This window comes from Leishmania major, chromosome 28, assembly GCF_000002725.2.
Source record: "Leishmania major strain Friedlin complete genome, chromosome 28".
Taxonomy (NCBI): Eukaryota; Euglenozoa; class Kinetoplastea; order Trypanosomatida; family Trypanosomatidae; genus Leishmania; species Leishmania major.
Window position 1 is genome coordinate 336,482 of NC_007269.2, and position 445,154 is coordinate 781,635.

General features: G+C 59.9%; 110 protein-coding genes and 1 pseudogene across 110 annotated transcripts, besides 1 other annotated feature; 70 read left to right on the top strand and 41 right to left on the bottom strand.

Moving 5' to 3' along the window:
• Nucleotides 1-3,374: 3,374 nt before the first annotated feature.
• LMJF_28_0920 (conserved hypothetical protein) lies at nt 3,375-3,944 on the top strand (the record flags this gene model as incomplete). The annotated part of the gene is made up of 1 exon (XM_001684321.1): nt 3,375-3,944. One exon carries the CDS (start codon nt 3,375-3,377, stop codon nt 3,942-3,944), a length of 570 nt encoding a protein of 189 aa, XP_001684373.1.
• Nucleotides 3,945-5,168: 1,224 nt separating this feature from the next.
• Nucleotides 5,169-6,404, top strand: LMJF_28_0930 (conserved hypothetical protein; the record flags this gene model as incomplete). The annotated part of the gene is made up of 1 exon (XM_001684322.1): nt 5,169-6,404. The coding sequence occupies one exon, from the start codon at nt 5,169-5,171 to the stop codon at nt 6,402-6,404; it is 1,236 nt and encodes a 411-aa protein (XP_001684374.1).
• Nucleotides 6,405-8,179: 1,775 nt separating this feature from the next.
• On the top strand, nt 8,180-11,101 carry LMJF_28_0940 (oxidoreductase-like protein; the record flags this gene model as incomplete). The annotated part of the gene is made up of 1 exon (XM_001684323.1): nt 8,180-11,101. One exon carries the CDS (start codon nt 8,180-8,182, stop codon nt 11,099-11,101), a length of 2,922 nt encoding a protein of 973 aa, XP_001684375.1.
• Nucleotides 11,102-12,071: 970 nt separating this feature from the next.
• LMJF_28_0950 (conserved hypothetical protein) lies at nt 12,072-12,452 on the top strand (the record flags this gene model as incomplete). Its single annotated transcript, XM_001684324.1, has 1 exon — nt 12,072-12,452. The coding sequence occupies one exon, from the start codon at nt 12,072-12,074 to the stop codon at nt 12,450-12,452; it is 381 nt and encodes a 126-aa protein (XP_001684376.1).
• Nucleotides 12,453-13,476: 1,024 nt separating this feature from the next.
• On the top strand, nt 13,477-13,911 carry LMJF_28_0960 (40S ribosomal protein S14; the record flags this gene model as incomplete). The annotated part of the gene is made up of 1 exon (XM_001684325.1): nt 13,477-13,911. One exon carries the CDS (start codon nt 13,477-13,479, stop codon nt 13,909-13,911), a length of 435 nt encoding a protein of 144 aa, XP_001684377.1.
• Nucleotides 13,912-15,299: 1,388 nt separating this feature from the next.
• LMJF_28_0970 (conserved hypothetical protein) lies at nt 15,300-15,797 on the top strand (the record flags this gene model as incomplete). Its single annotated transcript, XM_001684326.1, has 1 exon — nt 15,300-15,797. One exon carries the CDS (start codon nt 15,300-15,302, stop codon nt 15,795-15,797), a length of 498 nt encoding a protein of 165 aa, XP_001684378.1.
• A 757-nt stretch (nt 15,798-16,554) lies between these two features.
• On the top strand, nt 16,555-17,277 carry P27 (the record flags this gene model as incomplete). Its single annotated transcript, XM_001684327.1, has 1 exon — nt 16,555-17,277. One exon carries the CDS (start codon nt 16,555-16,557, stop codon nt 17,275-17,277), a length of 723 nt encoding a protein of 240 aa, XP_001684379.1.
• Nucleotides 17,278-23,440: 6,163 nt separating this feature from the next.
• LMJF_28_0990 (conserved hypothetical protein) lies at nt 23,441-24,691 on the top strand (the record flags this gene model as incomplete). Its single annotated transcript, XM_001684328.1, has 1 exon — nt 23,441-24,691. One exon carries the CDS (start codon nt 23,441-23,443, stop codon nt 24,689-24,691), a length of 1,251 nt encoding a protein of 416 aa, XP_001684380.1.
• A 4,187-nt stretch (nt 24,692-28,878) lies between these two features.
• Nucleotides 28,879-31,698, top strand: LMJF_28_1000 (conserved hypothetical protein; the record flags this gene model as incomplete). Its single annotated transcript, XM_001684329.1, has 1 exon — nt 28,879-31,698. The coding sequence occupies one exon, from the start codon at nt 28,879-28,881 to the stop codon at nt 31,696-31,698; it is 2,820 nt and encodes a 939-aa protein (XP_001684381.1).
• Nucleotides 31,699-32,792: 1,094 nt separating this feature from the next.
• LMJF_28_1010 (putative ribosomal protein S20) lies at nt 32,793-33,143 on the top strand (the record flags this gene model as incomplete). The annotated part of the gene is made up of 1 exon (XM_001684330.1): nt 32,793-33,143. One exon carries the CDS (start codon nt 32,793-32,795, stop codon nt 33,141-33,143), a length of 351 nt encoding a protein of 116 aa, XP_001684382.1.
• Nucleotides 33,144-34,332: 1,189 nt separating this feature from the next.
• Nucleotides 34,333-36,216, top strand: LMJF_28_1020 (conserved hypothetical protein; the record flags this gene model as incomplete). Its single annotated transcript, XM_001684331.1, has 1 exon — nt 34,333-36,216. One exon carries the CDS (start codon nt 34,333-34,335, stop codon nt 36,214-36,216), a length of 1,884 nt encoding a protein of 627 aa, XP_001684383.1.
• A 1,099-nt stretch (nt 36,217-37,315) lies between these two features.
• On the top strand, nt 37,316-37,666 carry LMJF_28_1030 (putative ribosomal protein S20; the record flags this gene model as incomplete). The annotated part of the gene is made up of 1 exon (XM_001684332.1): nt 37,316-37,666. The coding sequence occupies one exon, from the start codon at nt 37,316-37,318 to the stop codon at nt 37,664-37,666; it is 351 nt and encodes a 116-aa protein (XP_001684384.1).
• A 971-nt stretch (nt 37,667-38,637) lies between these two features.
• Nucleotides 38,638-41,157, top strand: LMJF_28_1040 (hypothetical protein; the record flags this gene model as incomplete). Its single annotated transcript, XM_001684333.1, has 1 exon — nt 38,638-41,157. One exon carries the CDS (start codon nt 38,638-38,640, stop codon nt 41,155-41,157), a length of 2,520 nt encoding a protein of 839 aa, XP_001684385.1.
• Nucleotides 41,158-42,984: 1,827 nt separating this feature from the next.
• LMJF_28_1050 (conserved hypothetical protein) lies at nt 42,985-44,211 on the top strand (the record flags this gene model as incomplete). Its single annotated transcript, XM_001684334.1, has 1 exon — nt 42,985-44,211. One exon carries the CDS (start codon nt 42,985-42,987, stop codon nt 44,209-44,211), a length of 1,227 nt encoding a protein of 408 aa, XP_001684386.1.
• A 5,316-nt stretch (nt 44,212-49,527) lies between these two features.
• On the top strand, nt 49,528-50,745 carry LMJF_28_1060 (conserved hypothetical protein; the record flags this gene model as incomplete). Its single annotated transcript, XM_001684335.1, has 1 exon — nt 49,528-50,745. One exon carries the CDS (start codon nt 49,528-49,530, stop codon nt 50,743-50,745), a length of 1,218 nt encoding a protein of 405 aa, XP_001684387.1.
• Nucleotides 50,746-53,686: 2,941 nt separating this feature from the next.
• Nucleotides 53,687-57,667, top strand: LMJF_28_1070 (conserved hypothetical protein; the record flags this gene model as incomplete). The annotated part of the gene is made up of 1 exon (XM_001684336.1): nt 53,687-57,667. The coding sequence occupies one exon, from the start codon at nt 53,687-53,689 to the stop codon at nt 57,665-57,667; it is 3,981 nt and encodes a 1,326-aa protein (XP_001684388.1).
• Nucleotides 57,668-60,036: 2,369 nt separating this feature from the next.
• Nucleotides 60,037-61,878, top strand: LMJF_28_1080 (conserved hypothetical protein; the record flags this gene model as incomplete). The annotated part of the gene is made up of 1 exon (XM_001684337.1): nt 60,037-61,878. The coding sequence occupies one exon, from the start codon at nt 60,037-60,039 to the stop codon at nt 61,876-61,878; it is 1,842 nt and encodes a 613-aa protein (XP_001684389.1).
• Nucleotides 61,879-65,328: 3,450 nt separating this feature from the next.
• On the top strand, nt 65,329-67,686 carry LMJF_28_1090 (conserved hypothetical protein; the record flags this gene model as incomplete). Its single annotated transcript, XM_001684338.1, has 1 exon — nt 65,329-67,686. One exon carries the CDS (start codon nt 65,329-65,331, stop codon nt 67,684-67,686), a length of 2,358 nt encoding a protein of 785 aa, XP_001684390.1.
• A 2,448-nt stretch (nt 67,687-70,134) lies between these two features.
• On the top strand, nt 70,135-70,494 carry LMJF_28_1095 (conserved hypothetical protein; the record flags this gene model as incomplete). Its single annotated transcript, XM_001684339.1, has 1 exon — nt 70,135-70,494. One exon carries the CDS (start codon nt 70,135-70,137, stop codon nt 70,492-70,494), a length of 360 nt encoding a protein of 119 aa, XP_001684391.1.
• A 2,020-nt stretch (nt 70,495-72,514) lies between these two features.
• LMJF_28_1100 (conserved hypothetical protein) lies at nt 72,515-75,061 on the top strand (the record flags this gene model as incomplete). Its single annotated transcript, XM_001684340.1, has 1 exon — nt 72,515-75,061. One exon carries the CDS (start codon nt 72,515-72,517, stop codon nt 75,059-75,061), a length of 2,547 nt encoding a protein of 848 aa, XP_001684392.1.
• Nucleotides 75,062-76,207: 1,146 nt separating this feature from the next.
• LMJF_28_1110 (conserved hypothetical protein) lies at nt 76,208-78,097 on the top strand (the record flags this gene model as incomplete). Its single annotated transcript, XM_001684341.1, has 1 exon — nt 76,208-78,097. The coding sequence occupies one exon, from the start codon at nt 76,208-76,210 to the stop codon at nt 78,095-78,097; it is 1,890 nt and encodes a 629-aa protein (XP_001684393.1).
• A 2,912-nt stretch (nt 78,098-81,009) lies between these two features.
• On the top strand, nt 81,010-81,774 carry LMJF_28_1120 (conserved hypothetical protein; the record flags this gene model as incomplete). The annotated part of the gene is made up of 1 exon (XM_001684342.1): nt 81,010-81,774. One exon carries the CDS (start codon nt 81,010-81,012, stop codon nt 81,772-81,774), a length of 765 nt encoding a protein of 254 aa, XP_001684394.1.
• A 3,126-nt stretch (nt 81,775-84,900) lies between these two features.
• LMJF_28_1130 (hypothetical protein) lies at nt 84,901-86,460 on the top strand (the record flags this gene model as incomplete). The annotated part of the gene is made up of 1 exon (XM_001684343.1): nt 84,901-86,460. The coding sequence occupies one exon, from the start codon at nt 84,901-84,903 to the stop codon at nt 86,458-86,460; it is 1,560 nt and encodes a 519-aa protein (XP_001684395.1).
• Nucleotides 86,461-92,588: 6,128 nt separating this feature from the next.
• On the top strand, nt 92,589-93,566 carry LMJF_28_1140 (putative electron-transfer-flavoprotein,alpha polypeptide; the record flags this gene model as incomplete). The annotated part of the gene is made up of 1 exon (XM_001684344.1): nt 92,589-93,566. The coding sequence occupies one exon, from the start codon at nt 92,589-92,591 to the stop codon at nt 93,564-93,566; it is 978 nt and encodes a 325-aa protein (XP_001684396.1).
• A 2,649-nt stretch (nt 93,567-96,215) lies between these two features.
• On the top strand, nt 96,216-98,441 carry LMJF_28_1150 (putative long-chain-fatty-acid-CoA ligase; the record flags this gene model as incomplete). Its single annotated transcript, XM_001684345.1, has 1 exon — nt 96,216-98,441. One exon carries the CDS (start codon nt 96,216-96,218, stop codon nt 98,439-98,441), a length of 2,226 nt encoding a protein of 741 aa, XP_001684397.1.
• Nucleotides 98,442-102,072: 3,631 nt separating this feature from the next.
• On the top strand, nt 102,073-102,678 carry LMJF_28_1160 (putative vacuolar type h+ ATPase subunit; the record flags this gene model as incomplete). Its single annotated transcript, XM_001684346.1, has 1 exon — nt 102,073-102,678. One exon carries the CDS (start codon nt 102,073-102,075, stop codon nt 102,676-102,678), a length of 606 nt encoding a protein of 201 aa, XP_001684398.1.
• Nucleotides 102,679-105,431: 2,753 nt separating this feature from the next.
• LMJF_28_1165 lies at nt 105,432-107,223 on the top strand (annotated as a pseudogene).
• Nucleotides 105,432-107,223: a sequence feature.
• A 711-nt stretch (nt 107,224-107,934) lies between these two features.
• Nucleotides 107,935-108,234, top strand: LMJF_28_1170 (conserved hypothetical protein; the record flags this gene model as incomplete). The annotated part of the gene is made up of 1 exon (XM_001684347.1): nt 107,935-108,234. One exon carries the CDS (start codon nt 107,935-107,937, stop codon nt 108,232-108,234), a length of 300 nt encoding a protein of 99 aa, XP_001684399.1.
• An 813-nt stretch (nt 108,235-109,047) lies between these two features.
• LMJF_28_1180 (conserved hypothetical protein) lies at nt 109,048-109,728 on the top strand (the record flags this gene model as incomplete). Its single annotated transcript, XM_001684348.1, has 1 exon — nt 109,048-109,728. One exon carries the CDS (start codon nt 109,048-109,050, stop codon nt 109,726-109,728), a length of 681 nt encoding a protein of 226 aa, XP_001684400.1.
• Nucleotides 109,729-112,081: 2,353 nt separating this feature from the next.
• On the top strand, nt 112,082-113,608 carry LMJF_28_1190 (copine i-like protein; the record flags this gene model as incomplete). Its single annotated transcript, XM_001684349.1, has 1 exon — nt 112,082-113,608. One exon carries the CDS (start codon nt 112,082-112,084, stop codon nt 113,606-113,608), a length of 1,527 nt encoding a protein of 508 aa, XP_001684401.1.
• A 1,373-nt stretch (nt 113,609-114,981) lies between these two features.
• On the top strand, nt 114,982-116,958 carry LMJF_28_1200 (putative glucose-regulated protein 78; the record flags this gene model as incomplete). The annotated part of the gene is made up of 1 exon (XM_001684350.1): nt 114,982-116,958. One exon carries the CDS (start codon nt 114,982-114,984, stop codon nt 116,956-116,958), a length of 1,977 nt encoding a protein of 658 aa, XP_001684402.1.
• A 4,672-nt stretch (nt 116,959-121,630) lies between these two features.
• On the top strand, nt 121,631-123,997 carry LMJF_28_1210 (conserved hypothetical protein; the record flags this gene model as incomplete). Its single annotated transcript, XM_001684351.1, has 1 exon — nt 121,631-123,997. One exon carries the CDS (start codon nt 121,631-121,633, stop codon nt 123,995-123,997), a length of 2,367 nt encoding a protein of 788 aa, XP_001684403.1.
• A 746-nt stretch (nt 123,998-124,743) lies between these two features.
• Nucleotides 124,744-126,162, top strand: LMJF_28_1220 (conserved hypothetical protein; the record flags this gene model as incomplete). Its single annotated transcript, XM_001684352.1, has 1 exon — nt 124,744-126,162. One exon carries the CDS (start codon nt 124,744-124,746, stop codon nt 126,160-126,162), a length of 1,419 nt encoding a protein of 472 aa, XP_001684404.1.
• A 1,150-nt stretch (nt 126,163-127,312) lies between these two features.
• On the top strand, nt 127,313-128,554 carry LMJF_28_1230 (hypothetical protein; the record flags this gene model as incomplete). Its single annotated transcript, XM_001684353.1, has 1 exon — nt 127,313-128,554. One exon carries the CDS (start codon nt 127,313-127,315, stop codon nt 128,552-128,554), a length of 1,242 nt encoding a protein of 413 aa, XP_001684405.1.
• Nucleotides 128,555-130,290: 1,736 nt separating this feature from the next.
• On the top strand, nt 130,291-132,228 carry LMJF_28_1240 (putative p450 reductase; the record flags this gene model as incomplete). Its single annotated transcript, XM_001684354.1, has 1 exon — nt 130,291-132,228. One exon carries the CDS (start codon nt 130,291-130,293, stop codon nt 132,226-132,228), a length of 1,938 nt encoding a protein of 645 aa, XP_001684406.1.
• Nucleotides 132,229-133,685: 1,457 nt separating this feature from the next.
• Nucleotides 133,686-135,002, top strand: LMJF_28_1250 (conserved hypothetical protein; the record flags this gene model as incomplete). Its single annotated transcript, XM_001684355.1, has 1 exon — nt 133,686-135,002. The coding sequence occupies one exon, from the start codon at nt 133,686-133,688 to the stop codon at nt 135,000-135,002; it is 1,317 nt and encodes a 438-aa protein (XP_001684407.1).
• A 1,163-nt stretch (nt 135,003-136,165) lies between these two features.
• Nucleotides 136,166-139,537, top strand: LMJF_28_1260 (conserved hypothetical protein; the record flags this gene model as incomplete). The annotated part of the gene is made up of 1 exon (XM_001684356.1): nt 136,166-139,537. One exon carries the CDS (start codon nt 136,166-136,168, stop codon nt 139,535-139,537), a length of 3,372 nt encoding a protein of 1,123 aa, XP_001684408.1.
• Nucleotides 139,538-140,688: 1,151 nt separating this feature from the next.
• LMJF_28_1270 (conserved hypothetical protein) lies at nt 140,689-142,107 on the top strand (the record flags this gene model as incomplete). Its single annotated transcript, XM_001684357.2, has 1 exon — nt 140,689-142,107. One exon carries the CDS (start codon nt 140,689-140,691, stop codon nt 142,105-142,107), a length of 1,419 nt encoding a protein of 472 aa, XP_001684409.2.
• A 614-nt stretch (nt 142,108-142,721) lies between these two features.
• PAH (phenylalanine-4-hydroxylase) lies at nt 142,722-144,083 on the top strand (the record flags this gene model as incomplete). Its single annotated transcript, XM_001684358.1, has 1 exon — nt 142,722-144,083. The coding sequence occupies one exon, from the start codon at nt 142,722-142,724 to the stop codon at nt 144,081-144,083; it is 1,362 nt and encodes a 453-aa protein (XP_001684410.1).
• Nucleotides 144,084-146,771: 2,688 nt separating this feature from the next.
• On the top strand, nt 146,772-148,091 carry LMJF_28_1290 (conserved hypothetical protein; the record flags this gene model as incomplete). The annotated part of the gene is made up of 1 exon (XM_001684359.1): nt 146,772-148,091. The coding sequence occupies one exon, from the start codon at nt 146,772-146,774 to the stop codon at nt 148,089-148,091; it is 1,320 nt and encodes a 439-aa protein (XP_001684411.1).
• A 631-nt stretch (nt 148,092-148,722) lies between these two features.
• Nucleotides 148,723-149,919, top strand: LMJF_28_1300 (conserved hypothetical protein; the record flags this gene model as incomplete). The annotated part of the gene is made up of 1 exon (XM_001684360.1): nt 148,723-149,919. One exon carries the CDS (start codon nt 148,723-148,725, stop codon nt 149,917-149,919), a length of 1,197 nt encoding a protein of 398 aa, XP_001684412.1.
• Nucleotides 149,920-150,925: 1,006 nt separating this feature from the next.
• Nucleotides 150,926-153,628, top strand: LMJF_28_1310 (putative ATP-dependent RNA helicase; the record flags this gene model as incomplete). Its single annotated transcript, XM_001684361.1, has 1 exon — nt 150,926-153,628. The coding sequence occupies one exon, from the start codon at nt 150,926-150,928 to the stop codon at nt 153,626-153,628; it is 2,703 nt and encodes a 900-aa protein (XP_001684413.1).
• Nucleotides 153,629-155,094: 1,466 nt separating this feature from the next.
• LMJF_28_1320 (putative prenyltransferase) lies at nt 155,095-156,564 on the top strand (the record flags this gene model as incomplete). The annotated part of the gene is made up of 1 exon (XM_001684362.1): nt 155,095-156,564. The coding sequence occupies one exon, from the start codon at nt 155,095-155,097 to the stop codon at nt 156,562-156,564; it is 1,470 nt and encodes a 489-aa protein (XP_001684414.1).
• A 1,123-nt stretch (nt 156,565-157,687) lies between these two features.
• On the top strand, nt 157,688-158,737 carry LMJF_28_1330 (conserved hypothetical protein; the record flags this gene model as incomplete). The annotated part of the gene is made up of 1 exon (XM_001684363.1): nt 157,688-158,737. The coding sequence occupies one exon, from the start codon at nt 157,688-157,690 to the stop codon at nt 158,735-158,737; it is 1,050 nt and encodes a 349-aa protein (XP_001684415.1).
• Nucleotides 158,738-163,277: 4,540 nt separating this feature from the next.
• Nucleotides 163,278-163,844, top strand: LMJF_28_1340 (conserved hypothetical protein; the record flags this gene model as incomplete). The annotated part of the gene is made up of 1 exon (XM_001684364.1): nt 163,278-163,844. The coding sequence occupies one exon, from the start codon at nt 163,278-163,280 to the stop codon at nt 163,842-163,844; it is 567 nt and encodes a 188-aa protein (XP_001684416.1).
• Nucleotides 163,845-165,086: 1,242 nt separating this feature from the next.
• LMJF_28_1350 (haloacid dehalogenase-like hydrolase-like protein) lies at nt 165,087-166,088 on the top strand (the record flags this gene model as incomplete). Its single annotated transcript, XM_001684365.1, has 1 exon — nt 165,087-166,088. One exon carries the CDS (start codon nt 165,087-165,089, stop codon nt 166,086-166,088), a length of 1,002 nt encoding a protein of 333 aa, XP_001684417.1.
• A 2,620-nt stretch (nt 166,089-168,708) lies between these two features.
• LMJF_28_1360 (haloacid dehalogenase-like hydrolase-like protein) lies at nt 168,709-169,578 on the top strand (the record flags this gene model as incomplete). The annotated part of the gene is made up of 1 exon (XM_001684366.1): nt 168,709-169,578. One exon carries the CDS (start codon nt 168,709-168,711, stop codon nt 169,576-169,578), a length of 870 nt encoding a protein of 289 aa, XP_001684418.1.
• Nucleotides 169,579-171,469: 1,891 nt separating this feature from the next.
• On the top strand, nt 171,470-172,324 carry LMJF_28_1370 (putative haloacid dehalogenase-like hydrolase; the record flags this gene model as incomplete). Its single annotated transcript, XM_001684367.1, has 1 exon — nt 171,470-172,324. One exon carries the CDS (start codon nt 171,470-171,472, stop codon nt 172,322-172,324), a length of 855 nt encoding a protein of 284 aa, XP_001684419.1.
• Nucleotides 172,325-174,054: 1,730 nt separating this feature from the next.
• On the top strand, nt 174,055-175,263 carry LMJF_28_1380 (haloacid dehalogenase-like hydrolase-like protein; the record flags this gene model as incomplete). The annotated part of the gene is made up of 1 exon (XM_001684368.1): nt 174,055-175,263. The coding sequence occupies one exon, from the start codon at nt 174,055-174,057 to the stop codon at nt 175,261-175,263; it is 1,209 nt and encodes a 402-aa protein (XP_001684420.1).
• A 3,400-nt stretch (nt 175,264-178,663) lies between these two features.
• LMJF_28_1390 (conserved hypothetical protein) lies at nt 178,664-179,692 on the top strand (the record flags this gene model as incomplete). Its single annotated transcript, XM_001684369.1, has 1 exon — nt 178,664-179,692. One exon carries the CDS (start codon nt 178,664-178,666, stop codon nt 179,690-179,692), a length of 1,029 nt encoding a protein of 342 aa, XP_001684421.1.
• A 3,434-nt stretch (nt 179,693-183,126) lies between these two features.
• Nucleotides 183,127-184,749, top strand: LMJF_28_1400 (amastin-like protein; the record flags this gene model as incomplete). The annotated part of the gene is made up of 1 exon (XM_001684370.1): nt 183,127-184,749. One exon carries the CDS (start codon nt 183,127-183,129, stop codon nt 184,747-184,749), a length of 1,623 nt encoding a protein of 540 aa, XP_001684422.1.
• Nucleotides 184,750-191,091: 6,342 nt separating this feature from the next.
• LMJF_28_1405 (hypothetical protein) lies at nt 191,092-192,288 on the top strand (the record flags this gene model as incomplete). The annotated part of the gene is made up of 1 exon (XM_003722024.1): nt 191,092-192,288. The coding sequence occupies one exon, from the start codon at nt 191,092-191,094 to the stop codon at nt 192,286-192,288; it is 1,197 nt and encodes a 398-aa protein (XP_003722072.1).
• Nucleotides 192,289-195,711: 3,423 nt separating this feature from the next.
• On the top strand, nt 195,712-197,967 carry LMJF_28_1410 (putative DNA polymerase kappa; the record flags this gene model as incomplete). Its single annotated transcript, XM_001684371.1, has 1 exon — nt 195,712-197,967. One exon carries the CDS (start codon nt 195,712-195,714, stop codon nt 197,965-197,967), a length of 2,256 nt encoding a protein of 751 aa, XP_001684423.1.
• A 2,452-nt stretch (nt 197,968-200,419) lies between these two features.
• LMJF_28_1420 (putative DNA polymerase kappa) lies at nt 200,420-202,216 on the top strand (the record flags this gene model as incomplete). Its single annotated transcript, XM_001684372.1, has 1 exon — nt 200,420-202,216. One exon carries the CDS (start codon nt 200,420-200,422, stop codon nt 202,214-202,216), a length of 1,797 nt encoding a protein of 598 aa, XP_001684424.1.
• A 2,751-nt stretch (nt 202,217-204,967) lies between these two features.
• On the top strand, nt 204,968-205,849 carry LMJF_28_1430 (putative DNA polymerase kappa; the record flags this gene model as incomplete). The annotated part of the gene is made up of 1 exon (XM_001684373.1): nt 204,968-205,849. One exon carries the CDS (start codon nt 204,968-204,970, stop codon nt 205,847-205,849), a length of 882 nt encoding a protein of 293 aa, XP_001684425.1.
• A 2,134-nt stretch (nt 205,850-207,983) lies between these two features.
• LMJF_28_1440 (conserved hypothetical protein) lies at nt 207,984-210,161 on the top strand (the record flags this gene model as incomplete). The annotated part of the gene is made up of 1 exon (XM_001684374.1): nt 207,984-210,161. The coding sequence occupies one exon, from the start codon at nt 207,984-207,986 to the stop codon at nt 210,159-210,161; it is 2,178 nt and encodes a 725-aa protein (XP_001684426.1).
• Nucleotides 210,162-211,724: 1,563 nt separating this feature from the next.
• LMJF_28_1450 (conserved hypothetical protein) lies at nt 211,725-213,956 on the top strand (the record flags this gene model as incomplete). Its single annotated transcript, XM_001684375.1, has 1 exon — nt 211,725-213,956. One exon carries the CDS (start codon nt 211,725-211,727, stop codon nt 213,954-213,956), a length of 2,232 nt encoding a protein of 743 aa, XP_001684427.1.
• A 697-nt stretch (nt 213,957-214,653) lies between these two features.
• Nucleotides 214,654-216,969, top strand: LMJF_28_1460 (putative ATPase; the record flags this gene model as incomplete). The annotated part of the gene is made up of 1 exon (XM_001684376.1): nt 214,654-216,969. The coding sequence occupies one exon, from the start codon at nt 214,654-214,656 to the stop codon at nt 216,967-216,969; it is 2,316 nt and encodes a 771-aa protein (XP_001684428.1).
• Nucleotides 216,970-217,994: 1,025 nt separating this feature from the next.
• On the top strand, nt 217,995-218,858 carry LMJF_28_1470 (Qa-SNARE protein; the record flags this gene model as incomplete). Its single annotated transcript, XM_001684377.1, has 1 exon — nt 217,995-218,858. The coding sequence occupies one exon, from the start codon at nt 217,995-217,997 to the stop codon at nt 218,856-218,858; it is 864 nt and encodes a 287-aa protein (XP_001684429.1).
• Nucleotides 218,859-221,072: 2,214 nt separating this feature from the next.
• On the top strand, nt 221,073-221,873 carry LMJF_28_1480 (Qa-SNARE protein; the record flags this gene model as incomplete). Its single annotated transcript, XM_001684378.1, has 1 exon — nt 221,073-221,873. The coding sequence occupies one exon, from the start codon at nt 221,073-221,075 to the stop codon at nt 221,871-221,873; it is 801 nt and encodes a 266-aa protein (XP_001684430.1).
• A 910-nt stretch (nt 221,874-222,783) lies between these two features.
• On the top strand, nt 222,784-223,200 carry LMJF_28_1490 (conserved hypothetical protein; the record flags this gene model as incomplete). Its single annotated transcript, XM_001684379.1, has 1 exon — nt 222,784-223,200. The coding sequence occupies one exon, from the start codon at nt 222,784-222,786 to the stop codon at nt 223,198-223,200; it is 417 nt and encodes a 138-aa protein (XP_001684431.1).
• Nucleotides 223,201-225,495: 2,295 nt separating this feature from the next.
• Nucleotides 225,496-225,894, top strand: LMJF_28_1500 (conserved hypothetical protein; the record flags this gene model as incomplete). Its single annotated transcript, XM_001684380.1, has 1 exon — nt 225,496-225,894. The coding sequence occupies one exon, from the start codon at nt 225,496-225,498 to the stop codon at nt 225,892-225,894; it is 399 nt and encodes a 132-aa protein (XP_001684432.1).
• Nucleotides 225,895-228,117: 2,223 nt separating this feature from the next.
• Nucleotides 228,118-228,501, top strand: LMJF_28_1510 (conserved hypothetical protein; the record flags this gene model as incomplete). The annotated part of the gene is made up of 1 exon (XM_001684381.1): nt 228,118-228,501. The coding sequence occupies one exon, from the start codon at nt 228,118-228,120 to the stop codon at nt 228,499-228,501; it is 384 nt and encodes a 127-aa protein (XP_001684433.1).
• Nucleotides 228,502-229,082: 581 nt separating this feature from the next.
• Nucleotides 229,083-229,565, top strand: LMJF_28_1515 (conserved hypothetical protein; the record flags this gene model as incomplete). The annotated part of the gene is made up of 1 exon (XM_001684382.1): nt 229,083-229,565. One exon carries the CDS (start codon nt 229,083-229,085, stop codon nt 229,563-229,565), a length of 483 nt encoding a protein of 160 aa, XP_001684434.1.
• Nucleotides 229,566-230,620: 1,055 nt separating this feature from the next.
• Nucleotides 230,621-232,546, top strand: LMJF_28_1520 (conserved hypothetical protein; the record flags this gene model as incomplete). The annotated part of the gene is made up of 1 exon (XM_001684383.1): nt 230,621-232,546. The coding sequence occupies one exon, from the start codon at nt 230,621-230,623 to the stop codon at nt 232,544-232,546; it is 1,926 nt and encodes a 641-aa protein (XP_001684435.1).
• A 719-nt stretch (nt 232,547-233,265) lies between these two features.
• LMJF_28_1530 (putative ATP dependent DEAD-box helicase) lies at nt 233,266-234,435 on the top strand (the record flags this gene model as incomplete). Its single annotated transcript, XM_001684384.1, has 1 exon — nt 233,266-234,435. One exon carries the CDS (start codon nt 233,266-233,268, stop codon nt 234,433-234,435), a length of 1,170 nt encoding a protein of 389 aa, XP_001684436.1.
• A 2,892-nt stretch (nt 234,436-237,327) lies between these two features.
• Nucleotides 237,328-239,898, top strand: LMJF_28_1540 (hypothetical protein; the record flags this gene model as incomplete). The annotated part of the gene is made up of 1 exon (XM_001684385.1): nt 237,328-239,898. One exon carries the CDS (start codon nt 237,328-237,330, stop codon nt 239,896-239,898), a length of 2,571 nt encoding a protein of 856 aa, XP_001684437.1.
• Nucleotides 239,899-243,958: 4,060 nt separating this feature from the next.
• Nucleotides 243,959-244,678, top strand: LMJF_28_1550 (conserved hypothetical protein; the record flags this gene model as incomplete). The annotated part of the gene is made up of 1 exon (XM_001684386.1): nt 243,959-244,678. One exon carries the CDS (start codon nt 243,959-243,961, stop codon nt 244,676-244,678), a length of 720 nt encoding a protein of 239 aa, XP_001684438.1.
• A 1,453-nt stretch (nt 244,679-246,131) lies between these two features.
• LMJF_28_1560 (conserved hypothetical protein) lies at nt 246,132-247,817 on the top strand (the record flags this gene model as incomplete). The annotated part of the gene is made up of 1 exon (XM_001684387.1): nt 246,132-247,817. The coding sequence occupies one exon, from the start codon at nt 246,132-246,134 to the stop codon at nt 247,815-247,817; it is 1,686 nt and encodes a 561-aa protein (XP_001684439.1).
• Nucleotides 247,818-249,908: 2,091 nt separating this feature from the next.
• On the top strand, nt 249,909-250,949 carry LMJF_28_1570 (putative hydrolase, alpha/beta fold family; the record flags this gene model as incomplete). The annotated part of the gene is made up of 1 exon (XM_001684388.1): nt 249,909-250,949. The coding sequence occupies one exon, from the start codon at nt 249,909-249,911 to the stop codon at nt 250,947-250,949; it is 1,041 nt and encodes a 346-aa protein (XP_001684440.1).
• An 8,179-nt stretch (nt 250,950-259,128) lies between these two features.
• LMJF_28_1580 (phosphonopyruvate decarboxylase-like protein) lies at nt 259,129-260,376 on the bottom strand (the record flags this gene model as incomplete). The annotated part of the gene is made up of 1 exon (XM_001684389.1): nt 259,129-260,376. One exon carries the CDS (start codon nt 260,374-260,376, stop codon nt 259,129-259,131), a length of 1,248 nt encoding a protein of 415 aa, XP_001684441.1.
• A 1,538-nt stretch (nt 260,377-261,914) lies between these two features.
• Nucleotides 261,915-263,195, bottom strand: LMJF_28_1590 (conserved hypothetical protein; the record flags this gene model as incomplete). Its single annotated transcript, XM_001684390.1, has 1 exon — nt 261,915-263,195. The coding sequence occupies one exon, from the start codon at nt 263,193-263,195 to the stop codon at nt 261,915-261,917; it is 1,281 nt and encodes a 426-aa protein (XP_001684442.1).
• A 629-nt stretch (nt 263,196-263,824) lies between these two features.
• Nucleotides 263,825-267,208, bottom strand: LMJF_28_1600 (helicase-like protein; the record flags this gene model as incomplete). The annotated part of the gene is made up of 1 exon (XM_001684391.1): nt 263,825-267,208. One exon carries the CDS (start codon nt 267,206-267,208, stop codon nt 263,825-263,827), a length of 3,384 nt encoding a protein of 1,127 aa, XP_001684443.1.
• A 1,659-nt stretch (nt 267,209-268,867) lies between these two features.
• LMJF_28_1610 (conserved hypothetical protein) lies at nt 268,868-269,956 on the bottom strand (the record flags this gene model as incomplete). The annotated part of the gene is made up of 1 exon (XM_001684392.1): nt 268,868-269,956. The coding sequence occupies one exon, from the start codon at nt 269,954-269,956 to the stop codon at nt 268,868-268,870; it is 1,089 nt and encodes a 362-aa protein (XP_001684444.1).
• A 581-nt stretch (nt 269,957-270,537) lies between these two features.
• Nucleotides 270,538-273,084, bottom strand: LMJF_28_1620 (conserved hypothetical protein; the record flags this gene model as incomplete). Its single annotated transcript, XM_001684393.1, has 1 exon — nt 270,538-273,084. The coding sequence occupies one exon, from the start codon at nt 273,082-273,084 to the stop codon at nt 270,538-270,540; it is 2,547 nt and encodes an 848-aa protein (XP_001684445.1).
• Nucleotides 273,085-275,241: 2,157 nt separating this feature from the next.
• LMJF_28_1630 (conserved hypothetical protein) lies at nt 275,242-277,119 on the bottom strand (the record flags this gene model as incomplete). Its single annotated transcript, XM_001684394.1, has 1 exon — nt 275,242-277,119. One exon carries the CDS (start codon nt 277,117-277,119, stop codon nt 275,242-275,244), a length of 1,878 nt encoding a protein of 625 aa, XP_001684446.1.
• A 5,154-nt stretch (nt 277,120-282,273) lies between these two features.
• LMJF_28_1640 (conserved hypothetical protein) lies at nt 282,274-286,383 on the bottom strand (the record flags this gene model as incomplete). The annotated part of the gene is made up of 1 exon (XM_001684395.1): nt 282,274-286,383. The coding sequence occupies one exon, from the start codon at nt 286,381-286,383 to the stop codon at nt 282,274-282,276; it is 4,110 nt and encodes a 1,369-aa protein (XP_001684447.1).
• Nucleotides 286,384-288,873: 2,490 nt separating this feature from the next.
• On the bottom strand, nt 288,874-291,429 carry LMJF_28_1650 (conserved hypothetical protein; the record flags this gene model as incomplete). Its single annotated transcript, XM_001684396.1, has 1 exon — nt 288,874-291,429. One exon carries the CDS (start codon nt 291,427-291,429, stop codon nt 288,874-288,876), a length of 2,556 nt encoding a protein of 851 aa, XP_001684448.1.
• Nucleotides 291,430-292,235: 806 nt separating this feature from the next.
• On the bottom strand, nt 292,236-294,476 carry LMJF_28_1660 (conserved hypothetical protein; the record flags this gene model as incomplete). The annotated part of the gene is made up of 1 exon (XM_001684397.1): nt 292,236-294,476. One exon carries the CDS (start codon nt 294,474-294,476, stop codon nt 292,236-292,238), a length of 2,241 nt encoding a protein of 746 aa, XP_001684449.1.
• Nucleotides 294,477-296,863: 2,387 nt separating this feature from the next.
• Nucleotides 296,864-300,835, bottom strand: LMJF_28_1670 (zinc finger protein kinase-like; the record flags this gene model as incomplete). The annotated part of the gene is made up of 1 exon (XM_001684398.1): nt 296,864-300,835. One exon carries the CDS (start codon nt 300,833-300,835, stop codon nt 296,864-296,866), a length of 3,972 nt encoding a protein of 1,323 aa, XP_001684450.1.
• Nucleotides 300,836-303,323: 2,488 nt separating this feature from the next.
• On the bottom strand, nt 303,324-309,272 carry LMJF_28_1690 (sulfate transporter-like protein; the record flags this gene model as incomplete). Its single annotated transcript, XM_001684399.1, has 1 exon — nt 303,324-309,272. The coding sequence occupies one exon, from the start codon at nt 309,270-309,272 to the stop codon at nt 303,324-303,326; it is 5,949 nt and encodes a 1,982-aa protein (XP_001684451.1).
• A 2,938-nt stretch (nt 309,273-312,210) lies between these two features.
• LMJF_28_1700 (conserved hypothetical protein) lies at nt 312,211-313,605 on the bottom strand (the record flags this gene model as incomplete). Its single annotated transcript, XM_001684400.2, has 1 exon — nt 312,211-313,605. One exon carries the CDS (start codon nt 313,603-313,605, stop codon nt 312,211-312,213), a length of 1,395 nt encoding a protein of 464 aa, XP_001684452.2.
• Nucleotides 313,606-315,528: 1,923 nt separating this feature from the next.
• Nucleotides 315,529-322,050, bottom strand: LMJF_28_1710 (conserved hypothetical protein; the record flags this gene model as incomplete). The annotated part of the gene is made up of 1 exon (XM_001684401.1): nt 315,529-322,050. The coding sequence occupies one exon, from the start codon at nt 322,048-322,050 to the stop codon at nt 315,529-315,531; it is 6,522 nt and encodes a 2,173-aa protein (XP_001684453.1).
• A 2,175-nt stretch (nt 322,051-324,225) lies between these two features.
• Nucleotides 324,226-325,173, bottom strand: LMJF_28_1720 (conserved hypothetical protein; the record flags this gene model as incomplete). The annotated part of the gene is made up of 1 exon (XM_001684402.1): nt 324,226-325,173. One exon carries the CDS (start codon nt 325,171-325,173, stop codon nt 324,226-324,228), a length of 948 nt encoding a protein of 315 aa, XP_001684454.1.
• Nucleotides 325,174-327,770: 2,597 nt separating this feature from the next.
• On the bottom strand, nt 327,771-330,689 carry LMJF_28_1730 (putative proteasome regulatory non-ATP-ase subunit 2; the record flags this gene model as incomplete). Its single annotated transcript, XM_001684403.1, has 1 exon — nt 327,771-330,689. The coding sequence occupies one exon, from the start codon at nt 330,687-330,689 to the stop codon at nt 327,771-327,773; it is 2,919 nt and encodes a 972-aa protein (XP_001684455.1).
• Nucleotides 330,690-331,898: 1,209 nt separating this feature from the next.
• On the bottom strand, nt 331,899-333,662 carry LMJF_28_1740 (conserved hypothetical protein; the record flags this gene model as incomplete). Its single annotated transcript, XM_001684404.1, has 1 exon — nt 331,899-333,662. One exon carries the CDS (start codon nt 333,660-333,662, stop codon nt 331,899-331,901), a length of 1,764 nt encoding a protein of 587 aa, XP_001684456.1.
• A 946-nt stretch (nt 333,663-334,608) lies between these two features.
• LMJF_28_1750 (conserved hypothetical protein) lies at nt 334,609-337,431 on the bottom strand (the record flags this gene model as incomplete). The annotated part of the gene is made up of 1 exon (XM_001684405.1): nt 334,609-337,431. The coding sequence occupies one exon, from the start codon at nt 337,429-337,431 to the stop codon at nt 334,609-334,611; it is 2,823 nt and encodes a 940-aa protein (XP_001684457.1).
• Nucleotides 337,432-338,830: 1,399 nt separating this feature from the next.
• On the bottom strand, nt 338,831-343,624 carry LMJF_28_1760 (putative protein kinase; the record flags this gene model as incomplete). Its single annotated transcript, XM_001684406.1, has 1 exon — nt 338,831-343,624. The coding sequence occupies one exon, from the start codon at nt 343,622-343,624 to the stop codon at nt 338,831-338,833; it is 4,794 nt and encodes a 1,597-aa protein (XP_001684458.1).
• A 3,313-nt stretch (nt 343,625-346,937) lies between these two features.
• LMJF_28_1770 (conserved hypothetical protein) lies at nt 346,938-347,828 on the bottom strand (the record flags this gene model as incomplete). The annotated part of the gene is made up of 1 exon (XM_001684407.1): nt 346,938-347,828. The coding sequence occupies one exon, from the start codon at nt 347,826-347,828 to the stop codon at nt 346,938-346,940; it is 891 nt and encodes a 296-aa protein (XP_001684459.1).
• A 1,461-nt stretch (nt 347,829-349,289) lies between these two features.
• On the bottom strand, nt 349,290-351,890 carry LMJF_28_1780 (putative DNA topoisomerase III; the record flags this gene model as incomplete). The annotated part of the gene is made up of 1 exon (XM_001684408.1): nt 349,290-351,890. One exon carries the CDS (start codon nt 351,888-351,890, stop codon nt 349,290-349,292), a length of 2,601 nt encoding a protein of 866 aa, XP_001684460.1.
• A 1,001-nt stretch (nt 351,891-352,891) lies between these two features.
• On the bottom strand, nt 352,892-354,667 carry LMJF_28_1790 (ATPase-like protein; the record flags this gene model as incomplete). The annotated part of the gene is made up of 1 exon (XM_001684409.1): nt 352,892-354,667. The coding sequence occupies one exon, from the start codon at nt 354,665-354,667 to the stop codon at nt 352,892-352,894; it is 1,776 nt and encodes a 591-aa protein (XP_001684461.1).
• A 1,197-nt stretch (nt 354,668-355,864) lies between these two features.
• LMJF_28_1800 (conserved hypothetical protein) lies at nt 355,865-363,571 on the bottom strand (the record flags this gene model as incomplete). The annotated part of the gene is made up of 1 exon (XM_001684410.1): nt 355,865-363,571. The coding sequence occupies one exon, from the start codon at nt 363,569-363,571 to the stop codon at nt 355,865-355,867; it is 7,707 nt and encodes a 2,568-aa protein (XP_001684462.1).
• A 3,152-nt stretch (nt 363,572-366,723) lies between these two features.
• LMJF_28_1810 (conserved hypothetical protein) lies at nt 366,724-367,155 on the bottom strand (the record flags this gene model as incomplete). The annotated part of the gene is made up of 1 exon (XM_001684411.1): nt 366,724-367,155. The coding sequence occupies one exon, from the start codon at nt 367,153-367,155 to the stop codon at nt 366,724-366,726; it is 432 nt and encodes a 143-aa protein (XP_001684463.1).
• A 2,090-nt stretch (nt 367,156-369,245) lies between these two features.
• Nucleotides 369,246-370,649, bottom strand: RPA1 (putative replication factor A, 51kDa subunit; the record flags this gene model as incomplete). The annotated part of the gene is made up of 1 exon (XM_001684412.1): nt 369,246-370,649. The coding sequence occupies one exon, from the start codon at nt 370,647-370,649 to the stop codon at nt 369,246-369,248; it is 1,404 nt and encodes a 467-aa protein (XP_001684464.1).
• Nucleotides 370,650-372,000: 1,351 nt separating this feature from the next.
• Nucleotides 372,001-374,769, bottom strand: LMJF_28_1830 (DNA repair protein-like protein; the record flags this gene model as incomplete). The annotated part of the gene is made up of 1 exon (XM_001684413.1): nt 372,001-374,769. The coding sequence occupies one exon, from the start codon at nt 374,767-374,769 to the stop codon at nt 372,001-372,003; it is 2,769 nt and encodes a 922-aa protein (XP_001684465.1).
• A 2,101-nt stretch (nt 374,770-376,870) lies between these two features.
• On the bottom strand, nt 376,871-377,590 carry LMJF_28_1840 (putative methylthioribulose-1-phosphate dehydratase; the record flags this gene model as incomplete). Its single annotated transcript, XM_001684414.1, has 1 exon — nt 376,871-377,590. One exon carries the CDS (start codon nt 377,588-377,590, stop codon nt 376,871-376,873), a length of 720 nt encoding a protein of 239 aa, XP_001684466.1.
• Nucleotides 377,591-378,160: 570 nt separating this feature from the next.
• On the bottom strand, nt 378,161-380,512 carry LMJF_28_1850 (putative C-terminal motor kinesin; the record flags this gene model as incomplete). The annotated part of the gene is made up of 1 exon (XM_001684415.1): nt 378,161-380,512. One exon carries the CDS (start codon nt 380,510-380,512, stop codon nt 378,161-378,163), a length of 2,352 nt encoding a protein of 783 aa, XP_001684467.1.
• Nucleotides 380,513-382,346: 1,834 nt separating this feature from the next.
• On the bottom strand, nt 382,347-383,213 carry LMJF_28_1860 (conserved hypothetical protein; the record flags this gene model as incomplete). Its single annotated transcript, XM_001684416.1, has 1 exon — nt 382,347-383,213. One exon carries the CDS (start codon nt 383,211-383,213, stop codon nt 382,347-382,349), a length of 867 nt encoding a protein of 288 aa, XP_001684468.1.
• An 824-nt stretch (nt 383,214-384,037) lies between these two features.
• LMJF_28_1870 (conserved hypothetical protein) lies at nt 384,038-386,056 on the bottom strand (the record flags this gene model as incomplete). The annotated part of the gene is made up of 1 exon (XM_001684417.1): nt 384,038-386,056. The coding sequence occupies one exon, from the start codon at nt 386,054-386,056 to the stop codon at nt 384,038-384,040; it is 2,019 nt and encodes a 672-aa protein (XP_001684469.1).
• A 3,488-nt stretch (nt 386,057-389,544) lies between these two features.
• LMJF_28_1880 (conserved hypothetical protein) lies at nt 389,545-393,330 on the bottom strand (the record flags this gene model as incomplete). The annotated part of the gene is made up of 1 exon (XM_001684418.1): nt 389,545-393,330. The coding sequence occupies one exon, from the start codon at nt 393,328-393,330 to the stop codon at nt 389,545-389,547; it is 3,786 nt and encodes a 1,261-aa protein (XP_001684470.1).
• Nucleotides 393,331-394,387: 1,057 nt separating this feature from the next.
• On the bottom strand, nt 394,388-395,761 carry LMJF_28_1890 (conserved hypothetical protein; the record flags this gene model as incomplete). Its single annotated transcript, XM_001684419.1, has 1 exon — nt 394,388-395,761. One exon carries the CDS (start codon nt 395,759-395,761, stop codon nt 394,388-394,390), a length of 1,374 nt encoding a protein of 457 aa, XP_001684471.1.
• A 3,723-nt stretch (nt 395,762-399,484) lies between these two features.
• On the bottom strand, nt 399,485-401,452 carry LMJF_28_1900 (conserved hypothetical protein; the record flags this gene model as incomplete). Its single annotated transcript, XM_001684420.1, has 1 exon — nt 399,485-401,452. One exon carries the CDS (start codon nt 401,450-401,452, stop codon nt 399,485-399,487), a length of 1,968 nt encoding a protein of 655 aa, XP_001684472.1.
• Nucleotides 401,453-402,045: 593 nt separating this feature from the next.
• On the bottom strand, nt 402,046-404,079 carry LMJF_28_1910 (conserved hypothetical protein; the record flags this gene model as incomplete). Its single annotated transcript, XM_001684421.1, has 1 exon — nt 402,046-404,079. The coding sequence occupies one exon, from the start codon at nt 404,077-404,079 to the stop codon at nt 402,046-402,048; it is 2,034 nt and encodes a 677-aa protein (XP_001684473.1).
• Nucleotides 404,080-405,796: 1,717 nt separating this feature from the next.
• On the bottom strand, nt 405,797-406,138 carry LMJF_28_1920 (conserved hypothetical protein; the record flags this gene model as incomplete). Its single annotated transcript, XM_001684422.1, has 1 exon — nt 405,797-406,138. The coding sequence occupies one exon, from the start codon at nt 406,136-406,138 to the stop codon at nt 405,797-405,799; it is 342 nt and encodes a 113-aa protein (XP_001684474.1).
• Nucleotides 406,139-409,343: 3,205 nt separating this feature from the next.
• Nucleotides 409,344-410,606, bottom strand: LMJF_28_1930 (putative zinc transporter; the record flags this gene model as incomplete). Its single annotated transcript, XM_001684423.1, has 1 exon — nt 409,344-410,606. The coding sequence occupies one exon, from the start codon at nt 410,604-410,606 to the stop codon at nt 409,344-409,346; it is 1,263 nt and encodes a 420-aa protein (XP_001684475.1).
• A 2,012-nt stretch (nt 410,607-412,618) lies between these two features.
• LMJF_28_1940 (conserved hypothetical protein) lies at nt 412,619-414,652 on the bottom strand (the record flags this gene model as incomplete). Its single annotated transcript, XM_001684424.1, has 1 exon — nt 412,619-414,652. One exon carries the CDS (start codon nt 414,650-414,652, stop codon nt 412,619-412,621), a length of 2,034 nt encoding a protein of 677 aa, XP_001684476.1.
• A 3,722-nt stretch (nt 414,653-418,374) lies between these two features.
• Nucleotides 418,375-420,435, bottom strand: LMJF_28_1950 (putative X-pro, dipeptidyl-peptidase,serine peptidase, Clan SC, family S15; the record flags this gene model as incomplete). Its single annotated transcript, XM_001684425.1, has 1 exon — nt 418,375-420,435. One exon carries the CDS (start codon nt 420,433-420,435, stop codon nt 418,375-418,377), a length of 2,061 nt encoding a protein of 686 aa, XP_001684477.1.
• A 3,756-nt stretch (nt 420,436-424,191) lies between these two features.
• LMJF_28_1960 (elongation factor G2-like protein) lies at nt 424,192-426,483 on the bottom strand (the record flags this gene model as incomplete). Its single annotated transcript, XM_001684426.1, has 1 exon — nt 424,192-426,483. One exon carries the CDS (start codon nt 426,481-426,483, stop codon nt 424,192-424,194), a length of 2,292 nt encoding a protein of 763 aa, XP_001684478.1.
• Nucleotides 426,484-430,274: 3,791 nt separating this feature from the next.
• LMJF_28_1970 (putative ribose 5-phosphate isomerase) lies at nt 430,275-430,793 on the bottom strand (the record flags this gene model as incomplete). Its single annotated transcript, XM_001684427.1, has 1 exon — nt 430,275-430,793. One exon carries the CDS (start codon nt 430,791-430,793, stop codon nt 430,275-430,277), a length of 519 nt encoding a protein of 172 aa, XP_001684479.1.
• A 1,628-nt stretch (nt 430,794-432,421) lies between these two features.
• Nucleotides 432,422-436,702, bottom strand: LMJF_28_1980 (conserved hypothetical protein; the record flags this gene model as incomplete). The annotated part of the gene is made up of 1 exon (XM_001684428.1): nt 432,422-436,702. One exon carries the CDS (start codon nt 436,700-436,702, stop codon nt 432,422-432,424), a length of 4,281 nt encoding a protein of 1,426 aa, XP_001684480.1.
• A 4,414-nt stretch (nt 436,703-441,116) lies between these two features.
• LMJF_28_1990 (conserved hypothetical protein) lies at nt 441,117-443,360 on the bottom strand (the record flags this gene model as incomplete). The annotated part of the gene is made up of 1 exon (XM_001684429.1): nt 441,117-443,360. One exon carries the CDS (start codon nt 443,358-443,360, stop codon nt 441,117-441,119), a length of 2,244 nt encoding a protein of 747 aa, XP_001684481.1.
• Between the last annotated feature and the right edge of the window lie 1,794 nt (nt 443,361-445,154).

Sequence of the window (445,154 nt, forward strand, 5' to 3'; positions counted from 1 at the left end):
CCTCACTCCTCCCTCCTTTTTCTTGAGCGAATCTTTCGCCTATGCGTTTTTGCTTCTTGGCTCGTCTTCCCGGCCATCCGGACTTCCCGCATGTACATGGTTCATTCTACTCTATCTCGTTTCGCCTTCCCGTGCCACACGGCTGCGCCTCTCTCCGCTTCGCAATGTCCGAACACGCGCGCATTAACGCATACAAATTTTCAGAATGCAAAAGAAGCAACAACCAACAACAAAAAAAGACAGGGCAGAATGTGTACGAGGCGTGCGCACACATCCGGAGACACTACAGCAGCGGCACGTGCTTGATAAAGTCCCTGTCGTGCGTGTGATTGTCTGTGTGCTGCTCTTCATTCAGACACGTACCCGAGTATCTACATGGATTACTCGGTGCTCCTGTTGCCGCTCTGGGCTCGCGCGCTTTTCGGCTCCTTTTCGTTTTGAACTTTCGTTCCGCCCCTCTCACCGTGCCTTTGCCTGCTGCCCGCCACACGGACCGATGAAGGTGCAGCGCCACCCTCACCCCATGTTTCTCTTTTTCTCCCTCGTGTCTCACCGCGTCCTTCCACTCCTCTCTCTCTCTCTCTCTCTCTTTCTTGCATTCGCTTCTGTGGCTGGTAGTGGTGGTCCTAGTGTTTTGTTCCATTCCGAGAAAAAAAAGGGAGGGGGGGGGCAAACAGGAATAGAGAAAAAGCCGTTGCTTTATATTGTCGGTTTCTCATGCAGGATCTGCTTACTTCTATCACGGCAAGGTACAGCGCTTGCTTGTGTCTGGGTTTGTGTGGCCCTTGTTGAACTCTCTGTCTCTCTCACACTGCTTTACGTATACGTGCGTGTCGAGTTGACCCTGACACCTTGACGTGCGGCTCACAACACCGAGTGCGGTGAAGAAAAAAGCAATGCTTTTTTTCTCCTCAAATGGCCCCTCCCGGCACGATGGGTGCCGCTGCGGGCTTCCGCGACAGGAATTATCCGCTTAATCTACGGATGACCGCCAGCATGCAGTGGACATTGCCGTCGACCTCGGCAATGCACCCAGCGACAAGGTTGTCGATGGGTGGCTGCTGGCTCTCCGAGGCCTTTTCCAAGTGCAATAAGGTCCTCTCTGGGAAGACTGGCGCACCCGTAGTCGCAGTAACGCTTTTTTTTTGGGGGGGGGGAGGGGGGAGGGGGGAGCTGCAGGGACTCGCTTGCGTAAAGCGCATGGCTTGCTTGTGAAGGCGTTGGACATGGATGCTGCGGGAACGATTAAGCCGAGGGACTCCCAGCTCATGTACGCCACCTGGGCTTACCCCTGCCCTTACCCGAAAGTAGAGCATGCTGAACAAGTGGCTGCCACTTATCGGACCGTGCGATTGCCGCTTCGTGGTGGGTCTCGGCGCAGGGGCCCTGGCGAGCAATGCCTACCGGCACCGGTTTCACCATGTACACGGGCTTGCGGTATCTGGTGCAGCAGAACTTTGTACATCAGAAGGTGCGCAAAGGACACCTTCCGCAAGACAGTGTGTCGGCTGGCAGACCTGAGCAGGGCCAGATGAGGTCAACAGGGAGAGCGCCAGCGCCCTCGTGTAAACAAACAGAGAACAACAACAAAAACTGCATGTGCTTCATCGAAACGAAGCTAGGCCCCGGAAGACTAGCGCCAGGGACAGGGGGAGGGCTGCCGGCTACACCTCGCTTGCGCTGGGCTTCGCGCGCGGCATGTGTGTGGTTGAACATACCGCACCGGTAGCCTCCCGATCTTCCGTTGCTCTGCTAGTTGGGCGGGCGTTCAACTGTTTGTCTTCATGATTCCCCCCCCCTGTTTCTTATCGTTTCATGGGTGTGCTCCTTTTTTTCGTGTTGCTTTTTCCTCGCACCGTATTCCTCGTGCCTTATCAGCGAACGCACCCACTTGTTTTTATGGTGTTCCATTTCGTTACTGTTGCCCCGCGGACACCTGCGGCACCCCGGCAGAGCCTCTACCTCTCCCTGTGGCTTCCCGCTCACGCGCCCACATGTAAGGGAGCGAGGGAAAGGGGGGAGGGGCGAGGTCGGTGACTGGGGTGGCCACAGGGTCCGTCAGCGCGATGAGTCTTACTGGGCGCGCCGCTTCGCTTAGAGATCAGCGGAGGACCGGGGTGATCGAGGCATCTCAAGAACTCACAAGATAACGTAAGCGGCATGTAGCAGCAGCACCTGAGGCTTTCTATCCTGCCTTGGAGTGTTGCTTGCCTCTGTGTGCTTTTTTTTCGTTTGTTTTCACGGCGCACCCCACCGGGCCCTCTCCCCACCAGCTCCTTTCTTTCGTTTCGTTCGTCGCACCCTCTGCTCCGCCGTCACGAAGCTCCAGTGTCATGTGCTGCCGTGTGATGGGAGCTCGATGACGGGGCACCTCGCAGCCCCCCATTCGGTTTGTGTGCTACAGATGTAAAACCCTGCTGGGCAGGAGAGTGGGCGTTACCTGCTTCTCTCTTGTCAGAGGCGTCGTTTCTCGCCGCGGTACTGTTTCCATCTTTTGCTGTTGTCCAACTTTACTCTTCTTGACACTTCCTCCACCACCCCCTTCCTCCGCGTGCGGAGCGGCGAGGGGGCGCACTGTACCTCCCTTCCAGCCAAAACGCCTCCCTTGCCAAGGACTCCCGGATCTTTTCTCGGCTGCGCGCTCCTTTACCCATATCCGATCCGCCGCCTCGGATGTAGTCTAATACTCCCCCTCCCCCTAAATTCGTTTGTTTCTTTCTTACGCGCTCTGTCCTTTGCTTGCTTACTAGTTCTTTTTTTTTCGTTGGCTGCTTCCCTCTGTGTTTTCACCCCCCTCCCTGATCCACTCGCCCAAGTGCGCCTGTGTGTCGGTGGCTGCGAGCGCGTGTGTGCGTGTGCACGTGCACGTGAATTGGGAACGTGAGAGGGGTGGTCCGATGCGGCTCACGCGACGATCGCAAATCGCTGCGGTGGAAAGGACAGTTGCATGCGTACGCACACCCCCGAAGGGTATGAAGGCAAACGGAAAGACAGACAACACTGCAGCAGAGGAGCCTTGACCGTGAAAAGAGAAATACCGTCGCTTGAAAGGAGTGACGGGTGCTGCCGACCACAGCTCTGCTTCTCCTCAGAGAGGCAGGAGGTGTGGATGAGGTGCTTCCCTGATACCGTCGGCGCTCAATTTGCGTGTCGCTCCACCCTGTTCTTGGTGCCGCTCGTGTTCTGTGCACACATGCCGTTGACGAGGACTGCGCTTCCACAACTGGCGAATGCTCTTTACATCTCTCTCTCTCTCCCTCCCTCTCCGTACACGTTGCTCTTCACATTCTCTCGGCCCGCAACACCGCACCCAGCCAGAGAGGAAGAGACAAACGAAAAGAGAAAACACAGCAACGCGTGCAACCGCCGGCGTTATGTTTTCGACAAACACGGTGCTGTGGGCCCGTGCCCTGGTGGATCGCAAGTCCCCGCAGCTCTGGGGGGCACCTGGTGCGCCGATCATTCGCATGCGTGGCCACCACGTGACATGGAAGTTCCAGTCGTATGATATGTTTGTTGAGCACACGCACCGGCGCCGCAACTCTGACATCCGTCTTCTGCACTACCTCGGCAAGCACTGCCCTCACCCGCAAAAGTCGCTTTGGTCGCCCGACACCCCAGTTACGCAGGACCGGCACTTGTTCATGCTGACCACGATCGACGTGGACGCCTTCAAGTATTGGTTTGGTGTCAAGCGATGCCGCCTCTCCGTAGGCCCGTGGAACATTCTCGCGAAGTCGGGGCTGCTCCCGCCGTCGTACAAGCAGAACTCGAAGATCATGCCGAAGCCGATTTTCGACAAAGAGCAGCTGATGAGGTACTACTTGGCCAACCGCAAAGACCAGCGGCAGATGGAGCGGGAGGACTACTTGAACTACAAAAATAGTATGGTCAAGTCGCCAGAGGAGCGTGCGGCGGAGCGGCCGGTGGCGCCCTTTTTGTAATGTCTGTTTTCGACACCCCGAAACGCGATGGCAGCAACGAGGTACGTGCACGGAAAAGGCGGCGTCGAGAGGTGCGATGCATAGAAGCTCGCAGGAAGCCCAGTGGCACTGCAGCCTCTCGTTGACAGTCGTGTCTCGCATACAGTGCACATGTGTGCGTGTGTGTGTTTCTCGCTCTCTCGCTCTCTCTCTGTGTGTGTGTCTCCCTCCTGTGGTGCCTCGCTCTGGCCCGCTTCTCTCTCCACGACGCATTGCGCATCTTGCGGTACGTGTGTGCTGCTGTCGCGGAAAAGGATGGGTGGTGGTGCGCCTCCGTCTGGTGTTGGTGTGCATGTGTGCACTGGTACGTGAGAATGAGTGACCGATGATGACGGGCCTTGTCTCGGGTGCTCCACGCGCACACGCACAATCGATGTCAAAGGCGAGAGCACAACAACAACAAAACGAATCGAAAGCGAGAAATAAGCGATGCAAAGTCACAGCCAGTGCGTGCAGCATGGAGGACGTCTCACTTTGCAGCCGCCCCTACTGATAATGAGGCTGGCAGCATCACGTCATGTATGTGGGCACGAGAGGAGAAAGAAGAGGAGCTGATACATGTGGGGTGCCTCCATGCATCTAAGCATGATAGGCGCGCTACCGATTATGGCCGTGCATGCTACCTCACCTCGAGTGCGCTCGCACACATCATGAACGCGCCGTGGTCTGCATCCCTCACCTGGTTCTTCAGGCAATGAAGCGACTCGTCATTTGGTTCTCTCTCCACTCCCCCTCTCTTACGCGTATCTCTGCGTGTACATGCGTCGGTGTTTGCGTGCGTGTGCACGTGAGTGTGTGTGTGTGTGTGCACCGCCGTAGTACCCCCGCCCTGATTTGCACGGCGTCTTTTCGATTTTACCTCTGTAAGTCTCCCTCCTGCTGTGGTGGTAGCCTTGATTGTCCGTGTATTGTTGCTGTCGTTGTTATCGCTGCACCGGCACAGCCCATTGTACCCGCTCTCAGGCTTCCCTTCTGCGTGTGTGTGTGTGTGTTCTGTTGGAGTTCCCTAAAAAAAAAGCGGAGAGACACACGAACAAATTCCGTGCTGTCGTGCTGGGTCGCTGCGCCTCCGTCCCTCTCTCTCGCTTGCTTACGCGAGGGGCACTAGCACCTCTACGCCTGTTCCCCACTCAGGACGACACTCGTGAACGCAACAGAGGCACGGGTCGAAAGAAAAAGAAAAAGATGGAGTCGCCGATCAGCCCAGCCGTGTGGAAGGTGCTCTTCAATGCTGCTCTCGGCACCCTCTCGGTCGCCACCCTCTACTCCGTCTACCACCAGAGGTACGACATGGAGTCGGCGCAGCGGGCGGCGTTCCTGGAGCTACGCAAGGCGGACTCCGAGGAGGCCCGTGTGGCGAAGCTGACGGAGCTGCAGGCGGCCTGCAAGCCGGAGGTGGTCCGCCGGCAGCCCTCTGCTCGCATGAGCGCTCTCAAGTACGGCGCCCCAATTGTGCAGATGGCGAAGTTGCAGAAGGATGGCACAAACGTGGAGAGTGTTCGCACGGCTATCAAGGTCATCCTGTACATCTATGGCCCCGACGCCGATGGCCGACAGAAGCTGAACAGTCTCGATGGCTACAAGACCCTGCTAGCGACTCTAAGCGAGGCGCAGCGGCAGGGAGAGGCGGACTTGATGGAGGATGTGGCCCAGGCACTGGATGCGCTGACAGAGGTGGACGACTCCGAGGTCGTCCTCGACACGGATGTGCCCAAGGGTAGCGAAGGCACCGCCACGCTGGCCCGCTTGCCAGCCACCGTGAAAATGCTGCGCATCCTCGACCCGGAAGGCTCCGTCACGTTCCTCGCATCTCTCACAGGTATCTTTGCAAACATCTGCACTCTCGCGGAGGGTGCGGCCAACATCGGTAGGGGCGTAGATGGGCACAGCGGCATGTCCTTCTTCTTGCGGCTGTTGGACCACACCAACCGCCGCGTCGTAGCGAACGCCGTCACGGTCGTGCGCTTCCTCGCTCGTGCGCAGGTCTGCCAGGAGGAGCTGATCGAGGAGGAGAACTTGACGCGCCTGGCGGACAACCTGCATGTGACCGGCGAACCAGTGGTCGTGAACTCTATCCTGACCGTCGTCCTGGTGATGGCCGGCAGCAAGAAGTACGGCGAGGCCTTCTTCTCCGGGGTCGCCTCCAGCACCATTCCCAGCACCCTCTTCGAGTTGTGGATACGCTCCCCTGAGAAATCGCTGCGCAGTCGTGCGGAGGTGCTCTCGCGTTTGCTGCTGCGCATCCCGCAGACAGCCCCCATCGCGGCTGCTCTATTCGAGCGCTTCCGCGCACAGCTGGAGGAGCGCCGCCGGCGTGATGAGGAGGAGTACAAGCAGCAGATGCAGCAAATGCAGCAGAACCAGATGATGCAGCGAATGATGATGGAACAGATGGGCATTGACCCCTCCATGATGGGCTAGGCGCGGCAGTACCTAGAGGGAGGGGACACCCACGCGGTAAGCCATCAAGCCGCTCCAAGCGAAGGAGAATACCACGATGCGGTCGCGTGCACTCTAAGACCATCGCAAAGTGTGTATGGGGAGGTGGAACCGTCACGTCGCAGTGCACGTTCACGGCTGTGATGTGTACGCGTTCACACCGTGCGATCATCACTGCCTCTGACCCGCATCGTTTGGCCGTGTAAGTCTTCTCTTTTCCATCAAGCAGTGCTCCTTCATCGCGACTTTTCAATTTTTTCTTGTGTGGGGCGGCGGCTTTTGAGCGCATGGGCCGCGACGGCGTCTTTGCCCGAGGGCGGTGCAGCGGATAACCAACTTGGGTTAGTGTCGCAGGCTGTATGCGTGTGCGCACGTCTCTGAATGTTGTTCTCTTGCCTGCCCGCTAGATCGTTTGGGCGGGGTGTACCATGTGCGTCGTGGTTCGTTGTTTAAGATCCGACATATAAAACAAAAGTGGAGGGCGGCATACACTCAGGCAATCCCGCGCAAGTGAGAGGCGAAGTGAGCGAGCTGGGGAAGGTCTTTGGAGCAGCGGTGTGCTCGCGTGTAAAGGGCGAGAGGCTTCGTTGTCGGCTCGTGGAGATGGGCAGCAGAGGAAGGAAATGGGGCAATGAAATCGAGGAAGAGCAAGAGAAGCGCACCCAACAAGATCACGTGGCGTACCTGGGATGTGTGTGGTGCGCGCCGGTGCGACGCGGCGTGCCTTCTCCCTTCGAGTTGTCGACGGTTTTCCCTTTTCTTCTGCCTTCCTCACTCCCCTCGGCCTTTTGCCGATCTCGGAGGACAGGACGGACAGCGCTGTTAGTGTCGCTTTCAGTCTCCCTACCTTGTCCTCTTCATGTGCGTCTCTCTGCCTATGTGTTTGTGTGTGTGTGTGTGTGCGTGTGTGTGCGTACCTCGCGCTGTCTACGCGGGCTAGGATGCGCCCTCCTCCGTGTGTTTCACCGCCGTCTCTCTCTCGTTCTCCACACAACAACAAGCGATAAGACGAAGTACTAAAAAAGCGAACCAAGCAAAATACCAAGAGAACCACAGTGAGCGGGGGAGGCCGGCAGGAGGAGGTGCGGCGCTGAAGCACCCGACGGCGCGCACACGGCGCACCAGCTGTGTTCGCTGGCGTAGTGCTGGTGTATGTGACCAGGATCTGCACTCGGACATGAGTCGATCTCGGTAGAACTCGCACCAGCGCCCCCACGCCCCCCTTCACATGCGCCTTTTCCAGAATTCTTCGTCGCTCGTACACCGGTGGACAAGGAAGAGGGGGAGGGCAGGGGCCGAGATGCTTTCATTGTCTCGCGCTGAGGTCCTTTCCATCTCACCCCATCTTCAGCTCACTGCACTCTTTGCACTCCCCCTCTGTGCCCGCGCGGATGGCCAGCGTGAGAGTGTGCGTGTGTCTTCGCCCCTCTGGCCGTCATTCATGGAACTGGTCTCTTCGCGCCCCTTCATCCTTGCCCCCCCTTCTCTCTCTCTCCCTCTCTCCTTGTCTTGCTTCTACGCCCATGATCCCTGTCCCGCCCCGCCATTGCGCTTCGTCTCTCTCCTCCTCCCACCCCCCTTTGCCGGCCACGGTGTTTCACACGCCAAGAAACGCGTCGTCATCGACCGACGTGCACGCGCGCACGAACACGGCGTCATCCGCCGGGTTTTGTTACTCTTTAGCGTGTGCACTTGTGCAGCACCGCATTTGGAACGTGGCCTTGAGCTTCATACGCAGAACGAAGCAGCACAGGCAAATGTCCGATCAAGTTAAGCCGCCACGTCGAAACACCGCGGAGGACGAGACAGCAAAGGACTGTGCCGCCGAGGTGCCGGCGGAGGACGAGGAGGAGGTGCCGTTGTGTCAGCACGACGCTTACGATGCCACCCTCTCCCTGGCAGATCGCGAGGCTAAGTGGGGCTTCTCCTTCCACGAGCTGCAATCCGCTGTGAAGGTTGTTCGGGTGCTGTTCCACAATCCTGCCCTCTATGTCGGTGACCCCTACCTCTCTGACAGCCGCCTCTACACAATGATCACCCGTGACCGGAAGACGAAGCGCGAGAACCGCGACGTTTTCAAGGCAATCATGAATGAAGAGAAGAGTCGTCGCAAGCGTTACCTGCGCCAGCAGGACATCGAGGCGGTGCGCCGCACTGCCATGAAGCGCGAGCGCGATGATGCTCTGAGCGCACTGCTTCTGGCGGATAGCGAAGGGGCCAATGACAACGTAGCACCGCTTCTGCTCGCTGAGCGGCCGAAGGCGCCGGAGTTGAACGGCAGCGACCAGAGCGAAGACCACGGGAAGAGCAGTGCTGCCGGCACCGCTTCTGCATCTGATGGTGGTGCGGCAGGTAATGCGGACACTCTGAGGCTTTCTGCATCCGAGAAAGAGGTGTTGCGGCTTGTTGGTGCCTTTGAGAACCTTCTGCGCCTGGAACAGGCCCTACGAGGAGAGCGTGTCGAAGGCTACGAAGGGGACGCCGCAGCAGCGGCGGGAACTGCTGCGAGGCCCGGTGCTGAGGCATCACCATCTGTGGCGAACCCGCCCGTCACCGGCAGAGAAGGCGATCTATCTGCGCCTAGCACATCCTTTTCCACAGTGAAGAAACTGCGCACGGAAACGGATGCGTCGACGGCCGTCCCCGCCGTGGAGCTGGACTGGCTCGTGATCACTCAACTGACCGCACAAGTGTACCGCTACCTCCCGCACTCGTACGGTTCCCAGATGCCGCCACCCTTGTTTGCTGGCGCCGGGTCGACGGACGCCGTGAACTCCCCTCTTGTGGTGCGCAGCTATGTCCGCGGCATGAAATGCTATGTGGCGCAGCGTGCTGCGGCGCTGGTGCACCTCGCGAACGCGACGGCACCTCCAAATACGCCACACTCGCCCATCACCTTCGGAGGCGCGGAGCCTGCGCCGCTCCGCTCCTTATTGGCGTCTACGCACCGCGATGTGATTGTGCGAACCCCTCTTGTCGAGCTGCAGTCCATTCATGGTCTTCGTTCGTTGATTGAGGATGGCGACCCCGGCGCTGCGTCTTCGCAGGCGATGGCGACGGTGGACCTGCCGCTGGACGACCTGCTTCGAGCGCTCGAGCTGGTGCTGCTGGAGGGGGCTAGCGACGAACGGTTCTGCCCCGTGCCCGCGACCACTGACGGCGATTGGGTGCAGGGGGAAGGGCGCGCGCGTGCGCAGCAGCTTTGCATCGCCGAGCAGACGTTGCACTGCTTCATCGCGCGTCGCGTGTACGGCTCTGCCAAAGTGCGCGGCTGCGGCCCTTCGCCGGTACTGATTCAGCGCAGTCCTCCCACCTCCTCGTCAGAGGAGCCGGAGGGGTACTGCATCTACGAGGATGTGCAGCGCTACGCTGTCGAGCACCACGAGAATGACGCGCAGTTGAAGCTGAACAAGTTTATCGGGTGCCACATCTGCAAGGTGCGCTACAACCGCCTCCACCCGTACTACTACAGTATGTGCCACCTCTGCGGCGAGTACAACTACAACAAGCGCCTCATGGCGCGAGACTTGCGAGGTAAAACGGTGCTCCTCACAGGCTGCCGCATCAAGATTGGGTATGCGATGGCGCTCTCGCTGCTTCGCTGCGGTGCCACCGTGCTCGGCACCACCCGCTTCATCCACGAGGCGGTAGCGCGCTTTCAGCAGGAGATCGACTACGACGTCTGGAAAGACCGCCTGCACCTCTTCTCGCTCGATCTGCGGGACATGTGGGTTGTCACGCAGTTCTGCGCGTTTGTGCGGCAGAGGTACAAGAAGCTGTTTGCCATCATCAACAACGCGGCGCAGACCATCGCGCGGACACCGCAGTACACGGAGCACCTCCGCAACATAGAGCTAAACCCGCCAGCCGCCCTGCAAGCCAGCATCCAAGACGACGAATGCGCAGCTGAGTGGCACAATTTTTTCCGCCGCCACGCAACCGTCACGGTGGGGCAGCCGCTGTCTATCGAGTACCACCCGAGCATGCAGCCCTTCCTCGACACGAACCAGGGTGCTTGCCACGACGATGCGGGCAAAACGAGGAACAGCAAGGGCGCCGCGCCGCAGTCCGGCATCGTGGCGAGCAGCGTGTCGCCGTCGGCGGACGGCTCCGCAGTGGCGTTGCACGTGGCGTGCAACCGCACCCTCATCTTTGACCGCTACGACACACAAGCGGAAGAGAGCGACCACCGTGAGAAGAACTCATGGGTGATGAACCTCGCTGAGATACAGGGCAGCGAGGCGGCCGAGGTGATGGCCATCAATGCCCTCTCCCCTTTCATTCTCAATGGTCGTCTGAAGGCATGCCTGGCAGACCGGGACGGCGACGCCGTGCCGAGCGAGCCGCGCTTCATCATCAACGTCTCGGCGATGGAGGGGCAGTTCTACCGGTTCAAGCAGACGACGCACCCGCACACGAACATGGCGAAGGCGGCACTGAACATGATGACGCGCACGAGCGCCGACGACTACGCAGCGGACGGAATCTACATGAACTCGGTCGACACCGGATGGATTACGGATGAGTCGCCGAAGCTGAAGAAGGATCGACGGGCAGAGCAGTTTATGCTGTGCCCGCTGGACGAGGTAGATGCGGCGGCGCGCTGTCTGGATCTCATCTTCACCAACAGCCGCGTGTACGGCCTGTTTTACAAAGACTTCAAGGTGATTGCGTGGTGATCACGACGGCGGGTCCTGTCTGCAGGGGTGGTTGTCCGTGCTTAATTCTCGGAGGCCCTTCCCACGTTTTTGTTTCTGTTGTCGCCTCCGTTTTGGTCTGCAGGAGTGCATCGGACAGTTGTTTGTCGTGGCTCCTCACGCGCCGGAAGGAGAATAGGTGTCTGTGTCCGTGTGTGGGTGTGCGGGTGTACCGATGTCTCTGTCTCTCTCGTTCGAGAGGACATGCACCCCCGCCCGCCCTCTCTCCCCACACAGGCAGACAGATACGGACGCAGTGCAGACCGCGCCTCTTGTTCGCTTAAGTGGATTTAATTCCTTCCACCCTTTCAACGAGTCATCATCACCCATGTGCTGCTTTCTCATGTGGTGTGTGTGTGTGGGGGGGGGGCAAGCAGACCCGCACACATGTGTGTCGTACATCGCACCCCGCCCGCCTCTCCATCCGTTCGTTGCCTGGTGACTTTCGCGGTGCGGAACTGGAGTAAGTACACCGAGAGCGATGGGGATGCTGACGATCTTGAGGGACACCAGCACCCAAGGAGAGCACTGGTGGGTCGCCGCGACGCAGGAAAAGTCCAGGCTCTCTCTTCGTTCTCGGCTGCCCGTTTGCTTGCGATGCTCTTCTAACGATGGCATATCCACCGCTGCTCACGTTGGTGGAGAGGCGCACCGGTGTGCTGCAGCCCTCGCACACCTCCCCTACGTACCCTACGTCGTTGAGGGGAGGAGTCTCTCACTCGCTCTCTCACTCTCGCTTCCTCAAAATGGTCACTTGTGTTTTCGGCCACTTCTTCTTGATATCCTTGTGCCCGTCTTTGCCGCGACACAATGGAACACATCCGTCATCTACTCCAGGCCCACGTAGGACCCCTCTCACTCACGCTCACTCTCTCGCTCGCTCTCCGCACACACCCGTGCTGTCTCCTCGGCTCTAGCCCTCTTTCCTTTTCTCTTCCCCGCTTACAGCAGCATGGCGTCCGAGTACATCGCCGCGCCTCGCGAGTCCTTTACCCTGCCTCGCCAGGAGTCCAAGTTCACTGTGTCCGCGGTGGAGCACATCATCAAGGATGCTTGCGAAGGCATGATTGGCCCGGAGCGGCCGTACGTCTACGAGGAGGCACAGCCGCTCATCAAGGACTTGTGTGCTGAGATCCAGCAACGGACTGTGCGTCTCGGCTACGAGCGGTACAAGCTGGTAACCCATGCGACGGTGACGGAGGCCGCCAGTCAAGGTATGCGCGTTGCCTCGCGTTGCCTGTGGGACCCAGAGACGGACAACTACGCGACCTACACGTACTCGAACCAGTACATGCACGTCACCGTTGTTGTTTTCGGCGTTTACTGGGAGTAAAGAGAGGACGAGAAGCGAGTGAAGTGAGGGTCGGGTGGGGTGGGGTGCGAGACGGACGCGAGGGCGCATCGATGAGACACCGGCAGGGCGGCGGGGAAGGAGAAAGGCTATGAAAAGGAGCCTCGAAATGTGATGGCCGTGCGCCTGCTCATGCTCAACGCACCTGCACGCACGTCACGCGAGCTCCTTTTGCCCAGTGCCCCTCCCTCCCCTCTCCTCCATTTTCTCCAGTTGCCTGTCCTTTGCGCCTCCCACTCACCTTGTACCCCCATTCACTTCGAGACAGGAGGAGCGCATTGTACTCCTGCGGCGTATGCCGCTGACGCTGCTGCGCGCAAGTCGTGCTCTGTTTTGTTACGACTGCTGGCGCTTCTGTTGAGCAGGGGCGGTGAAAGGGATTGCTGTGTGTGTGTGTGTGTGTGTGTGTCTGTGGGTCTCTATGTGTCTTCACCAACTGCAGCACCCACCCGACAGGCTGCGAGCATGACTGCAGTGCGCAATAGCCAACAATGCGCCCTTCTGATGTACAAGAAAACTCGAGAGCCATTTCTCCCGGAGACAGACAGAAAGCGAGGCTGCATGCGCCTCTGTGGGCAGGCGAAGGTGCAGTGCCGCCAGCTGCCTCATCCGCGCCGCTGCTGTGCCGTTTCTTTCTTTTTTTCTCAGGGGCAAACAGATGCACGCGTGTGCGTAGTTGAGAGTTGGCGAGTGTAACACACGCTCCAAAACAGTGTGGCGCGTGGCGGTCACAATACGGACGGACTGCATGCACCCTTATCTCAATGCTGCGTTGTGGTCACCGCCTACTCTGCCCCCTTTTTTCTTGGTACTTGTTAATGCTGAACCTTCTCGATGCAACGCCTCCCTTTCTCTCTCCCTTCTTGCGCTCTCTCTCTCTGTCGCATCACGCACAAAAACACCTCAAACATGCCGACAACAACGGCAAAATAACAATCGAACGACGACACGCACGCACATGTCCTGACAGGGTATACTGCGTGAAGCTCTTTCCAGCCACAACACAATGTCCAAGAAGCAGGAGGTTAAGGCGTACGGCCCGAACGTGAAGAAGGGCGACCTCGTTTACGGCGTCGTGCACATCTTCGCCTCCTTCAATGACACGTTTGTGCACGTGACGGACATGTCCGGCCGCGAAACGTACGTGAAGGTTACCGGTGGCATGAAGGTGAAGGCCGATCGCGATGAGTCTTCCCCCTACGCTGCGATGATGGCCGCCCAGGACGTCGTGGCGCGCTGCAAGGAGTGCGGAATCAACGCCCTGCACGTCAAGATGCGCGCCGTCGGTGGTGTGCGCACCAAGTCCCCTGGCCCTGGCGCCCAGGCCGCCCTCCGCGCGCTCGCCCGCGCCGGGATGAAGATTGGCCGCATCGAGGATGTCACCCCGATCCCGACCGACTCCACCCGCCGCAAGGGTTCCCGCCGTGGTCGCCGCCTATAAGCCTCGATGCATGTACCTGTGCACGCGCCTTCGGATCGCCTTTCGAATGCGAGCCTACTCTGGCGCATCGCTGTATGTGAGCATGCGCACGTTTGTGTCTGCGTGTGTTGCGTCTTGTCAGCGAGTGCGCCTAGCCAGTGCTCGCCTCAGCGTCCTTCCGGTATCGGCACGAATAGCGGCGAAGAAAACGCGCGTGCATCCGGCACGCGTACACGCTCGTCGGAGTGGGTGCATCGAATGAGGCAGGGCGAAACATAAAACGGGGAGGTGTAACGGAGTGGTGTTAGCCCTTTCCTCGGTGTGCTACCCGCCTCCTTCCCTGCTAAGCTGGCGTAGGCAGGCGGTGGTGGCAGAGGCGAAGCCTCTCGTGCTGTCGCACCTTGACGATCTCTTTGGGTGCACTCGCGCGCACATGCAGGGCCACGCAGTTGTGTGTCCCATCCTAATTTCTCCGTTGATTTTGTCCTCTGATTTCGGGTTCTTCTCCCTCTTTCTCAGAACGAAAGCAAAAAGATGAGAGAGAGACGCGCGCGGAACGCCACCATTTGGCGGGCTGTGCATCCGCTGGTTATCCCACAACCCGCAGGAAATCGTCGCGTTGAAGGCTTCTCTGTGGGTGTGCCGTTAGGGAGTGCGTGTGAGGGTGTGTGGGGCGATGAAGGAGCCAGTTCATGCGCCGCTTTATCTATGTTGGCGTATGCGCCAGCACACACACACGCACACGCACACACGCACGCACACACGCACGCACACACACACGCACACACGCACACACACACGCAACTTGTGAGCCAAGAAGCGCCTGCCACGGGGAACATTCAAGAGACGACGAAAAGCGGAGGCGCACGCACGGTGGGCTGTGGTTGCGGTTGCAGAGCCCTATACCATAACGGCCTCGAAAGTCTCGGTCACCGCATCCTCTTACAATCACCTATTCTTACTGCCTCTGTGCTAGCGCCTCCGTTTTCGAACGCTCTCTGCTCTTCCGCTTTTTCCATGTCCCTGTTGGCAGCTGAGGAACGATGGTGGATATGCTCACCCTATGCTGCCTACCTCACCCCGCTTCTCTTCCTTCTCTACTTGGCGTTGCCTGCACTGGTCACTGCTTTTTTTTTGTTGGCGCGTCCGCGCAAACCTCTCCCTCTCCCTCGCCTTCGCTTCCTCCAGACGCCTACGCACCGCATCGCACGAAGGAAATCTGTATCAGTGCCTGTGAGTCTATTTTGTCTACGCGCGCGTTGACGTAGGTTCTCGAGTGTGACTGGTTGTGCGCGTGTGCGGTGGGCGCGGTTTGGAATACCACGCATCGCAAGGATCGCACACACACCCGCACACGGCCGCGGAGGAGCCTCAATAGGGGAGAGGAGCGGCAGACGACACGAACAATAATGAGCGCTAACGTGAGCTTCTCGGCTGGCTCGCGGACGACCAAAGCGGCGCCATCAGAACCGGCTGCGTCGCCTTCTACCAAGAGCAAGAGTCACATGATCTTGCCGTATGAGGTGCTCTTCAACCTCGTCGGCCGCCGAGTGACGGTGCTGCTCACCAAGGGCTCCCAGGAGCTGGAGGGTACTTTGCAGGCTGTAGACAGTGACAAGGGGGACATGCTGTTGTCGGATGTGGTTCGCTACACCTGGGCCCCTTCGCGCTCATCGGATGAGGAGGAGACCGCCGCGGCTGCCGCGGGCAACAGGCAGTGCAACCTTGGCCGTGTCTCCGAGGAAGAGGGCTGTTCCAACTGCGTTGGAGGCGGGCAGCGTCGCGAGCTGAGCCGGTGCCGCCAGGCGATGCTCAACAGTGCGTTTGTCGCCCTCGTCACACCGACGCTCTTCATACCGGAGGGGGGGCATTCGGCATCGCCAGCGCATGAACACACAATCGCTTGATATCCATCATGGCCGGGCAGGTGGAAGTCACGGGTGCTGTGCGTATGCCCGTATGCATGTGTGTGTGTGTGTGTGTGTGTGTGTGTGTGTTGGCACTGTCCTCTTCTCCTGTTGCACCTCGTAAAGACGAAGAAAAGGCTGATATACGTACATATATAGAGACGCATCTCTTTCTGAGGTACGCATCGCGAGTGCTGGAATAACACAACAAGGAGGAAGGGGGCAACGCTGCGGCTTCTCTCTGTCGCTCTCTATGCAGGAGAGTCCATCTACAGAGCGAGGTTCTGCCCTGCCAAATCGCTTCTTCTCTGACTCCTCGTTCTGCGCTTCTTGTCACCTGCTCGCACTCTCTCGTGCTGCTGTCTGCCATCCATCATCTCTCTCCGTCTATCCATACCCTCGACGATGCCGCTGCAATCATCACCGATGTCCTTTTCGTTATCTCTCCGCGTCACCTCTCTCTTTCCTCTTTTCCGCTCGCCGCCGCCGTCTCTCTCGCGCGGGGACGTGTGCACTGCTACTGGCCGCAGGCTCTTGCTTCGTCTGTTGGAGGGAGCACCGCACCGCCCCTTCCGCTCTCGCACCCCTTTTCCGCCTCCGCATCCCCACGTTCCAGACCCTTGTCACTGCATCCCCGGCTCTGCGCGCGTTGTTCTTTTTTCTTTTTGCGTTTGTGTGCGCGCAATCTCGCGCATTCAACAGCTCGCCTTGATCTAGTAGGAATTGATCACCGAACCAACAGAAGGAAAGAGGTATCATGTCTCGCTGCACGACCAAGCTATCCGGTGGCACGGCTCGCGCCAACCTGGTGGACCACGGTGTCTATGTGAAGCCGATGAGCTTAAACCCCTTTCTCGGCGCCGTTCACGATGGCACTAGCACTGGCTACTTCCAGGGCTACTCGGCCAAGCCGATGCATTGGCTTTACCGCTTCCGCTACAACATGCTGCCACAGGGCATTTCTTGCGGCTTCTTCTCGCGCAACCCGTACGGCCGCTACGTGCACTGGCTTGAGGTGAGCACGATTGAGAAGGTACGAATGCAGCTGCAGTCGGCGGAGTCGATGCCGGTCTCGGTGCTGGTGTCGCTTACCGTGATCTACTCCTTGTGGTTTTCGTACCGCCTCACTTTTCTGCACCCCGACATCACTCTATACAACCTTGGCCTATGGTCCACGAAGCCGTGGGTGCAGCAGCAGCGCTTCAACAAGAAGATCGACATCGACCAGCAGGTCTACCGCTGGGTGCACCGCATGCCAGAGCTGTCAATAACGGACCCGATCCGTGAGATATACAAACTGAAGATCGGGGCGAACGAGCCGTATCTGGAGCACGTGCGCGGCATGGGCCGCGAGAAGGAGCTTACGCTGTACGCGAACGAGCGCACCGAGGGGGCTGGCAACATCCGTCCTCTCAACATCCCCCATGAGTACCTCAGCGGCCACAACCCGGGCCCGCTGATGTCCGGCCACGGTGTGTAAGGGCGCGCGAAGAGATCTCTCGCCTACAGATTGCACGTGTCCCTCCCCCCTCCCCCTTCACACACAAACATACACACACACACACACACACACGTTCCCTCGACTTATTTTACACCACAGCACGTTTGCCCTTCTGCAGGTGTAACCGCTTCTTGCGGTGCCACTTTTTATCGTTGTTTGGTCCAGCGTATGTGCTCGGGGATGTGCGATGGGGTTTTGTGCTTTTTGTTTGCTTGTGGCGTGCTTTGGCGACAGACAGACAGACCCGTGCCATACACGCGTACGTGCCCCGCTGCGTCGGTATCGCTTGTCAAGCGTTTTCTTTTTTCGTTTTTTTTTTTTGTGTGTGTGTGTGAAGTTCTGAAGCGCTTTGTGGCGGTGGCCTCACGCTCTCCCTTCCCCTTCTACCTTTTCGTGTGTTCCTTGTCTGTTGCTTTTCCTTCCCTACGCGTTCTTCTTGAACGGTCATCCAAGACGGACACGCCCATCTCCTTCCCTCTCCATGTTCTCTGCTTTTTCAAGCCCCCTTCTCCTCCCACCTTCTCCTCCCACCTTCTTGCTCGCCCTTCTTGCTCGCCCTTCCACGCTCTTGGGTGTCGTCTACATTGCTCTGCCGCGAACTTTGCCCCCGTTCCTTTTTTTCTTGGTGTTGTTGTGTGAGCACACCGGCCAACACCGAAGACTTTCGTGTGCGGCGGAAATGTGTCGTTGTGCAGATGAGCACCCAAGCAGACACAGACACAGACAGACGTGTGTGTGGGCGCAGGGCGTAGGAGAGGGGAGGGAGGGGGGCCGCAATCGAAGCAAAGAGTGGAGAAGCCCCCGAATGGGGGACGCAGCCGCCCTGCTGTTAGCAGGAAGGAGGCGAGATGAAGCAAGGCTGCACGACTCACGACACCACCTCCTCTCGCACACCCAGAGCCATACGGGCCGGACCTCACATACGCACTCACGCGCAGAGGACAGAGACACTCAGTTAGAGCATCATGCCACCAAAAAGAGTTGATGCCAACGAGGACAGATGGCCCCACGGCCCGGCCGGCAGGGGACGGATGCGAGGAGTTGTTGGGCAGGTGGGAGACCTACAAAAATTTTTTTTTCGTTGTTCTCTTCCAGTTTTTCTCGTTTACGTAGGATAGCCGCTCTCTTTTCCCCTTTTTTCTAGCAGTCAACAGTTTCATCTTCCCTGCCTTACCTCTCCTTGAATAACCCCCCCCTCACCACCACCACCATCCCCTCATGCCCGCCTCCTGCTCGCCCTTCCTCGCTTTTTGCTGTCTTATCCAAAAAATGATCCACTGTTTGCCCTCCCCCTTCGCAGCGCGCTAGCGGTAGTGCTCTCTGTCTCAGTGTACCTTTGTGTCTCAGCGCGCTGGTACATGTGTGTGCGTGTATCTGTGTGTGTGTGAGTGTGTGTCCGCGTGAGTATCGCACCCTCTTTTTCTTCTCGTTAGCGCCTCGTATGTTTCGTGTGCTTGCGAGCGTGTGTTCCGTGTTGTTCATTTGAGTTTGTGGCGTTCATCTGAGTTTTCTTTTCGAACTTATCTGCGTAGCCATTGCTTTTCTTTCGTTTTTTTTTTTTGACCCCCTCCCCCGCCGTCTTCCCTGATTGCCTTATCACCACTACCACCACCACCACCGCCCCCCTTTTCTCGGCATGCGCAGATTGTGTCGGTGTGTGCGCGAGTGTGTGTTTCATTATCTTAGCTTTACCTCCTCCACTGCAGCTCGTCCTGTTGTTTGCTGTTCGTTCTCTCACGTTCACCTGTTTCCGTTTTTCCTTTATCATGTTTCTCGATGGATCTCTTTGTTCTGTATCGCCCACCCCCTTCCCTCCCCTCCCTCCCTCTCTCCCTCGTCCGCAAGATAAGGTAAAACGTAGTGGATTCTCGACGTCTATGTACGGATACATATATATATATATATATAGATGTACGTGGGCTGGATGTTGATGGACGGGAGAACGATATGAGGAGAGAGAAAGGTGCTGAGGCGGTGCGCAGAGATGTCGTACATGTGTGAACATTGACGTACACCCAGGGAGACATCGTTCCGCATACCCTGCCACTCTCCTTCACCCTTGCTTGTGGTGCTGTGCCCCACACGGATGATGTGCAGGTTGCACGGGTGCTGACGGCAGAAGCGGACACAGACGCTGGTGAATGACCGCATGTCTCTTCCCTCTCTTGCACGCGGCTTTGCAGGCGCACTTCTGCGCCGCGCTAGTTCGCGTGCCATGCCTCGTGCCGATCCGACCCATTGGGCCGGCGGGCATGGTCTTCTTTCGTTCTCTCTCCTCGACAAACTCCGGAAACACACACACACTTTGTTCCTTTAGCACTTGCCTTTGTCAACATACAATGCGGAGAATGCACCTGCACGTGTGCAGTGCAACAGCAAGTAAGCTCAAAACGAGAAACAGACCAGGGCAATCAGCAGGCACTCGACGCACTGCGCTCAGGTGTGGGTAGCAACGCAAGGGGGAGAGAGACACATATACAGAAAAGACTGCGACAAGTGGTGGGTGCAGATGTGCATCGTGCACCCCTCGAGCCGCTCTGGGCAGACGGTGTTGATGCCGCGGCTTGGCCATGGCATGGCGCTTCTTTTCTGCCGGGCTTGTCTGCGACCCTTGCTCACTGTGAGTGGCGTGCGCGCGAAGGTGTGTGTCAGTGCGCTTGCGCACCACCGCCTCGTTTTTCCTTGTCACCCCCTCTCCCCTCGATCAACCATGCGCGAGAGAGGAGAAGGGATGGAGAAACACGAAAGTGCGATAGGCGGCCCACATGTGCCGTGCTGTCGCTCGCCCTCTCTGTCCTTGTTCTTTACTTGCCCCCCCCCATCCCCTCCCTCCCTTCCTGCGCGAACTCCTGTGTGATGAGCAGTATGAGAGCGATACGTAAGCACCGTGCAGAACGTTGCCGTTGCACGCAGGAGCGAGGCAAAGCCGTACAGCACGCAGCCTTTCACAAGCACCCGCGCGCACCCTCGCTCAACACTTCTTCTTGGTACTTGCCTTGCAATCGTACATGTTGTGGTTACAGCGGGCGTTCTTGGCGGTGGCCGGTACAGGGGCCATGCTGAGCGTGGGTCACTACCTTGCCAAAGTACGGTCTATCACAGGTCAGGTTCCAGTGCACTTCAACCTTTTTGGCGTCCCGGACGGCACCGCCGCGCCGTGGGCGTTCGTCATGTACCCGATCATATCTCTAGGACTGACCGCGGCCATGGTGTACACCACACTGGCGCCAAATGCCAGGGCAGTGCTGCCGCACAATTCCGTGGAGCAAGTCTCGTCGCGCGCCTCGCTGTTGTGTGCGCAGGCTGCCGTCTTGGCCTGCCAATACTATGCTGCCCGCATCTCTGAAGGCAGCGCGGAAAGGGTGTCGTCGCCGGTAATGTGCGTGCTCTACGGCACGCTTGCTGCCGCCTCAGCTGCCGTGCTGGCGACCAAGAATACGACGCATGCTCGGTGATCACACACGCCTCCTCCACCCGTTGGCGGCGGCTTGCGGGGCTTGGCTGAAAGGGAGAGGGGGAGGAGGGAGGGGCTTTGTACGAGCATTGACCACCTTACCGGCTCACATGGCATTCTTCTTCGCACGCCGTTGTCGGGTGGAGCTGACGTACCCTCCACAACCGCAGCCGCGTAGCTGCGCGGCAGCATTTTTTCTTTGCGCTGTTCACCCTTCGACACTCAACACGGGCGCACCTCCACGCACGATTCCGTCTTTTGCTCTACATGATTGTGCTGCTCCTCCTGTTGTGCTCTCCGCAACATGGGACGGCATGCCTGCATGCGCTCCTGCCATCGGTTCATTCGCATACTCGATTCGTTTTGCTTTTTGGTGGCGTTGCTGCAAGCTCTCCCTTTTACTGTTCACGCGCAGAAACACAGGTACGTGCACCTCTTCCCGGCATCCTCCCGAGGTCCCGCATTTTTTTTATATCCGTTTCCCCTCGAGCTCGCTCCTGGACCGTCCAGGTTCTCATGCCCTGGAGCACGCACCCCCGCCCGCTGCCTACCTCTCTCAGGCACCCCAAGCTGAAGGGTCGAACAAAGGAGAAACGCGCCAGTTGTGCATGTCGCCGAGGTTCTCCCGAACCCACGCAGGCGCGGTACTCTTTTCGACGCGGACGTGGCGCTGCGCAGCGAGAGCGGGGTGACATGTGGACACTTCTGGTGGGAGATGTGGAAGTTTCAAGGCTTTCAGAGAACTCGTTGACAGCTGCAGCGTGCATCAAGGCCCGTTATGGAAAGGGTGCGACATTCTACGGGAGCCATGCGATAGAGGCATGATTGCAGCGAGAGGACGCTTCATTGCTGCTGAAGCTGGTGGCGCGTCCGCGTCTAACGCAGCACCTCTTCGCGGACGTAACGAGCTCAAGCGGACCCCGCGCGAACCCAGCGGAAACCATTTCATCGATGTGGAAGGCCGCGGTATGCCACCTTGGGGGAGGGGGGGGGGCGAACAATGTGCCCCAAAGCAGACCTCACGCAGGTTGCACGCCGTGCACGAGCAGGCACGCTGAAGCGGTACCTGGGCTATGACCAGCAGTTAACGCAGGAGGCCGTAGCCGCACAGGAAAGCGCCGCCCGAGAGTCGACGGTGCTAGGGGTGCCAGATGCGGCGTATGCAGGGGCCTCCGCCGGTGGTGCTGCCCGACGCGGGTCAGCGGCCTTTGCACCTGAAGGGCACCACTCCACTGCACCTAGCAGTGGGGAGGGGGATTCCAACAGCCCACACCATTGCTAAGGCATTTCTGGATCAGGTCATCAAGTACTTTTACGAAAAGCGATTTGCGAGGTGGCGCACCTCTTGCACAGTGATGTCGGCGTTATTTCCGCCAGCAGACGTCCTCCGATGAATGACAGCCGTGCATCTGCAAGGCTCTGTCGGCGAAGACCGCCCACGCGATTGCCGCAACGCGGTCTGGGCGATGACAAACCTTCCTCAGTATTCTTTCTCCCTTCATCGCTCATCGCGGGATGGGCAGCTTCAAGCGAAGCTCTGGAGGAAGGGCCACTGCTTAGTTTGTAGACCGGTGCCCGGGCATATCCCACTACCCACCCCCTCCCCCCACTCCCATGCACTGCAACCTTACGGGCCCCAAAGCAAGCAGCTGTGCAGCTAACGTCTGGCAGCGCACACACCACCGCTCACGCTGTCTCCCCTGCACTCCTTACTCACCCCGACGCTGGGCGGACCGCTGCCGACGTGCGACGCATACACACAGATGGACCCGATCCGAATGCAGAGCTGACACGCCCCCATCGGTGAGTGCAACTGTGTGAGGGGGGGGGAGGGGGAAGTGGAGGAGGTCTGGCCCTGACCGCACGTCTGCGTAACGGGTGAATGCGACCCACGAGCTTAGTGAAGGCGCGACGAAATGTGTCCTCTCCAAAATGCGGAGGAATGCTTTAAAGCGCATGCAGCTGGCCGACGAGCCAACAGAGTGCGCCGCGTTCTTTCTCTCCCTTCTCCCTCCAATCTATCGGCAAGCAGCGACGAGCATACATCCACACGCCTTGTCGCGCTGTTCTTGACCGCAGTCGTGACCACCCACTCCTCCTCGTCATTTTCAACGTAGCCCCCTTCTTTTGTGTTTCACCGGGGCTTTTGGATGCATGCTGGGTGTGGGGTACTTGCAGACGCGGTGCAGCGGGTGAAGGCACCGTAGTGGGTCTGGCAGACTTCAACTCCGATTCTCACGGCGACCTTGTGCTGCCGTCGCTTGCGTGGGCAGTTGCCGTAAACTCGGCATGCAGCAAGAGTGCACTGGCGGGGGCTCGGTGTAGGCTGCCTCGCTCTCACGGGTGGCTTCCGTTTGTCGGTACTCGTCTCCCTTTTTTTTTGCTGCTTTGGCGAGCAACAGAGCCCGCCCGCCCACCTTCCGGCTGCCACTTCCCTGCTTGCGCGCTTGCTCTATAATCGATCCCCTCCCTCCCTCCTCCCTCGCTTTCTTCTCTCGCGCCTCGCTGCTTGCTTCTTCTCTTCAACGCACGCGGAGGCCACTCTCCGCGAGCCTGCTGTGAACGTGCATCCGCAAACAGGGCTGTTTCTCTGGTCGCCAACACAAGCGTCCTTGTCTGCAATTTTTCATTCTTTTCTCACTCTCTCTCTCTCTCACTTTTCGTTGTCATCTGTGAACGTGCGCGATCATGCGCGACGACGAGGATGAGGCGCTTAGTCGCCGGCGCTTCCGCAGCGCGGATGTCGACGACGACTTGTCCCCTGGCCTGATTGTGCGGCTCAAATACGCCATGTACTTGTTTGTCGCACTTCTGTTGTCGATGATGGTGCGCGGGCTGATGAGCTCCTTGCTCGATAAGATCCCGATGCTCAAAAAGGGGTGTGCCATGAGCAGCAAAGGCGGCGTGATCCAGGCCGCGTGCGCTGCGGAAATGCTCATCTACCGCGTAAGCTTCGCGCTCACGTTCTTCTTCGGCATTCACTTGATCAGCGTGTCTGACCTGACGTGCTGCATCCGAAGCAGGGATATCGCCGAGCTGCAGCGCAGCTTCTTCACAGCCAAGACGGTGCTGCTGGTGGTCCTCTTCATTGTGACATTCTTCATTCCCAACGGCTTCTTCTCTGTGTACGCCTACGTGTGTCTCGTCTGCTCCGGCTTGTACCTGCTGATGAACGTCGTCTTCCTCGTCGACTTCTCGTACCAGTGGAGCGACGACTGGGTCGAACGCGCAGACGGCAACTCCAAGTGGGTGTGGTACCTCTTCGCCATCGCGGTGGGCAGCTTCGTTCTCGCCATTGCCGTCATCGCCGCTTCGTTCGTGATCTTTGTCCCGCACTCGGACTGCAACGCCAACGCGTGCATCATCACGAGCGTCACCGTGGGCGCGTTCATTTACTTTACCCTGTCCGTTTACGTTCCGCATGGCTCCATTGTCCCGAGCAGCATTGTCTTCCTCTACACCAGCTGCATCCTACTCTTCACGCTGCGCACGACAGACAACGAACACTGCAACCGCATGGCCACACGCCCGAGCAGCACTACGTACTCGATTTTACAGACAATCTTCACGATGCTGCTCACGTGCTTTACGCTGCTCTACAGCGTTGTGGCTGCGGGCGGTAGTGGCGCGTCGCTGAACATCGGCCAGAGCGAGGACGGCGAGGCCGAGAACCCCGATGAATCTGGCCACCTGTCACACTACATGTTCTTCTACACCATCATGATTTTCGGCTCCATGTACCTGGCGATGCTAGGCAGCTCCTGGCACGTCAGCGGTGCCGGTGAGGACAGCTTGTCGAAGAGTATCAACCTCGCCTTCTGGGTGCGCCTGTCGACGGTCTGGGCGGCGATGTTCGTGTACATTTGGTCCCTTGTGGCGCCATACACGTGCTGCAAGGGTCGCGACTTTGGCTTCGCGGTGGACGATGACTGGATTTGAGAGGTGGGATGGCAGGCACGTGGTGCCTCCCCCCCCCCCCCTCATCGCCACTTTCTCTCCGAGCCACCGCGCTGCTGTTGTGCACCCTTCTCTCTCAGCCTGCCGCTCTCTCTCTATATATATATTTTTGTGCTCCGCCTTCCCCGTGCGCCTCCGGTACTCTCCCTCTCTCACACACAGGCCGGGGCTACTGTCCCGCGTTTCTCTCCCTCGGCCTTCTCTCCGTGATGTGTGATGCCTCTCTCTCTTTTGTTTCCGCTGCTTGTCACGTACCACCTCTTCTGCTCTCTCGCCCGCAACGCAGGAGGGAGAACGGGAGGGCGAAGCGGTGTCTCCACGCGCACAGAAAGAGGGAAGCCCGACCCCCCCCCATTGTACACGTATATGCACGTATGTGTGCATATACGTGTACCTTCCCCCTCTCTCTTCAGCTCTCTTTTTGCTTTGTTTTCACGTACCTCGGTCATCCCTCCCCCTCCCCCACTCCCCACAATACCGCCACATGAGATGGCGAGTTATCTGCGTGGCTTTTTTGTTTTTGTCTTCTTGTTATTGCCTTGTGATGGTCTTTACCCTCCTGTCGCGGTGTTATGCTTTGGTGTGTGCCGCGCTGTAGGATGACCACAATTGTGTGTGTGTGTGTGCGTGTGTGTGTGTGTCCCGTTCCCAATATGACTGGGGCACGCTCATCGAGGGCGAAGAGAGGAAAAGGCAGAGCGTTCCCGCAGCATACGAAGCTGGTGCTTTCACGCAGGAGACGCTCCTTCGCGTGTCACGTGCGAATGGCGTCCGTTTTGGTAGGTGTGGATGCTCGCGAACAGATGTGCGTAGACCTTGCCTCGGGCGTGCTTCACGTGCAGTTTCACTCGAGGTGAATGCGTGGCGGAGGTAACCAATCTAAACCTTCTCCATGACGGTTCATGGGCGTCTTCTCACTCTACTTACTGTTCTCTCTTGCCTGACCTTCATCATTAACTGAAACTGTTTGTATGGTCCCTCACCCTTCACGAGACCACTCCCCACACGCACAACCATTCGTGTCAGTGGTGATGCTGTCGCAGTGACCGCTTCATCTACTTTCTTTCATCATCGTGTGCCTACCCTTGGCTTCCCCACACAGAGCGAGCGCTGCCCACTCCCCTGTGATACCACGCGTGTGTGTTTGTGCCTCCTCGTCATCCGGGCTCGCGGCTTCATCTGCAAGCGGAAAGAGGAACAAAGAAGAAGTGTCTGAAGCAACAGCAACGGCAGCGATACATGACGTGGTACGAAGGCGGGGGGGGGGGGAGGCGCCCGCACACGTGTGCCGCGACGCGTTCGCCGCCGCGGCATTCCGCGTTGCTCCGCTCCTCATTCCGTCTCTCTGCCTGTGCGAGGCTGCCGGCCCCACGCGTGCCTGTCCACTGTTTCCGCCCTGTCACGCGCTTCCTCTCCTCCGTCGCTCCTCTTCTGAATTGTGCGGCATCTCGTGTGCAGAGTGGCACTTTTGAGAGGCCACCGGCACAGAGAAAGAGAGCGGTAGCGAATGGCAGGGAGGGGGAGCGAGGGAGGAGGGGCGAAGACAAGCAAACATTGACGGGGAATGTGAAGACGGCGCACAATGCTGTAAGTGGTGAGCAATCATCAGCTGGAGATGACGGCGACGCACTCCCTTTTTTTCCTCGTGAGCGGATTCTGTGGGCTTACACGGAAACGTAGCTGTGCGCGCACGTGTGTACATGGCGGTCTGAGATGCATTCGATTCATTTCTCACCTGTGGCGTTGTAAAAATTATGTTGGTGAAGCTCGGTTTCCTAAACCGTTGCTTTCCCTCCTCTCCCGTTCTGTGAAGTCGATGTCGTGCCGGGCTGATGGGGTATGATTACCGACTTCTTGCAAAGTCGGAGAGGGGGAGCTTCACTTCTTCGTTGAACTTATCGAAGTCCCCTCTAACGTTTTGTGCAGGCGCTGCTTCCAACTTTCTGGTTCTGTTCTTCTTGTTCCTTGTGTGAGAGGTGTGCATCTCCCTCTCAGACCGCCGTCTATCGCACCCCATCCTCCTCCCCGCACTTCTTTGCTGTCGCCTATCCGCATTCTCCCTCCCCCTCCTCCTTCCGGTTGTTATTCTTTGTCTGCACCCTGTGACTTTTCCATTCGTGTTGGACGCAAGAGGGGTGGAGCTGAGACGCGTGTGGATGCCCCCCCCCCTCTGTGAGCGCTGCACAGGCGTGAAAGGGCCAGCTCCGACGTTTTTTTGTGGCCCTCTCGCCCCCCCCGCCACCTCTCCTTTTTCATCTTCTTGCTCTGCGTGTTTTACTCTCGCTTTACGGTTCGCTGTTTCTTGCCCCCTCCCCCTCTCTCTCTCGCTCTCATCGGCTTCTGTGGTCCTCCTCGCTGTTCCGGGTCCCTCTCCTCCTCTCCGCACCCCACCCGAACGCTCGCTTTCCGCATTCGAACGACCCCCCGCCCCGCTCTGCCTGCACATACAAACATACCCATACCCATACCTATATATATATATGTGTGTGTGTGTGTGTATGCCAATCGATTGTGTTAGCCACGACTGTGGGCTGTGGACTGCTACTGTGCCTCTCGAGAAGCATACCCACAGCGATGCGATCCCGTCCATCGGACCCCTCCCCCATCGCCTTTGTCGTTCCTTTCTTCGTGTGCGACCTTTTCATCTTACGGACTCTCTCCCCCCACCCCCACCCCCACCTCTGTGTGTGCTTGAGAGCTGCATAGATATCGTTCTATGCAAAGCGATTTAACCGCTGCAATGAAATCGTGAACGCAACACGTGCGCGGTAGGTGGAGGCGGGGTGGGGTGGGGGGACTGCGGGGACTAGCAGTTCTCCTTGTCACCCCTCTCGCTCGCATGCGTGTGCGCCCGCACGCACGTCGTCAAGTCGATGCACACAGAAGAAAGAGAGGTGGTCGAGTGTGGCGCATCTGCATGCATGCAATCGTATTTTGTACAACGTAAATGGTTGCAGACGAGATGGATGGGTTCCTCGCTGAGGAGAACCCAAGGTGCTCTTAGCTGTTGCTCTTGCAGTGATGCAGCAAGCGAGATGTAGAGAAAGGAGTACACAGGCGGTTGCCGTAGGGTGGGGTGAGGGAGCGCGGTGGGCAATAGAGGATGCGTCAGGCGCGCTGACCGTCTTGTCCCACGCCTGCGCACATAAAGAAAGTAGACGTCCATGTAAGGGTGAGGGAGGAAGAGGAGGGGGAGGTGAGAGAGGCGGACGTGCACAGAGTCCCACACCTAACCGAGTTCCCGCACACCCCCCTCTAAAACGAGAACGCACGAGCACACAACGACACCACCTCGTATTAGGACACCATTCCTTGTCGCTGTTGTCGTGCTTTAACGGCCCTGTTCTGACTTTGCGCGTTACGTTCACTAACGCAGTGCAGCGGCAAAAGGAAGGAAGGGCAAAAACACATGCAGCCAACACACACACACACATGCGCACATATATATATATATATATATATGTATGGGTGAGCTTCTCTGGTGGGTGCGCGCATGCGCGTGTGTGTCGCTGTAGCTTGCGTGTCTGATGCGCTCGACGCGCGGGCAGTACCATCCCTGCGCGTACCTTCTTTCGCGTTCCCCATTTCCTCTTCTTTCACTTTCTGTGTCTCGTGCTCCATGACCACTCCTCCGTACCCCCCCCCCTCTCTCTCCCTCACATTGGAAGATACTTAGCTCGGCCTGTCGTTGGAAGGGCGGGCACCCTCTCATCCCCCCCCCCACACACAAAAAAACAGGATAGCACACGCATGCATACAGTACGCGCAAACACAAAGCGGAAACCAAATCTAGCAAGACGCAAAGCATGAAAAGAGTGCAGTCGTCAAGGCAGTATCCATGCCGCACTCAGACACTGCTACACATTCTGCGGCTGCAGCGCCGGGAATGGAGACGCTCACGCGCCCTGAATATTGTGGGGGCGCCAACGCTCAGCAGCATCTTCTGCGGGCGACGTGCTACGCATGGCGGTGGCGTGATGCAGCGCTCGGCGGTGCTACGTACCGCGATTTGCGAGGCGGGCTCTTCATCACCCCCGACGGTCAACTCGCATATCGCCGAAAACGGTCGTGGTGCACTGGTGCGCCTCACTCAAGTCGATACGTTCTCCCAGTCGCGAATAAAAAACTACATCCAGCGCGTCTCGCGGCCATTGGAAGGGTGCACGTCGATGCTCTTTGGCAGCAGTAGCAGAGGCAGAAGCTTCGGCGTCGAGACCACTCCGCGACTCCTGAATGCTGTCGAGAGAACCGAATACGCGGCTCATATCGGACCCGCGCTGGTGCGAAATGTGTGGATCTCTTCCTTTGACATTCCCGTGGACGTCCTCGTGGACGCGAAGATCTCGCGCCAAGCGATTAAGGTCACCGGTTTTGCGATGGAAGCGAAGCTGGCAGTACTGGCGGCGTGCATGCACGCAGAGCGCTGCCTCGACGCATTGAACATCCCTCTCTTCACCTCGGAACAGCGTCAGCATCAGCGCGTGCTACAAGCCCAGGCGGAAGGTCGCACAGCCCCTGAGGTCACAGACGAGCCGCTGGAGCTGTCGTCAGTGTACCTGCCGCTCGGCGTCTTCCTGCCCGCTGCCACCTCTGCTCAGGTCATCCAAGCGGCTGGTAAGACGCGGTCTTTTCAGTCATTGCAGACCTCTTCGGCGCTGACAAACCACGGGGGAGACGGCGGGGCGAGCACCGCGTCCGGTGCAGCGACTCAAGACGGAGGTGCACGGCCGGGTAAGGGCCTCCTTCGCCGTCCCGCACGCCGCTGGGATATGGTCAAGCCTCGATATGGCGCCGAGTGGTTCATTCGTGTAGCCCTTGATGAGCTCGCCACTCTCCAGTCGACGATCTTAACGCACAATCGCCCGCTTTTAGACGATGACGATGACGATGAACTGGGCGAAATAGACAGCGTCGTCATCTCTGCGAACGAGGTGCAGATTCTGCAGCCAGAGGTGGTGCCCGGCGGCTCTGGTGCCGGTGCTGCTGCTGCCGCCGCCGGCTCCGTAAGCAATCGTGGTTATCGAGAAACGCAGGGCGCCCACGCGCCGTCCGTGCCGAAGGTGCTCGCGTACGAGCGGATTCTGTTTAACATCCGATCCAGGTCGGCACACGCAATGGTGGACGAGACGGAGGGCGGCGCCTTCGATCTGGTGGAGGACGACTGCGAGAGTTGGTGGCACGAGAAGGAGACGCCGAGCAGTCGTTGCCTGCGTGACCCAGGCGCGGTGGCGCGTGTGAGCAGGTATCTGGTGCGCCTGACGGGGCACGACTTGGACTCCAGCATCCAGACGCGGGCGGCGGAGGAGGACACGAACGTGTGGCAGCAGCATCCCTTAAAGGTGAGTGTGAAGCTCAAAACGTGGTACACAATGTGGCTTGACATTCCTGGAATCCCGGTCCGCGCAGTAGGCAAGGCAACGACGCAAGAGGGGGCACGGGACCTGTGCGCGATGCACGCGGAACTTCTTCTGCAGTGGTTCGGACTTCATGTTTACGATACCCCTCATGAGCAGGCGATGTACTACGACGCATGTTTGCGCTGGGGGCGCCTCATAGCCGCCGAACCAATCGACCCAGCCACCGTTGATGTGAAGGCCGCGAACTTGCCGAAGCCGCTGAAAGAGTGGTATCGCAGCATAGCCAAGCTCCGAGCCCGGCGTTCTGAGCGAAACGTAGTGGAGAAGCTGCTTCATCTGAATCGCATGGTTGTCCACACGTTTCGCAATCACCTTGTCGAGGTCGACATCATAGGCAGCCCCGAATATAAAGAGCTGCTTTCGCTCGCCGGCCCATGCCTCCGCTCCTTCATGGTGGCGGTCCAGCACCCATACGAGAGCGCCATCTTCTGCTACGTGTATTGCAAGGATAGCCAGTATCGCTCCACCGTGTATCTGCCCCTGCCAGAGCGTTACGGCGTGCGCGGTGGGTACTCCATCGCGTCGACACCCGAGTCCTCCATTATTTTGTGCACCCTCCACGCTGTCGATGTGTTGTGCGCGCTGGATGTTGTGCCCGCGGTATGCATGGAGCAGCCGCGGTGGCAGCGCATGATGGAGGTGCGCGAGTCCCTCGGTCTCATCATGCCATCATCGTATCTGTACACGAAGCGGCTGGAGCGTGCGCCGAGCACAGAGGCGGAGACCGCGCTGGGGCCGCCGCCGCCGCCGCCGCATTCGCGGCTGCGGTCCCCTCCCGCGTACCGCGATGTGCCGATGCTGTCAGCCACGAGAATACCTCCCTACCAGGAGGTGTGGCAGATCATGCTAACAGACGCCGACATATTCGACGTGGCGCCTGACTTGCACGCATTGAACGACGAGGCAAAGCGTGTGCATGTGCGTTCCGTGTTCGACCTTTCGCAGATCCTCTTCGAGGAGTTTGCGCAGTACGCGTTCGGCTGGCGAATTGGGCAGCGGCGACCGGGCGAATACCTGTACCACTACGTCGGGCCGCAACACTATCGCGGAGCCGCCCGTCGAATCGCCAACAACTTCTGGATGGAGCTCCCGTTTGACCAGGCGGTGTACGGGCGTCGCGTTGCACTCGGTCGTTGCTTCACCCGCAAAGGTGCGGAGCGGATGGTGTATATTCATGCCCTCCGCATCGCGCACGCGCTGAAGGCGACCCCGTGGGATACGCTGCCGCTGTCGAAGCTAGCGGAGGAGTTGTACAAGAACAATCTTGCGCAGGCCACATCGCGGCACCAACAATGGAAATGGGTCTGCAGCACACTGCTAGATTGCACCCACGTCGACGGTGCCGATGACGGGCCGCGCAGCGACGGTGCTGCCATCCGCGAAGCGGAGATCATGCACGAGTTTGTTCGACCAATGGAGGCAGTTCCCGCTGCCGCTGCCACTGCCACTGGCTCCACCTCTCCAGTCTCTGCCGACGGCGGCCATGGTGGCCCTTCGGCCATTGATGTGCGTCACGTGTTGTCGCCACATCCGGTGATGTCACGCGACCTGGCGATCAAAACTCTGGGCTAGATCGCCTGGTCCAGCTGCTGCTGGGACGGAGAAAAAACGATAGAGACGGCGGTAAAGCATGCACGCACATGCACTCGAGGACGCTTCGATGATCAGCCACCGCCATGTGAAGAACGTGACAGCGATGGGCGAGAGCTCGATCGGCCCTGCGTGCGCTTCTCGATATATATATATACCAGACGTGTCCGCGTCCTCCTCTACAAAGACTGGCGGCCTGGAACGAAAGAGGACTGCCTGTGCATTGCTTGATGGAGGAGGGATCGGAGGACAACACACCGTCTTGAAGACACAGTGGCCGTGGAAGCGTGGCCGAACGAACCGCGTCTCTGGAGCGCGCGGGGCACAATGTTGCGCTGCCGCGAATTATGTGAGAGGCGCGGACTGGAAGCTGTCACAGCAGCGCGCTGATCCATGTGTCTCACGCCGCTGTCGCCGTCGTGAGCGCGCCTACATGTTTCCCGTTCACAGAAGCCTGACATACAAGCGACACTCGAAGCAGACCATGACGGAGATGCAGGCACACAGCATCGAGAGGTAGGGGCTTTGCCACGGAGAGGGCAAACGATCTGGGGAGAGGTATTGCGGCAATTGGGTGCGGGTGGGCTCGAACAGGATTCCAGTGTATCCTCGGAAAAAGTGGGTCGCTTGCATTAGCGGCCCTCCTGCGCGTGTGCCACACATTCGCCGACGTATATTCCTGCATCCCCTCTCGCTTCCCTTCGCCCGCACAACACGCCTTCCACTTTCACATGTTCTTTGATTGCATACATCTTGGGTGCTTTCTCTCCCCGCCCTCTCCGCCGCTTCGTTAGTTGGGCGGTGGGCCTCGGAAGCCGTCGCCTCGTTCCTCGTACCCCCCCCTCCCCCGCTGCTGCTGCCCATCTCTCCTTCCGCAGCGCACATGTCTCTTCACGCCGCTCTCCATCTCTTCCTCTTCTTGCTGCTTCTGCCGCACCTCCTCGCCTTCTCTCGGCTTGCATTACGTGCTACCTGAACGCACGCACACACATCGACTGAGCTCCTCCCTCCCCCCTGCCCTGCCCTGCCCTGCGACCACACACGTGCAGATTCCTTGGCACTTGATTACGTTCAAAATGGACTACCCGAAGAAGAACCAGGCGGCGCCCGCGGAGGGCCAGACGGTGCGTCTGACGATCACGTCGCGCAACGCGAAGGCTGTGGAGTCTGTGACGTCGCAGCTGCTGACGCGCGCGCGCGATGAGAAGGTGACGATCCACGGCCCGGTGCGTCTGCCGACGCGCACGCTGAAGATCACGACCCGCAAGACGCCTTGCGGTAACGGTACGAACACGTGGGACACGTTCGAGCTGAAGATCTACAAGCGCATCATCGACCTTCACGCGCCGACGGAGCAGGTGAAGAAGATTACGAGCTTCACGATGGAGTCGGGCGTGGACGTGTCGATCACGATCCTGGACCGGTAGGCGGCGTGCGTGCGGGTGCGGCCACACCGGCGCACCGCGCTCACGGTTTGCTTTTGCTGACTGACCCACTCCTCCACCGGTGCCGGCGCGCCGCGCGAGCGTGTGTGCTGCGGTCGGGGCTGCGCTGCGCGCCGTCCTCACCGCCCACGCATAGCCATGGCGCCGCCGCGCGCGCTGCTGCCGTGCCCCGGCGTTGTCACTGTGCCAAGACTGATTTCCTTTTTTGACTCCTCCTTGCCCTTCATTTTCCAATCCGAGGCATAAAACCGAGCGCGCAACGCCACGTGTGACTGCGTGGCACGCGGTGTGTGTGATCAGCTGCTGGTGCACCCTGACACGGTCGAAACTCACGTAAGGGCTGTGCCCAAAAGGCGTTAGCGTAGACTGTCAGTGGAGAAAGCCAGCGAAACGGTGCATAGGGAGGCGTGCGGGCCATCGGTGTTCTGTGGGTCCCTCACTCCTTTGCCAGGGTGTGGTGGCACAGACACGTGGGCGCATGTCATCTTGGCCCCGCTGTGCTCGTCGCTTCCTGCATAGACACCGATGTTTTAGCTTGTATTGATGGAGTTAAGTCCATTGGGGCCGTTCCCCCCCCCTCCCCCGCTTGATCAATCATCTTCTCTCTCTCTCTTATCCCTCACATTACTCATGCAAAGTGCTGGACAGGCCGCCTGTTTCTATCTTCACTCGCCCTTTTTCTCGGCCTTGCGCACGCGTGAACGGTCAGCAGGGCGCACATAGCAGCGCGACCATCACCGACACGAAGATCCAGCGCTGCCGTGGTGTGTTTGTGCGACCTCTTTTGTTTCACGTCCGCTCTCAGCCCCCTCTTCTCCTCCCCAGCCGCAACACCGTAAAGGTGTCAACGCACGCGACCGAGGAAGAAGAGGGGAGACGATGGGTGACGCCGGAGGTGCGTGGTTGCAACGAACTAGAGGCCGACGAAAGAACGCACATACACACCTTGACGCTGCACTCAGGAAATCGTTATCCGCTGCGGCGGCCGCCCCCGGACGCGACACACGGTCCTTTTCTCCGCTGTTCTACCTGCCTCCCACCGCCTACGGTGTCTCCTCGCTGTCTCTCCACCAGTAGTGCGTGATCCAGACGCCCTCCCGTCGCCGCTATCGCTCAGTCGGCAGGCGTTCCGCTGCCGTGGCAGTCCCTATTCAACGCACAGGCAAGCCAGATGGATAAGAAAACGGCTCTCGCACAGCTGCGGCAGTCGAAGTTTGCCTATGAGCGCGGTCTCGAGCGGCAGGAGGCGGAGCGACGCGCAAAGCTGCATCGCTTTCTTGACCAGCACAAGCACGCCAGCCAGTGGGCAACGTCTCTCGCGGCTCTTGTGGATGCGGTGCGGCACGGCGTGATGCCGAGCGATGCGGCTTTGTGCCGCGCCATGTGCCAGTGCGGACAGCGTGGGCAGCTCCAGGCGGCAAAGCAGGTGTACGTTGATCTCTACCGCCGGATCGGCCGTCCCCGCCCCCTAACGGCGCATGTGGCTTTCATGGCTGCCTGTGCAGACGCCGGCGATTTCGCTGAGGCGCATCGGCAATTTCGTGCGCTCCGTGACCGAGATGTCGCGCAGCACGCCAAGAATGCGTCGCACTGCCCAGTAGTGAACGACGACCTCACAACCGAGTACTTGCGCGCCGCGCTGTGCGCCTCGCTCATGCGGTGGCCTGCAAGCGGGGAGGAGAGACCCGCTGCCGCCGCCGGCGCGGCACCAATACCCGTCACACGTACGCAGGGCAGCTCAGCGTCGGAGTCTTTTCAGAGTAGGCACTCCCCCACCATGGCGAAGGAGGAGGGTGCGCGCCCGGTTGCGCGTCGCAGCACGCATCGCGGCCGAGATGACGGCTACGGCGGCAATCCACGCGCGGATGCCACGAAGCAGGACGCTGACGACGTGTCCGCTTCCTCTCCTTGGCAAGTTGCGTTAGAGGAGTTCGTCGCCCTCCGCAGGAACGCGGAGGTGTTTCGCAAGAGCAACGAGCTGACACCGCTGCTGCTGGAGACGGCAACCCAGCTGGCCTGCGTAGGCCGACAGTGGCAGCTGTGTCTTTCGATTCTCCGCGGCGCCGAAGCCGAGCAGGCGCTCATCCCGCCGGAGGCGTACGATGCGTCGATTCGTGCGTGCTACCAAGCACAGAAGCACGCCCAGGTTGTGCGGCTCATGGAGCAGCTTATAGCGACGCGTGTGCCTCCCGATGAGCGGAGCGTGCGACTGGCGCTGGTGGCGTCGGAAGAGGTCTCAGCGGAAGAGCGTGCCCGACAGACGTTCTCATCTTCGGCGATCGACGGTGTTGGTAGAAGTGGGCGTGGGTGGTCGATGGCGCTCACACTCTTTCAAGCTCTTGAGCGCAACGGCTTCCCGCTATATCAGCAGAGCTACGAAGCACCGCTGCGGGCGTGCGTCAACGCTGGTCGGTGGAAAGAAGCCTTTCAGATGTTGGATGTAATGCGGCGCGACCACCGGCCTGTATCCGCCCCCGTGTACGCGCAGGCGCTAGCCTCACGAATCGAAGCTGCCACCGCGTGGGCAGAAGTGCGTCGGCTGATGCGAGCCTCCAGCCTTGCGGAGGGGCATGCGAGCATCGTGGTACTTTATCTTGCTGCGCTGCGAGCCTGCATGCGGCTGCGTGACTGGAAGCACTTTGCCGAGCTGAACCGGGAGATGCGGGACCGCGACATTCCAGAAACGTACGACAAGATGCGACTGCTGATCGAGGCAGCCTATCTGCAGGAGCAGTACCACAGCGTGCTCATGCGATTTGCTCGGTTCGAGAACATTACGCAGTACGAGCGCCGCCGCGTTGTCGACGACAAGCGGGTGCGCCTCTACGAGGAGGACTTTGCTCTGCCCCCGGCACTGCTAGACATGGTGCTGGCGGCCTTCGAGAAGGTAAAGGGACACGCAGATCCTATGGTGGAGGCCGCGTACCAAGCCGCGCTGCGGCACAAGGAGCGAATGAGTGGCGGACAGAGCCTCGCCGGCGCCCACACCGCCCCGGACGAGTGGATGTACTCACAGAAGGCCCGTGAGGCGCGTACTTCACCCGAGTTTCACTGAAATCTCCGTCTTCCAGAGTGCAGCAAAGGAAACGAACAGCCGAACTGGTGTTGTGAGGGGCTGTGGGACATGCGCATCACTGTACGATCTGCGCCTCTCGGCACTGCCGCGTCTGCAGAGGGGGCGAGTCGAGTGGGCATCTCGAACGCATCTCTGCTTTCTCGCTCTCACGCCCTCCAGCGTTACTCAACGCGGCGCAAAAAAAAAGGTAGCAGTCTTCAGTCCTCCGCTCAGTGTCTGCAACATGACACTCATCAGAGGCACCCAAGGCGCTTTGTGCTGTTCCCGAGAGAGCGTTCGAGGTCGAGCAAGGAGCGACGGAGTCCCACACTCACGAGGGGGAGGGGCTCCGACATTAGCGTGGCACAAACAAATCTGCGCGCATGCACCTCTGACGTCCTCGCTGAAGGCCAGAAGAGCTAAGCAAGCACGCGCACACGCACGTAACGAGAGGTTTTCCCCACGAATTCGAATGGTCGCACCAGTCTCACAAGAGACCCCGATACGAAAGCGAAACAGCACGGACAGGCGTGCCGTCTGAATAAGCAGACGCTCACACACGAGGCCTCGTGTGGGTGCACGGTGCAAAAGCAGGTGCGCAGACCCCGCTGCATGACCTTGTGACAGTTGGCATTGGCAACGGGAACGTCCCGAGTACTCCCTAGGCGCTCCGCGCGTCTTCAGGTCTAACGTTTCCTCCGGGTGTGAGTGCGTGTCCAACGTTGCTCGACTCTTTCCTTTAGAGAGCGTCCTTCTCGTGTCTTCTTCAAGCGTTTGGGGTGCTTTCTCTCCCCGCCCTCTCCGCCGCTTCGTTAGTTGGGCGGTGGGCCTCGGAAGCCGTCGCCTCGTTCCTCGTACCCCCCCCCTCCCCCGCTGCTGCTGCCCATCTCTCCTTCCGCAGCGCACATGTCTCTTCACGCCGCTCTCCATCTCTTCCTCTTCTTGCTGCTTCTGCCGCACCTCCTCGCCTTCTCTCGGCTTGCATTACGTGCTACCTGAACGCACGCACACACATCGACTGAGCTCCTCCCTCCCCCCTGCCCTGCCCTGCCCTGCGACCACACACGTGCAGATTCCTTGGCACTTGATTACGTTCAAAATGGACTACCCGAAGAAGAACCAGGCGGCGCCCGCGGAGGGCCAGACGGTGCGTCTGACGATCACGTCGCGCAACGCGAAGGCTGTGGAGTCTGTGACGTCGCAGCTGCTGACGCGCGCGCGCGATGAGAAGGTGACGATCCACGGCCCGGTGCGTCTGCCGACGCGCACGCTGAAGATCACGACCCGCAAGACGCCTTGCGGTAACGGTACGAACACGTGGGACACGTTCGAGCTGAAGATCTACAAGCGCATCATCGACCTTCACGCGCCGACGGAGCAGGTGAAGAAGATTACGAGCTTCACGATGGAGTCGGGCGTGGACGTGTCGATCACGATCCTGGACCGGTAGGCGGCGTGCGTGCGGGTGCGGCCACACCGGCGCACCGCGCTCACGGTTTGCTTTTGCTGACTGACCCACTCCTCCACCGGTGCCGGCGCGCCGCGCGAGCGTGTGTGCTGCGGTCGGGGCTGCGCTGCGCGCCGTCCTCACCGCCCACGCATAGCCATGGCGCCGCCGCGCGCGCTGCTGCCGTGCCCCGGCGTTGTCACTGTGCCAAGACTGATTTCCTTTTTTGACTCCTCCTTGCCCTTCATTTTCCAATCCGAGGCATAAAACCGAGCGCGCAACGCCACGTGTGACTGCGTGGCACGCGGTGTGTGTGATCAGCTGCTGGTGCACCCTGACACGGTCGAAAGACCTGTATCGAAGCGACGATGGCGTTCTGAGGAGTTCCATACTAGCGGAGGCACCGGTGAAGGCGGTGAGCAGCTTCGAGGAAGCGCACCATTGTGCTCAGCGGTGTGTGTTAGGGGGAAGACTGCCTCGTAGGCGCCTAAGCCGAGGTGACGCTCCTCGGACAGACAGGCGCACGTTTATGTTCTGTGTCCGGTGATATGCATTCACTTTCTCTTCCACTGATTCTTCTTCTTGCGCCTGCTGCGCGGCCGTGGTTGTGCATGCCTGTGCGCACGGGCGGGGGGCATCTGTGTGCGTTGACAGTGCTGAGCATCGTCAAGGAAGCGGCCAGCGTACTTAGGGGCGTGCTACCGGGTCCGACTAGCCCCTGTTTTGGACCATTCCGCTTATTAGAGACGGCCTGCTCTTATCGAGACCCACACTCAGTGGTGAAGCACTGGCCGACGGGTATAAACACACACCTAACCATATTCACATAGAGAGGTGGTACTGGTGGCAGCCTACCCATCGTCCGTCCTTGTCCCCTGGGCACCTCGCAGCCCACTTCTACTGCTTTGCCACATTGCAGAGAGAGGGCGCAGTCTTTTTGTTTCTGCGCTGTGTGAAGCCGCTCCCAACTACGCATGCGTCAACGCGTCGCCTCCGCCCCGCCCGCGCTCGCGGTGACGGGTAAGGGTGTATCGGAGAGCGCAACGCAGAGCCGGTTCGCCAAAGTCTCGCAAACTGCGGCTGCTGGCTCTGCTGCTGAAGAGAAGTTCACAGAGGCGCACAAGCGACCACTGCTGGCAAAGAAGGGCGTGCCGAACGGTCGGAGTTCAGGTCAGCAGGGACGGGCGCCGGTGCGCGAGAGTAAGAGCATCACCACAACGGTGACAACGGTCGGTTTGTGCCATGGTGCGGAACGCCAACACGCTCTACATTCTCTGCAACCGTCGCCTAGCACGGCCCTAGAGGTGTCGCTCGTGCAAAATCTAAAGAAACAGATTGCATGTCTCGAGGCACAGTTGCACGTGATGAAGCAGCAGCAGGACACTATGACCCGCACGCATCGTCACTCCAATGCAAGTAACCATGTAGAGTCAGCAAGGGCAGCTGACACTGCGGCGGCGGCTCGCCTCATTAGCGTCGAGCTGACCCTGCCGCATGCAGAGCGTATTCGCCACACGGACGCAGTAGCGCCCTCCGTGAACACCACCGAGTCCGACGACGTAGCTGTAGCGCGCATGCGTGAAATCCCTGCGGCGTATCAGACGGAGCGCAGCGTCCTCCTCCACAATCTCGAATCGCTCACAAAGGATGTGGAAGGTCTGCAAAGTCTCGTCTTGCATCTCGGGCGGGAGCGGGACTTGATGGCGGCTGAGGTGGTCGATTTCCGCGCTGCGCTGCGCGAGACGAAGGTCGAGAATGAAAGCATGGCCGCTGAGTGCGCCGCGACACACCGACTGTTGGAGAAGGAGCAGGCTCTGCGGCGCGTCGCTGAGGAGAGTGTGAGGCAGTGCACGACGGCAGCCTCGTCGCACAGAAGCAGCCTGACCGTAGCGGACGCCTACAGCCAGCGTGACTACTACAAGCTTCAAGCAGAGCGGACGGCGGAGGCGCTGACGCTGGCAAAGGCAAAAACACATGCGCTGTCGGATGCACTTCAGCGAGAGTACGACGCAGCGAAGACACTGGAGGTGCAGTTGTGCGGCGCGCTGGATCGCATCTCTCAGATGAAGCGCCGCGAGGATGAGTTGGCTCGCTACTACCAACAGCTGAGCGGCCGGTTTGTGACCGTCTCCGCCACGCTGCGCCACGTGCTGGATGTTGCACCCAAGGGAATTCTGAAACAGCAGCGTGTGCCGTCTCCTGAGCGTGCGCCTGCCGGGCAACCACAAGCGGCTGACATGACGATGGACGAACTGCGTGACACGCTTGACGCGTGGCACCGCGAGGCCGCAGTGGAGGCGGCCAAGGCACAGCAAAGAACCGAGACAATCACCGGCGACGCCCTGGCACTGCTTGAGATGGCCACGGAGACGATGACCACAGTGACCAGTGGCTTGGGTAACGGGTTGCCGGCAAACGGCGACGAGGCTGCAGCGACGGCGCCGACTCGGTGCGCCGCGGCGAGAGCGATGGTGGGGTCGGAGGAGTCGGCGACAGACGACGATGCGCTGCCCGTCGCGCAACCTTTCGAGGAGCTTCCGCGGTCTTCGTCGTGGGAGGCTGTGACGCCAGTGACACATCTGTTACCCGCAGTGCCGACGCCCACCGCGGGCGCTGGTAATGCTGCGCCGTCGACCTGCAGTGACGAGAAGGGCTTCAAGGGACTTGTGGTTGACGCGGCATTGCCAGTACAGCTGTACGAGGTTAGCGACGCAGCAGCCATGCCGCTGCCGCCGTCAGCGGCACCACAGAAAATACTGGCGACTCTCAAGACACCGATGCTCAACCCCGCTGCCGTTGATCACGCTGCGGAGGTACGCGAGGTAGCACAGTCACCTTCGGACGAAAAGAGCATCACGGAGCACGTTGCGTTTGATTCTGCTGCGCCACTCACAAGCGAGCAGACGGCGGAGATGACGGCCGAGAAATCTGCGGCAGCGGGCACCGCGGTGGGCACTGTCGTTGGCATCGCTGTAGGCGCCCCCTCGTTTTCTGGCGACGCGCTCGCGGTACCACCTGCAGCGCACGTAGCCAGCAACCCTGGCTCTGTTCCGGTGATCTCCTCCACGCCTCCTCCACAGGGCAGCGAGGACACACGACCTTCCCATCCGCGTCCCCCTCTTACCTCCACGGCTACAGCAGCGCCAGCGGAGCCGCCGGCCCCGACGCCAGAGGGAGATGCTGGGAATGAGAAGGGTGTGCTGTCGCCGCCGCCCGTCTCTGCGGTTCCACATCCGCTCCCCCCCAACCTCGTCCCTGTTCCGCTTCCGTCCGCACCGCTTCCCCTACCGCCAGGTGCCGTGCCGGTTAGTGTTCCGCCGGCCCCTCCGGTGCCGCCGTCCTTGGAGCAGCAACTGCAGCTGCTAAATGCGCGCATCGACGCGCAAGAGGCGGCGCTGACGGAGATGGTGCGGTCGCGTGGGGGGCTTGTGAGGTCTACAGACACTCAACCAAGCAATAGCGGTGCGTGGTGCGGGGAAGATGGGAAATGCTGAGCGGAGCGTCTGCTGTGCGGGTAGCGTGTGCACACGAAGGGGTGCCCCTCGCACTAGATCGACGTCTGCCTGCCCGGCTGCCGCCTTTTGTGTGCGCTTGGCGCTGAAACGAAACAGAAGAGGAGTTTTTTTTTCGTGTTTCACGGGAGGCTGAACGTTTTCTCTGCCTTTCTCTCTCGAGACGGCATGTTGTTTGCCGCGTCGTGTGCTGGGCCACGGCACGTCTGCGTGGGTGAGTGATGGGTGCCGCTGTCGCTGCCCCCCTCCTTCCTTTGTTTGCTTGTCTCGCATTGAGGCCCCTTTGTTTTATTTTTCGTTGTGATCTTGCGCGCTGACATGCGTTCGCCTCTCCCTCGAAGAAGGCACCTGGGCACGATCTACCGAGAAGCAGCGCTGTAAGTGAGCAGTGACAGTGGGGCGTGGAGGGCGACGCCGGGGAAAGGGGAAAAACGTGCAAGGAGAGTGCCGAGAAGAGGCAATCAAGGCGGCTCTGGTCGCTCATCCCCGTTCCGTCTCACTGCACCCCCACGTCCTCCACCACCACCGGTATCCCTATGTTAGTTTCATTGTCGCCGTCGTCTTGTGTTATTGTGTGTGGTTCGTCACCTCGCCTCTCGCTGCAATGCCTCCTCCTACCTCGCTTGCTCTCTTTCACCCGCGCACACATGTGCACGCATACCCACTGGCATAGCGCTCCAACTTTAGCAGAGCTGCTGCCTCATGGAGGTGAGCTTTCCACGACCTTCTCTTGGTCACCACACACACACACACACACACACACACACAACAGCGCGGACGCTGGCGTCCACTTCAGCAGAGCAACTACGCCCATGGTTGGCGTGCTGCGCATCGCATACGAACACAAGCACAGAGAGCGCGCGCGCGCTTTCTCTTTTTCGTTGAATCTCCATTCTCCTTGCTCTTGAGGTGAGCCACTCATCAACCCCCTGCCTGACCCCGTCTACGAACGCAGAAGTGGTCTTCCCCCTGGCACTGCCCCCGCAGCCCCCTACTTCCGTCTGGATGGGTGAGGCTGAGTGTCGTCCGCTGCTTTCGAGCAGCCGCGAGAACCCGCCACCATCGCTGCTGCAGTCGTTGTCCTCATCTCCGCAGCAGCCGTCGAGTCGGGTCAACACGACTTGGATAGTTGCCCGGGACGCCGACAACGGCACGCCCGTAACGACGGTGGTAGACAGCACGGACAGTGAGCCTTGGTGCTCCTTCTTCAGCAGTCTCTCCTTCTCCGCGTGCGGTGGCACTGCGGCGTCGCGCAGCAATGCGAATCGATCGTCAATGACGGCGGCGTTGCTCCGCCCCTTCCAGAATCTGCGGATGTGGTGCCGCAGCCGATGCCGAGGTTGCTGCGGATACCTTGGTATCCGCAGTTCTTGGTTGAGCAGCTTCGGGTTCAGTGCGGACGACCTCGATGACGGTGTCTCCATCGCGAACGTTCCCGGCGACGCGCTCGGCGACTCAGGTGTCTCGCGTGGATCGGGATGCCAGAAAGATGTACGGAATGCAACGCCAACCAAAACTTTGAACGCGTGCATTGGCCAAGGCCATCTGCGTCGGCACTACGCGCCGCCGCGTTCGCGGTCTAGCGAGGCGGGTCGGGGTGGCGGTGCGTCTGCCGCATCCGCCTCGCCGAGGGAGCACCCGGATGTGGTAAGGGAGGGCGGCAACGTTCCATGCTCAGACTCTCTCGATGAGAGCTCTGCGGCTGGCTCGAGCACGCCCCCGTCTTCCCTGTCCTTCAGTCGGCAACCACGCGGCCGGGGCGAGTGTGAGAGAGGACAGCTCGTCATGCAGCGAGGTGTCCTGATGCGCATGGCAGCCGATGGCACTTGCACTCGCGTGTCAGAGGCGCCGGCCTACGCATCGGGGTGCCATAGCCCTTCCCCAAGTACGCACCTGCGAGGTGGAACTAATGGCGGCCGTGTCTTGCAGCAAGGCCAGCCGGGACCGTTCACAGACGCGTACGGCCATGCCGACTCCGGCCCGGCTGCAAAGGAGATCGAGGACGCGAGCAGCTCGTACGCGGTGGCGATAGCGCTGGCCGCGCTGGAGGCGAGTCGAAAGCCCCTTCAAACTCTCGAGCAGATTTCCGCGGCCCTCACCATGTGCGCACCATACCTTCCTCTCCGTGTGGAGGTGGAGGCGGATCTGAACAGCTCGACGCCCATCCCTGCTCTCGGCACGGCGGCCATGCGTGCCGAAGCAGACTTGGCGCCCACAACGTCAACAACTATCCCTGCCATGACCGTGGTTCCGCTCTACCTCCATGTGCTGGGCCCTTTGCTGCCGTGCCCGACCGCACAGGCATTGCGGACATTAGAGGATATCCTTCTGGAGGACTGCGATGGCAGTCGGCTGCCCTTGTGTGCGCTGCACTGCGCAGACTTGGATCTACGGCGATTGAGGATGGGCGAAGACAGTGATGACGCTTGCCCCGCCATTGCCGCGGCTGTGCAGCGAGCGCAGAGCGACGCATTTCTTGACCTGCTCCTGTCTCCCACGTCGGATGCGCACGCGAGCTGCACCGCGACCGCGTCACAGCTGCTAGCTTTCGTGAGGCGCATCGTTTCCACACGCGGTGCGCAGCTCACCACACTGCACTTCACTCGGTGCTACGTCGCGCCGCATGACGTGGGTCAGTCCATCCCGCTGCCGCTAGCCACGTTGCGATGGCTGCGGTTCGAACACTGTTCACTCACCCCCGCCCACGTTGCCGCGCTCGTGGCGCTCGCGCGGCAGCAGGATGCGCTGGCGTCGTCGAAGGTTGGGGAGGCGCGTGGCGTAGGCGGCTTGTCGTCTTCCCGCCGCCGCTCATTCGGCGTCCTGGAGGAACTGCAGCTCAGCGGGTGTCTTACGCCTGAGTGCATCTCCGAGTTGCTGGACTACGTGGAGGAGCAGCAGCAGTGCAGCGAGGAGGGCGACCAGGAGGTCGCCTTGCGGCTTCTGTGCGTGCCGTCGTCGGTGGTGCGCGCAGCGAGGGCGCACCCGTTTGTGCAGGCCAATGGCAGTCGGATTAGCGTGGTGAGTGCTCAAGTGTAGCTGAAAGGGGGCATCTCGATAAGGTCTCTTCAGCCGGTGGACGAGCATACCGCGCAGAGCTGCAAGAGCGCAGAGACGGCACAAAGCACGTGAGTGTGTGCGTCAGTGCTCTCGGCAGCTCTTGGTCTGTGTCAGAAGTGCTGCCCTTTCTCGGGTGTTTATCACCTCCCTGCATCCAGTCTTCAGCCCCACTGCGCCACGTCGATGTCTCTCGTCTGTCTTCAGCCGCTTATCTGCCCATTGCTTACACCCACACGTTTTTCTCCCTCATATATATATATACGTCATATATACATATATATATATATATATATTATTGTTATTATAGTCAGAATGTGGGGTGTACTCTCCCCTTCCCACCTGCACCCCGGCACCTTGGTTCGGAAGCTCTTCCTATCCGACGGCCAAGGCCTTGAGGGGGTGGTGGCTGTCGTCGTCAGCATCTTGACAGGGAGAAGTGAACTCGATGCCGTAAAGTGCCGCCCCTCTGAGCGGCATGCTGCTCCGTGAAGGTCCATCACCTGCCGATGACTGACATCCACCCACACCCTCATTCATGTCAGTGCTTTCTCAGGTTTTTTTCGTTTTTTTTTGGGTGCTCGTTGCTCCGTTCTGCCGCCTCTCTCTCCCTCTCTCAGCTTCTTTCGTGCTTCCTGCTGCTCGGCGCTGGTGCGCTGCTGGCTGGCGTTTCTTTCCGGGCGTTGTTTTGGTGCATCTCACCTCCCCCTCCCTCCCTTCTGCTCTCGCTGGCGCTGAGGCGCTTGGTCCTGCCTGTATCTGTGTGTGTGTGTGTGTGTGTGTGTGTCACTTCACTTAGCGAGGCGTCGCCACGCCAAGAGCGTCGTATGGGGGGGGGTAAGACGACGGGGAGAACGCCCCGCTGCTTTGCTTGTGCTTTCTTTCCGCTTTTTTTTTTGTTGCGCGGTTTCAAGACCACCGCGACTCGTGGTGCGTGCTGGCGGCGTTCTCCTGACCTCCAAACCTGCCCGAGGCCGACGCATGTGATGCTACCCGAGAACGGCATCACGAAGAGAACAGCGTCGCATGGGAAAAGAGCGCACGCTTTAATACGCTGATTACGGCGGACAATCAAGGCTGTCCTCTTCATCGCGAGACAAGGCGTTTGAGCGAAATCTCTGACGTCGCGTCGAGCGTCTTTTCCGCAGGTGCCCGGGTCGGCACGCCTCGAGGAAGTCTGCGATCTGCTGCATACGTCGTTGCGGCAGCAGAACGCGACCGCGGAGCTGCCGTCGGTTCGGATGGGCTGATCTGCGGTGTATGGCGACCCGTGGCGTCCCGGCACAGGAACTCGCGACTCTCCCGAGACACAAGCAGGCCGCACTGGTCAGCGCCAGCACCGCTCTCTGCGCCGAGGCGAATTCGGCGTGAAGGCCTCGTCGTTGAAGATTATCGGCGTGGAGCCGGCTGAGGTGCTCTGCGCGATCCAGCGCCTGCGGGGGTGCACGTGATGTGCCGGCTCTGCCCCTGCTTTCTGAATTCCCCCCCCCCCCTTGGCGTCTAGACAGCTGCCTCACTGGACTGGGATGCTGCTGAGGTGATGCGAGCGAGTTTGCCCGAGGCGCGGGACTTCCCGCATCCAGCGCAGAGGCACTTTGACCGTCTCCGGGCGTCGAGGATAGGGCAAAAGCACCGCCTGCTGATGGCCGACGCCGCGCCGGCGTTTGCAGTGGCGAAGGGTCGGGCAGCGCCTCCTTAATACTGACGGCGCGATGGAGAAGGGCTCTCCCGGGTGGAGAAGGTGCACAGCGTAAAGTTTTTGGGTCGCTCCAGAGATGAAAGGACGCCGCTGCCCGGCCACGGACCCACACCTCAATGCGTTCTGGCGAAGAGCAAGAGATGTCGTGGGTGTCATGTCCGTCTTGCTTGGCGCGGCGACAAGAGCCACACAACAGGAAGTGGGCGCTTCGAGTTGACTTTGAGCCTTGTCACGCTGCAATCCCGATTTCGGGTACGGTGCGCAACAAGCTCGTGCTCAGGTCCACACGCAGCCAGTGCTTCAGGTGGCGTACTCCACCGACCGGTGCGCGCTGGTGCGCTGCCGTGGACCAGGGTCTAACCTCGTCAATTGGGGTCAGCGTCACCGTCTCTGACGGTGACGCCCATGATTGCCGAAACATTGTTCTGCGCAGAAGAGGTTCAGGAGGGTGGGTTTGTGTCAGCGGTGCGTCGCATCGCTGATCGGATCCGCGCGGCGAACCCTTTCTTACGTCCCCAGAGCGCGAGCTGATCGCGCGCATGGAGGACGAATCGTCGTGGGCTTTGGCTGCTGAGCCACCTACATTTTGGGGGGCAGTGCAGCGCATCTTGAAGGGAAGGAATAGATCGGTGCAGAGGGCACGGCCAAGAATGTTGAAAATACTGCACCGTGGCGCAGCGAAAGCCAAGAGCACGCCATCGTCTGATTTGTGTCGACCCTGTCTCCCTTTTACGCTCTTCATGCTGCACACCACCCTCCTCAATTCTGCGCGGGGACGCAGAGACGTACCCTGACTCCTCTACTGCGGACCTGGATGGGATCGCCCTTCTCGGTACCTTGGTGTCAAGGTGCGCCGCGAGCTGCACACGCTGGGGTGCGCAACTCCTGCGCCATACTGTGGGCTCGCATTGTGGACATTGACGCCGCCTTCTGTGACCTCGGCGACTGCGACCTGATGCGCTCTGCAGACGCGTCTCTCGAGGGACGAGGTGCAGACGCGCGCACCACCGCGCTTGTTGGGAGCATCGAGACGCCAGCGTTGCATCCCCTTTCACCACTTGTCACGCATCCTCAGGCTTATGCGGCAAGTGGCGCTTCCATAGCAACAAAAGGCTTCCGCCCTCCCTCAGTACGCGCGAGCCGGAGGGAAGTTTCAGAACGATCGTAGGAGGAGCGGCGCTCGCTTAGAGGGCTCATGCGCGCCTCTCTCTGTCGGAGCGGGGCGAGGGCGCTGTGTCGGCGGTGAACCAGTGAGGGCCCTGCGACAAAATAGAAATGCGACGTCGTGGTCCACCGAAGAAGTGTGCGCTAGCACCGTGAGTGAAGCTCCCGGTGTGAAACTGCCCCCCCCCCCACCCTCCCTCCCTCCTCCAACAGGCACCCCCTCCTCTGCCTGCTCACTCCGTCTTTTGGAGCCCATAAAGCGCGTAAACATGTGCTGCTTGGTTTCGCGGGACCGGTGCCGTGAGCACCACCAACGCTTTCGCAGGGGCTCTCTCCTCCCCCTCACTGACCGTGGGAAAACAAAGCCATGCTGCGGATATGCGAGTTGGCAAGGCCGGGAGAGCGTCACGCTGTAATGCTGATCGTCGGGAAGAGGAGAGCACAGTCAGAAGTGGCTGGCGGCGCTTCCCCTCGGCTCTCCCTAGGCGGCGTCCGCGAGGCAGATCACGCCTTTGTCGCCATGGCCACAAGGCAGCGTACGGGCCTCGACACTTCTACCACGGCAACTGGGCGCGAGTTTTGCATCCACATTGTTCAGCACATGGAAAATCCTGTGCTTCGAGACACAGGAAAAGGCGGTCGACAGCACTGGCCGCGGCAGAGCAAGGGAGAGGGAGGTGCGGCGGTGCCTTCCTGTCAAGCACGAACGGCTTTGCCGAGGTGAGAGATGCCGCGCACCGCAAATGCAGCGCGAAAGGGACACGGATGGGAACGGGACGCTGGCGCGGTGCCATCATCGGCTTCGGAGCGCCGAGCAACGTCCTTGCAGCGCTGTCCTTCCCGCTTGGTCGACAGACAGGGCCTCGCGAAGGGAACATTGGTGTGGCTCCAAAACGAGTGGCTGCAAGAAATGCAAACATGAAACGAAAGAAATCTTTCCTCCGCGCGCGTATCTCGTGCTCTGCGGAGACGAACGAAGGTTGGCGGAACGACTTGCGTGCGAGCCCGCATACATAGCACTTTTCCTTGGCTACACGCCTCCCTTTTCGTGCCTCCTGTCGTTTTCTCCGCTCGGGCCTCTTGCTCTCCATCTCGTGTGCGACGGCGCACGCCACCCATCGTGCGTGACGGTTTACCTTGTGTGTGCCGTATGCATGAGCACCTCACTCGGGTCTCCTCGTCTCCTCCTCTCTCTGCACGCACGTGCACACGCTCGAAAGAGGAACGAAGCAACGCTGGAAGGGACAGCTTCTGCGGTGTGGTCACATGCTGCTCTACTAGCACGGCCCCAGCACACGCTGACGCAGCAGTGCTTTGCTTTGCTGCCGTTCCTGTCCGACTCGCTTGCCCGCTTTCTAGGGCGGCGTGTCAAGACCTTCCTTGACGTAGCCGGCTAACCTCCGAAGACGGCCTCTCCACACACCCACTTGGTTGCACGTCCCTGTTTTGTTTGTTTCCTGGCATGCCGTGCACTTGCCGTCTGCTTGCTCGCACCACTCTCTCTCTCTGTGTGTGTGTGTGTGTGTGCAGATCAGCTTGCTGTGTTGCTGTTGAGGGCGGGTCACAGAGCAGGAAGCCTTGGGGATTGCAAGGGGTGCGTACATGACACTCAAGTCGCATCGTCAGGCAGGATTGGGAGAGAGGTTTGGCGCAGGAATGCACATACATATATGCTTTCATGTGCCGCATTCCGTGCTTGATGGGTGGTGGAGGTCATTCTTTTTTTTTTTCTCTCCCTCATTCTGAGTACCTCTCCCTTCCGACGAAGCGAAGCTGTGTGCCATGGAACACGCCACCGTTCTTTCCTTGAGCGTGCCTGCTGTGTTGTTGCTCATGAGTCCCGTTCCTCGTCACTCGTTACGGCACTACTATGCTCTCCGCTCCAGCGCGCGTGCGCGCATGCGTCTGCGGCACTATGAGGCGAGGCGAGAAGCGATGTGAACAAGTGTACGGGGCCAGGGGAAACAAAAAGGTCTCCTTGAAGGGATGGGGGAGAGAGGGGAAGGGGCCAGCGTGTGTTTTTCGTGCAAAATGACAAGGGGCTACCTTGCTGTTTCAGCCATACCGTGGCCCGATCCACTGCAATGGTAGCGAACCCGTGTGGGAGTCGCGGTGGGCACACGTGCGGTGATATGTCGCTGTGCCCATGTTGACGGTGCGGCCTTTTCGAGTGTCACGCGTCTCTCACGCGTGCAGTCGTTTCCACCTGCCGCCTCTGCTGTCCCGTCCTTTTGTCTTCCCGTCCTCGACTTGCGTCCGTCTTGCATCCCATCCCACTCTCTCTCTATGTCTCACTGCGCTGGCCGGGTGAAGGTTGATCTGATACTGCTTCTCCAAATACGGGCATAACTGCAGACACACGCACGCACACACACACACACACACAGAGACGCACCGACTTCCTTTCTCACCTTTTTCTTTGTGAAGGCTCAAGAATGTTCTTTGCTGGAGGTACCTTCGGGGTAGAGAGTGAGGCCCGCGACGCCAACAAACGCCCCTCGGGTCGCCGTCACCAAGCGCGCGACATGGCCGAACTGCAGGCTACAGTTGATGCCGGCGAGGGCGTGCCGCCGGCGCCGGCGGAGGGGACTCGTTGCGCAGCGGCACAAAGGCAGATGGCGACTGGACCGTCGTTTCTCGACCGCATGTACGAGCACAACTCGGCTGTCGTGGAATCGGCCCACACGACGCGCCGCCGCGGATCTGCACCGGCGGACCACCTAAACATCTTCTCGTGGCACGACACAGCCCCTGCATCTCGCCCGCCTTACCAGGGTCGCCAGGTGGCGGCTAGCGGATCTCGCGCAACCCAACCCGTGAACACCACAGCACCCGTGCCCACTGCCGAGGACAGGCGGGCGGAGGAAGCAAGGAAGTTCGAGACGAGCAGCGAGAGCGCATTCTTGCGCTTCGTCGATGCCCCGAAGACGCAGTTCCGAGCTGAGGCTGGAAACCGTGGCGCGCGCACCGGTGCTGTTTCGGGGAAGCCCGCCACATCTCTGCCGCCTTGCAGCGACATGATGGGGAATCTGACGCGCGAGCAACCGTCCAAACCGCGCGGGCGGCGCGGGCAGGCGGCCACGCCCACCGGCAACCGATCCAGTGTGCCGGAGGAGTCCGGCGTAGCCGGCTTCCCCGGGATGGGCCAGCGCAGCATCCCTCGCGGCCTGCCGCATCTCACGCGCAAGCCAGCGCAGTCCAATGTCTTTCCATCACCCACTCCGAATTTCATGCAGCAGGAAGACCTCGGTCAAAGGGAAGATGCTCGTGCACCACCAGCACCGAAGCCGGCGCCGAAGGCCAAGTGCAGCCCGCACTATTACATAGACGATGACGACTACGAGAATCACCGCCCCACGAACGCCTTCGAGACGGAGGCGTACAACCAGCAGCCGTGCCAGCAAGAGATCAGGATGTACGACGAAAATGAATATGACGACCACGATCAAGCACGCGCAGGCAGCTTCAACGCAGACGCGCAGCGCCGTGCTCAAGGGGCACCCAACCCAGAGTGGCTGTACGATTCTACGGTTGGCGGTGGCGCTGGCGGACTTCCTGCGAAGTCACCTTCGGAGCAGCGGCACCAGTACCAATTCGATGCAGAGAAGCAGCAGTTCTACGAAGCGGATGTGCGGCCCCAACTTCAACCTTAGCATGAATGAAGATGGACGAGCGTGAGGATGGTGCTGGAGGGAGGGGGGAGGCGGGTGAGGCATGAAAGCGAAGGATTCCAAGCTAGTAGGATTCGTTTGTAGGCACGTAAAGAGTGGGCGTCGCGTTTCGCCTTGCGCACCCACACCCTTCCTCCTCGGCTTTCATTCCTGCGTGACGGGACCCGTGACCCTTTCCGTCCTACATCAGGGTACGCATGTATGGTGTTTGGTTGCCTCCAACGTCATGCGGTCTTCTTGCAATTTCCCTCCCTCATGTATGTACAGAGACGGGCATTTACCAGTGCCAGCACCGCGTCGTGCATGTTGGCCTGTGCATCCTCTCTCGCTTCTTCCTCCAAACTTCGCCACACACACACACACAGAGAGAGAGAGAGAGGGAGACGCACGATGAATACCTTCTTGGCCCGCACCCCTTCTTCCTTAGAGGCTTCCTCCCGATAGAATACGACAAATATATATATATATATACGCGCATCTGTACCTATGTCTCCATGATACCAATGAATACACAGGCACTGTATTGTGTGTATGTATGTGTGTGCGTGTTTGTGTGTGTGTGTGTGTGTGTGTTCATTGATATACATCTTCGTTTTGTGTGTGTGTGTGAGCTTGTGTGTGTACTGGCCTTCAGTGCACCACCTGTATCTCTCTTTTTCTCACTGTCCCCACCACCCTTCCCACGACCGTCACTTCTCCCCCCCCTCCTCCCCTCCCTTCTCTCTTCTCTTTTCTATTCTTTTGTCATCTATCTATATATATATATATGTGTGTGTGTGTGTGTGTGTGTGTGTGTATGTGTGTGTCTGTGTCTCTCTCTCGCCATGAAGTGTTTTCTGTCCTCGTTGTTTGTATACCCTTCATGTGTGTCTGACTCCTCAAAGCAAGCAAGAAAAATGGCGTCGATACAGGCGATGGAGGTGTCACTACCACTGTTGCTGGCGTCGCGAGCCCTGTGCTGTCTCGCTGTCTCCGCTTCGCGTCTCTCCTGCATCGTCGTGTGTCTGTCTTTGTTTATGTGTGGTGTGGCACTTCTCTCTCCCCACCCGCCCTCCTCCCATGTTGTGCGTTTGTCTTATATCCATTCAGAGGATGTAACGTGATATTGACAGTGGTGGTGGTCGTTGTATCTGCCTCTCTGCAAGTCGCCGTTGCTTGCGTGCTGAGATCCGTGCACCTGTTTTTGTGGTATATATATATATATATATATATATCCTTGGTGCCGCCTCGACCTCGATTTTCGATTTGCTTCCCACTTTGTGGTTGCTGCCGGCGTGTTCGCTCCAGTGCGCTTGATTGCCTTCTCCTCGTTTTTGTGTTGGTTTTCGTTAGTTTATGCGTTGTCGTAGAGTCTCATCGCACGTGTTTATTGCGTCCCTTCAGTGCGCGCTCCACAACCCCACCATACATACATACACCTACATATACGCTTGCACGCGCTGAAGGTTAGCACACACGGCACCGCGACTAAACAGCAACCACACGACAACAAGCAGAGGTACGCTAGCACAGGCCTTCGAAGGATTGAAACGAGACGCATCAACAAGTGGGCCGAAAAAAAACGACAAAAAACGAACAGACGATATCCCGTTAGTGGCTTTCTGTTGAAGATGCAGCGATCATGCGTCGCCGCAGGAGGGCGAGAAGGACAGCGTCGCCGTCACTCCCTGCGCAGGTACCCGCGCACGAGCGCGTGCATACCTAATTTTATCGGCGTTATGCTATACACTACCGCGTCCTTTCCTTCGCCTCCCCTCGCTGCTGGCGTGTGTGTGGGGGGGGGGGAGGGAGGGAGGGAGGGAGGGGGTTGCGAATGCGCACGCACCTGATGTGATTTCACGCCTTTCCTTTTCCGCCGTTGCTGCTCTCCTTTCTTCGCTTGTATCACCGTGATGCGCGCTGTCTGTCTGTCTGTCATGGATGCGTGCTTGCTTGATGTCTTGCACGTGGTTATACTCTCCGCGTAGCACGCCAAGCGATAATTCTTTTGTTTTGGTATTCGAGCATCCTCGATCGCTTCCTTTCTGGCACGTATACGTCGCTTTCGTAATCTGCGTGCGTGCTGCCCGCAGCGCGTGAGGTCTGGGTGCAAGCAGAACATCAGGAGAAGACGTGCGTTACTGCTGCGAAGAGCGCCACACCCACTCTCAAGACGAGGTTGGTGGGGAGCAGGCGAAGAAGAGGTGAATCGCCTTTATCAATCCTACATACACATACACAAAGCCACCCTTGCTGCTGCTTGCTTTTTTTTTGTAAGGAACGCAGAGGCACAACTGTCTTGCTTACACGCCGTTGCCCTTCCCCCGTTTCGTTGTTTTCACACACATACAGCACAGTGCATAGAGCCCCCCACCACCACCACCCACCCACCCACCCACCCACCCACCCGCCCACACACACACACACACGTATAGGGGCCACCACCCTCCTCCACGTCGTACACACTCTCCTACAAGAGAAAGACGGCGGCACATCCAATGGAATGAGGAAGCTGACATATGCCGCAACCGTCGTCGTACCGCCACACGGCAGCGGCGAAGGAGGCGGTCACAGTACACCTGCGGGGATGCGCAACCTGCTCTCCGCCCTCTTTTCGACGCGGCGGCCAATCCGCAATCGGTCATCGTCGTATTCTTCGAGGGTTTTCACGCTTCCAAGGGGCGTGTGCGGGTCTGTTTTCCTGCAACACCGTCGCGTCGCTTCGCGGGCGACGCCAAGTGACGCGAAGGCTTCCGCAGGAAAGTGCAGCCCTTGGGAAGAGGCGTTCGAAGAGGCGCTGTACAAGGACTTTGCGCATCCGTCTTTGGTTGGTCCAGCTGACACCGTCGATGCTGCATCATTCAGCGAGGTGGCGGACAAAAATCTCGTTGTCCGTGCCGCGCCCCGTATTGAGGACCTCACGCCAGCTTTCGGTGCAGTGGCCATGGAGGCGCCTGGGGATCGTGTTAGCGCAAGTGTCACAATCTCCAAAACTCTCTCGCTGAAGACTGGTGCAACGCCGACCCCTGTGGCGCAGCCCCCGCCTGTGAATCCTGGCCGAAGCAGCGACATCAGGGATCCGCCCCTGTTGCCGTCCGTCTCAGGGTCTGATGAGGAAAGGCGAGCGCATCTCACCGCCGAGCTAGCGTTTGAACAGGCGCTCTACGGCGACATCGTCCCTACGGGCAATGGAGACGGAGGCCCCACGGGCAGCCACAGCACGCCGAGCTCTGGCTCCACCTCGAACACGCCAACCGCACGACCGACTGGTGAGGCAACGGGAACGAGCAGAGAATGCCGCGAAGGCTATGCCGCCGTTGCAACCGGCGCCGCCGCCCCTGTACCTCCGAATCTATCTCCACGGATACCGGGCCACTTACTGCGGGGAGGCGGTGCGGAGCTCTTGAAAGGTGCCCCTCCGCCTGAGCAGGCTGCCAGGCGCAACGAGGACAAGAGTCGGCCGGGGCCGGTAACGTCAGCGAGAACACCACCGGTAACCTTTGCGTCTGCGGAGGCCGCCTTTGAGCGCGCGCTCTACGGTGATGTGATGATGGAGCCGCTGAGCGGGAAGGCAGATGCTCTGGTGTCCAGTGATGCGAGCGTGCCTGAGGCAGATAGGGATGGTAGCGCGTCTCCTGGAGCGCCTCCCCTGCCACCGGCTCCGTCTGCGTCACTCGACACTCTTGACTCCGCGCGACGGTACCGCAATGGTGGCGCTGCTGGTGCACTTGTGCGCAGCGCAGATGATGCCGCACCAGATGGGGCGATTGAAGGGACACCAGCATCAGGCATAAGCAAAGCCGACACGGAGAGCACCCCACAGGGCCGTGAGGAGGCTGGTCAGCTGGTCGGCAACGCGGCAGCCACAGAGGTATCTGACGCAGCCGAGGCCAAGGGTGCCGAAAGCGTTGCTGTCGAGGAGTCCATTCCTCCCCCTACCGTCTCCATGCGGTGTGCCTTCGATCTGGACCGTCTAGATGCCCCGGCGGATCAGTTTGCACTACTCGATGTTCTGTTTCGCGTCGAAGACCACCACACAGCCGTTGTCACGCACATCGACCCCGCAGATCGGGTGGGGCGATGCATGCCGCTGCTGGACCGCATCAGCAAGCGGGAGCTCCTTTTCGCGAGTGGGTGGATCTTGGACTTGCAGCGGGCCGAGAACACCAACGCTGCGCCGCCCCGCACAGAGAGCGCAGCGGACTTCTCAGGATCGGAGGTGTCGTTGCCGTTCACGCACCGAGAGGTGGTCGGACGCAGCAAGGTACTGCGCACACTCGTGTTCCGTCTGCTGCACGCGCAACACCACTGGTGGGACCAGGTCCAGGAGGTTGTATTGCTTGCGGTGAAGAAGGCGGCGGCACTTCAGACAAGCTGCGCAGCGGTAGTAGGCGCCGCAGCCGCCGATGACGACACCCCTCTGACGCCCTCCGACGAAGACGCTGAGAGTACAACGGAGTCAGTTGTCATGCCTGCCAGCGGCGCAGCTGCTGTGGATTGTCTGATGCGACACACAACCGCGGAGGATGTGCAGGCAGCCATGACGCGCATCTTCGGCACCGATCCCCAGCAGGTGCACTTCTTCAGCGCCGCCCTGTGCGAAGCGCTCGCCAAGTTCGGCGACACCAGCGGCACCATCGACGGCTGCGTGGATGGGGCGTTTTCCGCCTTTGAGGGGCCGGTGGCGGCGTGGAACGCTTTTGTTCTCACACAGCGCCATCGCACAACTGGGGTCTGCGGGCCGCACACGCGGCCATTCAGCTTCGGCGAAGGACGGCCCACGATCAACATTTCAGATCTTGCGCCGTTGCAGTACTGCGATGGGGCCGCCTCCTGGAGCGACGTGCCATCTCCCGAGCTGCTCCCGCGTGCCACCGCTGCACGGCACAGCGCAGACGTTCGCACAACGGATGGTGACAGCTGGGTCGACGAGACCCACGTGGGGCGGCGGCCTACACTTTGCACGCCCTCGGTGGACGCTGCAGCTGCCGACGCCATCACCACGTCGTGGGGTACAATGAGTGAGGAGGAGCAGAACACGTTCCTCTTCGGGGCTGAAAGCGCGCGGCTCTCCCTGCGAGTTCGCGAGTCGGGCGGTGTTTACGCCGTGTTCGGACAGAACAACATGCCGTTTGAGATGGAGAGCATGCTCGCGGAAGCCGAAGTGGCTGCGCAGCAGCGCGAGGCGCTGAGGAAGGAAGAGACGGAGGCCGACGCAGCGGACGGGGGTGGCAGCTACGTGCCGGCAGAGGCATCGCCGCTCGAGGTGATGCGCAATCAGGAGGCAGCGCACGTACGTGCGTACGACGTAGACCGGGTGGTGCTCGAACTGATGAACGCCGAGGGAGCGACCGTCGCCGGACTGCCCGGCGGCCGCTCGACCTTCCTATCGAGCGTGGCAGCCGCGTCCGACGAGAGAAGCGGAAGCGCCTCCCGACAACAACGTGCCCGCGGACGCATCGGTACGACCGCATCCACCTCCACGATGCCGTTTCAATGGCAACTGCGGAATAACGAGGACGTGCAACTGGCCGCGCTCTGGCAGCGTTTCGTTCGAGCATCAACAGGCGACCTCACAGGCAACCTCGTCTACGTGCGCCGCCATGCCAGCTCGCTCGTGCACGACGCCGTGGTCGATATCGCCGTGCAGAAGGCCTTCTGGCTGCTTTTCTTCGCGCGCGACGAGGTGCGCGCCGTCACCCATCCAAAGCGCACGTACGAGACACTCTGGAACTTGCACCATCAGCTCGTGGCACTCTTCGCATTACCCCGCGGTGACGGGTCACCGTCCGCGCCGACGCCGCGGCGGGCCGCGCATGGCCGCGAGGCTGCACAGGCGGCGCACCCGGCCTTTGAGGATCTCTCGCTGCAAAGCCAGGTGAGCTACGCATGTTTTGGTTGCACGCACGTGCCCCCGAGGCGCTGCGACTCCGCGGCGTCACCGCGGCCGAGTCCCCTGGTGACGGAGACCGCGGGAGTGGTCGACAAGCCCCACATCCACTCTAGCGTCAGCGTGCCCTATGCATCGCCCACCGACCTGTATGCTGCCCTCACCGGGACCTACCACGGGCATGGCGTTGGGCAACTCAAAACGGGAGCGGCGTCTTCAACGTCTGCCGAAGGCGCACAGACCTCGGACAGCGAGAAGGCAAACTTTGCGACCCTCTCAGCCGTCCAGCAGCTTTCCATCGCATTCTGCTTCCCTCGCAACCGCGCCGAGCGAGACGAAGCGGCCCTACTCCTGCCTGCGCGTGGAAGCCCCACGGTCACGGCGGCAGTCACGACCGCCGCGCTTGAAATAGCAGACACGGAGAGGGATCCGCAAAGCAAGCGAGGCGAGTCTTCTCCCGATGCCGGATCGCACCCCGCATCTGAAAGAGAACCACTGGATAATGGCGAACGTACGCAGCCGGGTCTCAACGTGAAGCAACGAGCAGCATGTGCCAGCAAGGTCAGGATCCACGGCGGTGCAGCCGCCGACGACGACGCGCGGATTCGGCAGGTACACAGCGCACTCGAGGGCAGTGTGTACGAGTGCCTCCGCTCTCTCCGGGCAACCGGCGCGCTCGCGGCACCGCTCCCTTCCCGAGAGCGCCGCTGCGACATCATTGGTGTGGCGTTGGCGACCTTCTCCGACGAGCAGCGGCGCACGGTGTGGCGCGCCGTGCAGGACATCACAGCCGTAATGATCGAGGGAGACGCTGTGGAGTCCTCGGTAGGTGCATCGTCGTTAGCGGGGGAAGCACGGGTGCCTACCAAGGCGGAAGGCAAGCAGCATCGCACGCCCTCTCCCAAGGCTGCAATCGCGGATGCGCTCGCGTCCCCGCAGCAAAGGGGCTGGGGGGAGGGGGGCTATGGGATCTGCAAGCTCGCAGCAAGCGTCAACGACGTCCGTGGGGCGCGACAAGCGCCACCGGGTCAGTGAACTGCTGACGGCAAGCGGCGTGCCTCTTAGGCGCAAGCAAGGTCGGAAGCCGCGTGCTGCAAGTTTCGACGCCATCGAGAGTGCATCGGAGGAGCGAGAAGCTACTGCTCCCGAGCAGACAAGGCGCCTGAGCAAGCCCTCAAGGCAACGGGGCATAGACCGTCGAGGCCGCAAAGGTGGAGCGGCACAACGGGAGTGCGGCGTGACCAATGAGGATGCGGCCCGCGTCATGGCCTTGTTTCGCGAAGGCGCAACGTAGTCTATGTGCATCCGTGTCTCCGAACGCGGTGTTGTAGGTCAAACCTACCGACTGGCGCGCTTCGTGCGTGCCAGGTCACTCTTCTAGTCACACGTGTACCTGTGTTTGTTGATGGCCGTGTTTCCTCGCCTTCCCACTGCCCATGCATCCACTCAACAACGCGCGCACACACATCCGAAGCCCACACAAGCATTCGCGTGTGTGAGTGAAGGAAAGGAACAAGCGCATCGATGGCCACAAGCGAAAGTCAGAGAGAGAGAGCAGCAGCAGCATGTGCACTGTCTGAAAGAGGAGCACACGTGAGTGCAAGAGCTCTGCTGCAGTGGCCGCAGGGAGGTGGAATGTATCAGAGCAGTGGGAGTACTACCGATGAGAGCCTATCCGTGTCTCCTCGTAGCCGGTCTGCTGCTGTGCTTCACTCCACTCTCTGTCTCTCTGTCTCTCTGCCCTCGCTCTTCTCTCACTTGGGATGCGCTCGATGCTCTGCGTCCCACCACTCTCATCTCCCTTTTTCCATGCTCGCCAGCCACGCCACAGCGCGCAGGCACAAGCGATTTCCCTGCATCCTTTTCTGTTTTTTTGTTGTTGTTTCGGGTGGTGGGGTGCGGGTGCGACGAGATTCGCACACCGACTTGAAAGGAACTCGCTAATCCTAACATAAATCAACGATCGCACCGTCACACACACACACACACACACACAGCCAGAGACACAGACACACAGCTACAACGCACACACGCTTCCCAAAGATTGCACACAACGACATATTCACGGAAGCAGGCTCCCAGCCCACACAACAGCGTGAGGAGGAGAAGAGAGGGTGAAAACAACAAGACGAACAAAAAAGGAACGGCAGCGTCATCGCAGCCTATGCGGGTGCAGCTGCGCATAGGCGGATCCGACAGGAAGAGCAGAAAAGGCAATACTTCTCGCCGTGGCGGGAGCAAGGCAGAGCAGCGAGAGAGTTAACCTGCACCCTCTCTTCACCAGCGAGGGAGGTGTGAAGGACAGCACGCAGGGCAGCACGAGAGAGAGAGAAACGAGGCCAAGATCGACGCGGGTTACCTCGCTTGCGGCAAGCCACCACCGCCCCACAGCAACGGCTGCGATTGTCGAGTCATTGGAGAGGCCGGTCATTTTTTTTTGCTGGTTCACGCTCCGTTTTGTATGGTATTTGCTGCTACTGCTGCTGCTGCTCCCGTCTGCTCTGTTGGTGCGCCGCCTTTTTCTGGTAGTTGTGTGTCGTCTCCGTCCGTGCTCGCCCGTCTCAGGCCGTCGCTGCCCCTCTTTTTGTCGTTCCCGCGCCTCTACCTGCGCCGTCAAGTCTGGCGACACGAAGAAACCCTCAAAAGCGCGTTGCGCGCAGGCTCGCCTGCGTGTTGGTCGGTGCAAGTCGAGGGCCTTTTGTTTTCCACGTTCGCCTCAGCTCTCTCGAGCTCTCGTATAACTCGTGCATCGGACTGCTCTGCGTGTGTCTCGGGCTGTGTCTGTGCGTGCACTAAGAGCGAAGGGCAGGAACAGGTGTCACTAGGAAGCACTGCACACCGTCTCGTCCTCCTCGTTTTCCTTCTGCTGTTGCGGGAGGGCGCATCGTTTGCTGATTTGCGTCTTCCCTCCGTTTCTGTGTGTGCGCGTGTGTGTGCCTGCTTTGTGTGGGTAGCGCGGACAATCACATCGGCATTGACAGCCGCAGTTGTCCTCGGTGACTGCCTCGGCTCCATTGGTGTATTCGCTCTTTGTTTTGTGTTCTTCTGTCGCGAAGCAGCGAAGACGAGCGGCTGAGATGTTTGGCAATGTGATACGGCGCATGCCGGTGCACGGAGGCGTTGGCGCAGCTTTCCTCTCCATTCCATCGCCCTCTGCCACGTCGCCGCGGCTGCGGGCGTCGTCATCTAGCTCCACGGCGGTAACAGCTATCCGCGCCGTAGCCGCGGCTCGTAACGTCCGCGCCACTCACACAGACCCCTCTTCCTTGCTTTGTGGCACGTTGTCCATGGCGCATCGGTGGTCCTCCACGTACCCCACCGCGTCGCGTAGAAGTGTTCGAACTAGACAGAAAAAGCAGTTCAACTACCTCACAGCGGATCGTCTGATCCCAGCCGAGAAGAAGATGTCGCGGGTAGCGATACGCGATCGAGATGATGTTAGTCTGCGACGGCGCCGCGAGTACAAGCAGCAGCTGATGCGCGACGTGGAGGAGAAGATCCGGTTTTACCCTCCCAGCATTAAGAAGCAGGTGTTCTTTCCAATCATGACGAACTCCACCCGCGTAGCCCTCTTCCGCGGCAACCGCGAATACGGGATCCGCACGTCGACTCGCGTCTTTAGCATGCTCCTGGAGCAACTCTGCAAAAGAGAGCATCGAGAGCTCATCCTAGAGAAGCTGACGGAGCTTGGGCTCGAGCCCCCCACCGCAGAGGACTGGGAGCACTTCACCGATCCGGTGACGGGGGACATTACAACGGGGATGATGTACTCCAAGTGGGTCGATTCGATTTTGACGACGTATGGACGGATGTCGTTCACGAACTCGCAGCATCTGCTCGCCGCTGGAGCGACCACGCTGTTTGCGTACGTCATCCGAAACTACCTCGACCGCGCCCTGGTGCCGCCGCTGGAGGACTGGTCGCGCCAATTCGGCCCTGTCGTCGCCGAGGAATTTGTGGGACGACCGCGCGGTCAGCAGAAGGTGCGTCTTGCCTTGTCCGAGGCATTGTACGAGGTGCGCGTGTGGGGGCGCACACATGCGCAGGAGGCTGTCTCGCGCCTCTCGCTGCAAGAGCAAGCTGACCTCGTGAAGTGGGTGGAGGGGAACATTAAGACCCACATCGCGGAGATGGAGAGAAAGCACGCCTTCACGGCTAAGATACTCGCAGTGATGCACAGCCTGCCGGAGGCCAAGGCGATCCACAACTCGTTCTGGGCCTTTAAGGAGTCGAAGCGACTGGAGCACGTGGTGAAAATGAAGGGAGCCTTTTTTCCGCTGCACCACGACGTGCATAGGCAGTGGTCTCAGCTGTCGAAGGAGGAGAAGGCGCGATACTCGTGCTTTGGTCGAAAGCGTGAGACGGAGACGGCGTGTGGACGCAAGCTCTTCATTCGTTACTGTTGCCGTGACTACGGCTTTAGCTTGACCGATGCGTCGCAGCGCTACGCCAGCCTGGGCGATCTGCAAAAGGCGGCGCTGGAGTTCCCCTTCTACTTTCCGCTCACCCCAGGCAACGCCGCCACGGCGGCGTTTCAACGCTTCTACTGGGTGATGTGCGAGCGATACGGCATGGTGCGCACCTACAGCAGCGGCATCGGCAATCGGCTCTTCAAGATTGCCATGCGCCAGAAATGGGATGCCCTATCCATGGAAGAGCGACAACAGTACGAGGAGCATGACCGAATTTATGCGGCGTTCCCGCTTCAGCCGACCACGTCCGAGGCAACCGCATCGGGCTCCGGAAAATCGTCCTCATCAGAGTCGCTGCCAGCGAGTACGGCGCCGTCGGCGGCGACACGGCGCAGCGAGTGCGTAACCACGCGATGGGGCACACCGACCAAGGGTTCGACGGCATCGAGGTCGCAGGTAAGAGCTGGACTTCAGTACTTTGTGGAGGAGCGGCCACCGTCGTTGAAGGTGGACGACACCGCGATCACTGCAGAGGAGTTGCTCATGAACCTTCGAGAAGCTGCGTACGGCGCACGCAGCACTGAGGCCAAGGCGAAAGTGGCGGCGACGGCCGCTCACCCTAAGGCAACCCCATCTGTGGCGGAGACGGGGGCGGCGACGGCCAACGAACAGCTGCAGTCGGGGCAGCCAAAAGAAGTGGCTGACACGCAAGACGTCGAGGTGCCCGTGGCCGCGTCGAGGGGAGGCCGTGTACGCTCCAAGACTCCGGGTTCTACCCACGGCAAAGGGTCCACAAGGACGCGGCAGCCGGCACTCCAAGTTGTCGTGATTTGAGCACCGCGTTGGTGCCATCGGTATTGAATGGTGCGAGGAAGGCTGGTGGAGGGGGCGGTGGAGGGGGCGGTCACTGTGACGCTTTCCGGCTGCGTTTTCAAAGTGGCGAAACGATAAGGAAGGAAAGGAGGAGTGAATGGGGCGGATACGTCTTTACGCAGACGTGTGTGTGTGTGTGTGCGTGCGTGTGTGTGTGTGTGTGTGTGCTCACCTTTGGCTGTGGAGTCTGTCCGTCTCGCCTTAACCCTTTCCTCGCCTCCCTCACTCCTCCAACCCCCCCCCTCTTCCCCAATCTCCCTGGTCCGTGACGGTGCAGCATAGAGTGTTGTTCTTGTAGGCCGCGCTCTCTTCGATGTCTGTGAAGCGCCCTGTCTCTCCCTCTTCTCTCTCTGTCACGACTTGTTCACCGTCCGCATCGAACAGTGTCATCCGCCCTCCTCCCCCCCCCCACACACACACGCACACACCAACACCACCGTGTCGACGGCCCACACACGCGCTTTTACATCCTTCCCTCGTGGAGACGTCGAGACGCCGTCTCGGTGCCACTACTGTTCACACCCTTAACTACACACAAGCGAAAGGAAAAAAGGAAAAGAAATGACAACAGCGACAGACGTGCGCACCTGTCGCCTTACACGGCGGGCAATCGTAACAGAAATGGTGTGGCGAGGCGGTGGAATCGGGGAGCGAGAATGTGGCGGTGCTCCCTCCCTGCCACAGGCAACACCGTCTTCGACTTCCTGCTCCGCCTCCCTTCCCGACACCACTCCTCCCTACACACCTGTGCAGCAGTGCCAGGCCTACGGCGATTGTACATGAAGGCATTACACCCATCACGCGCGCGCCCTGCTCACCTCTCTTCCCCTCACCTCTCCCCCGGTGTATCACTGTCACGCATACACGCGATGGACGCCTCTCTCCCTTTCGTTTCGTGTTGTTGCTTACTTCTTTCACATTCTCTCTTCCCATCCCTCTTTGTATTTTTTTTTCGCTGTTGGTGTGTCGTCATATCATCTCCGAGTCACCTTCTGTTGCCCCAACGTTTCGGTGTATGAACCCGTTTCATCTACCCCCGCGACGTCCTTTCCAGCACAAGCATACTTGCTCATCGACAGGTATAGATACGCCCCTCTACACACGTACACACTCGCAGAACTTATCCTTGTCCCCCTGCTCTTTTCTTTTCACCAGCGGACACCGCTGAGTGCGCCCGCTCGTTGCTGCGCAGCTGTGCGAAGCTGACAAGCAAACAACTTTCCTCTCCTCACCGCAGCTGACATGCGTTTTGCCGAACGCACTAAGCCTTCGCGTAGAGAAGAGGTGGTCACGGAACAAGAGCATTGCCCGCCTCAGGTTTGAAGTCACCGGCGAAAAGAAAAACGAAAGAAAAGGGATATTCATCTCCGCTGTCTGCCGTGCGCCCGTGTGTGTAATTTTTGCTGCGGATACTGACGTGCACGCTCTCGTCGAGGTCGCCGCTGAGAGCCGTCTCATTTCGTATGGGTGTTTTCGGGAATTGGCCCCCTCCCCCCTCCCCTATCATCATCTCTTTCTCTCTTCTGCACCTCTTTCCTCCCCTTCCCCCCCCCCCATCGTCCCGCCCAAACCCATTGAGCGACGTCCCCCTCCCCGACACCTCACCCTCTTGGCTCACTACACACAGACGCATCCCCATCATCGTTGTCCTTTTTTCTCTTTGCTGTGCCCTTTCTCCCCACGGCTCCGACCTCCTTTCTCTCACGCGTGCGTGTGCGTGTGTGTTGCCCTAGCGTACAATTTTTCGGGTTGTTCGCGCCGAGTCGTTTTCTTCACCTTCGATCTCCTCTTTCGTTTGTTTGTAAGGACCCTTGTCAGAATTGTTTTGTTGCTGTGGTTGTTTTTTTTTCCGCTCCGTTCCCTCCCTCCTTCCCTGCTCTTCCTCTGACCCGACGTCGGTGTGTGTGTGTGTGCGCGCGCGTTTCCTTTTTGGAGGGTACAGGTGCCTCAGACACCGCCTCTTGTCTCGCATCGATCTCTCCGGGCCCACCCACCTACACACGCACCATCAAACAGCACCGTACGCGCACATCCTCTTTTCCTCTTGTTTCTCCCTTTTTTTTTGTTGTTGTTGTTGGGCTTTTTTCCGTTTGGCGTTGTCGCTCTCACTCGTTTTGCCGGCTTGCTGTTGCCCCTCCGCTTTCGCCTTCCCTCTCTCCACAGCTCTGGTTGCATGGCTTTGTTGTCCGTGCGCATACGCATGTCTGTCTCTGTGCCTGTGTGTGTGCGTGTGTGTGTGTGAATGTGTGAGTGGTTGTCTGTGTTGTCCACCATCTTTTCCGACCTCTTTCAACAGCAAGCCCTTTTTTGTTTCGCTTTTCTTCCTGAGGCTGTGATCCCCCTCCATCTGTCATTTTGCCGTACGCTGCACACACGCCCCCGCAGACACACCACACACACACACACACACACACACACGCCCCCGCACATCAGCGTGGTCCCCCCCCCGCTCGTGCTTTCTTGCCTTCCCTTTGCTTTTTTGTTGTTTTTGGCTCGCTCGCCTGCCATCTGTCTGGCTGCCTTTTGTGTACCACCCTTTGCCGCAGGCCGGTGAGGAAGAGGCTCGTCTTTTATTCGTGAGCGTCTGCGTCCCATCTTTTTCGTTGCGTGACTTTCTCTTGCGCTCTGCGCGCGTGGGAGTACCTGGGAACGCAGACTTCCTTATACTCTGTGCAACTGCACGCATCTCGGTCTCCGTTCCTTCTCCACGGTTTTGTTCTTCACGTTCCCCCCCCCTTTTTTTTCTGCTGCTCCAGAGGCGGTGCGTGCAACAGGAAGCTGCGGCGGTGAAAAGCGGACAGAGAGAGAGAGAGAGTGGCTCGGTGCCCTATACAGTCCGCCCATTGACGTCGAGGAGGGTAGCTCCTTTTCTTGGTCAGCGTGCAACGCACGTTTGTGTGCGTGTGGAGGGGGGAGGAATTGTGGTGTTGAATCTGCAGGTTGGCGCATCTGTGTACATCCTCACATTTTTGCGCGCCTGTATTCCCGGGCGCGCAAACGGACACACACGCGCGCTGACGTGCTGTACAAACTCAAAACGGTAACCCCGTGTTTCCGTGTCTGCCATTCTTTTTTTTTTGTGTGTGTGAGTGTGTTGTTCGCGACTGTGTGTGTGTATGCATGCACATAAGCGCTCTGATGAACGCGGAGAATCCCATGGGAACCTCGAGCGCACAGATACGCTTCGACGCGCCGACTACATCGTCGACAGCAAGGTCGCAGGACCGGGCCAACGGCATGCCGCCCCCTACGACGCTTCCGTCCAACACCACTTCGCTGAATGGGCCTCTGCTCCCTCTGTCGGGGCCGCGGCGGCCACCGCGTGGGTTTGCGCGCCAGACCAAAACCCCACCTACCCCACCTACGCAGCACCCATCCAACCAGCCAACAGCGCTCACCTTGCCGTCACTGATGCTGCTTGAGCGGCAGCAGCTGGTGCAGGCGCTGCAGCTGAGTTACCACTGCTCAGCTGCCTGCGCCACCTCCACCGTGAACAGCTATTACCCCGACGAAGAAAAATGCCGGGCGACGGTTCAAGGCAAAATGACCGCTCCGTTCGTGTTGGCTGTTGGGATGGTGCCGAAGCAACGCGAGTATGTCGACAGCCTGCGCGACGACCTCGCCGTTGCCTTTCAGCACTTTCCGTATCTGAACGGTACTGCGAAGCCGCCGGACAAAGAAGAGCAGAAAGGGTGTGCCAAGGCCGTCGCCAGCGGCGAGAGGGGCAGAAATGGTAGGGCGTCGTCGCCGGCTTCTATTGACTGGGCGGGGGTGCGGGCTCGCCTCCTGTCACCCAAGAAGGTGCCGCTGTGGTACATGCACACAGAACTGGTGTTTCCCGGAGACACACACGATGTGCGCATTTACGAGAATGCCTACCAGAGCCTCATTGTCAAAGAAGGTTTTTCGTACGTGATTGGCTGCTACGCTTCCGGCGATGGCGTGGTGCCGGCCCTCGACTATGTCAATGCTCGGCTGTGCGGCGAGTCTGTCCAGTCTCTCGCCCAGCGCATCGGCTTTGACGATGACGTCGTGGAGGCACTCGAGGGTCTTGAAGCGGAGGTGCCCACCCGTGTTTACACGCGCGTGAACGCGTTTGGCAACAACCCCGCCACATCGCGCTCCTCCCGGCAGGACAAGGGTCACGCGCAGCAGGTGCTCAAGGAAGCGGGGCTTGCCTACGTTCGGTCCTACGTGACGACACGCGCCGATGAAGCGGTGGCAAAGGTGGAAGACGGCACACTGCTGCTCCCAGTCGTGGTGAAGCCAAACTCCGGCGCCGGGTCAGAGTTTGTGACGCTGTGCTACACCGTGGATGACATACGCGTCGCCTTCTCGATGGTGGAGGGCGTGCGGACCTCGCAAGGCACAGACGCGGCGCAGCTCGTTGTGGAGGAGTACATCGAGGGCCCCGAGTACGTTGTGAACACGGTGAGCTACCAAGGCGTGCACGTGGTTACGGATGTGTGGGAGAGCTGGAAGTACCCGGAACCAGTCGTCACCACAGGCTTGACGCGCAGTGCCGAGGAGGCGCTGCGCGCCGCCGGCATCAAGCGCCAGAAGCAGCGCAAGATATCCATCCTGTACGACAGGCAGACCCTCATCACCAATCTGGCAGACCTGCCGGCGACCCACAGCGCACGACGGATCGTCGAGTACACGCTCAAGTGCCTCGATGCGCTGGGACTCGAGAACGGCTGCGGGCACAGCGAGGTGCGCCTTGACACCCGAAAGGCGGCGCGCGAATTGCGACGTCACGAGCAACGGCGGCCGAAGACGAACAGCCCTTTGGGCAAGGTCAAAGACGAGCACCTCGATGAAGGAGAACCCATCCTGATTGAACTCAACTCTCGCATGCAAGGCGACATTCCACGCAGCACCGACGTAATCGGCTACGACCAGTACTCACTGCTCGTCTACATCTCAGAGGCTGTGAACGTGTTCGGTGCGGCCACGGCCGCCTCCACCGCGCTGCCTTTCCGCGTCGACTCATCGCGGCCGCAGCGGGTGGGTGAGATCCCGTGGCCGCCTGTGCCGCGTCTATACCGTGCTAGGCCCTCCACTGGGCTACCTCTGGCGACAACTGTGCTGTTCCTGGCGACGGAGGAGGAGTGCATCCTCAACGGCGTTGCCCTGCGCACCCTCACAGAGCTCGGCACCTTTCAGCGCTTTACCCGAACCATCTTCAAGCCAAATCAGCCCGGCTTTGTCACGCCCCTGCGCCACACCGTCGATCTTTTCTCCAGTCCCACATCTTGTGTCATGCAGGGCCCTGCTGCAGCGGTGAAGGCCGACTGCGCAGCCATCCGGTCCATGGAGTCGGCAGCGCTCTGCTCGGCGGCGAAGGCGGCGCTCTTCAAGCTCACCTCCACGATTCATGAGACGGAGCGGCTGCGCGAGAACGCTCGCATTATCGACGGGCGACTGCACGCCATGACGGAGGCCTATCGCCGCGCCTCCGCTCAAGCGGGATCAGCGACCGATGAGGTCGCCGACGATGGAAGGGAGAAGGACGAGCAGGGCACGGAGAATGACTGCTGTTCCTCTCAGCATGACTTGGAGGCGCTAAGGAGAAGCATCTCTTCCCTTCAGTCGGAGCTGACGTGGGTGACGAACAACCTCGCCGCCGATGATAGACAAGTGCAACTCTTGAGAACCGAGTTTGCGAAGGCGCTGGCGAGTCAGAAGCCTGCCCCCCTGTACATTAACTACCAGGACTTCTCGATGATGAAGGCGGCTGGTGTCGGCAATGAGCTGGCTGTCCTTTAATGGCCAGGTGGGCGTGTTGTAGCACGTGACGCTCGTCCTCTTTCACCTTTCCAGCGCTGTCCGGGTGAAGCTAGTGCCGATGTACTGAGTCGGTGTGCACTTTAGCGCTCTCCCTCTTTCCGAGTTTTGTTTTGTTTCCTTTTAGCTTTCTCTCTCCATCAATCCTTCCACAAAGGGCGCACCTCGCTGTAGAAGGTCGTGGTAAGGGGGGGGGGCGGCCAGCACCACGCCGACCCGCGTTTCTCTCCTTGGGGTTTCAAATCTCTGCGGATGCCGAAGATGAGCCAGATAGCGTTCACAGGCTCCTGGGCTTTTATAGATTGGCAAATAGGGACCCACGGTAAAGGAATCCCCCTTTTCTGGTGTCCAGGACAGGGCTGCGATGTGTGCGCTCTCATGATCCAACAACCTAGCCCCTCCTTGCCTGCATAACCTTTTGCAACTGTCCTGTCCTCTGCTCGCACAGCATGGTAACTGCAATGCACACACACGCCCCTTTCGCTCGATACAGTCTTCCCCCCCCCCCCTTCTACAGACGACGCGCCAGCTCAGCAGAACGAGTGTTTTAGGCTCATCGCTTCACCAGTCACCACCCCGACAGAGACCACCGCTGTCAAGCATGCTGGGTGCACCGAGCCCGGCAGCAGGCGAATTGAGACGCTGTCTTGCACGGCTTGAGAGGTGAAGGGCGGAGTAGGCAGCAGAGGCACTAACGGGCCGAAGAAAATCCTGACAGACCTCTCCGCGCCGAGGAGCAGGTCCAGTCGCAACAACAGCCCTCGAAGAGCTCGGACGACAGGGCTGCCCGTCGGGTGGCCCGGTGATCGTCCGTACAAAGACAAGATAATGAGATGATCACAGTGGTGGTAGCTTGCCACGCGGGAAGACGACACGCCACGGAGCTGCTTTTTCCTCTGCTAGAGTGCATGCCAACGTGCCTTGTTGCACGTGCACACGACTTGCAGCTTACATCAGGTTGATGGGCCTGATCATGTGCGTACGCTGCGCACGACGAGATTGCACCCAGCCGCCACACACTGCCTCCAGAAACTTTTGGGTGTAGACGTGGTAAGAGTAATCCTTCGTTATCAAACTCAGAGGGGGCTCACAATGCCACGCAGCTGTGCCAGACTGCGGTCCCCGGGTCGGAAGGCGCGTAGGTGCTGGTGGTGGGGATTTCGAGGCCGCAGTGCCACAAGGGAAGAGCGAAGGGAGTAGAGCGAGAAGTGTATAGGCGGGAATGTGTGCGAGTGCCATAGAGAGAGCGAGCAAGTGGCCAGGCGATGCGCGACCTGCAGTAGGAAGGCGCGCACGTTATCTCTCCCTCAGCTCCTGCGCGGGTAGCCGGGGAGAGGCACACAACGAAAGAAGAAACGCTCACATTCTCGTTGCGTCACCTGCAGGCGCGCGCGTGAAGCCCTGTCTCTCTTATGGGCATGTCTGCCGATGTGCGCCATGCGGATGTACGGGTGCGCGTGCTTTTACTCCCGGACTGTTTTTTTTTTTTCTACTTTGGCCGCTTCTTCGGCGACATGCTCCTCCGGTGCTTGCTGCAGACCTGTTCCTGCTTAGGTACTGTTATGGCACCATCAGTGGTGCTACGCTTGCGGCTGCTCTGAAGAGAAAGAGGATGGCTTGATGGCTAATTTGAGCGACGGTGGCTTGATGTGTGCTGGAGAGCTGAGCGGAGGAAATGGGGGCTGTAAAAGGGATCTTTATGGTGGAACCCACGCTCGGTGGACCTCTTCTCTTCGTCTCTCTTCTACCCTCAGTCGACAGAGGGCTTGTCGTGCTCACCGGTAAAAGATGTGCAGGGCGCCCTCGGATGTGCATGTGCGCACAGGATGGTTGCCTCCCGTCGGAATGCATGCCGCCTTTTCCCTATCGCGATACGGGTCAAGCGCGCTGCTCTCGATGGAGGGGACGGAATTCGTTAGTCTTCACGTTAACCCGTCTTTGCACGCCTCCGTCTGTCCGCGTGAGCACGGCACACACCCACACCGATACACACACGCACACGCACACACACACACACACACACACACGCATCCATCAGCGGGCGAGGTGCACGCTTCCATCCTCAATGACACTGATCAACCAAGCAAGGGGACTAGTGGTTGCCAACGGGTGCACACGCGACGAAAACGGGAACATGCACGAGTGTGTTTGGACGTAACACGTAGACTCGCTTTCATGGGCGAGGAGAGGATCTCATCACTGGAAGCGGTTGCCGCCCTATCGTCCTGCTCCCGCCTTTTTCCACAGCCACCGACGGCTCTTTCTCCCCTTCTCTTTTTGTGGTTTCGGATGTCTCGCTAGGTGAGCGCCGTGGTCGTTTGCGGGCCTTCTGGTGTCGGGAAGACGACAGTCAGCCGAGAGCTTGCAGCACTTTTCAAGTGCCGCTTCGAGGAGGGGGACGACTACCACAGTGATGCGAGCAAAGAGAAGATGCACTCTGGGGCGCCGCTGACGGACGAGGATCGTGCACCGTGGTTGCGCCGGCTCCAGAAGGAGGTGCTCGCGCCGTGCCAGGGTCGCGGTACCGTGTCGGTGGTGCTCGCCTGCTCCGCACTGCGTCGCTGTTACCGTGACGTGCTGCGGGGAACGGACCACTGCAAGAATGCTAAGGCGGCCGCCGATACGCTGCAGCACACGGACGTTTTTTTTCCTGCTGCGCAGTGGAGACGTGAAGCTGATCGAGGAGCGGCTGCAGGCGCGCCAGGGTCACTTCATGTCGATCTCCCTTCATGGATCGCAGATGGTGACGGTGGAGGCTCTGCAGCCAAGGGAGCTGGGTGCTACAATTGACTTGGCTGACCCGCCGCCGCTGATCGCCACGAAGGCAGCCGAGCTACTTCGGATCGCCACGACGTTGTCCCTCCGCATATCACCCCAGCCACCTCCGACAGGCGCCTGACCAGAGCAGCGGATGTCTCCGCTTCTTTCCCTTTGAGATTCTCTATGTATGCGTCTATACTTGCTCTCTAACCCTCTCGCTCTGTGCGTTGCACGGCTCGCCTTTGATTACTCGTCGTCCACTTCGTCTTTCTCTTGGGCGACGCCTACCTACGACAACGACGAAGCCGGCGCATCCTCAGTGGTGCACGAGCTGGACGAACCCCTCACCCTCTGCAGGACCACACGGTGGCGCTTGTATTCTTTTCAACGTGCATGTGGAGGGGTGTGCGGAGAGCCGGAAGAGAGAGCAGCGTTTTTTTTTCCAGGCGTGCCCGCTCTCTGCTGCAGAGCATGGGGTCCAACCGAACGCGGCCCGGCCCCGTCGCCGGCTCGTTTGCGTGGTGCCAAGCAGCCGCACACACGTGCTACCGCAACCGCGACGCAGCCATCGCAGCACCACATCTGCGTCGAGCTCTATCCACCTCCGCCGAGCAGGCCGCCTCACGGCCGCTCGCCCATCATGCCCGTCCCCACCCGGTGCAGCCCCCTCGGGGCAGCCCTCAGGCTCCCCCACACCAGCAGGCAGTGTGAGGGCCGGGGATGGTGCACGCCCGAGTCCCGCTGACACTCTGCCCACCACACGGCTGGCACACGCGTGTTCACGGTTGCAGGTCGCGCAGACGCAATGCCACTCGGAGCCTGGCTACCGACATCAGCAGCGACGCATCGCTCTGACATCTCTCTACGTCACAGGCACCAGGCCCTGGCACCATCCGAAGTGGCTCGGCATTTGGCAGGGGTAGGGAAGGGCTGCCTGGCTTCCCCAGACAGAGAGAGTGGCAGGAGGGGAGGGGAGGAGAGGGGCAGTGGGCAGTGCTATGTCACTCCTTAAAGGCGTGGGTGCCCTTCATCCCTCTCTCCCTCCCTCCCTCCCTCCTTCCCCCCCCCCTACGCGCCTCCTGTCCCTTTGCGGGGAGAAGAGGAAGAGAGGACGAACAAAAAGGAACGAAAAGACGCCAATGGTAGTGAATGCCGGGGCGGGGCAGACGTCGGCGTGCCTCTCACGCGTTTTTTTTTCGGCACGTTCTACTGTGCCCACAGTGATGTCTCTTTGGCACAGGTGACGGCATCACTGCAGCTGCCCCCTGAGCAGCTCATCCTTTCCTCGCCCTCTTCTCCGCGTCGACATCAGCTGTCACTGAAACAGCAAAACAAGCACAAAAGGAGCAGAGCAGCGGCAAGGGCTCATGAACTAGTGTGAGTCGCGCGCAAGCACGCGCGTTCGCGCATAGGCGCGCTGCCATTGTAGTGGGCTGTCATCTGTTCACGTCTCTTCGCCTGGGCTCTCGGGTGCGCGTTGCTACCGTCAGCACCCCATGCTTCGCCTCGCACCTCCCCCGGTGTCGTTGAACCGCTTTCTTGACACCATCCCTGTTGTCGACACACGTCGATTTTGTTTTTGAGGGAGCTGCTTCCGCCACTGCGCGCTCTTCCCGTGTGCTGTGCCTCGAATCTGTGCGTTAATTTCAGCGAGGAGCAGAGGAAGCTTCCAGGCTTTGTTTTTCCTTCTCCATCCCCCTTCACTACCCACCCTCTTCCTCGCCTTGCCACGGTGCGAAGAACGGGAGCTCGTCATCTGTGCGGATAAACACCCACACACGCACGGACGTACGATTGCGTCATACCGGATACGTATACGTAGATACTCTCTAACAAAAAGGTAGGCGCACAGGCACCACCGAGTACCATCTCGTCTCGTTAGTGTCGCCGTTACGCCGCTTCTCCTCCCGCGACGTTATTGTAGACGCGAGGATAGCCCCGCAAGGGCAAATAAAAAGAAGCCCGAAGTTGACTGCGCCATTGCGGCCAGTGGCATCACCAGCACTCTTACCACGACGACGACCTCCCACCCCCTTGTAGCGACGGCGCAATGGCGGCCAAGAGGGAATTTTATGTGGACTTTGAGGTGAAGTTTGGGAAGATGGTCGTCTCGCTTGAGATGCCGGCCTCCGCCACTGTGCACGATCTGAAGCACAGGCTGGAGGAGCAGACACACGTGCGCCTTGACAAGCAGCGACTGCTGCTCAACCTGCCTGTTCTAAAGGCGAAGCACCGAGACCCGCCGCACGATACGGTGGTTCGCCTTCTCTTTCCGACGGAGCTGGTCAACCGCTGCGAGCAGCACGACGGTCCCGTGGCACAGCACGTGAAGGTGAGCGCCATGTTGCTCGGCAGTGCCGAGACGGCCCCGGCGGTGAACGTAGCGGCGACATCCGAGATATCGCGCTTGGTCGCCACCACGGTGGAGCACGACGGCAGGTGGTACCGGTGCTCCTACGCACGAGGCTACCTGCGGCAGACGGCGTACGTCTGTCGCACATGCATCGACGAGGGGAGGGCTGACCCACAACACGCGCTCTGCCTCGCTTGCGCCGAGTTCTGCCACGGAAATCACGAGGTCGAGGAGTGGGGCGTGCGGTACTACATGCGATGCGACTGCTGCACGCAGAAGTGCTGGCGGCCTCCAGCGGATCCCGAGGCGGCGGCAGAGGCGGCTGCAAAGCGTCGAGCGGGGCTGTATTCCTCGCCATCCGTAGCGTCCGCCACGGCCTCCGGCTCCGAAGTGCGTGCCGTGCAGATGCGTGACATTGAAGAGCGCACCACGCGCAAGCGCGCGCGTTCGACGTCGCCGCTGACGCCGAAGCGCTCGCGCGGCAGCTCACCCGTGAGTGGTATTCGCATGGCCACGATCCCGCCGGCAGACATGCCGGAGGTCATCCTGCACCACTCCACCGCCGCTGGTGCAGCGGCGGCATCGTTAGTGGGCGCCTTCAGGCCATCGCAAGACGCCAGCAGGGCCCTCCCCTCGTCGTCCGCGTTCTCCCCAGGACCGTCGCCGCCCTTGGCCGCGGCCGACCAGGCGGATGCATCGACACGTGTCTCGAACGGGCGAGCCTTTGTCGGCAAGCGCGTCTCTGACAGCGGCGACGAGGGCGGCGACATTCACGGCGACCACGGCGAGGGGGAGCACAGTGACGCGCTCCCGTCACCGCTGCCGGAGCTGAGCCGCTGTGCCTTCGTCGTGGACAGCAAGACAAAGAAGGCGCCAGTGGAGTCGGTTCTGCCAACGAATCGGCACAACCGCTACCCACGCGACCCGTTCAACTGGTGCTACTGCAAAAACGCCTACCCCAGTGACGACCCCGAGTGCGGCGGTATTGCCTGCATGCTCTGCTGCAGCTGCTACTGGAGCACCCACATCACGAGGCTGCACACATACCAGTACCGGCGCATGCCGTGCTACGGCGATGTGCTGCTCGGCGACACGGTCGTCTTCAAGTGCACGACATGCAACACTCACGTGTGTGTACCGTGCCGATACCGCTGCCACAAGGACCACAACGTTGAAGAGGCGTTGGTGACCCCTTCGAAGGACGATGGCACCGACAACAGCGGGCCGGAGGGGGTAAGGTTCAGCTGCGGCTGCCGGGGGCGCTGCGCCATTGCGGAGGAGGTTGCGGCCGAGATGATCGATGATGAAAGCACATTCGACCCGATCCCAGACTCGGTGGCAACAGAGCTGATGAATGACGATGTCTTCACCGGATTCGTGTGTGCCTACTGCATGCAGGAGCACCCATGGATAGCGACGGAAGACCCACTGAGGTGCTACCACGGCCAGCTGCCGCCGATGGCGCCCGCGAAGAAGGCGGTGCTCGCCTGCGGCATCAAGTCTGCAGTCCCCCACTCGGCAGACATGGAGGACTCCGACGTGTTCCCGTACCACGGGATGCTGTTGCCGGTGAACGCCTTCACGGACGCCACGACGTGCTCCTGTAAGCTATGCCGCTCTGCGTTTGACCAGTTCGCGCCGCGCGCGACAGAGAACGCGACGGAGATGATCATGGAGCTGCATGACCACTGCGATCACTGCGGCAAATCCGTCAAGGACCAGCAGGCCTTCATGTGCCGCACATGCGAGATGAACCTCGACAACACCTTCTTCATCTGCAAGGATTGCAACGCGATGCGGGAGTTGCTGGTGCAGAACGTCAATCGCGTGCGGGCCTTGGCCGGGCCGCAGAACGATGAGACGCCGCCACAGGCGGACGAGAGGGTGGAGGGGGAGATGGGAGAGGTGACGGCAGAAGGCTCTGAATTTGATGCAGCGATCAACAGCGTGGACGACGAGGCCCTGCCCGAGGCCGGCGGGTACGACCACGATCTCTCACACGAGTTCATCGAGGACACCTTCGAAAACTTGTACGCGCTGTGCGGAATGCAGATTCTGCAGAACATGGACCCCGAGATGCAGGAGTACGTTGCCTCTAACTGGGATCCGATGGTGAACCAGGTGGAGGTGGCGAACACCTTGTCGCAGTCGCTCGGGCAGATTCCGCTGCAGTTTGATGAGGATGAGCTGCGGGAGATGGCCGTGCTGAACCAAAAGCCCAACGAAGCACAGGGGCGCAAGTGAAGGAATGCGCAGCAGCGGGAGTAACGGACAGAGAGAGAGAGAGGGAGGGAGGGAGAGAGAGAGAGAGAGAGACAGGACGCAGCCCACGGCAGCATAAAACGGCGCTACTCATGAGAGCCGTGCTCCGTTCTCACGACCTCGCATACGCTCGATCAGCGCCTCATGCGGCAGCGGGCGGCGCACCTCGCCTGACGTTCGTGGCATGCCATATTGCGTGCGCCAGCGGGTGCTGGGCACTCGCTCACCGTCTTTGGCCTGCATACGTGTATGCTTGGGAGGAGGTTTGAGTGAGCATGCCTGTGGGTGTGTGTCTCTCTTGAAGCAGTGGCAGATGGATGCCATGCGCCTGACCCCCGCATCACCCACCCCCACCCACGCGTGCTCACGAAAACACACACACAAAAAGCGGGGTTCACTCCACGGCGCTGAACATGGACATGGACCGGCCCTCCTTACCCTCGTTGCCGTCTCGTTCGCCGTGCACTTTGGCAACGCGCGACGTCACGCAGAGTCGATAAAGGCGAAGGAATAATCTCGAGCGTCGTTTTGTGTGTGTTGCGACGCAACCACGAAGCGAAACGTAACAACAAAAAAGAGCTGCTTCTCCCTACCCCACTCGCACACCAGACATCTCGCCGAAATCCACAGAAGGAAAGAGGGTGCACGCGTGATGCTTTCTGGTCCTTGTTTCATGCACTTGAGACGCGGCATCCTGGGCAACACACGGGAAAAGGATACGTGTTCCTGTATGTGGCGTATGCATCTGACATGATTCCTGCAGCGCAGGGAAAGCCGGTGAGTATGCTTGTGGAGTGCCGCCGGCTAGTCCATGTAGTTTTAGTCTTTAACCGTCAACCCCCCAAACGTTCCATCCATCCGACCCGCCCTCTTCGCCGCTTCTTGCGTCTCTGCCTCTTCCCTCCTTTGCCCTCCTTCACGGCTTGCTGCCCCATTTGTGCTCTGCCTTGCTACAACACAGAACCAGCAAATTCGTTGGCAAACCTTCCAAGCGATCTGCGCAAGCGGGGGGCACGCAAGCGAACAGGTCCACCTCTCTCTTTTTCTCTTTCGACTTCCGTCTCTCAGCACACACACGCACACACACACACACACACACTACAGCGTCTTGACACTCCTGTAGTGGCCATGACAGAGCACGAGAACACGCCACGCCTGGAGCTCGAGGCCGCTCTCGGCTACAGTGGCAACCTCCCCGGCAGCCTGGTCGCCCACCCCGATCAGCAGCATCTGCTGTATGCCCTTGGCGCGTGCATTGTGATTCGCGACGCCAACGACGCGGAAAGCTCCGAGTTTTTCTACGGCCACAATGACAAGATCAGCTGTCTCACCGTGAGCGTGTCGGGTCGCTACGTGGCGTCGGGGCAGGTGACCCACCCGGGGTTTCAGGCGGACGTCTGCATCTTCGACTTTGCGGAGCGCCGCCTCATCCACCGTATGCTGCTGCACAAGGTGAAGGTGCAGGCGCTCGCCTTCTCGCTGGATGAGCAGTATCTGGCCTCTGTCGGAGGGCCTGACGACAACACGGTTGTCCTGTGGGACGTCAAGACAGGGCGTCCGCTCTGCGGAGCGCCCGCACACCACACCGAAACGAAGGCCATCGCCTTCTTCAACAACAACTCTGAGAAGCTCATCACCGGCGGCGTCGGCTCCCTGCTTGTCTGGACGGTCGATCTCGAGCAGCGGAAGATGAACTCCGTAGACATTAACATGGGCAACATGCGCCGCAGCGTGCAGACGATCTCGATCGAGAAGACGGACAAGTACGTCTACTGCGGCACCACCTCCGGAGACGTCATCTGCGCGCAGCTGCAGCAGGCCAACGTTTTCAAGATGCAGGGACCGCAGAAGAAGCTCTCTGGCGGCATTCTGTCCACGATCCTCACCAACACAGGCGACGTGCTGGTCGGCAGTGGTGCTGGAGAGCTGCAGCTGCTCTCGAAGATCAACCTCACAGTGCAGAATAGCGCCACTGTCAACGGTGGCGTGACGGCACTGGCCCTCATGGGGGATAACTACTACGTCGGCACGAAGACAAGCAACTTGTACTTTGTGAACGGTGGCAACTTCATGACACGGCTGCGCCTCACGTGCCACAGCGAGGCGGTGCAGGACGTCGTTTTCCCCCATGGCTTCAGTTCTGTGTTTGCCACGTGCTGCGATACGGACATCCGCGTCTGGAATGCAAACTCGTGCACAGAGCTGCTGCGGATCGAGGTTTCGAACCGGACGTGCAACTGCTTGCAGTTTAGCCGCGACGGCTCGCTCATCATCTCCGGCTGGAGCGACGGTCGCATCCGTGCCTTTGGCCCGCAGTCTGGAAAGCTCGTGTTTTCCGTCGCCGACGCGCACAAGGTGGAGCAGGGGAGCCGTAGCCACAAGGTTGGCGGCAAGGTCGGTGTGACGTCCGTGTGCGCCGACAACGCCGGCCACCGCATCATCACCGGCGGCTCCGACGGCCTCGTGCGTGTCTGGGCCATCCGCGGGGCCACCTGCACGCTGGAGGCTTCGATGAAGGAGCACAAGGCTGCCGTGAACGCCATTGTCATCTCGCACGATGATACCGAGTGCGTGACAGCCAGCGACGACGGCAGCTGCATCGTGTGGGACCTGACTCGCTACCTTCGGCGCAACATCATGTACCGTCAGACCTACTTTCGCGCGTTGGAGTACTACGTTGATGATAGCCAGCTGATCACGTGCGGCAGTGACAAGTGCATTGTCTACTGGGACTCCGTTGACTGCCACGCCATTCGCGAGGTGTGTGGCAGCCGCACCGCCGAGTTGAACTCACTGTCTTTATCACCTGATGGACGGTTCTTTGTGACGGGCGGCAATGATCGCATTGTGAAGGTGTGGGACTACGATCGCGGTGAGTGCATCGCGGTGGGGCTTGCGCACAGCTGCAGCATCACCAAGGTGCGCGTATCGCCGGACGGCAAGAAGATCGTGTCCGTTGGCGATGAGGGTGCCGTCATGGTTTGGAACATTGCCGAGCTTGCGATCGAGGGCCTCTAAGCTCGTTCTTATCAGGTGTCTATATCGTTAGAAGGTCCAGTGGTGCACACCATTGTCATGGAAGGGCGGCTCATGGAGCGCCGTCGGGGAACCTCGACGCAAAGCCGCGACAACGAACGAAAGTGAGAGGCCGTTTTCGTAGTCTCTCGCCCGGGCTTGCTTTCATGCCCTTGCCTTTGGTACTCCTCAGTGCTGGTTGAGGGATTCCCGTATGTGGCGAAAAAAAAAATATATAAAAAACTGCATTGTCGTGCGTCTTGTCTGTTCGAAAGGCGCCCGCTGTCTCATACTCCACCCCCTATCTCCTTTGCTCCGCTCGAGGAAGAACAAAATCGGACCTGCCTCTTTTCCGTGCACGCGGACTTGTAATGCACGCAGTATTCCGTGGGCTGCGGCGGGGGTCCGTGAGCCCCCCCCCCTCCTCCTCCTCCTCCTCTCAGCCTCACCACCACCTGTTTCAACTTGGACGGACGCCCCCAAGGCCCCTTAGACTCTTTTTGTTTGTACGGTCGCGGTCGCTTGCTGCTACTGGTTTCTCGTGTGCCTCTGTGTACGTTTGTGTGCATGTGTTGTTGTATGTGTACGTGTGTGTGCATGTGCCCTGACTTGGTCTATCCTTCTCCACGTCGTGCGCGCGCTCTGTCTCTGTGTGCGGTGCGTTGTCATGTTCTCATCACACGCGCTATTCAGCAGGGTGGTGGTGACGCTGATGGTCCTCCTCCGCTGCCTCTGTCATCCATCTCTCACCCCTCCCCCGATGGGTCGCGATCGCGGTGCGTGCGGGTTTGTGTGCGAGCCTCTGGCTTGTTTTCTCCTTTGTTTGCTCTGTCGGCTACCCGGACCATGTACAGGTGGAGGAGGGAACGGGCGGACGCAGGACCACCGTCGAAGATAGAGGAAGAGCGGCCGCGTTTTCGGCAATGCGTGCCGCTTGCTGGCAGCTGTGACCGAAAGTGATGACGCGAGACCAAGTAGTGTTTATGCAATGCAAAAGCCTAGATTTGCATCTGTATGTTTGTGCGCGTGACCTGGAGAGATGAAGCACAGCGAAGGGCATGGGCGCCAGTGGCACCGCTGCCTCACCGGAGATCGGTGAAGCGGTCGAGAGAGATGGAAAGTGCAAAAGACGGAAAGACATCGTGTCGACTATGCCGTCTATGTTGTCCTGCAACACTCCGCATTCGTGCGTTGCCTCTCTCCACTCTCCTTGATCTTTTCTTCTTGATCGTCTTGTGCCTTGCCGACGCATCCCTTGCATTCCACCTTGACTGTTTTCGTCCTCTGTTTCGCTTGATGCGCGTGTCCTTCTTCGCACGCCTGTGCGCGTGTGTCGGGTCTCCTCTGCCCTCCCCCCTCCCCTCCCCTCCTCCCTTCGCCCTCCCCTCTTTGGGTTTCCTTTCGCGTCACTCTCCCACCTCTTCTTTTTCTTTTCTACAGCTTGGTGTGTGTGTCGTGTGTTGCGTGTGTAATGTCTGTTCCTTTTTTTTTCGCTGATGTATGGTAGGATGATCACGAAGACGATGACGATGCCCTGGCCCTTCAAGATAATGTAGCCGCAGATCTTCATCCTCTTTTTTTTTCGTTTTCCCTTTCTCTCTCCTTTCATTCTGCGGCTGTGACACCGTTGGTGCTCGACAACAGAACAGACAGCCCTTGCACAGACACACGGACACGTCTGAAAAGACGCCATCGTGTAGGATGAGGAAGATAGAGAGGATAACGCACCCCAACGAGCACAACAAGTACGCGGACGTGAGGAAACGACATGCCACGGTGTTCTACACGGTTTCACTGTGGGATTCGCGCTTGCCCACGTCACTTCTATGTGGGATGTGCATGCGCACCGACAAGAGAAGACGGCAGCCAGGAAAAGAGAAAGGACGCGGTACTGCATGCTGCTTGACACAGTCGTCTGGCAGCGTACACACGCTGCGTAGAGAGAGAATATATGTGGGGCTGCCGCCTTTTCCGTGTGGGTCTATGGATATGTGTTTGAGACCCCCCCCGTTCTCTCTGGAAATGTGTGCCGCTCCTCCACGACTCCTGAGAGGTCACTTCATTGTACCTTCTCTACCGTTCGCTTGGACCTCTTCCCCTTCCCCTCCCTCCCCCCATTTGTTTGTGTGGTCCGGACACCACGGTCGATCCTCGTACGGGTGATACATAACCCGTTTCTCTGCGGCTATTCATGTCCCGGCGTGCTCTTTTCCAACCACTGCAATACGCCGCACATGCGCACTCGTCACACCGACACCCCAATGCACGGATCGTCTCGCAGCCGCAGAGCACACACATATATACCTCCTACCCTACACTGCAGACCTGTGCAGTCCAGCGACACAGCGTCGCCCTTCACATCTACACTTGAACCAAAAAAAAAAAGCGAGCGCGTTAGCCCCACCCCCTCACTTACTTGCCACCACCCTCTGATATACTCTTTTCTGCTGCTGTTGTTTGGTCGCGCCTCATATTGTCCTCTCAAGCGCACTTTCGGGACTCTCTATCTCGCGCGTGCGCACCCGAACGCATACCTCCAACTCGTGTGTCGCCCCCTCCCTCCTACGGAGTCATTCGAGGCGAGCCCACATATCATCTTCCTTTGTCTCCCTGCTCCCCCTCGCCCTACCCCTTACTGCCTGCAGTGCGCCTCTTCTTTAGGGCCTTTTTCGCTACGGTGTCTGCGCCTGGCTTTTCGTTTTACGCTCTCCTCGTTTTTGTTCCTTGTTGCTTTCCCCTGTCTCCGTGTGTGTGCCCTGTGCATTGTACCTCACCGGTTTCTCTTTGCCTGTCTCCTCACTCTGTCCCGCCGACGCGGACGTGCTCGTGAAATATCAGCGGTCACTCGCCCATCGGCTGCAGCTCTACCCACTTCCTCACTACACGCACTCAGACGTACACCAGGCTTCCGAAAAATGATCGAGAGTACGCGGTCCGTCGGTGACTCCAGCTGGGACAGCCATCGGCAGACGAACCGCGTGGGCGGCATCGTCATCAGGGACGTAGACATTCATGGCAGTCTGACGACGAAGCAGGACGATAAGGTTAACATCAGTGACGCGAGCGGCGAGGTCAACATGCACGAAAACAGCTACTTGAACGAATTCGAGTACACCCCGACCCCCTTCAACCCCCGTCGCGTCAGCCGCTGCCGTCTTGAGAACCTTGTGATTCTGGCCACGCTGATTGTGATGTTTGTATTATCGGTCTTTGCCCTCGTCACCCCGCTGTTCTACTACAGATCTTCTACCGCCACCGTCCGCATCAACAGCGTGAACTTCTGGGGCAGCGGGGGGGAGGGCGTACAGCAGCGCTACAATGTCCACACAATTTTCTGCGAAAACTATGCCACCAAGTCGGATGGGTACCTGGCTTTGTACATCCTGCTTTTCCTCATCGTCTGCGTCGGCTTCTTATTGTCGTTGTTCCCCATCATCTGCGGCCGCGTGTTGATCTGCACCTACCTCGTCCACACGCTGCTGATTTTGTGTTGGTTCTTTCTTCTGGTTGCTATGATCTTGGGAGTGCTGATGTACCGCGGAAATTTGTGCCACAACACGTCGCTAAAGAACATCGGCTTCCGCTACGGCCCAGCGTTCGGCTTGACGGCCGCCCTTTTCTCTCTCCTCTCCATTACGATGATCTTCTTAGTCCTACGCGCCATCAAGAATCCGCTATAGTACCCGCACTAGACGAGCAAGAATTACCCAAATGCGGAAGGCAAGGATGGAGCAGGAAATGGGAAGCGTAGGGAAGACAGCTTACGCTATGCCTCCACGTCCACTCACTCCTCAGACTCGCGTGCGCGCGCACACACACGCACACGCGTGAGGGCAGCGGTTGTGTATAGGTGCAACTGTACGCTGTCCTTCCGATGTGCTGACGGGCTATGATTGCGACGCTGTCGGCGACCCCATGCTGTGCCAGAGCTCCAAAACTTCTCTTGTTATGCTTAGTTTTCTTTATTTTTATGTTTTTCTTTTGACCCCCTCCCCTCCTCCTCCTCCTCCTCCTTGCTTTGTTTCGGTGTCTCATCTGTGCATCTTTCTTTTGAGGGGATTTTTTGTTTGCTCATCTCTCTCGTCTCTCTTTTCTGCTTTGCTTGTCCTCCTTGCTGGCCCGCTTCTGACTCCTTCCTCCCTGCGCCCTTGTTCTCCTCTTCTCGTCTACTCCCACCCTCTTACCCGGACGCGTTGTGTGGACGGAGAAAACGGGTCTCGCGGTGCAGCAGCCGTGTTCGGAGCGAGTTATGCGGCATTTATAGGTCGGTGGGGTGTAGCCGCAGACGAACGCGCAACAAGCTTCGATGGTCACGAAGCGCGACAACCTTGCCACGACATACCGTTGCCCGTTTTATCATTCTTTCTTCTACCATTATTTTCGCCCCCCTCCCTCCCCTCCCTTCCTCGATACCGCTATGACGGTGGAACACTTTAGCGTGGTGTGTCACTGCCCACTGCCCCTCTCCTCCCCTCCTCTCCTGCCACTCTCTCTGTCTGGGGAAGCCAGGCAGCCCTTCCCTACCCCTGCCAAATGCCGAGCCACTTCGGATGGTGCCAGGGCCTGGTGCCTGTGACGTAGAGAGATGTCAGAGCGATGCGTCGCTGCTGATGTCGGTAGCCAGGCTCCGAGTGGCATTGCGTCTGCGCGACCTGCAACCGTGAACACGCGTGTGCCAGCCGTGTGGTGGGCAGAGTGTCAGCGGGACTCGGGCGTGCACCATCCCCGGCCCTCACACTGCCTGCTGGTGTGGGGGAGCCTGAGGGCTGCCCCGAGGGGGCTGCACCGGGTGGGGACGGGCATGATGGGCGAGCGGCCGTGAGGCGGCCTGCTCGGCGGAGGTGGATAGAGCTCGACGCAGATGTGGTGCTGCGATGGCTGCGTCGCGGTTGCGGTAGCACGTGTGTGCGGCTGCTTGGCACCACGCAAACGAGCCGGCGACGGGGCCGGGCCGCGTTCGGTTGGACCCCATGCTCTGCAGCAGAGAGCGGGCACGCTGCATTTAAAGGTCGTCATCAGAAGCTCTCGACAAATTAAACAAGAAAAGGTAACCCCCAGAATTCAAAGAAATGCCACCAACAGCATTTCCGCGGTGGGAGGGGAGGCACTTGGGGTGGTGGATGGCCAGTAACCACCTTTAGCGTACCTCCATGCACTGTCGATGGGTTTCCTATGGATTGGCTGCTTAGCTGATCTTCGCTGCCCCGCAGCGCATGTCTAGGCACGTTGGCACTTCCTGCGGTCAAAGAAGGAGAGGGGGCATACGGCGGCGCACAATGGAGCTGGTAGGATCGGGAGTGTCGACTTCAAGGCCGGCGTCTGGGCATGGGCATCCCCTCTCCCCTCCCAACCGCGCACCTCTATCCGCCAATGTTGCTGCTTGCTCAATTTCATTGCTCCTCCTCATCATCTCTCTTGCCTCCTCTTCTTTGGCTGCGGCGTGTATGCTTGCCGCTTCGTGTTGGATTTTACCTCCACGGTGTCAATGACAACAACACACACAAACACACACGGACACGACCTCCGAATCTATTGGAGTAGTACTTTGCATAGAGTGTCGTGTCGCCCCAACCCCCTCCCTCCTCCCGCTCCGGCGCACGCCCTCTCCCCCCTGCAAGTTTTCCATTCCCCCTCCTCCCGCCCGCAAGAAAGAAGAAGTTCTCTCATCAGGCACACTCCTTCTGCGTCTCCTCACTCTTCTTCGCTCTCTCTTTGATTGTTGTGTTGTGTCTTCTCGTTCTCTCTCTCTCTCTCGTTGCCGACTAGTTGGGGGAGGGCAGCAGCGAGCGACACGTTTCGTGGTTCCTGAGAGAAGGGAAAAGCAGCTACAAAAAAAAGGGAAGTTGTAGGACAAGCGTGCGTGACGGAGCCGTCGTTCGCGCAGCTTACTCGTCTACTCTACTTTGTTGTTCTACGACGCTGTTCATATTTTTTCTATTTTGTTTGTGTGTTTCCTACTGGTGAGTTGCTTCGAGTGCTTGCATCAACCCCGCCTTTCTGCATCCGTTTCTCGCCGTGTGTGCGTGTGCCGCACACATCTTTTTTTTTTTGTTATTGCTGTTGACGCTGTTCTCTCGCTCTCTGACTCTCGAGTGTCTTTCAAGACAACATTGCTGTGCAGGGAAGCGAAAGAGAACTTCACAACGGAGGGCCGGCGCTCGCGGTGGACGCACGTACACATCCGCTACAGGCACTTCGATTTTTTTTCTTCACGGCGCATCTCGGTGTCCCTCAACGCTTTCATTTTTTCCATTTCTCTTTCTTTGTGCGCTATCCTTCTTCCAGCCCGCCGCTCCGCTGCCAAGCAACTCTCTTTCTCTCTCTCTACCCCTTCTCCATTCGTCATAAAGCCTGCGTAGAAGCCCCTCCCTCGCCTCTTTCACACACACACACACACACACACACACACACACACATGCGAACACGCAGAGACAGCGGAACCCACGACCAGTGAGCTCAGGGAGCCGACGTGACACCTTTGTCTGATCTTGAAACGCGTGCTCTGCGCCCCTTCCTCCTCGCAGGATCTTCTCTCCATTTCTCATTCATCAGCGCTATCAAGGCTGTCGTCGCCGCCTGACCAACACCGCCGCCACCCTCTTCACCTACTCTGCCCCTCCCCCTGCGTCCCTCGAGCCTTCGCCCCCTTTGTATGTGTTCTCGTTGTCTTGTCGCCCGTGCTTCGGTTCCGCCTTCGCATTTGCACACACACACACACGCATACCGCACTCCCTTATTCAGGTAGCCCCCCCCCTCCCTTCTTTTTCTTCTTTCTTTCTCACACCCCCTGAGGTGCATGGGACATAATGGCATCCAGCAGGAACCGATCGCCGTCCTCGCCGAGCACGGAGTCGTCGTACGAAAGCCAGCAAGATCAGTGCCAGCAGCAGGAAAGCTACAGAACGGAGCACCTGGAAACCCAAGCACGGTCTGACTCTGACATGCAGAAGGCTGCGCGTCAGCACCGCGCAGGTAGCAGCGTGCACCACTCTGAAAGCGGGGAGCGCAGCCAGTTGTTGACGGAGAGGTACCGGCACCGAGTGGAGAAGGCGTCGTCAGTTTGGCTGAGCGGCATCCTGAACGGTCACAGCTATGCACCGCGGCCCAAGAAGGTGGATGAGGCGGAGCTGAGCGACACCGCCAAGGAGGAGCTGCTGAAGGAGCGAACGTACACGATTCCGCGTGGATACAAGTACTACGTGGATGGCTTGCCACCAGTGCTGAGCCCGGTGCCACAGAACGGCTTCCGAACAGCCCTCATCATCCACATGATCTTCTTTGGTATCGCGTTTGTCTTCACGCTGGCGGCTGCCTGCCCCATCCCGTGGTACCGTGGCAGGAACGTCGATGTCGGCGGGGTAAACTACAATGACCGTTTGTTTTCTCTGTGGATAGCGGAGGGTGGCAAGTACCCGGCTATTCGGGTATACGCGATGAAGCACTGCCTCTTGGAGAAACAGTTCTACCAGAGCATTGCCGTTTCCACCATTCTGGGCTGCGTGCTCTCCTTCCTCTCATTTCTTATCTCTGGCGCGCGTCTCTCCGGGCGTACCTCCTACGGCTGGATCTTACTCTTCAGTTTCCTTGCCTTCGCCTGGACGCTCTGCGGCAATGCAATGTCGATCAGCATGTATTATTCCTCTCGCTGCAATGCGCCGCGGTTTTCAAACACGGCGAGCCTCGCCGCCGGCTTCGTGCTGTCGCTGCTGGCGTGGATCTTCCAGTTGGGCGGCCTCCTGGCCGTTGTTCTGGTAACAAAGTTGAACGTTGGCCCGGTGCTGAAGCAGCTGCGTGTGATGGACACGTACTACATGGCGCTGCTGTGCGTGTCGCTCCTGTTCCTGTGCGTGGCGAACGCGGGCACTGTGTGGAAACGCAGCTTCAACACGCGTGACGTGAGCGTGGTGCGTGTGACGTACTGGCACACAGAGCTAATTATGCCGAACGGCACCAGCCTCTACTATAGTCGCGGGCACTATCGCTGCAGTGCCTATAGCAAGCGCATGAAGGCGAGTATCTCGTTTCTCATCCTATCCAGTATTGCTCTATTTATGGCGGCTGTGCTGGCGATCCCGGCCTTCCTCGCGCGCGGCTGCCGTATCGCCTCGATCGTCTTCTCCGTCATCACGCTTGTGTTCTTACTCATTTCGTGGGTGACTGCCGTCGCTGTGCGGTACCGTAACTCTTGCATCGGTGCCGTCAATGGCACCATGTACCAGTACTACCCGGGTGTGCCCTCCGGCATTCACAACGGACTGACGAGCTTTCCGGGCTACGGTGTGCAGGAGGGGCTCGTCTTGCCTATTGTCGCGTGGGTCATTGTACTTGGCGCCACCGTCCTCAACCTTCGAGTGCCGTGGATTTAGGTGAACGTCGTAGAGCAACAATAGGAAGGTGTGAAGAAGGCTCAAAGAGAAAAAACGCAGAAGAGCCGTGACAGAGAAGCGACGAGACGAGGCAATGGTGACGGAGCGAAGACGTGCCGATGACGAGAGAAGTGTAGATGCGGCAGTGGTGGGGCAAGCAGAACAGCCAACCAGCCCACACAGACATGGACGGAGTCCATACGTGTGTCTACGATGGACGTAGAAGGGCCACCGCGGTTTGTTCGTGGGGTGTATGGACGAGGTGCAGCGTTCGCAGCGGTCCGCACCTCCGCTCTCCCCCGCTCTTTCTCCTCCTCCCTCAGCTCGTTTGGTGCCTTGAATCAGCAGCAGCACCTCCTCAGCTCATCCTCGTCTGACCGGCAGGCCATCACGACCCACTGATGGTGCTCTGCCGCGCAAGGAAGAGCGAGACGCGGCGGACATGCGAAGACGAACAACAAAGAACGACATCAACACTTCCGCGCGCGCGTTTGTGGCTTGGAGACGGCTCCGTCTGCCTGGTAGTGGGTCGTTCGAGGGAGCAGGTCGGGGTGGCGGGCGACACTCGCACTCGGTAAACGCGACGGCGCCTTTTGTGCAATGCTCCTCCCTCTTGCCGCCTCCGTGCAAGGGCGGCGCCGGCCCCTCCGTTCGCCGGCAGAGAGACCTGCCGTTTGTTATTCTGCTCGTGTTTTGGTGAATGATGTTGCATTCGAACTGGTTTGCAGCATGTGTAGACCGGGGTGCCGCGCAGAGGCATCTCACCGTCTACTGCACCGTCGCCCCCCGTCATCTTTCAGTGGTTGGTGTCCAGAAAGGGTCGGGAAGGTGGTGCGTGCTCGCAGATCCTCTTGCTTCTATTCGTTGGGCAGCATCGCACACGGGCCCGCAAACACGCACAGATACACCTTCACGATAAAAACAGAAAGAGGAACAAATGCCGCTGAGTATCTTCTCCGTGCCGACGCCATCATGCAGGCGGTGCATCAGCGAATGCATCCTCATACTTGTCCCACGTCTCCACCCCTTCCCCACGGCCCTCCACGTCTTCTTTGTTGGTTTGGATTTGACCTTCGCATCATTCTGGTATGCAGAGCTGCTGATGCGCACTCGCAACACGCGGGGAGGGGCATTATTTTTTCGTGGGGGATTTGTCTACATTGTAATGACAGTTGATTTTCCGCAGGTGGTGCGTGCGATCCGAGAGGAATCTTCGTTACCTCGCGCTCCTGGAGTCTCTCTTTCTTTTTGTCTTAAGCGTGTCCCTTCCCCCTCCCCGATTTCTCCGTCTCTCTCCAGCGTCGAGTGTTTTGGCCCCGTGCGGTCGAGCTTCGTTTTTTTTTGTGGTGTATCTGCGTGCTGCTGTCTATGTCCCCTTTAACCCCAGCCTCCGTCTCTTCCATGCCATGGCGTCCTTCTTGTTTAGTTCCGTATGACCCTCCCATCCCCCCCCATTCCGCTCGTTGCCGTCTAACTTCAGATGCCTCAGTCCATCTCCTGTTTGACTCGCCTCTCACCTCTACACCCCAAACCTCCCTTCCTGGATTCCCCCCTCACACCACCACCATCACTGTTCTCATCCTTTCCACTCGATCCTGAAGTTTCTCTGTGAGCATTATTGCTCTTTTTCTATGATTACTACTACTCTGTTGGCTTGCTTTGTTTGCTCACGCCATCCTCATGCGGGTGTGAGCTCCTTCTCTCCTCCTCCGTTCCTGCGTTGTGTTGTGTTTTGGCTTGCTTGTGTCCTCCCCCACTCGTGTTCGCCTCTGTTTTCGTTCTTGTTTTGGTTGTGTGTTCTTGCTGTGCTGTTGCTGTTGTCGTCGCTGTTTTTTTTTTTTCCATGCTGTGCCGACCATCATCTATATGTGGGTGTGTGTGCGCGCGCGATTTCGTATCGATTACGCCTTCTCGTTTGCGGAGACTGCGTCTTTCCTTTTTTTTTTTGCTAAACATTTCCCTGGTGCAACTCATCCGACCTTCGCTGTCTTCATTGTTGTTGCTGCTAGATATGCACCTGGTGCTGTTCTTCGCTGTGTGGTCGTGGTGGTTTTGTTGTTTTTTTCGGACGCGTTGCTCGGCAGCCTCAGCGTTCCGGTTTGTGATGAGGTGATGGCGCGCAACTCCTTGACACCATCATTCTCTGTGAAGGGTGGGGTATGGACATGGCGTATGCTCACTGCTCTCTCTCTCTCTCTCTCTTTGTGATCTTCATCTAAACCGCCACGTCCCCATTAGATGTGTTCTTTACGATTATAATCGAAGCCTGTGCGCCACCTTTCTCAATCTCTCCATGCAATATCACCATCATTGGACGCGTGCACACACAGGCCAAAGATACGCTTATAGGGACACGTGCCGCCACAGACTCGAAGCGCGCTGCCTCTGTGTGCGCATGCGTGTGTAATACAACTTTTTTGTTTGTTTGGCTTGAACATCCACGCGCGCACGAACTCCGGCGAAAATTAGCCGGAAACACACACACACACACAGTAGAGAGCACAACAAGAATACGGCCGAGCAGAAGAGCCACTGATCGTTTTTGTCTGTTTGTCTTTTGCTTGTGTGCTTTGCCACTCTCTCCTCTCCTCTCTCCTCTCCTCCCTCCTCCCCTCCCTCCGTTGTCATGCGCAAGTACACACGCGTCTCTTCATTTTTTATATATCTCGCTTCCTTTCCACTCCACTCCACTCCACTCCCCCTTTAACTTTTTCTTTGGGCGCTCCTGTGTACCGGCTGGGATGTCTGTATCGTGGTCATAATCGTTCTGCTCTGCATTGAGTCTGCATCGCTGCTCTCTTTTCCATCCGTGCCATTTGGATGGGGCTATTGGTTGAATGTAGCCCACCAGCATCTTCTTTTTTGTTGTTTCACTGTTGTTGCCGGCCTTATCTGTGTGCGCGTGTGCGTGTTTTGTGAGCCAGAGTACATGATCTCCATCGCTGCCCTCATCTCCTTGTTGTTTGTTTGTTTGTTTTTCTGCTTCCGTTTCTTGTGCTTTTCTTCGTCTGAACCAGAGGCGATTGGCGACAGCGGCACAGCGTAATGACACAACCCTCTGTACATAGGAGGAACGCTTTGTTTTCTTCTGTAGGGCTGCGTCTCGCCCTCTCTCTCGCTCGCTCGCCCTCCCCCCTCCCCTTTCGCCCTCCCCCCTCTCGCTTGCCCTCCCCCCTCCCCCCTCCTGGAGCGTGTGTGTGTGTGTGTGTGTGGAGGGGGCGAGGGAGGGAGGGGGGATATCGTGTGGTCCCTCTCCCGACTCCATCAAGTGCTTTTCCGTCTGCGTCATTGCTGTCGGTGTCAGCGAGAGAGACAGAGACAGAGAGAGAGAGCGTAGGCGCACATGGGGAGTCCGCGGGCCAGGATGGAGATTCGATACGCATAGTTTCTCGTGCTCTGTGAAACCAGTTCACCCCGCAGCGCGCTCCCCTACGGTGGCGAGGCTCTTTTCTGCCAGCCCAAGAAAACCCTACAAGCGTGCCGGAAGGATCGTGCGAATAAAAAATAGCGAAACGCAGAGAGCACAACCAGGAGCGACGCGTGCAGGTATGCGCCCTCACACACGCATTCATTTCTCGAGAACGAAAGCAAATGACAAGAAGAAGAAAAAAAACAGCGTGATCTTTTTTCTTTGTGCAACATTTGTTTTCTATCCCTCCGCGCGAATGTGCATGTGTATGCACGTGCCTGTGTCTGTGTCGCTGCAGGCGTTTGTGTAGTGGTCACACCCTCCACCTCACCCCTCTCGCGTATAGTGTGGACGCCGTTGCCGTTACCTTGCTCCGCGCCTTTCGCTTCCGCACCCCTACATCACTCTTCACTCGTTGTGCATGCGTGCATCGCCCTCAACACACGCGGTGCTCGTTGCGTTGAGGTTGCTATTTACACGCTCTCTCTCTTTCTCTCTCTCTTTTCCGGTTTGCGTTTGTTGGACCACCGCATGCCTCTCTAACGGCTTCACTCACCGCGTCTGCACTTTGCGTTTTCTTCTTTCTTCGTCGTCGTTTTGCGTGTGTCTGTGTTCCGGGGGATGCCTGTGCGGGCGTGCGTGTCGGAGTGATGGGCGGAGAGCGCGCACGCACATGAAAGACGCAAGTGCACGCATCGATTAGGAAAGGGCACACTGTGTCAACAGTGAGTAGGGATGAGGCGCAGGCATCTGCACGCGCCCTCTTTCCTTCTTGCGATGCACTTCGAACTATGCAGTCAATCACCGATCTCGCTTGTTTGCTTCGATTGCACTTGCCATCCAGATGACTATGCTCCCTCGCCACCCCACCTTCTCTCGGATTCAGGGTATATCTCTATGGACCGCCCGTGTTTTCCTCTCTGTCACCCACGCTTCTTAACACGGTGCGTATGACGGGTGCAGTTTTGTGACGGACTCTTGCGTTTGATGCTGCTGGTACTTCCTCCTCCTTCGTGGGCGTGTACACTCGCTTGTGCGGTTTTGCTTTTCCTTGTTTTTTTTTTCTCTTCCGTGGTCTTTTGGGGGTGCTGTCTTGATGTCCCTTGCCTGCTCTCCACACCCCCTTACATTGTAGAAGGAGTGGCTCTTCTTTCTTGATGTACTTCGTCGTTCGCTGGCTTCATTCTACTGTCGACGTCTGCCTGCACACGCGAATGCGTGCAAGTCAGCGCCTTGCAGTCTGTGCGGAGTACGGCCGAGGGAGCTGAGGCGACCTACTCCAAAGAAGGAGAGTCGTTCGTGTTGACGAAGTCAGAGGGTGTGGACGGATGAAAAATGAGGACGAGATGGTCATCAGCGCCGCCGCGCCCCCTCTCACTACCTCCCCTCTTCTACCATGAATGTCGCTGTGTTGCTTTTTCGCCCCTTTTTCTGCTTTCTTGTGCGTGCACGTGCCGTTGTGTCCCATTGATGTCCTTGTGTGCACGAGTGGGGTCCATCAGTGTGCTCTCTCTCTCTCTCTCGTGTTGCTGTATGCATTTTTTTTTTTCGCGTGTGTGTGTGCGCGCGCGCGTGCTTCAACCCTATTATATAGTTCTCTCCATTGTTCGCTGATGCGGTTGTCATTCCTCTCTGTGTGGTTCTTTTTCGCCTCACCTACTCATTGCTTTTTCTTTTCTCTGGTCCTCTTCTCCTTATTGTTCTCCTTTCCCACTCGGTTGACTTGTTTATCTCTGTGTCTGTGCGCCCCGTCAGCGCGCGTCTTTCATGCTCTCCTGCACGCATATGCACATGTATACATATATATATATATGTATACATATGTGCGTCGGTGTATCTGCACGCCCACACACACACACATACACATCCGCCGATGCACGTAAGGTTTCCCCTCGTGATGATCGATGACAAAGAGATAGCGGACTTTGGAAAAGAAACAGACAGAAAAAACAAACAAACGAGACGCGGACACACAGCGGAGGGACAACATCTTGCGCAGGGGGGGTGCTGCTCAGCAGTCACCAACTGTGCGGGTTCCTCTATGTGTGTGGTGTGTGGGGGGAGGGGGAGAGAGAGGGGAATGCAGCAGACGACACCACGACCATGCCGAATCGGGGCGATAAATTTCCCGTTGCTTTGAGGTCGTAAAGATCGCGCTGTAAAAAAAAAATGCACACACACACACACACACACAGCCCCAGCTCTGCATGCCCCTCATCTTTCCGTGTGCCGGCGCGGAACGCTATGCACTGCTCTCTCCGCCACGGACGTTTGCGTACAAGTCCCACAATCTCAGCGGCCGAGACGGATTGTGAGACACCGGAAGGACTGCATGACGACAGCCATGTGCGCTGCGCACGGAAGGATGCATCACGGGTGCTGTTGGTGAGTACATTGCCCTCACTTCATCCTGTCGTTCCCTTGCCCACGTAGCGTAACATCGGCGTCTCACGTTTTGTCAGCTGACATTTGCATGACCGAGCATTCCACTTCACGAACCCTACGCCGCCCGTCATCTCCCTTATCTCCCTTTCTTCCACACGCACACGCACACTCACAGTTGAAGCGAGCAGCGCCCCTTGACCGACTTTCTCTCTCCAACGTCATACACCGACAGCACAAGCAGCACTTGCGACCCTCTCTCCCCCCTCTTTTTATTTCGTAGTAGAGACACCCGTATCTCGAAACGGAACCGAAAACGTTTTCTTTTTGGCGAAGCATGCTGCGCACGACTGCACTCTCACTGGGCAAAGCCCTCGTCATTGCTGAGATGGTGGGTGGGAAGGTCTCACCAGCGACACTGTCTGCCATTACAGGGGCCGCGAAGGTGGGCCCGGTGGCGATCCTGGTGGCCGGTGCGTCCGCCAAGGATGAGGCCCAGGTGCTAGCCAAGATCAAGTCTGTAGCGAGCGTGCTGGTGACGGTCGGGGAGCAATACAGCCACGGCCTCCCGGAGGAGTACGCTCCGCTCATCGACGCGGCGGTGAGGGCGAATGGCTACACGCACGTGTTTGCCGGGACTTCAGCATTCGGCAAAAATGTCATCCCTAGGGCGGCGGCGAGGCAGAGCTGCATGCCCATTCCCGAAGTCACGGAGATCGTGGACGAGAACACGTTTGTGCGGCAGACGTACGCCGGCAATGCAATCACGACCATCAAGTCGTCTGACAAGATCAAGTACTGCACCTTGCGCGGTACGGCGTTTGAGCGAGCCGAGTTGGACGGTGGTAGCGCCGCGGTGGCGGACCTCGCCGCAACCCCGGCGGTAGGTAAAGCAAAGTTTGTAGAGGACCAGCTGTCCACCAGCGACAAGCCCGACTTGATGACGGCGGCGACCGTCATTTCTGGCGGCCGAGGTATGAAGAACGGCGATAACTTCAAGATTCTGGAGGAGCTGGCCGCCCCGCTGAATGCAGCTGTCGGCGCTACCCGCGCTGTTGTCGATGCTGGCTACGTGCCAAACGAGATGCAGGTCGGCCAGACGGGCAAGACCGTCGCGCCGAACTTCTACCTCGCGTGCGGCATCTCCGGCGCTATCCAGCACGTGGCCGGCATGAAGGACTCGAAAGTGATCGCCGTGGTCAACACGGACGAGGAGGCGCCCTTCTTTCAAATCGCCGACTACGGCATTGCCGCTGATCTCTTCAAAGTGGTGCCAGCGCTGACGGAGAAGGTGAAGGCGGCTAACGGCAAGTGAGACCTCCCCGCACAACAGAGGGGCGCTTACGATGCACGACAACGGAGAGGTGGTGGTGGGGGGGGGGGACGTTGCGCAAGGCGCGTGCGGCAAGGAAGGCGAGCTCGATGTAAAGCGCTTATTCGTGGACGCATCGTCGGCATAAGTGATGGTGTCTCGACTATGCAACGCGGTCCTCACTCCCCACCGCACACGGGACACTGCAACACTTTTCTTTTCCTTTCCATGTCGTTATTTGCCTTCCGAGTCGAAGGGGCGGATGTGTGAACCGGAAGGAAGAACGCCAGCGCTGGGCTGTTGTGATGCAACAGGGCGAAGAGGTTCTCCAAGGGCTGCACACAGGTATGTGTCTGGGTGAGTGGGCCATGAGTGTGTCTTCTTATGTATGTTCGGCTTGTACGGCAAACACACACTCGTGGCACACCCATCGGCCCAAACCCCCGCCGACGTTTTTGCACCTTTTTTCTTGCTTGCGGCTCCCTGCTCGTGACGCTACGGTGGCCCGTCGCGTGCGCCTCTTCCGTTCAGAGTGTCGGTGGCCATTGTGTGTGTGGGAACACACAAGTACGAGGTGAAGAAAGTTTACGAAATCCATGGCGCCAGCGGCGCCGACGCCAAGTGCGTGGATGGCGGACCTGGTTGGCCGCCTCAGACGCCACGCCGCCATCCCCCGAAACCGCGCCACACACCACGACAAGAAATTCTTGACGGCGACGGTCCCACATCAGAAGAACGCGGATGCTGAGCTTGCAAGACGACAGGCGGCCATGCTCCCCTAGCCCCGTACGGGCACGTGTGCGGCACCTTGGACTCCTGCAACGGCGGGTGACTGGCAGTGACCACCGTGGGGCGAAGATGGCGTGCTGCCTGCTGTTCCGCCAGCACCGCAGTACTACCCCTCCACTGCCGGAGCCTCCGCCCCGAAACAGGGCCCGGGGCCGCGGCCCCGCTTCGGATCAAGGCACGCACTCCAGCCCGGTCGCTGTGGCTGCTGATTGCGCAGCACGCATGCGAGGAAGGGGGACGAGGCAAGAGCAAGAGGCGCCCGTGAGGCGCACGGCCCAGTTGGGCAGCAGGAAGGCTCGGATTGACTCGTGGTGCAGCGCGACTAGAAATGTGTTCGCATGTGCGGAGTTGCTGGCGTGTTGGTAGCAGAGTGGTTACGTCGCCGAGAAAACTGTGGTTCTCTGAAGATATCCCATGATTTTGCAAAGCAAAAGATGCGAGGGCGTACGCAACCTGTGAGTGAAAGACATGCTGTCTACGCATCACCGGCTTGCCCGACTGCCTCCCTTTCGTTGCCTGCCTCCCAGCGCGCACACGCTCCTTGCACGCGTATTATCACACGCATCGGCCCTTTGTGTGTGTGCGTGTTGTTGCTCAATTCGTGTTCTATTTTTTCCTTTCTTTTTCGAATGAGACGTCCGTCTGCGTCCCTTTTATGTTTTTTTTTCGGTATGCTTCTGCCTTTGTGTCCTTCTTGATGCGTCTTCGATGCCGTGTCAGGGAAACAGCCGAACACACCGGGAGGTGTGCGGGACGCTACAGACAGCCAAAGAAAAAAAAGTCATCAAGGTAGGCAAGACTGGAGAAGGGCAAAAGAGGAGAGAGGAATGGGGAGGGGAAACCTTAGAAAAAGGGCGATCCCACCACCGCGGACGTGTCGGCAAGAGGGGTCGTGTGTGTGTGTGTGTTTGTGTGTGTGGAGGAGGTCGTTCACGGGCACTGGCGCAACGGTTTCTCTCTCTCTCTCTTTTCTTTGGTGTTATTGTTGCTTTGTATTGATTCTCTTTCCATGCTGCTCTCCGCATAGAGGGCGCACGCACACACACACACACACATGCACATGCGTAAGTCCATATGTGTGTGAGTGTGCGTGTGCGTGTGATTTTGCTTTTTTTTCCAAGTATGATGCCCCTCTCTCTTTTTCGTCGGCACGTTTCGTTGTGGCGGTTCCTCTTCTGTGTTCACCGGTGCTGTTGTGCATGTCCATGTCTCTTCGTCTGTTTGCTTACCTTTCTCTGCGAGTGACCCTCTCGTTTTTTTCTTTTGCTGTTGTTGTTCGCGCGTCTGTGTGCATGGCTGTGGGCGTCCTTGTATTGAGCGTCGGCGCGATTTCGTCTCTCATCAACCATGGCATCCCAGCACGCACACAACGCCCGCCAACAAAACAACGACTGAAAAAAGAGGCCCGACCGGAAAGGCAAGTAAGAGGAATCTCTGCAGAAGCCGACGTATCACAGCTCTAGCAAGTACTTCATGAGTGCTTCGAATCTCGCAGAGTCTCACAAACGCCGCCATGCACGGACTCAAGACCTCCTCCTACTCTTTATTCTCACACCTCACGCCCTTGCTGCACGGCCATCTCCCCCCCCCCTCCCTCTCATACACACACACACACACACACACACCTTCCCTGCCTTTTTCAAGACACGCCCACCCAACCCACGCCACGCACATGTTTCGGCAGTGCCACAGAAAAGTTAAAGGTGAACACGAGTAAGTCTGATCTCTGCCGCCTTGAACTTCGACGCCACCCCCACCCGCTTACCTCGCCTCCTGCACTTCCTGCTTTCTTAGCATTCGCTTCTTTGCTCTCTCTCTCTCTCTCGATAAAACAACAACGACAACAAAAAAACAACCCGCACCATGCTCCGCGCCTTTGCCTCCCCGATTCTCGCCAAGGTACCCTACGCCACCCTGTTTGAGTACAACCATGTCCTCCAGAAGGTGTTTGAGGCACAGCCGTCAAAGGTGGCACTAAGATGTGAGCTGCCGGGGATGCCAGAGGTGCAGTTCACGTATGGCCAGCTGCAGCGCGATGTAGTGGCCTTGGCGGACGCGGTGGTTCGGCGCAAAGAGGCGGTGGCGCAGGCGCGCGGCGAGACCTCGCTGGGCTGGCTGCAGCCAAGCAAGCCGGCGCACGTGCGCAGCGTGTTCGCGCAAGGCGAGCGGACACCGAGCTGCGACTACATGAAGGACACAGGCTTCTACACGACGTCCCTGTTGTGCGGCCCGGGGTACACGTATGCTGTGTCGCTGCTGGCGAGCTGGTCGCTGAACCAGCTGGTAACACCGATGCCCATATCTCAGCGGTACAAGGACGAACTGATGTACGTGCTCGAGCACAGCGGCAGCCGCAGTATTGTGGGCAACACGAAGCTGCTGAAGGAGAAGTTACCTGCCGAGTACGAGGAGCTGTACGTCCGCGCTGAGGCGGATGTCGACAAAATCCCGCGGAGTGCGTCTAGGGAACCAAAGCAGCGCAACGACTCCGACGTCACCTCCAACACGTTCTTCGTCGACACCGTCTACGACGCCACTCTTCTTGTTCGCGACATCACAGCAGCGCGTGATATCCAGGGAACCGCCACTCTGGAGACGGAGTGGCTACCGCCCGCGGAGAGCGTCTGTGCACCGATGCGGAGCGCTGAGGATCTCGTGAAGCGTCTCGACGAGGAGAAAGCCACCGCCAAGGCTCGTGAGCTGGATCGGCAAGCAGAGATTCTGCAGCAGGAACATGTCCGCCGGAACCGAGCGCCAATGCAAGCCACGGGAGGTGCGGATCCTGCGGGGAGTGACGCGGACGGTGAGAGCCTCTTCTGCTTTGACTCGGCGCACCTTGATGAGCTGAATCGCGTTTACCAGCGCTGGTACACCATGCCGTCGGCGCGCCCCACCAAGTACGATGACTGCCTCATGTTGTACACCTCCGGCACGACGGCAAAGCCGAAGGGTGTCGTGCATACCCACGCCAGCGTGGCCAATATGGTGAAAGTACTGCAGAATGCGTGGCAGTGGAGAGATACGGACAGCATTCTTCACGTCTTGCCGTGGCACCATGTACACGGCCTTGTAAACATCCTCCTGTGCGCCATCGCCTCGAATGCGCGTTGCGTAGTTACCACCTTCGACGACGCTGCGCGGGTGGCCCATCGACTAGAGCAGGGCGACATCACGCTCTTCATGGCGGTGCCCACGGTCTACGTGAAGCTCAGTGATGCTGTGCAGCGCAAGTTCAGCCCCATTGAGAAGACCGGATTCCGAAGGGCTTGCATGGAATCTGTGCGCCTCATGGTCTGCGGCAGCGCACCCCTGCCGGTGCCCACGCTCAACCAGTTCTGCGAGCTCTCGGGTCACACGCTGCTAGAGCGCTACGGCATGACAGAGATCGGCATGGCCCTCAGTCAGCCGCTTCACCCCATCTCCGACCGGCACCCTGGAACAGTAGGCTCGCCGTTGCAGACGGTGAAGACGTACGTGCACCAGCCGGAGACGGCGGAGGCGATGGAGCAGGCCTCGGCAAAGGAGGCGGAGTACGACGAGGTGGGCGGTCTGGGCATCGCATCGGAGTCGCTGTTCGACCGTTACTGGAACAATGCGACGGCAACGAAGAAGGAGGTGCGGACGAACGCGGCAGGGATGCGGTTCTTCGACACGGGTGACACCGTTGGCGTGCGGCTGCCCGCGGGAAAGCCTGCTGTGTATACAATTCTGGGGCGGTCGAGCGTGGACATCATCAAGTCGCGCGGGTACAAGCTCTCCGCGCTGGAGATCGAGGCGACGCTGCTTGCGCGCAACGACCTGTTTTACGAGATAGCTGTTGTTGGCGCCGCGGACGCTGTGCAGGGTGAGAGCGTTGTGGCGATTGTCGCGATGCAGCCGGAGGCGGCGAGGGCGCGCGGGATCGCGTTTGGCGAGGGCTTCGCGTGGCACGAGTCTGCAGCGGTGACGGAAGAGCTGAAAAAGGCTGCTCTGCAGCTGCTGGCACCGTACAAGTGCCCGTCGCGGTACATTGTCGTGCCGGAGATCCCGCGCAACCCAACGGGGAAGGTGAACAAGAAGGACCTGAAGAAGGTGCTGGGCCTGGCGTGAGATGCTTTATGCGCCGCACGTGGAGAGTGTGAGCTGCGGGGAGCAAGAGATGGACCGTGTGATGCGCACGAGGGAGAGTCCCTCTCGTTCTGCGTGTGTGAGGGTTCGCTGCGCTGTGAGGTCCACGGTGCTGCTATGGTGCGCGTGTGCTCGTGCCCTTTTCCTGGTGGTCACGAGAGGAGGAGGCGGGGTGTTTACTGGGCTGATGTCGTGATTACAGCTGCCGTCTCACTTGTGCACTGATTCTCAGTTTTATGGTTTACCTTTTCCCAGCTCCACACACCCCACCTCTCGCGCTTATTGGCGAAGACCATGGCGTGCTGAGCGACCGTTTTCTGCTACCATCGGTGTATGACGAGGAGGTACGGAGGCGCCACCCGGGAGAGGGCACGAGTGCCTGCGTCTGAGCAGAAGGCGAGGTGAGTGTGTCTGCACATAGAGACACGCGCACACGCGTGCATGTGCATATGCAAGACACTGCCCTTTCATTTTCCCTCTCTTTTTTCGAGTATCAACACTCGAACGTTTTCTGTCTGTGTGCTCCTGCGGGTGCGCGGTCGATACTCATCGGAAGGAAAGGGGCGAGAAGGGAGCCGGGGGGGGGGCAATGAAAAGACAGAGCGGCGTTTGGCGCCACGGCGTTGTGGTAATGTCTGTCCGCGTGCTTGAAGCCCCTCCGGGAAGCGGGTTCGTCTGACGGACTTGCACTCTTGTGACGGGTTAGTGCGCGGAATCGCTGCCTGAAGCGACTACCATTGCTCCTCATACTTTTGTATCTCGGTACCTTGCCGACCTTGAGCCGCCATCCCGCCGTTCCGCTTCTTCTCATGACTCCCGGTGAACCACTTCGATATCCCACCCCAGGCCATCTCGTGCACTCCGCTTCACAATCTCGTGGCTCTCGTTAGCCGCACAGCCGCTTCACTCACCAACACATGTGCACACAGTTGTGAGCTGCACGTGTCCAGGAGTGGCTGCGCGGCAAGCATCCACAAAACAGGCGCACAGAAACTCATTCATGAAGGAACCTCGGCGAGGAGGGACTTGATTTTTCTGTTTCTGAGTGCGTATATGTGCGTGTGCGTTTGGGACCCCGAAAACTGAGCAGGTCTTGTCGGCTGTTAGAGGCAAAGAGGCGGCCCACACTTCCTCCCTCCTCCCCTGTCTCTCTCTGTCACGCACAGTGAGTCTATGCGTCTCGCGTTCTTTTTTATTTCGTTTCGTTTTCTCCGCCCCGTTTCGTTTGCGTCACGTGAGTGCTCTCCCGTGGATCGTGTATGCGGCCTTCTCTTCCTGCAATATGAGACTCCTCGCGCCCCAACCCCTTGTCATCTTCCCACCTTGCCCTGCTCCTTCTCTCATCTCATCGTGCGCGTGAGGCCTCCAGTCTGCTGGAGCGGAGCACTCCCGCGTGCAGAAGGGAGTTCGAGGTGTTTTGCGGTCGTGAGAGGCCTTGGCGCGGCTTGGTAGGCGTTCTGTCCGCCGTGCGCAGCAAGCCGCCAATACAAGCTGTTGGAATCGTTCTCTCTAAGGATTTTCGCACCTTTCTCGGGATTTTGTTCCGTTGCCACCGTAGGCTGCATCCCATGATTACCGCTATGCGGCGTCACCCGACTTGCGCGGCCGAGCGCTTCTAGATACCCCTGTATCTATGCCATATAATGAACCTACACACGCACCCTCCAAGGTGCAGCGCAGAAATATTTAGCCGTTCTTTTTGGTAAGATTTATGCCGCCACCGGTGCGGCCGCATGAGTGCGAGAGGAAACCGTGTGAACCACCAGCAGGGTCATCGCACCCACGACGGCGGCCCCGATGCGGCGACTGCTGCTGCTGCTGCTGCTCTCTCCCGCTGGCCGTTTCTCGCATTCGGCAACTCATTTGTGGCATCCGCGTCCGCGGCAACGGTCTCGCTCATGGCGACCTCGCAGGCGGCGAAGCTGCCAACACCATCGATGGCAACAATGGTGGAGGCGATAGTACAAATCGGACACTTCCAGCGGAGAGCCCACGAAACCTCTACGCGCCGAGCAATCTGCGCCGGTCTGTACAGCCGCTGGATCGCCTCGTCGACCCTGTCGTCCGGTTCTTGCAGGTGAGCAACCTCCACGCATCCCACAGCGTCTTCGGCGACCTGCCTCACCCGAGAATTGCGCCGCACGTGCACGACCAGACAGCGAATCGCATACGAAAGCTGATCAGCTAATTCTCGTTCCTCTCCCAGAACTCGGCAACGCAGGGGTGACCCAAACGCGACTGCGGCTGCCACTTCTGACAAAAAAAAACAGGCCTGATGGCCGGATGCACCACCGCAGCCGGTGCGGCAGGCATCGCTTCCTCCCTTCGCCACACAAACAAAATGGAGCGCACCTTCTTCAAGCGCCAGACGGCGCCGATAGCGGAAAGGTGGCATGTGTGGACTGCAGAAAAGTGTCCGCGCTGTCGCCGACAGCACTGAAGCTGCCGAGCTCACCGCGTGCAAAACCGCTTTGCGTATCGGGATGGTTTTTGTGCGAGGGAAGCTCTCTTCGTCGCCGGCTTGGAGGTGGCTCGATGGCGACACGGACGACAGCGGCGGTTGTGTCGCTCCCGACACGCCTGGTTGAACGACTGCCGTTGTGACCTGAGGAAAGTTGCAGCTCGTGGATGACCAGGTGCAGCGAGTGCACCGGTGCCGGCAACTGTGTGTGCATGCCTTCACTTCCCAGCTGACGATCGTGCACCATGTCATACCAGACCCTGAGTCCGAGAAGTCTTTTTTGATGCACCACCAGGGCATGTGCTGGTGGCAAAGGGCGGTGTGTTGCAGGAGATGGCCGCTCCACGGTGCACAGACGTGTGAGCTGGAGAAGCGAGACGGTGACTGCCGAAGCTCTACGGGTATGTGCGCGCACGGCTGTCGGTCTCTCTCTCTCTCTCTGATGCCTTGGTAAGCCTCCTTCACGGCACTGGTGCGGTTGCCCCGCCCTCGCTCGCTTCGCTGGCACTACACCTTTGCGCATGTCGTGTTCCTCTTCTCGTCTGCATCAAGGCCCAAGCAAGTCGAGAGTCTCCCCCCCCCTCCTCGACAAGATACAATGACAATGTCGAGCAGTGAGCGCATGGTGCGCAGCGCAGAAAATTAGACTGCTCATCGGCGTGCCTTTGTGTCTGTGCGTAGGCCATCCCATGTGCAGCACAAGGCGTCACAATCCCTGGTTGGCAGGTGGGTGTTTCAAGCGGCACCTCTCGTGTCTTTCAGGTATTGCCCCTCAATCCTTGAGAAGTGCGGGATGTGTTTGCCCCCCCCCCTCGCCGCGCCCTCTCTTTGTCTTCGCTATCTGTCTCCACGCCTACAATCACGCTCCTGGCCTTCTCTTTGTCCTTGCCTTGTGCGTTGTCGGGTATTCGTTGTTGCCTCATCGCAGTCTCGCTCGTTGCCGTAGACGTGTTCCCGGTTCTTCCTGCCGTTGTCTGTTACGTCTCACATTATCGACCACGTACACATTCACCTCGACCGGCTGTTTGTTGCGCCTCAAGGACTAGCTTGAAGGTAATCGCGTACACGCCGCAGCTCACGACCCATCGGTGCTGTCGCCCTCGTCGACAACCACTTTCGCTCTCCCCTCCCACGCCCAAGCGAAGATATCAGATGCCTGTATTCGGCGCAAGGATGGTCGGCGCTGGCTGCATGCTGGCGGTGGCTGGCGCGGCCGTTGCCTATGGCGTCGATCCAGCGAACATGGATGCCTGCATAGCCGTCATGTACCCGCAGTGTGCCGGTTTCTTTGGCGCCATGGGTGCGGCCGCCGCCCTCGTCTTTGCCAACCTGGGCTCTGCCTACGGCGCGGCCAAGTCTGGCGTCGGCGTCGCCTACCTCGGCCTCACCGCCCCTGAGAAGATTATGCGCGGCATCGTACCGGTTGTCATGGCCGGCATCCTGGGCATATACGGCCTTATCATTGCCGTCATCATCAACAATAACATCCACACAGAGGACACCAGCTATTCCTCCTACGCGGGCTTTCTCCACCTCGGCGCCGGTCTTGCGGCTGGGCTCGCGGCCCTCGGCGCCGGTCTCTCCATCGGCGTCGTCGGGGACACCGCAGCGCGTGCGTATGGTAAGCAGGACCAGATCTTCGTGGCGATGGTGCTCATGCTGATCTTTTCCGAGGCGCTGGGGCTCTACGGGCTTATCATAGCGCTGCTGATGAACAACCAGGCGAACCGCTACACCGATCTGTGCAGCGCTTCGTAAAGCGCGGAAAGAACGCACGCGAAAAGAAAATGCGGCCGCGCATGATAGCCCACGTGGCAGGGCGAGGCCGAAGAGCCGTCATCACCAGGGGTGCGCAGTGTTGGGTACCGGGTAGTCTGCGCGGTCGCGTGGTCGCGAAGGGTTGCACGGTAGTGAGAAGACGCCGGTGTTTTCTGCTGCCACTCCCGTGTGCTTGCGGTGCACAGAGCACCTGCCCCCCCCTCTCTTTCTCTCTCTCTCGCCCCGTGTCTTCGCGTTTGCCCCCGTCCGCGTGCGTTTGCACAGTCGTGTATCTGCGTTGTCGGCCGAGCTAGCGGACAGGGGGCCGGCCGTCGCTGCTCTGAGATGCGGCCACGTTGCTTCTACTACATGTGTTGTGTTGCAGCTCCCCATCTCGCCGCCACCTACACTCCACTTCGCCTTGCCGACGCGCGTTTTGCGCCACGTGCGCGGTGTGGCTGATGTTTCGTGTTTTCGCTGGTTTCTTCGTTCTCTTCACGTAAGCCTGTTCCCGTGGCTCATCTGGCCGGTGTACGGGCCAGCCCATTGTCCTCATCTGTGTGTGTGTGTGTGTGTCTTCATCGACACACGTGTTTGCGGTGGTGCTAACGGGAAGGTGTGCTGAGGGCTACGTTGTGACCCATGTGCGCCAGACGCAGGTAGTTGAGGGATGTCCTGGTGCTTCGGTGTTTATTTTTCTTTTGGTTCGTCTTCAGTTGTCACTGCCTTGTTTGGCGATGTGGACGGTGATAACGATAGAAGCATTCCCGTGACCAGGGGTGTGCCGTTGTTTTGTGCCACCCTATCAAGCTGTGAAGTACCCACCCCACCACCACCACATCCTCCACTCTCGAAGGACAACGAAAGACAAGGAAGCGGAAGCCAAACAGAAAAAATAAGCAGATGCTCAGCGGGTAGTTTGTGATCGACTGCTTAAATGGCACGGCTCAGTGAAACGCACTGCTGACAGAGCCCGATAACACAGAGAACGCTGCATCCTCTAGCCGACGTCTTCTACTAAAACGGTGCCCTGCACGTGGAACTACCCGGGGCAGGCTCTGCGTCCTTTGGGCGCTGCACGGTTGCTCTACCTCAAGTGCCCTTGCCTTTCTTACAGCAAAGGTACACGTCGAAGGGCACGCAGGGCTGGGGACATGCGTGGCTCTGTCACCCATGCGCCCCGAGTGGGATTCGGGGAGACACATGCACACATGCGACGCGACTGCAACTTCCTTTCCTCTCTCCTCTCCTCTCCCTGTGCTTGGGTGTGCGTGGCTGGCTACAATCTATGCGCCGGCCTCCATCTGCGTCGCCGAGGTGCGCGAGAGCAGCGCATGTGCACATCCTCGCATCCTTAACGTCAGCATAGGCACGCGTGCACATGCGCACGCGTGTTCATTTTCTTCGGGCTGACAAAGCGGGCGCATAAACAAGCACAATCCCAACACCTTCCACTGCCGCGAGGCCCTTGTGCTATATCGGCGTAGTCCTCTCTTCCATCTTTGTCGCGTCCGCGTATCGCACTCCGGGCCTTTCTGGTCTCTCTCCTGCTCCGTCATTGCAGTCATCCCTCCCCCAGGATATCGGTGTTGCACTTGTTCCTCGCCGGTGGTGTTGCTCGACAGCTGCCCCATCGCGTTCCGTCTGCGCCATCGGACACACCGCACGCGCACCCTTTACACAGCGGTGCACCCTCCGCCTCATTATTCCTTCTGTTCTCTCATTGTTTTTCCCTCGTATTCTTCGCTTGTACTTGCAGTTCGCACGAGCTCTCCTGTCTTGCGTCACTTATGGGCGCCGTCGGACACCTCACAGGGGATCGTCACTGGGGCGCGGATGACCTCGCCCCACCTCCTTATCTGGTGCCGTTTCCTGGTGCCTCCGGTGCGGATGAGCACTCGGCTCGGTTTTATGCCTGCGGGTACCTCCGTGCACTGAGTGCAGACGGGTGGGCCAAGGATAAGCCGATGCGGTGACGCACTCCGGAAAGTGTGAGCCTTTGTGGCATCGCTGGCGGTGGAAGAGGCGATGCCGACAGCAGGGAAACCGAAGGCGACGCTGTGGCTGGCGTGCTGGTGCAACTCGTTTCACCGCTTTCATCGCATCAGCTGGTCGTCGTCTCTGTTGAGGGTCATAGCGAGGTCACTGCCGCGGATGTGCACCAACGGGCATCATGGTTGGGGACGGATGCGCTAGCGAGGGCGCCGCAGGCGCCCTGGCGCAACACTCGTGTCGCGAACCTGAGCGACTGTTCTCTGGGGGACGCCGGGGTGCAAGCATTCCTTTCCATTGTTCTTCCTAGCGCTGCTTCACCGTCCAACAAAGGCTCTAGGCATGCTGTGTCGGCACCGCACCGAGCACATCTCCCTCTTCTGGAGCCCTTGATACTGGACGGTGTAGGTCTGACAGACTGTGGTGCAGTGTGGGTGACTTCCTACTTGGATGAGGTCGCACGGTGTAGAGTCGATGCACGCCCGCTTGGTGCACGTGATGTGTCCGCCTCTCCTTGCAAGCGCTGCCTTCTGCGTACACTCTCTCTGCAGCGGAACACGCTAGGAGCCGTCGGGGTGCTGAAGCTCTTGCACGCCTCCCTCGTAAATCCACGCAGTGAAGGCAGCGCAAACGGGCACATCGTAGAGTCTGTCGATCCCCCCCCCCGGAACTCTTTGGCATCTGTGCCGCGTGGCTCTGTTGGCGGGGAGGGGAACAGCTCGGCCGCCCGCCGGACGCTTCTCATTGCCCTTGGTGCGGGCATGGTGCGATCGACGTGTGAAACTCAACCCCCGGCCGCGGCAGAAGAAGCATCACCACCGCGTAGAAGTCCTCTTCTCTTAGAGGGCTGCGTCGCGGACGAGGCTGATGTACGTGCACTGTACACTGAAGGTTTCCTCTTTGCTTTCCTCGAGTGCTTTCGTGAGGCGGCGCACAGGGAGGTGGGCGACCTGCCGCGCTCCCCGGTGCGGCAGGTGTTGCTGCCGCCCGTGTGCGTGCAGGTGACCAAGATTGATCTCAGCCACAGCCCCTGCCTCGGTGATGCTGGCGTCCGGCAGTTGTTGAGCGCTCTTCTCTGTCTGGAAGCAACGCGTGAAGTGTCGAGCACCACGTGGCACCCGCTCGGCTCTGCGCAGCACGCGAGCTTTCCGACCTCAAAGCCGTCTTTGAAGAAGAGGTGCATCGTACTCTTCTCGACGAGGCGCGCGTGCTGGTAGGCATTCGTGCAGAGGGGGTTCCGCAGAACGCCGAGAATGGCCATCTCACGCCGTGCACATACCTGCCATCGTTAAGGCTGCTGGACCTCTCCGAGAACTCGTTCTACTCCGCTGACCTCATTGGTGCTGTAATGGCTGGGGCTGCTCTGCGTGCACCATACGCACCTTCTCGCGCAGCCGACTCGGCGGCCCCGGAGCACCACGCGGGACAGAGGCACGGCGGCCTAGCGCCGCGCCAAACGGTCCTGAGTGCCACTGCCGGCGAGCACAGCTTCGCCTTGGGCTTGAAGGAGTGTGGGCTTTCGGACGCGGCCTCGCTGCAGCTTCCACTTTCCCTTCAGATGCTGCGAGCCGTGATGCCAAAGTACGAGGAGCTACTCTTTTCCACAGCTTTCTGCCCTCCCCCCCCCTTGTGCCACGGCATCCCATCCAGCCTCAGTCGTGTAGATGCCCTTGGTACCTGGGAGGCAGCCATCTCACCCACTCAGCGCTCCTTCGACTTCGGGAGTTTACGGAAACCCTGGCGCGGAGCACCTCCGTGGGCATCCGGCTGTTCTCGGTCAACGCCTACGTGGAACGGAATGCAATACTTCATCCTGCCACCACGGTGGAGGAGAGCGAGGAAGAGGACATGGAGGGCAGTGAGGCAGCCGCCGTGGAGGCTTCGGGCGTGTCTTGGCTTGGCATAGCGGCTGTGGAGGACAGTGTCCGAGGTTGCGGCATCACCGAGCGAGCCGCCTCAGGAAGCAATGCTCGTTTTGCCGACCGCGGTTTCACTCCTCACGAGTTCACGGCACCGCGGGTGAGTTGACATCAACTTCCCTCCCTGTACAACCTCGCGGCTGTGGAGAAGGCCCGTGACCCTTGCCAGCTTTCCATCATGTCAAAGTCCCTCCGGCGGCGCGGGCCGCAGACCAAGGCGACGGGGCTCGGCACCTGTCCAGCGCACTCTGTCCGCATCAGCGCCTCCGGCGCTGCGGCTCCGGCATCCATTGCGGCTCTCGCTGCACCAGAAATGCGAAGCGGTCAAGCGTATGCGCACCTCTCGAGGCGTGCCAGTGGCAAATCCGAGGCTTCTCGCGCTGATACGGATGGCGACTCTGATGAGTGGGTCGACATGATCGACCTTCACGATGACCGTGCTGCGTTGTGGGCATCACCATCAACGATGACAATAAGCACCAACGACCTCATCGATGCCTTGATTGCCGAGGCGGAGCAGGTGATGCGGGAGCGCAGCCGTTTTTTGAAGGTGGGCCGCCGACTCGCGAGTGCTGATCTGCTTTCGGGCCTGCCCCCTCTATCATCGCGTGGCACGGATAGTGGCCTTGAGTGACGTGAGCTGCGGACAGTGAGAATCAGAGAGGATGGAAGGCCATACGCCTGTTCCAGCTCGTGTGCCTGCGTCCATGTATGTTCGTGCAACACCAAACAGAGCAGGAGAGCCCCCAAAGTGGGGCGGCCAAAATTCGGCCTGCACGCGAATGACTCTGCTAGAAGGACCGAAACAGAGACGGGGCGAGAGAGGGCGGCACTAGATCGCACCGGTCAACTAGGTATGGTGAATGCCCCACTGCTGCCGTGCCGCCTCTCGCTCCCCGTATTACTCGCCTGCAGGCCGAGCTCTTTGAGGATAGTGCGCCGCCTGGACACGTTCTGAGGTGCACAGAGAGCCGCAGGGAATCACTTGTGTAGTTGCTCCGCCCCCCCCTCCCTCTTCCTCATCTATCAAGACTTCTTATCAGGCCTCTCTCTCTCTCATCGAGCGGTTTTCCAGAGCTTCTGTGAGTGTGCGCGTACTTGTGCGGCATCGCAGCTCTCCATGACAGAGCAGACAGGGCTGCATCTTAGAAGTCTTTGTGTGCGCTGCAGCCAGCCACCACACTCTCGAGCGTGATTGTGTAGAAGCTGCGGACGCCGCGCCACCCCATCACATTGCGCTTCCCCCTTCTTCATCTCCTCCACCGGTTCTGCATGGATCTTCTTCGTTTAACAAGGCGGACCTCGTTCAGGCCTTGTCTCTCCTCTCTGCACCTTCAAAAATAAAATGAGCGAGCCGTGCGTCTTCAAGGGGTGCTCGAACATGGCCTTAGTAGCGCTGCCCAAGTGTGAGCACTGTGGGCAGCGCTACTGCACGAGCCACATGCTGCCTGAGCGGCACGGGTGCGGCGATGCGTGCAAGAACGCGGCGCAGCGGCAAGCCACCGCCGACGCGGCGGCACAGCAGCGGGCCCGGCGGCACCTCGGCAATGAGGAGGCGAAGCGGCGGCTGGACAAGAAGCTCGAGGCGAACGAGGCGGCGCGTAGAAAGAAGCTAAAGCCGGCTCAGGCCCCCGCAAAAAAATGAGTTGACATCTGCAGAGACACGACAGGCGGTATACGCAGCGAGCCTTGGCACGTGAGCGACGGTTCCTGAGCAGCGGAAGAGAGTAAACAAGGCAGGTATAGGCAAATGCCTCACTAAAGGTGCCGCTGTCGTTTTTCGTCCCCTCTCTCTCCTCTCCTGTGTGTTCGTTGGTAGTCATCGTCGCCGGCCCATCACGAACAACTCGCTGGATCACAGAGCGAATATTGTGTGGTGGCGTTACAGGTCTGCAAGGCGGGCAAAGGGGGCGCGACGAGGCGCGGACGCCTCTTCTGCCGACAGCAATGCATAGCTGTACGCGCGCGAACGCTCTCCCTCTTGCTGTAGGTGTGCGCGCCTCGGCAACCGCTGCGAGGGCATTCGACAAGAAAGGGGGAAGGGGATAATTGCCACAGCTCAGAGTGGTAGTGTTTTGCGGGCCGCGGACGGATACAAGCACGTCTGCGTACCGGATGCGTGCCTGCACAGGATCTGTGATTCGGACAGCTCATGGGGTGGTCGGGGGCGACCGCCGCGCCTGATAGTGTCTCCTACGGCTTCCTTTATGCACTACCTCCTGATCACGGGGCCTTCCTGTGTCTTCTCCTCCTCGTATTGTCTCTTCCTCTTTTCCGAAAAACTTGGGAAGCTTTCTTCGCCAGACAAGTCTTCCCCCCCCTCTTTATTTTTCCACACTTACGTCCTTCGACATCGCAGGAAAGGTGCGGCACAACACCGTGATCAAGCGCCCACCCACGCTTCACAGACACCCTCATCTACACCGTTACCGCACCTTTGTGTAACGCCGCGGTAGTCATGTCCAAAAAGAACAAGTCCTTCTACGAGAATGATGGCAGCGGTCGAGATACCTTCGTCAACTACGCCGGCGCGTACTGGATGAACCCGTTGCCAGCCGGCACTTTCTTCAAGAGTAGAGGGCACCTGACGCAGTCGAGCGTGCCGACAGAGAACGGAACTAGCCTCGTGATGGATGACAGCACCCCGTACCCGGGCCGGACCCTGTTTGGCAAATCGCGCTACGGCACTACCATTCTGGCAGCAGGCCAGGTCGCCACACTCGACGCTCCGGCTGACTCGCAATCTGGCCACTCTGCCGGTATGGGTAGTACCTCCCGCTCAACCGCCAACCCCTTGGCGGGGACGGATGCGGACGCGCAAGAGTTTGACGGAGAGGCGACGGCACTCGAGCACATCTCATTCGACGTTTCGAACCCGGAGCGGCGTCTGCGGCAGCCAGGGCATTCTACGACCGGCCTGGAGGGCACCGGCGGCGGCTCCACCTACAACGGCGTCAAGGAGCCATGGACAGCGCCGAACGCGGTGGACAGCACGCTGTTGCGGCTGGCTCCTGCGTACGAGTCGACATGCCACTACCACCTGCGCACTGGTCTCTTCTACACCGAGGACGCGGCGCCGCCACACGAGATGACTCTGCCAGACAAGGGTGTCACGTGGGGCAGGTCTCGCTACTACTGAGCGGCGACTCTCGTGTACATGTACATATGCGTGAGAGTGTTGTTGTGCGCAAGGGACGTGGTCGGCCGTGCACCTTGTCGCTTTTTTTTGCCCGTACGCTGCATCTGATGCAACACCATTGTACAGTACCTTCCTTCGCACTCCAGACGTGCGTCGCCGACCGCCCCAGAGCGGCACCTGAACTATCGCCCACCCAGCCACGCGTTTGTAGCCGTCTGTCTGTGTGTGTGTGTGTGTGTGTGTGTGTGTGTCTGCGGTCATCGTCTCCACCTAGACTTCCTACACCTTCGCTGAGCGTCTGCACAAGACATGTGGCCGCAAAGCTGGATACGTCGTGCATATGCACAGGAGGACGTCGGAATCACTCAACAGCATCTCTGAGGTGTCGCTCACGCACGGATCATGTACAGCAGTTTCACGTTTTTCTTTTGTTGTTTCTTATTATGTGCTTGACGCCAGAGAGGCGTAGGCAGATGGCCGCCCCTGCTCCCAAACTCCAACTGCACAGATGCACATGAGCAGAAAAGGAAGGGAAAGCGGGCGCTCACAGACCCTCTCTACGTCGATCTCACGCCAGCACGCACACGATAGCCCTATATATAAATATACTCTTCCATCTCTCTGGTGCTGCTCCTAAACAGACGCTGCGGCCCCGCTTGGTCTGCCTTTCGCTGTTGTATCTCTCTGTGTTGGTGTGTATTGGGAGGGAGGGGGGTGCGTCTGTGCGTGCACTCGAGTTGTTGTTGTTTCCGACCACGGCTTCTTGCTCTGTTTTTTTTTTTGTCTCCTCACCAGATCTTCCTATGGACCGCTGTCTCACATGGATGCTTACGCTCCGCTCCTCTCTTGTCCCCCCCCTCACGCCCGCCCAATCTAGGTGTGACAAGGTGTGAAGACCAAGCACCTTGGCACTGCAGAGAATCAGGCGCTCGCGACGTAGCGATACAAACAAAAAAACTGAAGGATGCGCAGGCCAGTGCCCTTGCACGTCGACGCTGTGTTTCGCTTGCTGCTCTTTCTAAGGGTGGCAGGTGGTGACAAAACATGTGCGGCAGGGGCAGTGCTACCGTCAAAGACACCTCCGCAGAGAAGGACTCGAGAGGGAGAAAGAGACAAGGAGAGATCAATGTAAACTGACACGTATCTGTTGCCATCTGTTTCTTCCCTCGTTATCTACCTATGCTCACTATGTGTGCATGTCTGAGCACGTGCGCGTGTGGAGGGAGGGAAGGTACACGAATTTTCGATGTTCGGCGAGCGAGTGTACCGTTGCTCCCCACTGTGCCAACCGTCCAGCGATGCAAGAGACGAATACAGAAGCGAAGCGAGAGTCCTTAGGGAGGCTAAGGGGATCGATGCTTACCCGCACTTCTTTCTGTTGAGGGGGGCACGCATGCGGCGGACACAAACACACCGTGGGGCGAGGCGGAGGTAATCGTGTGCGGATCGTTCTCTCCTGGTTTTGGTGAAGGGTGTCACCGCTAGAAGCTGTATAGCGTGGACCTTCATCCACCCCTGCCCCGTTAGAATGTTTGTAGCACCCCCTCCGCCGCGGGACTCTCATGGCTGTCAGCCGTGCATGTGCTGCTCCACGCGCTTGAGCTCCCGCTGCCTGCAACAGACAGACTTGAAGGCAAATCTGCATATTCGGTTTCCCGCCCTAGTTGCCCATAAAAGCGTGCGGTGTGGTACCATCGCCGACACTTTGATCCCCACCTCCTTTTTCTTCGTGTCACGATGCTGACTCCACCAGAGCATCGCTTACGCCGCCCCGTCTTTTCGTTTCGTCGCAGTAAAACGGCAACTTCATCTCCTTGCTTTGACCACACCTGTACCTGCAGTTTCTCTTCACGCGCGCCTCTCTCCTTGACTCCGGCCCGTCATCGACACTCCTACGGTACCACGCGCACGCAAACGTGCAGAATTCAAGGGTGCAACGCTTCCACCTCCACCCATGGCGACAGAGCCTGCACGCAACCTTTCTCTGAAAAAGCAAGCAGAAAAACAAAACAGATCAACGCATTGAAGCATTAGCAAACAGGTAAGAAAACCTCGACGTCGTCCACTATCGAAAGTCATCGTTGCGCAGCACCGGTGCACCCCTCTGCCGTAACTACAGCTGCTTTGCTTCTCGTGTGCGAGTTAGCCCTTTTCTTATCCCACTCGTGGACCACGTCTCACAAACCGACATCGAACGCGCTGATCGAAGGAGCGCAGCAAGTGCACTCTAATTCACCTTTTTTTCCGGATTTTGTTGTCATCCTTGTCCTCCTTGCCGCGTGCTGCGCCGATTTCCTCTTCCAGGTACAGCAAAACCTCCATCCCCCTGTGCTCTCCATCCGGCCACGGTACGATGAAATCGATGAGCACGACGGTGCAGCTGTACATCAAGTGCTCGCACTTGTTGGACAGAGATACAACCTCAAAGTCCGATCCGTACGTCACTCTGTTCGAAACTACGGATGGCGGCAAGGTCTGCGAGGGACGCACCGAAGTAATCAAGAATAATCTCAACCCTGAGTTCCATACGTGCATTTCTGTGACCTACTTCTTCGAAATTCGCCAGATTATGCGCGTCGAGGTGTGGGACAGCGACAAGAACAAACCCGATGATCTGCTAGGCGCTGCGGAGTTCACGCTTGGGCGTCTGCTGTCATCGCGTGGCTCCACACTGACGCTCAGCCTCGGCGGCAAGAGCACCGCGACGCTGACTGCGTCGTATGTTGGGTCGCAGCGTGGCACCATTGGCGTGACCTTCCGCGGCCGAAGCCTAAAAAAGATGGACCTGTTCGGCAAGTCGGACCCGTACTTCGTTCTGAGCCGCCTTCTGCCCAGCGGCCAGCGGGTTACCGTCTACAAGAGTGAAGTGGTCAAGAACACGCTGAACCCGCAGTGGAGACCGACGCGGACAATCGACCTGGTGGAGCTGTGCGGTGGCGACTTTGTCTCCCCGTGCATCCACTTCGAGTGCTTCGACCAAGACCCCGGTGAGGACGAGTCGATAGGGAGTTTTGTGATCACTGTGGGGGAGCTGCTCGCTGCGTCTGGGAAGGAATTCGAGCTGGTTGTGGAGAAGAAGGGGAAGCGGAAGTTGCACGGGATTATCGCAGTGGATCGGTGCGACTACGTGAGGAGCTACGACTTTCTCGAGTACTTGCAAGCTGGCATGGCGCTTAACATCGCCTTCTCAATCGACTTTACCGGGTCGAACGGACCGCCGAGCGACCCGCGCTCGCTACATTTCTATAACCCGTACCACCCGAACAGCTACATCCGGGCCATGCTGGCTGTGAGCAACGTTGTGCAGGAGTACGACAGCGACGGAATGTTTCCCGTGTACGGGTTCGGCGCGGTGGCGCCCTTCACGAATGGCACGAGCCACTTCTTCCCGCTGAGCGGCAACCCCTCCAACGCGTACCTGAATGGCATGCAGGCGGTCGTGGACACCTACGCTGGGCTACTGCCCATGCTCCAGTTCAGCGGGCCGACGAACTTTGCGCCGACGATCCGGACGATCACTGACGGAGCGCGACGGCTGCGCGGCGTGTACACGATCCTGCTGATTCTGACCGACGGCACGATCACCGACATGCAGGATACGATCGACGCGATTGTTGCCGCCGATGACGCGCCACTGTCGATTGTGATCATCGGCATTGGCCGCGCCGACTTCAGCGCGATGGTGCAGCTAGACGGAGATGGTGGTGTTCTTCGAGATCGCAGCAACCGACCAGCGCGGCGCGACTTGGTGCAGTTTGTGTCGTTCAGTGAGTTTGAGGGAAAGAATCCTGCAAGGCTTGCAGCCGCGGTGTTGCTGGAGATTCCGAAGCAGGTGGAGGTGTGGGGGCGCATCGTGCACGCAACCCCGGGTCACTTCTAAAACGTTCCGAGTACAACTCCCTCTTGTTGTTTTGCGTGTAGCGAATTTCCCTTTCTTTTCGCATGTTTGCGTTGCTTCTATTCAGTGTCTCGATATTGTTTTCCTTGAGTCACCTCCTTCTCTGATCACTGCACCTGCTGGCTTTTCTTTTTCTCTCTCTGCACGCGCGTGCCTGTACCCGCTGTACGCGTGGCAGCTCAGATCTCTGATCTATTTACTTTTTTTGTAGGTGCACTTGCGCATCGGTGTGCCTGTGTGCGCGTGTGTGTGTTGCGTCCGTGCATGTGCATATATTGGGCATATCTTGGCTGCTCATGTCATCGAAAGTGCGGTGACGACAAAACAGGATTGGGCTCTCTGGGTCGCGACAGGCGAATGGCTGCGCTACCGCAGCTTCCGGAGCCCCGATGGGATGCTGCCTCTGCGCCGGTACGGCGTCGATGTCGGGCGTAGATGTAGTTGTGTGCCGCATGAGGCTCTTTCAGCGTGAGCTCCTTCCGACAGATGGTTGGGCGGCCGTGACGCAGAGGCATCCTATTGTCACCCATGATGCTGCTCCAACTCTGCGAGACTTTCACTCTGTTCTTCTTTGCTTGGTCCCCTTCTCTCCCGTTTTTTTTTTGAATTTCGTGGGAACGACGTCACACGACATCGAACCCGCCCATAAACACACGCACACACCCGCCAATGTCTGCCCCTCTTCTCTCCTTATTCCACACGCACTGATATCGGCAGGGTATCTAAGCGTCACGCCGCTCTCAAGTCGCTATCTTTCATCCTTCACGCCTTATTTTTCATCGAACTTTCTCGCCCACACGCCGCCTGATTTCAAACAGAATATCACCTACTCTTCTCCGACCCGTGTGCAAGCGTCTCTCGATCTCTCGCGCATCGACGCCTCGATTGTTTCCCTTGTTTTCGACTTTCTGTGTTGTTGTTTGACGGTGTGTCGTGTTGTCCGCTTATACTGTGCTCCATTAAGCGGCGCGCGAACACCTTCCCCTCCCCCTCCCCTTCTCTCACCTGCCCTTCACCCCCCCCTCCTCAAGCCGACCTACGTACCAGCAGCACCTGTCTCTGTCTCTCCACCAGTTTCGAGACAAGTTGTCGGCCAGAGTCGTATATCTGTTGCTCTTCGGGTGTTTCGCTCACTCGTTTTCTCTCTCTCTCTCTCTCTGGAGTTTCGCGTCTGGAAGGAATCCGGAGGCATCCTTTACTTTTCCACTTTCCTTTTTGAACTAGTGCGCAGCTGTGCAGCCTTCGCCTCCGCCTCGGCGCCCCCATCGCCATCGCCTTCGCCTCTGCATTTGCCTTTGCAGTTACCTCTCTGTGCTGTCTAAAGGACAACATAAAAGGAACGGACGCAGGAAAAGATGACGCGGAAAGACAACCTAACACTCATGGCCGTGTGCCTCGTGTCCGCCATACTGGTGGTGTCGGCTGCGGCTGTCCCTGATGGCAGCGGCAAGGTGGAGTCGCCGTGCATCGGCGTTGACCTGGGTACGACGTACTCGGTTGCCGGTGTTTGGCAGAAGGGTGAGGTCCACATTGTCACGAACGAGATGGGCAACCGCATCACCCCGTCTGTGGTCGCCTTCACCGACGCGGAGCGTCTGGTCGGCGATGGCGCGAAGAATCAGTTGCCGCAGAACCCGGAGAACACCATCTACGCCATCAAGCGTCTCATCGGCCGCAAATACGCGGACCCCACCGTTCAGAATGACAAGAAGCTGCTCTCGTACCATATTGTGGCGGACAAAACTGGCAAGCCGCTCGTGCAGGTGACGGTGAAGGGCCAGCAGAAGCGGTTCACGCCTGAGGAGGTGAGCGCCATGGTGCTACAGAAGATGAAAGAGATCTCTGAGACCTTCCTCGGCGAGAAGGTGAAGAACGCCGTCGTAACGGTGCCAGCGTACTTTAATGATGCGCAGCGCCAGGCAACGAAGGACTCCGGTAAGATCGCCGGCCTTAACGTCGTCCGCATCATCAACGAGCCCACAGCGGCGGCCATAGCGTACGGGCTCAACAAAGCTGGCGAGAAGAACATCCTGGTCTTCGACCTCGGTGGCGGCACGTTCGATGTGTCGCTGCTGACAATCGACGAGGGTTTCTTCGAGGTGGTCGCGACGAACGGTGATACCCACCTCGGTGGTGAGGACTTCGATAACAACATGATGAAGTTTTTCGTGGACGGCCTCAAGCGCAAGCAGAACGTCGACATCTCGAATGACCAGAAGGCCCTGGCCCGTCTGCGCAAGGCATGCGAGGCTGCGAAGCGTCAGTTGTCGTCCCACCCGGAGGCGCGCGTAGAGGTGGACAGCCTTGTCGAGGGCTACGACTTCAGCGAGAAGATCACGCGGGCCAAGTTCGAGGAGCTGAACATGGCCCTCTTCAAGAACACGCTGGTGCCTGTGCAGAAAGTGCTAGAGGATGCAAAGCTGAAGAAGAGTGACATCGACGAGATCGTCCTGGTCGGCGGCTCGACCCGAATTCCGAAGGTGCAACAGCTCATCAAGGACTTCTTCAGCGGCAAGGAGCCGAACAAGGGCATCAACCCCGACGAGGCCGTCGCGTACGGCGCTGCGGTGCAGGCGGCCGTGCTGACGGGCGAGAGCGAGGTGGGCGGCAAGGTCGTGCTCGTTGATGTGATTCCCTTGTCTCTCGGCATCGAGACCGTTGGCGGAGTCATGACGAAGCTGATCGAGCGCAACACGCAGATCCCGACCAAGAAGAGCCAGATCTTCTCCACCTATCAGGACAACCAACCCAGCGTGCTGATTCAGGTCTTCGAGGGCGAGCGCGGGATGACGAAAGACAACCGCTTGCTTGGCAAGTTCGACCTCTCCGGCATCCCGCCGGCGCCGCGCGGCGTGCCGCAGATCGAGGTCGCCTTCGATGTGGACGAGAACAGCATCCTGCAGGTGACGGCGAGCGACAAGTCCTCTGGAAAGCGGGAGGAGATCACCATCACAAATGACAAGGGCCGCCTCAGCGAGGAGGAGATCGAGCGCATGGTGCGCGAGGCTGCCGAGTTCGAGGATGAGGACCGTAAGGTGCGCGAGCGTGTCGAAGCGAAGAACTCGCTAGAGAGCATCGCGTACTCCCTTCGCAACCAGATCAACGACAAGGACAAGCTTGGTGACAAGCTCGACGCGGACGACAAGAAGGCGATCGAGGAGGCTGTGAAGGATGCCCTCGACTTTGTCGACGAGAACCCCAATGCAGACCGTGAGGAGTTCGAGGCAGCACGCACGAAGCTGCAGAGTGTGACGAACCCCATCATTCAAAAGGTGTACCAGGGCACCGCCGGCTCTGGTGCAGAAGAGGCGGACGCGATGGATGACTTGTAGTCGGCCACGTGAAAGCAAAACAGAAGAGCAGAATATACAAGAAGAGCAGAGGAAAGGGGGCGCGGCACCGGATGGCACCAACGGCGCACATCATGGCACGCTCAGCTTTCACTGTACACGACAAAACAGAGGGTTTCTCCAAACGCCGTATCTGCACCGAGATAGGGAGAGGTGTAGCGCGAAGCCCACTCGACGATGACAGTTCTCTGTTTCTTTGGCAATCGTGTATGCGCGCCGTCGCCGCCACATCCCTCTCCTTTTTTTTTCTCACTGTTTTGAGCGTCGCCTCTTTCCTTCTTCTCTGTTCGCCGCATTATACCATTGCGGTTGTGTGTATGCGCGCGTGTGCGTTGCGCCTTGAACTTTATGGGGTTCTGTGTGAGCTCATTTTGTGTGTGCCCTTCTTGCTTCTCGTCCTCCTATTCGGCATCATCTCGGTCTGGCGAGCATGTACACACACGCACACACACACACACAGGGAGAGAGACAGACAAACAAAGACACACCCGCTGACCTGGAGAAACCCACTGTGCCGTCATTGCTTTCCTCGTCTCCCTTCCCTTTCCCTATGCGCTCAGCTTGGTACCTTGCGCGTTTATGTGGGTATATGTGTATGTGTATGTACGTGCCTGTGTGTGTGTTCTTCCGTCAGTGAGAAACGCGTGCGCCCTATCCCCTTTCTTCAGTTTCCGTCATCACTTGTGGTACACGTGCCGCCCCGTCGCGTGCGCTCGCCTGCTCTCTCTGCCTGTATGTTTTCTTCTGTTGTTGCTTGCTGCCCTCTTTTGTTTTTCGCCATCTTTTTTTTTCGTTGTTTTTCGCGCTCAGTGAGTTGTTGCGCGACTCTCTGTGCGTGTGTGCGCTTCTTCTGTGTGTGCGTGTGGCCATCTGAGCTTCTTCGTGCTACGCAGCGTCCCTTTCGTGCCACACTCCCCCCCCGTCCGCTCCGAATTCTTTCCACTGCGTTTGAGTGATCCTGTGGGCGTCTCTCACGATGACACTTTCCATCGCACTGCACGTGCGCCGCCCCTCTGTCTCTCGCATCCTCTCTTTGTGTTTTTGCTGTTGCTGCTGCTCTCTCTCTCTCTCGATGCACTTCACCAGATGGCTGACTACGGGCACCTTGGTAGGCCGCCAGCTTCCCACCCGCCCTCCCCACTTCCTGAAAGTTACACGTAATTTCGTGTGCTCTTTTCGCCCCACTGAATGATCGTGCTCTCTCCCTCTCTCTCTCTCTCTTTCTGAACCACTGGCCGAGGGTGTACGATGTGCGAGCACCATCGTCTGTGCGGCGTGCAAATGTGGAGGTGGGCGGGGTGGATCGGCGGCTATGCGAGAGAAGGAAAAAAAAAGCAGATGGGATGCAGTGGTGATGGAGGCCGAAGTAGCAGTTATGCTGCTCACTGGCGCGATAAACTAGAAAGCTTTTTCAGCCTCACCCTTTGCCTGTGTTCAACTCTTCGACTGAGAAAGAGACACCCCCGGGAGCGCTGGATGTTGTCGTTGGTGGATGCTGATGAAGAGGTGGAACAAGAGAATTGAAGTGCGGTGACTGAGAAGAAGGGGCAACGTTGTCGAGACAGCCCGAAAGGTGACTGTAAGGCACATACACGCAATACTCCCCCAGCCCGCCTTCAGCCGACACACACACACACACACACACACACACACACACACACACACACACACACACACACACATAGAGAGAGAGAGAGAGAGATGGAAAGCGGACGACGTGCGAGGAAACCAGTCTTCCGCACCGATCTCCGCCACGCCCTTCCCCTGCCGTTATCGACACGCATGTAGGGCGAACCTCTTGTTCTTTGACCTGTCAGACGCACGCCGTTTCACTGTGTCTCTGAGTCTCTGTGTTAGTGCGTCTCGTTCTCCTGCGTAGCTGACGCCCCTGTATGCCTTTTACTGTTGAAACGCCCTGTGACGGCGTGAAAGCAGAACAAGGGTGAAGAGGACGCAGATACATGAATATATATATATATACATATGGATGCACATCTATATATTTGTACGCATAACCGCCAGTGAAAATATCAAGAGCCAAAAAAAAGGGGGCAAAGACGAAAATAAACGAGCACAACAGGGGAGAAACAGGAGAGCTCGTCTTGTCGGTTGAGGTGTACGTGTACGTGTTTTTTGTTGCTGTTTCGATGCCTCTCTCTCTCTCTCTCCTTCATGGACGTATGTTGGCTGTTTGTTTTGGGCTACTTCTTTTTTTTTGCAGATTTTGAATGGGCGCCAAAATGAAGGGACGGGCAAAAAAAGGAAAAGAAAAACACAACCAACGAAATCAAACACCAATACAAGCTCACCGACACCGACACGTGCACAACCATACGAAAAAAAAAACGAAGTGAAGGCTGTTCCAGATAATGCGAGGGGGCAAAGCAACAGAAAACGCACACGCTGAACACATGTACACCACCAACAACAATACTGATGGGCTTTTTTTGTGGGCTTGTCTGTGTGCGTGTGTGCGATTGTTGTGCCCTTTCTCGTTGTTTCTGTCGTTACGGATGTGCCGTCCTCCCTCTTTCTCGTTTTCTTTTTTCTTTCGCTCTGCCGGGAGATTTCGTTTTCTTCACACACTCATCCATACGCACACAGGCGCGCATTGGTAGATTTTCTGTTTTTTTTTTCATTCTTCTGTCAGCTCGTGCTGGTTGATGTGGAAGCTTGTCTCTCCGACTGTGCCTATATCTCACCTGCGTTCTGTTAGGCCGCAAAATCCACACGCAAGAGATCCGAATGCCTTGTGCGCTGTGCAAGAGGCGCTCCGTGGCCAAAGCAGCAGAGAGTAATAGAGAAAGAAAACAACGCAGCAGCTGTGACCGGTATCATGCGTCGATGTGAATCATTCAACTGCGTTGTGTGCTGTGCTGTGTGTGTGTGTGTGTGTGTGTGTGTGTGTGGGCTTTCCTTCTCCGGTTTACTTATTTTTATTTGGCATTTCTGTTTCTGTTTCACTTTAAAAGTGCGGCACGCGTTTCCCTCGCTTTTGTTTTCGATTGAGTTGTTGTCACTGTGATCCATTGTTTCGTCGGTTCTGTGCGGTCTTTTCTGTGTACGTGTGCCTGCGTTCATGTGCGTCGTTTGTTTGTCTCTGTGTGTGCGCGCGTTTTTTTGTTGTTTGTTTGGCTGGCCTCCTCCCCCCCCCCCTCCCTCTCCTTTTCTCTCCTCTCCTGCCCCCTCCCCTCTTCCCTCTTCCCTCCACCCTCTTTTCATGGTAGGATCAGTCCGTCCTTCAGCAGCGACGTTGGTTCCACATTCGAAACGCATTGTGAACAAGTGCGCAAGAAGGCAAGGCGACGAGGAAAAGAAGGCGGCGGCGTACCTGTGTGCGTCACGGGGTTTCAGTGCCTTCTATGACGGTGAGCGATGGATACCCAGGAAGGAGGCAGTGCGCAACCACAAAGAAAGAACTCCGAAGAAACCCGCCCCTCAACTGTATCTCTCTTCTTTTTCTAAAGTAACCGTGTGCGCCTCTACTCTCTGTCCCTCCTCCGAAGTAGTGATGGTGCTGCTGATGAAGGTATCGCCTCACGCCGAACCAGTACAGACGGTAACGCGCACGTACAGCAACATTAGGTCAACAGAAATTAACAATGAGCACGCGTGCTTCTTCCTGACTTGAACGAAAAAAAAAGAAGCGGTAATTGTGGTGATGGCACTGCAGGTGACACCAGCGTATTGACTTGGATGGAGACAACACCTACGGAGCGGGAGCCTGAGAAGACTGTCAAGGCCTGTGAAGGCGCTTCGTGCGAGAGAGAGGGCTGCCCGTCGAGCCTCCCCCTCCCCTTCCATGTCCCGCAGAACCGCGATCTGTGACCTCCTGGTGGCCTCCTTCCTCTCCAAAGGGCGTCTACTTCACACAGAGCTGAGTGCCCGTCCCGTTTGCCTCCAACGGTGGCTCTCGCATCTTGCTTCCTGCGGAGCAACCGGCGAATGCTCACTGGCCTCCCTCCAGCGTCTTTACGCTGATATCTCTGCCGCTCTCTCCCTTCCTGTGGTGGCCGGGTCTTCTTACCGTTGAATATTCACCTCTTGCTCGCTCGCTCAACGGCTCACACGCACACGCGCGCGGAGGAGGAGTCCACAGTCGTTGGTGCTTGCCTAGTGTGTGGGGTTTGTACCTCATACGCACACATACATGCGCATAGATACACCCTTGCGAAACAACGAAACACACATTGACGGGCAGTGGCACTGGTGAGTTATCTTCAAAGAAGCGCACAAACCACCATCCTCGACTCCCCTTCCATCCCACCTCAAACCTGACCCCTCGGCCACCTTTTCCATTCACTACACACACGCACACGGTCACACACTCCTGCTTCGCGCCGCTCGTCCACCACCACCTCCTTCTCCTCGGTGCGGGCGAGCTGGAGTCTTCTACTGCGACACCTCGGGGCTACACAGACCTCTCTCTCCCCATATATATGAATATACACGCGGTAGCAAGCCGTCTTCTCAATCATAAGCATCCCTGAAGCTTCGTTCCGCAGTTTCCTTCTCCGTCGCTCTCCTTCGCACGTTACACTGGGCGTCGTTCACTGGCGGTGCGCACTACCGTCCTTGCCCAGCCGCACCATCTCACTCTTTGCTGCCCTGGGGCGTCTCTGCGTTCGTATTGGTGGATGGGGTCTTCTCACACATGCAGTATCATGTGCAGCTCGCCCTAGCACCCTCGTGCGCGGCGAGCGACTTCGACGGCGGTGATGGGGTCAGCGGTACCGCTTCTTCGCCGTCGCTCGTCGCATCACCGTCTTCGACCTCAGCTCAAGCGAACTCATCGCCAGCCCACCACCAGCAAAGCGACAGCGGTAGTGGTGTCGGCATCACGGTCGGTCAAGGTCTGTTGAGTGGTCGCCGCCTCGCTGTGCGAGTGGCACCGCCGTTGACATCAAGTGCCGCCCCTGTAGTCCATGTCCCCGCTAGCGCCGGCGGCGGCATGAGAGGAGGTGCAAGTCATTGGCACTCAGGCGACAGCCTTTGCAGCGGTGCTCACAGTAGCATGTGCGCGTCCTCTTCTCACCATGCCGCATCCGAAATTCCGGCCTCGATGACGAGCACCACCACCGGCAGAGTCAACACCTCCTCGGCCTACGGCAAAGGTATCGTCCGCATCAGCGAGCTTCGGCGACAAGGAGTAGCCTCCGTCGAATCAGGCCTGCGGCTGGCCACACTCCCAGGAGGCCGCTCGGTAGCCGCGGCTACATCCACTCACGGAAGTGACGCTGCTCATGGTGGTGCCAGCGCGGACGGAGATGTCTTTTACGGGGCCTCGACGCCGCATGCCGCGCCCTCGCAGCGGCGCACACGGCAGCGTGGCTCACCGACGGCGGCAGCCACCACCTCCGTATCTGTCTCGTCCTCGAAACGTGCACGCGGTGATCGTAGCGGTGTAAGCACCAGCGGCGGAGCGCAGCGTCGCGGCCGAGGGAGCAGCGGAGGCTCGCGCGCCTCCGCAGCGGTGGCACTGCGCAGTGATGGACAGTTGTGTGACTACCGCTGGTTCACCGCACGTGGGCGCCGCTGTTTCGTCTACGACGGCCGCACATACAAAGGCTCTAGCGCCCATCGAATGTGGGAGAAGGTCAAGGGGGCGGCGCGGCAGCGTGGTCTGTTGCCGCCGCAGCAAGCCACGGCGGCGTCGCGCACATGGGATGCACCACGTGCTCGCGGAAGAGCAGATGCCAGCGTTGCCCACTCAGCAGCAGCGGCGCACATTACTGTGCCGCGTTTGCACCAGGCGTCAGCTCGCGCGCGCTCCGCAGCTGAGCACGTTCTTCTCCCGCAGCAAACCAAGCGGAGGTCGGCCGCGGTATCCCCAGGACAGGTCGACGACTTGACCCGCACCGGGGTTCTCGTTCCTTCACAGTTGCGGGGGGAGTGGCGCACCCTGATGGAGGAGCTTGGCATGATGCCAGATGATGACAGGGACGCGATGACAAGCGGCAGAGAAGGGTGCCTCTTGAAGGCAGGTGGTGGAACGCAGCCTCCGGATGGTGCCAGATCGACCAGGCCACCCTGCTCTCCACCGCGCCGTGCTCACCTCTCCGCGAGCAGCGCAGCCACAGAGGATGTGGTTGAAATCAGCGACAGTAACTCGACCTGCGACGACACGGACAACTCTGGCTCCGACACTTCTAGCAGTCTCTCATCGACAGCCTCGCCCACTGTGGTGAGCGGCAAAGCTGACAGTGGGCAGCGTAACGCCAACACCGTTGCGGCTGGTGTGCCACTGCAGTGGCCCGCCACGTCGTACTTCAGTGACGCAAGCAGTGAGTGGTCTTCTACGTCATCCTTCACGACGTCACCTGCGCGGCCGCCATCGTCGACGTCGAGCAACTCGCCGAGGCGGAAGCGTGCAAAGCAAGAGCGGCGCATAAAGCACGCTGTAACCAGCACCACCACCACTGGTGCACCGGCACGCCTTCGCAGATATCATGGGGTGCAGGTGGTAGAGCAGGACGGGTGGGTATACCCGGTAGATGTGTACGCATCGCAGCAGCAGCAGCAGCAGCAGCGGGAGCGGGAAGATGAGCAAGTGAGAGAGACAGCACCAGGCGTAGCTTCTTGTGGTGCCACTCTACCAGCTGCGAACGAGAACCGCACCGGTGTTAGCGGTGGCCAGCCGTCAGTGCCCTGTGGTGTCCATGACCTGCACTTGGCTGATCTCTACAGAGAGGCAGTGACTACGCAAAGTAACGTGGCCCTTGCCCCACAACTCTCTGTTCCCGCGCTGCTGGCTGTGCCCTTACCCTCCTCCAAGGCGTCTGCGGGGCTGTCTGTAGTGAGTGGGAGCGGCGCAGCTGTCCCGGTACGACCTGCCGCTATTTCAAGCGCGGCTCAGGGACGCCTTCTGAGCAGTGCCGTCGCACTCCAAAGCAACGTCGGTAGGGGTTGCGTCTCCGCGTTCTTGGGTGCTGATGACAACCTCGACGACTTCAATACCGCAGACCTGGCCGACATGTTCGTCACAGGAGAAGAAATCGGGGGTCTCCGCTACGATGGCTGAACACGAATGAACGCGAACGGTTGATCGCTCCCTCCCAGGGCGACCTGCCTCCCTTTCCGAGAGGGCACCGCCTGCGCTCACGAATGAGTACCCCACACTGGGAGCGACACTGGCACGAAAAATAAACGCAAGAAAGCAGAAGGGAGGCTGTGGATGGTCTGCGCGGAGACGCCGTGAGGCTCATAGTGAGCGGAAACCTATGGAGGTGGACTCACTGACGGTGCTCGCGGTTCGTGTGCAGGGGATGCAGCCTTTCCTCTACCAAAGCACTGACACCGCAACTTTACACGTTTTTTTTTAATGATCGGTAATGACCGCCGCGCAGAGCAGGTTATTACTCAGTGTGCTGGAGAGGAGGCACTTGCGGCGGCTCTCGTGTGAGCCGCGCCGTGCAAGGTGCGATGCTAAGTGGTCTAGTGAAGTGATGCCATCCATGGCTATTGCTGCATTTTCATCCCTATTTCCTTTCGTCCCTGTTGCTGCCCCCTCTCCCTCCCCCCTCTCTCTCTCTATCTTCAGGAGGCCAACTCCTTTCAACTTCCTTTGCGTCCTCTCGGCCGCCGCACTGGGACGTCATCACAGACGTTCACACCCTCTCGCATCCCCAAGACACGCACGCACGGGGAAGAGGGTGGGGGGGGGTGGGGGCACAGACGCCCGCACCCACGCCCCTTCTTGTAAGTTTTTTTTTTGTTGTTGTTTGCGGTGCGAAGGCACTCTTCTTGTGTCTGCGCATCTCGTACAAGATGAGCATTCCCGCCTCGGCACCAGTGGGCAAGTGGCTGATTGTCCGCTCCGATCGCCTTGTCCTGTCGGTAGACAAGGCCGACCACGTGTACGTTGTTGGACGAGGGCGGCAGCTGCCATCTGCTCAGCTGCTGTCGCACAAGTACGCCTCGCGGGAACACCTAGCGGTGGTATGGCACCCCCCTCACCTCTACATGATCCAAGAGGGGAAGAACCCCTCCTTTCTCGGTGCGAGTTGCACACCCGTGCCTCGGTTGCATGACGCCGCCGCCGCCGAGTTAGACGGGAGCGCCCCGTCCTTGTGGCAGCGCGCGCAAGTGAAGTTTAGTGCAACGGCCGCCGCAAAGGAGGCCACAGCGCACCAGAGCGCCGGCGACATCATCACGGTCGACGTTCCTCTGTGTGACCCACTGACGGTCACGCAGGCGCCTGATCGCCATGCGATCGGCGCGGCGACTGTGCACTTCCCCGAGGAACTCGCTCTGCCAACGCTGACGGTTCGCTTTGAAGGAACGGAGGTCACCCGTGAGGATGCTACGGCGGCAGCGACAACGAAGACGACCGCGGAGATGCTCGCTGTGCCGTCAGCCAGGGCCCTCGGCGGGGGCGACGATGATGACGAGGAACTTAGTGACGGGGAGAGGAAAGCGAGCAGGTCCTCTAGGGGACGGACCGGGGGCGGCGAAGGCGCGGCGGCGGCCAATGGGAGTGGGAATCCGGGGTGGCGTGGGTTACTGGATGTGGCGCTTCAACAGCAACAGCAGCAGCAGCAGCAGCAGCAAGACACGTCGGGCTCATCACCGGCAGCGCAGGCAACGGCAGCTCGATCGGAGCGACAGCGTTCTCTTGGAGCTGGCGCGCCATTTGCGCAGGTCCCATTTGGCAGCGCATCGGAAAAGGCACATGCACCAGCCTGTGCGAATCCTGCGCCGCACAAGATGGGGGTCTGGGAGTGGAAGAACCACGTAGAAGGTAAGGACAGTGACCTCGTGTCGTGGCACAAGTACAACCTCGTCGTGGCAGCGCTACTGGAGAAGGCGTATCAAGACACCTCGCTTGCCAAGATCAAGATCCCTGACTCGGCCATGTTTGGCAAGCCAGATGCGAAGGGGTGCACGTACGGCGTGTGCTTCGCGGAGAAGGCGCTCGACGGGGCGATGATCCAGTATTCCCTGAAGGAGCCCAGCAAGTTCTGCGTGATCCGTCGCACTGGCGGGCCTCCGGTAGACCGCAGGCGCGCGAAGAAGGCGCACGTCATTCCGTCGCCGCCATCGTCGGAAGATAGTGTGAGCGACAGCGAGGATAGCTCCAGCGATGACTCTGACGCGGAGGCAAGTGCGACCTCCTCTTCCTCGCCTAGAAACAGTAGCAGTGGTAGCGACGGAAGGCCCCCAAAGAAGAGGCGGCGGCCCTACTAGGCGCCCGAGCCACGTGCGCATGTATGAGCACGCATCAGCCTCTGTATAGCGAACAAGAGACTTTTTGGCACGCCCTCTCTCCCCCCCCTCCCCTCCCCGCTCTCCCCACACCACCGGTCACGAGGCGGCACACATTTCGCTGTGTTCGACGTGGGTTCTCTGTGGACGTGTGTGTGTGTGTGTGTGTGTGTGTATCCCTTTGCTGACCAGGCGGACGCGTGGTGCAGTGGCTTCCCATGATCGATGCGCGTTGCGTCTGGATTAATCTTCCGTTTGTTTGACTGTCGCCATTATGCTTTATCGGTGTTTTTTCTCCCCCTCCCTTCTGAAGAAGTTCATAGATGAGGACGAGAAAGCAGCTGGCCAGAGGGCACTGAGTGGGGAAGAGATTGTGTATCGTGTGGAGGGAAGAAAACGGGCAGCCGACCCGTTCTCCAAACGCGTACAGGTGGTGGCTGAGACGGTCATTGTTCACCCTCCTCCTCATGCCGCCTCTTCTAATCGTTTTACTGTACGCGCGTGTAACATCGGGCGGCCACGTGTATGTTGACATGTCGTGCTGTGTGTCCTCCTCGCGTCACGCTTGAACGTTCCTTGCCCTGTGTCACCTCTTCGTTTCTTTGGCTGGTCATGGAGGCCATCGAGCTCGCCATGCCTACTAACTGCCTGAAGCACACCCATCCTCTACTCCATTTTTTGACAGAGAAGCAGAGTGCCGGCATTGTTGTCGTGGCCTTGTTCTCTGGTGTTTCTTCTCAGGTGGCGACGTGGCGGCTTTCCCATGACGCCCCTCCAAACCTATCGCACACCACCGACTTTTGCTAGGTTGGATGAGGCGCATGACATGCTGATCTGTTAGCCGCCCTCCTCGACCCCCCTCCCTCTTTTTCTTACCCTCTTCCTCAGCAAGTGGCTCTTTCGCTCTTGGAGGCCTGCAACCGGATCAACGTCAAAGCTCGATGACCTGTACTTCTCCCGCACCCCTCCCTTGACACCCACATCTATTCTGCTCCACGCACCTGGGCCCTACCTCCCCACCCTCCCCTCCGCCTCCCCAGCGTTCACTGCGGTGGTGTCCGCTATACGTCCTCCACGCACCAAGGTCATTTTCGCAAGCCCTGACTGTAGCGACGCTGCGCGTTGAGGCCAGATGGCAGCCCTGTTTCAAGTCACGGCACGCCGGGTCAGAGCCCCGGCTGGCATCGCACCATGTCAGCTGGGGGAGTCCCCCACCTGGGACGAGGAGCACCAAGCTCTGTGGTGGATCGACATCCTTGGCGAGGCCCTGTACGTTGGCCAGCCGGCGCCAGACAACATGCATGATTTCGACCACGTCGCCGTGCTGCCGCTACCCGGGCACCGCCCTGGGTTCATCGTGCACGCCGCTCCAGGGGATGCCACTCGCACGGGAAAGCCGGGGGCGCACAGCGCCGCTCCGTACCATGCCGTGTGGGGCTCGCAGAAGGGGCTGTACTACACCTCATACTCTACAACTTTGCCGTGGCGCATGTCGGAACAGGCGTGCCGGCCACCAAAGCTGCACGGCCTGACGCCGGTATCGCACTATCAGATAGCCCGCTTTCCGCAGTCACTTTTTCAGCTGCAGGAGGGCCGTGTCTACCGCTTCAACGACGGCAAAGTCGGACCGGACAATTCTCTTTGGTGCGGCGGTATCATGGAGCGCACAGACAGCTTTCCTAGGCGCGACCTTAGGAGTGGCTCCCTGATGCGGTGGGTCGCCGGAGGCCCCGCAAAGGCATTGTCCTCCGCCTCGCCCTCCGTCACGAGTAATGGCTTCTCGGTTGAGGTACCTAACGTGACCGTGTCGAACGGGATAGGGTGGTCCCCCGCTGGGGATGTCTTGTACCACGTTGACACGCCTGCCGCCGTGATTCGTGCATACCCGTATCAAGCTGTGCCCTCCGCCGACGGCCCCGCAAAGGGCCTCCACCACGAAGACGGGACAAGGGATGCGGGGTACGTGTACTGGGCGCTGCCCGGCTCCCTGAGAGAGCGGGGTGCCACGCTTGACGGGCTGTGCGTGGACGCGTCGGGGGCAGTGTGGGTGGCGCTGGCGGGCATCGGCGAGGTGGTGCGCCTGCAGGACCGCAAGGTCGGCGCCACCGTTGCTGAGCGGATTGCTATTACGGGCGTTGTCAAGCTGCCGGAGGTAGCACTGTGCACGAGCTGCTGTTTTGGCGACGCCGACCTCACCACGCTCTACATCACCACCGCGCGTGGCACCTCGAAGGAGGCGGCGACGTCCTGCAAGCAGGAGGGTGCAGGGTGGATTTATGCGGCAAACATGAAAGGAATTGCGAAGGGCATGCCCGCCTCGCGGCTGCGCCTGCCCGAGTCTAGTCTGTCAGCCCTGCAACAGCATCACCTGTAGCGCGTGTATGGGGCTGCGCGCATGCAGCCGTCGTTTCTCCACACACGCACGTGTGCCATCCCCCGTCGTGCTTGTTTCGCGATAGGCATACGTTGAATACCAACTCTACTTCCATGCTCTTTCCTTCTACTTGGATGACGCACGCACAGTGGTGCTTGACCGCAGCTCAAATCCACGACAAGAGTTTACTGAACAAAAGCACGCACGTATCGCCAAGCTCTGAGCTGTGTGACGAGTGTGCGACGGAAATGGGTAGAGAGAAGCGGCGAAGGGAGACGCTGTCATGGTCGTTTTCGTGGACGCTCACAGACTTTCACAGATGGTGATCTCGTCTCCGCTGTGCTCTCACGGAACGCATGGGAGAAGAAATCGAGGTAGTCTTGCGTCAAGCCTCGCCCGCCCGCCCGCCCCCCCCCCTGCACACACACTGATTGCGCGCTAGCCTGTAAGCAAAGAGAAGGGCTGCGTAGATGGTGGGCCGCACACGTGCTCTAGGGATCGCGGTGCGCGTTACAGCTGTACTTCCGTCTGTTTCCAGTATTTCTCTTCTTCTCTCCTCCTCTCGTTGCCCTTTGCCTACCACGGCCACTACCACCATCACCACAACGCATGCGCCTTCATGCATGCGTGTCCCCATGTGCCGTACATCACTCGTGCCCTCCTCTCCTCTTGGCCCCTCCCTGGTCACTTCACGCAGGTATCCTCATCTTTGACCTCTAAAGCAGGTGTGCCCCCTCCCTCCTTTGTGCTCATCGTCTCGTCCTTTCGGGTTGGATTTGGTGTGTGTGTGTGTGTGTGTCGGGGGGTTCGTGTGCGTTCTTCTGCTTTGTTTTGCGCGCGCTCACCTCCGACCTGGCTGTGTTCCGGCTCCTCGATCATCGCCGCTGCGCGTAGTTTCTCTCTCTTTCTCTCTTTCTCGTCTCTCGTGGGCTGTCCTTGACTCCTTTCTTCATCTTCCTCGCCCCTTCCCACACCGTGTTCGTCTTGTCGAGTTCAGCGCCAGACCATTGTGCCCTTCGCTTCCCAAGTTTTCAACGAAGTACTGTTGTGAAGTGAAGCGGTAAGGGGGGGGCAAGAGGAGAACAACCGAAACGGCTGGACGACTTCGTGTTAGACTCAAACGAAAAGGCAGAGAGAGAGAGAACCAGAGGCAGAGCACTGCCGCGCCTCAGAAGCAACGGACCAAAAAGAGGAACCAGTAAACAACACAGAGCGGAATGCCAGGTACGTACTTACTTGCGAGGTCGCCTTGGTAGTATCCGGCTTGTGCGCGTGTGATTCTCAACCGCCCGCTTCCCTCTCCCCCTCACCCCTTCCTCTCTCTTTCTCCTTTTACTTTGACTTTCTTCTTTCCCTTATTGTATCAGAGGTCGTTTTTTGAGCCAGTCCTCTCGGGTCTTGTGCGCAGCAGCACACACTTGCACACGCACACCTCCCTCTCTCCCCCCCCCTCTTTCCGCAAGGGAAAACAAAAGAAGTAAACGCGAAGGTAGCATAAGGAAGGACGGAAAGACGGAAGAGGTGCACAACCCCGTTCACAGTGCACTCAGCAACGAGCGGAAGAACGAAAGCAGCCGAGCCGCGCGTGCATCGTGCGCTAACCGCTGTCGTCTCTCTGCGCCTTGTAGCCGGCAAGAGAGAGAGGCAGCGACAACACTCCCCCCCCCACACACACACACGTTCACATCTCGCCTCCTCGACTAGTCCCCAATACCCTACCCCGTTAGCCTGTAGTCATGTCGTTCCTCTACATTGTCGCCACGGTGCTGTTTGCCCTGGCGGGCTATTTCTACTTCCAGCTGAACCGGCAGGCTGCCGGACGCTATGGCGCTGTGTCTGCCACCAACAATCCGAATGGCAAGAAGGCGCCTGGCGTGAGCGACGCCGCTGCCAGCGGCAGTAACGCAGTTGCGAAGGACCAGAAGGAGGTCACTGTCCTGTTTGGGTCGCAGACGGGCACGGCCGAGATGTTTGCCAAGACGCTGACTCGCGAGGGTACGAAGCTGGGCGTGCCTATCAAGGTGTGCGACCTCGACTGCTACGAGGCGTACAACATGGAGTACGAGCGCTTGGTCATTCTAATCTGCGCTACCTACGGCGAGGGTGAACCGACCGACACAATGAAGAACTTCCATGACTGGATGATGGACGAGTGCCGCTCGCCAGGGGAGGAGCTGGCGAATGTGAAGTACGCGGTGTTCGGCCTGGGTGATCGCCAGTACAAGTACTTCTGCGAGGAGGGTGTCGTCATGGATCGCCGCTTCGAGGAACTCGGGGCGCAGCGCATTTTCGGCCTCGGCTGCGGCGACTCGGGCAACGGGCAGCTGGAGGAGCAGTTCGATGAGTGGTGCAAGGATCTCTGGCCCGCTGTCGGACGTGCGCTGAACATCACTATTAAGGAGAACTCGGAAGAGCCCGTGGAGCCACAGTGCCGAGTCAAGTACTGGGAGGAGGCCGAGGAACCGCTCGCGTTCCCCAAGACGGCTTCCGTGCTGGAGCCGACGCAACGCCTGCCGGTGTGGGTGCCCATCGTCCGCAACGAAGAGCTGCTGCGCAATGCCGAGGGTCGCAGCAGCCGCGCCATCGATTTCAGCATCAGCGGCACCATCATCTCCTACCAAGCCGGTGATCACCTCGGCATCCTGCCGTGCAACCCGGACGAGCTTGTCTCGCAGTACCTGCAGTCCCTCGGCATCTCCGACGAGGAGGCCGGCCGCGTCTTTTCCCTGCAGGACAAAAAGACCCTCAAGAACGTCCTCCCAGCTCGTGTGTCGATGCGCACGGCACTCAAGTGGTACATTGACCTCACCGGACCCCCGAAGAAATCGACGCTGCGTGCCTTTGCTCATTGCTGCACCGACCCCGTCCAGAAAGAGGAGCTGCTGCGCATTCTACGCGTGAACCAGGACGCACAGAGGGAGTTCGCGAAGTTATGTAGTAAGCTGCGCACCATGCTGGGCTTCCTGCGCAAGTTCAACTCTGCCAAGGTGCCGCTGTCTTTCTTCCTCGAGCTCATGCCGCGCATCGCGCCCCGCTACTACTCTATCGCTTCCGATATCCTTGCCACACCGACCTTGGTGGGGACGGCGGTCGGCATTGTCGATGGTGGTCTGTGCACGAACATGCTGGCCAGGATGCAGGTGGGCGACACGGTGCCGGTGTTTGTGCGCAAGTCCAACTTCCACCTCCCGATGCGGCACAAAGAGCGGCCGGTGGTGATGATCGGCGCCGGCACCGGTGTGGCGCCATTCATTGGTTTCATTGCACGCCGTGGGGTCTGGAAGCAGAAAGGCACTGAACTCGGCAAATCCATCCTCTTCTTTGGCTGCCGCCGGCATGACGAGGATCACATCTTCGAGGAGTACTGCACGGAGGCACTCCACGAAGGGGTCCTGTCGGCGCTGGTGAGCGCGTACAGTCGCGACCAAGCCCAGAAGGTGTACGTACAGCACCGGCTGAGGGAGCGGGGGGCGGAGATATGGGAAATGTTGGTATCTGGGGCGAACGTCTACATCTGCGGTGACGCGAGGCGCATGGCCAAGGATGTGGAGGCGGAGCTCAAGCGCATTGTGGAGGTGGAGGGCAAGATGTCGCGCGAGGCTGCTACCGAGTACATGAACGCGATGGAAAAGGAGGGGCGGTACCTCAAGGATGTGTGGTCATCGGCCTTGTAGGAAACCTCGGTGGAGCGGGAAAGAGAGAAGTAAAGAAAGGCGAGAACATGATGAGGCAGCACAGTTTTTCTTGAGAAGGCAGTCATGTGGACAGGCTCACCCTGAGGGAGCGACCGTCTACGCATGAGGAGGTCTAGCGAAGTGGACACGCGAAGGGAAGGGGGGACCAAAGAAGGGCAAGGCTAAGCAGCGAGGCGCTTGAAAGGCTAGCGGTGTTCACCAGTGAAACTACCGGAGGCGAGAAAATGGTGTACGCTTTCGTTTCTGCGCCGATGACCTTTGCAGCGTCCTTGTCACAGTCGCCCGCCTGGGCGGCGGAAGTGTCTGTGTCGGTGAAGATCGTGTGTATGTTCTACCTTCTCTTTCTGTTCTTGTTCGAGGTGTGGACCTCAGCACCTTCCGTTTGACCGTATGCTTCCAAGTGCACGGTCCCCCCCCCCTTCCCCGTTTCTTTCCGCCCACCCTCCGTTGAACTTCTCTCTTTCTCACCCCGCACGTTGTGCATGGCGTGTGTAGCGGTTGGTGGACAACGCAAACGACAGCAAACAAAATTTTGGTTCCGCCACCCTCGCGCATCTCCGCCCGGCGTCTCTCGACGATAGTCGGTGAACTTGTAAAGGTCACACACCCACACCCATACACATGCCAACGAAAAAAAAAGATGATGCGAAGTGTAATACATGTGCAAAAGGCGGGTTGAAACAGCCCCTGACATATTCAGCACAGCGCAGGAATGCCGCATGCGCAGCGACTCAACCACACGCGTCTCCGGTGTGGTGTGTGCAGGCCCTATAAACGATAGGCACCCTGTTCATGCCTGTCTCCCCCCCCCCCTCTTCCATTCCTCGCTGGCTATGATGCTTCCGTGAACCCAGGGACGTGGAAAGAGAGGAAGAAGGCGCGCAAGCGTGCACGCGGTCTACTATGAAGTTTACGCTCGTTTGGGGGCGAAATAGTTGTAGGATGAGTGTCACCTGCTGCTCTCTGGCCGGCGCCCCCCCCCCATCCTCCCCTCACTGTCTCTGTAATGTGCATGCACGTGGGGGCACGTGCACAGCAGGGATACTCTTGCCGGGGATCAGCCGCACTCGACCCTGTGGGCCCGACACAGACCGCGCTCCTCTCCATGAACAGTAAAACGGAGCACCTCGTCGATCTGTCGAACCCCCTGATGTACGTTGTCTCCTCTCTCTCTCTCTCTCTGTCTCGCTCGTCTTTCGCATACCTGTTGTTGTTCGTCTTTGAATCATGCGTCTGTGTGGTTCATGTTCAGGTGGTGCGTCGTCCCGCGCCGCAACCCCCCTCCTCCATTCTCTCTATCGAAGCCTTGCACGAGTACCCTCCCCCACCCCCTCTTAGCCCCAATACAGCCAAGCGCACATATAGATAACCCTTCCACCGCTCATCAGGAGTATCATCATTCCTACCCGTCTTTTCCTCACCCCTCCCCTTTAGCCATGTCCTTCACGTTGATGGCCTGCACCGATATTCGGGGGCAGAAGGTGAACATCGAGCTCCCCTTTGAGCAGCCGCCCTCCTCGATGGAAGTGCTGCGCTCTACCCTTCAGCACCTGTTCCGTCGAGAGGAGGAGGCGATCAAATTCTCGATGGGCTACACAGACATGCGCGCGTGCGAGCCCTTCACAATCAACCGCCTGCAGCGCTACGACGACGACTCGCAGAGCTGGGCAGATGTCACGTCCATTGACGTGCTCCAAACATACGACCAGCTCTACGTGTTTCGCAAGAACAGCACCAAGGCCGACATCTCCACCCAGCGGGAGCTGCCACCACCGAGGATGTCGGAGTTCTTTTACGACCCGGCTGCCCCTGGGCCCTTTTACATGCCACGCGGGTCATCGCGCGTGCAAGAGAACGGTACCGCAGCCGCTTCAGCTCCCACCAGCGGTGGCTACGGCGGGAGTGCCTCACCAAACCAGGCACGTCCCAGTGCTGGCAGTAGCCCCTACAATAGCGGTGGTGCCTCTGGCTCCGCGCCAGCAGCACGGCCTTCTGAGCGCTACCCCGAAGCCAGCCCTTACCCGGCGTCAGCGCCGCCGCCTACCTCTGCCGCGGCACTGCCGACACCACCGCCGTCGTCGTCCTTCTACTACAAGGAGCGCACCACACCGGAGCGGGTGGAGTACCTCTTCAGCCTCGGCTGTCAGCACAACGATAGCGCCGTTCTCACAGAAAAGGCGTTCGAGCACATTTTTCGCATGGCCAACGTTGCCTTCCCGGTCGAGGTTCTGCAGGACCTCTTCGCCCACTTCGCCACACGCAGTGATGGTGGTGTGGGCACGGAGACCATGAGTCAGGGGGGCTTTCAAGAGTTCGCCACGTACTTCCCCGTCCTGGTAAACATCGCCTACCAACGCATCACAAACCGAAATCGTGAGGAGGCGATTCGCGCTGTGCAGCTCGACAACGCCAAGCAGGTGAAACACGCGCGGCGCCAGCTGCAGGAATTGGAGGCCCGACTCGAAGCCGCACGCAAGGAGGTGCAGCAGGCCGAGCAGCGCGAGGCTCGCCTGCAGGAGGACCTCTACGAGATTAGCATGCAGCGTGATCCGGAGTACTGCCAAGGCGAGCAGAAGCTTCTGGACAAGGAGGTGAGCGTCTTCAAGTACCGTGAGCGGCTGTCCCGCGAGGAACGCGACTATGAGCGGCTAGCCATTGAGCGACGGAAGCGCGCTGTGGCAGCCTCTGCGCGTGCCCGGTCTCACTCCCCACAAGGGACGTACGACCCGAACCGATATGGCCCCCGTGATTAGAATACTGTTTTCCTGCCACTGCAGTTGAAGTCCCGGCACACGCGCAACGAAAAGAAACTGTGTAGCCAGAGGAAAGCAGAAGAACAAGGCGTGCGTTACACTGGTGACGGGACTAGGGGTGCAGATGCACGTAACGCAACATGCGCTTAATCCGTCTTTCTCGTAGCCCACCACCGCCACCACCAACACACACACACACACACACACACGCGCGCGCGCACACGCATCTGACGACTGCAACTCTTACACCGTGTACTTGTACGTCTGTATGCTTTTATATTCTATGTCGGTGTACGGGTGTGTGTGCGCGCATGTTTATGTATCTGTGCATCCCCCTACGTCTGAGGTACCCTGCACAGGCACATATACGCATCATAGACACATGCACACAGAACAAAGGCGAAAGGACGGAACTGTGAAGCGGAGATGATGAAGGATAGTCGTGGTAGCCGTGGGAAAGCAAATAAAGGGAAGGAAGGAAAGGGGGAGGATGGTGCGCAGTGCGTGATACGTGATGCGTTCTGGCGCACACTCTCTTTTCCTTTCTCTTTCCCCTCTCCCCGCCCTCGCCCCCAGTACGAAAGAGAGACAGAAGTGGAAGGATGAGAAGCACTCTCGCCCTTTCGGCTGCCAACGGCAACAACATCGGCTACGGGGCAAGACGTCGAGACTCGCTTGAGCATGCACGGGAATGGCACCATGTCAATTCTTTTTTTTTTGGGGGGGGAGGGGGGAGGGGGAGGCTCCCTCTCCCTCTTTCTCCTCATAGCTGTGACCGTGAAAGACGACTTCAAAGCGCGCATGGTGTTCTTCGCTCTTGCTGGGGGTCCGCGAGGCGCACTTTTTTTGTTTGGTTGACATGTCTGCACAATCGACTCCTCACTCGTCTTCGGCTCTCCCTTGCCACGGCCTTGTCCATGCACGTGGACGTCTGACGACTGCCACCATCACCACACTCTCCGCTAAGCGCACGTGCGCAGACACAGGCACACAGCTGAAGGCCGCACAGAAGGAAAACACACACTATTTTCCGCCTCCCCCTCACCGCTTCGCTTTTTGTTTGTTCCTATATTGCCGTCATGCCGTTTGACACGGTAGGGGGGCTGCCCCCAATGCCGACGCACGCGAGAGGCGCCACTCTGTACCATCCCCGGCAGCCTCAGATGCTCATGGTTACGCGCACTGCTCGGCCGCATGAAACAGCCGCCGCCTCGGCGAAACTGCGATCCTCGTTCTATCGGTTCGGGGATGCCGGCGAATGTGGTGAAAGTGGCGAGGAGAGCGACAGTGTAATACCACCACTGTCGGGGCCGGGCTCATCACCCAAGGCGCTCGTGCCGTATGCGTCCAACGATGCCCTGCCGCCAAATCCTTGGCGGCAACGAACAACCGTGGGTGACTTGGAGAGGGCGCAGCGCACAAACCCCCGCGGTGTCGCACAGTTCAGGCCTGTCCTGCAAGCCGCTGAAGAGACCTTAGGCAGCTCATTGAGTGAATCAAAGCCACTGCTGGAGCCGTACCTCTACGCGCAGGAGCTGGCGCGCACTGCAACAGTGGATGCATGGCACTTGCGCCGCAGCCGATACTTGCAGCGACTCCAAAACGGTGCCGCCACCCAGCGGGAGGTGTGCATGGCGGACGGCGGCCCCCGGTGCCGCTCAAGCCGCCTTGACACGCGGATGTCTGCCTTGCCGAGACTTGGCAGCAGTGATGACTACTCCTCTAACAAGCGCCATAATCGGAACGCGGCTGAAAAGGGCGGCCTCGACAGTCACCGCGCCCGCACATCGTCCACAACGCCAACAACGCTGCCGCTTCTCGCACCATCCTCGCCGGTGGAGTCGCCGGAGATCACGAAGGAGTCCACCTTCAGCCGAACGGACGCCAGTGCATCCGGGTGGCGAATGAGTAGTGGTGCCAACGACGCGTCTCCGCTGCTCAGCGGAGCAAACCCAAATGTGCTGGCGGTGCGCTGCCTCTTTCAGGCAGCCCGCATGGAAGCAGCAGCTGCGGCGGCTGGCAACGCCGGCTGGGCGGCGCCGTCATTCCCAGAGCCAGCTGATGAGATTGTGTTCTCTCTCTCCGCGCAGAGCACGAGCGACAGTCACCGGCAGCAGCCGCGCGCATTCCTGACGTACAAGCCAACAGGGACACGCCTCAAGGGCCGCGCAGACGCCATGCCCTCGGACTGTGGGGATGCTGCCGGTCCGAAAGCTGACACCGACACGCTCCCAAAGGTTGCCGCTGCTTCCGGAGCTGCCAGCGCCGCACCTCTGGGATTGCTGGGCAACTTGTTCATCGACGACGCCACACGCGCGTTCTTTGGCTGTGGGGACACAGATCGCAACGAGGAGGAGCTCGTGGACACCTCCCATTCTACGGTGACGCCACCGTCCGAGCACGGGCTGCCCGACATCCTGCGCGATCGAATGCACCAGCGGGTCGCCACCTTTACTTCCTCTGCAAAGCACACGCTGGATGAGCCTCCCATGACGGCGAAGACACACGCGATTCTGGGAAAAGCTCGGCTGGCCATCAACACATCCACGCAGGCCCTTCTAATCCAAGCAGAAAGGTCGGAGAGACGCTCACGAGCCGTAGCCAGCGGCGAAGCATGGCCGGCACAGCCGGCGTCTGCAATATCTCAGAATCTTGTGCGAGCGATGCGGCAGCTTCTCTATGCGGAGGAGTACGAACGCGGCCTGCTGTGCCAGCTCGCCCAGCAGTCCTCTCCGACTCGTTGGTACTCGACGCTGCTGCCCAACGGCAGCGACGGCATTCGCTTCCGCCTCCTCATTCCACCGACCATGACCGATGACGTAGCCGTGCATGACCGCCTCTACGGTGCCATACGGCGCGCTTCGCAGGCGATTGCGCAACCTCGTCGCGATGCGGTTGCGGCAGAGGAAGCCCGCCGCCGCGCACCTCTGCCCGTGCTCGACAAGAGTAGCGTCGACCATTCCTTCTGTGCCACTGACGACGCACAGCTCACGGTGGAGAGGGCCGGTGCCGAGAAGACGCTTCTGTTTAAAAGATGGATCAGCCTCCACGAAAACCTCTCCGCCCAGCTCCGCCTCTTCACCGAGGAGGTGGAGCAGCGTCGCAGGCTGCTAGGCGAGTTCCTCTCGTGCAAGCACCCTTTCCCGTGCATGTGCCTCAGCTGCGATCTGGAGGTGCTCGCCATGTCAGCTGTGCAGCTGGAGCCTACCGTGAAACCCGCCTGCTGGTACGCCTCGGTTGTGCTCGGTCGCCACAAAGACGTCTTGCAGGAGGAGCTGCTGGCACGCTACCGTGCAGAGCGTCATCGCCTCTACGACCTCTTCAAGGTAGAGTTCAGCGCCCTATACACCTACAAGAAACTCGTGTCGGATGAGGCGCAGCGGTTTGGGCACATGATACGGTATCATGAGTTTTGCCTCTGTGCGGCAGCGTCGCGCGAATGCGAGCGGCAGCAGCTGCGCAGCGAAGACTTGCCACTGGCCGATGTCGTGACGCCAAGACCCTCCTCTGCTATCTCTACCGCACTCACGCCGGAGCAGACGGCGCCGCTGGAAGTCGTTGACAAGTCTGCAGCTGCGCCTCCGATGCATGCACACTTGCTCCACCGCGGTGGCTCGCGCATGTGGCAGTTGCGGCAGCGTCGACTGCGCTGCTGCGACGCCTTCGACTCCCCTTTCTTCTCGTATGTGCTGTACACAGAAGTCTTGACGACCGTCGCCGCAGAGGAAGAGGTGCGCACCATGCGGATGGTGTCAGAGACGGCCGAGCGCGCGGAGCTGAAGGCGTCTATGATGGCCGAGAAGTCGTTTGCCTGCCTCAGCGAGAGCGAGCGGCAAGCCCGCGTGCGGATAAGCGCGCAGCGGGATGAAGCGTACAGCGCCTTGTGCGCTGGGCCTCTCGTCGAGCTGCAGGCGGCCCACGCGGCAGAGCTGCACACAGCACAGGTTGCGGAGTACGCCAAGTCGTGCGAGGAGGCCCGGCAGAGCTTCGTGGTCACTGCGGTGGCGGCGAAGATGGCAGCCGAGGAGGGGGAAATGAACTGGTACCGCCACTTTGTGTTCGAAATGCGGCAGCGTTCCTTGGCCCTGTTGGTCGCCGGCCGCTCTGCCGCGCAGGCGACGACGGCGTCGCGGGAGTGGTTAGGCTGTCAGCAGCACGTGTCACTGTTTCACAGCGAGCGACGATTGCGCGACCGCGTTGCGCTGGTGGAGGAGACGGATGCGCGTGTGCGCATAATGGCGGCTGCCGAAGCGTCTTTGAGGCACGCACGCAAGCGCGAAGCTCGTCGATTGAGCGAGGAGGCGGCGGACATGCGAGAGGCTGTGCAGCGCGTGGCGGAGTCGGTTCGGCGCGCACACGATGTGGAGGAGGCGGCCGTACGCGCCCAGCTGCAGCGGGAGGAGCGTGCGGCGGATCCGAGCAAGCGCCCCAGCGCCAAGATGCGAGCCGACACCGTGAACTCCTTTTTCAGGATGACAACAGAGATCAAGGAGGATTTTGATGTGTTCTTGCCAAGTCTCGGCAGTGACGCATGAGTGTCTGCGCTTCCACAAAACAGCACGGTGCCTTTTACACGTCCTTTTATGTGTTTGATGTAAGGCAAGCGCGCCCCAAGTGCGCCATCGTTCTATCTGTCTTCGTGTTCTTTTTTTCCTTTCCATGCGTGGGGCGGTGCTGATGGCCATCTGTGGAGCACTCGTTCTCTGCCTCGACTGCCCCATTCGAAATGTTTGTTTGTTTTCGCTGTTTTGTGTGCTTTTCGTGGCCGCCGTGGCCACCTCTCTTGCTGCGGTCGCTCCCTCTTCCTTTCTGTTAACCGACGGCTGTGCTCTTTCCCTGGTGGCCATCGCCTGCGCTCTCATGTACACACACACACGCACATACATACACTATATATATATATAGTGTATGTTCGTTGTTGTTGTTCGAATGACGTGGCCGCACCGCACCAAACATGTCATGTATCTCCCTTGTGTGTGTGCACGCTGGCCCCGTTCCTTCTCCCTCTCTCTTTCCACATACGCGCATGTGCAGTGCACTTCGCGGATGACGACATCAACATATGACAAGGACTTGAAAAAAAAAAACGATAGCGACATCACGGAACTGGACATCACCTCCTCGCCGGCTGCAGTGGTGATAGGCATCGGCGATAGCCGTTGCATCGGGTGCCGAAACATGACATGGTGCTTGCTGATTCCTGTCTGCAGCATCCGCATGGCAGCAACGAAAGGAACACGTGCACGGCAGACGATCGAAGCATGTTCATTAACTGTAACATGTGCCGTCCGGGACCGTCTCTCACTGCCCACTCTTGTCTGGGCAGGCCCTCTCTCGCATCTCCTTCACATTTGGAGGGCTCCTTCCCTTCTTTTTCCTGCCCACCTACCCCGCATCCTGCGCTACTCTTTTTGTTGTTTTTCTCTCTTCTCTTGGTGCTGCACTGTATGACGCGCAGCAGCCACAGTTGCCTCGACGGTGGGCTTGGAGGACGACAGGGAAGAAGAGGAAGAGGAGAGGAAAGGTGCGCGTCAGTCCGCTGTGCGTCATCACTCCTCCTCGCGCCAATCACGCTTGCTACCTCCCGTCTGCATGGCACAGATTCGCCAGAATTCGCGACCCTGCCGAGAATCAGCTGTGTTGAACTGTTTCATGGAAACAAGAGGAAAAACGGAGGCCGGAGACAATGGAATCGAAGGCCAGCCTCCCACCACACTATGCGTGCCTTGGTGTAGACCCATCCATCAACTCCGTGGACTTGGCGCGGCAATACAAGAAACTGTCGCTGCAACTGCATCCAGACCGGGCAGCCTATCGCGACGACGCCGCCAATGAGATGCACGTGCAGGCACGCTATCAGCGCATCACGGAGGCCTACGCGGTTCTGTCGGACCCAGAGAAGCGTAGAGCGTACGACGCGAAGCACGGTGTCAACTTTCAATCGCGTCTGGCGCGCTTGCAGACCGTCATTGGTCATCACAACACTATGGCGACGCAGCGCAGCACGACGAGCTGTAAGACGGCCTGTTTGGCCTCCACATCCTCTCCTACGACTGATGAGCATGACGCGCAGCACCTGCATGCTGCATCGCACAAGGATTCTGCAGAGCGCACGGTTGGCGATGACGACGATGAAGACTATGACCCCAACGACGTCCTCGCCCCGCCACGTGGTGCGCCGCATCAAGGCCGCTCAAGTGACTTTTATAGCGACGATAGCCGTGATGCACATGGAGAGGGCGACTACATCGCCCGTCTGTTCAGCTTACATCTGCGCGTCGGTGCTGAGGCGGCGCCAAAGACACGCAACGGGGTGCCCGTGGTGCAGTACCAGGCTATCACGCTTACCCGCGCGTACAGCCCACCAGAATCGCCCTACGCCCGCACGTGGGGTCTCGTCTTCAAAAAGAACGAGCTCGTGGACCTTGATGGCGAAAACCTGGAGGAGCTGGCGCGCATCACCGGCCTCGCTGCCGTGCCGTTCCCGTCTGTGGTGCAGCAGATCAACGACACAATGGTGGTACCGACGACAGACGTGCCGCGGCTGCTATCTCGCCTCTACGAAGCAGAGTCCACACGGGGCTCAGCGGTGAGCCCTGCCACGGGCCAAACGGCGTCGATCAATACTGACGCACCTTCGGGCCAGAGTGAAAAAGTGTGTGAGGTGTGCGAGGAGGCCCCGGCCGACTCTTCACCGTCCTCCTCGACAGAACACCTCTACATGGTCTTGGCCTATAGCACCGTGGCGTACGATCTCGTTGGTAAGGTACACTTGCTAGGCGATGATGACGTGATCAACCGTTTGGTGCCGTCTTGGTGCATTGCCCCACAACTGAGTCCGCTCATGCCGGATGCAACCGTCCTGTGTGTAAACAACACGCACGTCCGCTCCGCCGCGGAGTTGCGCGCGGCTCTGCGTGCGGCGGTGCTCGATGGAGAGGACGAGGGCCCCATGCAGGCGGTGAAGCGAGCTCGTAAATCGCGCGCTGTTGTTGTGGAGTTTTGCCAGCTTCCGTTTCTGTGCTCGGGCTCGTCGCTTGAGAATGTGTCCCTGCCCCTCCCCCTCACCACCACCACCACCACCACGCCTAGACTTGGCGTCTGAAGCGCCGCGACTCTCGCACGCCTCCCTTCTCTTCTGACGCGCGCACACACACACACACACGCATGCGCACGAAAAGAAAAAAAGCGAAAGCAACAGAAGGCGTTCATGTTCTATGCACACCGCCTGCCCCTCCTCTGCATGTCGCCTGTCCTCGTGGCGGGGATTGCACAGGGAACGGCATTGACAGCACTCTCTGGCTGTTGTTTTCTTTTGGTCTTTGCAACGGACACCGCCCACCACTGTCGCCGCGACACTCCCCGTGATAATCGTGCCCTCTGCCAAGTCTGTCGATCGCGGCCCTCCCCCCTGCTGCTTGCGCGCCTATAACCCCCTGCTTTGGGCCGTGGTTGATGTTTTCTGATGCTTTTCGCATGGCTACTCCTCTGCTCTGCTCTCCCGTCCCGCGCACATTCACGTGGACAAACACGTGGCCCCACACCCGCCCCCGCTGAGCACGGCGATCAACACACAAGCAACTCTCCTCCCCCTCCCTACCCGATTTCGGAACTCAGCGCCCTCTCGCTTCGTGCACACATTACATCCTTAACGCGCATTCCTCGCTCCTACAGTCTTCCTTCTCTCCCCTTGCTTGCCTGACTTGCCTCGAGAATAACATGCTGCTGCGCAGTCGTTTGTTCCTAGAGGCTGGCATGGCTGCTGCCGCCGCCACCCTGAAGGCCCAGTACGCCTCCCCTGGGAGCAACATCAAGGGCGCCGACAAGAAGACGCGGTGCCGCACGTCCCTGCAGGTGTCCCTCTCCACTGATAAGCCTGGCGAGCTGTGTCACCTGCTGAGCGTCTTCAAACCGTACAGCATCAACATCAGCCAGGTCGCCAACCGTCCTCGCGCGTACGAAAACAAGGCGCCGCTGCGCACCATCTTCCTCGACGTGGACGCTTACATTGAGGACGAAAGCATGAAGAAGGTCATGGCGGAGCTGCACGCGAAATTTCCGAATGTAGTCGTAACCGGATCGTGGGTGATTCCGTGGTATCCGACGGAGCCCAAAGACCTCGACGAACTCGATCAGAGCACGCTCGCTGCCGGGGAGGAGCTACAAGAAGACCCGGAGAACCCCCACCCCGGCTTCCACGACGAGGTCTACCGCGCCCGCCGCCGCGAGATTGTCGGGCTTGCCAAGAACTACAAAACTGGAGATCCGATCCCGATTGTAAACTACACAGAAGAGGAGAACCGTGTGTGGACGGTGGTCTACGACCACCTGACCCGCCTGTACCCGACGCACGCGTGCCAGCAGTACAACTACGTCTTCCCGCTGCTCCTCGAAAACGGTGTGCTGAGCCGCACCAAAACGCCACAGCTGCGCGATGTGAGCGAGTTCCTGAACGAGGCGACGGGCTTCACGGTGCGCCCGGTGACGGGGCTGTTGACGTCGCGCGACTTCTTGAACGCACTGGCGTTCCGCGTCTTTTACAGCACCCAGTACATTCGCCACGCGGCGCAGCCATTGTACACGCCGGAGCCGGACATGGTTCACGACATCATTGGTCACCTGCCCCTGCTCTCTGATCCCGACTTCGCCAACTTCACCCAGACGATCGGCCTCGCCTCCCTTGGCGCCAGCGATGAGCTGTTGGACAAGCTGGCAAAGGTCTACTGGTATAGCGTCGAGTTCGGCCTCTGCAGCGAGGGCGGCCGCCGCAAGGCCTACGGTGCTGGTATTTTATCAAGCTGTGGCGAGCTAGAGTACGCACTGAGCGACAAGCCGGAGTGCGTCCCGTGGGACCCCACAATGGCGTCCAAAACGCCGTTCCCCATCACCAAGTACCAACCGCTGTACTTTGTGGCCGAAAGCTTCTCAGATGCGCAGCGTAAGCTGGAGGCGTGGCTCAGCTCGCAGGAGAAGCCGCTGTACACCGTCTACAACTCGTACTCGCGGCGCGTGCAGTCGTACCCGAAGAATACGTGGAACATGCTCCAGGAGCAGATGAAGCGAACAAACTTCACCTTCTAATCAGAATGAGACGACGCTGCGCACACACGCACGCACGTGCTCTCGTGCAAAGGAAGCCGAGGCGGCGCAGGTCCGTTGCCGGAGGACACGGGCACTTGCTGCTGCAAGGCGTAAGAAGATAAGGGCGATGGGGGCACGTATCAAGGCAGGCGCCACGCCATCTCGTACGTGAGGGCTAGGCGCTCACATGCAAGCACGCATGCACGATGCGTGTGCTGGCGATTAAGTGTTGTTGGACGGCTTCTCCTCTTTCGTGTTTCTCTCGCGTCCTTTTTCTTGTCTCCGGGTGATCTCAGCCGCTGGCGATGGTCGTCGTACTGACGTGTTTCTGTCGCGCACGCCACTGTTGTACACACAACGCAGAGTGTATGTGTGTGTGTGTGTGTGTGTGTAGGCGTGTGTGTGTGTGTGTATCTTTCTCGCCGCAGTTGCCTCTTAGTTGTTTTCGTTTTCGTTGGTGGGCCACCCTCCCTCCCTCCTCCACGCCGTCGTTCTGCCACTTCATCCTGTGCCTCTTCACGGGCCGTCACACGCAGCTGCCCAGGCGTTCGTGGTGGTCGTGGGAGGAGGGTTACAATACTGATGAGCTTGACTGCATGTGGCTTCCCAGCGTCTATGGGCAAGAAGATGCTGCTTCCAAGTGACTTTTGGTGCTTGCTCGTGTGTTTCGCGCGCTGCTGTGATGCAGGAGGAGACGAACAGCGAAGTGACGCGGATGCATATAACAAGTGCAGTGTAGGGGCTGGGTGGAGCGAGGCCGTGATGAGAGAGTGGGTGGTTTAGTTTCTAGACGGTGCATGAAAGCCGAAGACCCAGACAAGATCTCCGTTGATATCCCCCCACACACACACACACACTATTCACACCCGCACTCACATACACACTTTAGCGTTCCCTCCTCCTCGTGCGTGCTTAGCGTTCTCTTCTGTGTCTGTCGCGAAACCATGCATCACTCGCCACATCGCATCTCACAGGCCCCCACCCGCTTTCACCACCACCCCCCTCCCCTCACACACACACACACAAAAAATCGTTTTCTTGTTTGTCGCACTGCGCGTTCGAACGACCGGAAACGGCAGAACATATTTTCCGTATATCGAACAAAAGGAGGATGTAGTCGGGGAGGAGGGGGTGGGGGTGAATACGCCTTCTTTGTGCCCCCCCCGCCCCTGCGGATACATCTCCTCTCTTTTTTTCTTGCTCGTCGGTCTTTGTGTGTGTGTTGTGCGTGTGTGTGTGCGTGTGTGTGTGTGTGTGGGTTCTTCAGTCGTGTAAAGCGTTCTTTTTTTTCCTTTTGTTTTTTTGCGGGGCAGGGCTCCTGTGCACCTTCTCACGTCAATGTGCGTTCTTTGGTTTCTACGTTGTTGGTTTTCATTTTTCCTTTTTTCTTTTTGTTTTCTTCCTTTTTGTTTTTTTTTTGCACTGGTTGTTGTGGCATGGTCCTCTTCATCGCAACACTACAGGGATGTCGAGACCCACACACGCAACACGCGCGCACGCTTGACAACACATGAAAGGAACGCATGAGGCGTGTCATGGAAAGGTTGTAGAGCACTAAAACCCTCTTTTGTTTGTTTTAGTTCGAAGAGGAGTGAAGGGCACCACCGAGGCGACCCGCAGTGCCCCTCCGTGTGTTGGAAGTGTGGTAAACCTGCAGCAACAACCACAGGAAAGCAGGTGTCGGCCTATCCAGTCGGTCTCTCCCAGCTCGGCTGCCTTTGTTGCTCCTCGGGCGCTATAGGCAACGCATAAAGGCGTCTTGCGCGCGTCGCGTGTGAGGCGGAGGGGGGAGGAGGTGCATCAACACCTTTGCGGTGTTCCGCATGCGTGCGTGTGCGTCTTGGTTTATCTCTGCTGCACAGCCATTCTCTGACGGAGTTGCATCCGCTACATACGCGGGCACACGTCGCATTGGATCCTCCCAGCTTAGCAGCGAAAAGCATGCCTAGTCTAGCATATCACGCGAAGCAAGTAGTTTGTGTGCGTGCCTTGTTCGCTCGCACACGAAGCGGCCGCCTAAGAGGATCGACTCTACTCCTTGAATTGAAAGGCGTGTGGCAGGGAGCAGGAGGCAACATATCGATCTCGCCATATCGTGTCTGTCGCTGGCTGTGTTCCTCCCCCTCCTCTACTTTCTTCTTCACCCCCTTTCGCCTTCCAGCCGGCAGATTAACGTTCTCTGTGCAATATTCCAGTAACTAAGAAGCCTTCACGGTATACAGCGTGAATGGGAAAAAAAAACGGAACATGCAGAATGTCAACACGAGAGCAAGGTACGAGCTTGCAAGCGTAATGCAACGATGCTGTGGCAGCTTCTGTGAAAAAAAAAACGAAGGAAAACCGCGCACATGCTCGTCGCTCTTATTTTTTGTGGAAGGCAAACACGAGAGACAGAGACGCGCATCCTTCACGGAGAAGAAGGGGTGCTGCAGGGCCGAGGCAGCCTGTCGCGAGCAACCCCTGCACTGGGGCTCTTTCCCGCCCTCTGCGCGCTGTATGCGCCCTACACCCTTTCTCTTTTTCTTACTCGCTTCTCTGCTCTTCATTTGATAGAGCGATCACGCAAGCTGTCGCAGCCGCGCTCAACGGAGCGGAAGGCACCGGCACTGCCGCCTCGCACAAGCCCCTCTTTTTTCTACGTGTTCTTTAGCCCCCGGGGAGCCTTCTCCGATTCGTGGGCTGCCTATCATGACGCCTCGGCACCCAACTCGGCGACTTGTGGATGTGCTAAAGCAGAACAGCAGGAAGACGCTCGACCGCCACGCGGCGCAGTTGGCTGCGGCAGCGTCGTCGCTTCCGGCCGAGGCGATCCAAACACGATTTCTGCGCAACCAGTTCCTCATCAACCCCAAATCTTTGCAACTACTGTCGACAGAAGAACAGCTCGCGCGGTGGCACGTTTTCGGGGTGTACAAGCCTCCATTCTGCCCCATGCGCCGCGCGGAGGCAGCGGACAACTACCACAGCGTCTCCGTCGAGTCGTTCGTAGAGTCCGCACTTCAGGCGAAGGACATCTACCCAGTGCTAAAGCGTGTCTTGAAGCCGTCCGAGGTGCGCGTGCGCGTCCTCTACAATCTCGACAGCTTTGCCTCAGGTCCAGTGCTCATCAGCGTCTCCGATGCCCACCGCTACGCGACGTCGCTGCAGACGACAGCGATGGAGTACGATCTACTCGTTGGTGGGCATCTCCCGGTACACGGCACTGGTAATCACACTGTTATCGACGTGGCGCAGCTCTTCCCTGGCGCCTCTGTACCTCTGCCCAGCAGCGGCGTTGGTGTAGACGCTGAAAAGGCATCCGCCGTTGTACCCCAAGCCCACTACGAGGTGAAAGAGAACGGCTACTACAGCGTGCACCCAGTGTCGCTGCTGCACATTGTGATTCGGAGCCCGCCAACGTCGCAGCCACCGATGCTGGAACGGTTTGCGCGGGAGCAGCTTGGCACCTGTGTCATCGGTGACCCGCTGGTGATGGGGGAGCTGATGCAGCTTCGCGCTAACCCAGCCGCATCCAGCTCACGCATATCGGCAAGCTCCACGCAGGAGAGTAGTGACTCTGCACAGAAGTGTCGAGGGGCTGCTGAAGATGCGCGTAGCGGATCCAAGAGGGATCCAGCCGCACAAGCAGCGGCCATGAGGCTAGCCGCAAACCCGCACATTGTCCCCTGGCGCGGTGACTGCGACTTTCCTCGCGTCTTCATGCACCTGCGTGAGGTGCGAATTGACACTAGCGCTGAGACACCGAGCAGCGCCTCTGAAGGCGCCTATGCGCAGGACTCACCCTCTATGCTCCACGGCGCCACAATGGCCTTCATGGGCAGCCACCACAGCGGCAGTGCCTCACCAGAGCAGATGCATGCACAACAGTGTGCACAGTCTCAGGAGATTCAGGTGCACTGCCGCAAGTGTTTCGACGGTCTCCTGCACAAGCAGCTCAACGCCTCGTGCAAGTCTCGCCGGATGGGCTTACTAGATGGCACTTGGACTCCACAGACAGAGTACTTGTGAGGTTCCGAACAACAAAAAAGGAGGGCCACAGACGCCGTCACGAGAGGGGAGAGGCCGCTGTGCGACGCGGAGGTGGTGTAGCCGACGGGGTGCAAGACACGCGGCTCAGACGAGGAATGAGGGCAGGTGAGGAGATCTGCGCAGCAGGTGCTCATGCGTACGTGGCGTGCATGCGAGCAAGTGTACAAGCCGCGCGGCGTGCACGCGTCCTCTTTTGTTGACTGTTTTCTCATAGCTGTGATTCCGTAAGTCTCTCTCTCTCTCTCTCGCTGTTCTCGCGCGCGCGCTTGGAAGGACTTCCTTGTGTGTGTGTGTGTGTGTGTGTGTGTGTGTGTGTGTGTGTGTGTGTGTGTGTGTGATCTGCACGGACATCTACTCCGTTGTGGCACGTATCAAGGAACCACGATTGCAAGCGTCTGCGAGCCGCGCTCTGCGACTCTATAGGGCTTCATCTACTCGCGCCCGGCGCTATCCAGGATTCGTCTCGGCGACAGCTCGTTCGCACGCTTCTACCTCTCTGCGCCTCCAGATCACCTGCCCACGCTCGGCACCTTGGCGCCCACTTGCTGGATTACTCGAACCGCTTCATCTGCTCTCTCTCTCTATGGAAGCCACGAAGCTTCCCCTGGAGATGGACTGGAAGGCTAACGCCCTGCGGCGAAGGCCGCCCTCCTCACGCAAGCAAGGCGCACAAACACATACAGAAAGATCTGCAGGCGTTCGCCCACACACGGAAGATGTGGACCAAGCAACGGACCACGAGAGTAGTGACGCCGATGCCATCGTCATTCCAGACACGGCGCAGTTGATGCAGTCGAAGCGGCTGCAACTTCTCGCGGATCAGCTCGAACGCTCACTCCGCGTCCTAAACCAGAAGCTCGACCGCATGCAGAAGCGGCTGGAGAACGCCGGCCGTGGTGCCCTCCTGCCCTTCCAGCTGCGCCGAGCCAAGCAGGAAAAGGAGGAGCTGAAGCGCGAGATCATGGCGACGCAGCGGACCATCAAGAGGCTGATTTTCATGTCAACCCAGATGAAGCAGATGATGGCACTCAAGAATGACGTGCTTCAGAGAACACGCGCGCGTCTTCTGGAGGAGATCAAGACGCTGGAGGCGCAGGTCCACGAGAACTCGGAGCAGATTCGTCGCGGGTATGTCCAGCGCATCAACATGCTGCAGCGCTACTGGCCATGGCGGCAGCTACGCGAGCTCGGCGACACCGCGGTGGGTAAAACCTTCGAGGAGGAACTGGCGCGAGGTCCTCGGTACCGCAACATTGGGATTCAAAACAGCATCCAGACCGACTACATTGTCCAGCAGCTACACTGGTTGCAGGAGCTGGGCAACCGTGAGGGTGTCTTTCGCGGTCACATGCGCCTCCTGGAAGGCATGGTCGAGGACTTGAACGACATTACCGAGCTGCTCGAGACCACCATGACGTGCACCGTTTGTGGCATGCTCTACGAGAATCCCGTGATCCTCTGGCCCTGTGGTCACTCTTTCTGCCTCCCCTGCGTTGAGTGCCTCGCGATTGCGCCGAGTTTGTACCGCTGCCCAACCTGCGGCAGCATCGGCAGCGAGGGGTTCGTGCACAACCTGCTGCTCGCCGAGACTGTAGCCAAGTGGATGTTCAAGGATAAGGGATATGGAGACACTCAAGCGCCACTCAATGCCATCCGTGTTTATCTTCCGCGGTTTCGGCAGGACAACATCCAGTCGCGGATTTTGCAGCTGAAGAACAACCTGCGAGAGTCGGCCGAGGGGGCGGCCTCGCCGCGTAAGGATCATGCCGAGCGAGAGTCAATAGCCATCTCTTATCGACTCTATTAGCGGTTTGGCGCGCGCTTTCGCTCGTGGCGTAGGTATCATGGCTGCATGTGGCGCACAAGTGCGTGAGGGCGATGGCGTGTGTTCGTTGTGGACATCGTGGTCTTGCTGTGTGTGTGTGTGTGTGTGTGTGTGTGTGTGTGTGCGTGCGCGCGCGCATGGGAATCTGTTTGCACTTTTTCTCCTCCCGTGTCCTCGATTGGGGGCTCGATGATGTACAGTACGCTCGCCCGACTTCCGCGTTCCTATGCTGGCAGCATGGTGACGGGTGACGCCCACGTTTTCGCTGTCATCGCCTTTCGCCACGTGACGCTGCTGCCGCCGCGGTCTCTCTTGGTTACGCCCTCTGTTTCACTGCTGCTCGCGTGCTCTCGTGCCGTCTTTTGCCCTCTTCTTCCACGGCAACGGAACACGAGTCGCGACGAGGTCACGAACGAACAAGCAAAAAGGTGGCCGAACACGCACGGGGTGGGAAAGCAGAGGCGAGCACATCCGAGCATGCCCAAGTTACCGACCTCGCGTGCGGAAGCAGACATTCTGCTTTGTCGGACGCTTTGCCCGATCGGAATGGATTTCTGTACCACCTTCGACCCACCACAGCGTTGTTGAGGGAAGGGCAGGGATTTGTACAATCTCGACGAGGTAGATAATGCGAGGTTCAACATGCTACCCATGTTGTGTCTCGACTGTAGAGCGTGAGCGGCCTCTCTGCCGGTGCCTCGACAACTCTGCCGCGCACTCCCCTTTGCTGGTTGTCACTTGTCCGGCCCTACTGCCTACGCTCTCTACCTCTCTGCCTCCCTCCATCGATTTGTTGTCCCACTCGCCCCGTATGCATCCCTGTGCCCTCCCACCGACCCCCACCTCCCCACCGCGGTACTTTTTGCTTCATACATGGTCACGTCGTGACACTCCCCACCCCGCCGCCGCCGCACCTCCGCCCTCTAACTCGTTCAGGGATCACCGCAAACCGCCAATAGAAACAGGCCCTATGAGCGGAAGACGAACGATGCGCGCGGCTCGCGACGACGCCGAGGACATGCGCCGCGCTAAGGCCCAGGCAAAGCAGCAGCGCTGGCAGGAACGCCAGGAGCGCTCCAAAGATAGCCGCGAGGAGATCGACAAGCTGCAGCTGCGCTGCGCCGATATGCATCGCGAATTGAAGGACATCGCCGAGTCGAACGAGGCGAACACGTCCACGGAGCACGAGTACTCCAAGTTCACAGAGTTGCCCATCTCGCAGCGCACCCAGATGGGGCTGGAGCGCGGCCATTACACGATACTCACACCCGTTCAGAAAGGCACGCTTCACCTGGCCCTCGCCGGCCTCGATGTCCTTGGCGCGGCCAAGACAGGCTCTGGCAAGACCCTCTGCTTTGTAATCCCGGTTCTTGAGCGGCTCTATCGCGAGCGCTGGTCATCAGACATGGGGGTCGGGGCACTGCTTCTGAGTCCCACGCGCGAGCTGGCGCTTCAGATCTTCAAGGTGATGCAGCTCGTAGGCTACAAGCACGTCCTTTCGGCGGCGCTCCTCACCGGCGGCCGCGATGTGCAGGAGGAGCGCAAGCGGCTGCACGCCATCAGCATCATCGTAGGCACCCCAGGCCGCGTCCTTCACCACCTCCAGGATGACGCGGAGCTTGTCCTCGACAACCTGCAGCTCTTCTGCATGGACGAGGCGGACCGGCTGCTTGACATGGGCTTCCGCGAGGCCATCACCAGCATTCTCGCGTACCTGCCACCACAACGGCAGTCGCTCCTCTTCTCAGCTACTCAGACGACTGATGTGCAGATGCTTGCCCAGATGTCCCTCAAAAACCCGCGATACGTCTCTACGCAGGCCATCACGGCCGCCCCAACACCGATGACGCTGTGCCAGAATTTTGTTGTTGTTGAGCTGCACAAGAAGCTGGATGCGCTGCTGATGTTCCTGAAGCGCCACCCGAACGACAAGATCGTCGTCTTTGTGAGCACCTGCAACCAGGTAAAGTTCATGCACCTTGCGTTCTCCAAGATCCTCAAGAAGATGCGCATCCCCTCCATGTGCCTGACCAGTAAGATGAAGCAGTTCCGTCGCGAGGAGGTGTTCCTGACCTTCTGCCGCTGCAAGTCGGCAGTGCTTTTCTGCACCGACGTCGCCTCGCGTGGGCTCGATTTTCCACTCGTGCACTGGGTCGTGCAGTACGACTGCCCGGAGAGCGCGCAGACCTACATCCACCGTGCCGGTCGCACGGCGCGTGCTGGGGCGCGTGGGGTGAGCCTGCTCTTCCTCACCCCGCGTGAAACGCCGATGCTGAGCTACCTGCACCACAAGCATGTCCCACTGCGGGAAATCGCCATCAAGCCCGACTTCCTCACCTCCTCGCAGGAGATCTTCGTTGCGCTCGTGGTACAGGGTCTGAAGTACGAAGCGCAGAAGGCCTTCATCGCGTACCTGCGCTCCGTCTACTTTGCCTCCAACAAGAATGTCTTCGAGGTGGCCGCCGTCGACGTGGAGGCGTTTGCGAAGTCGCTCGGCTTGCCCGTTGTGCCGGACATGTCAGAGCTGCAGAACCTGCAACGCAGCGCCAAGAATTTGCCGTGGGACGTCGTCAACTTCATTGCGCAGCGCGGCGGCAGTGGCGCTGACAAGGCCGGCAGCACCCTCACCCGGAAGGAGAAGCACCTACAGGCAACGGATATGTACCGTGTCATGGAGCAGAAGCAGCGGTTTGCCAACAAGAAGGGTGCGCTGCACGGTGACGGCGCGAGTAGGGGCGATAGCTCTTCGGGCGACGCGGGCAGCGACGACGACGACTTTCTTGTGAAGAAGGAGCCTGCTGGCGCCTCCGGTTGCGGCGCATCTGTCTCCGCCAAGGCTGGCACTGTCATCGCAGACTCGAACCCATTGCACCTGACCGTGGAGGAGCGCCTCGCAGGCCTCTCCAAGAACAAGCGTCGGAAATTGATTGAAAACGCAGACATTCGCGTGCGCGACTTGAGGCTCAATCAGCGCATCATCTTCCACGATGACGACGACGAGTCAGATGAAGAGGCCGACGCCATGGGGAATGGCGGCAGAAGCGGGGCGAAAGGCAACGCGGCACACTCGTCTCGCAGCGACGACGATGCTGACGAGGAAAATGATACCACCGTCGCGGGCCTGCTCAAGCATGCCGTGCTGCGGCACCGCGAGCAAGGCTGCAGAGACGTTGACAGTGACAACGACGACGCCGACGACGCGGACTTCACGGCAACGCTGCAGACGCGCGTGCAAGCCAACAAAGCCGACGACCTCGAACGTGCCAAGAAGATGCGGCGGCTGCGACGCCTGCAACGGCAAGGCCGCGTATCGCGCAAATCAACTGTCGACGAGAGCGGCATAAAGACTGCCAGCGGCGGACCTCGCCCGGCCAACTCGGACGATAATGCGGATGACGGCAGCGGCGACTACTACGATGAGCATGTGGACGGCAGCGACGCCGAGAGCACCGGCTCCATCAGCCGTCTTCTCAAGGCGGCGCGCGGCGAGCTCTATAGCGACGACGATACCGACGAGGACGGCGAAGAAGAGGAGAGCCTCTGTGGCAGCTCCAGTGCTGCTCGGAAGCGCACACGTGGAAACTGCACATATCACGGCATCGATAGCAGCGACGACAACGGCAGTGAGGGGGACGCCGATGAGGTTGCCTCTCCGCCGCCGCCGTTGAAGAGGTCGAGGCAGAGGCGCTGAAGATACATACCCCCCCCCCAAAAAAAAAAAAAACGAAAAGCGATACCGCACAACATACGGCCCTCGCCCTTTTGTTTCGCCCCACCCCTGCTGCCCACGTTTTGTTCAGCACCGGTGCGCAACACTGACGATATGGCGTGATCGTTTTTGTCGTTTTCCTCGTCAGCGCAGGAGTGGGCGGGGGAGGGGGAGAGAGGTGAAAAAGGCGGAAAGTAGTGGACGAGCGAGCTCGTGGGCGTGGATGGAAGCCTGCACGGTTTGTGCGTTGTGCCCCGCTGCTGTCGCGTGCGTGTGTTTTGTTTTTCGTTTTTGCTCGGTTTCACGTTTAAAAGCATGATAAGCTAACGCCGAGGCGCCTTGATGTGTTTGCTGCGGTTTCGGTGCCAGCGATGCTTTGCCCTCTCTCCCACATTGCGCTTCACGTCAACGCCCACACTTTTTGCTCTGAAACTCCTGCCGCTTCAACGCCCTTCCGCTCACTAACCTTCGCAGCGCTGCGGACGTCCTGCATCAGGGCGTCAGCAAGTGCGGAGGAGAGACGGATGAGCAGCTGCCGCTGCGCCCGCCCTTTCTACCGCACTGGTAGACCTCTTAAGCTGGGCGCAAGACACTAGCGGGAGACTGGCAAGTACTCTTTCGGCAGGAGACGGATTCTAATCGACTGAGGATCTGAGAGGATGCCCTTGCAATTATAATAACCATGTGAGAGTGGGGGGGGGGAGGGGGCTCATCGACCAGGTCGGAGACGTTCTCTTCTTCTGTCTTGTTGGCATTGCGAGTGGTAACGCGACCCCCCTTGCCCTCCTCCCCTGCCTTTCTCTTCTTCTTTGTTATTGAAAACGGGCGCACTCGTCGTGCTTGCATATGTGTGTGTATGCATGTGAATGTGTGTGGGTGTGTCTCCCAAGGCAGACACCGGCGCGGAAGTCAGGCAGAGCAAAGCACGAAAGGAAAACGGAACATGTACGCCGCACGTGCACTGTGCACGTGCGATGCGCTCTCCTGCTCACACTCTTGAGAAGAATCCACACACAGAATGTGCAGCGATCGGGGGAGATGGCGAGCTAGAGAGTTCGATATTGGGGTTTTGCTAAGGCGTCTTGCATCCTGCTGCTCGTTGGCATCTCCATTTGCATTCACGCCTCCTCCACTCCCGCGAGACCCGCGCCTGAGGTAGACGCGAAGATAAGGGAATGGAAAAGGGCGGCGTGTGCGCGTCGGCTCTCAAGTGCGCCTTCACAGTTCTCTGTGACGTTGTGTTCTCCCTGCACTGACTTTCTCCGTCGCCATCATCTACGCTCTGACACCGCGCACACTCACATACACTCACGGGCCATTGCCACCCCGGTCCTCTTTACGCTCTTCGTACCATCTAGGCACACAGGCCTCTCGCTCATTCGCAGGTCTCCGGACAGCGCGCTTCTCTAGTCTTCCACCCTACCCCTCCTCCTCTCCTCGCACTCAGCATGTTTCGACGGACCCCGTTTTGGCCCAAAGTAACCCGCTCATGGACAAAGTCTTCGATCAGCGCCGCCACGGCACACTTTCCCGACGCTGTCCGCGCCGACCCAGCCTCGTCCCGCACCGGGTCGACCTCAGCCAAGGAGTCGCGCAGCTGGAAGCTGGGCGATGACACCGTCAAGGCGGAGGCGCTCCCAAAGCACCTGCAGCTTGCCGTGCGCAAGCTGCAGCTCTACGGCGACATTGTTCGTTTTACCCGCCCGGTTGGCTGGCAGCTCCTTCTCATCCCCTGTTACTGGGGCTCCTCTTTGGCAGTGACGCGGGCGCTTGTCTGGGAAGGCGCGGACCCGGTGGTGCTCTGCGCCCCGTTCATTCCCCTTCACCTGTGTGTCCAGTTCTTGCTCGGCGCCTACCTCATGCGCAGCGTAGGGTGCATCGTAAATGACATGTGGGACCGCAAGTTTGATCGCATGGTCGAGCGCACCGCGCAGCGCCCGCTCGCCTGTGGCGCCATATCCATGGCAGAGGCCTCCGTGATCCTCCTCTTGCACCTCGCCGTGGCCGGCGTGATCGCACTCAACCTCTCGCCGGTAGCCCTGCAGGCGTGCGTGGCCATCACACCGGTATGGTTGATGTACCCCTTCATGAAGCGCATCACCTACGCCCCGCAGTTCTTCTTGGGTCTGTGCTTTAACTGGGGTATCTTCGTCGGCTACGCGGCGGTGCTGGGGCGAGTCGACATGGCTGTGTGTCTGCCGATCTACGGTGGCGCCGTGATATGGACCATCTTGTACGACACCATCTACGCCTACCAGGACCGCCGCGACGACCTCAAATGCGGCGTCAAGAGTACTGCCATTTGGATCGGGGACCGCAAGTACATACTGAATGCCATGGTGGCGCCCATCGGAGCGAGCATGCTCATCAGTGGCTTTCTGGCGTCGCAGTCCCTGCCCTACTACATCGGGATCGTGTTGTGCATGTACCACCTGCACTCCATTGTGGACGACGTAAACATCTACGACAGCTGGTCCTGCGCGCAGGGGTTTACTCGCAACGTGCGACTCGGCATGTACGTCTTTCTGGCGATGTGCCTTGGCAACCTCTGCTGGGCTTTCGCGTCCGAGCACGAGGCAGAGCTGGACAGGAACACCGACAGCGCCCCGAAGAGCTCGGTGCTCTCGCGCTTTCTGTTCCTCGACCAGGAGACGCACGGGCCAGCATACACCAAAGGTAGCTTCAACTGGGCGGACCGCTTTATGCACCCGGCATTTGTGCAGGCCGAGAGCGCCAAGCTGGCCGGTGCCACTGAGGCACCGCCGATTCCAGCCTGGATGCGCCGTGAGTACTTCTGGCAGAACGTTTCGGCCATCCTCCTCTTCTGTGGCGTGGCGGAAGACACGGTGGCAGCGTGGTCGACGTTCTCGTACGAGTGGATGGACCACTACAACATGTTCTCGAAAGTATCTCCGTAGGCAACCGTGTGGGTGCCTGGGGAAGAGGGAGGAAGAGGGGGGAGGGTGTACGCCGGAGGTGGAGGGAGATCGGAGAGTCGCCATTGCTCTCCGCCTTATCGACTGCTCCTGCCACCAAAAGTCACGCAGCGCTGGTCGCATCACTGCGCGGATGCCGCTCCCTGACTCTGTACATGTGAGCCCATTTCTTTTTTGCCGTGGAAGAGAGGAGGAAACCGCGGAGGTCGCATTGCGTTATCGTTCCACCTTCACAAGTCGTTATCACAGACATGACGCGCCCCGCTTTTTCTTCGGCTTGCGCTTGCTGAGGTGTGGTGGTCTGTGGTTGTGCTCTGTATCGATATGGTGTGAAGAGTTGGGTGGAGTTGCCATTGCAATGAGAACGTCTGCTGTGTCTGTATGTGTGTATTTGCCGAGACATGCGCAGTTGGGCTGCAGTGGTGTGCGAGGTTTGGCAGAGGGAGGGGGAGGGGACAGCGGGTCGTGAGAACGGAGTGGCAAGCGCGCATGTGTCCACACGTCAAGGCCGTTATCGTTACAGACTACTTTGAAATCAAAGCAACCGCGAAGACCCGTCGCTTCCCACAGCACGTCTGTGTTGGGTTTCCGCGTTGAAGACTCTTAGAAAGCGACGGGCATGCGTGTGCACGACGCTCCCCACTCTCTCTCTCTATGTTTTTCCCACCTTCACCGCGCGCTTCCTTGCGCACGGCTCCTCTCCGACTTTGCGTCCTCACTGCCTCGTGTGGCCGACCCGCAGAGTGCAGCGCCCTTGGAGGGCACGCTCGCCAACTGTCCACAGATCGCCAGCATCCCTTATCTTCATGTATGAAGCGCCCTGTGCACTACAAGGACTCGTTTTCCGCGCCCTTCAAGTGTGCCTATCCTCACACACACACGCACACACACACACCGTCACCTCACCGCTCTCTCTCTCTCTCTCTATCTACCCACGATCGCTAGACTTCGAAAGCGCCGCCTTCTGAAGGTAGCCGATCAGCGCACGAGGACACCACCGTGTCTTTTGTTGCCCTTCTGTGTTGTTTTTTGCGTCTGCTGTCGCATCTGTTTTTTTTTTTCTACGCCCGTGCTGCGCGTCTCTTCACCACAGCTGCAGCGTTCTATGGCGGAGCACCAGCAGTCGTTTTTTGCGCAGGCCGTGTCGCCCCTGACACCCGAGGCGTCGCTCAAGAGCCGCGCTGCTTCCATCAAGTCCGCGTCGCCTCGGCACGCAGCGGCGGACGAGGCGTGTGCCTCTGCACCACCTCAGCGCCGAGCGAGTGCAGCGGGAAGTGGCGCAGTGTCTCCTGCGCCCGCGCCGCCCCCGCGCATTCACGACAAAGCCTGGCTCTTCCACACGGTGCTGCTGCCATTTGTCCGAACGACGGACTTTCGTCGCGACGGCAGCGCACAGCACCACCGCGCCGGTGACGTGCAAGAAGAAGCCGCGGCACTGCTCGCGCGCGACAACGTGACACATGTGAGGCCTCCAAAGTCGACTGGGCATGCGAGCACCAGCGCTCCCGTCGATCCTGCGCCGACCTTCTTGATGGAACCAAATCACCTTTTTTTCGAAGACACCCCGTCCCCTTCTCGCGGCGGGTCATTGGCGGACCGCTACAGCCTACGCACGCTCTACACGTCCCGCTGTGTAAGCCTTGGCATGCGGCGGCCATTCGACCGCCTCCTGCAGCAGCTTCCCAGCGAAGCTGGCCAAGGGGCAGCCGATCAGTTACGCATGCTTGTCGCGCGAGACACGTACATCCCGGCCAAGGCGTGCCAGGCGCTCACGGTGTTGCTGCCCTACTGCACCGGGCTCGAGTACATCAACCTGTGCAACGCAGGGCTGCGGAGCAAATCCGGCTGCATGACAGGTGTGAACGCGCTCTTGGACGCCCTCATCTGCGGCCCGGCGGTCAGCGGCATCGGTGCAGCACTGCACACCATTGATCTCTCCTTGAACAAGCTCGACGACCGCACCGGTCGGCGACTCGTCCGCCTCGTCCAGCGACAGCCTCACCTGCGCGTGGTGAACGTCGACGGCACAGAAATCAGGGACAGGATGAAGGCGCGCATCGCCGAAGCGCTGCTCAGGAACTTGAAGGAGTGCACACCGCCAATATTGCTCGACGAAGCAAATGAGAAGCAAAGTGCTGCCGCTACCGCGGCTTAGCTCTTGGCCCTAGCTGGCCCGCTGACGAAGCCAGGAGTGGCATCCGTGCTTCACGGCGCCGATGCCGACGGGCTGGAGGGCAAGCTCCCTGCTGTACGCGACAGCGACGACGCCGCATCCGTGACGGCATCCACGGTGAGTGAGCGGCACAGCTCACACCGCAGTGACTCACATGGGTTTGCTGGCCACAAAGCAAGCAGAAGCCATAGCACCAGCGCGAGCAGCGCGGGCGTGGGAGAGGCAGGCAGCAATGAAAAGGAGTGACAATGATGGTCCTCAGCGGCCTACGCCCACTGACACAGCAACGGTGCTGAAGATCTGCAACCTGCACGTGCTCGTGCGCCCACCCACCCACACTCCTTTTTTGAAGGGCGTCAGGAAAGGGAGGAAAGCAAGTAGAAGATAAAATGGCATTCGCACAAGAGACGCGATAGTCGCGATGCGCGATTCGCCGATGCGGGCACTTCTGCCACACGGGCGCCGAGGCTTATTTTTTTGTTTCTTTTGATATTTTTATAGCCTTGTCGAAAGGAGTGGAAAAGGTCTCCCCAGCCCCTCTGCCCTCCCCCCATCTCGTACAGTGCTCCCGCCAGCATGGGCACGCGTGCGTACGCCAAGGTCAAAACCTTGTGCATGGTTTCCCTCGCGCCTGACGACGGGATCCCTCCCTCTCCCTATCATCACCCAATGTTGCCCGTGCCTTGTGGGCATGTACACGACCACCACCTGCATGTGGGAACCATTTCGGTCACCTCCTGGTTCCTGTCTGTCTCATGGAAGACTTCGCACCGATGCGGTCGCCTCCCTCCACCCACGCCATACACACTCACACAGGCAGCTGCTTCTTCCTTTCATGCCTTGTCGCCTCCGCATGGACTGCGCTGCTCTCCTTTGGCGATGTCCGTCGCTCTCTCCCCCTCCCTCAGGCACCCGCCGCTCTCACCGGGAACGACAACGACAGCGAAAGTATGCTCAACGGAAATGGGATGATTTGTGCCTCCATGTATCTGTTCCCTCGTGAGCCGATCCACACCCGCCCTTCTGGCTCCCTCGTCTTCCCTCATCTCGTGTTGACCTCGAGCTGCTTCGACTTGAGCATTTTCTTGCGCTCCTTCTGGTCTGTTTTCTGAAACTGTTGCTCCAGCTTGTGCCCTTCTCATGCCGGGCGCCTTCGTGGTGCATGTCCGCGTTGCAGAGCGTTTTGTCGAGGGTCCCCTCCCCCTCCCCCCGTCTAGCCTCGCCTCGTCGCAGCCTCCCTCCGTCTTGCTGCGACATGTGTGTGCGCGCGCGCCTTCTTTCGTCCTTTGCTGCGTTGTTTGTCCTCCTCGTCTTTTTGTGTTTTTCGCTGTCCTGATGTCGGTTGGGACTACACCGGGAGAGCCGTGAGGGATACGCGCAAGGCACGACGTCGTCGGCAATTGTCGCGCCTTCTCGCTCTCTTTCCCATTCATCGCTTCTTTGCCTCCTTGCCCGTGCCCCCTTGTCTGTTCGTATCGCTCACACAGAGCAGAGAGGTGCGCTGGGCGAGGCGGCGGGAGTTGGCGTCTATTCTGAGCACACGGACGTATCTAGACCATGCTGGAAAAGGGCGTACAAGCGATAATGATGCTCGAGGGTAGTCACCGTGCGCGCTATTTGTGTGTCAATTCGAGCCAAAAGGACAAGAGCTCAAAGCGGTAGGCGGCCCTGTCGTGTCTCGCCTCTGCCGCCACGAACCCCCCCCCTTTTTTTCCTCCTCCTCGTTTCCTCTCCGGCTTATCACCGAGTGACGGCGGCGTCTCTAGCACGTGAAAGTCTGCAACGGGAGGCTACTTTCCCTAGTCCCCCGCTCTCGTCACTCCTCCTTTTCCGTTCCCTCGGCCTCTTCTCTCTCTCTCTCTCTCTCTGTGTGTCTCTGTAAGCTTGTCCCGTCTTCGTTTTTTTTTCCTGCTCCCGCTCTCTTGAACGCCACGTTGCCCTTCGGCGACAATGTACATATGCTCGGCAAACTTTCTCTTCTTTGTTCTTGGCGGTGGGGGTGGGGTGGCGAGGGGAGGGGGGCCCGAAGTAAATTACAGCCCATTCGTGAGTTTTGCCGCACACACTCGTTTTCTGCCGATCACAACGAAGCAAGCGACGCAAAAAAACAAAAAAAACAAAAAAAAGGGGGACCGCATTGGTGCCTGTGGGCCCGACCACTGTGCCCTGCGCTTCGCAGCTACCCATCTGCCGTCACCGCCCCTCCCCCTCCTCCTCTCCTCGTGGAGCTCGCCATCGATGCCCTTTCGTACAACGGCCAACGGCCTGCTCTTCTGCGAGGGACAGCCAACAAAGGACATGCGGAAAAGCAGCGCTTATTTCGCTGCCTGTTGGCCGGGTGGTACCTCCCCCACAGTGCTGCACTGGCCCCATTCCTTATCTTGCTTTTTTTTTGCCTGCTTCTCGTCCCCTCCCTCTCTTCCACACACACACACACACACACACACACACTTGATGCGCGCGTGCACCGCAATCAAACGACCGCCTCCGCTCACCCAGGCCCGCATCCTTCAATCAGGCGCGAGAAGCCAGCAGTGGAATCGCCATGCACTCCATCCAAAGGTGCGTCAACGCGTGCGCGCACAACAGCGCATCTTCCCAAAGCCTCCGAGGAGGCAACTGGGGCCGAACGAAACTTTTTCTTGCACCGACTACAGGGAGCCGCTGCAGCCGCACATATTCTTGCCTCTTTCTTTGTCTGGATGCATTTTCTGTCTCACACTTAGAGCACTTCTAATGGGCTCTCCCTCACCATCCCTCTCTACACGATCGGATCCAGATGATGACACCGCCATCCATCACTGCGACGCTCTACATGTACGGCACATTTCTGGTGTTTGACCACAACGTCTCCGCCTAAGCCAGAACGATCGTGGACAAACTTGTGGCTGAGCGCCACATGCCCTTCATCTGCGCGACATGACGGCACCACGCTGGCGTGCGCGCGCACGACCCATAGGGAGACACTATCCTGGCGCAGGACATGCGCCCCCCCCCTCTCCCCCGATCATCACACCCAAGGTGGCATGTGCTGCGCTCGGCTAGGAAGATTTCACCACGTGCATCCACCAAGAAGACCACGCGTCCATAAACCGCAAAGCGGAGGGCGCCGACGTTCGCTACCAAGACAGCAACGTCGTCTTCTGCCCCCCCCCCTCCGGCTTCTTGACCCCGTAGCCTCGGAAAGCTGAAACGGAGTGTTCAGAGGCCTACGACTCCTCGAACAGCGAGCCTCTGCTGGAAGTGCCGGGGCAGACGGCTAAGGGCAACGACACTCACATGTCGACCGCGCGGCTTAATCGCTGCCGAACTCCGTGGAGGTGATGGCCGTTGGTGTTAGCAAGGGAATGGCGCTGACGCAGATGCTGCAGGCGGACATCCGCTTCGGCGATGGCGAGAAGGGCACGCTCATGCTCACGATGGCCGGCGCCGGCTGAGTCATGAAAAACGCGCGGGGCAAGCCCCTCCGTGCTGTCTTCCTCGGCAAGAATCGGGACTCGCAGATGATCTGGCAGAAGGCAAACAACGGTGTGGCAAAGAAGCTCGTGGAGGTATTCCAGCTGGAGTAGTCGCTGGCAGGCGATGGAGAGAGGCGAGGGGGACAGATCTGCATTGAGAGATGTACTGGACGGAGGGGCTGTTTCGCACGTGTGCTGCGCTGTAGCACCGTTGCTTGCGAAGGCGCTACGCCTCGGCACCGTTTTCTTCTCCCACGCACTTCTTTCCGCCTCTGCCCTTTCGAGCTTTCGCAGGCGCCCGACAGAGCAGCATTTTTTTCTTTTTGCTCTGTTTCTCCGTCGGTGGCGCATGTGCGTGCGTGTTAGACGGCGAGTTCACTGCAGCGACGGATCAGCGGATGACCACCGCGAAACCAAAAAATTGGGCAAAAAGAAAGCTCCTGCGTTCCTCGACAGCATCCCCCCCCCCATCTCATCCCATCCCGTTGCCCTCCGCCTCCTTCCCTGTCGCTTTCTCTCTCTCTCTCTCCACAGCCTACAGGCGCAGACACGCCCCTCTCCTCTGCTTCCCTGTGTCACATGTTCAGGACTCTCTGGCTCAGAGCCACGACGTCGGCACCGGCGATGTGGTGGCGCTGCTGCTGCAAGCGACATTCCGTTTCGCTTTGTCGCCTGCGACATGGACGGCACCGTCCTCTCGCCGCACTACACCCCAGCGAGTACACGGCAGAGACGCTGCGCCGACTAACGCAAGATCACAACGTGCCCTGTATCTTCGCTACTGGACGCGTCTACGCAGACGTGGCCGTCATCAACCAGAACATGCCGCATTTTTTACAGGAGCGTCGCCAGCAGCTGCCGCCGGTACCAGCCACCACGTCGGCCCACACCCCTACCTTCATCATCACGCCCAACGGGGCAGCTGCCCACGACGCCGAGACCGGCGAGCTAGTGCTTGAGCACGCTCTCGACCCGGCTGTCGTCCGTGAAATCTATCACCTGCTTCGACCAGCGAGACCCGCATCAACACTGGCATCATCCAAGGCGAGCACTGGTTCTGCCGCATGAACTGGGAAGAGATGCTGAAGCTCCACAAGGAATCGGGGTATAGGTACCAGGTGCTGGAGCTCATCCCCGACGGTGACGATACGAAGGGCATCGAAGCCACGAGCACGCCGACCGCCGCCTCGTCAGTCACCGGCGGGAATCTCGACCATGTGCACAAGATCTTCTTCTCGAGCTGGAATCGAACCCTACTGGAGAAGCTGGAGCAGGCGCTTCAGCAACGCTACGGCGACGACTTGACAGTGACCTTCTCAGCGCCCCACAATGTCGGCATCACCGCCAAAGGAGTGACAAAGGCGTGGGCCCTGGAGCGTCTCTACGCGCTAATGGCGCCCTTGCCGCACGAGACGGCGTCAACGGCGACGCCCGCGCAGCGGCTGAAGGCCACCGTCGCGTTCGGCGACGACCTCAACGATGCCGCGATGCTGAGCAGCGTGGGCCGCGGCTTCATCATGGGCATCTGCAGCCCGAAGCTTCCGCAGCAATGCCCGGAGCTGGAGGTGATTCAGACTAATGCCGAGGACGCTGTCGCCCGCAAGCTGCGCGAGGTGTTTCGCTTGGAATAGCGCCTCTTTTCTGTTTCGAAAGGGGACGGACGGAGGAGAGGGGACGGCGCACTGGCGTAAGGTGCCCCAACACACAACACGGAGCATCCTGCATCCCGGTGCGGTTGCCGGATGTGGTGCCGCGCGGCTCTGTCTACCTGAGCGCACATACCCAAAGCACTGGTTTCCTTACTCTCATTTGCGGGTGTGTGTTTCCGCCCCGAGCAGCGGAAGAGGGTGGCTGATCAGCACCTCTGGGTCTCTCCTTGCACCCCGGTGGGATGCCCGGACGTGTGACGTTGCGTACTAACGAATGGGCGCAGCACCATTGCCACTCGTCCACCCCGGACGTCAATCTGGCGCGAAGCTTCTTTCCCTTACACACGCACGGAGCTGTGGTGTGCGCCTGCTCTTCCCTCTCGACCTCCCTGACCCTCGCTCTCATGGTTGCCTTGGTTCGCTTTATACCGCCTCCACTTTTTCTGCACCTCCTCCACGTATATCTATCTATATAGATAGATATAGAGATATATATAGATATAGATACAGACGGATCTGTCTTCATGGCTTCTTGTGCCCACACGTATCGCAACCCTGCTTCCAATCATCCAGGCAGCCTTCGAACAGGGCAGGAGCCCCCGTCGTCTCGCCACCTCTTCCCAATTCACTTTGCAATAGCCGAACAAAAGGTACTTGCACTTCCCTATCGACATTGCTGTCTCTCGCTGTTTGCCTTCTATCGCTGCCCACTGCCTCACGTTCTCACCATCACCCTCCCTCCCCTCCAAACCCCCTTCATCAAGCGCCTCGTTGGTGTTTATCTTTTCTTCTTTCTTCGTGACAAGCCGGGCAGTGCAAAGCAATGCAGGGCAGAGCAGTGCAGTGTCGCTGAAGCAACAATACGATTCACCATCCCGCATCGACAGCTCTGGCTGCACGTGCGTCTTTCGGCGTCACCTTTCTCTCTGCTCCTTCACAGGTACGCTACGTCGACACCCACCTATTCACCCGTAGAGAGCAGTAAGCCAAGCTAGCCGCACTCCGTTCCGCCAACGCGGCCCGGTAAAACGTGTCCGTGGGATACGTGCGCCCCTGTCGCTTCTGCCTTACCGCTTCCTGGCCTCCTTCCAGACGCATCCAAGTACTTCGGTATACCGAAGCAGAGAGGTACAAGCGCTTCCGCCCAGTGGCGGACAAAACACCGTCGACGACAGTCACGAGCACCGTCGCCGCCTCTTCACATTGTTCTTTCGTGTGTACGCAATGACTGGCCCGTTTCGCTATGTCATCACCGACATGGACGGTACGCTGCTGTCACCGGACCACTTCGTGAGCGACTACACCCGCGACACGCTCAAGACGCTCGTGCATGAACACGGCGTAATACCCATCTTGGCTACCGGCCGCAGCTACGCGGATGTGCGAATCATCGCTGACAACCTCAAGGCGTACATTTGGTGCGATGGCACGGCAGCGCCCGGCGCGCGGGCGCCTGCGAGCCCATCGAGGGCCCCGGTCATCTACCTCATTACCTCCAATGGCGCCACGGTGCACAACGGTGTCACACACGAAGTTGTATTCCGGACCTCCATCGATCCTGCACTGGCGGAGAAGCTGCTCCAGCTTCTGCCCAGCGACGAGGAAGTTGTGAACACGAACGCCTACCAGAATGATGACTGGGTGTGCCGCATCGACTGGCCGAAAATGATGGCTGTTAGCAAGGAGAGCGGTATTCGCTTCATCCATGTACCCCATCCGCTGCCGTCGTCAAGCTGCGCACTGGGCTCGGCTGCGGCATCGCCCGACGCAGCGGCGCGCGGCATTGCCATCGGCGACTACACGGGTATTTCCAAGATCTTCTTCATCACCGACGACGCGGCGCGTCTGGCGGCACTAGCGGACGAGGTGCACGCCATCGCCAAGGCCCACGGTGGTGCGCCGGTGTCGCTGACCTTCTCGATGTCGGACTGCATGGACATCATGGCGAATGGCGTGACGAAAGGCGAGGCGCTGAAGAGGCTCTTTGGCGCTATCCTACCGTCCAGGGACGGAGTCGACGTCGTCGCCGACGCCCTCGCGCACGCGATCGCGTTTGGCGACGGCCTCAACGATGCAGAAATGCTCGCGTCAGTCGGCAAGGGCTGTGTCATGGGCAATGCGAACCCGAAGCTGATAGCGCAGCACCCCGAGCTGGAGGTCATTCTCACCAACGCCGAAGATGGAGTGGCAAAGAAGCTGCGAAGCGCGTTTCATCTTCCGCTCTAACGACGCGGTCGGCGGTGGGAACCAGTGGAGGAGACTATGCTGCCTTCGCATCGCTTTTACTGTGCCGACGCGCCTAGATGTTGTCCACGGAGCGCTCATCTACCGTCTGGTGTTGCCTCGGTTTGTCTCTGCCGCTGGGCTGTGTCCATGTATGGGTACGCGTACGTAGTAGTAGGCGCGTGGTGTCGTGTGCTGGATGCACTGCTTCCTCCCCTCACCCCGCCCATAATGCCGCGCGTCAAGCGCGCGCACCTTCTCTGTGGTGTCTGCTCCCATTTCACTGCCTGCTAGTGTTGAGAGCCTGAATGTCACCCCCGAGAGGGGATGCAGCAGGGGGCGGCCCGCACAGTGCGGGTGTGGCTGTGAGGCAAACTGCGGAGCACGGGGCGGATGGGTAGAGCTTGGGGTCAGAGACCGTTCTCCAGTGACTGAGTGGGCGCGTTGCCGTACAGCGGGTGTCAACTGCTGCTTCGCACCACGCGATGGGGGAGCCTGTGACGGGTCAGGAGGTAGAGTGGCGCTTGCATCCATGCACTGTGGTCGAGAAATGGACACGTTGCAGGCGCAGCCCTGCTCCTGCGGGCGCACACGCTCGCCTCCCGCAGGAGCAGGGCTGCGCCTGACCGCAAACGGAAGGGATCAAAAGAAGAGGTGGAAAGCGTTGTGTGCACAGACCGCGTGCGGAAAGCAAAGCAGGTGAGTGTTTCTGGAAGAGCATCGCTCGCCCACCCTCCCGTGTGTAACGTGTCATGGTACCCCCTCCTTTTCGCGGGTTTGCCGCAGCCCTGTGCTGTCGGAGAGGGGGGAGGGCTCTCACCGGTTGGCTCCCAGGACCCACTCACCATGCTCTTTCTGTTCCTTCTTATGGTTATCGGTAACGAACACCCACACACGCTAACACACCCGCACTTCATCGGGTGTCGACTTTGCAGTGCCATGATGGCTGCGACGCATATCGTATCTGCCTTTAAGCAGGGCGCGGCGAAGACCACGCGCAGCAAGACATTGGACATGACGTGGCCTGTGGCCACTGGCACGCGGCATCCTCACCTTCCCGAGCTGATGGGTGTGCTCAGTCTCCAGCCTGACCTCGTTGCGCTCAATGAGCGCGCCGCCACGTACCATGGTAAAACGCCCAGCTTTGTATTCTTTTCTCTGTGTGTGTTTGCGTGTGTTTAATTTTTTTCTACTGGCGCACGCTGCTGGTGGAATTGGTGCGCGCGTTGCTGGCCGCGCCTCTCCCAGCTGGACCTAGAGATGCAGAGCCATCACGTCAGCAGCCTACCTCGAGTATCGAGAGCACGGAAACAGTCGCGGTGCGCCTCTCATCACTTGTCACACAACAAACCCGACCGTGTGGCAACCAGCAGGCAAGGCGCAGCGAAGGAGAAGGCCTCCATCGCAGAGCCTCCAGTCGTCGCCGCGAACGAGTTGCGCGCGGATGCGCGGGTGACTACGACCATAGTGGAAGCCCTCGGTGGCAGCAGCGGCCTCAGCCTCCGCTATCGTGTCGTAAGCGGCATGACGGGTAGAGACGCGCTCTGATGCGAGGTCTACGGCTTCGTCTTCTACGGCGCCCACAAGCTGCTCCCGATCGAGACGACCCTGCATGATGGGTTTGCCGAGAAGGCTACCCAAGCCTGCTCTCCATCGCTCGTTCTCGATGTGGCTCCGCATGGAATGGACAAGGGATCTGAGGTGGAGAGGGCATCCTTGAATTCTGGGAACTCACTCTTCGCGATGCGATCACGTTCGGCCGTGGCACGTACAATTTGCTGGTGGTCAAGGCGGCGGAGTGAGGCTGCTTGATGGCAAGTTCGTGGTCTCAGTTGGTGGAAGCCACACCAGGAATGGGGGTGGTTTCGGCCCCCCCCCCCAAAAAAAAAAAACGTAAAGGCGCTGAGACGAAGCTCATCGGACTCTAATAACTTTGAGGGGGCAGTGGAGCTGGGTTTTCATCTCGGTGTGTGTGCGTGTGTGAAGGGAGGGGGGGGCTCGAATAGGCTCCAGCAGAGTGTGGTGCTTTTCACCGCTTCACAGCCATCATGTACACGGTGTGCGCGTGCGTGCCTGCAGACACAGGGATGCACGGGAAGCCATGAACACGAAGCGAAAACAACGCAACAGCCGATGAGGCGTCGGAAACGAGAACAATGAACGCCGTGAAGGTAATCCTCATGTGGGTGGTGTGGAGGAATTGGAGGGTGAGCGCTGTGAAAGCAAGCGGAAAAGAGCCCCGTGCAACTGCACATTGATGCTTTACCCCGCGCTTCCCTCCCTCTCCGCGAAGACGCGCGGCAACACGCACCAGCACGCACGCACACGCTGGTTTCTAGGTCATGTACTGGGAAGCGCTATCATGATTCTTTCAGTCCTCCCTGTGCTATATGCTAGTCCTCTAGCTCCCACCTTCCTTCACTTCAAACTGCTTTCGCCATACTAAAGGTCCGCCCCGTAGGGTGCCGATACGCTCAGCAAGGCGCGTGTGCTCTGAACGATCGTCTTTTATCGTCGAACAACGCCGGCACTGTGGACGGCGTCTTTCGCAGTGCTGGCAAGCTCGTCCATGTAGTTTACCGTAGTGGCCCTTTTCCCTCCTCCCCTCTCAGAATTCGAGGCAATGACGTCGCCGAAGATCAAGGCTGTGTTCGTGGACATGGATGGCACTCTGTTCAACTCTGACCACTTAATTAGCCCCCGCACCGCCAAGGTGATACATGCACTGGAGGAGCGAGGGGTCGCCTTCGTTGTAGCCACAGGACGTCCGTTTCCGGACGTCTTTGGCAACCTAGCCCAAACGGAGCTAAGACCAGATTTCATCATTACCAGTAATGGGGCTCGCGTCCATGACGCCCAGCACAACATTCTCTTTGCGTGCGACATGGACGCTGAGAGCGTCTGCCGGCTCTTTCAGCTGTCGCCGCACCTCAGCGAGGATGGAGTGGTTGACCCGTCAGTGCAGGCGCGGCGCATCTTATGTAACGTCAACTGCAGGGATCGTTGGCTCACCAACGAGTGTATCCCAGAGGTCCGTGCAGCCTTCCACCCCTCGTTCATCTACGAGCGGGTCGATCCGATGGTGCAAACCGCCAAGACGCTCGAGGGTACGCACAGCATGTGGATCCGCGGCGCGCACGCGGATCTAGTGTGCGTGCAGAAGTACGTGGACCGCGAGCTTTCCGGCGAGATCCGCTGCGCCTTTGCACTACCCCACATCCTCGACTGCTTCCGCAAGGATGTCAACAAGGGTGCCGCCATGGAGAAGGTGTGCAAACACCTCCGCATCGATCTCAGAGAGACAATCGCGTTCGGCGATGGCATGAATGATATCCGGATGCTCACAGCGGCAGGGCAGGGCTTTGTTATGGCGAACGCGGCAGAGATGGTGAAACAAGCCGCACCTGAGCTCCCGGTTATTCAGTCGAACAACGAGGAAGGTGTTGCGTGGAAGCTCGAGGAGCTGCTGGCGGCCGACGCCTTTGTCGGGTAACGGAAAAAGGCGAGGCAACGGCGTCTCCGTCGATTGCAGGCAAGTGGAGAAACCTACCCTGCGTGACGGTGTGCGCAAGTATCAAAGCCACCTCACCTTCGGGGCCTCAAGAAGGTTACGAACGACCTTGGCAGCCCCACTTGTCCCAGCTTCCCTGTCCTTTCTCTGCACACGTCCGTTCATGAAAGGTTGCGCTGTTCCACCTGCTGAACCATCGGAGCCCCATCCCTCCCCACCCGCCAATGTACCATTGAGGGTGCGCATCGCGAATTCCTGTTTCTTTTTCGTTCGGTTCTTACTGCTTGTGTCTTGCGCTAACGAGGGCTCCCCTCGTTGCATCCATTCGTGGATCGGCGCACGATCGAGTGAGAAAGAGGGAGAGAGCAGGGGAGCGGAGGCCTGACCTCTCAAGGTCTTGCGGTGCAAACGATCACATCTTGCTTGGTCCGCCCCCGCAAGCAGCAGCCCGCTTTTTCAGTCCACGCATAAATGAGCAGGGAGGAGATATCCGTAGCGCAACGAACGGAAGACGAACACCCTCCCCTGTCCCCTTCTCCCTCCCCCACAACAACGCGTCTGCGCATCCCTACAAGGAACGCCATGACGGCAGCAAAATGGTGATCCCCGGCCTCTACAGTGAACGTACTACTCGAACAATCTACTTTGCAGCGTAAGCACGTACTGCCCGTGTCGCGCATCGCCAGCGACTCTCGTCTCGATGCCCTGTGCGACAACCTTTCCCTGTTTCCTTCCCAGACGCACCCCTGCTCAGCAAGAACGGGGCGGGTAGCGCTCCTCTCCCCGTCCTCCTTTCGGCCAACGGACTTCTCCGTTTTTCCTCGCTGATCGGAGGTCAACCCCAGCCACCGCCCCCGCCCCCGCCCCGGAGCAGGGCCCGGGGCCGCGGCCCCGCTTCGGATCAAGGCACGCACTCCAGTCCGGTCGCTGTGGCTGCTGATTGCGCAGCACGCATGCGAGGAAGAGGGCCGAGGCAAGAGCAAGAGGCGCCCGTGAGGCGCACGGCCCGGTTCGGGGGCAGGACGGCTCTTCCTTAGAGGACCAGGGCCGAGCCGCGGCGCAGCACGCGGGTAGGTGCACCGCGTCGTTGTGTGCGTTTATATATATACACATACATGAGTGATGACGTGCTCGCGGGAGGAACGACACGCTAATCGAACAAAGGTGCGTGATGGTCCTGAGGCGGGGCGTGCTTTCCGTCCCTCCTTGGATGCACACCACGGACACATTTCATTATCCGCTGGTTCCATAGCTTTCCACGTGAACGAACTCGTGACGGTGTCCGGGTCTTTTGCGTCGCGCCGAGTCCGGCTCCTTCTAGTCACTTCGACGCACCATGACGTGTAGTTTCCCTCTCTCGTGTGTGGGCTGTGTCACGTCTTTGCTCTGCGGTATACACGCACCGCTTTTTGTGTTGCGGAATGTCTTTCGGGTCCACTCAAGCGGCCATATTTGGGGGGGGGGGGGCCTGTGTCCATGTAGCCCATTGGGTATCGCGATCTGGAAGCGAAGCCTTGTACTTCCCGAGGTGCATCTCTCTCTTTCTCTCTTTCCTGTTCTCCGTTCTTGGAGCTCCCCCCTCCCCGCCCCACTCCCAACCACCCGTCCCCGGCCTGCGAGCAGCTCCTTTCTTGCACCAAAAGACGCCCACAACACGCCGTGCACGCCGCGGCATAGAAAGGAAGGCGCGCTCACACACACACGTTGAGACAAACCCTTTCGACAACTGCCCACACCCCTTCCCCCTTCCTTACCACACTTATCAATAGGACACGAGCACTCGCCATTGCAGCTTTTACAGAAGCTCTCTCCGCTGGCTGCTCCCCCCCCCCCTCGCCTTCGCCGACCCCTTCCTTCTTCCTCTGCAGTATCCATGGCCAGAATGCCCATCAAGGCCGTTGTCACCGACCTTGATGGCACGTTGCTCGACCCGCAGCACTGCATCAGCAACTACGCCGCCGAAGTCTTGAAAAAGATCAAGGAAAAGGGCATCTGCTTTATCGTGGCCACCGGTCGCCCGTATGCGGAGGTCTTCAACAGGATTCGCCATTGTCACCTGGCGCCGGACTACATTATCACCAGCAACGGTGCCCGCATCCACGATGGCGCGTTCAACGTCGTGCGTGAGCACAACCTTCGGCCGGAGCTCGTGGAGTCGCTCGCGCGGGTGCGCACGGTCAAGGACCCTGCGACTGGTGCCGAGCTCCCGAAAAAATTCACCACGAACATCTACCGCGGGGCAGAGTGGCTGACCGACAAGAGCATCCCAGAGGTGAGCAAAGCCTTCCACACGGACTTCCAGTGCACAGACCTTCGTGAGCGCTTCTACGAGCTGCAGGCATCGGAGCTCGGCGATGTGCATGAGATCTGGTTCGCTGGCGACCACGACGAGCTCGTGCTGCTGGATAATGCACTCAGAGAGAAGTACCCAGGCGACTTGTGCTGCACCTTTTCCCTTCCCCACCTACTGGACTGTGTACCGGCCGGCGTCAACAAGGGCAATGGTGTGCGGGAGGCAGCAGAGATGCTGGGGTTGGCGCTGGACGAGGTGGCCTGCTTCGGCGACGGCATGAACGACGAGTCGATGCTGCAGGTGACCTCGACATCCTTTATTATGGCGAATGCTCAGCAACGTTTGAAGGACGCCGTGCCGCACGCGCAGATCATCGGCAGCAACGCCGACGATGGTGTGGCCAAGAAGCTAGAGGAGATGTTTTTCTCGGCCTAGATGCGATCATCTGCCTGCCATGTAGATTAAACCACAGGGGAGTGGAGGCGACAGCACGCCGCGCAGAAGCAGAGACAAAAGGGGGGAAGAGTTCAGAGGTATCGTCAAAGGATCAGACGAGGGAGTCTGTCAGCCCTCTTAACACTTACATGCTGCCACAGTCTGCCGGATAGGCTATGCAGAGGGTCGTGTGTCTGCGTTCATCTCTTCCTAACCCTCTCCGCCATACCCTCATCCCGTTTCCTCTTTCTCTTCACCGCATTGTCTTGAAACTCAAAAGCAATCAGAAAGAAAAAAACAATGCTGCACACCGTTTTAAATTCCATGCGTGCCATCACTTCCATGGAGCGGAGGAGCTGCGCCCCCTGACGTTCACCTTTTTTGGATGCGAAGGCTTGATGGAAGGCCAGCTTCCGCCCTTGGCCTAACCGGTTCTTTGTCTCTGAATTTGTCTGTACGAGAGCACTGGTGCGATGGCAAGAACAAAAAAGGTGGGCTGTCTTTTGTAGATACCGACACCTCGCATCAACTTGAAAAGTTCTCAGCACCAAACGGCGCACTTCCACTTGGCCTCTACCTTACCTTCTCTTCCGTCCAACAACCTGCTTCACGTTCTACTCCTTTCCCTTCCCTTCCTTTCGACTTACGGTCATGTCTTCACATCCCTCCGACCACTCCTCCCACGCACAGCCGCACACGGCTGTATACTCCGTCACCCTCCCCCCCCCTCTCTCTTCTTGTAACACCTCTTCCTCTCTCTGTTACGAAGCGGAAAGCACAGCTTGACACTACAAGTGACACGGCGCACAACAGCACACAACAAAATCGGTGCGCGTGCCATTTTTTCGCACCAAGAAAGCCGTGCACACGCAACCCATTCGTATTCAAGCTCCCCCTCTGCTGGAAGATCGTGTAGGACGCAAGGATTCTGCCCTCATTGCTTTCGTTCGTTTTTTTGTTTGGTATTTCGCTTATTTTTGGATTGCTCATTTCTGTTTCCGCCTTTGTCTCTGCACCCTCCCTCTCCATTCATCCGGTGGCTCCTCACTGTGTTTTCCCCTGCCTTTCCTCTTCTTTCTACCTCTTTTTCCCTTCTCTGCCATCCTCGTTGGTTCGGTTGGGCTTCTCTGTGTGAGTGTCTGCGCCTGAGAGAGTGCTTCATCGGCTGCCCTCTCCTTCCGTCAACGCCTCGCTCGCTGTCTCTCTCTCTCTCTCTCTCCTTCTCCTTCGCCTCGCTTCTCTGCTTAGCATCTTCACGTCACTCCACCCTTCTGTTTTTCTTTGCCCCCTTCCCCTTCGGTCCCTCCGCGTCACCCGCACCTCCGTTGCGCCTCTGCGGGTCCTCGCGGTCTCGTAAGTATTTTATGTCGTTTTTGGTTGCTGTGCTCTCCCCCCCCCCTCTCGCACTGCTCACATCTGTGGCCTCTTTTGTTTTCCCTCGGCCGTTGTCTCATCTTGCCAGTTAAAAGGCCCTTTCTATGGGCGCGAGTCTTTTCCTCTTTCTTCCGTTCTCTTTCCGCCGCCGCCGCCGCTGCTGCTGCGCCCCGCCCTCTCCCCCACCTCCCCCCCCCCACCTCCGCTTCGGTAAAACTCTGTCCATCAGTGTGTCATCGTCGCGCGTGCCTACTGCTTCGCGTCACTTTTCTTTGTTCTTGATTGTATGCTGTCTCTTTCACGGCCTCTCGCCTTCGCTCTCAACACCCCTCCCGTAAAGGTTGGTCCGCGCACTCATGACCAGCCCGGACAACACGGTTGCTGCCAATGTGTACGCACGTAGGCCAAAAGGGGTTCGGGTCCCAGCAGGTCTCAACCCGTACAAGCTTGTCGCGTGCGACATGGATGGCACGCTGCTCAACAGTAACCACTCTATCTCCGACTACACCCGCACCGTCCTGTCGCAGCTGCTGGCGCGTGGTGTGCACATAGTCTTCGCCACGGGTCGCCCGTTCACGGATGTCTATCGTATTAAGCGCCGCCTTAATATCTTTGCGGCCACAAAACTCATCCCGACGCCGGGTTTGCAAGTGGTCACGCCTGTAGAGCCCTCGCCGACATCGCGCTACCCATCCCGCTCGCCGAACAACAGCTCTCACAGCGTCTTGCCGTCAACCTCGTCCTCGACCTACTCGGGGACAGGACCGAACGAGACGGAGAAGATTGTCCCACGCTGCTTCGCTATCACGTCTAACGGAGCGTGCATCTACAACGAAGCAAACGAACGCATCTACGAGCGCACCATCGATCCGCGCCTGGTGCAGGAGCTCTACTCGATGTTCATGGATGACCCCGAAGTTAACATCAACGTCTTCCGCGGCGTCGACGAGGCGGACCGGCAGCAGCAGGGATACACGAACCCAAGTGACCAGCCGGATGACAAGGCTAGCGAGGAGTGGATCTGCCGGTACCCAAGCGACCTCGAGGCAGCGCTCTACAAGGAGTCGCGATTCACCTTTCGCGTTGTCTCTAACCTGGAAAAGGCATTCCCAGTGGACCGCGTGAGCGAGATCTTCTTTCTCTGCTACAACCCCGAGAAGAGCTCGCTGGTGGAGTCCGACATTAACAAGCGAATGAAGGAGCTGGCGGATGAGCAGAAGCTGGAGACGTCCGTTCGCGTGGCCCCGTCTGCGACTTACTGCCTCGACATCGTTCCGTCCGATGTCAGTAAAGCGTCGGCTCTGCAGCATGTTCTCGACAAGCTTGACTTGACGATGAACGACTGCATCGCCTTTGGTGACGGCCTCAACGACCTTGAGCTGCTGTCCTCGGTGGGGAAGGGGTTTATCATGGGGAACGGCAACCCACGATTAAAGAAGAAGCTGCCGCACCTCGAAGTGATTGGCCAGAATGACGACGACGCCGTCGCCCGAAAGCTCAGCGAAATCTTCGACATCCGCGTGGAGCTTGGTGACATTGGAAACCCCCTGGGTTCTTCTACGTGACGGAGTGAACCGGAGAAGACGCCGCACACACAGGCAGATATTAGAGGCGCAGAGATGAGAAATGGCGGCGGGGGAGAGGGGCAACATAGGGACTCTCCATGAACGCGCCCCTTACCATTCTCCTTCCCCTCTCGACGAACACGTGCTTGCATCGGGATCCCTGGCTCCGCTGGTCTGTTGTTTCCACTGCGTCTTTTTTCCTTTCTCTTGAACTTTGCAGCCCTCGTACCTCTTCTCTGCGTCCTTATGGAGGTCGACCCCCCCCCCCACACACACACACACCATCACCGAGGGTGGAGCGCAGCAAGAGAGCTGGACTGCGCTACTCCTTCTGTGCTGACCACGCCGCATTCCTTGCATCCACCGCGGACAAGGATGTCATTCAAGTCACACTACACCTTGCCCCCCCCCCTGTGAAGAAGGAGCACTCAACGCTGGAGCACTTGAATGGAGCTTGGTACCCTCAGGAGGAAGTGCACACTCTTGGGTGCGCGATACTGCAACCAGCAACAGCTCTCCGCTGCACGCACACACTCGGAAGAGGACCGCCACCCCCCACCCCCACCCCATCACCGCCTTCTCGGTGCAGACTTCAAGCACACACACACACACACACACACAAGAAAAAAAAAACGCGCCTTTGGCCGACACGTCGCAGGAGTTGTCAGAGTACTCACCACTCGACCTGCCGAGTCGAGGGAGGTCTGCCCGCGCGAATGGGATCTGTGAAAGGGTCTGCCTCACTCTTCCAGCATGGCACTGTTTGAATCAACGTTGCTCTACGGTGTCATTTTTGCGTGGTGGGATAATTCTGGCAAGCACTGCACAGAGGCCCTGGTGCACTTGCACGCCAAAGCAGCGGCGGTCATCGTGGGTACCCCAAAATGTGCAGACAGCGGACACCCGCTTGAAGAGGCCGATCTCCTGCCCCTCAACCCCAGCGTGCTGCTGCGCTGACCCGCCTGTATCTTCTCTCCACAACCACGCTAGGCAACTACCTTGCGCATTTAGGCGGGAGGTGCGCATGCCGCACGACGGTTTGGCAGCCCTCATACAGGCATGCAGGCGTTGACTCTCCCATTTCGCAGAGACACTGTCCTCGCTGCGAGGCGGATGCTGCGGCACAGACAGACATCAAGTCGGGAGCGGCCGAAACGGTTTCCAATAGCAATACACTCATAGCTGCAGCGGCAGGAAGCTGCGGTCGCCTTGCTTGCAGATACCGCGTTGAGTGTGAGCCAAAGGAAAGGGAACCTGAGCTGCTGCGAAAACTGCCGGGCCAGCTAAGAGGCGCAAGCGCATGTGTCACTGCTGCTACGGCCTCGCTCTTCCTCCTCATGGCGCTGCGCACGGGCCCTACAAGAGTGGAAGATAGCATGCTGCGACACATTTTGATACAAGTGCCGACGTTGCTGCGGCCCGTCGCGTGCGCCTCTTCCGTTCAGAGTGTCGGTGGCCATTCTGTGTGTGGGAACACACAAGTACGAGGTGAAGAAAGTTTACGAAATCCATGGCGCCAGCGGCGCCGACGCCAAGTGCGTGGATGGCGGACCTGGTTGGCCGCCTCAGACGCCACGCCGCCATCCCCCGAAACCGCGCCACACGCCACGACAAGAAATTCTTGACGGCGACGGTCCCACATCAGAAGAACGCGGATGCTGAGCTTGCAAGACGACAGGCGGCCATGCTCCCCTAGCCCCGTACGGGCACGTGTGCGGCACCTTGGACTCCTGCAACGGCGGGTGACTGGCAGTGACCACTGTGGGGCGAAGATGGCGTGCTGCCTGCTGTTCCGCCAGCACCGCAGTACTACCCCTCCACTGCCGGAGCCTCCGCCCCGAAACAGGGCCCGGGGCCGCGGCCCCGCTTCGGATCAAGGCACGCACTCCAGTCCGGTCGCTGTGGCTGCTGATTGCGCAGCACGCATGCGAGGAAGAGGGCCGAGGCAAGAGCAAGAGGCGCCCGTGAGGCGCACGGCCCGGTTCGGGGGCAGGACGGCTCTTCCTTAGAGGACCAGGGCCGAGCCGCGGCGCAGCACGCGGGTAGGTGCACCGCGTCGTTGTGTGCGTTTATATATACATATATATACACTTATATGGGTGATGACATGCTCGTGGCAGCATGAAAATCTAGAAAGGAGTAGGTGAAGATACTCTTGCATGTGGGGTGGTTCGTGCTTCTTCACAACTGCTTGAGATTTTCACGAATTGCTCGCAGCCAAACGTGCTGTTTTGGATTCTCACAGCCGTTGAACCGCTGTCTTTCATGTATGGCGTGCTCCTTCTTACATGGTTTGGGTAGGGTGTGGCTCTTGGTCCTGGTTGTAAGGGCATCCTAAGTGCACAGAGAAGGGACTCTCGGTGTAATACTGCAGGGCCACAGGACGCGTCTGACGCCTTTGCGGAAACTCTTTTTTGTTCCGGTTGTCGTCAGCGTACGCTCACCCCACCCCCGATGCCTCCTCTTCTTTGATGCGTCCAGTAGTCCATGGACACGTCCTCGATCTAAGCGCTCTCTCAGCCACTTCTCTCTCTCTCCTCTGAATGAAGGGAGCGTCATGCTTGTTTGCTATTTGTGCTGACTTGCTCGTTCCCACCAACCTCTGTTCTGTGCGTCAAGACGCCGGCCGATTTCCGGTAGCTCTTTCTCGGTGTTGTGCTTGCCTGTGTATTCCTCTCTACCTCTGCGAGCTGGATTTGTGCCTGAGGGTGTCTCCCTCCATCCTGTTTCTGTTTTAACGCTGCGCAAGGGAAGTCACAGGAATAGACCGATGAGCAGGAACAAACAAAATGAAAAATATGAGGGAGAACGCAAGCGGGCTCTTGTCGAGCCGCGCTAGTCGCGCTCAGCGCAGTTTTTGGCTCTCGGAGACGTACGCGGGTGACAGTCAGCGGTGCCATCCTCACATGGTGATTCTCTCTGTCTCTCTGTGTCTCGCCTGTCCCGCTCCCGTATGGCCAGCGGAGAGAGAAGGGATCGTTGGCAAGCGACGACGATGTCCTGTCATGAGCTCCTCGCGCCTCTCTGTCTTCCTGCCGATACGAGCTATCGCTCCTCCTCCACGACAGCCGTCGCCAGCACACGTACGCACATAACGTTTTGCCATACGCACGGATCTGCCCTTTGCAGCAGATCCTTCGCATGCGGCTGTCTTCCGCTAGCTCTCTCCCTCTTTCCCGTGTGTGTGTGTGTGTGTGTGTGTGTGTTGTGGTCCCAGTTGCACAACTCCTCTTTTCAACATCCCCTTCCAGACTCTGCACATCGCTCACCAAAGACCGGCTGGTGAAGTCTACAGACACACCCTCGTTGGCCTTCCGTCGAAACGGAAGAAGGACTCGCGGCTCTCCGTACACGCACGTAGTGAGGACTCCCATTTACCGCACGGTGCCGGAATACTCATATGACCATGCAGGGTCAAGGCAACAACGTCCCGCAGAGACATCAGCAGAGCCAGCTGGACAGCGACGATGAGAGCTACACCGGCAGCTCAGGCTCCTACTCTGAGAGGGTGTCGGAGGCGCCGCCACGCCAGCAGCAGTCGGCTGCTGTTGCGGAGCGTAGATTGCTACCCAAGGCCGAGCAGGGGAGCCGCCCGCGCAGCCTACAGCAGACGCCGTCCCCGGTGAAGCGCGGCGATGTGCAAGGGACGCAGCAGGAGGAGGGCGGCGAGACGGCGCAGAAGAAGGGCCGTGCGGCACGCGGCAAGGCAAAGGCGCGGACTATGATGAACGCTGCCTGGGAAGCTCCAGTGGCGCGAGTGCGGGCCGTGACCGGGGCCGTGTCCGGCAGGGACAGCCAGCGCGTGACCATTTACGTATTTTTCTGCATTGCGTGGGTTCATCTCCTCTTTGTGATTCTCTCCTCGGCACTGTCACAGATCGACGTGGTCGGCGGCGGTTGCTACACCTTCTGGGGATACAAGGCAAACTGCGACACCGTGAGCTACACACGCCGCACAGTCCTCCTTCAAAGCTGCCGTCGGGTGCGCAGCGCCCTTCAGGCTGGCTCTGCCTTCTCCATCATCTCCGTCCTGGCATCGGCGGCGACGTTGGTGTCATCGTGGGTGCTGTGCTGCCGCCTCCGCGAAGCCGATCGCCATGTTCGCTCTCCGAGTCGTTACGCGAACATGGGCGAGGTGGCTCTTGCACAAGAGCCCGACTGTAACGACGGTATTGAGAATGGCAGGCAGGCAGACGCACCCGTATATGACGCGGGCAATCTCAAGAAGGTGATAATGATTGTTGTAGCCTTCAGTCTCGCCTGTGAGCTCACCTGCTGGGCGCTCATCGCCGCCATCATCACAGAGCGCTACTGCGACGAGATCTATCTCTGGTCCACGACGGCGACGTACGGTGCGGGTTTTGGACTGGGGCTCACGGCTTGGTTCGCAGAGCTCATCGCGTACATCGGCTTCGTTACGGTCGTTTGAGACCTTCACGAAACAAACAAAAAAAAAACGACAACACGAAGAAGCGCTGCAGCAGTGCCCCGACCTCGCCCTTCTGCCAGGTCGGGGCACTGCTGAGACAAAGAGGAACACAGGGCATGCGTTGTTCCGACTTCATCTGCTTTTTTGAAGTGCCTCTCTCCATGGATTTCATCCAGTGATTCGATTACGCTCACCTCGCTCGCGCTGCACGGGCTCCTCACCTGTTAAGTGTCTACGGCTGCCCCCCCCCACCACCACCACCACCCTTGCACCGCTCTGTAGAGCGACAAGCGGTGAGCTCTCCGTGCGCCGGCACCTGTTTCTCGTCGGGCCCCGTTCGGTCGACACCCACGCCTGTGAGAGGCGCGCGGGCGCAGGAGATGGCGGAATGCCCCTGCCCCCGCAGACCCATGACAGCGTCCCCCGCCTGTCGCGGCGCGTGCGGGCAGGCAACCCAGACACGCAGCCCAGTGACATGGGCGGAATTGAAGGCTGAAGACAGCGCGCCCGCCCCCCCCCCCACGCACAAAACAGCTTCGTTGTGAAGCAGGCCTCAGGATGCACGGACGCGAGCACTGTCCACCGGCGGTGTCAAGCACCGCCAGCATGCGTCTAGGCCACCACCCCCTGTTGCCCGCACGGCAGATAACACCGCCTCCGTCCTGGAGCAGGGCCCGGTTCGGGGGCAGGACGGCTCTTCCTAGAGGACCAGGGCCGAGCCGCGGCGCAGCACGCGGGTAGGTGCACCGCGTTGTTGTGTGCGTATATACATATACACACACTTATATGGGTGATGACGTGCTCGTGGCAGCATAAACATCTTGATGAACAGAACGTTTTTTTTTCTAGAGAGGTGCTGTTATGAGTGAGGCGGAAGACAGGGCAGGGGGCTCTGTTCATACACCATCTTGCGCAGGAAGAAGCGCCTGCAGGTCGGCTGCTGGGCGGCAGGACAGAGCGGACATAGACGCGTCTATGTCGCCTAAGTCCCCAGCATACCGTCTCGCATGGATTCTGCTCTTAGTCACTGCTGCTCCTTCCTGACAACGGGGGGGGGGGCGTCTCTCCGTGGTATGAGGGTCGAGTATGCTCACTCTGAGTCGAATCCGAGCAGGCTCCTCCCCCGTGTTTCCCATGCCAAATGCCGAACCACCTCTGGTGGTTTCTCAGGCAGCCGGGCCCCCTCCATCCTGTGACGTAAGAGCTCTTTATCGCTACTACTTCGCGGCGGCCGGGCCCCGAATGGCGTTGCCTCGGAGCGACGTTCGACGGTGCGCACGTCTGTGTCATCCACAAGATTGGGCAGAGTGTCGGCATGACTCGAACGCAGCCCACCCCCACCCCTCACACTAACTGGCGGTGTGGGAAGCCTGAATGTCATCCCCAAGAGGGCATGCACCCGGTGGCAACCTCCATGATGGGAGCGGCTGTGAGGCGGCCTGCGAGGGGCGGGGTGGGTGGGTAGAGGTCGGGGTCAGAGGTCGTGCTCCGGTGCCTGAGTCGGCGCACTGCTGTAACACGTGCCATTCGCTGCTTCGCATCACGCGAGGGAGGGGGCTGTGACAGGGCGGGCGGTAGAGTGGCGCTTGAACGGATGCGCGACGGCAGCGAGTGGAAGCGTTACACAAGAAGTAATCCCGCCTGCTTTTACCGGTCGCTTCCCTGTCGCCTTGCGTAACGTCGGCAACGTTGCTTCTCTCTTGCTCGTTGCTAAGCTTGCCCTCTGCTCCTTTACTTTTTTTGTGCCCTCTTTGACGTTCTGTCCGAAGGCATCCTACGCTTGGTAGAGCGTTGTCCTTGACTGCAAGTGCTGTCGCATGCAGACGAATTGACCGTGCATCGTGTGCGCTGCTTTCTGCGTGCTTGATGATGCAGGTGTTTTTTTTTTTGTGACAGAGAGCGCGCCCGCGTGTTCCATGGAAAAGGCGTAAGGGTAGAGGGCTCTGTGTAGCGCTTGATATGAGTGATGGCCCCGTCTTGCACACGCATGGGCTTCGCCGGCTGCCAGTGGTGCACAGAGAGCTCTTCCTACGCCCCACATGCTCATACACTTTTTTATTTGATGCTTGCTGTCTTCATGTTGGTTTCTTCTCGCACCTCTCACGATCTGGGATAGATGCAGCGGCTGCGTGGTGCTCATTTTTTTTTTCGACGCTTCGCTTCTTTTATTTTTCCTTCAACGTATATATGTTTCGTTTGCATGCTTGTAGGTTTCATCTGGGAATGGGGGCGATATGATCTCGCTTTCCTTTTTCGTCTCCCTTTCTGAAGCTGTCATGGCGGCTTCATTTTTTTTTTCTTTTTCAGGTCTCGTGCACAGCTCTAGAATATCTACACAGATGAGCTTTCACGCTACCCCCTCCGATGCTGGTGTAAGCGAGCATCCGTGCTTGCTGGTCTCCCCCTTCTCTTCCTTCCGTTCTCCTCTATGTTGGGGGCGGGAGTGCAGTTGGGGGGGGGGGGCTCTGTTTCTTTTTCTTTGCTGTGGGCATCGCATGCTTCAGTACCCGTATCGCTGGATGGAAGGCCTCGCATTACGAGAGAGGGGCGAAAAAGAGACGCAGGTTTGTTTGTTTTTCTTGTTGCCGAGGTGTGTGAGTGCGTGTTCGTTGAGCGTCTCTCTCTCCCCTCTCCCCTCCCAGGTCGGCGCTCTATTTCTATCACTCTGTTGCTGTCATGTTGCCGGTGGATCGCTTTCTTTTAATACGCCACTGACATCTTGTCCTCCCCTCTTCCCAGCATCTGTTTGTCCGTCTCCGTTGCTGTCTCTCTCTCTCTTTCGTTTTCTACCTTGCTCTGCATTCTGTACCATTCCCTCGCTCCTCATAGACACACCTATAGGCATGTAGATCTATGCAAGACGAGCCGTAGGACCCCCCTCCCTCCCTCCTCCCAAGAAGGGCGGGCGGGGTTCAACGTGCCGGTGCCAGCATCAAAGCTGTCTGGCGCCTAGAATTTTAAGAGAGAGGGAGGAGTGCCTTGGCGCGCCTCTGCTGTGTCAATACCCCCTCGTCTCTGCTTAACGTCCTGTGATGAAGCTTACATGCTCGGTGGGTGAAAGGCAAGGGACAAGGCGAGACCTGTGCACCCTCTAGCACACGCAGGCACTCGAGACAAGCACACCTGTGAATGTAGCCGTGTACGATGTGCGCTTGCCTCCGCCACGCCGCACAGGGAAAGAAGCACTGACTGTTGCAAAACTGTGCAATCGATAGCGTTCCGACGACTGCATTTTCCGCACCTTCCCCTCTCCGAATCAGCTGCTCTGTGACCGAGTCGTGCTTTTCTGTTCTTCGGTGTGTCTGTGCGTTTTGCCCTGCTGCAACATAGACAACTCACCCACCGAGCCACACCCAACCCGTCAGCAGGCAAGCGCGCCTGCGCATACACACACACACACACACACAAACACACACACACACACAGGAAGCGAAATGTCCCAAGTCGTGCGACGAAAGAAGATGTTCGACGACGTATCCTCCTTTTCCGAGGAGGACGACGTCGATGACGAGGCGATGATGCAGCACAATGTAAAGTCACCACCCGTGATGCGCTCAGCGCACCATGTGGACGCTGCAGCTTCTTATTTGACGGCGCTCTCAGCAACAGCAGCACCACAGGCTGATAGCGATGACGATTCCAACGCCTTTGTGCCCAAGCCGGCGTCTTCATTCCAACAGGTGACGAAGCCGGAGGGCGCTGGTAGAGAAAACGCGGGACACGTGACGATGGTTGCACGTGTGTCCGTGTCGTTGACTCCGAAGGACTCTCCGCGAGCTGCATCGCCAGCGGAGCCGTCGGCGCAGGCTCAAGTGCTTGTGCAATACCCCACAGCAACCATGCAAGCTCTACAGCAGCCCGAATCCGCTGGGGCCGGCGACTTGCCGTGGAGCAGGGCAGTGCTGGGCAGCGCCTCTGCGTACAGCGCGCCGGCAGCTGTGTCACAGCGGCAGTCATGGCCAGAGGAGGTCGAAACCGCCGTAAACCCTGAGCACCCTGGCGCCGATAAGGCGAGTTTGCAGAAGGGCCGCCGCCGCGCCTACACCCCGTGTGTGCATAGCTCGCGCGCGAATGAACGCGGCGGCAGTGCAGCTGCGACTGGTGGTGAAGGTGCCATTCCTGCGCAGCACCCTGAGCAAATGGAAACGGAGGCGGGAGCATTCGCCACCACGGAGAACCGTGGGGAGGTCAAGAGCACGCGACTTAGCCCTGACGAGTCCGATGACGAGATGTACGAGCAGTACACGCCAGCCTCCATGAACCGAGCAACGGCAGCGCACATAGAGTACTCCGGCGAGGAATACGCGACCCACTATGGCGCGCACACCGGCCTTAGACAAGGCTCACACAGCGCAGTCAGCAAGGACAAGGACTTCCCTTTCGCTTCGTACATCTTCCCCCGCCTCAACCCGGCCTTGGCTGACTATCAGGGAGCCCGCACCGCGGTTGCTGCGGTGAAGCAGGGTGAGGTGATGCCGCCCAACGCGGTGGAGACGTGCTGCGCGTACCTGATGGTGGCAGATATTCGCGTCGCTGTCTACCTCATCGTGCTCTTCGTATCGGTCGCACTGGCACTGGTGTCGATCCCCACGTCGCAGTTGGACGTCGTGGGCGCGGCTTGCTTCACGTACTGGGGCTACAAAGACAACTGCGACAACTCTACCTACACGATCCCTCGGCCGCTGTATCCCACCCCTTATATCCGCAGACACCTCGGCGTGGGCGCCGCCTTCTCTATCGTCACGCTGATTGTGCTCCTGGTGAATTTCGCGGCCGCCGTCATTGCTGTCTGCTGCCTAACGCAGGCACCTCACACCATCTCGCTCAACTCTCGCATCGTCCTCGGCACCCTCGGGTGTGTAGGAGCGTTGACGCAGCTGATTTCCTGGGCGGTGGTGGCAAGAATCTACAATTCTGGTCACTACGCCGCAGGTGAGCTCGCATACGGAGCCGGCTTCGGGCTTAATCTCTCGTCGTGGGTGATGCACCTTCTCGGTGTCGCACTCGTCTTCGCCGCACCCTCCCATTTTGTGAACCGCCGCCAGCAGCGCGGCTGAAGACGAACGGGATTGACTGGTGGAGAGCGCCCGAGACGCGTTGCCGTGGGTATGTGCGTGTGTGTGTGTGTACCCGTATGCGAGGCCTCATGGTCCTCTCCTCTCAAGCGGGGGCATGTGTTCTTCCGCTTGCGGTCACGCACCGTCCGCCAGTGTTCATCTCTCACCTGTGTGTGGTGAATGTGCAATGTGTACCACACTTGCCTTCCCGCCGCCCCGCCGATGGTTCTCGGGGTTGTCCTGCACTTTTACCTCTTGTTACTGTTTTGCTGCGTTCCCGTCGTCCATAGAACTCTCGTCCTCATCCCTCTTTTCTTTTATGCACGTCTCCGGGCACGGGTGCATGGTCTGCTGGTATTTGCACATAGAACGCTGTATGCTGCTGCTATATCCACTCTTGTGTGTCTTCGGTTTCTTGCTTTCCTTTCATTTCTGTGCGCGTTGTGATCTTGATGACGACGTCCTCAGGTGACATGCAGACGCACCTCCATGCGGTGGTTTCTCAGGCAGCCGGGCCCCCTCCATCCTGTGACGTAAGAGCTCTTTATCGCTACTACTTCGCGGCGGCCGGGCCCCGAATGGCGTTGCCTCGGAGCGACGTTCGACGGTGCGCACGTCTGTGTCATCCACAAGATTGGGCAGAGTGTCGGCATGACTCGAACGCAGCCCACCCCCACCCCTCACACTAACTGGCGGTGTGGGAAGCCTGAATGTCATCCCCAAGAGGGCATGCGCCCGGTGGCAACCTCCATGATGGGAGCGGCTGTGAGGCGGCCTGCGAGGGGCGGGGTGGGTGGGTAGAGGTCGGGGTCAGAGGTCGTGCTCCGGTGCCTGAGTCGGCGCACTGCTGTAACACGTGCCATTCGCTGCTTCGCATCACGCGAGGGAGGGGGCTGTGACAGGGCGGGCGGTAGAGTGGCGCTTGAACGGATGCGCGACGGCAGCAAAATGGACACGGTAGAGACGCAAGCGGTAGTTAGGCTTAAACGGCTTGTTCTTCGAATACTACTCGCGTGGCGTGCTGCACACGGACAACCGTACACGTACGGAGATGCGAATGTGCACGTTCGTGGGCGGGTGGGTCCTTGGTGTACGGTGTTGTCTTCGAACGCGATGTCCATTAGCGGATGGTTTTTAAACAGAAGCCGGCGCTCACCACGTGTGGTCATGCGGAGATAGCGTGGCACTCGGCGAAACCTATTCGCCGAGGCCGTTCCTCTGCTGCGGTGCGTCCCTTTCTTGCACCACTCTTCCTTGATTGCTTGTTTGATGAGGCTTCGGTGGTCGATGCGGGTCAGGACGCCGCGAAGGCGAAACAACTCTTTTTTTCCAGCTTGGTTTTACACACTTCTCTCTCTCTCTTGCTTGATCTCTGTCACAGTAGCAACGCTGCGTACCTCAAGGACAAGTTTATGTATGGTGGCTCACCCCCACTTGCAATCTCATCGTGTCCATTCGAACGTGTTCACTGATTGTAATCACGCCTTGCCCTTCTCGCTCCCCTCACAGCACTGCAACACCTCACTACACTACGGAGCCAACAAAAAAAAGAAGTGCCGAAGCGCAATGTCGAGTGGCTTTCAGAGTCACCCCTTACGCTACCCTTGCATTCGGATGCACAGGCGATGTGTGACGATGCGGTGAACAGGTGCTGACATGCGACTGCTGTAGTGCCGCTAACGTCCTCCCATCACCACCGCCACCCCGGGGGTTTTGTACCTCTCTCTTCGTGTGCGCTGCTCTCCCTCTGTCTGTGCTGCTGGTCTTGCAACCGCAATCAGCTTCGCCATGCTCTCATCCTCCTCTTCCTCCATCTCCCGCCTGTTCAATACGCTCAACGCACGCAATATGTCTCCTCTTGCACGCCCTACGTGTGTGTGTATGTGTGTGTGTGTGTGTGTGCATCAGCTTGTGCATGCTTGTCCTTTCCTGTGACCTCCTCGTCCACGACTTCGAAGCTGACTCCCGTGCTCTTCATTTCGTCCGAGCTTCTCACCTCCTCGTAATCGAACCACAAGCAGTTCCCACCGCACCCGCCCAGCCATCGCACATCTCCATTCATCTTGCTTTTCGCTCCCTTACGTACGCATCCGTGCCACCATCTCTTCTGCTCACCGAGGTTGGGCTGCCGCTTTCGAGTTGTGAGGAAAACAACAACGAAAGAGATCGCAATAGAATCGAAGGATCACTGCCACTCCCCACAAGAGCACCAATAAATAACAGCGAATACCTCACACAAGAGGTCGCCGTCACCACTCCCTCTTTCCTCACACGCTTGGCCCCTCTCACTCCTTGCCCCTCTGCCCGCCCTCTCCGTTGCAGATCATTGCGGGTGCTTGTGAGGAGCAGCTATTGTGTGCCTTCTGGCAGCGGCAGTTGCAGCATCACTTCCCCTCCCCATCACCACCACCTACTCACGAGGCGGTAACTGACTTCGAAACCCGTCTTGCGTGCAACACGCACGGTCTAACCCTTCGGCGTTTTCTTCCCTTCCTCTGCTTCCTTTCGTTTTCGTTTTGTTGTCGCTGGTGTGTTCTCTTGTGGGGTGATGGCGGTGGGTTGAGATGCGAGAAACGCACACACGATTTTTCACTGTTGACTCCCTCTCTCTTTACTTGTGTGTGGCGGCTCGACGCACATTCATCGCTGCCTCTTTCTTGCTGTTTGTGTTTGTTCGCCTCAAGCTTTCTGTAATATCTTTTCCCCTCCCCCCTCCCACTTATCCATCACACCATTCTCTGCTCTTTCAAGGCCTGGTCTCCTTGTCACCTCCGTGAATACGCCCAGTCCTTGTCTCCCCTTTTTCTCGCGTTTGTGCCGTTCGTGTCCTCACTTGTCTTCTTGGTTTTTCTCTTTTTTGTGTGTTTGTCGTCGCTCTGCGTGTCCTTCCCTTTCCTCCCTGCTCACACTTGTCTCCTCCTTCGGTTGGTTTTCTCTCACAGACAGACAGACAGCCACAGACGCCCGCGTTGGCCTTTCCCATCACACACACACACACACGCTTCGACTCCACCTTCTGCATCTCTCTCTCGTTGTTAACATTGCAAACGAAACCACCAACACAAACTCAAACAAAAATTTTCAACAGATCACACGGCACTGCTCTGTTGTCGTTGTTGTGAGGTGTGCTCTGTCAACTGATCGCCTGTGTGCTCCTTTTCTTTTGTGTTGTTTTCTTGTAGGGTCGCGCACGCACGCACGCGCGCCAACAAGCAGAGAAGTATTTCCTTTTTTTCGTTTAGCGATTCTGCAGACACCTGCGTGTGCGCATCCACACGCCTAAGCAGAAGCACATCAACGCGTTCGCGGACACGCCATCACCGTTTTCACGCCCCTCGGAAACCCTCCTTCGGTCTCTCTCCTTCCTCCTTGATTGCTTCCTTTTCTTTGCCCTAAGCCAGCACCTAGGTAGAACAAATCTTTTGAAGAAATATACAAGGCACACTCACGCAGACAGGCGCAGATTTGCATCACGCCTTTTTCAAAAAACATTTCCTGGACTGTCATTTCGTGTGCGTGTGTGTGTGTGTGTGTGTGAGTGCTGCGCGTGACCTCCTTTTGTGTCCTCTGTCTCCCTCTCGGCTCACCAAAGCTCCTACTCCTGTCTCTGTGTCCACGTCGCTGCGCTCCTTTGACAGAACGCGTAAGCGCACTGGGGTTTGTGTGTGAGAGAGCTCTTTATCACACCCAACGGGGTGTGATCTGCGAGGGGTGCCTCTCCTCCCAATCGTCTCCTCTTCTCCCCTTCTACTCCTTTGCCGTCGTTGCTTGCTTGCACATTAAGGAGTGCTGCAAGTCTGTGCGTGAGAGAGCCACAGGCTCCGTGGATGTGCTTGTGACGCCGGCGAGGGCCTTTGGTGGTTTTCTGCTCTTTGAAGGGGGTCGCCAACGGCAGCTTCCATTGAGTCTCTTCCTTTCGGGTTCGTCTTTCTTCTTTTTGCTTGCGTGTGTGCCTTTGTGGTTGCTCTTGATTTCCGTCAGCCGGCCCATTGATTCCTCGGTTTGTTACATGTATATAGGTACATACATGTATGGATATGTATGAGTTTTATACGCCTGTTGTGTTTCTAGGTGTCTCTCAATCACATTCTTCTCTTTTACTCCTCCCATTCTTTTCCCTGGTCCTTTCGCCTTTTCTGTTGTGTTGTTCACGTCATTTCTACGTGTGTGGCTGTCGTGTTGTTCGTGATTGCATATATATGCATACATATATATATATATATATATGTATATATGTAAGGTGCGTGTCTCGTCCACCTCTCTCTCTCTCTCTCTTCCTTCTAACACGTTGAGCTCTTTTGCGTGTGTGCGCTGACGCTGCAAAACGGTCAGCAACGTACATCACAGCACAGAGGCAAAGCGGAAAGTGTGATCCCCACTCGCACAGTTTTCCCTTTTTTTCGCGCCGTTTTCTCTACACTCTTTACGCACCCCCACCACCACCACCACCACTGCCTCTTCAAGTCTGTGCCTTTGGAGCCAGCTCGCCGGGCGATACCTTCCTACTCAGAACGTTGCCATTTTCATTGACAACCCAAAACGAAAAGAGAGAAGCAAACGCGGAGGGGGTCGCGCCAGGCCTGCTCTTCGTTCCCCGCCCATCACACTGGCACAGGCGCACTCACGCACGTACACTTGCGCTTTGTTTCGCTTTGTGTTTTGTCGATTTCTATCTCGCTCACCGTCGGACAGCGTGCAAGCCTCCGCAGCTGTGAGCGTCTCCTGTCTACGGTATAGGCGCGTGTGTGTATGCTAACGCGCTCGTGATTTTATCGCCAAACGTTTTCTGGGAGTGCCCTTCCCGGTCTGCCTGCCTGCCTGTCTCTCTCTCTCTCTATCTATCTATCTCTCTGTCTCTCTCTCTCTGTCCGTGTCTGCACGCCGTGCATTCCTGTGAGAAACGACAAGCAAGCAGTCAAAATCCGCAAAGGACAGTTGCCAACGTCTTTTTTCGTATTTTTTTTGTTTGGTTTGTGCTTGCTTGCTTTTCTTTCGTTTTCGTTTGGTTCGCTTTTGTAGTGGCGCAGCAGGTGTCCTCCTCAGCCCTCTCCCTCCGCTTTCAAGCGCGTAGGGCGACCGTTGAACCTCCCTCGTGGCCCACGTGCTCGCAGCGGAATCCCCCCCCCCTCTCTCTCTCTGCTTGTGCACATTTATAGTGGTCTCTGGGGGTGTAGAGGTGCTGTTGCACTCGTGTCTCCTTCTTTCCTTGCCATATCGTCGCTGTGTGTGTGTGTGTGTGCTTGCACGTGTGCGGCAGTACTTGCAGCATTGTGGTGCCTTGACATCTATTTCGTCGTCGTGTGGTGCTCTCACTCGTGCGCGCGACGTTCTGCTTGGCCCTCTTGCGTTCCTTGTATTCTCTACATATTGGTGTGTCTGTGTGTGTGTGTGTGTGTCTCCTCCTTCGTATCCTCTCCTCCTCAGTCCCTTTGGTGTTCTTATCAGGGGAGGTGTAGGATATCTTCTCTCTCGTCTCTCCCCGGCCTCACCTTTTCCTTGTTCTTTCTGCTTCTCGCGGCCCTCCACCCTCTTCTCTTGCCCTCGTCGTCGTCATCTCTCCCTCTGTTTTCGCCCCACCACCCGCACACCCTCACTCCTCCTTTTTTTCGCCGTAGACTCCAACATTGCTTGCCTTGAGCTCCGTGGTTCATTTGCTTTGCTTCTTGGTGTTGTGCGTCTCTCTGTGAGTGTGCCACCTGGCGTGAGCGCTGTTGTGTATCTAATAGTTCTTTTTTTTTCGTCGTCGTCGTTGTTGTTGTTGGGGGGAGGGGGGAGTGTTTCCCCTTGATTTGCCCTTCTCTTTGTCTGTCTCTCCTCCCCACTCCCACCCTCCACACACCGCCTTGCCCGCACCCTCTCTCTCATCTCGTGTGCGTGTGCGCCTCATCCTCCGGCTTCCCTTCCGAGCGCGACTTGCGTCGCCTACCCATCGCATCTGTCGTTATTCTTCAACGCCTCCAGGCCCTCCACTTCCGTTACCCCTTCCCCCCACCTCATCCGCTACCTTTTTGTGTTCTGTTTTGTCTGCTTGCTCCGATATCCGCGGAACACACCTACGTGTTGTTGTACAACTCTTCTGCGTGCGTTTTGCTTTTTTTTTCTGGCGACGGTGGGTGTTTCATACTTTCTATTTCGGCGGTCATCCTTTCTTACTATTTGACTGCAGTGCAATATCGCCTGTTGCGTGTGTGGGTTTGCTGTGTCGCTGTCCCTCTTCTTCTTCCGCTGTTACCCCTCGCCCCACCACGCCGCCAACCCCCCTGCAGAACTCTCTACACCTCCCGCCCGTCCCAACCTATCCCTCGCTCTGTCGAATCCTCTACGGGCATCGAAAAGAACAACATGCAACCCGCACAGAGCTCTTCGTCCCCGGCAGCGAAGGTGCTTGCCGCCCGCACAAACTCGACGCTCACGTTTTGGCCGTCGACGAACCCTACGACTGGTCCGCGTCTCTTCACGCATTCGCCGTACCTCACGACGGGTAACATTCTTGTCAGCGAGGATCTCGACGCCGTAGAATTTGAAGCGTTGGGCGGTGTGGATGGACAGCGCAGCAACCAAGGGTCACCCATCACCAGCGGGCCCCACCAAGGCGGCTCGAGCTTCAATGCCAGCAGCAACAGTGCAAACCAGCTGCATAGCCCGTATGGCTACTCCAACGCCAAGAAGAATGTTTGTCGGCACTTTATAAACGGCAACTGCAATCGCGGCAGCTCTTGCCGTTTCTATCACCCGGGGCCGATTCACCACGTCATCACGCCAACGCGCCCGCGCACCCCGACTCAGCGACCGCTGACGCCGCTGGCGGACCTGGCTCAGCATAACAGCGCCTCTGCGGCCCAGTCCCCAGCGCACAGTCCCCACATTAGGCCGACAAGTGTGCTATTGTTCTCGTCTCCGCGACAGTCGCTGAAGCTGAACAGCGGAGGTGGAAGTGCGCGCAGCAACCCTGAGTCCTTCGCCTCTCCGCTCAGCTCCCCCTCCACCTCTGTATCTGCTCAGCGCAGCACCGCCTTTGTCGAGAGCCCAGCGCACGTCGTGGCGACAGCACCGGCTCTCTCTAGCCCCTCCTTTGGTCCGCAGTTTAGCCTTGGAAACTCACTCGGTGCTCGGGCGCGCTGTTGGCCCGGTGCCAACCCGTTGCCCTCCCTGCAGCTACCGGAATACCTGCCAAACGGTATCGACGACGGCACAGCGGAAGCCTGCAGCTCCGCCACTGGCGCGGACATGGGGCCACTTAGTAGGCCGCACAGTCCGGCCTCTCCAGGTCCGCACAGGCTGCCAGTGTACTGCGCAGGGGTGCAGCTGGGAGCAAGCAGCAACAGCGGCCGCGGAGAGAGAAGAGCAGCGCTTGCCAGCCCGCACCACCACAGGGTTCCCGGCAGCAGCTTCCCGGCTGCGTCAAGCAAAACAGTGACGTCCCCCAGGCGTGGTGGCGTGACACGCAACAACCCCTACGCCTACTCGCCGACAAGGGTGCAGCCGCAGCTCAGTCAACCCATGAGCCCGCTAAAGCACATGGCGAACGGGCCAGAGTGAAGGAACAGCAGCTGAACGAAAGGACGGTGTTGTTACCGGTACGCCTTTCTCCTCTGCTTCTCAAACCCTCCCGCGATGCTTGCCTGGCTCTCTCAGCCTCCCGAAGCGGCTCTTCTGCTTGAGCACTTTGCCCTGTTCTATTCCTCTGTGGTTTTCACCATCCGGCACAGCTCACGTCCCCTGTGCTCTCCTGTGAATACCTCTGCATCGGCCCTCCTCCAAGCTGCCCTCTTTTTTTTCGGGGGAGAGGGGTTGCGTGTCACTGTGTGTGTATGTGAGTTACGTACGTATTGGCCTTCCTGCCGGTTTTTCCCCCTCTAGGGGGCGGGGGGCGGCGAAGTGGCACCTGCAGGTATTCTTGCGTGTTTTTACGTGTATTCTTGTGTGTGTGTGTCTGTGTGTTTATGTGTGTGCATTCCCTTTCTCCAGCCCCTTCTTTTTTTTCCATCAGCTGTACTTGTGAACCGCTCAACTCTCTCCCCCTCCCTCTCCACCCCACCTTCTCCTTCTCGTCCCTCCACCTCTCTTTGTTCTCTCTCTCCCCCCCCGCACACACACACACGCACACTCTCCATATCGGTTCTCCCCATGTTTTCTCCTCTAACCCGTAACCTCGTGCTGTTTCGTATGCCTTTGTTCAGTTTTCCTTGCTTCTCACCCCCCCACACACACCCTTCTCTCCCTCATGTCCACCTGAGCCCCCCTCCCCCCCCATGCCTCTTCACGGGCTCCTTTTTTCGGTCCTTGTCGCCTTTTCCTCAAATATGACGACACGAACCTGCCCCTCGTACTTTCTTTATTTTTTGTTTGTAATCCCTCTTCTCCCTTGGTTGTGCCGGCCACCTCAGTGTGGTATCAGGGTCTAGCGCTCACGTTGTCGGGAAGCCAAGCAGCTTGCACAGCCTGCCCTCGGGCAAGGCTTCGGACTCGTGGTGTTGGAAACGAGAGCTGTGCCGAAGAGGCTTGCGGTCACGATGACGCTTGGACCAGCTGACGGCGAATCTTGCCGACGATTCGACAGTTGCACGCATCCACCGCCTGTTGTTCTGCGTTAGGTGTGTTGCGGCGGTGATGCAGAACTCAAACCGGGGCCCAGCCGACGCTGTCTGCCGTGGAATCACAGCGGGCCTGAACGACGCCCAACAGTCTTGGTTGGCCCGGTTCCTTGACGTAGTTGTAGTGCCGCCGAGGTAGGCGCATAGCCGCGGTTGTGTACGCGTCTATTTCTCGATTTGCTCATGGTAGAAGGGGGGGCATCGCAAAGAGAAACACATTAAAGTCTTTTTTTTTTTCGTTCTGCCGATTCAGACTCTTCCCTCCCCCGTCCCCTACACTCATCCTGTAAGTGGTGCAGCACGCACATACACACACACAGCAGAACCAGAGACTGGTCTCTATACGTGTCGCTTCCATTGTGGCGAACCCGTGCGCGAGCACCAGAACACGCTCCATCTCACCTTGCATCGCTCGCTCGCTCTCTCTTCCCTTCTGTCCAACAATGCTGTGCTGTGCCTTTACCCCTTAACCCGGGAGCCTGCATGTTTTTTTTTTCTTGCCGTACCCGCTTATCGAGGGCCATGTGACCAGGAAGACGACGAAACACATCTGAACGCCCCGTCTTTGCCATTTTTCGTTTGGCTCTCTCTTCTTCGCTTTGTTGTTGTGCGCTTTGTTTGATCGGCACTTTTCGGTGCCTCCCCCCCCCCTCCCCTCCCCTCCCACTGCCTCCTCCTCTCCCTCCCACCCCCTTTCCCCTTCTCCGTAGCGGCTGGTTACTTTCTGAGTTTCTTTTTCTTTGTCGGTGTTCTTCATGGAGGAGGTAATGTGTCGGGTTATCCTCGTGCATGTTGGCAGGCGCGCGTGCGTTTTTTTTTTGGAGGACAGCCGTGTTATACTTCGTTGTTTGCTTCCCTCTTTTGTTTGCCACTGCAGCGCGTGTGTGTATGTGTGTGTACACGCGTCTGAACAGCACGAATCGCTCGAGTTATCGGCCGTTTTGCATGGGCTTTGGAGCCGAGGAACTCTCGCTGCCGCTCTGTATTGGTGTAGAAGAGATTTGGTGAGGAATGGCAAACCTCTTTTGTTCCTGTCTTGCCTTCGTTCCCCTTTCGTGTGCCGCCGTGAAGGCGCACGAGCGCACGCACGTGGATTATCGAGACGAGGCGAAACGGACAACAGAGGCAGGAAAGGAATGGGAGCAGAGAGAAGAAGGCGTGTCTTTTCTTTTGTTGTTGCCTTTGCCGCCCCCTTTCTACAACTCTCGCCCTCCACCCCACCCCCTCTCGTCGTCGTCAACCATGGTGTGCTCCCCCCGCTTTCGTTGTGCGTTTTGTTGTTCGTGCGCCCCATTCATCTAGATAGCACACAGAGTCGGTTACGGCTATGCTTGCTGTCTTTTCTTTCTGTGTTTTCCTTGCGCTGTTGCTTCTCGGTGGGGATGGTGGCGACGGGCGTGGTCATGGACTCTTCTCAGTGTGGTGCGCCATAGGCTGACTTTTGCTTCTCTTGCTTCTTTTGTGTGTGTGTGTGTGTGTGTGTGTCGTCGTCGTCGTCGTCTTTGGTGGTTGTTTTGTGCTTGCTTGGGTCTGGGCGTCCAAAAGTACTCGTCTTTTTTCTTTTCTCTCCGCACGCCGCACGTGTCGATGCGGTCTCTCCCCTCTCCTCGTGCCTTTGCTTTTCGTTTTTCTCTCTATCTGAACTTCATGCGCGTCAGCGGGACGCTGCACACGCGTGAAGGCAGTACATCGTCATCGTCGTGCGAAAGGTTGGATGCTCAGAGATGAGTGGTATATAGTCGTGCATGTGTGTCTGTCTCTGCGGACAAAGGATCATGCGCTAATCAGCCATGGAAGCAACGCACGCCCGTCTCGGTCAAGAAGATTTCACCTCGTGCAGCGTCGATGTTCTTGGAGGACGCGTGCACGAGTGTGTGCGGCCCCTGATCTTGCATCCTCATACACACACAGAGAGAGGCACACGCACCTCCTCTTGTTTTCTTTTTTGAGCAGCGAGACAGAGGCGGTGTTGCCCGTCTGTGTGTTGTGTGCGGCGACGTGTGAAGACATGGTGCGGGCACGGAAGCGACCGTTTCTGTGTTTCCCCCTTCCTCGCACGCTTCTCCAGAGCGGGGACGGGGGGGGCAACAAAGGGAACGGACTCCCCGCAGCGTTGGACAGAGCCACCCACGGATTTGGAGCACGTCTCCGCCTTGCTGCTCGCACCCCCCCCCCTCCTCCTCCTCCTCCTCCTCCTCCTCCTCCTCCTTTTCCTTCTCTTTCTGCTTAGAAAGTGCAACGCCGCTCCCAAGCTCGTCCCCGCCCTTACACGCTCGCATGGTGGCATGTGTTGGACAAGGCGGTAAAGGGCAGAAACACCCAAACCTATGCGAGCATACGCGTACCAGCATCAAGGCCAACACAACGAATGAGTGTGGAGCATAGTTCAAGTGCGCCGACATGCTCACCCCCTTCTGACGTGCGGACAGAAGATGGGCATCTCCTGTCGCTCATCCATCGCCGCGCCGCTCTCACTGCAACGGCTGTGTCGCCTGAGTCACCGCGAACGCTGTCCCCTTTGCCGCCCGTACCAACGACCCCGGTAGGGACTCCTCCGACAACGCTGGTGTTGTCCGCCGCGCATACCCCTCTCCGCGGTACGACGACCAGCGGCAGCGACCACGAGTACTCGAGCAACAGCAGCGGCCGTGTGAAGGACTGCGATAACGGCGCGCACAGCTCAGTGCCGGCGTCGAGCGGCAGCTCCTCGCATGCCGCGGCCCCGCATGGGTCTGCGCACAGTTTCTTCCGGCCGAACCCCGCCAGCACCAATGTCACAACGGCGCCAAGGGTTGTGTACTTTGACGACAGAAAAGCTGGCCTTCGCTCAGCTGAAAAGGAGAAGACGGAGGCCCTCATCAAGGAGCTCTCCAAGAACTCTAGCTTCTATGTAAACGAAGAGCGCAAGGCGCAGCAGCGGCAGCGGCAGGTTGAGGGGCTTCTGGTGAAGACGCGGCAGTACGAAGCGAGCGTGCGCAGCCACCCTGACGTGTTCCGCCAGCTACAGCGTGACGTGGCAGACCTTGAGGCCATCTTTGAGTCGCATCGCAGCTTCGACTCCATATACGTCCACATGGACATGGACATGTTCTTCGCCGCTGTCGAGATGAAAAAGAACCCGCAGTACGCAGAGGTGCCGCTCGGTATCGGTAGCATGTCGATGCTGTCCACAACAAACTACGTTGCCCGGAAATACGGCGTGCAATCCGGGATGCCAGGCTTTATTGGCATGCGACTGTGCCCTCAGCTCGTCATTGTGCCCACCGACTTCGCCGCGTGCAGAGTCGAGTCCGCCAAGTTCAAGGGTGTGGTGCGAGAGTACGACCCCGATGCGCAACTGCTCGGCATGGACGAGGTCATGATGTGCCTCGATGACTACCTCGCACATCATCACGTGGACGTCACAACGCACGCGGGGCGCTTTGATGTTGCAGAGAGGGTCATCGAGGAGTGCCGCCGACGCATCGCCGAGGCAACCGGCCTCACCGTCAGCGCCGGGATCGCGCCGACGCCGACGCTGGCGAAAATGGCGTCCAACTATAAAAAGCCGAATGGGCAGTTCGCCGTTCGCCTCTTCAGCCGCGAAGCCGTGATAAACTATCTTGCCAGCATCCCCGTGCGCCAGGTGCCCGGCATCGGCAAGTCGCGGGAGAGCATCCTCGCCGGGCTTGGGATACGCACACTTGGTGAGGTGTACGAGCAGCGGCATCGCCTCTTCTACATCCTGACGCGGAAGACGTACGAATTTCTTCTCGCCTCGTCCATCGGCATCGGTGGCATGTACGACTCGCGGGAGACGGCGCCGTCTTCGTCCGCCGGTGCGACTACCGGCAAGACGGTCGCTGCAATGGATGGTGCGTCGAACGAGGACGACTGGGGACGCAAATCGGTAGGTCATGAACGCACCTTCTACAAACTGATGAATCGCATGGCGTTGCAGGCGATCGCGTACAAGAACCTGCGCCGGTCGCAAGAGACCCTCGTAGAGGAGGGCCTCCTCTGCTCGCAGGTGGTGCTGAAGCTGAAGCACCACAGCTTTCACGTGAAGCAGCACAGCAAGTCACTCAACGTATATACGGACGACCACGAAGTCCTGCGGCGGGCGCTTGACGAGTTACTCTTGCCAGTGATGGACGATTTTGCCGAATTTCGGCTGCTTGGCGTGCGGCTGGAAAAACTCCGGCGGCGACCCCAAAGCGACGGCGCCGGCGGCGCTGCCACGCTGACGGTGAAGTCGGCTGCCGAGGCAGAATCGACTCCACTCACACTGAACCACTTTTTTACTCGTCAGCTCGCAAACAGCGCATATTCAGGGCGGCGCCGACAGCAGCAGCAGCCGTTCACTCAGCGAAAGCGCCCCCGTGGCACCGGCGACGGCGGTGCAGAGGACAGTAGCGATGCCGATCTCGACAACAGCGACGACGAAGACGTCGCCGTGCTCATCGTATCCTCCGAGAGCCAGCTGACGGACGTGGAGGAGGTGAAAGGCTCCGTGATGAGCTCCACCGCGCCGTCTCCGCTCTCCCATCGTTCTACGGGTGCAGCCGAAAGGCCGAAGGAGATGCGCGACGAAGAAGTGGTCGGCGATGACAGCGCTGACGATAACGTATTCATCGTGGAATGAAGAAGACCTGTGCGGGAAAGTCGTTGCAGGAGAAGTGGTGAAACAGCGAACCCATCATGTCATCCATCCTCTTCTTTTTGTTGTTTTCTTGTGGCTGCACCTCTCTCACCAACCCTGCATCGAGCGAGTGTGGCGAATGCAGCTCAAGCCCTCTTGTGGTGCCTGCATCACCTGCATCGCGCTGAGTCTCCTGTGAACCTTCCTTCACCGTTTGGCGCGTGTCGCTGCTGTTTTGCATGGAGAGGAATCAGGCGAGTGCGAGTTTGGGGATCAAGCGCACAAAAAAAAATGGAAACGGTTGAGGTATCGGCGCGAACATCTCTGTTGACCATGTAAGACTCCTGTACGCAGCATTCGATGGCCGATGTATTACCAGACGCTGACGGGAACGAAAGAGCAGGAGGAAGTTGAGGAGTAACGGCAACATCAGGGACGCTGACTGCTTGAACACAGGTCTTTTGTGAGTTTTTTTTTGTGTGTTCGGACACTCGTTCTCCCTCCAACCGGCCTCTTGGTAAGGGATACGATGGTGTGCACATTCTCGCGACTCTCCGCAATGCAGAGAACGGAGAAAAGAGGCGATCATGCCCTCAACACACATCCTCGGGCACCACGAATCGATCTGCACCTGCCCCTTCACTCCTCGTTGTCCGTCTCCCTACTTTCTGACGAGCGTTGTGTCATGCGCTTCTGCTTCTCCGTGCTTTGTGGGTAAACCGCTCTTGCCGCATCGGCAGCGGATCCCTCCCCCCCCCCTCCTCCAGTAGTGGCCAAATCGTGTGCTCATACACAGCAAGCATGTCAGCATCCGCACCCCAAAACGTGCAGCTGGTGCTGTGGAACAAACATAAGCAACGTCCACCAGTGTTGCCCCGCTCCAGCACAGCGGACAGCAATGCCATTGCGTAGCGGTGCTACAACTGTCGTTGAACTCCGACCGCCGCTGTCCCTGCCGCCTTCAGGCATCACCACAGTGCCTCTGTTCTTGTCCCTCTCACCTGCCCCACCACCATCACACAGAGGCAGGGTACAGGGTCTCAGTCGGCCCTGAGCGGAGGTCGGCCAATGTCCTCCTCGGGCTCATCCAGCATGCATCTCTACGCCACTGCCCCCGCCCCGGAGCAGGGCCCGGGGCCGCGGCCCCGCTTCGGATCAAGGCACGCACTCCGGCCCAGTCGCTGTGGCTGCTGATTGCGCAGCACGCATGCGAGGAAGAGGGCCGAGGCAAGAGCAAGAGGCGCCCGTGAGGCGCACGGCCCGGTTCGGGGGCAGGACGGCTCTTCCTTAGAGGACCAGGGCCGAGCCGCGGCGCAGCACGCGGGTAGGTGCACCGCGTCGTTGTGTGCGTTTATATATATGTGTGCACATACATGAGTGATGACGCGTTTGTGATGCGAAGGCGTTTCTTCTTCCGTCTCAACGCATCCCTTCTCTGCCGCACAACATGAGCTGAATGCCACTCTACACCCCAGGCCCGTCACAGGCCCCATCGCGTGGTGCGAAGCAGCGGTGCCACGATTAGCGTCGGTCGCACGAGGAGAGAACACCCGATCATAGAGCGACAGGAGGGCAGCCCTCGTCCCCGCGACATGTGGGAACGCCTCAGTTGCGTTGCTGTAGTCATTTATGTGTAGTTCGCGATGCATCTCGCTCTCCCCATATCGCGCTTCGCCTCAACCTCTATCCCTCCCCTTCTCTCTCGCCTGCTCTACCCACCGCGTGTTTTTGTTTATCGGCTTTGCATATCATGCAACGCAGCTGCGACATCCTCCTGACCATCTCGAGGGCCCCTCCTACAGTACCAGCCCCCTTCCATCCTCCGCTCTGCCGCGCGTGCACCTGCATTCTCCCGGCCGCTACGTCCGCACCGTCTCCCTTTTCTCGCGTGCATCGGGGCTCCTTCCGGTTGCGTTTTTTGTATTCTACTCCGTCAACTCCCCACCCCCACCCCCACCCTCCCTCCATCGATAGAGACAACGGAGGTGCTGCCTACCCCTCCCCACCCTCCCTCCCTCCCCACAGTTGCTTAGACGTACATAGAGCTAGACAGCGAGTCTCTCTTCGCTCCAACTTCGTTGTGGTCGAGCCTTCTTTTGTACGGGTGCGTGTCTGTGCGTGTGTTCGCGTTGCTCTGGTGTCTTTCCTCCCCCTCCCCCTTTGTGCTGCGGAGATTTGCCTGCCCCACGTGCGCTTGCGAAGATCCGTTGTGTCGGCGTCCAGCGAGGCACGCATCCATCTTTCCCTCCCCCTCTCTCGTGTCTTTTCCCTCCGCCGGCTCACCATGCTTCGGCTCTCTCGGTTTGTCTCCTCCGTCGTGAGCTCAAAGGGTCTCGCGCGGGCGAGCAAGCAGATCGTGAGGCGAGATAATCACCCTACTGCCGCGAAGAAACCGTCAGTGGCCACGGCAGCGGCCGCGGTGGCACCATCCGCGGCCGCGCTCGTAGGCTCCAGCATGTCGCCTGCCCCGCGAGGTCGCTACAGCGACTCGCACACGGAGGAAATCGCGGCGGACTGCGCCGCCCTCGAAGATCACGGCCGCGACGCGCCGCAGGACTCGCATCATCCGCAGAACCACGCCGGCATGAACGGTGCACAGCACTATGACCACCGCAGCGCTGGCAAACTCAACTTTGATGCCTCGAAGGCAGGGCTTCAGCAAGTAGATAAAGACTACGTCGAGCACGTCATTCAGGAGGCGTCGAAGGGGTCTGCGTTCTACCAAAAGGAGCAGCGGCTCGAGGAGACGCGGCGTCGCAAAGCCGAGGAGCTGCTGGAGAAGGCCAAGACATTCGACTCCATCAGCGCCGCCGAGAAGCAGCGGATCAAGGCCATGGTAGACACCATGGTGGACGAGCTCGAGGCGACGCGCGATCTCCGGCGCCGGTACATCCACATCGACATGGACATGTTCTACGCTGCGGTGGAGGAGAAGAAGACGCCGTCGCTGAGAGGCAAGCCCTTCGGCGTCGGCTCTCAGCAGATGCTCTCCACGACAAACTACATTGCGCGGCAGTACGGTGTGCGCTCTGGCATGCCCGGCTTCATCGGCAAGAAGCTCTGCCCTGAGCTCATTATCGTGCCAAACGACTTCCCAGCCTACCAGCGAGAGGCGGCGCGGGTGCACAGCATCGCCTCCCGCTACGATGCGCAGTTCGTCAGCGTCGGCCTCGATGAACTGACGATGGACGTGACAAAGTACCTGCAGGAGTTCCCGGCCGTTTCAGCCTCTGACATCGCCCACGACTTCCGCGACGAGGTGTTCCTCAAGACACAGCTTACAAGCAGCGGCGGCATCGGACCCACGTCGATTCTCGCGAAGATTGCGAGTAACGTCAACAAGCCCAATGGTCAGCACGAGATCACGCTGCTGACGCGAGAGGAAGTTATCAACTACGTGCGCGACATTCCGCTGCGCAAGATCCCTGGCATCGGCTACGCGCAAGAGATGACACTCGGTGCGCTGCACATCCACACCTGCGGCGGCCTCCTGGAGCACAAGTACCTCCTAGCCTACCTGTTCCGAGAAAAGACTCTGGCGCACTACCTCAGTGTTGGACTGGGGCTGGCAGAGACGTTCTCGCTGCGCAAGCATCAGGCACGGCAGTCGGTTGGTAAGGAAACGTCGTTTAGCGAGCCACTGCCCTCGCCAGAGGCCTTCACTCGACTCTTCCGCAAGCTGCTTGAGCAGTGCCATGTCCGCTGCGTTCGCGATCACCTGCAGCCTCGCAAGATGACACTGGTTCTCAAGTATCGCACCTATGACACGGAGCAGTTCAGTGTGACGCTCCCGAGCCACACAAACGACCTCAAGGTGTGGCTCGAGGCCTCGCAGAAGCTGCTGGAGCCGCATCTTCTGCACTATGCCGAGCTCCGCCTGATCGGCGTCCGCCTGCAGCGCTTCACAGATATTGATGATGACCATGCTGGCCTCAACAGCACCCGCGATGCCTTGACGGGCGCCTTGACAGAACCGCTTCAAGTGAATGACGACTTAGATATGGATGCCGACGATGCCGACCGTGACGCTGAGAAGAGCGGGATAGCTGCGAAGCAGTCAGACCCGTATGGAGAGTCGCCGGCGCAGCCTACCGCAGCGCACAAGCGCAGGATTCCCGTCTCGAAGTTCCTGACGGATCCAAACATCCCGAAAGCCCGCCCTGCAGAGCCCGCTGCGGTGCCCGCCAAGGCCGCCAAGCCGGCGCGCAGGCGCACGAAGCCGTCGAAGCGAAAGCTGCACAAAAAGAAGTGAGCAGCGGTGCGAGCAAAGCAGGTGGAGGAGACGGGACGAAAATGGCGGTTGCTGCGGAACAGTAGGTGTATCGCGCAGGATGGGCGCTGGGCATTTTCCGGGGGCAGGGACCCGAACCGGCCGCCGCCGCCACGTCACGTCCGCCTTTCGAAGGGAAAAAATTGGCATACCGTGTTTACCTATAGAGAATGAAGGAGAGAAGCGTACGTGACACAGAGAACAACAGCACTCCCCCTCTCCTCCCAAAAAGAACAGGAGTGGCACGGGTGCTCCAGCGCTGATTTCCGCGTATAGATTCTTTCGAAGCGTTGTCCGTGCTGCGTCGGAGACGCGGTGACGTGTGCTCGGAACAGCATAGCAAACAAATGAGGAGAAATGCTGTGCGGTTGGTGGGAGAGGGGGGAAGGCAAGGAGACGGGCAGGCTGCAAAAAGAGCTGAGATGGTCTTCAAAATGGATCACAGCACCCATCTCTCGCCTACGCGGTCTCCCCTCTCTCCCGCCTGCCCTACTGCTGGTCCATCCATCAACACAGCAGCGACGCAGTAGTGTGCGCAAAACATCATGTACCAATGAGGTGCACTCTCGAGAATTCACATAGACATATATATATATATATATATATATATATACAAGTGGGATGGCCGCCCGGGGTTGTGTAGTCGTCGTTTTTTTTTTACGCTTACGGAAGCCCAGGTGTGTCTTGTCTGATCCCCTTCGACTCTTTTTTTTCTGTGTGTGTGTGTGTGTGTGTGTGTGTGTGTGTGTGTGGCTGGCTGTGGGGGGGGGGGGGCTCTGTGCTTCTCGTGTGTTGATCGTCGCTGCGGACGTTGTTTGGTGGGAGTGTGAAGTGTGTGTGTGTGTGTGTTTTGTGTTCCAGTGGAGGGGCTGGTGGGCGGTAGAGAGAAAAAAAGGGGGATATTGCTCGCCGCCCTTTCTCTCTCCTCCCCTCCCTCTCCCCCTTCCTCCCCACCGGATGCGTGTGCGTGTGTGTGCCCTCTGCGCGTAGACACGACAGTTTGGTTTATTCCTTTGATGCTGTTGTTTTAGCTGAGCGATGGGGAGTGGTCCCTGCCGCCGCGTGTCCGCACGTGACTGCATTGAACCTGTTGAGTAGAAAAGGGCACCGGCACTCGGCCCTCTCCTTCCCCACCTCAGTACACGGCATTGGAGGGGGGTGGGAGGCAATGCCGGTGCCCGAGAGCTTGAGCACGGTGTAGATGCCTTTCCCCCTGCGTATTCCTTTTGCTGCATTGTTTATCTACAGGTGCCTTGGTGTAGGCTGATGGAGAGGGAATGGATTTGCTTCGAGCGTGTCAAGCGCGCACGTCAGTGCATCTCCCTCGCGTGTCTGTGTCAATGTTGCGCGTGCGTGTTCCTGCGGGTTGCTGTAATAAAGGGACAAGGAATCGACTGAGCAGCATCACCCGTCTTTATCTCCCCTACAGTTGATGGACGCGTGAACTCGGATAGTTTCTATGTCGTCGCTCCTTCCTCTCCACTTGGCTACGATTTAGGGCGCTGATTCGCGTCGACCTTTGGGTGTCCCTTCAGAGCGACCGTCCGCTCCTGTCAACCTGTTGGCGCAGCGAACGCGCTGGAGAGCGGTGCACTCCCCTCGATCCCTCTCTGTGTGCTTTGGCTCTCAGAGGTGAACAAGTGAGAGGAGCGTGGTCGCTCGCGTCCTCCGACCCCTATCCTTCCTCCACCACCCACCATCACGACCGCTGCGCTACTTTTGCGACGACGATGCGAGCTGCAGCGGCTGCGGCTCCCTGTGCATGCACCTCTACCACCACCCCTCCACCTTGTCGGCTTCTCACGCATCAGCCTGCAACTGTTTTGTGCACACATACGCACGCCAGAACTGTCTCGACCCCCCCCCCTTTCCCTCTCTCTCTTTCTCTCCACCTCTCCACGATCATGGACTTGCGCGCCCTGAAATTGGCCTCTTCGACTTGTTGCCGCGCTGTGCCGCCTCTCTTCGATGCCTCCGTGACCACCACCAGCTCTTCGTGCATCAGGTCAAGCAATCACGCTTACGGGCACGCGAAAGATGCGGAGTATTCATGTGCTTGTGCGGTCTTCCTGAGCGCTGCCCATTCGCAACGCTCCTCGCACCTTCGTCTCCTTTTGTTCCCTCTCCATTTATCCCTCTCTCAGCATGGCCTTCACTGTGTCTGTGCGTGGGAGGAAAGGAGGGAGGGATCAACAAGCCGTGCGGTACCCGGGTTGTGCGCCTTGGACTATTCTTGTCTCCCGCCCCCATGTTTCTCAGCAGCCTCCTTTCTTTCCCAGCGAATTTCTCCCCTTTCGGCGTCTGCGTCTAGATGGCACGGCATGCTCTCCTCCTTCTACCGCCTTCGCGGGTCGTCGATGGTCAGCGCCGCGCTGAAGCGCACATGTCGGTGCCTGTCAAGCGCGTCCGCATCGACAACAAAAGCGGCTGTAGGAGCATCCTCTATTCCGCCCCCATCGGCATCGAAGGTTGTGGGTCGTCTTGCCTTCGATGCCTCTAAAGCCGGTCTGCAGAAGGTGGACAAGGCGTATGTGGAGCAGGTCCTTCAAGATATGACGCGTGGCACCGCGTTTTACACAGGGAGAGCAGCGCAAGGAGGCGCTGCGGGCTGTGAAAAACGAGGCCCTTGCAGCCGCAGAAAAGTGTGTTTGGCGAGCCCGCGCCGAGGCCGTCGAGGAGGAGCTGGAAGCGTCACGCAGTTTTTCGAGGTGCTTTATCCACGTCGACATCGACATGTTCTACGCTGCAGTAGAGGAGAAGCTCGACCCGTCGCTGCGCGAGCGGCCGTTCGCTGTCGGCAGCTATGCCATGCTGACCCCAAGCAACTACATTGCTCGGGCGTACGGTGTGCGCTCGGGCATGCCAGGCTTTATAGCGAAGAAGCTCTGTCCTTCTTTGTGGATACGTCCACCGCACTTTGACCTGTACCGCCGCGAGGCCGCCGAGGTGCGCGTCATGGGCGCTCTGTACGATCCCCACTACGTCGCCGTAGGGCTCGATGAGCTAACTATGGACGTCACCGACTACCTTCGCGCGCACCAGGATCGCTCTGCCCAGGATGTGTGCGCGGAGTTCCGCCGCCGCGTCGAGGCGGCGACGCAGCTGACGTGCAGCGGAGGGATCGCCCACACAGCGGCCTTCGCAAAGCTGGCCAGCAACGTGAACAAGCCGAATGGGCAGCACATTCTAACGCTGCGCACACGTGAGGAGGTGCTAGCTCACGTCCGTGATATGCCGGTACGCGATGTGCCAGGGATCGGCTTTGCAACCGAGCAGCGGCTGCACGCCCTCGGTGTAGTCACGTGCAAGGACTTTCTCGCGCGGAAGGCGGAACTGTGCTACTTGTTTCGCGAGAAGACATTCGCGTTTTTACCTCTCGGTGGGCCTAGGACTCGTGCGCACCCACGTCGATCGCTCCAACGCGGAGCGAGAAGCCGCCGCGGCACCGCCGAGCGTGGCGGCGGCAACGAAGCCCAGCTCTGCGGCACATTCGAAATCACGTCTTCCTCGTGCATCGGCCAGTCCATCGCCCTCTGCGCTCAGGGCGGTCGTTCCAGATCACCGTGCGCAGAAGTCGACTGGGAAGTGTGTCACCCTGGCGCGCGGTGTGCCTAACCGCGAAGCGTTTTGGCACCACCTACGTCAGCTCACTCAGGGCGCGCACGATGCTCTCATGGAGCAAGGCACGGGCACCAAACACCTGTGCTTCTACACGACCAACCGCGCCTTCGTGCCGCGCAGCCATGCCGCCATGCTGTCAGAGGTTACAAACAACTTTGCCACGCTCTACGCGGCGCTCAAAAAGATAGCAGAGCCGTTTGCAGCGCAGCACCGCGTGTTTCGCCTCCTCGGTGTCAAGTTCAGCAAGCTGCAACCTCTGCCGGCGGGCAGAGGGTCGGCGAAGGGCAAGGGTGCCGCTCCGGCCTGCAAGACGAAAGTCAAAGCACTCCGTCACTATCCAAAGCCACGAGGTGACGCCGCAGCGCCAGTGCAGCGTTATGCATCGGCGAAATTTGCGAAGGCGCCACCATCTCCATTGAAGAAGCCGCCTCGCCAAGCCCAGCCAAGGTCGCCGGCCGCAAAGCGGGTCTCTGCTGCTCGTCGTCGAACAGCGCCAGCGCGTCGAGCGAAAAAAATGCCCGCTCTCGCGCATGTGCGGCATGCGTGACGGCCCCGCAGCGTCCCTCCCACCTCCTGCCTTGCAGAACACGGCCTCCGCTTCTTGTTGGCTCAGTTGTTGTTGCTGCTATTGTTCTCACTCACCATGTACCGCCCCGCTGGGCAGCGCGCCTGTGTACGTACCTGCCCCTTCCACCTCTCACCTCTTTCGCTTTTGTTTGTTTTTCGCTGCTGCGCGTCCTTCGCAAGGCGTCTCGCCCGTTTTATGTTACAATCGTTAGGTGGTGCACCAAGCTTCTCTGCCCCCACCGCCTTCTCCTCCACAAGCTCAGCGCACTTCACCCTGTACGCTGATTCACATGCTCAGCCCCCCCCCCCTCTCTCCCCCCTCCCCGGCATCGCGAGTTCTCGCGTCCAAGACAGGAGGACACAAACCGATGAGACCAACGCAGAAAAGAAGCGTGACTTGAAAAAATGGGTCGATGTCATAATCACACATGGACACGTTCTGTCGCACAGGCACTCACGTGCACTCACCACCAGTGTGCGCACGATCCACATGAACGAAGAAAAAAAGGAGAAAATATGAAGCGGTGAGTCGGCGTCATGTCTCCGCAGTTGACAGTGCCGCTCCCAGCGCACGCACGCACGCGTGTCTGTCGGCCTGCTCTCTCTTGCAAGAGCGGTGCGCTCTCATCTTGCCGTTGATGCAGGCGCCCCTCCGCGCCAACGCCGACGATGCACTGCAAGCATCGACTCTACTCCACTTTTTCATTATCGTTTACGTTTCGTCTTTTCGTTTTTAAAACGGGTATTTCACATCCCCGCTCACCCCTTCCGCCCTCTCGCTCTCGATCCACTCATCTCCCCGACTGACCGGACGGCACCCTGCGCATGGCCGCCGTGTCCATGGATACACGCACGCACGCGCTTCTATGCGCGCCACTTTGCGGCGGAAACCTCACGTGCGTTCGACCAGCTGTGCGTGCGTGACGTAAGAAAAGGTGCTGTCACTGCCGTGTATATGTCGGGGTATGTGTGCGTGTGTTTCGCCAGTGCACAGTCTGCCGTAAATACAACCATCTGCTTGCGTCCCACCGAACTCTCCCTCCCTCCCTCCCTCTCTCTCTCTCGTGTGTGTGTGTGTGTGTGTGTGTGTGTGTCGGTAACCAAAGAGAAGCGGAAAGGTGCGCCGCGCTCGCGTCTTGGAAGCAGCGCCAAGGGAAAGACGGGCAGGAAAAGAGGTGGTGCGGTCCGCGTGAGCAAGACGAGCATCAAGAAGCGCAGAAGCGTTTTTTTTTGTGCTGTTGTTGTCGTGGGGTAAAGTCAGCCGTGGCGACGTCGGGGGCGGGGGTGCGTGGACCGCGGCCCTTTCGCTTGCCTCGCATCGTCACTGCATTCTTTCCACCTTCGTGTCGTTCCATTCGCTTCCTCCTCCCTAACCCTAACCCTCCCCCAACCGTGTGTGCCCTATCCTTGTCTGGAAGGCCGCAGCGTTCTCGTGCGCACATCACGGACATCACCAAAGTGCAACGAGAAACGACAACAACACGCACAGCCATTTGAGCGAAAAACAAAACAAAAAAACATTTGTTTTGGCTGCTGCGATTCCACCTACAACACACATGGGATGTTTCGCACTGCCAGAGCGGGGCACACGGTGGCGCTGTCTCTGCCGCATCGCCGCGCGGCTCTCTCGAACTCACGCCGCGCATGTGGCCTGCATCGGACGGCGGGCTTTCGGAAATCCGTGAAGAGGGAGGAGGCGCCCAGCGCGGCCAACGCTGTGGAGGATACGGCGTCGCAGCCGCTGACCGTCTACCACCCCCAAGCAGATCTTGGAGCTGTCAACGTCAAGGCGGATTTGTCCTCGCTCTTCTACGACACGTCTGTCACCGACATCACGCTTTCCAAGCGAAAGCTCACCAAAGACGACGACGATGGAAGTTTTGTGTTTGGTCAGGTGCCTCGTGGGAGTATGCGAAAAGAGCAGATCCTCAAGTACGTGGACATGGATGAGCTGGCGAGGGCGAGCGAGCTGCTGGAAGTACCAGATGCCTACACCTACCCGCTGCATCAGATGGAAACCATCTCCGAGGCAATCGTGCACACGATGCAGTCGCGTATGCTCATGTTTAAGTACGCCTCCCTGGACGACTTTTACACAATGAAGCGGCACATCGGGACGGACGAAGATGTGATGCGCGCGACTCTACCCGGCAACTCCATCTACTTCCAGTTTGTGCACTCAGGCAGCGCCGCAGACGCCGACGGCCCGGCCGCATCATCGTCATTGCCGCGTGAGCACGCAGGGCAGCAGGAGGTCAAGGCGGTGCGCGACGCGGTAGAGCAGATACTGCGCCGCTACGTGTGTCGAATACTGGAGCCCTTTCCAAACGAGCTCGCCATTGACGTGACGCACTATGCCACCTATCTGCCACTGCTGAATGTGAGCCGTCGCAATGTAGGCCAGGTGCTGAAGGATATTGAGGACTACATGGCAAAGAGGCCGGTAGCGAAGGAGGGCATCGCTGGCCCGCCTGCCAAAAGTGAGATCGATCCCCTGACCCCCGATGAGCTCGCGACGGAGATCGCTCGCATTATCCGGCGCGAGGTGCTGACGCGGCGACTGCAGAGAGACAGCGGATGTGGTGCACAGGAGCCCGCAACGACGGGCGCACAAGAAGTGCCGAGCTCCACAGATGCCGCCTCCACGGCGTCGATCCGCGTCTGCATTGGGGTGGCCACGAGTCCCGTTTTGGCAAAGGTTGCCTGTGACGCCGAGGTGCTTGCGGTGGTGGCCAAATTACGTGGCCAGCAGGCCGCCACCCTGACTTCAGGCAAGGGTGGCGGCAGAAGCGGCGTCCCACTGGTCTCTATCCGCTCCTTTCACCGCCACATCCGCTCCATGAAGGCGTCACGCGACTTTATGGCGAGTTTTCCAGTGAGTCGCGTGCCCATCTTCACTCCCGCGTTCGTGGATCTGCTGAAGCACACCTTCGGTATCGTGGCGTGCGGCGATTTCTACGAAAAGCGTTACCTCCTGTACTACTGCATGTCGAGAGACACGGCGCGCGCGTGCTACACCGCTGCCTTTGGTCGCATGTACTTCGAGGCAGAGCTGATCGAGTCGCTGGTGGCACCGGAAAACCTCACGCACTCCATCGCACCGCTCGAGTTCCTGGCAAGCAACCGCATCAGCATTGTTAATGAAGAGCGCACCGACTACCATGTGACCATGCGCAGCGTTATCCTTGGCCAACTTCGCAAGAAACTCCCCAATAATGGTTGCAAGATCACTCAGGTGCCGTTTGGCCGGCTGTCTACTGAGGACGCGATCCACCGCACTGCGGAGGCAGCGATGCGCTCGCTCCACCGTGACCTGTACACCAAGGGGCTCACCTACAGCGGCGTCCGAGTAACGCTGCCGCGTTGCAACCTGGATCCGGTGATGGAGCGATTGGAAGGCGAGACGACCGAGGAGGCCGCCGTCGCGGTGCTGCACCGAGTGCTGCGAAAGCTTCTGCCGCACCGTCACCGTATCGACGAAGTTCTAGATGGGGCGAAGGCTGGGAGGTATGTTACCCTGGGCGTCTTTGGCATCTCGCTAATACCCATGGTGCCGCCCATAATGATAAGCGAAGCAGTGAGATTGGAGAAGCTGTACTTCACTGCCAAGAAGTTCTTCCTGAGTCACCAAAATCGCATGATGAAGCGCAAGGAGATGCTGACAGCTGGAGGTGCCGAAAAGAAGAGTAGCCCGGGAAAAAGAAAACCGGGCACAGTCGACTCGGTGGTGTATGTGTAGCGCAGGTAGAGGCGAAGCGGAGCATGTCGTCTATGTGCTGTTGCCAAAGGTGCACGTCGGTGCCTCCCCCAACCTCAGCAGCTGAGGACGCACAGACCCAAAGAAGAGCAAGGCGCGCGTCCCTCTGTCTCGCTCTCGCTCTCGCTATCCCTCACGTCGCCTTATGAGTGTACGTGTGCGCGATACACATGATCGCAGAAATGGTGGTCCCCCTCGCACCGCCTACCGTGTTTCACGAACGTGGTTTGGCTCCTTCCTACTCCCACACACACTCTCCCAGTGGGGAAGTGCGGCTCCGCTGTGGCAGAGCGCGGGGAAGAGGCGATGGGGTTTGCTGGGGGGATGCAGCCGCTGCGTGAGCACTGCGACGCGAAACGTCGTCATAAAGCAGAATAACAGATACACACACGCATATATATATATATATATGTATGTACCTAGGAAGAACTCTCGAGCGGGGGGAGAGAGGGAGCGTGTGAGCGGCGCACCCGTCTGTCGTAATCTTTTGCTGCTTGTCCCCTCGCCTACTACCCACATTCCCTTCCTCGACTTCTATCCATCGGAGGGAACTGTGCCGGGTGTATTTAAGCTTGCTTCTCCTTTGCTGCAGCCAACTCGGGTGTGGGGTACCCGCGCGAGAACGGCCATCACCACCACCACAAGCCCCCCCCTCTCCTCCTCCTCGTCCCCTCTAGCACGGTTCCTGCGACCATCCTCGTTCGTGTGCGCTGTGTTGCTTATGTTGTTGTTATGGACCTTGCCGCGAACTCGTCTTCGCCTTCTCTGTCTCTGTCGCTCTTGAAAAGAGAAGGAGATGGGCAGAGATGGTTGACGCCGCGCGAGGGGCCGCAAGGTCACCGAGATGCGCTCAGTCGATTTTCACATACACGTACATACAATAGACTGAGAAACGGACGCGAACAAACACGGCGGCGCGTAAAATAGTAGCGAAGGGGACGATTGCGGCCGGGGGCAGCTCGCTGTGTAGCCTTCTCAGCGCGTCGCCTTGAGAGAGAGCGGTGGGGCGAGAGGCACGGCAGGCAAACCGGGTGCTGGCCTTTTTCCTCTGCCCCGTCTGCTTGAACGGCAACGTCGCTCTGTTCACCACCCCAACCCCTCCTTCAGTTTCAAGCTCTCACTTCTCTCGTGGTACACGTCACTGTCCACCCCGAAACGGGGAGGTTCAAGGGAGATGCACTCAAGAAAGAGAGGGGACGCGGTGCACGAAACGGGTAGTGCGGAGGAGGGGTGGAAAGCCACACACACACACACACACACACACATTCGCAGCTACGCAAGCTTTCCGTTCTCTCGTGCGAGCCGTGCATCCGCTACTTTATCGGCCAGTCTCTTTCCATACTGTTGCACACGCTCATGTGTCTCTGTGCAGCAAGGACCCTTCCCTCTTCTGCGGTCCCCATTCTGTCTTCCTTCGGACGAGCGCCTTTGCCGATACAGTGCCCCTTTCGCTAGCAACGGCGGGTGCCTACACGTCACCCGGTGGGACGGGCCTTGTCGTCTTGACGCCCTTCCGCTTCTCCCATTTATGCTTGCCTCTCCTCCATGCTGGACCGTGACTGTTTGCGGCCACCGCCCTATCCTTCTCCCTCTCCTTCTCCTCTTGTAGACACAGCGCCTAGAGAAGTACGTGTGAGCGCTGCGGAGGCGCAGACAAGCGGCGCTGCGGCACCAACACAAGAAGGCATCCATAAAGGGTGTATGCGTGGTAACGCCTCTAGTAAGGGTATGCGAATCACAGACCGTGGCGACGCCCGCAGGTGCGCGTTGGCACACGCACAAGGCGACTCAACGACGAACGCAGCGCACGTGCGCCGGCTCTCAGTCCTCTTCGTCCGCTCGGGGCTGTCGGAGGACCGCCGCGACGAGGCCTCCATCGCTGCACCCGGTTCGGCAGCACCCGGCGGCGCCGACGTTGTCGATGTGGACGCGTTCAGTAGCACCGATGCGAACGGGGAGGAAGACATGGGTCGCGTCGCCGTTGTGCCAGCGCACACGCCGCGTGTTGGTCACCTGTCCCTTCGCGACGCCGTCGTTCTTTCGTATCGTGGCGCCAGTGATGACTACGTGATGCACCACCGCACGGTAGCCGCGTCTTGTGGACACGGCGTACCGCCGTCGCCCGTAGATGAGCTTTTGTCCGTGGCCACGGAAGACAGTCGTGTGCTCCTCCGCCGCAGCGGGCTGACCACAGAGCCACGCACGTCAGACGTCCCGGCTGTGCACATGTGGCGCGGATGCAACGATGACGATGACGAAGAGGTGCAACAGGGGGAGAGCAGAGCGTCCATGCGCCAATCACGCGGTGGCGACCAGTTTCTTGTGTGGGATGACTGTGCTAGATCATTGTCGGGCGTACCCCCTGCGCACCTCTCCTCTGCGATACCGACAACCGTCTCCTCGGCCTGCTGGAAGCAAGAGTCTAGCGTGTTGCTCGAGCACGCGCGCGGCACTCTGCACCGGGTGCGTCCCCGCTGCGGCACCTTCAGTGCTACAGTGAGCAGCCCGTCACCGACCCAGCAACGCCCGCTCGGCTCTAGCAGCGCCTGCGGCCGTTGCCAGGCAGACTTCGTGGCTCTCTCCATGAACTCTTTGTCATTGGTCCAGTCGCGCGAGTATGGCGCCGACCTCGCTGCGGTTCACCACACCGCCTTCGCGTGCGAAATGAGCGCAAACGCGATTTGCATGGATGACTGGGGCCCGCACAGCACAGTCGTCGGTTTCTCGGATGGGACGCTGCGCGTGGTGGACTGGCGCATGCCCGCACGAGGCTCCTCCCTACACGCAGACAACGCTGCTGCCGACAATGAAGAAACGCACGTCGCGCTCTGCACGCATGTGCCGCAGCCGTTGTGGATGAGGCATGGTGGCCGCTTGGCGGCCGCCGCTGCATCAGTGGCGGGTGTGTTGTCGTGTTGCGCCTTCGAGGACAGCTTCCGCGTGGTCTGCGGACTGGGAGATGCCTCGGGTGCCGTCGTGATGGCAGACCTTCGCCGCCCCGAAAGCGGGACCCGTCTCGGACGTCGTCGCACGCGCGCGGAGCAGCAGGCCGCGCAGCACCTCTTCGCCGAAGCCGGTGGACAGAGTCCTACGGGGCGCGCTGTGACGGACATTCAACGCGACCCCTCGTGCTTTGGCCGTATCGGGCTCGTCGATGTGACGGGCAGGGCCACCTTGACCACTGTGGCTGCGTTGGAGGTCAGCTCCGGCGGCTCGGCAGCAGTTCCGTCAAAGCGCTGTCGCACGAAAGACAGGGCTGGCGTGCCTTCGTATCTCGGCACCACCGCCGCTGCGCGGCCGCGTCTTCCACTGCCGCCGTCGCCGTGGTCGGTCTTGGAGCGCCTGGGGAGCCTGTCGCAGACCGCGTCTCGGTCGGCGGTCTTGACGACCATCTTGCACAGCATCCATGGTGACCCCCAGCGCCCCGTTATTTACACTGTCAACGCACAAGGTGGGTCGTTTCGCACCCCCTTCCCGGCCCACCCGCGACCACGTTGCGCCTTCAGCGACGACGGTCGTCACTTTGCGCACATAGCCACGAAAAGTGCCCTCACCGCCACCCTGCGGTGTGCAGGTGCGCGATCTGGTGCCTTGGGCGGCGGCCCGTCCTTTTCTCCTCCCCCCGGCATCTCTGCGACACATGTGCAGTTTGTGCCAAGCACAGCGAGCGGGCAGGCAGCGCTGACGCCGTCGCCCCTCATCGCCGTTTCGTGTGTGGACGGGCTCCTGTGCTTCGACACCGGAGACGGGCACACGCTCGCGATGCCGATCACGTAAGACGATTCGCTGCCTCTGTCGCGGCCCCCCCCCCAGACGTCAGCGCTGAAAAAGAAACAGAAGAATCAGTGCGTGTGCGCACACCCCGCAGGCGACGCGGCTACCGTTGGCGGTGAAACGACGGCCTGTGCGCGCATCATTGACGGGCAAAAAAAATAGCAAAGGGAAAAGAAAACCGCTGAAGCTTCACCGATGCAGCGCTCCGCGGCTGCCGCTCGCTGCGTGTATCGCGGACGTACTGCGAGAAGGCACCGGTTGCATGATTGCGCGTCTTTGGCACCCCTCGACCTTGCGAGGAGAGGGGAGGGGGAAAGGGCCGCACGCCACCTACACTTGGGAGCCCTACCAACGCAAACGCCACTCAATAGCTTCGTACTGGCCGTAAAACGCGAGGCGGCATGGCGCACTCGCCAGCAGTGCATACACAGAGAGAAATGAAAAGTAGCACGCTTCGCCCATTACGCTGCCCTTCACAGCTCTACCGCTTTCATCCCTCCCTTTCTGCCGTCTTCCCCCACCCCACTCCACGCACCCTCTCTGCCTTGATGTGCGTGTCTATATATATATTTATATATATTTATATATATAAATATATATATATATATATTTGGTGTGTGTGTGTGGGAGGGGCTTGTGTGGGTGTGCGCCTTTTCCACGGTCATCTTTCCTCACCGCAGCATTGCTGGAAGCTTCGCAAATGGCGAGTAATAGTCACAGCAGTGACGCCGCAGCGTCATCCGCACCAACCCGCTCGCCCCTAGAACAGGTGCACCTTCTGCTCGTCTCGCTCCTGCGCTGGTGGCCGTACGCGCCGCATGAGCGAATCCCGTCGATTCTGCTTTGTGGCCCCACCTCAAATGGGAAGAGCCGTCTCGTTCATCGTGTCGCAGACGCTGCCAATGCGTGCACAGATACCGCGATGGAGGAGGTGGTCCGCGTTTCAGAAAAAGAGCAGGGCCAAGCAGTACCTCGTGGAGTGTCAGCGGACGGCACTGCGGCACCTACGCCAACCTCAGCCTTGTTTCACGAACAACACCGCACTCATGTCGTGACGGTTATTCCTCCTATCGCCAAGGCTGTAGCAGTCCACAACGCTTACGACGGCACCACAGGGCTGCGTCGGCTGCTCCGTCGCACCGTCTATGATGCGTGTGTCGAGTACCGTCGCGAGAGCGCCACCAACTCACGTTCAGCCAATGGCAAGCCCACCACCACCACACCGCCGACGGAAATCGCCGTTTTGCTTGTCTTGGACCACATGGAGTGCTACCTGCAGAGAGAGGACGCGTACATTCACGACAGCAGCAGCAGCGGAACCGCAGATTCGATGACGCGGCAAAGCTGCGGTGTTGGTGAACCGTCCCGGGACGGCACCAGCGCGCAGAGCATGAACACGCTCTACCCAGCCCTCTTCGCCGATCTTTACACGGTGTTGCGCAGCAGCCCGCCTCTCTTCTCGCAGCACGAGTGCGCCACGCTGCACCTGGCGCGTCTCGTTTCCGTCGCCCTCTTCACGGGAGGGCTGGACGAGGTTCCTCCTGTTGTTCGGCACCGCTACGTCGACTACGCTGTCGCCCTGCCTACTCCAACAGAGGCGGTGCGGCGCGCGTTCTTTCTACCATACGCCACCACGTGTGCTGCTGGTCAGGCGCCGCCGCCGTTGTCGCTGCCGATGGTGGATGCCTTGGCCCTTCGCACCGGCGGCGTGTCGTACGGAGGACTGCAGGAGGTGCTCTGCCTCGCGCTCGACTACTGCGCCGTATCGCCGTCCCGTCTTTCCCTCTCTCCCTCCTCCGCCTCAGGCGCTGTTGAGTGTGATGAGCAGGTGGCCAGTGCCGCGGCTCAGGCGATTCTCCAAGCCTACATATCTAGCGGCTCCGTCACGGCCTTGGAGTATCGCTGCAGCGCCGGCTTTGTCGACGTGCAGGCAACACGGTGGGACGATATCGCTGGAATGGCGCACGTGAAGGAGACGTTGAAGCGGTTGATTACGAATCCGATTCGGCATCGCGACACGTACCGGCGCTTCCGCGTGCGCCCCTCGACCGGCGTGTTGCTCCACGGTCCTCCCGGCACCGGCAAGACGATGCTGGCCAAGGCCATGGCGACCGAGCTGAACGCCTCCTTCGTGTACATAGACCTACCCAAGCTGGTGCAGGCGGAGGTAGGCGAGTCGGAGAGGCGGCTGCAGGAGTACTTCGATGTCGCGCGCGAGCGCAGCCCCTCGCTTGTGTTCATGGACGAGGTACAAGCTGCCTTTGGGCTTCGCTACGCAAACGCTGCGGAGGTGCATCGGCGTCGACCAAGGTCATCAGCGGCTGACGGCGGTGGTCGAGACGAGGGCGCCTCTACTGCTTCCACTGCCACTGCGCACGATGCCCGCCTTGTGTCTCACCTTCTTCGCCTGCTGGACGCCGCGCAGCAGGATGAGGAGCACTTCGTCCTCTTCGTCGGCGCCACGAACGTCCTTCACTTGCTGGACCCGCTCCTTCTACGTGCCGGTCGACTGGACACGCTCTTGGAGGTGCCGCCTCCGGACGCCGCGGCTCGCAAGAGCCTCGTGCGACGCGTCGTGTACGGAGAATGGGCCCATTGGCTTTGCGAGCGAGAAAGTGATACCCCCTTGGTGAGCGCCGATGGCGACTCCGTTGCCGCCGCTGGGCCGATCGACGCAACGCAGCTGGAAAATCTGCGCACAGCTCTCGTGGAGGCGTTTGTGCGCCGTTCCGACGGCCTCAGCGGCGCCGAGGTGCGCAACTTCACGTCGGTGTTTGGTCTCCAGCTCGCACGTGCCGTAAGCCGCAACCTGGAGGCGACGCAAGACGCGGTGGTTAACGAGGCGCTGGACTGCACCACGACCACCCAGGGCCCGCGGACGGGGCAGCGCAAAGGGCAGTTGTGTCTGCGCAGAGCCATCACCGCCTTTCTTGCCACAAGCGGAGAAACCGAAGCGGGGCTCAGCTGTGATGCACTGGCGCTGCTGGATGACGCTCACAAGAAGTGCGCCGTGTAGGCTGCCGTGTTGTCAGAGTGGGATGCGGGCGTCATGGATCTCTGCGGACTGACGGTGCCTCACGTCAGCCTATCACCGGCTGTCATCGTGTGCACAGCTCTCAAAGGCCGCAAACACCAACGGCCACTTTTGTTCTCTCTCTTCCCCCCCCCCTTTGTTGTTGTGTGAGTGGTGTGCTTCCTTCATTGCCCAGCAGTGCCATGTGCAGGTACCAATGATCACACAACCTGAAAGGCTCGCTAGCCCTGCCGCGCACCCCCTCGTGATCATGGTGGGCTGTTTTCTCTCCTGCTTTGTAAGTGCAGGCTTCATAGAGCACACCAACACCCCTACCACCCATTACCCGCGTAAGGTCAGCTGACCCTCTTCTTCTAATGCACCCTCCTTTGCAGCTCCACTGTTCACACTTAATGAAGCACCGTCTTTCCGGCTACGCGAAGATGTAGAGAAGAGCCGCTGCAACACTTCTCAGGCCTTGCAAAGGCTGTGCGCGCAGCAAGATAAACGAAATTCCTGCATGGCTACCTCCTCCTAGCCGCCGCCGTCGCCTCCGTGGCGGTGCCTTCCTCTCTCTGTGTGTTAGCGTGTGCAAACTCACCAAACTGCTATGCACAGGAGGGTAGTAATGAGGGGAGAGGAAGGCACCCGGCCGAGGCGCGGAGCCTCTCTCTCTCTCTCTGTCTCTGTCGGAACACGCTGCCTTTGTGCCTTCATCTTGTATCGTTTGGCGCACCCCCGCCCACACCCACCCCCTTCTGAGTCTTTGCAGCTCCCATATGTGAATGGATCGTCTTCCACAGCTGAGGGCAGCAGCCGGCCTCGAGCCTTCGCTGGCGCCGGCCACCATCTCCCTCTCCCCATACCCTTCGTCACAGAACTACAGCCTGCCGGAGGGCGGCGCACCAGTCAAAGTAGCCTTCGCTACACCGCCGAGTGAAATCGATCAAGACACAATAGACACCCTAGACGCATTCTACGGTGATGTGGCTGAAGTTCTGGGCAGCGTCAAGACGATCCGTGCCGCCATGGCCGAGCTGCAGCAGAAGCACACGGAGAACATGCAGACGGTCGACGAGGCGCGCTCCAAGGCACTGCGCGGCGAGATCGACGAGCTGTCGCGCGAGACTGGCAACGCGGCCAAGGCGGCCAAGGAGAAGCTCGACGCGATGTCCAAGAACACGGCCAAGCTGAAGAGCGTGCCGGACAGCGTGCAGGCCAACAGCGCCATCATCCGCATCGAGGAGAACCAGTACACACACCTCGTGCTGAAGCTGACGATGGCCATGGCCGAGTACCAGCGCCAGCAGTCCGCCAACGAGGCCTACTACAAGGCGCAGACGCAGCGGCAGATCAAGATCAAGTACACCAACCCCGACGGCAGCGCCATCGACGACTCGACAGCGGCGCAGCTGGCAGAGCAGGTGATGGAGAACGACACGTCTAGCTACATCTTCCAGCAGAGCAAGGAGGTACTCGCCTCCATCATCGAGACGCGCAACGACATCTACCGCATCGAGCAGTCCATGCGTGACCTGAACCAGCTCTTCAACGACCTGGCCTTCTTGGTGAACGAGCAGGGTGAGCTCATGGACGTGATCCTCGCCAATGTGCAGCAGAGCACCCGGTATGTGGCGAAGGGTCGTGCGGCGCTGAAGAAGGCGCGTCGGTATCAAAAGAAGAGCCGCAAGAAGCTGATTTGCGTCTTGGTGTGCGGTATGACTATAGTCGCTCTGTTTGTTGTCGTTGGTGTGCTCGCTGCCACCATCAAGATTCCACGAGCGACGCCGTCCCCCCCCGCCGGGGTGAGAGGTCAAGGGCGTGGACAGGTAAGCGACTCGCACGCGGGAGCTGCAAAAGCACCGCCGGTGCGGCAGTTTACGGTTCTGTAGCGGCACAGGGAGAGCAGAATGTCATGTGCTGCGCCTGTGTGTGTATGGTTTTCTGCTTATTGGTTCCTTGTGTGCCTGTGCGAAGGAATGCGTCTGTTGATGCTGTCAGGGCTGCATCTCGTTTTTTGTTGCTTTTTCGAAGCACTGGAGGCGAATCTCTGATTCTCTTTCGCCGCGTGGAGTAGTCGGCGGTGGAGGCCGGTACGCGCCTGTGTAGCCTTGGTGGGTCTCGGTTCGGATGAAGCGTGGGGACGTCGACAAGTCCCTCTCACGCGCGAGGTTTGGAATTCTACGGTTCCCGCGCTCTGTTCGTTTTATTCGCCTCAGCCTCTTCCCTCCCTCCGGCCCTCCCTCATTCTTCCTCCCTTCTGCGTCTTTCGTCACTCTGTCTACATGTAGACTCCCTTGGAGCATGTTTTCGGTATCCTCGACTGGCGCCCGCACATGTGCAGCGATACACTTCACCGCATTCCTGTCGCACACGCCCCCCTCTCTCGCGTTTTTTGTTTCGTGTTATGTTTCTTTCCTTGTTGCTTCTTTTCATTCTTTTTTTTTGCGTGTTCTTGCATGTGTGTGTGTGTGTGTGTGTGTGTGTGTGTGTGTGTGGATGTGCCCTCTCCGCGTGTTGTCGAGCTTCTCTGTACCATCTGGCGTCCCTCCTCACACCTTCCTCCTCCCCCTTCACCACCACCACCACCACCACCACCTCCATTGTCCCATAGCATAACTCATCTCATTATCGCATCCCCCATGCACAACGTTTTTCGGTGACTCTTTTCCCCAGCTGGACTGTGTCGTTGCTGTGTTGCATCACGTGTGTCTATCAGAAGGGTCTCGCTACGTTCATCTTTCCCTGTCGGTGTGTAAGAGGCGGTCTCGTGCGTCTCCTCCTTTACGTCTCGCCGTCGACCTTCACTCCTGCGTGCCCTCCTCGGTCTTCTTCCCCTCCACACACACACACACACACACAAAGACACACACGTTTTTTCATTTCGGTGCCAGTTTTTGATTCTGCCATCGTGTTTAGCTCACAACGTTGCTCCTCCTCCACCGATGCCCCGCTCAACGCCGAAAGAGCTGCGCATACGCCAACGGCTCTAGCTCCATTGATTTTGCCTGCCGTGCTTTGGAATAACCCTCGCGCCTTCAGCGTCATTTTGAAGGTGTGCACAGCGTCTTCACGGATACAGCGCGATGACACGTGGAGAGGGAGGCCTCGTCTGTGCAGAGACAACTCCAGCGTGGTCCGCCCCCCCACACACACACACACACCACCACCACCCACATACGCACACACACCGCACGACCACCACCTGCCTTATCCATTGTCGCCAAAGAAGAGGGCGTGGGGAAGAGTCCGTGCCCGCACGTACAACGAAAGCAGCACCTTTTTGTTTTTCTTTGCTGTTGCTGTTGTCGCGTGTGCTCGGCTGCGTGCGTAGCCGGCGTCCAAACAAAACAAAATCGAAAGCAAAAATGGAGGAGAAGCGGCGCCCGCACTGGAAGCATTTGTTTTTGTTGTTTTTGTTTTTTTTTTGTTGTTCGCTTCTGCGCTGTTGGGTGGTCGACTGAAGGGGGTACCATGAAGAGGTGGAACACGAGGGGAGATGGCGATGCGTGTACGCCGTGACCGAGCCCTTTCTTCTTCCGTGACGCGTGGCCCTGCAGCTTCTCCGAACACACGGGGCTACGCGTGCAGTGTGATCGCATTCGCATGGCGAGCACGTTTGGACATTGGCATACCGACGAGCATGTGGTGTATTTTGCCGATGACCCCTACGTTTCTGAACTTGATGCTCTCCCTCCACGATACTCTGGCATCCTTATGCCCCCCCCACACACACACACAACGCTCACCTATCGCTTGTAAGTGGGTGGATGTGCCTGCCGTGGACAGGACCAAAGCCACCACACGCAACCGCCGCTGGTGCACCGATTTGCGGCGATCATGCGGCGGTGTTCTAGGCTTCCCTCCACCTACTCTGCGGTTCGCACATTCGACTCTTGCACTTGAGATATGCCACGGGTCGTCTCCCAAGCCTCCTGAAAGCTGCCACGCGCTTTACAGAGGGGAGGCCACCAGAGTAGGCATGTCTACCGCCGATGATTTCCGGACGGCTTACCCAGCTCAGCTGAGAAGCTTCAAGCACCCTTGACCCTTTCTACGGCGGCGCGGCTGAAGTTCTGGGCAGCGTCAAGACGATCCGTGCCGCCATGGCCGAGCTGCAGCAGAAGCACACGGAGAACATGCAGACGGTCGACGAGGCGCGCTCCAAGGCACTGCGCGGCGAGATCGACGAGCTGTCGCGCGAGACTGGCAACGCGGCCAAGGCGGCCAAGGAGAAGCTCGACGCGATGTCCAAGAACACGGCCAAGCTGAAGAGCGTGCCGGACAGCGTGCAGGCCAACAGCGCCATCATCCGCATCGAGGAGAACCAGTACACACACCTCGTGCTGAAGCTGACGATGGCCATGGCCGAGTACCAGCGCCAGCAGTCCGCCAACGAGGCCTACTACAAGGCGCAGACGCAGCGGCAGATCAAGATCAAGTACACCAACCCCGACGGCAGCGCCATCGACGACTCGACAGCGGCGCAGCTGGCAGAGCAGGTGATGGAGAACGACACGTCTAGCTACATCTTCCAGCAGAGCAAGGAGGTACTCGCCTCCATCATCGAGACGCGCAACGACATCTACCGCATCGAGCAGTCCATGCGTGACCTGAACCAGCTCTTCAACGACCTGGCCTTCTTGGTGAACGAGCAGGGTGAGCTCATGGACGTGATCCTCGCCAATGTGCAGCAGAGCACCCGGTATGTGGCGAAGGGTCGTGCGGCGCTGAAGAAGGCGCGTCGGTATCAAAAGAAGAGCCGCAAGAAGCTGCGATGCTCGGTGCTTCGCAAGGAGTATGTCGAAAAGACGGCGGTAGCTTACTCTCCTTGGCAGGAAGCCTCTGTCCAGGTGCACCGGCACTGTTGTCCGGAAGGAGAAAAGTGGGCGGCCTGGGAGGACTGAATTTCTACCGCACCATCGTGGGCATCTTCTTTGGGCCAGGGCTCACATATGGCCGTTTTCGGTTCGCGTTGTCATCCTTGTTTTTTGTGTGTGGGCGGACGTTTCGTTGTAGCTGCTTCGCCTCTGTTGCGCTCGTCAACATCTCCGCTGCCGCTGCTCGTTGCCTCCGTCATGAGATGTGGTTGACTTTGGTTGTTGCGACTGTGTGTGTGCGCGCGTTTCTTGTGTTACTGTTGTGATTTTACTTTGCGACTAATATGCTCCCTTACGGGGTGGTGGTGGGGTGGGGGCATGTGCCCGATCCCCGAGTATGCGATGGGGCTGTTCTCGCCGTCCTCACCGCCGCCGAAAAAGGTGCTTTTCGCTGCTATCGACGTTGGCGACTAACGAACCTATTAGTGTATGGATGTGTGGGGTTGCCTCCACTGTACCGCAGCGGTGCCGCACGCTCTTCCTCCTCACAAAGAACTCAACAACGATGTGATTGCTGTTGCCCATGTCTCCTTTCTCTCGGAGGTGGCACACCCAAGCATCCCCCCCACACACACACATCCAAATGACCTGTCTCAGCGATGTGCTTTTAAGCGCCGTGTGGAGCACTCATCATCCGTTACTCGTCTTCTCCGTGCCTGCTACCACTTTCATTCCGCTTTCATAGTCGACTACTCACATACACGCGCGCACGCTAACACACGCGTACAGGACTCACGCCATCTGTTCCCCCCCCCCTTCTTCCCTCCCCAGCCCCCTACGCCAGCCCTTGCCTTTCTCCTTGATTGTGTGTATTTGTGCGTGTTTCTTTGTTTTGTCTCTTCGTCCCGTTATTGTAGCCCACAGCTCCCCCACCCACTCACCCACCCCCTCTCTCTGCCGCCCGGTCACACCTCCTTATCGCATCCTTCACATCCTCATGTCAGCCAACATCCGTACTGCTCTCTCCGGCACCAACGTGCCGATGATGGCCGCGGGGCTCTCTGGCGGCCTCGGTGTGGTGCTCGGTGCCCTCGGCTCGCACGCGTTTCTCGAGCTTATGGATACGAACCAGTTTAAGGCCTACAACATCGCGAACCAGTACCACCTCGTCCATTCCGTGGCGATGCTTGTGGTGGCGGCGATAGCGCCCCGCGTCGCAGAGCCGGCCGCTACCCACTTCCGTCGCGCCTATGCCCTCTTCGCCTGTGGCACATTGATACTGGCGAGCTCGCGCTATATCTACAGCACGGTACACAAGCCGCACTTCCTGAGCAAGCTCCCCATAATGGGTGGTGCGATGCTCGCGGCCGGATGGGTGTGCGTCGCTCTTGGCGGCTCCGTCACGAAGCACTAGGAAGAAAGAGAAGCGGTGCCCTGCGCATGGCAAGCAAGTAGAGAGAGAGAGCGGAAAGGCAAGCATGCATTGTTCGCACTTCTAAAGTGCGGCAGCGTTGGTTGCTCTGCACCCTCTCCCTGCCTCGACTCCTGTCAAGGGTAGAGGGACGCGCACGTGGGCCGGGATGGGAGCAAGAGGGAGGGACGGTGATGAGGATGCCGAAGCAAGCGGAAGAAACAAGTTGGGAGAGAGAAGAAGATGGGGTAGAAGATGTGGAGAAAGTGGCACTCAAGTGAGAAGCGATGCCGTGCGCCGCTGCAAAACAGGCGGCAGCAGATCTCTTTTTTGTTGTTCGTCTTTCTGTTGTTGCTACCGCTCATTCCCCCCATCCTTCACTTCACCCCCTTTTTCTCACGTTGTGCGCTGCGTAGCGTGTACGCGTGCACATGGGTTTTGTGCTTTGCTTGCTACAACGAGCACACGCACAAGTCCGAAAAAAAGGGGGGCAGATACTGGCAGTTTTCGTGTGTGTGTGTGTGTGTGTGTGTGTGTGTGTGTGTGTCTTCCTGACGTTCCCTTTCTGTCCTCATCCCCTTTGCTGTCGCCTGTGTCTTTTCCTTGTGCTGATGTCGGAGTGCGTCCAACAACACCGACACTTCGTGGGAACGTTGCCGAAGCTCCCCTCCTGCCCCCTCCCCTTTCGGAAAACGGAGGGGAAGAGGTGCGACATCTTCGCTTGGCGCCGTGCATCGGCCTATTTCGTACATTTTGGTGTGTTTTGTTTTGTATGCCTCCTTCTATTTCCGATATTTGCGAGTGTGACGGCGGCAATCTTATTTTTCTTGCGTGTGTGTGTGTGTGCGTTGTTGTTCTTCAATGATGATGATGGGGCGCTGATGAACTGTCGTCGCTCTTGTTTTTTCCTTGTCATGAGCGGTTTGGCCGTGAGCGACGCCGAAAGCGAAAGGGAGAGTACCGCGGTGGCGGGGAGAGTGAGCGCAGCACGCCTGGGAGAAGGGGGAGAAGGTTGTTGTGTGGTACCGACGCGTTCGCTTGTGCGGCTGAGGCCACGTTTTTTGCGAGGGTAGGCAGTTGCAGCCGTGGCGCACGTGGCATCGCGCACCCCCTCCCGACCCGAAACTTGTACGTGGTCATTCAGTGTCCCATCCTTGAAAACTCGTGCCTCGATGATTGCCCTCCCGCACAACGAAAAGGACGATGCACACATATACACGTCTATATATATATATATATATGCATATATGTATGTATATATAAACACGAGCGAAAGAATGCCAGGGCACAAGAGGTGCTCCGAAACGCCGTGGACGAACTATAGGATCGCGCGCGCAACCAAACGAACCAAAAAAAGAAAAAGAAAAAGAAACACATATTTTCTAAAAGAAAAAGAGAGAGGGAGAACAACGTGCGGGTTATCGGCAAACGCCAACGCAGAACAAATGCGGTCAGCAATCGGAGGCGAGCGGGTAGGACGAATGCGCGATTTTGCTGGTCACTTGCTCACATGTGTGCCTGACATCGCCCATGGTGAAGCAATATAGAAAAATGAGAAAGCGAGTACTCGGCAGATGTCGAGATCGCATGGCAACTCGTGAAGGACGTGTCTGTGTTCGTGTCGTTGCCTCGGCGTCTGCCACTAGCGCAATGTAAAGTCTTCTCGTTCTTGCCTGTGGGGCTGCTTGTTTCTTCGGTTTTATCTCACCCGTTGTGTTCCGCGTGCGCACACCTCCCTCTCTGACTTTTTCCCTCCCTGTGATGGATGGTTGTGGTTGGAGCTCATAATGCCACGCGTAGGCGCACTGAAACGAGGACAAGCAAAATGTAAGAACGCAACATCGCGACGATATCTTGTTGACGTTCACTTGCACACGCAAACATAGGCGCCCAAGCGCACATTCCGCTACCCCGCTCTGTACCTTCGACCCTTCGGAGCACCCGTCTTAGCTAAAAGTGCACGGGCCTCCCTCTACAGAGGAGAAAAATCGGCAAGCTAGCTCTCACGCGTGTCGTTTCGGATCGGGTTTTCATGCCACAATGTATGGCCTCCTCCCTCTCACCTGTCCCTGCCTTCCCCTCTCGACCTGCCTCCTTGCTGCCGACACACGCACACACACATACACCTCTCTCTCTTCCGCAATCAACATGGCGTGAAGGTTCTCTCCACGACAGCAGTCACACGCAGACACGTTCGACAAATAGCGCACCTCACACCGAGACAGCCTCCCCACTGCCAGCAACGCCACACAGCACTACACACAGTGCAACGTCGGCATTGGTCAGGCGCTTGTGAAGATGATGTCTCTGAAGAGCGCTCATGTGCCCACAATCCTTGTGGGCTGCGTTGGTCTCTCCAGTTTTGCGATGGATGCCCTTGGCACGCGCCTTCAGACGAAAATGGGCATGCGCCAGCGCCGCTCTTGGCTGACGGCGAATCAATACCACATGGTCCACACAGTGGCTCTGGCGGCTATTGCGTGGATGATGACGCTGGCGAAGGAGTCGCCCGAGGCATCCTCGCGGCTGAACAAGGGCTTCTACCTGGTACTAGCCGGTGCCCTTGGATTTGCCGGCTCCATCTACTCGCTGTGTCTGCGCATCTGCCCCAAGTTTATGGGCCCGCTCACCCCCACCAGCGGGCTGGTGCTGGTGCTGGGGTGGACAAACGTGGCACTGGCGGGCCTGTACTGGTGACGAGAGAAGGCAACGTGAGGAGAGCACCGAAGGACGAGAGCAGCGCTAACATTTACGGAGGGGAGGTGCTGTGAAGACGCCGCTGTCGAGCGTCTTGAGGGAAGGGTTATTATTCGTGTTGCTCTGTTCGTCGTTTGCGAGGAGTCGGCTCCGTTGAACATCGCAACTGCTGTTGCTGCGCCGCTCTTCGCCATATCCCCTGCATCTGATCACGCTCGCTGAGGTACAGCGCTCGGAGGAGGGGACTCGGGTAGAAGTGGGTCTGGGGAAGGACCTGAAGTGGTGTCTGTGGCTCATAGTCTGGCTTACTGGTTGGACTTTTCTTTTTCCGGTGCACGCATGCGTTTGTCTCTCCATAGCTGTTCCCGCTGCGTCTTGTACTCCTCTGCAAGTGCATCGGTGCCTCTGCTCTTGCGGTTGGAGGGAGGGCTTCTGTCAGACATATTTTTAAGGCTTGCGCGGATAGATCTATATATATATATATGTGTCTGTGTGTGTGTGCGTCCTCCTCTTTACGCAGCCGTCCATCAGAGCCTGAGAGAAAGAGGGAGAAAGGCGAAGCGCCTGCCGTCAAGTGTTCTGCGTGGTTGTATGAGCCTATGTCGGAACGAAAGCTTCACCCTTGTTATCGCTCGTGAGCTCGCGTTCGTCTCGCTCTTGGTCAAGGGGCGTGGTTAAGTTGATGGTGTCAACGGTGTGCCAGACATTATTCGCAATGGCCTCCGCGTTGCTCCTCCCCTCTTTGTCGTTTACGCTTGGCCTTTCCTTCGCTGCTTGGATTTTATGTGTCGGACTCTCCTCGCACACACCCCGGGCCCTCTCTGCCGCTGCCTCTTCACAAGCTTTTTTCGTGTTGCTTTTTGCGGATGAGGGGAAAGTGGGGATGCCCGCCTCCCCACCCACCCACCCACACCCCCTGTTCGAACTCATCAAGTTCAGGAATAAAGGACAAGCGAGGCAGGGGCGGGTGTTTCGTGGAGGCAGACTTAAAGGGAGGCGTGGTAGGCGATGAAGTGGAGGTGGGCAGAAGGAGGACAGAGCGGGGGAGGGGGACACTGACGCATCCTCCACCAACCTGCACGTTTGTGTGTGATTGTTTCGTACTTTCGCTCCTCTCGCTCGCGTCCTCCCTCCCTCCAGGAGAGACGGTAAAGGGTGTTGCGGAACGGTAACGACCATGAGCCAGCAAACCTCATCGGAAAGGGAAACGAAAACGATGCGGCCCCCCTCCCTCCCTCCCTCTGAGTCTCGCGAACGGCGGCACAGCAGCGCTCCCGTTTGCTTTCACTACGATTTGGTTGACGTTGTGCGTTTCACTTGACCGCGTCTTTCCATCACGCCTTTTATTTCTTCTGTTCTCGCACGCGTGCGGATAGGCGCTCCGCGTGTGGGAGGTGTGTGTGTGTGGATGGGTCGGTAGATGTGTTTCGGTGGATGGGCGGCCAACCTCCCGCCCCTCCTCCTGCGCACTCCGCAGAGGTGACACAGCCCACGTACACACACATAGGATGCCCAACAAAGCGTAGGACGACAGCAATAGCCATGCAACGATACCTGCAGGAAAACATTATTTATAGAAAAAGAGGAAACATCGACGAGTTGGACAGAGAGTGCGCAGAGTTATAGGCCGCTCGCGTCACTGCGCCGCGTTCGACTTCCTGTCAGATCTGGGCGCCTCGTGACTTTCTCTCTGTGGAGCGTATTTCTCTTCGTGTGTTCCTGTTTTCGACGGCAGAGATAGCCCTGCCCCTCTACTGCACGAGCCCTTTCGTTGTAAAGACTCCGGAGTGCGTCAGAGAAGCAGGTGTCTTGACGCCACGTTAGCGCGAGTAGATCTAGCGGGCCTCTACACATGACCTTCTCTGCGGGAGGGGGGTCCTCCGTGAGGGCGGGGGGCGGGGTTACAGGTGTCTCCTCCGACGCAGGGAGACAGCGGTGCCTTGCTCCTAGCGACAGACACGACTGTAGCGGCACCACCTGCTTGTGTGAGGGCGCACAAGCGTGGGTGGATCTGTGCTCCGCACCGCACTTGGACGCATCGTTCACCTGCTGTCATCTGATGTCCTCTCACGCCACCTCCCACGTGCCCATCTCCTCTGTCTCGCTCTCCTGTACGCGCATGCTCGCTCTTTGAAAAGACTCTGAGCCCCTCACGAAAAAAACCGCCCACGTCCCCTCACAGTCGGCATTCGCAGCAACCGCAAGCCAGCGAGCTCCCGAAAAATGGTGTCCATTCCGCTGTTGTACAGTGGCGTGCTTGGCTTCACCGGTGTCGTCGCCGGTGCCGTCGGCTCGCACGCGCTGAAGGCAAAAACCGCGGAAGAGCGCAACGCCTTCATCATTGGCTCTCAGTACCAGCTCATGCACAGCATAGCAGCCCTCGGCGCCATCGGGTTAAGCCAGGCAGTGCGGAGCTGGAATCCGGTCGCGGCGAAGCGGCTGCAAATCGCCGCATCAATGTTCCTGCTCGGGACAACGCTCTTCTCAGGCACCGTGTACGCCCGCGTGTTTGGCGCCCCCAAGTCTATGGGCCAACTGGCCCCGGCGGGTGGCTACATCTTGATGGGTGGCTGGGCCTGCCTCATTGCTGCCGCCGTCGCACTGTGAGAGCGCAGAAGATATATATTAAAAAAAAAATAATACATATGTGCAGATCACTATCCGACGAACAGTGAAAGTGATCAGAGCACATCTTAGGGGGGTGGGGTCGCTGCACTCTTCTTGTCGTGCATTCGAGTGCCGCCAACACGCGCGCGCGCGATCGCGTACGCCCTCCAGCGGCCCTAGGACATCGGGATATCCGCTATTGTTTCTCGCCTCGTCATCACCCACCTCACCCGCTCCACTATCATCAACTCCCGCAGAAAGTACCTTCTTTTATCCCTCTCTCCTCGCTGTTTCTTCTGCTGCCCGCTACTCCCACACCCTGCCCCAACACGCACACGTTGCCGGGACCCTGTTCCACGCGCTCACGCCTCGAGACACGGCGCAATCGCTGGCAAAGGTTTTTTGGTGTTTTGATGCAGCTCACACCTGCTCGCCTCTCCTACGACGCTCCTCCTTGGTCGCTGAAGCTCTGCGCAAACGTCGTGGGCGTCGTGCAGAGAGCCAACCAGTCTCGCTGAGCGATCTGCTTTTCCCATCGCTGTAGCGACGCGAACAGAAGACGAGAAGGTATAGTTGTCGCGATGGCACCCAAGGCTCAGCCGGATCGAATGGCGGGAGGCCCCTCTTCTTCCTCGAAAAGCACCACAGACCCCATGTTGCAAGGCGCCTATGAGCAAGACGAGTCAAACGACTTGGAGGGGTCGACAGAGGAAATCGCTGCCTTTGAGGCGCGCCTTCAGCAGCAGCAGCAGCAGCATGGCCGGAGCAACTCTGCAGCGACACGGAACATATCGAGGGCCCCCACGTCAGGTGCTCCGCGACGCTCGTCAGCATCGGTGATCAATAGTGCCCATCGGCCGCATCCGTCCTCGAGTGCCGCCCGGTCGGCGGCCGCCTCGCACCGCACCGCCGACCGTGGCGCGTCAGAGGAGGAGCACGCAGCACGGACACAGCGTGGCGAGGACATCGAGGATGTGCGCCGTCTCGAGGACCGCTTCCGTGGTGGTGATGACGACGATAGCGATGAGGAGACAGTTGCACGCCGGCGCAAGATGGGGTTGTGAGGCGGCAAAGAAAGAGACGAAAAGGCGAAGAGAAGAGCGCGCCGCACTGTGCGGCGGTGTGCTCTACAACGTTGTGAATCTTTTCCCTCTCTGCCAGTTGACTGAGACGGCGCCAGGCTGGCGCTGTGGGCAGGGGGGGGGAAGGCGGAGGAGGAGGAGGAGGCGGAGGAGGAGGGACAGTGGTTGGGAAAGCGAAAGGAGTTCTGGACATGCACGGTGTTGTCTTGGTACTGACAACGCCGGCACCCCTCACATATACCTCTATCTTGCGCCACGCACAATGTATATATCTGTCCCCGCCCATTGGGGCCCCCTCCTGGCTTCTGCGCCGTGAGGCGAAGCGCGGCTTGCGATTCCTACTGTTTTGTCTGCCCCTGTGGCGCTCGCGCAGGCGCGGCCAGCGCAAGTGTGGCAGCTTAAGTGGAACGAGTCGGAACGTCGATTCGGGAGAAAGAGTAGCCCCAAACGCCTGCATAGACACCTGTAGATTTACGTGTACGTGCGATGAGAGATCATTGTGTGACCCACGAAAGTGTTCTTCATGGGCAATGGTGTGGGCGCCTCTGCCCATGCTTTCTCTTGCGTTTCTTTTTTTTCGTTTTGTCCTTCGCAACCTCGCGGTGCGAACTACCCGCCCTGCACTCACGCTCACACACACACACACACACGTGAGGAGTATTTCTCCTCCTGCTGGCAGGATCTCTGCTTCCCGCACAACATCGCTCTCTTCTCGCCGCTCCACCGCCTCTCCCCTCTTCCCTTTCTTCTTTTCTCTTTGTTCGTTCCATTCTATTGGGTGTTGGTGTTGCGTGCGGTCGTGCATGTGCGCATGCTCTTTCCCTTTTCCTGCTGTTTCGGCATCGCTTCTCTGTGAAACACACACACACACACAGGCGCACAGAGACCCACCTACAGCCATCGCCCACCATCATCGCTGTCATCAAAAGCAAAACGCTTCCACAGAGTCTCGAGCGAAGAAACGCGAAGGACATACACGCCATCGCAGGGCGTCTTTCCCCTCTCTCCTTCGATAGCCCAACTACGTCTCATGCGTCATGGCCGATAACGAAGTGGATGTGATTCTCCAGAACTACTTTGCCGCTATCGCGGAGAAAGACTCCGATGCGCTCAAGCTGTACGAGGACAACAAGCGCATGCGCCGCCTTGTCGAGCAGACACTGAAGGCCCGCGAAGAGCTTGAGGCGCAGCACTGTACAACGCAGCTACTCGTCACATCGCTGCAGAACGACCTCCGCGAGAAGCAGCACATCATAGAAACCCAAGACAAGGCAATCGCCGTCTGGCGTGACGGCATTGCGGAACTGAGAAGCGCGCTTGAACGTCCCTCCGAGGTAGACCATGGGCTGAGCGACGTCGTCGACGACGTGCGACGCATGTCGGCGGAGCTGCGCAGCCTTCGGCAAGGCATGCAGTACGCACAGTGGTGCTGCAACGAATGGGAAGGGTACTTGAAGGAGTCACTTGTTGCTTCAGAGGCCCGCGAGCGCCGCGCGCTCGAAAGCTCAGCCGCTCACTCACTTCAAGCGCTGTGCGAGGCCGCCGCTGAGGTTCGCCGTGTGTGGATGCAAGCTGCTGCCCAGGAAGCGGCGACGGGGTCCACGATCGCGCGCTGGGAAGCCTGGCACGCGACAGCGCAGCAAGAGCGCGAGAGCGCGGCAGAGAAGCACGCGCAGGCGCTGCATCGAGCAGAGCTCGAGGTGCTTCATCACGCCCGCCGCGCCGAAGCCGCACATAAGAAGGCGGACGAAATGGTACAGCGGATGGCAGCTCATGAGCAGGAGGAGCGAGTTGCTCATGAATGGAGAGCTCTGGAGGCAAAGACGCAAGTGGGCTTAGTCGACCTGCTCGTCCGCCGATGCACCGCCGCGGAAGAGAAGTGGTGCGACGCTGTGCGGGAAGTGCGCACCGTCGCGCACCGCCTACAAAGAACCATGGAGGAGTTGAGTCGCCTGTCTGAGGTGCACGAACAGACCCTTGTGGAGCAGGAGCAGAACCGCTTACGTGTCTCGAAACTTGCGAAGAAAGTGGAGCAGCTCAAGGAACAGCAGTCGGAAATGGAGGCGCTGCAGCAGCGTTGCAGTTCGCAACAAGAAGAGCTGCAGGCCCTTCGGGACAAGTACGTGGCCATCGCAGACAAGGAGCGAAACCTACGATATCAGTTGAGCACCTCCACGGAAAATGCCGCCGCGAAGCTGCTGAGTGTGGAGGAGTCTCTCCAGGCGGCCGAGCGGCGCGCCACTGTGCTGGAAGAGCGTCTCCGCACCACGCAAGAAGCCCGGGCGGCGCAGAAAGACATTGCGGCTCTGCGGCGGCAAGTGGAGCAGCATCACGCGACGGATGCTGTGTTGAAAGTCACGCAACAGCAGCTGCGCGAGACGGAAAAGCACGCTTTCAACTTTAAGGAAGCATTGGAAGTGTTAAAGGCTGAACACCAGGCACAGCTGCAGGCCGAACGCGATCGTCATGCGGCAGAGATAGTCGCGCTCGCCGAGGCCAACGAGGATGCGCTTCAGAGCCAGACTGCAGAGGCTCGCGCGCGCGTTGTAGAGGCAGAGGAACGCATGCAGCGGGCACAAGAAACTGCTATGCGTGAAAAGGAAGCACTGCAGCGAGAGCTGCAAGCGTGGACGGCGGAGGTGGACACTTTGAAATCCGAGCTTGCCAGAGGCCTCCAGCGTGCTGAGGCAGAGAAAACCGCGAGAGAAGTACTCGAGCAGCAGAACCGCAGCGAGGCGAGCGTTGTGCGCAGCATGGTGGAGCTTAGCTTCGATGATGCGCGGAGGGGCCTGCAGGTGGCGGAGCTGCAGGGGCGCCTGAAAAGTGTCCAGCAGCGCAACCGCCTTCTGGAAGAAGCGTGCCGGCGCAGCGCGGGTGTCATTGCACAACTACGGGAAGCACTGTACCGTGAGCAGATGACGTTACGCGCGCTGCGGCTGAAAGACGACTCCCTGTCTGCTTAGCGCATGGCGCGCACACACACACACTCACAGAGACACATACGTGCCTCTAGCCGGTCAGGTCCCCAGTACTGCCGTGGCTCGGTCGATGACCCTGTCCCTGGGCCCCACACCGGCCATCCTCATCTCTTACCTTCTTGCTCATCTCTCTCACTGCGTTCTCCTTGACGCCGTACAAGCCGCTCTGATGAGGTCAGTCTTGCAATCGATGGGTGGCAGGTGCGCGCGTCGCTCCATCGATCCCCCGCACTGCTCCGAACCTCTTTCCGTCGTCGTCGTTTGCCTGGACGCTGATAAGCACCAGACGAATCAGACGAGTCCAGGAGAACGACCACACGTTTCGTGTTCTTTTTTTTTCTTTGGGAGCTCTATGCATTGCCAGCGCATCTGGCAACGGCAGTGATCTGCACGCACTCGCAAGAGGTGCTGCCGTCTCAACCGCATCCCGCTCTCTCACACACTCGCTCTGCACCCTCCTCCCTCCTTCTCTTCCTCTCGGTCTTTCTCTGTCCATCCGCTTCCGCTTCCCTCGCTATAACATGGCACACTGCGCACGCCGACGCGACCACGCATATGCAGCGGCAGAAGAATAGCCTCGTCGATAATACAAGTATGCACGCACAGACCCCTTCTTCCCAGGCGCGCACACACACACACACATTACATATACATACATCCCGGTATACTCTCTCACTCTCTCGCTAATCATCTCCCCGGCAACCATGGAGACGGAGCAAGTAGATAATATTCAGGCCAATGTGCTTGCCATCCCAACCTTTGAGGCGATGGGGTTGAAGGAGGACCTGCTCAAGGGCATGTACAGCTTCGGTTACAAGCAGCCCACCGCCATTCAGAAGCGCTTCATTATGCCCTTCCTAAAGGGACGCGACGTGATTGCGCAGGCGTCTTCGGGTACGGGCAAGACGTCCGCCTTCTGCGTCTGTCTCCTGCAAGCGTGCGACCCGCACACGCGTGAGACGCAGGCCCTCATCCTCTCGCCGACTCGCGAGCTGGCGGTGCAGACGCAGGATTTGTGCAACAACATTGGCCACCACATGGGGCTGACAGCGTACGCGTGCATCGGTGGCAAGAGCACGGAGGAGGACATCCGCCGTCTGGAGAGCGGTGTGCACATCGTCTCGGGCACGCCCGGCCGCGTCTTTGATATGATCCGCCGCAAGAGCCTTCGCGTAAATGGGCTGAAAACCCTCGTGCTGGACGAGGCTGATGAAATGCTGGGCAAAGGCTTTAAGGCTCAGATTCACGACATCTACCGCATGGTCCCACCGCTGCAGATCATCCTCGTGTCGGCGACGCTGCCGGCCGACGTGCTGGAGATGACGGAGAAGTTCATGACGGAGCCCACGAGCATTCTCGTGAAGCGGGATGAGATCACCGTGGATAGCGTTAAACAGTACTTTGTCTCCGTCGACGAAGAGAAAAACAAATTCGATGTCTTGATGGAGTTGTACGACAGCCTCACGATCGCCCACGCCGTGGTCTTCTGCAACACCCGCAAAAAGGTGGAGCAGCTTGCCAAGAAGATGACGCGCGAGAAGTTCGCTGTGTCCGCCATGCACGGCGACATGCCCCAGGCGGAGCGCGACGAGATTATGCGGCAGTTCCGTAATGGACACAGCCGCGTGCTCATTACAACGGACCTGTGGGCGCGTGGCATTGATGTGGAGCGCGTCTCGCTCGTCCTCAGCTACGATTTGCCGCTCGCGCGTGAGCAGTACATTCACCGCATCGGCCGCACTGGCCGCATGGGCCGCACTGGACTGGCCATCACCTTCGTGCGCCACGACGAGCTGCGCTTGTTGCGCGACATTGAGCAGTTCTACGCGACGCAAATTGAAGAACTCCCCGCGAATATCGGCGAGCAAATGTAGGCAAGGGAAACGCAGAGAGGCGGCACGTCCGCGCACTCCAGCGTGCTCTGCAGGCGTGTATGTGGGGAGGAGGGAGGGAGGGGGGACGCTTCTCGGCTCTCCACCTTTCGCTTCTCCGAGCTAACCACGACGGCTACAACGGCGCCGGTGCAGGCATGCGTAGCTCAACCCAAGGTAATACGCGTACGATCGAGTATGTCACTATGCGCTACCTCAGCAAGAGGCGCTGCTGACGTGCAGCGCATTTCTTTTTCTCCTGAATGCAACTCCCGATGTGGCACTTGGGGAGGGCTCTAATATGAGCGCTGCGAAGGATGGTGACGAGTCACGGTCGTGATGTCGGTTGCGTGAACTGTGGGTGTGGCGATGGCCGGGTGTAGGTGCGTGTATGCTTTTGCTTTGTTGTGCTAACGACTACCTCTTTAAGGAAAGGCGAACAAGAGTAAACGGGGCAAAATATCTCGCCTTCTCTCGAAGAGGCTGTGGCGCAGAGCCGCTTGTTGCTTCCACGACACCGCCCGTCTCGCCGAGAGCGTGTACGCGCGTCTGCATGGCCCTTGAGCAGCAAAGGCGCACTGGGTCCTCCGCCCTCTCCCATACCACCGGCAGCATGGCTTGGAATGGGAATGTCGTACGCAGTGCATTTTCCTTGCGATCGTGCACCGTCTCTTCTGCGGCCCTTTTACCATTTCTCTCCCTCACCGTCGCCTCCGCTGACATCTCGCACTGGTGCAGACGACATCGCACACGCTCCACCCCACGAGTGGGCCTGCACGCCCACAGTCGCCTTCAGATTTCGTTGCTGTTCCTCGTCCGTTGTTTGGCGAATGCATTCTCGTTGCTCTCCATCGGACGCTTTCCCTGTCGCTTGTCGGATCCGCTATCGCTTCTCGTTTCAACATCATTTATCGGAGCGCGCTCCAAGGTGGTGGGCAGGCGGAGAGAGAGAGAGAGGGAGGGGGGGGGGCCAACACGCGCAACGCTATCAAAAAAGGGAAGACACACGAAACAAAAGGAAGCTCTGTTGCACCGTTCACGCCACCGACTCACCACTCTTTCCGCAACCCTCATCTCCCTTCGATGCGTTAAAGTAGACGTGGTCACTCCTCCCTCCCTCCAACCCATTCCCTCTTTTCGCTGTTGTTGTATGCACGCCATTCCCTTCCTAGTACCGCTCACTCACTCTCTTCCTCTCTTGCATCGACCTCGGAAAGGCACCACTACTGGAGTGCGTGCTGCTCAGCAAGGTGCAGGTGTGTGTGTGTGTGTGTGTGTGTGTCAAGGTGAATTTGTCGCTTCCTTCTTTGTTTTTCTGTTTTGTGCCTGGGTGAGTGGCTTCGTTTTCGCTCCCGCTCCCCTGGCACACCCCTCCGCAGACGCGCGCGCGGACTTTGTCTCTCGAGCTGTGCGAGTGTGTGCGCGTTTTGTTTTTTTTTGTTGTTGTTTTCATTTCTACGCTCCCTATGTGTGCGCTTTACAGAAACCGTCACGCGAATTGTCGACTTGACGTCTCTCTCTCTCTCTCTCTCTTCCCCCCCCCCCCTTTCCCTCCTTCCCTCCCTCTGCTGCCTTTGCACTTCCTCCTTGATTTCGTGTGGTGGTGGTCGTCGTCATGGTGGTCATCTTTCTTCGTGTGTGGCGATCTCGGGTATCTGTGCTCGCGCGGTTTTCGTTTGTGCACACGTTCGCACGAGGAAAGAGGACAGACAAAGACGGGCGCCTTTTCGTTTTCTATGACGTTGTTGCTGCTTTCGTTTTTTCTCTCGTGTTCTCCTCTACTTTGCCTGCTCGTCCACCTGACACACAGTCACACCGAGCGCTCTCCCACCCCCGCCCCATCCCTGCATCGAAAAGGAACAAAAAACGCAGACAGAGCGTCAACTCTAGTCGCTGCTCCGCGACACTGCCTGTGTAGGTGCATGGGTGTGTTCGCTGTGCTTGTGAAGAAGTCCCTCTGGCCTTCGCCACGGTAGATAGGGCGGCATCAACACCATCTGCTCTCTCTCTTGTTTTTTCCTCTGCTGCTACTTCTGGTCTTCGACTCTCTTGACTCGCATGTGCCTCTCGGTTCTTTTAAAGCTTCCCCTCTCCCTCTCCCTCTCTCTCCCTCTCTCCCGTAGGTGTGCGCAACGGACTAAGACGTGTACATACGCTCACGTACGCGCGCAAGTGCAAATTCAGCGCGTCCGTGGCTGTGGCTGGGGTCCATCTTGACGATCACCTATCGTCTGCGACTGCAAGCGAAAACGCATGTTGTGGATGGGACACAGCAGGGTGACGGCCCGTTTCGAGTAAAACAACGCCATGAGGCGGCAAAGGACGCAAACGAAATCTGAAAATTAAAAAGGAACGACCAGCTCCACGTACGACGGTGCCACCTTCCGAAAAAGACATCGAATCGTTTCCTCCGCGTAACTCTCTCAACGAGCAAGATTAGAACACACACACATATATATATATATATATGCATACACGCCTACATATACATAAGTCTATTAGTAGCAGTCTTTCTTTCTTGCTCTGGTCGGAGAGAGAGAGAGAGAGGGGTGTTACCAGCTCAATTTCTCTGTCTGTGTGTTGTGTGCCTGTGTCCGTGTGCGTTCCGCGCCTCTGTGCCGCTGTGCGTCTGTCGACTTCTATTTCTTTGTCTTGCGTGCTACCCAACAGCAGCATACCGACACAGGCTTGCTGCAGCGCCTCCCTCCCCTCCCCCCCCCTCCTCTCGTGGCCTGTGTCGCCTGGCGGTTGCGCTGCTCTGCTTGACGTTGATTCTTGCTCGCACGCCCTTCTCCCCGCAAAGCCGTGGGTTCTCCTATTGTGCAACCCACTCGTTGCGCAAAAAAAAACCTTTATTTGTGGCCTTCGTCCTCCGACTAACACTTAATCCGGGCCATGGTCTCTACGGAACAGAAGAAGCCCTCCTCTCCGACGCTCTCGAAGCTGACACTCGAGTCGACGGCGCCGCAGCCAACCCTCACCTCGCTCCAGAATGCGAACAGCAACAGCACAATGGAGGTGACAGACGCAATCAGCGTGTCGTCAGGGACCACCATCACCGTCGCCACTGGTGCATCGGCCCGCAGCTGCTCACCGTATGTCTCCCCCTACGCAGTAGGTTTGGACAGTGTGGGCGCGCCGCATGATGTGGAGCCCGATGACCTCGTGACCGCGCTCGCATCCTCAGCGCGTAACCAAGGCGATCTCTCGCCTTCGGAGTCAATGATGGGCGGGTCCCATGTGGCGGAGGGACCTCCCGTCCATCCCCCCCGGGCCTTGCCAAAGCGAAAGTATCCGAAACTGCTCACTCAGCTAGCACGAGAGATCCGCTGGATGCACAAGAACCTGCGCCACGGGCACAACAGCAACGTCACGCCTCGTGTTAGCTGCATTTACGGTGCATCGCCGAGCCCGAGTAGCCTCTCCTCTGGCTCCACGTGCATCGGCGAAGACAGCGAAGACCTGCTCTTCACGACCAGCTTGCGCAGCTCGATACGGCGCTCCTCCTCTCTGCAAAGCGCGATGATGAGCCACGGCGGCAGCAGCCCCACGCACCGTACACGTGGTGCAGCAAGCAGCACGAAACTATGCAGGCGCACGCCCGAAAGTGGTGAGGTGGAGCAGGTGCAGCCTGCCGCGTTACCAGAGGTAACGCCCGACCCATACGCGCCGCCTTCGTGCCAGTACGTGCTGCGGGACCTCGCATTTGTGGCTCCGGGGGGCGACGTGTTTGGGAGTGCCCGCAACAGCAGCTCCGCTAGCTCTGTGATGTGCGCGGCGTCCGGCGGTAGGGTTGACAGGGCCGCGGCAGCTTTTGGGACTACCTACGTGGCCGAGTCCGCCTTCTCGCTCGGCAAGGACAGCAGCATGAAGGGCCACGGTGACTCGCCGAGCGCGGTTGATTTTGGCAGGGACGACACCAGCGATGTGGAGGCAGTGAGCAATGTCGCCGCCGGCCCCTCAGACCGAGGAGGCCTCACGGTAGACTGCGCTCGTTTACCATCGGGCATCCACGAGGGTGCGCAGACGGGCAGCGATGCGGCAGCTAGCGGCGACTCGTACCAGGTATTTTTGAGCAGCGTCGTCGACCTGCAATGTCGGCTGCACAACCTGGAGCAGCAGACGGCGAGGCTGCGCGCACTCTATGCGCAGGAGCGGCGGGCACGTCTGCGCTTCAAGGGCAAAGGTCAGCATCTGAGTTGGACACGCACCGTCGAGGCTGCCAACACGATCCACTTCTGGCGCCAGAAAGTGAGTATTTTGCGTCTCTTTGAGTCGCAGTATCTGAGTGTGCTGAAGTCGTTCCAGCACGAACTGCAGCTCGTCGATCCGAAAGCAGAGAAGGCACAACAACTCAGACGCTCGCCGGCAAGCGCCGCTGCAGAGCCTGGCGCCACGGCAGGCGTCATGCAAGCCCGCCGCACATTTCTTTCCTCGTTGCAGGTGATTGCAGTGCAGGAGCAGCATCTGACGAAGCTTGGTGAGCATATGGAGGCGTGCTGGAAGGCGAACGCTGTGCTGCGAGAGGATCTGCGCCACTTGGAGCAGTGCGAAGTGCGCGTGCCACACGATACCTTCGCCACGGCAGGCATGGATGTCGAGCACTTTATTGCTTCACTACCACCGCGGACATCGGTCTGCGGCCTCCACAGCGTCCTCTCGCACGCCTCTGTGCACTCTCTGGACAGCCTCGGCAGCACAGAGACGCCGATGCTGCTGACGGCTCAGAACTTCTCCTTCATGTCGAGTGGCGGCGATGGTGATGACAACATCGGCAACGCGGCAAGCACAGACAGCAGAGCTACGGGTGCGCACGGCAGCGGAAGCAATGGAAGCTCACACAGCGGCCACCACCCCACGTCCCCCTCCCCGTGCGGCGCCAACGCCTCGCCCTTCATATCAAAGCGGCTAAAGTACGTCATCCGCTCCGTCGCGCTCGACCATGAAGAGTGCGGGGGTGACAGCCTCAGCAGCCGTATCGCGTCGTCCTACATCGGCTCCTCGATGCCGGCCACCAACTCGCAAACGCGACGACGCAGCGAGCGCCATGTGACATTCGCGCTGGAGCCGGAGGTGCTTGACGCGCGCCCTCGCTTCAGCGCCTACAGCCGCACCGTAGAGCTGCTAGAGCAGATTTGTCTGGACAAGCAGTCGCCGTGGAATGCGTTGTCACTGCTGCAGAGTGCTCTGGAAGAGCGTCGTGGTCAGCTGGCGCAACTGCGCGGGCAGTGGGATGGGGCCCTAACAGGCGAAGCGCCGACCCTCACGTCAAGCGTCACGCCGAAGCCGTGCACGATCACCACCTCCAGCGGCGGCGGCGCCGTGTGCCACTCACGCGATAAAACCACGGTGCCGTCACCCAAGTCGTTTCCATCGGCCACCACATCAACGTTGATGACAAAGGGGAAAAGCAGTCGATACAGCAAGGTGAAGCCGAAGGCGTGCACAACGTGCTCCGCTATGTGAGCTGTGGAAATCCGCAGCGTTTGCAGCACACCCCACAGAACGCCGCAAGGGACGGCTCCAAGCTTGTGCTTGGTTTCTGTGCCAGATGGAAGAAGCAGATGCATGCAGTGGAGGAGGTGAGGCTCTGTTGTTTTGATTCGCGTACCTTGCTCCCCATCCCTAGTCTTGAAGGACGAGGTGGGCGAGGGAGGGAGGGGGTCGACGCACCTGCACGCCACGTTTTGTCTGTAGCTGTGTGTGTGTGTGTGTGTGTGTGTGTGTGTGTGTGTGTGGATGTGGGAGGGAGGGTGAGGTGATGCACCATCGCCCTCGATCTCTCTCACCTGATGCCCCTCCTCCTACTACTCCTTCTATCGTCAAGCATGACAGTGACACGCGCATGCAGGTCAGGACGAATTGAAAATGAACAGGGAGCTAAAGACCCTGGCGTACACGTATGGGTGCGACTTAAAAAAGGGGGCGTGCATCGGTGCGGCACGAGAGACTGGCCATGTCCTTGAGTGTAGGCGGGTGCGTTGTTCTCGCTTACAGTGTACATTAGCCTTTTTCACTCCTAGCTCTCCACACCCCAGTCCCACTTCGCATTACAGAAGCGTGCCGTGACCGCTAGCCGTGTCTATTCGGCCCCTCCCCATCATTTCTTTTCACTCAAGGCCCCTTGTATGTGTTATTATGGTCCAATGCGCTGCTTATTTATCTGTGTGCCACATCGTCGGCACAGCGCCAGCCCAGACCTGCCCGCCGACGTCAAGAGCACTTGCCGTGGCCAGAAGCCGCTGTTTGTTTGTATAGCTGCCATCGCGGAAAGACGCCCCTAATAGCGCGGGGACCACCCCGGCGTGGTATGCGTCAGGGCCCCGTGCACCCCGCACTCTCTGTGGAGAAGCCGCGCCGCCGCCGTCCCCCCACCCCCACCCCCATCCCTGCCAATGCCGAGCCACCGCTCCTGGCGCCGACAGGGTCTAGCGCCTGCGACACGGGGAAGCCAGGGTGATGTATCGCGACGGACGCCGGCGGCCAGGTCTGGGCTGGCGCTGCGTGGGAGCCACCGGCAACAGTGAAGATGTTTGCACCACGGGTATGCTCGGCAGAGTGTCAGTGTGGCTCGAGCGTGTGTCACCCGGCACAACGGGAGCGGCTGTGAGGCTGCCTGCGGAGTGGGGGTGGGTGGGGATGGAGACAGGAGCCGTGCTCAGATGACCGAGTCGGCGCATCGTTGTAACGCGCGTCTACCGCTGCTTCGCACCACGCGATGGGGCCTGTGACGGGCCTGGGGTGTAGAGTGGCATTCAGCTCATGTTGTGCGGCAGAGAAGGGACGCGTTGAGACGGAAGAAGCGCTGAATTGATATCCTCTGCGTCGGTGCTCCATCTCTGTGCCTGCCACGCAATAAACGATAGTTGGAGTTTTCGTTTCGTCTTGTTTGCTTTTTTTCCGTGTTTTCTTTCGATGGTCACATTGGAGTCGGTGCCGTCAGCTGCGACAAGGGGGGGGGGGGGCAAAACGGCGACGCTTGTCGCCACAATCACATTTTCTTCTTTCGTTGTGTGCCGTTCTTGCCTCTGCCAGTGTGCTCTTCACCGTCTTCCCGCGCCTCGCGACCGGTGCTGTTGTCGCGTGCGTGCTTCTGCTTGTTATGCCTTGTGTTGTGCCTGTGTTGTCGTTGCTCCGTTTGCTTCTTGTTTTGGGCCTGTATTTCTTTCGCATGTTTAGGGTCTCCCTCACCCTACTGAACTCCTCCCTCTCCTCTTCTTTCCCACGTTTCTCGTTCTGCGTGGCCGTTGCGATCATGGCATGCGCATTGGCCACATGCCGACATCTCTCCTCGTCGTGCGTGCCCCCGGCCCGTCCCTCGGTCCAAGTATCTTGTGCAAGCATGCACAAGGATGTGCACTGCGCGCGTGCCGCTTCTTCATCGATTGGTATTACTTTTTGTCCCCATCTCATATTGCTCGTCTTCATTGGTGTTTTTTATTGTTATTTCTCTGTCCCCCCTCCCCCCCCCCTCCCTCCCATGAGGGAAGGCTTGCGTGCGTGCGTGTGTAGGTGCCGTTGTCTTACACTCTGGAAGGCGACGAAGAGAATGCGGGTGTGCCGTGGCGATAGTGTATGTGTAGCATGTGTGTGTCCGTGTGTGTGTGTGTTTGTGTAGCATGTGTGTATGCATCTGTGCTACTGTTGGTGCGTGAACATGATTGTCCGACTCAACGAGCTCAACGGGTCCTCTTTGTTATGCGCTGTTTCTCTTCTGTCGTCGCTTCTTAACCCACCACCCCACCCCCAAAGCCCACCCCTTCAACACAGACACATCTGTCGCACGTTTCAGCTGCATCGTTGCTGATTTACCTGTTCGACACTGCGCATCTCTGTCTCAACACAGCCGCCGTTTCTGACGCTGTCGTCGTTGTGGTTGTGGTGTATTACTTGTTTGCTCTACATCTCTGTTTCTCTTGTGCTCGACAATGTTGAGGATCATGGCGAGTATGCGGGCGCCCTTCCCAACCCCTTTTCTCGACTCCTCCTCCCCCCCCCTACCCCCCCCACACACGCATACTTCCGTTGTTTTATTTTTTCGCATGCTGTCATCCCCTCATAAAATTGTTGGTTTCTGTCGCCTCCGCACCTGCCGCTCATGTTTGACGCGCCGTGCTTGTCGTCATCTTTGACTCTGCTCTCTCGAAGTGTCGCCATGGTGATTCTTCCTCCTCTTGTTCGTTCACGCGCCACGCGCTCCTTTACTCTCCGTCACCGAGTTCGATCCCTGGAGCGAACGTGGCAGAAGGCGCGGGTGCGCATGGTTGATGAGTGCACCCGAGAGCGCGACGTGCGTGTTGCCGCTACGTATGAGCAGTCGCAGTCTTGGTACGGGGAAGGGGCACTAGATGTGGGATCGGGCGTGCACGCATGTGTGTGTGTGTGTGTGTGTGTGTGCGTGTGTGTGCGTCATGGGTTTCTCATTTCGCTTCTCTTCTGTGCCTTGTTCTCTCTAGCGCGCGCGCCTCTTTGGTGTCTTTCTTTTTCCGTTCTTCGTTGCGCTCTCTCCCGCGTCGTTGGTGTGCTTTCGAGCATAGCAGGCGACACGGGTCTCGGAAAGAACGGAAAAGGAGCAAGGGGAGGGAGGGAGGTGGGGGCAGGTAGTTTGCGCACCTGCATTGCGGAAGAAGCGCGGTGTACGCAATGTCGAACCAACCTATCGGTCTTGGGGCCTGTCATCTCTTTCCCCTTTCCCTTCCCCTCTCCTCCCCTCCCTCTCTCCCCCCCCCGCTCTCTCTCTCTCTCTCTCTCCGTGCACAGCCACCCGCGACCGCATCTCTTTTTGTGCCGTTCAGATATGCAGCTGCACCTACTATGTGCCCGACGCCAGGCAACGCCAACGGAAATCCAATGAAAAACCTCGCAACGAGTCCGCCAAACTGGGACAGCGCGGGTCAACATGTGGCCATGGATGCCCTTCAAAGCCAACCCTCTTCTCACGCCGTTTGCGCGCAGAAGAGTGACGTCGTTTTCAGTGCTGCACTTCCACCAAACGCCGAATCGCGTATGCGCTTCCCCGACAAGTGTACTCAGGTACGTGGCAGCTTGGGTGGGCTTGCTCGTGTCCGTCGTCGCGTGTCGACACACCTACTTCCCCCGCACATCACTGATTTTGTTCTTCTCTCTACTTCCTCTCTGTGGGCGGTGCTCTTTCGCTGCAAAGAACGAGAACCGACGGCCTCGTCGGCGCGCGCACCACCACCACCATCACGACCGCGACCACCACCTCCCTCGTCGTCTTCACGATATCGTGCCGCCCCTCCCGCCCCTTTGCTATTTTTGGTTGTGTTGCCTGGCGACGCTGAGGAATACAATAGGAAACCAAAACGCATCGAGTCCGCGCGGGACTGCAAGGAAAGCATCGCGAACAGATATGTTACGTCGGCTCCACGTGGCACACGCGACGGCCGGAACGGCACTGGCGGCGCGTCAACTGGCCCGGCTACGCTCACAAGCCGCGGCTGCCGCATCGTCGCCGCAGTCCCCCTCGTTGCGGCACGCCCTGTGCGTGCCGCGGCGAGGCTTCATGGACTCTCTCTTTGGTCGCTCGCAGGCGAAGGTGAAGCTGGACGACGTCGCCTACGACAAGTCCGCGCCGCGCTACAGCGGCAAGATCTTTGGGATGCCAGCGGACAACGTCATCTTCTACTCGAAGGTGGCTGCCAGCACGTTCGTGATGTTGGCTGTCGTGTACGTTTTCTTCAAGGGTTACGTTCTTCTCTCTCGCTTTAGCTTGCAGACGGTCGCCCGGCTGGGTTTTATGAGCGGCTTCGCGTGCTGTCTTATCTGCTACACCGTCGTCCTGTCCCTTGTCCGGCGCTACCGCATCAACGCAGAGACGGTGTACAACCAATCCATCGCGCTTGTCATGCACAATGAGAAGGTGGTGCAGCACCTCGGCACACACCCACGCACAGGCGACTTCCGCACGTACAACGCAACCGGCGGCTTCAAGCTGCCGTTAATGCGCCGCATCCGCAGTGGCTCGTACGAGTTGTCGGACCTCCTAGGGCTGAAGCAGCGCCGACTGCAGATGCTCCTCACGCTGAAGAACCCCTCTAGCGGCAACGAAGGCCTGGTCTCGTGTGACGTGCGCAAGGAGAGCACCGGATTCTTGACCTCCACGAATGTGTACAAGTCGCTCTCCATCACACTCTATTCGGAGAACAAGACGACAGAGCCGGAAACGATCATCCTGATCGGCAAGCCAGAGGATGTCGTGTACCGCTCATTTATCCTGCGCTGAGGTGGAGCGCGTCCGTGCAGCGCGACAATGGAGCGATGTGAAGATGTGCGTGCGCGGGTGAAAAAGAGAAGTGGGATAGGGATGGTGGGTAGGTGTTAACAAGGCAACGAGAAGTCGAGCCAAGGCGGGTGTGTTGCCTGTTAGGGGAGGGAGGGAGTGTGTATGGGGGGGGGGGTGCCTTCTCCCTCTCTCCATGTGTGGCCCCGCGTGTTCGGCTTCAGGGTGGATGAGTGAATTGGAGACAGCATCACGATGGCGACGTGGTCGGTGTCTGCACCCACGAGCTACGGCGATCAGCTACTGAAAACGGAATGGAACAGCCGACAAGTTCATTTCCGCACGCACGCACGCGCGGCTCATCTCTCTCCCCTGATATCGCTCGCTCTGCAGTCTCGCCGCTGGAGAGCGGGAGAGTGCGTACCGAGCAGCAACGGCGTCGCTGCCATCCACTACTGTGCAAGTCGGTGCGGCTTTTCTCCTCTTCGTTTTGTTGTTTACTGTTGGCTCGTTCTTGCCGCCCTCTAGCCCCGCACCATCCTCCTCCTCCCCCTTTTCCTTCTCTCCACCTCGCCTCCTTGGGGACGGACACGCCTCGGCGGCTTGCGCTTGTTCGCGTGTGGTGGCACGACGGCTCTTATCTTTGTTTTGTCTCACAGATATTGTGGTGGTTCTTGGCGGCTTCCTTTTCGGCGCTCTCGTGTGTCTTTCCGTTTGTGGGATGCGTACGCGCGCCGGTTCGCCCGCCTCCCTGCCTCACAGTCACATTTTGTTTCGCTCTCGCTCATCCATCTTGTGTCAGTGTCGCTCATGTGTTGGTCTGTGTGCCGGTGCGTGCGTGCGTGTGTGTGTGTTTGGTGGGAAACTATTTCTCCCCGCCTACTCTCCTCTCTCGCTCGCTTATTTTCGTTCTTCCTTTTTTTTCATGGGAAGAGGGGTTGTGTGTATCAACCCTTCTCCATAGGTGTGCGTATGCGGATAGTGAAGCGGCGGTGCTCCTGCACTAGAGAAAGGTGGCAAGCGGACAGTTGCAGCTTCCGCGGTGCCGATATCCGACAAGAAGGGTCAGCGCTACAGTGCGAGGAGCCGCAACATCGCTCTCCACCCCTTCATGGAATGTGCTTCGCAGATGGATTCCTCATTCTCCCCAGCTCCCTTCCCCCCCCCCGTCCACAGACGAAATCGAAAAGCTCATGTCTGGACACACCAGCGCGTATGCAGGAGGTAAGCAAGTGGTGGTCGCTCGATCGCGATGTCGTCGCATCTCTCCTTCCCTATCCCCCTTTCACCTCCTTCTGCTCCAAGCCGGCACTCGGCTAGAGAGGCACGCGCATACATCTGCATATACATACATTCACGTTGTGACACGGACTGTTGTCACGCGTCACACGCACACGCGCGTCACCAGCGCATAAACAGCGGCCGCCTTCATGTGAACAGGGACTACGCGTCTGAGATGGACATTCCGCTGCGCCTTCGACTGGCCTACGCCAACTACCTCGGTGAGGTCTACTGCGACAGGAAACCTGTGAGATGCGACGCCCAACCTCCCTCTCGCCACTCGCCGTACACCGGCAAAGGCGCTGAGAGCGACGGGCGGCACTGGCTGAGCTCGCTGGTGGCGTCGGTCGGGTCGAACCAGTCCGGGGAAACCTTGTTGCATGCCGACCCAGAGGCCAACGCCACGCTTCTCTCCCCACGTGTCGCCACAGTAGTCATGGAAACGAGAACACCGCCATCGTTGCCCAATGCAGATCCGCAACCGCAATGCGTCTCTGAGAAGAGGGAAGCCACCGACCCGTCAGCGGCCCCGTCTCTGCAGCCGTGTGACGATATCAGGGACGGTCCTCAGCTCCCGCATACAGAAACGTTAGTCGACGAGACGCAGCCAGAATCGCCGCACACGCCATCCGCCTCCTTCAGCAGGACTGCCCCATCACCCCCTGCCAACGCTCTCGAGCCTCACGCACCGGAAGTGACAAGGGTGGAAGCCGCGGTGCAGGCAAGCGTAGCTGTTGAGATGGAAGCCGACGCCGCAGCACGCGCACGCGAGGTGCGTGTCAGCGAGGAACTGGCCGGAACGCACGAGGCGTTGCTTGCCGACGTCACAGCCGCGCTCGAGCGGCGCCTGCGCGAGTGCGTGTGGAAAACAGTCACACTCGACAACGCACAGCAGCAGCTTACCTGCGCCTTCCACCCTCCGTCGTCCGCATCTCCTGCATCTTCGTCTCGTCCTCCTCATCTTTTGTCGTCGACGCCGCTGACCGCGGCGGCTTTTCGCGCAAGTGTCGCAGCCCCACCCCGTGCCCAGCTGGCGAAGCAAGCAGCACCCGCACGCGCCGATGCCTCCACATGCATGGCGACAGAGCAAGATGCAGCCAGGAGCGAATTGGCAGATGCGCCCACCGAGGCACCTGCGGCGAGGGCTGCTGCCGCTAAGGTCGCGGCACCTCTTCCTTGGCTTTCGGCGAACCGGACGGACGCCTCTCTCTCCGATGACGCGAAGAAGGAAATAGCGCTGCACCTTTACTCCCTGAGACGCCAAGTGCAACAGCTGCGTGACCAGCTAGAGGCACACGAGTCGACTCACTACCGTCACGTGAACGCGCTGCGAGCAGCCCAGAAGCAGCGACAAGGACGTTTGCCGCTGCCTCTTCGAGTTGAGATTGTGAAAGCGTACGAGGATGACCCCGTGCCGTACCGCAAGGGGCCTTGGAGGGAAGCCGATTTCTCTGCTGCACGGCGCGGCGGGCCGGGTCGCAGCGCCGGCGGAATGGAAGAGGATGCCGCTGGTGCCGAGAGTTACGCCTCTGACGACTTCACCGAGGTCACCTCGGCTGCGCTGACTGTGGTGAGCACCGACGACGGGCGAGCAAGCGATGGTGCGCGTGGCGATGACGGAAGGGGCAGCAGCGTCAGCAGCACCGAGGAGCTTTTCCGACAACGGCAGGCCGCTGCGCTGAGGGCACGGAACCAACAAGCGGGAGCACGCAGCGCCGCAGCGAACGCAGCGTCTTCGTCGCGCAATCGCCTAAGCGACAGCAGCACTGATTACTCTAGCTCTTCGACGGACACGAGCAGCACCTCCACACTCACCACCACAACCACCACTTCGACAGACAACGACTCGGACAGCGACTAGTGAAGCGGATGTGCTGGTTGATCGTGCTGCTACTTTCCTTTTCCTCGGCTTCTTGGATATGCCCCCTTACGCTCACAAGAAGAAAGAGTGACGAAATACCAAGGCGTCTCTGTCCGCGATGAGGCGCTCCTTCGTGTTTGAAAGTAGAAATGAGGAGAGAGCGGCAACCATTTGCATGCTCCCCGCCATCTCTTTCTTTCCCTCCCATCCCCGCTACCGGAGACACGCCGGCCACAACGTGGAGAGGGAACGCTGCTAAGGGACAAAAGCCGGGTACACATACATGCACGCGCGCGTGGAGAGAGATGGTTCTCGCCTGCAATGGTAAGCCAGATGATGCTCGACCCGGCGCTAATCGCATCAGCACCCCCACCCCTTCCACGTCGCCGCTCAACTCTCCTCGCTCTCTTTCCTCCCGTCCTCCTCCGAACGTTTCTTTGCATCGACGGCGTTTCTGTGGTGGCGGCTTACGTGCGTCTTGCCGCGCGCCATGGCCGCTGCTTTGAACACGTCCTCCCACAGGATCTTCAGTTGTGGTGTTTCAGGGGGAGACGACACCGACTCCTCCAGTGTGACGACGTCCAGAGCGCCGACAACCTGAACAACACCGTCGTTGGTCATGCCAGTGACGGCGTTGCTGGCTGCGGTATAGAACACCAGTACCTTGAATGACTCCGCCACTGCAAGCACGATGTGGTGCAGCATCCACGGCGGCACGGCGAATGTGACGCGCGTGCTGGATGACCATGAGGTGACGGAGGGGTCCGGCTACTGAGATCCCGTCCTGGGAAGCCGCCGCAGCGCGGTGAGAGTCACCTTCCTCTACAGCTTCCTTTCCGTTACGACAGAAGCGATGCTCACAACCCAGTTGCTCGGGGCCGGCAACAATGGCAGCAGGCATGGATTGGCGGCCTCGTGGCCGCCATTGTTGCGCTTGTGGCTGTCTACAGGCTGATTGCGGTGCAGCTGGTGCACAAGCCCAGGTACGTGAACGCGGCGGGGCCACATCTGCAGTATATCGGGTCTTACGCGGACCTGTGGGATGGCCCATGCGAACTCCGAGGTAAGTGTCGCTTCATGCAGCGGGAATCTCTCCGACCCGCTGCCGCTGTGTGAGACACGACAGTCAGTGTGAGCGAAGCAGCTCTGCGACAAGCATGTGAAAGCCCAGCCCAACTTTCACTGTTGCCAATATCTGTCCAGCGATGTGTGTATGTGTGTGCGTGTGCGCGTGTGTGTAACTGCGCCACCACCCCTTGGTACTCTCCATCCCCTTTCGTGTCTCCGCTGTCCTAGGCCGCGCTACTTCATCGACCCCCCTCGCTGCTTTCTTTTGGTCGCTCTTTCTGTTTACACCACGTCTTTGACGGTGGTGCGGTGTTCGCACCCTGATCACATCCCGCCAGCTCATCCGTGTCCTTCGCGCTGGTCGTCCCGCGTGCTTCCCTTCCGGGTAGATGGAGCCTCGAGCAAGCATTTTGCCGGAGCAACAACAGCAACGACAACAACAAAAAATGAACACGCAGACGCAGGCGCGCCTTCTCTCCCTTCTCTGCATGTGTTCGGTCGTTTTTTTTGTTGTTGTTTTCCTTTGGTTTCTTCTCCTGCCGCGTGATCGTAGTTAAGCCTTCCTCACGCAGCGTTGGGCACGTGCTACCCTACGGCACTGCGCAGCGCGAGGTCCGCACAAGTACGCCGATTACTTTTCGCCTCTCGCTCTCAAGGCTCGGACGCGATCTGCAGGGACTCAGCTCTACCATCCTTTTCCTCCTTCCGTCCCCTCCCCCCGCCCTCTCCCTCGTCGCAAAACGAGGAATCGCGCAGCTTCACCGTTTATACCACGTATTCATTCATCGAACCCCACAGCCAAGCACCCTCTCCCCCTCCCCTACTCTCTTTTTTGCTCATCAGCACAGACAAGAGGGCACGCATTCACATACCCGCATACGCTTCACGAGTCCGAAACCCGCGCTTATCGCGTCACGTCTCTCTCTCTCTCTCTCTCTCGCCCCACCCCCACCCCCGCTTCAACTCAATATTGTGGTCCCTCTGCGCTTGTGATCAGCTGCCAGAAGCATCCACGAAAACATCATGAGCACCACGCTTCCCTTGTCCTCGGAGGTGGTCGAGACGAGTGTGCCGCCAACCAGGAAGAGCAACACCTCCCCGGCTCTCTCATCCCAAGCGCGAGATATACTTGGCGACTTTGAGGACAAATTCATTGAGGTAGGCACCTGCGCCAGCACCGGCAAGCGTGTCACCATTTGCTACAACACCTTCGGTGACCCCTCGAACCCGTGCCTGCTGCTTGTGCAGGGTCTCGGCAACTCTCTCCTGGGCTACTCCCTGCGCTTCGTGCAGCTCTTTGTTGATCAGGGCTACTACGTCATTCGCTACGACAACCGCGACGCAGGTCTTTCCACACAATTCGACGATTTCGACCCCCCGGCGCTCATCCGGCTCTCTCTGCCGCAGTGGATGTCCATCCGTGAACGCCAACCGTACGTCCTAAATGACATTATGGAAGACGGGATGGGGCTGCTGACAGCACTCAACATCCGCCAGGCCCACGTTTTCGGGATGAGCATGGGCGGCATGATTGTGCAGCTCATGGCGATCCGCTACCCGGAGCGCGTGCTGAGCCTGAACGTTCTCTTCTCCCACGCCGGCGGCGCGGACGTTGTGAACCCGAGCTTGCTGCAGTATGCCCGCTTTCTCGTGAAGCCGCGCAGCAACAGCGCCGAGGACCGTGCCACGCACATGGCATGGTTTATTGATTACCTGAGCCAGGGCGCGTACAAGAACAACCTGGAGAAGGTGAAAAAGTACATCTTAAGCACGTACGAGCGCAACGGCGTGGGAAACGACCGCGGAATGCAGCGGCAGGCGGCTGCAGCAATGCGTGCACCGAGTCGCGCCAAGGGCCTGCGCAAGGTGATCTGCCCAACGTTGATCCTTCACGGTACCAAGGACCCGGTGATACCGGTGGCAAACGGCTACCGGCTTGCCGACCTGGTGCCGAACGCGAAGCTGGTGATCTTTCCTCGGCTTGGCCACGACTTGCCGGTGGAGCTGATGAAGCCGATCGCAGATGAAGTCCTGTTGAACATGAGCCTCGTGAAGCCGTCCTGAGTAACACGGGTGTGGGGAACTGCGTTTTTCCCTTTTTGCCTTCGCGTCGATGTGCCGGTGATTTCCCCAGCGTCTCCCTGACCTCTTTTCTATGCTCGCTTCGTTTGTTTTGTTTTTGCTTTGCCACTCTTATTTGGTGTTGTCGTCGTCGTTTTCCGACTCTCTCGCCGTTATGCGTTCACCAGTCTGCTTTCCTACTCACCCCTCAGCGTTCTCTCTTGCGCGCGCTGTGTTTGGTAGCTACGGCACCTTCTTTCCCGTCTGGGAGTGCGTGCGTGTCTGCTGGTGTGCTGGACTGCGAGTACTTCAACAGATGTTCGCAGTCACGGGTGCTGAGTGATGGAAAGGCACGCATGAGCATCACTACACAATAACCAGGCACACACGAACGTTACTTTACTATTCTTCATGAGCACGTGTACTTCCGTTCTCCCGTTTATTCCGATTCCCTTTTGTTTACTCTTCTTTCGCTTTCTCGAGCCACCATTGTTATCTGATGCCTCTTTCTTCCTTGTTTTAATTTTCAGTTTCCGACGGTGGGTGAACGCCTCTTTGTGCTTGCGTGTGCGTGTGCGCCGACATGAGTTTGGTGCATCAGTGGAAGCGCAGCCTTGCACGATGTGCCTTCTAGGCAGCCGTCCTCCGTCCGTCAGTCACCCCTCTCGCTCAATCGCCTTTGTTGGCCCAACCCTGGAAAAGGGCGGACGAGGCGGCAAGACGAGAAAGGTACAGAGAGGAGGCGCCGCGTGTGGTGAGAAAACCCACATCGACTCCCCCGTACGATGCCATGTGGCCGAAGATGGCCTCAGCTCCCCGGCCCTTTCCTCGCGATACCGCCCTTGCAGTGGGCATGCAACTCACCACACCATCGCAAGGCTACGCGAGCGTTCGTTCTCATTTTTTTTAGTTTAACGCGTCCCTTCTCTGCCGCACAACATGAGCTGAATGCCACTCTACACCCCAGGCCCGTCACAGGCCCCATCGCGTGGTGCGAAGCAGCGGTAGACGCGCGTTACAACGATGCGCCGACTCGGTCATCTGAGCACGGCTCCTGTCTCCATCCCCACCCACCCCCACTCCGCAGGCAGCCTCACAGCCGCTCCCGTTGTGCCGGGTGACACACGCTCGAGCCACGCTGACACTCTGCCGAGCATACCCGTGGTGCAAACATCTTCACTGTTGCCGGTGGCTCCCACGCAGCGCCAGCCCAGACCTGGCCGCCGGCGTCCGTCGCGATACATCACCCTGGCTTCCCCGTGTCGCAGGCGCTAGACCCTGTCGGCGCCAGGAGCGGTGGCTCGGCATTGGCAGGGATGGGGAGGGGGGGGGACGGCGGCGGCGCGGCTTCTCCACAGAGAGTGCGGGGTGCACGGGGCCCTGACGCATACCACGCCGGGGTGGTCCCCGCGCTATTAGGGGCGTCTTTCCGCGATGGCAGCTATACAAACAAACAGCGGCTTCTGGCCACGGCAAGTGCCACATCTCTTCGTCACCCCTCTCTCCCGCTCCCAAAGACACCATGGTTACTTCTCCCCTTCCCATCCCCTCTGCATCGAACCGCTTCTACTGTGTGAGTGTGTGTGTGTGTGTGTGTGTGTGCTTGTTACTTGCGTCCCGCCCTCCTACTCAACTTCAAACAGCGGAAAAAGTGGTGCAGGTGTGCCATGCCGCATACCAGACATGCAGCCCCAAGTTTTCGTGTCGGTTTGTAGGTAGCGGCGCCGCCACTGCTGCCGATCATTCTCGCACCGTGCCCCTTTTTACCTTCACAGAATCGCAACGCAACCACTCGTCGACGCTCTTCCCTACCGTCATTCATGAGCTGCGCACTCGCTCTTCTACCAGGGTGCCTCCTCCGCTGTGGTGTCCGAACCCTTTTACCCGCTGCCGCTTAGCCAACCATGAGTACCCGTAACGAAGCGATGGCAAGGGTACACCAGAAAGCTAACCACCACGCACCACCAACACAGCGCCCGTCGGTGGTTTCGAAGCTCCGCGCTACATGGCCTGTGCTGCATTCAACGGGCGTCGGCCACACAACCACCCCCGTGCCCACTCGCCCTCCACAACGCCGCGGGGGAGCCGGGGAGAGCCTCCCCACCTGGCGGGCAGACGAGGTCTCGGCAAGGCAGGCGAGGTCTCGGCAAGCCAGACGAGCGCCGGCAAAGCAGGCGAGCGCCGGCAGTGCAGAGGAGCCCCAGCAAGCCAGCGAGAGGCGCAACGGGATAGCCGGGGAGAGCCTCCCCACCTGGCGGGCAGACGAGGTCTCGGCAAGGCAGACGAGGTCTCGGCAAAGCAGGGGAGCGCCGGCAAGACAGGCGAGCGCCGGCAAGGCAGGCGAGGTCTCGGCAAAGCAGGCGAGCGCCGGCAAGGCAGACGAGCGCCGGCAAAGCAGGCGAGCGCCGGCAAGGCAGGCGAGCGCCGGCAGTGCAGAGGAGCCCCAGCAAGCCAGCGAGAGGCGCAACGGGATAGACGGGGAGAGCCTCCCCACCTGGCGGGCAGACGAGGTCTCGGCAAGGCAGACGAGGTCTCGGCAAAGCAGGGGAGCGCCGGCAAGACAGGCGAGCGCCGGCAAGGCAGGCGAGGTCTCGGCAAAGCAGGCGAGCGCCGGCAAGGCAGACGAGCGCCGGCAAAGCAGGCGAGCGCCGGCAAGGCAGGCGAGCGCCGGCAAGGCAGGCGAGGTCTCGGCAAAGCAGGCGAGCGCCGGCAAGGCAGACGAGCGCCGGCAAAGCAGGCGAGCGCCGGCAAGGCAGGCGAGCGCCGGCAGTGCAGAGGAGCCCCAGCAAGCCAGCGAGAGGCGCAACGGGATAGACGGGGAGAGCCTCCCCACCTGGCGGGCAGACGAGGTCCCGGCAAGGCAGACGAGGTCTCGGCAAGGCAGACGAGGTCTCGGCAAGGCAGGCGAGGTCTCGGCAAGGCAGACGAGGTCTCGGCAAGGCAGACGAGGTCTCGGCAAGGCAGGCGAGGTCTCGGCAAAGCAGGCGAGCGCCGGCAAGGCAGACGAGCGCCGGCAGTGCAGAGGAGCCCCAGCAAGCCAGCTAGAGGCACAACGGGATAGCCGGGGAGAGCCTCCCCACCTGGCGGGCAGACGAGGTCCCGGCAAGGCAGACGAGGTCTCGGCAAGGCAGACGAGGTCTCGGCAAGGCAGGCGAGGTCTCGGCAAGGCAGACGAGGTCTCGGCAAGGCAGACGAGGTCTCGGCAAGGCAGACGAGGTCCCGGCAAGGCAGACGAGGTCTCGGCAAGGCAGACGAGGTCTCGGCAAGGCAGGCGAGGTCCAGGCAAGGCAGACGAGGTCTCGGCAAGGCAGACGAGGTCCCGGCAAGGCAGGCGAGGTCCCGGCAAGGCAGACGAGCGCCGGCAAGGCAGACGAGCGCCGGCAAGGCAGGCGAGCGCCGGCAGTGCAGAGGAGCCCCAGTAAGCCAGCGAGAGGCGCAACGGGATAGCCGGGGAGAGCCTCCCCACCTGGCGGGCAGACGAGGTCCCGGCAAGGCAGACGAGGTCTCGGCAAAGCAGGCGAGCGCCGGCAAGGCAGACGAGCGCCGGCAAGGCAGGCGAGGTCTCGGCAAAGCAGGCGAGCGCCGGCAGTGCAGAGGAGCCCCAGCAAGCCAGCGAGAGGCGCGGCGGCGCAACGGGATAGCCGGGGAGAGCCTCCCCACCTGGCGGGCAGACGAGGTCTCGGCAAGGCAGGCGAGGTCTCGGCAAAGCAGGGGAGCGCCGGCAAGGCAGGCGGCGTCTCGGCAAGGCAGACGAGCGCCGGCAAAGCAGGCGAGCGCCGGCAGTGCAGAGGAGCCCCAGCAAGCCAGCGAGAGGCACAACGGGATAGCCGGGGAGAGCCTCCCCACCTGGCGGGCAGACGAGGTCTCGGCAAGGCAGACGAGGTCTCGGCAAGGCAGGCGAGGTCTCGGCGAGGCAGACGAGGTCTCGGCAAGGCAGGCGAGGTCTCGGCAAGGCAGACGAGCGCCGGCAAGGCAGGCGAGCGCCGGCAGTGCAGAGGAGCCCCAGTAAGCCAGCGAGAGGCGCGGCGGCGCAACGGGATAGCCGGGGAGAGCCTCCCCACCTGGCGGGCAGACGAGGTCCCGGCAAGGCAGGCGAGGTCTCGGCAAAGCAGGCGAGCGCCGGCAAGCCGAAGATAACGCCGCGAACCGAGTGTGTGCAGACTGGGAGCGGGTGGACGCGATAGCGGAGAACCACGGGCGATCCCAACGCGCTACGACAGAAGTTCCCTGTAAAGGGTACTTTCGTGGAGCCTGGGAAAGCCGTATGGCGTTGAGGCGCACTGGAGCGACCATCTCGGCCGTTCTAAGCGCTAGGCAACTGCATATGGTTTTAAGGGAAGTGCCTATGTTTCTTGCTTCAAGGCACGTGGATGACAAGCCTAGCAGTGGGGAGCAAGGCCAGGTATTGGACCACGGGCTAGGTCCGAACCAGGCACTAGCTACCGGCGCGTGGACTGGCACTTAGCCATCAGAGCACTTTAGTATGGCAGGTGAATGAGGCAGCAGAGAGGATCGCTTGTGTTGGAAGCCACAACAACTCACCTCCCCAAAAAAGGAGCCGACTGGTAGGAAGCGCACAAACCCCACGTAAAATGGGCGCTGAAAGAGTTGGAGTGGACGCTGTTGAACGGTAGCTGCGGAATGTCGTGAACGAAGTCAGGGACTCCTAAGGCAACGGATGGAAAATGGCGGATCCGGCCGACTAGCGTTCACTGGGGACCTGCCGACTTATGCCTCCTCTAATGTCTTCATCCACATACCCTCATCCCTCCTCGCTGTTTTCCTCCATCTCTCTTTCTCTCCCCTCCCATTTCACTGACGCACACCTCACCTAACAGCAACGCAAGCGGTGAGGGCGCTGCTCTCACTGCCTAGCACACTCGGAGAAAAGAAAAACATACACCGGAGCGGAAGGAAAGCGAGAGCAGCGTTGTCACTGTCGCGCATGCTTACCGTGCTCACTCACAGACACACACATACACAAACAAAAAGAAGCGCGAAGCAGCAGCTCTTTCGTTGATCCTCGTCGGAAAACGGGCTAGTTGGGCCCCGTTTTTTTTTTTGCTGACCCCCTTGGACGTGTGTGTGTGTGTGTGTGTGTGTGCCTCGTACTCCTCGGACGTGGTGTGTGTAAGCCCGCATTGCCCTGGCAGAACTTTCAACTTTCCCCTCCATCCCATTCTTGCCTCTTTATTCTGTTCTGTTCTCCGTCACACTCCATTTTCCCCCCTCGATTCCTGTCTCATCCTCGCTGCCGGAAGCAGAAGGAAACACAAGAAACGAAGAAAAGCTCCCTCTCATCACAGACTCACTCGCACGCCCTGTTGTCTTCCTTTGCTTTCCTTTCGCTTGCGTCACGTCGTTCTCCGTAGTTTCCTCTCGTTGTTGCCCCTCCCTCTCACGTTTGTGAGTCTTTCTCTCTCTCTCTCTCTGCCGCTCTTGTTTCTCATCTCGCACGCTCCTCCGTTTTCTCCCCCCCCCCTCCGGCTCCCTCTCTCTGTGCGTGTGTGTGTGTGTGTCTTCTCCGCTTTCCCTCTTTTTCCTTGTTTCTTACTCTTGTTCGTTGGTCTCTCCCCTCCCCCCTCCCCCTGCATGCGCGTGCTGCCCTCGTCACAGGTGTTTTGTTGTGTTCGCGTGGCTTTCCCCTTCGCTTCCATTTTGTCCCCCTCCCTCCCTCCCGCACTCCAGACACACACAATTCTGTATCTTTTTTGTTCTGTCCTCTCCTTGTGTTTCTCCTCTGTTGTTGTTTCGCCAGCCTTTAGCTCACGCAGCTCTCTCTCCCCTCTGCCCCCCCACCTCCCTCCTCGTGCGCCTTCCCTCTTCCAGCGTCCTCAACCGTGTCTTCGCTCAACTTCGAGTCACTTGTGTGGTCGCTGGAGCAGCTCGACCCTCTTTTCTTCTCCCCCCCCCCTCCCGTCTCTCCTTCCTTCGGTGTGTGATCGCGCGCCGCAGCGACGCGTGTCGTGCCCCTTCGTCACGCCTCCACAAGTCTCTCTCGCGCGTGCGCTTCATCCGCTGGGGGGCATCATTGTTAGCTATCCCTTGGCGGACGTCGCCAAGGCGCACGCGGCGGATGGAGCCTACGCAGCCTCAATCCAGCGCCGACAGCCGCGCGTCGGAGGAGCAGCCGCAGTGGCTTTTCCCCGACGCTGACCCAAACGCGGTGTCGGCGCAACCATTCGTGTGCGACCCCTACGGCGGCGTGCCGCGTAGGGAGGACTATGATCCGTGCAACACGGCACAGCCGCCGCCGCCGAGGACACATGATCACGATATGCGAGCCACTTTTCGCTCCTTCCGCAGCGTTGTGCTCAGCACGCAATCCTGGGGAGTTCAGTGGACAGAGGCGACGGACACGAGTGTCAAGCGCTGGGTGCAACGAGCCTTGAAGGTGGACGACGTGGAGGATCCGTCTTCGCCATCGCCCTGGGCGCCGTCCTCGCCTCGGGCCGCGTCATCTGGCCGCCCCAGCAACGACGACTCGGCGTGCGAGTACCGAGAGAGTTCACCACGTGGAACAACCACGACAGCGCCGCTGCAAAGAGACTCCCCAACGTTGCAGCGGCGCCAGTACCCACACCCGGCACGAGGGAAAGGCTCCTGAAGCGCGCAGTGGCAGTCACGCAGGCCAAAGTGCGCCGTCACCCACCACCACCACCACCGCCACCACCCATTTCCTTCCGTGTCTCCGTTACCACGGCAAGTCCATGTGAGCCTGTCTTCGCCTTTGTCGTCTTGTATCGTTTTTTTTTGTATGATGATCCGCTTCTCGTTTGGTCGTGGGCGCTCCCGTCTCTCTGCGTGGGCACGTACACTTTCCTCAAATACAGAATCGCTGCTTGCTCTCGCTGCTATTGGAGCCAAACACCACTGCTACTTGTTGCAATCATGTGTGTGTGTCATGCGAAGTCGTGCAAGCCCTCCCTTGGCTGCGGGCAGCCAAGTGTCTCCGTTCACGCAGCAGGGAAGCCCTGAAGTGTCCGCTCACCTCAGGACATGCTGGGTGTTGTACTCGAGTTGCTGTTTGTGGCATGTAGCTTAACGGTTGTTGAGCATCTCAGAACGTAATATGCTGTGGTTGCTTGCGTCTTTGCGGGTGTATGTGCCCGGTGTACGCATGGGAATTTGTTGTGCGGGCAGAGGCAGATCCGGCTCGTCCTTCCACTTTTTCTTTGGCTTCCCCACCCACCCACCATACAAACACATTCTCTGCGCTGACGTGGGCGAGAGAGTTGGACGGGGAGGGGCCATCACGTGAGCCGCGGGGAGCTGTCCCCCTGTTGATGAGGATGCTTCCATCATCACCACTGTGCGAAGCGAGATGTGTCGCACAGACGCGCACACACGGACACGCGCGCGTTGATGTTAGTACTTGTGTCTCCCCTTCACATTACCTCCCCACCCCCACCCCACATCTTCATTTTGGTTTGTGTTGTTTCTCACTTGATCACGGCGTCGTCCGGACGACGGGGTGGAGGAAGGGAAGGGCGCATCACAGCCAACGGTCGGTCATTCCTCCTCGAAAAGAAAGAAAAAGAATAATAACGTAGCACAGACTAAGATGAAAGTTTCTTGTGCGCCTGTGCTAGACGCGCGGCATCAGACGTGAGAGAGGACTAGAGCATAAAGGGCGTGTCACAGCTTGTAACGCAGGTGTGCATGGTTAGATGTGTGGCACCTCTCTCCCCCGCTTGTTGTTGTCGGCAAGAGAGAGAGAGAGAGAGAAATTGGAATGCAGGTGGCATGTGTAGAGTGGCCTGCACACATCCTCGAGGTGCAGCACGGCAGACGAATCAAAACCCATCCGCAATACCGGAAGGGGGAGGAGGCGGGATGCGCGTTGCCATGTGCAGCGCAGTGATGCGAAATGAGGCAGGAGTCGTGAGAGTAACGAAAGGCAGACCTGACACCCTTTCATGGTGTGGTGGCATGCTCGGCACCGTCGTTTCGCTTTGGTTGCTTCTTCGCCTTCCTTGCGGTCCGACCAATAACCTCCAGCTAGGGGGGAGGGGTCACGTACCGATCTTCTTCCGCACAGCCTGCCGTGTCACCGAGTGCGATGATGTATCCGCCTGCCAGTCCTCGCTTCCTCCTTCCCCCCCCTCTCTCTTCCCTTCGCTGTCTTTGTCCTTTGGTGTAATCCGCAAGGACAGACACACACGCACACACTTACGCATGGTTACGCGTTGGGCTGATTCAAGAATTCCGAAAAGCGAAGCTTCTCCGCCTGCAGATTTCGACGCACCCTCCCGTCAGCAGACGAGGTCCTCGTCTTGCTCACCACCACCTCCACAAAGGCTGGGCCGTCGCACTGACGAAGCTCAGCCAAAGAAGCGACAAGATCGCCAAGCTCAATCACGGGTTCCTCGCGCACGGCAAAGTACCCGCAGGCCTTGGCCACGCCCGTCAGTGAGGCATCAAAGGCCGCCGTGATCTGGCCGCCCTCCATCGAGTAACAGCCGTCGTTTACCACAATATGCTTGAAGTTCTGCAGCAGTCCAGCACCGGTGGTGACGTTCTTCATCGCTTTCAGGCCACCGTTCGTCGCCATTGCGTTAAGGTGTACAAGGGCAGCCCCGTCGCCCTCGATGCAGACGACCTGCAGCGACGGTCGCGACAAGGCAATACCCGTCGCCACGCCTGCCGCGTGGCCCGGCGAGTCTGCCAGCAGAAGATCCTGCGCGGCTGTGTCGCCGGAAATCGTCGCCCGCGCGCGGCGCAGAGACTCCTGCACGCTCCCGCAGCTGCACACAAACGCGTCCGTTGCATTGAACTGGCGACACACTTGATTGGCGACCGCGTCATGGTCAAGTGGCGCCGTGGGAAGCGCGTCCGCGTCGGGACGTCGCTGCATGTACGGCGCCAGCGTTCCGGGCTCCAGCAGCACCGCGAACGGTGTCTTCTCGGAGGCCAAGTGGTGGTACGCCTTGTCCATTGTCACGTCCCAGCTCATTGCAACATCGAGGCTGTTGCCCATGATCGCGTACGGGATGCCGATGGCGGCCAAGCAGTGTTCCGTCAGCCGTCCCTGTGCAACCAGCCCCGGCTTCGCCTGTTCGTCCGCGGTGTCGACCTTGCCGCGCCAGCTCATGAGCACCAAGCATGGCATGCGGTAGGCATCCTGATGGAAAAGGGTCAGCAAGGGGTTCATGGAGTCCCCGATCCCGCTGTTCTGCATGAACACGCATGGGGTGCGCAGGGTGGACAGGTAGTAGCCGGCCGCCATCGCCATGGCGTTGCCGCAGTTGGTCGCCATCACGTACTCGCCCGCTGCCGTCTTATCGGTCAGGTATGAGGTGAGAGGGCACAAGTAGTAGTCGGGCATCCCAAAGAAGGCGCTGGTGCCGTGTTTCTTGAGGGACCGGACCAGGTACTCGGGCGAGAGCTGTTTGTTGCCCTCCAGAGCGCGGCGGCAGCAGCGCAGCATGGGAAGGGGACAGAGGGAAGAGAAAGGTGATGAGGATGCGTGGGTCGAAAAGCCCACGCCCGGCAAAGTGCGCGGGGGATAACCGAAGAGAAGGCTGAAGTCGCGCAGGAAACGGAGAAAGCAACGAGGAGCTTCGAGTTACAGCGAGCAGGAAACTTGGGACATCCGTGCACACCGGTCACCGCGTAATACAGAGACGCTGAGAGGCAGTACAAGGCAAAAGGAGAGCGGGCACACCCGATGCAGAACGCAAAGGAAAAGAAGCGAGCGGGTAGCGCAGCCAACGCAAGGGGCTCTGTGGTGGCGTGCAATATGGTGGAAGGTTTCGGGGGCGCGACCGTCTTCGTCATGTTCGCCAGAGGCGGGACGGACTCTTCGCTAGACGGACCTCCCGCGGGAGAATCCACCCGGTGGAAGGCACGGCGTCTCTGTCGCTGCAACACCAGGTTGACGAGACGCGACCGAGCATGCGAGGGGCGAAAGAAGGCAGAAGCGAGATGGAGAGCAGTTCCGGGAGTCGGAGTGGGAAAATCAAGAGAAAGCAATGGCAGAACAAGAGCAAAGAGGTGTGGGGGTGGGCCGATGCAGAAGAAGCAACACGCGCCCTCTATGGAGCAGCGAACCCCCCTCCTCCTCCTCCTCCCATCGCGCCGCCCCACAAGTTGTTTTACACTGTCGACGGCCGGGTGACCGTTTTGCCCTCAATGTCGGCCAAAGGTACGTGAGTGGCGCTTCAACTCAGTGGAATATCCGTGAGAACGAGTGCGTGGAAGCGCACAGTTTTGCTTTTCTTCTTGTTCGATCGGCAGCCTCTCGCCCTCTCTCGGAGACACACCCTCGCCCCTTTCACGGGAGGGCAAGTGAACCCGCGTAAAAGCAACGTCGAGAAGCGGAAGCGCAGGGGAGAGGCACGCACATGCCGATGACGACCACACCAACAGCCGTCGCAGAGGCTGACTTGTACGCGTGTGCCTGTTTAGTTTAACGCGTCCCTTCTCTGCCGCACAACATGAGCTGAATGCCACTCTACACCCCAGGCCCGTCACAGGCCCCATCGCGTGGTGCGAAGCAGCGGTAGACGCGCGTTACAACGATGCGCCGACTCGGTCATCTGAGCACGGCTCCTGTCTCCATCCCCACCCACCCCCACTCCGCAGGCAGCCTCACAGCCGCTCCCGTTGTGCCGGGTGACACACGCTCGAGCCACGCTGACACTCTGCCGAGCATACCCGTGGTGCAAACATCTTCACTGTTGCCGGTGGCTCCCACGCAGCGCCAGCCCAGACCTGGCCGCCGGCGTCCGTCGCGATACATCACCCTGGCTTCCCCGTGTCGCAGGCGCTAGACCCTGTCGGCGCCAGGAGCGGTGGCTCGGCATTGGCAGGGATGGGGAGGGGGTGGGGGGACGGCGGCGGCGCGGCTTCTCCACAGAGAGTGCGGGGTGCACGGGGCCCTGACGCATACCACGCCGGGGTGGTCCCCGCGCTATTAGGGGTGGGGGAGCTTTCGCCTTGACTCGGGAGAAAAAGAGGGATCACTCACCCCCCTTCAGCGCTGCCGATAGACACGGTGAGGAGAAACGCGGACGGTGTCTGTGGATGACGGCACTGGCCAGCCAGCAGCAGCAGGCCTTTCTCTGTGTTCACCACAGTCGGCGTGTAGCGCCAGTGAGGTAGCTTCCCACTCACCGCTGCCGGCGTCGCATGGCGCACGCGAGCCTCCATTGTGTTGGCCTGAAGGTGGAAGCAGACGAACTTGACGGCGTCATCGCCCTCGGATACGTTCTTGCCACCCAGAAAAGCAGCGCACACGTACGTCGCGCTGTCAGAGAGCCGCAGCGCGAACACACCGCCGGCATGGCCGTTCGACCGTGGCAAGACGCGCTGCGGGACATCAGCGCGCCACTCCTCCTCCCCGGGTGTACCATCATCCGGTTGTGGAGGCACCACCACCGACCACGCCTCTGTGGCGAGGTCGAACCTCCACACGTCAGAAAAGCTGCGCAGGTCACCATTCACGAAATGCGCGCCGCCGTAGAGCACAAACGTTGTCGGTGCGACAAACGGCAGACTCAGCGACAGCAGCCGCGGCGCCGGAGACGGCAGCGACGACGGTGAGGCGAGGACTCGCCAGACTCCCGCTTGCACGTCGCACACGTACAGGTCGCTGGACTGCTCCTGGGTGTCCGTTTCGCCTCCAAAGATGTAGAGGCGGCCAGCGTGTCCGCCAGCACCGTGCCGCACACGTGCCTCGGGCGGGGTGCCAGTGCAGTGCACCTCGTCCACCTGCACCATCACAGGCGTCGCGTCTGCGTCGACGTGCAAGGCGACGGTGTACAGTGTGTTGCGTCGATTCATGTCAGCGCCAAGCCCGCCAAACAGGTAGGCGACAGGGGCTGCAGTAGCGCAGACGCAGGACGATGCTGAAGCAGCGGTTGCTGTGGCTGGCATCGCGTCAACGCCAACCGCCGACACCACCGTGGTCAGCGTGGCACCGTCACACTCGAGCGCGTCCACCGGCGGCAGTCGCACCCACTGAAGTGCAGGCAGGAGGGAGGTGCGTGCCACCAGCGGGGTCGCAGAGACGCTCCCATTGGAGTACCCACCGCACACGAGCACCCACGAATCGCGCGACGATGCCGCGGACATGTCGATGGGTGTTGCCGGGTACACGACTGCAGAGCAGTGCCCCTCGCGCCGGTTCAGAAGGTCGATAGGGTCATCATCGTCATCGTCTTCGCTGCTGGATGGCGAGTGAAGAACGAGATTAGCAGCGTCCAGCAGAGGGCACTCCACCCACCGCATCTGTAGTGACTCCATCTGGACAGTTCAGACTCACTGTGTGGGTTTGTCTGCCCGAGGGCAAGCGAGTGACGTGGCAGACACTCTTTTAGACTTTGAAGAGAACAAATTGATAACAGCCAATGGCCAAGAGTCCGCGCGCGCATCAGGAAGCAGAGACACCCCGCGCACCAACACCGCAGAAAATCATGCAAAAGGCGGAACAGGGAGAGAGAGGGAGAGAAAAAAGAGGGGAGGCGTAGAGCACAAACAAAATCGGAAAAAAGAATGGCAGCCCAAAGCAATGCAGCGCAGAGGGGATCCCCTGCCGTGTGCTGCCCACGGGGGCCGCGCACACGGTTGGCGGCACGTCCATGGAGCGTTTCGACGGCACGCCACAACGCCAAACGGTCTTGGTCCGCATCCAGGTCACCCGGCTCCTTTGCGCGCGTTCCTCCGCGGCTGATCTGGCAAAAAAAAAGTGCACGGCGGGAGGGGGAGAGGGACGCGGGGGGTTGGCGGATCAGGAAGCAAGGTTGAAGCAGAGGCAACACCTCAGAAGACGACACCGATGGTCATATGCTTTCTCTTCCTGACCTCGTTGAGGGCTGGGGATGGGGTGGGGGGAGGTGCTTGGAGAGCGACAGGCCAAGTCCTGGTCACACTCCTCATTCAAAAGCATCCTCCTCCTCCTCCTCCTCCCCACTGCCGCTGCTGTCAAAAAAGTTCTTCGCCAGAGATTGAATGGCATCCTGCAAGGCCTGCCGCGAGACATCGCCAGTGGCGGCGGCGGTTTCGTACAGCAACTTCACAGCGGTGCAGGCGAGAGGCGAGTGAAGCAGGCCAGCGCTGGCGGTGGCACTTTGCCGAGCACAAGCGCCAGCGCCGGGAGCCGTGCAAGCCAGTCGAGCCGCACCACTCCTCTGAGGCGACGAATCACTGGCGGTGGCGTCCGATGCGGGGCCAACAGTGCGATGAGGCCGCCACACCGCTGATGGCGCACGCAGCACCCGTGTAAAAGGAAGCTGCTCTGTGCCCAGACGAATTCGTGCTAAACTCGCCGCATCCTGGTGGGCCACCCCTTCCATGTCGTCCCGGTGCACCGCACGATCCGCTGCCGCTGAGGGAGTCGGCAACGGGGAGGGGCTCATGGCAAGTGCACCGAACGCCCGACGCCATTGCGTGAACGACGTCCGAAGCCCCGCGCAGAGTTGCGGCAACGACGACTCTGTCTGCAGTGTTGCGCGGCACCATTTCGACAGCCGTTCCTGGTATTCTGGCTGCGCGTACCGCTCGTCCAGCAGCACTACAGCGCCGTAGTCCTTCACGTGACGCAGGCAACGACCCAGAGCTTGGTTTACAGCGCGCACAGCGTCCGTTGTATACCAATCCGGGCCGCTGTAGGCGCGCTGCGCGATGACCTTCCACGACTTCAACGGCTGCAGCGGCAGCCCGAGGCAGAGCACCAGGCGCGCCATGTCGTCCGTGAAGTTGAGTCCTTCGCTCGCCTTGCCGCGGTACACGGAGAACAAGAGCGCAGTGCCGCAGCGAGGCGCCTGCGTGCAATTCTGGAACTGGCAGAGAACCTCTGTCAGCGCCTCGGCCTTGCGCGGCTCCAGAAACAGTTGAGTCGGCGCTGCGACGTGCAGCGATTGATGCTGCTGCTCCCGCTGCGCCACAAGCAGTACCTCGCGCGTCAGCTTCGCCAATGCCGTTAGAACGGCGTAGTTAGGCACAAAGAGCAGCACCCCGCCGCCGCTGCTCTCGCGCAATGTCTGCGTCAGCTGAACCACGGCGCGCGCCACCGTCTTGAGGAAGACTGGGTTCGAGAGAGAGGCGTACGTGCAACGCAGTGGCAGAAGCGACGGCTGCGTCGTCGTCCCATTATGTGTCGATGACGACGACACAGGCAGGGCGGTTAGCGCAGTCAAGCTGTATTGAGTTGGAGGCACCACGTGCAGGCCCTCCACCGTGCGCCACAGGGAGGCCTCCACGCCCAAGTCACGAGCCAGCTGGGGGAAAGGGGAGAGCGTGCCGGAGGCCAGCACGACACGGTGCACCGTCTTGAGGAGGTGCGAGAAGGCAAGGCTGCCGTCGAGGCACTGCAGGCCGATCGTCCACTGCGCAACGACCGCATGGGTACAAACCGCACCACTGTCACCACCCGTCGCCGGACGCGTTTCGGCAACGACTGCGGCAGCAGAGCACGCGCCAAAGAACGACCGCTCAGTGTCGCTGCCGCTCGGGGCAGGTCCATCCCAAGACGGCGCCGGCCGCAGCGCAACAGCGAAGGACTGCGGCTTCTGAAGCAAAAAACGGAGCAGCAGGAGCCACCGCTTCAGCATCGAGAGGCCGAAAACAGAGAAGAGAAATGGATTGAATGTGACGCCGAGAGCCATGACGACACCGTAGGCGCGCTGGAAGAGATCCAGCGACGCAAGCACCGGGGCCGGCGCTGCAAAATGCCGCTGCACCGCCGTGCGCTGCCGGTATGCCGCGACGTGGGCCTCCATATCGCGCCGCAGGTGGTGCTCGAGCTGAGTGCCCTGCATGTAGGCGGCCCCGCAGTCTCTGCCGTTGTGTTCGTCGCCCCCGCCCTTCTCATCGCCGCGGTGGCGCTTTTCACCTCGCCGTCCGCGATCGCCCGCCGCCTCCATCGCGACGTCGAAGAAGACGCTGAGGGACTGAAAGAGGGCGCACAGAAAGGAGAAGATCTCCACCAAGGTGAAGGCACCGAGGTGCAGCTCTCGTGGATACTGCATGGTGGCAAAGTCACCTTGCGCCACGCCCGCGGTGGAAGAGGCCGCACTCACTGGCTGGCGTGCGAGGGGCACTTGGTTCGACACAAGGGGCTGGAGCTCTGACAGGATGAGCGCCAGCACGTCTCGTGGACACTCCAGCGAAAGCGCGTCCTGGCACACCGCCGCGACATTGTGCGCCTCGTCGAAGACGACAACGGCGTTGTTTTTCAGGGCTGCCTCCATCTTCGTCTCGTGGCGAATGAGCGGGTCCAGCAGATACGGGTAGGTGCAGAAGTTGACATCGGCATAGAAGACCAGGTCGCGAGCGGCGTAGTAGGGGCACATGTGGCGCGAGGTCCCCTCCAGCACGAGATCCTCCATGTCCCATATCTGGCCACGCTGATGTCCGACGGGACCCGCGATGGCGCTACACGAGAGCTCGTCGTACTTGTCCACCATCTCGCAGAGTCCCAGCGACACGAGCTTGTCACAAACCTCCCCCAGGTTGTTGCCCTGTACAGGCAACGTGTGGTTCGCCTTGGACGCTATCACCTTGGGATGGATGCAGTAGCGCTCCCGGCTGCCGAGAATGTTCATGCGAATAGAACTTGTCGCACCATGTAGCCGGCGCAACTCACGCACCGCCTGCCGAAGCTGCGCGTGCGTGCGCGTGACGTAGTAAACTGTGCAGGGCGGCGGCAGGAAGCGACGGCGCAGCTCTTGCGACCCGGCCACGTCCAGCTCCGCGCGGATTTTCCGGTGTGAGTTGACCCGAAAATGTCTGAAGAACGATGGCGGGACCGACCAGCCGTCCGCGCACTCGTCGTCCGTGTCCCCCTCGTCGGTATCGATACCGCCGCCCGCGACTGGCGCCAGACGTGCAGCACCGCGCTGCTGTGGACCTCGCTGACACCCACGTTCTTTCGGGGGCGCCTTTCGCTTCGCCCCTGACGGCCGTCGTTGGTGCCACAGCGGCCGCCGCTGACGCAGATATGCGTCAAGTTCTTTGGGGCTCTTGCGCTTCAGCTCCTGCTGGTACCGCAGAACGCTGGATAGCAGCGCCATAGTCTTACCACACCCTGTCGGCACCTCCACGGCAGCCACCGGCACGACGTGCGGGCTAGCGGAGTGGAGAACGGCGGCGATCGTGCCGATCATCTCCTGTTGCACAGGGTACGGCGTGAACGGCAGCGCCAGCGTCGCGGAATTTGCGAGAGGCGGCGACGACGGCGGCGGCGAGGCAGCGGCGGCAGCAGAAGAGGAGCCCAAGGGAGATGCTGCCAGGAGCGATGCGCTGGTCCCCTCAGGCATGGTCGGCGCCGGCGTAACCGGTGGGTTGGACCGCTGTGCATCTGCCGAGACCGCCGCAACTGTCTTCGAGAGCGATAATTCGGCGTTTATGCTCACTGCCGCCGTCGATTGCAGCCTTGGCAGTTGTGTTCGATAGTGGTGCTTCCTAGAGCAGATGCGCACCGCGTTACTGCCAGCTTGAGTCACGTGGCCCAAGCGGGCCTGATTCAGTGACGTAGCCTCTGAGTAAGTCAAAGCGCTCGTGCTCTGCCTAGTGTTGATGGTGCTGGCAGAGCTCCTGGAGGCTCCCGCAGCGAGCACAACCGCAGGTGACAGCGAATCGTCTGCGGCGACTTGGACGATGTCGCTACACTTTTCGACTGCCGTCGCAAGCGGCACTGCACTGTGCATTGAAGCGCCGGAAGAATGCTGGCGTGCCTGCTGATGTTCCAGCTCATCGTCGCACTTTCGATGCAGGAGAACGCCCTTGAGGAGATCTGACATATGTACGCGAGCGCGTATCGGTGTGTGTACGTGCGTGTATGTGACTGTCTGCAATGAACTCAAGCACCACAGTTAGTAGTCACGAGGCCGATCTCGTCCATACCCTCTCCCTTTTCGTCCTCGCGCCGCCGTCCCCACCACCACCACCACCACCACCACCTCACCCCCTTCTCACTGCTTCGCTGCTCTGCGCTCGGTGCGGCGGGGAGAGACGGATAGAGGCGGACCCGGTGGAGCGGGTGCAGGCAAGCGTATCTATGTCTGTGCAAATACGCGGAGGAGATGGAGCAAAGCCCCGCACCGAGTACGCTCACGGCAACGGGAGAAGCGTACACACGCAAACGAGACGCATAACAGGCGTCGTGGCACAACGCTCCCTTCCCCTCTTCTCTCTCTCTCGCTGCACGCGCGCTTCACCCTCTGTGGTCCGGGCTCTGAAATGGTGAGCCGCGCGCGCCGGATGGTCAAAAGATGGCAGCGGCAGCGGTGGCGAATAGAGGAGCGCGGGAACAGCGTGAGGCACACAGAACGAAAAAGAAGCCGATGAAGAAGAATTCATACGAGTAGGAGGAGGAGAAGAGAGGCTTTGGAGAAGGCGCACTTGAAGGCACAAGAGACGACGGGATACAGTCGCCGCGACCAACACGCGCCCACGCATGCAAGAGTGAGGCACATGCACAATGAGATGAAGGCTGATTGCGACAGGCCAACAGGCACGCCTGCACACGCCCACGAAGACGCAAGGACGACGAGAGAAAGAGAAAGAGAGAGCGAAGGTGGTGCTTTTCGGTGCGTCTATGCAGTGAAACACAGCACGGGATCAGTGCTAGACGAGAGAAAGTAAAGAGCGAGAGCACTGAGGGAGACAAAAGTGCAAGGGGCAGCAGCACGCAACTTGCTGCGCCGCCTCCAGACACGTGCCTTTCTCATCTCTCTCTCCCTCTGTGTGTGTGTGTGTGTGCGTGTGTGCGTGTTTCCGCGTGTGTGCCTCCGTGTACACTTACAAGAGAGTGTGCACACCCACGTTACTTCTCCTATGTGCGCGCATGCAGAAGTGTCCTTCCTTCAGGCCGTGTCTTCCCCTCGGAGGGAAGGAAGCGGACACCGCTGACGCATCTGTTTTGCCTACTCAACTCTTCGGAGAGCACCTGCAGGCCCCGCTGCACGAGGAAAGCACTAGCGCCACTGTGTGTTTTGTGTCCAGGAGCCGCTGCTGCCCAGCTCGTGAAGGGAGCTTCGCCGCACCCCAACTGCGGTTGCGAGAGTCGGGGGAGAAGCATACTCGAAGGGCTCAGGCGGCAGGTCGCTCGCCCAGACAGACGGCATGTTAAGGCTGCTGAGGCCAGTTCGATTCGCGAAGCGGTCCGAGTCGTAGTCGGCGGTACTCTGATCACGCTGCCACGAGGCAGCGCCAAGCGACGGGCCATGCGTGCCACTCAGGTACACGGTAGGCAGACCAGCGCCGCCGTCGTTGAAGCTCCCACTTGCACTCGCCAGGGGATGCGGTGTAGGGCACGTCGGAAATGAGTCAGGGTTGGGCGGAGACGGGCTTCCGTGTATCATCACCTCGGCACCGGGTGCAACGGCTTGCTGGGGGGACAATTTCATCTGCAGAGCAAGCTTCCGGCGCGACAGCTCCCGCGCCAGCATCGCTGACTGATCCACCTCACCAGCAGACAAGGCGAGCTGCATTAGGCTGATGAGCTCCTTGGTACAGAGCTGGCGCACATCAGCCGTGCTCACGTTACCCTGCCACCGCGCATAGAGCTGTGGTGCGAAAAACCGGAGCAGGCGGCCAGGCCACGTGGTGGGGCCGCGGTGATACACAGAGTGGAACTTGGGGTGCTGCGTCGCGGCACCCTCCTGCGGCGTAGCCCTCCACGAGGAGGACAGAAAAACCTTGAGTGGCGGCTTAGACGCCGCTGTCCCTCGCTGCTGCGGCCCGCCTTGCTGTGACGTCGAGGGAGGCTGGTACTTCATGGCGTGTGTGGCCAGTGTAGCGATGTAGGAGGTGTCTGTGTTGCTCCACAGCAGTGGGTCGTATTCCGGGGCGTCATCCTTGGGCGTGCGATACGGCTGTGCAGGCGTGCTCATCGGTGCGGGCGACACCGCGCTACCACGCTCCCACTGCTGCGGTGACTTCCCATTATACCTGGGGGCGTACATGTCCTGCATCGCGCACTCCCGGCGAATAAAGAAAAAGGAAAGGAACAGCGGTGGCAGCGAAGAAGTTCGACAGAACTCTCTGCACACACACACACACATATATATATATATATATAGCGGTGGTGCAGACAATCGAAGTGGAGACGGGTTGCGAGGGGTGGGGGTGATGGAAGAGAGAGAGTGGGCCAAGCAATCAGAGAAAATGAGTGAGAGAGAGAGAGAGCAGTAGCAGTGGCAGACTAATACACCGCTCCGCCAAAGCAACAACGGGGCCACTGTGCAGTCTAGCTGTCTCGGGAGCACGCCCATATTGCAGCACTCTCTGCACACACACACATACATACCCATACGTGCATGGGGATGTGGGGAAAGCGAGAGAGAGGGCAACCACGGGAAGCAAAAGCCGATGAAGGCGTTGCTCGTTGGTCGTCTTGATTCGCTACCGTTGTGGACGGAGTCCACACGCGCTTCACCAGTACATACCTCCGTGAACGGGTCTGTGAGAGAAAAGAGAAGGACGCAATAGAATGATCGACGTCGCGACAAGAAAAAATCGGAAGTGGATGCTGCAGGCAAGCGGCGAAGAACGGCGAGGTTGAGCATGCGCGACTTGGACGCTAAACCGGGCGCATGATTGCGGTCCTGTCTGTCACTTCTGTACTTGTCCGCCGCACGCTGGGCTACCAGGTGAAGTTCCACGAGTTCTTGTTGAGCGACTGGAAAGACGGCAGCGAATTGGTCGGCCCCGAGCTCCCGGTGCGGTGCGACGTGGGTGTTGTCGACCGTCGCATGCGCGGCACCATCCGCGGCGACCCAGTGTAGCGCCGCTTGCGCTGCATCACCTTCGCGTAGACCCGCTTCGCCGATGCGTTGGGAGGCAGCGGTACAGTGTGGCCGGCATAGGTGTCCACCTCGCCCTCCTTCAGCTGCGTGGCGAGTGAACTCTCGAACAAGAGCCGCTTCATGTCCTCCGCCTCCCGCTCGCGGCGCTCGGAGTTGCGCAGGAGGTGCTGACTACCCCAGCGGTGCGCCTTGCGGAAGGGGTCCTGCGCCTCCGGAATGAACAGCGGCCCTTGGTGGTCCCATACCTTCGTCTCTGACCCGTTGGCGACTTCCACCCGCGCCTCGTCGTTCACGAAGCCGACGCCGTCCTCATAGCCCTCGTAGATATCCTGCAGCGTTGTAACATAGCCAGGGTCCACCTCGCCCAAGCCGTTCCACAGAGCCTCTGGCAGTGGCAGCACTGTCACCGTCTCTGCGCCGAGGCACCGCGCCGACTTCATCAGCTCGGAGAGCGCAACGTTCGCGTAGCAGCCTCGCTCCAGCGTGAAGCGCAGCGTTAGCACGCACGCGGATTCGTCGTACTCGTACGACAGCTCCAGCGGTTTGCGAACGATCGGTCGTGGCGGCTCGCGAAAGTCCTTCAGGCCACTTCTGGAGTGCTGCGCCATCCAGTCAAGGCCATACTTGTCGCATATTTGCTGGTAGTAGGCGCCTACGATGTTCTGCGGTAGCGCAATGCCGTCGAAGGAGAAGCCCGGGTGCACAACGTCCTCGATAGTGTAGCGATGCCGGTTCTCTGCGGTAACGCGGTCACCAAAGGTGTGAAACCAGTCTCGGCGATCCTCGACACTGGTGGACAGCTGCCGAATGGCGGCAGGGGCCACCATGTCGCCGTCCAGCACTCGGGCACCACCCACGTGGTGCAGGCGGAGGGTCAGCGCTTGGTTCCAGAGAAAGCTCGACAGCCGCTGCGCCGTCAGCCTGCGGCTCTGCACATGCAAATCAAAGTAGGCGTCGCGCAACTGTGCGCAGATCAGCTCCTCGACCTTGTTGAACGGCTGACCGTCGGTGTGCGTGAGGACAGCGCTCAGCGGCGGGCACGACAGGAACGGCGCAGCATCGAGGTCAGTCGGCTCGACCGCGATCTGGCGCAGGCGGCGCACGACGCGGCGGCGGTACTCGTCCTGGGTCGGGTGCGGGTACTTTTTTGGTCGCTGCAGCAGCTCCCGCAACGAGCGGTCCTTGTCCGTGTAGTTCAGAAAGAGGAAAGCAAAGGCCAGCCAGTTGTGGCGCAGCAGGGCAAACGCCGCGTCCTGCTTTCCACCAAACCACGAAAACCGCTGACAGCCGTAGTAGTTGGGGAAGCCGTTCTCGCCAAAGGCCGCGATGGCATCCGCCAATACAGCGCGTGGCACTGACACGTCGCGTAGCACAATGCGGAAGTGGTTGCCGAACAGGTCGCCTGGCATCAGCGGCCGCGTCTCGTAGGAGAAGTCAGACAGCTTCATATGCAGGCCTTTGCGCCGGAAATGCCGGTTCGCCTCGAGGGCGGCCGCAGGCGAAACGTTTTCGAGTCGCACCCGCTGCACTGTGTCACCAATGTAGTCCTTGATGCCGGCAACACTGATGCTGCGTGGGTGGATGCGCAGGATCTGGGCGATGTGAGCCAGTGCATTGCCGTGGGCCATGTGCTGCTTGTGAAGGGTGCACTGCAGGTAATGGCATCGCCCTCCGTCCGTGCTGCGGTCGAGCACATCCCTTTCGCTTTTCACGCATCCGCCGGAGACGCACCGCGGCCGCTCTGACTCACACGCGTACGGCGCTGCATCGGTGCTGGCGCCGTCGTCGCACAATGCACTCGTGCGCCCACACGACGAAGAGTCGTGCGACGCGCCGCTGCTTGGCATAACGTCCGCATCAGCTTCGCCGGCAGTGAATCCATGTGCACCCGCAGGCGGCAGCCGTGGCCAATGGCGCCTCTCTTCACGTCGAAGCGCCTCGACGGCCGCCTGCCGGTCCTTCGCCGCGACAGCCTCTTCCTGCAGCTGCTGGACTCGCGCACGCACGTCGACCTGAAAGAATGACGTCTCCTCGGAACTGGCCTGCGCGGCTGCATCGGGCGCCTCCTCGCGACGGCAGCCCGCGGTCCTCCGGTCTTTGCATCTACCCGGCACGCCCGCATCCCCCTCTTGTTTGATGAGCAGCGACAACAGCGGTGGTGTGCTGAACTTAAAATCGCGAGATAATGGGCGGCCGCCACAGCTCCCCAAGTGCTTCACCGCTTGGTGGGCACCGTCCTTGTCCGCGACCACCAGTGCCGCTTCCTCACACGTCTTCGGTGATGAGCCGTCCTCTACCGCCATCTCCGTCACGTGGAAGTCCTGCCACTGCTGCCGGAACAGCCCGTTAAAGCCCTGCATGTGTGGAGTGACGAAGCCGCCCATGCCGAACCGACTGGCGACCACTGCCTCGTCCGCGTAGAGGGCAGGCGGGTGCTGAAGAAGCGCCTGCCACGCCTCGTCGTCGGCGGTCAGTACTCGTTGCAGTTGACGCTGGGCATTGCGATCCCGCTGCAGCCACCGCCGCGCACGCTCCTCTACAACAGCGAGCTGCGTGAAGGGCGCAGCGCCGGTGGCTGGTGTGCCCGCTGGCGACGTGCCCAGGAAGCAACGTGCTTGGACGGAAGCCGCAGCAGACGGTGGCGCGGCGGCGGCAGACCCGTCCTGATGGCCTGCTCCATCAGGCTTCATAGAGTGCTGTTGTTGAAGCGACGAAGAAGACGGTGCTGCCGGCGCAGTGGCGAGCACTGCTCGTGCCGAAACAGCGTGCATGTTGAGGGCGCTCAGCTTCTGTCCTTTAGTCAGCCGCTGCTTCGGAACTGGGGATAATGACGATAACCCCGGCGTCCCCGGTGCTGGCCGCAAGGATGACGTGGGGGAAGAGGTAGTGGCGCTGGCCGCTGTCACAGAGGCCGATGAGGCAGCCCCGGCTGGCGTGCGCGGATAGCGGCCCAGCAGGTACATTAGCGTATCGATCCTCTCCAGCCTCTCGCTACTGGGCCACTCCCGCCACCATTCAACGCCTGAAGCGGTGGCTGCGGTGCCGCAAGTGGTCAGTGCGGTATTGACGACTGGAGCGTCACATGGTGCATGTGCGCAGTGTACTCCAGTGTCGATTGGGCTCAGTGCAGCATCGCCACTGTGCAGATACCAACGAGTAGCGGGAGCGGGTGCGAAGATGCCGCTGTGCTGTCCGCGGGTACGCAGGAAGTGCATACTTAGTCGCCACCCTCAGTCTCTCTCTCTCTCTGTGGTCGCGTCTGGGGACTTTGTGTCCACAATGTTGTGTGCGTGGGTGTCTGTCGGCGCGCTCCCTCGTGCGGGTGTAGATACATAGCGGCCTTGTTCGTTTTTGCGGGTTCAAGGTGCACCGGCCACGCACGTTGCTGAGTGCAATACAGATGTCCAGAGCAGAGCCGATGCGCCAGAGCACGACATGTATTCAAAAACATGCACTGCAACACGAGGAATGAGCAGTAGGAAGGCAGGCAGAGGCAAACGTGCAGCGGGGCAAGGGCAGCGCCAGGAAACGCCGAGCGAGGAGAGAAAGAAAGTAGTTGGGGGGAGGGGGGGGGGTAAGAGAGCCAGCAGCTGCAGGAGGAGACAACAAGAGAGCAGAGAACATGGTGAAAGAACGGGGAGAGGCAAGGGTCAATAGCTGCGCTTGCTCAAGCCGCATCCTTATTCTCTATCCACGGGACGATGGCAAGCACGGACCTGAAGGCACAGCAGTCGAAGACAGGAAGCGTAACGCATCTGGCGGTAGCACTGCAAAGCCTCCACCTCCCCTTAGAAGAACACGCGAGCAGCACGCATAAAAGGAGTGCGCCTCAGCGCACGAAAGGGGCGTCGTTGGTTGCTGTGGTCGTCTTCGTCGACTTTGTTTCTCTCTCGCTGATGCTCACGTTGTCGCCCCCAGTGGGCCTCTCCTCATGGCGAACCAACCGCCGTACAAGTAAGTGATGAAGTAGTCGTCGGGCGAGACACAGAAAGAGAGTCGATGGCGCGGTCCGCAGCCTCCATATCGATCTCTGGATGAGTCAGGGTACGCTGGTCTGCGTCGGAGGCGAGTGGTCATGCCCGCCATACGTCGACAACACCGGCCATGCCCTTCTGTGGGAAGACGACAACGGCCAAAAGGGCGAAGCCTGCCACCCGGCGACGATTCAGCCAACACAGAATCGCCCGTTTGGGGACCTCCGCACGATGCGCGCATCCAATCGCGCGTGGCCTCCCACCTACCCACCCACACACACAGACACACGACGACCTTCGCTGCACATCACATGGGGTGCGCTGAGAATCGCACGCCCGCCCGCACGCACGCAGATGCTCAGACAACGGAAGCATACGCCGTTTCCACGGTGCCGTGTGACTCGCCGCTTTGCAGAGAAGGGGGAGGAGGGAGATCCGCAAGGCCCAGAGTGGAGGGGGGGGGCACCGCAATAAGGTCACCATGCCAAGCCCCCGCACCCCCGACAGAAAAGGCGAAAAGGCTAAGAAAACTGTAAGCCACGGCAAACAGCGCAGAAGCGACGTCCATCAGCGGTGCGTCGACGACAGCGAGCCGTATGGCGATGTGTGTGTGTCGGCGCGTGATCGACTGCCACGAGCCCCGACGCTGTTGTTGGCCCTGAAACGGCTCGCAGTTCCACCGCTACTTGGGCCACCGATACTCGACAGCGGACGCGGCGAGGACGACGACGAGGCCAGCGGACCGCCAGCGTGTCCTCTTGCGGTCCCCGCAACAACGGGCGAGATAGACAGACGCATCGCGGAGTAGTTCTGCGCCGCAGAAGCCCTGTGCTGCTGCGCCTCGCTCCCGAAGCGGTGCTGCCGCTCCACGTAGTTGAGAATGTCGATGTCAACGACGTTCTCGCTCATGGCCTCCTTCACGTAGAACGGCATGGTGGCCCAGAGGCAAATGTCGCTCGAGTGTGGCGACGCGAGAGCGGTAGAGGAGCTGCCGCCGGAACTGCCCACAGCCAGGGCTCCGGTGCCTTCAAGCCCTGTTGCCCTCACGCCGTTTCGGCTCTCCGCCGCGCTGGCCGTGGTTGCAGCTGCGCCTCGTGAGACAGGCTCTGGCGTTGAGTTAAAGGTAGGCACCTCCACGACCTCCTCGGCGAGTACGTGAGCCGGCCCGCTGTATCGCATGGGCGTTAGACCGCCCTCGCGTTCGTACACGTTGTGCTCTGCGCAGTAGTCGAACCAGAGGAATAGGTATTTGACGTCCTCAGCCACGTTGTCCGGAAACGAAAACTTCTTCGGCAGCTCCGAGCACCGATGCTTTGATACGTCGAGGAGGCTCACTAGGTGGAAACAACGGCGACAGCCCACGTACCGGATCGCACCGATGATGCGCCACGCCCACCGCTCCAACTCTGCTGTGAACGGTGACGCGGCCTCTGCCGCCAACGTCGATGCAGAGACTTCACTACCCTTGAGTGCTGGTGGCGCCTCGAGAATGACCGGCGTTGCGTGCCGTGCTGCAGCGTGGGTGGTGAAGACCTCACCACGTGGACCAACACACCACCTTCGACCCGCGATCGATGCGTGATGGGCTTTGTCACCGGTGTGGCTTGTCGGTCCCGATTGCGCTGGACACTCGGGGCCAGAGAGCTGAGAGGTGCGGCCGAGTCGGTCAAGTTCGCCTTCATCAAACAAGGTTGCACACAGGCGGCACCAGCGCAAGCCACAGGTGAGAGGAAGAGTCAGTTGGCCACTGTGCGTCGCTGGCAACCCAGCTGGGGGCCATGCACCTCCGTTGATGTCGCTGCTGGCTTTCGCCGCCGCGTCGGTTTGCGAAGACACGTCGGCACCATCAGCCACACCCACTTTGTGGCACACATAGTGTTGCAGCAGCGACGCGACAAAAGCGCGGTTCGGGTGGTTCGCGCTCCGCTCCTCGTGCAGGCGGAGCAGTGCGGCAGCCAGGTCAACATCACGCACCATGTGGCTCAACCGCAGAACCAGGTGTGTTGGCAGGTTCGTCAAGTCGAAGCTGGACGACACAATCTCCTTCAAGTGCGCGCTAAGGTACATGAGCGCGTTGTCCGACAGCTCCTGCATCTGCAGGAAACTCGAGGAGAGGCAGATGCTTACAACATTGCTGTTTGTGATTTGCGGTGCTTTACCGCTAATCCAGTTTATCAGCCACTGAAACGTGGCGTGCTCGCACCGTGCACGGAGGGTGAAGGCCACTGCAAGCGAGGAGGACGATTCGGGCGGCGGCGACACCTTGGCCTCGTTTATTTGGCGTTGGATAAGAGGCTCAAAGTAGCGCATGTGCGTGCGGAGTGGGCCCAGGGCGCAGAGAAACGGGCGCTCATGATGCGTCGCGGGGTCCTGCACCGTGATCTCGACCATGGCTGACGAAGCTGAAGAGGTCATTTCCAGAAACGTGGTATTGGAAATGTGCATATGGATTGGGGGGCTGCAGGGGTGCCGTGGAAACACGCCTCTCCGTTGTTGCGGTGTGCGCCACTCTTCACGTCGCGCAGCTTTGCTGCCGTCACTGTGAGCAGGAAAAGAAATCGACTTGGGTACGTGCCTGTGCACCAGCGAGAACACACGGTGCAACCTCTAACGTGTGGTGGTGCATAAGCGTCGTGGTGGTGAAAGAAAGAGGGAGATAGCGAATGGGAAGCGGTGAAGCACGCATGATCGGTGGAACAGAGCGAAGAGGGGAGGGGATGGCGGGTCGTGGGCGGGAGGGGCTCGTGCGGGAATGCGCCTGTGACCGTGTCGCAGAGGCCGCAGACAAGATTAACCTCAGTCACGCTGCGGGGGGGGGGGGGCAGAGGGAGTGTGGGGCAAGTGCACACGATGCCTGTTGCTGCAGCGCAAGACAGCCCCTGCGCAGTCTATTGGTTTCACCCATTTCTGTGAAGTGAGGATGAGGTCTGCATGCCGTTGCGCGAGGTCGAGAAGGGAGGAGGGAGGAGGGCCAGAGAGAGGCGCACACACAAGAAAAAAGAGGAAGAGAACGGTCAAAAAGTAGCCAGGCACGCACGCACAGCAATGAAAATCTCCCCCTCCCACGCCCACTCGCTCGCTCACGGCACTGTAAGGGCGAAGGCACCTCTTTCTCTCACTCCTTCAGTTAGTCAGCCATCGCTGTCCCGTCAGCAAAGAGCTTGCTGTGCCGCTCAAGACTTGAGTTGATGGAGGAACAGCGGCTTGTTGAGGGTCTTGCCTCTGCGGCCGGCGTACTCGGAATGCGGAAGCACGGCGAAGTCCCCAAGACTTAGAATAGAACCTGTTCGGGCACCGCGCAGGTCTGCTCTGTTAGCAGCAGGGCTGCAAGGTGCTGCACTCCTGCTAGTCGTCCCACTGCTTGGCAGCTTCGCGCAGTCAACGTAGTAAGTGGTGCAATGCCCTCTTGTGTAGCTGGCGGTGATAGCTGCTGCCTCATCCGCCGCCGTCGCGCCCGCCGGTGCACGCGCTTGGGCGAGGCTGTCACTGGACGACATGTCAGCTTCTTCTTCGTTTTGCTTTTCCCGCTGGGCTGCTAATGCGTTAGCTTGGGTGCACGCGTATTGTCGGTGTTCCTGTGCGACAGTGACGATGAACGCCGCGGAGTTCGGATAAGACAATGCACCCGTCCCTCACCCCACCCACACCCCTTGAGTGCAACGTGGTGCACGGACGGAGGACACGAATGAAATATGAGTGCCTATTAGCGGTCCACCATAGATGAATACGAAAGCGAGGGGAGACGGGAGGGGAGAGAGAGTGAGCCAGGATAAGCCGTGGTGCCAACAAGCGGCGTCAGACAAACGCCAAAACGCACACGCACACATATTCATATATACACTTATGCATATATATATATATATATATACACGTATACACATATACATATATATATACATACCAGCGCACGCATGCGTCGGCACAACAACGCAGACGGGTGGAAACTGTAAAAGAGTTGTGGGGGGAGCTGGGAAGGACATGAAAGCGTCAAGGCGCGTGCCTGTGATAGCAAAAAAAAGGGGCGCAGCGCTGTGAGCACCGCGCACGAGGGACGCTGACACCCCCCCCCAGCCACACACACACACACACACACCACCCACTCACTGCCTTCCCTGGAGGGAGGCAGCCGAGCGTCGATCCCCGAGTAAGGCCCCACTTAGCGACTGTTGCTGAAGTTTCCCTTTTCCTTCTGTTTCTGGTTGTCCGTGCTTGTGCGCATACGTGTGTAGGAGGGATCCATGCGTTGGTGTATGGCGTCCCCTTTTTCGTTTTCGTGTGTGTGTGTGTGTGTGTGTGTGTGCGCGCGCGCTTTGAAAGCGGTGCGAGTTGCCACAGGGCCCGGAGAAGAGAAGGGGCTCATGCGTGAGAGTAAGTATGCGGCGCAGATGCACATGCGTTCGCAGGCACGTCAGAAGTCAAAGCAAGCGACAGAGAAAGGAAGAATGAGGAACGCGTGAACCCGTCAAGAGATTTACGAAAGGCAAGCCAACAAACAAACTACGTATACTCGGACGAGAGAGGGAGATAGAGAGAGACGGTATTGCATGATGAGGGGTGTGAGAAAATGGAAGAGGATGCCGACCGAGAGCGTCCACGCAGCCGTCATGGAGATGCAAGCGCCATTCAGAAGTGGTACAGGAAACGACGAACACGCACACAGAAATAGGAACTTGGAGGGAGTAGAGAAGAAAGAAAAAGGTAGTCGATATCGCATTAAAGCTGCGCGGCCTATCAGAAAAGTGTGACAGGAGACATCGATCGACGAGCGCACGTGCGAGGTGAGAAATAGAGGGGAAGGGGTGGGACGAAAGAAAGCGTGTAGAGAGGTAAAGAAGCTCGCTACGACGGCCATGGCAAGAAAAAGAGGAGACATGGCCTACGCTGCTGCCCTCGTTTGCTCTCCCTTGACAGGTCTGTAGATAGGTATGCATGCGTGAGTGTTTGCCATGCTGCAGGAGAGAGCGGGTGGTGGCGGTAGTGGTAGAGACCGAGCAGGTCAGCTGCCGTGCAGGGCAAAGCGAGCCAGAGACGGAACGACGAAATGAATAGGTCAAGCGAGAAAAAAATGCTCGCCAGGCATGGAGAAAGTGGGGGGGGGGGGGGGGGTAGGGTGTGAGAAAACAGGGGAGCAGCTTGATGAGGGGAAGACGCGCGTACAGATATACGTCACTGACCGCTGCACGCCGTCGCCGCTCGACACTCGAGACTGATGTTTTTCTTGGCTGTTTGTGCTCGCAGAAGCGAATGTGCAGCAGCAGTAGCAGTAGGGAGGAGAAGGGAAAAGCAGCAGCTGACCGACAGACAAGAGAGGCAAAGACGATCCGATGTCACCTCCCTCTATCTCCTCTTCTCTCTCCGTGCTGCCGGCAAACATACACGCGCGCACACGTTACCCAAGTGTAAAAATCAAGTCACACACACATGCACACAATATATGTATGCACATATATGTATATATATATATACTGTGTGTGTGTGTGTGTGTGAGAGAGAGAGAGAGGGAGAGTGCCGTGCTTGGCATCCCAAAAGGCCAGCGGAGCATCGAAGACCACGACGATGCCAACAAGGCAAACGAAGAAGCGCTGTTATAACATCGAGCGCGCACGTGTACAAGTGAAGGAGGAGAGAGCGGAGAATATGGAAACACAGAAAGGCAAACAAAAAACAGAGGGAGAGAGAAGGTGGGTGTGTGTGTGTGTGATGGAAGGGCGAGCCGTTGCATCCGTAAAGACATCGAAACAAGAACAGAAAAGAAGAGAGCAATGCAAACGCACGCATCCCTCGTAGCGTTAGAGAGGGGGACGAAAACACCGAGAGAAACAGAATCGAACAACAAACACAACAAAAAAAAACTGATAATGTCGACACACACACACACACACAACATCCGCGCTACCACTGGCATTGCCGGGCTGTAAAGAGCCACAAGGATGTAGCGCATCCTGCTTCCTGCCGCCTCCGCGCCGTCCGCCACGAGGACGACACGCACACTCACTTCAACACAAGCATGCACACACACACATGAGGCCACATTGTCACGCACGAGAAAAGTACAAAGACACTCATCCAAAGCGCACTTGAGTGCACACGCGCACGCGCCCGTGCACCGGCATGCACCCCTGCAGCCCCGCAGTCAAAACCCAGAGGGCTAGGGGGGAAGGGAAGGAGAGAGAAGATAGTAAGTATAAAAGAAAGCGAACAGACCGACAACGGCAGCGGCAGCCGCAGGGCACGTGTACGCACACAAAACAGCACGAGTCACAGTCACGAGAGCAAGGGATGAGGGATGGACGGTGGTGATCAGAGTTGATTGATGAGCGCCGCTTGGTGAATGGAAGGTGCGCCTCACTTCCCTGCTGTATGCTCTCAACTTTTTGTGTTCTCGTCTTCGTCGCTGCTTTGCGTAATGCATCAAGTACAGCCACTTATCGGCCCCTCTCCCTCTCTCTCGCGACATTGCACACCTCTCGAAGACGTGAGGTAAGCGAGGGCTCGACAGGCTGGGTGGAAGACGTCGGCCATGAAGCTGACACTACGGCAACGCGTTACGGTGCCCTCATGGGCAGGTGTGACACCACTTTTCCTTCACATCCCTTTACCCACGTTGCGGCCGCAGAACAGAAGTCCGCCGCCTCCCCTCCCTTCCCCCCCCCCTGTCATCGTTGCGCCGGCGTGGGAATGGTGAAGGGGATTGAGCACGGCCGCGACGGAACAGTGAGAGGAGCGGTGGAGAAGGTGCATGAGTGAAAGCAGGTCCGGCAGAGGTCGGGGAGGAGAGGCGGAAAACACCCGAAGAGAGGGAGCACTCATACAAGAAAGTCGCCAGGACGGCTTCAGCGGGGCGAATAAGGCACGGGCACACACACACAGACAGAGAGAAAAGAGGGGATGAGAACATGAAGTGAACAGGCAGATGCGATAGAAAACAACGGCACGCACAGTCGTGCACCGACGTAGACGGGACGGCAAAGACGAGTTGTCACTATCTGCGAGAGAGAAAGAGCAGCCACAGGTTACAAACAAAGCACGCGGGAAAATGAAACACCACCACACCAATAGTGGCAGCAGCAGCGGCGAGCGTCGCCTTTCCGAAGCAGCACCCAACACAGCACGAAGAAACAAAACAACTTTGAGAGAAAGGGTACAGAAGGAGACGATCGGCCAAGGGAGTACAGAAAACACGCAAAACGTAGACAAGAAAGTGTGCGAAAAGAGGGGGATGGCACATCGCACGTTCATCAAGACGCTCAGCATCTCGATTCCTCCGTCCCTCGTGACGCTCCCATGTCCACGGCAACGGAGAGACACACGAGAAATCACCAACACATCACCAAGGTGTGAAGCAGCGCGTACAGAGAATCAGAAGCATTGTTGTCTCGGCTGCCCTCGTGCCATGTGAGGCACAGAGAAGGAAGCGAGAAGGAGCGGAGCGCTGGGTTCAAGCCACCGTCGTAGCATTTCTGGCATCACGGTAAAGGAGGGCGTGAATCTGAGTCCCTTACACTCACCGAGCCCCACCTCCTCTCCTTCCCTGATGATTTCCTTGACTGCCTCTGTCCTGCTGTCCCGCTCCTTTACTTCAATGCGTCACCATTGTCGCTATGCCGGCCAAGAGACGCCACGCCAGTCCCAGCGGTACTTGCCGGAGCCGACGGAGCTCTTCGCGCTGTTCACCAGATCGCCTTGCCGAGGCGTGTGCGCGGCGCTGCTGTGGCCCGAGGACGGCACTGTCATCGCCTCGCCGCCAGGACGCGGCGTGCCGGCCATCAGTGCTGTCACCACAGCCGGCATGCCCGCAGGAGAGACCGCGCCACAGCCCCTGCGCACTGGATCGGCACTAGACTGCAGCACCGGAGTGTGCTGTAACGCGTGCATACTGCCAACGTCGCCCCCGACCGTATCCGACTGCGGCGGACACAGCGACCCCTTTCGATATATCAGCGAGGGGTTCGAGCAGAAACTCGACCAGAGCAGCTCCGCTGTCAACGTCGACGATGAGCGAGCCGACGACGCCGGCTGGAACGGCTCGGTGTACCGGATGGAGTGCAGCAGGGAGGCGTGACGGACGTGCGCCAATGACGCAGAGCCGCTTGCAAAGGTAATGGAGGCACCACGCATAGAAGACGGCTGTGCCGCGCTGGACGTGCTCCACTTGGCTGGCGTTGCGGCCAGCCGCGGAGTGCTGGCAATGTTGCCGGTACCGTAGCCAGGCCTAATGGCCATAGTAGCGGAGCGCTGCGGCGGCGGTCGCCGCGCGTCGACGAGCCCCGTCGCGTTGTTCGACGTGCAAGAGTGGGAGAGCAGCTCCCCTGCGGCACGCAGGTATTGGCCTTGCTCGGCAGACGCCGACGAGTGCCAACCCTGCCGGTGAGAGCCATCCTCGCTGGAGCCCCACCTGCCCGGGATGCGCACCGGTGTCGACCCACACGGTTGAATCGCCGCAGAGCCCGTCGCCTGCGCGCTGTATTCAGCAGACGCCCCAGAAGCCGTACCGACGACGCTCGGCTGTGTACTGACGGATGGCGTGCTTGGTACGCCGCGCGATGTGTAGAAGTGGTGGGAGCTATCGCTCATTTGAGCGGCTCGGAGAGGCGTGGTGCCGACGGTAGCAGAACAACTTGGCGTCGCGCGCACGCTGCGGCGCTGCCTCACAACCACGTTTACTGTGGGCACATCGGCGTTGTCGGCCGGGGCCGACTCGGGGACACCAATCCAGCACGTCGTGGCGGCAGCAGCCGGAGACCTGCGCTGCGACGGCTGGCGGTAAGAGAGGCTGGCAGAGCTGGTGCGACTGCCCATGCTTGCCGACGCGAGGCTCGCTCCCGTGTGCGAGTTGGGCGTTCCTACAGTGCTAGATGAATGCGTCCACACGGCTATGGAGGTGCTGGACGCGACCGGCAGGTCGACCTGCAAGCGCTGCTGGGCAGGCGCAACCCTCCCCTCTCGAGCATCGTTGCTAGGGGTGCCAGAAACGTTGTGTGGCTGCGCGAGACGGCTGACCGCGACAGCCGGCGTGGACGCCGAGGGTGTGCGTGGCTGGTCGTCGGTGCGGACCCGCTTTGGCTTCGCACCGTCGTCTACGTGACTGCCACTCTCCGTGGGCAACGTTGGCGACAAGATCGCTTTCGCCTGCACCGAAGTCGATACAAAACCGGTGTGTGCGCTGTATAACTCCATCGAGGATGGGTCGGACCCCTTGTCGCGTCTGCCATCACTGCGGCCACTCTTGTCAGGCCCATCGGACGCGTCAGACGGGTTCGATAGGAAGTTGCCCTCATAGGAGCTGTGTAACCCACTGGAGGCGGCAGTGGTGGCGGCAACAGTCATCGACAGCGACTGAGCTCCCGCTACGGCGTCGTCGTCCCTCGCGGCTGTCGCGCCACCAAACTCCGTCTCTGCCGCGGAGGTCGCCTCCTTGCTTGAGTGCGATCGCTTGACGTAGTTGCGGTACGCCTGCTCCACATCTGCCCCTGACTGGATCCACTTCTTGAGAAACTCAGGTGTGGTGCCGTAAAAGACCACCTGCCCCGCACACAGCTCGCGCCAGATTAGGAGGCCCATGCCGAGCCCCTCCGGCACGCCGGTCTTGCCGTTCAGCAGCCAATGCGAGTCCGTTGGTGGTGCCCGCCGCGATGCCTGACACGCTTGCCGGCAGAGTGTCAAGAGAATGTCCTCGGCAAACTCGTTGGGCGAGACGCGCCAGAAGGCGTCTGGAGCCGGGTTCAAGGAATCCGAGGACGCAGATGTGACGTACCGCAGCACCGTTCCGGCTGCCACCTTGACCCACCCGTCTCCTTCGTGTTCGGTGTCGTGCGCCTCGACATAGGCCTCGTTTGACGGGATCCAGACGTCGCCGGCCTTCGGGGTCACCCTCGGGGGCCGCGGCTCCTCGTCAGTCAGCAAGAGCGTGCCATCAAGCGAGCTCTCTGTCAGGTTTCGCTGCGCGAGCTCCTGCCGCAGCTTCGCTGCCTCGCCACCCACAAGCTGCTCGAAGTGTCCAGTGTAGAAGCGAGATGCCCACAACAGGACGCGGCCAATCGAATCCGCCGCCACGGAGCCGCGCAGCTCATCCGCGCGAATCACCGTCCGGATTTGGTACCTCAGCGACTCAGAGCCAACTTCAGCAGCGTCACCTCCGGGGTGCGTCGCAACGGCGCTGATGCTAGAGCTGGCATCCGTCGTCTTCGCCGCCCGCGACTCGTTCGGGGAGCAGGACTTCCGTAAGCTCGCGTTGCTGTTCGCGGGTGCCGCGCATATGTCGCCACCGCAGCCCCCCTCGTTGCTGGCGCCGCGAGACGACGACGTCATCGTCGCTGCCGTTGCGATCGGCTTTGCACAAGACAACAGCGTGGGCGCTTTACTTTTCTTCTCGCTGACCGCGGGGGTTGCGCACGCGGAGCTCTGGTCCATGCGCGCGCGGATCTCACGCAGGTAGCACAGAGCCGGCACATCGGCGCGGTGCACGACGATTTCGATGGGGCGGCGCAGCACTGTCTCCTTGGCGACGTCGGCGGCGGCGGAGGTGATCATGGTGCCCAGACCTTCAAGATGCGTCTTCAACCCATCTTGTGGGACTAAACTGGTCATATGCAGTGGCAAGTGGTGCTTCCCCTCAACGTCACTACTGTCGTCATCGCCTGCGATCGCGTACGGATCGGCCGCGGCTGGAAGATCGGCACCGTATGGGTCAACGTACGGGTCGCGGTAGGCAGCTGCAGCACTGCCAGCGCCGGTAGCAGCAGGGAGGCGCCCCGCCGCGTTCGCTTTGACGCCCGCCCGCGCTGCCACACGCTGCACCACTCCGCCGCCCACAAGCGACGCCTCGTCGAGGGGTCGCAGGATACCGATGGCCTGCATCTGTGTTATGTATGTGTGCGCCGCGAGAAGAGTCACCTGCGCGCGGTAGTTGCCACCCGCGCTCTTCGACAAAAAAATCGTGAGGCACATGGGCAGCCTGGCGGCCTGGCTGTGGTGCATCGATGGTGGGCAAAAACGCGTATCGCCGACAAAGCCGAAGATGCGCACGCGCAGGTTGCAGTGTGGCAACCGCGCCGTGTTCTCGATCGTCATGTATCCGTTCGACGCACCAGCACCGCTGACCTTACCATGCCGATGCAGCCTGCCGTTTCCGCCGTTCTTCTTCTTACCTCTGCGAATGCTGCTACCAAGAGATGGTGTGTCGGTGGTGGACGTCACAGCACCACCCGCGGCAGCCACAGAAGCAGCGACGGCTGCGGTGGCGCTTGCCTCGTACACAAAGGCAACGGCACATGGCACTGGTGACACTACTCGCCCTGCGCGGCTCAGAACGATCAGCTCATTATCCGTCTCTAGCAGACGCTGCTCGCTGAGGCTCATGTACCAGTTGTAAATATCCTTGTCGGACCCGATCTGGTCTCGCAACACTGTGTGCTCCGTCGCCATGCTTCGGGCATCCCGGTAGTAATAAGCTACGTTCGCTTCTCGCCGCACGTGTAGCAGCTGCTGGAAGAGCGGCGAGGCGGAGCTGGGGAAGTAATCGGGGATGAGGGGGATCAGAATAATCTCCGGCTGATGCGACGTCACCGTCGGCACGTCAGTCGGCGGCTTGCCGGCATTGTTAGCGCCAGGAGACGCAGAGTGACCGAAGATTGGTGCGGTGCTTCCCCGGACGCGAGGGTCACGCACGATGTGTCGCACCAGCGTCTCCCTACTCGGTGCCCCTCCCATTCTCGTTTCGTTCGCGCGTACTCTGGCACTGCACCCTCCCTCCTCCGAGAACGGCCTCAAGGCCTTCCCTTTCGTTTTTTGGCGCGTTGCTGGCCTCGTGACAACCCCTCTTGCGCCAAAATGTTGCCTCGCTCGACTGTTGAGTAGACGGGCGGGGTGTGTGGGTGACCGGTGGACTGGCGAGCACCGAACTCCGCCTCCTCCACCGCTCTTTCGCTCCTATGGAGAAGGAAAGAGGGGATGCCACGTAGCTGTATGTCCCAGTCCAGCAGCAGCGCCGTGTCGCGCACTTTTCTGGTATTTGATGTTGTTTGCCTGCTGCGGTTTTGTCTCTCTCCCTCTCCCTCTCCCTCTTATAGAGGGCACCAACACACGTCGGGGATGGAGGAGGGGGGGGGGGGCCAGACAAGAGATGCGCAGCGAGGCGTCTCCGATGGGAAAGATAGAAGCAGAAGCAAGAGACAGAGGAGTGGTGTGTGAAGCCTGCCCAAAGAGACAACAAGAGGGAGAGGAAAGCGAGAGAGATGTCGTGGTGCAGACCGACGGGTGGCTAATGTTACAAGAAGGCAACTGAAGTGGCCTCGTCCGTTGGGGGGGGGGGAGAAGTACATGCGTAGATATAGGCGCACACACGTATATATATATATATATGTGCATGTGCACGTATGTGCATGCGTGTGGGGCACAGAAGAATGCAGATGCGACCCATTCAGGGTTATGCGGTGCAGCGTGCATGAGAGAGAAGCGGGGGAGGGGGTGCAGCAGTGAGAAGCATACAACGACGAGGGAGCATGGCGAAGGAGAAGCCGTGAAGAAAACATGGGAGAGGCGGACATGGAGGCAACGCTAGACATGGGAAGGAGAAGGATTGATAACCGGTGGCAATGCATGCCCGTCCCTCTCCCCCCCCTCGGCCGCCGTACGATGCTTTTGCGAGTTCGCTTCGCATAGCGCCTGCAACGGGGAGAGGAACGAGGAGACGATGCCGCTCACTTATGAGACCCCGCGCGCGATAGGCGTCGCAGCGCACGCGCAACCCAAGTGTCCACATGCATCTCGGGGGAGGGGGGGGAAGACAGCAGCTTGTGCGTTCTTCTACACAGCCCCGAAGTGTCTATGCAGTTGCGCATGTTCACCGTCACTGCGCAGGTGTGACAGGGCATCCTTTCTTTTTCCGTCTGCTCGTTGTGTGATCGCTTATGGTTGCTTTTCGGGCCCTTTCCGGTGCGCATGTACTCTTCCGAGGCGGTGTCCGACGTCCAGGTCATGTGCAAGCACGCGCCATTTTGTGTGACGGAGAACGAGAGAGAGAGAGAGAGAGAGGTCACGAGAGGAGGCGACACGGACGGAAAGAAAGAAACAACACGACGGAGAGGCGTCATCGAGAAACGTGCGAGACGGGGCAGAGAGACGGAGGTGACGGTGCCGCTCGACACAAGAGAGAAGAAAGGTCAACCAGAGACCACAGATGGCGCGCAGGTAGTCGGAGAGGCAGAGATGAAGGGGCAAGCATGCATCCCACCACCTACACGAAAATCACACATGCACATGTGCGCATACCAACGCGTGGGCACCATCCATCAACCAACAACAATAAAAGATGCAATAACGAAGAAAGGAGCACGTGGAAACTCACGCAAACACAGAGGAACGAAGTGAAGGAGGAAGTTGCACGCATGTAGACGTTTGGGCGTGGCAGATGAAGGAAGGGGCAACACACGCACACATCTTACACCCTACACAACTGACGGTTGACGCGAGAAGCCATCATACAGCGGGGAATGGAGGAAGGAGGAGGGGCAGAGCCCAGAGAGACAGACGGACGGACAAACACACACACACACAGAGAGAGAGAGAGATACAAAAAAAGGAAAAAAAAAACACAACACACATTCTTTCGGTTGGCTGAAACCGTAAAACGGGCAGGAAGGGCTGCTGGCTGGTTCCGGGGAGGGGCGGTGGGACCGGAACGGAGAGGAGGGAAACGCGCCTGCGCGTCCAGCGGACGGTGTCGAGCAAGCGTAGAGAGTGCTCGACACCGAATAGGTGTGCTCTCGGCTTCTCCGCAGGTACAGCCACACAGCCAGGCATACATGCACCGATATACGCACTACGCTCCCGGCGGAAGCAGCGCAGCCGCCGGCAGTGGCGTCGTGCATAACAAGCGGCAACGAATCGAAAATCCGTGAATCCTTGTAATCAGCCCACGAGAAAGCAACCCAGAACTGACAAGGGAAAGCAAGCAGAAACGCGGCAACATCTGTGGCGGAAGAATCCGTGGAGGAGAGGCTGACGCGCATGCCAGTGCATGGGAGTGTGTGCATATGGAGTGTGCTAGTTGTACAGGGCGCGCCTCTGCGTGCAGCAGCTTGAGACTCCGGCACACCAAGAACTACAGGGAGGCGCGCGAACGAGAGAGAGAGAGAGAGCGGTCTGCACCGTGGATGCTGGGCGCATATGACCCTCCCTCCCCTATCTCTGCATCACTGGCTAATGCCTCTGCCGAGAAGGGCGGCCGCTGGAGGAGTCGCGCAGGGTGTGGCCGAGTCCTTCCAGTGCCGCCAGTTGTGCACAGAGCGGTACTGCGCCGAAGAAGAGCGCGTCATCGCGGAGCAGCTTGCGCAGTCGCTTCATGAAAATCTCATTTGCGCGCGCCGCCAGCCGAGCCTCCTCCGGCTGACTGATAAACAGCGCCACCTCCTGCATGGTCTCGCCGTAGAGGTTGCGGTTCCGCAGCAGCATACGCAGGGTGCTGCGGATGCCGTCAATTGTCCACTCGACAGCGGAGAGGGTGCCTACATCCGTCGAGCTCTTCAACGCCGGGCGGCCGCCGCCGTCGGCGCTGTGTGTGGGGCACTCGTCGCTTTCGTGCGACGGGCTGGTGACCTGTCCAGAGGAGTCGCTGGTCGGAGGAGGGCACGGCTGCACGAGGTTCGGCGGCGGCGGCGGTGGCAGACGTGGGGAAGTGGCACCGCACAGCGGCAGCGCAGAGAATCCGGCGCCACGTGCACCATACGCCTCCTGTGTCGACAGGGATGTGTGCGAAGGTTGCGGCATGTTTCCGCTGTACCGAGTGGAATACGCGTTGACCGCAGCCGCCGGGGTGCTGCCGCCGGCTGGCGTTTTGGTACGCGGTGTTGCCGGTCGTGAAGCCGAGTTTGGTGGTGGCGGTGAGGCGGGCAGTGGTGTCTGGCAAGGCGACGCGTCACTCTGAGTGTTCTCCGTGAGCTGAGTCCTCGACCGCTGGGGCTCCACACCAGTGTCCATCTCCTCCCTCTCAGCGGCAGGCGCAGCCGTGGCGACTGCGAGAAACTCGTGTGGTGGGGCGGGGCGAGGAGCGACGATGACGATGCCGTCCTGGTCGATCACATCCACATTGTCGGCGTCGGTGAGCCGCTGATTGTTCTGCCGCTGCCACTCAGTGAAGTGCTTTCGCATCTCCTGTTGGCGCGCTGCCGTCTCCAGCCTCAGCTGCCGCAGCGTTTCTCGTTGAAACTGCTTGGTATCGTCCACGCGCCGCTGCGGCGACAGGCGCCATATCCCCGCTTTCCGCAGCAGCTCCCCTTGCTCCGCGAAAATATCGTCCAGCACGCGTGTGTTGTGGTCGATGAGGCCACCTCGGCTGTTGCGTCGCGGGCTGGGCGATTTCGTGTTGAGGTGGTTGCTTGTCGACCCGCGAAGGCGGTGATGGCCGTGCTCGCCGCGTGAAGACCCTTGCGGCGCCTCGCCACCTCCGATGAAGGCGTGCTGCTTCGGCGGGCTCGCATTCATGCGCTGCAGCAGCTCAAACTTTTCCCCTGCACGGCGATACCAGCTGTCGTCCGGCGCGTGCGTGAGACGTCCGGGGTGGCCGAGGTGCAGGGTGGGTGCCGAAATCGGTGGTGGCGGTGAGGAGTGTTCTACGGTGGCAGGTGTCCCGGCCGAGTGGCGCTGACTATTATGTACGCGAGTGTACGGCACATCAGGCGGAGTCGAGGATGTGGTGGAGCTTGGTAGTGGACTGGAGGCACGCCCGTGCGAGGCACCCTTCGTCGTGCAATGGGCCTTGGGAGCCCCTCCGCCGGCGCTACGGTTTTCGGCAGCGGCCGACTGCACTACGGTCGCAGCACTCCCACCAGCGCTGCCAGATGCGGCGATGTGCGACTGTCTACTCGGCACGGCAGGAGCCGAGTTTGCGGATGCGAATTGCACAGAGGTGGTAGAGTGGGCAGTGGACAGGTGTGAGGGCCATGGAGGCTGGCCCAAGCTGACGTTGCCAGCCAAGGCAACGAGTGACTGGACAACGCTCTCCATCGACGGTCGCGTCGCTGGCTCATCTGTCATCATGCGAGAGAGAAGCTGGCGTGCGGTGCCGGAGCGTCGCGCCATATTTGTGCCCTTTGCCGTGAGTAGCACTACGCCGAGTCGACCCAGACACCAGACGTCGCTCAGTGTGGGGTGATAGCCACTGCCACTCCTGGCTCTGTGGTTCGCGGCTTCGCCGCTGCCGTTGGGATGTGCCGCAGCTGCCGCGAGAACCTCGGGTGGGTAGTCGAGCGCTACGCGCACACCGCTCTTCTTACGCTCTTGCAGCTGCGAATAGTAAACCGGGAGGGGCAGCGGCACGCCGAGGAGGAGGTTTGCCGTACCGCCCGTGTGGTGGTCCAGAAAAAGACGATCGCCTGTAAGTCCTGGGAAGAAGAGATTGTGCAAGTGCAGCTGCCGAATCGCCAGCGCGCACGCGCAGAGCCACCGTAGCACGCTGGCCTCTTCGAGCGAGCTGTACTCTTCCTCCTCAATCAAGGTCGTGACGTCGCCCTCCGAGGCGTATGAAGCGACGACGCTGAGAAAGGAACTCTGAATGAGGACGGTGTGGATCGGCACAAAGCCCCGCAGGCGGCACTTCTGCAGATCCTCGTACATCCGAACTGCCGCGCCCACCTCCTCGGTGGCCCATCCGGCCACATTCATGCGGCGCAGCACGCGTAACGCCCCGCCCGCCTCCGTGTCCTGCACGAGAAGGGTCGCGGAGTTGTTGCCGATGCTAAGTACCTTCTTGCGAATCATGACTGAGCTCGATGTGCGTTCCAGGGAAAAGACGACGACGAAGATATGATGCACATGTGTGCAAGTGCGTGCGCGCGCTTGTGCGTGCCATCGCTCCAGGATGCACAGCAGACGGTGCCGAAAGGAAGAGAAGAGCGCAGAGTGATGGGCAGACAAGGCACAAGAGAGAGAGAGAGAGAGAGACAGAACTCAGGCGTGGACAGGGGAGGGCAACAAGGGGTGACAGTGCTGGGAGTGGTGAGCAGCGCGTGCAGCGCACCGCGATCCCGTATCGACTCATCGCCCTTCCTCCCGGCCCCTTCGAATCCCGACCACACTCCCCTTCCCTGGCACGCTAATCGCCTTCACTGGCGCCCACACACGCATGCGCAGACACAAGCACATCTGCGCTCATGGATAGGTTCGACTGTACGTTGCTCGTTGCCTCGCGCGCGCGCGTTCCTTGTCGACGGCCTCTCGTAATCAAATAACCGGAAAGTGGTGCATATCTGAGCTTAGAAGAGACACACGCCGTTTACGCGAGCGGTGAAGGTGGCCGGCGTCATCAGGGCCTCTCTGTGTGAGCAAAGAAAGAAACGAAAAACGTACCGCCGCGTTCATTGCATGGCCCAAGCTGCTCCTCGGCCACTTGAACACACACGCCGTCGCCGTGATGTCTGTGCGTGTGTGTGCGTCCCCTCAATCGCCCTGCAGAAGCACGCCTGTACGATGAGAGAGAGCCCCCTTCCGCTGTGCCCGCACGCGCAGCGGGGGACATGCCAACTGCACAGCACGCCGGCCTTCTTCCTCTTCTCCGGCACGACGCGCTACACTAGCCTCACAATGCGGTCGCCAGAGATGGCAAAGACATCCGTCATGGCGCTAAGCGTCGCCACCGTGCCGTGGCGGGAGAAGTGCCGCTGCAGCACCAGCGGCACGCGGGTGCGCAGCGACGCCAGCGTCGTCCCACCTTGCGGGATCAGTGGCAGCACCATCTGCACTATGTCCGCCTTCTCCAAGTTGGGCTGCTCCACTTTCGCGCGCTGCACCACGATAACGGAGGGGTCGTCAGGGTAGGGCCAGGTTGCGAAGTACTCGGGGTAGCTGTCCAACACAGCCTGCACGGCTGCCAAATCGCGCGGCAGGGCATCGCGGACCGCCGTTGGGACCAAGCTCAGCACCTCATCCAGCTCTGCGCACTGCATGAGAGGCAGCGCATCATACAGCTCCCGCACGGCCCAGTCCGCGTTCAATTCCGGCGCTATCTCTGTCGGGATCTTCAGTACCGGATCGTCCGGCCGTAGCGAGTTCATCCGCAGCCGCTCATCCATCAGAGTGTCCACGCACGCCTCATACTCCGGAAAGAACCTGTACACCTTCATCTTATCCGTTGATACGACGATCTCCTTGCCATGCATGCGCAGAAACGTCGGAAAGGAGCGGCACTGCGTCTTCACCTGCGTCTTCTCCGCCTCCGTGAGGAGGCTGTAAAGGCGGCCGGTCGACACAGCCGCCGACGCCTTCTCCTCCGCGGCGCCGTAGTCCTTCCCCGCCGCTGCCTCGGTCACGACCGCCAGCACCCTGGCGAAGATGCTTGGCAACGGAGACGTCGAGGCGTCCCGGTCGTCGAGCGAGTTGGGCGCGACGCGGTAAGGACGCGCACGCAGCTTTCCTTGCGATATTTGAAAGTACTCCGGGTATTTGCCGAGCAGCCCAGTCACCCCGAGTCGGGGATCGAAGGCGGGGTGACGTGAGATGATGGGAGCAATGTCCTGCAGGACGTCCGCCAGCGCGGTGTACTCCTTTGGCACCTGCGGCGCCACCAGGCCAATCAAATTCGCCTCTGAGTTCCGCGGTGGACGGCGCAGCGGCTGCGCACCGCTCTGCATACCGTACACGCCGCTAAAGCTGCCAACCGCGAAGCGCGCGTCGGCATACCCGCGCTGCGGATGGTCAAAATCCGGCCTCAGCCGAATCTCCAGTGAGTTGTGCGAAGGGCGCATGTCAATGTAGTGCCGGAACCGCTTCAGGTAAAAGCGAAAGGTGGTCTCGGTGTACAATCGTTGTATCTCCCTCGGTAACGTGGGCTCAATGGCCTCGATGGAGACGTAAAAGGTGGGGATATACGGCACAAGAGCCTCCATTACCTGCAGCGTCGACCGCAGAGGTACAGGAGTGCCGGCCTCGGGCTCGCTCGCCTCTGCCGGCGCTGCATCCGCGGGACCTGGGGACGCATTGGAAACACCTGCACCACTAAAGCGAGCTCGTGGCGCCACCAGCCCACCACCGGCCACAGTTGCTGCTTTACCACCGCTGCTGTAGCGCCAGCTATTGCCCTGTGGCGTAGGTGGAGGCGGTGGCGCAGTTCTGTCCGCGTGTGTCGCGGCGGTGCACCGCAACGCATGAGGCTTTGAGACGCTCGAGCCTAGCGAATGCTGCGGCGGAGGTGGCACTGTATTGGAAGCGGAGGCTTGCTGTGCCGGGGCCGCTGGAAAAGATCCTGCTGCTTTAGAGCCGTCGAGAGGTGTAGCAGTGCTCCCAGTGCTGGGCAATGCGGCATCCGTGCGAGCAAGCGGTATATTGATGCTTGTCGGCGCAGCCCCCACTCCAGAAGTCGACGCTTCGCAAGGTGTGACAGGGGCATGCGCCACGCGCAGGGCCAGGTGCCCGCTGGGCAGCAGCACGACCTCCTCAGGGAAGTGGCAAAGCATGTACTGCGTCAACGCAGACTGCTCCCCATACTGCGGTGTCCCCACTGAAGGCTGACTGCCATGTGGACGATCTTTCGAGCGGTATTCACGTTCGAGAAACTGCCGCAGAGTTCGAGGGAGTTGCTGCTGCACGTCGGCTGGCCGATTCCAGAGCTCCCTCGTGCCTTTTCGCGTGGCAGCGCGGTGCTCTGTGAATACTACTTCGGTGGGTAAGAGCGGCAGCACCATCGCCCGCACCTCCCACGGCGCGTACGTGACCACATCATTATCGCACACACTCGCCGAAGAGGTTGGGCACTGTTGCAGCTGCCCCGACGACGGCAGCTTCGTGGAACAGTGGCGCAGAGCGCATTGCATTGCTGACAGCGGTCTCATCGACGGTCGTGGTATGAGTAAGATGAAGCTGGCGGGCAGTACAGCTGCAGCAGTGGATGGCGCCGTCACAACATGCAAGCGCCAGATAATAAGCACACCACACCACGCGCGCGCCGGACCGCCGGCAGAGAGTCGATGCATCGTAACTAGCGAGAGAGAGAGAGGGAACGGCAGACGCAGTGAGAATTAGGGGAGCGGCAAGCGTGGGCCGGATGTTGTGTCGTTCTCGTTTCCTGCTTTTCGGTTCCTGTACGGCACCCTCTATGGCGAACAACCGCCCAAGGCTGTATTCGACTGATGAGGTGGGTATGCTGTTCCTTCCCCCGCTGCCCATGGTGGCAGTGCCGCGTGTGCAGAGATGTACCGAGAAAGGGAGAGCAGAGAAAAAAAAGGTTGGGTGAGAAAGTTGTCGCTATCGTCACTGTAATAAGAGGCGCCTCAGCGTTCTTCTTCGGGAGCGTGTCCAGCGCAACCATCTCTGTACTACCATGCACAATGGAGAGTTTCGTGGCTCTGTTCAGGCGCACACAGCCCACCTCCATCCGCTACCACCACCGCCGCTCCTCGTCACCTTCCCCTCAAAAACACAAGCGCCTGAAAGAGGCGGCATCCGGGGGGATGTCAGACTCAATGGTAGATTATCGGAAGAGCCCTGAGCCGTCCGCCTGCTGCGGTGATGATCGAAGAAGAGGTTGGCATGCGCGCATCTCAGAAAACAGCACGTCTGTCTCCGCATGCGCACTGAAGCGGTGGGGCGGTGACGGACTACCCGACTAGAGCAACCCTGTCCACGACGACGGCAAGCACTAGCTGGGTGCACATTACTGACGCGTAGCTCATCCCCTTTTTTCCGTGTCTGCATTTATCTGTGCGTGCGCCTCAGGAGACCAGAGGTGTATCTCTCTTCTTCTTCAGCAGTGATGCCTGCAAAACAAAACAAAACCGGATGTGTGCGAGACGGGCGAGAGGGGGAGGCGAGGCACAGCGCATCGAAGGACAAGGACGGAAAGCGGAGAACAAAAAAAAAAAGAAACCTCAAAAGCTGAGCATGCCGTGAACACGCTCGACACCGACACTGAGGAAAGGGCGCGTATGGGGGGGGGGGGGGGGGAATGGCGGTGGAGCGTGAAGGCACAAAGGAGGCGCAACTCAGCAAACCTCATGGGAATCATACATTTTTCCCCCATCCCGCCTCACTATCTAACAAAAAGCAGCCGCAGCCGCGCCTGGGTGCTTGAGCGGGATGACCGCCGCAGGAAGCTATCGGAGCGCGCGTTTGCGCCTCTGTGTGTGTGTGTGTGTGTGTGCCCCTAAGACGGAAGCTCTTCCACCCACCCCCGGGAGTGCGAGAGGGAAAAGTGCAAAACAGACGGTAGAGGAGGAAGATCAGAGGCCCCTCAGGCAACATGTCTTGCAGGTGCTCGCGTACTGTGTACGTCTTCGTCTTGTGCTTGCCCACCGCAGCTGTGCAGAGCTCCTCCTCATCTAGCCTCGCTGGCAGTTTGCACTGTACACGGCTGCGGCCGTACCTGTGTTCATTGTTGTGCGCAAAGACGGCCTGCAGACTTCTCGATAGCCGGCGGTCTAGTCAACTGGGACAGCAAGTAAGCTCCTCTCTGCGGTGCTGGGGTCGCAATATATCAAGAAGAGGGAAGGGTATGCGTATGCGCAGTCGGAGAAGAAAAAAGAAAAGATATGGAGAGACGGGGGAGGGGGGGAGGGCGCAGCGTGTGAAGCGGCGATGGCGGCATTGTCGACATGCAAGAGCGAGAAGCATAGAAGGCTTCATGGGCGCAGTCAACGGCCGCACTGCCCATTGGCTTGGAGGGAGGGGTGGCCCGTGATCCACCTCCGCGACACAGAGAGAGCAGCACGCATTCCATCGGATGTGCGCATGACCACCCCACTGCAAAGGAGGGATGTGAAAGCAGCGCCCTCCCCCACCTGCCAAGCGTGGCGGAATGCCGCACGGGGGAGGACGGTGACAGCTGCTGCTCTGTCCGTGTCCGCGTCTCTTTGTGGTACGCTACGGTACCCTTTCCGTGCGCCCGGTCTGCTGATGCGTGACTCGCCCCCATCACCGGCCGTGCACATCCGTCAATCGCCACAGCGGACGAGAAGCCGCGAGACACGCGCAGGGAGAAGCACACACAGACACACAGAGCGGGCGCTGGAGAAGACGGCACGACGGACAAAAACAATGTTCTGGTCGCAGGGGAGAAAGAGAAAAGCAACACAAGACATCCGAACAGCAGGAAAGTGAGGCAGGACGGTGAGAAGGGGCGGAGCGGACTCGCAGGAAGGGCTTGTCAGACAGGCACCAACGCCGTTCGCCTACGCAAAGGCATTTAGCCGGCACATGTCCACCTCTACGACACCTTCTCGAACACAAGAGAGGTGAAGGCAAGAAAGTCCTGCTCCAGGGCTCGCTGTGGCCGGGTCGAGAGACGTAGCACGATGCGGCGCTCCAGAGACGGTGGCGAGGGTGGCAGCTGCGCTGTGGCACCCGCAGCGTCTCTGTCATGTCGGTGGTCGGCATCCCCGACGACGGCAGTCTTGCTGCTGCCCCGCCCCGCCTCACCCTCCTCGTCCTCTGAGCCACCGAGAGACCCGCCTTCGCTGACGCGTCCGCTGTTACCGCTGGGGCGGCCACGGCTGCCGTCCTGCACGTCTGTTGTGCTCGACCTGCGAGCCGAGGTTGCTGCGGCGGCGGTGGACGAGGCGGTGCCGGCGTGCTTTCCACTGTCCTTGTACGCTGACTCTCCCTTGGTGGCCGACGGATGCAGTGGCTCGGTATGCATGCAGTACTGGAAAACGGTGGTGGCGAGCATCAAGTTCGGGCACAGGTTGCCCTCCGAGAAGTGCCGCACGACGCCGCAGCCGTCGTCCATCGAGGATGGAAAGAGGTGGAAGCGGCCAAAGCTTGCCACGTAGGAGCAGTACGTGTCGCACAAGTCCTCCTTTGACAGCTGCGTCACGCGCTGCACCGGCCCAACGGGACGCCGAGCACTCGACGTCAGCTGCAGACTGAAGCGACCGCCAGTAGTGTACACGAGAACCCCTGACACATCGCCACCCCACGGGAAGATGACCCGGCCGTCGTCCACAGCGTGCACCTCGATAGAGACGACGCGCCACGTGCCGTGGAAGCTCCGCTGCGCCGCGGCCATGGAATGAAAGTAGCGCACCGGCTCACGAAGCTTCTGACCGTCAGTGGCGTGCTCAGACGGCAGCAATGTCAGCGAGAGCGACGAGGTGCGCGTGTCTCCATGCACCTGTTGCAGTGATTGAGAGGCGAGCAACGGGGTGCCGGTTGCAGACGAAGTGGACATGGTATTGGCGTTATCCACCACTGCGGACCCGGCAGGCGCGGCAGTGCGGCTCAGCGGGAAGTTATCGAAGCACTTCGTGAGTGCCTCTATGGAGGCACGCGTCATGTTGGTGAGCGGCGGCACCGAGGCCCACTCCGACACGAATTCGCGCTTGAAGTGCCGCACGTCGTTGTCACGCATGTCGCCCGGGATGCAGGGGGCCGGCACACGGCGGCGCCGCAAGTCCTCCCAGTTGAGGCCTTGGAAGAAGGGGTGCCGCTTGATCACGTTCGCATCCTGCAGTCGCATCGACGGATCTCGAGCAAGCAGACCCGTCAACAGCGACACCGCCTCCGGGGAAAAGCCTCTGAACGTGGGCGCCCCCTCGGCTACCCCAGGCTGCGACGCCGAAGCCGCAGCAGCGCCTGCGCCGTCGTCGGCGCGCAGCACTGGCAGTGCGAGCTCCTTGTGAAGAACGTTGTTGTAGACTGTATTGTTGTTTCGCGCGTGGAACGGAGTGCTGCCAGCCAGCATTTCGTACAGCATCACCCCAAAGCTCCACCAGTCCACGGCAGCCGTCTGCACCTGTCCCTGGATCGTCTCCGGCGCCACGTACTCGGGGCTGCCGACGAAGCTGCGCCGGCGGCTGCGCGAGAATGCACGGCGGGCAAGGCCGAAGTCCGTCAAGCAGATGTGCCCATCCGCCGTCAGCACAACATTCTCTGGCTTCAAGTCGCGGTGCACCACATCCTGGCGGTGCAAGCACTCGAGCGCCAGGACAAGCTCTGCCGCGTAGATGCGCGCCGCCCCCGGAGAAAGGCAGAGCTTGGGGTAGATGTAGTCGTACAGCTCGCCACCAGGAAGGTAGTCAAGGAGAAAGACGAGGTAGTACTCTGTCTGGAACGCGTAGTGGCAGCGCACAATGTACGGGCTCGGGTGTAAGCTTGTCAAGATAGCCTTTTCCTCCTTCATGTAGGATGTCATGCACCGCCGGTACACGGTCGCCTTATTCATGATCTTCATGGCGTACACCTTGCGCGTTGCGCGCATCTGGACCTTGAGCACCTTTCCAAACGTGCCCCGCCCAATGACGGTGAGTAGTTGAAAGTCTTGGAAGCCGACCGGTGACGGGGTGCCACTTCGACTGGGTAAAGCGTCCCCAGGCGACGAGAGCGAGAGGTGCGGGATGGGTGATGCGGGGTTGGCCACGCGCTGGTGCACTACCGCCGGGCTGCTCTCCTCTCCAACGCAGCTTCGCGTACTCGTGGCCGGCGATAAGCCCGCTACAGGAGACGACTGCAAGGGACGGCCCGATGGCACCGGCGGGCCTTGCTGGGCCGGTGTACCGAGCGTTGACTGCATGCCCATGTAGGCGCCGCCACCAGGAGCAGTGCTACAGCGGTCGAGACGGCGACTGTAGTTCTCCGCACACTGAAGGCAGGCGGGAACCGTGCTCCCGGCAGCCTTTGCGTGTGTGGAGAACGGTGCTGCTTCCTGCACCAGGAAATGCACGGGGTCGCTGCAACCCGTGGTCGTGGTCAACGCGCGCCCCGGCGACAACGCGCTTTCAAGCACTGGCAGCTGCTGCAGGCAAGCAGAGCAGAACTGGACGAGGCAGAAAAAGCACCGGCGCGGGTACAGGAAGGAGGTAAACTCGGCGTTGCACTGCGCGCAGTTCGCCGACGCTGGGGGCAGCCGCTCATCTGAGAAGCCCGTCTGCATGGGATCCGCCGCCGTAAACGCAGCCTCACCTACGAGGCTGTGCGCAGACTTCTTCGCCAGCCTCACCTTGCTCGTGTTGTCCACGCAGTTGGATCGCCCCTCTGCACCCTTCGCTTCCCCGTCATCGCCCACCTCATCCACGACTGCCGCGCCGGCTGTCTGAGTGCCCGTGCACACCCCTCTTGTGGCGAGTGTCTTCGACAGCGCCCTGTTCGCGGCAAAAGTAGCAGGGCTGCTGGGCGCTGACGATGTTGTCCTGGTTGTGGCGGCTGTGGCCTCCAGACTTCTCGCCTCCACTCTTCCGCTACTGGGGGCCTCAGGAGAACTTGCGACCGCGGAAGCTCCTGCGTGACTCGCGCAATCAATTGCGGCCGCAGGGAAAGAGCCGGTCGCCCTGGGAAGCGCAAGTGCTGCATCCGCCGCGATTCCTGACACAGCCGTCGCCGCCCTTTCAGCAGCGCCGAGATACTGCTTCTGCTGACGGGACTGCGTCTCCTGCAGCTCGCGAAGAACCGCGTCATCGTCGCCCTCGTCGTTCAAAAAGTCAGTGCGCGTGCTGACCAGCCCCAGCAGCGGCTGAATGCCGGTGAGCTTCAGCTGTGTGGGCACCTCGCCATCGTGCAGAAAGTCGTATAGCTGGGTGCGAGCCACGTAGAAGAGATTCCTCGGCACGAGCAGCTGCTGGAGGTAAATCTCTAGGTAGCGGCGCCGCTGCTCGACTAGCTCCGGGCTCTGGTTCGTCACATCCATCCAGTGGCTGCCGGGAAGTACCGGCACGACACCGTAGGCCCCGTGGCTTGACCCGTGCCGGCTGCTGCAGATCTGCTTTAGATCGTGATCGAGCGCCTTGAACTGCTGATATCGCCGATAGACGCGCCAGGCGTCGTGGCCGCGAACGCACTCGATAACGTACTCCACGTAACTCTCCTTGACGCGGTAGTGGGTGATAACGACGGAGGTGATGAAGTACTGCTGTGCCAGCAGGACGAGCGCATCGGCATCCTTCTCTGGGTCTAGTGGGTACTGCCGTGGCACGTGCAGGTGCCCGAGCAGACGCTCCTCGCCTTCAAAGACGCGACGGTCACCACCGTGGGCCACAGGCGATGCAGCGCTGCTGTTCGGGTGCGGCGGGGCAGTCGTTGCTGCTGCCCCACGCGGTGTGAGCGGCCTCGGGCCGGCGTTGCCGTCGCGCAAGTCGTTTGCCCCTGCCGGCGCCGCCGTGGCGCTGCTTTCTCCGCTTGCATGACGGCCTGAAGTTGCTGGTACGCTGCGCGCGGTGTAGCGGCGGCGGAATAAACTGTAGAACATTTCAAGCTGGCCAAGCGGCCTTTGAAAGAGCACCAAAATCGCGCACGCAGGTATTTCTAGCGAGCCGCCAGACACAGGCAGGCAGAGAGAGAGAGAGAGAGAGCAGCTCCAAGAAGACGAGGCGCCCCAGCCTCAACGGTAGCAGAGCCGTGGCACAGAGACGGTGAGGCAGATAGATAAAGTCAGCAGACAAAAGGAAGATGTATTTCAATAAGGCCAACAAGGAAAAATAACGAAGCGTTGCTAGAGGAAAAACCCGGAAGGAGCGAGGAGGTGCCCTGCACGAGCGGTGGTGGAGAAGGGATGTGCGTGATGGCGTGTGCACCGAATACCCACTGCTGCCGGAGTGTCTCCTTTTGTGTGTGTGTGTGTGTGTGTGTGTGTGTGTGTGTGTGTCTGTCTGTCTATTCTCCCGCTCGCATAGATGGTCGTATATACATGTGTATGCAGGTCTGTGTGCAGGTGCGCGCAGATGTCTTCACAGCAACGTGCCCTGTTGATGTGTGGTGTGCGCTTGACCCGTCAGCGCCGAGACCGGCAGCGAAGCGGAACCGCAAACGCAAAGAGACCGCAAGAGAGAAAGAAAACGGAGAAGATGGGGGAGGGCAAAGCAAGGGTGAAAGATGTTGGATGACGGAGTGCCCGTGCACTCCGTCAGCGGTGAATGGTGTGCAGCACCGCGCAGTGCCGCTGCTGCTGCATTTCGCGGTGTAAAAAAGGTGCGGAATGGAGCGATCAGCAAGAGCGCAAGTGACACAGCGGCGGACAGGACAACACAGAGAATCGCGCGCACGTACGCGCACGCCTTTCGGGAAGGAGCGGAGGAGATGCAGCACAGACGCAGCACAACGCGCGAGGCGTCATGCGGGTTGTGGTAGTGCAATCGGGCGGAGAAAGCGAGAAAGAGCACGCGCAGTGCTCGGATCACCACCACCACCACCACCACCCACGCACAAACACACTGCGCGGGACAGTTGTGCGACAGGCGTAGAGACACCGGAAGAAGTAGAAGGAAAGCAACAGCACCCGAAAGATAAGACAAATGACTGAGGACGTGCCGCTGCGAGCAAGCGCACGCCAGTCCGAAGAAATAGAGAGGAAGTGGAGAGGAGGGGGGGGGGTGCAGTGGCGGCACAGGAAGCGGTGACACATCGAAAACCATCATCATGAGAGCTGAAAACGAACAGAGAGCCAGAGGAGATGCAAGATAGCTTCGACACGAGCGGCGGCGCGCACCATCGATAAGGCGCAAAGGAATGAACCATAGACCTACACAAACAGCGCGCGCCTAGTGTCTCGTGCTTGTGTGTGTGTGTGTGTGTGCCAGCGCCGCCTCTCAGGCGAAGCTACAGAAATGCAAGAGCCCGGCTGCACACGCGTCAGAGGCATCACATCACTACGACGGTAGCTACGCGTGCCAAGAGCAGATGTAAAGAAGTGCAAGAGGAAGGCCAACAAGACATGCACTAGCCCTCGTGTGTCCTTGCTTGCCCGCAGCCGCACACAAACCTCAACGACAACGACAGCGACAACGGACGCAGGATCGACGGAGCCGAATGGCAACCGGTGAGCTGCCCCCCGCCGAGCTGTGTGTAGAGTTTGGGGAACGAGGCAGGGAGAAAACGACGTATTTTGCTGTGGTGCACGCCGAAGAGGAGGGAAGGCGAGTGTGGCCCCCCAAGAAAGAGCTGCGAGACAGCGAGACGCGCGGGGGGGCAAAGAGGGGCCGGCAACGGCGCGGGTGGTGTTGGTGTAAACTGAGCAGCTGATCACGCGCACGCACGTGATGGCTTCTCGTGAAGCATCACGCACGCGGACGGCCTTGTTTTGCGTTTCTTTTTCGTTTTTTTGTTTCGTGTGGAGACGGCCCCCGCGCGACTTTGACAGCTCGCGCACCAATGCTTCATCTCCCAAGCCACGGGCACGCGTGGCTTGCACCCGTGCAAGGCTCACCCAGTAGGCGTCTGCGCCAAACGCGTAAGGTGGACCCGGCCATGAAGATGACGCAAATCATCATCGCCCTTGAGCTCTGAGCTGCGTGTTCGTCTACTCGGTGGAAGCCACCTCAGAGCCGCGCGAGAGTGTATTAGGTGGTTTTGAGCGCACGAGTGCCGTTGTCGTGTACCAAACTGATATCGAGAATGCCTCTGTCCACCCTCCTCCGTCCACCTTGGATGTCACCGCGGCGTGTCGGCTAGAACTCAGCGTTCGTTTCTCTGCGGAGGCTGCGACTTCCTCCCCTCCCCTCTCCTCGCCTCCCCCCCACACATTCGCACGCGCCCACGCACTGGAGACGATGCGGTCGCCCTACGCAAACACTCATCGAGCACAAACGCAAGAAGCTCTCCCGCAGAAGACACCCATCCGCCACAACGACATGACCCGAGCACGGCACAGACCTTAGTCGCCCTCCCTCCTGACCTGCGCCCTCGTTCTCGCCTTTGCACGTCGGCGAACGACCAGCCACAACACGCATACGCATGCACGTCTAATGTGCCGAGGAGGACGAGGCTGTCTGTGAGCGTACGGCGCTCTCCACCTCCTTCATGAGGAGCACAAAGTCGTTCAGGCTCAACCCCTCGTGAATGCGCCGCATCGGTGTCACGTTCGAGACGCGGTGCTTCATCTCTTGCACCATGGCCGTCCGACGCCCGGCCTCTGGTGTCATGAGAACTGTTGCCTCCTTGACCGGGTCCTTTGCGTTTGTCGGCACCGCCGTCATGGATCGAGATCGCGTCTTCGGCTCGCGCTGTGGCGGCGGTGCTAGAGCAAGCGTCGACGCGTTGGTGACGCGTCTGTGCATGTGGTTTCGTGTTCCGTCCTCACCAGAGTCCGACTCTGCCGCGCTGCCGGCGGCGGCCTGCCCAGGTGCGTCAGAGGGCGAGAGCGGCGATGTCACCAATGCCGCCGAGCCGCTGCCATCCGCGACGGATGTCGCCGTCGTGTTCGGCTCGTTGGACACGTGGACAAGATGCTGCACGTACAAGGGGCTGCGAGCGAAGCCGGCGAACGTCTCCGCGGACTTTCCACCAGATGCAGCCAAAAAAGCAGCTGCGTTTCTGCCGCCCGCTGCGGTAAAGTACGACGCCGGATCGCTGCTGACACAGCTGGTGCGACCGCTCGGCGCGAAGGAGAGCATAAGTGGGCTCGAAGGGTCTACCGCCGTTAGCCCCGTGCCGCCGCCAGCCGCCGACGGCGCGCCAGTCGCCGCCATTGTCTCCACCAGCTCTTCTCCGTCCTCACTATTTCCGCCGCCGGCTGCTGTGTTGGCTGCTGTGCCGGCTGCAGTTGGGGTGTCACCGTCCTCATCACTGTCGCCAGCGCGGCGCAGGTGGAAGAGCGGGAGGTCCTCTACGATGGTCGCCTGCGCCTCATCGGCGTCTCCGAGAGAGAGATAAACCTCCATCGAGACGTAGTACATTGCGTGGTAGATGGCGGCGAGTCCGAGGCGCAGCTCGCGCTGCTGCTTGTCGTAGTCTACATCTGAGCGGAAGAGTAGGTGCAGACGACGCATAGCCGCCGCCACCTCCGCGTCGGTGTAGCTCACGTTGCGGCGACGGAAAATCTTGAAGATGAGGTGGCGCATGTAGAGCTGGTGGGTCGCCTCCATCTCCTCTTTGCTGGGCCGGCTGAAGCCCTCGACCGTGACGCTCTCGAAGAGGCACTGCAGCACGCCTTCGACATGGAGATAAGATGTGAAGTACAGACGTGTGCACCTCTCGAAGTCGGCTGCCGCGGCACACGTCCGCGCCTCTTGCCTAGGGAGAGAGATGAAGGGAACGCGAAGCCGAAACTCGCGCTCCTGCGGCGTCTCTCGCGCCCAGATGTCGGTTCTCCAGGCAGACCCGCCGTGTTCGTCTGCCCTACTCCCCTTTTTCTTTTGCCAGCACGGGAGACGCGAGCACAGGCTAATCATGTAGCGCACATCTTGCTCGACGCCGCCGTTCTCCGCCATGTACTGCGCCTGCGCCTTGAGCAGCAGCTCTTGCGTACCGCGCTCCTCATCAGCAATGGCCAAGTCCTGGAAGTCGCTGTGCAGCCGCCGCAGCAACCCATCGCTGACCAGCGAGCCGATAATAAAGCGCTTGCTGCTGTTGATCCCAACCAGCACATTCTGGCCGATGCGCGACAGGTACTCGGTGATCTCAGAGAAGCGCTGCAGGGCACGAGCAAAGCGGCGCAGCTGAAACGCCGCCGCCGGCTCCTGCACAGACGCGTGCAGCTGCAGCACCAGAGGAAGATTGTACGCCACGTCGTAGGAGCCGTAGTCTCGCAGCTTCGACACGTCGCTCACATCGAAGCACGTGGCAGCGCCTGATGGGTCACGGCCATTACTCACGCGACCACGGTCGTGCCCAGAAGGAGTGTGGAGAGGCCCAGAACCCGTATGAAGCAGCCTCGGCTGCGTCTGGTGGCCGTTGCCGCTGCCGCTCGTTGTTCGCTGTTGCGCGGGCGCAGGGCAGCGGCTGTGATTGTCCCGGCCATGCTGGGGTTCAGCTGCGCGTCCATTGCTCGAGGTGGGCATCGTGAGATACGACGACTTCGCTGTTGCCAGCAATCCACCTGCCGCTGAGGGATCGCGCCACGGGGGCAAGTCGGGATCCAGTTCAGTGTCCCCCGCCAGCTGTGCATCGAACCCGTCCTCGTCGGACGAACCACCGGTCTCTTCCATCGCCTCCAGAAGTATCTGCTGCTCCGGGTCCTCATCGAGTCCTGCTGGCCCCGCCGGCCTCAAGGCCCTCGCCCCCGGCAAGGCGGGTGTCTGGGATGCGCCAGAGCTCATCATGTGCAGGGAGTGCTTATAGCTGCTGCGTATCCGGCGCTTCGCACCCTCAAAGTTTTTCAGCATCGCCTCGTAGCGACGCTGCAGCTCCTGCAGCGTCTCGTGGTTGCTCAGTGGCACCTTGGCGAGGTATAGCGGAAACTCCAGCGTGGACAAGATCGTCATGAGCTCTTCCAGCTCCTGCAGAACCTGATACGGGGTGCAGAACTGGTCCTGCCGATGACAGTTGTAGTTTTGCTGTTGCTGCTGCTGCTCCGGCATCAAAAAGGCACGGCTGCCGTGCGTGACATCCTGTGCGCCGCGAAACTGAGTGCTGCGCGGATTGCCTTCACACGCACTCCGTTTGCTGCGGCAGCACGAAGGCAGCAGAGGACGACTGCTCATCCCCGGTGGTGCCTTGTCATTCGCAGAGTTCTTGCTGACCGTCTGGCTGAACATGTGCACCGTCCCGTTGTCGTTCCCGTCACTGTCGGCATGGCCGTCGTCATGCTCGCTGACCACCCAGCCACGAAGGCTATCTCGCGGCGGGATTGACAGTAGCTGGCGGAAGCCTGGGATGTGAAAGAAATGCCGCGCCGCTGCGGCGGACTCGATGTGTAGCAGTGACTCGAAGTATCGGTACTCCTCCTGGAGCAGACGCTTCGCAACTGGCCCCAGCGTCTTAGTGAGGCCATCATTGAGCACAATGTCGCAGCGGTGCAGAGTGGCGCCGGAGGTCTGCGTGAGGGCATTGGCCACGACAAGCGCCGTGTTCACCACCCGGTTCTCGTCGGACGCCGTCACTAGCGGGTGACGCGTGAACTGAACGAGGCGACGCAGTGGCAGGTCCCCTGCTGCGTAGAAGCGTGCAAACAACTTCTCGCCCATCACATGCGCCTGCAAGATCCCGGACTTGGTCAGTACACCGCCCCATTTCACCACGAGAAGGCCCACCGCCGGCTCGCCCCAGTCGTCGTCAGCGCTACCGCTTCCGCTGCTATGGCGACTCGGTGCGCTGCCGCCAACTTTCCACCATCCACTACCGCCGTAGTGGACGTGCCTCTGAGGGGACGTCCGCTCGCTCTCGGCAAACGAAGCGGTACCCGAGGTGGACGTCACGCGCGCCTTGACCTGGATCTTGAGCCCGTCCGGGCGGCTTCGGACAATGGACAAGACGCGCGCCCAGCTCTCTGCCGTGGATACGGAGATTCGGCCTGTCAAGGGGCTGGTAGTGCCAAGGAACGAAGCATCCAGCATGTCCGCGGACCCCGCAGAGCTCATATTGGAGGCTGGCGTCCCCAAGAGCAGCCGCTCCACCACCGCGAAGAACTCCGCCAGCTCATCGACGCTGCGCTTCGTCCGGCGCACGTCGCGCCCTTGGAAGGCTAGCCGCAGCAGAGTCGGGTCGCTGAAGAGCAGCTTCTTCTTCTGCTTCGGCGTCACCTCGCCATGACGAATAACACCCAGCACGCCGATAAGCTCGCGATCGGGCGAGTATGTGGAGAGCTTCTTTAGCGTGGCAAGGTGACGCACCAGGCTGTCCTGCTGCTGCTGTGGTGGGGCTCCATCGTCGCCGTCGTCGCCGTCGTCGTTGTCATCATCCACGTTCGGCCTCGGTAAGTCCGCGGAGGCCGCGGCGCTGTTGCGTGGCAGCCGCGGTGAGGAAATGGAGGCCTCGGCGCGCGCGGCCTTGCCTCGCCCATCCTCCGCTCGGCTAGACTCAGGCGATGCCTCGCCGGGCGCCGTCACCACAATGTGCAGTGAGTTCGAGCTCAACGGCGCTGCCGCTGCGGCTGGGGTGGCGTTCTCCGCCTCCAACAGCGATAGAAATGACGGCACGCAGCCGTCCCCTGCTGGCAGCCGTGCCGCCTCCATCACGACGTCTGTCAAGAAGGACACGTTCGGGTACGGTGCGGTGTCCACGTTGCCATAGCGCTCCGATATGCACCGCTGCCCAAACGCGATCGCCTCCTCCAGCTTCTTGAAGACGACAGGAAACTTACCAGAGGCCGTGATCTGCTCGATCGAGATGCGGTCGTACTCCTCCGGCACGTAGATGGGCAGGGCTGCCGAGGCGAGGAGAACCTTCTCCAGCCGCCCGTGGATATCCGTCAGGATGATGCGCCGTGGTCGAGTCGGGTCAGACTTCGAGGTGTAGTCAAGAATGAAAGGCAGTGACGCCAGCGCCGCCGCGTCGATGTCGACCACTTTGCCACAGGTGACTATAACAACGTCGATGGGGCGCACTTCCGCGGCGATGGCAGCGATGAGACGCTCCTGGAAGTAGCCGATGTTGATGAAATACAGAGGGGCGTCGAAGCGCCACATCAGGATGTTCGGGTACACGAGCAGCTCCGGGTCCTTGCGGATGTCTCCGTAGCGGAACGTCTGCATGTTGAATCCAACGCTCACCGCGCGCGGCCGGGCAATGCGAAGCACCACCAAGATGAGAGAGAACGCAATGCCACTCAGCACACCGATTGTAATGCCGCCGATCAGGGTCAGCAGAAACGTCAGCACCCACACACCGGCGTCCTTACGGCTGTAGCGCCACAGCTGCACCGGCCCCGAGAAGTTCACGAGGCGCCACACACTCGAGACGACGATCGCGGCCAGCGCCTGCTTCGGTAGGTAGTAGAAGACACCAAGCCTAGTGAGGAACAGAATTGTGATTAGCACGACCGCGCCGGTCGCGTAAGCGGTCAGCGGCGTGTGCACCTTCTGCTCGATCAGCACAGAGGAGCAGCTAAACGAGTTCGACACCGGCATGCCAGACATGAGGTTCACAAGCAGGTTGGTGATGCCGCCAGCAAAGAGCTCCGTGTTAGGGTCAATATTCGGCATCACCCGCTGCGCCACCACGTACATCTGCACGAAGATGATCACGGTGATGGTCAGCGTGTACGGCCCCAGCCCGATGAGATTGTCCATCGGCGGAAAGCGCGGCCAGCTCAGGACGGCCGGGATGTCGCGCACGATCGCCAGGTCCAGGAGCTCGTCCAACCGGAAGCCCCACGTCACAAGTGTGGAAACGACGACGACGATGAGCTGGTGTGGGATCCAGAGGGGCAGTGCGACTTTCTTGATCTGGATCAGGTATGTGCAGTACACCATAAAGATCACAAAGCAGTAGAGGCTTTTCGCGGACATCTGAGTCCCGAGCGTGATGAGGGTGTTGATGAAATTGCCGTAGCCCTTGTCCTCTGGCACGACGTTGAACATCACCTTCAGCTGGGCCGAGATGGCCAGCAGCGCCGCGGCGCACGTGTAGCCGTCGCCGACGGCCTTGGCGAAGATCGTCTTTATGACAGTGCCGCAGTCCACAAAGCTAAGCACCATGCTCAAAATGCCCACCTGCAAGCCGAGGCTCTGGAATGTGTCCTTGCGCTCCGCGACCGGGATGCCCGGGATAGAAATGAGCAGCGTCGTGATCTCCGCCACCGGCCCGATCGACAGCGACGCGCACTGACCAAACGTGCCGTACGAGAAGGAGGCGACGAGGGCCGCGATGAGACCGCACGAGAACGGCAGACCGGCCAGGCTGGACCACGAGAGGCACGTCGGCACAATCATGACGCCAACGATGAAGCCGGCGATGCTGTCACTGAGGATGATCTTTGGGGTCAGGAGGCGGTACCACCGGGAGACGGGCACAAAGCGGTAGACGTACGTCATCGCGGTCGTCCTCCACACCTCCCCCGCGCTCACCGGGGGCTCATGACCGGCCCTCGCGAGAATTGCACTGGCTGTGACATGAGCCATTGTGGCGTCTCACCTGGCACGTTTTGAAACTCTGCACTCTGTGCTTCGATGTGCGGGCTGCCCCTCAATCTTGGTGCGCACACGCGCATAGAGAGAAAGAGGGACAGACAGACAAGGAGTCTGCCTAGACGACGACGCCGGAGAAAAATCCGAAAACTGCTGCAGCGAAGCAAAAACAGCGCGCCGAGGTGAACAGGGAAAGGAGATAAAAGACGTGTCGGTGTCCGTGTCTCTGAGTGTATGTATGTGTATGTGTGTATGTGTGTATGTGTGTGTGTGTGTGTGTGTGTGTTTTGTTGTGTTGTTTCAAATTGTGCTTCCTAGCTCTGCGGCTGCGTAGGCGGTGCATAATGCCCGTGTCTGTCTCCGTTCAGGCTCTGCGCGTGTGCAGTCAGTCAGCGTGAGCACCACGCTCAGCATAAGCCACAGTTGTGCAGTAGAGAGAGAGGGAAGTAGGGGAGGGGGAGGGGGGATCGACGGCGAGTCGTGGGGCGGCGGGTGACCTCAGAAAGAAGAAACAAACGGAAGCGGAACGAGCTAGCGACGGGCTCAGACACACATGCACGCGCTGGACAGCGGAGGAGAGGATGAAGACAGAGCGGGTCGTGAGAGACACAAGGTAGCGCCAACAGCAGCGGCACAAGAGGTGCGGCGTTGGGGCACACGAAGTGCCAAGATAAAGACCCTCTCGCAGCTGCTTTGCTTCGCTTCTCAGCTCCGAAGTTGCTTACCCCACTTCCCTCCCTCCCGGAGAAAAAAAAATAAAATACGCTAGCACTCGCGCACACAGACAGACAAGCGTACGGAGGCGCGAACCCGCAAAGAGAGGCAACAGCGTGCCGGCACTCGAAGACAGAAGAATATTGTGTTGCTCAGTACGAGCAATCACGCAAGCACAAGAGATGAAGAAAGATGCTAAGCGCCGTGCACGCAAGGGGAGAGGGGAGGAGGCAAGGAGTGGTGGCAAGCACTCGCAGTCGCTAGAAAGACAAGGAAGGAGATGAGAGACGCGGCACCGGTACTGGAGGCGAAGAGGGGGGAGCAAGCCTGAGCGTGGCTATACATGTAGATATATATATATATATACTGAGAGAGAGGCGGGGAGATGAGGTGCTGCTTTGCCAATGTTGCCGGTTCTGTGCTCTGCGCTTGAGGGGCGTGGGCGACTTGCACTCTGCGTGTGTGTGTGTGTGTGTGTGTGTGTGTGTACGCCCCCCTCCCTTCCTCGTTCGTTCAGAGGCAGCTAAAAAGGAGAAGCAGAAGAGAAAGAAGGGAAGTTCGCCAAGGGGAGGGCGAACGCGCTGAGGCATGGTCAAGCCAATCAAAGAGGGGCAGAGAGGGGAAGGGGGCAGGTTCTCATTCAAGCACCAAGCATGCACACGCCATGCCCAAACGGTGAGAAGAGGCATCTCCTCAATGGTTGGAAGGAGCGACATAGCGGCAGAGGTGCTTCGCGCACGTGCAGCAGCCCGCCAAGCAACGACGGCTACACGGCAAAATATATGGCGATCAGCAGCGGTGCACGGCGGAGGGTGAGACGGGCAGCAGTCCAGCGCATTGCAGCAACGGCCTGTCTTCCCTTTTCTCCCTGTCCACTTCCCTCAGCAATGCCCACCACGAGTGAGAGAAGGGGGAGAGTAGAGCAGGCGGCTGCGACGGCTTTGGTTTATTTTTTGTTGCTGCTTGCTTGTTTCTTTGTTCTGTTTCGTGTCGGGTCTTGTTGACGCTTGCATCATGCAGCGTTGCGCTACTTGGTTTTGTGCCCTGTATTTGCTACTTCGCGCTGTATGAAGGGGGGAAGGGCGTGCGTAGGCGCTTCAGCAACACACAACAGGCAGAAGACCCCCTTTTCTCCCGTGTCTTCCCCTCGGCGCGTCTCCTTCTCGCCATGGCGCATCCGTTCAAACGCCACACACCACTTCACTCCACGCTACCACGCTACCACCACCACTACCACCAGGCCCTGCCACAGACCCCACCCGCGTGGTGCAAAGCAGCGCTAGACACGTGGTGCAGCATTGCGCAGACTCGGTCATCGGTGCGCAACCCCTGTCCCAAACGCTACTCACCCGCCCACCCCCGCTTCGCAGGCCGCCTCACAGCCGCTTCCCCGCCATGCCGGTCCTCACCTGCTGCACCTCCTCCCCTCGGGGAGGGGTGACACGCACGCTCCCCACACCAGTAGGCAGCGAGGGCCGAGGGTGAGATACGATCGAGCCACGCTGACACCCTGCTTCATCGTAGAAATGATAGCAACGCGCTCACTGTCGCAGGTTTCTCCGATGCAGCTCCATGCAGATGGCGGCTGACACGCGTACGGATACATCGCCCTGGGCTCCCTAAGCCGCAGGCACTGGACCCTGTCACCACCAGAAATGGGTTGGACATTGGCGGGGATACGGAGAAGCTGCTCAAACCCCCACCCACCCAGACAGAGAAAGTGGCATTACTGGACCCTGAGATACCACGCACTGAGAAGCGTGTGCGGCAGCAGCACCCCCCCCCCACACACACACACATGCATACATACGTGCACGCCCGTAAACTATCATCAGAAGCGAGGTCCCGCGGTGCCGCCGCATGAAGAAGATACTTGCATCTTTCCGTTCCGTCGCCCCTTCCCTTCTTTTTCCTCCCCGAAGCGCGTGGCCTCAGAGACGAGCAGCACCATGTTCACCCCCCTTCCTCACCCGTCACCCGCGTAGCTTTGCTCATGGATAACACGATGCTTATCGAAGGTCGCGCTGCCGTGCACGCTACCGAGAACTGTTGCGGACCTCACAAGTTGTGCACTGGCCATATTTCTGGGCACACACAACGGACCCAGTATGCTAGATTCGTCCCCTGCTGCTCAGCGTTGTAGCGCGTGTCGCGTGCACGCGCGTGGGTAGCCGATGACAGCGCTCGAGGCACATACCGAGCTCCCGCATACTTCGGCACCGCAAAAACTGCAGCGGAACTGCAGGGGATAGCCGCATCCGGCACATGCGCGCGGTGGTGGAAGACCACTCGTGGGGCGGGGGATTAACTGGGGCGCCGTATGGCGTGCCTTGACGAGCGCACGCAGCTTCTCCTCGTAGCTCTTCAACGACGGTTTGGAGGCCTCTGTCATGCGCAAAACGCAGCGGCCGCGCGAGATGAAGTCCGTGCAGTAGAACGCCTCCGCGCGGCAACCGTACACCACCTCCACCCGCAAAGGCAGCTCCAGCAGCGCAGCTTTGGTGGGCCGCGAGGGGGCGGCCGCAGAGGATGAAGGCAGCGTCGACGTTGCCTTGGTGCAGTCCCCTGCGGAGCCAGCGGGGCCACGGCCAGGCAGCTTCACCCGCAGGAGGTGCTCTACAAAGCTCAAGGAGAGGGTGTGGAAGAGAGAGATGGGGTCCAGGAGCGCCTGGTTGAGGTAGCCGACCAAGACAAAGGGAACGCAGCTCCACAGCTGCGCGGCCTCCTTGGCGGTGATGGTGGCTGTGCACTGAGGGAGCGCGTGCACGTCGGGGTAGTGATCCTCCACAAGTTCCTCGTTCACGAAAAGCTTTATGCCAATCAGAAAGTCGTCGGCAGGACGGTCATACACCGTAGTCTCGCCACGCTCGAAGCGCATGGTGTTGCTGTACTCCACCGGCGCCAGTGCCGAGGCAGCTGGAGCTGGCGACGTTGGCGAAGACGAAGACAGCTGTACTGATGCTGTGCGACCCTCCTGCGCCTGATGCTGCCGCTGTAGCGCGGTGCGTCCCTGAACACTTCGGAGCACGATGTCCGGGATCGGCGCCTGACGCCGCCGCACTTGCTGGAGGTACGCGACGCGGCCGCGCCACTGATGCTCGATGGCAAGCGGCACGGCATAGAGGTAGGCCATTCCGTAAAGAAGGTCTTTGCCCACCTCGCAGACGGTCAAGGTCCGCGGCTCCTGTCCACGTAGCGCTAGCAGTTCCGCCTCTTCGACCGGTACAGGGCGAGGCGAGAAGATGATTTTGCCGCGGTGGCTCCGATGGAAGGCGGACATTGGTGTACCGGGCCGCTCGACGAACGGCTGAGCATACCAGCTGTTCGCTGGCACCGATGGAAGCGGCGGAGGCGGCTTTGGGTTCGCGGCTGCCTTGGATGCGGACAGCGAGTGCAGCGGCGACATCTCTGTGGTGGTGGAATGCTTGCGCGGCATCGCTGTCGGAGGAACTGCCAGCGCGGTCTTCACAAGCGCCGCGCCGGGAGGCAGACCAGTGAGACTCGGGCGCGGCTGCGAAGGCAACATGGCGACCTTCGTGGGGGCTGGCGTGGGGATAGACGTTGGAGCGGGTCTCACCGGCTGCGACATTTTGTGTGGTCGTGTATTACGAGGGGAATATAAGGGGACGGGAAGGGAAGGAAAAGAGAGACCAGCGCAGATGGAGAGAGAGAGAAAGAGAGAGAAAGACCCAAGACACTTTCTAGTATTCGCTGGGTGGGAGCAAAGAGCGGAAGAAGTGCGTGCAGCAGCCTTGTAGGAAACGCTGAAGCACGCCTCATGAACAATGCACAATAATACAAGAAAGAGAAGGATGTCAAGCGGTTAGCAGGATGGTGCATTCCAACACATTTTCCCAACTCCGCCTCGCGGGGAGAGTTGCCTCTTTCCGTGGAAGCGCATGCCGACTTCGCAGCCCTTCATTCGTGCCTTCGATACCCCCCCCCTGGCGCTGGCAGAGCGATCCACGAGACTTATGTTGCCTGCAAGTCCTCATCGGGTAATCCTACCCAGGTATCGGCAGGCCTGACCTCCACCGCAAGAGGGAGTGGGGGCGTGGTTGAAGCAAACCCTTATGACGGCTTGATTCCGCGAGAGAGGGCATGTTCAGAAGAAAGCGGGTAAAAGACGAGTGCTTGGTGTTGCATGCACGTCAGAGTGGTGCGGAGTGTGTGTGTGTGTAGGTGTGTGTGTGTGCGTGCGTGTGTATTACCTCCTGTCGCCTTTCGGTGAGCACTCCGTCTTCCGCTCTGGCAGCCAACGTTCAGAGAAGAAAATAAGAATAGCACACGGCAGTCGCAAAGACAAGAGCACGCACAGAGGACAGAGAGGAGGACGAGACGCCAGGGCAGAACAGCATCCAACAAAACACAGCTGTGACCTCTGCACCGGCCGGTCAGTCTCTCGCTGCGCTCCCCTCCCCGCTTAATTTTCACCTGGTCAAGGTGCGTGTGTGTACGGCAGTGAACACGGGGAGGGAGGAGAGTGGGCGGTCCGAAAACGATCGGGAGGCGCATGACGCGCCAGCAGAGGAGCTCATCAGGTGACGCAATGAGCTGCGCTGGTCGAACCGATGAGGCCGAAGAAACGCAAAGAAGAAAGCACGAATTAGGGTAAGAGAAGGGAGAGCGGGTAGTCCGGTGAGCGCGTATGAGGATAGAAGAATGATCACACCGTCGTCTGCATGCACTCCGTTGAACATTCGGTGTGTAGGTGAGAGGAAGAGAGAGAGAGACAAGGAGGCGGAGGGGGAGGGGGCATGTGAAGCCCCCTTAGGAGATCAATGGCGGTTGTGCGCCGCTGCCCAGCAGCAGCGCCCTTGCTCGAGCGTCTCTACCTTTGTCGCTTCCTCGAATGCGTGTGGGCGCGTGTGTGTTCTTTTCGTTTTGGTAGCTGATTCCCACGTAGTGTACATGTGTGTTTGTGTAAGTGAGTGTGTGTGTGTGTGTGTGTGTGTGTGGCATTAAGCGGTGTTGCTGCCCATTTCTTGATGGGCTTTTCGCTGATGCGCGCGTGAGAGTTGGCTCGCCGGTGATATGGAGGGAGGGAAGGGGGAGAGACACACAACAAACAAAATGCAAGGAAATTTCAAAGAGGCAGCAATACAGAGAGACGAGTAAGCGAAGGGCATCTGACGTGTGATATCGAAGACACACCTTCGTCGTTGAGCACTTCCGTCCCCGCTGGCACACGCGTTCCATCAGAAAAGCAAGAAAACAAGAAGCAATGTCACATGGCGAAGGCACATTCCCCCCGCAGACACCTCCATAGATAGAGACACGCACCGACAGAAAGCCTATCAATACATAGAGACACATGTGGACGCACTCCTGCGCCACGCCGTCAACCACCACCCGTGACGCAGCAGGCGCTGAGGAGTGCGCGCAAGCGAAGAAAGAAACAAGACGCACTGGCGCGTCTGCTGCCGATGGAAGGCCAGATCGCACATCGTCAGTGGAAAAGGGGTGGAAAATCGGCCTCCTGCCGCGTTCGCGGTGAGTACATCTTAGAAACGCTCTGGAAGGCCGCCGTGCGCTGCAGGCGCCGTAGGTAGCGCTCACGTTCTCCGCGTGTTTTCATGTCCTCGTACCGGCTTTCCTGGAAGGGAACAGCACGATCGTGCGGTTGTCCGCGACGGCTCCGCGGCAGCTTCCGCTTCGGCCAACCATCCGACCCTCTGCCCTTGTATGAGCTGCCCTGGTCCTCTCCTTCGTCCTCCAGGGCGATCCTGTCGTAGCCGAGGAGGAGATGCCGGTTGTGGCTGCGGTGGATGTCAGCGCGCACGAGCCGGAGAGGAAGCACGCGCCGCTCCTTTGCCAGGCGCATGTAGCGGAACAGGCGGCGCTGCGGAAGGTAGTGGAGGTACCGCGGACACACGTGCGCCTCCGAGACGCCATCGACATCCTGCGCGGCGTCGAGCGTCGTCTGGCTCCGTTGCCGACACCACAATACAAGGGGCGCTTGAGTGCCGGTCGACGCAGCCGGAAGCATTGCACCGCCTGTGCTGCGAGGCGGCGGTGCCAGAGAGGGTGCGGCCATGAGCACGTTGGAGTCGGAATAGTGCGGCAGCCAGCCATGCACGCGACCGACCTGGCGATCGAGCAGGTGGATCAACTTCTGGAGATGGAGCACGCGCTGGTGCTCCAGCGGCCAAGCGGCAGCCAAGCCGCGCTTGATCAAGCGCTGTCTGTATTTGGCGAGGCGCTCACGGTTTTTAGCCTCGGCGTGCTGCTGTTTTGTGTGCCAAAGTTCTTTCATCTTAGCAATGATGGCTCGCAGCAGCAGTTGGGCCTTCATCTGCTCAAAGAGAATTCGCTCCACCTCGGCGGCCGCGTCTGCGCAAGATGTGCGGTGATGCTTCGCTGCCTCGTCAATGGCGCCGTCCCTCATGACAAGTGTGTGCGTTGGGCGCCGCTGCGCCCTTGGCTGTGGCGGGTACGACGCGATAGAGTGACGCTGCTTCCCAACATCGTCATCACCGTCTCCTGGTGACACCACCGCTGCTTGAGAGACACGGCTTCGTGTCGATGCAAACGTGTCATGCGACGACAGCAGCGAAACCACCGACGCGCCACCGCCTGCGCTGTTGACACGGCTGCCTCGTTTTGTCGTGATGGTGCTGCTGAGGTTCATCTGCGGTGCACGCAGACTCAGGTCTGAACCACGGCCCCGCCCATCCCCATCCGCCTCTGATGCTTCAAACCGCGCAAACATTGACGGGACCGAACCTGATGTGCAGAAAGGCCTCTCATGCGTGAAGGATGCTGCTGTCGCGGCAGCGGCTGTGTCGGTCAAACTGTCAGCGCCGCCTCCTGCCTGAGACTCTCCACCGCGCAATGCTGGCAAAGGGCTGCTGTGGGGGAAGGCCGGCGCCGCACCTGCCACGGGCCCACCTTTTTCTTTCGCAGCCGGTGATGGTGCTGCAGCGTGGGCAGACCCCTGCAACAGCGCGCGAGCAGCCTGCTCCATCAGCTCCGAGATCACGGTGTCGTACCGCACAGGGTCCATCATGAAGAGCTCACGAGCATCTTCCTGCAGCTGGTCCAGCTCCGTGCGCAGCGCAAGCGCGGCTGCACCCTTCGTCGTCTGCGGCGAGCGCTTGTTTGCCGCCGGGTCGACGCCGCCGACTCCAGTCGCGCCGTGACGCGGGGATCCGCCCCTAATGGTCTGCAGAAACTTCTGCACGTGCAATAAAGTCTCCGTATCAGCGGCTGCCGCTGCCGCAGCCCCGGTTGTGGGCAGCACGGAGTGCGCCGCTGCCAGGGGCGACAGCGAAGCAACAGGAGCAGCGTCCATCGTCTTGTGGAAGGCAGCGGCGCCTCCTCGTGGGTCGGAATCGAGACCGGCGCGCCTTCCAGTACCGCTGCTGACGGGTCGCCCACGCGCCATGTCGCGAAGCGGCGGGCCTAGCAAGCTTGCCGCTGCTTCACGTGGGAGCAGCATGTACGGCTTTGCGCTGCCTGGCGTCCGCTCCACTACCACGACCGGTGGCGGCACAAACGCTTCCTGCTCCGCCCTGTCGTTATCCGGATCGATGCAGTGCGGCGGCACTGGTGATGTGCGTGCGGTGCCAGCCGCACCGGCTGGCGCCTCCGTGGCAGACCTGTGAGCAGGCATTGCCTTACGAGATGCTTTGTGCGGCGGGTGTGGCTTCGCGGGGGACAGTAGCGGCAGCGGTGGCGTGGCCGGCGCGCCAGCGGCACCGTCGTCAGGGAAGTCGAAGCGAATGAGTCCACCGTCGTGGCTCCCCGCCTCTAGGGAGTGAAGGGGACGTGATTGTGAGGTGATGAGCAACGGCGGCGGCATCGTCCTCGGTTTCGCCGATGGCGGCCTTGCAGACTCGGAGACAAGGTGCGCTCTGGATGCCGAGGCCTCCGGCATGAACCGCCCACCTGAGACTCGCCCGGTGGCGGCTTCGTTGTCTCCACCATGCTGCGCCTGCCTCTTTGGGGGGAATGACGACAGTTGGGGGGCGTCGATCTCAGTGGCGGGGAAGAGCGGTGGAACATGGCTGCCGGCGCGAGAAGCGCTACCGCCATGCTCTTCCTCTACGGGCGCTGGCGAGTGAAGCACGTGCGATGCGGCCATTTCCTTCTCGGTCGCCAGCCGCGCGGGGTCGGTCAACCCTTCCCCGTCCACGCCAGCTCTGAAGCCGCCAGACCTCGCAGAGCCTCCCCTCGCGTCAACGTTGAATTCGCTGTCAGCGCCGTCCATCATCGCCTGGCGCAGGATCGCCGTCGCGATTGCGTCCACCACAGAAGAAACGCCGGCATCGGCCGCGGACGGACTCTCCATCATCCTCTGCCCCTCAGCACCTTCTCTGGCGAACGCGGCGGCGCCACACAATTCCCACCCCTCCATCAAGCTGAGAGTATCGCTGTCGTTCACAGACGCCCGCCCCTGCTCTGAGACAGACGCACCGGCCCCGCCACACTCGCTCTTCGACTTTGCAGACCACGCTCTTGCCGCCAGCACCTCTTCCTCCGTCATCAACGTCAGCGCCTGCGCCGCACCGACAGCGTCGCCCTCATCGCCGGTCTGCAACACTGTCAATATCACCGCGTTCTTCTCCGCCGCCTCCATCTCCGTGTGTGCATGCGGCACTCCCCATTCGTCAGCAGGGCGTGGCACGAAGGAGAGAGGCGGACTGTGAGGCAGCTGCCTCGGGTTCGACAATGACCGCTGACTCGCTTTGAGAGAGGCGTTCGACGGCTGCAGCATCACCGCCGCCGCGCCGGACAAAGCCGTCTTGGAAACACGATTGCTATTCGTTGGCGAGGCTTCGGTGAGCGCGGTGGCAGTCGCATCGGCGGCTCCCGCTCCCGCAAGAGACGTCGGGGATGCTAGCATGCCTCGCCTCGGCGTCCTCTTCGCTGTCTCGATGTCCGCTGTTGTGACCGGTCCTGATGCGCTTGGCGTGTGTGCCTTCTCAAGGCTCTGTCCTCCAGGACTCCTCGACGCGTTGCCGGGCCCCTTCACCCCGGTGTGCTCCTTGCTGTCCGTGCCAGCAACACCCTTCTTCGACCGCCTCGAGGCCCCGCCGCCGCCGCACGCCGCGGAACCGGTCGTGAGCGGTGTCCGCTTGGCAGGTCGAATTTTGCGGCTATCCAGAGACGAGCTGCGCGACCCGCTGCGACGACTTTGGTCGCCGGTGGGAAGCACAAAGGCCGCAGAAGCCGTCGAGCTCGCCTCCCACATGTCGTGCGAGGACCGACGCCGTTGCTCTCTGCCGCGGGCAGCGTCCATAGCGCCAAACATGAAGGCCTGTGCGTAGGAGATAGCTTTGCAGGGCTTCGCAGGTGTAAGCGTGAGGAGCCGCCGAGCTGGGGCGCCAGAGGTGACTCTCATTGTCACAAGCTGCCCTTTCGCCACTTCCTCCACTGCCGCCCCAGCCTCCACCGTCATCCTCAGGTTCATCAATCGAGGTGTGGTCACCTGCACCACCGCGGCCATGGAGCTGCCCGAGGCAAGTGCAGGAGTGGCGTCGCCGGTGGCACCGTCGAAACCCGGGCTTTCCAACGGCGGAGCAGACAGCGGCTTCTCCACGCGAAGCTCGTAGTAGAGATAGCGATTAGATCCTTTAGCCTCACCGAGGGTTGCGCGGCAGCCACCCTTCTTCTTGGGGTGCGTCGCTGCAGCGCCGGCGTGCGCCTCCGCCGCAGAAGCCCCTTCCCCCGCGAAGTTGTGAGGGCTCCTCTTCACTCCGACAACGGTGAAGACAAGGCCCTTGTCCGCGAGGTACTCTCGCAGCAGCTCCGTCTCGACTGGCGCGGCCACCACCGCCTCCTCCGCAGTCGGGCCACTTTGCACAGTCGCGCCATGCAGAAGCGTCGTCGCTGAAGGCCTCTTGTCAGACTGAAGCGCACCGCTGCTTGGCGACGCCGACCGCAGGGCTGCGGCACTGCTGAGCTGCTTGCTGTAGCCCTCGGTGGAAACCGTCCGCTGCGAACCGCCAGAAGTGACAGACCTCTTGTCGCTACCTGTGCGAGGTCTGTTGCCCTCCTGTCCCCACACCTGCGCCAGCACTGCCGCCTCCATTTCACGCCTCGCAGCTTCCTCGCGCGCGCGTTTTGCTGCCTCAAGTTGCAGACGATGCCCAGCCAGCTTGTGCTCCATCTCCGCCGCGTACTCGGCGTCGCCTTTGCCGACACCTTCTGTCAGCTCGCGTCGGCGGGTTTCGATGAGCCGCACGTAGTTGTGAGTCGTGCAAAGTTCATGCAGGTCGTGCAACAGCCCAGTGCGCAGGTTGCGCAGCTGTGCACCGAGCAGCACCTTCTCATCGTGACTCGTACTACTGCCACGCCAGTTCTGTCGGTGATGTGTTGCTTCAGAGGAGTGCCAGTGCTTCTCACACAGGCTATCTGTCTGTAAAGACTGCGCGCCACCATCGGTGGCGGCGATGGCGCCTGGCGTGCTCGAGGGAGGCCGCCGTGCCCATGAAAGTCTACCGTCCGCACTGCGCCGAGCCCCGTCATCTCCCGCAGTCACCTCTATCGGCTGCGAACATGCAACATTGAGGCCTGCCTCCACCTCCTTGGCCCCATCGATCTCCTGCTGGCAGTCCCGCTCTGCGGATGGCGACGCTGCTTGGTGATGGAGCCGCATCGACGGCGCCGAGAGCGGTCGGTTCTTACGCAGCTTCGCTGCATCCACATGCTCCAACTCGTACTGAGCGAGCACCTCCGACATGAAGCGAAGCAAGTTCAGCCGATGCGAGGGAGCGGTAGACGTGGATAGAACAGCACCGGTGTCCTTCAGGCCCTTCCCCCACTGCTGCTGGCCGCCGGCAGCCGGCGTCGGGGTTGCCGTGCTTATGCAGCCCATTTTAGTGCCACCGGTGAGATCGGTGAGGGAGAACGGCACCATGCTGGGCTCGCTGACCGTTGTCTCAAGAGAAGCGCGGTGGCGTTCGTGAGGGTCCGGCTCCGCCTTGCCAGACTCTCGTGTCGCCGTGATGGCCGCGGAGGTGGTCGGCGAACGGTTTAAAGCGCCGCCGGGGATGGGCTGGCAACGTGTGTAGCGCATCAATGCGGCGGCCGTATCCTCATTCGCCGTCAACGGAATCCCGCCGTGCGCCTGTTCCCCGGCCACTGTCCCTGCGCCCGTTGATCGGTTCTCGCGCGTCTCCGTTGGCTGGGGATGCTGCATGTCCGTCAGAAGCTCCGCGTCGACGCTCTCCGTGAGCCACGCCATGTGTAGCAAGTTGGACGAGGCTTCGAGCAGGTCCTTCTGCTCCTTCTTCGCGCGGTGCAGCCGCTGCCGCAGCGATCGGCGTGGCAGCGGCTCTGCCGCAGCAGCGGCTCCTGCTGTCCCGCGGAGCGGCTGTGTCTCTGCGTCTGTCGATGCCGCACCGCCCGCCTCCACCTCGAGAACCTCCTCCACCGAGTCCACATGGTCGTCCAACTCATACACGAGCCGACGCAGCTGCGTGGCGTCAAGCTTGGTGCTGCCGTTGCACAAGAGGTCGTTGCTCAGCTTGTGCACCTGAAACCGCACCGCGGCCAGGTCAAGCAAAGACACCGAGGTCGCTCTATCTGTGGCATGTCCGCTTCCTCTGTCTTGATGGTGCGGGCTTGCTCTACCTGCTGAAGGCGCTGTCGCCACATCGCTTGTAGCGTGGGGCCCTGGCATCGGCAGCAGGTTCAGCCGCTCCTGCCGCGTCTTCTCCCTCACGGCGTCGGCCACCTCCACCAGGTCTTCAATGTCCGCTACCGCGTTGGCGCGGCGCCCCACAAGCAAGAGAATCTTCAAGTGCTCCTGCGCAAGAACCTGCGCGGCGCGTTCGCTCTCGTCACGAAGCTTTCGGCGTGGGGGCGCGGCGCTCGCCATCAACTCGGCCGCCTCGGCCACCAACGACTCTGCCTTCGCCACTGCATACCCTGCCTCCGCTGCGGCTACCTCGCCCGCCGCTGGGTATCCCCCACGACAGCGCGCTGACGGGGATGCGGTGACCTTCGTGCCTCGCTCGCTCATGTCGAGGCTCGCGAAGGAGCTGCCGCAGGTACTGCTGCCTGAACGGCTCGTGGGACGCGACAAGCGAGGGACGCTGGGTGGCAGATGCTGATTGGTGCACCCTCTACCGCGTCTGTGCAGGCGACCAGTTAGCCCACCCGGAGCGTTCTCAGACGTCCGCGATGCGGCCAAAGCATCCGGGCCCCCGTGTCGACGCCTCTGAGCGCTACTCGGCGCCTGCGAGGCGTGCAAGCGTGGCATCAGCGAAGAATCGTCGCCGCTTCTAACATGCGCCGAGTCAGTCGTTGGCAGTGCCGTGCTTGGAGAGATCAAAGGAGGGCTAAGAGGGAAGGCAGAGTCGCCGTTGCTGGACACCGCAAGGGAGGTAACGCGCCGAGGCCTCCGGCGACTGGCAGCAGCCGTAGACGCCGCCTCGCCGTCCTGCAGGGTGTCCACAACGCCGGCAGCGAGGGAGGAGGCCAGCGATATGGCACAGAGGCCTCTGCGGGCGTTGTGTTGAGGGCGCATGGATGACGCCTTGCAACCGCCGGTACGTTCTCCCTCGGCTGCGGCGACGTCATCGGCCAACTCGTCCAGGCGGCCTCCGTTCCCTCTGCCTGCGCCACAGATGAAGGTGTTCCCAAGTCGCTGCAGGTAGCGGGACGCGATCCCCTCGGGATCCTTCGACATTCGCCTGCCGCGTTGCGCCGCCGGCGGCGGCAGAACCATTGAAAAGGCGGAGTCGACCGCCGCCGATCCTGCTGGATCGGTGGTGCTGACGGCGGCGGTGCTCACCGGCGTGCGAAAGCTGACGGAGGAATACACATTGGACGGCGGCAGCATTGCTCTGCTCATGAACGCCAAGCTGCTTCGAGAATAGATCGTCCTCTGAGTACCGCGTATTGCTGCACGTGCGCGCGTGCTGGTGAAGCCTGCAAGCTCCTATAGGGTGTGTCGAGAGTGAGTCGGTCTGCGCGTGGATGTTTATCGCCGTGCGCATCTGTTCTGCTGCAGCCAGCGCCTTCACAGGTGCTGCTGTCACACTTGCAGCAGCAGCGGCAGCAGTGGCTGGGAAATGAGGAGGCCGGAAGGGCAAGCAGGCAGCACAAAGGAAAAGAAAACACGAGTCCTTGTGCACCTGCCGCAGCCGTGCAGTGCCGTGCAGGGCGCCGAAAGAAAGCAGAGAAGGCGGAAAGAGAGCGAGGGGAAAGGGGAGGGGTGCGGGTGGGTGACGAGGAAGGCCTCAAGGTCAGCTGCACACATATACACATATGTATGATCCGTTACGATGGGAGGGAAGAAGCGAAGACGTGAAGGAGTTGGGGGAGGTTCGACCGACCTCCCCTTTCCTTCTGTGTAACACACAGTCACAGAAACACGCCAGGCAAGATGAGTGAGAAGCAGCGGCTTATTGTTTCTCTCTCTCTCCCCTCCCCCCCGATGTGCATCTCTTACGGCAGTGAGGCGTGGTAGCGATGGTGATAGTGGTGACAGCAATGTAAACGCACCATAAGAAAGAGAAGACGCCCCACACATCCCGAAGCAACACCTACAAGTGAGACAGAGACACACACACACACACACAAACGGCCCGCTCTGCGAGAAGAGTGCTCCGCCTTTCCTTGTCGACAGGAGAGATGATACCGCGGGAACGGGCGTGGCACAGAGACGGACGTGCGGGGTGCACACAGTTCGCACACGGGGAAAGACAGAAAAAAATTTGGCAGCGAGGAGGAGAGCTCGTCCCTAACGACAGGACAGGAGAGGGTGCAGCGATCAGTTTGTGGCTGCATCGCGACAGTCGTGCGCATGCGACGTGTGAGAAAGAGTGCTGCGTACATGGTGACGAGAGGAGAGCCGATGTTCAGAAAAGGGGTGCGGCGCTGCAGGGTGGAAGCTGAATGCGTCTCTGCACCCCCCCCCCGAACCCGCGCCCTCTCCTCCGCACACTCGTAGCGGCACTGCCGTTTGCTACGGGGGTGATCCGCCTCCCATGAGGGCAGTCGCCGTGGGAGGTGGCACGCACATACACCCGCACTCGGCACAGCGGCTCACATGCCATCATTGGCAGTCCTGCCACTGTCTTTCCACGTCTTATTTGTTCGTTGTATACACGTGCATGCCGCAGCGATGCGTTGCAGGATAGCTGCGCTCGTGTGCTTCGGTTCCCTCGCTCCCTCCCCCTCCCTTCCGAGGTTAGCTGCCGCCGAAGGACACCGGTATGCGAACGGAATGTGGCGCGACAAGCGTCTCGCGCAAGATGGAGCGCAGCTCATGCAGCACAAATTGCGACACCTCGTGCTCATTCACGTAAACACCGCTTTCCTCCTCAACGCCGTCGCCGTCGGAGATGCTGCTGCCGCCAAAGTGAGAATAGAAGTCGGTCGAGGAGCCGCCATCATCGTCGTCCCCGCCGACGATGGCGGTGATGCTCAGTCGATTCACCACGGACGGCGAGAGCGGGCCCGGCTCGAGCCACACTTCGCACATGTTGTGCTTCATGTTCACGCAGATGTAGCAGTCGAGGTCGAGGTTAGCGATGCAGAACATCATGGGCAGGCTGACACGCAGTGCAACAGCGCCGAGTCGAATCTCATGCTGCACCGCAATGTTCAGCGACAGGTGCATCGCACCGCCGTAGGTTATGTGGAAGCGCACGTAGAGGCCGCCAGGACCCAGAACCGAGGCCAGCGAGTCCACCGGCTCCGGCTGCGACGGAAACTGTGAAGGAGAGGAGGAGGCCGGCTGCTGGTGGAGAGACATATCAGCACCGCCAGCACTGCCGACGCTTGCCCCGTCGAAGAATCGATGTGACCCCGTCACCGGGTGCGGAGTCTTGGCCCCGGTGTGCACGCGGGAAGGGAAGCCGTGCAAGCACTCGCTGATGCTGTCCGCAGCGGCGGCGAGACCCGCGCCCGGCTCCACGGCGGCGGAGGTGGTCATGAGAGTTTCCGTTGACGTGGAATGGCTCACGGTGTACGGGGAAGTTCCGCGCGTCTCGGGCCCGATGGCCCCCTGCCCCTCCCTGCCACCACCAAAGGGTACCCTGCCCTGCTGCTGTTGATGAAGGTGCTGGCGCGTGCGGCCAGGCGGCCCGTCAATCGCGTTTTCGAAGGCGACGATCTCGACGAATGGCGGGGTCATCCCCCATTCCACTCGGCCCACCTCCAAGTACACAATCGGCGGCACCTTGCTCGCGCTCTCCGCTGCGTCTGGGGAGAGGAACGACCCCACTGCAGTGGAGCTCGCTGAGCCGAAGCACGGCCACGACGCGCCCACAGGGGTACGATAGACGGCTGTGGCGGGCGCAGCGGTCGGCTCACCCGCGAAGGAGGCACTCTCTGACGGCCCGCCACCATTATTGCCATTATGCGTGTCTGCTGCAAGCACGGGTGCACCTGCGCCGTGATAGCCGCTGTTGTGCAACGGGGAGGCGGTGCTGATGGCTGGTCCTGTTATAGAGACGCCCGGGCCAACGCCGCTGCCACCGCTACCGCCAACTGAACCGCCCGCGCTCCCAGGTAGAGGCATCTCTGCCGCCGATGCTGGCGCCGCCGCTCCACCCGCTGACAGACCAGCACTGCTGTAGGATACCTGCGTGCCAGAAGGGTGCAGTGCCGCCGCGCTCGCGAGCGTGGAGCTGGCCGACGGGTCAGACATGGACTCCCAGCGACTCGTAGCGGTGCCGGCCGCCGTGCTCGCCGGGATGGCGGTGAAGCCAGCCACCATCTCTTGCGGGGAGCCGTTGCTGCTGGCGTTGAGTGAGTACTCCGACTTGCCCGTCCCGGCAGCGCTGCCGCCGTAAGCGCCGGCCGAGGAAGAGGCAGCAAGCCCCGCGCCACCGGGAACCGTGGTGGGAGTGGTTGCACGCGTCTTTGCGGCCGCTGAGGCTGATCCGGCAGCGCTGTTGCTTGGCTGCGCGGTATTTCGGCTGTTGATGCCCCCCACCACCTCGGCGAGTCGCTTGTTGATGAGTTGGCGCAGCGCCTCAGCGCACGTCTCCTCTAACCGACTCCAGTCGAAATGCAGCGACATTATTGATCCGTCTTTCCAACACCGCCCACCGCTCTCAAAACAGCGACGAAGCTAGAGCCGGCCGCCAAGACGGTGAAAAGAGGGAAGAGACGCGCCGCTGCGTCAAGCTGTCGCACTGGTGTGCGGGGACGGGATGCGAGGAGAGTGGAAGAGTGGGGCGCAGTCGCAAGCCACGACGGCAGCCAAATGACCGGTTGTGGAGCCCTGGGAAGGGGGTGAAGGGGTGGCGGTGCGCTAAAGATGCTTGCGTGCACGTGCGCCACACCGGCAACCGGCTCAGCGCGCAAAGGCTAATCGAAAGAATATGGCGGCACGCGTACACAGATAGACTTTACGGGAGCGCCAGAGGTGAGCGCCTTGTCGAGCAGACGTTGTTTCGCCTCCTCCTTTCCTCGAGTGTGTTCCTCCGCCACATGCTGAAGAGCCAACAGACAGAGCGAGCATGAGAAAGAAATGCGAGAACAGATACCGGATGTAGACCTACGCCGCGACCCCTTTCTAGATGCCAGTGGGCTTGGATCCGCCTTCCCCCTCCCCCCCCCCCCCGAGGGTGCGAAGTGGAGCAGGGTCACAGAAGCGCATGTCACTCTCGCTCTGACTTATTCCCTGCGCACAGCACAGCAGCCGCGCGCAGAAGCGCATGCAAGCAACATAGAGAAAGATGGGGGAGGGAGGAGGGCTGGACAGAGGCACGCGTTGCTGCGCAGAGAGGCGGCTTCCCTGTCTCCATTTCTTTTTTTCGCTGGCCGCCCACGTCAATCGCGCCTCCGATCCCGCCCACCGCCCCTCCCCCCCCCCTGCGCCCCCCTTTCCACACCGACCTCAACCTCTCTCAGCACCAGGTGCGCAGGAAAAAAGGGAGGCGGACGAGGGAGCAACGGATCAGGCGACAGGCGACGGAGCGACGTGGCGCTGTTTTGTTTATTGGATCACCTGTTAAGAGTGGCGCACATGCGCATCCATACCACCGCGAGATGGCACATCGACACACCGCCCGAGTGCGTAGTTCGTTCTTGTCTCGCTGCGTTTTCTTTTTGCATGTCTGTCTGGAGCACACATACACATACACATACACGCATACACAACGCCCAAGGCCCATCGGTGAAGGCGGACAACGAGAGCGCGAAACGGACGGGCAACGGAGTACAGAGTTAGAGAGAGAGAGAGAGAGAGCTGACAGGAAGGCTACATACAAAAAGTGGGCGAAGGGAAGAGAAGCTACGACAGGCGGAGGAAGCGTTGATTCCTCCCCCCCCCCTCCCTTCCTTCCTCTCTTGGATCCCCCTCCCCCACGCACACGCACACACCCCCTACGGGGGCCACGTGATGGTGGTGGTCCCAAATACACCGAGACACACCTGTACACACTCTCCTGACCTCTTCATTTTGCAGCTCTGCTCTTTATGAAGAGGTCAGCACACGCACAGGCGCGATAACGGCAGCCAAAGCAGGTGCGGCACCCGCCCCACGCCTTACAGAGAAACGAATCATCGGGCGTGACACAGAACGCAGAGGAGATGGATACGAAAGGTCGGGAGGAGGGGAAGAAGGCGAGGGTCACCCTGATGTATGCGGCAGGCCTAATGAAACTCCGAAAGAGAGCAAATATAAAAAAAAACGGCAAGCGTGCGCCAGTCTGTTTGGGTGCCTGGATGCACCTGTGCAACACAGCCCGCGCCCTCCCCTCCTCCGCGAATGCTGCTGCTCTACGGGTAGGAGAAGGGCTCCGGCACAGGGGCCTCGTCGCGGTCCGACAGCACCACAGGCGCTACCAGCACCTCGGCACCCATCTCAGGCTTCGTGTCCCTCAAGAGGCAGATGCCCATCGGCTTCGGCTTCAGCGGTACGTACCGCACGTCTACGTCATGCGAAATGACGGAAAACTGATGCGCCGTCACACGCGCTGGGTTGTGCAGGATCTCAAAGGCCGGTTCCTGCTCCGCCGCCTCGCCACACGCGCCGCCGCCGTCCTTGTTGCCGCCCCTCTTGCTGCCCGCCTCAGCAACCCCGCCATCACCGCCAGGCGCGCCAGTCGCGGAGGCGCCGGCGGTCAACCCCGAGCTTCCAGGCCCCTGGTGACGGCGCTGCCGCAGCTCCTCCTCCTTGCGCGTCGTGGACAGCACGACCGCCTGCACTTCGGACGTCTTCACCCTCTTCTCCTGCAGCACCGACTTGGGCACGGCGTAGGTGCTGGGAGGGGCGTTGGACTTGAACGTGTACTCGGGTAGCTCCAGCGACTCGTTCAGACCAATAATGCACGTGGGCTGCATGGCCAGCGTGATCATGAGCAAGTACGGGTACCAGTACCAGTACTGCAGGAACATGAAGACGCCGACGACAGCCTTGTCGAGGCGGTGGCGCTGCTTGTGCAGGGCAAAGGTGCAGTTGCGGCCGCCCGCGTCGAGCAGGCCGGAAGCAAGCACGTAGCCGAATTTGGAGCAGCGTCCCTCGTTACGGTCCTCGATCTTCTTCTCCAACAACAGGCGGAAATCCTTCACCCTCGGGTTCTCCTTTTCTGTCAGCTGCACCATAACCATGGCAAGCGCCATCGCGGCGCCCTGGCGCACGTAGTCGACAATGTCCTCCAGCATGTCCCACAGCACGTCGATGACGGCGGCGTTGCCGGTGCCGGCCGCGCTCACAGCCAGTGCCATCGCTACACCGTAGCGTACGTGCGGACTGTAGCTATCCACGAGCACGCGAATCAGATCGAGGCACAGGTTCGGGTCCTTGAAGGTCAGGAAGCCGACCATGGTCACAGCGGTGCGGCGAACGTCGTCGGACATGTCCTTCACCGTGACGCTGAGCAGCTTCTCAATCGTCTTGGCGTTCTCGGTGCCGGCGTAGGCCAGACCGAGCACGAAGCAGCCGCCCAGGCGCACCCACGGGTCACCACTCTCGAGCAGCTCCTCCGCCAACGGGAGCGCCTCGTCTTCGCGGCCAAGGTTGATGAGCGCCATGGCCATGCACACGCCACGTATGACCTTCTCCTTTTGGTTCTCTTCGTAGGCGACGTTCTTGAGACTCTGCAAGACAATGTCGTTGCCGCTGCCGAGCATGAGCATGCCGACGCCAACGGACGCGCCCTCGGCCGCCACCGCGTCCATGCCCGTCACGCACGTGAAGAGGGCGTCGTAGAGGCCCTCGTCCTGCAGCCCCATCGCCGTGAGGCCGATGCCGAGCGAGGCACCGTGGACCATCTGCACGTTTGTCGAGAATTTCTGCAAGTTCTCTTCAAGGTACTGGATAGTCCTGCGGTCACGCGTGGCGCCGAGCGGGGAGTAGATGAGGCCGAGCGCGTACAGCGCACCTGCCTCCTGGTACGGCAGCGTCGGCACGCTTGGGCCCTTCGGCAGGTACTGCTCCAGCACCCGCATCGCCTCCTCCGTGTGACCACGGTGAATGGCACCAGTGCTGGCGACAGCAGTGAACTTGGCCCAGTGCTGCGCAGCGCCGAGCCACTTCATGTTGTCGCGCAAGAAGCCGTCCATCGTGGTGCCGCTGTACATGAACGCGTTCGCCACCACCGTCGCGTTGTGAATAACAGAGCTGCGTGGGTCCGTCATCTTCTTAATATGCGCCAGCACGTACACGTCGGCGACGCAGCGAGAGTAAAGGTACTTTACGTTCAGGTTCGTCGTCACCTGACCACTGAGAACGGAGAGCAGCTTCTGCTCCGCCGACTCCGGCACCGCCGCCGCTGCCGGTGCGCCAGATGCATCGCCGGCAGCGTCAGAGGTACTCGGGGCCGGCTGCACCTCCAGCGCCTGCTCCGCCACCCCAAGCTGCTTGTCCAAATGGGCGACGACGCCAGAGAGATACTCCTGGTTGCCATACTCAAAGAGGTCAAAAGCTAGCTGGAAGGCGACCATCCTGCTGCCGCCCCTCCACAAGCCACAAATAAGGTTCGAGGTCGCCTCCACATCGCCAAGGAACAGCAGGCAGTGAGCCAGGGAGTAGTAGTCGATAGTGGAGAGACCATCTGTGTACAGATCCGCAAGCAGACGGAGCACCTTGCGGCGGAACGTGATGTCTTGCAGCAGCACGTTCGCCACGTAGAAGGTGAAGTTCAGAATCTCAGCCGAGTGCGTCCTGCTCAGCGCCTGGCGCAGCACCTTCTCCAGGAAGTCCAGCCGGAACGCACGCACGGTGAAGCCGACCATCTCCTTCAAGTCCGCCATGGTCTCGTTCTCCATCACCCATGACTTGGTCAGAGAGACAAAGAGCTCCTCCAGCTTTGGCGGCAGCTCCGCCCGCTCGCTCTCCGGCGTCTCCTGGTATGCCACATACGTGTCAATACAGCGGCTCAAGATCGTGTCCGTAAAGAGTGACCGCGTCGTCGCGTCGAAGGCGGTGCCGGCGGCGAGCGCATGTTTTACCGAGTTGCTGTAGTCGCCGAGGTGGAAGTACACCTGCGACGCGACAAGAGACGCGAGGCGGCGCGTCTCATCCGCCAGCTTCTCGGAGGCGGCAAGTTCCTCGATGAGGGGCAGCTTCGCACTGACCTCGTGCCAGAACGTGTCCATCAAGGACGAGAGCCGCTTGAGTGCAAAAAGCACGACAAGGTTCTCCGCCTCGCTCAGTAGCGCCAGCACGGCCTTCGCGGAGGACAACCCCTGCACCATGTCGCCTTCGCTCTTGTCTTGTTGCGGTGTCGCCGATCTCTCTGCGGTCGTGCGCGTGGCGGTGCGTTGCGGTGACGTGCTGTGGAAAGGGGACGATGGAGGGGTTCGACTGCCGGATGTGCACAGGAGCTCTACAAGAGCCAACCACGGTAAAGGCGTGCTCGGGGTGAGAGAGGGGGGGGGAATGGACAAATACCCGCGCCGACGCGCTGAGACGCATGCACAGCGGAGACACGAGAGGAAGAGGCAGTCGCCGCGCAAACCCTCGAACGTCTTCTGCGCGTAACTTTGGACGGATAGGGAAGAGAGGAGTGGATATGTTCCTCGAGGCGGGCGGGAAGAAATAGAGAGGCACACTAACTAACACAGGCCTAGCTAAAAACGTAAACAAAGAAGTAAGAGACCAAAACTCGTTGCTGGCACCCCACGCAACACAAAGCAAGAGGCAGGGAGAGGTGTGCGTGTGCGCATCACGCACGTGTTTTTGCGTGCGTGAGCACCACCGACAAGGCGTCCAGTAGATGGAGCGTAAGCCACAGAGAGAGAGAGAGAGACAGAGACAGAGAACGCAATGACGAAGATAGCGCTCGACACCAAATCTGCATTGGTGACGACAAGAGGCGACGCTAAACAGAGAGGACGAGAGAAAGCATCTACCATGCTGGAGGAGGGGGAGGGGGGCAGGGAGGGTTTGGTTGCCCCTCAACGAGAGAGCCTACGAAGCAGCTTCGCGCTCCCCCTCGATACGTTGTTTTTGTTCTTGTTTGTCCTGCTCCTCCCCTGCGCCACGTTTGGCAGGGGGTTTACTTACACGAGAGTCACCCATCAAAGCACGGAAACAGATACGCACATGCACACGTGTGAGTGTGTGTATCACGCGGAAGCGCGGTGGTGAGGTCGGTGTGATCCTCCCCCGTAAGGGCTGCACATCGCATCTTGCGACAAAGCCGCCGCTGTCTTCGCCTCCCCACGACCTCACGCAGCGAGAGGCACACGCACACACACACACACACACACACGCATGCACACACGCCGATTCTTATTATCAGTCTTTCTCTTGTTCTTCTCCCGTTCAAGGAGGAGAGGAAGGAGTGGGGGACAAGACACGAGGGAGTAAAGAGTCGGTCTTCAGCGCCTCTTGCGAGTGTGGCGTAACACCACGACATACACACACACACAGAGAGAGAGAGGAAGGGAGGGAGGGGGCGCTCAGCACACGCGGTCAAAGCGGGCAACGTAGAAGCCGTTCGTCGCCTCTGTCGCCGGATCGCAACGGATGGTGAAGCGCAGCGGGTGCTCCTCGCCCTCCCGCTCCGCGCCACGCGTCTTCCACGTGTTGGGCATAATGTTGCTCAGTCGCCACCCACGCGCCTTTACCCGCTCGTCGTCCAGCACCTGCCGCACCACCTCCTCGTTTTCCTCCTCGTGCACGGAGCAAGTGGAGTAAACGACGGTGCGGCAGTTATCGAAGGAGAGAAGAGAGTGCGCTAGGAGCTTGCGCTGCAGACGCGCCAGCTTCTCGACACGCTCCTCCTTCATTGAGAATTCGTTGCCCTGTGCCGCAGGGTTGATGGCACCGCTGTTGGCGGTCTCCTCGCGGTCGCCGTCGTCCAGCTGCCCCTCTTCCGCCGCGTTACGGTCCGCATCCTCATGATGGCTGCCGCGCCGGCTGCCCTGAAGAAGGGAGACCCTTCTGTCGGCCTGCCGCGCCTTTCCCTTGCGCTGCTGCTCGTGGTGGTGGTGGTGGTGGTGCTGAAGAGCCACGTCGACGCGCGTCATGACACCGCTGGCGCTGCAGCTGGGGTCGAGCAGGATGCCCTCTGTCGCCGCGCGGTCGTCGGAGGAGAGCTGGAAAAAGTCCATGCTCACGACATTGACGTAGTCCGCCGCGCCGAGCGACGCCACCCGCTTGGACAGCAGATCGGCACGCCGCTCATCACGCTCGGTCGCCATAATCTTGATATGTGGTGCACCGAGTGCAGCGAGCTGGGTTGTTTTGTTGCCTGGTGCGGCGCAGGCGTCGACAACGTACTCCAGCGGCCTGCGCGCCGCCGCATCCGTCTCGTTGCCCCTCCCCTTCTCCTTCCCCAGCGCCGTACCACCCTTCGCCTTCTTTCTGCCTTTGCTGCTGCCGGCCGTATCGCCTTCGATCACCTCAACAGGGACAGCGTCGAGCAACACCGCCGCAGGAAGGCAGGAGGCGCGATCTTGCAGAATGAGCTGACCGCTGCGCACCGCCGGGTGCGCGTGCAGATCCGTACCAGGTGGGAAAACCAGCAAATGCGGCACAACAGGGTCTTGCGTGAACTCGGGAAGCGGGCGGTGCGGCCGCGATGACGCGCGACGTGTGGCACGCTTGTCGCCGTTCTGCTGCTGCGGGTGAGAGCTAGCAGCGGCGTCACCGTCATTGTCCTTGGCGTCACGGGCGCGCTTGCGAACCTCTGCGGAGCGGCGCAGTCGACTCACCAGCTCCTCCACTGATATTTTGAGAGTGTTGACACGAGCGTAGCGCGGCAGCTGCAGCGAGGGGGACGAGGACACGCTGTCGCCGCTGCGTCTCTTCCCTCTCGCACCGCCCTCCGTGTCGGCCGCCACCTCATCGTCCAACTTTTCGCTGCTGCGCGGCGGGATGACGTGGTGCTTGCGCACCTGCCAGTACGCCTCACGCAGGTACGAGGCCGAGTGCGATACGGCACGCGCGGTGCTGTCGTTGTGGGTGTTGACCCCCTTGCCGAGCACCACGTCGTAGGCCATGCACATCGCAAACTCGTGGTTCGCCTGAGGATAGTACTTGAAGAACTCTGCCACCTCCAGCACGTCCTCGAGGAGCTCGTAGTGGCGCAGTGTCTCGCACACGACAGCGTAGGTCTGTTTCTTCTTCTGCATATCCTTTCGCAGACACAGCGCCTTGGCCGTACCGTTGCCCTCGCGCACAATGCCGACGATCTCAGCCGCCTGACGATACACGTCCATTGGCGCGCGTCTGTCCCGTACGCCCTCTGCAGCGGGTGCCTGTGCCTGTGATCCAGGAGAGACGAGGGAGACCTGGTATGCGCCTCGCCGGAAGAGCAACTAGGTGAAGGGTGCAGCACTTTTCCATGTGTGTGTGTGTGTGTGTGTGTACGTGTGTGTGTGTGTGTGTGTGTGTGTGTGTGCGTGTCGGTGTGTCAATGTGTGTGTGTGTGTGTGTGGGGGGGGGGGGGGGGGGGGGCCGGGTATGAGTGAAGGCCGGCAGAAGTCGAGAAGAGAAAGGAGAAGCCCAGGAGGCAGTGGGCAGGTATGGCGGACGGTGGCGAGGGAAGAAGAGTGCCGTCTAGGTCACATGGGATGATGAGAGAAACATGCGACAGCATAATGCGCCACCCCCTCCCACGCCGGTCGAGGATGGCGTCCAGGAGGAGAAATGCCTTGTCATCCCTGCTGCGACGCCGACATGCCGGAGTATTGCCCAGGCAAGATGATCAAGAAGGCAGAGTGGAACTGCCACCGCGACATCAGCGATGATGCACCTCGGATGAAAGGCCTTTGCTAGACTCTCTCCCTCCTCTGCGAAAGTGCAAGGTGTACGTCCATTTTCCCTCTCTTCTCTATGCAGGCTTCACAGGCATCTATGGGCATCACGTATATGTATATCTATATATGTATATATAAATATATATATATTTATATATATATATTTATTTACATATACATACGTGAGTGTGTGTGTGTGCGTGCGTGCGCATGCTCATGCCTACATCTACACGTCTGTACATGGGTTTGTATCCTGGGAGGCACGGGGGGGGTTGCTTTGTTGCGGAAGATGCAGCGCACCGCGGATAGCAGCCCATGCTTCCCTCCCAGTATCAGTTCTCCATGAGTGAACCACCACGGCAGTAATGTCTTGGCCGCCCCTCCCCCTCCTCCTCCTCGCTCTCCCTCAAAAGTAGTGCTCCCACACACGCAGATCAACGTCGATGGAACAGGCCTGTGACGGGGTGGTACTGGCTGGTCGTGCACGACAGCCGCTTGGCATTTTGGTTGGGGGGACCACGACGCGGCGACACGACTTCAGCCATGCCGCATCAAACCAAAACGCCGGCATTACCGGCGGGGATGGTGGAGAAGTGCAGGAGAGGGAGGAGGCGTCGGCGGTGGTGCTGGTAGCGGCTGCAGGTGATACCTTGTCTCGCCCAGCTGCATCGCCGCCACCGGTCACGCTTGATGACGAGCTGCCGGCCACATGGAGGTACCCATTGAGGGCCGTCGCCAGGAGCTGCATCTGACGAACTGTGAACCGGCCCCGCTTCTCGGTCAGCATCGGCGCACAAGCAGCACGGCTAGCCAACCTTTCGGTGGCTGCAGGTGCCCCGTCCGCTACCTTGTCCTGCGCGACGCACACCACCACCGTCTGCGTATGCCCGGCTACTCGCAGCGCCTGCACAGTCGAAAAACCGCAGCCGAGGAAATCACGGCGCAAGTTCTCCACGCTTGGCAGCACATGCGCATTCACTACCAGTACACCACCAGGCCGCAGCCGCCGCGCGCAGAGCTCAACAAGCGTGCCTTCGTGCATCATGCGCTCCCTATCCGGGTCGTAGCAATCAAGGAAGATCATGCTGTACTGCAATAATGGAGTCGCGTCTTCGACAGCTGACGAGCTTTCCTTTTCCTGCTTGGATGACAGTGTCCGTGACTGCGCCGAAAGCCTCGGGCAAGTCTCTTGCGGGGGTGAAGAAGGAGCAACAGGATGTGCGGCACCATTAGCAGAGTGGGATGCTCGATGCCGAGCAACGGCACCCTGTGCCGCTGTCAAAGTAGTGGGAGAGGAGGCGCTGGTTCGCAGATAGGCGTAGGCATCTTGCAGAAAGCAAACATACTCGCCCCTGTCCTGCTGCGCCTGCAGCGGTGCTTCTACCGCGGTTCCTGATCCGCGAGGCAAGCTTGGCGCACACGTGGCGCGCTTTGTGGCGCTACTAGGCACTGCAGACGGCGGCGCAGCCAACCTCTCCAACAGCATGGGCGCTTGTTGACGCATTGCCCTAAATGCCGCTGGTGTGGCGCTCTTGCAGTGAATCAGGCCGGCCGCCCACTGCATCGCGGCGGGGCACACGAGCGAAGCAGCAGGCGCAGTCTCCAACATCTCTTCGGACCTGCAAGGCGAGACGTCTTTCTTGTGCGGAGCAGATGCCCGTTTCAATGCGTTGCACGACGGCGCCGCATCACGTTCCCCTCTCCAGTCGTCCACTACGTCGATCGCCGGGAACTGTCCATGCTCACAGCACGCCTGCAATACCGCCGGCTCCACCTCCACGATGTGCAGCGGCACCGCGGCAGGCAGTAGCGCATCTAAGCACTGCCCCAGCACATTGCCGCCGAGCCCTAGAATCAAGACTGCGTCGTGTGATGTGTGAGGCAACAACTTGACCAGTGACGCGGGGCGCATCTCTCCACCTACTTCCGGCGTAGGCGACAACGAAGTGGGTTCTGTCGTAGATTCGGGTGTGTGCCATGCGCCCCGCTCTCCGGACGTGTTCTGCAGGGCAGCGTCACTTCGACTGCTGCGCGACGGCAACATGACTGTATGGCCGTTTTCAGCTGCGGCGCTACCATCCCTGCAAGTGCCTCCATGCGATAGCACGCTTTCCCACGTCCGTGAGCTCGCATGCCACGCGGCGTACACCAGCAGGCCAAAGTGCACCATGTGTCGCGGGTAGCACTCCAGTGCCGTCTGCCAGCCGGGCTGCACGACTGACTGCAGAGCAAAGGACGCAGGACGCATGTTGCTGACCGCGTCGCTGTTCACAATGCTCATGCTGTGCAGTCGGAGCATCCTTGTCGCCGGTGGCGGGGGCCCGGTAGAGGCGCACGGGTGGGTGCTGTCTGAGTGAGAGCGACCCCGCTGCTTGCGAGAGCGAGTCTCTTTTGCTCTTGTGGTGGCCATGAGCGGCGCTGGTGGTGCAGTCGCGTCCTCTGCTGAGCCGTCAAGCGCGCCGGTGAGTCGCTGAAGCAGGGGACGCAGACCCAGTGGTCGGTGCGAAGAGAAAAGCAGACGTCTCGAAGAGAAGTGTAGTGTATTGGCGGCCTGGAAGGCACGGGAATCGATCGCATCGCGGGGTCTCCGCAACGCTAGCGAGCCTTTCACACTCGAGTTGCCCTGCGTGTGTGCTGCCACCACAGGCGACGCCAATAAGGACGCTGCCACGGCTGCTTTTGTTGCCACGCACTCAACTTCGAGCACCGATTCAGCCCACAGCACCACGTAGCCGTCAAGCACCCAGCAGGGGTATGCGCATGTGACGTTTGTGGTGCAGCGGCGGCACGTGACCGTGTATGGCTCGGCTCCAGCCCCACCGGTGGTCGGCGGTACCGTCACGGCTGCGCTATCGCACACCTCACTTTCCTTGCCTGAGGGGGCAGCGGCCTCCAGTCGCGCTTGGACGAGCCTGGCGGTCCCCGCCGCGAACTCTTTCAGGCTTTGTTGCAGCTCCTCCACGAGGCTCGCGCGCCTGCGCTTGCGTTGAGTCTGAGATAGCCCAGGGCTAGATGCCGCAACCCCCACCACTAAAGCCGCGGTTGCAGGCGTGCCGTCATCAGCAGTGTCAACAAGGACAGGTGAAAACTCGCGGTAGAGGTAGTCTATCGCGCGTTCCGATCCGCCCCTGCATAGACGGCGATACAGGGCCGTGTAGGGAAAGTACGCGCGAATCTCCGCTTCAATGGCCGTGTTCGCCAGCGCCAGGAAGGCCGTATCGCTGCCCATTTTCTTGAGGGGGGACGCACTCCAGACAAGCACACGCACACAAGTCAGCGCGTTGCGTGTCCATGCATGCACCTCGCGCAGTGGGTCTCGCTTCCTGTGGAAGCCGAGACGACAGGGCAGTTTGCGTGCGTGTGTGTGTGTGTGTGTGTGTGTGTGTGTGTGTGGTTGCGTGTATGCCCTGGTGCAGCAGATGCCCCCTGCGGACGGAGCACCCTAAGCGGAACGCCAAGGAAATTTGTGTGGTGGGCGCGCTTGCCTCATCCACGGGCACAAAAGAAAAACGAGGCAGAGAAGGATGGGGAGGAGGAGTGGGGGGGGGGGTGCACGCACCACACAGACACACACACACACACACACACACACACACACACACACACACACGGCGGAGAAAAGTGGAGGTGAGGGGGGACACACCAAAGGACGATCAACGACAGCGCGAATGCAGAGATTCGAGAACGACCATCCAGCGTGCCACTGGAACGCGTCTGTGTAGTTAGCCCCCAAGCAGAGGGTGGCGAAGTCGTCGCACCGACAGAGAAGGTTGTGTGCACGGTGCCACCGCCATCACGAATGCCATTAGGGGCACCGTTGTGTTTCTTTGTGTGTGTGCGTGTGCGCGTGTGCTTCTCTCTCTCTGCAGACAAAGGCAGGCACAGGTCCAAGCGAGGGACGAAGACCCACGACACAGAGAGGATGGGCTCGACGCCGTGCAAGAGAGCGGGGGAGAGCGGAGAAGCAAGTGAAGGGATGCAAGCACACAAAACACATCAGTCTATACGCAGATATGTACGCACACAGAAGAACAAAACAGCGGGCGGGGGAGGCGAGAAAAATGAGGGGAGGAGAGGAGAATGGTGGGACAAAGGGACGCGCAGTGTCAGAAAGCCTTGCAAGAAGCAGCGCCGACTGCCCGGGTTATTTCCCCCCCCGCTTCCCTTGCCATCCTCCCTGACAACGAGGAGTCGACATTGGACCCTCTTGCTTCCGTTTTCGCACTCTCCCTTAGCATGGCTCCCTCGGTGTGGTCGCACGTGTTCGTTGCGTTGTTCACCGAAAAGCAGCGTCGTGATACAGAACAGAAACAGACGAACACAATGGCAGAAAGCAGATATGGCATCCCGGTCGCACCCCGCACGCACGCTCTTTCTCTATCTCAAAGCCTCCCTCATCAGCATGCGCTACGGCACGCAGTAAAAGTGGGAGGTGGTGGCGACTGCGTCGGCTTGTCAGTGAAGGAGGCGTGCAATGCGGGGGGAGGGGGGTGGGGGGAGCGCCGAAGTCGCGTTCGCAGAGGGCTGGCGGCGACAGCGGCAACATATGCCGGCCAACCGGAAAAAGCACACACACACACACACACAGACCAGACACACTACTCTCACTCCCTTGTGTTCGTCTCTCTTCAGAGCCGTTCAGGGTCGTTGTCCCAAAGCGTCAGCGTGCCGTCGCGGGATCCAGAGAGCAGATAGCATGGCTCACCTCCTCCACCGCTGCCACTGTTGCTGGGACCCCAAGACGCCAAGGACGTGGTGGTCATGCGCACAGCACACAAGGCGAGGATCGCATCCGGGGCGTGTCGCGGAAGAGCGCAGCCGCCGTGGCGGATGTCGCTGCCTTCGCGCACGGTGAGGGAAGCAAGCCCCTTGCTGCCGTTGCTGCCCGGTGGGGCAACTGCGTCGCCACGCACAAGATTCGCTGCCAGCGCCCGCTCCGCGGCACCAGTGCGCACCACGGTGTATGTCGGAGATCGGTACAGCGCGCACACCAGAGTGTGGGACGTCTCTGGGCGGTCAGTTGACCAGCTCCGAATATACCCGTCCTCGCTGCCGGTGAAGACGCAGCCGTGCGTGGGCTGCGTCAACATCGTGCGTATGGCACCGCCACCGTTGCGACAACACTGAAACGCAGGCCAGTAGCTGGCGCTCTGGAGGAGGAGGCGATACACCGTGCCCCCGGTTGTGCCGAGAAGCAGACTCGGCCCCGCCGCTGTCTCCGGCTCCCAAGACGATGGGCGGCAGCTCTGACATAGCGTAGACAAGGGATCCACGCACGCCGTCGTGATGGACAGCCGCACTGAAGCAAGAGCCGACGCTGACAGTAGCCCTGCCTCGTCATCAACAAGAACCACCCGTTGCGCGCAAAGTTGATAACGCAAGTCGTACAGGCACACAGCGCCGCCGTAGGTGCCGACGGCTGCAGCGCACGCCCTGTCGCCCGTGTAGAGCGGGCACACGCAGCTCGGTGCACCGTCGAGTGGATTGAGTCGGGTGTGCCACACTGAGGCGGTCGAGCCCACGGCTGACTCCTCGTCGTCTGCACGGCCCCAGCCTCGGCACCGCGTGTCCACAACGTGAAGGCCGCCAGCCGCGGTCGTCACAAGCAGCGATGCTCGATCCTGCAGCGCCAGCCCGGTCAGCCCGCCCTCCAGAGCGCCACCGACAACGGTGGACGATACCCACGCATTCTGTTCCACGTCCAGCACTCTCACCGCGCCATCGGTGCTCGCAAAGGCCACCAACGAGCAGGAAGCCGAGGCGGGCACGGAGGCGAGCGTGAAGTCTCGCCGCTGACCTGGCACACTGATCCACTGGCACGCCGTGTAGGTGTGCACCCCCGCCTTAGACGTCGCCGCCGCGACTCGCTCCACCAAGCACAGCTCACGCGCGCGAGCTGTGCTCGTGTGCGACGCGGCGACCTGCCACACAAAAGCTTCACCTCGTGCCCCGGCCGATATCACGATCCCGTTGGCTGACGGCGAGGGCGCCGCTGCGTAGATGGCCCCCATGTGAGCGCTGACGGAGCTGAGTGCAGCGGCAGTGGGGCGCAACGCCGAGCAAGATGCTGAGGAGGAAGACGGCACCGCGGTGCTAGCCGCTGCCGCTGATGAGGTCAGGGAGGGTGGTGTCACTCGACCGTGCAAGACGCGCCCATCACCGCCTTTGAGGCTGCACCGACTCACGCCTGAGGGCGGCGGCAGCGTGGCGGGCAGCGGCGATACGTCCCTGCGGTGTGGCGGAGTCGGGAGTTGACAACCCTGCACTGGCAGCGCCGCGGAAGAAGCTGGGAGGTGCAGCGACAGGGAGTGACCTTCAAGCTGCACCCGCGCAACCTCTCGCGCGGCGGGCCGGTAGACAAGTGCCATGCCGTCCGAGTCACCGCCATCATCGGCGACAGCGCACATGTCGGTGGCGCTGCGGATGTGCTGCGCGGTCACTGCAGGCTCCGCGATGCTCGCCTCATGGGACGTCCTCGATCCTGGCACCGATGACGACAAAGCCTCAGGCAACGGGAGCCCGTGCAAAAGCGCCGGTGGCGGCGCCGACGCATCAGAGTCGGTCACCGCCACAACCTCCGGCAACACATTCGGGAAGGTGCCTCCGTTGCCCCCTCCGTATTCGAAGCCTCGCCACTGCCCTGGGCGACCGCGTCGCCCATCACCGCCGCCGGTGCCATTTTCCAGCAACTGGTTCATCGGCTCATCATCCTCAAAGATGTCCTCACCTAGCAAGCAAGCTGAGCCGGTGACGGACGCCCTTTCCCTCAACGGCGCGCTGCTGACGTAGCTGCACGACGTCGGCCCCGCCGTGCCACCCAAGGACATGAACGGCATAGTCAGCTCAGCCCGGATGACCGTGGCGGCGTAGTGGCGCAGGTGTGCCAGAGGCACCGGCAGCATCAGCAGCGGCCGCACGGCGTACTCGAGATGCAGTGCAATGTCGCTCGCCGAGTAGGTCTGTGCAGCCGCCTCAACGACGCCGCACGCCGCCTCGCGCAGCCACAAACGGCTCTCCACCAGCATCGGCAGGGTCTGGTGGACAAGTGCCATCGTCTCCTCCAGCGGCAGCCTGCGGCTGCGCACCACAACTGCGAGGCTGTGCAGGGTTCTGTTGAGGCACACGTCGTCCGTGTGCCGCAGGCCTTCGTCCACAAACAGCCGAAGCGTCTTTGTCGACGGACGCTGGAGCAGGGCGTGCAGCAGGATGGCTTGTGAATAGAGCAGCCTCTGCACCCGCAGCGGCGCAGCCAGGGCCGTGGTGAGGAGAGGTATCAGGTCCTCTGTCACCCGCTCCTCACCCAGAAAGGCGGCGACGGTGCTGGAAGACTGCTGCATGACCTCCACGACGACGGCGACGCATGGGTGGTTGTACAATATCTGCAACATGCCCCAGCCGTTCGTCAGGAGGCAGTGGAGCTGGGTGAGGTACTGCTGCGTGCCAGCAGCGCTGGCACCGTGCAAGTCGCCTGCATTCTCTCCATCTGCATCGCTCACCTCGTTCGCCGACTTGCCAGCTTCAGTGTGGCGCGCTGCCGGGACCAACCTCGCCCGCGTACCGCCGCTGACGCTCTGCTCGCACAGGATGGCAACCTCGGTGGGGCTGGAGTAGAGCGCGTCACTGCTGCTGCGGGGCGGCGGCAGCGGCGATGGTGACATCGACGTCGAACTTGGCGCTGCCACCGCTTTCACCCTGTCACCCTCCTCGCCTCCCTTGTTCGGAGAGAGATGCCGGCTGGCCTGGCGGTGCGGTTGCCCGTGCAGTGGGTCGTGGCGACTCTGCTGCTCATGCGCAGCCTCTCCCGTTTGCCGGGCACGGTGCCCTTGTGTGCCAGACCGACTCTCAACCGTAGTTGACTGCGTCATCACCGCATCGGCCCCGTATAAGAGCTGCCGCCGCTCCGTGATGTAGCGTGCCAGGAGCAGCAGTCGCGGCAGCCGACTTGCCACCTCCACCAGCACCGCCGTGGACTCCTGCTCCGCCTGCCGTAGGACGCCGTACAGGCACGGCAGCACAAGATGTTCCATGAGTGCCCACTGCTCCTCTGGTACGGCAGAGCCCTCTCCCGTGTCGCCGGGCTTCGCAGCGGCCGCATCGCGCGAAGTTGTCACGGCGCCACCCAAGCGCTGCGGCGACCCGAGCGTGAGGTGACGCGCGATGACTTCCGAGATAGAGCTGAGCAGCCGAAGCGCCATGAGGCGCGTGGACGGTCCGTAGACGTGGGCATCGTTGTTCACGTAAAACAGCACGTGTGGTAACACTGCGTCCACTAGGCAGGTGAAGCTGCAGTACGACGCGCAACGACGCAAGCAGAGCAGGCCGCGGTAAGCCGCCTCGTCGCTCGTGCAGGTGCTGTGCAAGGTTTGAAGAAGAAGAGGTAGAAGGAGAGACACGGCCAGCTGCCGAGATGGGGACACAACCGCCGCCAAGTCAGCTGCATCGGCGCCCACCGCTTCAGCGGACGCCGCTACCTCAATCTCAGCCGTCGACGACGTGCCACCGCTACCTTCTGGCGTCATGTCTAGCACCTCGCATCTCTGCAGCACCGCCTCCAGCTGGTTGTGGAGGAGTACCAGCCGCGTGTCTGGAGCTGTGGTGAGGAGGCGAGGCAGCACGGACTCGTACAGGTAAGGGAGCGAGGCGGGAAAGATGCGCTGTTGCAGCCCGCGGTTCACCAGCTCGCGCGCGGACGGTCGCTCCTCCGCGGTGGCGCACAGCATCGGCAGCAGCAGCGGATGCAGCGCAGCGGGCACGTTGGCGTCGCGCAGAACGGGCGCCACAAACGCTTCGCGGGCCTCGGCGTTGGCCAGGTGGCGCAGGCTCAGCACCTGCGACAGTGTCAGCGGATCTTCTTCCTTGTAAAGGAACAGCACGACGCATGCCGTCGAGAAGACGTCCATCGAGGCCGTGTGGCCATCGAAGTTGACGTTGCTCACATTGTAGGTTGCACTGCCCCGCGTCTTGCTCTCCGGCGGTGGCGTGGGCAGCGGCTGGTCGCTGAACTTCTCGGGTGCCACGAAGCACGCCCTGTTCTCGTCCGTGTCGTAGTAGTAGTCGAACAGCAGCGGGCTGTCGAGCGGCATCTGGCATGGCTTGAAAAGAGCCATGTCAGACAGCAGCAGCACGCCGGTGCTCTGCACGAGGACGTTGTTCGGTTTGATGTCGCCGTGCGTGAGGCCGTAGGTCTCGTGCAGGTGCGCCACCGCCTCTAACAGCTGATAAACGATACAGAGCTTCTCCTGCGCCGTCCACACAGGGCGGGCCACGAGACGCTCACGAAGCGTGAAGGCGACGTAGGGCCGCTGCAGCACACAGAAGCCGTCGCCCTCGCAGACAAGGCTGTACCACAGGCAGTTGCGTGGAGTCGTGCGCTTCAGTGTCGAGTCGACGATGCGCAGCTGCTCACCGGCGTTGTCCATCATCTCGTGCACATATTTGAGGAAGTACGCCTGGCCGGGATCGTCGGGGGTGCGCACAAACACCTTGGTGACGACGTCCTCGACCAGGTAGCGCTGCTGTAGCGACGTCGATGACGACAGCAGGCCGGCGCTCGTTGGTGCAGGGGGTAAAGTGGGGCGAAGGCCACCATAGGCAGCGACTGCGGAGGAAGACGTGAGCCCAGCACCGGCACCTCTGCGCAGAAGTAGCTGCACGTAGTTGCCGTAGTTGCTGCGCCACTCCCCGCTCACGCCGGCGACCAGGGCATCAATGTTTGGAGTCTGGCCCGCTTTCGCCGACATCGCCGTGGCGTACGGAGACGGGGTGGCAGTCCGCAGCGTCATCTGCTGTACCGGTGAGCCCGGCGCCAAGCCGCTGCCATACGGCAAGCTGCTATCCGCACTAGAGAAACGAATGCTGTAGTGGCTACCACCGGCGGCCGGCATCGCGCTAGAGCGTGTGTCACGGCACCAGCTATCCATCGCGGCATCTGCGGCAGCGCCACGCCCTAATCCCACCTCGGGCCGCAGCGAGGACGGTACGGTGCGCCACGGACGGTCGGTCATTGGCAAACGCTGGCGCCACCGCGCTTGATGCCACGCGGCGCGTTCGCGAGCCAGAAGCTGTGTTGTGTTCGCCTCGGAGTCGCTTGAACTATAAAACAAGCCGACATTTCCGTCGGCGCCGCCTGTGCCTCGTCCACGCCCTCGCCCACGTCCAGCCGCCGACGGCGATGGCAACACCCTTGGGGACGAGGAATCGGCAGACGCCCCACCTGGCAAGGGGGATGAGGGAACGCGGAAGAAGCTGTTGGGCTGGTACTCTGGCCTCTGGAGGACGCCGCTGCCGCCAGGAGTGCCACCAACCTCCGCCGAGATGAAGCCGTAAAAGCACTGAGGAGCATTCGAGTTATGAGTGTAAGGCACGGCGCCCCCGCGGCTCAACACTCGCGCGTGATTCTCATCGCTGGCTGGCACCGTCAATGGGGTGTATGCGAGGCAGTGGAACGTGGCAAAGTAGTTGCGGCCTTCTGCGCCGAGAGGGGCAATGAGCTCCAGATCACCCGATACGTTGGCGAGATCAACGGCGGCCGTCGCCGCGAGTTGGTTGCCCATAGACCACTCTCGGTCTCTAAAACAAGTGCTTGTGCCCCTCTCCCTTCCGGGTGCCTATGCCTAGATGGGCGTGGCGTGCTAGAGTGTAGAGTGTGTGCACCAGTGCTCTTCTGCGAGAGCAGTCATTGACAAGGACGAGAGCGGTGAGGGTGCAGAGCACAGTGAACAAGCGCGCGCGCCTGCACGCACGGACACACGCGCAAGCGCACAAGGAAGGCGGAACGAGAGAAGAACATCTGGAAGGAGAATGCAGCAAGGTGAAGGATGATCTGCACTGCACCGTGGCCGGCCGGCGGTGGGCGGGGGGGGGGGGAGAGACAAAGGCGGCTTGCCGCTTGCTTGCCTCCGAATCGAGTTTACAGATCACAATCCAAACCCTTTGTTTCCATGCGTTTGAGCGTGCGGATGATGCGCCCACCACGACCACCAGAGACCGACGCCGCCGCCCCCCTCCCCCGTGCGCATTGATGCGCCGGCACGGATGCGCCGAGATGTAAGTTCACAAACACGCATATGCGAAAGACATATACGCGATCGATGGCTTGTGGAAATCCTTCTCCGCACAAAACAACACCGCCCGCCCCTCCCCTCCCCCCAACCACGACGGGAAGACGAAGAAGAAGCACGAAAACATAAACCTTCCTCCGTCAGGAGCAAGTGCTGAACATGTGTATGCCGACATCGAAGTACGCACGGCTCACAAGCGCGCGCTCTCCAACATGGAGAGGATGAAGACGTGTGTGTGTGTGCGTGCATGGGTGCATCCAACTGCGTACGACCGCATCGGCGCACTCGCTCTTTTCGCAGTACCATAACGATGTGAACGTAAGAGAAGAGCGGAACAAAAAGAGAGAATGGCTGTCGACGAGTGCGGCGGAGGAGATGCGAGGGGAGCAGGGCACCCAACAACGGCTACACAATGAGCACGCACACAAAAAGGAGGAGAGCCATTACTATGACGGCAGTGGCTGCAGGCAGGGAGAGAAGTCACGAAAGAAATGCAGAAGACCAAGTGGGTGCCCGGTGTGGTCGCCTTCGACGGAGAGACGTGGCAGAAGAGGGGAAGAGAAGGAGCGAGCGAGAAAGGCATAGGTAGAGACGCAAACGCAATCTTATATACACACACACACAGAAGGAGGGCGGAGATGGAGTGGAGCACGTAGTAGAAGCGAGAACACAAAACAAGAGCAACGATGCGTTGCGTTTCGCTTCGCCAACGCGTGAAGAGCCACGCGAGTGGCCGAGCAATCAACCGAGACGACGACACTGACAGCTATCGCGAACAACGCATGCAAACCAACAGGCGCAAGAGGGAGGGCAGAGATGGAGGCGCACAAGAGGAGACGAAGCCAAATCGTCCACATCGGCAACCGGCATAGACAGCACAACATCACATTCACACTCACGGGCATGCGCACCCGCCTCCTCCACACACGTTGGCAGGAGCAAAGAGCAGCCACACACACACGCACGCGCGCGCGTGGAACGTCGGACTTGGAATGAAAGCAAGAAGGGAGGAAGGAGCCTGTGCCTGCGGGTCATCGCGGACGGCCCCGTGCCCTCTGCCGAAACTTGGCATAAGAGAACACGTGAGAGAGAGAGAGCGCACGGAGAGAAGCGCACACGCACACACACACACACACGCGCGCGCACACACACACATACGAGCAAAAACGCAAAGATGAGGGAAGAGCGTATGCGCTCCTTTTCCACCTGACGCACAGCAGCGCTCGCCCCAACACAAATAACAATGATGAAAGACGGATAGGGAAGCAGGCAAAGAGCGCCAGGCTACGCGCCCACGCCACGGAATGCGAGCTCAACCAACAAGAGAGAGAGAGAGAGAGACAAGGAAGAAGTGAAGCACAGAGAGAGAGAGATTCAGATCGACACATGAAAAGACCATCAACAGTAACCGCAAACTAAAAAAAAAACTCGTATGTATGTATGTATGTGCGTGAGAAAGAGACGCCATGGCCCTCTCCCCGCCCTCTCGCTCTCTGCTTGATTGCACCACCGCACGACCTCACACACATAAACACACATGCGTACACAGACAAACCAGACGACACGCCGTGGATGCGCGCAGCGGCCCCCTTTTTCTTCGCTCACCTCGCTTTCTCTCACGAGATGTCACGCCGCCCTTCTCTTACTCGGGGTAGCGCGGCTTCACGGTCTGTGACTACCACGCCATCGGGTGCCCGCCCGTGTTTGCCGTAGAAACGCTGCTCGTCTCTCCATACGCCCCAGCGACAGGTGCGGTGCGGAAGAGAGAGAGAATCTCGTCTTTGCTGCAGCCCACGCTCGCACTGCCGCCGGTGAACAGGTCGTCTGTGTTATCGTGTGCTGTCGGCGGGCTCGGCGCTGACTGCAGTGTGTTCGGCAACGGCGCCCCGCTGTGAGCGCCGCCGCTGGTGGGGCCGAGTACACTGCTTGCCGCCCCACCAAACTGCGACTCGAACCAGCCCGAGTCGGCGTTCGCGCTCACCGGTGGTACCGACGACAGCGACCCCGCCGTTTGCCCCCACGCCGTAGGCGGCGAGAGGGCACCGCCTCCAGCAGCCGCATAGTCCATACCGGCGCTATGAGTCGGATAAGCAGAGAAGAGTTCCGCAACGTTTGTGCGGGCCCCCGTCGTGCCCTGCGTCGCTTCCTGACTCGGTTGATTTGAGTTGAGTGAAGACACGGGTGCTCCCCAGAGCTCCTCGAGCACAGCGTCCTGCGGCTGCGTGTGCCCTGGCTCGCCGCCTAGGCACAGCGGCGCGTTCGATCCCGGAGAAGACGCTAAAGTTGTGGTCCCGCTGCTGCTTACCCCCTCCAACGGGGTCTCCATGAACTGTGCAACGAGCTGTGCGAAGCAGGGGTGGTAGTACAACTTCCGCTCATACTTGGAGCGGATCACGCGCTCGGCCACGGCGGTTTCGGTCGTGTTGGTCACGCGTGCCGACGGTGGCATGTTGTACTCGTACAAGAGTCGTCCTCGCGCGTTGCCGATGCTCTCTGCCACGAGCATCGTAGACTCCGCCCAGGCATCCATGTTTACCGACTTCACCTTTGATACGTGCGTGCCCATGGAGCGGTGGATACCGGCGCAGCGGAGGCATAAGAAAATGCCAAGGTTGGTGCTCGCCCATCGCGGCTGCCTCGCACCACAGTCGAAGCACTCGCGATTCTCCAGAAGACGCAGCAAGACATCGAAGCGCTGCAGCTGCTGCGCCGGCACACCCGCACTACCCGTGCCAGTTCTCGAGGCAGTGGCTTTGATTGAACGCTTCTTGGTCGAGTACCTTGTTTCGGCATCGCCAACATCGGTACCGTGGTTGCTCGCGCTGGACGCGTACCCGCCCCGCTCCTCCGGCTCGTAGTGTCGGAAACTAGCTGGCATACTGTGCCACCATACAGAAACACCGAGAGTTTTTCAATGAAATGTACGCCCGTACGACGCGGCGGGGTTGGGCGCGCCACACTTTCCTGCTCAACGTGTGGCGTAGACTCTGTACAAAGGAGCACCGGTAGAAGCACACTGAGGGATAGTGGGACGCAAGGTGATGGTAAATGAAAGCTCACGTGCGCGTGTAGGTTTGCGTGCGGGCAGAGGGCGCACTGTACAGTGCTAGGGGCCGGTGGTGCTGCTGCTGCAGCTTTCCTTTGTCGGGAAGGAGCTGTGAATAACAGGGGTCGAAGACCGCGACAAGGCGCTACACGCTATGCGTGCCGTGGTGTGTATCTGTGTGATGCGAAATGGGAGATGGACACGCGAGACTATGCAGAGGACACAGGAGCAGGAAATCTAAAGCTAGGGAAAGGAGGGGCTCAGGGAGGGAGGGGGAGGAAGGATAGCCGATCGGCGGCAGTGCGGTGATACGAGGGCTCTCACCAAACTGCAGCCAAGGCAAAAGAGTAGTGACACTGGCGCGAGGTCAGGGGAGAAAGGGAGGAAGAGTGGGGGCAGTCGCAGAGGAGCAAAGCAGGTCAGAGAAAGAAGAGGTAAGGCGGAGTCCAAGAGGGGGTGACGGCATCGCAGTGCGTGGGGTGGAGGGGTAGAACACTGGCGGACGCTGCCCCATCATCGACGCACTCTACGCAGGGTGCCGAGCAGTCTGCAGTGAAGCAACTTCTCCCCACGCACACACACCCTCTCTATCTGAAGGTGGCGCCTAGGTGGAACGGCGGGGAAAAAGTTTGCATAACCCATCGCCCAGCTGAGCTGACGCACACGCCGCTGCATTGACACGCAGCATCCACAGCACGCGGCGTCACCGCGTGGCTGACCTTCGCTCGGCTTTACTTTTGCTGTTCACGTTGGTGTGAAGGAGGGATGGAAGGAGGAACGTGGTTGCATACGCGCCTGAGAGGAGGAGGAGGAAAGGGAGCAGCTCACAGGCCACGGCAACGCGCACACAAAGAAGAAGGCAGAGAAAGTGCGTGTCATCGGCTCACCCCCGTGCGTATGCGCACGCAGGCAAACGTGCACGCCTCGCTTATCGAGGCTTCATTACCGCAACTGGGGACCTACGAAGGGGCTTCGGCGCACTCACCTGCGATCCTCGCGGTTGCCACGCCCACGACCACGTCCGCGTCCACGGCCGCCACGGCCGCCCCGACCACCAGCAGCAGCGCCACCGATGCGGCGGAAGTTACCTATGCGGCCGCGCACTTCCTCGCAGAGCGGGCTCAGGCCTGGATGGCAGAAGATGCACGCGACAATGCGATCCTTGCGGTTGGGCAAGACGCTCTTGCCCTCGGGGAACATGATGTCGAGGCAGTTGGCGGCGCATTCGGAGCACTCCTCGGAGGTGACGTACACTCGCTGCGCTGTCGGAGGCAGCTTGATCATCATGGGGCACTTGTTGCAGCACACCTTCCACTGACCAGCCGTCCGGGGAACGAAGGCCATGCTGCCGGCGCAGGAGCCGTCCACGCAGTCGCACACGTAGTTCGTGGCGAGGGAGTGCTCGCACGTGGGGTGGCGGCACTCGTCGCACGCCATGTGCCGCGTGGACGGTGCCATCGTCGTCGCTGCCCCTCCGCCGTACCCGCGGTCGTGGTGCTGTATGGCGGGGCGCATGTCCTCAAACGGCGGGTTGTTGTAGCAATGAGGGCAGATGGGAAAGGACTTGCCGCCTTCGATGTGGCAGATGACGAGCTCGAAGTTGTCGATGGGGCACGTGAAGCTGGAGTACGGCTTAATGGCGCCGCCCTGCGGCAGCGCGAACGTCACCTCGCAGTACGGGCAGTAGAGCCGCTGGGGACGGGTATCCAGGTGCTTCAGGTAGCGCATGCAGTTGCCGCACCGCGTAATCGGCTTCCCGGCGGCGGAGATGGCGGAGAAGGAGGCGCCCATGAGGGCGTCAAAAACGTCTATGTGCTCTTTGAAGAACTTAAACTTAGCGAAGAAGAGGTCGAGCGAGTAGCTGAGCACGTCGTCGAGCTGCGCGCGACCCTCGGCGATGTGGGTGACATACTCCTCCACGCGACTGCGCACAAGCGGCAGCACCAGTTCCGGGTCGATAGCCTTGATGCCGTGGATAAGCACAATGCCAAGCTTTGATGGCTTCATGACACGCCCTGCCTGCACGCTGCAGTAGCCGCGCTCCACAATGTTGTTGACGTGGGTGGAGATGGACGCGTCGGTTCCGATACCATTCTTCTCCATCAGCCCAATCAGGTCCGACTCCGTCAGGTACGACGGCGGCTGCGTCTGCCCCGCCTGCAGCCGCACATCGGACAGCTGGAAGGAGTCGCCCTTGTGGACGCCGGTCGGCATTCTGTCGTCCTCGACGCGGGCGTGCGGCATGATCTCCGTGAAGCCGGGGTCCTCCACCACTTTTCCCGAGATGCTAAAAAGCTCACCGCCAAGCTCGATCGTGATCTTGGTCTTGATTAGCCGGCAGTCTGGTGACACGGAGGCGATAAAGTGCCGCGTGATGTACTCGAAGATGCGCCACTCATCCCCGGAGAGCTCGCCGGGCGACGCGCTGCGCATCGGCGTGATCGGCGGGTGATCGCCAGCGTCCTTGCCTGCCTTGGGGCGCGCGTGCCCTTGCTGCAGCAGCGTCGTTACGTAGGCCCCCCACATGGAGTGGTTTTTCTGCTGAGCAAGGGTGCCGGCAAGGTTGAAAGATGACGGGTATGCCGTGGATTCGGTACGAGGGTACGAAATATAGCCGCGGATGTACAGGTTCTCGGCGATGCTCATCACGTAGTGGGGACCGATGCCAAGGGCCCTGCTTGCAATCTTCATGAGATCCACTGTGTTGAGGCCGGTCGGCCGCGGACGTGTGTCGTTGCTGACAGACACGTTGACGACGGTGGCCACCTTACCGTTCTTGGTGATGCGCTGAAGGATCAGCCGTGCCATCGTCTCGTCGAAGAGGCGCCCACGATCCCATTCAAACTGCAGCAGTGCGCCGCCGCGTGAGGCGACCGGGACGAGACGCCAAAAGTTCTCCGGCTTGAAGTTGAGGATCTCGTCATGGCGCTGCACGCAGAAGCCGAGCGTCGGCGTTTGGCACGGGCCGTAGCTGATGACGCTGGCATCCAAGTCGCCGTACTTGCCCTGGAAGTACTTGGTTTGAAACCGGGTGAAGGCGACGCCGACCTTCAGGTCCAGTTCCTGCCGACACGTCACCGCGTCGCTGATGTTCTTGTTCGGCTTCCCGAGATTGCGGAAGGCCTGGAAAATCTCCTCCGCCGTGATGGCCGAGAAGTGCGCGCGGAAGATGTTGTGGTGGCTGTAGATCTCGCGCCGCACGACCTGCATCACCTCAAAACAAATATTCTCCCCCTCACGATCACAGTCGAGCCACAGCACCAGTGTGTCACAGCCTTGCGCCTCATGCTCAAGGTGGTGGGTCACCTTCCCCGACGTGTCCTTCCACGTGATCGGCGCGGTGAAGAGCTGCTCCTCATCTGTGCGATCCCAGTTTTGATGCTGAGAGGTGAAGTCGCACGAAAAGACGTGGCCGGTAGTGCTCGTCACCTTGAAGTAGGCGGGACTACCCATGAAGTTGCCCGGGTACTCGTACACCGGCAGCGCACGGGTGCGGCGGGAGCAACTTCCGTTGCTCAAGATCGTCGCGATGCTCTCTGCCAGCGACGGCTTCTCAGCCACCATCAACACATTGCGGCCCATTACGACCTTCACACGCACACTTTCCAGTCAGCCGTCGCACCTGATATTTTAGATGACGTTTGGCCTTGATGGTCGAGAGAAGGACCACAGGCCGTAGGGGGAAAGGAGGCCAATAAAACCAACGTGATGCAGGGAACGAAGCGACGGGGCGGGGAAAGATGGGGGAGGAGGCCTCGCGGTTCTTGCGTTTCGGTTGCACACACACATACACACGCAGCAGCAAAGCAAACGCATAAAAGTGCAGAAAGCCGGTGGATCCTGGGAAAAAGGAGGGGGGAAGTAGATGGAGAAGTGGGCGGAGGGGAGAGAGAGAGAGAGAGAGAGTTCGAGGAAAGATGGTCCGCGCACACATGGAGCATCCGACATTGTGAGAGATGATGAGGTTTGGCACGAGAGTCAGCACCACCCTAGTCAAGGTCCGCTCGACACACAAACACACAGCAGGCTCACGCTCCACCATCGAGGGCTTAAAGGCTGCAGAAGTGGGGAGCAGAGGAGGAAGGAGGCAACGACATTTTGCATCCCGCCCCCCTCCCTCTCTCCATTGCCTGCATCCTCGGTGTTCTTTTCAAGCGGTCTCGTGAAGTGCTTGGCAGGGCCTCCCTGCCTCATCACATGCGCGGGCGCGTGAGGGAGGGAGGGGGAGGGGGCTGCACGTTTACGCCTCAGAAGTGGTGCGCGAAACAGCCCGCTGTGGTACACGGCTGACAGCCGGGGCGACAGACTCGGACGTGGGCACACAGACTGCCGCTCCTCTCACGCCGTTTGCCTCTCCTTCTGGTTTTTCGTTTTCTGTATCGTCAAAGCAGAATCGCTGACAGACGTGGGAAAAGGGAGGGGCCATGTATGGCTGCATGTTCTTGCGCAGAGGAGTACGTACGTTGCCATGATCTGTGCCGCGTGCCGTTCCTCGTCGAGCCGTCTCGAGAGAGAGGGAGGGAGGGAGATCAGGGCCTGCGGCAAAAGAGGCGATTCGAGCGGGGTGACACAGCGCGGCTCACCTACGGCGTCAGCAGACGGCTTTGGGAGCCGCTATTCGCATCGAGTACGGCCACCGCAGCAGCCTCCTCTGCAGCCTTGAGCAACGCCTCCAGGTAGTCCCGCAGAGGCAGAGGCGCATCGACGCCCCCGCTCTGGTCGCCCTGCCACGCCGACTCGCTACCACCGCAGCCGCCAGAGTGAGAATTGCACATGCACGCACCGTACGCCAAGAACGGCAGTTTCTTCAAGGTGCGGCCGTTCAGGCCCACGCACACCTCGGCAATGTGATGGAGCAGCTCACTGATCGTGTACGCAGTGCCAGAGAGGCAGTGCGACGGCGATTGGGGATGCACTGCTTGCGGAGCGGGGACCGTTCCCAAACTCGTGGATGTCGGCATCATCTGCTGCAGCGGTTTGTGAAACCTACTCGACACGTCGTGCAACGCGGTCAGCTCTTCATTCCACGTGTGTGCGGCATCGGCGGTGCTGCTGCCACCAACCAGTAGATGACTGCCAAGGCTGCGGTGCGCGCCTACGTTGCCCCCGTGTGCCGCTTGCCCCTCCTCCTGAAAACGCTCGTCCGCAAGAGAGAGCCCGTTCAGTTCGTCGGGTAGCACCGACGTCCCCGCCTGCGGCGCAGCCACCAACCGCTTGTCCACCAACTCCTGCACGCTCGCATATAGCATGAGGAAGCGTGCCTGCACGCCTGGCGGGCCGACATACACACGCTTATCCGCTCTGTCCAGCAGCGCTGCATCGATTGCCGCCGTCAAGTTGGTCGTGGCGAGCACGACGATGTTCTCGCAGTCCTGCAGTCGATCCATCTGTGTGAGCAGTGCATTTACGACACGGATCGAGTCAGATGGTTCGTTCCCCTTCATGGCGGAGGTGCGAGCTGCCGCGAGGCTCTCCACCTCGTCCATCACGCAGCACACCAAGCACTCCTTGTCGTCAGCAATGCGGTGCACCTGCTCAAACAACTGCAGCACGCGTTTGCCGCTCTCGCTGAACCAGCGACTGAACAAACTGTGAGCGTTGATCTCCAAGAGGCACGCGCGAGCGTACACCGACGAGGCAAGGCGGATCGACAGTTTCTGCGCCAAGGCGCGACACAGCGACGTCTTGCCCGTGCCTGGCGGGCCGTGGAAAAGAACAAGTCGATTCCACGTTACAAAGTTGGGGCTAACCCCGGCGCGGCTGAACCGCATGGCGGTGTCCACGTAGCTCACAATGTCCCGCTTGAACGCGATCGACGCCGCCTCACTCTCGCCATAGTACAGCGACTCCCACTGGCCCTCCAGTGAGACGTGTGGCAGGGGTGTCACGGTGAAGCTCGACGCACTGTCACCTTCGTCGCCGCCGCTGTGCATGCTGTCGGCCGTGCACCACGCCGGCAGAGACGCCTGGGCAGCCGGGGCGGACGCGGCAGACGATAGTGGCATACGGAGAGTTTCACCGTGGAGTCGGTACAGGCGCATACAGAAGTGCACCTGCTCCATATTTGTCCACGAACAGCCTGTCGGGAAGGAGACGTCACACACCCGCACCGACGCGACATCATCTCTCAGCAGAGGCGGCGCGTCTGCGAGAGAGATGGTGGCGCCAGGGAGAAACGGCGGCAGGTGGTCCGCGGCCAGTCGGCGGCTCGCCTGCACGCGCACATAGGATCGGACGAGGCAGCTGAGCTCGGGCCAAGCAGCGGTATCGGCAGTGGTCCTCACTTCGATCACCACAAGGTACCGCGTCGATTCGCCCTCAGGGGGGAGTGGTGACGAGCTAGACGGGCGGTGCATCATCGCAAAGCCACAGCTCCGCCGCTGGCCCTAAAGGCAGGTTTCGGTGCGACACTATCAGCTGAATGCGTATATGCGGGTGAGTGAGTGAGCTCGGTAACGGGAGAGGGAGGAGGGGGACAGCACAAGCACGCGAAGGTAATGCGCTCCCTGCCTTTGCACCAGAGCAAACAGAAAAAGGAGGCGTGTGCAGGGGCTGCGTCCAACCACTTCCGCGTGATGGCAACAGCAACGCTCTGTCTATGGCTATATCTGCCTGTCTTTGTGTGTGCGTGTGTGGGGATGGGAGAGGAGAGGGGGGCTTTCTATGAAACTGTGTGGTGTCTGGTCGTAGATGCGAGTACGCTGTGTGGGTGTGCCGCCTCTTCGAGTCGCACAGGAGCCTCGCGTTCTCACACACACGCCTTGCCCGGCCCTTCACCGCAAGAGGAGAAGAGAACAAGGCAGGAGGGGTAGGGACAGGAAGGGTGCCGAAGAACAGCTCTGGGCACTCCGAGTAGCCCTCACACCAGTGCCTGTGCGTGTGTGCGTGTGGGTAGAGGGAGAGAACGAGAAGAGGCGAAGAAAGATCGAGGGGGAGGGATGAGCGAGGTGAGGGTGCGCGCCAGGGAGGGGGGGGGGCAAGAAGCTAAAGATACTCGTGGCAAAGTAAACGGATCCATGACGTCTGTGCCCATCGTGGGCCAGCCATGCACCCATACAGATGCACAGAACAGCACATGCCACTGCGAGCACGCTTCGCCCCCCCCCTCCCCCTCCCCGCCCCTCTTCTTACTGTGCACAAACGTGCACGTGTAGGTGCCAGTGTGTGTGTATGTGTGGTGGGGAGGTTGCGAGAGTCATTCTCTTCATCGGCGCATTGTATACTCTTCCTCTGCTCCTCAAGTGCATATCTTACCTCGCTCTTCTCCCGTCGACAAGTCTGTGTTCATGGTCATTGCATCATCCACCACAGACCAGCAAGCAAGCGATGCACAAGCGAGCAGAGTGGCGGAGGGCATACGCAGAAACTTGGCTGACCTCCCAACTCCGTCTCGTCTCCTCTTCAATCAACCCGCGACGTGAGATGGTCACCTTGCGGTGTGGCCGCACTCGATCGCGGAAGACGGAGTGGTTGAAGTTGCACCTCCCTGGCAGAGAAGACAGCTGTCTACGGTTATGGGTGTGCTACACGCGGGGAGACGCGGTTTGCCTCCCACACTATGGGGAGACGTTCGTCGGCGCCTCCGGTGTGGTTGTCACTGAGGCTGCGCTCGCCCCCAGAGCTTCCAGCTGCATCCGCATCCACTCCGTCACTGCGTGCGCATCTGCGTTTGCCGCCTCCGTCGTACATGTATTATCGCTGAACACAAGAGGCGAGTGGCCGGCACACTGCGCTGCCCAGTTGAAGCTCTGCTGTAGCTGTGTCACCCACGACCGCCGCACCGCCGACGTGGACCTCCTTGGCGCAGATGGGGACTCACTGGCAACCTCAGCATGGTCGCGAGCAATCGCGGCGCACCACGACTCCACGCAGTTCTTCACGCGACGCCAAAACGCGGCGTCCTCGACAAACAGCTGTGGAATGCCTTCCAACAAGCGGCAGCGACAGGCCCCTGCGAGGGGAAGCGCGTCGTCGAGTTCCGCCCGCCCCGACTCCGCTGCCGCAGTAGTCAACCGTGACGGATACGAGGCAGATGAAGCAGACGATGCTGAGACGCCACCTTCATCACTGTGCACAGAGGCCTCGGCGCGCTCCAGGAAAGCGACGAGCTCGTCCCTCAGAAGACTCTGATATGCCTGTCGGTAGTGGTGGTCCGACGCCGTGCCGCACGCCTCCAGCACCAGCGTCCAGCCCACAACGTCCAGCGTGGCGATCCGCGTTGTGGTGGTTGCCGCCGAGGTTGCGGGGGTCGTGATGCCGAAGACGAGACATGCCAGCAGCTGTTCGAACAACTGAGTTCCTGCGCAGTTCACCATAGCGCCGCAGTACAGCGCCGATACCCAGAGTGAGACGTCGGACACGGCTACGTCATCTTCTTCGTGAAGGAGGCGGCGAGCGAGGTCGCCCCAAGCGTGCCGCAGCTGCGACGGCGCATTACACACGGCAGACGGTACGGCAGCTGTGCGGAAGAGAGGCGCCAAAGCCTCACTGCCGTTACGGTGTGGGTATCTCATCTCCCCCACGCGCAGCGCCGCGCAATCGGTCGACGACCGCGGCAGCGCGATTCCGCCGCGCTGCGACGCATCGCCGCCGCCCCCACCTCGTCGGGGTCGCTCCGCCGCGGCGGCGGCGCTTGCACGATCTGCGGGAGACGCAGTGGTGCTGCCTGACGTCTGATCTGACCCGGGTGACAAGGACGACGACAAGGGCACAAGAAAATCACTACGCAGCAGCATTTCTGCTTGATGGTGCCGCTGGAAGCTCACGGCAGACACGGCAATGGCCTTAAACACCACCTCCAGCATCGCCCACGAAATCCTCGCGCGCGCGTCGCGCAGGTAGTGCGTGAGAGGCAGAAGCACAGCTGAAAACTCCGGTGCATTGACGGTCAGAGTGCACAAGTACAGCGCGTGTCGCGATGCCATCAACCGGTCCATGGCTACACGGTGTAGCAAAGACTCGAGTGGGGCCTGAGACCAGAGAGGCAGCGTAGAGAGTCCCAGACGGCCTGGCTCTGCTTCGGTAGTGGTGACACGGCTGGCACTCTCAGACGCGCTCACCTTCGCTGCCGAACGGGACACGGGTGACAGAGCAACGATGCTTCTGGAACGCGTCGCCTCTGCGGCGGCGGCGGCGCAGGGCCCCTCTCGACACTGCATTGACCCTCTGGTGCTGACTGGAACGCTGCGCAAGACGTACTCGACAGACGATTTGGCGCCGCCGATCAGCGCCAGGTTCAGCAGCAGGGGCAACCGAGCTTTCGTGCAGCGAAGCACTTCAGCATCCACGTACGGCATCAGCCGTGTCACCTGCTCCCGAAAGCACACAAGGAGGGGATCGATCGAGACGCCTTTTTCGTCGCCATCGCGGGGCGCGCTCAGTCGAGCAGCAGCGCCGGCCTCCGCCACGCCGCCCCCGCGCTTCGTCAGCGGCTCTGCTTCACAGCCTGTTTCGCCGCTGGTATGGTAGCCAAACTGCCCGTCCTTCTTGACAGGCAGCACCTGCGCCAGCGACGCTTGCGCGCACTGCTGCCACGGCATGCGGCGAGTGATGACGCCTAGCATCTGCATCACCTCCACAGCATTCCCGTGCTCGCCATACGGCACAAAATCGGAAACCGCATCGAGCAGCGATGCGTACAAGAGTCGGAGCAGGTGTCGCATTCTCTCAGGCTTGACTTTGCGGGAAGTGCGCAACGTATTCTGGTCAGCACCCTGCTCTGCCCCACTACACCTCACTGCCGCGCGAGTAAGCATTTCTGCGTAGGTTGTAAGGCGCTCGTGAAGCTCGCTCGTCACCACCAGCACGTTGCAGAAGCGTTGCCCATGCTGCTGGTGCGGCGTGGCCGTGTGCGATATACCCGCCTCGGCCTCACCCTTACTATCACCGTTGACCTCTGCAACAGCGGCCCATGGTGATGCCGTCAAGCCTACGCGGAATGCGTTTGCATCGTTCGCGCCTGCGCCACCACCGCTACTGGCGTCACCCTCGCCGGATGCGGCGGTGAGATCAGCGTGCTGCCTTCTCGAACGATGGAAAAGCACGACGGCCTCAGCGCAGCTCGTGCGCAGTCGTGCCAAAAAGCAGCGGAGCCGCGACGTGGCGAGCGACGGCCCGTCCCTGGCCGCATCGCAGTCCTCAACGCAAGACGAAGCGGCCTCTGAAGTACCGCCGCAAGACAGAGTGGCGGCGCTGACCGCGCCACGACTGCCGTCACAACTAGTCGCCGCTGAGAGAGGCTGTGTAGAGTCGTCGCATTTCTGCGACGCTGCCAGGACAGAGTACAGCGAAGAGACAAGGCAGATGCCAATGTGGCGCGAGTGGCAGCTCGTGAGGACCGCGTCATGCAACTTGCGCACCCACGGCGACGGCGACTCCCGCAGTGACCCGTCGAGGTGTGGAGCAGAGCTGGATGCACCGACGGCGGCAGAGACAAAACGCGGAGGCGACGACGTTGCTGCTGTGGTGGCGAGGTCGGCGCGCACTGTTGGCTGCGTGCTCAATGGCCCGCTATTTGCGGCCTTGCACGGCGGTGCGCCGGATGGCAGACCTTGCGGCGGGGCGTCTGGTCCAGCTGAGGTGATCGCAGAGGACTCTCGATGATCAAGGAGTTTCTGCAGCGTCGACAGGGGAAGCAGTCGAAGCCACGTCGCCTCCACCATCGTTGTCGCCGGCAACGCTGCGCTGTGTGCTGTCAAGCTGCTCAGCAGCGCCTCCTCAATACGCTGGACCGCCTTCTGGGCAGAGAGGGCAGCAGCATTGCCTCGGTCGTGCGCTGTGGCCTCCTCCGCAACACCTACGCTGGTAGGGTTGCCGCTTTCATCGCCGTCGGCTGCGGTTGAGAGGCCGCGAGCGCCGGCATCCGTTGACGCCGTCGAATCCGGCGTTGTGGTCGTCGGTACCCCACTGCCCGCCACGGTGGCGTACACGGCGGCGCGGCGTAGCGAGTCGATGATGGAGTCACCGTTGCCAGAGGCGGACTCTACGCCCACAGCGTTCTCTGCGGAGCCAGCAGACGACGTCTTGCCGAGCGCACCCCGCCCAGACGCGCGCTCCGTGAGGCGCCCCAAGGTCACCGTCGCGACGCCGCGTGCCGCAATGCTACTTAGCACCCTCACAATGACGACCACCTCCGCTGCGGAAAAAATGGCCTTTGCCGCTGCGCCGCTGACTGGCGTGTCGCCCCTCAAACTCGACGTTGGCTCGCCGCCGCTCTCCACTGCGCCGGTACGATTGCTTGCGCCCCCCAACACTGAATCTCGCTCAGAATCGAGCGGGCGCCCCATGTGTGCCCTTTCTGGTAGAGGGGTCGACGATGCGAGAGCAGCGCGAGCAGAAACAATCCGCAGAAGCTCCGTGTACACCTGCGCGAGATAGACGCGCGCCGATGGTAGACCGATATCCTCCTCCGCCATGGAGCGCCACCAGGCAAGCAGCGCCAAATCCACGCCGGGCGGCGCCGTCGGCACAGATGCAGCGCTTCCACCGTTGGTCACCGTCTCGCCTGCGCGGGAACGATCATCTGCAGCGCGGCCGGGCGCTGCTGCCGTCATCGCGGCTAGCGCAGAGGTAGATGCCTCCGCTGGTGGCATCAGCTGAACCGTTTCCATGATTCCTCGCGACTGAGCTTGGATGTAGCGGGTCTTCTTGATCCATAATTCGACAGCGCCGTACAGCGTGCGGGTCCACACATGCGTCTGCGCCGCCCCTGCCAGTTCCGCGAGTAGTGTCACCGCCTCACCTGCTGCTGTCTCCTCCGGCGCCAACGGCGGCGCCTTTGCACCCTGCGCAGTGTCGTCGACGGCGCCGTTGTCGGCCGCCCTCACGGGGGTGCAGTCCACGGGCGTCGGTGTGGCCCTGGGGTGCCTGGGAAACAAATTCAGCAGCTGTTCCGCCGCATCAGCGCTCGCGCCTGTCTGCGTCCACACAGCGAGAAGGCCTTTGACACAGCGCTCAAATCCGGCCCTCACACGCTCGGTGTGCTCTGGTGCGGATGCCTGTGCAGGTTCCGACGTAGCAGCGCCAGCGCCAGCTGGCCACTTGCCACAGACGGACGGCACCATGGCAACCAGCCACGCGCACATGGTCGCTAGCTCCTCCAGTTGCTTGTAGCACGCCTCTACCTCGTCATTTGACCAGCGCCACTCTCCATGCGCCGCGACATCGCTGCCTCGCGCATCGCCTGCGCTTGCGTGTGCCGTCCTCATTACCTCCTCCACCTGCCGCAGCAGAGACTTCATTTGCGACGAGATGTAAGCCCACATCGTGCTCCACAACGACGGGCACGCGTGTGTGGTGTACAGGGACATCACCGGCGCCACCGCTCGCCACTCGGCACGGCGCGCAGCCAGCTGCACCGCATGTGACGGCGTGGCAGAGGAGCGGGTACCGCTGAACTCGCAGCCGGCGCGGGCGCTCGAATGTAGAGTGGGGAGCAGCGAGCGCAACGCCAGTGCAGCAGGAGCTGCCACAGCCCGCTGCAGGGCTACCATGAGGATCTGCGTGCGTTGGGGCGACAAGGTCGGCCAGCTCTCCAAGAGGGAGTCGCTGAAAGTGCACAGCGCCACGCGAGAAAGACCGTACGGGTGCGCCGTCTGCTCTGCGAGTACCTCCGTAGGTGCAGGGCGCGAGCCGGGCGGTGATGCCGCCCTTGCAGCCGAGCAGGAGGCCTGAGTGCGCAGCAGCGGCCACGCATCGCCTGCCGGCCGCAAGGCACTCATCCGCTCCGCAATGAACCTGTCGACGTCAAGCGCGTAGATGCAGACGGTGTTGAGTCGGCGCCTATCAGAGGGCCGGTGGTGCGGCAAAGCAGGCTTCCCAGCCGAAGCGTCCGCAGCAGCAGCAGCAGCAGTTGCGTTGACAGGGGCCAGGAAGGCGCTCGCCTTCCCACACTGCAAAACTCCCAAGAAGAGAAAGAGGAGTTCGTAGCCCAGTCGCTGTCGGCTCTCGCTGCCTCGCACAACCGCGACGACGTCGCTCCACGCAGGGGGACGAGGCTGCGCGGAGTGCGGCGGAGCTGCGGCGACTGTTGATGATGAGGCCGTGCCTCGTGCACTGCCAGCAGGCAGAGTCTCGGTGGGCGGACGCCGCTGCTGCCGCCGCTGATCGGACACCGATGCCGCCGCCGAAGAAGGTGACGGAGATGCTTCAGATGCCGTTGGCAGGAGGCAGAGGGCGTGCTGCACGATACTCGAGTGACGATCCAGCGCCGTGGGCCAACACAAGGAGCGCAGCTGCTGTACCACGCCTTGCAGTGTGGAAAGGGTGGAGTGGTCAACGGTGAACGAAGCAGAGGAGGTCGAACAGTCAGCGTTGCTGAGTCCGCCCATGGCGGATGGCAACGCACCGATACGCTCCCGTCGCTTTGGTGCGCAGGCGTTGGAGAGAACATCGGCAACACCGAAAAACGCTGACCAGTACGCGACTCGAGCGCTCTCCTCCGGTTCGAGCGTCAGCCAAGGGGCGCTGAGCTGCTGCAGCACATGGACCCGGTCGCTTGCAGAGAGCGCTGGAAGGTAAAAGAGAAGGCAACGCAGCACAACACCGATGCAGATGTCCAGCACGGCAACGCTGTAGGATGGCGCCGCACCCACTCGCTCAGCCAACGCCAACGACGACGATGGTGCTCCGGTAGTCTCCTGTGTGCCCGCGTCACCCGTCGAGCCCTCAAGTTTTGACGACGACGGGTTGGAATGAGGCGCCACTTTGTCCACCTTGGAAATTGACCGAAGGTACTGCTGGGCCGCGGTGCGCAGCGCCGCATCCACACCGCAGTCGCCGCTAAGGGGCTTATCTGGGCTATCAGACGCTGCGAGTGGCGGGTGCAGCTCCACCCGCGGCGACGCGCGAAAGCGGCGCGCAACAAGACACAGGTGCGTGTACGTGCCCTGAGCGGCGGCGTCGGCAGCTGCTTGAGCTGGCCCTGACTGCACCGCCACCGCGTTTTCCAGCAGTGCATGGTACTCCGCGTGCATCTTCGCCTCCTCGCGTGCAGCCTTGAACGCGCTCAGCGTCTGGAGAAACTCGATAAGATAGAGCAGCAGCTCCCGCGTCGCCCCCTCAACGAGTTGGTCTGGTCGCGCTGCTGCGTCCCCGTCAGGCTGCACCGGTGCGCCGCTGGCGCTGGCAGCTGCTACAGGGCCACACTCGACGGGAGTTGCGTCGCGAGTGTCGACGCTGTCACAAGCAGCTGGGCAGACAGGCAGCGCATCAAGTGCGGAAGGTCGACTTCCTTCAGTCAAGTGAGAGAGCAGCACATCTTGCACTGCACGATGCCTACGGTGCCACAGCGCCATGGAGGCCTTCAAAGATGGCGCCGCCGGCTCAGTACTGCTGCTGGACAGGCCTGCCGCCGCTTCGCGATAGTGCTGCTGGCGCCCCCACGCGTCGTACCACACCTCTACCGCCTCAAGACGTCCATACCGATAAGGTGCAGCCGGCGAGTCGCCAGCCGACGCGGAAAGTAACTCTCCAGCACCGGCGCCATCACAGTTGTTGGCTGGCGCCTTGTCCACGTGCGAAGGGGACAGCACCTTGTGCACAAATTCCATGATTGTCCCCGCGCCCAGGTCCGGCACGACGATGGGCTCGTTGAGCCAATCCACCACCGAAAGCGGCACCTCCAGCACTGCCAGCGTCTCTGCTGCTGACATGGTCGCGGAGGTGGCCGCCGCCGCCCCTGAGCCGGCAGTCGCGGCCTTGTTGGAGGCACCTGTGAGGAGGAGGCGGACCGTTGCCACCGCTTGGCTATCACCGCCCAACGCTGGGGCCAGATGCTCCACCAGACGGCTGTGCGCCACGGCCTCGGCGCACCAAAGCTCAAACGCAGCCGCGATCGTGTCACTTTTCCGTAGCACCTCGCTGTTTTTTCGGAACGTGTGGTGCGACTTGACAAGGCGGCGCAGCGCAGCACAGCTCGGCGCGCCGGTGTTCGTGTAAGTAGTGGGGGGCGGTGGCGCTCGCGCCGGCGATGTGCCCGGGTCGCACGATGCAGGCCTGCTTGGCTGGCCTGTCGCGGACGTGTCGATTCCACTCTGACAGTCCCGTTTACGGCGGTCGTCACCCCGACGCCCCGCCGACCGGCTCCAAGTCGTGCTCACCTCCTCTTCTGCCGTTCTCGCGTGGGTGGCCGAGGCACTCACCGCGCCACTTCGCCTCATGGGAGAAAAGCCTCGTCGACCGTGGGCAGAAGCACCACAGGCCGAGGACGGCGCCGCCGAAGAAGTGGAGCCGCCATGGTGACCAGACGAGTGCACGTGGCGCATCTGCTCGTGTGGCGAAGGGCCCGGCGGCGGCTGCGCCGGAAGCTCTCCGTGACGCGACCTCTCTCTGAGGGTGGTCGCGCCGTGCTCGCTCTCGTGCAACGAACCCTGCGAGCCGCTTCGCCTTTCCTTGCGCTGCCTATTCCTGCCCCGAGACGACTGTTCTCGCTGCGGCTGTTGCTGGCGCCGCTGCTTGTCGGTAAAGCGATGCGAACTTTTTCGCCGCGCGGGTGGGTTTGCGTCACCACCGCCCACGGAACTGCTGCCCCTGAGCGCCGGATGCGCCGGTGCCTCATTGAGGTCAAGGAACAACTCCGGGGAGCCCGGCGGCGCATTTGTGTCAGTGGGGGTGGACGGCGTCGTAGCGGTGGCAAGCGCGCGCACAGCCACGCCGAGCCGTAGCCCTGGCGGCCTGCCTCCCCCATCAAAAGCGACGGCAGCCGCAAGCAATCGTCGGACGTGCCTATTGCGGGAGTGGTGCAGCACCGCTACGCCTTGTGCGATGGCGTGCTGCTGCCTGCTCGCTGCGACCCACACGGGATGCCGTCGTGCGCCTGTCGAGGCGAGCATCCGCGTGGCAGCGGCTGAAGACGTCAACAGCGAGCACAGCAACGCTTTTGAAAGAAGAGCGCGCAGCGAGAGGGGTGGCGCAGCCGCCACACGTGGCGACGGGTATGACGGCAGTGGGTCGCTGTTCGCCCATGTGCGGGAGTAACACGAAAGTCTGATGGGCACCATGCCATGGGGCGCAGCGCACTGTTTGGCAACGGCCGCAACGGTCGTCACAGGCGACTCCGTGCGAAACGCACGGAGCGGGTGGCCACCGCCGCGCTGTGGGAGAGATGCGCAGGGCCCACAGGTCACGGTCAGCGGAGAGGCGGACACGGCTGCGCCTGCCGGGCTCGACAGCCGAATCCAGCCATCTACCCCCTCCGCAGACGCCAGCCCATAACCGGTGCCACTCGCAGCCGTGCGCATCGACGATGGCAGCGTGTGGCACACGGGGGAGGGGAGGGGGACTGAAGGGGGCACAGCACGAAAAGGACAGAGACGAAGGTGCGCCGTGCCTCTCTGTGTACGTGCGACACTCAGCAGCGGCAAGCACGCGGCTAAGCGGTGCTGTCGCGCACACGGGACGACACAGATACGCTTGAGCGGCCAGGGAAAGCCTCCAGCCGCTGTGTCTATAGAGGTCTTCGACTGGGAGACAGGTGGCGCAGAGAAGACAGAGGGCACGAATCGGCGGTGAATGCACAGCAGCGGCTGCACGCTGCTCCGTCCTGCAATGCAGTCAGCGCTTCTGCCGCCCGTGTCAGTGTATGCAAGCGACGGCAATTACGGGAGGTACGTCCGCGTCGACGTCCTATTTGTTACGTGTTTTCTTAAGCTTATCAGAGAGAGGGAGAGAGGGAGAGGCGGGTGGCGTGGAGCGGACGGAAAGGGCCAGGTGTCAGCGACCAGAGAAACAAAGGAGGCAGCAGCAGCCGGGGCTGCCCGAAAACGCAGCGCCTCCTCCTGGTGATGCTGCCTCGCCTTCTCGCTGTGTAAGGGTGGCTGGCAATGTGGTGCGCTGTGCAACACCGCTTACCTCTATCAGACAGACAGCGATGCCTGCCTGTCTCTGTGTGTGCGAGTGTCTGTGAATCTGCGCGTGCGCGTGTGTTGTGGATGCTGTTGCTGGCGCCCACCTTCCTTCACTTCCCCGACCCTCCTCCTCCAAGAAGAGCGAAGGGAGCACAGAAACGGAGAGGAGAGGGGCTCCACAACGCGCAGAAAGGGCAGGAGGCAAGCAAGCGCACCGGCTCTGATGACGTTCGTGCCACGTACCACGTGCTGCTGTCGTTGATGGGGTGCTGTTCCTGCTTCGACCATTCACAAGGATATAGAAAGTTGAAAGAGAAAGAGCGCGTCGCGAGTGGGTCGAGAGAAGGAAGCGGACAGAGGAGCTGTCGAGGCGGAGAGCGCGTACGTTGGTTGTGTGTCCCTGTGGGCGCGCGAAGAGCAGAGCATGCGTGCCCGCGCACAGGGTGCAGAAGAGTGCGGGCAAATGGAAAGGAGGTGGCCAAGCACACTTTGTAGCGCACACGCAAGCATCCGCAAAGGCTCTGCCTGCGCGCAACGAGGGAAGTGAGGGAAGTCCAAAAAAAAAAGCACCAAGGTGGCTGGTGCACGATGGCGGTGCACGAAAGAAGACAAGCGGCTGCACTCCCTATCCGCCGCTTCCCTTTCTTCTCCACCCGCCCCCCCCCCCTCTTTCGCAGTTGCGGAATGTTGCAACTCTGCTGCAGTCGCAGTCTAACACAGACGCACATGCATTCGGCACCGCATCGGTTGTTTGGTTTGATTTTTTTTTCGGTTCGCTGTGTGCGCATCTCTGTGCGCGCGCCTCGCATGATCCTCTTCTCCAGCCAGCCGCCGCAGAGCCCCCGCCCCGTCTCAGCGTTAAATATCAATACAACGCCAGCGAGCACGAACAAATAAAAAATAATAAACGACAATACGCAGAGACGATAAGGGAAGAGGGAGTCGCATTCGACGACGAGGAGGAGGTGGTGGGCAGCACCACTACCACTGCCGCCACCACGACCACGAGACACGCACATCACAGACAAGCATTGAATGGAGGGTACGGTGCGTGGAAGAGGAAGTAGGCGAAAGGGGCGGCAAAATACCGCCCAGCTACTGTGTGCGTGCGCCCGTGTGCCACCCGCTCCCCTTCCCCACCTTACGCCCCTCGTTCTGTCTCTTATGACGAAAAATGCCGAGCGAAGCACCAACAGGAAAAATGAAGGCACCGTGCAACGCGGTAGTTGGAAGGGGTGCGGCCAGTCAAGGCCGCAGGGCGCGTGGGCGGGCACGGTGCCGTGCATCCGTAACCTGGTCTCTCTCCCCTGTGTTGGAGGGCACAGTGGACGTGCATGCGTGAGGGGAGAGAGGGAGGGAGAGGGCCAAACCCTCTCTCTCTCTTGTTCGCTCCTTCCTGCCTCCCTCTTCCCCCTTCACAGACACACGCCCGGCTCGCACGCCTTAATCTGGCACTGCGCTCACCGCAGCCTCTTCGATCTCTGTTTCTTCTTGTTTCTCCTTACCTTGCACTGTGTCTGGGTCCGCCCTCCCCCCCCCCACACACACACACATGCACGCGTTCAAATCCCTCACAACGGGCCATCCTTGCCCTTGGCCCAGAACTTGGCGAAGTACGCCCATGCGTTCAGGAGTAGCGAGACTGCCTTTCCTTCTGCGTTGTTGATTTGGTCTTCGGTCAGAGAATTCAGTGCATGCCACGCCTCCTGCTCAACCTCCTTCTTGTTGCCGCCGCCGCTCTGGTGCGCCTTTTTCATCTTGTTGACACGCATGGCAACGTCCAGGGCGCTCTCGCTGCCGTTGGCAGAGGCAGAGGAGGCGCCCGCAGGTGCACCGGGAGTTGGTGTCTGCTGTTGCTGCTGCCCTGCAGTACTCGAGGCTTCATCCATGCAGATGCGCGAGGGGGCAAGGTAGAAGCGGCGCGCGTTGACCAGGAAGCAGGAGGTGGCAGCCCTCTCCGCAGAGGCATCCGCGACTGTCGTCACTTTCACTGGCGCACGCATCAACAAACCGCACCCAACGCCCCACGAGTGCACGAGAAAGCCTCTGGGGTGGCCCACCGCGCCGCCAGCGGAGACGGAAGCGAGCAGCTTACGGATCATCACCCCGAGCACGCAAGTGATGCCGAGTTCAACACGTTTCGAAAGAAACAGTGCAGGCGGCCTGAGTCTCTTCCTCCGCCTGAAAAGGATGCCGGGATGAGAGGGTCTGTCTTTTGGTATCCACGGGCGTAGCTGCCACTCGTTCTGGGGGAAAGGGGGAGGGGGACGTCGGACTCGCTCGTCCCTATCTTCAGGTCCTACTACCGCTAGCAAGGGCACTCTCGCTCACCCACGTGACGCTCTCGCGCACAGACCCGAGGCAAGGGGCGGAGCTAGTCGCACTCCTGTGCGATGTCGAGTGTCCCCGAATCGGGGTCTGAGAGGAGAAGGGGGATGAGGTCGATGTGTGCGGTCTGCGAAACAAACTGACAACCTGAAAGGAAGGCAGCGCGTGACAATGGTCGCACTCCCTCTTCGCGTGTCCGTCTGTGAGTCCTATGCCGTATGGTCGGCGCTTCGTGTGTCTGTGTCTGTGGGCGTGCGTTTTGATGGCTGCCGTGACAACCAAGCAGGTCTGACTAACGTCTGTTGGCTGCCGTCTCTGCGTGGTTGCTCACACAGGGCGCTGTGCTCACGTTGCGGGTGCCGCCTAGTGCGCTGCCGTCGTCGTCAACAGACTTCCTTTATTCCTTCCTCAAACGAAACAGGAGAAGACTTCGTTTTGAGAGGGGAGGGGGTGTCCATCCGGGTGGAGTCGCGCGCAGCGAGCCGCCACAACACCAACAGCAACACCGCGCACACGATGGTTGTTGTTCGTGTTGTGTGCAATGGGCAACAAACAGAGAGAGCCGCCAGAAGCGGGAGAGAGGAGAGCAATGAGCGCCGGTAAATTCAATGCACATGCGAAAGAAATGCTGCCCGTCAACGCGCGACTGCAGTACATGAGAGCTGCGACTAAGCTACCGTAGTCAGCCCTTCACACGCACACGCGCCTACGGAGTCGGGTGGGGCGCTGCAGGCAGCGCGGTAGAGGGACAGCATCGCCTTCAAGCGACACACGCACACCACAGAGCGCTCTCTTCATCCACCTCTGTGTGGGCACGTGTGTGAGAGCCGAAGGAGCTCATCGCAGACACGTAGCCGGCTCACCACCAGAACGCACCACGGCCACCGTGCTACTTGAACGCAGCCTCCACCTGCAGCTTAAAGTTTGCCGCCAGCGTGTGAAGCAGAACGAGGGGGAGGGGGGGAGAAACCCATCATGCCCCAACCCGTCCTATCGTTCCCGCCAACGCAGTGCACGGCCTTCCCAGCTCCAGTACGCCTATGGCATGTGCATTCTCTCAAAGCTGCGTGTTGGCTCTGCACGCCCACACATGATGCCGGATTCGCTTATCGTCTTCCTGCCTCGCTTTCCATCGAGCCAGCATCAGCACCACTCACCACCGCCCCGCTGAGCCAACATGGACAACCGGCATCAACGGCGGAGGGCGCATGGGCGCCAGAAGTAAACACACGGAATAAAGACAAACAACTAAACGTTCGCGCCTGCCCCTTTCGCGCGCACGCACACAAAAAAAAAGTACGCTGGGAAGAGGGGAGAGAGGGGGAGGGGAGGGGCGACATGAACCTGGTGCCGGTGTTCGCATGGGTGTGTGCGTGCGTGCTTACGCCAATCAGCAAGGCAGCACAACAACAACAAAGAAAGGAGAGAGGCAGCACACATCAGCACCAGTGCCACAGGAAATAACAACGGCGTGCAAGCAGTGCTGCAGATGGAGACCACAACATTCTGGAAATGGCGTTCTGTGGGCATGTCCGTGCGTTGCGCTTTGTTCACTGGTGTGGGTGCGCACATATACACACACACACACACACACACAGGATGACGCACACGGACCGACACGAGCAGAGGCATTGTCGGTCTATGAGGTGGCCGTCTCTGCGAGTAGTCTATGTCAGCACTCGATGCAAGTGCAGCACATAGATGCATGTAGCTCTTTATGCGTTTTGTGCGTGCGTGCGAGACCTGCTTAGTCTCTTGGCAGTGCTCAGACGTAAGCCTCGATGAGGCGGAGAATTTCATCGCACTCTGTGCGCAGGTTCTGCGCGAGGCGACGACGCGTCTCCTCGGAGGTGCCCGCAATCGGCATAAACTCGGAGATGCGCACCACTGACATGCGCAGCCGGTCTGACTCCTCGCCGGTCATGGAGTTCGAGCTCATCTCCTCCTTCACGCGCAGACGCATCACCACTGGTCGGTTCATGCGGCCCTGCGCCAGCTTCGCGATGTAGAGAGGGTCCTCCTGCGCACGACGCTTCAGCTCTGCCGCCTCCATCCCAAAGAACTCGATGCCGGCTTCGTTGAAGAGCGTTAGCCACGCCTGAGAGACGTTGTCCGTGACCTGGATGGAAACGAGGTAGCGCTGCGTCGGCGTGACAGTCTTGTCGCACTTCTCGCAGCGAAAGCGGTCACCCTGCGCACCCTCCTCGGTCACCTTCTTGTTGCAAGTCGGGCACGCGTCGTACCACTGGGCGTCCTGCTTGAAGTAGATCGGGACGCATCGGACGTCGACGTACTCGGGCTTCAGGCCCCGGCCGATCCCCTCCGACTGGATCTCGTCCAGGTACTTGCGGCCGCGGTCGCTCTCGCCACCGGCCCCGCTCGCCGCGCCAAGCCCCTGCGACGACAAGGACGTCACGTTCGCGCCGCCAGTCGCCACATACCACGTCGCGAGCTTCTTGACGTCCGGCAGGTCTGTGGGGTTGATGTCGATCTTGGTCTGATAGGTGGATGAGAGGGTCACACCGTCGAAACTGCCAACCTTCAGCTGCCGCAGCGCCACAACGGTGCCGACCGGATAGCACCACGCCTTTGCCTCGTCATTCCAGAAGGTGACCTCCACGGCCGCCGTCATGTCGCCCATCTTGACGTTTCGCTTCATCAGCTCGCGGCCCGTCGACTTCTGCGTGATGGACGACACTTCGTCCACCTTGAGCACGACGCCAAGCACGTCAACGAGCGAACCGACCTCGCGCTGCTTCAGAAGCTCGATCGGCACAAAGTTGTAGCGCTGCATCGGCAGCGCCGCTGTCGATGTGTCCTGCCGCGCCAGCATAATCTCCGAGCTGCGGTCAAACGTGAGCTCGTAGTCATTGTTCACGTTGCTGAAACGCCGGTTCGCATTCTTCACCTGGCCACCGCTGAAGTAGTACACCTGTCCATTGACGATGAGTGGCTCGAAGGTGTCGACGGCGTCGTTGAAGACCGTTGCCCGAATCGCGGCAGACTCATCAATAAGGGTGAAGGAGAAGAGCTTTCCCTGTGACGTCGGCTTGTTCCAGGTACGGATGTCTGTCTTGTCTGTCACACGAGCCCGAATCCACCACTTGCCACCGAGAAACGGTGTGAGGGAGTCGATGGGCTGGATCTGGTGGCTGCCTGGCTGCTGCATCGTGCCAGCTGTATGGATGTGAGAGGGAGGGGGAAAGAGAGGGAAGGAGGCGAGGCGAGGCGAAAGCGTGTTCACGCGAACAGAGCGAAGACACACGTGTATGTTCTTCTCTGTTTGTGTATGCGAGCGAGCGGCTCTCTGTCGGCTCGTTGCAGCAGTAGTGAAGAACGGAAAGAGAAGGCGAGTGGGAGATAGAGTGGGAGTGGAGAAGCGAGGGAGGGAGGCGTCGGTTTGCCGCGCAGGCGATGATCTCGATGAGTGGCGTAGCGTTGCCGCTCTCAAGGTGTGTGTGTGTGTGTGTGTGTGCGCGCGCGCAAGCCTCCGTGAATAGAAGTTTTTGACGTCTATCTATGTGTGTGGTTAAGTTTATGTTCTTCCCGTCTTGCACCCTCGTAGGGAGCTCTTGATGCGTGTGCGTGCCTGTGCTGATGCGCGTTGCGTCGGCACTTGTGGGATATGAATTTATGGGTGCGCGAGTAGGCGTCGGTGCTGGACGAGTGCCTCTGTGAATCGCTGTGGGGTCTGTATGCCTCAACTCGGTGCTGATGGTGGTGGTGTAGCAGTGCTGCGGCAGCTGGTGTGCAGTTGCGAGACCAGGTGAGCGAGGCGCAGGACGGCACGGAAAAGTAAGAAGGCAGAGGAGCAAAGAAAAAGCACTGGTGCGGAAAGGGAAGGTGGGGGTGAGGCGGGCTCGAGGCGCCACGGGCACTTCTTCCTCGCAAGACGCCGCAGACACACAGCGGCCAGCAAGGGGAATAGAGAAGCGCCGAACGGACGGTGGAGAAGGTCCTCGCACATGCGAGAAGTCACGTGCACAGAAGCCGAAAACAGTCAAGAGGGCTGGCGAGACATGGGTACACCGGCCCCCGCTCGAGGGCCGACGCGCAGGTGGGAGGCGAGGCGAGCGAGAGGGGTGCCCAAGACGCAGAAGACGAAGAGAGCCCGAGGAAAAGCTAACGTCGCTGATTAGGCGAGAGAAGAACGGAGCGCAAGCACACAAACGCATTCGGAGAAAGTGCACGCTGCTGCATGGCCTGCTTGACCAACCACACTACACACCATTGGATCCAGACATCATGTCCATCACCGCCCTGCAGGGATGGCAGTGACGCGGGCGAGTGCGCATACTTGTGCTGGTGGCTGCCGCTGCCTTTGGTGCCTGTTGTGTTAGACGGGTCGGACGTCCGAACGGCTGCCATCCAACAAGGAGGTCGAGTCGGTGTGCAGAGGCACAGTAGAGCAGGAAAGACAAAGAGAAAACAGAGAGCACAGATATATACATATATATATACCCCTGTGATGGCCAGCATCACCACCCCAGCCCACTATCACCCTTCCCGCTGCCCACCTCCTATTCGCCCTCTGCCTCGTCGTCCTCCTCGCTACTGTCGTCATCGTCGCTGCTCGCACTCGACTTCTCAGGCGCGAACAGCTCCAGCAAATCGGCTGTGCGCAGTCGCCCGTCCCCGCCGCCGCTGGCGGCGGCGCCTGCCACACTGCTGCTGAAGCAGTACCCGCTCAGCGCGCGCTTCCGGTCGCACAGTTGACTGATGTTCTGCTCAATCGTGCCATCGGCGATGAGCTTCGTGAAAGTGACCGGCTTTGTTTGGCCAATGCGATAAATGCGGTTAAGCGCCTGCTCCTCCGTACCAGGGTTCCACGACGGCTCCATCAGGAAGCAGTGGTTGGCGCAGGTCAGGTTCAGCCCCACACCGCAGCTGCTTATCGTGGCGAGAAGGACGCGCGGCGACGCTGGCCGAGCCGCGTCATGAAAGAGCTCCAGCAAGGACTGTTTTTGTTTCATCGTCATCGACCCGCTGTAAAGCGCGCACGACACCCCAGCCGCCTGCAGCCAGTGCTGCGCACAGCGAAGGTACGTTAGGAAGCTGCTGAACACGACCACCTTGTCCTCCGCCGGCAGAGAACGGATCGTGTCGATCAGGTACTGCGTCTTTGAGCTCAGCTGCAGGCTCCAGTTGCTCATGTCAGATAGATCCAAATGCAGTGGCACTTCTGGCGCCGGCTCGGCTGCACTCGTCCTGCCATCGCCGGCGCGGTCACCTCCGCCTGTAGACGTGTTCGGCTGCTGCGCCGTGCGGTCTAAAAGCTCGACCGGAACCAGCAGCAGCTCCGACGCTTTCGAGTTGCGCTTGCACAGCGGGCACCGCCGTGTTGCCTGCAAAGCGTGTTTGATGCACTCCTCGCAGAAGACGTGCGCACAGGGCAGAATAGCAGGACGGTTCACCGTTTCGAGGCAGATGATACACTCGCGCGACTCCAGCTTCTGGTGCTTAATCTCCTCGACGAGGGACTGAACAAACTCCCTGGCTTTGATGGTGCGCAGCCGGCGGAGGACCACCGTCTGAATAAACTCATCGATGGCGCGCGCCGTCCGCTGATCCTCCTCGCGCTGCTGCCGCGCCGCCTCGCTGCTTGCACAGTTGGCGGTAGCAGAAGTGCGGTCGATCCCATCCGGCGAAGCGGTGGCGCAGCGGCCGGCCTCTGCACCCGGCAGACGGTGGCACCGGCGGAGAGCCGCTACCACGATGTACGGGTGCAGGCACGTTTGCCGACAGCGCACAAGCATTTCGAAGGCAGTCGTGAAGGTGGCCAGCGGCGTGCGAGCCGCGCACGCGTCGCAGTCGCGCAGCGCGTTCAGCTTTTCGGTAGCCTTGGCGTGAATCGACTGGTAGAAGCGCATCTCCTCGCGCGACAAGCCCACGGTGTAGGTGATCGCCCGCTTTGGCGGCAGCTCCAGTATGGGCTTCCCATCCACCATGGAGTCCGGTGTGCGGCGAAGCAAGATCGAGCCGAACAGGATGCTGAGCGCCGTGACGGGGCGCGGATGGAGCGGGTCGAGGTTGTAGTAGCGAACAATCTCGTTGTTCCACCACACAAGCGAGCTGAAATGCGGTACGGCGAGGAAGCGGAGGAGAGGATAGAGGTCGTTGAGACTGTTCTGCACTGGCGTCGCCGTCACGACCCAGCGACAGACACCACTGAGCTTGAGGCACGCGCGACTCTGATGCGTGCGCATGTTGCGGATGTAGTGGGCCTCGTCCAGGATGATGCGACCCCATCGGATCATGAAGAGCTTATCCACCTCTGTCTGTAGCCGTCGGTCAACATCGTAATCGTCCGCACTCGCAGGGAAAGACGAGCCCTCGGCGAAGTCGTCTGCGTCGGAAAAGCCAGCGGTCCTCGCCGGGGAGCCGCCTCCGGTCCCCGTGGTCCCTCCATTGGCATGCGTGAGGCCGAAGCGAAAGGCGGGTGGCTGCTTTTGACAGAGCGTCTGGTACGTGGTCAGGACGTAGTCGTAGGACTGCGCCACCTGGAAGAGGCTGAGGTGGCGCTTGCGAGCTCCGTAGTAGACGAGAATGCGTAGCGGCGCCGCGGCAGGCCGCTGCACGCAGTGGTGTATCTCACGCACCCACTGCGTAAGGAGGGAGGTCGGGCAAACAATGAGCGTCGCCGCCGACTCCACCAAGGAGCCGGTCACGCGATCGATGCGTGGCACCCGCGTAGTCTCGCACAACGCAATAAGCGTGCGCGTCTTACCTAGACCCATGTAATCGGCGAACACACCGCCGCGCACGGTGCATGTCATCTCCTGCCCTCTCATGGACATGCTGGTATCGTCCTCTGCACCCCCAACGGCGGTGCGGGTGGCAACACCTGTAGAAGGAGGGCGCACCTTAGCTGTCAGAGCACGAGAGGCGGACAACGTCGTACACGAGCTTCCCGCACCGAAGTCATCGCCCTTTCCGAAGACTTCACCTCTGCCACGGCCGCTGCCGCCACCAGCACCACTGCCGCCAGTGTAAGTCACGCCATCCTCTTCATCGCCGCGGTTGACGGCGCCGCTGTCGAGAGTGCGCGTCGCCTCCTTTGTCAGGATAAGCGAGCCGGTGTCCCTGGGCGCCGCACGCGCGCGAAGAAGCGGCGGCTGCTCACGCGACAGCAGCCAGTAGAGCGCCTGCAGCTGAAAGGGACGCAGCTCCGCACGTGCCCGCATCGTCGTAGGAACGGCGGCGCACGGCAGCGTGTCAAACTTCACCAACTGCAGTGCTTCCAAGAAGCGAACGAGTTCGCGGTGGCCAGCTGTGTCGCGCGACGCCATCTCCTCCTCGTCACTCCACTCGTCCCCGCTCTCCCCGTCATCATCATCTTCACTATCAGAGAAAGACGAGGACGACGACTGGGTGCTCTGGCTGCCCAGGGCCACGGGAGAAAGAGACAAGGTAGCCCTGGCGGCCTCCTCCAGAACCACACGCTGCGTCGTGTCGGCGACGCCAGACGGCGCCGGTTCCGGTGCGTGTTCGCCCCGCGGACGACCTCCGCTTCCCAGGCCTGCGACAGCCCTGGAAGGGGCTGGTGCAGCGGCAGGCGCGCCGAAACCAAGCGGCGCGCCACCGGACATGGCAGCCGAGGGGCTCGACTTTTGCAGAGAAGCGCCGACGTCCTTCAGGGTGGTCGTGGAGGAGGCGATCGCCGCGGGCAGTGTTCCGTCGCACATATCGCAGGTGCGCCTCGAGGACGAGTTAAGAAAGGTGCATCGGGGACACGAGATCTCGCCTGGCCCTGCAACAACGACCGGCTCATGGCCTGGCTCTCCACCGCGCGCATCCGCCGGTGCACCTGTGGAGAGAACCTGAGAAGACTCTGGCAGCGGTGCAGGTGAGCCGACCGGCGAAGCCGAGGGGAGAGGCGCTTCAGGCGACGCCTGCGGCGGTCGGGGCCCCTCCACGCGGTGGCGACGACGATGGCAGAGCGCGCAGCTCTGCATGTGAGCCGTGTTCTCTGCTGTGCATCTGGCACACCACCACGCATGCGATGGGTGACTGCTTACCACAGCATGCACGTGCGAAGACGGCGAGGCTGCAGGGAGATGCGGGACGCCACGGTTTTGGCCTGCGTTGTCGCTCGAGCTTGCAAAGTGCAGGTGCTCCGGCGCCGCGGGATGGGCCGGCGCACCAGTGTCACCGTCGCGCTGCCGTCGACGATGCTGACGCTGAGAATTGCGTGGTGCAGCTGCCGAAGCCGCCGACGCACTCGGTGCTGTCACTTCTCCGGTCTGGCGCTCGTGCTGCCGTTGGATGCCAGCATCGATGGTCGGCGATGAGAACTGGTCCAGGCTGGCCAAAAATGCATCCACGTCCTCCATGGCCGTCCGTGAGGCCTTCAGTCACACCCTACGGCTTCTTCAGCAACAGCAGCCAAACTCACTCGGACCAAGGAGGAGGAGGAGAGACACCTACCCTGTGCGATGGTCAGTAAGGAGGGGGGCGACGCCCTTTTTCCTTCCTAGCCCCTCCTCGGGCTGGATGTGTGTGTGGTAGCGTCTATGTTGATGTGAATGTGTTGGGAAGAGGAGAAAACAAGCCGTACAAAGACAACTCCACTGGAGCGCGCGTGCAGGAGGGAGAGGCGGGACGAGCTTGGGGCTTGCAGAGAAGGTAGTGAAGAGAAGCGACAAGAGACACATTCTCACTGCATCGCGGCCCAAGGGCCTCCCCTACAGAGGCTAGGAGCGGGTGCGAGAAGGAGCGAAGTGAACGAGGTGAAACAACGTAAGGAGGCGAGCACAGGAAATACATGCGCAACGTATTTCCTACGTGCATATATATATATAGGACAGAGACGAAGGGGCGCAGGTGTGCGCACTGGGCCATCTCTTTCTCCCTCTCTACGTGTATCTCGCGGCATCGATGATGAGGCGTGTGCCCCCCCCCTCCCTCCCTCCTACCCTACTCCCTCGCGCCCTTTTTACATCCCAAAATGCAGCAAGTTGCGTTCGCGGGTGCCGATGTGCGCTTTTTGTGCTCATGTCGTGTCTGTTACCACAGCATGTGCGCGTGGCGATCAGTAAGCACGTGGCAGATTTCCTCGGGTGGAGTGAGAGCAGCAGCTACCGCTCGCTGGCGCCTGGGCGTATGTCTGTGTGGCAGATACAAAGGACAAAGACGTCCCTGTCTCGCAACGGCCGGTCCGTCAAGTTTCCGTAAACGCATAAGCACGCACGCAGCACACCTCACCCCCCACCCCGCCACCGTTTTCCGAAACAAACGCAAACGCATACAAGACGCACACATACGCACACACATATGCATATATACATATATTTACTTTATATATATATATACATATATGTGTGTGTTTGCGTGTGTGTGTGTGTCTTGTTGCATACGCTTATGCCATACGCCATTGTGTTGCTTGAGTCCTTATTTGACGTCCTTCGGCTCCCACTCAAGACCTAGTGTCCTCATCCGAATGGCCAGGCCCATCAAGTAGTCGATGCACTCAACTGCGCCCTTCGCCTTCTGCCACGTGTCGGACCAGACATACATGCCATGCCGGCGCACGAGCACCGCGCACGACTCTGGGTACCTCTCCATACACTCCGCCATGGAGGCCGTCAAGTCCCTCTCAAAGTCGGTATTCTCTATGATCGGGATGACGAGGGTGTCGCGAAAGCCCAGCGCCTTCTTCGTTTCGTTGTTGATGATGCCCTTGATCATCTCGATGTGAGAGATGCGGAACTCGCGGTCGCATAGGAGGCTGATGAGGACACAGTTGGCGGAGTGCGTGTGCAGGCACGCCCCGGCGCCGCGCATGCGGTAGGCGTTGAAGAACAGCGGTGTGCACTCCGATATCTTTAGCTGCTTCTCTGTGCGCGGCTCCTCGACGACATCCTGGCTGGCGTTCAGCACGAAAATCTCGTTCGGCTTGATGCGCTCTTTCTGCACACCGCTAGGGGCGATGTAGTAGTTCTCGCCCATCTTGATGGAGATGCCGCCGCCCGTGCCGGTGGCCCAGCCGAGGTCGTAAAACTTGCGGCAGAGCTCCGGGATGAGGTTGAACGGATGCTCCGGATGTGACTCGGGAACGATGTCAGACATGGCTTCACGCAAAGTGTGACTGAGATGGGTGAGTGTGTCCATGTGTACACGCTTGAATCGGTCGCCGGTGCAGCGATCCCCATAATGGCAGACAAGGGCGGTGAAAGATGCCAGGGTGATCGACCCCCCCCCCAATAACAAACCACCGTGTTGTGAACGAGTGCGAGTCGGTGGAAGAAACCGAACATCATAATCACAGAGGGAGGAAATGGGCAAGACGGGATGCAGAGGTACACGCACAAAACCGCGCAAGCCGCAGCACGGGCGTGCGTCTTACGCCCACCTCCTCCACTGTGCCAGTCTGTCGCTCACCACCAGGAGGGATTCGCGAGACATCAGCACAGGGAGGAGCGCGTGAGGTGCAGAGTTATCTGCTGCGAGCAGCAGATGCGCGGCATCGTTGCCGCAGCGCCGCACAGGCAGAAAGGCAGAAGAAAAGCTAATATATATATATATATAGATATATATAGGAGGGATCTAACAACAAGAAAGGAACGACGAGTACAGTGGGGGAGGGGCTGGAGAGGAGAGGAGAGGAGAGCGCACGCGCGCGCACGCTTCTCCGCCCCTCGAGCGGGATGGCACAGCAGAGTTGAGGGTGAGCGGCACTGCCTAGATACTTGTCACGCGCTTCACAGACGTGCCAACGTATGTTTCCTGCACCCGTGCCGCAAACCGCAGCGAGTTCAAGCTCTCCAGCGCGTGCGCCTTCGCATTGGAAACCGTCACGATCATCAGCATCTTCCCGCCTTTCGCGCCGAGGTAGTTCTGGAGGAGATATGTGAGCTTGCAGTTACGCCACGGCACCACCGCCCCGCAGCGCAGAGCGCGGATACACTTGCCGAGGTCCAACAGGGAGCGGTTGATGTTCACCGCCTCCTTGAATTGCTTGCCCTGCACGCCGCTATCGTTGATACGCTCGCTGCCTGCGAGGTCGACTAGGCAGAGCACCCCGTCGCTGCGTTGGCGAATCGTGGCGTTTGTGCCGGAAATGTGCAGCGTGAAGATGCAGTGCGAGCGCGAGGAGACATCGTTGAGATCTGTCTTGGCGGTGCTTCGCTGTAGCACTGCCTGCTTGTAGAGCTGCAGGAACTCCTCCACGCTACGTATATTTCGCTCCATCACATTGGTGATGTGGGTGCGGTCTCCACTGTGCTTGATCGTGTGGTACACAGAAGCGGAGGAGGACGTTGTCGGAGCTGTGTGCTGCTGCTGCAGCATCGCCTCGTATCGCGCCGACCCACTTTGAAACAGGTCGCGGATGACATCGTTGTAGATTTCGATAAACGTGCAAGACAGCTCATAGCTCCAGCCCTCGTTGGCGAGCTCGGCTTGCCGCTGCAGTATCGTCTGAAGAGCGCGTGGAGTGACGCCGTACACCTCCGGCCTGCCTTGCACGTCGCCCTCCATGGTGAAGGTCTTGCCGCTGCCTGTTTGCCCATACGCGAAGATGCACACGCGGTAGCCGTCAACGGCGTTGCGCACGAGTGGCTCGACATCGCGGTACACCTCCTCCTGCCGGGCGTCGCCAGTGAAAACCTTGTCGTAGGTGAAGGTCTCCGTGAAGCTGCTGAGGCCTGTCGAAGTGGCGTTGGAGCGCGTCTGGTGGATTGTGATGGATCGCCCGCTACTGTGCGGCAGATGTACCGCAGCAGCCGCAGCAGCATCCACGAGAAGATACGCCTCCTCCTCTCCCGGACCCTGCGCTGTCGAAGGGCAGAGGAGCGGCATCACGGCATGGGCGGAGGCTGCCGTGGCACCGCCTGCGGTCGCCGTCGGCGCTGCCCCACGCACTCGCAGGAGCCCGCCCTGCTCCGCCCTCCGGTTAGCGTCGCTGAGATTATCTGCCTCCCCGCGATCCGGGAAGGAAAAGACGGGTGCTGCACCTTCGTCCGCGGTGGCGTCGGCCTCACCGTCCCCCATGACGCTCGCCGTGGCTATGCTTGACCTTGTCGTGGAGCAGCCGCTACGCGACCCACCACCACCGGCATTGCGACGGGCGTCTGCTTTTGCCACGGCAGCTCCTACGGTGCTCGTGGGAGTGCTCGCGACCGCCAGCATGCCGGCTGAAAGAGACGACCCCGTCGATCCACTGCGGCTGGGCAGCCGGCTGACGGGGGGCATGGCGACAGGCGCGACCACAGTAGCTGCAGCGCCCTCTCCCACGCAGGTGCTAATATTGTCCGGCCTTGACGGGCGAACGGCCTGCAGCGCCGGCGCCGCACCGCATATGGTGTCATCACTAGGCAGTTGCGAAGCTACTGGCAGGGCAGAGCCCTTCACGCGGCAGTAGACACGAATAGAGCCTTTCAGTTCCTCGCACAGGGAGTACAGCTCTCGCCGAGCCACCTCAGCCTCCATCGACTGCACATCGATGCGGTGCTTCTCTTTGCGGAGTCGCTCCATCTCCAGCACCCACCCCTTCACCTCCCCGCTAAGGCCATAGGTGGCATCCTTCATGCGATCCTCCTCTTGCTGCAGGCGCTCAAGGGATATCGCGCGCTCCGCAGCCGTGCCGTTCGCGCTGGCCAGCTCCTGCTCCAGCCGATCGCGCCCGTCTGTCGCCAAAATGATGGCATCCCGCGTTGCCTCCTGCTCTCGCTGAAGTCGACTCACAGTCTCTCGAGAAGTGCGGATGCGATCCAGCGCTCGCTGCTTCGCTGCCAGACAGGCCTCCTCGCGTGCGCGCAGGGCGTCCATGAAGCCTTGGTAGCGCGCCACCGTCGCACCGTGGTGCGCCTCGACACGCTTCCTCTCGCCTTCGAACTCGGTGAGCATGCCTTCCATAGCGTCCTGGACCGTCTGCGTCTCCTCCACGAGCTTATGCGAGTACTGCGTCAGTATCTGCACCTCGCGCTCCAGCCGCTCGCGATTGTCCCGCCACGTGTCCCAAAGCCGTCTCTCGGAGTCGCTGGGAGATGCGTCTGTCGGCGAGGCGGCGTTGCCGCCTTTGGCACCCGCCATAGCGGGTGGGTTCGCGCCCGTGGCGGCACGATCTACGTGAGAGCGAAGGCCAGCAGCGCCACGCCCTCTCCCCGCCAGTGGCGCCGCGCTCCGAGGCGGGTTCTGCATGGCGGTACGCGACAGAGGCGGCCGAAGCGGCTGCTGGGGCCGGCCGCGCCTCAGCTGTGCGCGGGCCGCGGTCGAGGATGCCGACTCTGCGGAATCGCTGCTGCGCGCGGAAGCGTTAGCGATGCCGTTCAGCGACGAGGCCACGGCGGCACGGGTCGTCGTGTTGTTTGCGTAGTGGGGCCGCTGCACCGCTTGGGCAGCAGTGGCATCACAAGAGGCTCCAGGTGCCGTCGCCAGAGGACAAGGTGTCGAAGCCTTCTTGCCACTGCTCTTATCCGATGCCACGTTGACCACCCGCGAATGCATCGGGATATGCGAGGCAGGGGAAGCGCAAGACGAGGCTGCGGCGGCCACAGGCATTCGCTTCGCAGCAGTGTTGCTTGTCCCGACGTTCTCGGCCTCATCGGCAGCCACTCGCTCGCGTTTTCTGTTGTGCCGCATGCCGACGACGACGACGACGACGACGGTGGCAGAAAATCAATTGTGCAGGCAACTGGGCGAAGGCGCGCTTGTTCTATCACGCTTGCTCTTCCCCCTCTTTGCCTTTTTCTCCTCCAGGCGCGGCAGGAACGGTGCGTCCGTGGCGTTCTACGGATGTGGTCTATGTGATGAGGGTGCCGCGTGCGAATGCTTCCGGTCGCCAAGCGCGAGCGTGAGAGAGGGGGAGGGAGGAAGAGGGAGAAATAGAGCACGGGAGAAAGAGTTACACCGAAGCCGGGAGGCGAGTCCGAATGTTCTCCTCCATCGACCGGACTACTGGGGTGGTGTGTGGGTGAGGGGGGGGGGGACCGCGCCGCTTACACAGAGGCCGTACCGGCAGGAATAGAGCAAGTCTTTTGTTTGTGTACAAGCACATCGATACGCGTGCACGACTGTGCTTGGTGTGCGCAGACGAGAGGGCAGGGCCGCCTGCTCTCCCCGCTTCCTGCCTCACCGGGTGGAGGCATGAAGTGGTGGTGGTGTGCATGTGAGAAGGGCAAGGAGGAGGCACGGGCTATCGGTGTGTTTCGCTGTGCGGTCACATGCACATGTGGGCGTGAGCTGGAGGGCGAGATGAGAAAAACAACACGAGGAGGAGGCACGGAGCCGCTCACGTGCACACAGAGAGAGCGACACAGACAGACGCACTGATACAAGAATGACTGTACATGTTTGCGTAGAGCTGAGGACAGAGAGTGTGTGAGAAGGAGGGGGAGGCCGAGAAGGGACAGAAAACAACTGTGTGCCCTCCCCCATCCTCAATCCTCCTCCTCGCTCCCTCTCTCTACGACCTCGCCCCGCTCATAAGATGATGCCACACCTCCACAGTTGACAGGAGGAAGGAGGAGGAGCGGGGTGTGCAGGTGCCCGGCACCCAATCAAACAACACGACTGAAGCGCCACAAAACAGACGCAGCACCAGGCGTAGCGCGCACAGGCAACGCAGGAAAACAGCAGAGCTCGCTATACATCAGCCACAACTGCACAACGACGACGAAATAGGCACCAGAGAGGTGACGGAAAGAAGGGAGACGCGAAGGAGGAGGAAGGGGGCAACGGCGACGTCGCCGCTGCAGGGATGAAAACCCTAAAGAAATCCGCGACAACGGCACACAGGAGGGCAAAAGACACCCATGCAGAGTCAGACTGAGAAGCGACAGGAGGCTGCTGAACGAAACGCAAGAGGTGAGGCTCACACACACACACACGCACGCACGCACCCGCGACTGGTGCCCCTTTCCTGCCCTCAAATGCGCTTGAACACAATGCTCTGCGTGTACCAGAAGTTGTCGTTGAGCGAGCTCGGCAGAAAGACGGCGTCCGACGGCTTCTTGACATACTCCTTTGGCTCCTTGCGGGGGTCATAGCCGCGGTACGGGTCCTCCCAGTACTCTATCGTGGTGGGCTTGTCCTCGACATAGCCGGCGGGACGCCACGGCTGGTCAATGCGGAAGTGGGTGAGTGCCGGCTCCGGCCGCTTCTCCCGGAACGGCACCGTCATCATGTAGCAGCGAGACGTCCCCGTCGCGGGGCTCTCATCAAAGGTGAACCCCTCGCGGCCGGCGGGACGGAACGGCTCCGCTGGCATCTTCTTCTTCCACTCCTCCCGCTCACGGCACTCGTTGATGCGCTTCTGCTCATAAATGGTGGCGATATAGTTGCTTCCCACGTCGGACAGCGCGACGTGGGCGTAGCCGTAGCCGGTGCCCTTCTGCGCCGGTGAAGTGTACACGCCCCGCGGTGGCAGCTCCCGCTTTCTGATGGCCTGGTCGTGCTTCTCTGGGTACTCTGGGACGTGAGCGTATGGGGTGGCTTGAAAGCACCCAAAGTACGAGCCGAGACCGGCGGGCTCTGGCGTGGGACTGGAGTAGACGAACCCGTTCGGCGTCAGGTTCTTCTTCGCGCTTTCGAGTTGCTGGCGGCGGCGCACCGCTTCGGAGTCACCGCCGCGCTCGCCGTTCCAGAAGTGGTGTAGCTCCTTATCAAAGAGCGCGTCGGGGTTCGTGCCGGTCTTGGGGCGCGAGACAAGGAACGTGGCGCCCTGCGCGCGGGCATCGATGGGCTTCTTGTACCGATCGCCCACGCCGAGGTAGGATGGGATGGAGAAGACCATGATGCTCACTCGATGGAGTAAACGATGTACGCGAGCGGCACGCTCGCAAACAAGCAGAAAATTCGCGGAACACCAAGAGCTCGTGCGTATCGAAACGAGACGGAGGCGCAAAAGAGAAAGCCCCATCCTCACGTGTGTACAAGAGGGGGAGGGACGACGGAAGGGATGGGGGCGAAGAGAGAATAGCAACACGATGATTATGACGACCAAGACAGTGCTCAATAGCCGTGGCGGCCCCGTCCACATTACCCGCTCGCTTTGCACAGACGTCAGTCCGCATCCACGATGGGCACCATCAGGAACACACGCACACTTCAACACGCACGCATGCTCGCATACAGCGGAGCGGAAGCTGCTACAGCACAGCACCGGTGCCTTCGCCCGCCACGATCATCGGCCTGGCTGTTTGAGTGCGGCTCAGATATGCACTTGTAATGGTGCATGCGCGCGTGGCTACCGCGTCGTTTCACCTCTAGGCACATCTGCACAGATTATGTCCTACTTTTACCTTTCTCCCGATCCGGTGCGCTTAATGCCAAACACAAAATGAGTGTGTGGCCGGTGCGTGCTCAAAACAAAGACATGCGTGGGCGAGAACGACCTGTCGTACCAGCGCTGCCTTAGTACAACAGAGGAGTGCGCACAGCCGCGCCAACACGCTACTCGAGCCCAAGCGCATATGCCTGAGAGCTGATGGGCATCGCGTCTTCCTGGGCCCTCCATCACCATCGCCCCCTCACCACGCACACGTACACGTGCCCCACAGCTTTCCCTTCCTCCGTCTATCCGAGAACGGCATGGCTTACCAAGCGCGCCAACCCCTTCTACCCAGCCACTTTGGCTGCCTTCAAGGTAATCACGTGCACGCCAATCAGCCCCACCATCGAGGTGTAGAAAGGTCCGATCATCCCATCCGCGAGCAGTGCCTCCGCCGCCGTGATCGTCCCATTCGCGTCGCTGCCATGCCACTGCCCGCTAGCAGAGCGCATAGACCCGTCCTCGAGGACGACATCCGGCATCAACGCGCAGACAACCTGGTCGGGGTCGAGTAACTGCGCCTGCCGGTCCCAGCCACCGAGCGGAACACAGCCGCCGTCGTCGCCGCTGTGGTCTTCGCTGATGCGCAACGACCCGACCACTTGGCGGACAAGGGTGTAGCTGCGCACTTGCCCAAACGTGCGTACAGAGGAGAAAAACTTCTGCATGGTGGTGTCCTGCCGGTGCGTCTGCACAACGATGCAGCAACGCGTTTTTTTCAGCGTGCCCGACGTGTGCGGCGCCGTGCGGCGCGCAGTGAGAGCCAGGTGGATTGTGTCGACCAGTGCAGGAATGACGTCGGTGTCGTAGATACAGTCGGCCACAAGGGTCATGTCCACCTCGGCCTCCATAAACATCTCCTCGTTATCGGCGTGGTTCAGCCAGTCGAGCAGCGCCGCGCCATGAAGCGGCGGCGTCGGGCCCCCCTCCAGCCCACGCTTGGCAGCCAGCGAGTCGGAGACAAGGCGGATGCCGTTTTCGGCCATGTTGAAACGCATGTTGTCAACGATGGACTCCTGGTAGTCCGTGGCGAGGAAGGACGCGACGTGCTGCTGGTACTCCTTCATGTGGTGCAGGTACACCGGCGTGAGGCCGACTCCCGCGCCAAGCTCCAGGATGCGCAACTGACTGCTGCACGGCTCTGTACCACTGCTGCCGGCACTGCCGTCCTTGCCGCTGCGCAGGCTACAGTTGGCCATAGGGCCCAGTGACAGTGGGGTCGGCATGGTGTGCGGGTGCAGCCCGTTTGGTGTCGCCAGCAGTGGCGCCGGGGACGCACTGCTGTTCGCTGTACTGCTCGTCGCGCGCGGGAGGCCGAGAACGTCCGCCAGCATGTGCGTCTGCCCCTTCAGCTCCTGCGCAAGCAGCTGAATCATGACAAAGGCGGCTGGCCAGAGCGAGAGGCCCACGTTGGAGAACTGCTCACTGGAGACACGGATGCTGCTGAACTGGTCACGCGGCCGCACAGCAGCAGCAGCAGCGGCAGCGGCAGAGGCTGGCGTTGGTGCTGGTGGATGTGGCGACAGCGGCACCTGCTGATGCTGCTGGTGCTGGTGCTGGTGGTGCCTCGGCGACCGCTGCAACGGGGATGTGGATGGAAAGTGTACGGACGCCATGGGCAGAAGCTCCTTCGAGCCGTCGTTGATCAGAGTGCACGGCTGCAGGCCGTAGGGGAAAAGGGTGTGTGTGGGTTCGCTGTGGGCGTTCAGAGACCGCTGAGAGCTGCCCGTGTGCATCTCAGGCGTCAACGAGGCACGCGGTGAGGGGCCGGGGGGGACGGGGTGCACTTGCGACGGCGTCGGAATCGCAGACAGTGACATCGATGAGCCAGAAAGCGGTGTCGCGGCGACAGGCGGGCTCGTGATGGCAGGGATGTCTGGCGCATTAACAAACGGGTTGTAGAATGTCTTGAAGCAGAGTTCCTGCTCACTGGCCTCCCCGAAGATGCTTACCCGAATAAACTCCTCCATCAACTCCGTCTGCACTGGGTCCTCACTCGACGTGGAGGACAGCGCGCAGTCGGCAGCGTACTGCTCCTCTACGGAGTTTATGTACGCCTTGAGCAGGGCTCGCACCATTCGACGACGCGGGGGGTACTTCTTCACGACGGGGTGCCGCACAAACCATTCCACAGCGAGCATCTGTGCCTCAGCGCTGCACCAGGCCACACCCTGACTCTCGCAGTCGGCCTGGAAGGCACTCAGCGCAATGGTCGGCGGCGCGCTCTGTAGGAAGAGAATCAGCGACCGAGGGAAGCTGCACTCGAAGCTGCAGAGTGACGACGTGTTCCGGAGAAGAGGTTCCATTGCGATGCGACAAAACCAACCCGATACATTAAGTCGTGCGAAAAGGCGTGCTTCAGAGCACACGACCCGAGAAAAGAGAAAAGGCACACGCACAGGAGCAGCCGCAGCAAGCAGCCTGAGCGGGGGTGGACACCACGGCAGGGACTGCCTCTCCTGCTATCACTGCCGTCGATGCTGGTACACGCGATAATGCTGGTGCGGAAGCTACGGTGGCCAAGGCAGCTGACACGAGAGAAACAGAGAAGAAGAGGCAGGAGAATCGAGGGAGAAGACAGTGACGCTCGCAACACCTGCCCGTCAAGTCGAACCAAATTTTATGCAAGCACGAGAGCCGAAGAGAACGACACGCCAATCAAAGACGGCAGCCTCGCGTGCACCACCACGAACAGAAAGACGAAGATGAGGAAGACGAAAGGTGTAGAACCGCAGTCGTAAAACACAGAGCGAGCGAGAGGGGGGAAGGTGGAGCAGGAGAGAGTATGCGCGTCACCAGCAATCAAAAGACGGACACGGTGACACACACACACACACATACACACACACACACGCACGAAAAAGAAAGCACGCGAACACACGGAGCGCGAAAAGGTGCACAACAAACAGAAGAAAGGAAGAAGGACAGATATCCAGCCCGCAGCGATGCAGCAAGAGCACACTGTCGCCAACTCCAAAAACAAAGCAGATAGACTGAGTAACTCTCCCCTTCTCTCTCTCCCTCTTCAGATATAGATACAGGTATAGATGTGTATATATATAGAGAGAGAGAGATGTAAGAGGAAGAGAGCGCAGAAGAAGGAGCAAGGATACGTGCCCCCAAGGTCGGCGGGTGAGGTGACGTGGGGAGGGGGCAGAGATTACAAGGCGTTAAGCAGTTTAACTGGAAAACAACACAAGGAGGTGATGCCTCACAAGAACTTTCGTTGCTGATGCGTGTTTGACCGCCGCAGTCGCAGCAGAGGCAGCAGCGGTACCAGAAAAGGTGAAGATGTCAATGAAAAGGGCACCGGCCATGAATGTACCTCGCTTGTTTTGTTTTGCTTCTTCGTCCACCTTTCGCCGTGTAGCTTGCGGCTGCGGTGTCTCCGCGTGCTGACACCTGTGCGTGTGTGCACGTGTCGAGGGGCGACCGGAGAAGCGGACGGGGAAGGAGGCGCACCCACACGCGCGGTACAACCACCAGCGGTTTCTTTTGTGTTGTTGGGGGTCTCGTCCGTGGAAAATGGGGGAGGGGGAAGTGAAAAGAGAGACAAAGAAGGTTTCAAGAGGGCAGGCATACGCACACAGACACATCCCCCACCCCACCCACTCTGCACAGGAGGGCGAAGAGAGAAGTTCATGTTGGGGCAGCGTCTCTCAACCCGGCCAGCGGGAGACATCAGTGGACCGATCCGCATGAATGCCCACGTGGGGCGGGGGGGGAGCATCTCCGGGTGATTGGCGATATGGCTTCGCGTTTGGTTTGGTAGTTCTTCTCACGAAGCAACCGCTAGAGGTCCCGGCCTCTAATGCGAGGTGGATGCAGGTGTGGTGGGCTTAAACCCGAAAAAGACTTGGGAAAGCGAGCCTGGCGGCTGTCAAGGGGACACAAGTAAAGGCACTGGGTGTTGCAAGGCAAGCACAAGGCGCACTAGATTCCATTGATGCGGCTCTTCCAGGCCACTGCAGTTCGTTTTCGTTCCTGTGACTTCACGCCGTCACTGCCTTCGGAAAACCTCTCCGCTCAGGCTAAGAAAAGGTGAGAGCAGAAACAAGCAAAGGTGTCGACGCCAGCGGCCAACTCGCACCTGTCCGAGAAGCGAGTCGAAGAGGCTGCGAGGTTACATGGGTCGGGTTCAACGCCGTCGCGGGATGGGAAACAGCATACGAGCCACATGAGAATCGAACCGGAACGGGCGATGGAAATGGGGAGACCGACGAGAGAGGTGCGGCGGGGGATGGGAGGAGAAAGTCACGCGCACACAGAGCAAGCGACACTCACAGAGGTCAGGAAGACGAGGCACAGCGCACAAGGAGCAGACATGGTGAAGGGTAGAAGACAAAGAGTAAGAGGGAGCACACCAAAAGAGAGAAGTATCGTCTTTTGTCGTGTAGCCGATGCTGCTGCTGCCCTCCTGTGTGTGCGTGCGTGTGCGCGTGTGCGCGTCAGGAGTGCAGAATGCGGAGGGAGAGAAGACAGGGGATGACCGAGACGGGTAGGAGAGAGTGTGGAGTATACCGCAGCGCTGATGTGTGCGTGCCGGCTACTCTCTTTGCGTGTCTTCTTCATCTTATCGTATCCCAACTCTGCGCGGCCGTCCTATCGATTTTGTGTTATTCGGTGCTGTTGCTGCTCAGCGTGTCCTTACCGGCGCTGCGCCGGCCATGTGCGCCTCCCCTCCCTTTCCCCGCCGCCTTTTTGTTTTTCTACGCGCGTCGTTGGCAGAGGCGGTCGCGGAGCACCCTGTCAAGGAGTGCTCTGCGAAACGTCACCGCAGCGTTGGCCATTTTCCACGACGTCGTCTTCCGGTGGCGAAAGAATGCAAGTGATCCTCTGATGCTGTATGAGCGTCTGCGGTAGTGCAGAAGTGTTGTGAGGAGTGCAGAGGTGCACCGTGGTAAACCAAGAAAGAGCAATGATAAGGAGGGGCAAAGTTAGGGAGCAGAGTAGACACATGTGCGGGTGAGTGGAAGGGTGGTGCTCTTTCAATCGTGTGAAGCGGCGGTTATCGGGTCGTAGAGGGAGGAAAGGCAATACCTGTGGCAGTGAAGGGGAGGGGGCCAGAGGGCCAGCTAACAAGATGGCAACGAGAATACAAAGAGGCGTGTTTCCTTCCTTCCGCTCATATGCGCCTTGCCCTTTTCCTGAAAGCTTCGGTGTTCGTCTACTCCATTGTCGTTCATTACGTAGACGTGCACACACACACACGCACACAGGTGAGAGAGAAAGAAGGGAAGGGAAGGAAAGGAGGCGACAGTCTGTCACGCGATCCGCCACCGTTAGTGCAGAACAAACCATGCACCAACATACACGAAGACAGACAGCCGTGGAGGCGCACGGTCGAAAAGATATCGGCTCCGCGTTACACGACAAGTTAAATGCAGCGCTTGCCTCTCTCCCTTTTTCTCTCGTGTGTGCGTGTGAAATAATGTCGTCGGTTAGCCGTCCATGGCCACGGCACAACGCGTGTGGCTTCTTATACTTAAAAGCAAAAACATGCCTGTCAGAGGGAAATACAGAGTTGCCGACAGCGTTGCCGAAAGAGTGTAGACAGTGCTTGAGCAAAAGAGAGAGATGGTGTCGGGTTATCACCATCAACGGGCACATCGAGTTGAAGAAACTCTTGAGCAGGTGTGGGGGCAAGGATGGCTGAAATGGTGAGAAGCGCTTACAGACATGTGCCACGCGAGCTTCACAGCAGCCCCCTGGCTGCTACGCTGGTGATAGCCACCTCTTCGTCTTCCTCCGCCACCGTCAGCGCCACCTCCAACGACAGCGCAAAGACCTGCTGTCACTTGCGGGACTTATGCTGCGTGCGGAATTCTCGCATGCGGGCCGTGTCCTTCTTCGCCCTCTTCAGCCCCTGCAGATACGCCTCCTGCTCCTTCGCCGCCTCCTTCGTCGACCGCTCGCGCGCGCGCTTCTTCGCCGCGTCTTTCTTCTGTGTCATGGCATCCGCCCGATCCGCGAAGGTGTCAAGCAGGGCCTGCCGCCGCTGCTCCCGCGGCTCTGGTGCTACCGTGGTTGCTCCTTTGATGCGCTCTTGTAGGGCCGTGCCCCGGTTGATTGGAATGAAATCCTCCTTCATGTCGTACGGAAGCTGCATCTTGAGGTTGCGCGAGAGCAGCACCTTCTGCTTCGTGAGGTCCTCGTCCTCCTCGGCGACCCGGTGGCGGCGCTTGATCTCGGTGTACTCGGAGTCGTCGTTGCGGGGAAGAGGCATGTTGTAGTCCAGCCGCAGCTCCCGCATGGACCGCATGCCGACCCACTCCGGATCCACCAAATTGCGTTGCATGGAGCAGTACCGCGGCGGCTCCACAGATTTCCACGCGCTAATAAAGACAATGTCGGACGGGAACAGCTTGTCCTCAAAGGTTGCACGCACGAGCCCCTGTTTGCCTTTCATGACAGACTTGATGATACCGCGGATGCCTGACACCGCCCTCAGTTTGGCTCCAATGAACTTCGCCGCCTCCACGTCGCTGCTAAACATGCCCTTGATGAACGCCGTCGTCTTCTCCACCTTGGCCGGCGTGCCCGTCAGTTTCAGCTTCTTCACGATGGGCGTGGAGACGTCATTGCCGATTGTGTAGCCCGTGCATGGGATGCGGAAAGAAGACACGCGTGGGTCGCGAACCGGGATGGCGAGAAACCCGGTGTTTGGCGGCGCCACAGGGGCGTAGAAGGCTGCCATACAGTGCATGTGCAGTGGCGTGTACTTGAGGTAGCGGCACCGCCCATTCGGGTCCTCCGTGGAGAAGATCGGCTGCGTCTGAAAGCGGCGCCAGCCCATCGAGAGAAGCAGCGGATCCTGCGCCTTGAGAATCTTCGGGAACCACCGATGGCGCTTGATGCGGGCCTGCACGATACGGAACTCATCCTCGCCGGCGTTGATGCCGCCCGCAATCAGCGGTACAGCGGGGTCGAACGTCTTGAGGAACTCGACAGGGACGCTATCGATCACAATGCGCACATAAAGGCCACTGAAGTAGCCGACCAGCTGGATCTTCTTGTCCATGTCGTCACCGACATCGTCGAGGGCCTCGTTGATGCGCTCCTTCTTCTCCTCCACCTGCCGGTTCAGACGGTGGTAGTAGCTGAAGGTTGTGTTCTTGCCGCCGTCGACGTCGCCGGTGTCGTAATCTTCGTCGAACGCGCGCTTCTTCGCCATCTTCTTCTGCAAGAGGCGCTCCTGCTCCTCGGTGAGGCTGCCGCCCTGTCGCACAGCGGCCTCGGCGCCCGCCTCCGCTTCGGCGATACGCTCCTCCTGTGGGTTGACGCGGCGCCTGCGCGGGCGCGGGTGGCCGTCCTTGCCATCGTCGTCACGGTCGTAGCGCGTCGCCTCGTCAAAGAACTCGATGCCGTCTTCGCCGTCGAGGCCGGCCGTTGTGGCTGCCCGTCCGTTGGCCCGGCTGCCGCCATTGCCGCTATGCGAGGTGCCGTGCGCCAGGAAGCTGGAGACGAGGTCATCCAGCTCCCGATCGGCTCCGCCCACGACGCTGTGACCAGCCTTGCCGCTGCCGTCCACCTCACCGCCGTCGCTGTCGTCGTCGAGGATGTTGTAGCCGTCGTACTTGTCATCTACGCCCACCTCCTCACCTTGACGAGGGGAGCCGCGCCCGCCGCCGCCGCCGCCGTAGCTGATGGACGCCAACGCGTTCGTCCTCCTTGGGGCGGCTGCAGTGCTACGCGAGCCGTTTCTGACGCGGCCAAAGCCGAGATCGTCGTCGCCGTCGCTGCCGAAGCCATCCTCACCGTTTTCGGACTCGTCGTCTCCCTCAGACCCGGAGGTGGAGAAGTCCCCAGCAACACCGGTGCCGCTGCGCCTGTTGCCGTGGCGCGTCATGGGCTTCTCCCCACGCGCCTCCTGTTCAAATTCCTCATCGTTGCTGTCGTAGCCTTTGCTGCCCTCCTCTGCGGCGCCGGCGTCCTCCTCGTTCACGCCTTCCGCGCCGGCCTCCCAGTTTCCAGTGACGCAGAGGTCCTTCAGCGAGCGCAGCATCGAGGCATCACTCCAGTCATGCTGAATGGCGTTCAGACGAATCGCGTCCGGGTCGTTGAGCAGACGGGGCGCCAGAGCAGCCTCGCTGTTGCCCCCGCCATCATCGTCGCCGCCTGCGGTGGCCGCCTCGTCCTCTCCATCCTTGGCGACCCCGAAGTCGGAGAGCTGTGGTGCGCCGCGCTGCTGGCGCTCACGCTCCCCGTTGTCGTCCGAGTCGATAACAATGTCGTTGCACGCACCCTCGTCGCCTGCGTCGTTGCTCCAGTCGTCGTCGTCGGCGTCGGAGGGCATGCGAACCTCCCCCATGTCCAGCTCCATTGTGTCCTCGTCTCGGAAGTTCATTGGGCGGCGCCGGTGAGGTACAACGCGCAACTTCGTCTGCGCCGCGTCCATCGGACGCGCATTCTGCAGCTCCCGAAGCAGCTGCAGACCCTCTCCGCTGCGTTCGATCGCGCCCTTCGCGGCGTCCTCCTGGATGTAGATGGCGTCGTCGTCGTAGCTGATACCGCCTACGTCGCAGTATGGGGCATAGAGCTTCTTCTGCTTGAGGCTGAGGTGGCGCATGCGGTGGTTGCCGCCCTCCTTGCTGTCGCCGCTGAACTTGTCCAGCTGGCAGGGATCAGCCTGGTGGGAAAGGTGCGCCACCGGGAAGTCGCCGAGGCCGGGGATGTGCACCAGCTGGCCCGGCTTCATCGGTTTTCCGCGGGCGTAGCCGTAGAAGGCGACGGTGCGGCTATGCAGCGGGCTCTTCGCGACGACGTCCGGGTCCGTGATGTCCTCGATGCGATCCATCACGACGCAGCTGTGTGTGTTGCGCCAGGCCTGAATCTTGGGCTCGACGCAGATGAGCAAGCGATGCAGGTTCAGCACATCGGTTGGTCGGTACATGCCTCGCACCATAGGGGAGAGGCAGATCAGCTTGGCGCCAGCCGCCACCTCATGCCAGAAGCGATGCCGAAGAAACTTCTTGCGCTTCTTCATCGCTTTTCCCGTCTTGAGCGTGTCGAGGTGCGAGATCACGCCAAACATCTTCGGAAACCCGTGCACCTGCGCGATGTTGAGAAACTCAAACGTCTCCATCTCGAAGCCGAAGCTGCCGTCCACCATGAGCAGCACCAGGTCCGCAACCTTGGCCACGTCGCACATGGAAGCCAAGGTGTTGGGACACTCCATAAAGGTGATGCGGCGTGAGCGACCAGCTATCACCGTCACGGGGCCGCGCACCGAGGCCAAGTTGCGATTGGAGTAGAACTTTACCATGGAGCGAATCAGCGTCGTCTTGCCAACGCCGGGTGGCCCGACAACGGCGACCAGCAGCGGTGGCTCGGCCACAACGTGGCGCAGCGTCTTGTCCATCGTCGGCACATGCAGGGCAGTTTCTTTCTTCTCGAGAGAGCGGTAGAGCTTCTGCGCCTTGCGGCCGCCCGCGCTGGGGCCCTGAAACGCCTTTACATTGCTGCCGCGGTTCGGTTCTAGGTCGATGCCGGAGCGGCGTTTGCGCAGCGCTTCCTTCTTGGTGGCCTTGTTGCCGACGGTCTTGCTCTTGTGGGACTTGTTTTTCTGTGGCTCGTCCATTGTCGCCTGCGGGGTAGCCGGAGGGGGCGGGGCGCAAAAGGGGGCGGCTCCTCCGCCAGGTGGGAGAAGAGATGAGGAGAGAGGAAAGAGGAGGGGCCGCGAGCGTTCTCCTGGCCCCTCTCTCTCGATCTGCACGTGTGCTACTCTGCGCGTCCGAGTCTGTGTAAAGTACCACGTTCACCGCGACAAGGACGAGAGCAGGAGCAGCGATGGCAACGGGAGATGTACAGCCCACAAGAGAGAAACAGAAGAGGCAATGACGAATGCAGGCGTGCATGAGCAGCCGATGGTGATGAGAACAACGCTCAGGAGAAGAGGAAGAGCAAAGGCGAGAGAGGAATGGAGAGAGCTTGCTGTGGAGGAGGAGGTGGTCGTGGAGCAGAGGCACACATCCAAAATGCAAAGAGGGGAAGTGAAGCAAGCTGCACTGGCGATACGACCCAACCTCTGCACTTTCTTCCAACCGCGGCAAGAAAGGAGGTGTGTGTGTGTGTGTGTGTGTGTGTGTGGTGGGGGAAGGAGGGGGGAAGGGGCAAGGTAGAGCCCATGGCTTCCGTGCGTGAATTTCGTACGAACCGATAGAATGCGCGTCATCTGCTCTTCGCCCAGTCTCCCCGGAACAGAGCACGGGCAAGGAGCTGCGAGAGGAAGAGGGAAAGGGGAGAGATGCAGAAAACAGCTGAAGGTGATAACGCCTGCAACAAAAAAACCCTAAAAAGAAGGACGACACGTTGTGTGGGGGGAGGGGGAGGGGGAGAGAGAGAGCAAGATCAGCACGCATACACAACATATAAAACTAAATCAGCAACAAAAAGGAAGCCAAAGCAGCAAGTGAAGACGACGGAGGACTCATTCCTCACCTGATGTACAATCACTAGCCATCCTTTTCGCACTCGTCACTCTAGGGATGCAAGGGTTAGATGCGTGTGGATGGACGGGGGGGGAAGAGGACAGGAAAAAAAGGAGAGGGGAGTGCAAGAAGGGCTGTGATGGTGCGCATGTGCACACACGTGTGCCGTACTGTCCCCTTCCCTTCTCCTCCGTCTTCCTCACTCGCTCAGATGCACGTAACCGTGACGCCGGTGCCCAGCTCCCGCTCCTGAACCCGCAGCGCGCACCTCTTCACAAAGTCGTCATCGAACAGCGACGCGGCAACACGGCGCTGCACTAGGTGGTAGTACAAGTTCTTGAAGAAGCCGCGGTTGTAGGGGTTGCGCTTGTGAGCGTATACGTGCTGGATGCGCTCGCGGGTGCTCGCCTCCTGCGTGATCGACTGCCACATGGAGACCGCTGTCATGGTGAGGAGGACGGATAAGGCCCCCAGCACCACGACCAAAAAGAACGCCACCGCCAGCAAAGCTGCTGTGAACTTCTCCCAGTTTGTCCAGAGGGCGCAGATAATGATCATCGTCGGTAAGGCGCACATCATCGTGGCAACCGACACAAACATCGAGAACATCTCAACACGGCGACGACCAACACAGATACCGAGGACGCCGCAGTGGTGATCGTGGTCGTAGCAACATAGGCCGCAAATGTAGCAGTGGGCAGCTCGCACAGGGCGATGCATGTTGCACGTGGAGCACCACTTGCGCTCCATCGGAACGCCGTTCACATCCTCCCACAAGCTCTCCCTCTGGTTGCGCTCGATGTCACGCAGAGTCATTTCCTCGGCAGCGGCAGCAGCAGCGGTGTCGCCGCCCTCGTCGTCCATGTAGCCCGGCTTCACATAGCCGGGATCACTGTACGCCAGCCGAAACAGCAGCGTGTAGAAGAGAATGATAAGCACCAACTCGGTGTAGTAGTACCGCAGTATCCACTCCAGCTCTAGCTGCGCGAAGAGCCACTCGACGGGGATAAATAATAGAAAGGCAAAAGAGCATGGCGCCGAGTAGGATGTGGTCGTCTGTGGGGCGCCGATGTTCACGTAGCCGTAGAAGGGAATGCGCTTGCGGAAGATGCGCACGTGCCCGATCTTGGCGTACGGCTTCCTGCCAAAGACAACGTACTCGATCGCGTGCGTCACAGGGAAGAAAAGAGAGAACTTCTGCGCGAGTGCCTGCTGGCGTTGGGCGGAGAAGGCCTGCTTCGTCTCCCCCGTCATCACTGTCGGCATGACCTTGCGCTTCTCTGCCTCCACGCTGCTCACGAGGTGGTTTACCTGCGCGCTGGCGGACATCCCAGTGGACGGCTCTACCTCAGCTGAGTAGTGCACAACCTTGATACGTTGCGTGTCCCCCTCGTAGACGCCAGTGTCGGTGTCCGGCAGCGTCTCTGCCGGGTTGCGGAGGTCTATCATGGCATTGCACGTCGGACACCGCACGCCGTACATCCTTTCACTGGTGCACTCAAAGTCCATCGGATTGCAGCACACGGGGCACACAACCCCATACGTGATGCCCTTCACCGGGCGGTGAGTGGAGAGAGACATCGCCAAGGAGGAAGGGGGCCACAGAGAGAGCGCTCCGCCACAAAATGAAGGGTGACTATTTTGGGGGAAACAAGAGGAGAAGCACAACAGCGGAGAGTGACGGCGCGGCACACGCCTGGTTCCCGTTCGCTCTCGCCGAAGCCAGCAACTACACGACCAAACAGAAAAGACGCGTCGTTACCTGAAGCAGTGACCTTGCCAGGATATGACGCAACGCGAGATCGAGACGAATAAAACGGCCACACAAACAGCCACGGGGGGAGAGAGATACACGCTCAAGGAGGGAGAGACGCTGATGTACCCCATAGCCTTATCTTCCGTGAGTGTGTCAGTGCGAGGGTTGGAATGTTCGTGTAGAGGAGGGCTGCACACCCTGTTAACAGCCGGTGTCGGTGTATCGGTGAGTTTGCCTATGAGCCAGTTTCCTTGTTCACAGCGCACTGGTAAACGAGCCTGTATGTATGGATGGATATGTCTGTGTGTGTGTGTGTGTGTGTGTGTGTGTGTGTGTGTGAGGATGGAGTTGAGATGGAGGATGAGGATGCGTGGGCCTGCGCCTGCCCTCGAGCCCAGCGTACCTTACTTACGATGAGAAAGAAGAGTGGAAGGTGCAGACGCTTATCCGAATGGTTGCTGAGTCGTTGCCGTCGGTGTACGAGGCCCCTCACCCACCCACTCCGAGTGTGCTGATGTCCGAGAACAACAAGAGAAAGCTGTGCAGGAGAGAGGAGGAAGCAACGAAAGGAAGTTGTTGAGGCACCGCGGTGCAGTGTCGACAGCCCGCTGAGCTGGCAAGCGGCAGAGATGCGCCTGCACAGAGGAAGGGAAACGCATGGAGAGAAGCGCGCAAAAGCAGCGGCAACTGCATGCACGCGTGCTGTGTGGATGAGGGTGAGAGAGACATCCACAAGGGGCTTGTATCTAAGCATGTAAGCACACCTTCACCCGCACACATACAGAGGCACTCATGACAGTTCACGGCGGCGTATTGTTTTCGTTTCAAAGGTTTGCTGTTGCCTTTTCTTTTTTCGTCTGCCACGGTTTGTTGGGTGTACCACAGCGCGCGTGGCGACGTGATGGAGCGGGAGGGAGACGCAGGCAGATGCGGGTTTGGAAAACATCTGGGGGGCACACATGCGCATCGTGAGAGAATCATGAATGCCTTATCCTCTTTTTCTTCGTGGTGGGAAGGGTGTCCAGAGGGTACAGACCACACCACCACGCAGTCACGCGAAGCGGCTTGTGCACACGTACACACGCGCGTGCACATCGATGGTTCGGAGGTATGCTGGCGTTCCTGATCCCCCTTCCACGCTCCCGTCATGAACGGGTGGCAGGGGAAGAAACAAAGAGGGAGGGGCAAGCACAAAAAACACGAAACACACAAACAAGAAGACGACGCTGCAGACAGCGCGAAGCCCCCAACCTCTCTCCCTCGATAGAACGACATGCGCAGGGGGGAAGATGGGAGACAGCCACACAGACAGACGCGCACGCGCAGATGCATGAGCTGTGCCTCGCTCTTTCGTTCGCCTGCTCCTTCCTCACCCCACCACCAGAGACGGAGAAGCTCAGAGCGCCACATCGCACCAAAGGAAAGCCGAAAAGATGCAGCGAAACCCACGACAGAGTCCGGGCCTCCGTGCCCACAGAACATCGAAACACAGTGAAAGACTCGGCGATGGCGAACGGATCCAGTAGCAGACAGATGAAGCCGCATGACAAGTAAGCAGGCAAAGCCAACGCAACATATACGGGAGAGAGAAACATCTCGCAAGCAGACGGAAAAACGGGAGCCACGAGCCTCTGCACACCACCGCCCCCCCCCCCTCACAACACGCACATTATTCAACCACACACACACATACGCACACAAGGACAAGGAGACGCAAAAGCACGCCTCGGCGAGGGCAACACAACACACCGACGCGCACCGGCGACGTTGCACATTGCAACGATATTCATGTCAGAGCAAACCCCGCAGAGGAGGCCGGTCGTTACAGAGAAAAGGAATACAGAAAGTGCAATGTTTGTCGCGATTTCTCCTCTGCGCGCACACAGGCCTTCGGCAGAGGTCTAATCCGATACGAGAGGGGGCAGCTCCGGCCGCCTTTCTGCCACCCCAACAAGCGGCTACTCGTCGTAGGCGGTCCACGCCGCCGGCGTACACTTCCGTGTCTCCAGCTCCGGGGGCATTGCATCCATGCGCCTCATTAAAGTGCACGGCCACATCCTCCTTGTCCAGGTTGCCAGCCAGCCCTCGAGCAGTCATGCGAGACCCGTCGCTGATCTCCGAGGTGCTGTCGGATACCACCCCGTACGAAACGGTAGCGGGGTAGCAGAAGAAGCACATGCGAAGCAGCACACCGCAGGCGCCGGTCTTCGGCTCGAGGAATTCGAAGAGCTGCTGGGTGCAGGAGGCCCGGCTCATGTCCACGCTCTGCTGGGACGATGAAGGCACAATGGCGTCCTGCCACAGCCGCACGAAGGCAGCAAACGGCGCGAGCTCGGGCCGTTGCCTCTCCGCGCCCCCACCACCACCACCACCACATTTCGACGTGTATCCGATGGAGAAAGCCACAAAACCCGCCTCCAGCGCCGTTTCCCCTCCTCCTCCCTTTCAGCGTGTCGCGGCGAGCCGTGATGTGGCTCTCCTACAACGCCGCCCTCTCGGTCGGAGGGCGCCGAAATAGAGCAGTGCATTGGGGTGCCACGAGAAGCGCAGGTTTCTGCCGTACGGTGGCGGAATGTGCCACTTCAGGTGTCGGTGCTGTCACTGTCACGCCTCTGGGAAGCTCGGGTAGCGGCGGGGGTGATGCCGAGCCCCCCCCCGCTGCCTTGCTCCTGTTCACGCGCGGTGGATTTGTGGCGCCGCATAAGGTGCATCTCCGCCACCGCAGCCCCTCCACCTCATCCCCTGTGGTAGAGAAAGCGGAGAGTGACAAGCGCGCCTTGCCAATGGAGCCGCCCATGCTACTCGTGAGAGGGAAGCATGCATGCAAGCGCGTACATCTCTCTCTGTGCCCCAGTGACGGCGAAGTCAAGGGCAGAGGGGGGGGGAGTGTTCGAGTTGAGTGCCTAGTGGGCTGGAGGCAGGTAGGGCGGTGAAGAAGAGGACAGCAAGGGCGGCATCAGGAGCGGAGAGAGGTTTCGCTATTGCCGATCAGAAGACAGAAGAGAAAGAGGTGGAGGTGAGAGGAGCGCTGGGAAAAGGGTGAGGGTGATCAGCACAGACCTACTCCGCTGATGGGATGTCACTGGTGAGACGCGGCATTCGAAGCGTATTCTTCTCGGCTAGAGGATGCCGGCGGTGGTGGCGCTCACTGCCCACATGGCATGCACCGCGCCACACAGCTTGGCACATTTCTTGTTTGTGCGAAACTATAGCAGAGACGACGCTCATGTGGGATATGAGAAGAACCTTGCTGGGGCTCGCTTCTTGCGCCCCGGCACTGCTGCATTGGCGGAAGGATGAAGTGGGTGAGGGATGCCTGAAAAACAAGACGGCAAGAGAGCGACCTGGGAGAGAGCCGAGGAGAGAGGACGGGGGCGATACCACAGCCACCACAGCACAGCGACGAGCGAGAATAATACGTCCCCTCCACTGCGTGCCGAGAGGACTTCACGCACCGCGGCAGAAGCCTAAGCGACGCGGGTGGGAAGCCAGCGGGAGGAGGATAGAGAAAAGCCTTTCGCACCGCTACCACGTCACCAGTCATGCCTTTACTCTTCACAGAGAAAGCAGCGACCACGAGGAGCCTTGCCGCAGGCGCACCGCTCTCTTGTGGAGCCGCCGCTGCCCCGGCCTCGAGTCGCGCGCCCGCTGCTCCCTTCCACCCCGCCGACACCGGCTCGTCGACTGCGCACAGATGATCCAGCGAACGGGCCACAGGATATGTGAGAAAGAGGAGAGGCAGAAGAAGTGTGACAGTGCTTCGTATCTCTCACCTCTTCCTGCAACGCATTGTAAAAGGCTTCGAGTGTGGATGGAGTCGATGATGGTGCACTAAGCACCGCCGTCGCACACGACATGTCCAGGTGGACAGGGTCCGTCGTCATCGATGCGCGGTGAGTCACAGGGGCGCCGCTGCTTTCGAAGTTAGCGCTGTCGCTTGTGTTCCTTCGAGAGTGGGAAGCGGCTGGATGCGCCGCGGATGACCACAGCCTTGCTGGGGGAACCGAAAATTTCACCGCGGCGGTCTCGTCGGTGCGACACCTCCGCGCTGCAGAGCCGTTCAAGCCGTCTCGAGAGGACAGGCCTCGGGCACATTCCAAAATGTTCTCTGAGTCGCCCTCGTCCTCATCGTCATCGGCGTCCAACCGAGCCAACAGCTCAGCCAGGGTCGGCAGCTCGGGCTGTCGCGCACTCCGCTGCTGTTTCGAGGAGTGCTGCTTTGCCACCCCTGTTCGCCTGGCAATCACGCCGCGCGCACTGTCTGTTGGCGTAGATGATGCTTGCTGAAACACGAGCGGTGGTGCTGGGCCAAAATCGCTTGCCGCGCCGGCAAACGAGGTGCAACCGCCAGTCGATGCACGGCGTCTAATGCGGGGCTGCGCAGCTCCCGTCGAGCCGGCTTTGAAGGCCGGGTGCGCGTCAAAGACGGGGGGAGGGGGCACGGCAGGGTCGCTGCTGCTATGATCAAAGACATTCGGCGCTGGAACAGCCGCAGCCGCCGTTGCGTCTGCGCTGGTGGCAAATACGTCGGGTGGCTCGGGCACGGGCGCGGAGAGAATAACACCTCTATTCGTCGACGTCGCAGCCGGTGCTGGACGACGTGAGGGAGGTGGTGGCCGTGGTGGTGACGCCCTCCCAGCTGTGGCAGCGGCGGCGGTGCGTGGGTGAGCCGGCAAAGACCGCCCTGAGCCGCTGCTGCTGCTGTCCGTGCTGAAGAGAGGCGACAAGGGTGGTGACAGCGGGGATGGCGAAGCGGAAGACGTGGAGGAGGACGATGTCGAGGAGGAAAAATACTTGGCATCTTCGCCGTCGGCTGCGTCACCTCTCCTGAACGCATCTTTCTCCTCCGGCCTTGACGGATCGGCTGTGCGTTGAAACGTCGCATGCTCTACAACGTCAACGCCACCAACGCCCCCGACTTCGCGGCTGCTGATGAGGTACTCGAAGCAGCTCTGAAGTAGCTGAAACGCCTCGGACGCCCGCGAACTCGTGTTCTTGTCCGGGTGCACGCGAATGGCAAGCTGCCGATAGTGATGCCTCAACGTCGCTGCACTCTGCAGGGAATCATGGCCAAAGATGCGCAAGGCAGCTGGATGCATCAAGGCAGGGTGAGAAGGTGTGTGACGGGGCGCAGCCGCTGCTGACACATCGCGCCATATCAGCAGCAAGCACTCTACTATCTCCTCGTCAGTGGCACCCGTCGGGTGACGCAGAGCTGCCGATGTGATTATGTGCGCTGAAGAGACTCCATGCGAGGAGTTCAAGGTAGACGGCTGCATGCCGCCTTGACTACGTGTCGTCCCCGTCTGCTGGCCTGCAGAGGAGGGGTGTAAAGACTCTCCGGCATGCAGCACAAGCCCACAATGCGGACATGCATAGATCGAAAGAGAGAGGTGGGGAATGAACAGACAATAAAAATGGGAGATGCGCGCAAGGGTAAGGGGAGGGGGTCGAAGACGGAGCAGAAACGGAAAACAGCCTCGTGTCCCACCTCGCTGTTGCGCGACAGGGCGCATCACTAGCAGACTCAAGCCGAGAAGCTCAAGAAGCCTCGAAATGTCCAGCAGGGACACGCGCGCGGGGCTTTGTGCGGTGCAAAGGACGCGCCGGCTGCAGCACCTTCGCTCCTCGCTCCGCTTCGCGGCGTTCGTGCACTCTTTTCGTTTTTCCGTTCATTTTTCGCAGAGAAGCCGTGAAGGGCGAGTGGCGAGCGGTGCTGCCCACCATCAATAGGTTGTGGCTGCCAAGGGGAACGTGCAGAGGCTGGTAGTGCGACTGTCCGACGACGACCGCCACCCCCAGCGGGAGAGCCTCGTGCAAAGACCGTGTCCTGCTATCGTTTCTTTGCTGTTGTTTGTTTCTGGGGGCGTTTGTGTTGGATGCGGTTTGGAGGGGGGAGGAGGGGGGTGAGTGGCGTGCTGCGGGACGTGCAGGATTGTCTGTGTGGATGTGCGTCGTTGAGGGATGCCTGTGCGTGACTCGCACATATGGAGTGCGCCCACGTACGCCGCCACATGCGCGCAGACACGCGCAGGCAGGTCGGCAGGCTGTTCCCTGCACAAGGTCTGGCACAGTCTCCCTCCCCCTCTCACTCCTCCACTTCCTCTCCTCAGTATCGCTCCACGGCTGCCTTGAGCATTTGCCGCCGCCGCATCTTGTCCACCGCCTGCCGCACAGCGCCGTACTGCAGCACAAAGAGAAGTGAGAGCGGTACTTCGTGCTCCGGCTGGCCGTCGTACTGGGGGCGGCAGCGGTAGACGAGGGTGGCAACCCGCTTGTCGCGGAGTTCGTAGAGGATATTGTCCTCTTCGCGCCAGAAGATGTAGTGTGTAAGGTCGAGCGGGGAGTCGGGAGCACCCGTCGCGCCGCCGCTGACACTTCCATTAGCCCCCTCGCTCCCTTTCTTAGTGTTATGGCTTCCACCATTGTGATGCTTCCGGTGAGCTACAGCGGCTGCGTCGCCGCCACTCCCAGCCCCTTCAGAGCCGCCGCCAGATGAGGATGGCACGGCATGCTTCGGCAGTGTCACCGGCGCATCTGTGGCACGCTGGACCTTCGCCAGCACGGCAAACATGCTCGGGTGAGTTGCAAAGATGGGATGCTCGTGCGTCGCCATGGCCTCCCCCGCCGTCTGCGCCTGAATCTTTTTTTTCTCCTGCTGGCCGGCGGCATCTAAGCGATCAAGCACGTCCTCGAGAATCTGCACTGTCAGCTCTAGCGGGATGTTGCGGATGTACTCGGAGATGAGCAGAAGGCACTTGGCGCGCGACGACGCAGCGGGGCCGCCGTCCACAACGCTCGTCAAGATGTCTGTCGGTGGAATGCCTGGTGCCGCCTGCCGCCACACGCGCTGCTGCAACAGCCCATAGAGCGGACGCAGTGCCGCGGGGTAGAGCGACTGCCCGTGTGCGACGTCTAGCACAGAGGAAAGGCCATAGAACTCTTGCGCCTCCTCCCCTGTGGCATCCTCGCCGTTGTTCTGCAGGCGCACGACGCTGGTGAAGGGGCTCTCGTACAGTGCCAGCCCCAGCTCATCACGGTCCACCTCGTTCATTCGGTCGGGGCAGAGCTGATCCATCAGGTGGAGAAGTCCATCGACGTTAGATGCCTCCATGTCAAACACGCCAAAGTCGACAGTCACAAGACCATCGCCGCCGCCGTCATCATCGTCGTATTCGTCACTGCTCTGCCCAGCGGCGCCGCCGCCGCCGCGACGGCGCGTGCCCCAAACGCCACCAGCGCTGTTCTCCTCTTCCTCCTCGCTCTCTTCGTCGTTATCATGCTCCCTACCAAAGTCGGACAAGTCATTGTTCGACTCGCCTTCTTCATCCATATCGGAGGAGTCCCCCGAGTCACCGTCGCTGCTGCCCAGCGGACTGCTATCATCAGGCACCTCATCCCCCTCGCCATTGTCGCTGCCGCCATCACTTTCATCGCTGCTGTCTTCATCACCTTCGCCTATCTTCTGGCGTCGCTGGGCAGCAGCAGCAGCAACCGACTTCCGTAGCTGGCGCAGCTCCGCCTCTTCTTCCTCCGCAGCGCTGTCGCCCTCGCTTCCGCCGCCGAGCGCATAGTCATCGCTGCTAGGTTGGTTACCGTCATCTCCAACGTAGTCGTTGGAGCTGAAGTCGATGTCGTCATCATCATCTTCCTCTTCGTCGTGGCTGGCGAGATCGAGGCCTTTCGATGCAGCCGAAGAAGCTCGGCCTGGAAGAGATGGAAAAGAGACCTTACCCGGCATCAGCACAGGGCGCCTTTGCTGCGAGCCCAGTGCCGCCTCTCCCGAGACGTTGTCATCGCCGACAGGTTGGCCGTCCTTGTCGAACGAGATGCGACGTCGCTTGGCGTGCGCCTCCAGTTGCCGGCGATGTCGCACCAGTGACTCGGGCGTGGCGGGGAAGTCCTTGGCTTTCTTGCGGATCTTCTCGGCCAGCTCTATCTCACCTGGGGAGTAAACGGAATCGGCGCGCTCAGTTCCAGAGGCAGTGGAGGTGGCGGCAGCCGAGGAAGCTCGAAGAGCCGTCGAGCTCTTCAAGATCGCATCACTGTTACGCCGCCTCTTGTCGTAGCACTCGTGGTTGCTCCGGTCACGGGACGTGCTTTCGATGTCGATCGGCTCCGGCTGACGGTGACGCTTCGGCATGATGAAAGACGCACGCTCGTTTTTCTCTTTCTCTCGCACACGTGCGGATGCGCGTAGCTGCGTGTTTGATGGAGCGTGGGCAGGCGGGCGTGTGCGGAAGGGTGTGTATAAGCAGCCGGCAGAATCAGGGCACCTACAAGGAGAGAGGAGGTGGCAAGGCACTGTGGCAGTCAATGCGCTTCGCTACGCTGAGGTGTTGCCAGCCACAAAAGAAGAAAAGGGGGTGCGGCAGAGAAGAAGCTCGCCTATGGGCAAGAAGAAAATGCAGGAAGAGAAAGTGACGTGGACCAGCGCCGGCGTCCACCACCCGGGAGGGGCATATGTACGAGCGGTCGCATGCTCACCCACACGCACACACACACACACACGCAGGCAGGCAGGCAGGCACACCTCTACCCCAACCCTGACCCCTTTCCGCATCAGCCACCGCTACTGGCGCCCAGCGGCGACAAGAAACTCAGCAAGGCAATCCGTCCACAAAGAAGAGCAGAAAAAGGGGGCAAAGAACGCCGAGCAATCACATGATCGACGCTTCTCGTCTGTGCTCACCATCCATGGCACCGTCCGAAGAGTGGCGCATGTGCCACGAGAAGCACCCATGCGCACAGCATCGAGCCGTCCTCCGGTGCGCCTGTTGCTCGCTCCTTTTCGGAAAGTTTTTTGCCGGTTTCGTGTTGTTACGAACCTCTTTTGCGGCACACACACACACACACACCTTTACACACAGAGACGTACGCATATACGCATAGAGATGGAGGCGCAGGAGGGGAGATAAACAAACACGCACCAACGCTTGCAAAGAAGGGCAGCGAGCGAGTCGATCCTAGTCAAGGAACAGGCGCACACAGTTACAGAGATGGAAAAGAGGTGCACCCCATGACGGCAAGTAATGCGACGGATAGATATTCAACAGCAGCGCAGATGAGCTTCCTCAGCCGGCAGCAATGCGCCCACACGCTTGCGCACCATCGTCTGGATGTCCTTCTCCATCCTCGCATCCCATATTCCGCGCCAAAAAAAAAACCCAGACACGCACACGCAGCGTCTCGTTCGCTCCTCCGCCCTCGACAGAGAGATCATCGGCAACTCAGCCGCCGGCAATGGAGACTGCACAACGTGTACAATGCCCACCGTCTTGCCATGGCATGCACACGCTCTATACTCGTGTGTCTGTATGTGTGTGTGTGCGTGTGTCTGTGTGTCTTCGACTCGTCGAACAGGGCGCTGCAGTGCCGCAGCAAAAACTCCGCTGCCGAGGATAAAAGAAGCGGGGTGGTACCGGGATAGAGAGAGACGGGATCTTCTACGATGGACATCTGAGCCGTAGAGGAGTCGTGGGTCTCAGTGTGCAGGTATCAGCGGGCGTAGTAGTAGCGGTAGGAGGGGGGGACGAAGAGAGGGCAGAGCGGGTCACGTTGGACTACAGAGAGATGAAGGAAGGGCGGAAGCCGAGAAAGCGCAAGACAAGGACGAGAAATGAGCAGCAGCGGAGAAGAGAAAAGAGGGTGCGGGGAGGATGCACCCTACCCTCCCCCAATCTTCACTGCCTCTCTCTCTCTCTCTCTCTCTCTCTCTCTCTCTCCTATTCCTTTCACCTCGATTCTCATCTGCTGCAGTGACGGGGTCTCTCCCGTGCTCTCCCTGCGTCTTCCCTTCCCACTCGCCAACTTTGCGGCTCGCCACCGCCCTGCACCGGTCTTGTTACTTCCCCGGCAGCTCACCAGTCATCATCCGTGCGCTTGCGAGCAATGGTAATGTGAGACCTGCTCTCCGCTTCCTGGTTCGCCATCTGGCCCAGCAGCTCCCGCACCGTGTCATCAGACACGGGCGGCTGCATCTTGCCCCTCTGCACGGCTTGGATGATGTGCATCTCTACAGCCTGGGAGCGGCCTGCCTTCACCTGCGCGATGCGCTTCAGCCGCTCGCGGCCCTCCGCGCTTACAAACGCGCGCAGCATGTTCTCCTTCTGCTCCTCCAACGCCTCCATCCGTTCCTGCTGCGCCTGCTGCTTCGCCACCATCTGCTGAGCCTGCTCCTCCGAGATGGGCACGCGCGACATTGTGACAGGCACAGGAACTTGCCGGAGTACGTGGCTCGGTTGGTGTGCGTGCGTTCCGTGGAAAGAGGGAAAGGGGGAAGGAAGGCGTGCCTTGTCAAGCTTGCCCGTGGCTCGACTTTGTATCTACCTCTTCTCTCCGTGTCCTGTGTGCGCCAAAGTGCGGCTCTACCTCACCTCTTCTCTGGGCTGACGCTCAGTAGGGAAACGATCAGTAGTGGGGCACTCGAGAGACGCGAGCACGTGACAAGGCGGAAAAGGAAAAGAAGGTGCACACCACGCGAAAGAGAGCGAGAGCGTGTGTGCACGGCAGAGAGGGCACGGCAAGGAGAAAACTTACTCAAATCGAGGAAAGTAGAGGCAGAGGTAGCGACCCGGTGTCCGCTGAGTGGCACAGATTCGCGCGTTCAAAACACTCTTTGTACGTAAGGTATGCGCTGGGCTTCCAGGTGAAGCTGGTAACACCGTGTCCCACACGACAACGACAGCGCGCCGAAACAGCAAGCCGGAAACTCTCAAGAAAAAGGGGGAATGTTACGCGTGTATCAGGCGAGGAGGGAGATAATGATGATGATCCAAACGGGGCGGTCACTCACGAGATGGAAAGATTGCTGAAGTCGTGCCGCGTGCGACGCAATACGGCCCGCGTGTCGAGGAGTCGAAAGAGGGACGCAAATGCAAGCGGCAGAGATGAGGTGGAAGAAGGGAGACGTGAAGGGCAGAGGAAGAGGAGGCGCGCCGGCAGCGGCGCGACGCGGCACCAGGCATGCACTCCAGGCCGACGCCGAGATGCACGCCACCGTGACAACGCCGTCAGCGCTCAGCGGTGGCACAGCAGAGCCGGGCGACCCAGGCTATCCTATGCAGGGGTAAGCACCACAACGCCCACCCCCGCACAGTCGCGCAACGCGGGAGGGCGAGTACAGGCGCGCGCACCACGCAGACACACACAGACACCAAGCATTACTTGTCACTGCGCACACCCCGGCTAGACACAGGCCGTGCAATCCATCAGAGATGTCAACGCACGGGCCGCGCGGCCGGAACAGAAACCCGGAAACACGGGAAATTGCCACAGGAGCCAAAAGAAGAACGTAAAACCGAAACAAAAAAGAAAGAAAAGGCACAAAACACAAGTCGGCGACAACGCCACCCGCACCCGTGCATGCGCACGCCCGTCAACGGCGTGGTCGCAGTGCTTGCCGGGGCGGCGACGGCCTCCCGTCAGAGAGAATCCCCCGCACCCCGTTATCGACGCGGCGCTCAGCATCCACGCCCCCAAGCGCAGAGGCGTGGTGCACACACATCCACAGAGACGGCGGCACCCGCAGAGACACAGCGGGGGGAAGCGCATCGCGCAGAGAAACATGTCAGACGGCAGGCAGCGAGGCAGGCGCACGCGCAACGTGCAACGGGGACGCGTCCACCGCCGGCGCACCACAGAAGGGGCCCGAAGCACAAGCATAAAGCAAAATCAAAAGAGAGAAACGGGCGAAGCATACAAGCCTTTACTACGGGGGGAGCGAGGGGGGCCATGGGGTCTTGCGCGCAGCGGCGCGGTCTCCCACCACGCGAGGACTCTCAGGGACTCTCACGCGCGCGCACACCCCCGCAGGCAGACATACACACACATACTCACTTACTCAGGCATACACAGACGCGGGTTATAGGCGATCTGCACCATGCCACCGCTTACTCACAGACACAAAGTACGGTACAGCTCTTAAAGGAAAATGCTATTGCGGCGGACGCATGGAAACAGTGGAAAAGAGGGGCGACACACACACAGTCGCGCGCGCAGGTCGGCAACAACAACGAGAAGAAGAGACGGTAGAGAGCACGGCACGTTGCCTCCGCCGTCCCGCCTACAGCGCGTCACCACACTCACCGCAGCACACGAGGGGGAGCCCCGCAGCGCTAGCCAAGCGAATAAGCAGCACATGGTCACTCACGCACGCACAGATCGTGGAGGGGGTGAAGATGCACGCGCACACAGGCACTCCCCACAAGGAGCACAAGGGGAGGGAGTGCGAACACACGGTAAACGTGGAGACGCAGCAGACGCACACGAGGCGGGAGCGCCGTGCTGCGCGCTCCATCACAGTCGCTGCAACACTCCGGGGTCGAGGGGAGAAGCAGTTGGGGCCGAATACGCACCGACACACGCACACACACACACACAAGGGAAAATCAATGCGCGAACAGGAAGGGACACGCGGGCGACACGCGGCAGCAGCAGCCGTGCAGCCGTCAAAGCAGCACAGGCACCAGCACTGACTCACACGGCTCCGCCACCGCAAGACACTCACCATCCCTTCCTCAACTCATGGGAATGCACACACAAATACACACGCGTACACGCGCTCGAAAGAGCGTCAAGACGAACCAGAGCCGCACCTTATCGTCGCCCCTGGGGGGAGACAGCGCGGGGCAAGAGTGGAAGTGAGAGCGGCACGCGCAGGGAAGAAACGAAAAGCACATGCGCAGACGCACACCACTGGAATGGAAGCAAAGCAAAAGGCAGTAACGACACGAGAGAGACCGCACGCTACTGGGAAGCACACGCACGCGCACAGCGGCGGGGGGCGAAGAGGGGACAGAGGGCCCACTTATCGTGCCCCCCGGCAACACGCACCGCTCTTCTGGGGGGGAGGGGAGTGCACAGCGTGAACTGTGCCCCAGCAAACAGATTTTGACAAGCCCACAGAGAGGGGAGAGAGAACAACTCCTCCGTCATTGCAAAGCAGGAAGAGAGCACTGCGTGAATCGTGAAGAAGATGAGAGAAGCGCGCGAAGGCCGTAAGAGAGCTACGGTCCCGCTGAGGCATGGCGTACGGTGGGTGGTGTACGTGCGGATGGGTGTGAATTACGCCGATGCAAATGGGGGCGTGCGGAAGGGGGAAGGGAAGCTAAAACGAGGAGAAGGGGAGTTTACGAAACAGCGTGGAAGAAAATAGGGGTGAGGTAGCGAAAGAAAAGAATGCACTAGAACAGGTATGATGTGATATCTATGTGTTGCGCTGCACGCGTGCCTGCGACGGCGTGGGAAGAGGGAGCGTTGAGATGCCCGCAGCTGGGGGAGGGGGGGGGGGGGCAAACAGGCACCGCCGGCCCGCCCACGCCCCACAGCGGCACAGAAGCACGACCCATTACAGCAGCCGCCACCTGTCCACGTACTCGCGCAGGAACAGCAGCAGTGGTCCAACACTTACAGCCACTTCCCGATGATCGCCATCACGGCCGCACCGACCCACAGCCCGGCGTACATCCCGATCCGCTTGGCCACGCCGCGGTGCACGTGCAGATCGTGCGAGAAGTCCACGAACAGCAGATTGAAGGCAATGTACAGCATGATCCCGCCGCAGATCGAGTCCAGGATCGCGCTCACCAACGCGTACGTCGTCCCCGACAGCGCGTCGCGCGACGCCATCACAGCGCCGGTGCCTGCCGCAATCCCGATCGGCGCAGAGAACGAGAACACAAGCATCAGCGCAAGCTCCAGTGATATCTTGAACGACGCGTCCGCAAGACGCGCGCCCATCGCAAGGCCCTCGAACAGCTGGTGGAACACAAGCGCAATGATCAGCGCGCGCAGGTCCGCGCCGTTGGACACAGCAAGCGCAAGTCCCACAAACACGCTGTGCAGCGTCACGCCGAACTCCATGCACAGCGCTGCCACAATGCGCTGCAGCGGCGGCATGTCCTCCGGCACAGCTACGCTGTGCTGGTGTCCCACACGCCCCTCGGTGTCCATCTGAAGCACAGAGACACCGTCCCGTCCGTCCTCCGCAGTGCCGTACATGCCCTTCAGTGCACCCTCGTTGGGCCTCTCCGCAAGCTCGCTCTTGGGCACCACAGAGCACTCGTTGCACAGCGAGTCGTGGCACGGATCCGTAGGCGGCACCTTACCAGCGGCGCGCGCGGTCCACCGCTCCGCAATCCACCCGACCGTCCCGTCAATCGCGTGCATCACGATAGCGGCAATCATCGCGAACAGAAACGCCCAGCCCTCATACATCTCGCCGAAGCTCTCAGGGATGCAGTCAGACCCAAACACATCAGAAGCGTGGTTGATCATGTGAATCATCGCAACAGCAAGCACCACACCCGTCGCAGCGGCCTTGCCCACAGCGTACACATACGAGTGGAGACGCAGCGCAGGCACACGCTTGCCCACGATCGGGATCAGCGTGCCCACAACCGATGCAGCGAGAATGATGAAGATCGCAGCAATGTGCAATCCCAGCATGTAGTCTCCTTCCACAGAGGCGCAGCCGTGGCTGTGGCCGTGGCCGCCGTCGGTGCCGCTGCCGTGGCTGTGGCCGTGGTCATGCCCAGACCCAGCATACGAGAGGCGGCGTCTCGTACCGTCACCGCTCGTGTCCGGGTGCAAGCCCACACAGCCCTGAGAGTAGGCGATCGTCTTCGTTGCGGAAGCAACGGCCGACTGAAATTCGAGGGGTTCACGCATCTCCACCGCAACGGAAGCGCGCACAAGATCGCCGGCCAGCTGGCGGAGCACCGCGAGGGTGGGTTGCGCCATGGTCGCTCGCCTCCTCGGAATGTAAGAAGAAGCAATCGGAGCCGTGCTTAGGCCGAGCAAGAGGAGGATCTGCGGGTGCGTGCAAGAGACGGAGGCAGGCGGGGACGGGACGGGGCGGTCAGCGAGGGGTGGCGGCGTCGCAGAGTCGCAGTAGGTTAGAGAGAAACAAAAGAGAGAGATGAGAATGAAGATGAAAAGGCCGTTATTTAGCGAAAGAGATCGAGAGAGCGTCTTGATGCTGGGTGGTGCGCGTGGGCGTGGAGGGTGTGCGTGGTACGCGGTGCGAGTAAGTTGGGCGGAGTGGGGCAGAGACGAGGTGGAAGAGGGGACACGTGAAGGGCAGTGGAAGAGGAGGCACCGGCAGCGGCGCGACGCGGCACCAGGCACGTGCTCCGGGGCACGACGAGGGTGCCCCAATCGGTGCCAAAGCGATCGCCGACGTGGACTCTCGTTGTTCGTACAGGAGAAGTCTTAGGGAGGGGATCGAAGCGCGGCTGGTCAAAATGCGGTGCGACTTCGTTCTTGTGGCTCGCCGAAAAGGTCTCACGTATATTCTGTGGTGCAGGCGACGCAAGGGGGGAGGGAGATGCATATCGCCGTCCTACGACTGTTGCTGTTAGACGGGTCGAAAAAGCCCTACGGACGGCAGCGCTGCCCTCGTTGTAGCTAACGCATGGTCTGGTGTGCCGCCCTCTCGTTCCCTCATGACACGTCCGGATAACGCTGTTGCTGGTGTCGGTCTTGTGTTACTCCATCTGCGTGTGCTTGTGCGGGGGAGGGGAATGCCAGTGCTCTTGTAGAGCGCAGGCCTAAAGACGCTGCAAACGTCCCCGGAAGTGGTGTGAACACACGGATATCGCGTGTCGGTGTCGGAGTACGCGCCCGCCTGCCCCTTCCATGAGTTATGCGGGGACAAGAAGGAACAAGTGAGGGGAGGAGAGAGAGACGCCGCAGAGAGCTTGTCAGCATGAACCGGAGACGGTGACACGAACAAAAAAAAGGTGAAAAGAGAAGTTCGCCCGCTGCGAACACGTTTCTTTGTCAGACGTGTCCATTTTGTCACGAACACGTCAACAGGTATACACGCATACACAACCACAGGTCTTCTGCCTCTGTCGCACGTCGGCTATGTGAGGGAACCGGCTCCGCCAGCGCCGCGTGGCGTCGTTCAGCCCATTGCAATGCCACTGCCTCACGGCGCAGGCGAGGTCACGGATCACGCTCAACATCACCGCAGCGCAGCCAACGGCAGAAAAGCGGTAGGCGGGTGCATATGTTCTCCGAATTGTCGCACGGGGCTCGTCGTGCGCTGGCCCAAAGCGTCATCATCACGACGGCGCGTGCCTCTTCCGCACAGCGCCGCCCCAGATCGGTCCGCCGACACCGAGAGTGGGCACTACACCCTGATTCCGCGGTGAGGTAGATAGTATCATGAGGGCCAGTACTAAGGTCAAGAACACCAAAAACGAGAAAAGGAAAGGTTAAGAATGACAGCGCGGTGGAAAGGTGAAGAGGCGGGGGTGGAGCATGGCGGCTCAAGGAGCGAATGAAAGGAGGGAAGAGCGGCACATGCAGCTCGAGGCGCGGCAACAGCCTCGACACAAAGAAAAGGCGGACGCGTAACACAAAACAAACCTCAGCCGGACACCCGCTACCACAACACAAACAAAACACAAAACGAAGCAGACGGACCAGCACGCACACACACACACACACACACACACACACAGAGAAAGAGAAAGAGGCGGACACACAAGAACTCACGTACGTCAACGACACCGCACAAGAAAATTTCGCCACGGCTCGTCGAAAGGAGAATCGATGCAAAACAAGCAAGCACGCCCACCTCCTCTTTCCTTCTTTCTTTTTTCGGCTTCTCCCTCCCCTCCCCCACTTTTTGGTTCGCTTGTTTGCTTGCTTTCTTCGTCGTCGCACCTTCGCTACTCGAGTGTCGCCAGTGCACCAGGTGCTTTGTACATGAGGAACTTGTACACGATGGGCGCAATGCTGAGCACCAAGATCCCCATCGTAAAGCCCACGATGCAGAAGAACGGAGTCGTCGTCTCTGCATCGGTGAAGGGCACTCGTACGTTCATGGCAAACAGATTTGGTACGATGGTGATCGGTATCAGTATTACGGTAATTTGCGTATGCACGTGACTCAGGTAGTCCATAAAGTTGCAGTGCGACAGGAGGCGTGCAGACACGCCACTGACGAGGGTCATGTTCGCCCTGTTGACGATGTCGCGGCCCTTGCATAGGCTGAGGACCGTTCTTCGAACGGACGAAAGCGAGCGCTGGTAGCTCTCAACTCCCTGTGAGGATCGTGAGAACGGTGTCAGGCGCATTGCCGGCAACAGCAACTCCTTCAGCACTCGCTCCTTCTGCAACGCGTCTATGTGGAAGAAGGCTATGAGGTGGCGCAGGTTTTTGGTGCGCAGCAGCATGTCGTCCTGGTCAACTCGCGAAGGCAGAATTTGAAGCACAAGCTCGTCGAGCTGGTCTGCCTCGATGAGCAGCGCACGGGTAGACCTCTGGAAGTAGGCAATAATGGCGGACACGAGCGAGCTGCATACGACGGAAATGGCTCCGTCGGCGCAGTAGTTCGGCGATGCTGGCTTGTTAGGGGTGCCGAACAGCATCATGGGTTGCTGGGCCCCTCTCGCCCGCTCCGCGGACAACGCCGATACCGGATCACCTGCGGCAGCAGCGGCGGGGTATGTGAGTGGCTCTGGCACCACCCGTCGACCAGTGCATGTGTCATGAGGCGCTCTGGGCGTTGCTCCGTTCACCCCCTCCTTAGCCACGCTGCCCGCATCGTCAAGGTAAAGGTTCGCGTCGCCTTGGCGCTCCCAAACGGCCAAAGAGGAGTCGTGTGCTGCCGTGTCGACCAATGCTTCCTTGTGGGCACTGAACGATGATGCATGCGACGCTGCGAAGCTCGCTGCGGAGCGGAGTGCCAGCGCGCCAGCTCCACCGGTACTTGTTGAAGATCCGGTGGGCCATGACTGGTTGGCCATGATGAGCTGCACGTCTCCTTCGCCGCCAAAACGACCCGCGCTGAAGGTGAAGAGTGTCGACTCGAAGGCCAACGCCACCACCGGTGTGCACGGCAGCTGTGTGCCATGTGTGCTCATCCCGACACTCTGAATGGCGCCGCGCCCCGTTGTCTCCTCACTTTGCAGTCCCACTGCCTGCAGGCACAACACAGCGTAGCCGTGTGCTGGGAAGTACTCGAGGAAGTTGTCACGCGCCGTCTCGTGGCGTCTGGCAGAGTCACCTTTTTCATGCCCCCTGTTGGATGAGGGCTCCGTATCCTCGGTATCGCTGCTGGAGTCGCCGCGCCCAGGTTCTCTGAGCTCCCCAGCGTCCGTATTGGTGCAGAGTACTGAGATGATGCGGCGCCGTGTGAGCACATGCACTGGCAGGTTCTCCAGAACCGCTGCCAGCTCTTCCTCACTCACTGTCTTTATGCTGACCCACGCAGGGCGAGCGTCACCGTTGGGAGAAGAAGCAGGGGACAGCCGAATCGCCGGGAAGGCGAATGAGCCATGCGTCTTCTCAGCGCTGGGCTCCGAGGCAAGCGCGTGTGGGGCACTCGTAGCTGCTGGCATGCGCGCGGGGGGCAGCAATGGGAGCTTGGCAAAATGGTCGGCGACGCTCGTTGACGAGGGTGACGACACCGCGTACTGGTCCTGCTCGTATAGCATCTGCTTCAGCGTCACGACATTTGGGACGAGGTGCCAGGAAGCTTGGGTCACGTCTTCGTCGAGGTAGCACACGCGGATGCGACTCCCGCCGTTGTTCTCCACGGCGGGCATCTCGGAGGTGCCGTTCAGAAACGCCGCTGCAGTGGCCGAGTTCCCACCGCGGGGCAGCGGAGAGCACCTGCTCGTCTGCGTTGCGGCGCCCTCCTGCGTCATTTTAGCCTCCCTCACCGCGGCGCCGCCGTTGCGCTGCTTCGACGCGGACATGACCGATACGTGCCGGCGTGCGAGGTGTGTCGAGTTTATATCAGTACCTACGCTCTTTGTGATACAGCAAGGCTGCGTAAGGGCCCACTGCAACCGGCACAGCAACAAGCAGCGTGCGTTGAAAGGTGTGTGTGTGTGTGCGGGGGAGGGGAGGGGAGGGGAGGGGAGGGGAGCAGGGAAGGCGCCACGCGTGTACGTGCGTGTTAATGTCTGTATATATGCCTCTATGCCGGTGACTGAGACAGCCCAATCGGCGAAGACGACTGCGGCGCCAAAGGTGAAGCCCAGGAATACCGCTGCTTGTGGAAAAGGAAGCACCGACTGAAGAGAAGAGCGACTCCGAACGGAGGCAGGGAGGAGGCGGCGGCACGCTTGGCACGACACCGCTCTCACGAATGCGAAAAAGAAGATAGACGGAAAACAGAAAAAAAAAAGCAACCCACACCTCACCTCTCTCGTCCACCTCGTTCGACTGTTGTGGGTGTGATTGAGGAATGTGGCGGAGCGGAGAAGGGGAAGAGGCGGCGGGAGGTGGCGTGAGAGGTTAGAGACGAGTGTGCAACAAATCACTCGCGTGGCGCAGCGGAAGATGTGCACTTTATGAGTGAGCGTACAGCGTACCGCAGCGGTGTTAGGGGTTAGGAGAGTGCTCTCAAGCTTAGACTTAGTTGTGTGTCGTTGTCTTCGCTGTGCGCGATAGTGCCTAACGATCGCCGAAGGTTTGTACGCTGGGGTCGATGCTTGCGCCGTATGTGCGGTCCTTGTTTCCTTTCGCTCCCTTCTCGCTCCGTGTTCTCTTGGCGTGTCGGTGCACCGGGAGAGGCTGGGTGGGAGGCAGACTGGCCGACAAGCGCACACACAAGAATAAGGGAGTGCGGGAGGCAGGGCTGAAGAAGAGGGTGGGGAAAAGACTGCTAACGCATCGCAATCGCTCTTGGACCGGAAGTAGCTAAGGAAGGAGAGGTGAGGTAGGAAAGGAGGGCACCGTGCCGGTTGGTCGACGTGATCGCGTGAGTAGAGAAGTGCAGCTGAAAAGGCACAAAAACACGGGGTGGGGATGCTTATAGCGGAAGAGGGAGAGGTGGGGAGGCTTGAGAGGTAGACGCGGAGGTACAGAAAAGACGTTGGCTGTGTCGCTTCCCTACAGGTTGCAGCTCTTATCGTGTCCTCGCTTTAGTGTTGTATCATTCGCTTGCGTCGCACACTCGCACAAACCAAACAAACTGAAAAAATAAGTTAAAGAAAGGAAGCCACAGCGCAGGCAGCGTTTCTACACGGGGTGCATGTGCAAGCTACGAGGAGTGCGTGGGAGGTGGGCATGCACTGACAGGCACAGACACAAAGACAGAAGGAGCCGCGTCAAGGGATTATCCTTCAAAGTGGAAAACGAGAAAACGAGGGGAGAGAGAGTACAGTGGAGAGCGACGGGAGCAGGGCGAAGGTAGAGCTGCGCGAGTGGCACGAGTGTGCACCAGGGGTTCATGTCCATACGTTCGGCGTGGATGTGTTTGTGTTTCGTGTGCCATTGTTGTTGCGAGCAGGTGGTGCCGCGTGGCCCAGTGCATCACAAGGGGTGGGATCGTGGGGCGAGAGCCAGAGGATTGGAAGGACAAATAGAGAGAGAGAGAGACAAGGAGAGCGGATGATGTACCCGAGAGAAGAGATAGAGATGAGCACAGCGAAAGAGTGGGCAGAGAGAGCAAACGGCGCGTCGACGAGGATGACGAGATGGAAACTGCGTGCTACAACGAGTGCGCAACCGTGACAACAATCATGAAGGATGCGGCTGAGTCGCGCGGTATGCTCAGAGACGTCGGCAACCGCGAATGCCCAGATCTCACCGCGTCCACTGAGGCGCGGGATACGTTGGGTGCTGCTCGGGATGGTTGTACTCTGGAGCGTGTCGAGGGTTTCGCGATAGCAGTGACCGTCATACTGGCACCTGGAGAGGTCCGCTGTCACCCCTATGCGAGTGTGCGGCGCCTCCGTCACCCAGTCAGCGACGCCGTATCCAAGTGTGTGCTTACATGTCGCAGTATGTGCAACGAGGGGAGCCAGCTAAGCGCCGGTGGTGTCCAAATGAAAGACAAAGACAGCTGGCAGGCTTACAACAGCAATGAACAGAAGGAGAGAGTGACGGATCCTACCCAGTAGCAGCAGCTCGCACAGCACCGCCTTCCTCCTCCGTGTCCACAAGCTGCGAGTAAGAATGGGTTCTGAGGAATAGTGTGTATGCGTTTGCGTGAGTAAGGGCCTTGCCGTGAGCACAAGCATCGAAAAAGGCGGACAAGCAGGAGAAAAGGAGAGCCGAGAATGAAAAGAGACAGCGCAGAGCACGGTACGTGCATACATGTACAAAAGAGGGGGCGGGGTCGCTGTAAACGGGAACGCGTGCACACGCGTGGAAGGAGGTGGTGGTGAAGGTGCAATGCCCTGCCTAATCCCGTTCACGCACAGGTATAAATCCCGCACAGGGGCGATAGCTGCGACTGCGCCATTAGGTGCGTCCACGGCACCTAACGTGGACTCGCGATCATACAAGGCGGTCGCCCTGGCAGCGCGGCAGAGGTCTTTTGCGTGCTCGCTTCTTTCGTTTTCTTTGCCTGCTTTCCTGTTTGATTTCGGTGAAGGACGTGAGAGGGTGAGCACGATGCAGCCGCACACGCCTCTCTCCCTCTCTGGCTGTCTACCTGCCTGCCTATCCCTACCCGCCTGCGGACATGAGTGTGGGCTTGCTTGCCTGCCAGCACATAGACGCGTACACCAGTCCCCCACTTTCGCTACGCTACCCGCACACTGAAGGCCAGAGTACGAGGAAGCACCTGAACAGAAAGCAGCAGCAGCAGCGGCAGCAGGAGAGAGGGGAAGAGAGCATGCGCGCTGGTGCGCAAGGAGGTGTCGCAAGCTTTTTCTCACCCTGCCTTGCGCATGTCCTTTTCGGTTTGTGTTTACTGCGCAAGTGACACAGGGAAAGGCAAGAGCAGCGCCGAGGGAAGTGCAAGAGTTAGGGGTGTACGTAAGAGAGAGAGAAAGAGAGACAGACAGACATAGGCGAATACGTAACTGGCACATCAAACACCGCACAGACACACACACACACACACACACACACACACGCATGCAGGTGCGCACAGGCGAGACGAGGACAACAACGACGACAACGACACATGCACATGGACAAGACCGTTAACGGCGAAAAACTCAAGGAAAGAGAAACCCTAATGGATGAGGAAACAGTGAAAGGACGAATAAAATAAACAAGTGCACTGAGAGGAAGAGAGACGGAGACGCAGAGCAGGGCCCCAACACACACACGAGTGCAAACACCTCGCACACAAACCCACAGAAAAAGCAGGCGCCTACACACTCACCTACACACAACAACAACAACAACAAAAGCGCGTGCAGGAGGAACAGAGAAACACCACTTTAACGAAACCACCGACGCCCAGACACAGAGACGAAAACAAAAGGCGATCCGAACGCGTGCGGAGCACACGCACGCGCGCACGCACACAAGCAGACGTGTCCACGCCCACTAGGGACGTATGCGCGCGACGTGGCGCAAAAACACGCCCTCTAACATGCCCTATGCTTGTTAAAGGTATCGGCGTGCGTGTGCCGGCCCGCGCATGTGAGGATAGTGAGAGGTGAGCAGGGGCAGAGGCACTCCTCCTGTCTCTCTGTGCGTGTGTAGCACTCAGCTAGGGAGTGGACATGGCTTAGATGGCCTCCCGACGCACGCGACGGCAGAAGCTCTTCTCAAAGACACCCTCGTCGTTGTGTGCAGCCTTTATCTTGGACTGAATGTAGAGATAGTCAGCATCACAGTGCTGTGTACTCGTAATATTTACGTCCGTGACGCAGTGCGGGCGGCTGACCTTGAACTTCTGGTTAATGGTGTAGCGCGCCGAGAGCGGGTCGCGGTTGCTGAGTGTCAGCTCACGACGCAGACTGTGTTCCAGCGTTGTGTCAATGTCGTCTAAGCGGGGAATGCCCTCGCCAAACACGCCGCCGACAACGCTCGTGACGCATGTCCAGGTGTCCAGCACGATCTCGTATGAAACGGAGCGCTCCACGCGACCGGGCGCCATCACCGTCATGGGAGTCGAGGCTGCCACCTCCGGAATCGAATCCGGGCCAGGGACAATGGTGGCGCTCGGGTGGAGCACCGGGACACGGAAAACAGCCGTTGTGGCGTCCAGCAGCAGCGTTGTGTCCCCCGGAGAGCACCAAACCATGGGCCAGTAGTTGTTCGCGAGTGAAAGGGAGACGCTGTGGCCGGCCGGGATGCAGTAGCCGCAGAAGTCCATCTTCACCGTCACCTGCACCGCCTGCCCGGGCTGCACCAAGGCAATGGCCCTGTCGCCCTCGGGGCCACAGTGAACCAGGTTCTTAATGCCGTACGTGATGCGCGTGGCCGCCCCGTCTGGCGCAATGTCGCACATCTGGGCGAACAGGAAGCCCTTCGGTCGATCGCAGGTCAGCGTCACAGAGAAGATCGGCTGGCCGAGGATATCCATAGCAGCTGTAAGCGGGGCTGAGGTATAAGTGACGGCCAAGCCGTTGTCGATGCGCTGGTCACCGGCACTCTCACCTATCGTACCCACACCCATCCACTCACCTGAGATGAGCCCATGGTTCAGCGGGGTGTGCACCATTACCGTGCCGGTGGCAGTGGTGGCGCCGTCCTTGCCCATCTCTGTCAGGAACCGGCCCGCCCCGAGGCCATACATGACGGTTGGCACCTCAGCGTTCACCCACTTGTCCATCGCCACCCACTTCCCGGGCGCCATCGGCTTGATTGTACACGGCGGCAGCGAGTCTTCGATGTAGACCTGGAGCACCGGCCAGCTCGCCACGTCGTTGGCCGTCATGCCCTTCATCCAGTAGTCCCACCAGTCCTTGGCCGCGCGCAGGAAGTTCATCCGAGGCAGCGGCGTGCCGTCCTGCGGGTACACGTGTGCCCACGGGCCACAAATGGCTTTGCACGGGCCCTTCAGCCCCTCCAGCAGGTGAAAGAGGGCGTTCGTGTACGAGTCCGCCCAGCCATCGATGAGGAGCACCGGCACCTGGATGGAGCTGTAGTCCTCCTGGATCGACCCGTGCTGCCAATAAGCGTCGTACCGCTGGTGCTCAGCCCAGTCAGCGGCGTTCAGCGGCATCTTGTCCAGCCGCTCCAGCCACATCTCCTTCCAACGATCGCCGACAATGTCGCCGTCGGGTGGACATGACTGAAAGCCCTGCATGATGCATCCCCACCAGAAGTTGTCGTTCAGCAGGCACCCGCCCTTCCAGTGGATGTCGTCGGTGAAGCGGTTGTGTGTGAAGCCGAGAACAATGATGGCGCGCAGCGCGGGAGGACGGCGAGCGGCCACCTGCAGCGAATTGAAACCACCCCACGACTTGCCCATCATGCCAACGTCACCGGTGCACCACGGCTGCTTGCTGATCCAATCAATCACCTCGAGTGCATCGTCCTGCTCCTGCTTGAGGTATTCGTCGAGCAGCAGGCCATCCGACTCACCGGCGCCGCGCATATCAACGCGCACTGCGACGTAGCCGTGGCCGGCAAAGAAGCCGTGCATAGGCTCATCACGGATGCGGGTGCCGTTGCGCTTGCGGTACGGGATGTACTCCAGAATAGCCGGATAGCGGTGCTCCGACGATGCATCCTTCGGCATAAAGAGCCGTGCGGCAAGGCGGATGTTATCATTGAGGGTGATATAGATGTGCTCCACGAACTGGGTCGGGTGCGGAAGATCCGTGCAGACGCGGCGCATTATGATGGCCACGCAGCAGCTATATATATATATATATCCAGGGATGGATGGGAAAAGGGATGTTTGGCGGCCAGCTGAAACAACGCGCCAGCGTTGTACGAATAAAACGAAAGAAAAAGAGGGGGAGGGGGGATATGCATGTATGTGTGTGTATATATACACACACATGCACATATACTTTGACAGATATATCTGTGAATGTATATATATATATACATACATATATATATATATTGATATTTATGGATTCAATCCCCCACAACGAAAAAAAAATACGATAGATAAGGTGACAGACAACGGTGCACTGCGAAAGCCCTGCTGGTGCACTCCCTCCTTCCTTTTCCTTCTCTCTCTCTCATACACACACGCACACAGACGCACAGATCACACAGACGGGGGAAAAACAAGAGGGTTAGGGACAACAAAAATAGAGAGACGCGGAGAGCAAACAGAGAGTCGAATGCGAATTCAAGCAGCGAATGAAATACACACATGCACGAGCTGTGCTGAGACAGACAGAGTTACCCGAACGAATAAGAGGAGCAGAAAAAAAAGTGACCACGGCACAGCAAGGCAAAGAGAGGATGACAGAAATAGGCAAATACTTCCTGTCCTTGCTGGTGTGAGATCACGAACAGACAGAGATAGAGAGGGGGGGAATGGGGGGTGAGAGGGAGAAGGTAAGTTATCGAGTGAAGGGGTTTCCATCTCTGTTTTCTGGCCTTCCATAGGTGATGGCACCAAACCTGTTCGGCGCGGCCAGGTAGGCGGGGGTGGAAGCTGACGTGCGCATTCCGCTCTTACACCAGTACTGTTTCTCTTTTCAATGCCTTCGACGATAGTGCAGGGTACACCCTTCCTTATCCATCACCACCCACCCCTCGCCACGTCGTTAGCCAGCACCCGTCTCGTGTGGTAAGCGGGGTTGCGGCTTGCGTCGCCTTCAGGGATATCTCCAGCGCCTGTCGGCCACCCGTCCGTTGGATGCTGTTGATGGAGACCTACAGATGTATTTCGGAGGCGGATCGCTTCGCCCGCATAGGATGGCAAGCCGATGTTGCTGCCACCACCCGCATCACCTCTGGGCCAACGGCCAAGCTCATTTGGGTGCGCTCTTCGCTGATGCACGGAGCCGCCCCTGGTTCGCAGGCTCAATAGCGGCCGCAGATGCACGGGAGGAAGCGCCTGGAAAAGGTGACCTTGCCAGATCCGTCCCCCCCCCCTCTCCCTTCCCACACACAGTCGTCGAGCACGAGTTCTCCCCTGGCTGTGCATCCAGACCCACCCCCGCGTTGTACCGCTGCTCATCTGGCCAGCTGTGTTGACTTGTTACGGCCAGAGAATGAGGGCGCCGCCATCTGAGACGTCCTTTCTTCTCCTTCACGACGGCGATCGCCCATTCAAGGAGAGGGGTCGGTGCTGCGCTCGGCACACCATAATGGTTGCTGCCAGTGAGGGGAGGGGCCTCGACACCCGCGTCTGTCACTGGCGGCGCGGGAGTGACGCCCTCTCGGAATGCGCGGGGGCACTGGTCGGGGGTACTTCCCATGCACCGCATCCGTTGCTGCCTCTCGCTCCTCATCTCGCCACACAGATCGGCAATGTGCATCGCTTTCACCTGCGCCGCGTGCAAGGGGGCTCCCTCCGCTCTTCTCTGGCCATTGGTAGGCGTCAATGGGCTGGTCTCGGGTAGAATTTGTAGGACGTGCAGGATAGCCCCTCCTCCTCTTCAGGCTGTGAGAGCCGAGTAACCTGCACGGGAGCACGATGGCGCGTATTCGAGGCGTGGGGAGCACATGCGTGTTCTCATTCCGCCGCTTCCCTCTCCTTGTTGTCACCCTTCGAGGATGCGGGCGCCATCGGAGCACCCTGCGCCACGTAGGCATCGCATTGTGGGTGCGGCAGCCCCGTAAGGCGGGGGCATTGTATTGGAGGTGGGAAGACAATGACCGGGGCTGCTGTGTGAGGCGTGTGCGCGCAGTGCGCAGTTGGACCGTCTCAACCTCACACCCCTTCCAAGACGGAGCGGAATTCCTGAACCGACGCGAGGTCCCTGTGCTCGCCCTCTTCGTGCTGCGTCACGCACACCCCGGCGAGATCTACGTCATTTCACGAGAGATGTGTATGATGGTTGCGTTGGAGGTGCAACAACGCGACCCATCGGAGTCTTCATAATGGGGGTCCCGCAACGACACCTCTGTGATGCCACACTGATTGAAGGGCGCGTTGTCTTCGCATCAAACTCTGCGAGCGACAGGGCGAAGGTGCCTTCCTTTAGCATGACCAGCTCATGCGCACGTGGGGGGGGGGGGGGGGGGGCGGCGTGCATGATCGCATGAAAACGTTATCGGGGCCAGTCCGGCGTGTGTGAGGGGAGCGCCAACATGGCACACAGAATGTGGCGTGAATGGGCCAACGTCGGACATGTAGTCTGTCAGTCGCTCTCTACCTTTTTTTCAGTGCAGCGGGGAGGTGATCGCACGTACGAGGCGCGGGAGACAAGGAGAAGGAGGGAGGAAGAAGAGAGTCCAGATACGCCATCCTTCGGCCTTCCTTGATACACGTCGATTGGATGCGTACTGAAGAAAAGAGAGGCTGCACGTGTGCGATTATCAAGAGAGGGCAAGCGCGTCATGAAGACGACGACAAGTGCAGCGGTTTCATAGCAGTCGATGCCGGAATAGGAGCGCAGGGCGAGGAGAAAAAAGGCCTTCTCAGAGTAGCAAGAATGGACTCGATGCAGAAGAAAATGCGATAGACGGTGACGATGCCGAGATGCGAACAGCAAGAGGGGGCATATCACCTGCGTTGCAGATGGGAGCGCGCGCAGAAGAGAGAGTGACCGAAAGAGGTCATTGAGACGTGGAGAGAGGAAGGTGTGCGAAGCCGAGTGGGGGAGTAGGGGGAGAGTCGATAACGAGCAATAGCGAGGAGCCACAATGCGAGTACAAGGCCGTGTATTCGTGGCAGCGAGAGAAACGACTGGCGCGTGGGTGTGTGTATGTGCGCTAGTGTAGGGCCTGAGATTGGGGACAAGACGCGGCCACCATGGAAGGGTCATCAGGAGGAATTCAAAAAGAGAAAGCGAAAACAAGGGTGGGCGAGGGGGGGCAGTGAGCACAAATCGCAGCAGGTGTGCTGCGCACACACGTACAATTTCGTGGGCACAGGCGAGGGAGGGCTTGCGTGACAGAAAGCGCAAGAGGGGCGCAAACGTGCACAGGCGCGCAAAGCGGGGGCCGAAAGGGTGAGGGAGTCGAGTGCGGAAGGGATGGGACGTGCAAGGAGGCACGGCAAGCCCATCCAGACAATGGCCCACTTGAACAAGAAAAAAAAGAGAGCGCGTGCGGCGAGGCCGCGACAGCTCAGAACACGAACACGCTTGTGCTTCTTTGTGCCCCCGCGCATCGGTACGTGCTCCATGGCGAAGCGCATGCCTTCAAGTGGGCCGGCTTCTGTTTTTCATTTCTGTTTCCCAAGCTTGTGTGACTGTGTGTCCCGCGCGAGCGTGCGCGCGAGCAGACCGCGAGAGGCGCCCCACGCCCTTTTGTTTCGCCCACCCCCGCTCGCCAAACCGCCGCCAGCACCGCACCCCCTTAGCGGTGCGGTATGAAACAGACGATGGGCAGGAGAGCGAGAGACCGAAAAGAAAGAGCCAAATAAAGGGGCCACACGCACTAACCGGGTGAACCAAAGCGAAGGCGCCGCCCGACGCCGCCTCCACGCTGACCAAGGGCGCGAGAGGGTGGGGGAGAGCTAGTCTACGATGCCGAGGTTCTTCAGGATGCGCGCCAGCACAGCCTTCTCCTCCACAACGCGGTAGTCGTGCAACTTCACAAACATGTTTGCATGCCCCTTCACGGCTTTTCGAAGCTCCATTGTGTAGCGAAGGGTGTTGCGCATGGCCACGACAGCTGTCACGGACCGGCCGTCGTCCTGCACGTCAACGGTCAGTGCATGATGCTCATTGAGGGAGCTGACAACTTTGCCGATGTAAGTGACCTCGGAAAGGTGCACCTCCACCTCCATCATCGGCTCCAGCAGCGCCAGGTCGTCCTTGCGGGTTGCCTTGAGCAAACTCAGCAGCACTGAGCGGGCGACGTGGGCCAGCGACCTCTCCTGGAGCTGTGAACCGGCCGTCTTGCGGAAGTACGTCAGCACCACCTCCACACCGTGCATCGGCAACCCCGCTAGAGGACCCAACCGCATGCACGCATCAACGGCGGACTGGAAGGACGCTGCAATGAGCCGCAGCTCCTCTTTGGCGTTGCGCACGTCGCTTACACGCGACCAACTGGAGAGGCCACCGCCCTGCTGCTGTTGATGTCTCCCACCGCTGAGAAACTCCTCTTCAAAGGCGCTGTCAATGCGGAAGCGGCACTGATCCTTGGTGCTGCACCGCTCTCCGTTCTCCAGCAGCGGCCGCAGCTCGAGTGAGCACTCGGCGTAGGGTAGGTCGTTCAATAAGCACGTGTGCCTCTCCACCGACTGGGTCGCTCGAATCGTCTCCCGATACTCGATGATGGCGCGCAGAAGCCGGCACTTCACCTGGTACTCGTTCGCGAGTCGCGACATGATAATTTCCAGGTGTAGCTCCCCCATCCCACTCACTACCACCGTTCCCTGCTCGCTCTCCGTGACACGCAGGCTCGGATCCTCCCTGGAGAGCTCGGCCAGGGCGCTCTTGAGCAGCTCCACCTGGTTGCGTGTGGCAGCCTCGATGGAGAAGGAGATGACGGCTGGTGGGGCGCTGATGCCCTCTAGCGTGTGCACCTCCTCCCTAACGTCACCGCGCCTCACATGCTGCTTAGCCTGCAGAAGGTGGTGCGACGGCTGACTGAACAGAGTGTCGCCGGTGTACGTGTGGGTCAAGAAGGCCGCGCCGATCTGGCCAGCCTCTAAGTTCGGCACCTCCACCGGGTGGTTTGCGTGCATCACATAGAGCTTCTCGATAACCTCTGACTTCTGCCGACTGTTGTTCTCGAGGCGCATGCGCGGGATGATCCTGCCGCTGTACACACGCAAGAACACGAGCGGGAGGCGCTGCCCCTTGCCTGGGTGCATCATGTGCATTACCTTGAAGGCGAGGGCCACCGTCGGCACCGTTGGCGCGGCCGAGGCAGGTGGAAGGGGCACTGGTATGCCGTCCTTCGTGAACCCGGTCAGCTGCCGGTCACATGGAGAGGGCAGGTAGTACGTCACGGCGTCGAGCAGCGGCTGCACGCCTTGATCACGACGAGAGGCGCCGCACAGAACCGGGACGAGCGGTGGTCGATCGCGTGGCGGGTGCACCACGGACCGGCGCACGGCGGAGCGCAGCGCTTCACTGGAGAGGCGCCGCTCCGCCTCGGCCTCATCACCGTCGGTGGCGTCCAACTCCGCTATGAATGCCTCCGAGAGCGCATCGTCGACAGCGGTGAGCTGAGTGATGAGGTCGTGGCGCGCTTTGCGCATGGGGCGAGTCAAGTGCGTCAGTTCGTGATCTGCAGCGCTGTCGCCGTCGCCCGTCGAAGACGGCGAGGCACCAATGGTGCTGAGGTCTGTTCGCTGCACCTCGAAGCCGTGCTCGCCATCGAAGCGGCACGTCACCTGCTCGACAACGTCGACCACGCCAGCGAAGCTTCCGTCCTCGGCGTGGAGCGGGATCTGCAGCAGCAGCGGCTCTACCTGCAGCTTGGTGCGTATCGAGTTTACCGACATGGCGAAGTCGGCGTTGTACTTGTCCATCTTGTTCAGAAAGGCGATTAGCGGCGCATTAAACCTGCGGCTCTGCTGCAGCACCGTGTAGCTCTGAGCCTGCACACCGGCAGACGCGTCGAACAGAGCCACGACACCGTCTACGATCCGCATCGTCCGCTCCACCTCAACAGTAAAGTCAACATGGCCTGGGGTGTCGATCAGGTTGATGCCGTGATCCCGCCACCGCAGGGAGACTGCGGCGGACTGAATCGTGATGCCGCGGTCCGCCTCCTCCTTCATGAAGTCCGTCGTTGTCGTGCCGCTGTCGACGTCGCCGACGCGCTTCGTTACGCCGGCGTAGAAGAGCATCCGCTCTGTCGTGGTCGTTTTACCGGCGTCGATGTGCGCCGCAATGCCGATGTTGCGCACCCTTCGCACCGCGGCATCCGCCTCGCGTTCTGCGCCACCACTGGTGCTATGGCCTGAGCTACGAGAAATGACGGAGGAGGCACGTAGGAGAAGACTTGTGCGGAACAGCCCACAGACGGGACTGCTCGGCAGCTGACTGGCGCCACTGACCAGTCGGCGTCGCGGACGCGACGCGTGAAGCGGGAGCGAGCGGTGCAGCATCCGCGGCATTGTTGCCACGACGTGATGTGAGCGACAGAATCCACCTGCTATTCAGTATGGCGTTCTCTCCTCTCCTCTGCGTTATGCGATACGAAACGCTTGTGACCGTGCACCCCCAGCGACGTCGCTGGGAGGAGAAAAACAAGTGGGCTAATGAGGCGCGAGAGCAGCGACGACACCTTCGTGATCGCCGCGGTCGCAACTTTGCACCAGTACGTCGGCGAGGATGGCAACGCGGCTCACGGAACGCGTCCGTGATGAGGCCGGATGTGAAGCCGCGAAAGAACGGAGAAGAGAAGAACGGGAAGGAGGAGCATGAGCGCTCTTGACGAAACACACTCACGCGCATAAAGATAGAGCGAGGCACTGCTCAAACGTGAACGTTCAGCACACCGCCCTCAGAGTGCAGAGGGCAAAAACAAAAGAAGCCGTTGTGCAACCATCACCAGCTGCAAGTATACCCCATCTCGTAAACATCCCCCGGGTCAACCGAGACAACGCTATACAAGAGTTGCAACGACTTTGCGTCATGCTGCCCTCCCCCCCCCACACACACACACACTCCCTCTTGATCACATCACACGCGCACACGACGTTCGCCACTGCCATGCGTTCCGTCTGCACTTCCTTTCCTTATTGTTACGTCGTACGCCACAGCCAAGCCCAAAAATACGAAATGGGTAATACTTCAAGCGCGAGCACAAGCCCGCCTACGAAACGTGGACGTACAAACACACATACACACACGCACGCACACCGCGAGCAACAAGTCTTCGCATTTTGTGCGTCTTGCTAACAGGGAGCAAAGACCTTCGCCCCCGCTCTCTCTTGAGAGAGAGCGGAGAGGGGGGTCGCGGTGCGTACCGTCCACGCACACAGAGAAAGGGAGCGACAGCGAGCGAGGGGGTTTCAGGAACGACAAAACAGAAAAGAAATGAAGACGATGATAAAGTGTCTGGTGTGTGACCCAGCGAGGGCGAGAGCGTGCGCGCGGAGTGACTCGATGAGGAGACGAAGCAGAAACCAACCCCAGAACAAGGACGCCGAAAAGAGCAAAACGAGGTCATGAGAAGGTGCTCACAGCAGGCGCAGCAGCAGCAGCAGGTGGTAATGGGGATATACGGGCGAAAATACGAAAGCAGAAGACGTTGCCATCGATCAAGGTGTCCTGGAAAGAGACACACGCACGCATGCGCGTCCGCACATCCATACACAAACTAGAACCTCCCATTACAATATAGCATCGCAGATGGTACCAAAAAGCAGAGTGTTTCCCCCGCCTCCCGCCTGCCCGCCTCCTTTTTTTTCGTTCGACGGAGGAACGAGTCGGAAGATAGAGAGCGGAGGGAGGCGGGGGAGGGGCTTTGGTGTATGGACCTGAAGACGGAAGAAAAACCTAGGATGACATTTTTAAACCTGCAGTGGCGGATGGTGCGGGGAGAGGGGAAGGGGAATCGAAGGTGGAGAAAGGCACTGTGTGTGTGGATGTGGGTGTGTGCGTGTGTGTGTGCGTGCTCTTGCCTCTGCCATGTATTCTCGTTCTCGTCCTTGGATCATCTACAAGTCTATGTGTGCCTGTCGGTGTGAAGGGTGTGTGGAGGGTCTTCATGTGCCTATCGCAGATATCATCGGAGCCGTACTACGAGAAGCCTTCGTTCCTCCGCGTTGGCGGCGTGCTTCCGGGCCTGGTCTCCGACTGTGGGGTGTTCCGGTGCGAGCCCCTGCTAAGAGGAGGAAGGGAAAAAGACGCCGTCTCTCCTCTCTGCGTGCGTGCGTAAGCGTCTGTGCTTCGCCTATTGATTCTGTGAGAGGGCAGCCGGTGTCGTCCACCCACCTCCACACTCACCCCTCCTTCGTCGTACCCGCCTCCCATGCACGCGCGCGCGAAATGGCTCGCTGGGCAGTAGAGGTGATACGGCACAAGCAGGAAAGAGAAGTGTGGCGGGTGTGACGAGGGGAGCGGGCTCAGGAGGGGGGCGGGTGGCATTTACTGTGCTGCCACTTATGTGCTCGCCTTTACGTTGTTTCTTCGTCCGCCTGCTAGTTATGTGAGTCGTGTACCATACACGAGCACACCCTGTTTTGATTCTCTTTAACGCACTTCTCGCGTGTCGCTCTCTCGTTTCTACGTGTACACCGAAACCGCCCGACGCCTTTTCCTACCCAGAAGCAGCAACAACAACAACGCCGCCGCCGCCTCGCACATCGTCTCTCAAATACACTCACACGCATGCCTCGTCTTTGGGCGGGAGAGAGTGGGGCAGGGAGGGAAGGTAATGCCAGCCCATAATGGAGGAAGGATAAAGAGGATGCGGTGACGAGGTCCGACCATCTTCAGCCAGATACGAAAAGCAGGTGGAGGGGAGAAGCAAAGGAAAGCGAGAGCGAGCGGTGAAGGGCTCCTTGCCACCCGTCACTTCACGGGTGTGTGTGTGTGTGTGTGTGTGTGTGTGTGTATGCACCTCTGCACAAGTGAGAGGCACACCACCACACAGATAAAGCGAAGCTCCTCCCTAGGCGCTGCGCTACCGAGCCGCGAGAAAGGGGAGGTGGGCATCCCCATCGATTTTGCTCTTTCCACGACCGTGCCGCCACGCAGCAAGAGCTAAGCGCATCTCTGCCCGGCCGGTCACAGGCCCCGTCGCGCGGCGCGAGGCAGCCGTAGGCACACGAGGTGCTGCCATGCCCAGACCCAGTCATCGGTGCATGGCTTCTGCCTCGAACCGTACTCACCCCCGCCCCGCAGGTCGCCTCACAGCCACGCCCTCCAGGACCGGACACTGCGGACATCGGCAGTGATACATCGCTCTGACCTCCCTGCGTCATGCGCGCCTGACCCTGTCACCACCAGAGGTGGTTGTGCAGTGGCAGGAGTAGGGGCTGCTTGGCTTCCCCACAGAGAGAGAGTGGGCACTGGGCCCAGAGACACGACGCACAGAGGCATGTGCCCCCCCCCACCCCGCGTTGTCATCGGGGAGCACCACGAACAAGCGGGGAACCAGCGCTGAAAAACACGCACAGCCGTGTGCGACACCAAGACAGCCGCCAAGTGGAAGGGGTGGAAGGTGGGAGGTGGGGAGAAGCCGCGAAAAAAAAAAGGAAGGTCATGTCGAAACGCATGAGAGAGAGAGAGAGAGAACGAGAGCCCAAAGCAAAAATCGCATGGGCGACCGCCTACGGCGAGGCACGCTGCAACGTGGGAAGTCGAAAAGAAATGTCGAGGCGAAAGCGGAGGACGGAGACTGCTGGGGAAGCGGCAGTTCATCACGTACCCCGCACAGGAGAACTCACGATCGTGTGTGCTTGACAAGGGGGGAGGGGACCTCTCCAAAGAGCAACAAAAAAATTTCCCCAGGAAAGAGAGAGGGAAAGAGAAAGCTGTGGAAAAACGAAGGGGGAGGAGGGCGCAGAGATTATGATGAGGCCAACGGCGTTGTGCCCATCGCCTTGTGCGCGCCCAAGTGTGCGGACGTGTGTCTCTCAACGCTGCGTAGCGCGTCCCCACTTCTCTCTCTGCGTGCGCCACACACTCACTTTCCTTCTTCCTTACGGCCTCCACAACCGCTGAAGCAGCATCGCTGTTCGTCCTTCATCTGCTCCTCCTCGATCACCGTGATCTTATCGACGCGGTTGCTGTGGCGCCCTTCTGCCAACGGCTCTGTCGTGAGGAAGGTCGTGATGATGTCGCGGATGATCTCCATGCCACTGGTGCGCACCCCAATGCACAAGATGTGAGCGTTGTTGTGCTGGCGGCTCAGCTGCGCCGTCACGTGGTCGTAGCAAAGCGCCGCACGAATGCCTCTGAACTTGTTGGCCGCGATCGACATGCCGATGCCGGTTCCGCAGACGAGGATGCCCGCATCCGCCTCGCCCTTCAAGATGGCCTCACACACCTGCGCGGCGTAGTCGGGGTAGTCGACGGATGTGTCGGAGGAGGGGCCCATGTACATCACCTTTGACACAGCACCGCTGGCGCTGATCATGTCCATGATCTCCCGATGTGCGGCGTAGGCGGCGTGGTCACAGCCCAGAGCAACACGCTTCGACATGGTTCGACGAGGGAGGGCGAGAGTGGGATGAAGAGAGAGAGAGAGAGAGAGAGAGAGAGAGCGCTTGGTGGAAGAGGGGGGACAAGAAAAAGGGAAAGAAGGGGGAGGGGGAGGCGGTCGCAACCCTTTTGCCGTGTACGCGTGTATGTCTGTGCGGGCGTACGTGGCAACCAAAGAAAGAGGAAGAGACGCAAAGCACAATCGCGTGCACGGGAGAATCGAGTTTGCTCTCGACTTGGACGCAAGGGGGCAGGGGACGGACAAAGGCAGGTATGGAGAGCAGCCGATGGGAAGAGGGAGAGCGCACGCGCCAGAGAACGGGGAACCGAAAAGTATATATGGCAAGAAAGGCGTGTGAAAGGGCAGGAAAGAGAGCGAGACACATCACGCACATGCGCATAATCGGTGTACGGTGGGGCGGTTGGGAAAGGTAAGAGGCGGAGAGAGACGAACACGGATGATGCAAGGGAGGAAAGAGGCTGAGAAATGGCGTCGATGAACACCGTCTCGCGGTTACCATTTAGAGGCGAACGAAACAGTACCCTCTCTTGGGAGGCGCACCGAGCAAGAGGTTTCAAAACGAGACACTCCTGTGACCGCGTTCACAAGCCCGTGAATGTTTGCGCAGGTGTATGAGTTTGTCGGTGTGCGCAACAGGATACACTACTGCACGCGCTTGAAGGCTGAAGAGCGTCATTACACCGGCGCGCAGGCGCCCAAAACCGCGAAGAAACTACCATTCGTCCATGCCGCTGGAGGCGCCCGCAAAAGGGGGAGAAAGGCAAGAGGAAGCAGTGCGACACATGCAGCAGCATCTCGCCGCGCACCTCTCTCCTCCGCTCTGTCTTGTGTCCGCCTTTTGCTTTTCCTCTGCTGCTGCTCTGAAGCTGTGCAGTAAAGATAAGATAGGAAGGGGAATGCTTATCTGCTGTTGCCCACGCATCGAAACAAGGTGCATCCTCATCCAACCACCCACCCTCCCCTCGCATGCAGTTCTGCCCCGCCGCGGCAGGCGCTCTTCCTTTCGCGCTCGTCTTGACTTACCTTTCTTTTTCACGTCCGCGAAGGTTTAAGCTGACACAGGCTACGAAGCGGAGGAGGGGGAACGGTGGGGGAGACATGAAGAGAATGAGGAGGAGGGAAGCATCGCAGACGCTTCCTCCGCACAACACATACATAAGTGCACATGCACTCAAACACGCAGACATGGAAAGGGGTGGGTGAGGGGGTTGTTACCGTCCCTTATATCTGGGGTTCCATCATCATCGCAGCAGAGCCTCGAGAAAAACATCGTTGTGTATTCGCATCGCAGCGCGTCAGGCAATCTGTGTCCGTCTCCCTCTCTGTCGGTGCGTGCGACACACAACATCGGTACTCTTGTTTGGTGAGCGAAGTGGACAACGTCACTGTAGGCATAGAGAATGGAAGAAGGTGGATGTAGGGGGAGGGGGCCGCGAGAAGCACGCAAAGGCGTCGCGTTCTGGCAACGTATGCCTTGTGACACAGAATGGCAACGGCAAGTAAGCACCACGTCAGGCCTTCGCCTTTTGTGTCTCTCGTCCACCACCGCCCCAAGCCCTTCTTTACCCATACCGTTCACCGTTCTTCCTCATCCATCAGCTCTCCCGTCAACACTGCGAGAAGTGAGGCATGAAAAAGTCTGGCAGGATACGCATCAGGAACAGCGCCATCGTCTTGTACTCGCCGAACGCGACTTCCGTACTGAAGTACACCGTCTCCACGTACCGCTGACAAGACGCGTAGTAGCCGACCCACAGGCACAACAGGCGGAAAAAGCTGCGATAAAAGCAGCCGCCAAACTCGCGCTGATACACGCTCCCCTCGTGCGGAGGATCGCAGGAGCCGTAGGCCATGAAGGAGGGGCAGCGCCGTGGAAGCTCATCAGGCGCAAGTCCACTCTTTGTCGCAGCGCTGCCGTCTCCCGTAGGCCTCTCGAAGGAATTTGTGAGGGCAGCCGCCGCCTCGTTGGGCTTCCGACGCTGATCCTCCGCCTCCGCAGCCTTTGGAGCGTCGTGCCAGTCACACGCGCAAATCCCCTGGTCCCCGGACACGGACATTAGTGCCTGACGCCTCCTCGCCTCGCGCTCCTTCGCCCGAGCTGCGCGCTCCTCCCCTAACCACACGCTGTGCCCGTGCCCTGCAAACGACTTCATTTTCTCCAAAACGTCACGAATATTGGCCTCGGCAGCAGCAGCGCTCTCTCTTGAGCTCCCCACAGACGCAACGCGCAAAAACACGAGTAGCACTGTTGTCACGACGGAGAGACGGCTGTTGTCCTCCATGGACTCAATGTTCAGCCCGCAGAGGGCGCTGAAGATCAGCTTGTGCGGCTCGCCGAGCAGGAGCCGAGTGAGTGGGGCCAGCTCCTCCAATCGCGCCGCGTCCTCCGCCGTCTCTGCTGCGTCATGAAGATCCGTTGACGAAGCGGTCTGCGCTTGCGCAGTGCTGAGGATGCCCTGCGGCGGTGAAAGAAGTGGTTCCGGGCAGGGCGTCGACGACGGCAACGCCTTCGCGCTGCCCTCGCCAAACCCACTAAAGAGCGTCGCGCGCAGGCGAAGCGGTGGCCCCACCACCGGCAGCGGCCATTGGCTGCGCAGCAATGCCAGATCGTTTTCGCCACACATCAGACCCGGAAACGGGCGGTGCTCAGGGGCCTGCCGGTGCGGCGTGCGCGCTAGCACGCAAACCAGCTCCCTCAAGAGCTCCTCCCGTCGCAGCCCGTGGGCCGGCGCCAGGCTGATCTCGCGCGTGTACTGACGCGAAACCCGAATCACGTACGCGATACGGACGGCATCGCCGGAGATAATGTCGCTTGTGCGACCGATGCCGGGGAGTGTCGGTGGCAGCCGCACATCGTCCACCGAGTCATTTACCGGCTTCGAGATGTAGTTGCCGGTAGAACGTAGCCCCGGAGTGAGAGAAAGCAACAGCGAGCGCAGCAGGTGATGCGTGTCGACGCCGAAGGTGAAGAGGCGTCGCAGCAGCACACTGCCAAACGGCTCGTGCTCCTCCCGTTCCAGGGGTGGGCGCTTCAAGATCTCCTCGACCTCCTCATGCTCGGCGGAGAGAATGACAGGGTTCTGCCGGTTCGGGTTGCTCATCGCCTCGTTCAGGCGCGACATGTCCCGATCTCCGACCACATAGGCACATAAGGTGCGCAGGTTGCCGGCGTGGTAGCGCAGAAGCTCCCCGAGGAGCTGAAGCATGTTCGACAGCAACCGCCCCGGCGCCATCGACCCGCTCAGCCCGGGGATGCGCGTGCCATTGTAGATGCGCTCCAGCACGCTAGTAAGGAGCACCTGCCCGAGTCTTGTCTGCGGGCAGTCCGGGGCGTCGCGGTATGCTTCGCGAAACAGAAATGTACGCAAATACGAATCGAGTGTCTGGTACAAGCTTGCACGGACACAGCTGTCTTCTTGATCTCTGTGCAGGACGCGGGCGATGGCCTGCGCGTTTCTCCACGCGCTGGCGACGACCTCGGCATCCTCAACCACCATCTCCTGCTCCCGACGGTCTTGAGCGTTCCAGTACTCGTAAAGGCCGCGCAGCAGCTCCATCTTGCGCATCGTATCGGGTCCATGCTGATGATTTTCCGTCTCCTCCTCGAACATCTGATTGGGGTCACGCAGGTACACAACGGCGAGATCGCCGAGGAGCTGGAGAAACGGAACAAGACGCCACGTTGCGGGGTAGCGCGGCGAGCCATCAGCGAGCGTGTCGGACTCCTCTTGGTCATCAGGAGCACACGGCGGCAAGTAGCGCGGCAGCGCCCGCAACTTGTCGGACAAGTTTACGTGCGGCGGCACGTCAACGAATGCAGGCAGCGATGGGTCCAGTCCGAAGGCGGACTCCAGCATCGGCACAGACCGAGGCACCCAACGACAGTCCCGCAGCGCCTTCCACGAGTCGCTGAAGTAGAAGGTGGAGAGGAACATGTTCAACAGGTATAGCACTTCGCTCTGTGACTCAACGATGCGCTGCGTGTCGACGGGGTCCAGCAAATCGAGTGCGTCCACGCGAGGCAGCGGCTCGAACAGCTCCGCCGAGAGCCGCTCATTAGCCGAGCTGAACTCCTCCAGCGTTGGCGGTCGCGGCCCGGGTGCAATGGTGCGACGCACAGTCGAGCAGACAAGGGCGTGGCGGTTGTCATCCCTCTCCGGGATTAAGGACGGATCCCGCAGCCGCCAGCGCTGTCGCGTGTCGGCCGACCCCACCCACCAGTGGATGTCCATCGAGGATTTGAAGTTCTGCTCCATGTCGTCGTCCTCCAGCATGTCACGGTCCAGCATCCACTGCACCAGCCGCGATGGGTCCTCGGCTTGGAACTGGTTGGATGTTATGCGGTTCAGAAACGCTATCTGCTCGGCACCATCACGTGGCAACCCAGCGCGCTCCAGCTCGACCACCATCTGCGCCGCCACGTTGCCTCTGCCGCTGCCCACTTCCACTCGAATGCCGCCCTGCTCTGCAGGAGTAGACAGCGGCGGTGGTGGCGGCAGCGACGGTGCCACGCCGGAGGTGGCACGGTTCACGCCGAGCGCCGTGCTTACCGTACCACTGCGTACGGCGGTGCGGATGTACTCGAGGTATTCTGAAAACGCCGCTGACTCGTCGGCGCGCGGTGGAGAAGCACCGGGAGGGTCGGTCGATCCAGATGGCGGAGAGGGTTGCGGCGCCTGTGGTCGTGGTGGCGGTGTGGGGCTGGTGAACGGCGCCGGTGGAGGCGCTTGGCTTTGGGACTGCCCAATCCCGAGAAAGCGCTCGATTCCGGCGAAGAGCGTGGGTAGGGAGGAGCCGTCGAAGACGAAGTCCGCCGTGACACCGCTTCCGCCAGACGCGCCGCTCCCCCCCTGCTCTTCATTATCTGACCACTGGTCATCCTCCTCCTCCTCGTCCTCCCAGTCGACGTCTTCGCTGCCGAGGGGCACGACGCTGGCGCGGCCACCAGCACGCGTCGCGTTGGCTGCTCTCTGCCCGGTCCCACCAATCAAGGTGGTCTCCGGAGGGAACATCATCATGGACCGTCCGCCCTGCTGTACCCGCAGCCCGTTCGGCCGCAGCTCGCACAGACTAATGAGCGTCGACACGAGACCCTCCTCGCCGATCAGCCACAGCACGTTGCTGTCCACCACCCGCTGCACCTGCCGCAGCACCGCCACCGTTTCCGGGTAGTGTAGCCGACGCGCCAAGATCGGGTTCTGGCCTTGCGCAAGCCCAGGCAAGATGAGCAGCGCGAGAAAGCGGCAGAAGGCAGCCAGCGCCGTCGGCGAGGCACGCCGCAAAACCCGGATGAGAGATGGGTTCTTGCTGATCTCCAGTACTGGGCCAACGCAGGCTAGAATGTGCTCCAGCAGGCCCGTGGCGGCGGCCCACAGGGAGCTGTCTTCGAGAAACTCAATAAGTCGGTAGAAGACACCCGGGTAGCGGTCGTAGATCACCCAACCGAGGTCGTTCTGATCCGCCACCAGGTCGGTCAGCTGAAGCATGACCTCAGCGTAAATGCCGATGATGTGCTCAAGGGTGCGCTGCCGTCGTCCCCGCTCGAAGGCGCTCATGCTGCGCACCGTGCGCTCTGGCGAGAAACGCAAAGGGTTGAACGGATCGCACAAGATGAGGCAGTAGATGTCCAGCCCGCCACTCGCTAGAAATTCGCACGCGAAGCGCGCCTCATCCTTTCGCTCCAGAATCTCACCAGTGTTGCCAAGCCTCTTCCCTAGCTCGTTGTACTGACCCTCCAGCCACAGTTTCCACATTACAGAGACGGACTCCCGCGCCGACATGTCCGAGACAACCGTGCGTATTGGGGGCTCCGTATGGTAGGCATACGCGGGCAGGCGGCGCGGTGGCAGCGGCTCTTGCCCGCTGGTCACGAGACTCCGCAAGGACATACCCTCTCCACTTACCTCGGCGCCCACTGCCTCTGTTTCGGGGGTCGCGCAAACGCACGGGGTGTAGCTGCGGGTGTACCTCTGAACGAATCAGTATGTATCGGTGGTGCTCTAGAGAGCGAGAGCGGGAGCGGGGAGAGCACGGAAAGGGTAGCGCCTTCCTGGGCTGTGGCAAACAAAAAAAGTGAAATATATGTATGTATATATACATATATATATATATATGTGTATACATATATGTATATATGTGTGTGTGAATGTGTATGTGCACTGATTAGGTGGACGGGAAAAAACGGCAGTGCCAGCAATCGTCAGCAGCAGTCGGCAATGAGACAGAGAGAGAGAGAGAGACAGACAGACAGACACGCGCGGGCAGACACACAGACAAGCATATACAGACAGACAGGGGGAGGGAGGGGAGTAGAATACGCACACAATAGACGGGATCACAGTGTTCTGTCGCGGCTGAAAAGTGAACGTGGCGGAGGAAAACCGCAAAAAAAAAAGGTTGTGAATCGGAAGTGTGGAGGAGGAGGAGTGGCCAGGCGGCGAGGAACAAGTGTGCACCTCTCTGTTTAGCCCTGCCCCCCACACCCCGACACGGCGCGGTTTGGTATGCACGGAGGAGGTGGGGGCGAGCTTGGTCGAACGTGCATAAAGGCGCCACCGTCGCACACGCGCGCAGCCCTCACTCACTCACTCACTCACACACACACACACAGAGAGAGAGAGAGCGAGAGAGAAAGCCACACCGCGCGAAAGGAGGAGAAAAGAGCGACGCAGCAGAGGGGGTATACCCAGGGAAGACGTTGCGCGAAGGGAAAAGAGAATGCGCAGGCGACTTTTCCGCCACAACCGAATTGTCGTTGCGCGTGCGCGCCGACGGGGTACGTCTGTGCGCAAAGAACCGACGGGTGCTGCGGATGCACCTCGTCGATGCGCGTCCCCACACACACACACACTATCGTTCTCGACCACCACTCTCCAACTGCTCCTCTGTCACCCTCTTTCGTGGCGGCTCCCTTTTTCCTTTACTCTTGCGCAACGCCCTCGGTCCTCCTCTCGATGAAAAACAAACCGCGCGCTGACTCGTGTAGGTCGAGTGGAAGCAGAGAAGACACACAGACAAACTGAAGTGTGCAGACAAGCCTTGCACTACGTGTAAGTGTGGGTGTGGATGTGTGAATAGTGGGGTCGAAAGCCGCCACCGTAGTCATCGCGCGCGGTGGCGTAGTCAAGCAAAGCAAAAAGAGAGACAGAGAAAACAGCGGGAAAGAAGACAAAGGATGAGGTGCGCGATGAAAAAAATGCGGTGAGCTGCTGGCGTAGCGGGGAGGCGCGGTGCCTGTATGGGAAGCCTCATTCTCTGGAGATGATGCATCATGGAAGCAATCTCGCTGTCGCAGCAACATTGCATTCCAAACGCACGTCTTAGTCAAGGGCGCAGCATTGCAAGATACGGTGGTATAATGAGATTCAGGGGATGGGGGGTTGGCTCCAGATGTTAGCGACCGTGACCCTCCAAAGCCGTGCAGCCGGTCGCATCCTCCTCCTCGATGCACTCAAAGGCACAAAGACACGCGGAGAACCGAGTGCGTGTTGCCGGAGCCAAGCCTGCAACAACCCTTCGCTTCGCTGCGCCACCCCAGCACGAGTACACCCGACGTCCCCGACATGCACATCAGGCGAGTCACCGTCGCGACGATCGCCACTACACTGCATTCATCGGGAGACCGAGAGAATTCGCTCGTGGCTCTCATTTTTGTTGCACCTTTACCCTTTCTGATTTGATTTTTCAACGCTTGTTCCTGCTTGCACTTCTCGCGTCGGGTTGAGTGCGCACATACACACACGCACGCGTACGTTGCGGGTAAGCGGGTGCGACTAACAAAAAGAGGGGAAAACGGAGAAGAAACCCCCTCACAAAAAAGGAAACATGGAACAGGATGACCTAACATACACACGTACACATACACACGTACACACGCACACACACACACACAGACAGGCATACACAGACGAATCGCTTGTGGAGCGCACGTCCATTGTGTATGTGCGTGTGTGTGTGTGTGTGTGTGTGTGTGTCCAAGAAAAAATCTAAATCACGTACCGTGACCGTACCGAAGAAAAGCGAGGAAATACCTCCATGTCGCGTTCTTCTGCCCACTTCCCCGCCCCCACCCAATCTCCAACCCCTCGCCCCCAAAAAAACTGGCAAGACACACGAAGCACCTTAGTACCTCCTCTTCTTGTCGCTTGCTGTCCCCTTGTATTTTCTCGCTCTTTCTGCAGCAACGCTTCCTTGTCACTGCGCTGCTGGAGCTCTAAGGATCGCCATGTAAGAAGGGATGCACTCGCACATGTGTAGCCCGCCCTCAAAGAGGGTTGGTGTGTCCGAGCATGCACGTGACGCTGCGCGTGAGTGGGTGCGAGAGGGGTTGGGAGAGAGAGAGAGGAAGAGAGTGGAGGAGAGAGAGCAGCGCATTCTATCCATCAAGAAAAGCGATGAAGCAAGAAACTGGAACAGAAATATGGAGGTGGAACCAGTGAAACACACACGCTTACGAAACAGAAAAAAAAACTAGCATTTGTACCGACCGACACACACACACACACCAGAGAGAGAGAGAGAGGCGGATATCAGAGGGGTGGGGGGAGAGTGGGGCCTCTAGAGAACAGGAGGAGGAAGCGAAAACACAAGAGAAAAAACAATACGACAGATAACACAAAAAAAGCGAACGCATTCCTCCCCCTCCCTCCCTCCCCCACACATACACATACACATACACGTCAGCACGGGCAAAGAAGCTCTAGTACAGAAACAACAGGAAAAGAAGACGGAGAGAAAGACAAAGAAGGGCAGAGGAAACAAGATGGTAGTGCGGCACTTCAGAAGCGCATCCTCATGTGCGGAGCTCCTCAACCCCACCCCGCCCACACATACACATGCGCGCGCATACGCATCCACGTCCTCTTCCCCCCCCCACCACCCCCGCACTCTTTCACTGGCATCGGGTCATCCCATTCACACACGCACGCAAAGGAAACGCATGCACCAACCACAGCGGAGGGCGCAACCGTCGCTTTTTGCTCAGTCCTCTGACAACTCGCCCTTTCCATCTCGAGCGAAACGAGGGAAGGAGAAGAGGCGAGCGAGTAGAGTCGCGACAACCATGACAAAGACTAAAGTGCACGTACACGCACCCCCTCCCCCACCCATCCTTCAGAAACGCGTGTGTGAGAGAGGGAGAGAGAGAGAGAGAGCAGTCCCGCAAGCACAACAGTGCAAAACAACAAAATGAAGTGAGCGAACGAAGAAGCAAAGCATAGCCACAAAGAAGTAGGCGGTGGTGCCGTTGGTGGCGGTGGTGCAGCACGACGTGAGAGATACATCCGCGAAGGGAAAAAGAAAACGAAATCTAATCTTTGCCACTCCCATCGCCTGCCTGCGCCTCTCCTGCGTACCTCAGCAGAGTATGCAAAGAGAATAAAAGAGACACATAAGAGAGGGCAGAAGAAACGCCGCCCGCACGCACGCAGATGCGCTCACAGAGTATCGCCTCTGCGTTGTGCGTCCTTTGAACAAAGGAAAAAACGGACGTTGTTGTTGGTTTTTTTCTGTGCTTGGGGGTGGGGGTTCGACTGAAGAAAGGCAAGGACGAGAAATCCACACTGTGTGCAGCGCGCTTCGCTTTCGGCAGCCGCATCCTCCTCGCTCCTTCTCGCGCCAGTAGCTGCTGCTGCTCTCTCCAAGTCTGCGCTCTTCCGTCTACCGCACACCCCTCGACACCAACCCCTTTTCTCCCTCTGAGAATCTGAACACCGATAAGCGAAGGCCCCTCTCCCCTCCCCTCCCCCCTCCCACGTGTACTCGTCCCTTCCTATCCAGTGCGCGAGGACAGAGATAATCACGTCTCCGAGAGACACCGCCGTCGTGAAGGTCGATAGAGAGAGAGGAAAGAGAAGAGAGCGTGGGGAGAACAGCGCATGCCGTGTCCGTCCGCTGCACCCTTAGCAGCGTATCACAGGGTGGGAGGGGCAGCGGAAGAGAAAGAAAAACGGGCTCAGCAGCACAGATAGCGGAAGAGGGGAGGAGGCAAGAAGAGCGCGAAGGCACCGCTTCACAGCACGGATGTACAGTAGCACGGCGAAGAGAGAGGGACACGCACAGGAAGAGTCACGGTATGCAGGAGAGAAGCGCAGGATGGGAAAACAGGTGGGAGCAAGGCGGCAGCACTGTTGTGAGAAAGCTGAGTTGTGTAGCACCGCGGGCCGGTGGCATCGCGAGCAGAGACGGGGACAGAGAGACAGAGGGGGTGATGGTGGTGGTATCGTTGACGCTCCAATGCCTACCAATGGCCCCGGCTTTCATGCAAGCACACGCGCCCATGCATTCGCCTTTTCTCGCGCTGGCTCAGAAGGCGTGAGAGACAGACTTGCGAAGCGGTGGGTTGAGGTCCTGCGATGGCGACGGCTCTATGCGAGGTGGAAAGCTCTGAATAGCTGCGGATCGCTGCAGCTCCACCCCCTCCGGGTGGTGTTCGCCAGACTCGTCGTTCGGGTGCGCAATGTCCGGGGGTACATCTTGCGAAACGTGCGGCGTCGTGCACCGCTCCAAAACTGTGGTGCTCGTGTTTTGGCTCATGCGACTCATGGAGCGCTGAAAGGAGTGCGCAGCGGGGTTGTGCTGTGCCTGGTGATTCGGTTGACCGTGATACACGTATAATCCGTTGCCATTGGCGTCCGCAGTGGCGGTGATCTTTCCGTAGCTAATCATCCCCGCCTTGCTGATCACGCGGTGGTAAGATGGCCCCTTGGTGCCGCTCTGGCTCCCTGCGGCGGCGGCGGCGCCGCCCTTCGCAAGGGGCCCAGTCAAATTTGCCGGGTTTCCCGCACTGCCACCACGCTGAGGGCTGGTGCCGGACCTGCTGTTGCTGCCCCCACGGACGTCGCAGTGGCACTCGCGGCGAGCCTCGAGCGCCTCCACGCGGGTCTTCAGCGCCTGGATCTGCGTGCGCTGCTGCTTGATCGATCCGTGCAGTGACTTGATGATTGTCTTGAGGATCGTCGTTGTGTGCGGGTCACCTGGGGTGTCTTGCAACTCATCGATCAGCACATCCATGTCCTCGTCGACATTCCTGGACGTCACGGGGACCAGATGCCCTGCTGCAGCTCTGGAAGAACGAGATGCGGAGCGGATAGACGCCGGCACAGAGCGCGGCGTTCGGAGCAGCGCGCCGGCACTTGTGGCTTCGGCAGGGTCGGTTGGCGTGCTTTCGCCGTGGCGGTGGCGTGGGCGGCGTGCGCTGGCGCTTTTGCGCCGACTGTGGCGAGGGGTGCTACACTGAGACCGCGGCGCCTGCTCCTGCTCCGCCGGGCTCACAGCGCGCGACGAGATGCTGGCCTGGCGGCTTCCGCCGCGCTCACTGCGACGGTGCGACGAGCCAGTGCGACTGGCGGGCTGGCCATCAGCCCTCGTGCGCGACTGTGCGCGAGAGGCTGTGCGGGACTGCCGGCGCGACTGCGCACGCGAGTAGCGACGCAGACTCTTTGTGGCCAGGTAAGCATCGCGGTCGTTAGGCCCCACGTAGATGGGGTGCAGGTCGCGCCTCTCCTCCCGCATCAAATTACCCTCATCCACCTGCGGTGCAATGAAACCGCAAGCGTCGGTGACGAGCGCGGCGAGGGTGGTGTTCTTCTCCTGCACGGCCTGAATAAGAGCGAGGGTGTTCTTTGGGTTCAGCTTCCACCCGTAGATGTCCAGCAGAAGCAGCGCGTGGTTCTGCGGGATGGCCGACAGGACAGCCGCTGCCGCCTCAGGGGAGGGGTTCATGAAGCCTAGGAAAAGCTGGATGAGGGACGTGTTGTGAGCGATAACGTCGGCGAAGAGCACGATAGTCTCGCTATCCAGCTGGTTGTAGCGCAGATTTAGGCGCTGCACCGTGCATGTAGGGGTCATGAGGGCCCGCACCAGCTCCTCACCACCCTCGCGGCTGATGCGGTTGGCGGTAAGGTCCAGAGTGGAGAGGCACGCCGCGTGGGGGACGCTGCGAGCGATCTGCGTGGCTCCGTTGTCGCGCAGAGCATTGTAGCCGAGATGAAGGTGCTTCAGCTTTGGAGCTGCACGCAGCGCCTGACCGAGGTACGAGGCAGCGTCGCACTCGATCTTGTTGTTGTGGAAACTCAACTCCACGATATCGCAAAAGGGCTGCTGCAGCGCCGCCGCAATCGGAATAACGCCCAGCTTTGTGATGTTGTTTTCGGACAGGTCCAACACCTTCAAGCCGCACCCGTTGCGAGACAGTGTGTGTCCGATGACCACTGCCGCCTGGTCCTTGAGGTTGTTCTTGCCAAGGCGCAGCTCGCGGATGCGATTGGGGTTGGCTTCGATTGCCTCCATCAACGCCGTCACGCCGGGCAGGCCAAACGAGTTCTCCTCCAGCACCAGCACGCGCAGCTGACTCTCATCGCTGAGCGTGCGGATCACCTCCGCGACGCAGCAGACGTCGATGTCGTTGAGCGGGACGGTGCCTTGACCAAGTGCAGCAGCCTTGGCATCCCTGTCCAGGGCCTGCACGAAGGCATCACATATTTGCGCGTGCTCGCGCTTGCAGGCGCTAATATACAGCGCTGCCGCAGCACAGTGCTCCAGCGCCATGGCTTTTCCTTTTTCCCACCCTTGTCAGCTTCCAGTCACAGCGTAGGGAAGACTGGAAAGGCGGGCTTGGCTCCACGCTGAAGTCTTCGTCAGTAGCAAGCGGGGGAAACAATGGATTGGTTGCACAAGACTGCGTTGTGCGAGTACGTGTTTGGGGCGGTGTGAATGCTTATTCACGCTGCGCGTCAGAGGAGCGCGACGGGTGGGGAAGAGACAACGCGAGGTGAGAGAGAGAGAGAGATAAAATGGGAGAAGAGTGGACGAAGGAGCCGAAAGGTCGAGGGCGTGGAGGCAGCATCTGCTCAAATAAGAGCCGCGGAGACGCGGCACGAAATATATGCATTTTGCTTGGAGGTGGGATGGATTCGGCCTCCTCTCCTACCGAGACAGCGCAACAGCAAACGCTTCTGCTGTTGATGGAGGCAGTGACGGCAGCGGCTGGCAGTGATGATGCTGAAGCCGAGCTCTTTCGCTTTCTTTCCACGACCGTGCCGCCACGCAGCAAGAGCTAAGCGCATCTCTGCCCGGCCGGTCACAGGCCCCGTCGCGCGGCGCGAGGCAGCCGTAGGCACACGAGGTGCTGCCATGCCCAGACCCAGTCATCGGTGCATGGCTTCTGCCTCGAACCGTACCCACCCCCGCCCCGCAAGTCGCCCCACAGCCACGCCCTCCAGGACCGGACACTGCGGACATCGGCAGTGATACATCGCTCTGACCTCCCTACGTCATGCGCGCCTGACCCTGTCACCACCAGAGGTGGTTGTGCAGTGGCAGGAGTAGGGGCTGCTTGGCTTCCCCACAGAGAGAGAGTGGGCACTGGGCCCAGAGACACGACGCACAGAGGCATGTGCCCCCCCCTCCCCGTCACTCAGGGTGAAGATGTGCTCTTGAAGAAGAAACAGGGAAACAAAGAGGGAAGGAGGGAAGCATGAGCTGCTCTTGTCTGCAATGCCGCGCACGTCGGGGGAGATAACCGTGGGGATGGCAAAGAGAGAGCCATCCGCATCCCAAGGTGAGAGAGAGAGAGGGGGGATGGCGGTGAGCCGAGAAGAGGAAGAGGGGCAGAAGGGAGCAGATCGAGTGGGGGTGTGTGTCATGCGTGGATGACTCAAGACGAAAGAGTCGCTGCCGTGTTGCGCACGAGAGGGAGCCTCGAGGGAGGCCAGAGTGCATGCAAATGTGTCCTTGTGCTCTCCCCCCACCCCCCGCCGCTCCATGGCGCGCCGGCCAGGCATGATGAGGTGGGCACAGACACGCCACAGACAAATATAGCGTCGTGGAAGAGATCCACACGGAAGAGGCAGCGTGTCCCATCCTTCTCGTGCCCAGCTGTGTGGAGACCACGGCGTGTCTCCGGGGCCCCCTCTCGCGTAGCGAGAGAAGCATGGCGCATATGTGTGGATGAGTGCTGTGTGTATGTGTGTGTGTCCACACACGCCACCGCTTGTCCACCACGACGGAGACCCCTCGAGTGCTGCGCAAGTCTTTCGCTTTGTGTTTTTCCGGCTCCACTGTGTTTACCTCCCCTGCAAGAACGCGCTGCGCACGCGGACACGCGAGGTGGATAAGGGCGTGGGCGCATGCAGCGAAAAGCGATCAAGCCAGCAGGAGCGAGAGAAGGGTGCGCATCGGAAGATGAGCGGGCACACTTGCACGAACAAAGGAATGATGATGAGTGGATACAAAACTGAAACCAAACACACACACAGGCGCAGAGAGAATATAGTGCTCGAAGAAAAGACAGGGTGTCGACATGCACCAAGAGTGCTGGCACGAGCAGAGCACAAAGCAGCT